The following is a 519,186-nucleotide window of genomic DNA, read 5'->3' on the forward strand; positions in this document are numbered from 1 at the left end:
GGTAGTTCATCAGGAAGTGGCCACACTGATGGAAAACTTCCCATCTGCACCATAAATGTGCCACTTGCACTGCCCATGCTGCCTCTGCCATCTCCTCCCTGCACCACTCGGTCACAGGCTCACTTCCACCTCAGTGAGGTGTGGGTGCCATGGGGGTACAACTGTCTCATGAGGGAGACTCCTCTGAAGCTCCAGGGTGACATCCTGCAGGGTGCAGGTGCCATCACAGCATGCTGGCAGCTCCAGGACAGGCTGTGAGAGGAGCCCCCCTTTGCCTAATTGCAGTGAGGACTGGGGGACAAGAGCAGGAACCAGGGCAGCAGCTGCAGCACTGGGAGGAAAGGAGAATAAGGGAAGAGAAACCTTGTGGCAGCAGCCATCATGCCAGGCCTGCAAAGGCAAAGAGAGGCGAGCACTAAGCCTGTGTGTTTATAGAGAGCTGGCCACCTGGCACAGCTCAGGGCAAGAGGATTATTGGATGCACACAGGCTCCTCACAGCTACTGGGTCATGTGTGCTTAAGCTCACCACGGAGAACAGAAGGGTTGGGCCCTGCCTGGAGCCAGGTGAGAAAGGAGTGATAAGAATCTCATCCATCACCTGCTTTGATTTCCTGGAGCCCTTCTGGACTGTGAGGGAGCACAACCCAGTGCTGGGGCAAAAATGTCAGGAGCTGATACCAGTTTGCTCTTACACCAGTGACCCCATCTGCCCGTATCAATTCCCTAGATTCCAGGACTCAGGCCCTGCTGCTGGATTCATCCCACTCAGCAGCCACTGCAGCTCTGCCCCACCAGCAGGGAAGGGGATCTGACAGTGCTCAGATTGACAGGGAAGAAGATGGCACATTAACTCCTCACATTGAAGCATTTGGTGTCACAGAGCAGAGCAGACTTGCCAGCCTATTTTAATTCCCAAGCGGATCAGAATTTAATCTGCTGCTACATCACTGCCTGCCAGGGCCTGTTCTGGCCAGGGAGCAGTGCAGGGGCAGGCTCTGCAGCTGCAGCTCTGCCTCCAGAGGCTCAGCAGCACAGCCCCCCATCTCCATCCTGCCCCAGCCTGCACGGCCACACTCATGGCCTCTTGGTACCCCCCAGGAGGTGGCAGGCATCTGGTGTCCAGAGAGCTGCTCTGAAGGGTCCACCAGGAAAGCCCCATGTCCCCCAAAACCAGCTGGATACGAAGTTATCCAGGTAAGACAGGAAGTTATGAATGCCATGGGGTGTGGTGGAGCCAGATGGGGAGGGAGGCTGGCAATCACCCACTCTCTGCCCCCCCAACAGCCCACCCCAGCAGCACTGCATCCCTGGCATGACCCCAGAGCACATTGTCACCAGCCAGTGGCCACAAAGGCCTCCCCAGCCACCTGCCTGCTCAGCATGGCTTGGGCCAGACACAGTGGGACTGAACAGCCCTCCTGCTCCCCTTTCAATCCAGGGGGGAATGGCAACAATGAAATCACAAATCAAGCCTGGGGAGGAAATGACCCCACTGCCAGGGCAAACCACATGCAGCTGTGTTGGGGGTGGTTCCTTCCTTCTTTCTTTCCCCAGAAGGGTGGGTCATCACAGCCCTCCCAACAGCAAAGCCAGGCTCTGCTTTTGGCTGATTCTCTCAAACCACAAAAGGGCCCCTCCCAGACTGGTAGAGGAGGGGAAAGCCACCCTCCAGCCCCAGCCCCTGACAGGCTTCCCCAGGAACATGCTTTCCTCCCAGGCTCTGGGGGATGGAGCTGGGCTGCTATCAGAGCAGACTGCTGGGGCAGTGGGTACAGCAGTGACACAGATGGTTTGTGCAGACACACACTGAGGCTCTGAGTGCTGTTCTGGCTGTTGTTGTTCACCAGCTGCTGTGCTGAGATGGGCAGTAACCCCAGCACAGCCTGGGAAAGGCAGAGGTGCTGTCCCAGCAGATCTGGTGCCATCCCTGGCAGCCCTGCTAGCCTGCACAGAGAGGGAGGCAGGGACCCCCAGAGTGGGTGCAGAGCTGGGGACAGCCCCCACAGGCTGGTGGCCAAGGACAGGAGCCTGGCCCAGAGCCTGGGGGTGAACAGGGCTGCTGTAGCCATGGCTCAGTGGCACTGACTCCCCAAAGCTGCCAGACAGCTGCTTGCCCTGCTGAGCTGCCATGGTGGGAGCTGTCCAGAGCTTCCAGAATCCTGCTCCATGCCCTGAACTCTGCCAGTCCCAGTGGATGCCCAGGCTGGAATGGCAGAGCTCAGTGGGGTGGCCTGTAAGGCAGGGATGTGCCCAGGAGCACAAACAGACCCACAAATGGACACAGGCATGGATGTGCACACGTGTGGGGGGACACAGACACAAACAAAGGCACAGGGGCTGTGCAGTGTCAAGGCAGGGGGTGACAGCTGCAGCTGTATCACAGGCCCATTGCCCTCTAGCCTTGGGTAGCAGCACCCAAAACTGGGTGCATGAGCACAGGGCAGGCTCAGGGCTCAGCAGGGACCCTGTGCTGCCCCTGGCCAGAAGATACCCACGAGGTGGGGTGGTGAAGCCAGCATGGCACACTGAGGCACCAGCCTGACTAGGAGGGCTGGCAGCACCCACAGAGTCACCTGTGCCTGGGGGCTGGAGCCTGAGGCTCTGACAGGGACAGCAGCCTGGGAGACCGGGGCAGTGAGTGCCTGTGCTGGGGCCAGAGCAGGAGCCACAGCCCCTTTTACTGCAGGGACAGCCCTGAGAGAGGGCTCCCAGCTCCAGCACAGGGGCCAGAGCAGAGCTGATGGTGCAGGTCCCTCACCACTGACCGTGCAGTGACCCTGCACCACTGCCAATGAACAGCGAGAGATGCCAAAACCAAGCACAGTCCATCTGCCTTAATTAGGTTTGTTTTGGATACTTATGTCAGATCTGATTCAGACCAGACCAAAATCTGGAAAATCATCTCTCATGGATGCAGCCCAGCTTCTGGTCAGGCTTCCTCTGCAGGCCATTGCTGGCACTCCAGGAGGTATTATTTCCAAGGCCTTGACTGTATCCGCTGCTCTGGAACTTGGTGGCACAATCCCTCCCTGCACAGGGCCTGAAAGGCAGGACCATGGCAGGCTGCTGTGCTGGCCCCCAGGTACCAGCAGCACTGTCTGGAACTGGTTTGAAGCACTGCTTCACAGCTCCTGGCTCACAGTGAGCACTGGCAGCTCCAGCTGGCAGGTTTTGGGCAGGGATGTCACCCAGCACAGCTGGCTGGGACCAAGCACTGTTCTGCACTGGCACCAGCCTGGCACCCAGCCCATGACCCCAGGACAGTAGCAGCAAGACTAACAGGAAAAAGCACTTAAAAACATTTAATTTAATAGATTTAAGAATTTACCTTAAAATTACAGAAAGGCAGATGAGGTTGGACACAAGTACAACTACACTGCGGACATCTCACTGACACTTGAGCAAGATATTTACGTCAAACAGCATGGTGAGGGCAGTACCAGTTTGCAAGCAGTGAGTACCAGAGTACTGTGAGTACCAGAACAAGTTGCAGTAAGCCTTCCTGCAGAGCTCCTGCCATGGCTGCCAGGTACAAGTCTGGCACCTGGAAGGCAGGGAGGAGGTGGTGAACACAGCCACGTGGCAGATGGAATGAATACAGATGCACCATCATGTGGGGCCTCCTGTGCACAGAGAAAGCAATTTTCATGGCCAGGGGGCTGTGCTGGTGTCACTGCCCCTCTGTGGGACTGGAGGGGAGCAGAGACCAGCCCTGGGCCACCAGAACTTCCACCCAGCCAGGTGACTTCCCTGTGAGGGGCAGAGGCAGCACATGACCCAGCTCTGCAGTCCTGACACTTTTGCCAGTAGGTAGGGTCAGAGACACAGACACCAAATTAAGGCCTATAATTTCCATACTGTTCTAAGTCCTCAGTTTCCTCTAATTGTACTCCCAGTTAACCTGTCCACAGAGTTCCCAGTCATTGTCCTACACAATACACCCTGTGACTATAATCACTCAAGCTTCACAATATCCAAATAGAGCTCAAGAACATTTCATGCTTTGGTACCGCATGGATTGTCTAGTATCAGTGGAGGTAGTTGGTAAGATAACTGTTTCATGATCATCCAAACCTTAACATACAATGCAAGTATCACAACAAAAAGCAAAAGGATTAGCATCAATAAAACAACACCAGGGTGAAGCACTCAGTTGAAAATTCTGGTAGCTGTAGGCATCCATCTGAAAATAATGTCCCACCATCCATGTCTCCATCACATGATGGATTTCTGCCATGCCATGATGGACAGCAATCAAAGCCTTTTATCCATTCTCCTGGGCTTGTTTCAGCAAGCCTCGGGTCCGTGTGTTGGAACAGAACCTTTACCAGTTCATACAAATGGGAGTAAAACTAAAAATCTTAATTTAAAAAATATAAAAAAATAAATAACTAAAAGCCTATCATTGCAATAAAGTTACAGGTACAAACATTGGAGTGACTACTTATATCTTCAGTAACATTATCCACAAATACAACATCACAAGAGGTTCTCTTGCATCTTGTCGTACACAATCTCACAAAGTGTACCACTGACTTTTTCAGATCCTGGCCAATAATTTGCTGTAGGGTATTTAGTATTACATCCAAAGCAGCCAAAGCTAACAAATTACTATTGTGAATGTTATTCCAAAATGCATCTTGCACAGAAGAATCCAAACTCAATCTAAAAACTTCTTAGAGTCCCCTGAGTCTAGGGTTATCCCTGATGCTCCCTGGTCACGCAAGCATACCACCCAAGAGACAAGAGGTTCCCCTGTTTTTTCCTAAACTGCTCAAATATTTAATTTACTTCATGCTGAGTATAATCCTCTATGAGTATCCCTCCTGATCATTAGCATCTAATTCTACAATTTGTCTCCATGCTGGTCTCACATCTACAAATTCATCTCGGGAACCAACCTCATCAGAATCCACAGCAGCCCAAATATCTCCATTCCATCCATCAGGATCCCACTGCACACCGGCCTCTGCAATCACTGCATGCATTTTCTTGTGCTTCACTTGCCCCCTCCTTTCCTTATACTGAGCTACTCTAACTGCAGCCTTCTCAGCAAGTCTGGTAAATCCATCTTATCACCAAGCAGCTTATTTTGGCATTTTAGCATTACAATTTGATTCTGCAACTCACATCTGTTGGTTCATGTTAGAGCATTTCAACAACTGTTCCTTTTGTTGGTGTTTTGTTTGTTTGATATACTGTTAACAAAATCCATCCTTGCCTTTCCAAATCCACAAGTTCTTTTCCTTTTTTAGTATGTGATTTTTGGATGCATTTCAATACATCCAGCAGTTCAACTTCTTTTAACTTACTTCCCCATTGCTCACATGGTCCTCCAACCTTAGCCCACTTGAGGACCAGTGAACTATATGGAAGTTCTTCCCATCTGGGAATTTCATACAGGACTGGTTACTTTAATTTAGATTTTAAAAGCAACAGTTTGTTCTGACCCTGATGACTATGCTGATTTTGTTTAGCTGGTGAGTAGGGTCAGAGACACAGACACCAACTTAGGGAACAGTGGTATTTACTACGATGGAAAACTGCAAAGAATCACAAAAGGAGAAGCTAAGCAAGGCACCTAACCATGAGCAAAGAGTTGCACAGGGACAAGCTGAGCAATGCTAATCATTGCTAGGAAAGAATGCCTACAGTGATTAAGGAAGATCCATCACACACCATCCAAGCCCAAGAGACACCAGCTCTGGGGGGAAGCTGTCACAGCCAAGGGCTGGAGAACCACGCCAGGAGCTGGGAGCTCCTGCAGTGCCTCCTCCTCTGCAGGCCACGAGGCTCCCCCACTTTGCTGTGACAGCAGCCCGGGTTTTACACTGCTAAACAAACCAGCTGACATCATTTCTAATTTCATTTTCCTGTCAGCTTCCTCCCAAAGCCTGGCCAGGGCTCAAGGAGGACCCAAGGGAGTTGTCTTTGATGCTGTATCCCCTAATTAGGCCAGATGTGGCCTTATGCTGTTTCTAGACACACGTTTTGCCAATAAGTACACCTAACAATACTTTGTTAATGAGTGGAAACATACAACATTTGGTTGGAATATTCATCCTAGGTCAGCTTTGACTCAGGACCTTTTGTTCAGACCTTAGTACTTCACTCTGGGACTCAGTCTCTGCAGGAGAGGGGATGGATGTACTTTCTGGATCATGATCTTGTCCCACAGTGGTGAAGAGGTCCATGAAGCACTGGTCCCCAGGCCCTCAGACCGCAGCAGCCCCAGAGCTGAGGTCCAGCCCAGGATGGTGCAGAGGTTTTTCTGCTGAGGCAGGGGCTGTTTCCGCATTTTTCCCTTCCACGCTGTTCCAAATCCCATAGGCGAAGTAAATAACGAAACCTGCAGGACAGTTTCCATAATGAAATGTGCAATGGTGGCTTGGCAGCACTAACAGACCCCCAGGAGAGACCCGTGGGCACTGCATTGCCCAGCACAGGATACCTACCCACAACCATGCAGATGGCAAACCGCGCCCAGGTGCCCTTATCCAGCTGGACCATCAGCAGGATGTTAATGAAGGTGCTGAGGATTGGCACAAGTGGCAGTAAAGGTACCTACAAGGGACAAGAAGTGCTGTGTCAGCTGTGCCTTGAGGGACCAGGCTGGGCTCGAGGATGCTACTGGCCAATGGCAGAATGCCGTCCCTGCCACAGCCCAGAGCACCCAGGCACTTCCACACTGAGGACTGCACCTCAGAGAGACACATTTCAGGGCTTTCCTGGTGACTGCCTCACAGCAATCCCTGGCAAAACCTGCAATGCCCAGATCCTGATGGAGTCCAGGGGGTGCAGACACCAAGATGCAGGGGGTTGCACTCACTTTGAAGTTTAATCGTGCATTGCTCTGCGGCTGCCTCCAAATGATGATGGTGACAATGAGCAGGGCCACGAGGAGCAGCACCAGAAGCACAACAGAGCCCACATTGGCATCCTTCAGCGCAGCCACATTGAGGGTCAGGACCACGCAGATGACTGTGATCAGTGCAGCTGCAAGATAAGGGGTAGTCAGGAGACTGTATGGCACATGGCCTCCCTGGGGCCCTGAGCCTCACCCACAGCTCTGCTGAGGCACCCACTCCTCATGGCCAGGTCCACCATGCACTGCCTCTAACACCCACCCCAAAGGAAAGGGGTTTGCTGGAGGCACCTCCCAGACCAGCAAGCTGCAGGGAGCCTGTGCTTGGCTGGGCTTGGACCCAGCTCTGACTCTCACCCAGACCTGGCTGAGCCACCCCACTCTGGCTGTACAATGGAGCCATTGACAGACGGATCAAACCCCGCTGGCTGAGCCCAAGCACTCTCAAGGGGCTGGGGACTGCCCTTGCTGGTGTCCAACGTGGGTCAGGCTCATCACAGGGATCTCCCATGACCACCTGCACATCCCTGGCTTAGCACCCATGTCCTCCACCAATGCCTGTGGACCCCAAACCACACCTGTACCCTGCACTTGGCACTCTGCTTAGGGCTCAGCACCTGCTGGCACTGCCAACAGCAACTGGCAACCCGGCCCCTCTCCTCTGCCTGGCATGCTCACCATCCCTTCCCAGCTCTACAGACAGGCCAAAACACCCCAGGCCCTGGCAGGAGGGGACACCAGCAGCCAGTTCCCACAGACTCACCAATGACTGCGACACAGACATAGACAATGCGCCCTGAGAGCACAGTGGGGGTGTCCCCAGGCGGGTTGAAGAGCGTCACCAGGGACAAGGTCTCTTTGTGCTGGGCACTGGCAGCAGTGATGGCTGGGTTCATGATCACTCTCTCCTCCTCCTTCCCATTCAGCTCCAGCATTTCCACGGCCTTCGGGGAGTTCGGCTGTCTGGGCTGGTACCTGAGCAGGTAAGACAAGCTTGCAGCAGAGCCCAAGCAACTTCCTAGCCCAAGGGAACAGTGGGCAGCACCTTCACATCCCTGCTGCTCCGGCAGTGGCCCCGCGACAGCCACTCCAAGGATATGCCCAGAGTCACACACAGGCTCTGGTCAGCAGCCTCCATCTTGGGGGCTTGACACTTCCCCAGGATGCATGCCCCTGGAAAACAGCTGTGGCTACAAGCCCCCAGGACGATGTGAGGAACATCCACCCTGGGCACCGCCAAACACGAGGAGTCACGCACCGGAGGATGAGCACGCACACCGCCACCAGGGAGTAGGCCAGCAGCGTGCCGATCGACATGAGGTCCACCAGGTCCTTCAGGTCAAGCAGGAGGGCAAACACCGCTGCAATGAGGACAGGCAGCATGAGCACAGCTCCAGACCACATGGAGTCAAGATTCCCATCTCTTCCCTCATCCTGGGGACCCGCAAACACCGCCACAAACCACCGCAGGGCTGGGTGTGAGGAGGTGGCCAGGAGCCTTACCTGCGAAGAACCCCGAGACAAAGGTGGCGATCAGAGGGGTCTTTCTGCCACTGTGGATCCGGGAGAGGAACTTGAAGAGCAGCCCGTCCTCTGCCATGGCATGGATCACTCGGGGCATGGGAAACATGGAGCCCAGCAAGCTGTTGTGGAGAGAGATTAGGCAAGCTGCCCACACCTACCACCCAGAAGGGGAAGGGACCAGCTCTGTGCCAGGAGCAGGACAGCAACTGGACAGAGCAAATCCCCAGCCCAGCCAGGTTAATGCTGTCGGTCCCTGGGCTGTGCCCCAAGCAGTGCCAGGAATAGAGCCAGTCCTACCTGGTGGAGAGGGCACAGAGCGAGCCAACAGCAACGGCGTAGCGGGCGGGCTCCCAGCCAACCGCCTTGAAAGCCTCAGGCAGAGGGCTGCTCTTGTTCAGGAGGAAGTAGGGCACCATGAGAGTCAGGGATGCAGAGACCCCGAAATAAGCCACAAAGCAGATGAGGAGGGACACAATGATGCCAATGGGAATGGAGCGCCGCGGGTTCCTGGCTTCTTCCCCTGTCCAGACACAAGAGGCCACATGTGCCCCACTGCACTGCACAGCATGGGGCAAGCACCCCCAGGGGATGAGCCAGAGTAGGGACTTTCCATGGCAGCACAGGACTGGGGAGCAGCAAGCAGGGGCTGTCGGAAAGGAGGGGTCCCTGGCCACACTGCTGCTGCACTGGCAGAAGGAATGGAGCTGCCTGGCAGCCTGGGCTTGCAGCCAGCCCTTGGCCATGCCAGCCCTCCCCCCCCACCATCAGCTCCCTCTCCCTACAGAGCCTGTTGAATGAAGAGCCTCCTTGAATGTGTGCTCAGCTTTGCAAAGGTGTGCTGCACCAGGCTCCCAGCAAGGGGCTCGGCAGCAGGAAAGGAGGAGACTGCTGGGCAGCCCCTGGAGGCAGGGTGGCACAGGCAAGGTCAGGCAGAACAGCCTGTACCAGCCACCCACTAAGTAGATTTCTGGGGTAATGAGAGGAAATTAAGAGAGCTGCCTGTGCTCCAGGAAGCAGCAGTTTTGCATGAACCCAGTCATTTGGAAAAAGGCTGCCTGAGGCTGGGAAATAACCAGGAGACACCAGCAATTCCCAGCACTGTGGCGGGCTCGGCTCAGCACTCAAAAGGCTCCCTGCTGCTCTGGGAGCTGGCTGTGCAGGCAGGGTGCAGCCCTGCTCCCACCATGTGGTGTAATGAGCCACTCTTCCTGGGGCAGGGCAGGCTCTGAGCCCTTTTGTCTGGCCAGCTGAAGACACAGACTCCACAGGGAAACCTCCCAGGAGCGGTGAGACCAGCTGTTTTCCCACACCATGTGGGAGCATCCTCCCCATCAGCTCCCAACCAGCTGCTGGCTGTGCAGGGGAAATGCCCACACCACCCTCACCCAGGGCAGTACCTGTGGTGGCAATGCAGTCAAAGCCCACGAAGGCATAGAAACAAGTGGCAGCGCCGGTCAGCATCCCTTCCAGCCCAAAGGGGAAAAACCCACCAGAGCCAAAAGCTTTTTTCCTGGAAGAAATGCAGGAGAGCAGATACCGTGAGGTGCAAGGACAGCAGGGCCTGTGCCTGCCCTATGCCAGATCCCAGTTGCTCTACTTACATGTCATCCGGCTTGTCTAGCAGTGACAAATTGACACGGCTCTCCTCTGAAAGCTGCCAGTTCTTGATGTCTCCCTTGATGAAGCCAGCAATGATGACAAAGCTCAGCACCAAGAGGTTCACAGCTGTGAAGATTTTGTTCACAAGGGCAGATTCGCTGACACCAAAAGACAGCAGTACTGTGGGGACAGAAGAGGTGAGTGAGGACCCATCAGGCTCCTGTGCCATCGCCCATGGTACCATGGAGCCACTCTCCCGCACACCCACCAGTAAGCAGCAAAATCAGGATCAAAGCAAAGAAGTCTGGATGCTCAGCCAGCACTCCTGGCACGTGCATTGGGATGTTGGTGGCGAAGAAGGTGGAGATGTGGTTGCCGATGATGTTGTCAAACGTTGCACTCCAGGCTCGAGCCACACTGGCCGTACCTGGTTGATGGCAAATCTGTGCATTAGTCTGAGCCCAGGGCAGACTGGCACCAGCCACCCACACCTGAGCACCCACCTCCCTGCTGATCCCACCCCACACCCTGCCCCCAGAAGCCCCCCATGGTGCCAGCACTGGAAGGAGCCCCACACAGGCTGCCTGGCCTCGTACCTATCACATAGGAGAGAATGAGGTTCCACCCGGCTATAAAAGCCCAGATCTCGCCGACAGTAACGTAGCTGTAGAGGTACGCAGAGCCGGCCTTGGGGACACGGGCCCCAAACTCTGCATAGCAGAGTCCAGCCAGTACCGATGAGAAAGCAGCCACCAGGAAGGAGAGGACGATGGAGGGACCAGCCATCTCCTTGGCCACCTCCCCGGCCAGCACATACACACCGGCTCCTAGTGTGCTGCCCACCCCCAGGGATATGAGGTCCAGCGTGGAGAGGCAGCGAGCAAAATGTGTGTCATCGGAGCTCAGGTCCACCATGCGCCGGCGGATCAGCTTCTTCCCAAAAACGGTCATTTTTTCCTTCAACATCTTGTCTTCTCCTCAGTGAAGCTCGGCTGGTGAAAAGCCCTGCAAGAAAAGGGAAATGTGAAGCTCAGTGTCCTTCAGGGAGCAGGACTGGCACTGCAAGGGGCAGAGTAGGCAGTGATGCCCACAGGAGCCTTGCCTACCCTCCTCCCAGCTCACTCATTGGCACCACGCCCCTGCCACACTGGTTGGCCAGAGACAGTGGTGGGGCACCCTCCAAGGCACTGTGGGGCTGCACACGCCCTGCCTGCACAGCCCTTGCCCACAACAGTGAGTCAGGGACGAACCAGTCAGTCCATGCTGGGAAATGCTCATTGCTCAAGCCCTGTGTGGTCTCAACCATAGAGCTCATAGGCGCATCCCAAAGCCTGCCCCCTGCTTCCCAGGCTTGGCAGTCTGGAGATCTTTCAGACCAAAGTTGACGGCTGGTACATTTCTCCAGCCTGGAATGTGGGCAGCAACGATGTGGAGACAATTCCTCCAGCACAGGATTTAGCAGGCTGGGATGGAGCCATTCCTTTGTTGCTTTTGGCATCTCCAACATATTCTCTACAGGGATGCATAAGCAGACAGATACACAGCATGGGTTCCTGGTGCAAGCCCCCTGCCTGCTAACAGTGCTTGGTAAGCAGTCTGCAAGCTCTACAGGCTGTAATCACCCCGAATGTGTGACATCCCCACTTCTCTTGCTAACAGCAACCACCTATCCCCAAAAAGCTCAGAAGATGAGCAACCTGTGAAGCAGGCATCCAGCACAGAGGAGCTGCAAGGAAAGTGGTTCCCAATGCCCATTGTCACAGCTGGCACCTCTGCCCGCACCGAACCATCAGCCACCAGTGCATTCTCCCTGCCGGTTTCTCCCTTCATCGGCAAAATGAGAACACTCCATCCACGTGCCCAGCACCGCATGCCACACTACTGTATCAGCCTAAGCACACAAGGATAACTGTGACCATTTCCATAGCGCATTATCAGGATCACAGCGGCAGCCGCCAGCTCGGCTGTTTCCCCATAACCAGCAAACCATCCTGCTTCTTCATAAACCTCCTCTCGAGCTGGCACGTGTCACATTCAGCCTTTACCCCAAGAGCAACAAGTCCCCCAGCACCAGCACCCTCCTCAAACACTACCTGGACAACTCTAGCTGCCTTCCCCAGCGCTGCTCAATCGTTCCAAGTACCTCCAGCAGCCGGGCTCGAGATCCTCATGGGTCAGGCGGCAGCAGGAGCCTCCCGCTGCATCCCGGTGCCTACCGCAGCTCGGTAGCGACTATCGCATCCCGCCGCGACTTAGCGTCGGTGTGGGGAGCTGTTAGCTCGGGACCACCGCCTCAGCCTCCGGGGGGGCATCTGCGTCCCCAGGAGCGCCAGTCAGGCTCTGTCCTGCCGCGGAACCCGGGTACGGCAGAACTGGAGCGCGGCAGGAGCGGAAGGAGCGGCCGCGCGTGGGCTGGCGGCAGCTGATGCAAGATCGGCACCGGTTGCGCCAAGCGGCTCCAGGTCGGGCGGCAGCGCCCGCCACGCTCACCTGCGGCGCCACACTCACCTTCAGCTCGGCTCGGCTCGGCTCGCCCCCCCTGCGATCCCCTTTAGGTGAACTCAGTTCCGTTTCGCGCCGCGCCCGAGAGCAGAGGGTGACGAGTTCCGCCAGTGATAGAGGGGTATAAAAGGGAGGGCGGGAAGAGATTTCACCCAAAGGCGGGAGGCAGGGCAGAGCCGAGCTTTCTTCCAGCCCCACCCGCCCCCCCGCTTCCCGCGCTCATTTTTGAAAATAGAAATTCCCATGACAAATGTCACGAGGGCGAGGCACGGCTCGGCCGGCGGGATTGCGGCTGCTGCGGGCAAGAGGCTAGGGCAAGGCACCTTGCTCCCTGGGGAAATGCCACGGAGGGAGCAGCTGAGGGTGCCCCGAGCCCAGCTGTGCCATGAGAACGGAGCCTGGCCCGGCCAGCTCGGAGCGAGGCGAGGCCAGCCCGCTGCGGGGGCTGCGAGCGGAGCTCCGCCCGCGCCTTGTGCGGGGCCTCTCCCCGTTCTGGGAGCAACAGGCACTAAGGGATGGGAAACGCCATTCCTGGGAGAACTGCTCGGCAGCCAGGAGCGAGGCACGGGCCAGCACCACGCTGTCCCGCACTCAGGCTGGGAGCCGCCCGTCAGCGGGCAGCGCCTGACGCAATCCAGGGCTGGCGTGTCGTGAGCGCCCGTTCAAAGCGGCAGCGCAGGGAGGTAACCCAGCCCCTCGCCAGCATCATCGACAATGCCCTTTTTTCCTCGCTAGCGAGGAAAAAAGCTTGTCAGTCTCTTGCAGAGCGGAGGGGAGCAGGGCAGGGCAGGCGGGAGCGCTAGGCAGTGCCTCCCCCGCATCCTCCGGGTGGGGGAAACGCCTGGAAACACCAGCTCATGCTTCTAACTGGAAGCGGGGGCAGAGTTGCGTCGCTTCTCAGAATCGAGGAACTGCAGCTCAGCACCCCTGACCCCATGACGAAGTAAGGTCATTACTCTGACACTTCCCACTCATTCCAGGACTGACAGCTGTAGGCAAGGACCCACCTGGGCAGCACCATCGCCGAGAATGGTCTCAGACAGGATAGGCAGCACCACGGGCACAGCAGGACTCCAAGCATGGTCACCCTGTCCCAGACAAGCAGGCACTGGGTACCCAGAACAGCAAGGAGGCAGATTACATTTTCCTATTTCCAGAAACCTTCTTGCAACATCAGGCATTGGGAGGCAGTTTCCAGATAGGAGCATCATCAGGACACCAGAACATGTCTCCAGTTCCCAAACCTCACGTGCAGCTCCACATGTCTTCCCAGTGTCCCATCCTCACCTCCCAGTCTTACTGCTCCCCATTCCCATCATCCAGGGCCCTGATCCAGCAGCACAGGCCAAGGGCTGGGAGCAGGCAGAGGCACGGACCAAGACAAGTGCATGTCTCAACAGGAGCAGCAGGAAGGCAAATAGTGGCAAAGCGCACATAGCCAGCATCAAAGGAGGGTAGGAGATGGCTCCAGCACATAAAGGGAGCCAGAAACCCTGCAGAAACAGAACAACATCAGTCCTTGGATGCCCCCACCACCTTCCACAAATGAAACATTAGAGTATTTCAGATTGGAAGGGACCCATAAGGACCATTGAGTCCAGCTTCACCCACGAGTTCTTCTCTGTTTACAAAGAGCAGGGCACTTTTTTGAGTCAACTCCCTTAACTTCTCGGTGCAGGTACTATCTTCACCATGCAAATAGATGGAACACACAGCATGTTAGGGCTCTCTGCTGCAGATTGTGCCAGCACTGGAGCTGCCCCAGCAACCAAGTGCCAAGCAGGGGTGGGAGACAGCCAACACAGCTTTCCTGTGCAGTCACCCCTGCACACAGACCAGGGCAGTGCCCCAGGAAGGGGTGTGGGCTACCTGTGAATGTGCATTCCAAGGCAGCCAGGAACACCAGCCAGAAATAACAGGAACAGGCCAGCCTTCCCAGCCCAACCTCAGGGCACTGCCAGCACCAGACTCCCCAGTGCCTCACCCAGACACAAGGCAGTGCAAGAAGGCGCCTGCATCAACTGAGCACAGAGAGAAGGCAGCAGAGCAGGGCCAGCATGCAGGAACAGTGAGGGACTGGACTGAGTCCCAAGTGCTGCTTCCCACCATGTGCCCCTAGTCACTGATAATAAAGCAGCAATAAATAGCCAAAGCCTGCAGAAGTCTCATGTGCCATCAGCCAGCATTGGCTTTTCCCACATCCAGTGTGAAGGTGGTCTAAGGAAGAAACCTGCCCATACAGCTGCCTACCACCACCATACATCCAAGCATCCCACCTGGAAGTATCAGTTTTGTTCAGAAATGCTTCCCCAGAGCCACACTGTACCTCCATCCACCAGCACCCAGCTCCTCCTTGTAACAGACCTCAAATCTCTGGCTAAGCAAAACCAGCCATAGCCAAGCACAGACCTGCCCTGTTCGCCCAGGGCACTGCCTCTACCCAAGCAGACAGCAAGCACCACTGCAAAAGACAGCTTTATTTTACATACAAGGAGTTAAAAAATTAATTAACTCAAGAGCTCTACATATATCACTGGCCCAGGGGCTCACACAGCTGGACAATGGCTGTTGTCTGTCCCCATGTCCCAGCTGTCAGTCTCTCTCCAGGTCACCACTGTCCAACACAGCTGCATCTTTCAGACAGATTCCTGGGAAGCAACATCAAAGCAGTAATACTTCTGGCACTCAGCACCTGACCCCTGGGAAAGGCCATGAGCTGTATCCCTCCCACCTCACAGCCCTCAAGGGATCACTGGAGCATCCCTGCAGCCTGCCCAGAAGCGAGTGAGGGAACAGTGAGGGAACATACCTGCTGCTCTGAGCTGAGCCTGCAAGGAGGAGATTGTCTGCTGATAGGCTTCACACTGGGCAGTCTTGTCAGCTGCAGACAGGAGGCAAGAAGGTGTGTGCTCAGCCCATCCTAAATACCTCACACCCAGACTCTCTAGGGCAGCACTGAGATCCTGCTCTACCCCCTAAACACGAATCCAGCCCCACTCCCACAGAGCTGCAGGCCCTGGGCTCCAGGTACAAGCACAGGGGATGTCACCTGGACTACAGGTGTCCTGCAGCCCTTAGAAGAGCCAACTCCACATACCAAGCTCGCCCTTCACTCGTTCCAGCTCTTTCTTCACACGCTCCAGTTCCTGGGACAGCTGATCACCTGCAGACTGGCAAGAGCAGGGTGTAAGTGTGATGCAGGGAGTTGCACCCACCCGACAACACAGCCACAGCACAGCCCATCCTCTGGAGGAGCACTGCAGCCCATCCAACACTCCAAGCTCAGCCCCCTGGGGGCCACTGCCAGGGCACATCCACCACGGGAGCAGTGCCTGGCAAAGGAGCTGCTGTAGGGAGCATCTGCCAGCACCCAGGGGAAACAAGAATGCCTTTGGCTGGCTGCAGCCACAGAGTGAAGAGCCCTAAAACTGCTGGAAAATGCACAAACTTATTTTGCAGGTAGGAGATTTCCTAACTTGGGAGATTCATCTTGCAAACTCTGCACACTCCATCCTGGGACCATGTCCTACATGTCAGGACATATAAAAGCGACAACACAAGCCACATGAAGTTTGCATGTTTCAAAAGGCCCTTAGAAAATCTAGCTGGACAGAAGCCTGCACAGAGAGCTGGTAAAGCCAGGCAAAAAATGCCCATGGACTTGTGTGAACCCCAGAGAAAGGCTGAAACAGCTCAAGTGCCAGCCAGAAATTGGCAGGTCCAGGTCTCATCATCTCCTACTTCTGGCATAGCTGGCCCAAGCCAGAGACTGAACAGTGCTCTATGGTGACAGGACGCAGCTGGCTCTTACCTGCTCAGCAGGGACTGCATCTTCACACCCTGAAGTCAGGCCAGGGGCCAGCTCACTGGACAAAGAGGACTCCACACATTCCCATGTCTGGTTATTTCTACCTGTGAAGAGAGGTGTCAGCATTAGAAACCTGCCATCCTCAGCCCCTCTTCAACCTGGCCACAGAGCTGCTCCAGATCAGGGAAAGACAGAACCTGTCCAAGAGAGCCAGAAGTCTCCCAGCACTTCCAGCCCAACAGCTACAGGCCAGCTACTGGCTTGGCCTGTATGGGTGCTGCTGCATGGCCTGGCTCCCAGCAGCTCTGGGCTGCTGCTGGGAGTCTGCTCTCACAGTGAGGGCAGGCAGCTGCCCGGGCAGGGTGGGACAGGGCTGTCGCAGCAGAGTGGGGAGAGCCTCCTGGCCTCCCTTCCCTCTGCAGGGCTCAGCACTGCGGGCTGCCCAGCTGCAGTTCCTGGGCAGGCAGCACCCCCTGCCTGCAGCACGGGCTGGAACACCCTCAGCCAGGGCCACACCTGGTCAGCCAGGGCCCAGCTGGGGAGCAGCACTGCCCAACAAACAGCTGCCCATGTTTCTCCACACTCCCCCCAACACAAGGCAAGAATCTACACCTCCATACTGCTCACCTGCTCCCAAGACAATGCTTGCTGCAACCAGCCTTTCTTTGCTCTCATCATTTTCCTTCAGCTCTCGGGTCCTATTGCACACCAGCTCCTCTGTAGTTGATTCTGAAGTGACATCCAGGAAAGGAAAATAAAGAGCATCAACCCCTGCTAAGAGACTGACCACGGCCACTCCCTCTCCTATCAATGAGCCTCAAGCACCAGATATGTTTGGATTCTTTGCTGGATGCCTCTCCAGCAAAAGTGGGAAAGGACTTCACCCAGCCTTGCTTGCTTTGCACTTTACCTCCCCTCCTCTGAGCCCAAGCACATGCAGTATCCCCCCAGTCCATTCCCCAGGATGAGCTTTGACCCTGCAGCGAGGACCTGGATGTTCTTCCCATGGCAGCAGTGCCCCTTCTCCCATGACTCTGCAGCCTCTGAGGCTTCTGCCAAGACTCACCTTTAATGAGGCAAAAACGCTTGGAGGAAATCAGTTTTTCCGGAGGCCGCAGTGAGGAACGGGAAGCCACAGTAGGAATTCCTGCAGAAAGCTTTGAGGAGGGCTGTTTACAACTCCCAACCTTGGCAGCAGCTGTAGTGAACAGTAAACACAGAGGCCGCTATTCCCAAGCAGCATCATTGCACCTTCTTCAGGCAGGCCGGGGCTCAGCCAGGTTGCCTGCCCTAGCAGCACAGGCACGTGTGACCCCACAACACCACAGGATGAAGGCTTCAAACTCAACAGGCTGCCAGCCCACACTGGCGGGAGGCCAGACAGTGTTAACACACCCCTCGGGGTACGAGACTATTTCCTAGGCTCCTACCTGTGCCGCTCCCATGGACTCCCCACTCCCCATGCCCTGTCCCCTTCTTGGGCTGCAGCCCAAGCCCTTCCCCTTCTCCCTTCTAGATGCAGCACCGTAACCTACGTGTTTCCCTGCTTCGCGCGAGGCAACCGGCAGGTGCAGAATTACTTTTCACCCCTCTGGCCCGGGGAACGAGTTTGGGAAGGCTGGAAGGCTGTGCCTGCTGCGAAGCCCCGCTGGCACGCTGAAGCCTGGACCTGGCAGGCGACGTCAGCTTCAGCGTGGTCCCTGGGGGAGAGAGGGGGTTCTGCAGGGCCGGGCGGGCGGTGCCGTGCCGGGGCTCCCCGCCGTGACCCCGCTTACCTGGGGGCCGCAGGAGCCGCGTTTCCCAGGCGCCGCGCCCTGTGCCGGCCGCGGGGAGCTGCAGCCCCAGCGAGGCCCGTGCGCGGGGGAGAGCGAGCCTGGCGCGGCTGCGGCCCGGGGAGCGGGCAGGGGTACCGGGGCCGCCGCCGGAGGGCTGCCCGGGCCGCGCCGCGCCCGCCGGGACACAGCGGGCGTGCGAGTGGGGCGGGCGCCGGGGCCGCCGCCGGCCGCGGGCTGCGGAAGACATCCGGGCTCTCCTGGGGCTGGGGCCGGGCCAGGGGCAGCAGCGGCCTCGCAATCGCCCGCGCTCGAGTCTGGGAGCCGCCCGTGGCTCGGTAAGGGCAGCGGCGTGGAGGTGGCGGGTCCGGGGGGCTTGGGCTGCAGCCCGCTCAGCTCCCCCGGGCCCGGGGAGGGCTCCGCGGCCGCCCCGAGGCGCAGGCGGGCGGCGATGGCGCGACACTCCTCCTCGAAGAAGCTGAGGTACAGCGGGGTGGCCGGCGAGCGCAGCGCCGGGACGTGCTGCAGCAGGTCAGGGCAGTCCGGCGAGCCGGGGCCGACCTGCGGCTCCGGCAGCCACATCGCGCCTCGGAACCGCCGGGGAGAACCGGGGAGCCCCGCCCGCCTCCGCGCTGTGCCGGCCCCGCCCGCCTCCGCGCTGTGCCGGCCGTTCTCCCGCCCCGCCCGTGTCCGTCTCCTCCCGGCCGTTCCCCCGCCCCGCCGCTGCCCGCTCTGTCCCGGCAGCTCTCCCGCCCCCTCGCCGGTGACCGCTCTCTCCCGGCGGTTCCCCCGTCCCGGTAGCCCCCAGGACCAGGCAGACAATTGGCTTCACAGTGGTTTAATGCGAACGGCACCGGGACGTTACACTGGACAGGGTGCAGACAGCTGGATGGATGGCAGCCCCGCGCAGGGCAGGGGAAGGAGCCGTCCCGAGCGCGACTAGCGGCAGCAGGAGGCGGAGACCGAGCCCCTCCGAGGCCACGGCCGTCTCCACCGGCACCGGGCTCCGCGCTGCCCCACGGCCCTTTCCGGACCGAGCCAGCTCCCGGAGCAGCTCCCTCGCGCTTTCAGCGACTTCTCCCCAAGAGCCACCTCTCACCCAGCAGTACCAGTTCCTCACCAGAAAACAGAGGGGACGTTGGGAAGGCCTCGGGGAACATGCCTGGCAGGAACAGGAGGGCATCCACTCTGGGCCTGTGCTCCAAGAAAGGCTCAACTGTGCCACAACAGTGACCAAGCACTTAAACCAGCCAGCCTTGACCTGAGGAGCCCCCGAGCTGAGGCCTAACCTCACTCATCACAGCTGTGGCAACTGGGGGAGCCTCCAAAGGACACTTGTGCTGCAGCAAGTCACAGCCTCATTGTTCCCTCAAGCTCTGAACACTTCCCTGACCACTCAAATGTTCTCAGTTCCACACAAGTGACTGCCTAGCTCACTGCAGAACAGGGGAGAACACACAAAGAGCCACTGCCACTTCTCCTGCTTTGTAAGCAATGTCTAACCTAGGACTAACTCCCATTTTCTGCTGTCCTTTTCTGGAGAGGTGGCCTCACTCCGGGCCCCACTGCTGGGCTCCTCCAGCGGCAGCCATCACAGCTGCATCCTACAACTGCTCCCACCAGCCTTCTCTTGCTCCTCCTCAGCCAGCCAGTCTGCTCCTCCCAACAGCTGGGGCCCAGGATAAGGTCACTAGGCTCAGCCGAGCAGGGTGCTGCAGGCAACACCAGCCCAGCAGCCTATGCTACAGCAGGCTGTGGTGTTTCTTAAACTCTGGGCCAATGCATCACAGCACGTGTGGCTACAGCCCAGACTATCCCATCTTCCATATGCCAAATGGCCCACAAAGAGCATCATGAGAGCACATGGGATGGAAACCCCTCGAGCTGCCAGCAGCACCTTAGAAAGGAGGGGACACAAATACACCAAATAGGTCTGTAATTCAGGAGGCTGATAGCGGGGTTTGAGTAGGTGTTGGGTCTCAGCACTTTCAGACAGTGAAGAATGGGGGTTTCATGCAGGGTGAATGGGGTGGATGACAGACTGACACACCCAGGCACCTACTCACTGGTTTGGATAAACCTTACTAAAACTCTAATACCTGATATAATCACTGACCAACATGACAACTGCTATTCTTCAAAGTCTCCTGCAGAGATGCTTGGGGCTGCACAGACAAGGGAGTGAAGGTCATCTCTTATCTTCCTGTACAGGGAGAGAGGCAGCTCCTACACCAGAACGCCATTAGCAAGTTCCTGCTCCACACCTACCCACATCTGCCCCTAGATGTGGGACAACACACTCACTTGCATAAATCTTCACATCTTTAGGCCACGACCACAGCCCAGTAGAACAAACTGCTGCCAGTTACAAAAGAGGAAAATACTGAACAAACTGGGAGGTTCAAGAGAGGAAAAGCTGGTTCAGAGAAGACAGATTTAGTGTAAAAATAAATGTCATTTTTGCAGGAGGGAGGGTGGAATGGAGGAAGACAGTGCCAGGTGCTCCTACTGGCGCACTTTCCCTGGGACGTAATTCCTATCAATAGTCTCCTCTTGCAGGAACATATGTAAGCAGCGCTCGTTCTGTGCCAGTGGGTGTCCAGCAATTCTGGAAGAAAATCAGATGTGGAGGTTAGCACAGCTGCCTCCAAGACCCCCCACACCTCTGATGTGTGCAGGAGGGAGTCAGGCAGCCAGCTCAGCACACCTGCACCGCGCTCAGCCCAAGGTCACGCATGGCTCTGCAACAGGACCAGTAAGAGGAGCTTGAGCACAGGCTGTTCCCTTCCAGGCCGTGCCCTGAACCAACAGTACCATGCTGGTGGGTCCCTGTAGCACAGCTGTTCTGCTAATACTCACTATGCTCTCAGGAGAGAGCACAAAGCACAGCCCCCACTCAGGGCAGGACTTGCTCCAGTTCCAGTTTCATTACGTGGCTGCAGGTGCCACCCTCCAGCACTGGCACCTGCCAGAAGCAGGTCAAGACTCAAGACTCTCTCACAGTCAGCCCACAGCCAGCAAGAGCTAAAAAGGCAGCACACAGCAAAGCCAGGACATGAAGCTTACTTGTTAATAAACTGTTCTAGGCCCTGTCTCCGCTCCTCGATGAAGGACTCCTCAAAGATGCCTTCATCTCCTCGGAAGGGAAGCTGTCGTTTCAAAGCTTTTCCAGGCAGCGGTGGCACTACAATCTGAAAGCACAGAATCACCCCATGAGCACAGCAGCCACCTGCCAGCAGACATCCTCTGCTGTTTGATGCTCATCTCCAGTGCCATCACATGGATAGAGCAGAAGGTGCCCACTGTCAGAGACTGGCTAGGTTTCATGTCTCAGAACATTTTGGGATGCTCGGCAAATGCCGGTGTGTACGTTTGGTGGGAGGGGCAGATCAGGGCTTGTGAAGGGCTCCACCCCCCAGCCCGGCAGAGCTGTTCATCAATCACACACTGTGGGTGGTGCTAACCCAGCCCCCGAGTGACCAGAAGCTCCACCTTGGGAGGCGGACACGAAAACCCTGGGGCTTAAAAGCTCCCATGAGGGACTTCCCTGGCCCTGTATTCTCCTTTCATCTCACCCATGCTGGAACCCTAGAAGTTGGTAGCTATGTGTGTTTTTCTGTACCTTTTCTGTCTTTCTCTCTCTTTTCCTTCTAATCATCTTCTCATGGAACTTTTCTGGGTAACATAGCAACTTAAGGTTTTAAAGGTTTCTAAGTTAAGCAGGATAACATTATGCGAAGTTAATAGTAATTTATTGCTAAGTAATGTTATAATAAATGTATCAATTCTTTTGCCAAAATTCCTTATTTTTGCCAGTAAACTTTTGTGCATTTGTAACCTCTTGAGAATATCTGGTTGGGATTTCTCCTTGCACCAAACTAAAGGAATCTCAGTTTAACCCCTAGATTTAAGTATCTGGGGTGCAACATCCACCATCACAGCCCCACTTCTGGGAATCTCAAGATTATTGCTGCAACTGTTCCCACATCCTGGAATAAGGAATGGGGAGGAATAGGGAGGACTGAGCCAGCCTCACCTTACTGTCTCGTTCCAGCTCATTCTTCAGCCACTCAAAGTCGCTGTATCGTCTCCTCACACACGACTCCTTCAATTTGAAGATGGGGAGGTTTGTCTGTAATGAAGCAAAGCAGCTTATTTGCAGGTTGCTCTGGAAGCCACACATATAACTGAAACCTGAAGCTGCAGTGAGAAAATCAAACCTCCTGAGGATGCATGATGGGAACACTCAACTTCCTTATTCAGGACAGCACAAACACCAAAATCCTTTGGATCCAAGCAAGCCAGTCTACTCAGTGCCAGGCATTCCCTCTCCCTTGAGTGACTATTTCTGGAACATGCCTCCTTCCCAGGGGCACACACTGGAACCAGTGCTGACAATATGATTGTCAGGAGAATGATCTTTTTTCCCGGCAAGTTTACTCCATTTTGAAGTGATCTACAAGAGAGTTTTGCAGCAGCCCGCAGAGCAAAAGAACATCTGACTGGACACTGGCTTCTCCATGGAAGGACTAAGTGAGGAAATCTTGCCCTAGCAACTGTTCAACCTTATCTACAGTCTTCTCCCAAAAGAGAGCACCCACCCTAACAGGCTTTTCATGCCCATTTGTCACTGGAGAACGGTGCAGCAATTCCTCACCTTTCTTCCCTGCCTCTGGAGTCCAACAAATGACAGCTGCATTAACTTTACCTTTACCCCATCAACACAGTCTGAATCTTTCCAGGAACTGAGGTAACAAAACCTTCTGATGGACAGCACTCAGATATTACTGCAACACAATTAACTCTGTTCTTATGAGTCTGTGAAATAAACCCAGCTGCTTCCAGAGCATCTCTGCTGGTGTCAGTGGGACTAAGAGGTTCCCATTGCCACCTGCAGGCTGATGGGAGCCAAGCACCAGAGCAGAAAAAAGCAAACACCAATTCTTCTGAAAGGCAGAGGAGACTGAGCAGTTAAATCACGCTATAAGCAAAAGTTAAACCAGAACCACAACACATGCTAAAGGGACCTTGTTTTAGGGGAAGCTCAGTTTTACTTTTCCCATCTATCAGCCGCAGAGCTATGAAGGGGTCCCCAGTTCAGCTCGTTTAAGGTCCAATGAAGAGAACCCCGCTCAGCCTGCTATGCACACTCCTAGGCCACGGGCTCTTGGTAAAGCAGCCAGCACGCAGTGTGAGCAGCCCCACGCTACTGCCACCCAGCTCTCCTCCCATGCCTGAGATAAGCAGCTACGTGCAGCCATGCCCTGCTCAGCAGCCACCCAGCGGGGCTCTGGAGCTGCTGAGGCAGCACCTCGCTGTCCGTGTACGCAGCAGCCCCCGCTGGATGCCGGACGAGCCCATCAGCTCTGACCTTGAGCCCCGCAGGCTCGCCCCAGCCCGGGGCTGCGCCTCCTCCGCCCCCCGCTCCTCCACAGCGGCACCGCTCCGGCCCTACTCGGCCGCCGCGTCCCGAGCGCTGCCGCCCCTCCCCGGGCCGCACACCCGCGCACCGGGCAGCCCAGCCCCGCAGGCCCGACCGGGGCCGCACCCGCATGCGGAGCTCGTAGCTGGTGTATCTGGCGCGGCCCATGCCCACGGTCTGCGGGTTGAAGATGTCGATCTCGAGGAAGTTGCTGGGCGGCCCGTACGCGTCCGTGAGGTCCTGCGGCTTCGCGTTCAGGCGCCGGGTGTCCGCCACCGCCGCCTCCGACATGGTGGTGGTGCCGCCGCCCCGCCCGGCCCGCCCCGCCCGCTACCGCAGCCCGCCCCGCCCGCGCATGGCCGCACGGAGCCCGCCCGCCGTCTACATAAACCCGCAGCTATCCAGGGTTCGGGGCCCATCAGCCGCCACCCCACCCGCACATCGCAGCACGTCGCCCGCAGAGCGCCTGCATAAAGCGGTAGTTATCCAGGGTTCGGGGCGGCTCAGCCACAGCCGTGACAGCACCGCCGTGCGGCCGACCCCTGTATAAACGCAGCGGGTATTCAGCCCGTGGGGCTAGCTCGGCCGGCCCCGGAACCTGCATGGCAGGCTTGCTCCCGGCGTTGCTCCGCGTCCCCTGAGCTGTCCCGGCCGGGCCCCCGCGGGACAGGGCAGAGCCCGAAGCTGAGGCAGCCCGCTGAGCGCCCGGCTGGAAACCGGGGCGCGGAGCCAAGAAATGTACACAGGGACTGCGCCATACAGCGTCTGGAGTATTGCCAGCCCCGGACGCTGTACAACGCGGGGAGCGCGAGGCCCTGGAACATGGTTGCCGCGACTCTGACGGGCAGATCGGGACGCAAGACCCATCACGCCTTACGCCAGGGAGTGTCCCGGAAATAGGCTCCCATCCGTGACGGGATGGCGGAGGCAGCATCACTCTCAGGCCGACCCGAGTGCCGCGGCGCACTCTGAAGCGGGCGGAGGAGCTGCGGCCGCCTCGGGGCTGCCGCCACCACGCCACTATCACCTTTCTGCCGTCGTGGGGGACTAGGCCCGCACTGGGCCTGGCAGGTTATGTAAGCGCAGCCCGCCGCGATGCCCGCTGGGAGCTGTAGTCACATCAACGCACCGCCTGCCACGCTCACCCGTAGTGGGACAAGCCCCGCCCTCCGCCGCAGGGGGCGCTGGGTATTGTAGTCCACCGTCCGTGCATGGCTGCCTGCTAACGCCCTGACAGGACTACCGCTCCCGGCGTGCCCCGCGCGCGCAGGCGCGGGGAGCAGCGCTGCTCCCTGGTAAACAGAGCGGCGCGGCGGCGGCAGCGGGCCCGGGGCGCACAAAGGGGTGACGGGCCCGGCACTCCCGGCGGGGCCGCGGCGTCGCCCATGGCGGAGCCGGCTGGGGCCGCGGCGTCGCCGGACATCGACCCCGACTTTGAGCCGCAGAGCCGCCCGCGCTCCTGCACCTGGCCGTTGCCGCGGCCCGAGGCGGAGACGGGCGGCGCGGCTGGCGCGGCGGAGGAGGGCGCGGGCGGCGCGGCGGCGGGGCCCGGCCGGGCCGAGGGGGCGCGGGCGGGCGGCGCGGCGGCGCGGAAGGGCGGCTCCCGGCGCAATGCCTGGGGCAGCCAGTCCTACGCCGAGCTCATCAGCCAGGCTATCGAGAGCGCCCCCGAGAAGCGGCTCACGCTGGCGCAGATCTACGAGTGGATGGTGCGCTCCGTCCCCTACTTCAAGGACAAGGGTGACAGCAACAGCTCCGCCGGCTGGAAGGTGCGTGACGGGGGGACCGGCCTCGTGTGCCGGGGCCGGGCCGGGCGCGGAGCGGCTGCGGAGGCGCCTCCCCGGTGCCCCGGCCCGCCCCGCTGCCCGCTCCGGGCTCACCTGTTGCTGCTGCTGGGCTGCACTCGGGGCGGCGGTGCCCACACTGCGGAGCCTGGGCTGAAAGCTCTGCTGAAAGCTCCGCTGAAAGCTCCGGGGTCTCAGACCCAGCCCAAGCTTCGGCTGTGCAGCCGGAGCAGCTGCTGGGGGTGGTTGTGGCATGGCCCGGCGAGACTGCCCCTTGCGCTTTTTGCGTTTGGAAACTTTTCCGGGAGAGAAGGGACACATTTAACAGGCTGTGTCCATGGTTCTGTGCAGGGTAAAGCCTCGGCTGAAGGGTTTTAAATCGCAAGGCCGCAGTTCTTTGTCACGTGATTGTTAAAGCTCAGTATAAATAACTGTGTCATAGCAGGCGTGCTTGGCTTTCAAGAAGGGCTCTTGAAAAAGCGTCCTGCTTCCAGGAACGTGATGGGGGCCTCTGCTGGAGTTTGGAAAAGGGAAAGCAATATTTTGCTCTAAAGGCTCAGCAGTGTCTTGTCTCATTCTGGAAATAGGTGTGTGCAGGGCTGTATTGAAAGAGCTCCAGACTCTTTCAGTTCTCTGCTTGTGGCGACCTTGTGCTCCCTTATCTTTAGTCTAAAGAGTTCCAGCAAAGAGAAAGGGAAATGTGAGAGCTGGCTTGCAAAATAGCCCCTCAGCCTTTCCTGTGGATCTGAGCGGATGCCATGGAGACTGGACTCTGTTGCTCTCTCACTGCAGACTGGAATTACACTCTTGTTTGCAGTATTTATTAGCAGTTCATCCGTGCTGCAGTTCTGCAGGAGGTTCAGCCAGCATGGTTTGGGGCTTTGGGCTTCCGTGACTCCAGCCACGTGTTCCTCTGCTTGTCTGACTGAGCAGTAGGTGAGGACAGATAGTTAATTTCCGACAGTAAATAAATAAATAAACGTCAGGTTCTGGTAGGTTGGCTTTGAGCTGGCTCAGCTCTCTGAAGTGGCACACCACGTGGTGGTGTGAGTGCAAACATTTGCTCGAGAGGGTAGAAACATGGTGAGAGGGATGCAGCTGTCACAGCTTGGGCCAGCACACGTCAATACAAAACTTTTCACCTTTCCGTTTATCAGTCATTGACAGTTGCTAGAGTGCACCTAGTTTAACTAATACGGATTGTTTTCTGTTACTCATATATGTAGGTTGGATTCTGCATACTGAGTTCTGATTTGGGACAGTGCTTGGGTTTTGGTGTTCTTACAGGAAGATAGTTCTTGTTTCCTCAAGCTAGGGCTGCTCTCCTGGTCCTGCTGCTCCTGCATGCAGTTGTGTTAATTTAACAGAACTGGTACATTTCCTTGTCAGGAATATGTCTGAGTATCTGTTGGGCAGTAGTGCCTGAGATTAAAGCTCATTGTGCTTTCTGAAATGCTCCCCAGGTACTGTGCTGAACTTGGAATATAGTGGGATGTACTGCTGGACTGGATGCACTTCTGGCTTAATCCACTATGGCTGTGCTTTTGTTATACCCATTCACGTGTAATGGGACCATCAGCCTTTGGTGTTACTCTGTGTTTTAATAATGTGTCACTTTTGGGGCATGTACAGATAGATTTCAGTTCCAAAAGTTCACTTTGAGAATTTGTGCATACATGAGTGAGATTCCTGGTCAGATGCTGTCGTAGCTTTTCTGTGATTGACTTTTTAGTGTGGTTTTTCAGCCTGGGAACAGACTAATTCTGGCTTTTTCTGGAGAAGAAAAAGAAACTTTTTGCCAAGAAAGATGAGGGCCGGGCAGAACAACAACTGTGGTGGGAATCAGCCTGTCTTATGATTAGGGCAGTTTAAAGCTCTTGATTTAACCAGCAAACAGAAAATCATGATAGAAATACAATACATTTTCTTTCCTGCTCACTCACAAAATCCTGTTGGCAGAGCTTGGCAGGATGTGTGACCATGGAACTTACTTTTAGTCTTTCTTTCTGTTAACTCACAGTTACATGGGTTTGCAAGAGGTTTGTTTGTTTTACTGACCTTAGTCTGTTTGCATTCAGATCCCTTAAGTGAGGGGAGGTCAGACATTTACAGTTTTACAGATGGGGAGTCAGTCCAGTCAGTTCAATTTGACTTTTGTGGACTTGGAGCAAAATTAATAGGTGTATATTTAAGACAAACTAGATAAACAAAAGATGTGTCTTCACTTGAGGAAAGGACCTGGTTTTTTTTTTTTTATTCTTGTTATTTTTAGAGCTGTGAAGCTCTGTTTCCATGTTTTGGGGGTTTTTAATCTGTAAAGTAAAAGAAAAACTTCTTGAGTTGTCTTAGTGATTTCTCAAATTTGAGGTGGATGATTTTGCATTAAGGAGATAAATGTGAAGCTGCTGTTAAAGGTAGCTGTAGCATTTTGATGCCTGGTAAGATGGTGGTACAGCTCTAAAGTTCTGGCATTTCTGTCTCATTTGGACAGAGCCAAACTGATAATACATTTTATTTTTATGTAGTGCAGTTTAACTGAGAATTTTGATTAAGTAATTAAAATCAAGATGTCTTTAAAAACTCTTAATCTACTTTAGTTAATATAAACCCCATAAACTCATTGTTGTTTCATAATTAATTTAGAGCTGTCCTGCTCCGCTATACAATTGGGGGAAGTGTTGCTGTTGCAGCCTGCCAGGGTGTGACCTCCATGAATTCCGGAAGAATCTGTGTTTTCGAGGAAGATGGAGTTGGCTGTTCTTGAAGTGCTTCAAGCACCTTGTAAAGGACACATTTGCTGTGTGTGCAGTCTGTCCTTTCCCTGCAGGAGTTCAGCTGAAGTTAAGAATTAACCAGCCTGCAAGGCAGAAGTGTCCTTGTAGGGGCTGTTTGGGGCTTCTTCATAATCCTTCCCTGGGTGCTCTGCAGGGTAGGCTGGGTATCTACGGGTAAGAGGATAATTCCTTTTGGTTTTGAGATTACTTGCAAGGGGAAGGTGTTGAGGGTTTGGGGTAAAGTGCAAAAACCCTGCAGAGAAGCAGTTTGTACTGGTTGTTACATCCATGAGTATGAGCAAATGTGGCACAGTGAGGAACAAGAAGGACTCATCTTTCTTAGTGAAACAAGCTGTGTATTCTCCCCAGGCTCTTGTCTTTTCCTTTGGAGGAACAGAATAAACTTTAAAGCCATCCTATTCACCCTCCAAAAGTATGTCACTGAAACAAAAATCAGATGTCTCCTATGTATCTATGTATGCAACATAAAGATCAAATTATTCTGCACTATTACACGAATTATGGGAAGCTGATGTCACACTTCTGCATCCTGGTATCCCTATTTATTTCAAATGTGTGCATGGATATACACAACATGTGTACCCTCATACACATATATGTATAGTGTGTATGTGTATATATAGGAGCTGTATTATGAATATCAAGGAGCTGTATTATGAATTAAAAATTACCAAGTGTTCTGTTTATCTAAAACAGATGTCTAGCTCGTAATCTTTGTTAAAGTGGGCAGCATTTCCTGAAAAGCCTTCCGTTCCAGCCTTGGGTTATGTACATATTGCGTGTAGTTGATATTAAATGTTGACCAGATGGATCAGGAGACCTGGCTGGGTCTCAGTCACAGTCAGTCACTTCACTGGCTTTCAGTGCTGGCTCTGACAGTCCCCAGCCTCTCCCAGAGCTGTGGCTGTCTGATCTCCTGGCAGAGCATGTGCAGAGCTCCCTCAGGTTGGAGCAACTGCTCATCCTGTGGCCCTCTGAAGCTCCTCCATGAAAGATAATAGGCCAGCAGACAAAAGGAAGCCTGTCCATCTTCTGGGCTATTTCTGCTGTGCTGCAGCTGGTAGATTCTGCCAGGCTATCTTTATGCCTTGCAAATAAATTCCAGTTCAGTAGATACAAAATCATGTGAACACTAGTTTTGGCAAAGTTGAAAAGTTCATTGTTTATTGGTGTGCTGACTATCAGTCAGACAACTTTTTTTGTTTTTTCTGAAGTCAGATCTGCAAATAAGCAATGATAAGTTCCTAAATTAGGCACATTTGCTGTTTCTTTATAGCTGCTGGTGTGTCCCTGTATCCTTTAAGCTTATTTCTTTTTGCTCAGATTTGTCAAAACCTTAGGTTCTTAACTTGAACCACTAAGGGGCCAAATCATTATCAGGAGAACCTTCTTTAATTTCACTAAGAAACCCTTTACCTGGACAGGAACATCGGGTGGCAGTGCTGGGCTTACTTTGACTTTTGGTAATGGTAATTGCAAGATAATAGGATTACAGAATGGGTTGGGTTGGAAGAGACCTTAAAGATCATCTCATTCTATGTCCCTGCTGTGGGCAGGGGTGCCTTCTAACAGACCAGGTTTGCTTCAAGCCACATCCAGCCTGGCCTTGGACACTTCCAGGGATGGGGCAGCCTGTGCCAGGGCCTCACCACCCTAACTGGGAAGAATTGCTTAATATCCAGTCTAAACCTGCTCTCAAGTTTGAAGCCATTCACCCTCGTCCTATCACTCTACACCCTTGTAAACAATTCCTCTCCTGATTCCTTGTAGCCTGCCTTTATTTACTGAAAGGCTGCAGTGGTTTGAGAAGACATTCAGAGTATTTCCCTGTGTTTCCTCACTGAGCCAAAACTGAATTGATGCCATAAACCAAAAGGATGCATAAAACTTCAGCTCAGCATCTTGGCTCTGACCAAAGTGTAATTCTGCCCAGCTTTCAGCTTGGTGCAGGTTTGTGCATAGGTGAGGCACAGTGTGGAGTCTGGGGGTGTCTGTGCTGCACAGAGCCACTGAGCTCAGTCTGTGAAGGAAGGCTGCTCTCTGTGACTGTGTTGAGAAAGCCTGTAGTGTTTATTCCTAAGTTCACGTGCCTGAAAGGATACAATTCCCATTAAATCTTCTGGCACTAAAAATGAAGATGTGTCCTAAACTGAATTGGAATAGTGATGCCATTGCTGTCATCACTGATACATCATTTAAGTCCACCTGCTCTTTAATGGTGCTGCTCTCTGATACTTTTGGTTTAATTTTGGTTTCTTGGAAATTGCTGCCTTGCAAAGGGGAGGGAGGGTCTGTTTGAATCTTGTGTAGCTGAGAGTGGGTAGAAACTGCTGGACTCTTGCCATTACCTCACGTGCTGTTAGTGATGTGCTTAGTCCTGGCTGCAGGGCGATGTTCCCTGTCCCAGCTGCTGACAGCCCAACTGGCTTTCTTAAAGCAGGGGGGAAATAAAAAACAAACCAAATGAGGCTTGTTCAGGTGCCATACTGAGGAGTCCATGCTGGAACCCTAGTGAACACAGGTGCATATTGTCCATCATCTTTCTCTTAACAGGGTATTTTACCTTTTAATCCCAGTAGTCCTTAAATGGTCTGGCGTAGGTGAGGTGGGAGGAGGGCAGCGGGGCATGGCAAGGTGTTGTGAGTGGGAGAAGGGCTGAGTGCTGGGTGTGGAAAATGAGGCTGGTGGCAGTGCACAGAAGTAGGACAGTAGGGCAGATGTGGGGTCACCAGGTGTCCTGTATTCCAGGTGGAAGAAAACTGATGAGTACTCAGCTGTGAAGAGGGCAAACCATCACAGTGTAGCAACATACACTTAACCCTGCTTAAAGTGACACTAATAGGCCCTTCTTTGTTGTAATGCACTGAAGAAGCATGAAACATAAGATTTTTTTTTAGTTTGAAGCCTTGTTGAGTGTGGTTGTTCCCCTCAAAAGTTGGGAAAAGCTCATTTTTTTGGTGAAAATTCATTTACTTCATACAATGCCCGTTAAATTACTTGAAGATTTTGCTGCTACTCTTCCATGCTCCTTGCCAATTTTTTTCTGGAAAGCTGCTATGCTGAATGATTATTCCTTGCAGCACAGCTCAGTTTTCCAGGCAGTTTTCAGAGAAGGCTGTTCCTGGGCTGCTGGTATTACTTGTTCCAACAAGTTTCTTCTGCTCTATCTAATCCTAAACAGCTTTTGTTGTGTATGCCTGCCTGTCTTGTAAATCACCTCAATCTTTGCTTTTTAGAGAGCTATGATCTTCTTCTTCTGGCCTCCCACTGAAAGATTACAGAAAGGAAAATGTTCTTCCTAAGATAGAGATCCCTGTCTGCTGAGCTTGGCGTCTGTGCTCGTGTGTGCCTTCTGGAAGGGGATTGCTGGGGAAGTGTTTCAACTCCCTGGCTCTGGAGCAGTTGTTTACTTGCTGGTGCAAATCTCTACAAGGAAGACTTTTTCCTGAAGCCTTTGGAGCCAAGTGGCTGAGACAGGCACTGACAAATACAGCAGGCAGAGTGTTCTCCCCTTGCAGCCTCCCAAGAATGCCATGGCAAATGATAATTCAGCACAATTATAGGCCTGGCACTGGAACGTGGCCCTGCACTGGGATGAGACCAAGTTCTTTGTATGCCTCCAAGGCAGTGAGAGTGTATTACAGGCAGCTGCAGTGATTGCATGCATTTTCTTTTTTTTTTTCCTTCTGTCACTCATCCTTTAGAGACTTTTGTTAAGAAATCTGATCCTCTGTGGTTTGTAGTTTAAACTACATGATGTTTCCTGGGAGAATGGCCAGGAAAGGAAGGAAGCCACTGTGTCTCCTGGAAGGGTAGCTGCTCTGTCTTGTCTTTCTGAGCATAGCTTGTGCTTGGCCCTGAGTGCTCTGCTAGCACAGGCTGTGCACCACTGCTGCATGGATGAGCTCTGCACAGGAGCTTCCTTCTGCTCCTGTAAACTTCAGTTTTATGGTAGGGAGCCTCAGCTGTACCTACAAAGCTGTACAGTCTCCTGGAAAGGTTGTGATCTTCTGTAGTCACTTCAGCTGAGCATTTTCCATGGTATCTGTGGCAGTTGCCCATGAGGCTGACTGGGCAGAACAGTGGCTTGGTTGTGCTACCAGCTCCTGTGGTAATTCCCTGATGTGAGACCAAAGCACTGTTTGGTGCTGGGCAGGATCCACAGCAGCACTGATGTTGCTGCAGGGGCAGGCCTGTTTTGATGGTGAGAAGTGTTGTTGTCCTTTAACTGTGGCCAGGAGATTTTATCAAAGAAGAAGATTTAATGTTCTGGTAACTAAGATTTAGGGGATAGTTTGCATAAGCTCCTAGCCACACTTCTGTGGCTAGTCCATATATCCTAGTTTGAAGACACAGTGGTTATGACCCAGGGAATGGTTCACCCTTCAGTGTACAAGTTTGTCTCTAGCCAAACTTGATTTTTTTGCATACTATCTGTCCTTAATTTCAGACTTGTTTTGTCTGAATGTGGTTTGCAGGAATCATCTTTGATCTATGATGGATTTAGACACACAGGCTGGCATTTTTGTTACGGCAATGCTTATCATGCAGCCACAAGTACCACTATAAGATACCTAAATAAATAACAATATCCTTCCCTTAGTAGGGGCTGAAAATGTTCCTATGGATTTGAAGGATTCCTGCCTGCACCTCTTCCTTCAGGTCATGCTTCTCTATGATCAAAGAGTTGCAGAGTCAAGACCTGGTGTGTTTTGCAGATGCTTAAACCAACTGGGAGCCTCCCACGCTGCTGAAGTTGAGCATCTAAAAAGTTAATGTCATCTGTATCTTACTGGTGTGGGTTGCTTAACATCAAGAAAGGAAATATGTCAGGGTTGCCCGGGTGACTGAACTCTGTCATTTCCTCTTCTGTCAGGTCTGACTTGCAGGTCTGGGATTATTTTAGCATAATTGATCTGTCCCTGGCTTTCTCAGTGAGATTGGAGGGTGCCCTCCATGTGTTGAGTGTATTGGATCACTAGCAGGTGCATTCAGGCTGGTGGGTGTGTGGGTTCAGGTGGAGTTTGGGACACTCTGGGCTCCAGCCTGCAGCCTTGCAGCCAAACTGGGTCCTGCAGGTGAGCTGGGGCTCTGCAGTGCTGAGCTGCCTCCCACAGTCTGCAGGAGAGCTGCAAAGTGATGACTTAGGCACTGCACTTTAGATAACAGTTAACCCTGTTGAAAGAAATGTTCTGGTTTTTTAACTCTGCCTCCAACTACACGTTCTGTTTCTTCAGTTTCGGTGCTTGACCCCCATGGTGAGGTAGTTCAAAAAACAGAGATAAAAGAGGCAGGAAAAGTAGTTTCCAAGGAAGAGTAAGGCTGCTTTTCAGTTTGATTTGCTTTCTGAACTGCTTATAACGTCACAGATGCTTGTGTTACAGAAGGATGAGAGTTTGAAGATGAGGAAGGAAGGAGTGGTACAGCAATTATCTGTTTCTACAGCTTTGCCATTATGTCAGTTCAGCAGTAACATGTAAAATCACTTTGGGACTGTTTTATAAAAGGTACCAGGCTTCATTGTGCTCATGTGAATCCTATTCTTATTCCAAGATGTCTCATTTCAAGCTGCTTTTCAGCCAAAAATTAGTTACACAAATTGTCTCTTATGATACTCAAGATGCCATCATGAGGTCCCAGGCTACTTTCAGGAGAATAAATGAAGAATTAGTGACAACTTAGTGGTTCTTATTGCTGCAGTAGTGTGCATTCAAAGTTATGCACATTTACCTGGGAAAAGGGATGGGATTCTTTGGAAATGAAAGCAGCAGCCTTGCAGGAGACAGTGCACAGTTTGATTTACTTGTTTCAACACTTGAAGGAAAGGAAAGCTTTGTTTAGAGGAGATGCCAGGCAGGACTATTGTACAGCTATTACTGTGAACAGCTCAAGTAATAAAACTGTGTAAGGGCATTGACTGACACATGTTCCATCAGGCTCTGGCTCTGCAGTCCAATTAAGAACATGTGTATTCTCCAATTAAGAACATGTGTATTCTTTGATACCAGTTGCAGCAAGCAGCCAGTCTTCTCCAAATCCTCAACAGCCAAAGGTTAAAATGAAAGCTAAGCCAGGATGATTCTCAAATCTCCTTCAATCTCCATGAAATCTCTCCACTTTGCCTGTATTGTTAATTTATCTGCGTCTCCTTTTTTCTAGGACAGTACTTTTGGTTAGGTGGCCAAAATTAGCATGGGGAGGACTTTTCCGAGAGGAAAAGGGTGGGGAGAGGGAAAGCAGCAGACAGGAAAGAACTGTGTTGAGAGTTGGTGGAAAAAGATGATAAAAGCACAGTTAATTTGTTCAGAATTAAAAAGAGTATGCATGAAAACTGAAGGTTGTTATATAACTTAGTATGAAAAAGATGTTGTGCTTGGACCCCTGTTGTTTTGCAATGCAGCACCTTTTAATCATTTGTAATTTGGCCATCCGAAGAAATTAAGTGCAGATATCAAATAAATTCATAGGCCTCAAGGGGAATTTATGGAGGATCTGTTCAAACAATGAGATCGTTGCTTCCTGATTCTAAAATTCTGGGGAGTTTATCAGCTGCAGGATGAAAATTGAGTTTGATGATGGTGTACAGACATGTTAGCTTGCAGTTTTCAGCAAAGCAAAAGGAGGGAGCTGGGAGAGGCAAGGAATGTGTGTCTTACCCAGAGAAAGATGGGAGAGGCTAAAACTGGCATGTTCTGTGTGGGAGTGCAGTATCCACTGAACATCTTACCCTGTCAGGAACATGCACCAAGGAAAGCACGCAGCCTCCTTGCATAGGGAGCCTGCCAGTCTCCAGGATTCTAGGACTCTTGTTCCTTGAAGTTTCTCTCCCATTTCTCCCAGTTTTGGGGTGTTGTTAATGGATGCACTGAATAGAAGTGTTTTGCCATCTCTCTTCACCCAGTCTGTTGGATACTGTTATGCTCTGCTTGACTCTGACTGAAAACTGGCCATATAAACATTAAAAAAATTAGCCAGGCTCATGCTGGGTAAAGGGATTGAAAAAAGGGTGGGAACAGCAATAGCTCAAATTCAGGTAGGCTCATGTTGAAATTGCAGGTTGTATTTTAGAACTTGTTTACTTGCTCTGTGACATGCCTAATTTTTTGCAGATTCTGTATGATCTTTAAAGTCTTTTGTGTTAGTATTTTGCTAGCTGAAAGCTGCTAGTTGTCATGGTAGCTTCACCCTTGATATTGCAGTGAAACATGGCACTGCTTGCTAGTGCTGCAAAGCATGTTCAGACAGAAATAGCAGGTTTTTATGGATAGCTTTTTGTTATAACTTTCTTCTCTGCATACTGTCTGAATGTGTTTAAGCTTGTGGGGTTTCTAGGTGGGAGGTGTGTCAACTGTCAGGTCCTCACATTTTGTGGGTTTTATTTCTCTTTTTTTCAGAACTCTATTCGACATAACTTGTCCCTGCACAGCAAGTTTATTAAAGTCCATAATGAAGCCACAGGGAAGAGCTCTTGGTGGATGCTCAATCCTGAGGGTGGCAAAAGTGGAAAAGCACCAAGGAGAAGGGCTGCCTCCATGGACAACAGCAGCAAACTTGCAAAAGTCAGAGGTAAAGCATCCAGGAAGAAGCCTCCTCTCCAGTCTGCTCCAGAATCCTCTGCTGACAGTCCTGGCTCTCAATTTCCTAAGTGGCCTGGGAGCCCGTCCTCGAGAAGCAACGAGGACTCTGATGTGTGGAACACCTTCCGGCCTCGAACCAGTTCCAATGCAAGCACCATCAGTGCCAGGCTTTCTCCTATCCTGACAGAGCAGGATGACCTCCATGATGAGGAGCTGCTTCCTTCTCTCGTGTACTCCAGTGCGTCCAGCAATGTTCCACCAACTGTGACCGAGGAGCTCGAGCTCATCGATGGCTTAAATTTGATGTCTCCCAGCTCATCTGTGCTGTCCAGCCAGCAATCTGCCTCCAGTGGTCAGATCCAGAGAGATTCCAGCTTTTCCTTGCAGAGCCCAAATGCAGCTGGTCAGACTTTTGGCAACTCCCTGTTTAACCCTGTTGATATTTCACTGCAAAGTTCTGTCAGCCATTTCTCTGCCCCTCAGACCTTGGAAGCTCTTCTGACACCCAGCTCTCCGCCTCCAAGGGATGTTATGATGACTCAGGTGGATCCAGTTCTCCCGCAGACTGGTAACAGGATGAGCAGCCGAACTCTTCTACTTCTGGGTGGACAAGCTGCCCAGAGTAAGATGAGCTCAGGCAATCCACGAGGAAAGCCTGCAGAGCAGCAGGCAGAACCAGTCGGTGCCAGTGTTTTGCCATCAACGCTTCCCATAGTGACATCTCCTCAAAACACTGCCAGCATCACCAGTTTGAAGGCTCCAGTTTCTGCAACAACTGCCCAGTCAGTCCAGCTGGGCAGTCCAGTGCTCCTTTCATCTGCCAGCCCTGCTCCCTTGGGATTGAACCAGGACAGGCTGCCCACTGACCTGGACATTGACATGTACATGGAGAACCTTGAATGTGATATGGATTACATAATCAACAGTGAACTCATGGATGGAGGACTGGACTTTAATTTTGAACCTATTCTGCCTACTCCCAGCTATCCCAGCACCTCACAGGCCTCCAACCATACCTGGGTACCAAGTTAACTTCAGGAGCACAAAAAGGTAGGTGTAGTTGTGTAAAATGCTACAAACAGCCCTGTCTAGGATGGTTCCTTTGCCCACCTCTGCAGCAGTTAAAGGAGCCTCTTTGAAAGCATAGTAAAAAGCTTTTGGAAGAGTCATGTTCCCTTTTAGGAGGAGAAAAAGCTGTTTAAAGGGGGGTGGATTTAGCTTACCAGGTAGTCAGCTCCTTTATGAAATAGAACAGCAAACTGAATGAAACTCCTATTGTCTCCTGTCACCCAAGATGACTCCATCACAGGACATCAGGCAGTGCCTACAGCTCTACAGTTGACATGAGAGCATGTGCTGATTCCATAAATAAAGACATCCACCAGTATGTACAGAGTGGTTGAACTGAGCCAAGCACACACTGTGTTTCTACCCAGGTTATTATTATCCCTGCAGAATTCTCTAGGATATGTAGTACAAAGCATGTTCATGTCATGGCTGTCTGCTTTGGTCTGTGTGTAGCAGGTCACAGTCACTCTTATCACATATTCTGCCCTGCCCTTACCTGGGGTAGTGTCTGGAAAGTCAGGTAAGTTGGCTCACCAGCATTAACTACTCAATTGCTTCCCATTATTAGAATAGGAAACAGGAGTCTGCAGTGTGCATGGAGGTGGAAGGAAGAAGGATGTGTTAGTGCTATCCCATGTACTGCAAAGCTGCCTCTTCAGCAGTTTGTCATATTTGCACAAATTGTGTCAGTTTGGCAAATAGCGTATATGACAACTTTAAAATATCTTATTTTTTGAGGCAGTGACACCCTGACTTGAAACACTTAAACCAGAGGCAATGGAAGAATTAGGGAACTGAAGCTGAAGTCCTGCTTCACACTTGGAACTCAGTTAGCTGATGGAAAGTAGACAGGCTGGAGCACAGGCTGGATATTTGTTGGCAAGTGGAAGCCTTGCCAAGAATATTTCCTTTTTAGGAGGCAGATATGGTATTTGTTAGTGTTGCAAATTCAACTGCTAATACTGTCCAGCTGAGCAGGCAGAAGTAAGGGCAAACTGCAGATACAGCTTCATTCTGGGAAGCCCTTGAGCTTCAAAATCCTGTGGACAGAAATGATCATCTTCTTGGCCTTAATACTCTTTCCTAGGCACCTGAGTAACTTGGAGGTGGTTTGGACCAGGTGACCTTTGTCAGTGCAGCCATTCTCTACAAGTGTCTTGAGTCTAGACAGAATAAAATGCTGTCCTTTGAGCTGGTGTTACTTAAACTGTGTGAACATATTGATGCATTACTATATATTGAGGTTTTAAACACAATTTAACTCCCCCTTATTCTAAGTCACATCCCACTGCTTATGATGTCGTTTCTTGGTAGTGTTCTTCTGTTTGTGCCTAACAGATCTCTTTATTGCAGGGAGAGGAGGATCGGTCAAGCTTTTCTGTTTTCTTGTGGGACTTTTTATAGTGATGTGTGTTAACTGTGCATTTGCTGAATTACTGAGTGTCTTAATTTAAAGATCTTATCTTCAGCTGAAATACTGAAACTCAGTTTCGATTTCAAATTTTGGTTTCGTAATTTGGTTGACAAACTATGGTATCCTTCTGTGTTAGGACAGTTTGCAAGTTAGTGACAGAGGGTGTGGCTTTTTGAGCAGTGTTTCCATTGGATATTGTCCTGAGCTTTTGTGTTGGTTTTGTTTTTTGTTAGGGTTTGCTTTTTTGTTTTTATGCCATGCTAGGGCAGGCCATTATATTTGTGGACTTTTCAGGGGTAAAATATTTTTCACAGAAGTGTTTTCAAAATATATGCAGGCTGTCCTGCACTCCTTGGCCAGGTAGATAAGACCTCTTTTTAAAGCATACCAGGTATAGATTATTTTTTAGGAGTGTAAAGCAGAGAAGCTGAGGAATTATTTACCAAAGGGTAGGGTCTAGTGCTGTTGAAAATGTGGATATAATCAAGTGCTTAAGAGGGAGAACAGGAGCTCTTAAAAGCATGGTTATGTTCTTGTTCCATTTTATATTCTATGTGAATTGCTTAATCAAAACAGAGGAGCTCCTGATGTTAAAACCCCTGGATTTTCTTTGTTCCACACATGATACTTTCTGGGAAATGTGCTGGGCATGAAGGAGTGAGATCTGGAGCAAGTTCTGAACCCCCATTGTGTTTGGGCAGAAAGCGTAGCTCCCACGTGCCTCAGTGCTCTGGTCACAGCACTGCTGCCCCAGGAGGAGAGGCCGCACCCTGCCAGTGTGCTTTGCTTCGAGCCTTTTATTCTGTCCTTAGATTATGTTTGGCTTTTGCAAAGCTTTTCTGTTTTGCCTGTATCCTGGAGTCCATGGAGTGGGATGAGGGAGAGCTTTTTCCCTGAAGGAGAGGAAGTATTGTGCAAAAGGCTGCCCAGAGAGGTGAATCAGGTTTCCAGCAAAGGGGGAGCAGGGCACGTGTGGAGAGAAATAGGAATGTTCCTGGGAAAAAAGGCAGAATGTTTTCTCAACGAGTTACAAAACCAAGTGAGCTGCAGACATCAGTGTCCGTGAGGAGGTCAAAACTCTGTCAGTTGCCCCTTAATGCAGTGAGTTCCTAGGATCCCTGTTTGGAAATCACTGTTCAGGGGAAGCTATGTATTGCTCTGGTGTGGCAGGCATTTTTCCTTTAATATCCTTTCTGTTACTGTGCTTTCCTCTGTGTTAAATTCACATTGGCAAAAGCTATTCTTAAGTGATCACTAACATAGAGTTGTTCTGAGTAGTTCCTGTGGGCCTAACTCGTGGCCTTCTGGGTCAGTTAGGGGTATAATGCTGAGCAAAAGCTGTTTATCAGTTAAATCACAGTGATCACATTCTGATTTGAGCTGCCAGAATGAAAGGGAACTGGGGAAATATTTCTCTTTGTAGACAAGAGGATATCTTTAGGAAAGAGTACTTAGTCTTATCTGCAGCACTTAGGAAGATAGGAGCTAGTTGGTGTTACCCTTGGTGCTCAAAGCTCCCATGATTCTATCCTCTTCTTGCAAGTTAAATGTCAAAGAGCTTGTCCACAGCTTCGCCAAGAATCTGTTTGAAGCCTGCCTGTGTTTTCTTTGCATGGACATTAGAGATCAAACATTGAAACTTGGTCTCTGCCCAGCACTGATGCAGCACCCACAAACTGAGCTATTAACCACAGAGGAAGACAGCATAGAAATAGAACTGCCTTTTTTGTGAAGTGCTATAGTATTTGTCTCACTGGTGAGTGTAGAATCCATTTAGTCTTGTGGTGGATATTATTTTTACTTATTCAGTTAGACTCCCTATGGCTTCAGAGTCTGGAGAACTCTTTATCCCTTGCCCAGTTTGGTCTGGATTCATGCTTTTTTTGCTCTATCGAATTCCCTTTGCTCCAAACATTGGATTTTTGTCTGACAGAACATAAATAAATAAAACCCTCATAAACTTTCAATTTCCCAAAGCAGCCCATTGCTCTGGCTTCTGTTTTAACTTACTGTCTTTTCTTGTTCGGGGCTGATTCCCTTTTGTAGTTTTGGGGGTTTTTTTCCTTTTCACAGGTTTATTTCATGCTCACTGTTACTGAATGCAGCTGCTGGGATGCCCTACATTTATCTCGCTGTTTTGCCTTTCAAAGTGGATCATATACCTACAGTGGTGGTTTTATGTCAGTGTCCTAAGTCAGCTTAGACTTATTCCAAGGCTTGTTTCAATGAGCTGTGACAGCTTTTTTGAGGTGAGGCAGAAGACCTGAGAAGAGATCTTCAGACTTTTGGGAGATTGAGATATCTAAAAATGTTTAATTATTTGGAAGGTAAAGACAGGATTTCTCTAAGTGGGTGAGCATAAACAGTTTGTGTGTGATCTTTAAAAGTCTCTTTTACAGTCTTTTCCTTACCAATTGATATTTGTGGTTGTTTAAGGTGAAGAGTAATTTTCCACTTTCCTGCAATGCCTCTAGTGTTAGCCAAGTCCTTCTTTAAACTTCCTTATCTTGCAGAGCTTTGTTGGTGCTGTCAGCTTACAGGAGGAATACTTACTGCTGACCTTTCTGTCTCAGTCCTACTCTGAAGCTTGGAGCTGAGCAATTGCATCCTCCACTTGACTCTCTGTTGATCAAGGTTTCTTGTGGTCTGTTTGTTCTGTAGGGGCAGATTGGTAGTTATTAACTCCTTATCTATGCATCCAGGATTCCCACTGGAGAGGAGCTCTAACCAGTCACTTTTATTTTTCTTCTTCCTAGTGTCCTTCAGGTTTTGAACATTGGGTTCTGACTTCACTTCCCACCCCAGCAGAGAAGAGAATGGAGCATGTTGGATTCAGTTTCCCTGCACACCATGCCTTGGGCAGAAAGGGCTGCCCATCTGGGAAGAAGGGGCAACCTGCATCTGGCTGCAACAGGAAGAGTTTAAAAATAATAATCCTGTTATGTGCCATGACTCTTCCTACAAACCTGACCCTGCCTTGGACCACCTGGAGAAACCCATGTCCAAAGAGGAGCCCTGGTAAAAACCTGGGCCAGAAGCCTCTGTGCCAGGCAATAGTGTTTTCCTGTGTGATGAGTTGGGTTTGCTGGAGGAATCTCTCACTGGCTGTCCTCTCTCTGCTACGGCAGAAAGTCTCCCAGTGCCTCGGACTGGTGGAGGGCTGGCTCTGCTCTCGCTTGGCTTGCCTCATGGGGCAAAGTAGTTGGACTTTCTGATTAAGCCACCAGATGTGCACTTGGTATCCCACAGAGGAATTGGTGGGAGCTTGTTGGTAGAAGCCCTGTGGGAGAAGGGTGTGCTGTTTCAGGGGTTGGTTTCAGTGTGCTCATCACTGGAGCATCCATCATCGTTCTGCAGGGAAGGGTGGTTCTCGTGGTGTAGAAGGCTTCCAGCTGTCCCCCTGGGTGGAACAGGAGGACACTGAGTTTTTCACTGTGCCAACTGAGCCCCATTGAATCAGAAGCATGTTTTGAGAAGTCCCTATGCTGTTCTCAGCACTTTCCTGATACACCAGGCTGCTGTAAAATAAGCACAGGTGCTAGTAGCTGCTTTCTGGGACATAAAAAACATTGTTTTGGGTTTGTTTTTGATCTGTCTTGCTACAGCAGCAAAATGGAAAGCCTGGGTGTGGCCTTAACAGAGCCCTGGTTGCTTTTCAGAAGGGCATTTTCTATAGATGAAATATTTTTTTACTAATCTGGGAACTTTCTACAATGAACATGAAGCCTATGTAATGTGTGTCCCTATTATGCATCTCTCTCTCTGAGAAGGCAACAGTGACAGACTCTTTTTCAGAGCTGTATTAGGAACAAACACATCTGATGTTTGATGATGTATATGATTGAGGGGAAGAAATTGGCAGGTCCCCGTGGTTTCAAACCACTGTGGGGAAGAGTTGTACATTATTGTAATCTATATGTAAAAGTAGGTGCAAATTACATAGAAGCTTTTCTAAACCTTTTTAAATATATATTATATATTTTAATTGAAAAACGAGATTATTGGATAAAAAGAAACAAAACACATTTGCTGCATCTGTCCCCTTCATACCAGATAACACTACAGTATGGGAGGGGGCAGGCCTAAGGCATTTTGGGCCAAGAAGCTGAAAATGTTGGAAAAGTGGGAAGGACACAGCAGTGTGACTGGGGAATGGCTGCTCTCCCCAGAAGAGGCAGAGGGAAGGTGCCTGGCAGGGCTTTCAGCCACAGCTGCTCAGGCTGGGCATTCCTGCCAAGCCAAGGGCACAATGGAGGGAATGCTAATCATTAACAGTGCTGTTCTCAGCTAATCCCCGAGTAGCTGCCTGCAGCTGATCCACAGGACACATTCCCTGGTCTGCTGAGGAGATGGTGTGGACTGGATTGTGCTAGATCTGCTGACACTCTGCATAGCCCTTACCGAGGGCATGGTCAATTGGATTTGGTAGCTCAGTTTGGTTTCTGAGGGGTTTTGTTTTCTTGCTGAAGCTTCTGCTACTGCTGGGGAACTTGAAGCCTGTAGGCTCACCCTCAGGGGTCCACCTGGGATCCTGCTCTGTATTCTTGCAGAATAGAAATTAGGGGTCAAAAGATAAGTTCAGAGCATTAGTGGCATGTTCCTATCACTGTTTTGGTGTTTGCAGTGGCAGGATCTGTGGGAGACATGATGCTTTCATGGTGTTCTGGTAGGCTTGATCTGGCAGAAAGATTCTCCAGTCCTTTTTGAAGGTGGCTTCAGTTCAGAAAGTTTGTATTATGCAGTGCAATGAGCCACAAGGTTTCACCAGCTTTTCTGCTCTGTTTTCATTTTCATTTGAGTGGAGATTGGAACAGGAGTGATTGCCTGGTTACCTCCAACAAGGAGTCTTCAAAAGTCTTATCTACAGCATGCTATGCCATCAAAGCCTTGAATAGTTTGATAACCTTTGTTTTGAAGGCTGTCTTCATGGCAGACCTCCCAGTGATGTTTCACATTTGCCCACAGTCTACATGTCTGGCCACACCTCGTTGTAACAAATAAACAAAAAGGCAGTTCCAAAGCTGGGATCCCAGAGTTTGTACACTTGAGGCATGGATGAACATTCTCACTGGAGTTAATTCATTACACAAGTGGATAGATGCCCTTTCACAAGACTTGATGGCACGTGCCACACGTGAGAATCAGCCACTCTGAGTTGCAGTGAACAGACTGGAGAGATTTATATTATTTGGCACAGAGTATGCTGCCTTGTTAGCTTGGGTCCTGAAGGGAACTTGATCCAATGATGTACAGAGCAGGTTGAATGGCTGCCCAGGATTCACAGCCATGTATCAAAGGACAAGACACCAGTAAGTGTGGTCATGTTAAGTGTGAATCTCTGGCTCATTTCCCATGAAAATGGAACTCAAAGCAATAGAAAAGACAGTATTAGTAACCAGTGCTTCAGACCACATGGGGAGCTGTTCCTGGCTGGGTTGGTCTGTGGGAAAGCGGTGCTGTCTTCAGGCTGTTACAGAGTGTCCCTTAACTGTGACAACACTGGGGGCTGGCCTGATCCCTGTCTGTAGAGAGCCTGGCCCTGGGCACTCAGGTACCACCCCAGGGAGATCTGGCAAAACCTCAGCTGGTTCATGTCCTTGAGCTGATCCTGCTGCAGGAGGTGTAACCCCAGGATCCATCATGGTTAGTGCTCTGGTGTGAATTCAGAGAAGACCCTGTCCTTTGAGTAAGGAATACAGCACATACCTATTTTTTTTCCCATATTCCCCTGGCCATACTTGTGAAGATAACACTGGAGATAGGGGCACCTTTGTCTGGAGTCCAGCTGTACCAGGGTCCTGGCAGTGACATTTCTGCCTTGTAGCAATCTGTACAGGTGGTTTGTGTCTCCTCAACACAGCAGGAGCTGTCAGTGGTTGAAGAAGCTTGAGAGTGCACCAGTGCTGAGAATGGTGTTCAGAAGACTCGTGGAGTGCTCAATAAACCATGAATGTAATGCTGCAGGCTCAAGCAAGCAATTTAACTTCTTTTTTGTATGTTTAGCAGGATAGCTTGTATTGTGGGCACAGAGGGCAGGGATGCAGAGAATTTAGGAGTTCTACAGACACTTCATTTTCATGAACCTTGAGCTGCTTTAGCCTGAGATACTTCCTCATAGGACACAGGAGAGATTGAAGTTCCTAAACTGCTGCTTGCAGAAAGGCTGTACCTGTCAGGGGGTTGCTCAATACTTGTCCAATTTTTTGTATTCTTGCCCAAAGCATTTGCTGCTTGCTGCTGCTGGAGCCCAGGTCATGTCTTGGTGGCTCTTCATGCTGCATTAGCACCACAGGCCCCATACTTTGGGTTGGTTTTTGCTGTAATGAAGGATTGGGGATTTTGAGAGCAGCTGTGAGTGAGGTGAGAAGGGGAGGGGCCAGTGACATGGAGAGTGGTGCTCCTGGGTAAGTGCCTGAGGAGAGTGGGCAGGGGACTCTTGGCACAAAGCATTACTTTATGCTGTGTTCCTTGTCCTCCCTGAGCTCAGGCAACAAGTTTCTCCATCTTCAGAGGGTCAAATGCCATCTTACACAGCATTGAAGCCACCATGCAGCTCAGGGCCACAAAGGATTCAGGTAACTAGGCCCATAGAGCTTAGTAGAAAGCAGACTTGTTGCTTTTATTTACACTTGGGTTTAGCAAATTGCTTGAACTTTCTTTATAATTTAAGCATATTTTACTTCCAAGCATGTACTTCCAGCTTCATGTGAGAGCTTGGAAAATTGGAAGCTTCTGGGAGCCCTTAATTTTCCTTGCTGGTGTGTCTTAAAACCATGTCATCCCTATCCTGTGCTGCTTTAAGAACAGCAGTCAGATCATCCTGATGAGAGGAATGAAGCATTCCAGAGCCTGGGTGTATTCATAAACAAGAGTCATAATAGAAGCAAGTAGCACTAATCAGCTTTTCCAAAAGAAATGCCTAGAAAGCTTTTATGTAGATAAGAATTTGTTAATTTTCTTACTTAGTTGCTTATTTAATAGCCATGTTCAAATGCTTCAGGGCTAGCCTTGCTCCAGGATTGAGTAACCTGTGTCTGGTGCCATGGGTAGGAGTGCCTTGGGAGTGGTGTCCTGGACTGCCACCAAAATGTAAAAGTTTGGATCCATTATTAAAAAAAAAAAACAAACCCAAAGCAAATCAATCAACTTTGGGACATGAGCATCAACAGGGAATAGCTTAGGGCTTGCCTCAGTTGCATGTCTAATGAAAAACATGTTCTAATTAATGTGGGGAAAAGCAAGCAAGAGGTGACTTCTGAAGCCTGAAAGATGTGTCTGTGTGAAGGCTTGGAGCATGAGCTAACCCATCACCACACTTACCTGACCTTCAGGAAAGGGATCCCCTCTCTTCACTGGCCTGTGTGTCTTTCCCTGCACCTGATGTGTCTGTAGCTGATGGAGAGCAGTATCTGATGGAACCAAAATCACTCCTAATGCTGTGGAGTACAGCAGGGAGAAGAGGCAGCAGAAGCTGAAGGTGTAAGAGCTGACAGTGTTGCATTTATGGTTCATTGGCTGAGGCAGTGTTATGGTGTGTGGTAGAAGGGGATGTTCTGGGACACAAAAACAGCCCTGGTTGCTTTTCAGAAGGGCAGTGGTGTGGGACTGATGGTGTGGGGTTCCCCAGGGTGTCCTGAGAGGTTTGGCTCAGTAGAAGATAGGTTACTTGTCCTGAAAGCAGCCACCTTCATACAGCACTGGGGTGGTTCTGTGAAATGGTGCTTCCAGCACAGTGGAGTCTTCACCTGGTGCAATCCCAGGAAAGGTTTCTGCATTGCTAGCACAGATGTCTGCTGCACACAGGGCACCACTATCTGACACAGTTTCCACCACGTCCCCTGTGCACTCTTCCACCCATTTCTCACAATATTTTTTTTAAATAAACCTCTGCTTTTGTTTGCTCTCTGTAGCAGTGTAACTTCTGAACCATTACAGGCTTTGTTACCATCTGTGCTAGCAAGACTGTAGAATGTGCTAGACTAGGGGGGAATGTTTGAAAAATAAAAACCTGTAATCCTCTGCTCTGTGTCTCATCCAGTTTGTTCTGTTCTCATGGCAAGGGCCAGCTATTTCTCCTTGCCCTTGTCTTCTTTGCTCTGCCATCCTCACCTGTTGGGGTCCCCCTCATTGGAATGCCCCTTAGCTGGCCAGAGGCAGAAGGGTTGCAGCGTGACACCCACAGAGTCTCTGCTGTGCCCTGCAGTGTGTGGAGCCCCTTGTTACAACTTGCTGGCAGTGCTTGGGGATCCATGGGGTGCCAAGCCCTAAAACTGACCCTGGGGAGTTGTAAATCCTGCAGGACTAGTCTAGAGTTGTTTCAGTCCCTTCATTTCTTGCCTTTCTAGACCTCAGTGCTAAAGGTGACTCTGTTTTGTATAACTGCATTCAAATGTCTTTGTGTGTCAGCAGCAGTGGTGGCAGGTAAGGAGATGAGAGAGAAATGAAGGAAGGAGTGTAGACTGTGGATTCCACTGGCCAGGTTAGACACACAGAGGGCAAGTTGGGGATGTTCTAACACTGCTGAGGGTAAAGGCTCATTTGTGAAATTGCACAATATGTGTACAGCCAGAAAACTTTAATTCAAAGCCTTGGATACCCACTATATTATTTTTGAATTCTATTCTTCACTACAGTTAATGTAAATAACTAAACTCTAAGGGGCTCTTAAGGGTCCTGCTTCAAGATTTAAGCCAGTTTACAAAAATGGGGAATTAGGAGGAGATCCTTAGGGAAACTCTCTGCCCCTCATCTGTTCCTTGGGTAATTAGGGCTTCTTGCAGGCACATAATGACAGGTGCTCTTGGAGGTACAAAATGCCCAAGATTTTGCAGCTGATTGGATCAAAGTGAATGTGTTCAAAACTTGCCTCACAACAGGGACCATGCATTTGCCCAGTAGCCATTAACACTTCTTTTACCTCCTTGAGCATTGGTCTGTGCCATTTAAGCATTGCCAGAGGAGAATAAAATGGGACCTGAATGCTTTGTCGCAGGGTTGCTTTTGATGGTGTGACACTGTTTTCAGTAGCCACCAAGAGTCCTGCTGTGTTCTGTGGTTTCAGTGCATTGTGTTTGCACCTTTCTTGCAGTCTTGGACGCCTCGTAGCTCTCCCAGCTTGTCCCCATAAGTATTTTGGCCTATGGGTCGTTGTCTGCAGAACAGCACTACATGAAACCAGTGCAAAAACAGCTTTTCTGCTCAGCTGGGTTTCTGGCCACGCTCCTGCTTTGCCTCCAGCCCCTGCTGGTTGATGAATACCTGTGTGCCACCAGCGATGGGCCCACGTGTGGAAGCACAGTGGGGAAGGCTCTGCCCTCTGCATGTGTCCTTTGTGGTGGTGTGTGAGGAAGGAGGGCTGGGGCACAGGGAGATGGTGGGTGCACACTGCCTTCTCCCGAGCTGTCCTCAGCTCATGTGCTGTTATTTCCCCTTCAGAGCTGTGCTTAGAGCAGCAGCCAGAGGCCTGACTCTGACTGGGTGGGTTGTAGGAGCTGTGGCAGTGCCATTGCTGCAGTGGGACTTGGTGCTGTCCATGGGCTAGGACACACCATTCCTCCCACCATGCAGCTTGGGAGTGGCTCAGCTGTTACAAAAGCAGTCCTGGCTGCACCTGCCAGCACTTCATTCTGCTACAGGCTTTGCAGGAAACTCAGTTACTGCTTTGGGCACGAGCCTGCAACCTCCCCTGGGTAATCCCCAGTACAGTCAGTGTCCCGCTCTCATGTGGAGGATCTCCTGGAAGGTTCCTGCAGAGGTGAGGCAGTCTGTACTCTGGCAGTTCTTGCAGCCACAGAGCAATAGGGAGGAATATCCTGGCCCAAGCACATGAAGGATGCAGGGGCCACCAGGACAGGGACCCAAGCACTGAAATTGCCAGACTTGTGGCATGCTGTGTGTGACTGCCTGCAGTCTCTCCTGGCCTTGCCAGCAGCTCTGCTTGTTTCTGGTCAGGCTTGAGAAAGCATGGAGCCTTTCATCTTACTGCTGTGGCTGGTATTTGTGAGCTGGAGTGTGTGGCAGCTCCAAGGCCAGCCCTTAGTGCAGGTGTAGAGATGAGGTAAAAGGGAGCCAGCCTCACATCACCTGGGACAGGCAGCCCCTCACCCCCAGCCAGAGCCATGCTGTCACTGCCTTGTCCCTTTCCTGGCCAGCTCGGGGTGGTGGTGGGAGGTGAGGGTGCTGCTGCTGGCAGCAGGCTGGGAGCCAGCCCAGGCTGCCCAGCCCTGCAGGTACTCTGCTGGCTTCCCCAGCAGTGAGCCCTGTGGGGAACTGGCTGCTATGGGTCATCCCAGCCCTGCAGGGGATGGAGCTGCTGTTGCAGGGACAGCATGGAGTCTGGCAAGCTGGCTGGCATTGGTTAACCACAATGCTACCCCTGGCAGCCAGCATTACACCCAGCTGCCTGGTCCCTGCCCAGCCCTCACTGGGGCTGAGTGATAGTACAGCAGGCAGTACCAGCACTGTCTAGCCAAGCCTGGTGGCAGCTGTCCCAGCACCAGTCATGCTTGCACTGGTGTCACTGTTCCAGCACCAGTACTGACTCAGCTGGTACTACCCAGCACCAGTTGTCCTGGCATTTTGCTGCCCAGGCACCAGCTTGGCCCAGTACAAGCTGGCCTGGCCCCAGTGGAGGGAAAGCATCAGCAGCATGGATCAGGAAAAAGTTGTTCCTGGCTCCTGGCCTTGCTCACTGAGCGTCTGCTTGGGAGTGTGAGCAAAATGCTGCTTCTTCAGCTGCAGAAGCAGCACCCCCACCTTGGCCATGTGTGACCAGGTACCAGCCAGCTCCTTCCTTTGGCACATTCCACTCCTTGCTGGAATGCCACAGCTCCTTGAAAAACTTTCCTCTTTTCCTCTCAAACACACAATGCTGCAGCAGTTGCTTATCTGAGCATGGCAAGAGGACAGAGCTGAGCTGAACAGGATAGGTGTAGGCTCAGTGACCAGCTGCTGGCCATGGACCAGAGCTGTCAGTGCATGACCCCAGCCTGGCTGAGAATGTTGGGTTTCCTGACACTTGGGCCATCTCAAGTGCTGTGCTCAGCCAGACATTGCTGTCCTGCCTTCACAGCAACCATGCAAGTCTGGATCCCCTTCCCAAAATCTAGCAGAAATAAAGCACACATCCATGTCAAACATAATATATTTATAGCAAAAATAGGCTTTTTCTGTAGCTTCCATACACAAGGTTTTCTCCCTGTATATTTACGCAGTAAACAGGTCGACTGAAGCAGCGTGCACTGGCTGACTCAACAGCTGCCCTTGCTTCAGGCTCCCACTTACAACGGGTGGCTTCATTCCCCTTTGTGGCCGCTCTCTGGAGCCTGCACTGGTGCCCTTGTACCTCTCCAGCCAGGGAGCAGCCCAGGGAGATGGGAGGAATGGTGGTGTAGCCCCCCAGGCAGAGAGCAAGGCTGGTGGACAGGCTGCCTCTGTTCAAATGGGGCAGTCCCAGGAGTGCCCCCCAACCCACATTCAAGGAGAAGCTTCCTGTAGCTCACCTGTGCTGACCACAGGCTCCTCCACCATGTTGCTAAGCAAGTGACTGGGCACAGGACCTCAACCTTCTCATGGTGGTAAGAAGATACAAATCACATTAACTCAAACACATTAACAAGCCTCCCTTGTTCCTTCTGCCTCTCTGCTGATGGGAAGCAAAGGAGGGGCTTAGGACTGCCAGAGTCCCCAGCAGAAACCTCCAGTGCCTGAACACTGTCAAAGACCTTCTCATCCCGCTGTCGGAGAAAGCAAAGCACGAGGATGCTCTGCCAGCAAGAGCTTCACAGTTTGGAGTTTGCTGGGTCATCTCTTGTCCATCCCAGAAGGGTTTGGCACATAGACCTAAAGGACGTAACACACAGGCAGCAAGTGCATCCCCTTGCTGTCCTGGGGAAGGGCCCTTGCTAGGAGCCAGCACTCTTGCTATCTAACCCTGCAACTCAGAACATTGCAACACACCCACATGCTGCCCGCACTGTTCCCAAGTGAGAGACACCACCCCAATGAGGACGGGTGCCCAAGCGTGGCTTTGCAAGCAAAGCAGCCACTGCAGCACAGGGAAGGAAGCCAGTTGTCCCCTCTGCCCTCCCTGTGCCACTGAGGCTCCCACAGCACCCAGGCAAGGAGCATCCCTCTAATCTGGCCCCAGTCCCCTCCCACTTCCCTCTCCCCCATGTTTTTGGCAGTCCTCCTTGGACATGTTCAAGTCTCCAGCATCTCAGCAGCACGGACTTGCCTCACAGTTTGGTAATTGCACGTAACAGGGCCACTCAGTGACCCCCACAAGGCGGGGGGGGAACCAACAAAAAGGAACAATAGAGTCAAGTGAACTAAATCAAGGAATCCCTCGCCGTCGGTCCCAGCGTGAGGGTCCCGCACGAGTCCAGGGACAGAGGAGGCTGCCGGGCCCTGCAGCAGCTCCAGCATTTAGGAGATCATGTACTGGGTGATGGCCTGCAACGCGTACAGCAGCTCTGCCTGCATCCGGGCTTCCAGGATCAGCAGGTTCACGTGGACCTGCAGGAACACGGAGAGGCTCAGGCAGCTGAAGTGTGCTGTGCTCAGCGGTGCAAGCAACTGCCCACCTGGGCAAGTGAGTCTTGTCATCAAAATGCCACCAATTTTTCCAGCTCAGGTAGCTCCCCTTCTCTCCTCCTCCCAGTCCTGTAGGCTGTAGCTGCTTCCCAGAGCTGCGTGCCAGGGAGTCCCCTGCATACTTGGCACCAGCATTCCAGGCTGGCAGCGGCACAGTCCCTGACACCCACAGCAGTTGCTCCTGTGAGTTACAGCTTGAAAGAGGGCTTGCCAGGAAGCACTCACCACTGGGGTAACGACCTTGGAGATGCCTGTGCTGCTGGTGCCCCTGGTCTCATCACAGTGGGCAGCCCCATGCCACACTAAGCCCAACTCCTTACAAACAGCCAGTTTCCATTCCCCCCACCTGCCTCAGACTGGTTTGGTGGCTCAAAAACCTCCCATACACCCCCAAAGCACCCCAGCTTGCAGCCCCTGCCCGCTCCCAGCCCCAAGCAGTCAGAGCCAGGGGCCAGCTATCCCACCTTTTCACTGTGCTTGAACTGCTTCCAGAACCTGTCAAACATTTCTGAGTTTGTCTTCTCTGGGTAGCAGGTTACAGTTTTAATGTAAACTTTGAGCATTCGCTCCAGGAGCTGATTCACTTCTGCATAGTCATAATCATCGTACCTGTGGGGAGCACAGGGGGAGTCATGGCCAGCACCTTGCCTGTGGCCTGCCTGGGGCATGGCACAGCCACAGGGCAGGGTGCACATGGCAACAGCCAGCAGGCACCAAAACCTGCCCCAAAGCCCCCTGCCCTGGCCAGAGCAGTTCAGGATCTGTTGCCTGCCTGTCTCAACATCCAGGCAGGGGATTCATCTCTGTCCCTTCTCCATGCTCATGTGGATGACAGACTGAGTGCCCTCCCCTCCCGCCTGAGTCAGCTCAGTTTTCTCCCCTGGACCATGAGGTTGGTTTCCCTACCTAATGCCAAACATGCAGTGGATGTAGTTCCAGATGCCCCGCTTGAAAACAGAGGGTTCACAGCCCTGCCGCTTGGCCATGGCACTGCTCTGCAGACCATCCACCATCCTAAACTTCTCATCCAGCAGATGCCCAATGTCAGAGTACAGCCGGTTGACCAGTGAGAAGCCATGGTCTTCCCAGGAGTAATCCTGTTGAGCACAGCAAGAGGATTTTGCAATTGCAAAAACTGGAGCATGTTCCCAGTAAGAAGGGCTGGAAACCTCGGGAAGCAGAAGAATTCAGTGAATATGCTCTGGAGGTAGCTCTGCCCAAACCACATCCCTTATCAAACAGCTTTTGAATTACTTTTACCCTTGCCTCCATGAGGGCCATGTGAAAAAAATCATCAACCCTTGGGGACAGAAGTCACCTCCCTCTTCCCAACCCTGGTGGGGCTGGGCTAGTCTGCAAGGGCAACTCTGCCACTATTTATGGGAGGGCAGGGGAAAGGAGGGGAGGGGCAGCCTAAGCTGTTGCCCACCCAGAGAGCAGGACTCTTACCTGGACTCTGAACACCTGCGTCTGATCCTCGTCACGCCGGGCAAAGTCTTGGTATCCGAAGTCAGGGTCCTGCATGTAGCATGCAAGGTTGGTGGCACCGGTGACTTCCCCATCAGTGTCTGCAAGAGGGGAGAGCCCTGCAGCTGGGTCAGAGCAATGCTCAGCTGCCCTGTTCCCAGCCACATCAACCAGCCCCTGTTCTGCCCCACATGCATCCCATGAGCCCCTCTGAACGACACATCATGGAAAATGTAAGGCATAGAGGGGCAACAGACACACAGGGGTGCCATATGAACTCCCACCCTACACACCCACCCTGCTCCCTGCCCCTCACCTTCCTCTCGGTCCTGCTGCAGCAGCCTCATCTCATCCCTGCCCTCAGTCTCCACATGGATCCGCTGCATGCGTTCCCGGAGGGAATCCAGCTCCATGCAGGAGTCCAGGGACTGCACAGACACAGGCCTGGGGGTGAGGGCAGCGCTCCCAGGGGCATCCCCCATCCCCTGCACAGCCACCCTGTCCCCCCACCCCTGCACAGCCACCCTCGGGGCTCACCCGCTTGCGGTTGATGCGCAGCAGCTCCTGGCCGTAGCTGTTGCTGGCAGTGGCCTCACAGAAGCACTGGTTCCCGAGTGACAGTGGCTTCAGTGAGCCTCGGCCCCCCAGCCCCTCGTCCTGCTCGCAGCCACAGCCGAAGACAAAGCTGGCAAGTGCGTGGCAGTGTGCCAGGAGGACGACGGCGTGCACCAGCTCTGCCAGTGACCAGCTCCACTCGCTGATCTTCAGCAGCTTCTGCAGAACATGGACACACCAGCAATGTGACACATAAGCAGGGTGCTGGCAGCCCCTGGGGACGCTGCTGTCCCCACTGCCATCCTGGTCCCTGGCTGAGAGCCCTTCCCAGTACCTCAATGTGCTCCTTGGTGATGAGCCACGGCCGGTGTGCCAGGATCTTGTTGATCTCGTTGAGGTTGCGGAGTTTGGGGGGGATGAATTCGAGGCCGCGCAGCCACTGAGGGTCCCCCCCTGCCCGCAGGAACTGCAGCACGTGCAGGTTCACCAGGTAGCGGCACTGGTGCCGGGCTGCTGCCTGCAAGAGCAGCACATCATCATCACTGCCCCAGCAGGACAGGCTCCCACACCCACCTCTCACTCAACCTCCAGGACATTGTGATTTTGGCCCCTGACGAGAGGCCCACAGCACAGGCTGTCTGCTGGAGGTTAAGGAGAGCCCCACCGGGCTGAGCAGAGCCCAGAGCCCCCGTCCCCTCTGGCAGGTCCCAGCAGGGCTCACCATGATGGCGATGTAGTGCCGGCAGTCAAAGGGCAGAGGGCCGTCCATGTGCATCAGGTAGTGCTGCATCTTGAGGAAGCTGTCCAGGTACTGGGGGTGGTATCCCATCTGCTGGGTCACCGCCTCCAGCCGCCCTCGGCTTGCCAGCACCTTCACAAAGAGGAACTGGGGGCACTCAGGGTCGCTGCTGGACATCTTCACTACCTGCAGGAAACACGCTCTGCTTAGCTCTTCCCAGAGCAGCCCCTGCTGCAGCAGCACACCCCAGCTAAGCCCAGGCTCTGCAAGAGGCAGAGATCCCTCTCCCAGCTTGGTGCTACCAGAGGGACACTCACAGCCATCAGGCAGAGCACTGCTCAGTGACACAGGTAGCAAGACACACAGGTTGGTCTGGGAGAAGGCTCTGCGTGGTGAACGGAAGCAAAGGGCAAACCAGGAATGATCCTTGTAGTGGTGCAAGGCCAGACCAGGAGAAACACAACACAAAATACATTCCAGAATGGAGCAGCCCATCTGCCAGCACGGAGCCCTCCTGCCCAGTACCAAGATGTGAGAGAGCTGTGGAAATGGCAGAGGGGCACCCAGCCTCCTGCCCTGGTAAGCCAAGAGGCAAACCATGTCCTGGTACCTTCCATGTGATCAGGAGCACACAGAAGAGCTCCCCACATGTTGCCCAAGCAGACAGCATGGGAGTGGGTCCTGCAGCACAGAGCACAGCTCTATGCCCACCAGAGAAAACACAGGTAGGCAGCTCGGCAAGACACAGACACCCCCAGCAACGCCCACACCAGCCTTGCACCAGGGTCCAGCACAGCTCTAACCCCTCCTGAGAGGGTGGTGGGAACAGGGGGCAGGGATGTTGGAAAGATGCCCAGGCAGCTGCCGTGCTCCAAGGACTGTGTTGCCACAATTCCCGGCCGACAGCATGGTCTGCACCTGCAGCCTGCCCACCCCAGGGTACAGGTACAGCAGGTGCTACCCTTGTCACACAGGAAGCCACAGCTCCTGCTCACATGTAGGAGCCCAGCAGCACCCCTGGATGCAAAGGATTCATCTCTTCTTCCAGCCTTGAACTGAAATCTCTCCTGGGAAATTCTGGCCCTGTCTTGTTCCTTCCACCTGTCTCTCCAGTGCAGTCACCCAAAGGCTGGCTGGTGACTGGAGCATGGGAACAATGGAGAAAACCAGGAGCACTTCTGCAAACCACCAAAACTACAGAGTGCATTGCAGAGCAGCCAGGGGTGAGGGGCAGACAGAGCAGGGGTGAGTTGTGTGGCAGCACAGAGCAGTTGCACCCACACTTCCAGGCAGTGCAGGAAGCAGCTCAGGCTATTTTCCACCATCCTGCACTTCTGGTGAAAACACCATCGCTCAAGTAACAAGAGGTTTACTTGACATTTAGAGTGTCCTCTTCACTTCCTCTGGTAAAAGGGGTCCACAAAACCCCAAAACTCATATTAAAATGAAAAGATGAAAAGCACCAGCTTCTCTGATCGACAGGAGAAGATGAAAGCCAGAAGTGACCTGCAAAAGCCCCCTACCAAGTCCCTCTGCCTGGGAAATGAGATGTTGTGAGGACACCCAAGGGGCTACAGCCCTGGTATTGTCCTGGAGGGCTGAGGTGGAGGAGCCAAGGGCCCTTCCACTCCCTCAGGGAAAGGTGGTCCCAGTAAGGAGCTGTGCAACCATGGCTCAGCCTTTGGTGCTGCCAGCTCTCCTCACTCCGCTTGTCCAGGTGATGGTGGAGCAAGCAACCAGGCAGATATGTCTTGGAAGGAGGTGATGAAGGAAGGGGAGGGGATGAAGGTGCAGAACAGCCACCTCCTCGGCTCTCAGCCCCTGGCCAGGCTAAACTGCCCACTCCCAAAGAGGCACCAGCTCAGCCCATGGTGTCTCCTACCGGCACCGCCTGCCACATTCCCGCAGTCCTGCCTCCCCAGCCTCTCGCTTGACCCCAGTGCCACCTTCCTCATCCTCCTCGGCCACAGCCCTCCTCCTCCTCCCGGAGTACATCCTGAGCTGTGGGAGCATCGCCTCCCTCCCCAGGGGAACCTTCGTGTGTCCGAGCCCCCCGAACTCTTAACAGGCACCTCAAATGCGTACCCACCGTACCCACCACCGACCTCGTCCCCTTCCCGCCCGGCGGACCCGGGGGAACGGTGCCCCGGCGCTCCCGGCCGGCAGCCGGGAGCACATAAAGAAGGCAGGGGATTGAAGGAGCTCGGACAGCGCCGGAATGTGCGGGAGAGGGGCCGGCGGACCCCGCCGCGCTCCCCGCCCGGCCGGAGCTCATCCCTTCGCCCGGCTCCGCCGGTACCGGTGGCTCCTCCGGTAACGTTCTCTGGAGACGGTGCTGCGGCAGCACCTCTCGCCCAGCCCTTGTGCCTGGGTATTCGAGAGGACGGGGGAAGTACGAGTGCCTGCGGCAGGGACCCCTCCGGCGGTGCCGGCGGCCGGTACCCGGGTCCGGTACCCGGGGCCCCATTGTGCGGGCAGCGGCGGCGGCAGCGCCCCCGGTGAGCGGCGCGGGCAGTGCAGGCGGAGAGAGAAAAACAAGTTTGATTGGCAGTGATGGAGCCACGGCGCCTCCCGCATCCCGCACAAAGGGGACGGGGACGCCACCGCTGCACCGGGACCGGCACCAGCACCGGCACCGGGAGTAGGACCAGGACCAAGACCGAGCCGCCGCTCGCGGCATCCCGAGAGCATAGCCTCGCCGGTCCCGCGCACCGCCAGCGGGCATGCCCCGGCCTGCTGGTGCCCTAGCCGTGCCGGCCCGGTGGCGGCGAGCAGGGCTAAGCCCGGTGCTCCTGTACGGGCTCCGGTGGTGGCGGCGGGGCGGGTCCTACCTGCCCCGGCAGCCGCTGGCATCGGCTTCCTCGGGGGTGCTCCACGCTCTGGGGACACACGATCATGGTGAGCCTGTGCCGTGCCGTGCCGAGTGCCGTGCCGAGCGCAGTCCCGGTGCCCGGTGCCCGGTGCCCGGTGCCCGTGCCGGTGCCTGTGCCGGTGCCCCCGCCCGGTGCGGCCGCCGGCAGCGCAGAGCCGGCACCGCGGCAGGCAGGGGGCGGGCCCGCCTGCGCCAATCGCCGCCGCCAGGGGCGGCCGCCGCCGCACCACGTGGGCAGGGCTGGAAAGTTACCGGGGCCGGGCGCGCAGGCCCCGCCCCCAGCGGGGTGGGCGGGGCGCGGGGTGGCCCCGCCGCTGGGGGGCGCTGCCGCCTCGCCTGGGCACAGCGGGACGGGCGGGGAACAAGGCCGGGACCCCATCCCGGGCCCGGCTGTGACAGAGCCGGGCTGTGACAGGGCCCGGCTGTCCTAGGGCTCGACTGTGCCAGGGCCTGGCTGTGCCAGGGCCCGGCTGTCGGAGGGCTCGGCTGTGTCAGAGTCTGGCTGTGCCAGTGTCCAGCTGTCCAAGGGCCTGGCTGTGCCAAGGTCTGGCTGCATCAAGGCCCAGCTGTCTGAGGGCCCAGCTGTGCCAGGGCCCAGCTGTGTCAGGGCCCGGCTGTGCCATGCTCCAGTTGTGCCAAGGTCTGGCTGTGCCATGGTCTGGCTATGCCAGGACCTGGGCCCAGCTGTGCCATGGTCCGGGTGTGCCAGGGTCTGGCTGTGCCAGGGTCCAGCTGTCTGAGGGTCCGTCTGTCCGAAGGCCTGGCTGTGCCAGGGTCCAGCTGTGCCAGGGTCCGGCTGTGCCAGGGCCCAGCTGAGGGTCCCACTCTTCTCCCAAGCAAGCAGTGATAGGATGGGAGGGTGTGCTCTTATGTGCCTCTGCCAGGGAAGGTTGAGGTTGGACATCAGGAGGAATTTCTTCCCAGAAAGGGCAATCAGACATTGGATTAGACTGCTCAGATAGGTGGGGGAGTCACTGCCCTTGGAGGTGTTTAAGGAAAGACTGGACATGGCACTCGGTGCTGTGGTCTGGTTGACATGGTGGTGTTTGGACAGAGGTTGGACTCAATGATCTCCAACGTCTTCTCCAACACAATTGAATCTGGGATTCTGTAAGAGCAGCTGCAGGGGGCTGCAGTCAGTGTTGGCCAGAAACATCTGCTCATCTGCAGCAGTGGCTGAGGGCTGCAGGTGGCCCCAGAAGTGGTTGAAGAGCCCAGAGCAGAGCCCATTGCCCAGTGAGGTCACAGCACATCACCCGAGTGCAGGGAGCCCTGTGAGACAGCCAGGAGGGGACCCACCCATGTGCTTGATGTCGATTGATGAACACACTGCCACTGTGAGCCTGGGACAGCAGGACTGGCCCCTGCCTCACTGTGTGTGAGAGGTCAGAGGTGCTCAGAGCTGGGGCTCCAGTGGTGCTTTCCCCAGACCCTGCAGGACGAGCCTGGGCAATCCCCTGGTGGGCAGAGCTTTAGTGCCACCAGAACTGGGGACACAGGGGAAGGAGCAGCGAGGCCTGGGGGAACTGCCAGGATGACACAGGGGCTGGCGGCTGAGCCAGCACAGGCAGGACCCAGGAACAACCACAAAACCACGGATTAAAGGCAAAGAGGAATTTTATTTTCATTACCTCACCCACTGCAGGACCCCCCCAAGCAGCACCCAGGCAGAGGCACATAAGCAGGGATGCAGGCACTGTGGATCTTGGTCTATCCTAGAGGATCATTGAACCTGCTGTTTTTGCCTGTTTATCAAGGATTTGTGCAGTTGTGGTTTACCACTGTGATTTGATCTTTCCCACAGCAGGCCAGGAATCTCAAGCATGTTAAATAAGGTGCCACTAAGTCTATCACAGGCCTGTGTTATCTAAACACACAAGTTCTACTTACTGAATACACAAAGCTAAACAACACGAGTATGGTATATGTGTTTTCCCTACATCAGCTGCAAGGCACTTGAGCATGTTTACAATCTTTCTTGCCTATCTTTCCTTATTTTTCCACACTTGGCCCCCCCGGGATTCCTCATCCTGTGTGTCCCCATCACTTGGCTAGTGGCCCCTGCCTGCTTAGCTGCAGCTGCCCACTCACCAGGACACGTCCCTGGGTGTGCTTGTGGGCACCTGGGAGCAGGGAGGGCACTTGGCAGGAAGCAAGACCGGGGGTCCAGGGCATTTGGCAGAGAAATGGCAGGAGCAGTAAGGTTTGGGCAGCAAAGCTCTGGAGAATGGGGCATGCAAGGGTGCAGGAGTGTGTCACAGCCTCCCATAGCTGTTCTGGTAGTGGCTGTGCTCACTGGAGGTGGCTGGGGGCCCAGGCATTGGAGGTGGTGCATGGTTGCTGCTGTCCCAGAGGGGCTCGTGGCTGTCCTTGGGTGGCAGCTCAGTCACATAGCAGATGTTCTCGCTGTAGTTGGGCTTGAAGCTCTCCACAACATCTTTGGGGACTCCAGTCCATTCCTCCAGGGAGCAGAGCAGGGTGAGAGGAGCCACCACCCAGCCCAGCCCCAACCCCAGCCCCCACAGCCAGGGTGAGCCCAGGGCAGGGCTGCCTGCACCACCTTACCTGGAAATTGCCGTTGTGGGTGATGAACAGCTCATCAAAATTCTTGCTGGGGTTGGGAATTCGGGGCATCAGGATGACCCATACCCTGTGCAGGAGAGGTGTGTTAGAGGGAAGAGCCCCAGTGCTGCTGCCCCCAGGCAGCTCCCCACACTCACCTCTCCATGCGCACCAGCAGGATGACAAGGACCAGCAGCAGCAGGCAGGAGGCAATGGGGACCAAGACCGTGCGGATCCCAAACCAGTACAGCTCCTCCACCGTGCCTGGAAAGAGTGGGGTGACACTGATCCCCAGACAACAAGCACACCACCATGGCAGTGGGGTGGGCCTGCAGGTGGCCCTGCGTGGGTGGCCACGGCATTGCTCATGGTAGGGCTCAGCTGGGAACAGAGCATGGAGAAGGGGCCTGTCCCCAAACGCTGCCATCCTGTCACCATAACTAGCGGGTCACCCTGTCCTGGCTCAGCCATGCCCTCCAGTGCTATAAATCCCCTGGCAAATTCAGCAGGTCCCACTGGTGGGGTGTGTTTTGCTTCCAGAAGTACAAAGGATGCTGCTGCCAGCACCCCTCATGCCCAGATGGGTTTTGTCCCTACAGCTGATGCCTCAGGCCATTCTCTACTTGCTTGGCCATCTCTCACCTGTGAGCCCTGCCATGCTCCAGTCCATCCTACCCCACTGCAGCCCTCAGAACATACCCTTGCTGGTGGAGTTGCTGCCCCAGATGGCAGGAACGCTCCACTCGCTCCAGAACTGGGTTCTGCCACAGAATTTGTTGATCTTGCTGCGCACGTAGAATGTGTAGGACTTCTCATAGTCCACGCTGGGTAAGGAGAACACATCTCCATTCACCGAGAGTTCCTGCAGAGACACGAGCCCTGAGCTGCTGGCTGGGACCACCTTGGAGGCTGGTGCTCAGCTCACGCCAGGCACAGCCACAAGGGTGCCGTGCCCAGGGCTCTCACCGTCCAGCTGGTGTCCTTGTTGCTCTTGTACTTGACAGCGTGCTCCAGGCACCTGTTTCTGGGGTAGGGGGAGGCCCAGGTCAGCTGCAGCTGGTTGTTGCTCATGTTGCGGATGGTCAGGTTGACAGGCGCCTCTGGTTTCACTGCGAGGGACAGGTGATGCCCAGTGAGGGCTGGCCCCATGGCCAGGGCCCTGCTCCCAGCTGGGAGCCCCCAGGGGAGCTCTGAGAACCCACAGGGGGGTCCCCCCACCACTCTGTACCCAGGTCCTGCAGCTCCATGTGCTTGCTGGGGATCTCCAGGGTCTTGCCTCCAACGCTGGCATTGATGAGAACATGGAAAGTCTGGAACTGGATGAGCTCGTTCTTCTTGAAGTAGCAGCCGACCCTGACACCCTGGTGCAGCAGGTAGTGCTTGCACTCCACCGCCTTGTCAGACGTGTTCTTGTACCTGTGCCACAGTGGGTTACCAGGACTCCCCAAGGCCTCACATGCTCCAGCCCTCTCCCCAGCACAACCCACCCTGCTTGCCCTGGAGACAGAGCCTGCCCCACCCTGGGCCTGGGGAGCAGGAGAGGCCTGATGGACCAGCAATGCTGGCAGCAGCCTCCCTGCACAGGGACCCACTGCTGGACACTCTGCTGTAGGACTGGCCATGGGGCAGGGGCACCTACCAGTAGAAGAGGGAGTAGTTGACTGTGGGCATCTCTTTGTTCCCCCACGTGCAGTTCATGTACTCCTCGTTGAAGAGGACACACTCCACTCCTGCAAGCAACAGACACTGCTGTTTATGGCACTGGTGGGTGGCTGTGCCAAGGCCCAGGGGTGCACTGCAGAGATATGGCACATGCCAGATCCCCAGGTATCCCTATGAGCCTCCCTCTGTATGAACCAAACAAGCTCATCAGCCAGCACTGCAGGGGCAGGAGAAAGCCAGAGTTGAGCTTTCCTGGGTCGTAATGTAACACAATGGAGCAAACAGGCTGCCCTGCTGGAGATGGAGGGCACCTTCCTGCCAGCCCAGGAGGTCCAGGGATATAGAGGGGTTTTTTCCACAGAAAGCTGTTGTTTTACTGACAGCCAGGCAAGGAGTGCATTTTTTCTCAGAAAACAGTGGCTGGGATGAGAGAGCCAGGTGGAAAGAAACGCCTCTGTGTCCTGTCCCCTTCCTGTGCACAGCACTATTGAGGGGACCAGGAAGGAAAGGGCAGCTGGTGCAGATCCACGGACCATCCTGGCCAGCATCCACACATAGCACAGACCAATAGGATCTGCCAGTAGAGTGATGGGGCAAGAGCACTCCCAGGGGGCTGGTGGGGTCAGAAATGCTCCAGCACTGCAGTGGGTACAAGGACACTCCAACAGGGCTCCCTGGTACAGCCTGACCCTCCTGGCAGCCCCACTGCCAGGGGCTGTACAGGTGCCACAGGTCCTGGGACACATCAGGGGTCGCAGGGTCCCTGGTGTGTGCCACAACAGCGCGCCAGCCCCCACAGCCCCACATCCTGTCCTCGCCCGCCATCACTGGGGAGCTCCAGTCCCCAGCCCCAACCACAAAAGGGGCCCGTGGCCTTCCCTTGTGCCCCCTTACCTGGCTGGCTGTCAGCAGCAGCCGGGTAGGGACCCGGCCCACAGAGGAGGAGGAGGAGGACAGGCACGAGGAAGGCGCCAGGAGCCGCCATGGGGGCTGCTGAGCGGGGACGTGTGCGAGCAGCCTCGGTCAGGGCTGCCAGCTTCCGCAGCACTCTGCTTCCTGCCCACGGCACCGCCTGCAGCCGGCACCCTGCGTGCCCCAAGGGCTGCCTTATGGGGCACTGCTCATCCCACTGCAGCCCCACAGCTCATCCCACTGCAGCCCCGCGGCTCATCCCACTGGGACATCACAGCTCATCCCAGTGGGATCCCACAGCTCAACCCACTGTGACCCCATAGCTCATCCCAGTGGGGTCCCATAGCTCAACCCACTGGCACTCCATGGCTCATCCCAGTGGGATCCCATGGCTCATCCCAGTGGAACGCCATGGCTCATCCTGTTAAAAATAGCTTAGAAACTGTTGTAAAATAGTTGATAGGTCATTAAGCATGTACTGTTAGTTTGGTTATTATATTGTAAAAGAGGTTAAAAGGGTATTTATGAGAAATCAGGTACTCAAGGTACCATAACACACCTCAGTACAGTGCACCACGGGCCAGCCTGGACAGAACTGTCATGGGCCAATCGAGCGCCTTAAACCTGCATGCAAATGAAGGATCCAAAAGAAACCAATCCAAAGGGACAAAAAACAGGATCAAAAGGGGCTTCTGACCCACTGAATCTGTGCTGCTCCATCTGGGACATCGGGGCCATCGCTGCTGAGCAGCCCCAGCGCCGGCGCTGCTCCATCCTCGATGGGAACGCTCCTGCTCGGCCCGGGGCCCCCTGCTTTAGGCCTTTCTTTTATTATAATAAATGCTGAAATCACTTTAGCACCGGGAGCCTGCTCTCGTTTTTAGCAGTCCCTAGGATACCACAGCTAACCCACTGGGACCCCACAGCACATTCCACTGGCTCGTCCCACCGGGACGGTGTCACCCTCCCTGATCAGTTCCCACGCCTCACACCTCTTGGACCCCCCCATTTCATCCTGCCGTGTTCCCGTGGCTCATGCTGTAGGGCTCACCGCCTCTGGGCGGCCCCAGGAGCATGGCTGCGAAGGGGATCCCAGCGCCCAGCCCGCCCGGATCTCTGGCAGCATCACTGGCAGCATCACGGGGAGGCACCGAGGCAGTCGGAGGGGGCGCCTGCAGGAGGGACTCACAGCGGGGCTTGGTGTGTGTGACAGTACGGCCGGTGTCCGCGGGGCTGCTGCTGGTGCGGTGATGGCCGCACGGGGCGTTGGTGCCCGGGGTCCGGGGCTGCCCCGGTACCGGGGGCGAGGGGGGTGTCACGTGATCCTCTCCGGACAAAGCACCGGCGCGGCGCCTCCGCCGGGGGGCGCGCGCGCGCCGCTCGGGCTGCCCCGTTTCTCTTCGACACTTTCCGACTTCGCTCGGAGCGGGTTCGGGCCATCCCGGCACTGCTCGGGACTCTCCTGCGGCGCTCAGGGCTTTTTGTCCACGCTCGTCCCCGCTTCGGGGACGCTCGGCTCTCTCCGTTCACTCTCGGATCTCTCCGGCTGAGCTCGGTGCTCTTCGTCTATCCTCGGTCCTGTCACAGTAGTACTCGGGTTTCTCCGTCAATTTTCGGCATTCTTCGGCAACACTCGTGTCTCTTCGGCGGCGCTCGGGACTCCCCGTGCTCCTTCGGCTCGGCTTCGGCGGCGCCCACCTGCCCCGGCGCAGCGCGCAGCGCGCAGGCGCGGGCGGCCCCGGCGGCCCTTGTTGTGGCCCGGCCGCCCCCGCCCGGCCGGCCCGCCATGGCGGCCTTCGGCGTCCTCAGCTACGAGCACCGCCCGCTCAAGCGCCCGCGTCTCGGCCCGCCTGACGTGTACCCGCAGGACCCCAAGCAGAAGGAGGTGCGGGGGCCAGCCGTGCTGGGGGGACCCGGGGTGCAGGACCGCTGTGGCGGGGCCGGAGCTGAGGCAGCGCCGGGTTAGCGGCGCGGGGCCGGGAGCTGGGCGAGGGGGCGCCGTCCCACCGGGACCCCGCGGGTGGGGGGCACCGGCCGGGCCGGGAGAGCCCCGGTCCCGTGTCCCGGCACTGCTCTGGGCGGTGCCTGGTAGCCGGGGCTGGGGGAGGTCGGGGAAGCAGCCGGGCCTCGCCTGGTTCAGCCCCCGCCGTGGGGACGGAGGCTGCGGCGGTGGGCGCGGAGGGGCCGGGCCGGGCCCTGCTGACCGTCCTTCCCCCGCAGGATGAGCTGACTGCGCTGAATGTCAAGCAAGGCTTCAATAACCAACCGGCGGTCTCTGGGGACGAGCACGGCAGTGCCAAAAATGTCAATTTCAACCCGGCGAAGGTGAGAGACGTCCCGACGGTCGAGGGCGGGTTTGGCAGGGCAGGCGGTTGGATCTTGCACAGTCCTGGGTCTCGTTCCTTCCGTGTGTCGAGAACTACGAGATCTTCCCCTTTTGTGTGGGTGTTTTTAAGACTTGACCCTCCGTTTCTGTAGAATCCAAGTTCTGCATTCATTTAGAACTGTGTCCCACCTCTGAGAGAGCGGGTTCTTGTCTAGTTCAGTACATCTTAGGGGCCGGTCTATGTCTACAGTATTCGTTAAGCCAGCATCTAGGCCTCCTTCAATTCTGTTATTAAAGCCCAAGACTATGATAGTCGGAGAGAGAAACTCCTTATTGGTTTGGTTACATGATTGCCATAGTAAAAGCAAAGTACAATTTCGTGGAACATCTGGAAGTTTAAAAATGGGAGTTATATAATAGGCTTCAACTCCATTTTCCAGTCTCTGAAATCAAGATGTTGACTTCCTGACAAAACAACTAGTAATGACCTGGGTTGGAAGGCAATCAATAAGCACAGGATATTTGTTTTTCTTGGCTGACTTCTGTCTGAGGAGCCTTATGTCTGGTTTGACAGGTATTTTTTTAAAGGGTTGTGTCCATCTCAACTTGAGTCCCTGCTTGATTATTGTGTGAGTTGTCTAGACACATTAATCTCTGCCAGTATAACAAAGGAGTTATTGGCAGTTACTTTGTGTTTCAGAAGTTGATACTGGTGATACTTCTGGTAGAAGTGATAAATTAGTGATAAATTTTAAGCACACTGATCAGGTCTTTGACCTCTGAAATGTAATGAATCCTTTTTTTTTTCCTCTCCTCCAGATCAGCTCCAATTTTAGCAGTATTATTGCAGAAAAGCTACGGTGCAACACCCTGCCTGACACAGGCAGACGAAAGCCCCAGGTCAATCAGAAGGATAACTTTTGGCTGGTGACAGCACGTTCTCAGAGTGCCATAAACAACTGGTTCACAGATCTGGCTGGAACTAAGCCCCTCACTCACCTTGCTAAGAAGGTATGTTACAGGAGAGGCAGCCTGGCAGGGCAGAGAGTTTAATCTGTGCTTGTTTCTCGAGGTTTTCTGAAGGTCTTTACTGTTTGCAGAAGTTCCTTATCTATACATCTTGTGGAGCTTTAAGCTTGCAGAGTGGATGTAGGATTTGTAGTGCCCTGACTGTAGTCATCCACACTTTGAGATGTGGTCTCTTGGCTGTTATTTTGAGGTGTGTTCAGCTTTGCCTTTTGGCTTGTAGGACATGACTGATTTATTTTAAGGTTCCGTTGTTTTTCAGAAGAGCTGCCACTGTTGCCTTTGGTCTGTTGTTTAGATTAGGACATTTCTGTTGTGGAGGGTTTCTTAAGTTCTCAAAAGTCATAGTGAGAATTACTGAAAATAATCACCTAAATGACTTCCCAGACTTCTGTTGCAGTGAGGTGTTTCTGCTTTTCAGCAGAGGGGAGTACATGTGGTCTTGGCCAGGCTACAGTATTTCTGTGCCCTGGAGTGTAGGGGTAGATATTCGCCTTAGAGCTGTGAATTCTGTAGAGTATGAAAGAAGGGTCTTACTCTGGCATTTTATCAAGCCTGATAGCAAGGGAGATAGCTCTCTCTCAGGGGAAGCCTACAAACAAGGTGCTTGTGAATGTGGTAATGCACTGTGGAAAAATCATAACTCCCAGTTGCAGAATGGAACTTTATTTTCCTGGGGGGAAAATAAAGTAATCAGATTTTCCCAGTATCTGACTCTTTATAAGCTTAGTCTTTCTTTGTGTTTTGACTGTCAGTTTCCTGAGGTCATGGTAAAAGCTTGAACCTTTCAAGGTTTTCCCCTGTTTTCCTGCTATAAGCTCCATCCATTTTCGTGAACTTAGATGTGGAAGAGTGACTGTCAGTAGCCAAGTAGTCTGACTTTGAGGCATCAGAGAGTAATTGGGAAGAATGTAGGAAACATAGCAGGTAAATAAACATCAGTAGTTCAGGATCTTGAAGATACCTGTCAAATGGACCTGTTTCTTGTGAATTTCTTTCATTCCTCTGTGAAAACACACATACTTTTGCTCTCCAGAGTATTGTGTGGAAATGGCCCCACAGCTGTACTTTTCCCTGATATATGTTATTGCTTCCTGATTTATAGTCCTGCAGCCTGATGATTTTACTGGTATCCTCCTATATTGTATCTTGAATTTTGAATCTTGGATTAATGAATTCTTTCCTGCTACGCACTCAGTTCCCAGTTTCTCACAGTTTTCTGTTGAGTACTTGTGATATTGTGAGACTTCTGTAACCACTCGATTTTGTATACAAAGTGAAGAGTCCTGTCTTCACTCTGCATGGGAGATACTCTGTTACTGACTCAGTCTGTATCTTCCGTAGCTCTTTATGTGCTCTCTGGAGGATAACCTCCAAGATGTTTGCAGGATTCAGGGCATGGATTTACAGGGACGTAATTATATGTTCTGTCTTCTTTCAGTTTGTTTTGTTTCTGTTTATACTGAAATGCAGCTCTGGTACTGTTGCTTTCTGACCACAAGTGAATTTTGGCAGCAGGTTTTTTTGAGGTAGAGGTACTGTGTTGCTCTGTTCCCTTTTTACCTTTTTCATACCTGTAGCAGGTATAGCTGCTTTAGCTGCTCAGTTCTTATTCCAAGTGATTGGTTCAGTTTTCCCTCTTCATTTCATTACAGGTGCCCATCTTTAGCAAGAAAGAAGAGGTCTTTGGTTATTTGGCCAAATACACTGTTCCAGTAATGAGAGCAGCATGGCTCATCAAAATGACCTGTGCCTATTATGCTGCCATCACAGAAACGAAGGTGAAAAAGCGTCATGTCATTGATCCCTTCATTGGTAAGCACTCTGTGTGCACCACTGGCTTTGTCCAGCGCAGCTGTTTCCTTCTAAGCCTGCTCTTGCTTAGTAAGAGGTTGCCTGGAAATCTAAATAAACTTGTTTCCTGCTGATAAGTCCTTGGATTCTGATGTAAGTAACTGTGAGTAACAGGGCCACCTGTGAAAGTACACTGAAAAAAAAGTCTTAGCAGCTATGGAAGCCTTACTTTTCTTTCTCCCTGTTAAGCTCCCTGAGCTCCTTTGCTGCCTTACCTGTTTTTTTCTTCCATACAATGATTGTAAAGTTGCAATTTAGTGATGACTGATTAGCTGCTTCCCAAGTGAGTATGTACGTTTCCCAGAGAATTTTGGTATGTTACTCCCTGTCTGTGTTCTCAATTCTATTAAACGTTACTGGATCCAACATCCTTTGCATCCTGGCCTGCTCCAGATTGCTGTGGTCTAAAAGAGTTCCCCTGACTGTGTTCCGGTTTTTTTTGGCTTTCTACCTCTGCACCATCCTGGTTCTTTCCTGCTCCTCTTTGCCACAGTGCTCACTGCTAACCTCTTTTCTCCAGAATGGACACAGATCATCACCAAGTACCTGTCAGAGCAGCTGCAGAAAATTGCAGAGTTCTACAGACAGCTCCCAGGGCAAGGCTGTGGTTCACCATCGGGACCAATGCCCCAAGAGGTGGAACAGGCTTTGAAGCAGTGGGACTACAATGAGAAACTGGCTATGTTCATGTTCCAGGTGAGGGGCTGGTGGGAGCTGCTGGGTCGGTGTGAGCAGAGGAGGGCAGGGGTAGTGGATGCCACATGATCTATTTCTGCAAGATGCTCTCTTACCTAGTGAATAGACCACTAGGACCAGATGCAGTTTTGAGCTCAGTAATAGGACAGGGATAGCACAGAACTGTGAAAACTTCCAGAGTTATTTCCACTGTTGGAGTATAAGCTGCTGCTGCTCTGCCTTACCTTAATGGAGGTTATTTCAACTTTCACCCATTTACTCTGCTTTTATCTGTGTGCAGGATGGCATGTTGGACCGGCACGAATTCCTGACGTGGGTCCTCGAGTGCTTTGAGAAGATACGGTCAGGAGAGGATGAATTTCTGAAAATGCTCCTTCCTTTGCTGCTGCGGGTGAGAAATACACTCTCAGCTTGCTTTAGGAGAGTGCTCACTTCTGCTTTGGCCATCCCATTCATATTGGATAAGGGGATAATGAGTTATTTTGCACCAAGAACACCAGGGATTGTCCCTGTGAGCATCCTTCTAGCTCATGCAAGGATGTCTTTTTAGTGCTGTTCTTTTCCAGTTTTTTTTCTCCTTTATCCTTTTTCCCTGCACTGGACTTGGTAATCCCTGCCCATGCCACAGCTGTGATAGTTCCACTGGTTGTGCACCAGTACGTGGAAACTGCTTTTTGCTTTCTTTCTCTTGCAATAGATTCTGGGCAAACCTTTGAATCTCTGGGAAGGCTGGATGTGGGTACATTTTTGCACATTAAGTCATTGCCTGAGAACATTTCAAGGCTTTTTCTGATGCTTAGTAGCCAGTGGGTGACCCGTGATGCTAAGGAGCTCTCTGTAAAAAGAAACTGCCTCTTCAAGGCAGTGTCACATAGTGTAGTACAGTGGGAAGGTCAGGGTTTTTTCTTGTATTCCCTGTGACAAGGATGTTTGCCCCTCCTTCCATGTTCCCTGCAGTACTCTGGAGAGTTTGTGCAGTCTGCGTACCTGTCCAGACGTCTGGCCTACTTCTGCACCCGCAGGCTTGCCATGCAGCTGGATGGTGCTGGTGGGCACCCACCACACATCCTGTCTGCCCAGACAGGGAATGCTCTTCCTTCAACTCCCACCCCTCAGCCAGCTGCAGGGAATCCTCCTCCCAGCCCTTTCAGCGACTTATTGCTGTGCCCCCAGCACCGACCAGTGGTGTATGGGCTCAGCTGCATCCTTCAGGTACGTTTCAGTGATGGTGATTCTGGGGTCAGCAGGGACAGTCTGGGTGCCATCACAGAAAAATCATTACAGTCTGAGTCAGCAGCTTTGTAAGTACAGAAATATCAAATCATGATTATCTCTGCTGATGTGTTACAGAGCTTTTGTCAGACAGTGCTGTAGCAGTGCCCTTGACTGACTTGCATAAGAAAAATGGTTTGGAATAGAGCCTTTTGCTCTACTCACAGGTGCCTCACATGGCTGGGAAAGCTTTACAGAAGAAGGGATGAGGAACAAAGAAAGGGTTATTTCCCATGTGTATATCAATAGTAGGTTTTCATCCAGGAGAGGAAATTATGCTAGAAATGAAAGTGCTTTGTAATTTTGTCAACTCTTAAAAACAAACATCTCCCTCATCAGAAAAAAAGTTCCTGCAGAACAACAAAAAAAAAACCAGCCACAACCAAACAGCACACACAAGAAACACAGCCCCTCCTACTTTATGGAAGAATATGGTGATTTAGGAGTGGTAGCAAGCTGTGAAAAGGAACTACTCTAAACTCATAATCTTTGTAGGTGGGATTGATTAAACGTTACATTGCAATAAAAGGGCAAAGTTGCCAAAGTCTTACTGATAGATGTTCAAAGAACTGGTGCTGTTGTGACACTGGGATTCAGTTCTTACTGTCCTTGTGTCAGAGGGAGGCAATTTCTGTTCAGTGTGTGCATTCATTCATGATTGTGTTTTTCTCCTTCAAGAGGAGAGGGACTAGGTGAGGTGGGTCCATGCAGGAGTGGAGATTGTTTCTTCCAGGGGAGAAAAGACTTGTTAAAGCAGAGAAGGTTCCAGAGAGTGCAGAATGGAGCAGGAGTTGGAGAGGAAGAGGGCACAAAGCTTGGGAATCTGCTGCTCAGAGAGGAACTTGAGAGGAAGGAGCCCTGGCAGGATCAAGAAGCAGCCAGCCAGCTCTCAGAGAAAAAGAGGAAAAGAAAATTTCTGTAGTACAGTTGGCTAGAAGTAAGGACTTTTCTGGAAGCAAGGGTTAGAGAGCAATGTAGGGTTATAAATAAACATTTTGCATTCTTATTAAGTCATGTTTGCTTTCTGGTCAAGACGTTTAGAGGGTTTGTTGGGGTTTTTTTCTATTTTCTATGTGATAAAACATGTCTCTAATATAAAAATGCTGTACTTGGGGAGTTGCTTTAATGAAAATAGATGAGCATATACACATCAAAGGTTTGTCTGATTTGGAGTTCAGACACAACCTGCTTAAAAAGTTGACGTTGGTAAATGATAGTCTGATCTTTAGTGTGTCTCAGTGGAAACAGGTGCATTTCTAAGAATTTCCATAATTCTAAGAATGTGCATAATTAACCTTTGCTGAAATGTTCTCAAGATAAGCAAATTCTTTGGTTTGAGGGTCTAAAACAGCTTTGTGAGCCAAAAAATGTAGGGGAGTTTCATAGGAATTGTTCAGTGAAGTTTTGTCTGTGTTTATGTGAATGTACAAGATCATAAAAGAATGAGAATGCATATACCATGGTATTGTTACTATAATAATCAGACTTGTGATTATCAAACAAAATGGTTTCATTAATTTAGGTCTATTACCTGATATTTCTTCTCAGACTTTACACTTGATGACAGTTGTAAGTCACTAATGTAAATGCTGCTTCTGGACCGTGAGGGTTGGATTGTGCATTGGGGGTGTGAGTTTCTATGATCCAAAGGGGTTTTCAGAGCTTAAAAAAAAAAAACAAAAAACAAACAAACAAACAAAAAACAAAAAAAACAAAAAACAAAAAACAAAAAAAAAAAACCAAACCAAAACAAAAAAAACAAACAACAAAACCAACCCACCCAGATAGTAAATATGCTGTGTAGAGGATGAGTGCCTTGGTAATAGGATAAAGTAGTGGTTAGCTCTGTAGAAACGTAACTTAATTGTTTTGACCTTAATTTGCTTAGTGATACTGACTTTTCTGTCTGTTGCAGAGTATAATTTTGTGTTGCCCGAGTGCCCTTGTGTGGCATTATTCCTTGACTGATAGCAGGATAAAGACTGGCTCTCCATTGGACCACCTGCCTATAGCCCCATCCAACTTGCCCATGCCAGGGGGGAATTCAGCCTTTACACAGCAGGTGAGCTTCAGAGAAGGGAGCTCTTGTGGTTTGGGATAACAGCTGTATCTTAGCTCTTTCAGAATTTTCTTTTCGTGTTGTGTGATAAGCAGATCTGGAGGTGCTGTCTCAATCCCTACGAATTAAGTGCTCTCATTCTGCTGTAAGCCAGCTAGTGATGTCCTTGGAAGACAGGCAAAATCTAACTTTAAGTAGAATTGCTGTCAGTCTCTTTGTTTTCTAATAATTTTGTTCACAGGACTTCTAAGGCATCCTTTTGTGTGTTTACACAAGTCCATTGTTTCTAGGTTCGGGCAAAGCTGCGTGAGATTGAGCAGCAGATAAAGGAGCGTGGCCAGGCTGTGGAGGTTCGCTGGTCATTTGACAAGTGCCAAGAAACCACAGCAGGTAACTTGCTGTAGGCTAAAGTTCTTTCCCCCTGATCCATGTGCTACTCTGACAAAACTCCTGTCTGGCTATTATTTTTCATTTTTTTCCTATTAAATACAAACTACTGTTTGTATTTACTGTCAGCAGTAAGACATGGCTCTTTTTATTTCCAGAGCAAAATCTTACAAGGGTCCATTTCTCCAGGTATAGGGGGAGTTTCTGTTAGTAGGAGCTGGAAATATTTACCAGGGAACTATACTCTTGTCTGTGTGCCATGCTCTGATGCTTCTCCCTAAAATCTGCTGTTTGCCACAGTGAGAGTCAGAATATTAAGCTGGGTGGACCCTGCCTGACTGGTACAGCTTTCCTTGGGTAGTGAGCCCAAGCAATGAGCTCAGAGAAACTTCTTATAGAATCATAGAATGGTCTGGGTTGGAAAGAACCTTAAAAATGAAGTGGTCTCAATTCTCCTGCCATGGGCAGGGATACCTTCCCCTAGATCTGGTTGCTCAGGACCAATGCAGCCTGGCCTTGAACACTTCCAGGACTGGAGCATCCACAACCTCTCTGGGCAACCTGTACCACACCCTCACAGGGAAGAATTTCTTCTAAACATCTAGTCTGAGTCTATCCTCTTTCAGTTTAAAACCATTCCCCTTTGTCCTGCCCTTGTAAAAAGTTTCTCTCAAGATTTCTTGTAAGTCTGCCTTAGTGTGATAGGTGACAGTTAGGTCACCCTAGAGCCTTTTCTTCAGGCTGAACAATCCCAACTCTTCCAGCCTTTCCTCCTAGGAGAGGTGTTCCATCCCTCTAATCAACTTGGTGGCCTCCTCTGGACTCGCTCCAACAGCTCCATGTCCTTCTTGTGCTGAGGAGCCCAGAGCTGGAGGCAGCACTGCAGGTGGGGTCTGACCAGAGTGGAGCAGAGGGGCAGAATCCTCTCCCTTGACCTGCTGGTCCTGCTGCTCTTTGGGCAGCCCAGGACACTCTTGGCTTTCTGGGCTGTGAGTGCACATGCCTGTCCAGCCTCTCATCCCACAGCATCGCCGAGTCCTTCTCTGCCGGGCTGCTCCCCATCTGTCCATCCCCCATCCTGGATCAATACTGGGGTTGCCCTGCCCCAGGTACAGCACCTTGTACTTGGCCTTGTTGAACCCCATGAGATTCCCATGGGCCACTGCTGGAGCTTGTCCAGGTCCCTGTGGATGTCATCCATCCTTCAGGACTGTGAACCAAACCACTCTGCTTGGTGTCATCCACACACTTGCTGTGGGTGCCCTTGATCTGTGTCTGTCACCACTCATCACTGATGTCCATTGGGACTCTGAGCCTTTGACTACTGCCATCTGGATGTGACTGTCCAACCAGTTGCTCATACACTGAACAGTCCAGCATGCCTGGTGCTGTGTAGACCCTCCCATTGTCAGAATAAAACAGTATTTTGGTGGCACCACCAGCCATGGAGCCATGTATTAATAGACTGGGCCCATCTGTTTCTTCCAATGTCATTGCCTGTGACTGGAAGGATAGAAGAGAAAATAATATCTGTTCCAGAATCCCTTTCTAATGGTCGGTCCCAAGGTCCTGAAGTCCCTTTTGATTATCTTTGGACTACACTTGTGACTTCATCTCCTTCTGTAGGGGAGACCAGTAAAGTCTGAGGGCTGGACCAGGCTAGGAAGTTTTGTGGTTTCATGTCCTTAGCCTGGGCACCAGGAATGTGTCAGGCTTCCCTTAGAGAAGGATCCATCTGGCATTTGGATAAAGGGTCCAAACCCTCTCTTCCACTTAGAAGAGAATCAGCTACAGCTACAGCCCATCTTTTCTTCATTGTGGAACTGGTCTTGATACAAGGTGTAGGCCTTTCTGATCTTAGCTGACCTTGTTGCTCTAGAGTCTTTTGTACCAGGTGCCAAATACACATTTGTCTTCTTTGTTTTCTTCTAGGTTTCACAATTGGCCGTGTCTTGCATACCTTAGAAGTTCTGGACAGTCACAGCTTTGAAAGATCTGACTTCAGCAACTCTTTGGATTCCTTGTATAACAGGATATTTGGGCTGGGTCCAACCAAAGACAGTCATGAGGTGCTCTGGGACTTGGCTGCTGGGCCCTGGTCTTGGATGTGGCTGTGTTCTTGTTTATAACCACACTGTTATTGTCCTGTGTCTGCAGAGAGATGACTAGATAGTGGCCTTTGGCCAAGAGACATGACCTCCATTGAAAAGGATTGCATGCAGCTCTGTTAGGGAGGTACTAAAATGAGAAGGGAGGGTCTGTGCTCTAGAAAGTCCAACAAATACATGTAAGCTTGAGAGAATTCACTGATGAAGGATGTCAGTCTGCATACCAGATTGGTGCTAAAGACTGGTTATGTCAGTACCAGCCTGGTCACATTTTGGGCTGGCTGCTGATTCCTGGGAGCTCACAGTTCAGGTTCCTTTTAGCCTGAGAGTTGCTGTATTTATGGTGTGTAGGACCATAGTGCATCCACTACTGCAGTGGTTCCTAGAAGAGGGCAGGGCTGGCTGTTCATATACTTTGTATGAGGGTGTTGAGAGGTTGTGTTTTACTCAGTGCTGTGATTAGAGAGATGATTTTCTGAAGCAGAATCAGTCTGGAGGTTTGTCAGGGGCTGTGGACCTCACATTGCAAAATGCAGTCAAAACAGGAGGGCTCTAGCTTGACATGTGTCCTTCCTGTTAGGAGGAGGGGAATGTAGCAGTGTTCAGTCCCTGTTCTATGGAGAGCAGACCCACTGTTATATCTGCTCCCCTCTTCTGCTTGGCTCAGGTTCTCACTGCAGTGCTTCTGTCCCCCCAGATCTCTCCAGATGATGACGCAGTGGTGGCCTTGCTGTGTGAGTGGGCTGTCAGCTACAAACGCTCGGGGCGCCACAGGGCCATGGTCGTGGCCAAACTCCTGGAGAAGCGTCAAGCAGAGATCGAGGCTGAGGTAGGTCGTTATTCCTGGAAGGCTGGGAGCAGTAAAGGAGAGCTGAAATTACCTAACTCCTGTTACACCGACAGGCAAAGGCTGATCAGCACAGTGCCTCTTGTCACTGGTGCTGCTAATTATGGCATTTGCTCCATCTGACCCAATGTAGGTCATAAGTGAACCTGTGGGATGGTGCATATCCCATTTCTTGGATGCATTTGAGGACAGCTGATTGCAGTGCAAAAACACTGACATACTTGGAGACTGTGCAGTAGCTTACAGAAACCTGTGTGGTGGCTTGCTTACAAGAGCAAGATAGAAAAATTCTCTTGAAGGCTTCTTTTTTGAGATATATGGATAGGAAGTTTCTCCTCTGTGTCAGCAATTGGTACTTTTTCTGTTTCTACAGAGATGTGGGGACTCTGAAGTCGTGGATGAGAAGGGCTCCATCTCCTCGGGCTCTCTGTCAGCAGCCAGTGCTCCTGTCTTTCAGGATGTCCTTATGCAGTTCCTTGACACTCAAGCTCCTATGCTAAGTATGTAATAAGAATTTATGGTCTCCCAGTTTCCCAGTTTGTAAGAGCTTTCCCTCTCCTACAAACTTTGAATTTGTGTGGAGTTCTCTCGTGTGTAAGTATGGGTTGTATCTAAATTTTCTATCTGGCTTCCTTACAATTCAGAGCTTATCTTGGTGAAGGAGGAAAAGCAACTTGCAGGGCCAGATGACGGAAAGATGGTACGGAGGCATTTCTTTTAACAGAGCATTGGCCAAGGATAAACGAGTTTAATCGGAATTACTTCAGGCTGAGAACTTAAGGGAGGTTTTTAACTGGTGACAAAGCTCTGGCTCTGATGGGAAGTGCTGCAAACAGGTTAAAGGGGATAGGATAACAGGTCTGAAATGATGAAGGCAGCTGTTTGTACACCCAGGAATAGCACTTAAGTCCAGTGGCTCTGGGCTGTGACACTGGAGAGCTTTTGACTTACTTAATTGCTAATTTTTGAAACTGGACTTTCTGCTTTTAGTCCCTGCTGTAAATCTCAGAATATCTGTCACTGTGTTGACATCTCAGGAAATGCTTTCCCTTGCCCTCGGTTAGGTGTCTGGTGTTGCTTATAGTGGTGCAGAACTACTCTGATAGCCCTGACTATCTGTGTTGTCCTTTCAGCTGATCCTGGGAAGGAAAACGAGAAGGTGGAGTTCTTTAATCTGGTGCTGCTGTTCTGTGAGCTGATCCGACATGATGTCTTCTCCCACAACATCTACATGTGCACGCTCATCTCCCGGGGTGATCTCGCCATGGATTCTCATGGGCCTCGCCCTCCCTCACCCTTTGATGACCCTGCTGAGGAACATGACAGGAAAGAGACAGAGGGAAGCAGTGGCATCAAGCTGGAGGTGAGAGCATGAGCACATGGCCCTCCTGTACATCTGTGTTGTGCTTGCCTGTTTTTACCAGCTTTGCAGCCTCCTTGCTGTTGCCTGCTGGAGAATGTACCACTGACTCCTGCTCTTCCTTCCCTCAACTTATTTCCTTAGCATTTCAATTTAAAATTATGTTCTAAGTGACTGGAAAGGACCTGCAGATTGCAGAAGGGTAGATAGGAGAATCTTGCATGGCTTGATACAGAGCAGCATATCATGAGGTGTATCAGGCTCCAGCTTGCCAGGCACCATGGGTGTGGTGGCATACTGCTGTCACTGTCCAGCATGAACATCAGTGTAGTCAACAAATATTCTCTCATTCCCTGATGCATCACTGAGATGTAAAACTGCTCTGTCTGTTCCCAGGACACAGGCCTTTCAGAGCCCATGGACATTGACCACAACCCCAGCATGCTCTTTGATGACATGGAAAAGACAGACTTTTCGGTACGTTCCAGCATTTCCTGTTACTCAGTAAGTAGGCTCGGCGTGTTGTAGTGAGCCCAGGAGCAGCACGTGCCCTTGCGTTTGTGTATCTGCTGGAAGTGGCTGGGTTCTAAGGCAGTTCACATTGCAAAAGGCCCATATCACCTATTTATGTAGCTTGGTGTTCATCAGGGCAGAGTGAGTCCCAGTTGTTCCTGGAACTTCTCATGCTCTGGCTACTGCCAACCTGGTGTTTGGGCAGGGTAGGAAATGGGCTGCTTGGAAGTGGATGGGAAATGAATGGCCATGATGGCCTCAGATTGGAAGTGACCAGTTGCAGAGGTTTTCTTGATCCTGGGAGAAGGCACTGCTCTGCTTTCATCCTACTGTGTGGCCTTCATTGCTACTTCAGGGTTACAGTTCTTCATATCTGTGGGCATGGTTCGTGGTAACAGAGCACTTTGAAGCACTTTAGCAGTAAAATTAACTCATGGTGCTTGAAAAATTCCTGAGTACCTACATCTATCTAGCCATCTCTGACCTTTCCAGGTACATGTCAGCTAAGTGTGATGTAAAGTTACGTGCTTTCCCAGGATCTCACTTCTGTGGAAGGGGCTGTAAGCCATTAATTTATTACTCCTATTGTGTTATTTCCTGTTGTGTTTAACCTAATATACAACATGGACCAGAAGCAAAAATAGAAACAGTCTCTTGGCACATTACTTTGGTTTTTGCCTTAAGACCTTGCTGGTTTTCCAACCCTTCCTTTTCCTACTCCTCTTTAGGCCTGAGCAGAAGTACATTCCTTCAGCAATCTTTACTGTTGCATGACCATGTTTCCTGAGCAGAAGTACATTCCTTCAGCAATCTTTACTGTTGCATGACCATGTTTCCTAACTACATTTTCTTTTTCTTATGTCTCCCCAGATGTTTTCTCCACCAATGCATTGTGAATCTAAAGCCAGCCCTTCCCCTGAAAAGCCAGATCCTGAAAAGGAAGGAAAGACTCTGCTGAAGGATAAGTCTGTGGAAGGAATGCTAGCATCCCTGTATGACCAGCCTCGGCACATCCAGTATGCAACACACTTCCCTATTCCTCAGGTACAGGACCTGCTCCTAACTGCTCCCCTGCTGTTGCCTTGTCATGAGGCTGCTGTCTCTCCCTGCTGTGGCTGGCTGAGGAGCAGTCCTGCTTTTCTGGATGGCTCCTTGCTTACTCCCAGAGAAGCTTCTGAGAAAGGTTTTCTTTTTCTTTCAGAGATGCAGATTTGAAACAAGATTAAAGCATTCAGCCTTGTAGTTGCTAATGCAGTTGTCTCTTTTGGTTCCCCAGGAGGAGTCATGCAGTCATGAGTGTAACCAAAGGCTGGTGGTTCTTTTTGGGGTTGGAAAACAACGGGACGATGCTCGGCATACCATCAAGAAAATAACCAAAGACATTCTAAAAGTCTTAAACAGAAAGAGCACTGCAGAGACAGGTCAGTAGAGCTGCAGATACTCCTTTTAGAAGTAAGAGCATCTTTCCAGTTGGCTGATTCCCTTGTCTGGAGTCTCACTGTGAAAGGATTTTACTCAATCTACAGTGTCTGGTAAGAGGTACTGGTGAATGAGTTTGGAATGGTGCTCTGTTTTCAAACATACATACTAACCAGCAAGTAAGACAATTGGTTTCCTGCCTGTAATATGTTTAATTAACTTGTCTTCAGAAAATAATTGAGTCATACAATGTTCAGAGTGAGACCCTGGCCAAAACTTTGGCTTTTCATATTTTATTTTATTTACTCTTGCATTCAGATCCTTGTACAAGAAGCAGAAAAGACTTTGCCAATGCATATTTGGCAAAGACTTCACTAAATGTATCATTCTGTTACACTTCAGGCATGTGCTAAATGTGTAGGATAGGAAATTTGGATAACTGGGTCAAAATCAACAGAAAGTGTGTGATGTCCAACAGCTGAGAACCTGGCTGCAATTTTTCTTTCTTAGTGTGATGCCTTAAAGGCAACTTCAAATGTAGTGAAAAGATGATGCTTTAAAATATGGAGTACTCTGACAAAGAAACTTTTGTGGCTGAGTATCTCCAGTCCAGAATGCCTGTTCTCATCAGAGAATAGGTATATTTCCAAATCAAGACAGAAGGATTCTCCAAGGAGTACTTCCATTTGGGATAAACTTGGTGTTTGCCCTACTGCCATTCTTAGGTTAGGGATTCCTTAACTGCTTTTTTTTTTTTTTTTTTATAGTCCTTAATCAACCTAAGGTCTAGGACTCAGGCCTTTTGCCTGTGCTTCATGACAGGGGCTGATCTTGCTGGGGAACTGTCAGAAGCTGATGGCTGATGTTTAATCTTCTGGTGAGGAAAGCAGCCTAATTCTGTTTTCTGCTGTTTTCAACTTTGGTAGGTGGGGAGGAAGGCCAGAAGAGGAAAAAGAGCAAGCCAGAAGCATTCCCAACAGCTGAAGATATCTTTGCAAAGTTCCAGCACCTTTCTCACTTTGATCAGCACCAAGTCACATCTCAGGTATGAAAATTTGAAGACTGCTGTCCTTCTTGGGCCCTGACTGAATTTCTTTGTATTGGTGAGAGCAGCTTCCTGGAAGGAGATGAGCCTGCTGAGGGACTTTGTGTTGTCTTGCACTTGCAGGTATCTCGTAATGTCTTGGAACAGATCACCAGCTTTGCTTTGGGAATGTCCTACCACCTGCCTCTGGTGCAGCATGTGCAGTTCATATTTGACTTGATGGAGTATTCACTCAATATCAGTGGTCTGATCGACTTTGCCATCCAGGTAAGGGCAGTGTGCTCAGGTGCTCCCTGGGGAGGGGTTTGTCCACCTGAGAGGCAGCAGATCTGTGCTGTGATAGTTGGCCTGCTCTGGTCATCACTGGGGACCCTCTGACCTGTGTCGTGGAGGTGTCAGATTATGTGATCATTGTGATGCTTCTGGGCTGCAGCTGTCAGGAAAAGGTTGTCTGTGGCAGATAGTCTTGCATGTTCTGTTCTGAGGATTATTCTTCCAAAGGCTTTAGGCTTGTTTCCAAAGGACTCGCATCTCTGTCCCTGGTTGCAGCAGGGCCTTGTTCTGAGTGAGAAGGGGATTGTCAGTCCCTGGCACCTTGCCTGCCTTGCTCTCCTGGAAAGATCCTTGGCACATGGCAGCTCAAGCTGCCTTCTGGATCCTGCTAAAATCCTGTTGCTGTTTCTGCAGCCTGTACCAGGTGTCTCTTGAAGCCTAGCTGATGGAATTGTGGCTGTTAGCCTGGAAAAGATCAGAGTGAAACTTAATGCAGAATAGAACTACCAAACAAGCTGCTTAAAACTGCCTGTGGCCATATTACAATTACCCTCTGATACCCAAGCCTTGCCTGAGACATTTTGCCAGCTGTTCTGGGGCGCATCCCTAAGCAGAATGTGCCTGGCAGTGCCTTTCCTGGCAGATCCTATAGGCTGTGGGTTTGGTGTGCCTCCTCCCTTTCTGACCATACCTTACCCCTGTGGCTGTTGAAGGGTTTTTCTGTCATTGGGTGCAGTTGCTGAATGAACTGAGCGTGGTGGAGGCAGAACTGCTGTTGAAATCCTCCGACCTTGTTGGCAGCTATACCACCAGCTTGTGCCTGTGCATCGTGGCTGTGCTGCGGCACTACCACTCCTGCCTTATCCTGAACCAGGACCAGATGGCTCAGGTCTTCGAAGGGTAAGGGCCTCTCCCCTCTCTGTGTAAGAAAATATATATGCTGGGGGTTCATAAGGGGCATGGACATCTGTGTCCTTCCTACAAGGCAACTGCTTGGTGCCTGGGGGTTCAGCTCACTGTGTTTTGTCTCTCTGCAGTCTGTGTGGGGTGGTGAAACATGGCATGAACCGCTCGGATGGCTCCTCAGCAGAGCGCTGTATCCTGGCCTATCTCTACGACCTGTATACCTCCTGCAGTCACCTCAAAAGTAAATTTGGGGAGCTCTTTAGGTGAGTCTGATGCAGCTGAGGTGCAGTGGGTGCTGCCCACTATAGCATCTTGACTTAAACTTTGCTTTTGATCTTGTTTGATGGGATTGCTCCTGAGAAATTCCTTTGTTTGGAAGGGAATGGAGAACAGAGCAAAGAGCATCATTCGGTCCCTATTTATGTCATGGAACAACTGTGCCTTGTGGTTTGGGGCAGGAAACTCTAAAAAGTGTATAGTGGATTTAGGCCCAAAGGTGGGTGAGTGGATAAATTACCAGAGGTTTCAGATGATTTATGAGGAACTGAGTCTCCTCCCTACAGAAGAGGAGTACTGATAGAAATTTTGTAAAGTTCTAGTTGATGTGGAAAATAAACTGAATGTTCAACATGTCTTAGAATGCAAGCACAGAAAGGAATGAATAGAAAATAACGAATTTATTGGTCTTTATTGATACACAATGATCCTGAGTTTCAACATGTTCTTTCCCAGAGAGGGTTTGCCTTTGTTCACCAGAATCCAGTGGCCCTGTATATTTTCGTGTTCCTAATTGCTTTTCTGTCCTGTTTAGTGACTTCTGCTCCAAGGTGAAGAACACAATCTATTGCAATGTTGAGCCATCTGACTCCAACATGCTATGGGAACCAGAGTTCATGATTGACACTATTGAAAATCCATCTGCACATAACTTTACATACACCAACCTGGGCAAGAGCCTCAATGAGAACCCAGCCAATCGCTACAGTTTTGTCTGTAATGCACTGATGCATGTGTGTGTGGGACACCACGATCCTGACAGGTGAGAGGCAGAGCTTTCATGGTTCTACTGAGAAAGTAAATTCTTTAGGTGAGGGTAAGGAAACCAGTGGCCATATCTTGGCTGTCTTGGGGTGTGAAGAAGGAGGAGCCAAGGCTGGGGTCCCTTAGAAAATCACTGACCTGATGGCATGCATGAGTAGCAAAGCTGACCCTCTGCTTTTTTCATTATTTATTTAACAGGGTGAACGACATTGCTATCCTGTGTGCTGAGCTAACTGGCTACTGCAAGTCTCTAAGTGCCGAGTGGCTGGGTGTGCTCAAAGCTTTGTGCTGCTCCTCCAATAATGGGACCTGTGGCTTCAATGATCTCCTCTGCAATGTTGATGCAAGTGCAAACATTCAAAAGGGGAAAAGGAATTGAAGCAGGAGTGGAGGGATCCCTTGGGAGAATCTAAAGTGAACAAGGGATGGAGGCTTTGTCTTCTGAGGGCAGGGAAAAGGCTTTGAATACCAGGGGCTGCTGTTGGTGTTTGTTGCAGCCTGGGCAGACTGTGGACATTGACCAGGGGTTATGGGCCCTTCTGCCACCCAACTCCTAGGAATTGCTGACAGAGGGAATGAGGTAGAGGCTGTTTGGATCACTAGCTGATCTCCTCTTTCAGGTCAGTGACTTATCTTTCCATGATTCCTTGGCCACCTTTGTTGCCATTCTCATTGCCCGGCAGTGCCTGCTGCTGGAGGACCTGATTCGCTGTGCTGCTATCCCCTCACTCCTCAATGCTGGTAAGTGCATCCCTGCACAACCCTGAGTGACTCTGTTCTGGCCCAAAGGCCTGTGCTTATTGCATACTTGGTGAGCTCTGTAGTTGTGAAACATGCCTCTAATACTTCTTTTATACTTAATAACTGAATATGGTGCTTTAGAGAAATTTGGGGCTTTTGATTTCTATCAAAAACTGGTTGTGCTAAGGTTTTTCACTGCCCTGCTCCCTCCAGTTTGTGTGCGAGCTGAAGTAAACATGGGGAGCTGTTATCAGCCTCACTGTGTGACCATTGTACTCGGCTCTGAACTCCAGCAGTGTGCCTCCCACTGATAATAATGTTCAGCTTAGCATTTTGGCTAGAGCAGCCCAGCTGGGCTTACAGCACCTGTGCCACTGCCTTACTCTGCTACCAGCCTTCCTATCTCTGCTCTGGGGATTGCAGCATCCAGACTCCTGACAGGGTGAAGTTGGAAACATGGAGCAAGCAGAAAGCAGTGCATGTCACTGGAGATAACAGTGAAGGATTTGCTTGCTTGCATGTTAATTGCTGCACATGCTCCATATTTGTAAATACAATAAGGCGGCTGCAGCTTCTCAGCTGTCTGCTTCAGGGAAGTGCACTGTGAATAGCTTTTGGATTGAGAGTCAGCTGTCCTGGTGCTTAAGAAATCTCAGTTGTCTCTTTTCTTTACATAGCCTGCAGTGAACAGGACTCAGAACCAGGAGCACGTCTGACCTGCCGGATTTTACTCCATCTGTTTAAGACTCCACAGCTGAACCCATGCCAGCAAGATGGCAGTAAGTGAATGAACTTAAAGCCTTTCTTTATTGTGGAAGTACTAAGGTTCTTGCACTCCAAGAAGAGAGATATGAGACCTTATGGTTAGAGATCATAACCTGCTTGCTTTGAATAAAGCAGGCAAAGCCTGATGCACTTTCTTCATAGGACAAAGAACAGTGTCCTTCCATTTATGTCACTCCCTGGTAGCCAGGCATTGGGGAGAAGGTTTTTGGAGGCAGGAAACCAGCCAGTAGAGGTGGCCTTGCTGTCACTAAGCCATTAGAGTAATGATCACTTCTTCTTTTGTGTCCTGAGCTTTGTATAGCCTCTTAACTTGGTGCCAGAAGCTGCTGTTTTACAGCCCTCCTTTTTTGTGTGATGATGGAAACATTCCAGGAAGCTCTGTTCTTGGCTTCTCACCAGTATCCTGATAGCTCAGATTTCTAAATCCAGCTAGTATTTTAGGTCTAGGGTACTGTTGGAGCTTGGAGTTCATGACATAGGCTCTGCACCCCATTTGGATTTCATGGTTCAGTTGTCACAATGTGATTGGCATTATGCTTCTTGAAACTTAATTAAATGGGCCCCATGTTGCAGTTAGGAAAGGAACTGGCCTTGGGATTCTCTGAGCTGGATTTTATGGTACTTGCTGGCACATAATTCAGGCAGCTCTGGAGCCCATGCCTTTCTGTCTGCTGAGTATTGCCTTTCCCCTTTGTCCTCTTTGCAGACAAACCCACTGTGGGAATCCGCTCTTCCTGTGACCGTCACTTGCTGGCAGCTTCCCAGAATCGTATTGTGGATGGAGCAGTCTTTGCAGTGCTGAAGGCTGTCTTTGTTCTGGGTGGGTACCTGTGTTAGCCTGAACCTATAACCATGTTTTTCAGGGGAGTGGGAGAAAGGCACTGTATTGTTCATGTTGGCTGTGCAGAAGGCCAGAGGAGATCTGTTCTGTTGAATATGTGGCGTGTCTGTAGCTGTAAACATGCTTTGAGTCTGTTAGCTGCAGAGAGGTCACTGATCACAGGGAGAGTTTACAGAATCTCAGGATGTTTTTTGAGTCAGGCTTTGTGGTTAGAGTTGTTGTCTGACACTTGTGCTTTCCTTTTAGGAGATGCAGAACTGAAAGGCTCTGGCTTTTCCCACCCGGGAGGTGTTGATGATCTTATGGATGATGAGCTGGGCACCAGGAAGGCTGGTGGTCGGGTAGTCACTGTAGAAACAGCCAGCTTGGATATTTATGCCAAGTATGTACTGAGGAGTATATGTCAACAGGTGAGTCTGTCCCATCTCTAGGTGTGTCCTTATCCCTTCTGCATACAGATAGATATATCTCACATGCCTTTCTTCAGGTTGGGTTTGGCACGTATTTCTTTGAAAGATCAGTGAAGAACCTGCAATGTTTCTGTCATGTGACAGTACTGAGGATTGCTCACTGTTAGCAAAACACAGAGAGAAGCAATGCTCAGGAATTAGGTGTTGCAGTGTGCAGGGACTGCATCCCCTTTGCTTTGGCAACAGCACAGGGCTCCTGTCCAAGGAGGGGAGTGCTGGAGTGGTAAGCTGAGATATGTGCTGAAGGCAAAGAAGATCAGCACGAGAAAGACAGACAGATGGTTTATTAAAATGATAAATGGTGTCTTTCAGGATGCAGCCTGAGTGTTGCTTGCAGCTAGGCTGTTAATGTATCCCTGGGCTTTGCATTGCCCTGTTTAGTTAATTAAAACAATGACAACAAAGGCCTTTTACTTAGCCTAATCTGACAGCACCAGTATTTCTATTCCTTTGTGAAAAATTGACACCTGAGGAGCTGAAACCTGGCTAATAATGTTGGAGAGTAGAGTGGCCACGCTGTATGAAAATGGATGTTGAAAGGTATCCTTAGCCTCAGTTATAAGTTTATTCTTTCAGTAGGAAAGATGTGGTGTTAAAATCTGAAACCTGTATTACTAATGTGTACACCCACCATTAGTGCTGTGTGTTGTCCTCATGCTATTGTTTATTAATTGGCTGACGGCATAGCAATGTTACCACCTTACCAAAAAGGAATTGGAACCACCTATTTTTAAATATAAATTCAACCTTCTTGTTGTCACTGAAACCTGACTGTAGCATTTACAGAAGTAGATACTCCCTTGCTGATCAAAGTCTATATAGGAAGGACTCAAAGCAAGTAGAGGTGGTTGTGCACAGGAGTAGCAGTGTCAGGTATCCCTGCTCATACCAGTTGTTGGCAGTGCTGGTTATGTGGAAGTGAACATTCCAGCAGACACCCATGAGTTACCACCAATTTGTGCCAGAGCTCCTGCAGGCTTCCTGCAGCTGTAAAGGGCAGGTAAAATGCTGTGTTTAATATTAGCTCCTCTTCTGTGAGCAGTGAACTTGCACTATCAATACCTTAAATTGTAGGTTGTGATTTCTCAGTCTCAGTTTCAGGTGTATATTTTATAATAGACTTCATTGTGAGAGGATTAGGAAAAGGAGCAGATTATAATTAATTTAAAGGTTTTTTTCATAGACTCCTAGAACTGTTTGGGTTGGAATGGACCTTAAAAATCATAAGCAGGGCCACCTTCACTATTCCAAGTTGCTCAGGGCCCTATCCAACTTATCCTAAACACTCTGAGGGATGGGGCATCCACAGGTTCTCTGGGCAACCTGTTCCAGTGCCCACCTCTCAAACCTGTCCAAGTCCCTCTGGATGTCATCCCTTCCCTCCAGCATGTCTTTCGTTCGTCTTTATACCAATAAAGTGGATTGGAAATGAAGTCTGAGTTCTTGTAAGAAGCTGAGCAAATGTTAAAAAGAGTCTTCCCAAGGAAATGTGTATTACCTAGGCAAGAAAAAGAAGATTATTATCAAGACATTGTGATGTAGCAACACTGGAGGGGGAAATGTAATAGGCAGTGGAGAGGTCACCACATCTCATGTGCAAACTTCATCTGGAATGAACATAATGATGTAGGCTGTGGTTTCACAAGGAGTTCAAACCAGAGTTTTGACCTTTTCAGCCTTTGTGCTTCAGTGCTTAGTTTGCTACCCACTGAAGGGTCTTTCCAGCTTTCTAGGCATAGCATCAGCACCTGTGCATAATGAACTGGATCCTCATCTCTTCTTTTGTTGTCACTTCTCAGTGGAACAATGCTCTGATCAGGCTTCCTCTGCAGATGCAGAAGTGCTTATATAGCAGTCCTCTGTTGATTTTAATTCAATGAATGTGCCTAATTTTAAGTAGGAAAAATTTCTGCACTAACAAATGCTGCAGGTTAACTGTAAATTGAGTGAAGTACCTACCTCATGTTTGGAAACTGCTGCCCTTATTATCATCATATATTTAGGGAGCATCAACTGAAATCAAGAGGCTGACAATAACAGTTTTCTGTCTACCTTCTCATAATATGTTATTTTTTAAGGGGCTTGCATCCAGTCAGTCATTTTTCTTTCCAGAGTCTGAGAAGTAAAGTAATTGGTTTTTACTAAGTTTGGCAGTGTGTTTTGCATTACTATTTGAGAATTAAGGTGTGTGCTTTTCCCCAAGACGTGTTCTGGTTTAGTGCTAGCTGCAACCCTGAGTAACCTAACTTAGGGCAGCTCCAGAGCTTTGTTGTGCTGGAAATAGACCAAACAATTTTAAGTGATCCCTTCTGATCTTCTGAGCCCAAGTGCCTGTGTCGAGGCAGCCTGGACATGGTAGTGACTGAGTACTGTTAAATCACACCAATATTTTCTCAAAAGAAAGAGCAACTACTGTATTTCATTACTGCTGACTTGTCAAAGTTTGTTTCCTCTGTTCTGATAACTGTGCTGTGCCTGACGCCTGCTGAATCAGGATAGTACAGTTCATGAAGAGAAATGATTATCAGGCATAACTGCATACTAATAAGGCTTTTATGATTTTGATGTGTTCCATGCATCTCTCTGAGACTGAAAGCAGGGGCGTTGGTTTGGAATCAGACATCAGTTTGACTGTGCTGACTCTGCCTTCGTCTTGCAGGAGTGGGTAGGAGAGCGATGTCTGAAGTCCCTCTGTGAAGACAGCAATGACTTGCAGGATCCTGTCCTGAGCAGCACCCAGGCCCAGAGGCTGATGCAGCTGATTTGTTACCCACACCGGCTCCTGGACAATGAGGAGGGAGAAAATCCTCAGCGGCAGAGGATTAAACGCATCTTACAGGTGCAGCTGCTGGCAGAATCTGAGTGTCCTACTAATTGCCTCATGTAATTGCAGCCCTCTGAGGAGTCTGACACTCATTATGGTGGGACCTTGAGGGTGTGGGTTGGTGTAGTCTGAACTGAGATAAGGCATTATGTGAAGTGTGTATTGTGTGTGTGTTACAGAATTTGGACCAGTGGACCATGAGGCAGTCCTCGCTGGAGCTGCAGCTCATGATTAAACAGACAGCAAGCAATGTGAGTTTCTGCTCAGAAGGGATCATACAGGGGAGGATGAAGTGGCTGCTTGTGAGTTAGTGGGGAGGTGGCCTGGTAGAAATGGGGGTAGGGAGAAAGTAAACGGTGAGGGAATCAGGCCTGTGAACACCAAGCACGAGAAGGAAGCAATGAGTCTGAGACCTCAGACTCAGGAGCAACAGCCATGGGGAAGTTGGCAAACTGACTTTGTACCGAGTTGAAATATGGAAGCTATAGGTGCTCTCAGAGAAGGACTTGCCTATCTTTTTCTTCCCTACTTCCAGGAGATGAACTCCTTGTTAGAAAACATAGCCAAGGCCACCATTGAGGTATTCCAGCAGTCAGCAGAGACCAGCTCTGCTAGCTGTACTGGAAATGGAGTCAACAATATCAGTAGCTCAACAAGTGCTACACCTGCCAGCAACAAATCCAAACCCATCCTCAGGTAGGTGTAGGGACAGCATGCAACTCTCTTGTAGACAAGCCTGAATGTTAAATTGCATTGCAAACAGCTTTCCTCTCCTGTTTTGTCACAGCTCCCTGGAGAGATCAGGAGTATGGCTGGTGGCCCCTCTGATTGCCAAGCTTCCAACATCAGTGCAGGGCCACGTGCTGAAAGCTGCTGGAGAAGAGCTGGAGAAAGGACAGCATTTAGGGTCATCATCCCGCAAAGAGCGGGACCGCCAGAAGCAGAAGAGGTGAGTCCAAGGGAAAGGCAGGCAGTGTTTGCCCTGCTGATCCCAGGCTGGCAGTACAGCTCCTTCTCTGTTCTCTCACAGTATGTCCCTCCTGAGCCAGCAGCCATTTCTGTCACTGGTGCTGACATGCTTGAAAGGTCAGGATGAGCAGCGGGAAGGCCTCCTCACCTCTCTGTACAGTCAGGTCCAGCAGGTAGGGGTCTTGTTTCTCCCCTTACTTTCCTCAGGAGCTTGCCCCTCCAGCAGACAGGCTCTGGAGCACAGCCTCAGGATGTTGCTTGTCTTACCCTGTTTGATATAGGGAGCTTGAGCTGACCATTTCTGAGTCACCAGACAGTGAATGGTACAAGCTGCTCTCTCTAAGCTTCAGCATACAGCTGGTGAGGTCTGTCCTCTCTTCTGTATTTCTTAGATTGTTACAAATTGGCGAGAAGATCAGTACCAAGATGACTGCAAAGCCAAGCAGCTGATGCATGAGGCCTTGAAACTGCGGCTGAATTTGGTGAGCAGTTGCAGAAAAAGAGCTTAACCATCTGGGGTGAAGAGTTGTCTGCCTTTTTTTTCCTTTGGAACAAGCACACACTGGAGGGTCTATATATGTCCTGAGGCAAGGAAGTAGGAGAGACACTTGTGCTGCTTCTAGGTCTTGGGCCCTGAGTAGGACAGGGTGCATGAATAAACTCCCTTGCTCTGTTTCATCAGGATGAAATCCAGACTTGGTCTCTTTTGTAGATGTGCCTTCCCCTTTGAATGCCTTTGCAGCCCACAGCACTACTACTTGCATCTGAGGTTTGGCTGCTGACAGCAGTCTCCCTCAGCTCTCAGTAGGAATTAAGCTCCTTTAAACCCTGGTTTAAGCTCCTTTCTCACTTCGAAATCTTAGTGTTTCTCGGTGTCCTTGTGACTGAACTCCCTTTCTCTGCCAGGTGGGAGGAATGTTTGACACAGTCCAACGCAGCACACAACAGACAACTGAATGGGCCGTGCTTCTCCTGGACATCATCAGCAGTGGCACTGTGGACATGCAGTCAAACAAGTAACTTGCAGTCTGACTTCTGGTCTATACATTTCCCAAGGAAGGCAGTTAGCATGGCCCTGTTTCTCATGTGAGCTGGCTGTTTATCTGTCAGAAGTGACTGCTGAAAGAGACTTCAGAGTAATAGCAGGCTACAACTTAGGTCCTGATAGCTGAGTGCACTCTGAGTGCACACTGAGTGCCATATTCAGACCAAACTTGGCTTTCCAATGCAGAGAGATGCGCAGGGGAGAACTGAGTCTGTTTTTCAGAGGTGCTGAATGGATACAGAGGAGTCCAGTCTTAATCTGTGATACTGCACCTAATTCAAGTGGGAGTAAAACTCAAGTGTGGTGTATAAGGAAAAGGAAGATTAGTGTGGGAGGTTATTCTGAAGACTGACACTTCAGAATGTGGGGGAAGTCTTGACAACTTAATAGTGTTTGGTGTTGCAATGATGGCAGAAGCTTTTTATCAGTTTTTCAGGTGACTGACCTTTCTGCTCTGACCTACAGTGAGCTCTTCACCACCGTGCTGGACATGCTGAGTGTTCTCATCAATGGCACCCTGGCTGCTGATATGTCCAGCATCTCTCAGGGCAGCATGGAGGAGAACAAGCGGGCATACATGAATCTTGTCAAGAAACTCAGGGTGAGGGACACCAGGCCCTGTATGGGGACCAGAGCGTGCTGTGTTGTGGTTGTTCAGCTATGCAGATTTACCTGTGTCTCATGAACAATGCCTGTCCTTTTCCTGCTGTTTAGATGAAGTAGTGAGGGTGGCCCCTATGACTCTGTAGGCCTGAAGGGTGCAATGGTGAGAAGTACTGCAGGGATGGAGGCCAAAGCTAGAAGAGGCATGGGTGGGCTTTGGATGGTTTTTCCTGAAAAATTCTTCAAGTCCTCTTTGTTCCACTTGTGCAGAAGGAGCTGGGGGACCGTCAGTCTGACAGCCTGGAGAAGGTGAGACAGCTACTGCCACTTCCCAAGCAGACCCGAGATGTCATCACCTGTGAACCTCAGGGATCCCTCATTGACACTAAGGGCAATAAAATAGCTGGCTTTGATTCCATCTTCAAGAAGGAGGTAAGTGAAGCATTTTTGTCTCTATCACAGCTCCTGAGTGCAGGTGTCACCTTGTCCTCTGATGCCTTAAGTCTGCACAGCTTGGGAGGCATCTGTATGCAGTGCCTCATTCCCTGACGAGCCTGAAGAGGCTGGCTGCACGCAGACAAGCTGGCACATAACCATGTCCAAAAAGGGCAAAGCTGGGCTGTTAATGCTTGGTGATAGCATGCTGCTGTGACCTGAGATGTTAACTAAATTTGGGGGTTGTATTTATGGTTATATGAAGTGTAAAGAGAAACACGTAATCCCTGTCACATAAGTTAATGGCAGAGCCAGTGTGCAGGAGGCTGGCAGAGATGGAATGAAGGAGACTAGACAGTTGTTGATGAACACTTTTAGAAATGACTGCTTTGCCACCTGGAGGAGCAGGGACCATTAGCAAGGGCTCAGACTGTTTACTGAGAGATCTGGATTAGAGCCTGAAGAAAGGACAATTACCTGTACCCTCATAGGAGCAACAACAGGGACTTGATGGTTCTTATCTCTTTTGCTTTAAAGGGTTTGCAAGTCTCTACAAAGCAGAAGATTTCTCCTTGGGATCTTTTTGAGGGTTTGAAGCACTCAGCCCCGCTCTCCTGGGGATGGTTTGGGACAGTCCGGGTGGATCGCAAGGTGTCCAGGTTTGAGGAGCAGCAGAGGCTTCTCCTGTATCACACACACCTGAAACCCAAACCCCGCAGTTACTACCTGGAGCCTTTGCCACTGCCCCCCGAAGAGGAAGAGCCTCCTACACCTGTGGCTTTAGAGCCAGAGAAGAAAACTGCAGAACCAGCCAAGGCTGATAAAACAAGCTCCAATCCTGCTGCCTCCACTGAGGAACGCAAGAAAAAACAGAGCAAAACCAAGAAACGCAACCAATCTGCCAGCAAAACTGAGGTAATGGAGTGTCCAGCAGCTCTGGGTGTCCCATGTCCACCACTCCTAGTCACAGAACACTCCCTAGGCTTCCTGAGGAGCTTGAGAGTGGTGATATGGTGAAGATGTGATGTGTTTCCTCTCAGCTGGGAGTACTGGAGCTTTTATCCTGCTCTCTCTAGCTTGGGGCAAGGCAAACACTTTCTTCATTCCTGATGGGAGGAGTCTGCCCAGCTCAGATAACATCCTTGGCTTCCTCCTGTGGACTTTTCAACCCTTTAATAGTCTTCCTCCATGCATGAATTCCCAGTGCACATTGATCTTTCTTACTGCTTTGTCTTTGCAGGACTTTGTGTTGGGCCCTAGCCGAGGGGTTGCATATGGAGTTGGCATGCCTACAGATCTCTTGCATCACCAGTCAGGAAGCACCATGTCAAGGCTGGCATATGGGCAGTCTCCAGTGGGTCTCTATGCCCAGAATCAGCCTCTTCCAGCAGGTAGGTGCACCAGAGAGTCAAAAATATTTCACCTCTTTGAGAACCTTTTCTGTGAGATGGTCCTGTGCAGGTCTCTGCACTTTCTCCTTTTGCCTGACATGTCTAGCTACAGTGATGAGCAGTCATTCTGGAGCTATGAGGTGCAGCAGTAGCTGTGACTGCTCTGCCTGTTTCTCTTCTCGTGCAGGTGGCCCTCGCCTGGATACATCCTACAGACCAGTACGCATGCCGCTGGGAAAACTGGTTCAGAGTCGCCCTCCCTACAGTGGTGTGCTGCCTCCAGGGATGGGCAGCATGATGGGCATTGACCCCTCCTACAAGCCAGCAGTGTACAGGCAGCAGCCTCCAGTGTCCCAAGGACAGATCCTGAGGCAGCAGCTGCAAGCAAAGTTGGTAAGTCAGAGCTGTGCTCTTGCTGTTGCTGACTCCACAGTACAGCATGGCTAGGCTGTTTGGTGCTGTCCTTTTTAGCCAGAACTGCCCAACTCTGTGTCTGCTCTGGAAATATGTTGTTTCTCATGTCTGTTCCTCTGGAACCACCTGCTTTGTGGGCCCATGTCACAAACAGTTGGAGGAGGTTGTCACGGGGTGGCCTCTGGGGAGTGAGAAGGGCATGTCCTGCCTGGGAGTGGCAGGTTTTTTAGTGGCCTGTTTGTCCCAGGTCAGGGTAAAACAAGTCATGGACATGTGCCTGCTGTGCAGCAATCTCGTAAGTTAAGCAGTGAAACCACTTGTCTGGTTTAGTGGGAGCTGCTGAGAAGAGAGCAGCAGTGTTCCTGCCCTTTGCAGATGTTGGAAAAAGCACTTCTCTCTTGCCTTCCAGCAGGGCCAGGGCATAATGGGCCAGCAGCCCGTGCGCCAAATGGCTCCAACCCCGTCTTATGGAGCACTGCAGCCCTCCCAGGTAAGTGACAGTGACTGCAGGTAGGGCCCCAGCACAGGGCAGCAGCTTTGTTGCAGCTGCTAAAGCCTGAAAGCTCTTGGCTCTTCTCCCTAATGAGCTTCCCTGTGACAGTATTTACAGGAGGCTGATGTTCTGTATTCCTTTTCACCTCATGACTAAAAAAGGCTTTTTTGTTTCATTTCAGGGTTACACTCCTTATGTCTCCCACATAGGCCTTCAGCAGCACCCCTCCCAGTCAGGCACGATGGTACCTCCTACCTATTCTGGTCAGCCCTATCAGAATTCCCACCCCAGCTCTAATCCTGCTCTAGTGGATCCTGTTAGACAGATGCAGCAGAGACCAAGTGGCTACGTGCACCAGCAGGCCCCTGGCTATGGACACACCTTGGGCAACACACAGAGGTACCTCCTGCTCTATGGGATGTTAATTATCTCTGTTTTGTTAAGTGTTTCCCTGCTCTGCTTGCACAACTCTAACAGCAAACTGTGAAAACCCTGTTCTCCGTGCCGTACTTTGCTTCCTCAGAGAAACATCTTTATCCAGCTTTCTGTCCAGGGAAGAAACAGAGAGATGGGATGAAATTTGGAAATGCTGATTGTAGGCAGGAGACTGTGTTATTAGCCAGAGAAAGATGGTATAGAAAAGTATGAGGAAAAATTACCTGGGAAAGTCATAGTTTTGGTTTTAAATCTAACCAGCAAATCACCATCAAAGGGCTAAATCTGAGATTTCCATTGTTCCTGAGCAGACATAAATGCAGCAGGAAAGCCATGCAGAACAGGGGATGATGACTGTTACTTAGGGCTTCTAGAAAAACAGGTTGTATTAAACCCTTGAGAGGCCCTTGTGTCCCTCACCTTTCTGCAGAGACAGCATGGATTGCAGGGGGCTGTTTGGGCTGTCTGTTGATGTCAGAAGGTGTGTTTGGATTAAAGAAAGTTGGCTGCCTGTGAATCCTTTACTCCGTGAGCTTGTCCTTTCCTCCTGCAGGTTTCCTCATCAGTCAATACAGCAGACCCCCATGATGAGTGGGATGAACCATTTGGGTCCACAGGGAGTCCCCTCAGGAATTCGACCCAGCCAGATCCTTCCTGACCAACAGCAGCAGCAGTACCTGAGGCAGCAGCAGCAACAACAGATGCTGAGGGTGAGTGATTGCTGACAGGAGGAAGGCTGCTGGAGCTGGAGGAGGTTTGCCCAGTGCTGCTTACCTCTGCCCTTCTGTGTCAGGAAGCATGTCACACTGTTGGAGGCTGGCTGTGGTAATTTGCTAGCATGTTTCCCTCCTTAGAGCTAGCCACTCCTGATGGAGATTCCTGCTGCACTGCCTTGTGCCAGCCACCCAGCATGAGCTAAAAGTCTGTTCAGTCCTCTGGCCTGTGTCCCACCTCTTCCTGCTCCAGCTGAGCCAGTAGATTGTGCAGAAAGTTAGCTGTTGTACAAGTGTGGCAGGAGCTAGAAAGGAAGTGAAAAGCTCCCTGTCCATGAAAGAGCAGGAAAGTTGTTCAAGATCATCTTTAGGGGCATATCTGCATTTCTCAAGATCAAAATAAGCATTCGTTAGTTTCCACTGGCAAAAAATCTGGCATGAATCAGTCCATATACTCCATTTCTTACAGCAGATGGTGAAAAACTGATCCAAAGCCAACTGTTAGACCCAGCTCTCTAGGTTCAAAGAAGATCACAAACCATGAGTCAACAGACATGAGTATTCCATGGATTTGCATTTTGATCTTAGGAACATTAAATTCTTACATGAAATAAAGATACATTTCTAGGAATTACAGAATTATAGAAATTATAGTCAGAGAAACAGATAGTTTATTTGGTGAATCCAATGCCTTATGACAAGGCCTAGCAGACCTGTGGAATATGGGGAGACTTTACATGGCACAGAGTGCTGAGTCTTTTTGTTCAGAGAGTGGCCTGAGTGAGACAGTGGTTCCTGCAGAGAGCTGCAGTCAGCAGTATCTGAGAATTGCTGCTTTGCACTGGACAAGAGAACTGCCTCTGGCATGGTCAGCAGCTTTTAGTCCTTTTGATAAGTAGCACCCCCTGACTATTCACTTTGAGTTTCTTTTAGCATTCTCCATCACTCATATTTAGAAGAACATGCCTCAGACAAATTGCTAACACTTCTCCTAGCTCAGTAACTTCATGTATTCCTTCAGCTTTTAGCTGACTTTGCTTGGATGCTTATAAAACCCACAAAGGTGGAGTGCCCAAGCTATCCCATGACTGTGACTCCTGCTTTGTTACCTGAGGTATGCCTGGTGCTGACTTTCATGATGCAGTGGCTTGTGGAAAGGATGGGTGGCCTTTTGATTTGTCTAATGTGGGTTGGTACAGAGCTGCTGCAAGAAGGTAGGACATGAAATTGGTATCTTGGCCCATTTAGTCAGTCATCTGCTTTCTTGTGTACCCAGATTGCAGCACCCATGTCAGGAACCTGTGACCAAGCTTGTATAAGTTGGAAGGCTGTTCTAGAAACTTCCTCCCTTTGAATTTGAATCTTTGATCCACTGAATTCTTGATCCACTGTGTTCATGACTGGTTCTTGTATGAATTACTATTGTCCACTGTGTCCTGTTTACTGGCTGTTCTTTCTCACTGTTATTTGCCCAGTATACATTCCTAGGGAGCACTTGCAGCTTCCAAAGGTCAGAGTTTTCTAACCTTCTTTCATAAGACACTGTTCCTTCTCCTGATTGTATTTTTGTTTGTTCTCTGGGTCTACTCAAGGTGTGAACCTTGTCCTTTTGAGCCAGTGACTGGAACTGTACCTACCATCACCACATCGGGTTTCTTATGATAACATTAGTATTTTTTTATTTCTGCTAGGATTTTTTTTTATCTAGAGAGTTAAAAACTGCTTTGACAGATGGGAGAATTGTCTGGAAATTAAGAGAAATGAAAAACCTTGAGATTTCTGGGTATGTTCTGACTCCAACACACTGAATATTCTTCTCAGCATAACTAATTCTGTAAACATTTGGTTTTGAGCACTGAATCCAGTTTTATCCACATCCTTTTATTGAAGTGTAACACCAGCTGTCATGAGTGGCAGGGAAGGACAGCAAGATAGATTGAAGAGTTGGGGGACATGACTGAGAAGGAAAGTCTGAAATATCTGGATGTGTTGCATTAGAGAGACAAAGACAACAGGAGAGATAAGTCTCCATATTTTTTTATCTTAAAAATAAAGGAAAAAAAAAACCCTTATCTCTTTTTATCTCTAGGCTGTAGGACCAGAAATGGCCTTAAAACACAACATGTGAAATTCAGAGTAGAGATTAGGGAAAACTCCAGTAGTAGGAGCTGACCTGGAGTGGATTGTGTAAGTAGATTATAGGAGCTCTGTTGCTACCTCTGAAAAGAATCTGAGAATGAGTCAGGCAAATACTCATTATTCATTATTGCTGATCTTAACCAGGAGGCAAAAGATGAAGCAGCCAGCCTTTTGAGTCCTGAGTTTTCTATTCTTGCACCTGGTTTGCTCCTAGTAATGACCAGTAGACTCGGAGTTCTCTTCCTGTCATCTGTGAATACCTCATCCTGCAGAAAACTTTGTTGCTGTCCCTATACTTCTTGCCATTTCTCAGCCTGGGGTGGAGTCCTGGTGAAATTTGAGTAATTTAGGGACCTGTAAGGAAAATGGTGCATGAGGTGTTTCACTCCATGGAACACATGGAACATTTCTTCTTAAGCCCTCAGTGTGCCCCGGTGCCATGTGCGTTGCCCTGATGGTCCCTTCTCTTTTGTCTTCACAGCAGCAGCAGCAACAGCAGCAGCAACAACAGCAGCAGCAGCAACAGCAGCAGCAGCAGCCCCAGGCACCGCAGCCCCAGCCCCAGCAGCAGCCCCAGGTGTCCACAGTGCCTCAGCCCCAGGCGCAGGGCCAGCCCCCGGGGCTGGGGATGCAGGCTCTGCCCCCCCAGCAGCCCATTGTGAGTGTTCCCTCAGGCACAGGGATGGGACAGTCCAGCACACATCCAGCAGTGCTCCTCCTGCATCCCCCCTTTCTCCCTCCCTGCGCTTGCCAGGGGCTGTGTGAATGCTGAGCCTGCCAGCCAGGTGCTCTGGCTATAACTGTATTTCTCTCTTCACAGTTCCAGCGCCAGGGCCTTCAGCAGACACAGCAGCAGCAGCAAACAGCTGCTCTGGTTCGACAGCTTCAGCAGCAGCTTTCCAGTAAGCCTGAGTGTTCTTGATCCTGTTGCTAGTCTCCTCCCTGCTGTTTTCTATTGCAGGTACTCTGGTTGTAGAGAAGCGAGGCTGAGCCAGGCTGTCTGTCTGAGGACATAAATTATGCTGGCAGGGAGGTGGCATCAGGACTTAGAGCTACCAGCCCAAGGGGGCACAGCAGCAGGGAGGGCAGTGCTTGCCAGGTTGTGAACAACCTTCCAGACCTTCCTCCTGCTGCCTGCAGAGGGACAAGGGAGCTGAGCCTTTGTAGGGATTACCACACAGCTTTCCTGAAGGGATCCAGTGTGCAGCTTTAAAATCATCTGGGGGTATTTTCTCTGCTGCAGGTGACCTCTGAGGGGCACAGGGAGGCTGTAATCCTGGAGCAGTCACTTGGTGGATGACCCAGAGACACTGTGGTCATGTTGTGAGCCAGACAAGACTTCTTGGAGGCAGGAGGAGTACTCTAGAAAGTGTAGCTGCACACTTGCTGTGTTTGTGGTGGTCACAGCAGGGTAATGGCATAGATGTTTTTCAGTCTGGCACTGTATTCCTGTAATCTGTATTGAATCACTGGTTGGAGGATCACAATATAGAATTCAGGTGCTATGCTGTTCCTTCTGAATTGCCTGCTGTCATTGTCTTCTGTCACCTTACTGGCTTTTCTGCTGTAAAAATGGCAGAAATGCTATGAAAATGCTCAGAAATGGACAGCACGGTTGATAGTTTTTTTGTTTTATTTTGCACTGAGAGTGAGACTGTGCCAGATCTGGTAATGTGTGGAGTGGGGGACTTGGAAACTGTGCTTATACTTGTTCCCTGATGGAAAATTCTTGGTCCTTGTGGCCAAAAACCTCCCCAAACCAGGTTTTAATGTGCTGAGCTTCCCACTAGCCTGATTCACAAATGATAAGTCTGTGCCAAAGGCTCTCAGCTGGGACATTCAAATATAGGAAGACCTTGTATAAGAATCTGAATACAGCAAAATAGCCATATTTTTGTAGCCTTTCTGTACAGCAAATGGAGCTGTTGTATCTGCAGTAGATGTGTGGGTCCCATGCAGCCTCCCATGGAACCATTCAGCTTCCATGCTGCCTCCTTGGGTTTGCATCACCTCCCCCTGGAAGCATCTGGAGTTCTCATTTGTAGTGTCAGGGATGGAGTGGAAAGCAGGAAGATAAACCAAGACCAGCCTGCACAGGAGGGGGACCAGGGTGTTCTGGACCCAGGGTAGGTTGCCTTAGGAGGCTCCAGGGTATCCCTGAAACGTCCAGAAGAGTTGAGAAGGCAGCAGGCCAGCCAGGTTACACTCATCTCCTTTTACTTTAGTGGCTTAGGGTCACACATGGTGATGTGGATGTTCAGGAGAAAGAACAACATAATTTTAGGTATTGGACAGTAGTCATATATACTGTAAATCACTAAACAGCAGTCCCAGCAGTTTGGAAGTTCTTGAGGTTCTTGAATGTAACTTTACCATGTTTCCTGCCTTTGTGCCTTCTGGAAGTCCTTTGGGCCTGTATGGAGATACTGATAGGGATATTTTCTTTGAAACCTTTGGTTTCTGGGAGTGCTTTAGGATGAGTGACACTAGCTAGCTCAGCAGCTTGTATGGCTGCAGAAATTGTCTAATTTTATAGAGCTGACTTTCTTTCAAAATCAGAAATAATTAATCCATAAACTCATCCTCCCAGCTACTTTCCACCTTTCAGGGCTTTGCTATGGTTTTCCAATTCCACCATGAGGGATGGAGAGATTTTTCCTGGAAACTTCAGGATCAGGACTAGAATATATCTCTCTCTTCCTGAAAGAATGTGGGATCCTGGCTGTGCTGCTGCTCAAAGGCTCAGGCAGATCTGCAGCACAGGGAATACCATAGTGGTTATATTTTATACTGGTTATATTTTCCTTCTCATAGCCTGTGACACTCCTCATACTGCCCTGGTGATGTGGGGAGGGGAATCTCTTTTCTGAACTAGACCTTGTGACTGTTTAACTCTGTCTTGACCTCAACAGATACACAGACACAGCAGAACAACAACCCATTTGGACGCTACTGACCTGTGGCACTTCAGCCTGATTCAGGAGGGAGACATCACTGTGGATGGATACAGCCTCTTCAGCCTGGCCCACTCTCTGGGGCAGCCCCCACCCTGTGTCCTTGTGTCCCCCAGTGCTGCTGCTGTCTGTCCCACAGGGAGATGCCAGGAGGAGCATTTTATTGTACAGAGAAAGTGTTTTTACTATCCAATTTCTACAAATGTTTATGGAGATCCCTTGTGGCTGATAGTCTCCCTTCCCACTTTGGTTTCAGTTTTTACTCAGTTTTTAGTATTTTTGTTAAAATAATGATTAAGACATTGTAAAATTTTGTACTTTATTTATACCAGATGAACTCCATACTGCAGACATTCTCAGATGAATACAGAGAGCTTACTTTGCAAACTGAGTGTGTATTCAGAGCCTGCCTTTCCTCCTCAGCACTCCTCCCAGTACAGCCCAGCAGCACCCTCCACACATGGTCTTCATCTCTTCCTCAATAGAACTAATGTCTGCATTTTTAGCTTTTGTGAAGGCTAAACAATTTCGTTTGGGAAGGAAAGCTCTTCCCAGTTTATTTCATAAGCTGGTGTTCACACACTTGAAAAGGTTTGTGCAAGCTTTGTAGGATTTTTATGTTGATTAAGGGCCTTACTGGTAGTCCTGTTGCATGTTCCTCCAGGACAGTGGGATAAAGCAAAGAGGGACTTCTATTGCAGGGTAATTCTGAGCTCTAACCAGCCCAGCTTCCCCCACCACAGCACTTACAGAGATGCTCAAGCTCCTTACCTCTGCAGTCTAGGAGGAGCTGCAGACTGAGTGCACTCACAGTGCTGCTTCTCACCACAGCAAGGTTTGGCTGATAAGCACCAAGGCTCCTTTGTTAGCTCCTTCCTGACTGCCAGGGTGCTTTCTCTGCATGGGAAATGTGCATTCTGAACTTGTGCCCTGCTTAGTGCAGCCTGCTGGCATGAGCTCTGATCTTGGTGCTTGCTACTCCTGCTGTCTGTTGAAGCTGGAAGCCTCGAGCACCTCTCTTCCTCAGCAGTTGGGCCTGTGTTCCCTGTGGTAGCTTTGCTAGAACAGCCTCGTCCTTCTGTCCCCCTGTGTGTGGGACAGGGTGAGGCCACAAGGACTCAGCAAGGAGCTGCACCTGATCTTCATCTGAGGGCAAATAGTTCTGGAGGGTGGGCCCCTGCATGAAGGCAAGCTCAGGGAACTGAGAGCTGTGCCCCTTGTCCTTGTTGATGGGCTGATGTCTGCTGTCCCAAGAACTTTCCTCCTTGTGAGCACCGGTGAAGCTGCTCTCTGGGACTTGCTTGTCACTACACCCTCTCTGCCCTGCTTGTCCCCAAACACCTGCACCTATGCCAGGTTCTTGCCACGTGGCTGCAGGACCATTGGACAGTGTTGCTGCCCAGGCCTGATGGAAGGGATTCGGTTGTTCATGAGGACAGGGGGTTGCTCCCTCTGTGCATCCCTGCTTGTCCCCTTCCACGCCATCACCCTGAGCCGGCTGTTGCGTTCCCTGTGGTCTTCCCCCTGCCCCCAGGCTGCCCTGGCCAGGACTCAGCTTGCCGGCAGCCCGTGCTGGGTGACCCCGAGCTGGAAGCTGTGTCAGGCCGCCCCTGCCCGGAGGGAGCCGTGGCTGCGGCAGGAGCGCTCTGTTCCCCTCATGCTGCCGGGACACGGAGGGGCCGCTGCCCGGGGCCACTGGGCACTGTCCCTGCCCACATCGTGCCCCTCTTCCTGGTGTGCACGGTCATGGCCGACACCCCCTCCTCTGCCGGCCCTGGGCGGCAGCTGAGCCTGCGCCAAGCGGCATCTTGGATGCTCCTTCTGCATCGCTGCCGCGCCGGAGGTGGGAGGGGGCGGCTCTGCAGCAGCCGGAGCGGGCCGGGAGCAGCGCGGCCGGGGGGCCCGACAGGGGTGCGGGGAGTGGCTGGCCTTGCACGGCAGCTGTGGTGACACGGGAGTGCAGCTGTGGTGACACGGCAGTGCTGCGGTGCCAGAGCGGGTGCTGAGCTGCTGTGAGCTGTGATGGGAGGATCCAACACCCCAGGAGCCACCCTGCCCTCCGGGGAGAAAGGGACGACTTGTCCCTTCCTGTGGCCAAGCGCCTGCTGCCACGGGACCCTTTATTGCACGGCCCTGCTGTTCCTCTGGCAAAAGGCTTCCCCCAGCTGTGCCAGCTGCTTGGCAGGCCAGGTCTGAGTGGGATGAGCAGCACTCCAGAGCTCTGCTGTGGTGACAGACGCCGGGCTGACACAGTGTCCAAGATCCCACACATCCCTCGGTGGCTGCCCAGAGGTTCCCAGCGGGTGCAGGAGGTTCCGGGGGGAAGTGGGGACCGGTGCAGGAGCTGGTCACAGCACACAGGGCTATGCCTGGCCTGGCTGCGTGCCTCGCAGCTGCTGTGCTGCACATTAGCACTGAGCCGCGGCCGTTTTAAGCAGGGCTGACAGCTTCCAGCCCTTCTGCTCCTTCTCCGAGTCGTGGCTAAACGCTGCTTGTGACAGAGCCAGAGGCAACCGGGGGCATTTTCATACACGCTGCCCATTGAGCAGCGCACACAGCTGCCCTGCTGCGGCCACCAGTGCAGGGAGGGGGCGGTGCGGGGTGAGCCCGTTTGATGCTGGGCTCCCTCAAGGCGATGCCACACGGGCTGTGCCCAGCAGCTGAGGAGAAACCCGAGATTGCAACAAATCTTGATGCATTGTGGGGGATGGATGGGCTGAGGAGGCTCTGCCCTACACACCCACCCCACCCAGCAGCCTGGCACGGAGGGTCCTCATGGACCATAGCCTGGGCAAAGGTGGCTTGTCAGGCACTGTCAGAACTGGTGTTGTGCAAGAAAATCGATCACTGCTCAGTCAAGCAACTGAGGCTGGGCGTGGAGCAGCTGTGCGAGTACCCAGCTCTCCTGCAGGCACCACTGCAGCTGTGCTCCATGATCCCATCCTGGACTGGTTTTGTTGGGGAGCAGGACACAGCGAGCTATGCCTGATACCCTGCCTGCTGCAGGGCAGCTCAGCATCGGTCCAAGGCCCCCCTCAAGATGCTGCTGAGAGCCAGTGAGCCCTGGTAAGCACAGGGCAGGGTTGTGCAGCCATCCCAGGCAGTGCTGGACCACGTTGCGGGCTCAACAGCATAGTGGGTGGCAGCTTGCAGCTCACCCTCTATGCATTATATATATATATATATATATATATATGTAAAATAGGGTGAGCTATATTGGTATGCCCTATATACATCCTGTGGGTAACAGGCCAGCAACAAAATCAGTCAAGCTGCTGACCACCCATAAGCAGTCCCTGGGAGAGGTAGCAGGGCAGGAGAAGCAGGGAAGCTCTGCCCTGCCCTGCAGCAGCAGCTGGAAGGCACTGGGGCGGGTGAAGCCCAACATGCACTGGGGTGCAGGGATCTCTCTGCCACTGCACATTCACAGATTCACTGCAGGTGCCAGAGGTGTGTGGGAGAGTTGAAATTAATTGCTGCCCTTCAGATTCTGCCATGCAAACATCTTAAACAGGAAACGGTGCCTGCTCTGTGGAGGCATCGCAGCTGATGCTACCTTGGCAATGGCAGAGGGAGGCAGCAATCAGATACATCCATCAAGACCCAAATCCATGCCCTGCTTCAAATGATTTCTGTAATCCCATCAGGCAAGACTGAAACATCGCTATGGGCAGCGGCGGGCTGTAGGAGAGGCGGCTCCTGCCAGGAGGCCATGAGTGGGAGGAGAAAATACCCCCATGCTGGGAGGGGGAATGACAGAGGTGCTGGGTCTCGCTGCGCGGTGCTGCTGGGAGCCTTTGGGTGGCTGCTGAGACTGAAGCCCGGTGCGTGGCAGGGCTGGGCCGGTCCCCAAGGCTGAGGCTGGGGTGGGGCACCCCACACTGAGCACCTGCTGAATGCTCCCCAGACCCGCTGGGCACTGCGGGGCAGTGCGAGAGGCGGGGACCGCTCCCCCGGCTGTGGGGAGATGTGCCGAGGCCGAAGGGGGCTCCAGCTGCCGTGGGGTGTGCCGGGGCAGCACGGCACGGGGGGAAAGGGACCCTTGCAGCGTGGCTGGGGCAGGCACGGGCTGCACTGGGGCAGGGTTCTGTATGCACAGGACCGTGCAGGGTGCCCGGGGCCGTGCCGGGATGCCCCCACAGATGGGGTCGTTCACTGGGGCGGTGCGGGGTGGCCCGGGGCTGTGCGGGTGTCCCGGCCGGGAAGGTGGGGGTGACCCCTCCGCCCACGGCCGATAGCAGGGCGGTGCCGGTGCCGTGAGCAGGGCAGGTCTGGGGGGCCTGGGGGGACACCGGGGTGCAGGTGCGGCTGCTGTCGGTACCCGGAGGGCGCGGTACCGGACTGCGCGGCGCTCGGCGGGCGCGGCATCCCCTCGGCGCGGGGACCGGGACGGTGCGGGTGCCGGGCCGCGCGGTGCCGGGCCCGGCCGGCGGGGCCGCGGGATGTCCGATCGGGGCGGTCGCGGTGCCGGTGCCGGTTTCGGGCGGCCGTGGCGGGCAGCGCGGCGGCAATGAAGGGGTGCAGCGGAGCAGCCCCTCCCCAGCCCGCCTCCGCCGTGCACGCGCCGCGCGCTCCCGGTGCGGGGTCGGGCCGGACTGAGCGGAGCGCGGGGCAGCCGCCGCCGCCACCGGCATGGCCCAGCCGCGCCGCCGCCCCCGACGGTGAGTGCGCCCGCCCCGCCCCGCCCCGCACGGACCGGCACGGCACGGCCCGCGGCCGCTCGCGATGGGGAGGGCGGCCGGACGGGACCGGACCGGCCCCGCGGCGCGGGCTGGGGGTGGCCGCCGCTCCGGCCGCGGGGCTCTCGGGGCGCGGGGTGGTCCCGGTTCGGGTCGCGGTCCCGGAGCCGGGCGTCGGAGCGGGGCGCGGCGGGGCAGGGGTTAACGGGTGGGGCCGAGCGCGGCGGCGGCGGCGGGTAACGGCGAGGGTTAACGGGGCCGGATGAGCGGCCGCGGCGAGCCGGCGGGTTGCCATGGCGACGTGCTGAAAGGGGGATTGTGCGCCCGCCTCAGCTGCGCGGCCCGCATCCCGGCCCCCGCCCCGCATCCGCCGGGCACCGCTCGGCCCGGCCCGGCACGCCCGGCACGGAGCGGGCAGCGCGGCTCGCCGGGCTGGAGCGCCTCGCTCCAGGGAATTGGGATCCTCCCCGGGGCTCTGGGGTGTCTGTGGTGCGGTGTGGGTACTGAGGGTGGGTTATTTGGGGTGCAAGGATGCTCCTGGTGCTGACAGGCATGAGGCTGCTGGTGTGAGCATCCCTGGGTCAAGGGCAGGCAGGAGATCCCCTTGGCTCAGTTTATTTGGCATAGCATTAGGAATGACATTAGCCATCGGGCTCCTGGAGTGAAAGGACATTCCCTGTTTCCCTCTTGGGCCAGGGATCTCATTGGAGGCAGGCTTGCTGTCAGACAGCTGGCCATACTCATCCCTGAGCGGGGCAGCAGGCCAGATGTCCACTCATCCATCCACCCATCCGTCCCTGAGCAGGGTGCTGGGTGCAGGGGCTGTGGCTGGAGTTGGCACTGCTCACCTGAGCTTGACTCCCTCGTGCTCAAAGCCATGGAGCAGGACAGGGTGGTGGGTGCTGGTCACTTCTGGGGTCTGTCTGCATGCAGTGCTGTCAGCAGCAAGGGAGAGAAATGGTGAGGGACCTGAGACCTTTGTCCAGCCAGTCAGTTTCTGGACCACACTCTCCCAAATGGTGACACCTCCTTATGCCTCTACCAGCAGCCTTTCCCAAGGCCACAGACCTCCCTTAGGGAGGTGGCTCTGACATGACATCCCTGAAAGGCTGGGATTTTCCTTCCATCTTTTGAGAGTGCCTCATCTGATGCTGCTGCTGGCTCAGCCCCAGGTGATGGCAGAGCCAGCTCCCCACAAGCCCCTGTGCTGGCCACGCTTTGTGTCAGCCTGGTGGGACCTTCCTTCCTCAGCAAACCAGGGGAACTGGGAGCATCTGCCAGCTGGGTAAGGAGTGGATGTGTCCTCAGAGAGGGAGCTGCTGGTTGACAAGGCAGGAGTCACTCTCAGCTCTGGGAAATGCCTGTGCCAGGCGTGCACCCCAGCACCCATGGCAGCCCCTGCTGCAGGGCTGGGCACCCAGAGGTCCCCACTGGAACCAGAGCTCTGCCTGCTCTGCAGGCTGCAGGTGGCCGCCACCAGAGCTGGTGTCTGCAAAATGGTTAAAGGCTGACATTTAGAGGTCACACTTTTAGCACTGTGCATGTGTTTGCTTCATTTGCATTTGCAGTTAGCCGGGCTCGAGGCTTTGCCACTCGCATGTGCAGTTGCCATGGTTACGTGTGCAGTCGGGATGTGGGGTTTGGTTGGACACCTGCAAACACGCAGCTCTCAACCTCCAGAGCACCAGCAGAAGCTGCCAAGGTGCAGGACAGCCCTTGGGCAGGGGTGTGAGGGCCCTGCACAGCTCTGTGCTGAGGGAATGGGAGCTGCAGAGCCCGTCTTGGCAGGGTCTGCTTGGTGCTGCCTTGCCCAGCCTCCAACTGCCCACACTCAACAGCAGTGAGCATCTAGGGCAGCCTTGTCAGAGAGGAGGATTGAGCCTGTGCCAAGGGGTTTGCCCTGCCCTTTTCATCTGGGGCTGTTTCTTTTCCAGAGCCCGTGTAGAGGCTTTTGTCCCAAAGGGCTGGAGGGAAGGTGCTCGAGAGCAGGGTGGTGAGGGCAGCCAGAACCTGGCAGTCATGAGTGGAGCTCCTGAGCAGCTGCCCAGGGACAGGGGCCTGCCAAAGCCTCAGGAGGCAGCGTGGGAATTGGCAGGGCACTGTGCTGAGGCTCCAGATGTGGTGGCTGTGTCTGTCCTGGCTCTCTGTGGGGGCTGCTCTGGGTGCTCACATCCAGCACAGACAGGGATTTGTTCCAGGTGTTCTTTTGATCAGGATCACGTCCGCGTGCAAAAGCAAGGAGATGGTGACTGCCAAAATCCTCTGGCAGGTCCACGTTGGCCTTTGTGTCAAGGAAAGAGGTGTTTTAGGACAGCTGATAAGAAAGGGACCTCGAGGTCATCAAGCCTCTAAGCTCCATCTAAACAATTCCCAAACAGCATCAGCTCAGCCAGCTCCTAAACCCCCCCAGCCACAGCGAGTCTGCTGCCTGCCAAGCAATTTGCTGCCATCTTCCTGTATCCTTCCTTCTAGAAGCTATTTCTTTGCAGCAGGCAGGGGAGAAAGGAAGCTCTCCTGTCTGTCCAGGAGCTATTGTGGCCTCAGACAGAGCAGTGTGGAGGTGTCCATGCTGCCCTGGGGGCAGCTGGAGGGATCCAGTAACAGTGGCAGGGTGGAAGGATGGTGGGCAGTGGCAGGGATGGGGACATGGAGCGTGTCTGTGCAACAAGTTGTGGAGCTGCAGAGGAGCCTGTGGGATCTCAGAGCACAGAGGGGCTGTGTATCTGCCATGCTGGGGCTGTGCCCCACGTGCAGAGGGATGGGGCAGGGTCCTTGGCTCTGTCCTTGGAACTCCCGGCTCCCTGTGGATCCCAGACAGGGATTGCTCTGCTGGTGGTCTGTGGTTATTGGCTGCCACTGACAGAGCTTTGAAAGGCAGCCAAGGGCGTTGTGGAGGGGAGGTGGTCACAGGCAGCACAGGGCACCTCAGCAGCAGGAGGCAGGTTGGATTCAGGTTGGATCCTGGTGCCAGGGCACTCGGGGAGAGCTGGGTCTGAGGACTGAGCTGAGCTGAGCTGAGCTGGATGGTGCTGGATGGGGGGCTGAATGCTCTGGTGGTCTCCTAGCGTGGTACTCCCCAGAGCTGGGGGCAGGGAGCAGGCTGTGACCAGCACTGTGTGCTGCTGGCCTCAGCAGGATTCTGCTGTGGGTGTGAGGGGAATGAATAAATGGTCCTGCAATTGCCAGAGCTGCCAGTTTGAACCCACATCATTCAGACCCTGGAGCGAGTCTGACTGAGAGGAAATGGGGATGAAGAGGGAGCAGTGCAAAGACATGGGTGCTTCTGGCTGCAGCTGCCGGGTCCTGTCTGGTTTGTGTAGCTCCTGGAAGTTTTCCCTGGCTGGGAGGTTATGTGCAGTTTGGAGGCTTGTCTGGGCTCAGTGGTCATTTGACATTGCAGTCCATGGTGAAACCTGTGCTCCTGCTAAGTCTTGAAGTTGTGTGTGGAACCTCTGCTTGTGCAGTGCATTCCTTTTGCCGTGTTGTCTGCTGGCAGCAGGGACAGCATGTGGCAGGGGCTGTCTGTGGGCAGGGTTTTGTGCTGGGGAATGCTGTTTGGGATGAGAGCACCTTGGCAAGGAGCTCAGAGGATTGTTGGTAAAGAAGCCTTGTTCCTGACGCTGCAAAGTGCAGAACAGAGGAGTAACATCTGTTATTTTCAAGCTGCACCTCAGTGCAAGCATATCCTGTAAGGTGCCTGGCAAGCAGAGTTGAAACTTTGCCTGGTGGCCAGATGCTCTGGCCGTGCCAGCAGAACAGGTGGCAAAGTTTGGGAAAGGTTGCAGAGAGAGCATGTTACAGGGCTTGCACAGGGCATGAGCCTTGTTTGGGTCTGGGCCTGGGCTGCTGAGGGCAAGGACGGCTGGGAAAAGCTTGGTGAGGAGGCTTCTGAGATGGGCTTGGGGCAGGCCCTGCTGGGAATGCCCTTCTGTGATGAGCAGGGGCTGCAGGGACTTGGCCTTGAGCATTGATGCTGCTCTAAAGGAGTGGGAGAAGACTCCCAAGTCTGTAACATGGCCAAAATATCTATGTGGCACTCCCTGTGGAGGTGTTCCTGTCTGTGTCCTGCTGCTGGCCTCCAGTGCTACAGGAGCTGTGAAGGTGAATGTGTGAGCCCAGCTGTCTTTGTGTCTTTTTTCTGCCCTCACATAACTCCAGGCACCGCTGAGCAACCTGAGGACTCGTGGGACAGTGATGGAGGGGAAGGGGACAGGGGTTGCTCTGTGTCTCTGTCTCTAGAGCTGCCCACGGGGAGCTCAGGAGAGATGTGTGGGTGTTGAGATCATTGTGGAGTCAAATGCCTGGAAGTTGCAGCAGAGTTGGTCAGAGGTCTGGTGGCCTCTCTGCAAAAAAAATGGCTAAATAAGGCAGGGTTCTTCAGGCTGGAAAAGAAACAACAGAAGATGGATAAGATGTGTCTACAGGAGGCCAGGAGAGAAGCGATAGAGGTTAACTGTGCATTGTTTATTTTCATACAAGTACAAGGTCACATCAAATTAAGCTCTCAGGAGGTGCCAAACAGGAGGAGAGGCATTGCCTCTTGCAGATGTGTTATCAAATCACAAAAGTCCTCAGGACAAGGTGTCATGAGCAGCAAAACCTTGCATTAGTTTCAGGAGAAATGGGATGATATCAAGAAGGACAAGAGGTTCCCTCAGAACTAATAAATACACTGAGATCCACCTATGGCCTGGGCAGCTGCTGAGCTGTGAATTGCTTGTGCTTCTGACTGCTTGCAAGTACACAAGGTGGACTTTTGGTCTGCAAGAGCAAGGTGAACTTTTGGTCTGCTCTGTTATTTTCATAACATTCTGCCCCCCAGAGAATGTGGAGCCAGGAGGGAGCACTGGGCTTTGGTGAAGAGGGATGGGTTTATCCCCACCCAGTTCTGTTGCTTGGCACAGGGTGGTAGATGCATGCCCAGTCCTGCTCCCTCACTGGGAGCATGGGATGCTTTCCCCACATGGTGAGGTGCATCTGCTGGGGGATACAGGAGCTGTGCTAAGCACCCAGCCTTGGCTTCACAGGACCCTTTGCTGGAGACCTCCAACAGGCTGTTGTCCACTGATCAGGTGCTAATCCAGCTGGTTTGAAAAGGAATGGCAATATCCCCTCCTGCCTGTTCCCTGACAGCTCTGGTTCCCTGGGCACAGGGACACGCTGGCAGCAGGGCTGGAGTCTCAGAGCTGTCCCAGTTCCCTGGTGCTTGCTGCACATGATAGGCACTGTGGGATCACCTGGGATCTGATCTTCATCTCCCCCTCCTCCAGTCCCCTGTCCCTGCCTGTTCTCATACACATCAGTGTCAGTCCTGGTTTTATCCTGGATGAGAAAAGACTCATGTCCTGCTGCCCATGAGGGTCCAGTTCAGCCTTGCCTTGGGGAATGTGGGATGCCAAAAGGCTGTTCCCCAGCTCCTGAGCGGTCCAGAGACATGCAAGGACACCAGGGAGATGGAGCCTTGGCTTGGGAGCAGTTGGCTTCTTGTGGGAGAAGTGGACTCAGAGAGGAGGGTGCAGGGATGAGCTGGGGTCCAGCAGTCCCCTGTGGGGTTTGGCTGGCAGGCAGCAGTATGAGGTCAAGTGAGGCTGTAGCTTATGAAGAGGATGCTGTTTCTCATCCTTATTAATTCCAGGAGCAGTGAGGGAAGTGTCCAGCCAGCAGCACAAAGGTGTCCTTGCAACCACAACCCAAAATTTCCCTTGGATAGCAGCTGTCCTGTGCCTCAAGAAAGAAACAATCTCTGTTCCTGTCCTGTCTTTTTGGTCTCTGTTGCCACTGGGGTCTCTGGATGAGAATCTGAGATTGCAGATTTGGGCAGGGAGCTGCTGTAAGAGAACCCAATTGGTTTCCTACTCTTTGTAACCAAAAACTCCTCCTGTGTCCACCGGGAGTGATGCTTCCAAGTGGGCACCTGCTGGGGCAGAGCTGTGCAAAGGGACTCTGAGGAGCAGCAGGGAGCATGAGAGCTCTCTTGGCACTTGGACTTGACTTTCCTTGGCATTGTTGGTCCTTGCAGCACGCCTGTCTGTCCTGCTTCATTCTGGTCTGCTCCCTCTGGAGAGACAGGGCATCCCCAGGCTGCCTGATTTGCTCCGGTCCAGCTTATTTCTTGACACGAGGTGGTATTTGCAGTAAAACACATTAAAGGATTTTTTGCCAGAGGTTTTAGGCTTTCTGCTTTTTTGTGCTCGAAGATAGAAAATATGGGAGGATAAATTTACAAGGGAAAATAGAAAATACATTTTGGATTAAATTTGAATGGGTTTCCTTTCTAGCTGCTGGCTTGCCTGACCTACAGTCAGTCTCTAGTGAGCCCTGGCTGCATGAGCAGGACTTTGTGGAGCTGCTGTGGCTGCAGGCTCCAGTCCAGGGTGCTTCCATGGTCTTCTGCTTAGTCACGCCAGCTTTGGGTTTGGTGTGGGAACATGAGCAGCTGAGGGCCTTGTTGAGGGCAGGCTCCCCTGCTTCAGGAGGGTAGAGGCTGCCGTGGGCTTGGGCTGCACCGTGGGCTGCCCCTACCCCGGGCTCTCTGAGTCCCTCCGAGGTGACAGACACATCTGTCCTGCACACAGCCCGTGCTGGTGGTGGTCCCTGGCTGTGACAGCTGTATGAACTCCTTAGGTGCTTACTGGAGCACGTACCAAATCTGTGCGTCTCCAGAATTCCTGGGAAAGCCTGTAGGGTTTCTGGGGAAACCAATAACTCCGGGATGGGCTTTTCTCTGGTTCAGCTGCAGCTGGGCGGGTTTGGGCGCTGTGTGTGCCAGCAGCGCACGGGGGCGGCCCTTGTGCCAGGGCTGCCCTCGGGGAGCCGGTGCTGCCGCCCGTGCCCGGCCCCGGAGCCCCAGCCGTGCCCGGCAGCGGGGTGGGGCGGGCGGCGAGGCAGATGTGGAGAGGGGAGGGGGCTTCTCCTGCGCCTGTGCCTTCCTCTGGGGCGTGCGGGTGTGAAATTCAATTTGTAGCCGAGTGGAGGCTGGTGGGGAGCGCAGGGCACGGTGTGTGCCGGGGCCGGGCGGTGTCGGGCCGGCGTGCACGGCGTGTCCTGCCTGCCAGCTCTTGCGGAGGCTGACGTCAGCCCGGAGCAGCGGTGGCTGCTGCAGGATGTGCCGCCTTCAGCTGTGTCATCTTGGCTCTGCCTGTGCGGGCCCGGCTCCGCAGGAGCTCTGCCAGGAGGTGCTGCCCCGGCATGGTGTCCCTGCCCTGAGATAATGTCCCCTGTGCTGCGATGGTGTCCCCTATGCTGGGACGGTGTCCCCTGCCCCGAGATGGTGTCCCCTGCCCCAGGATGCTGTCCCCTATGCTGGAATGGTGTTCCCTGCCCTGAGATGCTGTTCCCTGCCCTGAGATGCTGTCCCCTGCCCCAGGATGGTGTCCCCTGCCCCGGGATGCTGTCCCCTGCCTTGGGATGCTGTCCCCTGCCCTCTGGGGGTGTGCTGGGAGAGAAAGGGACCTGGTGGCCCCTGCCAGGGACAGCTTGCAGGGAGGTGCTGTGGATGGAGGAGTCCATGGTGCTTCCAGCAGCAATGGTGTTTTCCCGCCCCCACATCTGGATCTTTCTGATGTTTCCAGTGAAAGCTGCTCGCTGGTGGGAGCAGAGGGAACGTGCATTACAGCATTAGCAGATGCAGCTTGCACTGACCCGTGCTCTGTCCTGCTGTGCTTTGCTACCAGTGGCCACTGCTCCCCATCTCCTGCCCCAGGGCTGGGTATCCCACTCCCTGCTTCCCACAGAGCAGCCCTGTGTTGTAGATGAAGAGTCCAGTGCTGTGAGGAGGGGATCATTGTGGTCTCCCAGGCCAGCCACAGAGAGCTGGGATTAATTGTGCCCCCAGGCAAGCTGCAGTGTCGTGGAGCACTGGGTCACTGCTGGTGCCAGCAGGCTCAAAGGGACGTTTGCAATATGGTCAGAAAATCACCTCTGGCCTTTGGTCAGGGCCACTCACACTAACATAAAACTCAGCACCTGTAGAGTCCGGTGGGATGTGCTGGGGCACACAGTAGGGCGATGGGCTGGAGTTCAGCTGGGGCATCTCTGGCAGAGGACAGGACCTGCAGCTCTCCCAGCTGTGGGAAACTCGGCAGCAGGGGGGCACAGCCCTGCATCCCAGCCTCTGGGCTCCTGTGTCTGTGCAGGGCCTCTCTGCTGTCCACCTGGCAGTGGGGACTGTTGTAACAAGGTGGAGGTGGTGTGGACAATGAGCTCAGACATCTCCTGGGATGGCTTTCCTGGGCAATGAGCCTGCAGTGAGGAAACAGTGCTGGACTGCAATGCTTGGCCTTTCCTGCGCCCCGAGGGAGCACACGAGGCTCTGCTGCCTGCACTGTGACCTCCTGGGGGGCTCTGTTGGGATGGCCCACATCAGCCCTGGCGCAGGGACAGGCTCTCCCCATTGACTCATCTTGCTCCACAGCCTTGGTGTTTCATGGTACAAGACAAGGTGGTGGTGACACATCATGCACAAAGATTGTTTGGGTACACTGCCACATAACTTGCAATCCTATCTCTTCACAAGAAAACTTGCTATGTCATGTTTCAGCTTCTGTGCAAAAGTTAGTTCCTGCTTGTCTCCAGCTATTTCCTTCATCTTTGTTCTTTGTCCTGGGTTTTATTACCTTTATCCCAGATTACTTCCATGACCTGTTTCACAATTCTGCCCTGGAAAACCTTTCTGAGCTGATAAAAAGTGGATATTAGGCAGAAATGGTTGGTTGGGGCAGATGTTGGTAAAAGAAACAGTCCTTTACTGGCTCTGCTGCTGAAACCAGAGGCTCCAAAGCCACTGTGTGGATTTCAGCCCTTGATTAATGCATTTAGCTTCCTGCTTTCAGTCAAGAAAAATGAAACATTGACAACTTATTTTGGATGAAGCTGTTCCCATTCAGAACACTCTTGGATTTTGTTGCCCACCCTCCCTAATCACATTTGCAGGAAGTCCGTGTATTTTAAGCTGCAGTCGGTTCCTCTCTGCCCAGCCCACCTCCTTACATTTATAGAGCCTCCCCCAGCCCACACTGGTCCACGGAAAGCATTGGCTGTGCTCACACTCGCCCTGCCTGCAGCCGCTGATGATTCCTGAGCTTCCCTTGGGGCTGGTGTGAGATGTCTGGAGCTGTTCTAGCCCAGGTATGGGTAGGACATGGTGCAAGTTGCCTATGGCCCATTCCTTCCTGTCCTTTGTGTGGCTGGGTGCCCAGAAGGGAGCTGGAGAGGCTGGGTATGAGAGAGTTTTGGGCAAGGACATTGCCTCAGCAGCTTGATTTCATACTTGCCTCTTAGCTTCAGGCATTTCAGAAATGGGGGTGTCACTGAGCCCACCTCTTTGGGTCACCAAAGTCTCCTTTCTTTATTAGACTTCAAACCTGCTTTTGCTAACCTAAGAAATATGAATGTGTTTGGATTTGGACTTTCAGAAGCTTATTGATAAGAGCCTTGTGCTTATGTAATTGTTCCCTAACACAGTTCAGTCCTAATGATCCCTGTTAACTTTAAAAAAGGCCCCTGTTAGCCATGGTAGTTTCCAGGGCAATTATTTAGGAGAGGAAGCATCACTCTGGCAGATGTGAGGGGGATGGTGCTGAGCAGGTGGGATAATGTCAGTGTGTGGCTTCCTGAAGCTGGAGAAGGAAGTGAGGGGAATGCTGCTGCTGGAGCCAGCTCTCTCTTCGCTGGGTGAGATTTGCACTTGGGCTGTTAGCTGTGGAGTGTTGATCACAGATTTGAGGGAGATTATATTGCCTTGGAGTAGGTGCCTGATGCTTGTTTGTGATGTGTGGGAGAGCGAGCAAGTTGTCTTGGCATGAACTCTGTGCTGGTGCCAAGGGCTTGCTGAAAGCAGATTGTCTGTCAGCTCACTCCTGAGTACTCGTCTGGAAATTCCAGGGCTCTGTGGATGCACTTCTGCATTATCAGCCACCTGCCTGCACAAAGCCAGGGGTGGAGCAATCCTAATATTTATTTGTGAAGCACTGCTTGGAATGGGATGGGATGGGATGGGATGGGATGGGATGGGATGGGATGGGATGGGATGGGATAGAATAGAATAGAATAGAATAGAATAGAATAGAATAGAATAGAATAGAATAGAATAGAATAGAATAGAATAGAATAGAATAGAATAGAATAGAATAGAATAGAATAGAATAGAATAGAATAATTTCAGTTGGAAGGGACCTACAATGATCATCCAGCCAGCTGCCTGGCCCACTCAGGGCTGACCCAAAATTAAGGCATGAGGTTATGGGCGTTGTCCAAATGCCTCTTAAACACTGACATGCTTGAGGCACTGACCACCTCTCTAGGAAGCCCGTTCCAGCGTTTGACCACCCTCTGGCTGAACAAATGCTTCCTAGCGCCCAGTGCGAACCTTCCCCGGCACAGCTTTGAGCATTTCCCTCGTGTGCCCTCGCTGGGTACCAGGGGGGAGAGCTCAGCGCCTCCCTCTGCACCTCGGGAAGCTCTCGGCAGCCCCGAGGTGTCCCCTCCGCGGTCCCGGAGCGGCGGTCGCGCCGTGCCGGGTGTGCCGGGCCCGGGCGGTGCTGACGGGACAGCTCCCGCACCGCGGGCGGCTCCGGCCGCGCTCGGGGCTCCGGGAGCCGCCCCGGTCCCGCCGGCCCGGCCCTCCTCACCGGCACAGAGCGGTGCCACGTCCCGGTGCTGCCGGGCCCGGGGCTCCTCCGGGCTGAGCGGGCGCTTCCCTCGCCGCCCGGGCTGGGGAGCGAGTGCGGGTTCAGCTGTGCTTCTCCCTGAGCTCTGCCCCTGCAGGTGAGTGTTTGTACGTGTAAACTGCAAACAGCAAGGTGAGGGACAGAAAAACTGCCACTGTGCCTTCGTGCTGGGCTCAGGAAAGCCATAATGTGAGATAATCCAGATTATTTCTATGCAGAACGTGGCAATAAATAGCCTGCTTGCAGCAGCTATCCCTGAGCCACGTGGGAAGCCGCCAGTGCACCGAGAGGCTGCTGCCCGTGCCCTGTCCCTGTCCTGGCAGAGCCTTCTGCCCACACAGCAGCTGTGGGCTGTGCCATGTGGCCCTGTCTGCTCAGCTTTCCACCAGGCTCCTGGGAAGCAGTGAGTGGGAAGGTCATTCAAAATCTAGACTAACTCAAGGTGAGCATGTAGCCCACTCCAAAAAACTCCAGGCTTCCAAGCACAGTTGTCCTTGGGTCCTCTACAGTGGTCACCTTCTTCTTGCATCAGCAGTACTGGGTGCTGACCCCAACACTGTCCCTGCTGCAGTGCTCACAGGCTGTCCTTCAGCAGCACCACCAGTCACAGCTCAGTGACACTGAGAAACCTCCTGCATTTTTGGAGCTCTTGATGCTAAACAGGAGTTGGAAGTGATCCAGGTTATCTCACCTGCTGGGCAGCGTGTCTTCTGGAGCCAGGCATCGAGCAGTGTGCTGACATTCAACACCAGAAGTGTCTGGAAAGGCTGAGATGTGGGCAAGGGAAAGGTCTGCTTTGCCCCTGGTGTCCTCCCCAAGGCAGGCTTGGCTCCTTCATGAAGAACTTATTAAAGGCTCTGGAGCCAATGGTGACAGGCCATATTGCAGCAGGAAGCCTTTGGCACCACGGCAGAAGTGGCTCTTGAAATTGTCTGTTTCTAGGGATTTTGAGTAACATTCTTCTGTTATGAATGGAAGCTCTCGAGGATCTTGGCATGTGTCTGGGAGTTGTCAAAGAGCTTCTGTCCCACATATGTTCTCGCAGCATTGAGGAACTGAACTGACACTTCTCACGTGGTGCCTCATCCTCTCCCCAGGGCAAAGGATGTGCACTGGAGTGTCTCCTAGGCTGCTGACGTTCAGCTTAAAATATTGGTGCTGCTGTGGGTAGGAGCTAGGACAGGCATAGGGACAGATCTGGTGCAAATGAGGGTGAGGTTTGTAACTTTTCCTCCTGTCCCATTGGGGTGACTGGTGCCTCCATAGGGGGGCTGCAGATGTGCCTCAGGAGAGAGGGAGCTGGGCAGCACTGGACTCTGGGAGAGGCCCCTGCAGAGTGGAGAATGGGTGTTCTGGGCTCCGTGGTGCTGGGAAGCCTCCTGAGTGCTCTGCTCTGCAGCCTCAGTGCTGAAGGGTTGGTGGCCAGGGTGGCTGTGTATGCCCAGATGGTGACAAATGCTGAATGAATGAGGGCAGGGGCAGAGCTGCCAGCCAGGGCAATGAGAAATGTGGGAGACTGGGCTGGAGGGGCTGCTGGGGATCCTTGGTCCATCCATCTGCCCTTTGCAGATAGCCATGGAGTGCTTTAACTTTTCCTGGTGTACACTTAACTTTTCTTTCTCAATATGGATGTATCTCCTACCTAGCACAAAAGGGCAGAGTGTTCTGAACTTTTTTGCAGTGGCCTTTGCATGTTATAAAACTGTGCCCTGTGACTTTTCTTGTCTAGACTAATCCCAGTCTTCCAGATGTTTCTCCAAAGCTTTTTGATGATCTTGCTGGTCTCCCATGGCCTCTCTCGGTTAGTCCAAATCTTTTGGGGAATGAACTGGTTCTCTGGACAACAGTAAAATTACTTGGTGTGTCTTTATGAGCTGGAAGGGGAGTAATTACTTCATGTGTAAGCTGGCCTTTCACACATCCTGCTGTAGTTGCCTTTTTTTGTGGCAATGATATGCTGGCTCACGTTCAGTCTGTACTCACCTGTAGCCCTCGTGACCCTTGTGGCAGAACTGCTGCTGTCTCTTCTTTTGTGGCCTCTTTGTGCAGTTTTTTTGCCTCCCAATGCCTTACAGTCCTGCCCATCATCTCCCAGCCCTTTTCCCAGCCTGTCAGGAGCACATCAAGCTCCCATCCTGGCCTCTGAAGTGCTGGGGTGTCACATGCAGAATTTGAAACGTACTCTGTTCTGTCATTTAGGTCATTCATGGAAAAGCAGAGCAGCAGCAGCAGCAGGGCACACCTTTGTGAAACCCTACATGTCCCTTTCAGTGTAACTGTGAGCCATCTATCACTGCTCACCAGCTCTGTGATGGACCTGGGAAATGCCCCCACAGTGCTGTGGGACCAGGAAACGTCTGCCTGTGCCCTGGATGGGTAACCTGGGGGGGGACCTGCAGGTTTAAGGATGCTCTTGTTGCACAAGCACATCAGTCCAGTTGTGCTGCAGCTTCTCTGCTCCCCAGGGTTTCCTGTGGCTTTCTGCAGTGTTGTAGGCAGGGATGGGGCTGGGTGAGAGCTGGGGTTACTGCCCAGCAGAGGAGAGAAGATGCCAGGTGGGGAGTGGGTTTGGCAGGTGCTGCTGCCTGAGGGCTGAGCACCAGCCTGAGCTGCATGGAAGGTTTGGAGCTCAGCTGGAGAAGAGAAGGCAGAAGTTTCTCATGCTCTTGCTGGGTGCATGTTTGTTCTGGGGTGCACGGGCTGGCTCTCAGCAAAGTACAGCAGGGTCAGATGGTGAGCAGAGCTGCACAAGGCTGGAGGGTGCAGTGGGACATCCTGTCTGCTGGCTGTTGGAAGGAGATCATCCATCCGTGCCAGCTGGGTGCTTTGAGGTCTCCATCTGTCCTGGCTCTGAACCTCATGGGACACAGAGCCACAGCATGAGTGTGCTGAACTGGGGCTTGGTGCCCCAGGGCAGGAGGCTGGGCCCCGTGAAGGGTCCAACACGAGAGCAGGCTGGCTGCTGGCAGCTCCTCGGCCGCCTGCCAGGGGAGGTGTGGATCCGGCTTGTCTGGCTGGTGTGAGATGCCTGAATATGCATCTGCCAGAGAGGCTTCCAGAGGATCCCACCCGCCCAGGTTTCCATGGAGAGCGTCTCTTTGTTGAGGAGGAAGCGTCTGGCAGACAGTGTGGCCGTGGAAATACCTATAGAGCATTTGTTTTGCAAAGCACATGAATAACATGCCCACGAGCTAGCAGCCTCACTTCCTCTGCTCACCCACCAGCGGCCTGGCAGAGCGACCTGGGATGCCTGCAGTGTCTTTATGCTCCCAGTTTCTCACTGAGTGCCTGTGTGAGCATTCCCAGTTTGGCTGAGCCTGCCCAGCCCAGCCTGGTTTCATTTCTGGTTGGCAGGCTCAGCTCCTGGCAGGCAGCAGCCCATCTTCGCTGGGGGACACGTTTGGCTTCCCTGCTGGAGGCAGCAGTGAGAGCGCTGGAGGCGGCAAAACTGGGAAAGTTTTGCTCCCACCTCCCATGGGATGTGAAGGGAATTGCTTCCCTGAACGAAGTGTCCTTTCTCTGGTCTCTCAGTTCTTTTTCATGCTTTGAAAGACCAAGAAGCTCAAGAGCTGTTGAGGCAGTAGGCAGCAATGCAAGGCACATGCAACAACCCACAGTGGAAGGGATTAAGCCTGGGTTTTTATGGCAGTCTGTCAGCATTAAATTAAGGGTAAATTCCCATCCTAAATGTTATGTTAACATGAAGTTACATCAGAAAGCACAGAGCACAGAACAGCAATATGAGGGTATCAGATGTGTTACAGGGGTATTGTAATTATCCCAAATCAGGCATTTGAAACCCAGGGAATTTCAGATATAGGGTTTGCATCGTCTTTCAGGTTTGTAATTGAAAAAAGTACAAACATAGGAAGGCTTAGAAGCGTGTCACTGAGATTGTTTGGGTGCCTTTATTCTGTGCTGAGGGGACATGTGCAGATGGAGGCAAAGGGTCCTTAAGAATGATGGAACCAAATGTGGAATTACAAATGTTGACACACCGTGAGCTGTATTTGAGTGTTAAGGCTTCGTGGCTCTCCAGAGTAACATTAGGGCTGCTGGGCCTTGACTGTGCATCTCCATATCTGGACATATTTGGCTATCACTTTTGCAACTCATCTCTGTGCCTCATATTTGTATAGCTCATAATTGGAGACAGTTTTTAGTCCTGTAGAATCATTTTCTTTAAGTTAAGAATGTGTACTTAATTCTATCTTAGCTTAGTTTTTTTTTGTCTTCAGGTTTTCTTGTTTTTTCAGATCTGGATGAGGATTAAACAAAAACCCAGAGGAATATCATCATGGCATAATTCTGAGGAGCTGTAGCAAGAAGCAGTTTTTTGGCTGTGCTTTGTAAAGAGAGATTCCTCATTGTGTCAGGACAGGATGGTTACAGTGGGTGTGCGGAAGCTCCACGGATGCAAAGTGGGCTGTGAATTCAGCCCTGTGCCTGGTGTGCACAGCCCAGCTGGGCAGCTGTGTGGTGGCACTCCCTGGTGCCATGAAATTGCTTTCCTGGAGGAGTTGGTGCAGCAGCAGTGCCCATGGCAGCATGTGGCTGCAGCCATGAGGAAGCTCTGGAGCTGGGAAATCAGCTGGTGAACCACCCCTGGCAGGGCTGTGGTGCTCCTGCAGACAGAAAATGATGACAGATCAGTTGAAATGGCTCTGCAGGGAGCACTGGATGCACTATCATAAAGACTGGAAGCTGCCTGTAGCTTCCAGTCATACAAATGAGATATGACAGTCATTAATAATTAGCTTTATCCTAACCTGTGGTACCTGAAGGAACCTAAGCAGAAGATTTGCACTGGGCAGTTTGCCTTCCAGCAACGTCAGGCAGAGTGATGGGTCTGAAGCACCTCTGAGATGCTGCTTGGGAACACAGCTCTGGGGGTCCCAGGCCAGCCCTGCACCCCTGGGATGGGGCTGTCAGGCAAAGGTCAGCTCTCTGCTGAAGGAGGAGCATTGCGGCAGGGAGTGTGAGATGAGTGATGGTTTTCTTCCAGAGCTGCAGGCACAACAGGGCAGCCAAGGCACTGTGCTGCAGAGGCAGCTCCAGCAGGGGTGGGCAGAGCTGAGCCTGGGGTCTCTGGGTGCCTCAGCTGTTTTTCTGGCCCTTGACTCAGCTTTTATTTCTCAGGCTTTGGTGTCTGTTTGGGGGATAACACAGCAGTGTCGTGCTCCTGCTGGGGTGTTTCTGTCGCTGTCTGGTGGGGCAGGAGGAGGTGAAGGGGAGTGAGGTGCAGAGTTGTACTGCCCTCCTTATCTGGCATCACCTGCATTCGCTTGGCAGGCTCTGGAGAGGTGCCTGCATGCCCAGCCCTGCGAGGCCTTGCTGCTTGGGTGGGCTGAATGCAGTAACATGATTTTCTAAGATGAATGTTTCTATTTACTGTGTTACCCTGATTTCTGAGGCTGCCAAGTTCTTTGGGTGTATCAGGAGGGCAGGCACAGCATGGGCCCATTCCCTTAATGACCAGCAGTGAGTCACCTGCACATGTGCAGTACAGATTTGAGACACCTTCTGTGGGGGGTTTTGGTTGTGTTTTGTTTGGGTGGGGTTTTTTGTGGGTTTCTGTTTGTCTGTCTGGGAGATTTGGGGGTTTTTTGGGGTTTTTTTGGTTGATTTTTTTTTTTTTTGGTGGTAGGGTTTTTTTCCTGCGGATTTTCCTCATTGGATGAGGTGTTCTCTATTTGTGGAATCCCTGCCCAACTGAACCTCCACCAGAGCTGCAAACTCCCATCTGCATACAGCCCTTATTTTGTGCTCCAATAATTTCTAGGCAACTCTGCTCCCCTCTGAGCCTGGGAGAGATCTGCCGGGTGGGCATGTCAGGATGCCCTGGGGCAGAGCGGAGGTGCCTCACTCACCACCGCCGCCGTCTCTCCCAGCGTGAGCACATGTGGCTGAGACAGGACCTGGGAGCATCCCCCGAGCCACGGCCGCCTTTCCGCGGGGACCCGGCTGCAGATCCGCTCGCCCGGGAGCGGAGCCGGGGCTGCTGCTGCGGTGCGGGGAGCACCGGGCGGGCTCCCCGTGCCCGGCTCCGCCGGGAGCAGCGGGGCCGCGGGGGGAGCCCGGGCGGGGGGCACTTACATAAGCCCGAAATGCGCCAGGCGGTGCTGGAAGGTGAAGGGCAGAGCGCTGAGGATCCACAGAGCCTCCAGCGAGGGCTCCCTGGCACAGGAGCTCTGCTCGCTGACACATCCCGGGTCCCCATCTGCGGTGCCCTCCCTTCCCCGCGGGGGCTGCCACAGCTGCTCCTCCTGGTGCTGCCAGCCCGGGCGGGACGGGGGAGCGCAGCTCTGCCTCCCGGGCTTGCCGGGGCACGGAGCGGCTGGCAGCGAGGGCACATGCCCACAAGCGGCTGGCAGCGAGGGCAGATGATGCCCACAAGTGGGTAGGAAGGAGGACAGATGCCCACAAGCGCTCTGGCTGTTCCCCTCCTGCCCGCCCAGCACCCAGGTCTGCCTGGGCTCTCCCTGCTTTGCCCAGTGGAGGGGGAAGCTGATGGGGACTGTGCTGGTGGGCGAGATGGGTGCCTGGCTAGGATGTGTGGGTGCAGTTTGCCGGTGTATGCTGCCCTAACAGGGGAGCAGGGCTGTGCTGAAGGCCAGGCACGGAGCACAGGCAGCTCTGGCTCAGCCAGGAGAGGAGAGGTGCCAGGGGATTCTTGTGCAGGGGCTGTGCTTGGCACCAGTGGTGTCCAACGGGCTCCTTATGGGGGGGGACACAGCACAGTCTGCTTATCTTGGCACCCAAACTCTGGGCAGCCCCTGAGCACTGGGGACAGGCTCTGCAGGCATGGGCAGACTGTGTGTGTGTCTGCACACGCTCTGCTTGTTCTGCCCACTTTTGCCTGCTCCCAGAGCCACCTGCCCGGCTGCTGGCAGAGCCAATGAGCACCCATGGGTGGGAGGCTCAGCCAGAGATCCTGGCTCCTTCTGCACTGCACGTCTTCAACTCTTCCAGAGCAAGTCTGCTGTTAATTCCCTCCATCTCTCCACAGTATCAGCAGTCACCTCCGGGCTGGGCCGCTGGCAGGCAGGCAGCAGCAGGCAGCTGGGAGGCTGTGAGGAGCTGGTGCCACCTCTCCCTGCGTTCGTGCTCCTGACTCACCCAGCAGAAGGTGTGGCTGGGCACTCCTGTCTCTTCTGCTCCTTCTGTTCCTGGTGGGCAAATCGGAGGCTTGGTGTGATGGGGCTGCTCTGAGACCTCGCCCCAGGAGCTTCAGGCCTGGATGTTGGTGCTGTTTCTCCCGGACAATGTGGCTGATACTCTGGAGAAGCCCTCTCTTCCCCCCTGTTCTCCAAGTGCCTGAGCTGGTGGCCAGCTGGGACCTGCGTCTCACCCTCTGGGTGCTGAGCTTTGCCTCGATGGTTGTGCAGATGGAGGGCCAGGTCTACTCGCCCACCGTCAACACGCACTATGGGAAGTTACGAGGGGTGCGCGTGCCGCTGCCCAGTGAGATCCTGGGGCCCGTGGACCAGTACCTGGGGGTTCCTTATGCTGCTCCCCCCGTCGGGGAGAAGAGATTCATGCCCCCCGAGCCACCACCATCCTGGTCGGGCATCAGGAACGCTACCCACTTCTCACCAGTCTGCCCTCAGAACATCCACAACGCCGTTCCCGAGATCATGCTGCCCATCTGGTTTACCTCCAATTTGGATATCGTGGCCACGTACATCCAGGACCCCAACGAGGACTGTCTGTACCTCAACATCTACATCCCCACGGAGGATGGTGAGTCCCCACTGGGGTGACCGCAGGAGAGCGAGGGGGGGGTCACTCCACCCCTCCCCAGCAGTGGTTGGTCTCACCTGGGTGTTGTGTTTGAAGCATGTGGTTGTGGACCCCGCAGCATGCTGTCTGTTTGTGGAAAGCTTTCTCTGGCCACGCAGCTTGCCCTCTTGCCCTCAGCTGCCATCTCTGTCTCGCGTGCTCCTGCTCCTCCACGCCTCCCGGTCCCACCCCTCCACCTCCATGGCATCGTCACGGGTTCCTCCTCTCTTGTATTGCTAAATCTGAATCCGACTCTCTGACCGCAGATCCACAGAGTGACAAGCTGATTTGTGCTCCCCACAGGCGCCGAGTGCCAGGTTCTGTCTTGAGTTGGTTCGAGTTCGTCCTTCCTCCCTGCTTCCCACCCTCCCCAGGTCCATGCGCTAGTTGTGGGCGTGGGCTGCGGCTGGGAGGAACACTCTCTGCCTCTCCCTGGGAAGATGCTCCGGCAAGAAAGGGACCACAGAGCCCTTTTCTGGGCCCTGGTACGGATGGGAGGCTGGGGTGCGCCGGCAGACACATCGCTTGGCTGCTCCTCCGTGCGCGGTGGGACAGCGGCAGAGCGATGAGCCTGGCGGGCTGGGGACGCACGGGGCACGCTCCTGTTGGGGTGAGGCTGAGCGGCGCTGGGTGCCTCCTCGTCTAACCTTTTCCTTTGTAGGGGATCCCAGCTGAACTGTAAGTAGAGGGCAGAGGAGGCAGCGCCTGCCCGCCCCAGCCCGCCCCAGCCTCACCGCAACAGGAGCCCCCGGGGATTTTCAGCGGGCCAGAAGGGACCCGCAGCGGGTCTGCTGCACACAGCAGAGCAGCCTGGCGGGTCGGGGGCTTCTCCCAGGCTGCCTGGCTCCACTCCTCTGTCTCTGGGGCCCACGGAATGCATCATGCCTTCCTTCTCGCCCAGCACGGCTGGCCCAGAGTTTTCCTCCCATGGCGACGCTCCCTCCCCACCTCCCGCGGTCCCGGGGGCGGTGGGAGGGTAGCAGCGTGGTTGTGATTGCATGCCCACTCCCATCAGTGGAGCCTCCTGTTATTTTGTAGTCTTTTATTCATTTTACAGTAAAACGGATTTCCAAGGAATGCACCCGAAAGCCCAACAAGAAAATATGTAGGAAAGGAGGTATGTAGCAAGCCGACCGGCAGAGAGGCACAGAGAGGAAAGAGAGAGAGAGTGAGAGAGTGAGAGGGTGCCTGGCTGGCCCCCGGCCTGCAGCACTCCTCCAGCACCTCTCTGTGCTGCCACCCGGACTGTGGACCCTCCAAGCAGCCCCCCCTGCCACCCACCCCCTGCTTCCCGCTGGGAACAGCCCCACGGGTGCTCTGGCCAGCTGGGAGCACAGCTCTGGGGTCAGCTCATGAGGATGCTCATGGTGCTCCAGGCCTTTCAGAACAGCTTCTCCTGGGCTGAGCCTGCACTGCCACCTTCATCCCACTGGCACTGACAGCCTCCCCGTCCCTGGCCATGAGGGGTAGCCCCTGATGGCAGGCAGCACTGAAATACATCCCTTGGTTGGGTTACCCCATTGAGGGGTGTATGGGCCTGCTCAGGGAAGGACCTGTGTGATGGGGGACTGCAGTCCATCCCGGGCTGAGCTTTTCCCCCATTGCATCCCTGATCATTTTGCATCCAGAGCTCCTTGGTTAAAAGCATAAAGCCTCTCCTGGCTGTGTAAATGCTGCAGACTCTGCCCTGAGCCTTGTGCCTGCCAAGGCTGCTCCCCACTGCTCACACCCCCATGCCAGTGCCAGTCCTGCCAGTAAGGATTTAGTCTCCAGCCCATGGCACAGCAGCGTCCCTGAGCCCACAGCAGCCCCATGGGGAGCCGAGCACCTCCAGTTCAGACAAGTCTGCTTTGCCTTGCCTCCACTGGCCTTCCCCCATTGCCCCTAAATGATCCTGTATTCCCAACCAGTGACATGCACAAGGCAGTAGAGACGTACAAATGGCAGCTGGCTCAGCCCCGTGTCAGACACAATGCTTCACCCATCCCTCCACACAGCCCCGTGCAGACAGGGAGAGCTGACTGCTCTGTGCATCCCAAGATGAACGTGTGGACGGCCAGGCAGCCAAGCTCTCCTGAAAGGCTCAGTACAGGGCGCCTGCCCGGCACTGGCTGCTGTCCTGGGTGTCCTGCAGCAGCAGCAGCAGCATCCCTGCATCCCAGCCTCTTCTCCCTGCACCCCTGGGTTTGGCGGGGCCAGTGCAGCTGGGCTTGGAGGTTTGGGGAGCGCTTTCCTTCCAGCCGTTTCCCCCAGTTCTGTTGTTTGGTTTCTTTGCTTTGCTTTTCCTGTTGCTGTCCTGGCTATTCACACGCCATCTCTCTGAGTGCCAAGGCTGCCCCTGAAAGGGCTGGCGCATTAGGGAGTCTGTGCACGCTGCCTCCGGAGCCGGCTGTGCCAGTGATCACCAGCCACTTCAAAGCGCTTCCTCTCCCGGCCCTCCCACCGGCTGCCAGCGCTGGCAGCCCCCGCCGCCCCCAGCCCTGCAGCCAGGGGAGCAGCTCCAGGTTACTGCCAGACAAGGGGCTGATACAAGGTGTGACAGAACACCTTGGGTGTGCTCATCTCCTGGGTTTCCCTCCCCGCTGGCTCGGCTCACGGGCAGGGTTTCTCTGCAGCCCGTCTGCGGTTGTTGCCTCTGGTCACCTCCCAGGGAGCTGGGGGGGGACATTCCCTTTGCCCCCACTGGCCTCTGTTGACTCATGGACCAGCAGATGCCCAGTGCCAGCCATTTGGACACCCAGGTGGGGCGTGCCAAGAATTAAAGCACCCAGACACTGGCACTTCCCTCCAGCTCTGGCCAGGCTCTGGTAGCTGTTGGCTTGAATTAATTGAGTCACTTGTGATGAAACACAGAAGCTCCCACACTCCTCATTGTGTATCCTAGGTTAGTAATGCTTGGGGAGAGAGTAATGTACCTGCAGTGCTGATTTCCTCAGGTTGAACATTTGAACATTGAGTCATTCTGGAATAATCATTACTACTATTTCTAAGGCCACAGACGAGCAGTGATAAGCTCTCCTCTCACAGAACAGTATTTTGGTGGGTGAAAATGCCTCAGCTCCCACCTTCCTGGAGTTTTCATGACTTCTGCCACCCCTAAGCTCTGTGTATTTCAGAGCAGACAAAGGACTGAGAATTTATCAGTCATGCTTGTTTATCTCTGGGACAGAAAAACATCCCTGTTTCCCTGCCCAGTTGTCCACAGTCATTTCCTCTATGGAAATTTTCTAAATGCCAGTCTCCTCCATACACATTGGTCCCTTCTCTGGTAGCAGTACAGGGCAGCAGTGCTTTGAGAGCAGCTAGCCATGCATGGTGCCAGGGGAGCTGACAGCACTGAGGCTCATTTGAGGCTCAGATTTTGCTGCAAAAATAGTGCTGCCCACCCAAAGACCATGTACACAGACACAGACACACACCCTGAGAGCACAGTACCTATGTGCAAAATGCAGCTCTGCCCCATGCTTTGTGCTGCCAACACTTCCAGCCTTTTTTTGGCTGTGGTAGATGCCAAGATGATTTTTCCTTCCCTTCCTCACCAGCCTGGGCAATCCTTGCTGCAGGGCATGAGGAGGTGGATGTCATTTTTGGAGGGGAAAAATGTGGTTGCCCTGCACTTAGCAGCTCTTCCTGGTTCTCATTAGCAAATGCCCAAATCTCTCTGGCTGGGACTGCGAAGAGTCTGTGACATTGCAGAGACAAATGTGCAGGTCCAGCATCTTCCTCTGCTGTGTGAGGGTGGCTGGAGCTCCCAGCAGCTCTTGGGCTCAGGAAGTTCTTTGGCAGCTTCTCTGCTGCTCTCCAAGAAGCTGACTTGTCTAAGTACCAGCTGAGGCTTCCCTACAGCTGCACGAATTCTGCAGTGCTTCCTTGCTGGAAGCTTCTTCCCAGCCCCCTCGGAGCCTGCTGCTCTGCAGGGCTGGCTGTGGGCAGACCACCGCCCTGGGGCTCTGCTTGCACCGCGGGGAGCGATTTGCGAAGGTGAGGGTCGGTGTTTGTGCTGCGGGGGCAGCAGAGCGTGAGGAGATGCAGTGCTTTTACTGAGTCCACTCGGGATGGAGATAACTCCTCTGCATCATTCAGGGCAGGGAGGGGCAGGGCAGCTCCGAGGTGTGCTGCAGTCCTGGTGCAAGGGCTGATGACACAGGTGAGCTGTCCCTGCCTGTGGGGCTGTGCAGCAGCAGGTTCAACAGCTGCACCGTTCTTGGCCCTGTCCCTTGTCACTCCCAGAGAGGCAGCTGAGATGCTGTGGCTGGCAGCAGGTGTCCCCTTGGGTGCATGTAGCCATCAGAGGCTCTGCTCCCTGCAGCATCGTGGCTGCTTTGCAGGAGTGGGTGCCCCAGGGAGGTCCCACTGAGGAGAGGGTGCTGGAGCTGCCTGTGGGTGCCCTGAACAGACATTTGGAACTGGAAAGGTGTCATCTCAGGCTCCTGCTCTTCTCTTATCCATACCATGGTGAGAATGAAGGCTCTGAGAACTGAGGCTCCTTGCCCTGCTTTATCTCTGTTTGCACTGGTGTCAGTGCTGTTGGTATGGTTTACTTAAGATAGAATAAATCCAGCATGGATGCCCCTGTTTCAGGCAAAGTGATTTTTTTTTTTACTGAAGTTGAACTTAAATCTTCCTAGTGGCTCAGATAAGAGCGTCTGCATCCTTCCTATCGGCCTGAACAATGTCACTTTGCAGTCAGCTTAAAGTGAAGTGGCAGACAACAGACATTCACTTCCTGGGTTAGTGGAGGGTGTTTTTGATGGGTAAGGAGAATAAGAGCCATGAGCCCTTTCCAGCTGTGAATCCACAGGCTTAAACCCATCCTCATGAGAGTGGGCGCTGCAGGGCTCTGTGTGGTGGCATTTTGTAGAGCAGAGGAAGATCTCCTGGGCTGGGTGTCCCTGGACATGGCAGGAGCCAGTGGAAAGTGTTACTGGGTGAGGGAAGTGAAGCTGTGATTGCTCTCACGAGCTGAGGGGCATTGGTGGGTTGTGCTGGAGGTGAGCACTGCAGCAAGGGGCAAAAAGCCCACTTGGTCACAACAGTGGTGTTGGCCATAACCGCCCTGGCACCTTCCTGCTGATGGGTGAGGCTTGTGCTTTGCATCTGCCACACACACATGTGCCACTGCTGTTCCCCTTCCCCTGGCCTGCATCACTGCACTCCTGCTTTGCTGAGCTTCCAAGTGCTGCTTTCTGCCATCTCTTCCATGGTGCCTGAAGCTCAGGTTGCTGGAGGCTTGTCCCAGCCATCCCAAAGCTCTGTCTCCAGCTGGATCCCTCCCTGCTCAGCTAGGACAGCTGCTCAGGTCACAGAGATGTTGTCCACTGCCCTCTTTTACAGCCTGACAAGTCCTCATAGCTGATTCCTCCATTCTCATCTGCACTGACTTTTGTCCCCTGAAGGAGACCAGGCTGGAGGGCTGCAGCCTGGCCAGTCCCAGGGCTTTAACAGCACCAGGGCCTTTGGCAGTGAAAAATGATCTCCAGCTGCCTGTGGTCTGCTTCTCAACTCTGAAGCACAGTGTGGATCACATCACTGGCTGTTGTCTTCATTAGAGAAAAATCCCTATCCCTTAGAAGTACCAAGAGGTTGGTGCATAGCACTGGTTAGCAAACACTGCATGAGCACTTCGTCATTTAAGTGCTTTCTGGGCTTGCAGCTCTTCCTAATGAAGACACAGTAGGTCAAGCTTGCAGCTCCTGCAAAGAGGCTGAGTGGCTGCACATGCCCAGCCAAGTGTGTGGCTGGGGCTGGGCTGGGCAGGGTGTGGGAAGGAGGCAGCAGGAAGGGGGAGATGCTGGGACTGAGGTGCTGGGGCAAGAGATGACAGGGATGGGTGGAAAGAGGAGAAGGATGTGAGATGCTCAGAGGATGGCTGGGTGGTGAAGCAGGAGGTGAAGGGGTGGGGCTGGAGCATGGTGGGGAAAATCAGAACAGCAGATGAGACAGCTGATCCATCCCTGCCCTTGGCAGGAGCAGCTCTCCCTCACCTCTTTCTGGCAGTGTGTCCCACCTGGTCTTAAACACCTCCCCAGGCCGCCTCTTCCAGTGCTTCTCTGCCCTTTCTGCCAGAAAGGTTTCCTTCTCATCCTGCCTCCTGTAGCCCCAGGGCTGCCTGAGAGGGACTTGCTGTTCCACCTCACCACCTCACAGGAGTCTTTCATGTGTTGGGATGCTGCTGCAGCTCCCACCGTGCCTCTGCTCCCAGCATTCATGTGACCCAGCCTTCTGTGAACTTTTCATGCCTGCTGGATTTTTCGAGGTTTCTGGTTTCTGCTCCTCCAGACTTTCTCCTGCAGGTCATGGCTGCTAAAGGCAATCTACAGGCCTCTCACCCTGATGGAGCTGCCTCACAGCCATTTCAGATCTCTTCTCCCCCATCACAGATTCCTTGTAAATTCAAATCCTGTCCCGGTCCATGCTGCTGTCTCTGTTATGCACCTCCCGTGTCACCTGCAGAATGCCACTCCCAGACTGGCAGTGAGCACAGCTCCCCAGTTTTGTCTTTCTGACCAGTTTTGTGCATTTAGTCCTGTAGTTCCATGCAGCCACAGGCTTGTCCCTTGCTGGTGGGAGCTTTGCTGGGGGCTGTGAAAGCCCTTGCTGTGGCAATGGGAGCTGTTGGTGGTGGCAGCAGGACCCTGGGGTCAGCTGGGTGCCTGGCAGGGTGTCAGAGCCCCTTGTCTCAGGGGAAGGTCCCTGAGCAGTGCAGGCTCTCTGTGCATGAGTCCTGCCTGGGGGAAACCCTCCCCAGATGTCACCATCACCTGGGGAACTTTTTGTAGCAGGCATTAGGGAGCAGAGGACTTGCAGGCATTGGTCTGCATCTCTAAGAGGACGAGAACACCCAGCCTCTTCCTGAGATTCAGAGCTCCAGAGCACAGGGATGGCACCACTTGCCTTTGTGTCTACACTGGCATGCAGTTCTTTGCAGGAGTGCGGTTTTGGCACAGGTTTTTCAGCACCCCTGCTCCCTGCCAGCCCACAGGCCACCTCTCTGCAGTTTGGGGAGTGCCAGGCTCACTGCAAGCCATCCACAGCACCACTCCACATGGGGCTGCTGGGCTGGCCCTTGCCCCAGCACTGCAGGGTGGTGAAGGGACACAGAACACCTGTAAGGCATTCAGGATGTTACAGAAACTCATATGTTTAGCATTCTGCCTTGGTGCCTTTGAAATCCTCAGTGAAACATGGAACATGTCTTGTAAGGAGGGAGTTGGTGCAGGATGCAGCCAGGCAGCTCAGGGGAGCGGATGTCATGAGGGATCCCTGCGTGCCGTGGTGGTCTCAAGCAGTGGTACCAGTGGTTTGTGGCCAGGCACAACAAGGAGCCACACACCGTGTGGGGGTGATGGGCAGGAACCTGCCTGGTGGCCATGCAAGGCAGCCCTTGGTGTGAGCCCTGCAGAGGACAGTTGTGCCCAGGGGCAGCAGAGCTGGGAGCAGGGCTGGGTGCTAGCCTTGCCTGGAGCTGAGGGTGCATGACCAGGTGGGGGCCAGGCTGGGGTGCAGGAGGACTGACAAGTGCTTTGAGAGACTCATCCACCACCAGCGCTGATGCTGTCACAGCCCCACTCGCGTCTTCCCTCCACCCCAGCCCTCCCCAGGGAGGATCTGGGAAGGGGCCCGGGTGAAGCAGCATCCTGGCACACTCCTGGGGCAGCGCTGCCCATGCCCAACACTGCCCTGGCTCTGGGAGAGGTGCAGTGTGAGTAGCCAGCAGTGCTGTGGGGCACAGGCGTGGCCCCACTGTCTCTGCTATCATGCTATTTTTGAATTCTCTTTTTTTTTTTTTGTGTTCTTTTTTTTCTTTCTTTCTTTCTTTCTTTCTTTTTTTTTTTTTTTTTTTTTTGTTGTTGTTTTTATTTCCCTTTTGTTTTCCTTTTTGTTCTGTCTCCTCGTGTTTGGTCCCTAGGAGCCAGCGCTAAGAAACAGGGCGAGGACTTAGCGGATAATGACGGTGATGAAGACGAAGGTATTTCTGTGCTCGAGGCTGCCACTGCATGACACGCAAAGCAAAGCACAGCAGCTCCGTGTGCCGCCATCCGCTGCCACCCCCAGGGAGCCCTGTGTGTGTCTGTCTGCCGTGCCAGGCAGCGGCGCGGGTTGGGGGGCAGGCTGGCCGGCTGTGCAGGGCACCCAGCACCTTCCCCTCCTCCTGATGGGGGGAAAGCTCATGGGGTTCTTCCGCTTTAGGAGGAGTTTGCTCCTGCTCAGTTGGAGCGAGGGCAGGGAGGAAGCATGGCAGCTTGGGAGGAGAGAAGCCCTCGGGCACCTGGGCCCATTTCACCCTGAGCCCACAGGTCACATCCCACCTCCAGCCTCATCCCTCCAGAATCAGTGACATGCATCTGGGAGCCAGCAGCCTCCCCATCCACCCTTGCCTGGCCCTGCCGTGGCTGTGCCAGCAGCCTGAACACTTGGCACCCAAAGGGCATCTGGCCATGCACAGGAGACCCAGGGTCCACTTGGTTTCTGTCAACTTCTCTCCCTCCTCACCCCGTGGAAGTGAGGTTTTGCTTGCAAGCACCAGCCAAGACAGAGCAAGTGGCCTTTCAAGCAGATGTGATTCTAGACGTATGCCAGGACTAAGCAAGCTGCAGAATAGGCTATTTTTAGTAAAACAGGGTGGTTTGTCTGCAGGTTATGGAGTCAGCGTGTTTGGCTGCAGAGATGTGATGAGGAGGTAGGAGGAAGGGTTGGCCAGGCTACAGCCCTAAAGTGCTGAGGACAGTAAAGCCTCATGGTGTGCAGAAGGCCCAGAGCAGTTCGAACAAGGCCTGGCAGATGGCATTTAGGATCTGGAAAATAGATGAAAACCTTTTTCCTTGGCAGTACTAAACCCCTGTTGTTTACTCCAGCTAACCTGTGCCCCATGATCTCTTGTACCAGGGCGTAAACTGGCGTCCAGCCTAAGTGACTCCACTGTGCTCAATCCACACACACCAAAATGTGCTGCAGCAGTTCTGAGCTGTTTATTTCCTGGTACATCTCTGCACATTGCTGCCATTCTGCTGTGAGGAGGGCCCTTTGTATGTCAGGGAGTGGGTGCAGGATGGAGGAGAAGACACGGGCACAGGCACTGATGTTCCTGCCCCTCACATTTCAAGCAGGTGGTCCTGGAAAAAATTGTCCTGATGTAGCTGTGCCACACAAACAATATCTGCCCTGGAGGAGCTGCAAGCACTTTTTGCTCCCCTGGTCTGTGCATTTGTCTGGCTACATTCTGGCAATAGGAGAAGAGCCAGCACAGGTTTCAGGTTTGGCACAGCCTCATTCTCCTGGAGGGAAGAGATTTTCTGTATGGGAGGCCACCTTCAGCCATGCCACGGGCCACAGCTGGAGGTGACAATGGCCACAGGTACCCGTCAGCCTGGCCTGCAGCCCCTGCAATGGGCAGGCCACAGGGAGGAGTGGACATGTGCAGGGGCTAGGTGGGTGTGAGGGAGCAGGAGCAGCCCAGCTGGGCACTGGCGTTGGTGTGGCTGTGCCCCAAGGGCCCCAGTCCTGGTGGGACAGGGCTGTGCTGCACTGCTGAGGGAGGCAGGCAGGGAGCAGCAGCTGCCTGGGGCAGCTGAGGCCAAGCAGGCACTGCCAGCCCACCTGAGCACGGTGCTGGGTGTGAGTGAGCACAAGGCAGGACAAAGTCCATGGGTCTGGATGGCCAGCCCAGGACAGGGCTGGGCAGTGCAGGCATGTGGGACCTGGCCACGTCTCCAGGGCAGGTGCAACTGCCTCGTCCGTGTGACATGGGCAGGATGCTCCAGGATGTTATTCTCCTGTGGGTGGCCATGGCTCCCTCAGGGATCACCACCCAGTGGGGCAGGAGGGACAGGATGTCCCCTGGGCAGGAGAAGTCAAGAGAGGGAGCGTGGCTGCTCCCTGTCCCCCAGGCTCCCACCGTCCTTCCTCCCCGGCCCTCGGGGTCCCATTGCCCATCCTCACTCCATGCCTCATGCCCTGTCCTCGTGCTCACCTCCCTGACACACACACCCGCATCCACTGTCTGTCCCATCGCCATGTCTGTGTCTGGGCACTGGGCTGCCGTGGGACTACATCCAGACAGGCAGGTCCCTGCCTTCCCAGGGGGATGGGAAGGGGGAGTGGGAGAGTAAGACACTGGAGCACACATCAGTGGCCCCCCCCTTCTAGGTCCTGCACACCCCCATCCCTGCCCCCCTCCGCAATGCCAGCTTCCAGGACCCACGGAGTGCTTGGGTCCAGCCAAAGACAGGACATGGGGCTGCATCCTGGGGCTGGACTCTGCAGCTCCCACCCACAGCAGAGCTGATCTGGCTCCCACACCACGCCAGAGCCCAGCTCCGGGGGAGAGAGCAGGGTCCAGCCAGCGTCCCTCCCTCACCTGCTCAAACCCCTGAGGGGACAGCAGTGTGGGGACAGAGCAGCAGCAGCCACCCCTCGCAGAGGGGCTGGCAGGGTTGGTTCAGTGGTGTTTGGCTTTGGGGCTCCATGCTGTGGCCCCCAGGAGAGCTCTGGCTTTGGCTCCCAAGCCCCTCCGTGGTCCTGGCAGCTGGCATTGCCCTTGTCCTTGGTCTGCCTGTCGGGCAGGGTGCTGCGGCCGTGGCTGCGGGGCTGTGTGTGACCAGCTCTCCTTGCAGACATCCGGGACAGCGGGGCCAAGCCGGTGATGGTCTATATCCACGGGGGCTCCTACATGGAGGGCACGGGGAACATGATAGACGGCAGCATCCTGGCCAGCTACGGGAACGTGATTGTCATCACCCTCAACTACCGCGTTGGAGTGCTCGGTATGAGCGGGCTGAGGGACAGCCCCGGGGCCTGCCCGGGCTCGGGCGGGGGCGGGGGGCGGCGGGATGCGCTGCGGGCACTGCCCTGGCCCTGGCAGCCCAGCGGTGCCACGTGGCACAGCCCCCAGCACACGGGCACAGCCCGGCCTGGGCCCTGGCACCGGCCCCCCCGGCTCGTGTACACGAACTGGCTCAACTGAAAGCAAATATTGGTTTGTGGTTAAATGAATAATAAATGTGTTTACCCAGCATCTCCTCCTGAGAGGGCTCAGACGGGTGAGGTGCCAGCGGGTGCTGCATGGCTGTCCAGGGGACCTGGCAGCTCTCCCTCCCTGGGCACAGGCAGCCTCCAAGCCACTTGTGCTGCTGGGACCCCCTCAGCAACACACCACGGCGTGGCTGTCTGCACTGGGCACCACAGAAGGGGTCAGGTGCCATGCGGAGGAGGGTGGCAGTCCTGTGTCCAAAAGCACTGGTGACTTAGAGAGGCAAAATGAGGACATAGGGACAAAAGGCAGTGCAGTCCCCTGCCTGAAGCAGCAGAAACCCCCAGGGGCTGAGACACAGGAGCCTTGTGTGGAACACCACTGCTGCTTCCCTTGGCAGCGACAGAACAAGGGGTGTCGAGGTTCGGGGACAGCTCCTTTCCCAGCCAGGCTGCTGGCTCTCTCCTGGCCATCCAGCCTAGCCTGGTGCTCTCCTTGGGCTCCTGCCTGGTACCTGGGGCAGCACATTCCTCTCATGGCTTCCAGAGCCCATAGTTTCATGTGGAAGATGGTAGTTAACCTATTCAAAACCTTTTAATGTTAAAAGTCCTAAAATGGATAGGCGCAAAGATAAGACACATGAGCCACAATATGACATTAGACTTAAGTGGTGCCTTCATCATTTCCATTGAGGTGGTGCACCACACCCAGCCAGACCCCCTCCAAAGTGCCAGCACAGCCCGGGGGCCACTCCCTGTGTGCTGGGGTTACCTGCCTGGATTTTACCTCGGGCCCCTCAGGTTTTGGCTTCCTGCTTAAAGTCAAAGCAAACGAAAGAGTGATAACTTATCTTGGGTGTTTCCAGTGCTATTGAAAGCATTTCTCGCCTTATTCCCCACTGAGAGCCTTTGTGTTTTAAGCTGCAGTCGGTTCCTCTCTGCCCAGCCCACCTCCTGACGCTTAGAGCCTCCCCCAGACCACACTGGTCCATGGAAAGCATTGGCTGTGCTCACACTCACCCTGCCTGCAGCCACTGATGCTTTCTGAGCTTTTCTTGGGCCTTGTGTGACATGTCTTGAGCTGTTCTAGCTCGGGTGGTGGGATGGGTAGGACACAGCTTTGTGCTCTTTACACTGTCCCTGCTTGTTGGCCAGAGAGGCTTCCCGAGGTTTGCAGCTGCTCTCTCAGCCTTTCACCCCTCTGTGCTCTGCAGACGGTGGGGGAGCTCAGTGGTGTCCCTGCTCCACCTTAGAACTCACAAAACTCTCGTGGTGGGATAGGGTCCCACAGAACGCAGGGTCCGCTGCCCTGGGTATAGGGAAGGAGCGTGGGAAACCAGGACTTTCCCTGTTTCCTCATCCCTAACTGGGCTCCCCTTGGCCCTCAGGGTTCCTGAGCACGGGGGACCAGGCTGCCAAGGGCAATTACGGGCTGCTGGACCAGATCCAGGCGCTGCGCTGGGTCAGCGAGAACATCGCCTTCTTCGGGGGGGATCCCCTGCGCATCACCGTGTTCGGCTCGGGCATCGGCGCCTCCTGTGTCAGCCTGCTCACCCTGTCCCACCACTCCGAAGGTAGGTGCCAGCCTGCTCACCCTGTCCCACCACTCCGAAGGTAGGTGTCAGCCCTGTCTGAGGCTGCTGCAGCTGCAGAATCTGGTTTAAACCCAGAGAAGAGTAATAAACATAATCCTATTCATACTGGCCCCTATCACGGACCCTAAGCATCCTCCTAACTGCACTAAACTTTTGACTTGCCCAAATAACCCCCGACTCAGAAAAACTATCCCCATACGAATGCGGATTCGATCCCCTGGGATCTGCTCAACTCCCCTTCTCAATCCGCTTCTTCCTAGTAGCCACTCTCTTCCTCCTGTTCGACTTAGAAATCACCCTACTCCTCCTGCTACCATGAGCCACCCAACCACAATCTCCTACCACCACCCTAACCTGAACCTCCTCACTTATCTTCCTCCTTACCTTAGGACTGGTGTACAAATGAATTCAAGGTGGATTAGAATGAGCAGAATAACAAAAAGTTAGTCCAACTAAGACGGTTGATTTCAGCTCAACAAATTATAGCTCCCACCCTATAACTTTCTTTATGTCCTACCTCCACCTAAGCTTCTACTCAGCCTTCGCCCTGCTCATGCTAACCCATGGAGGGGAGCCCACCCGGGTGCTGCTGCCCAGCCCAGCAAAGTCAGGGCTGCTTTCTAACCACTCACTGGTGAGAGCCTGGACCAGGACTGGGAGGCAAAACTTTCTCATCAAGGGCAGAAGGAGGCCAGTGGCAGAGCACGTTTAGCCAGGGATGGAGTGGGTGCTCCCATGCACAAGGCTGCAGCCCAGGGCCAGCCCCTTGGCATGGGGAGAGGTGGGGACCCCACACCAGGACAGGGATGCTGGGTCATCCCCTGCAACGGGATCCTCAGAGAGCACAGCAGCCCTTGGTTTCTTCCAGGGCCAGGAAGGGTCCTGCCCTGGTGCTCAGGTGTTCCTAGTGCAGGTGTGGAGGGGGTGCAGGGCATCATGCAGGGCACTGGGAACAGGGATCTCAGTGCTAGCAAAGGTATTTATACTGGAATAGAGGGGAAGGAAAGGTATCTATACTGGAATAGAGGGGAAGGCAGAGCACCCCAGACATCCCTCCTGAGCCTGGGGAGGGCTGGAGGGCCCTGTGCTGGGAGACTGGCAGAACTGGAAGTGCTGCACCTAGCAAAACACAGGTGGAAGTAATATGATTAATATCTGTAAATATAGCAGAGTGTTTACTCTAAATAAAGAAGGGAATTATTTATGCTAAAAGACTGTGTTGGAATAAGAGCAAATCATGTAAACCACCTGCAAAGACATTTACATCAAGCACTGAGGGGGAGAAAAATTAACTGTGAGACTGGAGGTGTTTTTGATAAATTTCCTAAAGGAAATTCTAGGAGCAAAGCCTGAGCTGGATATGGCCCACAGGGGAGCAGCCTGCCAGGGACCTGCTCATGGGCTTTATATGAGGGTGCAGCCATCTTCCAGTGCTGTGTCCCCAGGTGTGGTGCTGAGGAGAAAAGGACACGTGTGAGCAGTGGACACGGGTGTGAGTCTGCCCTTCAGAGACACACAGCAAATTGCACTCGAAGCTGGAGTGCTGCTGCCCTGCTCAACAGCCTGGGAATCACACAGGAATGGAGACCTCCAGAACCTCAGCAGGGCTGATGGCTGATGATGGGGAGTCTTTTACAGGCTGAAAGCTCCTGCAGAAAGAAAAAGTGTTTTCTCTGCCCATATTGAGTGTGAAAGGCTGGAGAGGGAGCACTATGTGTAATGCATTCTCAATGCTTCTAAGGGTACTCCTTTCCATCACAGGAGTGCAGGAGTGTGTGCTTGGCTGCCCACGTGGCCCCAGCCTCTTGCAGGGGTCGAGGCTGGAGCAGCAAGGAGAGAGACTGAGGGCAGATTGGAGGGGCTGCTCCTTGTGACTTTCCAGCCATGAGAAATAGTCCTGCCAGTATGTGCATTTCTCAGGTGATGCTGCACTTAATGCCCTGCATGTGCATGGTGAATCCTGTGCTGCCCCTTGCAGCCCCAGTGCCCCTGGCGTGCCCCCTGCACCCAGAGGTGCTGGGTGCCCTCACTGCTGGGGCAGGGGAGCTGCTGCTGGCTGTCAATGCTGTGGGGCAGGAGGGGAGTGCTCAGTGCTGCAGCCAGTGTCTCATAAAGCCAAATGGCCGTAAAATGAGCTCAAAAAATTCCCTGTGCCAGAGCACCCACATCCCCAGGGATGGGTAGCTGGTTCTGGAGCACTGCGTGGGAGCAGTGCTAAGTTGCAGCCTGCAGAACAGGTGGGTTTGTTTTTACTGCATCAAAATAAAACTTCTAGTGATCACAAGCTATTAATGAAGCTGCTGATTTGTGCCTGCTCTGCCAGGTGCTGCAAGAGGCAGACACTGGAGGCTTGGTACAGCACGTGTTGGGTCTGGCTGCTGGGGAAATCCACAGCTCCCTGCCAGCTTCAGGCCTTGTAGGGTCACTCTGATTCCTCATCAGTGACCAAAGTGCTGTTTTTCTCCCCAGCCAGACATACCAGGGCAGGAGCAGTCTCTGCCAGGCAAACTTTAAGTGCATCCTTTGCCCCATCTCCTTCTCTGTGGGGGCTTCTGCCCTTTGCTGCCAGCCCTCCAGATCTCAGTTGGACAAGGCACCCAGCACCCTGCTTTGAGCAGGGCTTGGCCCAGACACCCCCAGAAGTGTTTCCACTCTCAGCTACTGGGCAAAGCAAAGAGGAAATGAGGCGCTGGCAGCAGCTCCAGCCACCCTCTGGCAGAGCCCTGGCCCCACCATTGACTCCACCATGCCGTGGCAGCCAATCCTGCAGGAGGCTGGGTGTGTGGGTGTGTTGGGACCCTCACCATGGAATGGAACAGGAAGGAAAGGCAGAACTTCACCTTCTTGCTGGGCCTCAGCAGGCTGCAGAGTGGAGTGCAGGGTGCTGGTGCCTCCCTGAGGTGCTTGTCAGGCTTCAGTCAGGCACTGGCATGGAGCAGGAGGATGTGATGGGTCAGGACTCTCCCAGAGTCCTGGGTCAGGCTGTGGCCATGCAGAGACATAGCAGAGGGGCTCCATCAGGGACATGCCCAGCTGACAGTGACATCAGCTGCCCTGGCAGTGGTAGGCAGGGCCAGAGCCCAGCCTGGTGGGCCTGTCTGGGAAGTGATGCTGCTGGCAGGGCGCAGTAGCTGCTGCTGGGACAGCATCTCCAGGGAGCCAGGAAACCCCATCCTGGCTCCTTGGCACGTGGATGATGGCGCAGAGCAAGCAAAGCCATGGCCAGTCTCCAGCCTGTAGGCTGGGTATGGCTTTCTAGGGCACCAGGAGGTGACAAACAGAGCTTGTGACTTGTCTTTGTCCCAGTGCATGGGACTGTACGTCAGGTACTTGGCAGAGCGAGGACTGTGCGTGCAGACAAGAGCTATGGACATGGTGGCGTGGAGCCAGGAGCCTCTGAACGCTTCTGTTGCAGGAAGGTGCTGCTCTGCTTCCCTGCAGAGTGGCACAGCCCTGGTTGCACAGGGGTTCTCTGCATTTCAGGGTGCCAGGGGCAGCCCCATGGGCACCACACTGCTGTGCCAGCACCGTTCAGGGGTCACCTGGAACAGTCCCTCATGGAAAGCAAGTGCTGGGGTCTGGCAGGGGTGCAGGCAGCATTTGGGGTGCAAAGAGGGCTGGTCAGAGAGCAGGGACCCCTGGGTGCACCCTGGACTGGCTGCCTTTCACGGCCCAGAGGCTCTGCTTCCTCACCACCCTTTGTATTCTGAGCACAAGCACCATTGACATGGGACTGGAGCGAAGCCACGCATTTCTCTGCCTGGGCCAGGGCCTTTGTGGCCTCGTTTTCCAGGGCGAAAGTCCACTCCCTCTGTGTTCCTGGTGGCAGAAAGGCCCTCTTTGTGCATCTGGCAGCGTGCTCCTGCAGGGCCGGATTGGCACTGAGCAGCCCCAGCTGGGCAGGAAGCAGCAGGGAGGGGGTGGAGGGGGACTCTGACAAAGCGGTGGGGTGGGACACGGCAGGGTTAAGTGTCCCCAAGCAGGCATTAACCCTCCCACTGCTGCCAGCCCACAGCTCCTCAGTGAAGCAGGTGCCAGCCTGGGCTGGAGGATGGTGCTGAGCCCAGGTAGCACATCCTTGGGGTGGCTGGGGTAGCACAGGCTGCTTGGCAAGGCCAGGCTGTGATGCAACCGTGGCCCCTCTTCTCCCCACACCAGGACAGGGATGCTGGGTCACCCCCTGCAATGGGATCCTCAGGGAGCACAGCAGCCCTTGGTTGCTTCCAGGAGCACCCACTTGCATTCCCAGCTGTCATCCCGCCATCCCCACGGCAGCCCTGAGCTGAGCCCCCTGTGTGAGCCCAGCTCAGCAGGCAGCACAGCTCAGGGACAAGGCTGGGTGTGGGCTGCGGTGCTGGCTCCTTGCAGGAGTACAAGAGCATCAATGCCTTCTCCATGCTGCATCCTGCAGTGCAGCACTGGGATGCAGGAACCCTGCTGAGAGCTCCCTCCACTCTGTGCCTGTGTTGCAGGTCTCTTCCAGAGAGCCATCATCCAGAGCGGCTCCGCGCTCTCCAGCTGGGCAGTGAACTACCAGCCTGTGAAGTACACCAGCATGCTGGCTGACAAGGTGGGCTGCAACGTGCTGGACACCGTGGACATGGTGGACTGCCTGAGGCAGAAGAGTGCCAAGGAGCTGGTAGAGCAGGACATCCAGCCAGCCCGCTACCACGTGGCCTTCGGGCCAGTCATTGATGGGGACGTGATCCCGGATGACCCAGAGATCCTGATGGAGCAGGGCGAGTTCCTCAATTATGATATCATGCTGGGGGTCAACCAGGGTGAAGGGCTGAAGTTTGTGGAGGGTGTGGTGGACCCCGAGGACGGCGTCTCAGGCAGTGACTTTGACTACTCAGTCTCCAACTTTGTCGACAACCTGTACGGCTACCCTGAGGGCAAGGACACCCTGAGGGAGACCATCAAGTTCATGTACACGGACTGGGCCGACCGGGACAACCCCGAGACGCGGCGCAAGACTCTGGTGGCCCTCTTCACTGACCACCAGTGGGTAGAGCCCTCGGTGGTGACAGCCGACCTGCACGCCCGCTACGGCTCCCCCACCTACTTCTACGCCTTCTACCACCACTGCCAGAGCCTGATGAAGCCTGCATGGTCCGATGCAGCCCACGGGGATGAGGTGCCTTACGTGTTTGGGATCCCCATGATTGGCCCCACAGACCTCTTTCCCTGCAACTTCTCCAAGAACGACGTCATGCTCAGCGCTGTGGTGATGACCTACTGGACCAACTTTGCCAAGACAGGGTGAGTGGGGATGGGTGCTGTGCCTTGGGGGTCTGCACTCACTGCAGCTGTACTCCCTGGGGCTGTGCTGTGGTGGGGGGGTTAATCATGCCCAGTGTGGGACACTGAGCTCCCTGTGCCCAGAGGTCCCTGTGTGCTGCACCTTCACTGGGGCCATGGCATCAACCACAAAGCAAGAAGCTTAGATCATGGCCAGCCCCTGGGACAGGACCCAGCCAAGCCGCAGGGGTGGGGAGGCTTGTTGGCCCTGGTTATCTTGGGTGAGACTTGGGTGCTGCCCAGTCATTCAAGACCTGTTGCCAGCTCACTCTGTGCCACCACTGGGCAAAGGTCTCCTCAGTTTCTGTCTCTGCATCCAGCTCTCCCTCTTTGTTTCTTTGGCTTTTCCCAGTGCTAGTTCTGTTCTGCCTGTGTTTCGCAGGGACCCCAACAAGCCTGTCCCCCAGGACACCAAGTTCATCCACACCAAGGCCAACCGGTTTGAGGAGGTGGCCTGGTCCAAGTACAACCCCCGTGACCAGCTGTACCTGCACATTGGGCTGAAGCCACGGGTACGCGACCACTACCGGGCCACCAAGGTGGCTTTCTGGAAGCACCTGGTTCCTCACCTGTACAACCTGCACGATATGTTCCACTACACCTCCACCACCACCAAAGTGCCACCACCTGACACCACACAGAACTCCCACATCACCCGCCGGCCCAACAGCAAGATCTGGACCACCAAGCGCCCTGCCATCTCGCCCGCCTACAACAGCGAGAACGGGAAGGAGAAGTGGAGCCCGGAGCAAGAGGCGGGCACGCTGCTCGAGAGCCCCCGCGACTACTCCACTGAACTGAGCGTCACCATCGCCGTGGGCGCCTCCCTCCTCTTCCTCAACGTGCTGGCCTTCGCCGCCCTCTACTACCGCAAGGACAAGCGCCGGCAGGACACGCACCGGCAGCCCAGCCCGCAGCGCGGCGCCTCCAACGACATCGCCCACGCGCCTGATGAGGAGATGCCCTCCTTGCAGGTGAGCCAGGGGCACCACGAGTGCGAAGCTGTGCCATCCCACGACACCCTGCGCCTGGCCGCTCTGCCCGACTACACCCTCACCTTGCGCCGCTCTCCGGACGACATCCCGCTTATGACCCCCAACACCATCACCATGATCCCCAACTCGCTGGTGGGGCTGCAGACCCTGCACCCCTACAACACCTTCACCGCCGGCTTCAACAGCACGGGGCTTCCGCACTCACACTCCACCACCAGGGTATAGCTGCCCGCCGCCGGCGCACACGCATGCACGCACGCACACACACGCAGCAGACACTGGCAGAGGGACCGGCGGGGCACGCGGAGCCCCCGACGGAGGGGCAGCGCCCACGGACGGTGCAGCTCCCAGCCCAGAGACCTGTGGGGGTCCCAGAGCGGCCCCGGCGCTTTCTTTTGTTCCTATCTAACTTTTGAGAAGTGCTTTGACTCTCCTGGCCTCAGGGCCCCGTGGGTTGCCCCAGGACGCCAGTGGGCTGCAGGAGGGACACGGTGTAGTCCTGCACAACCCACCCGTGCAGGTGGGCAGGGGTACCCCGCTGTCAGTGGCCACGGGGTTCCCGGTGCCGTGGCTGTGCCTCCCAGTGGGGCAATCACATCCCCAGTGCTGAGCCCACCGAGCACCCTGGGACTGACGAGGAGCGGGACCGGGCATCCCTCTCAGCCGGTGCCCAGACATCCCCAGGCATCTTGGCAGCCCTGGAAAAGGCTCCTTCACTGTGCTGAGAAGTGGCCCCAGGCCATGGTGCTATAGGCAGAGGGAATGGGCAGAGTCCAGGGACCTGGCCTTGTGCTGGATGCGGGCACTGGGGCTGGTGCTGGGGCTCAGGGACCCTGGGAGCGGGGCCCTGGGCTGGAGACTTGGCACCTCTGCCCCTCTTTGCGCTGCAGAGAATCTCTTTTGTGTCAGTCATTTCTCTTTGCAGAGACGTTTTTTAAGCAGATCTTTAGTTCTTTACACACTAACGGAGTCGCCGCGTTTTGTCCTTTGTAAAGATTTTAAAACCAAGTGTTCTTGATATAAAATAAAAAGCCAGTTAGAAGCCAGCGTGTGCGCACGGTGCCGGCCCCCCATGGCGCCCGCCTGCCGTGGGTGGGCACCAGGCAGGGCAGTGCCTCCTGCACTGTGGGGCTGCGCTCTTTTGTATTTTTTGATATTCTCCCTCCTCTGTCACCCGTGCCCACGTATCTCAGCCAAAAAGCCTATCCAACGGCCTGCCTGCGAGCACCCCCGCCCCGGTCCCTCACCGCCACCACTGGCCAGTGCCACCCACTGCCCCTGTGGGCATCACCTGCCCCGAGCACTGTCTGTTCACTCCCATGAACCCAGGACAGCCCCTCATGCTCCCCATCCTGCCCTGCTCCCCCAGGAGCATCCCACATCCCTTCACCACTGCCCCAGGGCTGTGCTGTGCCCTCCCTGCCCGTGCTTGTTGCCCGAAAGCAGAGCGGGGGGTTCGCAGCCTGCGGCAGGAGAGGGGTGACAGGAGCAGGGTGAGCTGCTCACCAGCATCTACTCTGCCTCCCAGGTTGCTTCCACTGGGGCCTCTACCCCATGGTGGGGTGACCCCAGCTCCAGCACCCAGGATGTGCAGCTGGAACAGATGCCTGGGTAGGGACTCTGGGGGTGATGCAGCCTATGTGGGGCTGAGAGCCAACCTGTGCTGGGGCTGGGGCATCTGCTCTGGCCACCGAGCCACACGTGGCTCTAGGCAAGTGGCTTTGGTGTGGTCGGGCATGGAGAAGGAGCTGCAGGGGATCCCACGTGGGGTACCCCAGTCTCAGCCCCCCAAGGTGAGCACTAGCACCTGGGGCCTGGGGGGGCAGGAGAAAGGGACAGGTCCTTGTGGGGACACCATATCTTGTCCCTGTGCAAGACGGTCCGGCTGGCAGACGCTGCCCGTGCTGGCGGCCGTGACGCACCGGTGCCGGCTGGCCCTGCTGCCCGGGGCCAGCGCATCGATGGCCCTGCTGGCCCTGCTGCCCGGGGCCAGCACAACAGCAACGGCCCCGCACCCTGCCCAGCCCCCGCCCCGCACAGGGCTGAGGGTGAGGATGCTCGTTGGAGAATGTATTTATACCCTGTCACCCGCGCAGAGTAACAAATTCCAAATAAAACAGAAGTGATATTTTTAATAGCGGTGTGTCTCGCCTCTTCTTGGAGCATGCAGGGCCCTGGGACTACCGGGCTGGGTGGGTGGGGTGCCCTGTGCTGGTCCTCATGTCCCTGGTACCCCCCTACAGAGGCAGCAGGAGGAGCCTGGGATCACCCCCCATGTCAGGGTGCTGGACTCCCACATGCAAGCTGGCACCATAGCATCCAGGACTGCCAACACCGTGTGCCACCATGTCCCCACGTCTCCCCAGCCCTGCTGCCCCCAGCACTGGGACCCCAAGTGGGAATGCATCTGTCTCACAGCCCCCTCCCCCCGAACTTCAAACCCCTTCCCCAGCCTTTCCCAGCTGAGCTCCCCTCCCCCTATTTGCCAAAGAGAAAAGCTGCTGGTTTCATTTCTTTTTAATGTAATTTCAACTGGAGTTGCCATGGAAACCAGGAACGGAGTGGGGGGGCTGAATTGCCTCCAGGCAGCATGCAGACACTGGAGCCAGGGCCGAGGCCCCGAGCCAGGGGAGCCGGGGCAGGCAGGGGCACAGGCTGTGAGGAAGCTGAGTGTGGGGCTCTGCCCTTCTCCCCACAGGAGACATTCACAGCTCCAGTGCCACGGGCACACGTCACCCTGTCCAGCACCGTGCTCCAGACCCTGTGCTGGAGCCCCTAAAAGCCCTGGTGCTGCCCATTGTGGCATCCCACAGGGTGCCCAGTGCCCTTTTGAAGGGGTGATGCCTTTCTGCCCCAGATTAGGGAACTGCCCTGCCCTTCTGTCCCCTCTCCTCATCCTTGCACATCCCCAGCTGCATGCTGCCACATGTGCCAGCATGGCCAACCCAGCTGGGACCCCGAGGCAAGCTGGTGACAGACAACCCAGTGCTATTATGCTACTGCCTTTGCAAAACTCCTGAGGCTGCCATCTGTCCAGGGTGTCCTTGACCATCAACAGTTTTCCTTTGGAGACCTGGCAAAGCTCAAGGGACACTGTATCCCAGAGGGTATGAACAGTTTACATCTGCGTGACAACTGTGGCACATCCTCTGCTTCAGGGGACATGTTTAGGGCTGTTGGCAAGGAGAACCATAAGGGAACTCAACTGCAAAGGTGTCCCTGGCATGGGAGGGAGTGAGTGACCTGTGGCTGGCCTCTGGCTGCTTGAGGATTCACAGCCAGCAGGAGGACAGGGATGCTGTTCTTCTGTCACGGTTTGACGCTGGCACAATGCCAGCACCCCCATGAAAATATATGCTCCTTGGTGTCTGCTGTGAGATGTGACCAAGAATAGAGCAAAGCAGGCTCCAGCTTAGGAATAAAGAAGAAAACACTTTATTAACCTACAACTATATATAAAGAGAAACACACAGAGAACTCGGAATGAAAACCTTCCAAAAAACATTCCTCCTCCCCCAACCAAATTTCCAATACATCCACCCCTCAGATCACCAACTCTCAGTCCATCACCACCCTTTAGATAATCAATTCTCAGTTCATCAAGGAGGGAGGAGTCCCTCTAGTACCATAGGCTTTCCCCTGTAAACACAGTTGAAACCTCAGTTGATCACAGCATCCCAAAAAACTCACTTCCTCTCAAACCAGGACATCTTCAGAGAAGCATCACTGGGATAGTGCCCTGGTGCAGCTCCCCACACCTCTGATGCACCCAGGACACAGGAGAGCAGACTCACAGGCAGGCAGAACAAGCTGTTAAGTCTTAGGCTGCAACCCCCTCTGCCCTGCGCAGCAGCAGCACAAAGGATTTCTGTGCTCACCCACTGCCAGTGACCTTCCTGGCAGTTGACTCAGAGCAGAGGGTTTTGTCTCTCTGAGAACAGCAGCCTGGATCCAGGGATGCCTGTCCTGCTGCCAGTCCAAGCCTGGAACCCAGCAGCCCCTGCACTGCAGTGGCCATCCAGTGACGAGGCTGAGCCATTGTCAGGGCCAGCCCCGCCTGGAGCAGAATGGCCGGGGAAAGGGGACTCTGGAAGCCTCCTCTGCAGTCCTCCTGACTGTGGAGATGTTTCAGTGATGGTTCAAGCTTGATTTCGTCCATCGTACCCATACAGACTGCTGGGCTGCAAGTTCTCTGACCCTAGGAGAATGCCAGCAGCTGCGTCACCCCAGTCCCACCATCCTCATGCTGACTCAGTCCTGCCCATCTCATCAGCTTATCTGCGTTAGACGTGCCCACGTCTTTGAACTCTTCCGCTGCAACTTCAGACACCAATTACCTTCACAATTAGCGTCATTAACAAGGAGCGCATTTCTGGCCCGCGTGGCCGCGGGCGGGGCAGTTTTCTGAGTACTGGGGGCAGCGCCGGCCGCTGTTCAGTACAGCCCGTCCTTCACCGACGGCTCCTGCAGTTTGACCTGGGGCCAGCAGCGAGGGGGCTGCCCGCCCAGCCCGGGACCTCTGCTCCTCCCAGCCAGCTCCCTGCAAGGACAGCGGGCGGGCACCGGGCTGGACAGCAACGCGCCGGGTTCCTCCTCCTCTTTCCGGCTGGTTTTTTTTCTCCATTTTTTCTGCATTTTAGACGGATTCCCACGCTGCGCCCGGCCGGTGCTGCCGCGGGCAGGTGCGGCCCCGCCGCCCCCGGCCCGGCCCCGCAGCGCCACCTGGTGCCACGGCCGGCGACACCCCCCGCACGGCCCGAGCCCCCGGCGACCCCTCAGCTGGCTCCCAGTAATCCCCAGTCACCCCTCAACTGGCTCCCAGCGCCTCCAGCCACTCCTATCCTGGCTCCCAGTAATCCCCAGTCACCCCTCAACTGGCTCCCAGCGCCTCCAGCCACTCCTATCCTGGCTCCCAGTAATCCCCAGTCACCCCTGTCCTGGCTCCCAGTAATCCCCATTCACCCTTCAACGGACTTCCAGTAATCCCCAGTCACCCCTCAACTGGCTCCCAGTGCTCCCCAGCCACCCCTCGACTGGGTCCCAGTAATCCCCAGTCACCCCTATCCTGGTTCCCAGTAATCCCCATTCACCCCTCGCCTGGCTCCCAGCGCCCCTCAGTCACCCCTCTCCTGGCTCCCAGCGCCCCTCAGTCACCCCCATCCTGGCTCCCAGTAATCCCCAGTCACCCCTGTCCTGGCTCCCAGGGACCCCTCTCCCCATGTCAGCCTCCCATTGTGCCTCGTCCCACTCAGCTCAGCCCAGCCCAGTGCTCAGCAGTCTGCCCTCCTCTTGATGGTCCCCAGTGACCCCTCCCAGCCCGATCTCTCCAGCCGGGCCCCAGTAGCCCCTTGCTCCCCCACTATGCCCTCCGCTGACCCCCAGAACCCGCCCGGGTTGCGGGACAGGGCGGGGCAGCCGCTATCGCTCCTCGCCGGCGCTGCTGACTCAGGTGTGGCGGTTTATCAGAGACTGAGATTGTGGCCCCGATGGCCCCAGCCAGCCCTGCACCACCGGCCACCGCCGGTATCTCACTGCCCGCCGACCCCCGCCCCGCTGCGGGGGCACCCCTAGCTGCCCCCAGCCGCTGCACAGTGCCACCCTGCTGTCCCCATGCGAGCACACCGCATTGTCACCCTCCTGCAAGGGATGGCGTGCAGGCTCCTGCAGCCCGGCCAGGGGCCCAGGACGAGCGGCAGGGTCGCCGTGTCCCACACGGGGTGCTGGGCGGCGGGACCTTGAAGCGGGCCAGCCGAGTTAATCGTTGACCGGCTGTTTGTCTTTTCCCAGCTGGACTTTTACACATTAAATCTGGGTATTGGTGGCTCCCCAGGGGCCAGCCGGCAGCCTGAAGCACCAGATCAAGGTGCTCCAAGAGCTCGGGGTACCCAGAGTCATCCTCCGGGTGGAGAGCAGGGCTCCGCCACGGTGCATATGCCTGGCTTGCAAGGAATGCAGCCGGGAGGATGCTCACAGCAGGGGAGTGGGGCCGCAGGGACCAGAAACGTCCCCGGGGACCATCCTGGGGGGCTGGCCCTGCCCCGGGATTGCAGTAGCCCGGGGGCTGGCCCCGGGGGATGCTCAGCCGCGGCGGTGGGTGCGGGTGGGTGTGAGCCTGGCTGGACACACCTGCGGTGTTTACTTGGCGAGTCGTGGAAGGAGCAAGGCTGTTTGGGAGGGGGCGGGTGACGTGCCTTCAGGGCCGTATAAAGTCCAGGGGGGTGGTGCGGTGTAGACTGATTGCTGCAATCCCGAAGAGCATTGATTGATTGTCCTGCTGTTGAGGTGAGAAGCTGGCGGGCACAGCACCGTTCCGGGGGTCGCCGCGTGTCCCCGAGCTGGGGAGCACCAGGGGGGGCCAGAGTGGGGGCCACAGGCAGGGCTCGACCTGGTAGGGGAGAGGAGAGCCGGCAATGCTGGCCCTCATGGCGGGAGTGGGGGCACAAGCGGCGTCCTTACAGCTTTGCTGGACGGTCTTTGGCCGCCGCCGCTTGCGCAGCTCCGGCTGCTCGCACCTTGGGCTAAGGGGAGGAGGTGGCATTTGGGATGGCATTGACTGCCCTGCCAGCCTGCAGGCACCCAGCTGGGAGGGTTTACTGGGTACGCTGCTCCCCACCTGAGGTTGGGGACAAAACCCAAGGGACACGGCACCATCCCTGCAGGGATGGGGCACAGTGTGACGGTGTGGCTGGGACACCAGCCTTGGGGGCACGGGGGCTGTGCGAGCACAGGGATTGTTGTCCCAGCTGCATGTCCGAGCAGTAGGACACCATCGGTGAGTCCCTCTCGGGGGAGGAGCGCAGCCCCAGCGCACAGCAGCGTCACTCGGCCGGCCTTTCTCCCACGTCTCCGACGGCACACGCGAGGCAGCTCCGGTGCCCTCACAGACGCTGCTGCTGGCACCAGAGCCTTGAGGGGATGGCAGGACTCACACCCAGGGCCACCCAGCCCCGCGGCAGCTCAGTGCAGACCCCTGCTCCCCTGTGCTGTCCATGCGGGATGGGCACGCAGCTGGGCTCGGCCATGCTTCCCGAGGAAGGGAGCTCCGGACACGCTGGGCGGCCTCTCCGGCACAGCGGTGTCTGCGGGGTGGGTCCCGCCGGGCAGAGCCACGAGCAGCCCGCGGGTGGCGGGGCCGGGGCCGTGTCCGTGGTCGGTGCGGGGCGTGGTGGGGAGGTGGGAGTGGGTGCAGGGCCGAGCAGCGGGAATGCAGCACACAGGCACTTTGTTTGGCCAGGGTGGGCGGAAGTCAGGGCGTTAGATCTGAATGCTAAAGTGTGTTGTTCATGGGCCGATAAAGGCCCCATTGTATGTAAATAGTTTATAAAGCAGCATATGACTTCCAGTGCAGGGCAGTGGCAGAGAGAGACGAGGGCAGGCGGAGCAGAGCTCTCCTGCGGGAGGCATGAGACCTTAGAGGGGCCACTGGGGGCAGCTTGCGAGGACCCTTCCTCACCGGCAGGTACGCGTCGCCAGGATCCTCCGCACTGGGGGGTGGCTGGTCCCGGCCCCCCAGACTCCTGCAGGGGTGGGAAGCAGCTCCCGGAGCTGCTCAGCGCCCGTGGGTGGCTCAGGTGGGGCAGGGGTCTGTTCCTGGGGTGGGGTCGCCCTGTGCTCCCCGGGCAAGGATGGCCCTGGGAGGGTGGCAGTGCAGGGCTGCACGGGGGGATCCCCCCGTCTCAGGGCTCCCTGGCCAGGCTCCTGCAGATAACGGGAGGACAAAGGGAGGCACTGGTGCAGTGGAGCCCGTGAAGCTCCTTGGGACCATTCCTAGCTAAAGAGCTCAGCACTGCGTACTGGGGGTCCCTGAGAAGGTGTGGGAGCTTCACCCCCATTCTCTGTGGCAGTTGTGGGTTAGGATCCCTGTGCCAGCGTGGGGTGGAAGGACTGGAGAATCTGGCACTGCTGGGGCAGCCTGTCTCCTGCCTGCTCTGGTCAAAATGCTGCCTGGAGCTGTGTCAGGAGCAGGAGCCATGCTGCCATCCTCCTGTCTGTCGATCCTGCTCTCCACCCACCAGGGCTGCCACCCAGTTGCTCCCAGGTCCCTCCTGGGGCTGCTGCCCCTGGAGCCCGGACCTGCTGGCTCTCAGCCAGGGGTCCTTCCTGCTGCTAACAGCATCCCTCACCGCTCTCTCCTGCAGACGTGAGAAACGATGAATTGGGCCGGGCTGTACACGGTGCTGAGCGGGGTGAACCGCCACTCCACCGCCATCGGGCGCATCTGGCTCTCCGTCATCTTCATCTTCCGGATAATGGTGTTAGTGGTGGCAGCCGAGAGCGTCTGGGGGGATGAGAAATCTGCCTTCACCTGCAACACCCAGCAGCCTGGCTGCAACAGCGTCTGCTATGACCACTTCTTCCCCATCTCCCACATCCGTCTGTGGGCCCTGCAGCTCATCCTCGTCACCACGCCAGCCCTTCTCGTGGCCATGCACGTGGCCTACCAGCAGCACCAGGAGAAGAAGCTGCTGGTGATGACAGGGCACGCGGATGCCAAGCACATGGAAGAGGTCAAGAAGCACAAGATGCGCATAGCGGGATCGCTGTGGTGGACCTATGTCTGCAGCGTGGTCTTCAGGCTGCTCTTCGAGGCCGTGTTCATGTACATCTTCTACATGCTCTACCCAGGCTACCAGATGATGCGGCTGGTAAAGTGCGAGGCTTACCCCTGCCCCAACACTGTCGACTGCTTCATCTCCCGGCCCACTGAGAAGACCATCTTCACTGTCTTCATGCTGGTCACCTCCAGTGTCTGCATCATCCTCAACATGGCAGAGCTGGTCTACCTGGTGGTGCGGGCCTGTGCCCGCCGAAGCCAGCACCACTCCAACCCCTCGTCGGCGAAGGGCTCCTTCTATGGGCACAAGCATTCCTCTGAGTACAAGCAGAACGAGATCAACCAGCTGCTGACAGAGCAGGACGGTTCCCTCAAGGACATGCTGCGCCGCAACTCTGGGCTGCAGGAGAAGGGTGACCGCTGCTCTGCCTGCTAGGGGCAGAGGCCACTGGCCCCACAGCCCCCCCATGGGCCTGTTACTGTCCCTGTCCCAAGGATAGCATCCCTCAGGCGTGAGGGATGGCCCTCCTAGATGGCCAGGAGGGCATCTTGGGCCATTAAATCTCCATTCTCAGGTGCTGCCTCCCTCCTTTCTGCTCTGGCTGTGTTATGCTGGGAGCTGGGGTGCCAGTGTGGGGTGTCCATCCCTGCACCCAAGCCCTGGTGGGTGCCACAAGGGGCTGTGGGGGCTGCAGTGCCAGGGCTGAGCTGGGGCTGTGGCTGTGTTGCCCTGGCAGCGGCCAGTGACCCCTGGGTGGCATTGATCAGTGTCCAAGGGCTTGCGCTCCCCCAGCACCAGCCCCTGCAGCCCCGAATATAATTAGAAAAGTGCCCAGACCAAAAATAGAGGGAAAAAGTTTCCCCAGTGGCTGTTTGATATGTCAGTCACAATGAAAGCCAATGGGGCACGCAGCTGCCTCATGCCCCAATAACCCCATGCCTGCCCTTGGGTGACTGGACAGACAGAGCAGGCAGACCTGTCCGCACCCCACAGAGGAGCTGGGGAGCAGCTGGGAAGGGGCCTCACAGCGTCCCCCATCACCCCCGTGACAGGAGGGACAGCGCGGGAGCACCGGGCTCTGCCCCACGCACCCTCTACGGTGAGAGGTCCCCACGCTGCCACCGCGGTTGTTTCCCATGGTGCTCCCAGCTCTCTGCTGGAGACCTTTGCTCCCCCTGCTCTCCTTGTGACAGGTTAGGGGGTTCCCTGGGACGAAGGATGGGGACACTCCAGGGACAGCCTTGGGTTGGGTCTGTGCACACCTGCTTGGCCAGGGAGTGGGGTGGTGTTTTGGTGGGTTGTGGGGTGGCTGTGTCTGGAGGGTGGCTGTCTTGCAGGGCACCACAGCACGTGCCATGGGGGACTGGAGCCTGTTGGGCCGGCTGCTGGAGAATGCCCAGGAGCACTCCACGGTGGTGGGGAAGGTCTGGCTCACCGTCCTCTTCGTCTTCCGCATCCTGGTGCTGGGGGCAGCCGCGGAGCGGGTCTGGGGTGACGAGCTGTCTGGCTTCTCCTGTGACACGCAGCAGCCCGGCTGCCAAAATGCCTGCTATGACAGCACCTTCCCCATCTCCCACCTCCGCTTCTGGGTCCTGCAGATCATCTTTGTCTCCACTCCCAGCCTTGTGTATCTGGGGCACATCCTGCACCTGGCGCATCTGGAGGAGAAGGCACAGCAGCAAACGGCAGCACGGGCCAGGCGGCAGCGCCCCAGGCAGCCCCAGCTCCCTGCAGGGAACACGAGGGCACGGGTGTGCATGCGGGGGGCCATCCTGAGGACCTACATCTGCAACATCGTCTTCAAGGCTCTGCTGGAAGTGGGCTTCATTGTGGGCCAGTATGCCTTGTATGGGTTCCAGCTGAAGCCCCTCTACACCTGCAGCCGCTGGCCCTGCCCCAACACGGTCAACTGCTACATCTCCCGGCCCACTGAGAAGACCATCTTCATCCTCTTCATGCTGGGGGTGGCCTGCGTGTCCCTGCTGCTCAACCTGGTGGAGATCTACCACCTGGGTCTCACCAAGTGCCGTCGGGGGCCAGGCCCCAAGTCCCGCATCCTGACCGCTCCTGGTGGGCCTGTAGGGCCTGGCAGCACCTATGTCACTCTGCCCAGGGGTGGCAGCCCCCCCCATGGCCTGGCACCGCTGAAGAAGGCAGGTGCATGGCTAGGGGTGGTTGGTGGGTCCCACAGGGACGTGCGAACAGCAGACCTGGCAGTGTAAATGTGGCCTGCTGGGATGGTCAGGGATGGGCAATGCGTGGGTGGTCACGGTGGTGATTGTGTCTCCAGTCTCTGCCAGGCCCAAGGCATGGAGAGCTGGGAACAGCCTTGGGGACACTGCTCAGCTGCTCCTGGCACTCCTGGGAGCAGCAGGGCTGAGAGTAGAGCTTGGGAAGGGGAGAAAATAAACACTTACTGCACCTCAGTTGACTCCTGCTCTGCTCACAGGCACTGTGGCATTGCTCTCCAGCTGCTCCATCCTACGGACACACTGCGTGGCCAGGGCAGGGCCACTGCTGGGTTGGGTGGGGCTGCAGCACTGTGGGCCCAGGGCAGGGCAGGGACAGGCAGGGCATGCCATGCTGGCAGTGGGCATTGGGGCAGAGGCCATCACCACACTGCAGAGCTGGCAGGACAGCAGGGCCCAGGCAAGGTTGGAAGTGCAGGGAGCACAGGCTGGCATGGACAGGAGCAAGGTGCACAGCAGCACAGGGACACTGGCCCTGTTCTCCTACAATGCTCACCCTGCCCAGGGGGAAAAACCAGGGGGCTGCCAAAGTTTTCCACATCTTTATTTGAAATGAATGGTTTCCAGAGACACAGGGTTAGTCCTACTGCCCTGGCATCACTACAACAAGACTGGTGAGCAGCTCACTCTCCACATGGACACAGAGAACAGATGGCCCCAGGCCAGGGCCCAGAACAATATATACAGGCTCAACAGGAGACCCATGTACAGCTCAAGAAAACCGACCAGAACACGAGAAGGGCAGGAGGCAGCACGGAATGGCACAGCTGGAGCCAGACTTGCCCTGGGCAGGGTAGTGGCAGCCTGTGGCTGTGGGAGGGAGAGGGAGGCCAGACAGGGCTCCCTGCTTCTGCCAGCAAATGCCTGGGCCCCTGGCTGGAGCAGAGGTTTCCACTGATGGCACCTTGCACAGGGGAGGGTCCTTACACCATGACAGGGAACAGTGGGGACAGAGGGGCAGCACTAGTACAGACCCATCTCCGTAAGTTTTCAGCAGACTCAGAAAACACTGACCAAAGAGAGGGAGGCATCCTGGCTGCACACAAGGGAGGTATCCCTGTGGCAAGGCCAGATCTCTGGCCATGAATTCCAGTCCAAGCTCCATCCACTCCCTGCAACCAACCCAAATCTCTCCCACCCCAGGACAAAAGTTCTCCCCCTTACCCAACAGCTCTCAGGCTGCCTGTGGCCCGTGCCCACTGACTTGAAAAGACAATCCTGCCCCAGCAGCAGAGCTGCTGTTCCTGCCTTGATACCTCCAGCCTTGTGAGGGAATGCTAAAGGAAGAGGGAAGTAAAAGCTTTGGGGGCCACTGGTCCAATGGGACAATGTGTTTTGTGCAATTCCTGCTGTGGGGCACGGGGAGAGAGGGGTAGTGGCAGGGCTGGGGGTAGGGGAGGGACAGGGCTGGGCAAGGGGAGCTGCACCAGGGACTCTGCCACTCCTGTGCCATGGGAACAGACCCTGGGGAAGATGGCTCACCCAGCAGCCAAAACTGGAGACAGAGCTGAGTGTGGGGGCCACGCATGTAGGGGATGCCTGTAACGAGCAGGATGGGAGGTCCAAGTCTGGTAATGATGCAGGGACAGCACTGCTGCAGCACCATCCCTTCCTATGCTGCATGGACCCTGCCCTGCAATGGGAAGCAGCAAGATGAGGTGTCCAGGGCTGGAGTGCAGCCAGTCCAGCAGCACCTCTGCCTTAGTCCACATCATCCTCCAGGCTGCTGAGGCGGCTGTGCTCCTCGTAGATCTCCCTGACGGCCAGGATGCGGTTCAGCATGCTCTCCAGCATGCTGCGGTCCATGGGGATCACCGAGTACCAGAGCGGGGACTCGGCGATGCACGAGCGCTCGGGCTGCAGGTAGAACACGTCGCTGCGGTTCCGCAGGCTCTCGGGACTGTGGAGAGACAGCAGGGTGAGACCTGGGCTGCCAGCTCCCTGCAGGGGCTCAGACAGCCTGGCCTGTGTTTAGCAAGGGGTGTTCACAGCTCTTCACAGCCTCTCATCATTCAGTGGGATAAGGACACAAACTCAGCCTACAGCTCCTTGTTCAAGGCCAAAACCCCCAACCACCCAAGCACTGGACTCTTACTGCACGTTCCTGCCAGTCTGGAGAAGGGCAGGAAGGGGAAGAGGCCAGAGAGAAGCATTCCCTCAAAGTTGGTCTAGTGAAGCAGCACAGAGCCTGGGCAAGAGTGCATGCTCTGTACAAATATCTGGAGAGCAGCAGTCACACCACAGGGCTCTATCAAAACTAAGAAGTGGCCCCAAAATGGCACATGCCTCTTCTCCAGAGAAAGCCTCACCATTTGGAGAGATAAAACTCATAAAACTTGACTGGGCATCGGAGGGGATTCATCCTGTTCTCCCGCTGCTCCAGCATCGGCACCTCCTCCTCACGCTTCCGTTTTCCAGAGCCGCCATCTGCAGAGGGGGAGAGAGCTGGATCATGGCTGGGTCCTGATGGGGGATGCAGGGGGAGGAACAGAGATGTTCCCCCAGACCCACCTCGGCTTTTCTTCTGCTTGGCAGGAGCGTAGTAGCGGATGCTCACCACCTTGGTCATGCCACGGGCTGTGGTGCACTTGCGGGACTGGCGCACCACGTTGGTGAAGGAGAGCTGCATGTGCTCCTCCGCTGTCTGCAGCCCGAAGAACTTGGTGTTGAAGAACATGAGGGTGTTGAGAAGCACAAAGGGTGAGTAAACACCCAGCTGTTTGCACTCCCAGAGGTGCTCCTCCTCGACACGGGAGAAAACTGTGTCTGCAACACAGAGGGAGAACCAGGTCACATCAGCAGTGGCTTTGTGGCAATCCCTTCACCCTGCCTCTGTAAGCTCACTGCAAAATAAGAGTGATGCTTCACAGCATCTCTTTTTCCACAAGGTTTTTTCTCCTGAGCCATGAGCAGAGCTAGAGCTCTGCCCAGCCACAAGCCTCCCCAGATCACAGCCAAACCACAGGTGAGAACCCAAATCAATCCTAACTGCTCATCACTACAGATGGCCAAAAAGTGAACTCCAGGTCAGTGCTCCACCACCCCCAGTGAGAGATTAGGGAAAAGCAGCAGGGAGGAGAGATCTGGCCAGCTCCTGCCTAGATACACAGGTCTGGAGTCAAATGGCTCTGCCTGGGATAGCCAATCTGCAGCGATGAGGCTGGATCTATGAAATAACTACTGACAAGACACAGCAGGGAAGGCAGCCCAGATCACAGCAACAAGAAAAGCCTCTGCAGAGCTCTAGGTTAGCCTGTTCACAAGGCAGCAGCACAGCAACCTTGGCCAAGGCCTAGCACCATGTGCAGGGCTCATCCATGTGCTGGGAACACAAGCACATGCACCAGTGTGCCTCCTGGCTTGGCATCCTCCTTGCCAAAGGCTGGAGACATCACTGTGAAGTGTTGTAAAGATTCAAATTGTCCCAGGATACAAAGCACACATGCTCTGCTCTCTGCTACCCTGACTGTGGGCAACAGAAGCAGCTGAAGCACAAACCACGCTGGCCCTGCAGTTGGTTTGGGTCAGTATGACCTCAACACACAGCAGGACTGTGCTGCCTATGCCAAGGTTGAAGCTGGGGGAGCACAATCAGGCTACAAGCACAAACTGGATATATGGGGACTGAAGGTACTCTGAAGACACGTACTATTTGGTAAGATTGTGGGTTGCCAGCCACTCAGGGATTTGTTCAGCTCCTGCACGAAGGTCAAGTAGTAAAGGTCTGTAAATATATTCACCATACGATTGTTCTCGAGCAGGTACTAGAAAGGACAGAACACACAGTCAAGAGAAACACAGCAGCACCTGGAATGCAAACCCTCCCCAGAGAGCCCAGGGCACATATGCAGAGCACCCCTCCCTGCACCACCAGAGCTGCTGGGCAGACACAGAGAGCTGCAAAGAAAACCCTGGGGCATGACAAAGCAGACTTAGTGCTGAAGAAGGGACTGAGTCTGGGGAAATCCCCCAGCCCTCCTCAGAGATGTGCAAGAAGGGTACAAGGCTGGGGACTAGATGCCACCCTACTCTGAGCTTGGGAACAAAGACTAAACCAGGTGGGATGCTGTCCTGGGCTGAGGCACTAAAGGAGAGTCTAGCCAGCCTCTCTGGGTCCCCAGAAGGCAGAATGAAGGGTACAAGCTCCCCTCACCAGATCCTCTCCCCAGACCAAGTCTGGCTGAGAAGGATGAGGGCAGCAGGCCCCCCTCACCTGCTGGATGCCAAGGCAGAGGTAATAGATGCTGTCTGGTTCATAGCGCTCCCCGTTGGGCCGCGTTATCTCCTTGACAAACTGCGCCAGGCCGTAGTTGAGCTCAGCTGCTGAGCAGGCTAAGATGTCTTCCTTGATCCTCATGGGCTTGGCTGCAGAGACAAGAACAGCAGCCTCAGACAACAGCCTACAAGGTCAGGAACACCTCAACATCCCAAGGTCCAGTTTCTGGGAGGTTTCTGCCACTGCACTGCACCAGACAAGGCACTTACGGCGGAAGCGTAGCTCCTCTCCCTTGCTGCTTTCTCCCCCTGCATACTTGGCTTGTACCCAGGACTTCCAGGCATTCACACCATACGAGTAGTTGAGCACTGTACAGCTGGGCTGGCTGCTCATCGAGTCCCGGGAACAGCCTTCAGAGAGCATCAGGCGCTTCTGCCCCTGCAGAGAGGTGTTTGTGAGACTGGGCACCCACCTGGGACAGGTGCAGGACTCCTGGCCACCCTCACACCTGCTGACTGTCAGCTCCCTGCAGGGTGCCATGGCAGCAGGCACCATTCTGCTGGCAGCCAAGCCAACAAAGCTCATTAGTTACAAGGGTCACAGGCAAGAAAGAGACCAGCTGTCACATGACTTGTAGCATTCAAAGCTCCTCCGAAGTGACAAGCAAGTATTTTCATTCAAGGAGTGGCCTGCAGGCCAACCATGCCCTGAAAGGAGAGGGCACAACCTCCCCAGCACACCAAAGACTCTGGTACACTTCACCTCCTACAGCCCAGGTGGCAGCTCCCACTCCAAACCCAAAGGGATTTAAGCAGGCAGTACCCACAGAGAACTTACCTTCCGCACAGCTCGAGGCAGATCTTGCTCTGTGGACACATCATCTGGTCCCACCAGCCCACAGTCAAAGAGGAAATCCACACTGGGGTTGATGTCCAGAGGGTCTGAAAGGAAACACAGGCAGAAGGGCTCAGCTGAGACTTCTCATCCTGCCCCTTGTGCTGGCCTGATTTTTACAGCAAAATTAAGAGGGAACACTTCACATCCCCTACCACTGCCTGGAATGAACTTTTAGCTACAGCCCAACAAAGAAAATAAGGCTCTGGCAGACAATGCTAAAATTTCTCATAACCAGAACCCCACATTTTTGTCTCTGACAGTTTTTTGTTTATTTTTTAAACCTGAGAAACATTCCTCATTCCCTGGCGCCAGGCAAGTACTGTGGACAGCCTGGCACAGGCAGCTCAATTGTTGTTTGCTGCTAGCATCCTGCCTCAGCATTGCTGTGCTCCTTCAAGTCCCTGCCTCTTCTTCTACCTTCTGTTAACAGACACTCAGCAATTCTGCCATTTCTCAAGAAGCCATGCCTTGTCCAGGTTTCTCATCTAGCTGGATCCTCTGGAATCATCACTCATAAACACAATAGTGCTGCTGCCCTGCTCTTTGTGCTGATCATATCAGCTTCTCGTGCCCCCCTCTCTGGGTCTTATGTTCACAACAGGTAAGTTTAGACTGGAAAAACAAACACTCCTTCAGAAGTGGTGGTCTCCACACCCCTGCTGCAAGTAGTCACTGCAGGGCCCTCACACCAGGTCAGTCAGAGGGCACAGGCAGGTGAGTGCACACAGCTGAGGGCAGTGGGAGCCCCCTCAGCAGCCCTGCACACCTGTGTCACCCAGCTCTTACTCTTAGGGAAGTCAGCCTCCAGGTCCTGGCCCGGCTCATCGAGGACATTTGCCATCTTGACAGCCATAGCCAACACATCATCCCGTGCTGGTCCAAACAGATCACAGTCCTCCAGGAGACCCTCTGCACTCTGGTTACTCACCAGGTCTGAAAGAAAAAAGTCCTTCAGAAACCAAACTTTCTTTAAAGTCTTTAGTCTGTTTTCCATTTGACAGCTGGAAAATGAAGTCAGAATCTGGGTGCTCAGAGCAGCCCCACGACACTTGAGCTGTCCAGCTTTCCCTGGACAGCAAAACATTGGACGGTTGTTGTCTCCCCAGCCACAACCCCCATCACTGCCATTTGTAGGAATGCAGCCCCCAAGTAAAAAAACCTGCAGACCAGGGCTGCATGCAGCTACTTTTTGTAGCATGGAAGCTGCTTTAGGGAAGAATCTGAACTGCCACCTGAATAAACTGAGAGAGCTGCACCTGTGCCACAAGACTGGCACCTCCAAAAGGGACAGTGGCAGACACTGATCCCTGCTACAGCTCTTCCCTTCTGGTACCTCCTCAGTAGAAGTTAAGGACTTGCTCTTCCCCGCTTCCTTTCCAAAGGCTTTGGGAGAGCCACAATCCCAGCAGGTGTTTTAGCTCCAAGAGCTGGTAAACCTCCCTTGATCCCAGCTGTTGGACCAGACCAAGCCATGGCATAACCTACCACACAGGTCTGAGGAGGCTTTGTCCAGTTCCTCAGCCTCTGCAATCATCTCAGCCATGGCCAGGATGTCAGCCTCTAGGGGATTGGAAGGGATCTTCACCTTCAGTTCCTCAATGGTCTCCACAATCTTCTCTGTGCTCTCCAGTGTGGTGGGCAGGAACATTGGCACAGGCACCTGTGGACAGCAGCACACCAGGCAGAAAAGTGACACTCAGTAGACTAACACAAAAGCAGAGGCAGGAGAAGAGCATGAACAGAGAAGCAGGGAGACTTGAGCAAGGCAGGATCACGAGAGCAGGAGAACACGGGCAGGTGAAGCGTGTTGCTTACCGGGACAGGCATGGAGAAAGGCACAGGTACTTTCTGGCAGTACATATGCATAGGCACAGGCACGAAGATTGGGACGGGGATTGGCAACACAACCAGCTGGGGCTTCCAGTCAGCCTCTGACAAGAGCAAAAATCCATCAGTGACCTTAATCCCAGAAGTTCCTCCACCCAGCTCTGCTGCATGCTGTCATGCCCCCAGCCATCCAGCACCATGGCCCTTCCAGCCACCAGCTCCTAGGGCTCAGGGGCAGAGCTGCAATAGCAGCAAGTCAAAGTCAGCAACAAGAGAGGCTTGCCTTAGCCAGAAGTATAAGTCCTGCTCTTACATGGCCCTGCTAAGAGGTCTAGTTGCCTTGCATATGCTGCAGACCACACACATGCCCAACAGGAACTAGAGTGAAACCTGTTTAGCAGACAGCTCTCAGACAAGCTAATGATCTCCAGAGGAACAGGAGCTGTCCCACAAGAGGTAGGATCATGCTACACAGCTCTCTACATTTCTCCTTTTGCTGGTGATGGAAATGGTGATGGAAAACCCTGTCATGTGTGCCCTGCATCTGCCCAGAGACTTCTCAGCACTGTGCCAGACATCCAGCCCGCTCTGTGCAGCATTTCAGGCTGGATTCACAGTTAGTCTGGAGCACTTGCCTTTCCAAAATGCCCCTGTAATCCTACAGTTAAGTCTTGCTTTCCTACCTGTCTGACATCCTTTGGACTTCATTTCAAACTTGCAGGAGACACCCCGGTTCTGCATCAGGGGTTTACACATGGCAGCTTTGTTTTTCCGAGGGGTGGCTGGAACCAGAGGTGGGGCGGGAGGCGGCACAGCTGGAGAGCTTTGGGCTGAGGAGGCCTTTGCTGACAGCTGGGGAAATGAAGAAAGGAGGAGGTTGGTGTCCATCTAAGGCAGCACAATCTCTTCCCTACTACAGGTGCAGATGGAATGACTCCCAAAGCACCTCCTGGAGTCTGGCAGTCCTTAACATGTGGACACTCCCATGGTCAGGCCGTGATGAAGGACAGCCAAGCTGTTCCTGGCAGGCAGCAAGCCTGTGTGCTGCCTCTGCTGTGCCAGGAATCCAGCAATGGTGGCCCCTGTCCCATGGGGTAGAGGGGAACAGTGGGACAGCAACTATACCCAGGCACAGGAAAGCACTGTGCAAAGAGGAGCCAGTGCCACAGTGTCAGGATATTCATCAGTGGATTCCTGGGGAACAGTTATTCTTCCCCCTTGCAGGAGATATGTTGATGCTGCCTTCCTAGGAGTTCTTTTCATCTCCCACTACCCAGACATCTCAAAATGCATTGTTTTGTAAGAATGAGACCTCCCTGAGCAATGGCAGAACTGTCCTCTCTTTGGGGACAGCCCCTTTGTCTTGCAAACTCCTACCACCAATGGGTCTTACCATGTTAGTTTCTGCCTTCTGTGTGGAAGGGACAGCTGGTTTCGGCTCTGAAGTCTGACCTGTAAGAGAAAGCAACAACTCTTAAGTTCAAGAGCTCCTGGGCCAACATGTCCCACTGCTGGGACTGGAGGTGCAAGCAGCCAGAGAGCAGGGACAGGCTCTCCAGAAACTGCTCCTGGCCACTCCAGGAACAGTTAATGTTTCCACAATCTCTAGCCCTAACACCTCAGAAGACACTACAACTCCAAAATCAAGTTATTCCCATGTGATTTTGTGTTCCCTTACAGTCCACCCCTTCCCCATCACAGCAGGTCAGGAGAAATCCCAGCCCCTTGTAGAGAGAGGAATCCAGGGCTCTAATCCCAGCTCTGCCTATTGGCTTGCTGTACCGAGCCATGGCCCCTCCCTGTGCCTCCATATCCCTGCAACAAATATCTTGGCAAAGTGCTTCGAGATCCCTAGGAAGAAGGTGACAGAGCTAGTAGCAGCATTGTGAGAAATCCCAGAAAGCAGAGAGACAGCTTTGCCCAGCCCTAGGGATGCAGTCCATTCCCCTAAGGAAAGAGAGGATCACCTGCAGGTGAGAGGCGCGTGTGGCAGACGCTGGTCTCAGGTGGTAACACCATCACCCTGCCCTGGATGAGAATCCAGCTCATGTGCTCTGCAGAAAATCTGCACCCACCTCAAAGGCAGATGAGCTAACAGAGCACCTTCATCCCAGTCTCCAGTGATCCCTGGTTACCCATGTGACTGGCAAAAAGAATTGCCTTCTACTGGTGGGCCATGCATGAAGGAGACCCCTGCAAGGACAGCAGCAGATCCCAGCACCCAAAGGCAGTGGCGGGTCCATTCACAACTCCTGTACACAGACAGGTCCTTCAGGAAAGACCCAGATTCCTAAAGGTCCAACACAGGGACATTCACACTGTGAAGACTTCCTCTGACCTGAGGAAATGAAGGATAATTCTTGTACAATTTGAGGCCCATCAGGGTCCACTTGCTGACCACCACAGGGGGCAACAGATTAATCCCAGCTGCAGGAAGCTCCCTAGTCTGCAGCTGAGCATTCAGCCATGGGATCTGCAGCAGTGTCAGGGGCCAAGAACTCACCCTGACAACCCAAAGTGGATGGGCAGCAGGTCCAGGTAGGAAACACCAATGGCCTGAATGAGGAAAGACAAGCTATGGTTTATGAGCAGAATTTCTGCTGCAGCAGAATCTAAAGCAAACATGATTGCCCCACTGGCCAATGATTTAGGACTAAAGAAAACCAGATTCTCTTGCCATGTGCTATGTGTCCAGGCTTCCAGGAAAGCTGCAGCTTGTTCTTTATTCTCATCCCAACACCAACAAGGAGCTGTTAAGGCACTGCCTGCCACAACTGTGACTTCTACCCTCTCCAGCTGGACAGCCCAGTGCAGAGCCAGCTCCTTTTGGAAGGCTTTGGGCACAGTTTTGAAGCAAAGCTCCTCAATCCCACACTACGTGAACTGTTCCCAGCAAGGGAATGTCTGCTTGTATGATCAGCTACAAGAACTCTCAGGATCACCAGACTGGTAGCAGCCACTGCATCACAGGAATTGATGGTTTTAGGCAATCACTGCCTGCAAGAGAGTAAGCAAGAATAAGCAGCTCTGCCCAAGATGAGCCTGAAATCCAGTTAGTCCCTTGCAAGCTGGCAACACAGCTGTCAGGTCCACAGGAGACCATGCAGAAGCTGGTCCTCCCAAAATCCCCTGCACAGCACAGCACAGCTGGAAAGCTCTCTGTGTAAGTGGGTCCTGGCTTCAGCATCCTTCCTTTGCAAACTCAGCAGTAAGCCACAGTCCTGGGGCAAGGATGTCCACAGCTGTCCCACATCTGGCAGGGGACTGGTGTGCCAGAGCATACTGAGGGCCTAGTGCAATCAGCAGCATCCACTAAGCACAGCAACTGCTGGGGCAGCCTGGAACTCGTGCTCAGCTGATGACAGGCTTTTCCTTGGCTCCCTTTAGTCCTTACAGGTTGCATGCAGATGCAGCTGTGACACAGTGAAGAGTGATGCCCCACATACCGAGCAGCAGAGTTCTGGGGGGCCTCCAGAGATGTGGTGGAGGAGGCTTGAGACTCTTGTGGTTGGTGGTGGTGGTGAAGGTACTTCTCAGTCTTGTGGTCCATGGCTCCAAGGAGACAAGGGCTGAACAGTGTGAAACATCTTCCCTCTGCAGGCAGGGCTTGCCCACTGTGCCTGTCCAAAAGCCGTGTTACAGATCTCTCAAAAGCAACATGCTTTGACAGCAGAGGACAAATGGAACAGCATGGCTAGGGCTGTGCAATCACTTGGTGAGCTACAGGAACCAGCATGTCACACACCTCTTCCTCTCTTGGGCAGCAGAGCACTGTAAATCAAGCAGAATTCCCATGGGCACTCCTGTGCCAGCAGAAACCAACAGTTCCTTCTCCAGGTCACTCTGGTGTGCTGCCACTTGAGCTGTCACCTCACACAGCCTGTTAAGGAGCATGGCTCTTGGAAGGCAGGTTGGGCTTCCCCTAGCTGGGGGAACCTGCTGCTTCTGGCAGAGCAGCTCTGCTTTGCTGCCTAAGCAGCAAAGACATCCAGAGCTTCCCCTGTCCTATGATCAGCACACTACAGTCAGGGGAGGAACCTCAAGAGTCTGGAGATGGAGGATGAGATCTCTCATGAGAAGCTCCTTGTCTTGGTTTCCCCTCCTTGGCACACCCTAGCCAGGGTTTTACACATCATGAAATCCCAGAGAGGCGTGCAAAGCCCTGAACCTGTGATGCAGGTATGTGTTGAAGCTTGATGCACTGAAGCAAGTCCCACTGTAAGCTGCAAGCAGTTTAACTATATCCCCAGGTCACCCAGGAGATCATGGCCTAAGAAAGACCAAGCAGAATGAGACTGCAGGTGTCCAAGGGCCAAGCGGTGTCTTCTCACTGTCACTAGGAGCACCTTCCATCCTGAGGGATCCCAAAGCACTTTGCAATCTTCCATAAGGAACTGGCTCGAGTTAATGATAGGAAATGGGGCAACAGGCAGTGAAAATCTCCTCTCCAGCTGGTACTCCATGGATGCAGAATGGGGTTATCTGGGACACAGGGTTGGCAACTCCCCAAAGCTGCAGTGATCTTTGGGTAAGTGGTAGGACTCCAGCCTAACATCGCAAGACACAGTGCCTCCAGCAGCTCAGTGCTCCCTCAAGACCGTTCTAGGTTCAGCTCTGGCTGAAGGAGAGCCCACCTACAGCATCACCAGCACCACTTCCTGCAGCACCCTTCTTTGTCCTTGAATGTTTCCCATCCAAGCACTGACCTGGCCCAATCCAGATTAGTTTATGAGATCTGAGAAGGTCACAGCTCGGAGGTGGTGTGAGGCTGCAGGTGGATTGTCATGCCAAACCACGCTGTCCCCTAACCCTGTAAATCGAGCTCTCCGCTGGCAACTTGAGGATGTTAAATCCCTGAGTATCCTCGCTAAGAGTGTGAGCTACAGGCAGCACGCTGGCACCGGCTCCTCCCGTCTGGGCCCTGTGTGTCATAGAACCATAGATGTTAGAGATGGAGAAGCCCATTAGGTCCCACTCCGTCCTTTCCCCCCCAGGGGCCAGTGCAGGATTGTTCCCTAGCGTCTCCTCCAGTCCCAGGCAGGCAGCTTCCACCCCCTGCTGTTGAGTCTTCCCTGTGTCTCTCAGACTGAGCTATGCAGGTTCCCTCCCTCCCTCCTACTCACTGTTCAGCAGGCTCTCGGGCCCCTTCTGCGTGTCCAGGTTGGGCTGGTTCTGTTGATTGTAAAATCGCAGCAGACACTGCTGGTTGCAGAAGTGTTTGATTTGCCCCCGCCAGTGGATGGTTTCCAGCAGCTTCCCCTGACGCTTGCAGGCATGGCACCGAGCTGCCTAAAGCCCGCATCAGCAGGAGAGAAACAACGAGTAACTAACCACACCCCCTCCGAGTGCAACACAACTCTCCAGTGAAAGGTGCACATCGCAAGGTGCAGTGAGCTTCCCCACAGCAGTGCCCTGCCAGTGCCAGCCAGGGACTCCAGCGGTGCGAACTTCTCCCAGCAGCACTGGCCGCGGATCCAGCACTGTGAGCTTCCTCAGGGCAGTGCTCTGTCTGGCAGGATCAGCTGGGGACTCCAGCTACGTGAGCTTCCCCGTAGCAGTGTCCCGTCATTGCCAGGCAGGACTCCAGCAGTGCCAGGTTCTCCGCAGCAGTGCCAGCCAGACTCCAGCAGTGCGAACTTCCTCAGTGCAATGCCCACTTATCTGGGTGCCGTGCCCACCACAGCACTTAGCACAAGCTGCCAGTGCCAATACTGACCTTGAAGTACCAGAGCAAGTATTTGCTTTTGCAGTCTTCACTACAGAAGTCCCAGGTGCTGCCCTCCAGCTGCTCGGTGACCGCCCGCTGGCAGGTCTGAGAACAGTAGGTGCAGGTGATGCAGCACAGGCCCAGGTTCTTGGTGAAATCCTGTTTGTAAAGAAGCACACACCCTGCGGAGAAACAATAGGAGTGAAACCTTCCCAGGATGAACTGGGGGCCTCCCTGACCCAAACATGACCAGAATCCAGGTCTGCGGAGACAACAGAGCACACGCAACACACTGTAGGGAACAATCCAGCACTGGCCCCTAGGGCTGGGATAAGATGGGACCTCACGGGGACTTGCCATCTCTCACCTCCATGCTTCTAGGAAGAGTCTGACTCCAACCTCCTGTGTGCAGGAACCCAGCAGGCAGGGCAAGGCCAGGTCAGGCCAGCCCAGACGCAAGAGCGTAGAAGTGCATGATGACAGGAGGAGCGGAGCTGCCACCTGCTGTCTCCCCAGCCCCCAGAGAGAGAAAAGCTGTGAGAAGGCCCTCCCCAAGGACACAATGAACGGTAAAGATCTTGCCCTAGGGCCTGGCTGGACAGCAAGCCATCCCCACAACAGTCCTCCCTTCACTGCATGGCAAGGCTCTTGCCCCAGGGCCTGGCTAAGACAATCTCCCCTCTGTTCCTCTCCATGCTCTCTTCTCCTACCCCAGCATGGGCTGGCATGGGGGCTCTGCCTCTCCCATGCCTTCCCCAAGTACCTTCGCTGCAGAAGTTCTTCTCCACTCCAGAGAAACGGATCTTCTCATGCAGCAGCTTCTCCTGCTTGCAGTGCTCGCACTGAGACACCACCCCACGCAGCCGCTTGAAGTCCTCGCAGCAGTCCTTGCAGCAGAACTGATACACCTTGTCCTGCCAAAGAGACCACAGCCAGGTCAGCCAGGCTGCCAGGAGGTTCCCACACTTCTCAGGGAAGCAAGAGAAAGACTACAGGGCTGAGTTAAGTCCTCAGCTCTCCTGGCACAGGATTTGGCAGGAGTGGTCTCCTCCTGCCCTTCTGACATCTTGCTGAGTATCAGGAGTGCAGCACTCAGCACAGTCTCCAGGCACATCTCTGCAGCTAAGGCATTCAGAGGACTGGCAGAGGAGGAGCTCTGCTTAGAGCAGGGAGAGGAAGTACCCCAGAGGTTTTCAGCAGTGTTGGCCTTCACCTCAACATTCCCCGGGTGAAATCCTCACCTGCCAGTCTAGGATCTCCGGCTTCCCGCTGAACAGATTGTGACAGTAATGGCAGTTGAGGTGGATCCCACCTTCGGGGCTGGTGCGCTGCAGGAGACAGAGACAGCTCATGGGGGGAGAGCAGCTGGAGGGCAGCAGGCACCTGCCTCACACTGCCACCTCCTCCATGGCCTGCAGCCTGCCTGGCCCCTCGGACCTGCTGCCACTGTGGGGACTGGCTCACTCCATCTCATCATGTCCCAAGCTCCTGGAGAGATGATTCCTGAGAGCAATTTCCCTTTGCTTCCAGTGTGCTGGGTCCAGCTCTTCTCAGGAAGGCAAGCTTGCAAGCTGCCACGCCACTGGATTTGAAAACTTAAATGATGAGGGCTCTGCTACCTCTTCTGAGGATTTCTCTAAAAGTCCTGGAAGCACAGGTGCCTGATTTCTATTTTCAAGATAATGCAACTTAAGAATTCAAGCAGCCTCTCATCCCATTTTCTGCTAGATTAATCTGCTAGATTAAACAGCATTTGGTGTCCTGTCCACAATGCATTTAGTATTTGGTGTCTTATCCACAAGGATATATTTATTAATAAAGTAATTCCTGGTTTTCTTTCTGATAACTTCAGATAAGACATTCTGCAAGTGCCTCAGTACAAGCGTTTTTCAAGCCCAAATTTAATTATTGGGTTTTTCTTCAGAATACTTCCAATTTTTCTTCAGCATTAAAAATGAAGTGGACATTGGAGAACATCCTTCCTAGATGTGCATCATTCTAGACAGCTCTTTTGCTCCCTGGCCCTCAAACATTAACTCTATGTTCACCTGCTTGTACTTACAATAAATTAATCCTTCCTTGTGTGGCTGTAAACTGAGATGCTCATACTGAATAGTTTATCTGGTGTAATTCCATGGCCTTTTCAAAATCCTTACTTTCCAGGATTTGTATCTCCACACTGCCTGAGTAAGGCTGATACAGGATCTTGCACTGAAACTGCATTTAAGCACGCATTAGGAGGAACCAGCCTTGTCAATCAATCCAATTGCTTTGCTTTCTGTGACTACCCTGAATGCAGCATGGGCTAACACTTCACCAGTTTTTGCTTCATCTGCTAAATTTCATCATGCTTACTTTGACTTTATTGCCAAATGATCAAGAAGATGTTGAAGTCCTTGGACTTAACACTGATCCCCAAGAAGCCACTTTGAAACATTCTCTTCAGTGTTTTTTCTTTGACAAGTATATTCTGAGATCTGCCAGCAACACATTTCCTAACCCAGGTGATGCATGGGTTCACTCATATGTTTACAATGCTGATTTTATATGGTAATAATTCAAGTTAGATGAATTAATGAAGTCCCAGTTGGGAAAAGTTGCAACCATTTCTAAAATGGGTAGAAAGGAGGACCCTGGAAACAACTGAACTGTGCAGTGCCTGTGAAGATCATGGAACAGATCCTTCTAGAAGCTGTGCTGAGGCACATGGAGCACAGGAGTGCCAACACAGCCAGACAGGGCACCAAGGGCAGTCCTGCCTGACCAACCTAGCTGTCTCCTCAATGGAGTAGAGGGAGAGGATTCTGCCCCTCTGCTCCACTCTGGTCAGACCCCACCTGCAGTGCTGCCTCCAGCTCTGGGCTCCCCAGCACAGGAAGGACATGGAGCTGTTGGGGCAAGCCCAGAGGAGGGCCATAAAAATGACCAGAGGGTTGGAACAGTTCTCCTGTCAAGAAAGGCTGAGAGTTGGGATTATTTAGCTTGGAGAAGGCTCTGGGGACACCTTATTGTGGCCTTTCAATACTTAAAAGGGGGCTTGTAAGCAAGATGGGGACACAGATTTTAGCAGGGCCTGCTGCAATAGGACAAGGGGTAATAGTTTTAACCTAAAAGAGAGCAGATTGAGATTAGCTTTATTTTTTTCACAACATGGGTGGTGAAACACTGGCACAGGTAGTGCCCTAACCCTAGAAATATTCAAGATCAGACTGGACAGGGCTCTGAGCAACCTGATTTAGTTGAAGATGTCCCTGCTCACTGCAGGGGAGGCTGGCCCAGATGACATCTAAAGGTCCCTTTCAACCCAAACTGTTCAATGATTCTAGTCTTATGAAATCTACAACGCTAAAAGCTCTATAGCTACACTACTCACACTGTTTGTGCCCTCAGTGAAGGATTACAATCAAGGATTTATAAAAAAACCCCCAAACAAACAGAAAGAAACAAAAAAAACCCACCAAAAACCCCAAACAACCAAATGTCTCCACCCCTCCCACCAAAAAAAAAAAAAAGCCCCAAACAAATAAAATCTCAAAATGAAATGCTGCAACTGCTGGTAACTAACTCTTACCTCTAGATTTTCTATGTTTTCTCAGTTGCCCAAGACATGTCCTGGCCTGAGTTTCTCAGGTCTTCCTGGCTGTTACTTTGTTCTTTGACAACTGTACAAAACTAATATTCTTGAAATTGCCTATGAATACCACAGACATCTCACATATGCTGAAAGTTAACATCAGAAGATTAAAAATCACCAGTCAAACCTTTGAGGATTATTAAACAAGAGGCATCCAAGCCTGCTAGTTGTAAATTTTTAGACAACACATCCTGGAAGACTTATGTTTCTCAGTGACACCTGGCTGAGAGGGCAGCTCTGCCCCTTTCCACCCAGCTATCAGGTGTGCACTTGTGCTTTGCTGGCTTACTTGTGCACTTGCTTGTGCTCTCTTAAGGCCTCTCTATCTCAAACCACTCGTGCAGCACAGCTCTGCACTGCCCTCCTGCTGGGCATAACCTGATAGACAGGAGTGAATTGCAGCCCACTTTATCCCAATGGAGGCTGGGGCAGATAGGGCCGAGACTGGGACTTGAGCAATCACACTCACTGCAACTCCTGTGCTCCAGAAGAGACTTTCTTAGGAGCCCTCTGTGAGGAGCTCAAGGAAGGTGGAGCCTCTGTTTAGTGTGAAAGGAGGCATGAGCTCCATGGCCCAGCCCAGCATGAAGGATATTTCAGTACCTGGAATTTGGTCCAGCAGCTGGGGCTGCAGAACTGGTAGACAACCCGGTCTGTCTTGTTGTAATAGCAGGGTTCAGATAAACTCTTTCTGCAGAAGCTGCAGGGTCTAGGGGGACCTGATGAAACAGATAGGAATTGGTGAGGGCAGCAGCACAGGATGTGGGACTGGATTCTGAGGAGGGCATGCAAGCTACTCACTCATCCTCAGTCTGACAAGCTATTGCCACAAAGCAAGGGACAAGAACAGCAGGAAACTAAGAGCATCAGATTCTGCTAGGACAGAAATATTAAACAGATGGGAGAGCAGAGGGGCTCACAGAAGTGACCCTGGCTCTGTAGGGATTTGGACAAAACAGGCTGCAATACTTGTCCCACTCCTGGACACCCCAGTACACCATGTAATGGGCAGGGCAATGCCAGCACAATCCAGCACTACACCTGCTCCCAGCATTCATTCTCAAGAACAGCAATGTACACTACTCTCTGTATTAAGATGTCCACATGCTGCAAGGGTTCCTCCCTCTGCACTTCCACTTGTCTCACTGGACCCTTCCCCCAGGCTTTTACCTTCTTTTCAGTCCCATCCATAAGCAATAAACAATACCAAGGAAGGAATTAAGTGGAGAGGTGATGATTCCCTCTACACAGGTGCACTTACCAACTAAGCCTGACTGCTTCACTTTGTGGGAGGTAGTGCAGCAAATGGAGCAGAACAGGCCCATCTTGCCACTGCGATCCACGTTGGGCAGCATGTCAAAGTTCTTGCACAGTGTCTTGCACCACATGCAGGGGTACACCCGCGTGTTCTTCTGCAAACACAGAGCAGAAGAGAGCTTCCAGGAGACCATCACAGCTGGCAAGGTCCAGCTACCACATCCCACCCCACTGCTGAATCCACTATAGGACTGCTCTCCTGTAGTGACCACCTGATGCCAGGGACAGGCTCACAGTCTGCAGATTCAGGTGGTGGTAGCAAAAAAAGCTGCCTTTGGCACTTCAATTTCTCATTTCAAGGGTAGCCTGGCAGGAATACAGAGTTTGGCCATCCCTTCCAAGACAGTAAGTGAAGACTGCTCAGGTGGCAGAGGAACATACCCAGCCCAGCTTTAGGGAGACATCCAGAAGCCAGTCCATGCTAACTGCATATACCAGTGTCACTCTACCACCAGTTCACTGACTTTCTGACCCATGCTTGGGTCCATGGTGGGCCCCATGCAGATAAAATCGATTCTGTTTGCCTGCTTCAGAGTTTCCCCACAGCAATATTTTAACTGCTTTGTCAGCAATCAAAGACCAATAGGATTCCAGACACCTGCTATTTAATAAAATGCCCTGTGCCACACCAAGCAAAGTTGCTGTGTGCCCATAGAGAACCTCCCACCCCATGCAGCTGCCCCCACTCACCTTCTTGTAACTATTGAGACATGCAGAGTTGCAAAAGCGTTTTTGCTGGCCTTCATGGAAGAGGTACTCCAGGGGCAAGCCCTTGTTGTAGATATAAAGTCCACAGTAGTCACAGCAGTTCGTTTTCAGCCCCTTGGTGGCCCGGAACTTGGTGAAGCAGGCGTCGCTGCAGATGCGGTGAACCACGTTGCCATTGCTGACCTCGTGCTGGATCTGCAGAGACATCACTGCTGTCACTCCCAAACCACCACAGGCTCCTTCCAGTGCAGCTCTACCAATGCAAGCACAGCCCTTGACATAACAGGCACTAAAACTCTGGGAAGTGCCATACTGGAAGCTGGTGTGGACTTGCAGTGGCCTCCCTTGGCAAAAGTCAGAGGAACAGGGAGAGCAGAGTGACAAGAAGCAGTGAGACTCAGGGAAAGGAGAAGCTTGAGAGTGAACCCAAGCCAGCTCAGGGGCTGAGGCCTCACACTACAGGAAAACCTGGCAAATGCCCTGGTCTCGACCAAGACTAAGTGCTGTGAGTCCTAAGCACATTCTCCAGGACATGGGAAGGACAAGGGATTTGTTTACCTCGCCAGGTTTGTGGCAAACACTGCAGCGGCTGGTGTCCGAGGCATCTGCAGACTGAGGTGCTGGTCTGTGCTGCTGGGCCTCGTAGAGGGAAAGGCAGACAGAGGTGCAGAACTCATGGAAAGAGCCACCTGAACCAATCTGAGCAACCACAGAGTCCTTGGTGTTCCAGATCTCCCTGGGGATCAGGAGGGGATGGGTTAGTGCAGGGACATGTGTGTCCTGCCACAAAGGGATAGGATGGCTCACTGCAATGTACAGGACTTTCTGGTGTCCCAAAAAGTTGGCAAGAACTGTCTCACAGCAGCTTCTGTCCTGGCCCAGGGGAGAGGTGTCTGAAGACAGAGCATGCAGGAGATTGTTTTGAGGGGAATATGGGGCACTAAGTCCGGGGACAGGCAGGGAAAGCAAGAATGTGAAGGGGTGTAGGGAGCATGGGATGGGCAGTGTGTGAAAGAATACATGGGGCAGCAGCTAGCAGTGGGCAGGAGTGATGTGGCTGAGCGAGGGCCAGAGGAAGGGGACTGGCAGGAGAGCTGTGGAGCAGTGGAGTGGGGTCACAAGCACGGGAGCACTGAGGAAAGGGGAATGAACACACACTTTTTGCAGAAGGTGCATATCTTCTTGCCAGGTGGTTTTTTTGAGAAGGTGGTGAGACAGGAGCTGGAGCAGAAGAGCTGAGGAAGGCCTTTTCTCTGGTAGGCAGTCTGGCCCTTCTGCAGCGGGGTCCGGCAGTTGGCACACGTCATCTTGGTGAAGGAGGAGCGGGCGGCTCGCTGCGCCATCTGAGCGCGCAGCGACATCCGCGTGGAGCGCCGCGTCCGGAAAGGGACGAAATCCTCGTCGTTGGGATCATCCACCATCGCATCAGAGTCTTCATCAGACACTGGAACTGCAGAGCAGCAGAGCAAGATCAGAAACCCCTCGTCAGGAAGTGAGAAACTGCTGTGAGACACAGGCTGGGATTTTCTGAGTCACCTTTCTAGAGTCCCTCTATGTACTTTGTTCCTGTCTGGGTGGAATGATAAAGGGATCCTTAAAAGAAATTTGGTTGTAACTGGAGATGAATCAAGAGGTGTTTAAACAAACCAGGCTCAAATACAATTCCTGTCTAGGAAGTCATGATATGCCAAGGTTGAGCAGAAGCCCAAAGTGTGAACATCTACTCTGTAAGAACTGTTAGACTGGAAAGGGAATGTGTTAATCACCAGATTCTAGTACAGGCAGGCAATAAAGGAGCAACACACAAATACTAGGGAATGGCAAGGTGACATTCAGTATCTCAAAGAACAGACACTTCACTTCAGGAAAATCTCCAAAATGCAACCTTCCTTCAGACAGCCTGCTCTCATAGAGAGAATGGAAGAAAGTTCCTGGGTGGGGAGATGGAAGATGAATTTCCTGGGAACACCCCCCAATCTCATCCTGTAACTTAGTGCTTGGTGCCCACATACCACTGTAAAAATACTACAACACTCCCTGTTTTGACTTAAGTGCCCTGAGAAAGCAAGGCAAATACCCCAGGATGAAGACTTGTGGACCTGTCCTGTGTAGAAGGGAAGTCTGAATGAAAGTTCCAGAGTTCCCACTGTACTCACACCATGAGCTACCTGCCCACAATGGATCTGAACCATTCTCTCTGGCTGAAAACAGGGATTGGCCAACCCCAGTTACTCACTGCTCTCTGAGGAGTTCACAGTCTCAGGCCTGACAGTTTCTGATCTTCTGGGTCGTTCACTTCTTTTCTGCTCCTAGAAGACATTCAGAAAATAGTTAGGCTAACTAGCAGCTAGGACAACCATGGATAAATATCCGAGATTATGGTGAAGTTCCAACTTCTGGGATTTGGTTTCCCAATACCTCGGCTGAAAATGGATAAAACTCCATGGATACCTGATCAGAGCTGGCAAGACAGAGGAGGGGGGGAGTAGGCTTACGAGGATGACATTTCAGCTGAGGACAACAGGGACACACTGAAGCCACATTACAGCATAGTGGCAGTGCACAGGGATCATTCTGTCACAGGAGTCATGCAAACTCCTTTCCAGAGGGCTGACACGACAGCCAGTGTCCCTCACAGAGTCTGACAACAGCCAGCCATGCTCTGTGCTCCTGTACCATACATACTTGACTGCATTCTCCTCACCTTCTCAGCTGGCAGCTCACTTCCCTTCCCAGACAGGCTTTCTCCTGGAACAGAAGCACAGAACAAGCTTGCATCTAACACCTTGCTTTTCTCAAAAAAAAAAAAAAAGAGCACAGGTGTTCTCCAAATGCAGCCACCCTTTGGGTCAGTCAGCACATGAAGCCCTAGCCTGTCCTGGCTACCAAGTACAGTTCTGGTGGTGGAGGGCTCCTAAACCCACCACCTGTAGTTGCAGATCCAAACACAGACTGGGAGGAGCCCTGTAAGGGGGAGACCTCCCTGCATGGGGGAGGCAGGCTGGGTGGGCAGTTACCTCCAACTGCTTCTGACCAAGACTGAGCATCTCCTGGGGATGGCCAGCCTGGGCAGAGGAACTTTGCCTATTGGAAACACCTGGTGCTGACCCTCAGTTCCAGCAAAGACTGCAGCAATGGAGAGAGAGTGAGCTCTCTGAGTGCACAGTCAAAGAGCACAAAGCCCCCTTGGTGACATTCAGTACAGTGCTACTTGCACACAGGGCCATCTTAGACCATCACTGTCTCATTTTTGGCTACTGTCTACAATTGTTAACAGTTATTGGAAGAGTTGAGATGTTTCAAATAAAAAAAGCTGTGGCTGATGTGCAGCCACAGCTTTACTGGGGAAGCTCCTTGCTTCCACAAGCACCAAAAATCAGTTAAAGCCATGAAAGCCAGAGCAGGAGCTTGTGCAGACCAGAACATTATTCCCTTTACACAAGAGGCTTTGCCCAAATCTAGACTATCAGAAGAGTTGGCTATTTCCATAGCAGGGTATGAGCTGGAATGTAGAGCAGACTCCAGCTTCAGCAATGTGTAGGTGATGACCTGAGAAAAAGGAAGCCAGATTTTGCTGAGCCAACAACTTACCTGCTGGTGGTAAGGCTTCCTGTGCTTTGAGTGCACTGTTTTCTTTGAGTGAGTTCTTCCCATTATCATCCCCTTCCTCTGCCCGGTTTTTCTCCACAGGCTCAGGGGGCAAAGCTGCAGTTCTGCTGTCTGGGCTCTGCTGCACCTCTGCCTCCCCTGCCAGCCCTTCCCTCTGCAAGGGTAAGCTTTTCCTTGGTGCCTTCAACTTCATCTTCTTTGTTTGTTTAAGACTGAGTTGGGGTGGGGGCACTGTGGGACTTGAGGACTGTGCTGTGATTTCTTCCTTGGCCGGGGCACTGCTGAGGTCCCTGGAGTCAGGGACAGGTTGTTGGGGTGATTCAGGGGCATTGTCACCAGACAGTGCAGGAATAGCAGCAGCACCATCTTCCTTTACATCCCCAGAACAATTTTTTGGTGCATCCTCCCCTTCTTTCCCTTTTTCTGGACCAACAGCTTCTCTAGACAGGGCAGAGGAGTCTGCTGGTCCACCCTCCACGTCCTGGGAAGGTTGTGCCTTACACAGCCCATCCAGACCCTCTGGTTTATCCACCAAGTCAGAGGTTTTACCCAAATCATCCCTGACACCAGGTTTCTCCAGCACATCCAAGACACCAGGTTTATCTAGAACACAGTCATTTGATTTATTTAGTTCAGACACGCTGTCTGCTTTCACTACAAGGTCCAAGTCCTCATCTGCAGTCATCCGCTTGGATTGATCCCAGCCAGGGGGCTGAAGAACTGAAACTTCCTGGGTAGAAGCTGTTTGGGAGCCCAGGAGATCTTCACCAAACTCCATGTCAGCAGGGAGGTCACCAATGAGCGGTTTGTCAGGCAAGGACAGGGGGTCCAGAGATCCTGAAAATTCACTGGAATCCATTTAGAAGATGGCAACTGGAAATGAGAGAGAGACTTGCAAGTTAATGAAAAGCAGTCTAACATAGAACATGAACTGTCCACTCTTCTGAACACTGCTGGAGTAAAACAAGGCCCAGGAATGCTGCCAGGCCATAAGCAGGACACCAGACACCAGCAGCTGAATCACCTTTACTTGTGAGAGTACAAAAGTCAGCAGCAGAATGCAGTAGCTTGGTATAACAGACCTTTGGGAACTCTACAGCACTCACACATCTCACCACAGAACAGCAAAGAAACTTGCTTATGCTAAATGACACACTGGGGTATCAGAGCATTAATTCAGGAGGCTCCACACCAATGTTCTGTGGAGATATCCCCAGCCCTGCCTTCTTCTCTATCCAAATAATCTGGTCTGTCCTTTCTCCTGATCTGTTCTTACGGAGCTAACACATTTTTAATTTTTAAAATACCTTTTTTTCTCTTAAACATATTGGTAGAAATAACTCCTTTCAAGCCCTGAAGTGTGAGTCTTAACAAGATACAGGATGACAACATGCATTAATCTTGTCAGAGGACAGATATAAACAATGTTACAGTATAACTACAGCTACTGCATAGCCCCAAAATTACATAGGCTAATATTCAGACATGGAACAACTGGAAAAGCTTAAGTTAGAACTAGGAAGAGTTCTGGAGGGTGGCAAGAAGAAAGCTCTGATAGTAAAGCTCTGATGTTAAAAGCAGTCATAAGAAGAACAAGTAGCAAGACAGCCACAAGCAGGCAATGCAGAGTCAGGAAAAAAGACCAGTGTGACTTTGCAGGGCACAAACAGCGACTTGAACAGGAAGGTGTGATGCAGACTGCCAACCTCAGAGGGAAAGTTAGAGCCCAGCTCCTCATGGTTGACATCACCGTAAGACAGAAAGGTCAAGACTTAGAGATGAGGCAAGTAATATGGTCTAAAACTGAATTATACCCCCACAAGTAGATAATGGTTGACAAACCTGATGAGGGAAAGGGAGAAGGAGCTGGAGTCTGCAAGTGGGAAGGCAGTGCAAGACATGAAATAACATCATGTCCCCAAACAGGCTCTAAGTAGACACTACAAAAAAGGCACTAGAATCAAATGATGTGGCAACAACCTAGCCCTTCCTATCAGAGTAATTCCAATTCTAAATTTAGCACTGTTTTAAGCCCTGAATGAGAAGACACTGTACTTCTGTTTATTTGGGCTTACAGTGAGCATAACTCATCTATATCAATGAAGGAGGAAGCCTGATTTAATTTCACTGATGATGGCTGTTTAACTCATTTTTCATATCCTTCTCTCTGAAAGGACAAGCAAATTTTCACTCACAAATTATTTGCTCAGAACTAAACAGAACATACTTGGACAGAGAAGGTACCCAGCTTCTAAAACTTAGATAAGCAGGAATTTAAAGAAATCATACCAAACAACTGGATTTCAAAGCCACCACCTCCTTATTTTATCTAAATACACAGTAATGTTTTCTGTTTCCTGGTGGCAGATAAAGCACTGTTCCCACAATCCCAATCAGAAACTAAAGCAAATGTAATCTTTAGAAATGCTCAGCAAGTTTCACCCCCAAAGATTTTGGTGCTTCTGTTCACTTTTAGTTACAAGATGAGACAAAACTTTTAGAATAAGTCAATTCCAGAGCAATGCAGGATCTAATACATGTTTTAGGCTGGCTGACAGAAATAAGAACAAAGTGAAATAGAAACAAAGACATCTGAAAGAAAGGTCCTAAAGATTTGAAGAAGATGAGAACCAAGATGATAAACAAGGTTTTTTTTCTGCTGTTCAGAATATGAGCAAGGTCTCCTGCTCAAAGATATCCCCCACCCAGTTTCACAGACAGACTGCAGACCCTACAGTAATCAGCAAAAAAACCTCAAGGCATCCAGATGAAGAAGGAAAATTTATTTATAGGTATACTTAACAGAGCTAACATACCCCTCAGAATGACCTCAGACACTTTGCACAAGTTTGCAATGAACCACTAAGGTCCTAAAGTAATTCCCACTTTCAGCTGGCCTAGTCTTTGCTTGGTAGAAATAGACCCTGGAAACATTTGGAGCATAAGAAATCCATTTGGGCATTCCCTCCCAGAGCATAATGCAAGCAACAATCTACAACTTGTCCTGTAACTCATGTTACAAGCGGACCAAAGGCATCTGGGTTAACAGTGGACACCTTAACACTGCTTTCAAACTTTGGGTGATACAATGCAAAACAAAATTCTGACTTAATGGCAACGTCCTTGACCAACAGAAAAGTCTGAAAGAGAAGAAGTATTCTGCAGATTAAGGCAACTCCAAACTATCAGGATGCGGCTGGAACAGACCTCTCTGCAGAGGCAAGGCTGCAGTAAGAGCACTGACTCACTCACATGCTCTGTTTGGAAGCACAGCCCCCTGTGCTCGAGGCCCTGTCCCCTCTCATCAGCTCTGTCTGAATCCTCCCAGCAGAACAGCTCACACACTCTGGAGAAGGAACCAGAATTTCTTGGGATGTGCAAAGCTAAGGACTGCTGCAGTCAGTCCAATGAAAGGGCCATGTGCTTGAATATCCTGTTCCTATTCACACCAAGAATGGATACCTGGGGAGAGACTGTAAGAAACACAACTAACAGGATGTTCCTCTTCAGCACATCCCCCAGCTAAGGACTCAGCTGCTGAAGAATCACACTTGGCTTGAGCTGCACTGACAATGGCCCTGTTAAGAGTCTGTACTGGGCAAATCCTCTGTGAATCTGCCTAATTCCACTTCGAACCAATTTATACTTTGGACCTCCTAAAATTCCAGTGGGTTGAAGTCCTGCAGTTTAACATTCAGTTTTTAGAAGTATTTTCCTTTTGTTTATTTTCAACCTGCTGCAGCAGAGCTCCAAGGTGATACAGGGCAGATGAATGCCAACTCTTGATATATTTAAAAGAATCTGGAAAAGCTGATGGAGAGTTGAGGCTGGACCTAAGGTGATGCTGACAAACAGTGTGAGTGGGAAAGCACAGAATGTCCCTGACAATGAATTCTTTATAGTGGCTTTCAGCTACCAGCTGATAAGAATGAGGAAGGAGGCTCTCAAAATAGGAAAGAATGTTATTTTCCAGTTCTGTGGGTTGCTCAGAAATCAAACTCAACCTGGAGAAATTAGAGCTGCTCTGCTGCAGCAAGGTAAGAAGCTCTACTTCTGTCTGCCCCAGGCAGACAGATTTGTCTGGGCCTTCTGTTGAGCTTCACAGTGAGTTAAGCTGCAAACAGAGCGTGCATTTTATCTCTAGTAAAGTCTTTTCTCACTTTCCACAACAGAAACAGAATAGCTTATTGTTTCTGGCAGGTGCTGAAATGATCCACCACAAGTCATCACCTCTCTTATTCCAGGACCAGCTAAGGCACAGCTCAGTCACTGGGGTTTGGTCACTGGTCTGCTTAAAATCTTCCTCTTTTCCAGCCACATAACTGGCAGCAAGGAGAGTACAGTGCAACAAACCAAGAGGAGGCAGTGTGCTGAAATCCTGCACTTAGCAGGATATATAACTGCTCCATCTGGGAACTCCTCACCTAGAGTAAGCACTCCCTGGAGTATTCAGTAAGAGATAGATGCTTGGGAAGTTGAAGGAGCAAAGTCTCTTGCACAACAGCCTGCAGCAGAATGCTTCTCAGGCAGCAAGAAAGCATTTCCAAAGGAGTGATGGGACAGCTGGGGGTCCTCCCCAGGTGTGCAGGACAGGCACAGAACACGACACTGATGGCCAAAGCCAGTACCTGTGACCACCAGAGCTGCCCAGCTCTTTCTGCCAAAGAAGGGCACGTGGGATCTTCTCTCAGGTCTGGAAGCTCAAAGTGCAACATCTCTGCCAGGACACTTAAGCACATCCAAGTGACTACCTGGGACTTTATCCAGCTTATTAAAGACATCAGTGGTGCTGTAACTCAGGTAACCATTAGCAGGGGAATATGTGGCCTACCTACAGAAATGAGGATCTACCATCAAACATTTAATTAAAAACAGACAGCAAAAAAAATGCTGTCGTTACTCCCTCCTGATGAAGAGAACATCTCAGAAGTCTTTACAGCCCACAAAAAAAATCCCACAGCCATGCAGTTACTGCTGTTTTCTAGCAAAGGAACAGGAACTGCTTGGGTATCTGTCTTGGACTTCTGTTCATGGATATGTATTCAGATTTTCAATACCTTTGAAGGCTGAAGGATTATCTTTTTCACTATTAGAGATAATCTGAAACATGAAAATAATTAACTAGTAACTACAAAAGACACTTAAATCAACATTTCAGCCACCTCCCATCTACAAGGTCTGTAAGACTTAAGCAGATCTCTGGAAGAAGCTTCTATTTTTTTGTGCCAAATTTTTGAACAAACACTAACACTCCACCTAGTATTTCTCAACAAAAATAGTGCCAATACTCAGTTCAATCAATAAAACATTAAGACAGTAATATCATGGCCTACCAGCATGGTTTCAGTCAACATATCTTCATCAACAATATTATACTTTGAGTGGTGAGTACAGCAGAAGCCAACTTCTCTGCTGTGACTTCTCTGAGTTTATCTGGACAGCTGATAGCATTCTAAATTCAAGCACTGCAAACCTTTATTACGTATTGGCTAACTCACTTCAACTCAAATTAATTTACAAAGAATCACCAGTAAATTAAGCATGCTACTGTGGACCATGTTGCAGTCCAGTCAAAATTGTCCAGAAAGGAGCAGAAAGGATTTTGTTACTTGTGTTTGTGGAGAGGCAGCTCTCTGGGCTGCAAAGTCAAAGAGCACAAAGCCCCCTTGGTGACATTCAGTACAGTGCTACTTGCACACAGTGCCATCTTAGACCATCACTGTCTCATTCTTGGCTACTGTCTACAACTGAACAACTGATAACAGTCATTGGAAGAGCTGAGATGTTTAAAAAAAAATCTGACACAGTAACACATAATCAGTCATAGTTTAGAAAACACCCTCTAGTACTAAACATATTTTGTTCCCTGAAAAGAAACAGGGAGATGTGACCCATCTCAAAAAAAATCCCAAAGTAAGAAGATCTACAGCAGACAACTCCTTGGAGATACAGACAGATGCACACAAGGACACAAAAAGCTGGAAATCAAAGCTGGACAAGCTCATAAACACATGATGAAACAACTGACTATGGGATCTGTAAACCCTCTGTGACTTGGAGGTTTTACATGCAGTGACTCACTCCAAGTCAGCCACAGCTCCTGCAGATGCCACTGGTCAAGTCCTTGTGCCTTGCAGGGAGGGTTGGGCAAACATTGTCCCACCTCCAAATGTATGATTGGTTCTCAATCAGTGCAAACTGCAGCAGCTTTCACCACATCCCCTCCAGGCCAGTTTCCACGTGTGACTGGGACTGTCCACACAACAGTAACTGGTACACAGGGGGAAAAGGGCCTTTCCAGAATTTCACCAGCAGCACTGAGACTCCAGCAATTGTTTTTTGATACTCCCAAAGCCAGGAAAGGAGATCACCACTAGATTTTCCTACAGCAGGAGCCCCAGCTCAGGGCTGCAGGCCTCAAATGTATCACAGACACCCTGAACCCAGAAACCCTAAATCCTCCAGCACTGAGCAGCTGGTGCTGCAACACACAGCCATGAGCCTCCTGTAAATTCCTCAAAGGCAGGAATGACCAAACTGGATTTTGAGTTTGCATTCCAGAAACTTCACCTCAGTTTCAAGAAAGTGCAAGAAGGACAAATTTCAGAAATCTCACAGAATTTCCTGGAATTAGGTTTACCATGAGAATCCTGCAACACTTCAAATATAACTGACAACATTCCTCAATCTCAGCATTATCTAATGCTAACCATAGCAGTAAATGCTAAGACAGGCAACAGGAGCATCCTCATCCATCCAGAATGCCATCCTGGCAGCAGTTTGAAATGCCTTGGATCCCCTCACATCTTGTAAGACCAGGATCTCCCAAAGCACTAAGTGTCAGGGCTTTGCAACAGAGAAAAGAGTAACAAATCTAAGCACACCCTTACCAGCAACGCTATCTGGAGAGCAATTCAGCTTCAAGAACCAACTCCACTCAGCCATCAAGTCCAAGAGAAAATTCTCCTGGTATTTGTACAGCCAAAATAGTGTTAAATGCAGGGAAAAGGGGTGAGTGGGTAAAAAAAGCTTTGGAAGTACTATCAGAAGCACAACAAAAAAGGCTTGCATGCTTGAGCAGTGTGTGTCCAAAATGCCTTAAAATCATATCAAGACAATGATTAAAAAAAATAGAAGACCTGGAAGTGGTAAAAACCAGATGGTCATCAGGTCTGTCTACCTGTTGCCCAAATGCTGCAGGAAGGCATCAGAGCACCTGACAAAGTGTTCTGGCACATCCCACAAGCAGCTGGAGAGGACAGCTGCAGGGACAGCAGGTGACTCTCCAGAGGAGTGCTGCAGCCTGAGACAGGCCACAGACTGTCTGGAGATCCTCAAAACCCAACTGGACAAAGCCCTGAACGACAAGGCCTCAAGTCAGCTTTGCTGTGAGCAGATCAGTTGGACCAGACACTTCTAGAGGTCCTTTACAATCCAAATCTATCTGTGGTTCTGTGAATAAACCTTACTGCACAGGGAAGAGAGAAAAAACAAAAGGGCAGAGTTTCTGAGAGGATATCTTTGAAGGCAAAACATGTAATTTTCCTTAGGAGGCCCTGCAGAGCCAAAGTACTGGAAACACAGTGAGAGCTGTCTCCTCTGCCTCACTGACAGTCCCAGATCCCTCTGCAAGGGGCCTGCCACCAAGGTGCTGGAAAGGGACCTCATTGCTGGGAGGCTTCACCTCACATGCAGCTCTGCAGAGTGGCCCTGGTAAGGCTGTGCAATTGATATTGAGCAGAGCAATAGCTCATCCCATCTGGAGACCAACTCCTCAGCCCTTGGGCTGCCCAGGGCTGGGCCAGCACAGCATGCTCACAGCAAGGGGAGAGGAGACAGCAGCAGAGCCCATGGCCAGCAGGGCTGGTGAGGATGGTCTCAGACATTGCCATTTCCTGATGTGTACCATCAGCAGAGGAAGAAGTTAATAAAACACTACTGAGACTAAAACACAAATCCAGTAAAATCCTTAGCACTGCCTTTGCTAAACTAACAAATGCATTGTCACAGCTGTAGCCTACTCCATGCTTCCACTGGGTGGCTTTGACCACAACCCTTCTGCAGCAAGGCTTCTGCCAGCACATCTGTGTCCATCACAGTTGTGCATCCCAGCATCACTGAGCACAAGACATCCACAGAGACATCATACAAGGCACTTTGCCCCCAAAGTGAGGCCATGGGCACAGCCTGGGCCCTTCCTCTGGCTGCCAGAGATGTGGGAGAATCTGGTGTTACTCACTGTCATCCTCCAAAGCAAGGGCACACAGGGAGAGGGATATGAGCAGGTGCAGAGAGAAAAAGAGGTTGTGCAAATATGCACTATGGAGCTGTGAGGCTCAGGTTAGTCATTACAGCTCTGTAGGCTGTGGATATTCCTTTCATAAGGTTGAGCTCACAATAACAACAGGGTTATGCTCTTATCACCAGCTTTGATCCCAGGCTAGGCAGGGTTAGGTAAGAAAATGCAGATTAAAAGTTTTCTTGGGGATTGCAGCTGCAATGAAAAGGAAAGAAGCTACAGCCTAGAACAAAAGCCATACCTGGAATCACAGCAGGAGCAGAGGAGAGCACAAATGAAGCAGCTCTCATGCTCATCAAAAGAGACTCCAGGAACCATCCCTCAGCACTCAGTTGAAAATCCTACCCCCCACCATCACCTGACACGTCCAGCGCTGCCTCTGCCCACACAGCATATCTGATGCCAGGGCCTTTTCCCATGCTGGGCACACAGCACAGCCAGCTCCCTGCCTCGCCAGGCCTGCCTCCACCTCTGCCAACCACACAGGAGGTGCGTGATGCTCCCCAGGGCACCTTGCTGGCCACAGCTACCCTGCCCACATGGGGAGGCTTCAGCAGCAGCCCAGGGCAGCTCCAGCCCCTGGGGCTGCAGCTTCCTCTCATGGGGCCAGATCCTCGAGAGCAGCACAGGGTGCCCAGGGACACCCACCCAGGGACACACACCCCCTCCAGGCCTTGAGGAGGCTCCAGACTCCCCCACACACAGGGGAAGGCTGTCAGAAAGGTTATCCAGTTCACAGAGCAGCAGCTGTGAACCCCACAGACTTTGCTCCTGCGTGTGGTGACAGCACCATAAAGGCTGAGCCCCTGGGGACGCAGGGAGAGCCGAGCACTAGGGCAGAGCTGTGGGGCAGAGGCTGCCAGGGCTGTTTGCTGTCACTGCTCAGCACAGCCCCTCAGCAAGGACAGGCCCCGCTGGGCTGATCGCTCAGGGCCTCCCGGGAGCCATGAACCCTGGGCCCAGCCTGTGCCGGGGCTGGGGGGCACAGCCAGCCCAGGCCCCGTGAGGGCTGCCCCCCACACCTCCCTGTGCCAGCCCACACCGGGGATGGGCACCAGGCTGGGGCTCCCCAGCCACCGCAGGGGTACCCAGAGACCACCTCCCACAACAGGGGCAGGGATCTCGCTGGGGTCTCCATGGAAGCAGGGTGGGAATGAGGGTCAGGCTGGTGGGTTCCCCGGCCACAGCGGGGGCACCCAGAGCCCAGACCCCTCCCCAGAAGGCATAAGAGTCGCACGATCCCCCCACTGCAGGGGGTACGGGGTGGGCTCTGCACCAGGTCGGGGATGGGGCTCACACGGGGCTCCTCATCCATTCCGGGGGACTCCAGAGACCACCCCCCTCCAGAGCCAGGGCCCACGGGGGTCTCCATGGAACCGAGGCGGGGATGGGGGCCAGGCAAGTGCGTTCCCCAGCCACACCGCGAGGGGTGCAGAGACCACCGCCTCCCCCGCACTGCAGAGCAATTCGCATTGGGTTTTCCATTGGTCTGGAGCTGCAAGGGGTGGGGGTCAGGCTGGGGCTCCCCATCCATCCCGATGGAGCCCACAGCCCAGATCCCCCACAAGGGGCGAGGGTCGCGCAGCGCCCCCCCCCCTCCGGGACCCGCCGCAGGGCGCCCCCAAGCGGCCACCACGGGGAGGGGGCGAGCGGCGCCGGCCACGCCTCCTCGAGGGGCGCCGGCCCCGCCCCCCCCGCAAGGCGCGCACCCCCTCCTCCCCGGGGGGCTCACCCACCCCCCACCCTGGTACCCGCGCCGCACGCCCCCGCCCCGCCCCCTCTTCGCGGGGCCCCAAGACTGGCGCGTGGCCCCATCCGCACCTCCCGGGACACCGCCGGGGCACGCCCGCGGCCGCCACCGCTCGTACCTGGCTCTCCCGGTGCTGCACCGCCCGCTCTACCCAGAACCCGGATTCGGGTCGCGGCCCCTTTAAATGGAGGCGCCGCTCGGAGCCCTCAACGCGCTGCCAGCCGACGGGGGGGCGGCGGCGGCGCCCTATTGGCTGTGCGGAGCGAGGGACGCGCTCTCATAGGCCGCGGTGGGGCCGGGGCTCGCGAGACTCCCTCATGAGCGGCTGCCGCGGGAACGCGGAGCGGAGCCCCGAGCGCGGGATCGGCGCGACAGCCCGGATCGCCACGGACGGCTGGAAAACCTGGGGCGGATCCGCCTGGCGGAGCGGGTCCCGGCAGGCAGGCAGCATGGAGCCGGGCACGGGCGACGGCCGCGGTCTGGCGGGGCACGGCGGGGTGCGGGGGGGGAGCACGATGGGAGGCGCGGGCCAGAACGGGGCGCCCCGGTTCCCGCCGGTGCCCACGTGGCCACCCGCAAAGCGCGGAGCGGATCACACGGAATGGGCTCGCCGCCCCGCTCCCCGCCCCCCCCTTAACCCTCTCGCTGCCGCCAATCCCGGCCCCAGCCCCGCTGTCGTCCCGGGGGGTCCAGTCTGGCTGCACCGCCACGGCCTCTACCTGCACGCGGGGGGACCCACCCGGCCGAGCCCCGGCGCCGCCACCGCCTTCCCGAAGCTGGAGCGTCTCCCCGGGGCGGTGAGTGACAGCGCGGCCAGGCGGGGCTTCTGCGGGGGCCCGGGACGCGGCACCGCCCCCGGGAGGGACCGCCTGGGCCGGCGCCCCCCATTCCCAGCACCGCCTCCCCCCGGGATCCCCCGCCCGTGCCCGGGCTGCGCTCCCGCACCACCGCGCAGAGCCCGGCGTGCCCTTCTCCAGCCATGACAGCGCCCGTCGGCACCCCCTTCCCGCCTCGCCGCCCGCGGCACCCCCTTCCCGCCTCCATCCGTGCTCCCCGCGCTGTCCCCCCACCCCTCCCGGGGGTCCCCTGCCGGTGGGACCCGGGCCCCCTCCAGCTCAGCGGAGCAGCATCCAGCTCTTGGCCGCCCCGCTCCACCGGGGGGTTCTCCCATCGCTCCCGCCCCCGGGAGCCTGCGGTTTCCCAGCCTGCGGGTACACGGGGGTGCCGGGGCTGAGCGTGGGCTGGGAGCCGAGGGTACAGCTGGGAGCGGGCGCTCCGCAAAGGCTGTGAGCCGTCCGAGGGTCCCGTGCCCGGGAGCGGGCTGGCCGCAGGCGCGCGGCACCTGCCCCGGTGAGGCGGCGGAGTTTATTGCAAGGTGGTGAAGTGAAACCCGCGGAGGCACGATACGACCGCGCTCCCAGAGCGCCCGGTGCGCTCCCCGGGGCAGGAGCCGCCTTCCTCCGCACAGCGGGGCAGCGACGGGAACGGGCTCCGGACAACGAGGGGGAGCCGGCGGCTGGAGGCGGCAAGGAGCGGGCATGGGAATGGGAATGGAGAACATCTAGAGGAGAGGGGATCGGCACAGGCCAGCTCCCCGGCGCTGCCCGGGCTCCGGTGCTCACTGGCCGGGCTGGAGAAGCCAAGCCCGGACCCGCCCCGGTGCCGTCGGGGGGCGCGGCGGGGCGGCACGCACTCGGCGCCGCCGCTGGCCCTTTAAAAGCGCGCGGCCCCCGCGCGCCCGCACCGCGCCTGCGCGCCGCGCGCGGGGCGGCTCGCGGCGCTCCCTTTGTCCCCCGCTCGCCTCTCACCCAAGCTTGGTGCCCGCCGCCGTGATTGGCAGCGCGCGCTGCCGCTCCGTTGACCAATGGGGTCCGCGCACGGCCAGTTGGTCCCGCCTCACTACCGCGGCTGCTGTGAGTGACGGCGGGCTTGGCCAGTTAGTGGCGCGGCGGCGGGTGCCAGGTGGCCAATAGGAGCTCAGGGAGAGGGGCGCTGTGGTAGGCTGCGCGAGTTCCGGCCGCGCGCTCTCCTCTCAGGGCCGCCGCGGTCCCCGTGCCCGTGTCCGTCCTGGTATTTGTGTCCGGGGCCGGTGCCTGTCCCGGTGTCCGTGTCCCTGTCCGGTGTTGCCACTAGGTGAGGTCGCGGGGCGGTAGGGTCGCGGCTCGGCCCCGCTCCGTCGTCGCCGGGGCCCGGCGCGGCCTGCGCGGCCCGCCCCGCCCCTGCACGCGGGGCCGGCGGGAGCCACTCGGGACCGAGCTCCGGGCCGCTTCCCGACTGTGCGCGTGTTGCTTTTAGGTGGGGAAGATGCAGGGCAACAAGGGCTTCAACATGGAGAAGCAGAACCACGCTCCGCGCAAGCAGCACCAGCAGCACCCACCGCCGTCCATCCCCGCGAACGGGCAACAGGCCAACAGCCAGAGTGAGTCCCGGGCCCGCCGCGGGGGCCCGCCCGGCCCCGCTCTGGGTAGGCGCTGAGCGACCGCTTCGGTGCAGCGGGAAACCTCGGGTTAGCTGCGGCCCTCGGGCGTGCAACAGGTCTCGGCAGGAACAAAAGGAGCCCGGTTTTCCAAGTTAAAACAATAAATCCTTAGGTTCCCAAGCAGGCTGCAGCATCTCCTGCTGTATCAGTTTTTTCTCCTTGTTGGAAACTGCGGGTTTAATTGCGCCTGGGTTGCGTTCGTGGGTTTTCTTTTGGTTTTGCTCAGTCCGCTCGTGGGTACGCGCGAGTCCTGTGGCATTTGTTCGTAAGTTTTTTGTGTTCGTGAGTTTCTTGCATTCCCAGAATCAGGGCAGGCAATATAGAGGTTCTGTCTTTGTCTCAAAATCCCAGGGAAAGATCTCTTACAGTTTGAAAGTCAGTGCGTTCTTGACAGTGTGTCTTTAAGCGTCGCGAATATAGGGAGCTCTGTGTTTCATTGTTTGATTCCTGTTTTTTCCCCGGGCATAACAGATGGCTTCTCAATACAGGTTTTCTTAGGAAGCTAGAAAGTTAAGAAGCTTGATTGCTAGAGCAATTACTAGATTATGCAGAAATCAGAATCGGTGAAGATTATGTTGTAGTGAGAACGTTGTTGCAGAGATCTGCAGACACCTCTTAAGACTGATTTTTTTTTTTATAATGAGGAACTAGGAGATGTCCAGCTTCACTTATTATTTAATGCCAGTTGACATTGCTGAAAGCCGTTCTGCTCCAGCGGGTTTCTGGGTTTTCCTGGTCAGTGTGGAGTGGCACTCCTCAGCGGGTGCTTGTGAGCTGGGACAGAACACGTTAATGGCTTCAGGGGCCTGAACTGATCTAACCTGATGGTTTAGAAGTGGCGAGACATCTCCGTTAGCATTTTTGGGGAGGAAAAGAGTGCTTTAATTTAATTAGATGTGGATTTTTAATTTTTTTAAAGTCTGGACACTTTGGCTGTTCAAAACAAAAATGCGTAGAAGTCACCTGTGCATTTTGTGTGATTCCTCAGAGTGGGGGTTTTTGTGTCAAATATACTGGGCTGGTAAAAATCCAGCATGTTTTTGTCAAGTGGTGGGGTTGAACAGGCTCTTTTTCAGTTCCCAGACTATAACAGACAAGAGTGGCAGAGCAGCCGGTTCCAGTCAGGTTGTAAACAATAACAGTACAGCTGTACTGGGGAATTCCCACAGGAATCAGCTTGGAGTGAGTGAGTGAGTCTCACTCCTTTGCATGGATCTCCTGAGGCAGAACAGTGGTACTCTGTGTACCCCTGAGTGTAACTCTGTCCAAGTACCTCGTGTTGTATCCACAGCCCTTGCAATTGATTCCCAAATACTCATGGAAATGCTGTGAACAAGGCAAAACGTTTTACTCCTGCACCTTTGCTCTGTGAAGTACATAACTTACTCTCACTGCTCTTCTCTGGGCACACTCTCAGTCTGGTTATTTAGTGTTGGCTATGGAGGTGTGCTTACTCCTATCAAAGGGTTGTCCTTGCATTGTCTTTTCATGGACAGTCTCTCTCATTTAGTGCCCTGCTTTGTAACTGGAATCAAGCCATTGATGTTCACAGTTTATTTCTTATGTGTGACCATGACTTGTGTCCTCTGCAAAGCAAAGGAGTTGCTTTCTGTGCCCTCTAGTCCTCTGTGGTTAAGTTCCATGTGTGTTTAAGAAAATGGGGCACAGAGTGATAAAGTGATGCTAAATCCATCCCTGTGTCTGGCACATAACAGAGCTTTCAGGATCATGCAGGACTCTTGCTGAATTAAGGGTTAAAGATTGTATTTGCCTGTGGGGATTTGAGAATGTTACTGTTTGTGTTTATTTCTGTTGGACAGCTCAGAAAATATTTTAACCTTGGACTTGATCTCAGAGGTCTTTTCCAACTTTAAAAATCCCTTCTAGGAGAACTTACTGAATAGGGATTTTTTTCTTGTAAGTAAGCTTGTAATTTTTCTGAGGGCTCACCTATATGGTAGGGTTTTTTTAAATTTTTGGGTTGGTGTTTTTCCCCACTATTTTAACTATTCCAGCCTTCTCTTCAGCTTGGAAACCCATCCTCTGGAACCCATCTCATAGAATGACAGCTATCTGAAATGTTATCTGTCTGAACAAAATTTCCGCTTATTTTCATATTTTTTCTAGATATCTGGAGTTGTTTTTTTGTGTTTTTGAGTAAAATTCTGTTTTCTGGCTAAACTGTGGCCTTTTCTCTAATTATTTGTGTTCTAATAGCAAAATCCTGTGTTGTGACTGCAGTTGTTCTTTTTTTTTTTTGGTGGGCCAGCCAGTTGCCTTGACCAGATCTCAAAAAGTTTGAGTGAAATATTTGATGCTATTTCAAGCTGTAGTGTATTGTTTTCTCCAATTCACTGGTGTTAATGAGCACTGAGGTTCAGTTTTCTTTAAGAAAAGCTATGGGGCCAGTCTGAAATAAAACATAAAACTCCCTTTTTGCTGGAGAGATGGCTGGAGAGGCTTAAGACCAAAATGAACGGGTGTGTTACCTGTATTATCCTGTGTCTCTGTGGTCACTGTGATGAAACCTAATAAAATTTATCCCCCCAACTGTAGAGCAGCTGTGTACCTTATTCCCCTCAGATGAAGGCCTGACTATTGACCTGAAGAATTTCCGGAAACCTGGTGAAAAGACCTTCACCCAAAGAAGCCGCCTGTTTGTGGGGAATCTGCCCCCAGATATTACAGAGGAAGAGATGAGAAAGTTGTTTGAGAAGTATGGCAAGGCAGGGGAAGTCTTCATACACAAGGACAAAGGCTTTGGTTTTATCAGGCTGGTGAGTGACCTGGCATTTTGGGGAGTTCTGTGGTGATGGCTCACGATGGAGCACTATTGCTAATTGAAAGTAGTAGATGTTCTGATGTCTTGCTGATTACACCTGCTGATGATTTTAGTAACCTGGAATATGGGATTAGATTCCAAGTGGTTGGTCTAGGGCTTGCTTTTAAGAGAGATGTGAGTTTAGGCAGCTTGTGGCAGCAGTTATGTGAGCACTGATAAATTTATTCTGAAATCAACTAGTAGAAAGCAGAAAAGAACTCCCATGAATGTGATGCTATTATAGACAAAGTGAACTTTTCTATTTCTGGAATATGGAATTCCTATGGGCATGGTTTGTCATGCAGCATTTCTGGCATGATTAATGCTCTTGGGCTAGGGGATCTCTAGATGATCACGATGAAGTGTGTCTGAAAGGGAAGTAGCTACCACCATAGAGTGGTTCTTAGATTTCTGTGGCTCATGCACCACCTTTGTGAAAGTCCTGAGGTGAGTGGGTGAGGTTCCCACAGCCATATCTGGGCCACTTTTATGTAGTGCAGGTGCTTGGTAGTTACTTAAATGAGTGGGAAAGTGGCATGAGAGGTGCAAAAGGGGTATAGAAGGTCTTTCATGGATTGTCATACTGTCAGCATTTCCTTATCAGACTTGCTTAACAGATGAATCTTAGTTGTTTCTTCAAAATGTATTAGTTTTTTTGAAAAAAAGGTGCTTTTTAGCCTTAATATAATTATGTGTCATAATGAAAATTTCATTGTTTGCTTACTTCACACCAGCTGTTGGACTAAGCTTAGGTATTTGTTATGTATTTCTCACTCTCCCCACCCCCAAACTCTGGCTGTTCAGTCATTCATGATAAGGAATAGCTGTGCTTTTTGGCACGAGATTAATTTATTTCTCTCAGAAGTACTTGTTACGGAGAAATAAGCTTGTGTTTAATCCCATGCCTTTCTGGGAGCTTTAATGCAGGCTGTTTTTATCTGCAGGAAACTCGCACCCTGGCAGAGATTGCCAAGGTGGAACTGGACAACATGCCTCTGCGTGGGAAGCAGCTCCGAGTGCGCTTTGCCTGCCACAGCGCCTCGCTGACAGTCAGGAACCTGCCTCAGTTTGTGTCCAATGAGCTCCTGGAGGAAGCCTTCTCAGTGTTTGGCCAGGTGGAAAGGGCTGTGGTTATTGTGGATGACAGAGGACGATCCTCTGGGAAAGGCATTGTGGAGTTCTCAGGGAAGCCTGCTGCTAGGAAAGCGCTGGATAGATGTAGTGATGGGTCTTTCCTGCTGACTACGTAAGTGTGCCTGGGGAGAGGTGCTGTGCATTGGCTGGTGAACCCTGGTTCTAGCACCACAGTGGGACAAATGAGGCATGAGGTGGTGGGGGATTGACCTGGGGAGAATTTTATTTAACTTTGTTCCAACAAGACAGAGTCTGTGCTGAAGCTCAGGTCTGAAAGCTTTCTTCTGGGAAGCTGCTAGTGGGGTAAGTACATAAAACTTCCCAATAAACTTTTTCTCCATAAAACAAACTTAGGGCAATTAAAGCAGCCTTTAAGAACAGGACCTGTTTCAGAGACCATCCATATAACTTGTTTGGAAACAAAGTGCAAGTGTTTTAATTGTACACTCTGGGTCACTAGAGGGGAGAGTCTTGGGGCGGGATTCCATGGGCTTGAATGCCACTGTGGGCATGGGATCTGTTGGAGAGGCTGTTCAGATAGGTTGGATTGTTTGGAGTTTTCACCATTATAAACTGCTTTCCCTGTGCTCAAAGGTAATAAGGTAGAAAATCATGTTCTCATAATTATATGAAGTTGTTCAAGCAAATGACTAATTCCAGTTGCATTCCACAAAGCAGCTTGTTGCTCTGTTAAGAGGGAGCCATTTCTGATGTCTTAGAAAAAAATTACTGTTTTGTATTAATCTCCTAGAATTTGTGACTAGAACACTTCCTGAAATTGAGCTGTATTGCCTATTTTTAAAGTAATTTTTAAAGTTTTGTGCTTTTCACCTGCTGTGGATCTGCAGTGGCACAGCTGTACACAAGCACATTCCATTTCAAAAAGCAGGTTTTGCTTATTTCTTTTTTAATACCTGTTTTTCTCCCTGATGCTTCTTGAGGATAACCAGCATAGTGAGTAGTGCTCTGTAGGAGGATTACTGTTAGGGAGCTTTTGCTGATTCAGAAGTCTATACCTGAAGGAACCATGAAAATAGATTTTTAAAAGTGATCATGCAATACTAATCACTATCAATGCATAGCTAAGGTTAACATTCAATCTCTTTATAGTTATCAGTACCTTAGGTTCTGGTATCTAAGAACATAAATAAGTCTGTTGTTCCTTTCTAGTTACGGTTTGGTTTTGATTAAACTTGTTCTGGTTTGTCCTAGTTCAAGACAGGAAAGCTAGATAAACTGTTTGAAATTTGTTCATGTTAGAAAATAAGATTATTAATAATGGAATATGTCACATCAAAGTGCAAAGCTGTATTATGGATCTTCAGCTGAGGAAATGGATTTTAGCCTTCCATATCCTGCCTTCCTGCTGGAGCCTGGGTACTCATTGCCACTTGGCACAACAGGATCATCTGTCTTCATTTCCCCAGCCCTGGCACATGGGATTGAGGAGCTCATGGGAAGCTGGGGTGCTGCTTTGTGCTGAGGATGAGCAGTGTCAGTGCTGTGGTGGAGAGCTGATTCAGAGACCAGGTCAATACTTTGTTCTGCTTGCAGAAGCCAGGGAGACAGAAGCACACATCTGCAGTGTCTGTTGTGAAGTGCACCAGTGGATTCCCTGGGGGGTGGAAATTCAGACAAGGGCCCAGTGGACCTTCCTAGAGCACTGTTGCCAAGCAACAGTAGCACATGGTGGCCTCACGAGCACAGGATGACTGGATGGTACAGCCTGCAGCCTCCAGTGAGGAGTGGTGTGATGACTCTTTGCTTTAGATAGCCATAAAAAGGCACAGATGGCCTTGTGCCACTCTAGAGACAAGACTTCATGCTGAGTAGATCCTACAGGAGTGTGTCAGGATTCCAGTTAAGCTGTAACTTACAAGTAACTACAAATATTATTCTTCCAGTACAATTTTGGTTTGGATTAAACAAGGATTTTGATTTACAGTTATACTCCTATTCTAGAAAAAAAGAGTTCAATGTGATTCCTGGAATCACTTTGATTCACTTTGGTTGAGATCCCCAGCTGCTCTGAGTTTCTTTGAGCAGTGCTAAAAGCAGTATAAGTTGTGCTTTCCACAACTGCAAGCTTGTTCTTGATTTTTTGTGAAAGCACCTCACTTTTTCTTTACAGATTCCCTCGCCCTGTCACTGTGGAGCCCATGGATCAGTATGATGATGAAGAGGGTCTACCAGAGAAACTAGTCATCAAAAACCAGCAATATCACAAGTATGTGCCTGGCATGCAGCAGGAGAGTGCCTGTGGGCTAGTGTCTCAGTCTTAGAAGGGTGGCTCATCAGGACCTCCTTTTTTTTCTATAAATGTGACCTGAGTTTAGAAGGAGAATTGCATTCACTCTTCTCTTGCCATGATTGGCTGAAAGAAAATAGTGATTTTTGAATCCACACTGCTGGATAAGACTGGCAGCCTTCACATATTTTCTATAAGTCCATTTCAGTTGTTGGAATAAAAAATTAGGTCAATTTGATATAGCACAGATGACATGAGATTCCCTGGGAAGTATTACAGAAAGCCTTTGTAGGAAACACTTGAATCCACAATAGAAATTTAGGGAATTATATGACCAGGTATAAGACCAGAGTCTTAGAAGGCTTCCCAGTATAGGTGGGAATCCTGTGATCTGAGCAGTCAGCATTGGCAAACCATGTGAGCTCATGAATTTTTCAAGTAAGGAAGATGAGAGCTTCAGGAGGTGGAATTAGGAATAGTCCTGTTCTACAGGTGCAGAGTGAAAATAACATGCGCACTTGGGCGCTGTTTGTTTCCGGAGTGCATCTCTCCATAAGATGTGCAGCAGGAGCAAAGGCTGTTGCTTTCAAAGGGATTTCTAAATCTCTTTATCCAGAATCTCTTATGAAGCAGTGTCATTGCTTGTAATGGAGGAGGACAGCTTCCATGCAGGAATAAGATGATGCCTGAGGAGCAAACAAACTGGTGTCTCAGGCACAGTTAACTGGGGTCTGCTATTGCATTTGACGCACAAATGGAATTTTCTTGGTTCCTCCTTGCTCTCCTGAAGCATTCACTAGCTCTTCATTGTTTGCTAGGGAGCGTGAGCAGCCTCCTCGGTTTGCACAGCCTGGCAGCTTTGAATATGAATATGCCATGCGTTGGAAGGCTTTGATAGAGATGGAGAAGCAGCAGCAGGAACAAGTAGATCGCAACATCAAGGAAGCTCGAGAGAAGCTGGAGATGGAAATGGAGGCAGCTCGCCATGAGCACCAAGTGATGCTCATGCGACAAGGTATCAGCCAGATAAATAAATCCAGGGTGGGAGCAGGGCCCTGCACTGTCCAGGAGTGGATGGCTCAATAGACTGGCTAGAGACCACTCAAGGGGAGCTGTGGTGGTTGCTTCTCTTGTAACCAAGCATGGTAGCAGCAAATAAATGGAATCGTAGCATTGTTTAGGTGGAAAAGATCAGCAAGTCCAACCATTAATGTGCTTTCAGGTACTTGTAGAGCAGCAGAGTCTCCTCGAGTCGTCTTTTCTCCAGGCTGAGCCTGTTACCCAGCTCCCTCAGCTGCTCCTCATCAGAATTGTGTTCCAGACCCTTCCCCAGCTCTGTTCCCTTCTCTGGACACGCTCCAGCCCCTCAGTGTCTTTCTTGATGTGAGGGGCCCAGAGCTGGACACAGGATTTGAGGAGTGGCCTCAGCAGTGCCCAGGCAGGGGACAATCACTGTCCTGGTCCTGCTGGCCCCACCATGGCTGGGACAGGCCAGGTGCCATTGGCCTCTTGCCCACCTGGGCACACCTGGCTCCTGTTGAGCTGCTGGTGAGCAGCATTCCCAGGGCCTTTCCCACCAGGCCCTTTCCAGCCCCTCTGCCCCAGCCTGGAGCTGCAGGGGGTTGCTGTGACCCAGGACAGGACCTGGCACTGAATCTTGTTTAACATGGGGAGATGCTACTGTATTGGTAAAGGCTTCTATGTTATAGGTCTAGTTCAGGAATTCGTAAGAGGTGGCATGGGAGATGAGTCTGATTGTGTTTTTTACTGTTGTCTTACGCAGATTTAATGAGGCGCCAGGAGGAGCTGAGGAGAATGGAGGAATTGCATAACCAAGAAGTACAAAAACGTAAACAGCTGGAACTCAGGTAAGGGGGCAGATTGTGAAATGCTGTGAATCCAGAGCAGAATAAAACACCACTGCACCTGATTGTTCATTGTGACAATTTAATTACTGCCTCAAGTGTGCCTGTTACTTTGGGCTTTTTTTGGTCATAGGGAAGAGTGTACACTTGGTTTAAGATGGAAGAGTTAGGAGTGTCTTCCATTGATTAGTGTGTGCTTCTTCACATTTCTGTGTCTCAGTTAAGCTCCTTTGTGAGGCAGATAGAAAAATCAGAATCTCTGCTGGGATTTAGCGGCTTCCGTGCTGCAGATTGGGAAATCCCATTCCAGCATCTCTGTTTTCATTTGAGGGTAACTTGGTCTCAGAGATTCCTCTCTCCATTGTAGCACTTCCTTGTCTTGGGGTTGTTTTGAGACGCTCCAGGAAGATTACCAGACTATTTGTAATAGAAGGGGTTTGAGAGCTGTCAGGCTTGATATTGCATGTAGTCTGCATGCATTTGGGAGCTGCTGTGTGCACAGGGTTGGAAAACACTTCTAAGATCATGAGTTCAGCTGTAAATCTAACAGTGCCAAGCCCACCACATCTACACATCCTTTAAATCCTTTTAGGGATGGTGACTCCACCACTTTCTGGGCAGCCTGTGCCAATGCTTTGTAACCGTTTTGGTGAAGAAATTTTCGCAGGTGTGACTTGAGGCCGTTTCCTCTTGTCCTGTCACTCGTTAACTGGGAGAAGAGACTGTCTCCACCCTCCTGTCAGGCAGTTGTAGAGGGTGGTCATGTCCCCCTTGAGCCTCCTTTTCTCCAGGCTGAGCCCCTCCAGCTCCTTCAGCCGCTCCTCATGAGACACACACACACAAGTGGGTTTTGTTTTTTTTCAAATGAGGTCCTCAAAACTGAAAATTTGAAGTGTAAAGTTTCCAATGAAGATCCTTGAGGCAGCACTGCAACCCAGTGATGCAGGTGGTTGGTGTTTGTTGTGCTGAGCATCTTGGACTTTGTTTGCAGGCAAGAGGAGGAGCGCAGGCGCCGTGAGGAGGAGATGAGAAGGCAGCAGGAGGAGATGATGAGACGCCAGCAGGAAGGCTTTAAAGGGAATTTTGCTGATGCGGTACGAGTGCTTCTACATTTCCATTATATCTCTACACTCACAGTAGATTTTTCCCTTCCACAGCACAGCTTTCTGTGAATTTTCAGCTTGGTTGGACGACTGTACATCAGTAGTGTAGTCTACCCTAAATTATTGTCTCCCTCCAATGTTAATACAGTTTAGCCTGGAAACTGTAAATCTCCCAGTTCTGTTCCACTGCTCTTCACATAGGGCCCTCTGTAGCTGTCTTACTGTTCAGAAAAATGTGTGCTGACTAACTCTGTTCTAACAGCAACAAACACACTGTCCTGAAGCACTGCAGCAGAAAGCTGTTATGATTATATGACTGGCGATATCCCTAGCTTGCAGTCTGTCTTAGTCATGATGAAATGATCCCAACTGAAGGCATTGCTGCAGGCATGGTATATGCTTGTACTTAAAATTCAGTTGGTCAAGTATTTTTTTTTGTAGTGTAACCTGGTGGTAACCTGCCTTTTAATAACAGTATCTCTAGTTCTATAGAGAAATGCCTTACAATCTGTTTCCAGTCCCAGGCACTTTCTGTTGTGGAGGCCACTGTAGGGCTGTTCAGGTGGTGTAATGGCATTGATGCAGCTGGGGCTGTGTTCAGTGCTTACTAGTGAAACTTAACCCCTAGGCAAAATAGGTAAATGTGTGTCAAACCAAAGGGCCAAGAGCCAAAAGCTGGAATGTTCTCTTTGTGCAGCAGATATCCTGATTCCTACAAATAATACTGCCTTCATATGATAAATAACGGCACTGAGACTGGAGATGAAGTGAAAGTTGTCTTCACTTAACACTGTTAAAAAAAGTAGTGCCTTCACTGAAGTGCTCCTGGTTTTGCAGTGAGAAAAACCTGCGATAGGTATTTCTGATGCTTGGTTAATAAAAGAGAAATTGAGCTCACTAAATGGTATTTTAATGCAAGTGACCCAGTACTGTGTCTTTATGTAAGCTTGCATTCCTTTCAACAGGAAAAGCTTCTTAGATGTGCTGAGGGAGTAGCAAAACTAATTCTATCTAATGTGTTACTACTGCTCAGCACATCTTTCCATCAAGATGTCTTTGTTAAAGTATGCATGTGCAGCTTTGCTGCTGGATATTTTATTATAATTTTGAAAAACAACCTTTTATAATGAGATATTTAAAATAAAACCTATTCATTCAGCAGCTATCACATGAAGGTTGCTCCTGCTGTTCTTTGACATTTACCCTGGGAATTACTTTTCTATACATTATTCAGTAGTAAATCCTCAGAACTCTTTGAATTTGTATAATTACATTTTTAAAAGCCTGATTATCAGTTGAAATGAGTGTCTGTCTTTCCAGAGGGAGCCACCAGACATGCGAATGGGACAGATGGGTATGGGAGGTAAGAGTATTCTTTGTTCCCGTGCATGTTCATTTCCTTACAAAATCTGCCCTTTTTTTTAGTGATCTCATTTTATTGGCTTCTTATTTAGAAACTCAGTCACAGTAATCTCCCAGGCTAGTAAGAGGAAGTATTCATGTGACAGGAAACACAACATGCTGTAAAGCAAGATCAACTGGTCTTGACCTGATAGTGCAAAGCTGGGACTCTGTCCCTGCATGGAGCAATGTTCTGTGGCTCTGGGGTGATGAGCAGACCCCAGTCACTGTGTGTGTGTGTGCCAGGACTATTCCTCAGTTTTCTTTTCCAGGTACCATTGGCATGAACAATAGAGGGGCTATGGGTGGTACCAATGTCCCAGCTCCTGCACCTCCTGCTGCTGGTCCTGGAGCTATGATCCCTGATGGAGCCATGGGAATGGTAATGTATCTCCATCTGCTTTTTGTGCAGACCTCTAAAATGCAGATTATGTTGTTTGCAGTATTAAGTACTACCTGCTGAAGTTGAAGCACCCAGACCTGTTGCTTCACTCCTCCTAAAATCTTTAGAAGTTAATCTTGCCTTGGTGCTAGCTGATAATTTGCAGGAGATTGAGCCAAGTCTAATAATGGCTTAATGTACTTCCAAGAGTGCTAGTGCTAAAATGCTTGTTAGAAAGCTCTTAGGAGTAATATATGGTTGTTTTTAAATGACCTAGTGGGAAGCACTTTGTGAAATAGAGAGTTTTTTGAGAGTAGATTCTTGTAGGCATAAAGCCAAGCTTTCAGGAGTGTTCTGTTCATCACCAGTTCCATAACCAGAAAAGGGTTATCTCCTGTTCTCATATGCCAGACTGAGTTCAGCTAATTTGCTTAGGAGGTCAAAAGCAAAGAATCAGTGGTGTTCATGCTTATTTGTTTGACTTTTTAAAATTTTTGTATTTGATTTAGTTTTAAACTTTACTGCAGGGTTTTGCAATAGACCCTGACTTTTGTGGCATTTGTCATCCCTCTCTGTCACACAGAGGATTGGCCCTCCCACAGTGTCAGCACTTCCAGTCACCAGCAGAAACAGCAGCAGTCATAGTAAAGTTTGTCCTGAAAGTTCATCTTCCTTCAGTGGTTTTTATGAACTGGTCCAATAAAGTTTTCCTGCAAACATTCCTACTCAGACTTCTTGCTCTGTCGTGACTGCTATGACACAGATTTTTTTTTTTCCATAAAGAGCAGTTTTATTTGTCTAAAAACCACCTAAGTGGTAGGGACAGCAAAGCAGCTGAGGTTAAGTGAATGTGCACTACACAGTGAAATTAAGGGGGAAGGTGAAGCCAGGAGTGGAAAGGGAAGGTGAGTTCACATGGCTCACCTGCTGCTCAGCAGGGCCCTGGTCTGTGAGGTGGTGCACTCAGTCTCAGTATTCCTGACTGCAGGTTGTGTGGGAAAAGCAGCTTTGTTCTTCAGTGGTCCAGTGGTGCAGGTTTGGGACTGTGGGGATGTTTTTGGTGGGGTGAATGTTTGCAGTGAGGTCGGCTGGAATTGTGGAATCCTGATAGAATTGCAATCAACTCAAACTGCTTTTAACTGCCCTTTGTCCTTCCTTGTTTTTCTTCCTGCATCTTCTGCACTTGTGCTCCTTCCCAGACCCCACCACCACCTCCAGACCGCTTTGGCCAGGGTGGAGCCATGGAAGGCCTTGGAGCCATGGGAGGGAACCCGCCCGCCTTCAACCGAGGAAATCCGGGCGGGGATTTCGGCCCCAACAAGCGCCGCAGATACTAACCAGGGTTCAGCTATCCCCTGTACACGCCCCAAAGGAGGAAATCTTGGCAGGCCACACACAGGGTTCAACCTGGGGGGGAGGGGGGACGTTTTAAAGGTAGTTAATTAGGGCCTGTTTTGGTAAAGCCACTCTAGGACAAGGGGAGTGCAGTCTGACTGGTAAAGGTTTTGGAAAATTTCATGTGATGCATTCCTAATTTCAAAGTGAAAAATTTATTCTGGGAGGCTGCCCTGGTTCAGTAACAGTAAAATCTTGCAAGGACCCTAATGCCTTGACCATTCCAGGTTTCCTATTTGCAGATGAAATCATGAGACTAAATTGGATAAAATTTCAGTATGTCTTGGCATTTTTTTAGTGTAGTGTACCTTGCTTAAGAGCACGGGGGGGGGTCTCTGGAGAACTAGGGCAGCATTTGGGTACTTTGCAGCTCCCATGATTTTGTAAATTTATATAGCTCCAAATGATCCGTCATGTAGTGAATTGGAGGAGGTTTTGTTTCTTTTTTTTTTTTCCCCTCCTAACTTGTTAGTTACTCTTTTTACCTGGACCATTTGTTTCTTTGAAGTAGTTGACAGTCGTGCAGCCTGAAGGGCTGGGAGGTTCTTGTTTGGATGGATTTTTTTGATAACGTGTTGTATCTCTTTATTTTTACTGGTAGTAAAAGTACAATCTATTGGATAAAGATACTGTATCTCATGCTGAAGATTTAACTGAAACAAATGTTTGTATAATCCTAACCTTGCCTGTCTTTTATGTAGAAGTACTACAAGATTTTTCATTTAGTGTAAACTGTTTGAACACAAACTGTAATTGTCCCACTAAAAAGTTTGAGTTTGTCTGAGGAATGTTACAGGAATGCATTATTAAAGTGGATTTTAAGCCTTTTTTATCTGGTGTCTTGTTTCTTCTTTTTTTAGTACTAATGTCTACATGTGGATTGAATTTCATGAAGCTTCAGGTTATGGTGTGAAAGTTGTTTTTGCATCACTCTGTAAAGAAGGTGTTCAACCCCTGAGGATTTTCTAGCAGTTTTCCTTCTCACAGAACAAGTTTTATTTGTGGGTTGGAATGTGACCTTCAGCTTCAGCGGGTCAGAATGCGGAAAGGGAGCTGCTGACATACCTGGGATGTGTCTGCTGTGGTTGCAGGGAGCTGGGATGCAAGACTTGTCCGTGTGTCCTGGAGCTCAATTCCTTTCTCAGGTGCAGAGTACAGAGTTGTCTGTCTGTGATCTGTGCTGCAGTTGCCTCTGGCTGGGACCTTCCAGAACTCCTGTGCTGGGATAGGAAGGAGAGGACTCACTGATGGCAACAGTAATGCTTTATCTGAGTGATACTTGAGGCAATCTGTAGGGACAGGAGCCTTCTGTGGCCTGTACTCTCACATTGGGTCTCTAGAGTTGAGACTGCAAAGGGGGAAGCTTAGAAATAAATTGAGGTGGGAAAGGGAGGAGGGAGAAAGTGTTAAAGCCTAGAAGCGTAAAAAAGTGCCTTGAACAATTGTGAAATCATGGGAAAGAAAAAAACATTTTGAGATGGCTAGTGTTGCCACAGCAAGAACCTTAAATTGGAGTTTGGTCCTGTGGGTACTCTTTAAGTACAGGGGAATATGAAATAATCACTCTGGAGCATTGATTAGTTTACCCCTGTCTTTGGATGGCTTTTAGTTAACCTGGAATGAGATGATAGGATGGATGGAAGAGAGGCTGCAGCTAATGCTCTTTGTTTCTTTTTCTTACTTTATTTTCCACATTTGAAAGCATCAGCAGCTGGTTTGCTGAGATGATATGATATCTAATGGTGGTTATCAGCTTGATTGTGAAGCATGAAGAGTTTGGTGATGTTTTTCATCTGGCTTATTTGCTAGAACAGCTCAGTGTTGCAAAATCTCAAGTGAGAATGCTAATTGGCTTTTCTGTTGCCCAGTGGAAGATGGATCTGTTCTGGTAGCTTGTCTGCAATGAGGCTGGCAGACATTCCCTATGCCATGGCTGTTGGGTAAGTACAGTGTTTCATTCTGAAGTGTGAAATATGAGGAGAAGAAACTATGAAGTTGCATCCAGGTACCTGTATTACCTCCTTCACCTGCCAGTTGCTCAGTTGCTGTGTGTTACTGAGCAGCCCAAGGAGGAATTGCTGTCCTAGTGGAACAGCAGAGCTCAGATGTTCAGCATCACTCTGCTGCTGAACAGTCCTGAGCAAGTATAAGGTAAGGATGGGTCTGGGTACTGCCTTTCCCTGGGAGAAAAGGGTGAAATCATAGGGGAGAAAGAATTTAGCACTGCTTAAAGCCCATCTAACAGGATTTCAAATATCTAAATTAAAGATCCAGTGGCAGCAATGAAAGAAAACTAAAATCTGGTATGGATCCCATAGGTAACTATTCTTAATTTGCTTTAAAGGAGGAGACTGAAAACCTGTGGCTGAGTGAGGAAATGGTAAAGCAAACCTTTACTAAGATTTTCAGAGGCATGTCAGGGACAGGCTGCCTGCAGTGCAGAAGCATTTACAGCTGGGCACAGGAGCAAGCAAGGCTGCCTCACTCCAGAGCAGTTCCTTGCCCTGCTGAAGCACTTTGGGTTTGGTGTTGGTGCTTGCACTGCCTGTTTCAGGTAAGGAGTGCATCTCCTGAGGCTAGGCTGTTCACAGCACTGCTGTGCTGAGGCTCAGCCACTGTGCAGGCTGGAATGCTTCCCTCTGCATGCCTTTCCAGAGGGCTGGCTATTATGTAATTGCAGACTGATGAAATATTTTTACTCTTCTGAGGATAAACCCTTGCCTTTTGCTGTCATATTTGATCAGCTGGTTTAAAGTGCAGTTCTCCAGTATCAGTTTGTATCACACCAAGGATTGATGAGCAATTTGGTTTTACCACTTTGCTCTTAACTTTAAACCCCCATCATTTGTGGACTTCAGAAGTTACAACTTGTGCTTTATGCAGTTAAGTAGTGAGTGCATTTGCAAGAATCAAAGATAAATGAAAAATCCAGCTGGTATGTGGATAATTCTGTCATACCAAAGCAGTAGACAAACATTTCATTTTTTTTTCCTGGCACGATGCCTCTCACTAGCAGCTCTAATTTATCACAGAAAGCTGCAAGTGATGGTATGTGCTGAACTACTTCTCCAGTGAGCTACCTTTGGGGGCTGGAAGAAGGAAGATGTGATTTTCCATGGCCTTGCTGAAAGGAGCCATCACTCTCTCTTCTCTTGGTCGTGACTTGGGTACCTAGTGCCAGATGTAAGTAAAAAGAGAGTAAGAAAGCAAGGAGCTCAGCCAGGCACAGCACTGGTTTTGGGGCACTTTCCCTCACTTCACTTTGGCCACTCTGCTCTAAATAAGCTCACAGTGACCTTGCTTTAAAGGCAACAGGACCCTCAAAAGGAGAAGTGCTAAAACCCCACACTCAGTGCCAGTTCAGGGTATTTCAGCCAGCAGATTTTGATTCAGGATGCCAGATAATGATATAAAATTGAGTTTTAGGAGTAGACTGAACTCTTCTTTTTGGGCTGGCTCCAACTGAGGACTAAAGGGCACTTTTTGATGAGGAATATTGCATGTGCCTTCAGAGTGAGCACCACAATGAACCGGCTCCTAAAGGAGTAACTCATCTCCAAGGAATTACCTCTGGAGCAAGACACTGGCTGAACTACAGGGAGAAAATCCTTATCAGCTGGGTAGCTGGATCCAGTTTGAGATTGTAATTCTCCAATGAGACTGAAGTGTTGCAGCATTAGTCTTGTAATAACCCAAGCTGCAGAAAAGCAGTGATCTTGAATGGAGAGGTTGCCCATACCCCCATTTCTGGTTGTTTTCTGGTCTTTTTCAAATCTGTTCTCTGAACTGTTGAGGACAAGCAGTGCAGACCCCTTGGACAGGTGGTACATAATCCCTTAGCAGTGCTATCTGACGAATGGCCAGGCAGAATTGCTGCAGAGTTGCTCAACACGTGTTCTTTTGAGAAATATTTTATTGCCCAAATAAATAAAACATTAATCCAGCCTGCTGCATACATAGCAGTAATATGTTTTTCAGGGATATCCCTTCACCTAACAAGCCTTTTGTATGGAGGAATTACTCTGTGCTTTAGAAATGCAGTGTCTTGCTGCTCCCCTGGCTCCACAGGGCATCCTGAGTGACTGAAGGGTCAGGGGTGAGCTGGGTTTGTTTCCCTGCAGGTATCCAGCATGTTCTCCCCAGGACCTTGCAGGGCTGTTTTACACTGACCCTGATTGTTCAAGGGCAAACACGTTCAGCTGGGTTTGAGAATAATTTATTCTCTTTTTTCTACTTCTTTTTTTTGATCTGTTGTATATGGAATTAAGCGTACATAAAGCAAACAGGCTCTATTTTTAATTGGGAGCTCAATTCCTGTCTCAGGTGCAGAGTTCAGAGTTGCCCCAGCCCCCGGGGGTACCTGCTGTTTATCTCTGTGATGTGTCAGCCACATCAGCCTGCCGGTGTTCCCTCTGAGGTGTGCAGGGTAACCTGAGCTCCACATTCCCACTGGCACGGGCTTGGTGACAGCTGCAGCCTCGCTGACAGCTCGTGGAAAGAACAGGGAGATCTGAAACACTATAGCTCTGCTCAGCCCCCAGGATGGCAAACTCCCCCATCACAGGCCTCTGCCCAGCTCCTGGGCCCCCAGTGATCTTTCTCACCTAAGCAGAGGCTCTGGATGCCAGCAGGATTTTTTTACCCACCTTTGGGCCTGTTGGGTCAGCTGTGACCTGGGGCAGTGCTTTGAAGCCACGCGGACCATGTGGGTGTGACAAGCTCCCCACTGCCCTCCTGTTTCCCTCCCAGCTTTTGGGTGGCTGTAGGTTTGTACACAGGTACAAAGAGGTGTGACAGTGATGCATGTCCTCCCCTGCAGCAGGGCTGGCTCCTTGCTCAGGAGCTGACAAGGAAAAGCCTGGTGTTGCTGCTGCCTGGGGCATCCCAAGGTGGGGGTGTTGGGGTCTCAGCTGCTCAGAGTGACCCCAAGAAAAGTTAGAAAGTCTCTTTTCCCAGCTTGAAGAAATAGTCAGGGCTCTTCATTTCTCGGCCTCAAGGTTGTTTATTGTATCTTATCTATAAAATTCTTTTTCCTGTCCAGCTGAGGTCCACTCAGCAGGACAGTTCCAGGCACTCTGCCTGCTCCCAGGGTGGTGTTATGTCTTTATACTAAAAACTACATGTACAATGTTTACAATTACTTTCCAATACCTATCACCTGTGTTAGACAGTGAGCTTCTACTCTAAATCAATCTAAAAGTGCCAACATCACAGCAGAAGTTGGAGGCCAAGAAAAAGACGAAGAAAGGCTGGACATGCCCAGTTCCCTCCATCTTGCCCCCCTGAATCCCCATTTTAAAAACCCCAAAATCTACTTTTTAACCTTGTGATAAATACACTATCATTCTACTTAATTTGTCATGGCTTTGAGATCTTCATCTAAGGTTGGTAACTTGCTCCACAGGTCATAATCAAACCCACAGGCATCTTGGGCTCCGTGCCAGGGTCTCTGAGCTCCCTGGCAGGGGTCTTGGCTGCTCAGGACAGCCAGAGGGATGTCCTGGGTCCTGACATGGGGGTGGCAGAACTGAGCTGCAGATAAAGCAGCAGGACAGTGTGAAATAATCTGGAGTCTTCTCCCTGATAAGCTCCAGAATCCTGGCAACAGTTCACCCTAACTCTGAACTCTGGAGATACCCTTGGAATGACAGAAAATTCTTCAGGCTTTGTAGAGGGATTAAGTAGGTTAAACAAACATTGTAGGACAGGGTTAGAATTGCATCAGCCATGGCAGCCCCTGTGTGCTCAGCTCCTGAGCAATCTCCCTGGGCATCTTCTGCCTGCAGGACTTGTTCTTTGCACTCTCTGAGAGTGCCAAGGACTTCTTTCAACCCCACTTGTGAACAGAAATGGTCCCCAGGTGCTGTGTGCTCCTGGAGGTCAGGGCAGCACCCAGGAAACAGCTGTCCCTGCAAACAGGAACAGCACAAAGAAAATATTTTAGACACTAAGAGGAACTAAGTAAAACCTTTGATCTCAGGAGGGTTTCCTGTTTGTAGAGGAAAACTCTTGGGTCCCAGAAGGGGAGCAGGGGGAATGCTCAGGTCTGAGCAAACCCCTTCTGCATACAGGGGACCCAAGTAGCATTTTGTGTTCTTCTGTGATTACAATGATCTTCCAGGGAGCAATTTTCATCCCCGATGTGATGACAAGGGAAGATAGTCAGGTCTGAGTCTGTCTGTGCATCCTTCCTTCTCCCTTTCCACACGTCTGCTGGGCAATGTGTGTTGTCCTAAGATAAGATGAAAACAGCAGGCAGGTTTTGCAGGAGGAACTCACTGAATGCTTGCATGATTAATGTGTTCCAGAGGTGGGGGAGCTGAGCCATTTGTGACTGACTGTGGTGCACATCGACCTGCAGAAGGGTATAGAATGCTGCTGGAGTCTGGGCCAACCATGCAAACTGCTCTCCCAAGGTCACAGGCAGTTTCTGGGTGGTGTTTGTCACCCCTGCCCCTCTTGGGGACACCTGCAGGGCATGTCCAGCCAGAATGCCAGGAACACACAGAATACTCGCTTTCGGAGGAGTAGTGAAAAACTGTAAGATCTGATCAAATACAGAGATAAAATTCTAAAGCAGCTCCAAAGTTGCCTTACAGCTTTGTAACTGGGAATTCTGCAAGGTCAAAGACTGTAAATGTGCATGTTTCTAGCCAAACCTGAATATTATAATCCTTTAGACAAATACTGTAACCGAATCTGAGGTTTGGTCTGAGCCACACTGAGATTTCTCTGAGAAGTTTAGAAAGTGAGTCTCAGTGAAGCTTGTGGCTCAGTGAGAGGGACCATTCCTGTATATACCATGTTTTGTGATGGATGGTAGAGTTACTGTTTGGATACTGCATTTAAAAATTGTATTAGGCATAATCACCCATGTAATCACTGTCTCCTGCTTCTCACTGGCCAAGAACCTTCCCTTGACCACTCTGTTACTCCTGGGCTGCACAAAACCAGCATCAGGAGATGTCTCGGCCGCATGCACAGCCTTGGTCTGCTGGTGCCTCTGTTTAGCAGGTGCTTGTGCCTTGTGGGGCTGGGGGAGATCAGCACCACTCACTTTTCCCCTGTGACTTTGGGAATTGTCTTCCCTTCACTCTCAGGGCTGAGCACTGGGGTGATGCCGTGCCTGGCAGGATGGAGGCACTGGGACAGGATCTGTGGCTGGCAGGATGGAGGCACTGGGACAGGATCTGTGCCTGGCAGGATGGAGAGGGGGACAGGATCTGTGCCTGGCAGGATGGAGGCACTGGGACAGGATCTGTGGCTGGCAGGATGGAGAGGGGGACAGGACGTGTGGCTGGCAGGATGGAGGCACTGGGACAGGATCTCTGCACACCCCGAGCCTGGGGCCACCCTGCAGTGCCCATTCCCTCTGCTGGGCTCAGGGCCAGCCCAGGAATGCCTGTGCAGATATCAGAGGCGCCAAGCCCCACCAGCTGCCCTGTCCATCTTTAGCCCTGTCTCCGGTTACCAGCCGCCTCCCACGGCCGCCTCCAAAGACAGGCACAGCCAGCCCCGGTGCCTGGGGAGGCACAGAGGGGTCCCGGGCAGGGCTGAGTTTCATGAGATTTCTGTGGAAGGACTGAAGGACGCTGAGCCATGGCACTGCTGTGCTACAACAAGGGCTGCGGGCAGAGGTTTGACCCCGAGCACAACGCCGAGGGTGAGTGAATTGGTGTGCCTGGCACCGGAGGGAATAATGGGAATTGTGTGCTGCATTCCCGGGGTGTGCCCAGCCCGGCACAGGCACCCAAATGGCAGCAGCTGCCCCTGGAGTTGCCCCTGGAGCTGCTGGCTGTCTCAGGTGGCTCATGGGCATGATTGCTTCTCCTGAAAGCTCCTGCCCGGTTTTCCCTCTTCAGATTCCTGCCTGTATCACCCAGGGGTCCCCATTTTCCACGATGCCCTGAAGGTGAGTGGGGCTGCAGCTGTGGGGAGTGACCTTGTCCCCAGCAGGATTGCCCACAGCTGACCAGCCTGTCGTGTCCTGCTGTCTAGGGCTGGTCCTGTTGCAAGAAACGCACAACAGACTTCTCTGAGTTCCTCTCCATAAAGGTGAGTGACCTGCCAGCCCAGGTGCACCCACTGTTCCTCCATCCTTTCCTTCTGGCCCCTGCCCAGTGCTGTCCCATCCCTGTCCTGTGTCAGGGCTGTCCCTTTTCCCCTGCCAGCCAGGGATTGGTATCTGCTTCCAAGGACCCTCCAAGCAAGGTCAGAGCCCATCTCTGCAGGACACTGAGCCACCTCATCATGGAAACTCACGGGGTTTGGGAACAGCCACCAGGCTGAGGAGGACACAGCAGTCATTGGGCTTGTCTCTGCTGCTCAGGGATGCACAAAGGGGTTTCACAGCAAGGAGAAGCCCCCTGAGCCCTCCAGCCAAGAGAAGAGCTCAGATGAACCAAAGGCCAAGCCAGTGAAGGAGCTCATTGTCCAAGGACCAAAATCAGCTGAGAAGATGCTGCGGGAAAGACCAAGGTGAGAAAGGCTCAGCCAAGTCCTGCCCTGTTGTGTCACTTCTGTGTGTGCCCTGCCCTGCTGCTCTCTCAGGAGAGGCAATGACACTTAAATCACAGAAAAACCCACTTGGCCTTTGCTGCTGCTGTTTCCCAGCTCTGATGAGCCAAGACAACTGCTGCCAATTAAAGTATCCAGGTCTCTGGAGCAGGCACTGGAGAAACTGAACGTGTCCTCTGAGGACAGGACACTCGAGAGCACTTGTACAGGTAAGGACAAGCTGATGGATGGCACTGGGGCTGCACATGGCAAATTCAGCACGGGGTTTTGCATGGCAGGCTCAGGGCAGTCAGTGAGTGCTGCATGTTCAGCTACCTGCAAAACTGCAAAACTGCATCTTGGGGGCACATTGGGATGGTCTGTGCTCAGCTGGGGAGCTGGCAGAGGGCTGGGTGAGGATGTGGGGGCAGGCACGGGCAGCGTGTGTCCTTGGTGAGGTTGTGTTGGTCTCACAGGTGAGGAGGCTGCCCAGGTGAGAGCTGGCACCGCGTGCAAGAACGCAGCCTGCAAGGCGGTGAGTACCTGCAGGGAGTACCTGGCAGGGACCCAGCTTTACCCTCCTGTGCCTTTACCCTCCTGTGCCTTTACCCTCCTGTGCCTTGCTCCAGGAGCATCACAGGCCCAGGTTCAGGGCAGGTATCAGGCAGGTGGAAGGTGGCAGTGGCCACCTGCTCCACATTCTCATCCCACCCTGGGAGCAGCCACCTCTGTCACCTCCCACCCCCTTTCCTGCAAGAGGCTTCCACATTGGTGGTACATTTGTGTTTCAGTGCTGCTGACTGCTTGCAGTGAAATACAGCACATATTCGGGGTGGGACACGTAGGCAAAATGCACGTGGCACAATTCCCACATGTGTTGAACTGATGCAGCTCAGCCCAATTTCCCTCTTGCCTGAGGCTGCCTTGTGGAGCACTGCCTGCCTCCAGGATGAGTGGGAGGGTGCAGCTGTGGCAGGGACAGGATGCTTGGAAAGCAGCAGTGAGGGAGTGGGGAGCAAAAGGCAGGGGGCAGATGGGAAAGGAGAGGAGAGGACAGCAATGACAAATCACCCCCTGCACCTCAGGGCGAGTTTCTGTGGTGTCTAAACCTGCCCACTGTGCTTGTGTTGCCAAGCCCTGGGCTGGGAGCAGGCTATGTCTGGGAGAAGGGTACAGAAGGGCTGCTGGCAGGGTGGCAGGGGTGACACTGTGGCCCTGGCAAGGTCAGGGTGGCTGCCCTGTGCCAGCAGGGAGCAGGGATGAGTGCTGGGCTGCTGGCTGGGCATGGTCCCAGAGGGAATCCTCACAGGTGCTGGGCCTGGCAAGAGGGTGATGTTGGGCATTGAGTGGACACCTGTGCCAGAGACACAGACAGAACTTTCCTCTGCTTCTTTCTCCACAGATCTACCAGGGCCCAGAGAGTAACACAGAGGTTTGCACGTTTCATCCTGGCGTTCCTGTCTTCCATGAAGGGTAAGAAATAACCTTTTCCCAGAGCAAACTGGCCCTGCCATGGCAAGGAGGTGGCCCCAGCAGCACGGGCACTGCAGTTGTGGGTGACACCCTGCAAGGGCACAGGTGGGCAGGGGCAGCTCCTGGTCATGAGCCCCTCTGCCTCCCCACCCTGCTGTGGTCCCTCTCCTGCTCCTGACCCCACTCAGGTCAACCTGCTCTCCTCAGGATGAAGTACTGGAGCTGCTGTGGAATCAAAACCACGGATTTCAGTGCCTTCATGGAGCAGCCAGGCTGCAGCCGTGGGTGTCACTGCTGGACAGAAAAGAAGGTAAGGGGCTCTCAGCAGAGGCAACTCATGTGAGCCACTGGCGTTATTGGCATTTGAGAGTGCTCCTTCCTTTGCTCTGCATTCACACAGGTTTCTGCATTTTATTGTCCTAATATTCATAATTGCTGGCAGATGACTGCACAGGGTTTGAATGCCTAATCTTCACCCATCTGCCCTTTAAGGTGCTGCTCTGCCTTCACAAGACGTGTCAGCTCTCACCCCCAATGGGCAGATGTGCAATAGAAAGCTGAACGAGGCAGGACCTGGCCCTGGACACAGCATAGCCAGCATTGCAGGCTGCCCCACAGAGACAGGTGGCTGAGCACAGGAAAAGTCCTACAAAAAAACCCCCAAAGGCTTTGACAGATGATTGCAGATAACTGGATTTGGCTTTAATGAAGCTTTTGCTCTGCAGCTGCTTCTCAGGAGGGATTTCATCCACATACCAACATGGTGGTGTGGCAGGCAATGGGGACCAGATCCCAATTCCCAATACTGTGTCTGTAAGCTTCCCCAGGAAAGTTCTTGACTGGAAACAAGCTTGAGCTGGGAAAGTTGCACCAAAGCAGCCCAGGATAACCCTGAAAGCTCTCTGGGTTCCTCTGAGTCAGCACTGCTCCCAGCAACTCTCTCTGAGCCCAATCTCCTCTTTGTCCTGGAGCAGAGAACGTATCCTGAATGTAAAGGAGGCTGCAGAGAAGGAACTGTGATGCTGTGATGCAGACGTTTGGTGCTAATTGTCACCTGAGGGCCAGGATTTGGGGCCAGGGCTCCTGCTGGAGCATTTCTGTGGCTGGCAGTGTGGAGGGCTGCAGGGGATGTGTCTCCTTGTGCTGCTCAGAAATGAGCTGGTGGGGACAGGCCTGTCAGTGCCCATGGTGCTGACACGGTGGACAAAGGTGAAACGTGGGGGTTTCATCTGGGGCTCACCTGACTGCCAAATGCAGCATGGTGGCAATGATCCATGCCCAGTAACAGCCCTCCAGGCTGAGTTTCCTGGCTGTGCACAGCACTTAGGGGCTTGGGCACAGCAGAGTGACTCTGGAACTAGAAGAGATGTCTCTGATCCTAGAGTGCCCTGAAGGAACCCCAAGCACAGCACAGATGTCCCACGTTACATGGGATGGACACCATGGCAGGGGCTGCCCACCTTTGCACGAACCATCTCCCCTCAAAAACCTGCCCCAAAGGCAGGGTTTGTTCTTGCTTAGCTGCTGCCAACCCCAGCTACCCGCACAAGGGAGATGTGCAAGGAGCATCCTGAGGCTCAGCCGTGCCCTCTGCTGGGGCGGTGCCTGAGCCGTGCCGTGACGGGCTCCTCTCCTCCTGGGCAGGACAAGAAGGCGGCGCTGTGCCGGCAGGACTGGCACCAGACCGGCAGCCAGGTGGTGGTGACAGTGTACGCCAAGAACCCCCTGCCTGCCCTCAGCAGCGTGAAGGCAAACCGCACCGTGGTGAGTGGGGTGGGCTCTGCACGCTCATGCCCCACCCGGGTTTGCAGGAGCCACCTGGGTGCCTGGTGCCCTTTGGTGTCCAGCCAGACACTTCTTTGGCCTGTTGGCACTGCCAACCTGCCATCCCTGTGCTGAGAGCCTCATGGCCCCACTGCTGCATCTGCCCAGCAGCTCTGCCCTCCAGCTTCAGTGGGTGGATTTGCTGGCTTTGGGTCCCTTGAGCTGTGAAAGAGGTGAAGCTGTCGCGCTCTGAAAGGGGTGAAATGTTGCCAGGTGCTGAGGGCATCACCAGACCATTGTACTGGAGCCAGGCTGTGGGATGCAGTATGGTGCTGAAAGGCAGCTGCGCTGTCTGGGGGAAGAGCTCTGGCAGTGCTGTGCTGCCCTCTCAGATAATTTTCTGTTGATCTTTCAGCTTGAGGCTCATGTCCTCTTTGAAGGGAATAAGATTTTCCAGGCAGAACTGGAGCTCTGGGGGGTAAGATCCTGTTTGCTTTGATTTCCCTGTTCCAGCAGTCTGCATGGGGCTGGGCTGCAGCTCTGGGAGGCAGTCTGAGCTTTTCATCCTGGGCTGGGTTGCCCAGATACAGGCATTTATGGCCATCTCTGCTGGGAAATGCCTTAGGGGGTGTGAGGAGGCTGAGGTGGCTGCACTGATCGACCCAGGGCTAAGGTCGGAGCTGGAGTCCCTACCAGCCCTATAGGTGTTCTGGGTTTGCTCCCAGGCTGTCCTAAACGTTCTTTGGCCCGGCAGGTCCCTGTCTGCCCCACAATCCTGCTGTGAGTTGCAGGTCTGAGCTACAAGACTGATTTTTCAGCTGCTCGCTGGCTGGGGAGAGCAGCAGTGGGGCTCAGGAATTTGCATGAGCATTTCTGGTCTGTATTTCTGGTGCTGGCTGTGCCTGCGGGCGGCAGAGGGCTGACAGGTGTGGGTACGGCTGTGGCTCAGCGCAGCTCCTGCTGGGGGGAGGCTGCGAGCGCAGCTGAGACAAGCCGAGCTCTGAACCAGCGTGGTGGTGCTGCTGAGACACAGCAGCGTGAAGCTCAGCTCAGCTGCAGCTCAGCTTCTCCTGGCGCCCGAGGAGATTTCTCCTCTGGCAGGGCTTTGCCATAAGGGGAAGGCTGAGCTGCCTGCCCTCCCCTGCCCGGCTCACTGCACTTTTCCCACTCTCTAGACCATTGATGTGGAGAAGAGCTTTGTGAGCATGGTCCCAGCCAAGGTGGAGATCACGCTCTGCAAAGCCAGCCCTGGCTCCTGGGCCAGGCTGGAGCTCCCCCAAAGCAAGCTGCAGTCCTGTGGTGAGCAAGAGAAGGAAGCTGCAAGCACAGAGGAGCCTGGGGCTGTGCAGGATGAGGACTCTGATGACAGCTTGAGCTGGTCCGAGGAGGAGGATGAAGAAGAGTTGGAGATGGGAACACCAGATATGATAACCCCGATTAACTGATGGTCGAGTGCTTCAGCCATTCCCTGGGTCCTGTGCCTCCATCCCTTGTCCCAAGTCCCTCTCCAGCTCTCCTGGACCCCTGAGCTGCTGGGCACCTTGGCACCAGCTCCAGAAGAGCAGACCCAGTCCTGAGCCATGTGCAGGCTGCAGTGTGGCCTCTCCCCGGGTCGGAAGGGACAATTAATAAACACCCAGAGCAAAGGTTGTCCTCTGAAATCCGTGACGGGCGCTTAAGAAACATCAGCGGGCCAAACCCTGCCTTGTGTCACTTCCTCTTCTGTGCCTGGCTGGGGCAGGACGACAGGAGGAGTCACTTTCGGTGTCCCTGGGGGTTGGGTGTTCAGAGCCCAGCACCCTCCCTGAGCCCGGCATTTCTGGGGGTGTACACAGCCTTCCCTGCCACTCCTGGGGGTGCTGAGCCCTGGGCTGAGCTGAGTTAAACTCTTGCCGTCTCCCCCGCCCGGGCGCCGCGGTTTGGTCGGGAGATGGTGACCGCGGACACGGGAGTGTCACCGCCGCCGGCAGCCAAAGCGGAGCCCTGGCGTTCGTGCGCAGCCCCTTGGAGGCGTGAAACCGCCCGGGGCAGCAGCGGGATGCCGAGGGCGCCCCGGGCCAGGCGGAGGCGGGGGATGTCCGCGGGAGCTGCGCGGGTAACGCGGCGCAGCGCCGGGAACGGGAACGGGGGCGGCGCACGCCATGGACCATTCACCCTTGTGAAAAACCCAGCAATCTTCTGCCACAGCGCCACTTAACTGGACAGTCTCGGGTAGAGAAAGCAAGCACTCACTTTTGCCATTCTTTCCTTTTGCTAGCATTATCTTTATTAGGGATATATATGGTCCTTATTAAGGATACATGTTACGTATTTGTGGCTGTGCACACAGGCACGCGTGCGTATTTCTGCTTATGGGTTTTGAAGCGAATCTACTGAGAAATCATCCAAAGCCAGACCAAATCCGAATATAATATAATATAATATAATATAATATAATATAATATAATATAATATAATATAATATAATATAATATAATATAATATAATATAATATAATATAATATAATATAATATAATATAATATAATATAATATAATATAACATCTCTTAAGATATATTCGGACAAGGCATAATTACAAAATAACGAATTTAGCGCCAGCAGGATCACAGGGGGGCGTATGGCGGGGCCGTATCGGAGCACTCCAACGGGGCTGCAGCCCCGGCCCGGGCCCGGGGGGATGCTCTGCTCCGTTCGGTTCCGCTCCGTTCCGTTCCGTTCCGCTCCGCTCCGCTCTCCGGGGCCGCTCCCGCCGCTCCCCGCGCTCCGCCCGCCCCGGCCGCGCGCGCCCCTGGCGGCTCCTCGGGGAGCGGCGGCGCGGAGGCGCGTGCGCGCGGCGGCGGGCGCGGGGCGCGGCCGGGTCGGGGTCCGCGGGGGAGCAGCGGGGCCGCGGGGCCGCGCCGGAGGTGAGCGCGGGGCGGCGGCGGCGGCACCGCCGGGCCGCGGGGGCGGGCGGAGAGGAGCGGCGGGGCCCGGAGAGCCCGCGGGAAGGGCGGGGGAGCGGCGGGCCCGGCGGGCGGCGGGGAGCGGCGGCCCCGGCGGGCCCCGCGCGTGGCCGCGTGTGTTCCCGCCCGGCCGTGCCGGAACATCCTCCCCGCTCCGCCGGCCGCGCTGACAGCGGGGCGCGGCCCGCGGCCTCCGCCCGCCCGGGCGCCGCCGGTCCCGTCCCGGGGGACGCTGTGGTCGCACCTGTCCCGCCGGGACGCGGCCGGCTCCGGGGCAGGGCAGGGCAGGTAGCCCGGCCGTACCGGGGGCTGCTCCGCCGCAGCCGCGTGGCGGGCCGGCTCCTGCGTGCCCCGAGGGCTTCGGGAAGGGATGCGCGCCCGGCTTCGCGCTGGGCGGTGCGTGCGGAGCTGAATGTGGCGGTCGGGGCCCGGGGGTGCTGGGGAAGGGCTTGGAACGAGCCGTTCTGTGCTCCGGGGGTGCGGGGAGCGGCCCCGGGCAGGGCAGGGCAGGTCGCGCTTTCCCCGGTCCCGCAGTGTGCCCGGGCTGGGCTGGGCTGGGCTGTTCCGTTCCAATGCCAGCGCGATGCTAATCCCGATCGGGAGCACCGCGACGAATTTAAGGCGACCTCTGCTCCCAGCGAGCGTCATAAAAAGTTGGCACAGGATGAGGCAGCCTTTGGGAAGGTCCCTTGCCTCACTGCTGAGAGTGAGGGATACTGAGGGTAGGAAGGTTGGATTTGTTCTGCAGAAGCTGGCAAAGTGCAGTCTCAGGTAGAACAGTGCAAGGTGGTGACCTAAAACACTCTGGGGGGTGTCAGGTATGGTCTCATTTAGCAGCTGCCAGGAGCTGCCCTTTATCAGCTCAGTGGTTCTCTTCTGCACGCTGGGAACTTTCAGTTTTATAGCAACCTGCACTGAGTTCCTGCTTAACCTCAAACCCCGAGAAGCAATGCTGCTTTTTATTTGTTCTGAACTTCTCTCTTTCTGTTTTTTTCCCCTGTGTTGTTTTTTGATTTTATTTGGTTTTGGTGTTTTGCTTTTTTTTTCAGGAAGCAGTGAGTAATCAGTATCTGTTTATTCTTTATAAACACTTGTGATTCCCACCATAATTACCCTGAGTTATAAAAAAGCTTTAAGTGCTTTAATTTAAGAGTTTTTATGTGTATCTTATGCTTGCTACCTGTGTCTTGGGCTGAGGTGCAGTACTTCTTGTGGCAGCATCATTTGCTCTTTGCCCCAAGCTCATTTTTTGATTTTTAAGAAGCTCACATTCTCTTCCGTGTAAGATGTAAAATACATCACTTGAAGGCATACTTTGGGGCCAGTTTACCACTGTTCACCAGCACAGCGTTTTTTCTACAAGGAATTCAAGATTATGAGATATACTTTAGATTAATATTTCCATTTAAAAAAAACTTTTAAATATTATTCATAGGAGGAACTTTACAGAGATCCTGGAAAAACAACAAAATGTGCGGTTTGCAATTAGTAGGAGGAAGCTGAACGTGTGGTTTGATTTGTTTATGTGATGAGGCTGTGATTCTTCTGGGGTCCAAAGTATTTGCACACAATCTGGTGCCACGTGAAGATTTGTACCTTTACAGGGAATGGTTTTTTACTTTATATGCCAGTATGTGCAAATCTGATCGACTGCTGAGAGGCTCCTTGACTCTGGTAACTTTTGCTCACATTTTAGAATTGCAATGCTTGATGCAAATGAGACTTGGCAATGGTTGCAGTATTGTAGTGCAAAGCCATGATAAAATACACACTGAGTGCATGCATTAACTCCTGTCTTAGTCATACCAAAACTCTTTGAAAAAATTGGTATTGATTGAGCAAGTGCATTTTTGTTTGTTTTTGTTTGGGGGTTGTGTTTGTTTGTTTGTTTTGGTTTCTGTGTTTTGGGTTTTTCTGGTTTTGTTTGATTTTGTTTCGGTTTTGTTTTTGGTTGGGTTTTGTTTGGTTTTATTATTTGTTTATTCTTGTTTGTGTTTTTATTTGTTATTAAATCTCCCTCCCCTTGCCCCCCCCTTCTCCCCAGTGAAATTTGGGGGTGGAAGAGGAGGACTTAGAGAAGTGCAATCCAATGAAAAGTGTGGAGGGGCTTTTTTTTCTCACAGAAAGAAGCTTAGATTTTCCTGGTGTAACATTGCCCTTCATGTACAACAGTGGCTTTGTTACAACTGAGACTGCCAGCAAATGCCAGGTGACAAAAGATTATAGGAAGACACACTAACAGTTTTTTATTTTTCCTTTTCCCTCAAATAGAAATCAAGAATGCTTAAACTGGATTTATCATTCATCCTGCAACGAGCCTGAAACGCCTCTCCACAGAGCTTTATGTCTGAGGTACTGTTTGTTTCTTTTAGCCAACAGTAGTGAGTAAAGCCTTGTCAGAATCTATGGGAGGTGGGAAGGACATGGTTATTAACTTTTTATGAGCTGACTGTGACCCCTCAGGACCTGTGCAAGTTGCTTGGATCACCTAGGAGTGAGTTAGTGAGTGTGGGCACAGTACCCTGCAGCCCTGGCTCCTGTTCTTACACCTTTGCTGTGCTCACCATCAAAGGGTCACTTGTGTTCAAATAAACTGTGAAGGATCCCTGCCTTGATTAATCCATGCCTCTGCACGTGGTTGCAGGAGGGAAATCCAAGTTTAACACTCTGCAGCTTTTGATTATGGCAGGATATGTGTCACATTCATACACTGGGGATCTGGATATCTGCTGGAGTCTTGGCTTTGAGTTCCTGTGGGCTGTGCAGCTGCACCTTGTCACAGTGTTATTGCATCAGCTGTGCATCTCTTCCATGAGCTAATGCCCTTTGGAAATATTAATGATCCATTCAGGATCTTGGATTTATGGAATTGAAGGTGTTTGATGTTTGGTCACTAATATAATTGATTTGCTATAAAATTTGGGGTATGAGTGCCTGTAGTAGGAGGCTTGTGTAGGTGAATTGCCCAAATACCTCATGCAGAACACTTCATTTTCACTGTAGTTTCCTAAGAAATATTGCTTATGTGTTTTTCATCCCTGAAAAAAAGATAATCTTTAAATCAATAAACCAATTTCAGCCTAATTTGACAGAGGTAGAGGTTTAAAAAATATTATCTGAAAGGTTTTGAGGAGTTTTTTTTATTTCCTAGAAACAACTTTTTGTGTCAAAAGGCATGAAGGGCTTTCTAGTATTGGCACTGAAGGAGCAGCCAGCAAGAATTGCACTCCTTGTGTGCTTGGGAGCTGAATTTATAGGCAAAGAGCTTGGAAGGGAGCAAACTCCCTCAGTTCTGTTGTTCACATGGAGCCTGGATGCTGGACTGCACAGTTCCTGCTGTGCTGCTGAAATCTGCCTTCCCTTGTGGGGTTTCACAGCCACCCAGACTGTTGCAGTTTTATTTTTCTTGCAGGTAAATGGTAGGACAGAAAGTGGTGTGAAAACTTTGAGAGGCACTGAGAAGTCCAAGTAGGTCATTCACTGCTGAAGGATACGAGGGATGAGGTCTCCTATTTAACTTTTTCTGCTCTTTCTTGGCACGCATTCTGAAAGCCTGGCACTTCTCCATCCCTTTGGCACTTGCCTAAAACAATGGCAAGTAAGCTGAGCTGTTGTGGGATAGTAACAGAGTCTTGATTAAATTGCTGAGAGCCCCTTTCTCTTCCCTGCTGGGGCTGGTGGGTAAGCTGCACATGTGAATTAACTCCTTTGCATGGGTGAGGATGGTGTGATATATTTAGAACTGCCCTGTCCACCCAGTTCTTTGTTGAAAGTTCCTGCCTGACTTCATGTTTCAGGCAGACAGAGTGAGTTGTCTCTGATCTAGTTTTTGTTACTGAAAGATGAGCAATTAAGTTGTTTCAATTTCTTAATTTCTGCCTGCCCCTGGTAAAGCAGGATCTGGTTCTCCAAAACAGCGAGGGCTTGATGAAAGTGATGGCTGAGCAGAATGACACAGCTCAGTACAGCAGATTTCAGCTGAATTAGAGTTTTCTGCTCAGTTTTGGCCAAAATGGGGCCCTATCTAAACCGTAAAGAGAAGGAAGGAAGAGCTGACAAACTCAGTGAGAGTGAGTTTATCAAAGAGCAATATCAGAGCTAAAATCCACCTCACAAAGAGCATCTGATGTTAGCAGAGCAAAGGCAGAGGCGTGTCCCGCTAAGAAGTTCTGCAAAAGGGGTTTTAGAAGTGTAGGAAGTATAAAAAGCATAAATCTAGAAAACTGCAAAAGGATCCGGGTTCCTGTTTTCTCTGTGTTTTCTGTCACTGTATTCTCCCTTCTCTCAGCAGACAGGGAACTTCCCTTCAGGAGTGTTCAGGGAAGATCTAGAAGTTGTTTCTCTACCACAAATCTTTATGCAACATGAAGTTGCTCTGTGTGTGTGTTCCAAGAAGTGAATTTCCCCAGCGAATGTTCGTCTGGAGAGCAAACTGTCCGTGTTAATGATACCAGAAAATGCTTAATTAGGTCAGAACAGGAGCAGCTCTTCAGGTGATGTCTTGACATGTTGGAATCTTGCACATTCCAGAGGAAGTGCCAGGTGTGCAGGCAGTGAAGTCAGACTTTGCAGCATCTTCTGAGAAGGGAACTAACCCAAACAGGGAATGCCAGTTTTCAAATTCAAAGTCATTGATGGACAAGATAGAAATAACTCTTATCTAAGTGTTTTTGCACAACACTTCTGCGTGGGGTGATTTGGTGTGGTTTTTTTTCTTTTTTTTTCCTTTTTTTTTCTTTTTTTTTTTTTCTGGTTGTTTTTTTTTAAAAAATTATTATTTAGTTTGAAAATTCTTCCAATTCTGCATTAACTGCTAGAACCTCAACTGTAATAAAAGTCCTTTCTCTGCAAGGACTAAGAAAGCCAGATTACCTCTCACTACTTTGGATTTTCTGTTCACTTGTTTCTTTAGCTGCACAACCTTTCAACTTGGCTTTGAAGCTTGTGCCCAGCTTTCTGTTTCTAAATAGTTTTTTGTTTTTGTTTTTTTTTTTGATGTATTGACGTGTTAATCTGTATTTTTCTTTCTTTCAGTTCTTGTTACTTGTCATATGTGGAGTTTTTCTCTCTAAAGTTTCCACAAAAAAAATTTTGAAGGTCACCAAAAAAATCCCAAACAAACCCTAAACCAATTTTCCTACTCTTGGTAATATTTGTTAGTAATTTTGTTTTAGGAATATGGGGTTTTTTTTCAATGTATATTTATATTTAGATAGCATGCAGTGCCAACTTCAAGGGTGCTTAAGAAATAGGAATTTTCCATGCAAATTTGAGCCCAGGCTTTTTTACTATCTTATGAGAGTTTTATTGTAGGCAAATTGTTTACTAAAAAAATAATTAGAGATTTCATACATTATAAGTTATTAAGTATATGGATTTAATAGAACAGACCTGATGGAGGGAATACTAGTTTGCTTGGTTGTGACTTAAATTAAAAACCTCTTTGTCTTCCATGTATCAATCTTTAACCAAACTACTCTTGCTCAAAACATAATTTTCTGCAGTCAAGAAGAAAATGCTTTACTTTTTGATTAATTAATCTAAATTTTGTGTTTCAATACAAGGAATGTGTATCCTGGTGTGTGTTTGTTTTTCTGTATTGCAAATGCCACACACGATTCCTTTCAGCTCAGGCAACCTCCTTTAAAGGGGCCCTTCAGAGAATCATACTTAAAAGCCTACAAGCTCTTTAGCTGTGTTTGTGTAGTTAATACTTTCTTTGCCCAATGCCTTGGCAGGTTTGCCCGGAGTAATTTCCCCTTGCAAATGTTGCTCTTCTAAAATCCGAGTTTTACTAAGGTAATTCAAGGTATTAGTGCCCTGAAAAGAGCATTCATGTTTCAGGCTTTTTTTTTGTTACTTTATTACCGATTTCCAAATGGAAATCTGTAATAGCCTTAAGTAAAACACCGACAAAGTAATCTTTGAGTAACACAGTTTCATTAGACATTTTGAATCAGATTGTGTTAGCTGCTGATGGTGGCTTTGGAGTTTATCCCTTTGGGAAGCTGTGCTGCCTGAGGGTCCTGCTGTGATGTCCCTCCAGCCATGTGCAGGCTGGGCTGCAGTTTGGGGATACCCTGTCACTCTGTGCAGAGATCTGGACACAAGTGCACAGAGATTTAAGAGATGTAAGTCCCTGTTTGGGTTTTCAAGAGAGATCTGTTTACAAGTGTTTGCAATTTGTTTATTTTAGAAACCAGGGGTTGGGCATATAAAAGTTTTTGTGTATCATCTGGTTTTTGTTGCTGGCTTAGCTCTGCCATCTCTGTGATGTCACTTGTTACTGACTGGTCAAAATGAATTGTCTGTTGCACAGATAGTTCATTTTGGGGAAAAAAACCTTTGCTCTGGAGGCAGTGGTGTAGGTCAGCACTCAGGTTTCTGGCACAGCATGTTCTGGTACTTCAGGGGTTTGCTGTAAGTGCAGGAATGGCCTTTAAAGCCTGCCCTGTGTCCAGCCAGGCTGTGGCAGCAGTAGCAGCACAAGGTGCTGGTTTCTTCCCACCACATGTGGTTTCCATAGTGTCTGTGTACATATATTGATGTTTCCTCAAGCACTGTGTGTTGTAGTGACCAGTCAATGTCACTCCAGTTTCAGCTTTGTGCAAAGCTTCAGGTAGCCTGTTTTCACTTAGCTCAGAACGATTGTGTGCTCCCAGTGAGAAGGTGGATGCAGGTAGAGACTTTGTCTAAAAGGACACAGCTGAGGCTTAAATGGGAATGAATTGTTGATTTGTTTGGATGGTCTTGAAGTTCTGCATTCCCTTTGCTACTCTGATGGTGCTGGAGCTGAGATCTTTCTGGAATATGCAATCAAAATAGTTTAGGTTGGAAGAAACCTTTGAAAGTCATCTGGGTCAACCACCCTGCAGTCGGCAGGGACATCTTCAATGAGATCAGCTTGCTCAGGGCCCCATCCAGCCTGGCCTTCAATGTTTCCAGGGATGGGGCAGCCACAGTTTCTCTGGGCAGCCTGTGCCAGTGTTTCACCACATTCTCTGTAAATAACTTCTATCTTATATCTAATCTAAATCAATCTTTTCCTAGTTTAAAGACATTGCCCCCTGTTCTATCATAACAGGCCCTGCTAAAAAGTTCTTCCCACTATTCTCTTCTGTTTGAAGCAGGGTATTTTCTGCTGGTTGCAAGTTGAGGATTCCTGATAGTACCTCAAAGGCATTTGGGTGAGAAGGCAGATGCAAGTTCCTTCTTGTTCAGGCTAGCAGTGGAAGCTCCAGCACACAAGAAATGTACAACAAATGACTGCTTGTAGTTAGTTCCTTGCTATTTTCAAACTTCTTGCTGTTCATGTGATTAAATTTTAAAATTTTAAAATTGTGTTTTAGACTGAATTAGTTTGATTGTCAAACCTACCTTGCACGTATTGGGAAAGGGATATGGAAAACCTCGAAGTGTCAAGTATCAACTGAGTAACAGTTCCCCAGGAAAGCTGTTTGACTGCTGATCTTTTAGGACATGTATTTTTCTCATGCTCATTTTTTAGAGGACACCAAATAACTCAAGCCTATTAAATCCTGCTTGTTCTGTCAGTGATTAGTGAGTGTAATCTGTTCTTGGCTTCTTTAGAAAAATTCTTTATGGATTCTAATCTGGGTTACTATGGCTAGTTAGATTTCAAAGAACAGCTTTTCTTGAGTGTGCTGCTTTCTGAACGTTTTATCTGGTGTGCTGTAAATAATATAGATTATTCAGGACTGATTGATCTGAGTGTAGTGAATTATTATTGTAAACAGTAGCAGTGCAGCCCAGAAATGAATATCTTGATTTTATTTATAACTTTTGGACCTTTCTTTGTGGTGAACTGTTTAGATAGCAGACTGTGTAGGCAAGTGTGAGTATGTGTGTGTACAGAGGTGGATGTGTGAACCTACAAACGACAGAGTATCTTATTACTGGGTCACAATCCCTTTCCACTTGCAGGTGCCTCTAAGGACTTGTCCTTTTGCCTGTGGGAAACACTCTGGCAGTAAGGCAAGACTGTGGGAATTTGGCTAATTTGTACTTACATGGTTGGAATGCAGCCAATTGTCACTTAGCTCTCCACTCATGGCATCTCCATTTCACTATTGTCTTTCTAGCCCCGAGCTCTTCAGAGTGGCTTGAGACACTGAATGTGATAAGAAATCCTCAGCTATATTAAAAACACTTGCTAAAGCTTATCTTTACAGCGCCCACCACTGAGTGTGCCTTGCCTAACTCCCCTCTTCTTGCTTTGAGCAGGACTTTGTTTCTGGGTGAAGAATGCAGACTATAAAGTGCGTGGTGGTCGGAGATGGCGCGGTGGGAAAAACTTGTCTCCTCATCAGCTACACCACCAACGCCTTCCCAGAAGAGTACATCCCCACTGTGTTTGACAACTACAGTGCCCAGATGACTGTGGATGGCCGGACAGTCAGCCTGAACCTCTGGGACACTGCGGGGCAGGAGGAGTACGACCGCCTGCGCACGCTCTCCTACCCCCAGACCAATGTCTTCATCATCTGCTTCTCCATCGGCAGCCCCTCCTCCTACGCCAACGTCAGGCACAAATGGCACCCTGAGGTTTCTCACCACTGTCCAAACGTCCCCATCCTTCTGGTGGGCACCAAGAGAGACTTGAGAAGTGACCTGGAAACGGTTAAAAAGTTGAAAGAGCAGAGCTTGGCTCCCACTACCCCGCAGCAGGGGACTTCACTGGCCAAACAAATTGGGGCAGTCAAATATTTGGAGTGCTCGGCGTTGAATCAGGAGGGTGTTCGGGAGGTGTTTGCTGAAGCTGTCCGTGCAGTTCTGTATCCTGTGACAAAGAAGAACACAAAAAAATGTGTCCTGTTGTAGTTGCCTTGTGTGATGGATGTTGGAAGTTGACTAGAATCTTGGAGGGCTTTTTAACGAGTTAAATTGAAGATTTGCATCTTGCACTAACAGCTCTAAGCAGAAATGGTTTATACAATAAATATTCTTGCAGTCTTACTGCTTCAGGGAAACTGAAACGGAACAGTTTTTTTTTTTTTTTCCCAACTGAGAGGTCAAATACCTACTCTATTTCTAAAGTTCCAGTCTCCAGCTTCTCCAGGGATCACTTGATTATTTTAGTGGAGGAAAATAAAAGAGGAGACCTCTTTGGAGCCACTTCTTTACTAGATAGCCATCAGTTACTAGATTTGCTGAAAAGCACAAATCCCGATAACTTTGCTTTAAGTGTAGCTGCTGCTTTTCCCATCCTTCATTTACTGATTGAATTTGTTTTACAAACAGAAGTCTGGCTGTCCAGTTGTTTTATCAATTTCAAGCTTGAAAACAATTTGTTTACTTGCAAAAATGCCTGAACTGAGATTCACCTTGTAGTGAACTGTGATTGATTGTATGAAGAGTTAGCATTAGGCATGGTTAATGCAATGAGCAAGACCAAGGGAATACCTGCAATGATTTATTAATAGAAGCAGGAGCTGATTTCTCCTTATGTAAGGAACTTAGAATAATGATGACTCACTCAAATGAGTGATTTTCATGGTTTTGAGGTGGAGAAGTGGAAGAATAGTTTAGATTGAAGTCTTCCATAATCTTCTAAACTGAGATTTTATTTCACTGTCCAAAGAGACTTTGCACCCTGAGAATAAAGTTTTAACAATTACCTTCTCAGGCTGACTGAGGTATTTGGGATGACACTTCTCAAAATGAGATTTTCAGTGTAATCCCTTTGATGAATCCCAGAGACTTGACAGCAGCCTGTTCGCTCTTGAGGAATTAATTGCTTCAATTCCTAACATTCTCGGGGCCACCATCTGAGATTTTTATGGCAAATTCCTTCGTTGTTTTTCTGTGAGAAGGCTGACAGAAAATTTGGAGGTTCTGTTTACAGGAACCCCTGCTTCTTCCTATTTTCAGTTCAGTCTGTAATGGTTAGCCAGTCACTGGATAGGAGGATTACCTGGGTGGTTATTTCCTCTCCTGGATGCTCAGTTCTTATGAACTCTTTTTAACTGAACTTCTATTTACATACTTTTTAACCTTCTTTAGCAGCTCTAGTAAGTGGCAGCTGGCTTTTATTTTCAGGATGTGCACTGTTCTTTATGTGTGGTTCCGGGACCAGCTGAGGAGTGAGCGCATGAGCCCTTCCTTAGACTCAACCTTCCAGCTCCGTGGTATGAAAGCAGCATGCTTCAAAGATACTTTGTGTGAAACCACTGGTGCTGGACTGGGCTTTGTTGTCTGAAGTTGACAGTGCTGTCTTTGTCTGGCTGCAGCCTCAATTGGTCATTCAGAACTTGCTTTTTTCTTGTGATTCCCACACATGCGAAACTGCACTGGTGTATACCCTGGTCAGGGAAAAAAAAAAAAGTGCCTCATTTTAGCAAGATAACAGAAAATACATCAACAAGGTTATTAGGGATCTTGTGTTAATTTGACCTTGCTTTATCTGATGCTGGCAAAAATACCAGGTGGATAGAAACGTTTGCATTTGTGCCCTAATTCCACTATTTGGATAGAAATGTTGGTATTTGGGCTCTAATTCCACTATTTGGATAGAAATGTTGGTATTTGTGCCCCAATTCCACTATTTGAAGAGGATGTGCCTTTCTTCAGCTGGTGTAACTGATGCTGATGCTAACTGCAGTTTTTTTAATCTGACACACGCTCATTTTAGTGCTGCTTTAGCCAATTGCAACCCACAGATTATAAATTGCAGTTAAGCCAAATACTGGTGTCTGTGGTCAGTGAACTGACACAGAGTTCCAAACTGAGCACAGGCAGTACCAAAACACCCTTTCTGCAGGATGTTTGCAGAAGCCTACACACTCTGCACATTTTTCTTCACCAAGTGCCATTGCCTGGAGTGTCTCTGTGTCCCTTGCACTTGCAGAGGAAGTGCTGTTCCAGATGTGGTTCCTGCCCTGAAGGCTGTGAGGGTGTAGAGAATTCACTGAGATAACCTCTACTCACCACCTTCTGCCTTTGCTTTAGCTGTAGGCCTGTAGTGTGGGCTGGGCTTGCAGGCAGCAATTAACTCTGTGCCTTGTAATTCAAGATTATTTTCTGTAGGTAAATTTCAGTAACTGAGTAAATAGACTTTATCATGTTTAAAATGTATTTATTTAAGCCAGTGCACGTGATTTGTTTTAATGCTGGTCAGACCTAAATCAACTGTCTAGTGACCCCGGTGCAAGCCCATAACCTTTGCTTTATTCAGAAATGTAGTTTTAAAAAGTCTGTGATATGTTTGAACTAGTCTTAAGAGGTGCCTGAAATTAAAAGTCTACCTTTTTTTTTGGCTACATAATATTTGCAGTTTTGTACTGAAGCTACTACTGTTTTTAAAAGTTTTTACTTTTTTACATACTGAAATCTTTTAATCCTGTGCCTTTTTGTGGTTATTCCTAACTGAATTACACACCTTTTGTGGAGAAGAAATCTTGTGAGCAAGTATTATTGCACAACCCCTCCATTTCTGTAGGCTCAAGCAGCCATCCTGGAGTGAACTGGAAGAGAGTGTAGCGAGATAAAATTCAACTACTTAATCAATTTATTTGATTTGGTTACACCGTTGATTACATTATACCAGAACACCTTATCCCCACTTAGATTACTTAGCAAATGGATTGCACAACAGTGCTGAGGAGAATAATATGATAGTGATAAAAATGAGCAGAGGGAACTTTGAACCATCAAAGACTTTTTACTCACTTTGGAGAACCTGGTTATTTAAATGCTTTGTATTTCTGTCACCCTCTGATGGCAGTAAAAGTCCTGACTAGTAGCTGGTTTCCTCCAGCCTCTGCTTTCCATGAGGGTGAGCTTCAGGACAAATCCAGAGAGATTTTCCTTTCAGTGGGCATTCTCCTTTCTTGATCCTCCTTCCTTTTATTCCCCCCCCAGAATCCTTGGTCCTTCTTTTGTAAGTAACCCAGTGCTTCAGTTTACAATCAGTTCTGTTTCTTCCATGCTTTATTTTTCTTCTGTGGGCAGTTGAAAAATACAGACTTCACATAATCTCGTGGCTGGATTTTGTCTTGTTTTGGGATGCCAGAAAACTCAGTGTGGGTTTTCTGAAGGGTTCAAGGTCCTTTGGTTTGTCACTGAATGGAGATGCAATGTGTATATCTTAATTCACAGAAGAGACTCACTGTGAAGACACAGATTTTAACCTTTGCTTCGTAAATTATTTCTGAACTACTTTGGTTTTATTTTTTAAATACAGCTGAAGCTGAGCAGTTCAGGAATTGTGTGTCCAAAGGATATCCATGAGCTGTGCTTAGATTTGGCAGTGTTTTCTTCAGTTTACAGCTGTAGCTATTTCGATGAAATTTAAAGTAGAAGAACCTCCCTGTGCTTTGTCTCCAGGTGCTAAACCTCACTCTGTAGAAACCTTGGTGCTGCTTGGGCTGACCCAAGAAGTGGATGGATCTCAGAGGGGTCCCAAACCCCAGAGTGGGCAGCAAGGACCACCCATCAGCAGTGGGAGCCCAAGACTCTGAAGTGTGGTACTGATACATACACTGGCAACTTGATTTTATGCTATAAAATAATTTGTATTACATCTAACAGTTTTAAAGGATTTTTTTTCCTCCTTTTTTATTTTATAAATTATGCATAATGACATTGTAATAAACCTTTCCTCACCTCTCTGGCTGTCGCATTAACTCGCCCTGCTGTTTGTACCGCCCCTGTGCTGAAGGCAGCTCTTTCCTGTGGAAAGCCAGGCCCGGTTCTTTGAGGCAATAAAAGGAATTTTTGGCAAGGCCGGAGCGTCTGCGCTTCCTTGTGCGCCGCGGGGCGGGGCCGCGCGGGGGCGCTGTGGGCGGGCGCCGCTCCCGGGGCCGCTCCCGCCGCCGTTTCCGCTCGCTCTCGGTGGCTCGGCAGCGATGTCGGACTCGGAGAGCGAGGAGGAGGCGGACGGCGGCCGCGCCGAGCCCTTCTCCTTGGCCGGCTTCCTCTTCGGCAACATCAATGAGGCGGGACAGCTGGAAGGGGACAGCGTCCTCGACAAGGTAGGGCCGTGTCGCTCCGGGAAGGCACCGCGGGCGGAGGGATGTGTGAACCGGGGTGCTTGGGGCGTCCTGTGGGCTGTCCCGGGGTGAAGCCGGGGTGACCCGGTTTGGGCCGGGATGTACCGGGATATCCCGGGCTCTGCTGGGGTGAACCGGGATGCATCGAGGTGCTCAGGGTGTTCTGTGGTCAGCCGGGGTGTCCCAGGATAACCCGGGATGCATCGAGGTGCTCAGGGTGTTCTGTGGTCAGCCAGGGTGTCCCAGGATAACCCGGGATGTATGGAGGGGCTCGGGGTGTTCTGTGGTCAGCCGGGGTGTCCCAGGATAACCCGGGATGTATGGAGGGGCTCGGGGTGTCCTGTGGTCAGCCGGGGTGTCCCAGGATAACCCGGGATGTATGGAGGGGCTCGGGGTGTCCTGTGGTCAGCCGGGGTGTCCCAGGATAACCCGGTGTATGGAGGGGCTCGGTGTGTTCTGTGGTCAGCGGGTGTCCCAGGATAACCTGTATGGAGGCTCGGGTGTCTGTGGTCAGCGGGGTGTCCAGATAACCGATGTATGGAGGGGTCGGTGTGTTCTGTGGTCAGGTGTCCCAGATAACCCGGATGTATGGAGGTGCTCAGGGTGTCCTGTGGTCAGCCGGGGTGTCCCAGGATAACCCGGGATGTATGGAGGGGCTCGGGGTGTCCTGTGGTCAGCCGGGGTGTCCCAGGATAACCCGGGGTGTCCCGGGATGCCCGGGGCGGGCTCTGGGGCAGGACCCAGCAGGCGCCCCAGGGGCTCGGCCCGGCCCGGCCCGGCGCTCGGAGCCTCCCAGCTCTGGTCTCCCCAGGAATCCAAGAAGCACCTGGCCGGGCTGGGCGTGCTGGGACTAGGCAACCTCATCACCGAGATCACCGCCAGCGAGGAGGAGAGCGCCGAGAACGAGGAAGCGCACCTGGACGAGGAAGGTTTGGCGCTGGGGTGGCTGCGCTTGGGGAGCAGAGGGGCTGCAGGGGCACAGCTCTTGCCGGAGAGAACAAAACGCACCCGGGTCTGCAGGGACTATCATGGTGGTCTCTGGCCAGAGGCCCTCTGTCAAAGGCCTTCCCTTCTCCACCCTGCCAAACAGAATCCCACGACAGCTCCTGATCAGTTCTGCACCTGTTCCCTTTAATTTTTTATAAGTACTTTTTCTTTTACTTGTCTTTCCTCCTTCATAAATAAGTTTTGTCTGTGTTTGTATTAAAGAAGCTTACTTAGCACACAGTATAATAATATCTTTTTCTGAACTTGTTGAACTGTTTTTACAAGTAAGTGATAAGTGCTCCTTGTGCTAAATTTGGTTGCTTACCAATCTTTTAGGGGAAATTCAGAGCCATGAGAGCTTTTGATTACAATGAGGGGAACAGTACTCTGGTGGGAGATGCTAATCAGATAGTTTTGTTTTTTTAAATAAAGGAAGCATACAAAGGATTCATAAGCACCTAGTGAAGTCTGATGTAACTAACATAAATTAGGATAAAGTTTTGTGTTTCTCCTAGGCTGGGTTAAGAGCACAGAGGATGCTGTTGATTACTCAGACATCACTGAAGTGGCAGAGGATGAGAGCCGGCGGTACAAGCAGGCGATGGGCAGCCTGCAGCCAGCTCGAAGGCCAGGTAAAGGGGCCCAGCACTGCAGCTCTGCCTGTAGGAGCTCTTCTGGGGCATCGTGCTTTCTTACTCCTTGCTTCAAGAGCCCAGTATCAGCTTTTGTGAAACTCTTCACTGGATATGAAGCCACTGCTTACTGTCTTCCTCTTTTAAGAAATCTCTTCCTCATTGAAGTCGCTTCAGTCTTAGTATCTCTCTCCTGTTTTATCTTGACTTTTTTTTTTAAGACTCTGCAGAAGGTACCTTGGCTCTTTTGTTGGTCCCAGGTATCTCTGTCTGTATTCTGGCCTAAAATATGCTTTCAAAACCAAGCAGCTTTTCCATTTCAGTAGCTGCTGGTGTAAATGCTACATCTTGGCATATTCTTTAAAGGTGTCTTACGCTTAACCTGTCTGGTGACTTTCTGTGGTGAGATATGAAGGTGATTTGGACTTTTTAACCAACATTTTCTTTATTTGTTCTACAAAGAGTGAATAAAAGGATGTGATAGCAGAATATATAAACACATAGGCAAACTGTGAGTAAAAGAAGGTCATAGCAGAATATATATACACATAGATTTTAAGTGCTTCAGTCATCTTTCTGTCAGTTTCTCTTTGTCCTTCCTTCTTGGTATTTTTTAAATTTACATCTTGCAAGTGAGTTTGTGCAGGAAGCTGAACTACTAAGAGTTTTTATCTAGTTACAAGATATGAATGGTGTCTATGCCATCAGGTTTGAGACAGAATAAATGGAAAGGGTGCCTGATTTTGTTTTATTATCTGCTTACCACGTGGTCTTGTCTCCTGCCTGGTTAGATGAAGATGAGGATGATTACGATGCTGACTGTGAAGACATTGATTCCAAGCTGATGCCGCCACCACCACCCCCTCCAGTACCTGGAAAAAAAGAAGATGAAAAGGATGCAGCTGCCACTGGTGAGTGAAGACTTTCTTCTTCTCTCTGGCAATGTGAGTGTCTGAGGAAAGTGAGAGCTTCTCTGTAGCAGTTCTGCGGCACCACGCGTCACCCAAACTCAGTCTGCAAACTGCATCTGAAGGTGAGTGTTCATGGTGTTACAGGGTTGCCTGAATCCCAGGGTGAAGTATTGTATTTCCAGTGACTGTTGAAATGCCTGTTTTGACAATGAAACTGTTTTTTTATCTCATCCTCTCAGTTGTGGCTGGGGAATTCACCTGGAACGCTTAGGATAAAATGAAAGGTTAAACCAGAATGGTACTTAGACCGCCTGCACAGGCTTAATTTTTGCATAACTTCATATAAACAGTAAATGTGGCACTATGGGGTTATGCTAGGGGAGAGGGAGGAGACCTGTTTGTTTATGAGGTGCTTGTTCTGTTGTAGTATCTGAAGATGGAGACGGTATCATTTTGCCCTCCATCATTGCTCCTTCCTCTGCTGCCTCTGACAAGGTGGATTTCAGCAGCAGCTCTGATTCTGAGTCAGAGATGGGACCTCAAGAAGCCAGGCAGGCAGAATCCAAGGAAGGCAAACTCACACTTCCTCTTGCAGGAATCATGCAGCGAGATGCTACCAAACAGTTGCCAAGTGTTACAGAGCTCTTCCCAGAATTTCGACCAGGCAAGGTATTGTAAGAGATACGTGGAGGAGATGTGTGTCATGTAAGCTCTCTAAATATGCATTGTACAGTGTTTAGGGGTATCTACTCAGTAATCACATAGATGTTCTTACTCACTCAATACTTTCTTTAGTTTCTGTGCGCTGCTGTTTCCAGATTGATTTTATCTAATAATTTTCCTGCCATTTGCAAGAATCTCTTAAAAAGCATCCTATAAATCAGGGTGTGAATGTTTTGCTGACCATAGCAAAGGCCTGTTGATTTGATAATTTTGCCAGATGATTAAAAACCAGTGCTAATCTGTCTGCTTCTTGGCTTTTCTGGTAAATACTTGCTCCTCCTTTTATCTGTCCTGAACTTGGTGTGCTTTTCCTGTAACAATTTGTGATCTGTATCTTTACTTAATTCTCTCCTGAAATTGCTCTGAGCATAAATCAGAGCAAGTTGGTTCAAAGAATGGTTGGGTTTTGCACAAATTCATTACAATTCTTTCCTAAATGCTTCCAAATAGAAAATGCAGTTTATGTATTTCAGTAATTATTTTGGAAGTTTTAAAGTTGTCAAGAAGAGAGGAAAAGGTAGGAGGAGAAGGACAGTGAAGATGGGCTTATAGTTGCCAAACAGATAGTTGTGAATAAGGATAACTTGGTTTTATGTGTACCTCAGAGAGTTTGTGTAAGGAGCTGAATAATTTGCATAATTGATGTCATGTTTTAATGACTTAGCTGAACACTGTCTATTGGTAATGTAGGTGAGGCTCTAGCACAGAAATTTCCCTTCTCAGTGTTTTCTAGGCTTTTACAAACTTGGTGTTTCCTGTATATCAGTCAGTGTGTTCATTCCTTTGATGCTCAGCATGTAATATCAGAGATTGGCTCAGTGTTGGGTGTGCCCAGTGGGTGCAGAAATCAGTGCAAGCAATTAATGCTGAGCACTTGCCATGATTAATTAATGAGCAATAGAGCTGGCAAAGCCTAAAGCCCTGTAGATTTTGCTATGAGGATGGGTTGCTGTGCATGTTAATGTAACATTGTATTTTTGGATGAAAACAGCATGTGCAGAAGCAGACTTTTGTGTTCATTTAACCTGTTAACAGTTTAACTATGTCTGAGACCTTTGCTCTTCATGACAGGTCATTGAAACTCATTGAAACTGGATAAAGGGTTTGTAAATAATCTGTAGGAGTTTTGGAAAGAAGGTTACATGGATAGGCAGAGGTGGACAGAGTGGTCATATAAACATTTCCTTTGGGGATCAGTGTAACAGATTAACAGAGAACATTAATAAGGGTGTATCTGCAAATCTTTGGTTCTAATTCCTGTTTCCTAAATATGTCAGTTAATTTAGAAATAATTTTTTACCTCTTTAAGAGAGTTCTTAAAAGAAAATAATAAATTTAAGTGTTTAAAAACAAGCAATCATACCCATAGAAGGAACAGGAGAGAAAATGTATCATGACCATGAGTGCAGGTTATGGAGGTGTACAGTATAGGGGAACTGCATTATAATGGAAGTAAAAATAAGTGTATTATTTCTGGGCCATATTATCTATCTGTTTGCTTAAGAAATCTCTATATAACTCTCTTTTAGCTTGTCTCTTTTGCTGATAATTTTATCAACTCTTCTTCAACCTCCATCTGTCTTTCTGAAGATTGTGGATTGTTCAGAATGAAAATCAATTGCTTCCAGGTGGTGTCTAACCACATGTCCAATATGTAAAGGCAGCCTTTCTTTCCTCTGATTTTCTCTGTGTCTGAAATTAAGAATATATCCTTTTGGAAAGGAGGGATCCATCAAACAGAAGGATCAGAAACTTTCTTTTTGAGTATAACCAAGAAGTCCTTGATTGCATTGGGAACTGGGGTTGTATCACAGGCCAAGCTTCTGAATTTCAGAGTGCTCGCTTGCATTAGAGTTCTTCAGGTGAGAGCAAGCATTCCACAGTGTCTGTTTTAATCTGATCCTCTGTTTTTTCCCGTTCCAGGTGCTGCGTTTCCTGCGTCTCTTTGGCCCTGGGAAGAATGTTCCGTCGGTCTGGCGAAGCGCCCGGAGGAAGCGCAAGAAGAAGCACCGGGAGTTGGCGCAGGAAGTGCAGATACAGGAGGGTGAAGTTGTGGTTGAGAGTGGAGTGGAAGGAAAATCTCCTTGGGAGTATGAGTTTGCTGCTCCTCCCCCTCCTGAGCAGTGCCTTTCAGATGATGAGGTGGGATATCTGAGACTTAGGGTCACCAGCTAGTGCTGGGGGTAGTAGTGGATTGGACAGTGACTTTTAGAGGAAGGAGCTTTTCCCTCAAAAGAAAAGTGGAGAACAGAGTTGGCTTGTATTCCAGCTGGGCAGCAGCTCTTCTCCTAATACTAGTCAGTGACTTCAGGTGATTTCTTCTTACTGAGAAGGCTGCATCCGTGGTGCAGGATCAATAGGAGAGCTTACCCTCTTTGTGTCATTGAAGAAATCTCTGTGTTCTTGGAAGTCTAATTGCAGAACATTCTTAAGGCAACTAGTAAGTATGGAAAAGAACTTCTTAGAAATGCTTTTCTTCTATCAGACTAAGCTGGGAAACTCGGGAGGAAGAGACCACTTACTGACACTTAGATAAACCACCAGTGTAACCATTCCCTCTTTGCTGTGCTTCAGATTACCATGATGGCACCTGTGGAGTCAAAGTTTTCCCAGTCAACTGGTGACACAGACAAGGTGACAGACACCAAGCCCAAGGTGGCCGAGTGGCGCTACGGCCCCGCCCAGCTCTGGTACGACATGCTGGGCATCCCCGAAGATGGCAGTGGCTTCGATTACGGCTTCAAGCTGAAGGAGAAGAATGAGGAGGAGGCTAAAGGGCACGCAGAGGAGGGGGTGAGAGGGGAGCCGTGGAGCAAAGTGTGGGGATGGATGTGGGGATTGCTGCACAATGAGAATCCGGCGATGGGCTGGTGCATTGTTGTGCGCTGTGCAAAATGAGACGTTGAATTTCCTGCTGTTGGTTTGGAATGACGTCTTTCAAGTCATGTCTTCCAACATGACTTCCACGTCTTCCAAGTTCTTATTACTCCCTTGCAGGATGCAGAATCGTCAAAGGAGAAGGATGATCTGCTAGCTGATGAGCACTTCCTCATGGTGACACAGCTCCAGTGGGAGGATGATGTCATCTGGAACGGGGAGGATGTCAAGCACAAAGGGACTAAGACACAGCGTGCGAGCTTGGCAGGCTGGCTGCCATCCAGCATGACCAGAAATGCCACTGCCTACAATGCCCAGCAAGGTGACTGGGGCTCTGACACCAGCTTTACTTGCTGTAGTGAGCTGACTCATTACATGCTTAACTGCAGCACTCAGTAAAATTGTACATATACAGTTGCATGTCTCAAATGTAGAACATAATTCCCCCTGTTAGGGAGTGCTTTTTTGAAAAATCACGGCTGCACTGAGAATTCTGAGACTCGGTTTCTTTCCAAAACCAGAGTAGGTCACTTCTGTTAAAAACCCCCTATCCCAGCTCTGTCTTTTTTCTTTCCACGTGGAATACCAGATGCTGGATCCATCTACATTAATATCAAGCAAAGCTGCCCTTAGGATTTCCTCTTTTTGTAGGCTAGTGGAATTTTGTTTACTTTTGTTTTTAATTGGAAGAATTATGTGAAAGTCTTCAGAAATTTTTGCTCAACTAAAAATTGTATTGTTTTTTCTAGTTAGGAAGTAACAATTCTTACAAGCCTCAGACTTCTTTTAGATATGGATGCATTTTAAATGGAAATTTTTCATGTAGAATGAATGTTTGTCTTCTGTTTGTCATATCTTATCCTGCTTCTACAAGGAAGGACTAATGGGGATGTCAGATCTTTATTGGGTACCAGTGTCAATTCTTTAGTGTTCAGCTGTGAGTACAAGACACTGAGGCGTTTAGTAGGCGAATTGGAAGTTCTTTGAAGAGGCTGCAGACTCCAGCAGTCAGCTCTGTCTGAACTGTGTTTTTTTAAGCTTTCCCAGTCCTAATGACACATGTCACTCTTTGGGGTATGAGCAGTAGGTCCATCAGGCTGAAAGTCACTCTTCATGCAACCCCCCAGTCCTGGTTTGAGGCACTGCAATGCCCCTGACCCTCCCACTCAAGCTGACCTTGCTTTTGGTTTCCTTTTCTCTAGGTTTGAACCGCAGTGGCTCTTTGCTCAACTCACCAATTCCTCTAGCACAGAAACCCAATGTTGCAGGAGTCCTGGGCATAGCAAAGTGCAAGGAAAAGGCCCCTGAACAGCAAGGTAATGGTCCATGAAAAGGTGCATGTGACACTCACTTCTGTGGCAGAAGGGCTACTTGTTTGCTCTAAAACTTTTGGAGGCTGTGTTTCAAAAGAGCAAATTCTCTGAGCATTGGTAAAGCTCAAACTTGGGGCTCTACTTCCTCTTTGCTTTCAAGATCAGTTTTCTTTTGCCTTTCAGAGGTCCTGCTTCAGAAAGCCTGAAAGATGGGGAAGGTAGAGGGAGTAAGATGTGGGGGTGAGATCTGAAATAGTTTTCTGCCAAGGCTGAAATAGTTTTCTGTGTATAAAATTCTCAAGGGTTCTACTTTATGATTGTTGCAGTTTCCCTGGATGAAGACAAGCCCTGGTACTCCATTTTCCCAATTGATAATGAAGAGTTGGTGTATGGCCGTTGGGAAGACAATATCATCTGGGATGATCAGGCAATGGAAACCTACTTGGATCCCCCTGTCTTAACACTTGATCCAAATGATGAAAACATAATTCTAGGTACGTTTATGGCATCCAGAAATTTGACTTCTGTGGGAAAAGACAAGGGGAAATGAAAGCAAGGGTTTATAATCACACTGTTGTGGAAATAAATGGACTGGGGCAATACTTGTGGCCTTCCTTTGTTCTGGCTTTTGAAGTTAATTTGCAAGCCAAAGGCCTAAGCAGAATGTGGCAATGTTAATAACCTTTATTGGTCTGGTGTACACATTCAGCTTCCAAGTTAAATGCACTGACAGGAAACAAAAATTAATGCCTTGAAAGTTAAATTCAATGTGAATCATCTGGCTCTTGGTGTGTTTTAGGAGTGACTGTCTTAATTTGACTTGCATGCATGTTGGTTTGAAGAGGAAAGGTAGGGATGTAAACTTGTGCTTTTAGAAATTCCTGATGAAAAGGAAGAGATGACTTTGAACTCTCCATCCAAGGAGAACAAGAAAGAATCTTCTCTAAAGAAGAGTCGGATCCTGTTGGGAAAAACAGGTGTCATCAAGGAAGAACCACAGCAGGTCAGCATAAGCTTTAGCATCATCTCCAGGGTTAGGAATGATGAGGAGGGAGTGAGATTTGTTGTTTTTTTGACATCTCTCTCTCTCTGTGTTAAAAATGGAATTAGAACATGTCTCAGCCAGAGGTGAAGGATCCCTGGAACCTCTCCAATGATGAGTTTTACTACCCCAAACAGCAGGGACTTCGAGGAACCTTTGGAGGCAACATCATCCAGGTAGTTACAATAGTCTTCACTGTGAGTGAGAGAGCTTTAGTGTCTTGGTAGGTGGTTTCTAGCTGAGGGTAGGACTGAAGATTTGTAGAAAAACAGAATTTAGATTACAGCAGGTCAGTTAAGTGTTCATGAAAGATATTTTTAATGCTCAATTAAAGTTAGGAGTTTGAACTAATTTGTATTGGTTGCCCCATCAAACTGAGGTTTAGCTGCTTGGTCTTGCTGCGTCCTACTCACCATGCTTTTGTTTGGTGTCTCATTATGTAGTATTCTTTGTAAACCAATAGTGGGAGGGGAGAAGGAGGTGCAGTCTGTACTTCTGCTACTATGTGTCTTAGCCTGAATATTTTAAAATTAATTTACTTACTGATGAATATGAATTACTGCTCACTAGCCCTAGGTGAGGAGATGATAGTTTTTTTCTTCTTTCTTTGTGGAATTCATTGACTTCTAAAACCTCATCTGACTCCAGCATCTTCTGTAATGGGAAAACTGTATGTAATTCCAAATTAATTTCTCCCCCACTGAATAATGGCTTTACATGTAATTCCTGACTAGTAAAAAGATCCCACCATTGGGTACCATTTGAAATAGTAAAATTGAAACCATCCCTGTATGCAAAGGAGAGATCGTTATATGGAAGTAAGCACTATTCTGTCAAAAGGCAACATTTATGATGACAAGTGAATTTCAATACACTTGTGTTTCTGATAGGAGACCTAAAAATATCCATGGGCTTTCTTATTTAAGGTTTAACAGGATAGGAGGATGGTTTTATTTTTGAGATGGCGATGTCCCTCTTAGCACAGCTTTTGTTCTGTACCAGCACTCCATCCCAGCAGTGGAGCTCCGCCAGCCGTTCTTCCCCACCCACATGGGTCCCATGAAGCTGCGACAGTTCCATCGGCCTCCCCTGAAGAAATATTCCTTTGGTGCCTTGTCCCAGCCCGGGCCCCACGCTGTGCAGCCTCTGCTGAAGCACATCAAGAAGAAAGCCAAGGTCCAGTTGCTCCTGTCTGCCCCTGTGTGTGGCTCCTGGGCAGTTGGGTGAGCTGTTCTGCTGACGCTGTCCCCTGTCCCCGGCGCAGATGCGGGAGCAGGAGCGCCAGGCCTCTGGCGGGGGGGAGATGTTCTTCATGCGCACACCCCAGGACCTCACTGGCAAGGATGGAGATCTCATCCTGGCTGAATACAGTGAGGAGAACGCCCCTCTGATGATGCAGGTTGGCATGGCAACAAAGATTAAAAATTACTACAAGAGGGTGAGTATCAGATTCTGCTTTTGGACAGCAATTTCCCTCTGCCTCTCACTGAGAGCTAACAGCACTTCCATTGCACCTTCCAGAAACCTGGCAAAGATCCAGGAGCTCCAGACTGTAAATATGGAGAGACTGTTTATTGTCACACTTCTCCTTTCCTGGGTTCTCTGCATCCAGGCCAGTTACTGCAGGTGAGAAACGAGGTTTTTACATTTAAAAGACTGATAAGTTGGATGTGGCGTAATAGGCAGTGTACCTTTTACTCTTTACTTTAAGCCCTGTTTATTCAATCACAAATAATGCTCAGCTTCCAAAAAACCCACCAACTTCCTTTTGAATTCCAGTTTTGAATCTTTGCTGTTTTGCTTAGTAATAGCATTAGAAATAGTGTTAGAGAGGACTGAGGGGAAAACCAAAGCTGCTAGAATGCGGGGGAGCTCAATAAATAGGTGTTGGAGGGGATAGAAAACATGGATTTCTCACAGTCCAGGATTTTATATGTACCTTCTGAGAATTGCACTTGTAGTTTTTGTATGCCACTTACTAGGCAGGTGTACAGACTTCTGCTTTTATGAGCCTCTCTCTGTTGTTAAAATATATACATTTGAGATGGGGAGAGGAATTAAGAATGTTACAAGGATTACCTGGCTAATAATCCATTAATGTAAATATAAATGGATTTCAGTTAATGCTAGCTGCCCTTGCTGCAGCAGTAATTCTTCCATTCTGTACCACAGGATAAAGGTAAGGTGAAGGTTCATATTAGAGATTTATCACAGAACTAACAATGCTAATTCTGTGTTGGGCTGGTTTCTGTGGTTATTGTGCTGTTTTGTAGATGTGTTCTTTCTGCCTTTTATTGAAAGTGCCTCCTTAAAGGACCTGAAGTACCTCTAAATGTCCAAAGAGCCCTTCAATCTCTGCATTTGTTCTAGTGTTTCTTAAGCTTTTGTTCTTCATCCTTGATTAGTCCCTGCAATCTGCATATACTGTGATATAAAAATGGCATACCATTGCAATGAACCTTGAGGTGTTGTTCTCTTTTTTAAGATCTGTTTTGTAGATTGTATCACAGTAGATTTGATCAAAACTTCAGAACTTTCATTTGTTTCTCTTAACAGGCATTTGAAAACAATCTTTTCCGGGCCCCCATCTATTTACATAAGATGCCTGAAACAGATTTCCTGATCATCCGGACACGACAAGGTTACTACATTCGAGAATTAGTGGATATTTTTGTAGTTGGGCAGGAGTGCCCACTCTATGAAGTACCTGGGCCCAACTCTAAGCGAGCTAACACACATATCAGAGACTTCCTGCAGGTATGTGATAGGAGATTATTTGGGGATCTTGGGGGGTCTTTGGGGCAAGTCCATGGCATAGGTTTGGGCCTCAGGACAGTCTTGATTTGAGGATCTCATTGTCCTGCTCTGACTCCTTTTATTCATTTGTTTGTTTCCTTGTGAGGTGAGAGCACTGTAAGAATTGGATGTTAACCAGACAGGCCATTTTGGTTTTCATTTAACCAAAAATTTATAGCCTGGCTCTTCTGTTTTAATGGCATCCTATCTTATAAGTAAATGATAAAGGCTTTTTATTACCAGAATAAAAGGTCACAAAATTATATGTAAGTGTACAAAACTGAACAAATTAGACTGAGTTTTGAAGTGGTTGTGCTGTGTAAAATATCACTTAGATGGATTTTACTAAGAGTCAGTTAAGGAAACTTATCATTGTGCTATCAAACAGCGCAGAAATAATTGCTTCATAGGTCTTGTTGTGGTTGAGCTTTAGGATGATCTATGAGCATTCAATAATTACCCCCAATTCAGATTTTGGAAAAATTTCTAGTAATTTACTGTCAATTAAATTCAAAATTATAACTCAAGATATTTGCAGAGCAGCTCATACCTGTCCTTGATGATTGTTCTTGCAGGTCCTTTCTAGGATTAGACTTTTTTACCTTAAATGCCTTTTTTGAGTTCTTTAGCACTTTGGTTATTCATGCTGTACTAAAGCATGACTGTTTCTAATGCGATAAAACAAATTTTCAAGACAAATATGTTTCCACATCTCATTCACAAAAACAGCTGAACCTGAAGCAGACACACAGCTTGGAAAACTTCACTGAATAAATTTATGAGAAACAATGGTTTTTAAGTAGCAAATCTGAAGCGGTCACCAGAAACATCGTGTGTACTGTTTGTACAAGTTGGTTTATTGTTTCTTTGGACAAATGGGTGTTGTTTTGTAGGTTTTTATCTACCGGCTCTTCTGGAAGAGCAGGGACCGCCCGCGGCGGATCCGCATGGAGGACATCAAGAAGGCCTTTCCCTCGCACTCCGAGAGCAGCATCCGCAAGCGCCTGAAGCTCTGCGCTGATTTCAAACGCACAGGTACTGCACAAACCAAACAGGGTTTTGTTTGCTGGTCAGCCATCCTGTGCTGCTCCTGGAGCTCCAAACACAGCACAAAGAGGGAACATCTCCTGATAAACCATCCTTGAAAGCTTGTAGAACTGAAGTGTAATCTGACCGGGGTTCTGTTTGTTCCAGTTTTTAACAATGTGCACTTTCTTTTGGCACAAGTGTGCTTGATGGTGAGAAGTGACTATATTTAGTAGTCACTAGACAAGTGACAGTAGACACTAGTTACAAGTTTAGACATTTTTAATAACCCTTGGGCAGTGATTTATTTGTTAAAGACACAACACAAACACATTCCCTTCCCTCTGTGGGTGGCTGTGTTGTGTTTTACAAGCAAATACATGCACATGAAAGCCGGGACTGTGATGGCATCCAGCACACGTGGGAAACTACTCAGTGTTTGACCTGCGCATTTTTCAGGGATGGACTCAAACTGGTGGGTTTTAAAGCCGGATTTCAGGTTGCCAACAGAGGAGGAGATCAGAGCCATGGTGTCCCCAGAGCAGTGCTGTGCCTATTACAGCATGATCGCAGCAGAGCAGCGGCTCAAGGTAAATCCTGCTAAATCCAAGGCAAATTCCTGGCACCCTGTGAGGGCTGAGCCTAGGTAACACTTCCTCTCTGAAGCTAATTCTGCTATAAAGTAGGCAAGTTAGGTCCCTAACTGTTGTGTCACTTGCTAAGTGTGCTGCTGCATGAAAGGGAGTTAAGTTTTAAAGAGAGAAGCACTGTATTCTTACCTCCTGTTATCTGAATATTGAATAATCTGTGCTCAAAAGTACCAAAGGGAAAGTACAAGAAAGAGCTTATGTTTATACCTGGAGCTCTACAGCAGAAAGTAACCAGCAGGTGGCTGTAAGAGACACTGAATATTTTTTTTTTGCAGTTGAGTGCTCTGTTAGATATGGAGTTTGTCAAAATACTGGGCAGCTTGACATCTCTGCTACTGTTAGTCACTGTGAATCTTGCAGACAACTCTCTGTGGAAATTTGCTCGTTCAGCATGGCAAGTCTCCACAGAGACACTTCTAGTTCTCTCTCCAGTAAGCTTTTTAAGACTTCAGCTTCTCATTTTTTCCTTAATATTTCTCTGCAGGATGCAGGTTATGGGGAGAAATCCTTCTTTGCTCCAGAAGAGGAGAATGAAGAAGATTTCCAAATGAAGATTGATGATGAGGTATCATCAGAGTGATGCATGAGTGTGTACACCAGTATATAAATTTGAATGGCAGGAGAAAAATGAGGTCCTTATATTTAAAGGACATATTTAAAGTCCAATTCAGTGTTTCCAATGTTCACACAGCTTTCCTGGGAACTTTTGCTGGCAGCTCATACCTGTCTTTGGTGATTGTTCTTGCGGGTCCTTTCAGGGCTAAGCTTTTTTTACCTCAAATGCCTTTTTGTGAGTTCCTTAGCACTTCAGTTATTCATTGAAGTGTTATCAGGGCAGCTGAAGGATCAAGAGGAAGAATTCACCCTCATTGTGTCAGTTGAAAAGTTCTCAGTATGACTGTTAGAATTGCAAAATAAAAGCTTGGACTGTAACAGGGTTATGATTGTTTATTTTCTCGCTGGCAGGTGCGCACAGCTCCCTGGAACACCACACGAGCCTTCATTGCTGCTATGAAGGGCAAGTGCCTCCTAGAAGTGACTGGTGTTGCAGATCCCACTGGTTGTGGGGAAGGGTTTTCTTATGTCAAGATTCCAAACAAACCAACCCAGCAGAAGGTATAGTTCCCAAGGAGCAATGGCTGGGAAGTCATGTGGGAGAAGTGGACTAAATAAGGGCCATAAGGAAGAGAAAATATCAGATGAGCCTAGGGAAGACTCCTGTGACATTAATGGGCTGAATCTTCCTCTGAACAGGACGATAAAGAGCCTCAGCCAGTGAAGAAGACAGTGACAGGCACAGATGCGGATCTGCGCCGGCTTTCCCTCAAAAATGCCAAACAGCTTCTGCGGAAATTTGGAGTGCCTGAGGAGGAGGTGAGTGTGAGCCCAGGGCAGGCTGCATGCTTCACTAAGGCTTTAGCAGCTGATGGTGGAAGGGATGTGTAAATTTCTGCTTTGACCTCATGTGGAGAGGATTGAGCAGCCAGGTGCCTCAGCTGTGTGTCTCTAGAGCCACTCCTTGTTTTCCTGTTTGCAGATAAAGAAGCTGTCCCGGTGGGAGGTGATTGACGTGGTCCGTACCATGTCCACAGAGCAGGCACGCTCAGGGGAAGGGCCCATGAGCAAATTTGCCCGTGGCTCGCGGTTCTCTGTGGCAGAGCATCAGGAGAGATACAAAGAAGAGTGTCAGCGCATCTTCGACTTACAAAATAAGTGCGTTCTTATCTGATGTTCACAGCCTTGGACCCCACCCTGTCCCCACCTCAAAAGTCCAGCTCTGTGCATGTCTGGGGCTCACTGATATGTGGTGGTGTAGGTGTTCATTCAACTTGTTTGGCTCGTGAAATACAGCACTGAGAAAGAGGCCTTTGGCTGTTAATATAGAAACCCTCAGGTTTAGTGTCCTGCTGTCACAGACCTTTTGGAAAGGTAGAATGTGTTGCAGAGTCACAACACGAGATGTTCTACAGTTCTACACATCAGTAGTTCACCACCTTCTTTCCCTTTCCCTTTCCCTTTCCCTTTCCCTTTCCCTTTCCCTTTCCCTTTCCCTTTCCTTTCCCTTTCCCTTTCCCTTTCCCTTTCCCTTTCCCTTTCCCTTTCCCTTTCCCTTTCCCTTTCCCTTTCCCTGTCCCTGTCCCTTTCCCTTTCCCTTTCCCTTTCCCTTTCCCTTTCCCTTTCCCTTTCCCTTTCCCTTTCCCTTTCCCTTTCCCTTTCCCTTCCTGTTTTGTTCTGTTATGAACAATTTGCCATCTCTGTCTTGGGTAGCAGGTAGCAATTCTATGTTCTTAGAACTGCCAGAATTCATGCATTATTCCTTGTTCTGGCCTGAGACTTGAGAGTGGTGAGGCAATAAGGTATTGTTAATGAAGAAGAGATCAACTATTTGGGAAAGATTGTCTTGAAACAGTTGTTCCTTTAGCAGGGGTTAAAAGAAGGGCTGGGAAGGGAATATATTATGCCTGATGTAGTAGTGATTTGTATCATTAATTCTCAAATCTTTGCCTCATTTTTACCTTTTTATTTCTGGGAAGGTAACAGACTGATTTTTTTTCATTTGGGAGGGCAACATTCACTGACTTTCAGGATGCCTCCTATTTCAGGGTTCTGGAATCCACTGAGATCTTGTCAACAGATACAGATAGCAGTTCAGCTGAAGACAGTGACTTTGAAGAGATGGGAAAGAATATTGAGAATATGTTACAGAACAAGAAAACTAGTTCTCAGCTCTCTCGGGAAAGAGAAGAGCAGGAACGGAAGGAATTGCAAAGGATGCTCCTGGGAGAAGACAATGACAAAGACAGGGGCAAAAAGGACAGGAGAGACAAAAAGGGGCTGTGTAAGTAACTGCAACCACCAGAATTATGCCTGGGAGGGCATGCAGGACTTTATGTCCTGCTGCAAAGTGTGCTGATCTGGCCACTCAAGAGTGTGGATTCCTTACAGGGAGAATGTATAAACATGCTTATCTGGGGCTTTTCCCTCTCTGGGGGTTCTTCCTTCTCTTGAGCACTTAGTGGCTGAAAGTGCATGTGAAGTGTATTCATTGCCTCATATCTTTTGTTTATTTTATAACAAACTATAAACTTATTCTGGTATTTCTTTAGATAGTCACTGCTGCTTCCTGCTGAAGTTTCTTTTTTTTATTTTTATTTTGAGTGGGGAGCTGTTTTTTTCAGTATTTTTCTCAAGATGTCTTCACACATAGTTCCTGCAACCATCTTACGGTTGTGTAGTTGGATCTTCTGTGTACACACAGCTCTGTGTGTGAAGCAGACACAGTCTGCAGGCTGATAGCAGTGTCTGTTACACTGTGTGCTGTGGCAGCATGTTTGGAGGTAAATTGGGCAGCTGCCAGATTTGTATCTCCTAGAGATGTGCTTGTTTTAAGTGCATTCCAACAGAGAACTTGACATGTCCCTGACTGGCTGGTAAAACATTTGGCCTGTGAATGAACTTCATGAAGGTGCCCATGACCACTGTTACTTTTTGAATGTGTGTGAGCAAAGCTGAGCTCTGCATCTGAGTCAATGTTATTGTTGCCATCTATTCTCAAATTTGGAATAAATCAGTAATAAATAGTTACTGGAATAATTTATAAGGCAAACGTGGAAGATTTTTGATTATTATTACCTCATGGAAAGATATCCAGTGTTACTTCATACAAAACCTCTCAACCTGAATTATGAATGGTGCTGGAAAGATTCTGTGCTCACTTGACACACTGGTTGGAACACCCCTTGGAAAACTGGATAATTCTTGACCCTCAGTTTCTGCCAAATAACCATACCTATGATAAAAAGCACTGTAACTAATCCATCTGCAGGGCCAGATGCAATTGCATTGCAGGTTGCACCCGTGGCTCCTTGTTGACTGTAGCTGTTCTTTCTGGCTTTGTAATCTATGTGGATAATTAGGTTATCTTTGTTTCAGCTGGATTTCATGTCATGCTAAGAGAACATGAACAAGTAAGGGAAAGACTTCTATTAGGTTTTCCTGAGTGAGTGTCTTGGAAGTTTTTAAGCCAAAACTATCTGCTGTATTTAAACAATGGTATTTCTACAGTATGGAAAAAAACCTAGAAGCAAATAAAGCATTTTCTTGTGACAACAGCTTCAGCAGCCTCAGCAAACTCTCACAAGGACGATGACACTGCCTCTGTGACCAGCCTGAATTCCTCTGCCACGGGCCGGCGCCTGAAGATCTACCGCACGTTCAGGGACGAGGACGGCAAGGAGTACGTGAGGTGTGAGACGGTGCGGAAACCCGCGGTCATCGACGCCTACTGCCGCATACGGACCACCAAGGACGAGGAGTTCATGTAAGGCCTTCCTGCTCTCCTTCTCCTGTCTCTTAACTTTGCCTGCAGGCTTATTTCATTCCACTGACAGCATGAAGAAATGTAGAATTGAGTGTAGAAGCCCGGCGCAGTAATTGTGGAGAGAAAGAGATCTAATGGCTGTCCGTTTGGAGGGTCTCACAAACTTTGTGCAGTGAGTGAGCTGGCAGAAGAGTACCTGGTAAATAATGAACTAGGCTGGAAAATTTCTGTTTTTTTTTTCCCCCCACCCAGACGGAAGTTTGCTCTGTTTGATGAGCAGCACCGTGAGGAGATGAGGAAGGAGCGGCAGCAGGATCCAGGAACAGCTACGGAGGCTAAAGCGGAACCAAGAGAAAGAGAAACTCAAGGGCCCTCCAGAAAAGAAGCCCAAGAAAATGAAAGAGCGTCCAGACTTGAAAGTAAGCATTCCATACAGGTTCTGGCTACTGGAGAAATTTTCTGTTCTAGTGATGTACTAAAGATCTCACTGAGGGATTTTAATGATGCTTTGCATCAAAACTAGCAACCCATATGTGAATTCTGATCCATCACCTTCTATTTTTGCAGCTAAAGTGTGGAGCATGTGGTGCAATAGGGCACATGAGGACTAATAAGTTCTGCCCTCTTTACTACCAAACAAATGCCCCACCTTCTAATCCTGTTGCAATGACAGAGGAGCAGGAGGAAGAGCTGGAAAAAACAGTCATTCACAATGACAATGAAGAACTCATCAAAGTTGAAGGAACAAAAATTGTTCTGGGAAAACAACTGATTGAGAGGTAAGGGAAAAAGCAGAGATACTGGTGGGGATAATAATAAACAATGTAGAGTTTAATGCAGAATACTCATATGTATATTAGTCACAGGAATAAAGTGACAGGGCTTTACATAAACTGTTATTACAGAATTTCAATTAAGCATTTGGTATTATGGCAGATGGAACCAAAGCCAGTACTGGGGAATAAATTGTCTTGATTCACGTGAGGGCTGGAGGAAGTATTGTGCTTTTTTGTTTGTGCCTAGTGCTGATGAGGTCCGCAGGAAATCCCTGGTCCTGAAGTTCCCTAAGCAGCAGCTTCCTCCGAAGAAGAAGCGTCGCGTAGGGACAACGGTGCACTGTGATTATCTCAACGTGAGTGAAGAGTTACTGAGCTGATTGCAGCACCTCCATTTCTGTTTGCACCAGCTGGCCAGGCCCTTAACTGCTCCTGTGCAACCTCCTCGTGCCTGCCCAGAAAATTAACAAGCTAAATTGTCTAGGATTTCTGTGAGTAAATGTATTGCAGCTTGGAACTGCCTTAATTTTTCTGCCTCTCATATTTTCAGCGTCCCCATAAATCCATCCACCGGCGGAGAACAGATCCCATGGTGACACTCTCGTCCATCTTGGAGGGCATCATCAATGACATCAGGGATCTTCCCAATGTAAGTTTGAGCTATGACATCCAAATCCTGCATCTCAAGCAATATGGTCGAAGTAGGGTATGTGTTGTAGATACCAGAATTTGGATAGTTTTGTATGGATACATGTTCAAAGCTCAAATGTGATTTTTTAAAATATTTTCTTTCAACAAAACCACCAAAGGATGAATGAAATGTAGCAGTGTATAATGCTTTTGTATATGTGGCAGTGGAGAAGATCTGTCCTTCACTCTTTTCTGACCAGACTTTGCCAGAAACTTGCAAAATCAAAAGATTAAATGGAAGATTTGAGTTGAAATGAGAATTTAAAAGTTCAGTTTCTTGACTTTTGTGCTGCAATTGAAAATGCCACAAATTCTCAGTGAGATTTTCCTTCTTATAGTGGTATTAGAAAATACTGCGTGGAAGAAAGTGTTTGTCATCATGGGGTTGAGCTTATTCTGTTTCCCCCAGTGCAGTTAAGGAACTGTTTGTGTAAAGGTTTTATACATTAGTGCCTGTTTAACTGTGGAAGTTAAACTGAGATTAACTGTGCTATTACTGTGCTAATAACCATTTGTTTCTTTTCCTCCTCAGACATACCCCTTCCACACTCCTGTAAATCCAAAAGTTGTCAAAGATTATTACAAGATCATTACCCGGCCCATGGATTTACAGACCCTGCGTGAAAATGTCCGTAAGAGGCAGTACCCATCCCGGGAGGAGTTCAGGGAGCACCTGGAGCTCATTGTGAAGAACAGTGCCACATACAATGGTAAAAACACAGGGAAATCCTGCTTCTGCTAATACACTGTGCATGGGTGAGCTGTGGAACATTTAGAGTCAACAAAAGCAACATAAAAGCAGAGTAAATTCACTTCCAGATGGCAATAGTGAATGTATATTTTTCCAGATATACCTGAAAGATTATATTAATTTTAATAAGCTAATTAATAAAATATAATAAGAAATAAGTGAATTCCAGCAAGTAGGAACAACTAAATGATGACTGTGATGTGGTAATTGAAGTTCAGTTATGGGTCTGTGTCTTGGGGTGACTTAGTGACTGAAGACTTCTGCGTGTTTCAAGTCCTGCCTACCTCCTTCATAGCTAAGTAAAATATTGTTTTCAGTAGATTACATTATTATGCTCTATTGAATCAATCTTCTAATACAAATAAGAATAGTTCACACCCATTGAAGCTGGTGCCTTGGAGCATGCAGCTTTGAGTAGAGTTTGCTGTCATGATTTTACATATTTTATTCTCAGTTGCAATAAACTTTTTCCCCATTTGGGAAGGTCAGGAAACTAGTTTAAAAAAATGAAAGAAAACTACTTTAAAAAAAAAGCATAGATTCTGTGGTAGAGCATGTATCTGCTGGGGAAAAGTGCTGATTCATTGGCTTTATTCTGACTACTGATAGAAATGTCTTTGTCCAAAATATACTAATTTGACAGAAAAACCTCCCAGCTGCACTGAGTCTGTCTAGGCTGTGCACCATTGAGGGTGACATTACTGAGTTTGTGTCTTTGCTGCTTCCTTTATTATTTTGACAGTTAAATCCCTGATTTCTCCTAATAAGTAAGATCCTTTTTTTTCATAGTTCTGTTGCTTGTTTCCATGTCTGAGGAATCCTGAAATTATCTAAAGCTGTGGGGTTTTGAATATTCCTTAAATGTCCATCTTGCCTTCCTTAGTAGTTCTTCTTCACTGACTGGACTTAATGAAGGAAACAGAAATTTCATGATTTATACTGTGAATATTTGGCAGAGGTGTAGGGCTTGGAGGCCAGTCTGCCACAGGCACAGCTGCCTTCCAAAGGGTTTCCAAACCTTACTAGAATGTATGCCAGAAATGTTATTTACTACTAATAACATTTTCTCATATAAAATGCATGCTGAACTTGAATAACTGTGTGTAGTGAAAATATACTTGAGTATATTCTCCTAACTGTGCCAGAAATATTATCAGTGATGCCTTAGGAGTAAAGATAAATCATATTGTGACGTGGCCTTTTTAATCAAGCTGCACTTGCTGTGTGTGTTTGCAGGGCCAAAGCACTCACTGACACAGATATCCCAGTCCATGCTTGACCTGTGTGATGAAAAGCTAAAAGAGGCAAGTTCTTGAATGTGTTGTGGTCAGAATGGAGGGGGAGGGATGATCAGGGGTGCTTGAAGTCTTTGAGACTAGAGTATGTGCATAGGCAAAACACAGGGGTTTAGGGAGAGTAGTGGAAAATCAAAGGAGTTCTTCCTCCTACCCCAGAAGGTACTTGAATTTTTACCATTTTAATCAGTTCTCATCAGGGCCTTTCTGAAAAAAAAAAACAAACCAAACAGATGCTTATTTCTTATTCTAGTTACTTTATCTTCTCTAAAGGGTTATATCTTGACTATTGCCTCCTGTTAGTTTCAAGTGTTTTCATAAAAAGGTGCATGGGAGTCTCTGTGGGACAGAGTATTGTGATAATTAAGTTTTTAGTTTAGGGTCAGCCACTGAATTTCCCTACTTCTTTTGCAGAAGGAAGATAAACTGGCTCGATTAGAAAAAGCAATTAATCCTCTCCTGGATGATGATGATCAAGTGGCCTTTTCCTTCATTTTGGATAACATTGTGACTCAAAAGATGATGGCAGTTCCAGATGTATGTATCTTGAGTGACTGAGTGTGATGTGTAAAACGTGCTGATCTTGTTGTGGAGAAAACAGTGCTGTTAAATAGAACAGTCTTCTGTAAAATTATCAATTTGTATTATATGTTCCTACTGTCAGATAGATATCAACAGGCCTAGTTAAAAGTCCAACTGTTAGATCTTTTCTCTGTGTCCCTCCTGAACCTAAATGATTGGATTCAAGAAGTCTTGTTATAAACACCTTAAATACATTTGGAGCGTTAATAAATTCTGCAGACTTGTTTTATGACATTTGTAGCTCAAACTGTAGAAAATTCTACACAGAGGCTTTCTAAACCTGTTTTCTTTTTTTTTTTTTTTGCAGTCTTGGCCATTTCACCATCCAGTTAACAAGAAGTTTGTTCCTGACTATTACAAGGTGATTGCTAATCCGATGGATCTGGAGACCATCCGCAAGGTGAGCAGCTTGGGCTGAGCAGTCTCTTGAGAGGTGTTTGGACTTGATCACTCACTGGGTGACAATTCTCTTCCAGAATATCTCCAAACACAAATACCAGAACAGGGAGACTTTCCTGGATGATGTTAACCTCATCCTTGCCAACAGCATTAAGTACAATGGTAGGTGTTGGAAATGAGGCTTCAGCTGCCTTTTGTACTTAAATGAATTCATCTGGGCACCTGTACTGCCAAAGTGTGTTGAAGCTTGAGGCTGTGATTCATAAACTTGATGATTGTTTTCCTTTCTTGAGAAAATAAATGCTTAAACAGTGCTGTTTTTCCTGTCACATGACACTTTATTACCATCTGGTGCAGAATGTGGCATTTGGGGAGGATGTTGTGCTTGCTCAGTACATGTCTCTGATCCAATGTTTTGCTTCTGGGAATTTCCTTGAGACTGACAGGGTACAACCTTCCTGTGTCCTAAATCATACTTTTAATGCTGGAACAAACTGGTTGTGCTATTTTAGCTGAATGTGAGCTCTGCTTACTCAGAAGGAGTTAGGATTTAGGGGTCTGTGTAACCAAAACCTGTCCTGCTGTCTTGGCAGCTGGAATTGAAAAAACTTCAGAATGTATAAAGAGATTTGTTTCTTCCTACAGGGTCAGACAGCCAGTACACAAAAACAGCCCAGGAGATTGTAAACATCTGTTACCAGACTTTAGCTGAGGTATGTGGACAACTTTAGTGGAATATTTACAGTTTGAATTTTCTGTTCTGCAACCTTAGTAAGCTTTTTTGTTCTTAGTATGATGAGCACCTGACTCAACTCGAGAGAGACATCTCTACTGCCAAGGAAGCAGCACTGGAGGAGGCAGATCTGGAGAGTCTTGATCCTATGACCCCTGGTCCCTACACTCCACAGGCAAGTGACCAAGCCAGGCTTTCACTTTCTTTTAGTTTCCATCTCCTGAGTGTTTGATCCCAATTTTCCTCTTTGTTTCGTGTTCTCCATCTGTCTGCAGTTTGTCTTTTAGTATAGTATCTTGTTGGATGGTGTGCTAACACTTGCTTTTTAAGAATAAATATAAGAAGGAGTTCTGATACTTTAGAAAGTGAGGTACCTAAGATAAAGAGAAACATTTCCCAAGCAAGTTGTAAAACTGGTCTACAGATGAGCTGTAGGTCTACAAATGTACAGTCAGGTACAGCTGAGTGTGGGTTGGAAGGTCAAGGACTGTGCAAGTGTAACATTTGAAACCCTCAAAAGTCAAGCAGTGGACAGGTAAGGAGAACATGAGGACAAAAGATGGATGTAGAATGCTGAGAGAAATCCTGGGAGCTGTTTGGTGGTGGCATTGTTGGAAAGGCTCATTGCTGTGGGTGAAGGAACTCCCTAATAAGGTCAGCAAAGTCCCAATGTACCCTCATTACTGGGATTCTTTACATCTCTTGTTCCAGTTGTAGTGGAAAATAATGTTTTTTAACCTTTATCATTATTTTATAGCAGACAATTGTGTGTCTCAGGTATTTTCTACGTGTTACAGAGCAAGTTCATGCTGGGCTTCTTTTCAGTGTTTAGTTTGGCAAAGATTTATAAGCTACTTAGACTTTTTAAAAAAAAATTCTTATTTTGGGTTGTTTGATGTTTTAAAAAACATCAGTTAAAAACTTCCACCAGGAATGACAAGTTAATTCATGAAAACTAAAATTAACTTTGCAATTTGCCTAGAAAAGCAGGGGATGTCATCCTAGTGTCTGAGATGTGCCTTTTGTTTATTTGAAAAAGTTCATAGGCCTTGGAAAAGATCTCTGTGTTGATAATTGAATGATAAAATGCAAATGTTGGGGTATAAGAAGACAAAGCAAAACTTTCTTTGCAGTTGTTCAGCCCAGTTGTAGGCCAATAATTTTTCAGTTCTGTGCAAGTCTGATGTAATTATGTCTGGAAAGTTGCATTTAATTTCAGCAAAGTCAGAGCAGAAAAGGAAGGCCTGAAGTTCAGGAACAATTTAAGATCTTATAAAGATTATTTTTAAGTGAAAAATGAGTTTAAAAATTCTTTAGGCAAGAAGTATACAAAGACTGTATGGCTGAGCCAGGATAGGAGGACACAAATGGGTTTGAGGCAATATTTAACACCCTCCCATCCATCTCTCCCCACAAAAATACCCAAAAGGTAGCATTTTAGGAAGGTAGAAAGCATTTGCTAGAAATCATGACCAAATTCAACTGGCTGGGAATGCTGAAACTGAGTATCAATGGAAAAAGACCTTCCTGCCAGTAGGAAGTGTTGGGCTGCAGGAGAGTCTTTGGAGATGAGTTATTGAAACTATTTGTTGACACATTTCAAGAATTAAATGGCATCAGTGGTGATCCTAATGCATCAGAGAGTGAGGGACAAAAATGCCATTTTCTTATCTGATGGTTTGCTTCCCAAGAGCAATGTTACTTGGTCTGATTTTATTCCAAGCTGGTGATCAAAAGAGAGGGAAGGAGGCCTGAGCAGGGAATGTCCTTGCTAAGAGGAAAGAGCTCTCTGAGCTTCTGCCTTGAACTTGTCACCTGCAGGCCACCCTTTCCTTCTGCTTTTTGGCATAAGTCCCACTTCCCACACTCCCAAACTTGCCACAGATGGCAGGTCTGGGGGAATTGCTTGGCTTTAGTTCCCTTTTTAAATGCAGTTATGACAGCCAACATTTATCTCCCCACATGAGTCTTCAGAGGTTGGCCTCCAGGATATAAAAAGCAAATACAGTTGAGAGCTGTCTGTGCTTTACATGTCTGTTTAAATTCTTAGGAAGTCTGTTTTGCCTAATTTAAGAATTATTTCTATTGTTCTTAAGACTTTCATGAGTATTGTCATGGCCTATGAAGTGTGTATTGTAAGGGAACTTTATTAAAATCCTAATATGTAGTTCCTCATTAACTCTTCAGAGCTCAATCTGCATGCAAACTGCAGGTTGGCATTTGGAACACTTTATCCAAATCCCCTTTTGCTTGCCTGTGTCAGCTTTAGGAGTTGAGACAATGACTTACATGGGATTGATTGGAAGCTGAAGCTTTGCTGTTTCATAGGTGCTAGACTTTTCCCAATTCTCATTGGAACATTTGGGGCTGCAACAGCATTCCCATTATAAGGAAGTAAATGAAAAGGATCATGCTGAGTCAGACCAAAGGTTGATGTAATCAAGTCTCCTGTCTCTGGCAGGGAACAGAAGTAGGTGGATGCAAACATGCAGTGATAATTTTTACAGCAAACCCTCTCTGCTTCTGGGAATTGGTTGTTCAGGCACCTTAAACTTGTGTTGGACGTGGACCATTGTATTTATGAGCTGCAGAGAGGTCTATTCTCTATAAATTTACTGAATCCTTTAGGAGCCCATTTGTGATTTTGGCCTTTGCAGAACAGCACTGTATAGAAGTGCTGACTTCTATTTTAAAATCTGTTATTTGGCAAACTTCAAAGCTGAGGTTTTGAGCCATTGCATTTACCCTATTTGTTCTTTAAGAATAATTAGCTCATTTTGACTAAACAGTGTGTAATAATGTGTACACCATGCCAAAAATATGCATTTAGTCCTGAAATCCCAGTCTTGCCTCTCAAGATAATGTTCCAGTCTCAGTTCAGTGCCTGAGAATGTTCTGTCTCCTGTTTCCACCTATACTTTAGCCACCAGATTTGTATGATACCAGCACTTCCCTCAGTGTGTCCCATGGTGCTTCATTCTATCAAGATGAAAGCAATTTGTCTGCTATGGACACTCCCATCACTACCTCAGGGAAGCGAGGAACTCAGGTCAGAATCCTCAATTTTCTCATCTGGTTGGGGAGTTGTCTTGTATGAGCAAATTACTAAAAGGAGGCAATGACTTTGTAGGAAATAGGTGACAAATATCAGGTTTTCCAAGCAGAGAAGGGAATCTCTTCCAAAAGTTATGATATTTTCTTCATTTTGACTGCTCTGAGGCAAATTTAAAAAAAATAAAATTAAAGAGCACTGGAAATTGAGACACTGCAAAACAAAGAATAGAGAATCAAAAGCTGCAAAAAAATCTGCCTAAGGCCAGGTATTTGTTTGCTTCACTGCTTCTGGAAGTAGAAACCTGGTGACTCATGCTACAGAGGGTTAATATGCAATCCCTTGTTAATTCTGAATAAGGAAATGGTGAAGGATATTCTACAGATTCACAAGATCATAATTAGATTATTATGGTTGCATCCAGTGACAATTAGGAGCTTGGAAAATATGGTTGCCACTGTAGATACCTTATAGTTTTAAAAGGAAAAGCAGACAGGTTAAAGAGATTCAATAATTAGAAATGAATTTGTTACAGTAACCACAGAATATTTTTCCTTAGTCTTTATTCTGTATTAAACAAAACAATAAATGTTGAAGGAGAGGGAATAGCAGAATGATATGCAGTAATAGGACCATGAAAGTAAATTACCAGGAGGATGAAGAAGGTGAGGAGCCATAAGACTGAAGGTGGTACCAGAAAGATTGGTGAGAGCTATTCTGAACAATGCAGGCAAACAGAGATTGGTTATGAATAGTTCTGTGTAGTATTGTAGCCATCTGTAGCTTTGTGAATGCCTTCTAGATTTGGAAGTCTTTAAACTTCCTGTGGAAATAGAAATAGTCTTTGGGACAGAATCTTGCATGTCCTCTTTTTCTTGGACTCATGGGGACTGTGGGAAGAACAAGAAGGGAAGGACAGAAAAAGATTTGGGGGAAATGCTGTATGCTTTTAAAATATATTATGAAAATAAGCATTTTTTTTACAACCTAGTGCTATTTTCCAGAAATAACTAGTAGAACAAGGAATTCTGGTCTGTGAGGCTGGAGATTCCCAATTCAAGGATGAGCACACCAGGTCGAAGTGTGTAGAGACTGTGCTCTCTGATCTTGCAATAAAGAGAAGAAGGATCCTTGCTCTGAGAGTGATCCACAAATATTTTCCTTTCTGTCTTTCCCTTCCTGTACTCCCACACCCATCTCTGTGGCTCAGGTGTCCCTCACAACCCCGGGTGATGTCCTCGGTGTCACTGCTGCTCTGGGTGATGTCCAGCAGTGCCCTCCTCGGTGTCACTGCTGCTCTGGGTGATTTCCAGCAGTGCCCTCCTCGGTGTCACTGCTGCTCTGGGTGATGTCCAGCAGTGCCCTCCTCAGTGTCACTGCTGCTCTGGGTGATGTCCAGCAGTGCCCTCCTCGGTGTCACTGCTGCTCTGGGTGATGTCCAGCAGTGCCCTCCTCAGTGTCACTGCTCTTTGTGTTCCCATCCAGATGCGCCAGGGGAGAGGTCGGCTGGGCGAGGAAGATTCTGATGTGGATATTGAAGGATTTGATGAGGATGATGATGGCAAGCCTAAGACTCCAGCCCCAGTGAGTATATTTAAAGAAATCCCAGCCACAGCGTAGGTGCTGACTCTCAGGACTGTCTGTTAAGACAGGCTCTGAAATGCAGTTTGGAAAAGTTAGCTCTGTGAAATGAGGGAATGCTTCAGAGTGGACAGAGTGGGAAATCCCTGATAGAAATGGCAGCTTGTTGCTGGATCTTCAGCATCCCTGTTTGTGTGACCCAGGAGGTTGAAGATGCAGATGGTGACCTTGCTGATGAAGAAGAAGGATCAGCCCAGCAGCCCCAGGCCAGTGTCCTCTATGAAGACTTGCTTATGTCTGATGGAGAGGATGATGATGATGGGAGTGATGAAGAAGGAGATAATCCTTTCTCATGTAAGTGTCCTTTTCTGATTGTTGATGAACCCAACTGATCTCATGCTTCCATCACAAAAACATGCAGTAGAAAGCAGAGACCAAAGGGACAAGATGAGGAAACTGGGTGAATACAAATGGGACTGAAACCAAAATAGGAATGGGAATGCTGTAAATACAGACACACATGAAAGCAGGGTTAAAACAAGATCTTGTTGATTGTATTTCATAAAGTGAAACTGCAAATGGTTCTGAAAACTCTGTGAATATGATTTGGTATGCAGAGCCAGGAATGGGTAGTCTAGTATAAGTACATTTATTTTGATATGAAATAGGGTTATGAATGTTAAATGTAAAATGTTAATGTTAAAACAATGTTATCACAAACAGGAAGAGGTGTACAGAGGTGATTCAGACTGTTTCTGTGTTTTAATACAAACTTATACAGAAAAGGATATAGTGTTTAGTTTATAGTATATAGTATGTAGCATACAGTATTTACCAATGACTTCTGAAAATTATTAGGAGGGAAGAAGGGGGAACTTTCCAGAGTAGACAAGACATAAGGCCTTTTTGAGTAATGGTGGTAATGAGATTGCTTTAGAAAACATCAGAATTGGGCACACAGTGGGTGGTGTCACCTCCCAGATACCTTTTCTGCTGCCTTGTGGAGACAGGACTTTGTAAACATTCCTTACAACCAACACTGCAGCCTTGAGCCACAGACAGTGGGTATGTAGGTGACAGAACAAACCTGGCAGTTCCTGACCAAACTTTGGTTCATTACACAGCTATCCAGCTGAGTGAGAGTGGCAGCGACTCAGATGTGGAGCCCAATGCAGTGAGACCCAAACAACCTCATGTTCTTCAAGAGAACACAAGGATGGGCATGGACAATGAAGAAAGCATGATGTCCTATGAAGGAGACGGTGGGGAGACATCTCATGTTATGGAGGACAGCAATATCAGGTAATTAGACATGGTTAAATCCCTTCTCTTAAAGATTTTTGAAATGTTCATCATAAAAACCTGAAGAATATCTCGTATTTTTCATAAAGTTATCTTGTGACTGTTCTTACTGTTGCAACCATAATTACAATTTATTCTTACTGACAGAAATTTGGGGTTGCTGTTAGATTTTCACTAATAAAAATATGAGTTAAATTAGAAAAAAAAATCACCTATTTTTTTATTTTAGGTTAGATGATTTCTTGCACATATGTAGTGGGTTTTGATGGCAGGACAAATAAAGGTTTTTATAAGCTATCTCAAACTACAAGATGCCTTTGAAGTTAAAAAATGATTTAGCAGATAATTTTTTTTCCCCTCTAAGAACAAGGATGTCCTGACTTGAAATTCTGCTGCTTAGTTGAAGTCCAGAAGTGTAGGAATATACATATTCTGTATTTTGGAAGGTGTTCAATTATTAGAAAATTAAAAGTACAACAATATCAGCTTTATTTTTTGTATTTGAGAGAACAGCAACCTACTCTCCCTTCTCTGGACATTCTGTAGAGTATAAGTATTTGATTCTCTGTTCTTCTTCTACTTGTGGAATTCAGTTTCTTGGTGCCATTATTGATATTTGCCTAATAAATCACAGGCATCAGAGCTGATAGGTAGCTGGGCTGGCAGGCAATGGTCATTCCAGCCCAGGACCTTGACAGGAGTCAGCAGGAAGTTCTAGAGAAGATGGGAATGGGCTGAAAACACTCCTGCACTTTCTGTCTGCACTGAAGGTGACAGAAGCTGTTGGAGCAATCAGTTTTTCCTCCCTGGAGTGTATCAGAGTGGAGTGAAGATACTGGAATTGGTTCACTGGAGAACTGTTTTTTCTTTAGTTTCTGTTTTAAAAAGCTGGCCCGTGACAGAATTGAAATGCACAGTGGTTCCCCAGTGTTCACAGGACTTCAAGCCAACTCTCACAGCAGTTAAAGACAGAATTGCTGGTATCAGCAGCTCATTTGAAATTATTTTCTTCTTGCTTCTAGTTATGGCAGCTATGAAGAACCAGACCCAAAGTCCAACACAAGAGACACGAGTTTCAGCAGCATTGGAGGCTATGAGATCTCAGAAGAGGAGGAGGAGGAAGAGCAGCAGCGCTCTGGGCCAAGCGTGTTAAGTCAGGTCCATCTGTCTGAGGATGAGGAGGACAGTGAGGACTTTCACTCCATTGCAGGAGACAGTGACCTGGACTCAGATGAATGAACTCCCTTCCCTGAGATGATGGTCATTCTGAGCCACTCTTGGCTCCTGAATTTCTCTTGTCCCAGTTTCAGTGTAGTGTGGGCTGTGTCGATAAGATTTTTTTTTTTTTTATTTTTAGATAAGATATTTTAATTGATTATAAAACATGTTATATGAATGAGTAAATGGTGAAAAATGAGCTTTAGACAAGCGTGTCTTGCTGAAGCCTTGGCTTGTTGTAGCCTGTACTGGTTCCAGAATTCAGATACAGGTTTGTGTGGTTTGTTCTTCAGTCTTCATTGATGTAAAGTAATTCCTCAGAAATACTGGCCTGTTGGATATGTGCATGTCTGTCAGGAAAAAATGCTTGCTCTGAATGAAATACTTGCTGTTGATGAACAACTGTAAGGCAATTTTCATTTCATAAAGGGGAGCTTTTTCTCTGGGACCACAAACACAGTGTCTGATGTCTGACCCCTGAGTGATTTGGGAACTGCCTAAAGACTACCAATACTTCAAAAACAGCTGCCCGACTTTTCTATAAGTTGCAACTACTTCCAGAAACCAGACTTTGGTAATGTGAGCCTTCAGGAAGGCTCACTGTTCACTGGAGACTGCTAATTGTCAGTGCCCCAGGGAAGCTGTTGCAGATCCCGGGGTTCGGTACGGAGTCCTGGCTGAGAGCACTCATGGAAATACAGCAGGAGTGGGGATACAGCCGCCTTTGCTGCTGTTTCTCTGTACGGGTACACGCTGAGCTCCGCTGTCCCGGTTGCTGAGCTCTGCTGTCCCTGTGACTGAGCTGCGCTGTCTCGGTGAGGTGTGGTGTTCCGGTGACTGAGCTCTGATGCCCCAGTGAGCTCCGCTGTCCCGGTGACTGAGCTCCGCTGTTTGAGCTCCGCTGTCCCGTGACTGAGCTCCTCAGTCCCGCTATTTGAGCTCCTCAGTCCCGCTGTCCGGGCTCCGCTGTCCCGGTGAGCGCCGCTTCCGCGGAGCCACGTGCGGAGGTACCGGGAGGTGGCGGCGCATGCGCAGTCCCGCCGCCTTTGGCGCAGCGCTGCGCGCGGAAGGATAACTTTACTGCGATAACGTGCCCATTCCAGCAGGTCCTTCCGCCCGCCGTGTGGCAGCGCCGCCCGGCGCCGCCCGGACTCTTTTCCGCGGAGATAGTTCCGGCCGCGGCCATTCGGTACCGCCGCCGCCGCCATTTCGGGAGCGCCGCCTCAGCGCGCCGCGACCGCGGGCAGCTCGGTCCGGTCCGGCCCGAGCGCACCTTCTGCCGTCGCCGCCACAGCCTCCCCGGCCCCCGTCCCGATGGCGACCTCCGTGGGGAACGTGGCGGACAGCACAGGTACCGTGCGCTGCGGCGCTCCCGGGGACGGGCTGGCCGGGGACAGCGGGGGCCGGGCCGTGCCCTCGCCCCCGGGGCCGCTCCCCGCTCGCAGGGCCCGCGCCCGGCGGAAGTTTCCAGACGCGGCAGGGCAGGGGTGCCCCCGCCGCCTTTGTGGGGCTCCGTGCGCCCCGGGCCCGAGCGCGGTGCTGGGCGCGCTCCGGTGGGCGCTGCCCGTGGGCAGCCCCGGGCCGCTGCCGGGGAGGTGTGAGTGCGGCGGGCTCGCTGCTATATTTATCAGACTATCAGGTGACTGCGTTAGAGGGCGAAGTAGGCTGAAAGCCTGACCCAAAATGTGTGTTGGTTTGCCCAGAATCGCTCGCTGCACTTAGGCAGGAGTTTTTTTTCAGCAGCCTGGTCGAATGGAAGGTGCCCCTGCCCATGGCAGTGGAATTGGAACGAGGTTATCTTTAAGGTCCCTTCCAGCCCAAACCCGTTGTGTGATTCTGTGGCATAGCTGGACACTAAAGCGCTTTTCTGAACAGTAAGATAGCGTGTTGTATCACGGAAAGATCTTGCCCTAAATTTAGGAACTTGAGGAATGGAGGGGAAATCTGACTTTCTCTGTAGAGCAAGAGAAAGAAGTGTTGTGCTTACCGAAAGGATGAAAGGACAGCACAGCTTTATCCCCCAGATTTTGGGGATTTCTATAACCAGAGGGGCAGGAAGAGCTGAAGTGATGCTTGGGGAAAGCAGAAGGAAAAGGAGAATTTTTTGAGAAAAACACGGGATAGAAGTGTGGAGATAGGGATCTAAAGAGAAACGGTAGTGATACAGAAAGGTGCTGCAGCGCGGTGTTTGGTACTTTCTCAGCTAGAACTGTGTGTGTGGTCAGCGAGGCTGCAGCATCCTCTTGTAGCCTGGATCCCTGCGGGTAGAAAGAGCCACGTGCACGCTGGGAGGGAGTCCTGTGCTATCCAGCACCTCCCAGCTGGAGGTAACCACTGCTTCTGCCTAGAACTAGATGGTGCCTGAACGCAAGGTTGAGCATGAGTGTATTGCAAGTGCTTAGGATGGTATTTGTCGGGGGAAAATGGCCTTGGGCGCCTTTCTGATGGTTCTGTGCAGCTTTTTGTTTCGCTTGTATTGTCTGGAAGCCTCAGGGAAGGTCATTGTCACAGCACTGTACTAGACTTTTCCAAGGTCATAGTCGAAGCATGCAGCACAAATTAGCCGAGGTACAGAAATTAATTTATGCAAGACACGAAAAGGGATTTTCCTGGCTGTGACTCCTCGCTGCAGTTATTTTCTTTACAAATTGATTCAGTGAGCATCCATTCATGGGCTGTCTTACGGATATTTTGCACTGCATAACTTCCAGCCAACTTTGTATTAAAAAGTTTCACTCATTCTGGGCTTCCTGATGTGGCTGTCCACTTCCTGCTTTTCAGTGAACTTTTTCAGAGTCGTTTATAAAATAAATGCTTAGAGGTAAATGACTAGCAATTTTACACTGTTTGCCTTATCTCTGGAGACAAAGGGTGGGTTGTTTTGTAAACAGAGACACTTGATAAATGAAAGAAAGTGTTAGTGTTTCTTCTTTTATTGCTTTTGTTAGTAGTTCTTATTCCCAACTGTTAAATCTGCACTGCCTGCTCTCTTGGCCTGGAAGCTACAACTTCAGTTTGACTTCTTGCTTTAAGTATAGGCAAAATGTAGCCTTGAAATAGTGACTGAAAGCTTCTTTCCCTGCAGGCATAAGCTTTGAAGTGTAAACTTCTGGGTTGTTATGGTTTGGGTGTTTTTTGCTTTTTTTCCACTTTGAAATTTACTGAAACAATTGAAATGTATTTGAAGAGGAAATTGAGTACATGAGACTGCTCTTCTCTCTCTGGTTTCTCTGTGCCATCAGCGGAAGTTGAAAATGCCTTCGCTGCCAGAAGGGCAGAACCTGTTAACAGCACAGGGCCGAGTGAGGAGCAGTCTGCTGGTGCTCCAGTATTACTGTCAGCACCATTTACTAGTGGTGTGGTTTTCAGCCACAGTTCAACGTTCTCATGTTGAATAAAGGTTGTACCTTTTTATCTTTGCCATTCGGTTTAACCAGATCGTGAAGTCCGCTTTGCCCTTAGTCAGGGTTTGAAAACCAGGAATCTAATCTGGATAAGGATACTTGGTTACTGATTTGTCAATTATCTGAAAAAGAGAGTGGCAGTGGTAGTTCCAATTTACTGTGAAACAGTTTATAGCACCGACAGACAGTACACTGTCTGGAAAAACTACTGTACTTATACAGGACTTGCAGTCTTATACTAAAACCTACTGGCGCTAAACCCCCAAATTTGGAAGTAATTTAAATAAATTGCATCAATCCCAATTTAAAATAAACACTGGGTAGTAAATCTCTACCTAACTTCTTTATGATATTTTGGCTGTCTTTAAAGTTCTCACAAAACCATGAAATTTTGTAGTACCTCACTACAAAAATGTAGGCTCAGCTACTGAGGTGCTTTCTTGTATTAGGAAAGGTTTATCTGTTTCACCTAGATTCCAAATTTTAAAACTGTACGATGAGGTGGGAAATGTATAATGAATGGAATGGAGGGGCTGCAGAGTACAGGAGGAAAAATGAGAGATACTTGCAGTAATCAAACATTTTAATAGTAAGAGTTGTTGGTATAAAGGCAGAATTTGAAGGCCAGCACTTCTTTGTATGATGAATGGTTGTGGGTTTTTCCGAGTTGCACTTGCTTATTTGTAAGGAATTTTACTTCTCTCACTTCTGGCTGTTTTGCCTAAAACAGGTGGTGTTTCATTTAAATATTTCATTCTCCACACTTGGGTATTAAATACTAAAACTGTTTTGTCACTCCTGTTCCAGCTAAGCCTCCAGGAGCAGTAACTCCTTTCCTGTACCCTGTCTGTTTAATGGTTCCTCCTGTAGGCCAGTTGCATAATCATTGAAGTGTGTGTTTGTCTTTCATCAGATATTGTTGTTCCAAGACCATTTTTCTGCTGTGAAAGGATTTTGACTCAGAGGAAATATAGGAGTATGCAGGATTCAATGAATGTTACCCATTGTGCTTTTTTTGCCTTTTTTTAAAGAGTTTTCACTACTTGCACAGCAAAACTTTCTTTTGTTCAAGTTCTTTATTAAAGTCTTTGTCTCCTGTCCTTCATTTCCCTATTAATTTGTTAGAACTTTTTTTTGCATAGCAAAGCATAGGATTTTCAGTCGTGGGGAGGAGTGAGGAGAGTCATTGTTCTGTTAGCAGCACTTCCAGTGTTAGGAACCAAAATATCATATAATGACAGGAGTCTCTTTCAGAATAATGGCAAATGATTGACTTGCAAATATTCACAGTCGTTACAGTCTGCATTTTTGTTATTATTAGCTGATGGGGTCAAGGACTGGTACAGATAAGATCTTAGCATCCCAACTGTCACCTGCTGTAGTGTTTCATATCATTTCAAACATTTTTATCCATTAGTTGTGTACTTTATTTTTCATTGTTTTGTTTTGTTTTTGTTTTGTTCCCATCATCTAACTTTTTGTTTTCCCCCTTTAAATGTTTTGGTGATTCTCCAGAACCAACGAAACGTATGCTTTCCTTCCAAGGGTTAGCGGAGTTGGCTCATCGTGAGTATCAGGCAGGAGACTTTGAAGCAGCAGAGAGGCACTGCATGCAGCTCTGGAGGCAGGAGCCTGATAACACTGGTGTGCTTTTGTTACTGTCATCCATTCACTTCCAGTGTCGCCGACTGGACAGGTAAGCTTCTTCTTCCCTCTGGAATTTTGCTTGGACTCATCAGCTTTACAACAGACAGGAGGCCTTGCCATTATTGGTGTGTTATTTTTATATTGAACATTTTAATTAACATTGGAACATTAGCCACATTGGTGTGTACTGGCAGGATTTAAATGTGTGATGTTCATTCCACCTACAGTTTAAGGGTTTGTGGTTTGGGGTTTTTTCTTTAAGTTGTAAGACTGTTTCCTGCACAACAACATATTTAGTTAAAGGAGTTCTGTGATCTGAAAGTTGTTTCTTTGTTCTTTCTGCTTGCCTGTTCCTGATCTTGCTCTCTGTGCCTCTAGCATTTTGAATGTCACTTGTTCTAGCTGTAAATTCATGTTTGGTGAAGGAAGTAAGAACTTTTGACTTAGATTTGTTTTATATAGTCTTCTTATTGAAGTCATAGTAGTTCAGATATGGGAAAGTAGAATGAGTGGGGATACAACAGAATTTTACATGTAAGTCATGTCCTGTTGCTTGAAAAGAATATCTAGTGGAACATTGCTTAACACATACAGATGTTGGAAGAGAGATTCCTGTAGTTTTTTTCCAGGTGTATTGAGCTCAGGTTTGGTGAGGCAACTTGAACCCTTCTGACTGTAAATGAGAGCTGTCTTTGTTCAGTACAGCCTAAAATGAGAACCAGGACAGTCAGAGTTTAAAGTGGAAGGATAAAGATACAGGACAGCTCTGTAAGTCCAGATTTACTGGCTGTGTGTTTGGCTCACCTAAGCATGAATGTTCACTAGAGTAACTAGATAAATAGACAAACACTGAATGTCAAGGGTGAGTTTGTTTGGGTGGTTTTGGTTTGTTTTTGGGTCATGGTTTCTTGTTTGCTAACTGGTCTGCTTTCTCCAGGTCTGCTCACTTCAGCACTTTGGCAATCAAACAGAACCCACTGTTGGCCGAAGCCTATTCAAATCTAGGCAATGTGTACAAGGAGCGTGGACAGCTGCAGGAAGCAATTGAGCATTACAGACATGCACTGCGCCTCAAACCAGATTTCATTGATGGATATATTAATTTGGCTGCTGCACTCGTAGCTGCAGGTGATATGGAAGGAGCAGTACAGGCATATGTGTCTGCCCTTCAGTACAATCCTGTAAGTAATGCTAATTTTATAAAAGTCCATTCTTTATTACTGCCCTAGGATACAAAAGTAGCAGCTTTCAAAGCATGAACAATAGATGACCCTTCCAACTTGTATACCATAAACTTAATTAAACAGTTAATACTATTTTTAAGGATCCTTGAGAGGCTTTTGTCACAAAAAGTTCAGTATTGCAGTATGGGCTACTGGTTGGTTGCTTTTCTCTATATGTAACATACTTAACTTTTTAAATAAAAGATAAGGTTTGGTTTTTCTTTTCTGAAGGCAGAAACTTCAGTGAATGGCCCCATATTTAGCTTTATGTGCTTTAAGGTAGTACTGCAGTGAGAGAATTGATGCTTAGACTTGAATGTGAGATCTTGGAGAATCACCAGGTATTGCTTTATCACAAAGTCAGAAATTTGATGGTGATGAGCATTGCCTTGGTAAGATTTCTGCTGTAGACTGAGTTAGATTGCCATTGTGGGCTGGTTTACAGGAGCATCATTTAGGTTTTATAGGCTGAAACTGACTGTGTATAGGTGACTCCTATAAGATTGATTGATCTGTTGTATGGATTTTTGGTTGTAACTGTTTCAAATTGACATTTTTAGTAAACAGACTGCTGTCCTCCTGTTTATTTTGCATCATGCTCATTAAGTTTGTATAGTATTGCTCAGCGTGATAAAGATATTTGCTTGCTCTTTGGTCAAACATTTTGATAAAAGGTACTTCAAGTGCACCATTTGTCCCATGTCCATAAATCCTTTTTCTGTAGGAAAAGCAAACCCAGTCCAACAAGACACTTATTGAACCTTATTTCTCTGTGTTCTTAAACCAGTGTGAACTTGTCTAACTTAATATGCTAAGTGGTGTGACTAGTGGATGCACTGGTTAGAATAATGTGAGATGGTGGGTATTTTTGCAGGAGTTGAGTTTTGTTTAGGTTAGTAAATCCTTTCATTAGTGTTGGCAAAATGTCTACATTCTCTCTGGTCTTTACTGCTGGGTAATGCTGTTGCAGATTGTGCTTTCATTTCAAACAAATGAAACAACAAGAACATGGGGTAAAGCTGTTGGAAAAGGATGGATTAGTGGGCAAAACAGGGAGGAAGACTTCTTTAGGGATACAGGCATCAAAATCACTTTATGTATCAATTTAAAAGCCATAATGGCAATGGTGTATCTTAAGAGTACAGGTTTGGCATTGTGGTTAAAAAAAAAGGGGCTTGAAAAAAAAAAAAGGACTTAAGCTGGTGGGGGGGGAGCATTTATTTTCAGTTTCTTATTTCTGTATAATAGGAATTGTATTAAATACTACTTCTTTTTAATTCTTTACAGTACTAAATTTGCTCAGATTATCTGTTGTTTGTAATCTTAGTCAAGAAAAATAATTTCCATTTGTGATGTATTTATTAAGAATCTAAATTAAGCTTTAGAGGACTGGGTTGTTCCTTGCAAATTGTCTGTGAAGACCCCTAGGGAGTCTGGAGTCCTGAAGCTGATGGTGTGATTTTGATTTTTCAGGACTTGTACTGTGTTCGTAGTGACCTGGGGAACCTGCTCAAAGCCCTGGGTCGCTTGGAAGAAGCCAAGGTAGGTGTTGGGTAGAATACATGTAAACATCAGTGTTTTGAAAACTTGAACTTTGCACCAAGTCTTCAAATCTGCGTTGATCAACAGACAGTCCAAGAAACTTCTGAAAACTGAAGGCACTGAAACACCCCAGAGTAGTTGCAGGGCAAGATATGGCATGTCCATGTTTAAAAAGTTGGTTTAAGTCAAGAAATGAAAAGTTACCAAGCCTTGCTGCTGAACTAGACTATCTGATACCATTCCGAAGTATTGGGCAGGGGCTCCATCATGCTTTCATCTGGAAATAAGTAACAATCCTTCAGATCTGAGGCTTGCCTGCTGGTGCCAAGCAGAGAGCCTGTGGTTAGCTCGAGATCCCTGTACGATGCAGGTGCTATTGAAAAGGCTGCTCTTCTAAAGTCCTTTGTGGCTTGTAAGTGGAGAAGAAACTTTCCAAATGTTACCTTGTAATATTGGCTTTTAAAGATTTTTATTCTTTTAACTTTTCCCTTCCCTTGATAGTGGAAGAAAGGCTAGTAAATAATAGCTGCAGTATGCGACACACACCACCTCCCCACCCCCATCCCCCAATATCTTTTCTTCATGTCTTCCCTCTCCCCTCCCCCAAAATAAAGAAATCGGAAGGACAAAGCTGGTTTGTTTGGTAAATGAACTGATCAAAAGAAAACTTGCTGTAGTGGAAAGGTGGCTTCTAGCAGTTGTGCGTTTCCTAAACCGACAATTCGAACACCAAGATGAGTTTCAAATTCTTGGCACGTTAAAATTCGGATTGCAGAAAGAAATTGTCTTGTTACAAGCCACCTTACGCGTCCGCGCTGCAGGGGTGAGGAGTGTGGAGGCACCAGAGCCACTCTGGGCTCCACGGCTGTCGCTCCAAGCCCCACGCGCATGCTCAGAAGTGGAGTGTATGAACAGCGTAGCTGTCTGTTTGGCTGCAGCACCAGCTGGGGAGGGTGGGCATCTTTTTGGGGTAACGGGGACTGCAGGATCAAAATTCAATATTGCTTTGTTTCTCATGAACAACTTGGATGCGTGTACCACCCTAGAGCAGCCTGATTGATTTGGTCGGATCCAGGTTGAAAACATTGTGTAGCAGCATTCAGAATTGAACGGTCTTTGAGACACTTGGTTCTCAGCCCACCAAGCGGACAGCTAACATGAATTGCACTTCACTGCAGCTTTAGTGTGACTGGTATAGGCCAAGACACTGCGCCTGCCTTAGGTTGCTGACTTCTTTGTTTCAGAGCTCTGGAGACACCTAGTTTGAAAGTGTTATTCCGTTTTGTGAGAACTTAATAAACGAGGAAAAACATCTATCTCGAGTAAATTGCAATGTGTTTCTTTGGTTATCAGTCCATTTGAAAGATCAAGCCAGCAGATTCCTTACAGTTTGAACTAAAATTTAATTTCTTTGTAGATGTTTCAGAGCCTTTCTTCCAAAAAAAAAAAGTCCCTGCTGTATGCAATTGCCCGATTAACCCTCTCCCTTCTGCATGTCTCCCTTGTTACAGACAGATTATCCTCATTCCCATGTGTTAAGACATATCCAAAAAAATGCAATTGCTTTGTTGAACTCTTACTAATGATCTTGTTTTATTTTCTCTCTTGTTTTTGGTTTTTCACCACTGATATTGTATTTAGAAGGTTTCAGGTGGGTGAAACCTCCTATTCCATGCGTAAGGTGCCTCGCTGAAGGGAGCTCGAGGCCTGGATCTAGGGCAGACACACACCTCCTCCTCCTCTTCCAGCAAGGAACGCACCGAAAAGTCACATGATGAGAAATATGGTAACGGGTTTGTAACTGCCACAGCAAAACCATTTGCCTCCATGCCTGAATCTTCTGTCTTGTGGCTTCAGAAACAGCTTAAAATATTTAATTACAAGCAAGTAATGTAAGAATATTTTATACTATTAGCCACAAATTCTTTCAAAGAAATAAAGTAAAAGTAAATTAAAATATTTTTTTAAGAAATAATTGGAGATAGTTAATAGTAAAAGCTTCTAACTCTTCCGGTTGTTCATTTTTTTCCTTTTTTCTTCTTTGTTTGGATTGCAGCGTTCTGCTCTTCTGATGATGCGCTGTGATCCTGCAGTAGCGCAAAGGCTGCGCAGCGGTAACGCGCATTGCGTGCGATTCAAGCCCCCGTGAACGGTTGACTCGATGATTAATCTCTGATCGGGCGACTGCCCGAGCTCCAGGCTGCAGCCTTTTGAACAAAAATTGGCTTGTAACACATTTCCAGAGTCCAAATATCAAATTTAACATGCGAGTTTTGTGTGGGCCTGTCTGGTAGATTAATGATTCTGGTTGGCTGTTCACTGCACCTTGGGGCAATCACTAGAGCCAAGCAGTTCGCAGCGATAGCGTGGCGCCGTGCTGGGTAGGATGCGCAGCGATTTCTTGCGCTTGCATTACAGGGACCTAAACCTTCATGCAATCCTGTCATTTGAGGTTTTGAAGCTGCAGGAGAGGTTGAATTGTATTTGAAGAAACTGGGGAACAAGATGTGGATGGGGTGTGTCATCTCATTTGACAAGCACACTTTAAACTTTTTCAGTAGCTTTTTTTCTCGCTTTTTAGTTTTTTTTTTTAAGTAATTTCTATCAGATTTAGAATATTTGAAAATTTTGTTTCAGAGTAAAGTTGTTTTTACATGGTAGTTTTTTTGTTTTTACACACTTAAAGGCAGCAGATGTTCTGGTGAACTACTTGAATAGTTTCTAAGATTATTTTTGTGTCAGTCTGGTGTCTGAAGGAATGTTAATCTGTTACCAGCATAACTGAAAAATGGTGGGCTTGCACCTGGGTTTTGGTTTGCGCTGGCGCAGGATCAACAACAGTTTGCAGCGCATTAGTTTTGGCGCAAGCTAGCCTATACTGCAGGGTCACTTTTGGCTGGTTAGAGAAGGCATACTAACAATTATTTTTTCTCATTTTTTTCTTTTTACAAATATTCCCCTTCCCTTGTATCTCTCTTCTTTAACTATTCCAAGGCGTGTTACTTAAAAGCAATTGAGACTCAACCAAACTTTGCAGTGGCTTGGAGTAATCTTGGCTGTGTTTTCAATGCCCAAGGAGAAATTTGGCTTGCAATTCATCACTTTGAAAAGGTAACTACCTAAGGGAGTCAGCTTCACTGCTAGATTTAAATGTACACACAGTTGTGTGCTTGGAGGTGATAAATATTTTGGTAGTGGAGAACTTTATATGATCCTGTTAGTTAGCAGCTCATGTTAATTGTTTTTTTAAATTTGCTGATGTTTCAAACTACCTATATGGTATGAGAGAGACACTTAGAACTCCCCTAGGACTTCACACACGTCATATGTGAGAAAATTAATGAAATTGTTCTTCAGCCCTTTCCTGGACTAAATTTTTTAAAAATCTGATTTGATGATAATGTTTTGCATGTTTTGTGTGTGAGAGAAAGAATCAACTTGGTGCTTAAATCATTTTGCATTATGATTTTTGTTCAGGTATTACTGTCCTTTGAGTAATTGAGAAGAACAGTTTTAAATGACACATTAATTCCTCTTCTCCAGGGTTATTTTTCACCACTGTTCAGATTTCTCTAGATTAGTGTCATTGAGTAGTTGTCTGAGACCTTCCAATTAGTGTCTAATTGGCATCGTAATTAATTTTGTCCTCATCTCTGAAGTTTCTAGAGTGCCCTAAAGCTGAATTTAAGATGTGGCAACAGTTTCTTCCTGAAATTCATGGCTTTAGATGTCTAGCAGAAAAATGTCTAGCTGCTCAAGATTTTTTCTTTTGGATCTGTGTCTAGTTCATGATAGATGAAGTATTTTAATTTGGAATTAATAGTTCCCATAAGACTGTGAGAGTGAGGCTTGTCAAATACTCATATGTAGCTTTATGCTGCAGCTTCTGTAACTTCATTAGTTTTAAGTGATTTTTTGCATTCTATTAGTTTTGAAGGGAGCAAAGATGTTTTAGTTAAATGGCTACTCAATTTTCCCTGCACATGTGATGTATTTTCTGTTTCCTTGTTCTTGTGAACAACCTGTTTTCCTGCACTGGTAAAGCTTTAAAATTCTGTCTTACTTTGCGGTAGGTAAAGGATACAGATAAGGTTTTTTATGGTTTCTTCTCTAAAAAAAAGCTAAAGACAATGTAGCATCAGTAGACAGGAGTGTTAAGTATGATCAGCCTAATGTGAAATAAATGCTTAACACTTTATTCTGCAGTAGATGCAACTCAGTAGGTAAGCAAACAAATAAATTTGAATGTAGTACATGCTGTCACTTCTACAGATAAATAACTTTACTCTGTGATTGGTTTGTATGTTTTCCTTCCTTACTGGATTATTGATAAAGTCTTAAAAACTTACAGATTATGTTTATAAAATTTTTAAAAAGCATCAAACAACTCCGTTTCATAGAAAATACGTTTGTGTTTAATGCTCAAAACTTTTACTTCAAAAATATTTTCAGGCTGTAACACTTGACCCAAATTTTTTGGATGCTTATATCAATCTGGGAAATGTTCTGAAGGAGGCAAGGATATTTGACAGGTAAGCAGATCAATACTGTTGCTCTCTGTGGCTTGTCAGATATATCAGTGTACAGATTGTGTTCCTTCTGTAAAGTGTCTATGGGCAGGGGTAGCAGACTTCAACTCTAAGCTTAGCAAGCAAATGGCTTTGAAGTGCACACAGACCAGGCTACTGGTCTATTTAAATTAAAATAAAAAATTCAGTGATACGTATTCTTTCATATTGGTTTCTTGTACTTAATGCATTGTCAAAACCAAGAGTTTCTGATGAAAATAAGTTGGAAATTAAGGCTGGGAAGGGTGAAAATAAGATACACAAGAAAGATGTGAATGCTAGATTTCTCTGTTTTCATTAAGTGATTCAGAACATAATTTGTAAGTGTGTCTCTTCTAAAATTTCTGTGTGAGACACACTGGAATGCTGGAATTCAGCTAAACATCTTATTGAATATTCTGTAGTTCTGACATGTCTGCCTGATGTTATTGCCTTGGGTTGCAGTAGTGTTGGTGTGTTGTTGAACTAACCTGTTCTGAGACCTCTAATCTGATACATGAATCTTCTGTTTCTGGGAGAAGATCCAGGCTGTGTTGTTTATATGCAGTGTAGCATATTGCATCTGTTAATTGGTTTTTAATTTTTGATAGCTGTGGTTTGTGGCCCCAGATTTAATAAAAGCTTGCAGGGAACAGGTTAATTATCTGCATTGCACACAGTCTAAATGACTCAGTGATGTCTAATATAACCATGAATTAGTGGACCAAACAGGGGCTTGTTTTTCCATAATTTCAGATTTTGCATCGCCTTTTAAAGATTTACATATATGTTTTTCCTATAAATTTGATTTAAATACATCAGCCATTTATATAGTGCTATAGGAGCATATAGTTAAAGATTTCACTTTTGAACCAAGTGATGATTTAAGTCTGAGTAACTAATGGTAGTTTAGTGGCGAGAATAAAGATGTCATGTGATACTGTTTATCTTGTTAAAATTGAATAATAAACTACCAAAAAATGGAGTAAGGAAAAAAAGGGATTTTCCCTAGTAATGACAAGTGTTAAAAAAAAGTACCTGAAAGCTTTCCTTGTTTTCTAGAAGACTTAATGTTATTCACTATACACTGTACCAAGGTAAATAATTCCTGCTCTCTGGATGATTGTTTACCTTTTTTATTTGATTATTGTTTACCTCTTTTTTCCTTTATTTTGTTCCAGAGCTGTGGCAGCTTACCTGCGAGCCTTGAGTCTGAGCCCGAATCACGCAGTTGTGCACGGCAACCTTGCCTGTGTGTACTATGAGCAGGGCTTGATAGACCTGGCCATAGACACCTACAGGAGGGCCATTGAGCTCCAGCCCCACTTCCCTGACGCCTACTGCAACTTGGCCAATGCCTTGAAGGAGAAAGGCAGTGTAAGGAGCGCTTCTTTCTTCTTAAAATTACAGTGAATGCTTTTTTAATAGATACCACCTGTCACCAGATTGTTAAGTTGCTGAGCAAGTTGTTAACCTCACTTGAAGAATAATTGAGGAAATCTCCATCTTGAACCTTTTAAAAGTGATTGTATAATGACTTTTCATAAACAGTGCTTTTACAATAAATGTAATGTTATAAATGATAATATATAACATTAAATAAATATAATTAATGACAACAAATATTAACAATGCCTCTTTTTTTGAAGGTGGTAGAAGCAGAAGAATGCTACAACACAGCCCTTCGACTTTGTCCCACTCATGCAGATTCACTCAACAATCTGGCAAACATCAAGCGGGAGCAGGGCAATATTGAGGAAGCTGTGCGTCTTTATCGGAAGGCTCTTGAGGTACAATTGGGTGTGAGGGGGAAAGGTGGGTGGTTCTGCTTGGGAATGTGTAATAGGACAGAGGTTTCCCCCCGCCCCCGCAAAAAAAAGTAAGAAAATGGAATAATAAATGCATAACTGTTTTTGCTGTGATGTTTGAGACAGAGTCAACTTCTTTTTCTTCCAGGTGTTTCCAGAGTTTGCTGCAGCGCATTCAAACTTAGCAAGCGTTCTGCAACAGCAGGGAAAGTTACAGGAAGCTCTGATGCATTACAAAGAGGCTATTAGGTAAATGGATACTCCCTGTAAGAGTCCCAGGCTTTCCTAATGGGAAAGTGCCTGGATTTGTATAGAAGGTTACTTAGTCATATGTTGTAATTTCCATAGTTGCGCTTCAAATTGAAAAGTCTGGATATGAGCATGTTTTCTTGTTGGAGGAGGAGCTTTTCTTGTTCATGACATATTATGTTTATTTTTCAGAATCAGCCCCACATTTGCAGATGCTTATTCTAATATGGGAAACACTTTGAAGGAGATGCAGGATGTTCAAGGAGCTCTGCAGTGCTACACCCGTGCCATTCAGATAAACCCAGCTTTTGCTGATGCCCACAGCAACCTGGCCTCGATTCACAAGGTAGCACATGGGAATGATTCACTCTTAGAAGAGTGTGGTGGGGCACTGTGAGTAGTTACCCTGAGGATATTTTTACCTGCTGACTCATTTCTGTATCTTCACAGGATTCAGGGAATATACCAGAAGCCATTGCCTCTTACCGTACTGCTCTGAAACTGAAACCTGATTTCCCAGATGCCTATTGCAACTTGGCCCACTGTTTGCAGGTGAGGAAGATGAGGCTTTGATTTTGATTCTTAGGATTCCTCTGCAGGAGATTACTAATTTAAATGTAAAGACTTCAGTCTTAAATCAGAAGATAAGATTATACAGTTGTTAACAGTAATTACAGAAGTTCTCACTTCCAGTTTTGGAAGAAACATTAATCTCAGCCTCTGAAATAACTGATACAGGCTGGGGGAAACTGTTGTCGTAATCTTTGTTTTTCCTTCTTTATAGATTGTCTGTGACTGGACAGACTATGATGAAAGAATGAAGAAGCTGGTCAGCATTGTAGCTGATCAGCTGGAGAAAAACAGGCTGCCTTCTGTACACCCACATCATAGCATGCTGTATCCCCTTTCTCACAGTTTTAGGAAGGCAATTGCTGAGAGACATGGAAATCTCTGTTTGGACAAGGTAGGAAGTTCTATACAGGCCAGTTGTTGATTGAAGTCCTTTGAGGCTTTGCTTGTTCCTACTCAAAATCTAATACTCAGATTTGTCAGTATTAGCCTTTGTAAGCTTTCTGAGTCACTGACATGTGAAGAGGTGGGATGTAATGTTCATAGCTGTTAGTGCTTGTGAGTTTTGAGACAGACTACTTGTGCAGGTTGCCATTTATAATTGAAAATGTGCTGTCAGCTGGTGGGAGGGTCCAGTTAACTAATGGAAGATAACACTTTGTCAAAGTGACTTGTCTGAGTAGCCTGATAATCCTGTCAGAGATAGTGATTGCATGCTGATGCCTGGGCAAGATGGAGAGCAAAGAACAGAAAAATGTTGTGGTGCCTTACAGCAATGCTGTTCTGGTCACCAGTGACTTGTGGTTTGAGAACTTCCTGAGGATCATGGTGTGGTATCAGGATATTTAATAATTGGGGTGGAATACTGAAACTTAAAAAAGCAGAAATGTGCTAGTGGTGTCTGTATTTGTGTGAGAGCAGAGACATCACATCTTGTGACACAGTGTGTGGGCACAGCACTTGGCTCCAGTGGAATACGTAGAGCACAGGTTTGGAACAGCAGATGTCCATGACTGCTTGCTTGAATGTGGGATAAGGTTAATTCTGCAAACTCCTGGGGGGGTTTTGTCCCGTTGTTTAGATTTTAGTTCCTGAGTTTTTAAACACTTGTGCATTTTCTTGGCAGATTAATGTTCTTCACAAGCCACCATATGAGCATCCCAAGGATTTGAAGGCCAGTGAAGGTCGACTTCGTATTGGCTACGTGAGCTCTGATTTTGGAAACCATCCAACCTCACACCTAATGCAGTCAATTCCAGGCATGCATAACCCAGACAAATTTGAGGTAAAAATAAATATGGCATGCTTAAAGCTTTAAATATGCTTATGAGTGGTATAAGTGGCACTTTTTTTTTTGCCTTGGTGCAAGCAATTAAACGAGGAAAGAGCAAATTTTTGCTTCTTGGGTTTGTTTTTTAATGGGTTGAAGAGTTCTTCAGCCCAAGTCATCCTCCTTTACCAGTATGAATTGCTGTTTTCAGATGCACGTGTGGTTTCCTACTTGAGAGAACCAGTCACTCTTAAAAAGCTTTCCTGAGGCTTGGCTTGTCTATTCAACCTGATTCATAGTTATGATTCTCACTAATTACAAAGTCAGAGGTGACTTGAAGGCATTCTTAGAGATCTACTTCTTATGCAGATGTGTCTGTTAAGGCTACTTTGCCTTGCACTGATGAGAACATTGGATATATGTATGTGCAGGATGCAGTGCCATTCTCTGGCACAGAACTACGCCTGGTTCAAATATGTCAAAAAATGGCCCAGTGCCTCTTAGCTTCTTTCTCAACTGGTGAATGCCACTTAAATAACTATAATTTGTGTGAAACTGGATGTAATTTAAAATTGTAATATAGCACAGTTATTTTATGGACAAGTTGTCATAGACACTCAATTTTTGCTGCCTCTTATTTTAGGTATTCTGTTATGCCCTGAGTCCTGATGATGGGACAAACTTCCGTGTGAAAGTGATGGCTGAAGCAAATCATTTCATTGACTTATCTCAGGTGAGCTTGTTTTATGCATTGACCTTCTAGCAAACCTCAATTTTTTTAAGTAAAGAAGGAGATGAATCTGTGGTTTGAGATTCTTAGTTGCAATTATTTCTTGAATTAGGCTGATGTTAGTCTCAAGAATTTAAAATTTGTAGTTGTATTGGCATTATGCCCTACTTCAGATGTGGTGGTGATCTTGTGACCTCTGATTATTAAAAAATAACATCAATATTTAATAACTCTCACATTAAATCTCAAGATAAGTCATATTTAAATGTCATGGAAAAGTCAAGATGTCACAACTACACATACATTTAAGCTTGCCTTAGATTCCATGTGAAAACTGACCAGGATTTCAGTGTACACAGAAGTCAAGGCAAAGCCCTGTAGCGTAGTTAAGTGGCTTATTCTTGATCTTCATTTTGATCTTCTGTACTGCCTTAGTTTGTGAAGTGCCACTTGACCTATGTGAGCTTTATAATTACTAATTAGCCTTAGAGGAGTGGGTTTGGGGAAGGGTGTTCTGGTTTCTATAACCTCAGTTTCTAGCCTTAGCTTTTGTTTTACTGCTACTCAGCTCTGCAGCATTGAGGATTTACGCTTCTGTAAAACCAGGATTAACAAGATTTAAGTCTCACTTAAATTAAATTATGCAGTTGGCATCTATCCAGTGTTACACTGATGGCTAACCACATTTATTGCTGGGAGACTGAAAACAAAAAATTATGTATTTATTTATTTATTTGTTCTTAGATACCATGTAATGGAAAAGCAGCAGACCGCATCCATCAGGACGGGATTCACATTCTCATTAACATGAATGGCTACACCAAAGGAGCCCGAAATGAATTGTTTGCCCTGAGACCAGCACCTATTCAGGTAACTAAGTTACAGGGCTCTTAGTAAGCCAGAATCAATGTCAGGAGTTTTTTGGGGAGATTTTTTTTGACTAAGGATTTTCTAAAATGCCTATGGAAAGAGAATGAGAGGAACCTTAATCAGTGTCATTCTAGACTACAGGAGTTGTCTCAGGTGAGAGAAGAAGTAATCACTCATGGTTGGCTTCATGCTGCACATGGTGGGGAAAACTTGCTTGAGAGATCAATTTTAGAGCATATTTGAGCTGTTCACTGTCTTGGTATGGAAAGTTTAGAATTAGGGGTTGATCTTCAGTTGGTAAAGCAGAAAAAGGAGCTTAAACCTGTATGTAGCAAATGTAAGTTAAAATTTATTTTTAACTGCCTTTATTTTTGCAATGCACATGGAAATGAAGCTTTGCTTTCTTGTTTTTTAGGCAATGTGGCTAGGGTATCCTGGAACCAGTGGGGCATTGTTCATGGATTATATCATCACAGATAAAGAAACTTCACCAGTTGAGGTGGCTGAGCAGTATTCAGAGAAATTAGCTTACATGCCAAACACTTTCTTTATTGGAGACCATGCCAACATGTTCCCCCATCTGAAGGTATGTTGGAAGATAGGGCAAGAAAAGTAGGTATTTTCCATAGGTGTCTATGAAATGGCACTTGGTATAATATTAGTAAGGGATCTTGTAACTTCTTGAAATTTTTTCTTTTGACAGAAAAAAGCAGTCATTGATTTCAAGTCCAATGGTCATATTTATGATAACAGGATTGTTTTGAATGGCATTGACTTGAAGGCATTCCTGGACAGCCTTCCTGATGTCAAGATCGTTAAGGTGAGAGCTGCTCTTGTCTGTGTACAATCCTGGGGACTGCAGGTAGAACTGCCTCTGATCCCTGTGTGATTTATCTCAGATGAAGTGTCCTGACAGCTGTGACAACGCCGATGGCAATGCCGCCCTCAGCATGCCAGTGATCCCTATGAACACCATTGCAGAGGCTGTGATTGAGATGATAAACCGTGGGCAAATTCAGATTACTATCAATGGCTTCAACATCAGTAATGGATTAGCAACGACTCAGGTGAGGCATTTCAGGACACTGTTCTCCTGGTGTTTATGTTATATATATACTATATAACGTAACAATGAAGAAAAACCTCCAAGCAAATATGTTTTCTGTCATGTTGATTCCTTTAGTTGTCATACTGAAGGAAGCTCAGTATAAGCCACAGATGTACTGGAAGATGATCTTCCCCTCCAAAGATAGAGGAATTGTATCTAGAGGTATCTAAAGTCCAAAGAAATTCTTTCTTGTTGCATAAAGAAGATATTTGCTTGTTCTGAATTTAATGCAAGATTTCCTTATTGCCTGCAGCCTACCAAGATTTGTGACCTGTTACTCAGTGTCAGTTATGTTTTCTGTTAGAAAAAAAAATTGCTGAGTAATAGAATAGAGGCAAAGTTATTCCACTGTACTTCAACAACATTTATTCATCTCCTTACATCTTTCAGAATTTTACACTATATTAGCACCTCTCAGTGCTAAACAGTTCATGGGATTTTAGTGACACTTACTGGTGTTGTTTAACTTTTCTTCCACTGCAGAACAGTTTTTTCCTTTTAGAAATGCCATATTCTGGTGTTAGCATAACTTGTTGTCTTGTGAATTTTATTGAGTTTACAGTCCCACAGGAACCTCTTTTACATCATTTTGATACCTTTTATTACCACTGCTCTGTTCATAATCTCATAGCTTGGGGTTTTTTTGAGTTCTTTTCTTCACAGCCTGGACTTTTCTTTGAGTTGGTAATAGTTTGTCTTAGTTTGGTCAGTAAGGCTGTTAGCAATTTTTCTGAACTTGTCATCTGAGAATCGTAGAGAATTCTTGTCTTAACACTCCACCACTGAGATGAAAGACTCTCACCTCTGTCCGTGCACTTCTAAACCAGGATTTCTGTCTTTCAGTGACATTAATACAGCACTTCTTTGTGCTGAGATCAGCTACTTCTGGCCATAGGTCAGCAAGAACTGAGCACTGTATTTTTTGAGGTCTCAGTGACCAGAATAAGTAGCATATTTACCGATTTCTGTTGAGCTGTTGTGCATCTTCTAACAGTGACAGTGAGTCATTGTCATTCACATCAAGTGTGTCATCAGTGGCTGGCTGCAATGCCACTGTCTAAATTTTTAATGCATATGTATGTAAAAATACACATATATAAGGAAAAAGGCTCTAAGGAGCTGTGTTACCCTATTTGTTTATCTGGTTTTGATCCCATCATGGCATGTCATTTAAAAAAATTTTAAAATCCTGCTTCCATTTTACTAATCCTCAAGACTCTTGCATGGTAACTTGATTATTCCAGCTTCATCCTCTGCTCCTTTTTATTAGCATATTCCTGTTCTTTGTGAAAGCTTTTTAAAAGTTTGTCATTAACTCGTCTTATTTTCAGCATTTTCATTATTTTCCTTGTCAACTGGTTCCTTACAGTCTTATCAGTTTCATATGAGTCTGCTTCTATTGATTATCTATTCTGTGCTTACTGTGTTCCATCTTAAAAGCAAAACACACACAAAAAACCCACCCAAAAATAAACCACAAAAATCTAAACAAACCAAACCCCAGCTTTTCTTTCTAAATATCTTTTTATTCTGTCTTTCAGTTTTAATTTCAGTTTTGGTCTCAATGAAATTGTGACCTTAAGGAGGATAGGATTCCATGTGTAATACCTCTTTATATGATTCTTCTTTCCAATTATTCCAGTTACTTGGAATTTCGGGGAGATATAGGAAGGGCATGAAAATGCCCAGTGTTTTTTGCCTTGGTGGTTGCAACATTGTGGCATCCACAAGCGTGTACACATACCAGTTAAATTCTTGCTGTGGGTAAGTAGACAATTTTGTTTTGTATCATAAAACCAAAGATATGCTTACAGTAATTTGTTATGCTAACAAATCTGTCTCAGGACAATTCCACAGGGCATAGTTTTGTTTCCTTTCAGAGTTTCAATAGCTTTTTTTTTTCTTGTAGATAAACAACAAGGCAGCAACTGGTGAAGAAGTTCCACGGACTATAATTGTTACTACCCGTTCTCAGTACGGCCTACCAGAGGATGCTGTTGTGTACTGTAACTTCAATCAGCTCTATAAGATTGATCCTTCCACCTTGCAGATGTGGGCTAATGTGAGTATCTGTATCCAGTAGGAAATCTAAGGTCAGACTTCTGGCAAAGCTGTTCAAGTTAGCAGAAACTTCATGCTAGTTAACTTCTCTGTGGAAAACATTGACCTTGAGCCATTTGAATCCTTACAGTGCTCATGTTGCAGGGCTTAGTGTTAGTAGCATATAGAGGGTTTTAGGTGTTTTTCCAGTTATATCTGTGTATCTAGCCAGTGCAAATTTATGTTTCGAACAGCTTAAGTATGCTGGTTCTCCACTGTGAAATCATTTTGGATTTCCTTAGTTTCTGCAATTGAGTTATAACTGGCCTTGGCAGTTGGTACATTGATAAATCTGAGTGGATAGCATTTGTATCAGGTTCCAGCTTACAGTGTATTGCTGAGTGCTATTTGAGGGTAATTTTTCTTTATATTCCATAGTACAGGCCTATAAATAAATGAGATCATAAAGTTCAGTACTTACTCTCTTATGGAACTGCTCTGTACACTGTTGCTCAGAGTTGCTGTCTCTTTCAGTGAGATCTGAAATGCAATCCCAGTGATCTCATTCATAATGACGATCTCTTTACTTTCTGCTCTATATCTCAAAGAATGATGACATCGTCCACTTCGTTTTAGTATGTGGCAGTTTCTTGCTCAGAAAAGTAAATGTTCCTCCCTGAACTTCCTGTATTTTCTTCTTATTTCTGTTACAGATCCTAAAAAGAGTTCCCAACAGTGTGCTGTGGCTGCTGCGTTTCCCAGCTGTAGGAGAGCCCAATATCCAGCAGTACGCACAAAACTTGGGTCTTGCCCAAAACCGAATCATCTTTTCACCTGTTGCCCCCAAAGAAGAGCATGTGAGGAGAGGGCAGTTGGCTGATGTTTGTCTGGACACTCCCCTTTGCAATGGGCACACAACTGGCATGGATGTGCTCTGGGCTGGGACTCCAATGGTCACTATGCCAGGTAATGCAGCAGGGAACCTACATTGAATACATGGCTTTGAATATTAGTAATTTTTTAGTAACAACAAACACATCAAACTGTGCCTTTTGTAGAGTCAGAAGGAAAGTAACTCCTAGCTCCTGTGTGATAAGTTACTTGATAAACTAATTTCTGGTTGTTTTTGTTGGTTTTGATTTGCCTTTTATTTTCTTTTCTTCAGGCGAGACTCTTGCCTCACGAGTTGCTGCCTCACAGCTCACTTGCCTGGGTTGTCTTGAGCTCATTGCAAAAAGCAGACAGGAGTATGAGGATATTGCTGTGAAACTGGGAACTGACCTGGAATAGTAAGCAAACTTGGACTCTGCAATGTGGGAACATCAAGAATGCAGAGTATTTGGGCACAGTGCTGAGACATCAGTAGTTTTAATCCTGCACATATTTTATATGTAAAATAGCTGGGCAATCCTCTTCTGGAGGTGTCTTGTGTTGCAGTCGAGTCAGCTTCTGCTTTTATGGTAACTTAACAGCCCTCCCAATTGAGTAACATTCGGAAGAACATTGAGTAATTCGGAAGAAACTGCTTATATGCAAAAGTGCAATACAGTTCACATTTTGTTCTTTTTAAATAGAAGGTTAAGCAGTTTGTCACTTTAAATTAAAATCACGCTGTAAAGTGTTACTGCACTACAGATAATGCAGCAAGTTAATGTTGCAGCTCTTCTGATTTGAAGTAGTCGTGCTGGTCTGTATCAGAAATGAGAGGAGATAGAACAGGAATTTGTTGGAGGTGGGGGAGCAGGTGTTTTTGAAACAGTTGTACAGGCAGTTCTGGGTTAGCTGAAAACAGCAGGTTTCAGAGATAAACAGTATGATGTGTTGTCTGGAATGTCTCATGACTGCTTTAACTCTCTTTGTAGCCTGAAAAAAATCCGTGGCAAAGTCTGGAAGCAGAGAATATCCAGCCCTTTGTTCAACACGAAGCAGTACACGATGGACCTGGAGCGGCTGTACCTGCAGATGTGGGATCACTACGCTGCAGGCAACAAACCCGACCATATGATCAAAGCCGTGGAGGCCAGCGAGTCTGCATGAACAGAGACACCCTGGGCCTGCCCTCCAGAACTCTCCAGGAACTGAGCCTCTCCAACACTTGTGCAGAGATGATCAGCTAAAAACTGTGCATTTCTACTTAATCTGCCTGGTACTCTGTGGCTGAAGTAATACATGATGGTGATTAAAGCACAGCCAGACTTACTTCTTGCATGATAGGGAAAGACTCAATAGAGCCTGGGATCCTTTTATTCCATGAGGAATTTGAATGGGATTGAGCCGTGTACATGTGAGCCTGTGTGTATGAGTGACAAAGTGGTTGCTGGGGGAAGTTTGAACTGCCCAACCAGTTTATGATATCATGGATTGATTTAATCTTCCTATAAACCTCTCTCCTTTTATGTGGATTGGGAATTGGAGCGTTTTAACATTTGATTTTGGGTACTCCTGTTGGTATATATGTGGTTCTCCCATGACAAGATTTCCAGCTAGCGAGTTGCTCCCTGTGTTAATTTCTAAACTGCGTGGACTGAAAGGGCGTATGTGCTGGTGTAGTCTTTTTTTATAGGTTTTATAAACCACTTGAGCCTATATCAGCCTTTTAATGTTTGACCTCTGTTTTGGAGCTCTCTCTGTAACGTGTTGGTTAATATAAGGACTTCTGTTTTTTTGTTTTGTTTTGTTTTTTAAGCTTCTCCAATAATTCAGCTAATTGGCTTCATGATGGCAGCTCCTATTCTGTTAAAAAACCAAATTTGATTTGAAATTAATCCTTCCCACAGGTGTTTGAGGTGAACACAAACTGGTGCCAAATACAGATCTTTCAGGAATGATTGTTAATTATGTATAGGGGTGCAGTCCTAGGTACTGTAGCAAAGACTTTAAAAAAAAAAATAAAGCTTTGGTTTGCCAGTTTGATTTGACCGGTGTGTCACGTTTTGTGGTGCTGTCAGAAAGAAAACCTTGCTGGCCTTTACAGTTTGTGTAACGTTTTGAGCAGCGGTTTGGGCAGCAATGGGTATTTTGGCTAGGAGTAAGCGGAATTTCCGCGCTGCCGGTGCCGCGGGGTGGCCGGGTTGCTGGCGGCGCCCGTGTGCGCATGCGCGGTGCCCCGGAAAGGCGCGGGCCGTTCGAGCGCCATGGCGGGAGCGCCAGCGGGGCCCGGCCCCAAGCCCGAGCCGGCCCCGGGGCCCCGGCACCGAGAATGGCGGGACCGCGAGGGCAGCGGGGCCGGGGCACGGCGGGCAGCGAGCGGGGCAGCGGCCGAGGGCGGCAGGAGCCCCGAGAGAGGCGCCGCGGGCAGCCAGGGCTGGCGGAGCGGCAGGTGAGGGGGACCGGGGCAAACAGCGCCTCAGCCCGTGTGTCCTGACGTACTTTTATTAACTTATTAACATAGAATTCTTAAATATATAGCTGCTTAATTTATATATTTATACATACACATATATACATATCTATGTACATATGATTTGCAGAAACAAACTACAACTTTTGCGAAAGTTGTAAAGTTGGTATGTTTATTACAGTGCTGGACGCATGTGGGAATCGTTCTTTTAAAATGACGTGTGCTTCTGGGAACTTCAGATCTTTTTTTATCTCTGTCTTAAATACACATGCATGCAATTTTACAATAGGTTAATACATATTTATTTTACTGGTTTTGCGTGATACTTGCTACTAATTTTTCTTTATCTTAGAAAGAACTCTTGGATCAGGTTGCTCTGTTCTATCTGCTCTTCTTTTCATATCTCTTGTCTTTTGGCTGAAGCAGTTTTCCTAAGCACAGGCCCTTCGCGAGAATAGGCAGGCAGTCAGACTAAACAACTAGCTACAGACTTAACTTAAAGATGTACATTTCACTTAAATCAAAATGGATTTCTGCTTTGGAAAATTTCTTCTCTGCTTCACATACATATACATATATGTACATGTACGTGCATACATATGCATATAATATGTGTGTTTATATATAAATACAACGTACTAAGTTGCATGTAGTACCTGTTATATATATTGATTTATAATTCTAGATAACCCCCTCATTTGTTTTATGGTTATTGGTGGGTCTTAGTGTGTTTCAGAATTGCCATCTTTAAGGTTTAAGTGATGTCCATCTTAAAAAAAGCTGTCTTCCTGGTTTTTTAAGCAGCTGCATCACGTATTTTTGAAATTATTAATGTTTGGTTCATGTTCTCCTAAAATGAAATAAATAACTTGGTAAGGATGTTGTGGGCTGCCTCTACATTTGCATGGGCATAGCAGTCCAGGTGGTAATGCCTCCATTCTGCCTCTTGAAATAGCTGTGTGACAGCTGCTGCATTTTGCTAAATATTCATGGCAGCTCTATTAAAGTGCACTTTATGCAAAAGCAGCTTCTTACTCATCACTGCCTGGGTTGGGGTTTCAGGCTTACTATAACACACTGCTCTGACAGCTCATACACCACATATAAGACCAGAAATGAGCTTTCTATAAAGAGTTAAAGTATTTCAGCCTCTTTGGGACTTTCAGTGTTTTTCCCAATGTATATTTGGTTCTGTGTTAATGGGTGTTTCACACCAGTGGAGATGCAGATCCTGCTGTGACCTAAAGTTCTGCATTTCATTTTTTCAGCAGTGCCCTGTACTTGTCTTCCAGCAGTGATGACGAATTTGAAATGTGTAAGTAATGACACCTTAGTTTGTGTTATGAAGGAGTATGAAAAGGACACATTTCTGTCTAGTAACATGTAAAAATGCTTCACTGTAATTTTCTTTCATTGCTGTGCTGCACAGTAATTCTCTCCTTGCAGTGCAGTCTTGGTGTCAGCGCCACAGGGAGTGTTCTTGAATTGCCTCAAGTTTCACTCTTTTTGCCTTGCATTATATTTTTCTTATTGGCTCAGTTTTGTCTTTCCCTGTCACTCACTTGCTTCCTTTTTAGTCTCCAGAGACTAGAAAGCTGCTGTCACCTTTGAGGAATTGAGGGTTGGAATTATATGTAAATATAATTATGTTTGTTTTTTAAAAATACTGTAGACCAAATTTTTACTAGTTGCAAACTTTTAAGAATGCATAACGAGAGACACAGAACCTTGTTCTTAATTAATCTTTTTTTGTTTCAGTTTTAGCTAGATTGAAAACTCCCAAATCTGTTTCTAAAAAGGCAGATACAAGGTGGGTGCTGTCATTAGTGAATTTTCTGTGTTCACATTTTAGTGTTCTGTATTTTATTTACATTTTACATATTTAATCAGAAGAGAGGAAAACAATTTAAATTTGTATTATTTCATAGGCCAGTCTAGGAGAGAGTGCAGACAGACCTGTGACAGCTTCAGTCATGTTCAGGGCAAATGTAAAGGGGGATATTTGGAGGTGCACATGTTCTTGCCATTCCTGTTCATGGATGCACATTTGCTGTGAGCAGCTGATAATGTTATATTGGGTGGCGTTTTTTGGATTGCTGTTTTAGTAAGGCACACCTACTGCTCTATTTTTCTGCTTACTCCTACCTTTATTCCACACAATTCGCCTTTTTTTTTCTTTACAGTTTGAAAGACTTCATTGATGACTCGGATGATTTCTTCTTGGACTTGAAGGTGAAAAAGAGTACAACCAAGAGTGGTAAGAAGTCACCTATAATAAAAAAAAATGATAAGATGCTTTACTGTTCTTTCTGCTTTCTTGCCTTTCAAGGGATTTCTTTTGTGTTAAAACAAAGGCAGGTCTCCTAAATGCAGCCCCCAAAACTTCAAACTCTTCCTTTTGAATTGCAGCACGGAAAGATCTTCAGACCCCGAAAAAGCTGATGACTCCTGGAAAGAGAAACACTTGCTGCCAAGAATTGCAGTATCCAGACACTTCAAGTGACACTGAAGATTCTGTCTTTGTAGACAGTCCGTGGCATAACCACCAAAAAGAGGGAGTGAAAGACTTGAGGGAGAGTCAGAAGTGCATAAACCTTTCACCTCCACAAAATCAGAACGAGTCAGTTTTCAAAGGCAGTCCAGATTTGCTTGTTAGAAGGAAAGAAAGAAGCTGTGAAAATACAGAAAATAAATTGCCAACTGTGGCCCTAGGACGTGGTGCAGGGGTGGAATCAGATAGCTCAGATGAGAGTTTTGGATCTTTAATGGAACGGATCAAGAAGCGAAGTCTGCCCCGCAGACCAGTCTTAAGCACAAGTAAATCTGTATTTCAGCCAAGCACGGCAGGTGAGCAGTCCTGAGCCAACTTGCAGTGGGAATTGCCTGGTTCTTTCCATTTGTGGGGCATCAACCTCTGAGGTGCAGAGGTTCAAAGTCCTTGAAAAAGATTTTGGTGCAATCAAAAATTACTCCTCTGAGCATTCAGAAAAGTCATCTTGTGCTATCAAGATGTACGTTTTTCACTATTGCTTGGTTTTATCATTGTAGGCATTTTTAGTTTTTAAAATTATTCTGAAAGCAAAGCTAGTGGATCCTTCTGGTGGTTTCTATTGATTCTGTGCTTTCTTTTTTTTTTAATGTGTGCTGTGTAATCCTATGACTTTTACTGTTGAACTAGAAAACATCAAGCCACCCTGCAAAGATGCACAGCCTGTGAAAGGGGAGGGAGTCAAGACACCAAAGGCAAAATCCATTTCACTTCAAGGAACACCTTCCATGGTAACAACTCCTGCAAGAATTCCTGGGAGTGGATCAGTCAGTTGCTCACAGTCAGCAAAGACAGAGAAAAGGTGAGTGTTTCTCCATTGTTCCTGTGTTCTAGGACAATTACAGATAGACAAAGAGATGCTAAGCATTTTGCATAGGATAGTGTGATTCCTCTGCTACCTAGAAACTTCTACTAATTCAGCATTTGTTAATGGTTGAATAGCTGGAAAACAGAGTTTTCGGTCTCCAGTGAGACAGGGAGAATATAAACTGATCTCTGCCTAGGGGAATTGATGACAAATAAATCTGACAAATGCCAAATCTTTTTAAATGTTATCTCTCTTGCTACTCTTTGTCTTGTACAGCATGTGGTGGCTCTACATATTGTATATATCCAGCTGCTTACCTCTGAAAAGATGCCAAAACTGATTCTATTAGTAATTCATACCTTTTAAACAAGAGTGTGTTGATTTTTTTATCTGTACCCTTATAACTTTGAGAATTCATGTTTCTTTTTCTATATGTAGATACAGCTTAGACTTTTCAAAAGAGTGCATTTTTAATTTCTAATAGCTGCCCTTATTATGCCTCCTGAAACAGCCATGTGCTGTTTCCTTTAATCATTTTATAGTGGTGTATTCAATACCAAACCTTGGAATGGTATCTTTAAAGGTGAGACTTTAAAAGGTCACAGTGCTGCAGCGTTGGAGTTAGTAATCCTGGTGGAATATCTGCTTCTCCTGAAATAATTCCTGGACTATCTTTGTCTGTTTCTGAAAACAAACCTTTATTGTGCTGATCATTTTAGAGCTGTTCATATATTGATTAAAATTTGTGTAGTTGTGTCACTACATTTGGCTTGCTGTGTCACAAAGTCTGAGTCTCTTTTCCTACTTAGGAGTCCTCATAATCTAATTTTGTGAATTGATGAAGTAACTGCAGGACTGTTGCAACAACTCTGCCCCTTCATGCCCTCTGAGGGGTAAGAGGACAGCCATGGCCTCATGAGGGCAAGCTGGTGGAAAGAGTCAGGAGAGGTTGATGCCACTTGAAGCATCCCTGAGATCTCTATTGGCTTTCAAGTGGCCATTATTTTTCCCTGTGTTTTTCCATATGTGTGTACTTCAGCAAACTGCTTAATGGCTTTTGTTGCAGGCTCAGGATATGTTCAGTGCCTGGTTGTTTTTTGCAAGATCTTTCAAATCCAGCCTCCCACTATGTGAAGTATTTCAAGAAAAATAAAGAGGATCTGGCCCAGAAGCTCTACAGGCTGTTTAATAGTACTATCTTTGAGCAGAAGGTTGGTTTCAAAACAAGAACTACCATTCTAAAGTGCTGGTTACTATGTTGCTCCTCACCTTTTGGTGTGATTGCTCTTTATCCTCTTCAGATTGTAGAAATTAAGCTTTATAGCAGTGGGTTATGTTTGAATTAGTCCAGGCAATTTCTTCCGAAGGGGTTTGTCACCACTGTGATGCAGCAGTTATCAGCTTGGCTTTGCTTTCCCAGCTGTAATGGAAATGCTGCACATAATCTGTGTTCCTCCCTATTGGATGTTCATGTCTGCCTTTCTGGAGCAGATTAAAAAGGTGATCCTTCAAATAACAGTTTAGGGTGAGCATAAAGCTACAAGTTGTGTTTCAAATTTAAGGTTCAGTTTCAGAGAACTGCTGTCTTGATCTGGGATCATCATCTGGGATATTGGGGACCCTCCTCTGATGAGAAATATCCTTGAAAGAAGGGCACTGCCCTCAGTAATTCCAATGGGATTTCCCCCAGGAAGGAAAGTGTTTTTTATGCAGATGAGAAAATAGTGTTGAGCTGACAGGCTGAGGTCATGGTTTCACATAAAATAGCTGAACAGAGTCACTATTCCTGAAGCAGAATATCTTACTGCCTAGTGCTTCAGCCCTGTACCTGGAGGTACTTGGAGGTAGAATAGAAGAACTAAGGACTCCTGTCTCATCCTGCACTGTGAAACTCCCATTGTTGGTTACAGAAAAACTGATGGTGGGAATAAGAGGCCATGGAGGAGAGTTGGCATCTTAAGTGTTAAGGGCACCAACAGAGACACCCTGGACTGGCTTTGCACTAAATACAAGGGTAAGCCAGAGGGTCAGAAGGTAAGAGAAGAGGTAGGAGAGGGCAGACTACATGCACTGTTTTGTTTTTCAGTTACCAGAGGACATGGAAATAATCTGGAATAAGAAAATGAGGAAAACAGCAGGGTATTGTGTAACGGGGCAGAGGGGAGGCCCTGAAGGGAAGCGTTACGCTCGCATTGAACTCTCTGAGAAAGTCTGTGACTCTGCAGGTAGGTCAAAGAAAGGGTCTGTTGATGATTCTTTGAGGAAGCAAGTTTTAGAGATAAAAACAAAAATCTGATTAAGAGATCTGGAATTGGAGCCTGCTTTGAAATTTTATATTATCTTGTACAAATTAATAAATACATGTATGAATTTATCTACATTCCATAGCCCTTCTGAGAGGCTGGGCAAATATACAAAATGTGAGAACAGAGATGTAGTCACACTAACTGCAGTATTGTTTATATTTCTTAATGATTTGAAGACCTACAGGCTAGGTGTTAGACTCTAATTCTGTGTTATAATGGCAGTCTAAAATCTGACTTCTTCCATCACAGCAAGACACCTTGTTGGTAGTATTTAAAGCTGGAATAAAGACAGATCAGTGCCAAATTAAGTTCTGTTATGTGATACTGTGATTGTTATTTCTCCCTCATCCCCTCCCAGTATAGGAAAATGAATCATAAAATGGTTTGGATTGAAAGGGATCTTAAAAACCATCCTGTACCAACTCCCTGCCGTGGGCAGGGACACCTTCCACTAGAACTAGGTTTCTTCAAGCCCTGCCCAACCTGGCCTTAAACACTTGCAGGAGTGGTGCAGCTTTACCAACCAAACAAAAAACCCCAAAGAGATGAGGTGTGTGGAGGAGTAACTAGGATGCAGAATAGGGGCTGATCAAAAACTGGAAATGCACCAAGTAAAACCTTGTTTTGGAGCATTTTATCTTATCAAGACATCGGTAATTTTAACCTTCAAAATAATACTTGCATCTTGATACAGAGTGGGTGTCAGAGGCCTGAAGCAGTGACCAAAGGTGAGCTTGTTCTTCTCCACACCTGTCTGATGTTGTTTTTGTTTGCTTTCCCCGAGATCGCCTCCGGGACACGCTGATCCACGAGGTTTGCCACGCAGCCACCTGGCTCATCAGCGGTGTGCGGGACGGGCACGGGCGCTTCTGGAGGTTCTATGCCAACAAAGCAGCTGTAATTCATCCAGAGCTGCCAGTGGTGACACGGTGCCACAGCTATGAGATCAATTACAAATTCACCTATGAGTGTGGTCGCTGCAAAGCTACGTGAGTAATGTTTTCATCTTGCATGTGACTGCGGATTAACTTTCTAACTTGGCACTCTCCTGTGTCTAGAAATCAGGGCTCTCTGAAATAGTGAAGCAGTTTGGATATTCTGGTGTTTTCCAGAGCCCACAGAACCTCAGTATGTGACTCCACATTTGTTTCCAGATAGTTTCAGTTCTAGTTCAGAGGTCAGGACAGGCAGAAACATCATCTGAGGTCCAGTGGTAATGAGGGAAGGTCTTCGGGAAGCAGTAAGAGATACATACCTAAGCTTTGAAGGAACAAATGCCCATAAAAACTGGGCACAGAATATTTGACAGTGATTAGATACTAGATAAAACTACCAGAGGAAGCTTCTAGCTTAAAGTCTTGATGACTTTAAATTATATCTGTAGCCTCACAGATGTGAGCAGCACTGTGATGGGAAGGATTGACACTGGGACACAACCTGTAATAATGACACCATTTATGACTTTTTTTTACCTCAGATTGTATGTGTGACTCCCAGAAGTACTGGAAGGAAACACTTCACATACCCCAAAGTGTTTATTAGGACTATGCAATGCAGTAGTTGCTTAGATGCAACACAGCATTGAGATTTTTTTAAATGATGTCTTTGAGGAGAAACTCCAAGAGGCAGTTGATACATGGGTTGTGGAGGTAGTTGGAGATGTTGTAGCACTTCATACCCACAGTCTGAGAGTGGAAGAGACAGAGGAAGGAACCAAGCTGAAAAAGCAGTGGAAAAATTACAAGGGTAGAGAAGTGTAGCACAGATTTGATTGCACCACTGTGTAATGCACTGTTTCCTGTTCTAAAATGCTGCCTTAGACATGTGACCTGAGCAGCAGAGTAAGGGGCCCTTCCCCACAGTCCTGTGGAATGCAAGTGCTGGTTCTTGCCTTTCAGGATCGGGCGGCACTCGCGGTCCCTGGACACGGCGCGGTTCGTCTGCGCCTTCTGCGGGGGGCAGCTGGCCCTGAGGCAGCCCCCGGGCAGGGGGGGCACCCCTGCCAGGACACAGCTCACACCCTTTGCCAAGTATGTCAAGGAAAACTATGCCCTTGCTAAGAGAGGGCAGCATGGGCTGAGTCATGCAGAGGTCATGAAGAAACTCAGTGCTGATTTTGCTGTGAAAACCAAGCTGGAAGATTCCTTCTGATATCTCAGTATACCTCCTTTCTTGGTGCTTAAATTTTGTATAGAGAGTAGTGAAAGTTCTGAGCAGCACTTACACATAGCATGTCTTCAGTGACTCCAGTAAGGGATTTACTGTTTCATCTGGGCAGCTGATATGCTGTAGACTATGTGTGTGTGCTGAAGAACTGCTCCACATGCATCTGGCTGGGATTGCCAGAGGTAAGAAAGTCCAGGCCCACCAGCCTAAGTCCTCTGACTCTGAATGACTCCAGGGCAGGAAAAGGGGCATACTTGAGTTGGGCTTCAACATGGGTTCAGATATTCTCCCATGTAGACTTTCCTGAGAGGATCCTTGGCTGTTTTTGTTAAAATTAAGTGGTAGATAGGTGGTGCCTTAAATCCATTAACAGAATATGTGAATTTCTCCAAAGCCCTTTAACCTTCAGTAAGTAGTGTACCTCTATCATTGAGATATCATAGAAACTAAAATCGATGCAGGTCAGGTTGGGGAAAGCAGATTCAAACTTTCCCCAAGGATGAGGTCTTGTGATGGCTTAAGTCTTTCATATAAAATGCAGCAATGTGTGTTAGAGTGTTTGTGTCTTCTGTAAGCAAATTGCTCAGGGGCTTAATAACTTTGATAATCAATAAATGCCAGTTTGATACAAGCTCTTGCAATAAACCAGGCTACTTTGTTTCAATTTAATCATGGCTGTGTAGGAATACAGAACCTGGGTACCAGCCCAGCTCTCCTGGCTGTGGATCAGCACAGTCATTAACATCCTTTGGTCACTGGGATTACAATCCAAGGATCCCCATTCCAGGAGGCCCAGGGCTGCTGGCTCATCTCCCAGGAACCCTCAAGAAGCTTGGGGGCACTGAGGCACCACCCTCCCTTCTCCTACAGTGATGAAGGTAAGGAGCATTGGAACTAGAAACCAACAGCAAAAACAACAGCACAAAACCACTGACTGTTCAAAAACTGATTCATTACTATTCACAGCACTTCTAAGAAAAAGAAAACAGTAGTGAGCAATATACTTCAAGGAAGTTCTACTCTTAGGGGATTTGCCAGTAAAAATGTAGAAAGATTGAAAAGTCAAGTCTGACAAAGCAGTGGGGTTATGGGACTTCCACACCTGACAGCACTTTACAGCTGCTAATCAATACTGGCTGTCATGGCAGGGAGTGCCTCTGCCTCAGCTCTGTCACTGCAATTGTCCCATCCTTTGCCCACATGAGACAGACTGACATGACAGAACACAGGTGAGGATGTACATGATGGGGGATACTATAAAATGCAACAGCAAGAACATTTAAAGGCATTCATTCAACAACAGCTATTTCATTCCAGTCTCAGGAATTTTCTGCATTTAAGTTCAGCATGGAACAATGTCAGACTAATATATCCATGAGTTCTCTGCCCAGCACCTCAACCTTCTTCCCTCTGGAAAGGAACCACAGTCCCCTCACTGGGCCAGCAGAAACTTCATTTTCTAGAGAAGCTCAGTGCTGGGCACACACTAGCATTACATGGAGTAAGAGAATACAGACTGACCAAAAAATACAGGCACTGGCATTGGTAGCATTCATTTCATTTTTACTCCCAACAGCTCTAGCTTTGGAATTGTTTATTTGGTTTGACATATGCTGAACACAGATCCTGTGTCAAAGATCTTCCAGGTCTGTTCCCAAGCTTCCCTCCCACCTGTTACCTGCCTGGGTGAATGACCAGTGATCCAGAACATTATTAGAGATAAGATCATGGTCAACTGAAGCTACTAAGAGAAGGCAGAAGTTGGCACTATCATGTATGACAGCAGGGACACTTTTCCCCTCTAACCCTCCTGTTCCAGGCTCCTGGAATACATAAAAAGCAGTAGGACTTCTGTCAAAACATAGAGGGAGAAACAACAGGTTCCCTAGGTGTGTGCTCTCCAGAACAGGAGCATTCAGGTGCTGCCCAGCCCCACCACTGAGCCAGAAGTGCAGCAGCTGCAGACACAGCACTGCTTTGCACCAGGCTGGGGCAGGTAAAGTCCTGATCCTGGAGCTGTGCTCTTTGCTGCAAGAGAAGAGGCACAGCCAGTACCTCCACTGAGGCAATGCAGGGCCACCCTTCAGCCTGGAGTAGTTCTTGAAGATTTTTTCACGTCACTTTCCTGAAGGGTCTGCCATTTCCTCCTCACTCCAAAGCAGCAAGTTCCTCCAGCAGCTGCTCCTTCTCCTGCTGCAGCTCCTGCATGCGCTGTTTGTTCTGCTCCAGTCTGTCCTCGAGCCACTGCAGCAGGGGCCCACTGATGGCAGACATTTGGCTGCAGAGGTTCTTTGTGAACACTGCAAAGAGCAACAACACATCGTGCCAGGACAGCACACACAAGACTCAGTGTGCTGCAACACCCCCAAAGCCAACAGAGAGCCAAGGAAACCCTCCAGCATCCTGGCCATGGCAACCACACATCTGCACAGGAAGGTCAGAACCAGCAGCTTCTAACAGGGAAACACCATTTCAGTGTGACCCAGGCAGGCATGACAGCTCTACAATGAAAATCTGCACACAGCTAATCACTGATGCTAATTAATTTCTAAATTTAGTATGCCTCATTTCCTAAACGTGTGATAATGGACAATGGGGTGATAAACTTGGAACAGAAGTGAGATTAGGACTGACCCCCATCACAGTGGTAAAAGGAAAGATGTCACACCCACAGGGCAGGCAGACACTGCTTTGACACTCAACAAATCCCAAATCCCCTTTCCTGTTCCAACAGAAAAAACAAACCAAGCCCCAACACCCCCAACAATCGCAAGGTCTTCTGTAATTTTAACTGATTGTACAAAGCCTGCAGGATACAACATTAATGATTCACCCAGGATTAGGGTGGTTTTACAGCCTTTGAAGTTTTTATTTTAAGTTCCTAGTTATAATTCCATTCCTGTGTAACAAGATTCAACCATTCTGGGAGGGATCAAAATGGATCTCTGGGAGCAGAACCCTGGATTGTCACATGCAAGAAAGGAATCCTTACCTGACCCATTATGGATCTTGGTTACAGAGTCGAGATGGGTGAGGCTAAGGGAAGGAAAAGAAAACAAGTTAGAGACAAGACAGCAGGGAATTGTGTATTAAACACAGGCTGTAAAACAGCTGCCCATGAATCACTAACCAGACCACAGGTACAACTAAACCTCTTCACCTGCTGAAGCCCTGCACATTCACAAGGATAACAACCCCTGATCACAAAACCCCAAAATTCTGCTGCTAACCCCAGACTCAGTTCTACAGACTTCAGTAAGTTCTACAGAGGCACAGGAGCTGCTAATCCTTAATTTTCTACAGCTTTGCTAAGGCTTTGGTCAGTCTTTGCTAAGTCTTAAGTACAGCAACAGTAGAACATGTCAGCAAAGACAGCCTTGGAGAGGGGCAGAGCCCCAGGGCTGTTACCTGTGAATTCTCCTGTAGGCATCCTGCTCTTCTTGGCAAAGGATTTTGGGCAGCTCCACAGCTGACTCCAGACACACCTTCCCAATGGTTTCATGGGGGACAACATGAATGGGAATTTCAATCCTGTCATATCTAGAAAGGTTTGAGATATAATTAAAAGCAGCAAACAGAAAACTGACTTCTACAACCTTGCAACAGTCTGTTCTAGGCCTTGCAGGGCTGCACATCCACTTTTGGGAACACATGCCTGAGCTGACAGGCAAAGGGAAGCATTTTATATCCATATACTTGTCTTGAATTTTAATTGTAAGGTGCAAACCTGAGGCCTGTGGCCCAGGGTGAGCTGCTGCATCCTAAAATTCCAAATGGCACAGGATTTCTCCCACACCCAACGTGCCACTGTCACAGCTGAGACAGACACAATACAGAGTATTACCTTACAATTCCAAAAAGCTTCAACCCATCCAGAGTAACATCACACCTCTTCACAAGGCTTCAAGCATTGGCTCTTACTTGTTCTTTAGCCCAACCCTTTACACCCCTCATGTTGATGCAGTGCCCCTGTGTGCCCTCTGTTCCCTTTGGTGGTTGCTCAGCACACCTGGGCACTCCATGGCTCATTGCTGTCAGTGCTGCTCACCTGCTGCTCACAGCTGTGCCCACTGGGGATGAGGCTGGGCCAGCCCATCCCAGTGACCCCAAACTGTGCCTACAGCCCCATCCAGTGACCCCAAACTGTGCCCACAGCCCCATCCCAGTGACCCCAAACTGTGCCCACAGCCCCATCCCAGTGACCCCAAACTGTGCCTACAGCCCCATCCCAGTGACCCCAAACTGTGCCCCTACATGCCACCACCTCCAACTCGGGCTGCCCTGGCAGTGCCCAGTGCCTCCTGCAAGCTGCCATCAGGAGCCTGGGGTGCCGAGTTTTGTTTCCCATGGAAAAGGGCCAGTGTTTGTGTCCAGGGGCCTGTGGCCCTGGGCTCGACCTCTAGAGGTGGAAGCAAAAAGATGGTGCTGCTACACACCAAATTGCAGCACAAATCCCCATCCTGACCTCAAATCTTACAAGAATTAATTATCTAGGCTAAAAGAATCACTGTTAATCTTTAGATTCTCTTCCAGCAGCCTGCAGGAGCAGAAGTCGGCAGACCCTGTGCAGGCATCTCCGTACATTTGCTCCTCACAACAGGCTAAGAAGCCACTTATTAGAGACAAGCCAGAGAAAGGAGAGACAAGACAAAATACAATCAGATATAATACTCTTCTGTACTCACTCTGAGCTCTTCTGGGCCTGGACAGACTGGAAACAGGTATAGAGAATTCTACCTGTCTAAGAGAGACAGCAGAAAGTCAGATTCCAAAGGCAAAAAAACATCTAAAAGGCAAAGACACATTCCTTTAGGAAGCTTTCAATAGAATTCCAGAGGTTTTGCTGTGATGTGCTTGCTGGAGGTGCTTAAGGCATACCTTGATAAACCCTTCAGTGATAAAAACCTCTTAAGCAGCAGCTGCCTGGACAGCCTAGACCACCTGACTGTCAGCTTATCTCACACGACAGCCACACCTCCTGGAGAGGCTGAAACAGGGGCAGAGCTCTGTGTGCTGGGCTGGACACCTGAGGGAAGAGCCCTGGCCCATTTCAGGCACACTCTGCAGCTGCTGCTGCAGCCCCTTGGGCAGCTCAGAGCAATCATCACTTGTTCTCCTGCCCTTGATCACAATCCAAACCACTCCCACTGTGCTTTCCATGTGCTCCCAGCACAGCTCTGCCCTTCTTGCAGGCTGCATCCAAGGACTTCAGCTCTGCCCTGATGTTTCTCATGAGCCCTGGAGGGTTTGTTGCCATTTTTAAGCTGCCTACCTTGGTGTTCTTGTCCTCAATGAAGCAGGAAAAGATGAGTCCTACAAACCCTTGGTCCATCATCTGATACATGGCCTGTGTGCGGACATCTGCAGGGACAGAAATGAGAGTGAGAGCTGCCCTGCTCCCCTGCAGGACTGGGAAATGATCTGCCACCTTTTGAAGGGTGATGTGCAATTTGGTAACAAATGTCACAAACTTTATGTTTACATCCTCACTCTGGGTGACTTGAGTTTAAGTATAGAACTTGATCCAATTTAAAATGTAAATAGAAAATCTTAAAAATAGAAGATGAGCTCACAAAACCAAGAAATTATCGCACAGCCAGCTGGTGCCACAGGTCCCCATGAAGTCCAACACATATAAGGTACTCAGGTACTTCTTTTATGAGAGTTTTTAGCTGTGCATTAACACTCACAGATATCAGAACTCATCATGGCAAGCCCAGGATCCCCACAGCTTTTTTTGCTATTCCCCACACCCAAGGTGTGGTTTTCCCATCTGCAAGAACAGCAGCACCAGCAGTACTGATCTGTGACTCCTGGGCCACCTCTGAGTCCTTGGAGAGCACACACAGCAATGGGGCTACACTGGAGGGGCCCCTGCAGCCCACCCACACAATCAGGGAAGGTTTCAGACTCAGAGCTGCTGCAGTGTGCAGCTCTGGGGCTCAGTGACAGCCCCAGGGGCAGCAGGTGGAGTCTCCCCCAGGGCCCAGGGCTGCTCTTACCCACGTGTGAGGGCCACACGGTGATGTGGGGGTGGGAGTGGTACCAGCCCACCACCCTCATGGGCCGTCCTGTCATCTCTGCCAGCCTGTGTGGGGGTCAAGGAGCCAACCAGAACCAATAGACAAAGGGAAGGGCTGTATGCACAGGGGAAAACAGCATTCCAGATCTGTCACAGACATATTTTATGAAAAATCCTTTTGCTAGGATCTTTTCTCCTGAGAAGCTGAGAGACCTCAGGAACAGAATGTAAACAATGATTATCTGCTGCTGTGGAATGCAACAGGTGCATCTGTGATTGGTCTCATGTGGTTGTTTTTAATTAATGGCCAATCACAGTCAGCTGGCTCAGACTCTCTGGTCACTCACAAGATTTTATTATCATTCCTTTCTATTCTTTGCTAGCCTTCTGATGAAATCCTTTCTTCTATTCTTTTAATATAGTTTCAGTATACAATTTTCTTTTAATATAATATATATCATAAAATAATAAATCAGCCTTCTGAACCATGGAGTCAGATCCTCATCTCTTCCCTCATCCTGGGACCCCTGTGAACACCAGCACACAGATCCCTTTGGAGGAGTGATAAGAAACAGTGCAGGGAGCTGATGGCAGCCTCTTCCCCAGCACCATCAGGAGTTACTGCTGCAGAAGCAAATTAAATTTTGTTTGCATGTGGCAACAAACATTTCAGCAGCTGTCCAAAGCAGCATCCTTGAGTGTGTGCAGAGAAGAGGCTCCAGTGCAGCACCTGGAGCCTGGCTGACCTTTCCTCTTGCACTCAGCCTCCCTGCTGAACTGCCACCCCCTCCACAAACACACTGCAGTTTTACCTGTGACCAACTACAAAGCAATGATAAGAAATTTATAACACAATTCCACTGCAAGCACTGGAACCAACAAAGACTCCAGGGAAAGGCAACAGCCAGCACAGCCCTCCCAGCTGAGCAGCTGCAGCAGGGAGCAGCTGACAGCTTCAAACCCTCTGCAGGCCTAAAACACAGCCCATGAGAAGAGCTCTGAGGTAAAGAGAGCCAGCTGCTGTCTCTGCTGAAGGATATCTCTGCTTCAGTGGAAGCAGCTGAGAGCTGCTCTGGTGAGATCTCCACACGGTCTTTCCTCTTGTCAGAGCGCCGCAGGATGATCACAGAGTGGATGTGGACGATTCGGTTGGTGTCCACCTAAGGACACAGAGGGGAAATCAGAGATTCCTCTGCCAGAGAAACAGCAACCCGCGGGGCACGGCCGCTCTGAGCATCGCGGGGCACGGGCGCACATCGCAGAACGCGGGGGTACGGGCACGGGAAGCCTTCCTGAGCTTCAACTCTCCCAGGAGCTGACCTAGGCGCTGGCGGCTGCCAGGGCCGCAGACGAGCGGGGTGCCGGGGTGGCTCTGTGCGCGATGCCGGCCTCACAGCCCGCGACCCGCATCCCACGGCCCCGCGCAGGCCACAACCCGCACAGGCAGCGCCGCCACCCGCCCCTCCCCGGGGCCGCCCCCCCGCGGGCGGTACCTCTCCGATGCAGAGCCCCATGACCTCCTCCTTCTCGGTGCTCAGCGCGTGGTTGAGGCACACCAGGAACGCGTCCGCCTCCAGGTGCACCGCCTGCACCGCCATCTTGCCTCCCCCGGCCCGCCTGCCCTCGCCCCGCCCCCTCGGCCGATGCACCAATAGCAGCGGCGCTCGTGAGCCCTCCCAGCCAATCGGCGCAGCCTCCCGCGAGGCGAGCGGTGCGGCGCGGCGGAAGGGCCGTGCCGCCCACGGGAGCGGCAGCGCCGGGGTTCCGCCCGGGTTCCGCCCGGCGGCCGATGCCCGGGGCGGAGCGGCGGGGGATGGCAGGGCCGGGCCTGGACGGGACGGCCCGGCCCAATCCGGCTTAACCCCACTCGGCTCGGCCCCGGGCCCGGCCTCCGGGGCCTGCGGGCAGGCGCGGGGAGGCGGCGGGTCCGGGGGGGGGGGACGGCTTAGCGCGGCGCACGCGGCGCGGCGGTCACGGCGCGGGTGCAGGTAGGTCATGGCGGGCCCGGCCGGCCCCCGCCCGCCGCCGCCTCACGCCCGGGGCCGCCCGCCCGCCCGGCCCCGCGGCCCCGGCCCGGGGGAACGCGGTGGCTGTGGCGATGTGCTGCGCCCTCCTCTTTCCCGGCCGCCCCGCCATGGCCGGTCCGGTCCCACGCCCGCGCCACACCCCCCTCCCCTCCGGCCCTCCCTGCCCGGCTTGGCCGCTCTGCCCCCGCTCCCGCTCCTCGGCCCGGCTCTTGCGTCCCTTCCCTCGCCCCTCTGCGTGGCTCCCCCTGCATTATGTCCATCTTTTTGTCTTCCTGTTTTTTTAGATCCCACCAAAGCTCGGCCTGCCCTCCCCACGCTGCTGGACAGCCCGGCTGGTCGGTGAGCATCTGCTACCCCTCAGTAGGTCGGGCAGAGCGGAGCGTGGAGTCAGAGGGGCTTGCTCCAGGCAGAGTAGAGTCCAAACCCCCAAGAAGAAGCTTTAGAGTGTCTCCACATGCCCTTAAGTCACCAGATCCCCGAGTTGTTGCCAGAGCCGGGCTGGGTTTTTCAGGAAGGCTCAGCACCCTCATAGCCCTGAGGTGTGCAGGCAGCTCTCATGCCCCAGCAGAAGGCCAGGCTGGCCAGCTTGCTTTGGAGCTGTAACTGTGTCAGCACAGCACTGCTGAGCCTCAGCAGTGCTTCTCCTTGGTGCCTAAATGGCAGCTGAACTCCCTGTTGCTTTTTAGATCAAAAGGTGATAAAGGGTGCAATTTATTCAGCACACTGACCTCCAGCTCTGGGGTGGTCCAAGCAGCATCTGGAGCAATTTCTGTCACTGTTTCCATAAAATATTTTAATGTACCCACCTTAAAACCAAATAAATTGTCGTCACTACAAGCTGCATTCCTCCTCCTGGCCATTTTGACATTTATCCATCTATTATGGCTCAGAAATCCATCCAGGTCCCAGAACAGCATTAAACTTCTAAGGTTGATGCTAAGATGGACAGAACATCTGCCAGTATTATTCCTGTCTGTGGGGATTGGGATTGGAACCTCCCCAAAACAGCACTTTGAGCAGCTCAGCCTTCTACAGCTGTGTTGATGGGAATGTTAAAGTCTCAAAGGATGATGCTGCAGTCCTGCAAATTTAAGCTGTTGGGGTTTTTCTTGCTTGTGATGGGTTTTTTTATGGGTTATGAACCAAGCAGTGTAAGAACTCTGGTTAAAAACTTGTTTAAAACATAAGTAAGCTCTCTTCTCCTTCCACCCATGTCTTCCTTCAGGCTTTGTTTTTGCTTTCTAATCAAACCTGCAGCAGTGAGACACTGTGTATCTTTTCAGGTGCACTGTCTGGGCGTGTGCTTGTGGAATCTCCAGTTTCTTTGGTGTGTTTGGGTGCTGCAGACACCTGTCCCACCCCAATCCCATTCCTGTCCCACCCCAATCCCATTCCTGTCCCACCCCAGACCCAACTGACGGTTTTGCCTGACCTCAGGGTTTTCCATGTGGCACTACCTGGGCACCTCCACAGGCCAGACTGAGCCTTTCAGCTTTGCAGCTCTGGGGGAGCTTTGGGCAAAGGGTGACAGCACACACGAACCTCTGCCCATTCTGCACTGTGTCCTCTGCATGAGACCTTGTTCTGTTGTCCTGGCTCTGTCATTGCTGCCATCTCCACTGCCCGTGGACACAAAGGTGCATGCTGTGCTTTGGTCCTGCTCCCTGTGCTTCAGCCAGGCTGAACCAGGGCAGTGTTTGGGTAGGAGACCTTCCAGGAGAGCTTACCTACAGCAGGAAACACAGTTCACTTACTGAGATGTAATTTTCTATTACTGGAACCAGTCTTGAGCCTTCTGGTTCTGGGGATGATGACCTGTAAAAATTCCAGCTTTGAATGGAATGAAAGCAAGTTCTTGGGCATTTCTGATCATGATGGAACTTTTTGCAGTTTACTGCAGAGTATCCTGGCCGAATTCCACCTGGGGTGATTATGTTCAGCTGACTGAAAATGATCAGTGGCAATTGCTGCATTTCACTGTTGGGCAGAGTTCCACACAGGGGTTTAAATTTATAATGTGGCTTAGGGTAATGCAGAAAGGAAAAGAGTTACAGAAATGTCCTTTTAACCCTAATTCCTGAAGGCCTTGTGAGGCTTGTCAGACTGCAGTCACATTCCTCTAAATGCCAGTGATCCAGCTGGTGGGGCATTCCTTGGAATGCCTGTCCCTCATCACAGGATGGCAGCCAGAACAGTGGTGCTTTGTGTGGGGCACATACACATCCCCACACATCAAGCAAGGCAACAAACAGAATGGGTGAAAAAAAGAAGTAATAAAAGAACACTCAAAGTTTTCTTTGTGATGGTGCTGTTCAGGCTGACCCGTGGTTGGTGTTTTGTTCTCAAAAAGGCTGAGTGCTCCTTTGGCTCAAAAAGATAGAGAAACACTGATGTAACATATGGAAGGCATCATGGAAGAGTATTTTCTGTTATATACGCAGCCCAATGTATAACAAGTTTTTTTTTCTCTCCCTGACCTTCCCTTCTTTATTTTGTACCCAGATTTTCTTGCTCCTGTTTGAAATATGCCTTATAACCTTACAAATTTTCAGAAGACCACTGTGTTTCACTGGGATAAAGAATATTGCTTCTGCTTCATAGCAGGAGGATGTTGTATGTGTTACAGCTTAACTTTGTTCTACTTTACACCTAGATAAAGGATGAAGACTGTCTGTACCATTTTGATTACCTCTTCTAGGGTTCAAAGAGAATCATTTCCCCTGACCTCCATTTGCTAATGGCTCAGCTTGATCTAACTGGCACACAGATAAACGTGCTGTTAAACAAAAGTTACAGTAGCAGGAAGCACCTCAGTGCCCCAAGCTCCTCTGCCCGTGTTGGTGGCTCTCTGTGACCAGCCAAAAGCCGAGTGACGCAGTCCTGAGTGCTGCTCCCGAGGAGTTTGGGTGTGAATGGACAGTGCTGCCACCCTGAGAGATGAGACAAAGGACCCTGCACCCCGACAGCTCAGCGAGCTCCAAAGATGAGAGTCCTGCACACCGAGCTCTGTGCTCTGTCTCCAGAGTGATCTCCGTTCCTGTTGAGCTCACCTCACTGCTGCTCACCAGTTTTGCTTTTGGGATTTAGACACCTCTTTTTCCCCCCCCGATTCACACAAAGACTGTTAATAGGACTGTTAGTGGAATGAGCAAAGCCAATACTCGCAGGGTTTAACTTTGTACCAATAGCACCTTTTGCCCCAGAATGCCTTACCAATGCCACCCGGCCCGCGTGTCCCAGTGTACGACTTGGCCTGACGTTTCCGCTGGCTTAGGCACCACCTCAGCCTCCCGAGCTGACTTTTAGGGACATTTCCGCACGTAGCATCTCATCCAAGGAGTCAGACACCACCTGGCTGCCGGCTCCGGGAGCTCTCTCCGTGAATGTGCCCGGAGCTAAGGAGGCCACGCGTGCAGCCCGCGGGCCGATGCCGTCCAGCTGAGCTGCGGGAGCGCCCGAGGGATGGCACAGGGAGGGGAGGCAGGCGCTCCTCCCGTGCGGCTCTGGGTGCGCCGCGTGGGGGTTTACTGCGATGAGCACCGCAAAACCTGGCTCGTGGCTGCGGAAGAGGCAAGTGTGTGCTTTGAGCTTCCCCCTGGTTGTAGCGTTGCTGTTTCAGGTGCCTCTGCCAGTAACTGCCTGCTCTGTTTGTTACTTTCCCCCAGGAGGAAGGTATGCTGAGGGCTCGGATCCAAAGAGTTCAGGTTCCCCTGGGTGAGGCGCTGCGACCCAGCCAGCTCCCCCCATCCCGGCTGCCTCACATGTGGCAGCTGTCCCAGGGTGAGCAGTACAGGGATAGTAACTCTCGCGTTTGGGAGATAGAGCACCATCTCATGGTAAGGATGGTGGCAACAATAGAACATAGTCATTCCTGTTTGTGAAGTCATTTGAGATCCTTGAGGGACGGCAAAGGACTGTTACTTTGTTGAAGTCCATTAGGTCAACCGCAGTAACTGTAGACGTATTGAACTTTTCCTTGTCACTTACAGCTTGATGGTGTTGAAGAACTGCTGCTTAAACTCGTGCCTGGGGATTAATCTGGTATGTGCAGACATTACCCCTGCTTTGTACTGTGCACTGTTTACTCCCAGTCTTTCTTTAATATGAATTTTTGTCTTTCAGGAGCAGTGGCTCTAGGAAGATGCCATTGTCTGTTTTGTACAATAAAAGGTTCTCTCTCCACTGAAATGCAGCCACCTTTGAGGTGGAAGCAGTTAAACAACACACAGCAGCATCACACAAGGGTTTAGGACAGGCAGTGGAGTATTGTGACCTAGTGAAACATCAGGGGGAGTTCTAGGTAGGCAGAATGTAATTGCCCCAAATGGAATTCGGCCAGGATGCTGCAAACAATGCCCTAGTGACACTGGAAATTGCTGTGGGCTGGTCACTTGTCAGAATCTGGAAAGGCAGCAGCTCCCAGCTCTGAGCAGAGGCTCAGAAGGTTCAGTCTCATCACCACTTACAGTGACACTGGTGCTTTCCTTAGAGGTCTCCCATTCAACTGCTGGTACCACCAGCTCTTGCTTGGCTTTTGATCTTACATTGACACAGTTACAGGTGTCACAGCTGCAGAAAAATCAACTTGAGTGTCTGAAATCCTTTTCTAATGGATTTGAACAAGATGGAGCTGTTCTCCAATGTGGTTGAGGAGTTTTTTTGGACAGAGGGAGAGGATTTCCAAGAGACTTCCTCCTGAAACAAAATGAAAAGAGCCCTTCTTGTTGGCTTTATGGCATATACACAACTGAGTTGTTTGGTTGATTGTTTTTTTAAATGCCTTCTCCAGCTGTGGTTCCATGACTTGCCACCAAATCCTTGATTGTGTAAAGCTCACAGAGGTGGATTTCACATAAATACATGTCTCAGTATAAGGTCTAGAGATAGAAAACTCTTAAAATTTAGTCAGCCATGTTAATTTGAATATTTTCTGAAATCTTTGTACATCCAAGTGGAAAAGGACACATTTTAACTAGAGAAAAGAAGAAGGCTTTTAAACTTAGTGACATGAAACTTCCTCTGTTCATTGTCTCCATCATCATCTTTTAGCCAGACAGAGTTCCTGTGTATGTTAGCAGGCACCTGGAAGCAGCTGTAGATGTTTTCTAAATGATGATAGTGGGGGAAATTGGGAGCTCCTGAAAGATGTGGCTGTAGGGCATTGTCTTTCCCCCACCTCCTGAAAAGACCCCTGATCTACAGTAACATTTTCTATCATTTTAGTTCCTGAACATGTCCCGGAAGGATCCCTGCCAGAAACAAGCCTGTGAAATACAGAAATGCTTGCAAGGTACCAAGTGTCATTTTGTCTTTGGTGTCTTGATTTTTGGTGGAACTTAATTCTTTTAAATTAACCTTGTCCTTTCACCTTGAGAAGGAACAAAGCACATTAGCATCGCCTGGTTGTGAAATGAACAAAATTATAATGTCTGATGTTAATAGAATTGCTTTTTGCTTAATTGTAAATAATGAGACCTCATTAGTATAAAGCAGATCATTAGTAACAGTAATGTGTTTGTAGAGTTCTCCATGCTGGCAGTGAGATCCCAGGTGTATTTTTGGGACTCAGCTGTGGGCAGGAAGAGCTAGACATTATAATAAGCTCTCTTACAGTGTAGTTAGTGAGGGAGTGGGTGGATGGTATGAGAAGACTGCAGAGCTGCTCTAGGGGTGTTCAAGAACAGGGGTGTTTCAAGAATTCTGTCAGGAATGGGATAGCTGATCTGCCCTCAAGGTGTGAGATGGTCTTCATGTCCCCAGCAATTGTCTAGAAACTACCTTTAATGTCCTTATGGTTTGGAGCATTTCCCCACAAAGGACTGCCTTCTCTCCCTGTACTACTGCACTTAAAGCTGAGGGTTGACCCTGTTTTGGTCCCATCTGTGGCAATGTTCTTTTTATAACATTTGTGGAAGTTATTCCAAGTGTTTTGCCTGGGTAGGTTTGTGTACAGTGTTTATCTGAATGGTTAAGTGTTGGCAGAGAAGCTCTTTGCTGCATGTACAGTCACTGTCACTGCTGCTGTTCATGTTTTGTGCTATGGAGCTGTCTGATGGGCACAGATGAAGCAGCTGAGTTGACAGAGAACAAAGCAATTTTCCCCTGTAAAAATTAAAGTACAGAGCCTTAACTGAGGAATGCACAGTCACTGTACCCAGTGTGTGAGATGGAGGGTGGGAGCTGGACCTTTGGGAGATGCTGACTTCTCAAAAGTCATTGTTCCAAAGATCTTGCTGCTCCTCTGTGAGACTGAATGCCTGCTGTAAATCTCTTTTGTGTTTTCCTATCTGTGTGTGACTTCCAGCAATGCATCCTTGACAGATGATGGTGTGTCTGTACATAGCTACAGTTTTAGAAGCAAAGCTGCAAAGGCAGAGGGACAGTTAGGAGAGCCTTGGAGCACTCATCAGCTGCAGGTTATGGCAGAGAAAGATCAGCTCTCCTTTCCAAAGGCCTGCCATGCCTCCTGGGCTGCCAGCTTGCAGAAATCACCACAACCTTTTTCTCAGGGATGATCTCTGTGTTTGTATTACAGCTCACTCACCAACCCAGTCAGGGAATTCATAGCCCAGTGATCACAGCAGCATGGTTTGCTCATTAACCAGGTGTTCACTGCTGCTTTCTGGGCTCTCCACAGGTGCTGTGTGTCTCACATTATGCTGTTGTTGCTTCTTTTAATCTTTTAAAAGTCAGAGTGCAGCTGTGTAGTGGTTGCAGAGCTCGTCCAGGGCAGAGCAGGTGGCTGTGCATGCCCTGTGTTTCTGGGCAGACAGGCAGGTGGTGCTTAACTCAAACCAGACTGAGTCTTCTCCTGCAGGACTCCTCTCTGAGTCACAGGGAGCCACAGCCTTAGATAGCTGTGAGCAAGAAAGTGATGGAATGCTTGTAAGCAGCTGAAGAGCTGGGCAGGGTGTGCTCCCTCAGAGAACAAAGCCTGTTCCTCTCTGCAGATCTGGTGTCTCCTTTTTTTCCAGTGAACAACTACGTAGAGTCCAAGTGTGAAGCTGCGCTCCAGGAGATGCGGAAATGCTGCGCTCGGTTCACCAAGGGCAGGTCCATCTGTTGTTCAGGGTTTGAGAGAGAAGAAGAGGAGAGAGAAAAGGCTAAGCTTGACTTCAAAAGGAATTTCCCCACCACCTCAGTAACAAAAAGCATGGACTCACTTGAAGAGCTCGTGTGTGTTTTTTCAAGCCTTCTTTAGACTTTCAGAAAAGCCAGATTGCTCCTGGAACACACCGTTCAGCACACCAAAAAGCATTACACAGTACCAACATATGGCCTGGTTAACAAACTTTATTTTCTGTACGAAAACATAATCTATGTTGCCTCTGCATCACACCTGTGAAATGTCAACTTGATGTTTTTAGGATGCTTACCTTACTCTAATCCATCCTTGCTCTAAAAATGGAGAATTGGAACAGAGTTATTCTGGCTTCTGGAGCGAGAGGTACAGGAAATGAGCTCAGGAGAGTGAGTTTAAACATGAAACAAACCCATCTTGATACAACAAAGGTATTGCTGCCACCATGCAGTAGTTCCAGACATTTGCCTGTCCAGTGGTTCAAGCTCAAGAATGGGCATCAGGTCGGATGATTGTTCCTAAGTCTTGTATAGATCATGAGTGACTGCAAGTCACTTTGCCTAAGTGCCTCACTTTTCCACTGGACAGAGTTGTTTATTTTATATTTGAATTGCCTACACGCTGCTATTTGCATGATAAAGATAAAGATGTTACAGGAATATAATTTCAGGGATTGCTACAGGGATAGGCTATTTTTTTAAAAAAGCAATATTCATTTGAAAGATTTGACTGTTGATACAAAATTTATAAATTTATGTCTAATTGAACACCTTTAAGCAATATGCTTTGAATCCAAGTCTAGTTAAAACTGCTGATACCCAAAGGCCTGTCACAGAGCCCTGGGCTAGATCCAAGAACTGACTTAGGTGCTGCTTACTGAACAAGCAGTTGTAGGCAGTTATTTTCCACACAACATTCCAGACTCACTCCCAAGCCGGCTGTGTCTGGACCCCAGGAGAGATGGCTTTCCAGAAGCTCTCGGCCATGCAGCAGAATTTCCTGTGACCTGTAGGAAGAGCTCATAGACAGGTTCCTGCACCACCCTTCAGAGCTGCCTGTCTTGCTGTCCCCTGTAGCAGGAGTCCAGGCACCCAAATATCAGGCTCCCAACCCACTAGCCCTAACTCTGTATTAGATCTAGCCGTAAAGGACTTTTGTGCTGTGATCAAGTACAACTTACTTATGAAATAGAGCTTCTATAAACCACTGAGGTCTAGGCACAATAGTTGTGTGTACTGAAGCCTAGAAGAGCAAACCATCTGTATTCACTGCTCTGAAATACCATGGTACAAAATAAACGACTGGAACAAATTGTGGTCTCTGCTTGTTTGTTGAGCTGCAAGCCGGGCGCCTTGGCTGCCATTCACAGCCCAGAGCCATGTGAGATCATGTTTCAATAGAAGCTGCTTGATATTTTTGTAACTGGGGCTGAAGATCAGAATAATTTAGAGCTTGTCTTCCCCTCCCACTGCTGTCCCCCTCAAGAAAAAACCTTTAAGACAAAACAGGGGGTTTAGTGTCCCTGAAAAGTAGGGAAAAGTGATGACAGTGTTGTGAACCACCTTAAACACTGACAAGTAGTTAATTTTTCTCTTTTGCCCTATCTGAGCAGGAACAGTGGAAAGTCAATAACAGATAAATAGGTAAAATATATATATTTAGATATATTTAGAAAAATCTAGATAAATTGATAAAATATATATATTTAGGCTTCTGTTGCACCTATGAAAAAGAAATAGCCTTGTCTCTATGCCCATTTGAAGGTAGGTGGAACAAATTTGCTCAGCAGAGGCAACCCAGGCTGGCTGCAGACCCACCTCCTGCCCTAGCAGCATCCCATACTCTTGGGAATATGTGTGATTGGTGCCAGGATGATCATGGAGAAGGATTTATTAAGGTAGCCCAGGTTACCTGCATGGATGAGGGGTGGCTGGTACCCCCATAAACTCATTTATGCTGGGAAAGACCTTTGAGTCCAACATTCCCCCAGCACTGCCAAGTTGAGCACTAAGCCATGTCCCCAAGTGCTACCTGCCACACTCCTGCTGCTGCTCTGGCTGTGGGTGCTCTCAGTCACAGTGAGACAGGAACGTGCTGGTTCCCAGGAAGCCAACAGACCTCACACAGAGAAGCATTTAGAGCAAAACTGTTTAATAAAATATCACTTCAACAAGCATTTACATACAATATATAAAACCACTTTAAAAGCCTAATGTGTTTGAAATCTTCTCAGAGTGTAACAGATGTCAGAAGTTGTTGAAACAACACTAAAAGGAGCAGGAGTGGGGAAGGGAAGGGACACCTCATCTTGGCACCTGCAGCAATGAAAATGCATCCCCACAGAGACTGATCCAGCATCAAAGCTTCCAGTGTTGCCCCACAGCATCAAACAGTGGCAGCCACGAGCCCAACACCAGCACAGCAGAAAGATTTCCCACATCCTGATGTGCTTGTCCATTCTCTGCCTACATTCACATCAAACTCAGCATCAATCTGTTAATTGTTTCCCCTTTCAGCAGCATTTTAGCTCCCTCTCTGGGCCATTTCTCTCAGTAGCAAACTGGGACTTGAGCAGAACTCGCCCCACCTAGGGCTGAGCAGAAGTAGTGACTTACTGAGCCAGAAAAACATCCCTAAGGTCTGTTAATGATTTGCTTTGAGCTCTGTCATTGGAGACAGCTTTGTGGAAATCAGTGCATCTCAGAAGTTGTGTTCTGCAGCCCACCTAGCCAAAGAGCAGCAATGCTGTTGTCCTACAGGAGCAAGAGATACCTTGCAAGACCAATGTATCTATTTATGCATGTTCACATCTGCAGATCCTACAGAAAAACAAACCAAACCCCAAAAAACCCCACCACTGTCTGTAACTCCACTGCTAAACACCAATTTATTGAAGACCTATTTGCTGCATCCTGCAGCCCAGGATGGCCTTTAGGAAGGCCATTGTTAAAGGATGTGAGCCCAGCTACTCCTTCATTCTCCTTGGCCATGTATGGCAGGACAGGAGCAAAGACAGCAACTTGACCACTACAGTGTACCCTAAGCAGGGATGCACTTCCTGTCTACAATCCCGTCCCACATGGTTACACCTCAAGGAGCATCACCAATGCCAAAGTTACCAGAGAAGGCTGTGGCAGACATGGAAAGCCCAGTCAGAGGCCCAGAGTGATTTACAGTAAGTGGCACAGCTGAAATGCCCCCATCTGACACAGCCAGGCTGGGCCTGCTGGAAGCAGGCGAGAGCCTCAAAGGCTGAGCAGTCAGGTGGTTCTGCAGAACAAAACTTGGTGACTTTCAGAACACATGATGAGGAAAGGGCCTGGAGAGTCAGCCACAGTGCTCAGTTTCCATCAGCAGTGCCAGTGCTGCAATTCCAGTAGGGGGAAGGATACCAGCAGAGACAAAGCCAAATGGCCATCTATGTGCAGTGAAACAGCAGGGGGAGGGCAGGAAAATCCATATTCCCCTGTCCTGGACACAGCTCAGGCAGCTTTGACACTCCTGCATCCACCCCAGGATTGTCAACCACATTTTGGATTGCACAGATCACCTCTGCAGCGGGAAGCAGAGGTGTTCCAGGTACCAGGGCAGGAATACTAAAAGCTAAATTGTAGTGAAGAGCTGACACATATAGAGTGGTGAAGAGTTTGCCACATATACTGGCAGACAAAGGTACACATAACAGTCCTGAGCACCTGCAAGAAGCACATTTAAGAGGTTTCTCTGCCACTACATTTTTATGAAGTTGAAACTCATCAGAAAATTTGAGTCTGGGCATATTTGGTGGGAATTCATGATACACTGGGAGTTGTGAGCTTCCAGACCAACCCCAGCACACTAACAGCCCAGACAGAAGAAAAAGGTGGAAATCAGAAGCAGTGTTGTAAGAAATAAGGGCTGGAACCTGTGCAGATGGGACTGAGTCTGTTGGCAACATCCTTTGACTTCTAAGTGAGAGATAACAGCAGTAGAGGAGGGGAGGGGAGGCTGGGCACAAGAGGAGAGTGCAGCTTCTAGGATGCCATTCCAAACATGAATCCTCCAGCAAACCCTCCAGTCAGGATAGCATTCTTCTTCAGAAATATGACCACCTAAGCAGGGGTGAGAAGAGACAACAGTGTTCAACAACATCAGGCCACCCACTGACCCTCCTGCTAAGAAAAAATCCCTCAGGGTGTTTGTTCTTGAGGCAAGTGATGCTCACAGAGATGCCACTGCTCAGATTTGGGAAAACTTCCTACCTAATGACCTCCCCTCCCCATCTGCACCAGCACACAGCCAGATCTTCAGCCTGCTCAGCCACAAGCAGCCAGCTCCTCCAGGAGAATGCTGTGGGAAATGATGTTTTCCTAAACTCCAGGCAGGCAACATCCACAACTTTTGCTATCCCTCCTATTTTGCTGTCATGCAAGAATTCCCTCCTTGTATTTGCACAACTGAACATCTCTAACAGCTCAAGAGGCAATCCTGTTTTTGCTGTCCCTCCAGCACATGCCCTGGGAGAGCTGTCTCACCTCATCCACTCTGCTTTTCACTTCTGGAGGCATTTTATCACCACTGGTGTGAAATTTCAGCTGCTGCTTGGCTTTGTTCATGTCCCGTTGTATTAGGTTCCAGTCCACCTTGATGTATCCCGTGTGGTTTGCAATCTAGAGTTTTGAGGATTAGAAAAAAGTTCCCAAAGTCCTGCATGACCACAGCTAAAGAGACCCCTTGCTCACCCACCTTCCCTGAGCACAGCCACCTCCCACTCACTGGGGGGCACACTGGCTTAAAAATTGGACAGAACACCACCCCAGGAGCTGTGTCAAGTGTTCTGCAACATTTGTCTCCCACAGTAATCCCCCAACTGCTGGGCACACTCTGCAGCCTAGCCTGCTTCAGCCCCTCTTCCTCAATGTAAAGCTGGTATCACCTCCCCCTCACGACTGCCACGGATATTGTTGGGACTTCCTGCAGTTCTCCTGCTGCTGTGGGTGGACACAGCTATTAATAGCCCATTCCTCTCAAACTATTTTATCTGCTCAGGGTGATTCAGCTGTGGAACTCCCTCTGCCCAGAGCAAGCTTTTGACTTTGAGCAGAACAAGCAGAACCAGGAGAGTGAAGGAGAATGAGTCACACACGACCTGAGGAGCAAACAGGTGAGAGCTGAACAAGGCCTGAGAGCTGCTCTATCTCCTCCAGGATGCACCAGATGCATGAACACATCTGAGCAGCTTCCCTCAATGCCAGGGCTCTTGGAAACCAGCACAAGTGGTAGAGGACAGAGAGAGATCTCCTTTCTCTCCTCTTCCCCAGTGCTTTACAGCGAGCCCCATGTGTGCTGGCTGGACTCCTTGGGAAGCCAGGTTGGCAGGAAGCATATCACAGATATGGGTAAATCCCTCTTGACATGCAGGGCTGTTCCTCCAGGGACACTGTGTCCACAGCCAGACAGCTGAAGCTGCCTCGTGCTCCGCTCAGGCTCTCCCGTGCCTTCGGCCTGGCCTTTGGCAGCAGATCCCCAGTGGATGTGCACTGGCAATCCTGCACTGGTTTATGCACACTGACCCTGCTTTGCTGTTGCATCCATGTGCCCTGGAGAACACACACCTCTGACATTCACAGCCACACAAAGCCCCTGGCAGAGGGGGGACTGACCCCACATGCCCCAACAGGCAGTGGTTCCTAGAGACACCTTTGTCCCCAGCAGACAGCTCTCAGAAAGCCTGGGCTGCTGTTCATACACACCTGAAGAAGGAAAAAGCCTCCTCCTACTGCTGTTGCTGCCAGCTTTCCAACTTTCTGGAAGAGGAATCCAGTACACCTACAAATCAAGCAGCATTCAGTCAGGAGAATGAAACACCACACACACTGCTCATTATGCTTCCCACAGGCAAGGCTGCCTTTGGCAGCAGTTACCCAGGACTGGAGACAGCCTGACAAACTGCAGAAGAAACCCATGTGCAACCAGAGAGAAGGATTTGCACACAGATAAAATTGATGCTTTATAGCTTTTCACTTTGTGCTGTCACATTCCAGCCTTTTTCCGTTTGGTTCTTATCTCTTCAACCTCATCCTTCTCCCAAAAGAGTAACCAGAAACCTGTGATTTCACCAAAATCAACAAGTGATTTTACATTTTGATGTTGTTTTTTTTTAAACTGGTATCATCTCTGAGAGGAAATTAGGGAGCACATGTGCTGCTCCATGACAGAGCATGGGGAGCAAATCACAAGCCTCTTTCTTACTTAATTGTAAAGTGAGCAGCAAACAACTACTTACTTTACCTTTTCATTTCTCAGGAGAGAAAAATGATGGAAAAAGCACACGGCAGTGATCTAAGGCTGGTCTCCAAAATGGGTACCTGCTTTCAGCATGAAAAACATTCCTGCAGCCAGCACCACCCCAATGCTCAGTTATGCAGCCATGGGCTGGTGTGCTGTGCCACCCAAACCACACTTCCCTTGGAACATGGTTTCCTTATGAGCACTGCAAACAACACAGCAGCCTGCCCTGGCCCATTTCTGAATACACTTAGTGAGGATACAAGAGAGAGGTGGCCAGGTCCCACCTCTGTGAGAAGACAAAGCTCTGTCACACACTGTTAAATAATTACCCTGTTGCCAGGTGAAGATGAGGGTAATGGTAAGAGATAAAGCAGTGATTACACAAAATTTTCAACTCAAACGATGCTGTAGGAATGAAGTTACAAATAGAGCCATGCTCAGTCCCAGCTACAAGTGACAGGAAACCCTGAGAACTGTGAGCCCAGGAGGTTTTTAATGCATATGCCTGAAGCACATCCACCTCCAGTGGAGAAGGCATCCTTGTTTCAAGGGGTTCATATCTGCCTGTCCTAATTCAACAGCACCACTTTTTACCAGAAGTTAAAAATAATTACTGATTGGTGCAATTTTCTTCCCTTCGAGACAAACTCAATTCTTTAAGTTACAGACAGCATTTAAAACGTCCCAGAGCTCAGCAGACCATGCCAGGGGACAGCAGGCTGAGCACCCGCCTCCTCTGAATGCCTGCCACACGATCACCCAGCACCTGTCCCTGTGACCCCAGGGACGCAGCCAGCGCAGCAAGGGCAGCCCCGGCCCCTCTTACCATCCCGTGACCCCTCCGATCACCAGCTGCGTGGCCACATTGTACTTCTCAGCGCTCGACCCCGAGCTGGGGGCGAACATCTTGCGCCACCATGGCCGGTTCTTGGTGTACTCCGCCAGGTCCAGCACGTTGAATGTGTCGTCCTTCGCACCTGCAGGCACCTGGAGAGGCTCAGTGCTGGGACCTCGGTACCACAGCCCCCTGCCGCCGCCCGGTGCCTGCCCAGGGTCACAGCAGCCCTGCCCAGGGGCACAGCTCACGGGGACTGGCACTCCCCAGGCCTCCGGGAACCCCCATGTCCCTCAGCCCCCTCCCAGGGCCTCCGGGACCCCGTGCCCGGCACCGCTCACTCCCTCGGGGCCGCCCCTCGCAGAGCGGCCGGGGCTGGGAGCCCGTGCCCGGAGCCGCCCCTCAGGCCCCCAAGCGGGGCCAGGCCCCGGCAGCCGCCGCCGCGCGGTGCAAAGGGAGCGACACCGCGCCCTGCAGCGGGGAGGCCGAGCTGGGGGAGCCGGGGACCCGCTGCAGGGGGAGAGGGGTGGGAGGACCCGCGCCCCGAGCCATCCCCGGCCAGCCCAGCCCGGCCCGGCCCGGCCCGGCCCACCTCCGCCCGGCACCGCCATGACGCCGCTGCGCTCCGCGCAGGCGCGGGCACGGCGCGCGTCACCGGGAGCGCGCGACAGCGGGGCCGGGGGAGAGGGACCGGGAGTGAGGGACCGGGACAGGGGCGGGCACGGGGAGAGGCCAGTCGGGAGAGAGGGGCGGGAATGAAGAAAGAGGGGCCCGGGGGGAAGGGACGCAAGAGGAGGAACGGGAGCGCGCGTGGGGGCAGCGCGGCCGTGGCCGTGCACGGGGGCGCGCCCGAGCCTCGGCGGTGTCCTCGGCGGTGCCCTCGGCTGTGTCCCGGGGTGTCCGGTGATGCCCTCGGCGGTGCCCTCGGTGCTCCCCGCTGCAGGTGCCCGGTGCTGCAGCAGCATCGCGGCCCCGGAGCGGCCCCGGTGTCCCCGGGATCGTTGGCGCTCCCGCCCGAGCGGCTCGGCTGTGCGGTAGCAGCGCTGCTCCAGCGGCAGCCAGGGCGGGACAGAGGGGTTCCTAAAGCCCACGGTGGTTGCTCCCTCTGAGATGGGAGCTCTTGCTTGGCTGGGGGCTGTCACAGCGCGTTTTGCCATCCGCTGGAAGGACCCCAGGCTCTCCGGCGCTCTGGGCACTGAGCACCGGGCACACGAGCTCAGGTGTGCTGGGAGCAGCACGGGGCTCCTGCTGCAGCGCAGTCAGCCAGCACACCCAGGCCTGCTGTGCCTCTGGCCCAGAGCTAATTTGGGCAGCTTGGACATGCTGCCTGGTAGTTTTACCATTTTTAAGCATTTTTAACATGTTAGTGTTTCCCCTGAAATAATGACACCTCTGATTTCTGAGCCATCACTCACTTGAACTCCTGTAGAACAAATGCCACCTGCTTCCCAGCTGGAGAAGCTGCTGCCCAGGGTGTAGCAAAGATGGAAATACCAAGACACAGCAAAAAACAAACAAACAAACAAAAAAGAAATCAATGGAGAGATTGTGACAGAGGAGACTTGACCCTCATTTGAGGTTAATGGAAAGCAGTGCGTGAGTGGGAGCAGGAGCGCAGGCGGCGTGGGACGGGTAGGGGAACAAACAAACAAACACTCTTCTAGAAACGAAACGCTTCTAGGAACTAACAGCAGCACTCATCTGCCCTGGTGAGGACATCCTGCTAGTAAACATCCCAGCACCTCGTTGCCCCTTGCACGTAGGTCGGAGGATTTGGGAACTGCTTTTGGGAACTGCAGGAATGTCCCACGTGTTTCCAGGAACGTCCCACGTGTTTCCTGCACTGCCCTGATGAGGGGGAACTGGCTGGAGCAGCGTGTGCATTCTGACCAGTGACACGACAGCACTTCCCTGGGAACAGGAGGAAAAGATGTGGCTGGGGAAGGGATGGCTGGAGGCAAGTTGGCCTCTAGAAATCCAATCTGAACACCAGTGTCAGGTGGCGCTGGGGTCTCCTGCATGTCTGATACATGACAGGCTTCCATCCCTGTCCAGCACATGTCCCTGGTTTTGTCTCCCCTGCCCTGAGCAAAGGGATGCCCTCATGCCCTGGGGCCAGGCAAGTCTCCTTTGGTACCTCCAGCTGTGGGCTCTGCTGCAGATGTTCCCATCTGATGGCCTGGGCATCTGCAGCATGGCCTCATCTTTCCTAGCACATGTGCACCTTCATCTGGTGCAGGTGCTCATCTTCCTCCAGCAGGATGTCAAGGTGGAGGTGCTTCAGGGCTGGGGGCTCCTGTGTGGTGGGGTCAGGCACAGCCTGGTGTGGGTGCAAGGACAGAACCCAACACCTCAGCAGCCCACAGACACTGCAGCTCCCTGCCAGGTGCCTTCCTGCTGTTCAGCTTTGGAGGCACAGGCATGAAACACCACTGCCCATCTCAAAGGCTTTCTCTCCCTCCTGGCACCACCACAACCTTCCAGCCTCCTTGGCCAGGCTGAACCCATCAGCCCACGGGAGCTTCCAGAGAGCGTTTCTGCTGCCCGACTCATTCTGAGACAACTCTGATGTGAGGAGCAAGAGAGAAAGCAGAAATGCTCCACTGACCCACTTACTGCAGGGAAGCCCAGCAGAGGAAAGCAGGCTTAGTTTTGGGACCTCCTCCATGGCAGTATTTCCACTCTGATGCTAGGGTAGGTCCACCAGGGATGGGTTTTCTGGATGCTCAGGGGTGTTGATGGCATCAGCCCTGCTGCACTGCTGTTCCCTGGGGGTCCCTGTGCCTGCGAGGTTCCCCATCAGAACTGCACTGGGCTGCAGCCCCTCTTTGCTCCATCTCTGCTGGGTGCAGTAATTTGCAAGTGCTGATATGAGGGGCCCTGCTTGGTCCTCCAGACAGGTCTGTGCCACGTGGCACAGCCATTTTCCTGGTGCCAGGAAGGGTGAGTGCCCTGTGCGTGGCTGCTGCTTCTGAACTGCTCAGTGTTCCTGAGAAGCTGTCACGAATCACTTGTTCTCTCTCACACACACACAAAGTTCCAGAAGAGTTTAGACACGGTTCAAATAATTCTGACTAATTTTTATCTGCTCCAGTTCTGAGAACTTTTATTTTGTTGTTCTGAGAACTGCACATTTCAGGGAAACAAACAGCCCTTTCTGCGTGCGTGTGGGTCCTTGGCTCTGGCAAAATATGTTCTCTGGCAGTCTCCATGGCAGGAGATTCCATCACCTGGAATTGTGGCTTTCCCATCACCTTTGCACAGGAGGGCAGTGCCCTTGGGGATGGGCAGGTGGGCTCCAGGCAGGACTGGGATGCCAATGCCTCTCTGCAGCTTTCTCAAAGGCACAGCTGCTGCCTGGCCCAGCCATGGGTGATGCTGACAGTTTGCAGAGGCTCCCACATGGGTGTGCAGAGCCCTTGGAAGCTGCACAGCTGTTAATGGCACCCACTGGCTGGCACCATGCTTGCTCTTGCTGGGGCATGTGGTGTTCAGCTTGGTGTGCTGGGCCAAAGAGGAGCTGGGTTCCCTCTGCATGTCCAGCTGTCCTTGGCCTGATTTGCTCCACACTGGCTCTCGTGTGTCTGTACAAAGCTGCTGCTGTGTGCAGCTAGGGCCAGCATCTGGGCCCCCTCCCCAGGTTACTTCCAATTGTCACACCTGGATTCCCTTTCCCACAGCCTTGAGTTTCTTGATAATATTTTCTTTCTGGCCTCTTGGGTTAGACCTTGTCTCTCAGGTTTACTCTTATGTCTCTGGGCCAGGAACCTGGAGCTGCCTCCCAGTAGCTGAAAATGGTTAATTCAGCACTTGTCAGTGTCACAACCCTTAATTTCTGACTGTGTCCAGGCTCCTGCCACTACAGCCCTCAGGGATGCTTTTCCTGACTGTCCTCTGTGACCTCTAGATGTTGTCATCCCACGGTGCCCAGAGCATCCCTGCCATGGTTAGAGTCAAGAAGTTTCTGTGTTGCCCCATGCAGAACTCTGGCACCCAGAGTTGCAGCACCCCTCCTGGCAGCCTATCCCAACGCTATCCCACATGCCCATCCCATCCTGCCACCCCTCAGCTGCCCTCTTTATGTCATGTTGTCTGCCTGGCAATGTTTTCCCCATCTGCTTGTTTCTGGAAGCCTTTCCAGATGAATCTCGCAGCACCAGGAGATTCCCAGATGGGATGACTGAAATAAAGTCACATCCATAGCAGGGGGCACTGGTGCCTGAGGCACAGCCCAGATCTCCCATACCTCTCTTCCCTGCAGTATAGATCACTCTTCTGCTTCACTGCAGTAGGGCAGGATGCAGAGCACTCTGGGGCATCCCCAAACGTGACACACCACTTGCTTTGCCCTAAAATACTGGCTGGAAAAAATGAGGTGAGTTGTTGCTCACAAAGAAAAGGAGCCCCAGGTTAGTCATGGAGCCAGCTGTGCATGCACAAACTGGGGAAAATGTTTCTTACTCACTCTTTGTCTCACCAGGAGCAAGGTGGGTCGTGTGGGGGAATCAGTTTCTGCCCTGTGCTGAGGATTCATGTCAGAGACCCCCAAAAGCCCATCCCTCTGTGTCCCTCTGTTTCCCAGTCACCAGGACCTGTCAGATGGATGCTTCTGCACACACTGGGACTGTCACCAAAGGGGTCACTGCCCCCGTTGCACTCCTGCTGCCCTGTGACATGATTTATGGGACATTTCCCCACCTCACTCATCCAGGGGACGCTGGGACCATGCAGGGTGTTCCTCCTCATCTTCCTGCCTCCCTGAGCCAAGGGACAACCACGTGGCAGTGTGTGTGTGCCTGAGCACGTGTGTGTGTGTGTGTGTGTGCACTGATGAGGGGAGGGGGATTTCATGGGCTTTTAAAAACAGAGATTGAAAGTTTGTGAATAAAATGAAAGATATTTGTAAAAACATTTCAGTGCATCTACTCTGAGCTCTACTGCAGGACCCTGGGAGAAGAGGAGCTGCTGGTGGGAAGGGAACTCTAGGGATCATCCCAACCCACTCCCTCCCATGTGGCTTGAGGCAAGGTTGTGTGGCCAAATCATCACTGTTGGGCATCCCAGAGACAGGGATAAGTCACGTGTGTACATCTGCAACCCTGGCAACCCACTCTCCTTCTCTTAGAGGTGACACAGAAGGTGAGACCAGGCAAAGACCACACCTAAATTCTGCTGCCTCTGCAACCCTCCCTTTCCTCATCTTGCTCCCAGCCAGGAGCCAGGACACGGAGCCAGCGGAACTTACCGCTGTGCTTGCCCTCCCTTTCCTTTTGTTTTTTCCTCTCCTCCTGCCACTGCCAGAGGAAGAGCAGGAGAGTCCACCAGTCACACACTGCTCTCTGCACAAACCTGCTCAAGCCATTCCTCTTCTGACATCTTTGAGAAACTCTTCAGTGCTCCGAGTGAGTCTGTGGGTGCTGCCTTTAATCATCATCTCCGGTGGATTACAACAGCTGGATGAGGAGATAAAGGCTTTTCTCTCCTCTTTCTCATTCCTTCCTTTTCACTTTTCCTCCTGAAGTCAGAGCAGTTCCCAGCCAGGAGGCATGGTGCTGGTGGGAGCCCTGTGCAGCCTCCTGCTCCTCTGCCTGGTTGAGGAGGGCATCAGCAAAGTGAGAAGATACTACATAGCTGCAGTGGAAACCAGCTGGGACTACACACACAGCGACCTGCTGTCCGTGCTGCAAGCGCCTGCAGGGTAAACTCTTCCTTTTGCAACCCTAGAGCCCTGCCCTGGGTGTTCTCCCACCCTGGCATGTGGCACTGTGAGCTTGGCTCCAGGCAGGCAGGTGCATGGGGGTAACGTGGCAAGGTGCACGGAGCTGCTGGTACAGCTGGGAAGGGGTGGTGTGCTGGGGAGTCACAAAGTGCAACCCCTGATGAGGGACAGGTGGAATTGAGAGAGAAAGATGCAAACCTGCTCTGCATCACTGTTCTGCACTGTTTTATCTTACTGCCATTTGCCTGGGACCCTTTAAAGTCTGTGCTGAGAGGCATGAGCTGATTTTCCAGCCTATGCTTGCTTTTCTGCTCTGCATCCTGGCAGCTGTGGGGAAATGTGAGGGGAGATGGGCACCTGTGACTCCTGGGCACTGCAGAGGAAGGTTGGCTGTGCTCCCCTGACATAACTCTGAGCAGCAAAGGCTTTCCACTGTGTCTGCCCTTGGTAAAACCCAGCTTTAGTTATCTATATCTTCGTGTACGTTACATTGCTGGGGCTAACATTTTTCCTTAAGGAAATGAAAATTATTTGTAGCATTTGGGCAAAGAATGGTATTCATGAACAGTGGTAAGGAGGAGGAAGGCATGGTGGTTTTGCCTGTGTACTTTGAAGTAGGAAGGAAAAATGGGAGTTGCACTGCTCAGGCATCAGGATGGTGCTGTCTGAAGGCACAGCTGTCTTGGACATGCATGGTTGTGAATGTTCTGAGGTTGGCATGGAGAATGGAGCTAGATCCTACACCCCCTGGGATCAAGGTGTGCCCATTCCCTCTGCCCTGGTTCCATATCCCCTTCCCCAGACTCTGCTGAGGCAGTATCAGCCCATGACCCCATCTCAGACCCACAGTGGCCTGAGCAGTGAGGAGCTGTGGTCAGGCACTGGAAGCCAGGCTCTAGGGATGACCCAGGTCAGTCTGACTAGCTGCTGTAATCACTGTATCCCAGTTATGTTGTTTTTTCCCCTTTTGATTCCTTCAGTAGGAAAAGTGCATCCAGCACCCTCCATTTTACTGATCCCCCCTGCCCTGCTTTCACTGGTGTTGCCCTCAGATCCATGAGGCTGTGATAGTGGTGATGACTTCGCTCACACTTAATTTAGCCCTGTGGCTTTCCATTTCAGCACTGGCTTTATGATGCACTCAGACACTATTCCTGACCCTGGAGTGACTCAGGGACCTGACCCTGCCTGGGGATGAGTGGGGCATTGGCAGGCACTGTGAGGTCACTTGTCCTTCTCTAAATTGGGGGAAAATAACATTGGCTGTCCCAGAGGGACTTGCTGGTGTGCTCCAGCCTGGAGAGGCAGAGAGCTCCTGGGCAGTGCTGGGAAGCTGATGGGAACCAGGGCTTGCTCCTCATGGCTGTTCCCAGCTGCAGGGTGGTGCCTTTTCCCTGGCCCTGCAACCTCAGCCCAGTTCCCTGCTGCAGAGGAGGGCATGGGAAAATGGCCAGGCTGGATGTCAGGGGCTTGCAGGAGTGAGCCAGGGAAGCATGGCAGGCAGAGCTGCCCCTGGAGCTGGGCTGTCCCTGAGCTGTGTCTGTGCTTCCTTCTGCTCCACACCTCAGTGTGCCAGCATCTCATGGCAGCTCCAAAGGAGAATCTCCAGCCAGGACCTCCAAACCCCCTGTATGTCTCCAGGGCTTTCTCTGGCATGTCCGTAGGAAGCTCTGTCAAATTAATGGGCTACAACACACCAGGCCAGAGCTGCTCACACCTTCCCCATGATTTCAGTTTCTCTTCCTCCCAAGCACAACCACACCACAGGGTCAGAGCCAGGACCAGCACATCCTGCAGTGGCTCCAGGGATCTCAGCTCAGACATGGGGCTGGTGGACACGTAGCAGCAGCTCATGTCTGAGTGTTTTGGCAGTGCAGGATGTCTCCCAGCTCCAAGAGATGAACAGATAGTGTGGCTAACAATGCTGATCCAAGGTGCCAGAAACTTATCGGCCTGCCTCAGCTCCAGCTGCCCCTGGGGAAGGAAGTTCATGGGGACCCCAGTTACAGAGGACTGGCCAGAAGAACTCTGATCAGACATCCCTGGGCTGAACCCCGCCTGCTTGTCTCCTGTGGGCTCTGCTCTGCCAGGACTGGGACCCAGCACTGAGCCCTGCTGTCACTAAGAGCCCTCCCAGCCATGCCCCTGCATGCCAGCAAAATCCCCCTGGCTCCAGAGGCTTTCTGCCTTGTTTACTGCAGAATTAGCAGGACCAGACTCATCATATCTCAGAGCTGCATTCTCAAATTTGAGCTTTCTGTGAGCTAGAGATTAAGGCACAGCTTCCTGAGAGTGGACAGCTGAGCGTCAGCAACTCTGCAGCTCAGCTACCTCCCAGTGTGGGGACACAGGGGAGAGAGCAAAGCTGGGGCAGGACCCCCCTGCCAGCAAGCCAGGAATGATAATGGGCATGGGCAAAGTCACAGAATGCAGTGGCACTGCTCCTTGGGGCTGTGCCTGATTCCTGGGGCTTCCTGCCAGCCTGGGTGGGGGGTTACAGGAGCTGGGTATCTGTGGGGTTATAAGAGCTGGGTACCTGTGGGGTTAAGGAAGCTGGGCACCTGTGGGGTTATAGGAGCTGGGCACTTGTGGGGTTTTCGTGGGCTCCCATCCTGCTCTGCCCCTGAGGAGAGGGGACCCTGCTCTCCCCACAGTACCCTCCAGCTGCAGGTGGCTTCCAGCCAGTGTGGTGGGGGTGAGTGTGCATTGCCTTCCCTAAATTTGAGTCACTCTGTCTCCTTCCTCTTCCGCTTGAGGAAGAGTTGCAAAGGGAAATGCTGCTCAGAGTTGCAAAGGGAAATGCTGCTCCAATGAAGGCTTAGTCAGAGCAGGACAGCAAACCTTCCCTGCTTCTTAAGTGGGACGAAAACACCACCTGGCTTTTGCTCCACATAAAACAAGGCTGGAAAGGTCTGTCTGGTTACTGGAAATGGTCTTAGTCCTGGGGCTGATGTCAGCCTCTGAAATCCTTGAAGAAATTCATGCCTTTGTTATCCTGATAAACAGGCTGGATTCCTTCTGGAAAATGAATTTGTTAAGCTTCTTACAGATAGAAAGTGGCCAGCAGAGATAAGTGGGGTGTGAAATACATTCAAGGCTCTTTTATCTTCCTGCTGTGAAGTGTAAATCCCATTTTGGGCAGAAAAGGAACAAATGTGGGGACATTGCTCAGACACAAAGCAAACTGCCACCACCTGCCAGCAGCCAGTCTCTTTCCTGGGGGAGAGCTGGGGAGGATGTGAGTTACAGTGATGTGATCTGATTGCCACACCTGAAGGTGCTGGGGTTGGGCTGGCTGCAGGGCAGAGGTCACCGTGGCACTGCCAGTGCTCTGTCTCTGCTGCCAAGGAATCATGAAGCTGGACAAGGCAGGAGGCAGGAGAGGGGCAGCAATGCCTGCTGCTGTGCCCTGCCCCAGCTGCATCTGGGTCTGCCCTTGTGTCTTCTTCCATCATGACTAACACCACAACACTAATCACTGCCCAGCTGAGCAAAACATTCCCAATCACACCTGGGAGCTGTCAGGAAATCCAAAGGACACAGCAGGGTGAGCAATCCCTGGGGCTCCAGCAAGTGAGCTGGTGGGTAGGGAAGGGAAGGAGGAGGATGGATGTTGGATGTTGCCCATGCATGGATGGGTCTGTGCAATCAGCCTTGGCTTTCCTTCCTCCTGCAGCATTTTGGGGCATGCAGGCCCACGTCCTCCCCCAGCTGGTGTCCCTCCCCAGTACAGGAAAGCTGTTTTTGTGGAGTACCCTGATGGCTCCTTCACACAGCCCAAGCTGAAGCCAGCGTGGATGGGTAAGAAGCACCTGCAGTGTGGGGAGCTCCAGGAATCCTTGACAGCCACCAAACTCATCCTGGGCTGGGTGCTGGCTGCTCTTCAGCCAGGAGCAGGAGAGCAGCTGGATGGATCTGGGTATGGCAGAGCTCCTGGGGGTGCAGGGGCCTTGCTGCAGCGGATGCAGCTGATGCTGCCCTGCTGCATGAGGGCTTGTGGAAAGCCAGGACCCTCTGGGGCTTCTGGCAGGGTGTGAGCTGCCTGATTCCAGCTGCCTGACCTTATTGTCTTATCCCTTCAGGCCTCCTGGGCCCCACCATCCGAGCAGAAGTCCATGACACAGTGGTCATCACCTTTAAGAACCTGGCCTCCCGCCCCTACAGCCTCCATGCTGTTGGGGTGTCCTACTGGAAGGCATCAGAAGGTGAGCTGGCAACACCAGGGGCTGCAAGTCCTTGTGTGGCACCTGCCTGCCAGGTGTGCATCCCTCCCTCAGCCTGCCATTCATGTCCCTCTGCACGGACAGATGGTCACAGAGATGGCCAAGCTTGGGGAGCAACATGACCCTGCCCAGCCCAGAAATGAGCTGAGCAAACAGTGCAGAGCAAGCCTGCATCAGGTTTAGAGGCAATACACAGATTAAATTGAAGGCTGGATGCTTAGGGCAAGGAAAACTGTGCTGTCCAGCTCAGGGCAGGTGCACAGCCCAACATGTGAGTCTGGCACAGCCCTGCTACTGCCCTGAGACCTGTCACAGCCCGTGGGACTCACTGCCCTGGCATGGAGAGGGGCTGTGCTCTGGCTGGGAGGAAGGTGTGCTGAACCTTCAGTGACATCTGGCCATTTCTTTGGTTTTAGGAGCAGGGTATGAGGATGAGACCAGCCAGCCAGAGAAGGAGGGGGACAGGGTGGATCCAGGGAAGACACACACCTATGTCTGGGAAATCCAGGAAAACCAGGGCCCGACAGATGACGACTCAGCGTGCCTGACCCACTCCTACTCCTCCAACACCAACAGCGTGAAGGACATCAACTCTGGCTTGATTGGAGCCCTGCTCGTGTGCCGACCTGGTAAGGGCAGCACAGGCTGGGAACAGCCCACATGCAACCATTAATAAAAGCAGAATAATCACAGATGCCTTCCTGAGGGTGAGCAGGGCAGTGGAGTCAGTGAGCTGTGCTCAATGAAAGTGCTCCCGGGGTTCAGAATTGAAATCCTGACAGCACAAGGTGCAAGAAGATGTGACTGGAGTAAGATTTGTCATCTCTGGCTGAGACATATCCTGGAGGTGGCTGTCCAGACCTGGAAATGACTGGGCACTGTCTGCAGGCTCCAGTGACTCACCAGGAGCAGCTTCTCCACTGAGCAAAGGTCTAAGGGGAGGCACCACAAATTGACCTTTTGGTGCCTTCTGGGGGCAGCTGCCTCTCAACCATGGACTTTTGGGGACTGCAAGCCTGGAAGCAGGGCTCTTGCAATTTGAGACATGACAAAAGCAAACCACAGCCTGGCCTTGGTTTACCAGTTCTTGAAGAGCACAGAGGGAATTCCCTGGGTGGTGCTTGCTGACCTTTAAAGAAATCCATCTCATTGCATCTTGCAGGGACCCTGGCCAGCGATGGGAATGAGGGCCTGCAGAAAGAGTTTGTGCTGCTCTTCGCAGTGTTTGATGAAGGTAATTGCTGACTGAGTGGTGTCAGACCCTGCATTCAGCAGGGTCTGGGGCATTTGCTTTGCCATGTGTGTTCAATTAATGTGAGCTCAGCTTCTCAGCACCCACACCCCCTCCCAAGGGTTTAAGCCTGTGCAGTCCCCCCAGCCAGTGTGCTGCTGGTGCAGTACTGCTCCTCCTTCTCTTCCCCAGGTGCAGGGAGCTTGCAGCCCCCCCAGCTCTGCCATGCCATGCCCTGGCTCTGCTCCCATCACACAGGTTAAGAGGGGAGTCATTCCCTGTCACATGTAATGGTCATCCCCACACCCATGCAGAGCCATGGCCAGGTGTGCTGTGCATTCCCACAGGCACCACACATCTGACCTCCCTGAGAAGGTTTATTTTGCTTTGAAATGCTCTCAAGTGAAAGCTGACTGCACCCTCCTCTCTCCACAGGGAAAAGCTGGTACTCTGAGCAGGGTTCTGTCCCAGCAGCTGCTCGGCCCCAGGCTCACAACAGGACAGAGCTGCACACCATCAATGGCTACATCAATGGCTCACTGCCTGGTGAGTCCTGCTGGGACAGGGACATGGCTGGGGGCATGGGAGCTGCTAGGAGCAGGGCTGGAGCCAGCTCTGTAAACCTGAGGTAGCTTGGGAAAGGGTGTAAGAAAAGAGATCAAGAGGAGTTCCCAGGTGATGGATCTGTTAGGCTGTGTTCACCTCAGAGGGGGTCTTCTCTTGCAGCTCCTTGATCTGCCTTTCCCATTACAGCAGGGCAGGAGCTGCTTGCAGCTGTCTGTGTTGCCAAGTGCAGCTGACTTCCTTGGAGCTCTCCAGGAATAATGCTGGAAGCAGAGTTTTCTCTTTTGTAGCCTTGTGGACAAGGCTGGAGATGGCATTTAGCTCTTATTAAATCACCTTCATAGGATTTTGGGAATAGAACTATGGAATCATTTTGGCTGGAAAAGACCCTTAAGATCATCAAGTCCAACTGTAAACTTAACACTGCCAAATCTACCACTGAACCATGCCCCAGAGTGTCCCACATACAAGTCCTGGGCAGCCTGTTCCAGTGTTTGACAACTCTTTCAGTGAAGAAATTTTTTCCCAGTATCTGACATCAACTTCCCTGGTGCAGCTAGAGTGATAAGGTCTTCTCTCAGACTCCTCTTCTTCAGAAGAGCAAAAGAAAAGGCTGGGTTTGATCTCAGTGGACACAAAAGTTGCTGTTTTCTGGTGTTCTCTGGGAATAGATCCAGAGCTGCCTGAGAGTGAGGCAAACTGGGAAACACTGTCAGGAGAGTCATTCTCACCAGCAGCTTTGGTGAACCACATCCTAAAACCTCCCACTGGGGCCTGGCCATTCTCCAGCAAAAAAAAAAAAAGGCAAAAGTCCTCTAAATTCCCTGTCCTGATGGGTTCATAGAGCTCAAGAGCTGAGGAAGCCTCATGGTCAAACACCATCTCTGCATAGTGGGTTTTCCCTGGAGAAGTTATCCACCTCCCCTCAGCATCCCCCTCCCTGGATGCAGGACCTGGCACCTCAGAGGTGTCTGATGGAGAGCTGGAAATGGAGAGCTGAGGGCCTCAGGATGGAACCTCCACCCAGTTTCCTCCAGGCCCTTGGGATCTGTTCCAGTCATCTCTGCATTCTGCCAAAAGTGAGAGCTTGACGCTGTGTTTGACTTTGTTTGGCTTGAGCGTCCATGAACTCATTATTCACTTCCCTGCTAGATTACAGAGCCCTTCAGCACACGTCAGTTTCTCCCCATCAAAGCATTTTTACAACACAGTCAAGTTCTTTCCCATTTCCTAAGCACACTGAGCTCTTTGAGTGTCTCTGAGGAAGGAATTTTCTCCAGCACTCAGATAATCCTGGTGACCCCTCTCTGCCCTTTGTGGTATTTCAGCTACTGCTGAGGATGTGCTGGAGCCCTGCTCCAAATGCAATGTTTTAGTATCAGGCTTGCCAGCACTGTGATCAGACAAATGACTCTCCTGTCCAGGGCCCAATTTCCCTATTTACAGAGTCAAGGAGCAATCTCTCTCTTTTGCCACTGCATCCCACTGTGAGCTCCTACCAGCAACCCTCCCAAAGTCCCCCAGACTCTAAATCTAGTCTTATCTCAGGGGGATGATGTGACAAGTGCCTCTGTTTTGCTCAGTCCACATTCATGTGTGATTTCTCCAGCCTGAAGCCAGCACAGGAGCAGGGTACTCTACTCTACTCTACTCTACTCTACTCTACTCTACTCTACTCTATCCCATGTCAGACTCTGAGACTATGGCACCAAGAATGGGGACAAGGGCTGGGCACAGTGCTGACTCCTGGCTGCTTTCCTTGTCCCCTGGCAGGTCTCACACTGTGCCTCAAGAAGCAGGTCCACTGGCATGTGATCGGGTTGGGCTCTGGGCCAGAAGTCCACTCCATCTTCTTTGAAGGCCACACGTTCCTGGTGAGAAGCCATCGTCTCAGCAGCCTAGAGATCTCCCCTGCCACCTATCTCACAGCCCAGACCATGCCAGGAACAGCTGGCTGGTTTCGGATGTTCTGCCAGATACTGTCCCATCAGCAAGGTAACCTTATTTTCCAAGAGCTGGGGGGAAGAGCAGGTCAGGGGATGGCCTGGGCTCAGGGTTCTGTGCAGTGCTGCAGCTCCAGGGCCCCTCTGCTCCCTAGTGTTACATCCACCTGCAGCCTGGCCATACCAGGTGGCATGGGTTGATCCAGGTTGGCCCATTTGATGGGAAAAATAGTGGAGAAATTTCCAGGCAGGGCTTGGGTGGGTGCCTGCCTGTATTGGCACATCAGTGTGACCCTTTCTCCTGGCCTGTCTGACCCCAGTTGGCATGGAGGCCTTTGTGAAGGTGGAGGAGTGTCCTGAGGAACGCCTGCTGAAGATGGGGAAGCAGTTAAACGAGCCAGAGTACCTGGATTACCCTGAGGAAGATGAGCAAACTTATCATGTGATCCAAGCACGCTCTTTTGCCAAAGACAGGCCCATGACCTGGACTTACTACATTGCAGCTGAGGAGATGGACTGGGACTATGCCCCTGTGAAGCCAGCGTCTCTGGACAGGTGAGAGTGGGCATGTGTGCTCATGAGGCTGCCCCTCAGGGCAGCCCTGCCAGCTCTTCCCCTTTTCCCCAGAAATTGCTTTTCATTCTGCCCAACCTGGACAGTTTTGTTCTTTATTAACACTAACAGTATGGATGCAGGACAAGAATGGTTTTGGAGAGGCCATGGGAAAGCAGCTTTGCTCCATTTTACCAAATGCCCTGCAGAGACATTTGTTTCCAGGGCATTTGTCTCTGTCACCTCTGGAATCAGTCTCTTCTGAGCAGACAACAACTCCTGGTGACCTTCTCAGCCATCTGCCAGGTCCTTGGGTGATGGAAGGTCCTGCTCTGTTTCTGACATGTGGCCATTTGCTCTCTCTCTGCCTTTGCCTGCAGAAACGTGGCGAGCCTGTACCTGGAGCCTGGCCCACAGAGGGTGGGCTCAAAGTATAAGAAGGTGGTGTTTGTGGAGTATGAGGATGCAGCCTTCAGGAAGCGCAAGGTGTCCAACCAGCAGGACAAGGGAATTCTGGGGCCTGTCATCAAGGGGGAGGTGGGAGATCAGTTTAAGGTAAGAGAAATGCAGCTTTCCACTGTAAGGGGAAATTTAGGAGCTTGATGCTGTTCCTACTAATAGCTCTTGGCTTGTGGCAGATGACTGACTTTAGTCACTCAGGTGCTCTCTCATGTTTGGCAATGCTCAAAGTTCACTGGAAAGGCAGATGGTACTGGCAGCTTAAGGTAAATACTCTCAGTAAGATGCACAGGATATGGCCCAGTCCCTCTGATTTGACTTTGTTGAAAGTGTCTTAGGACCTGTGTGAGTTCATGCATGACACATGACATCCAGCACCTTCCTCTGAGGCAGGAGTGTCCTCTCATCCTCTGCTCTTCTCCATCTGTTTGCTGCTACCTCACAGCACTAGGGGACTGTCACTTTTGTCTCCCAAAGTGCCTCTCCTGACCACTTGACTTGTTGCAGCTGGGAGGAATGGGATGGTTTCCAGCAGCTTCACATTTCTGCTCCCTCCCTGGGGTTCCCTGTGCAGTTGTGGGCATGTGACAGAGCTGTTTAGAGAAATAAAGGAAGGGCTTCATGCAGTGAAGTGGGGAGCACTTTAAAGCTCTCCATTGCTGTGCATACTTAATGTCCTGGTTCTCTGGGGCCTGGATTGATGGCCCTCTTCTAACTCATGTATAAAGTAAGACTAAGGACAGCAACTTTCTCTTTAATCCATCTGATATTTTCATGCCCTCCTTACAACACACACCTCCCACAACAATGGACAGTATAGGCTCATCACAGAAAAATGTGGCTTCTTGTATTTTTTGTGATGACATATGGGGTCCCTCCTGTTGATGACTGGTAGGTTGCTAACCCCTGGGCAGTGCTGTCCAGTGTTTCCCTCTCTGCAAGGACACTGAGAGCAGCTTCAAGGGCTTACGGTGATCAGAAAACACCAAAATGCCAGCAAACAGTGATCAAAAACCATTCCTGCTGCCTGTCCTCATTTCAGATCGTGTTCAGGAATCTAGCCAGCCGACCCTACAACATCTACCCTCACGGCCTCACCAGTGTCAGGCCCTACTATGCCATGAGACACTCACAAGGTAAGGCAGGCCATGGGAGCTTGGGATATCACCTGGCCACTGCCATTTTTCTGGGCCAGGAGAGCTTCCTGAAGCTTGTGGTAATGCTGGTTGTCCATTCATCCAAGAACCTGAGCTCTGCAATCCCAGGGATTATGATGATTCCAAGTTCATATTCCCATTGGTGCCATGTAACCCTGTCTTTAAGGAGGGCTTCAGTGATGACTGGGAGAAGAGGCATTTCCAAGCCAGGGAGCTGGGACCATGTTAATTGGTCCATCCTGGGGGCCTCCACTTTCTGACAAGGCAGGAACCATCCTGGTGATCCTGCCTGTGTTTGCAGTTCATTTACAGCCCTCATTCCCTGGGCTCCCTCCGACCTGCATTTGTGGGGGGGTTCACTGTGATTTAGACTCTCCCTCTTGCAGCTTTCTGGTTTTTGCTCTGGGGTTATTTTTTTCCTCCAGGTTTCATTCCCAGAACTGCTTTCACCCCTTGTTATTGTGCTCCCAGGATCATGACTTGTGCAGGGCCATCCCACATCCCACCAGGATCCTGGGATAGGCATGGGTGGTTCCCTCTGCACCTCGTGTGGTCAGGAAACTTTTATGAGCTCTTTTAAAAAGTGGGATCACCTCTTGCAGGAGCAGCCCAGACGTAACTGGTCTGCTCTTGGGTTGTGTGTTGCCAGAGAAAGATGTGAAGGATATTGCCATTGCCCCTGGGAAGTCATTCACCTACAGCTGGAGTCTCACCACTGAGGATGGCCCAACGGAGGCAGATCCTCGCTGCCTCACCCGTTTCTACTACAGCTCCATCAACCCTGTCAGGGACACTGCCTCAGGCCTGATTGGGCCCCTCCTCATCTGCTCCAAGAAGTCCATGGATCAGAGGGGGAACCAGGTGGGTCTTTCCTTTGTTGCCTGAACTTCAGGGCTGAAAGGCTGGAATAACTGTGGTGGGTGAAATATTTAAGTAAACCCAAATTTGTCTGTCCTGTTTCCTTCAACCCTACCAGCAGTCCTAATGACTCTGCCTTCCCCATCCTCCCTTGCATGCTCTCTTTTACCCAGATCTGCACCCTAACTCCTGTGAAATAGCAATAAACTTCTCCATACACCCAGACTGAGACCTGACAGCTACACTGGGCACCAGGGGTGCTCTGATCAGACCAGGAATTATTTCTTCTCTCTCTTTTCCAGATAATGTCAGACAACATGAAGTTGGTGCTGTTTTCAGTCTTTGATGAGAACCACAGCTGGTACCTGGAAGAGAATATCAAGAGGTTCTGCTCTGATGCAGCCCATGTGGATACCCAGGACCCCCAGTTTTATGCCTCCAATGTGATGCACAGTGAGTACTCAGCCAGGGGGTCCCTGCAAAGCCCCCACAGACACAGGCTCATCCCTGCCCCAGGGAGTGAGCAGGGGATGCACAGCAGCTCAGCAGCCATGGAGGGAATTTGGTCTTGAAATGTTTCACCCCTGTCCTCTTCCAGCTATTAATGGCTTTGTATTTGACAACCTGCAAACAAAACTCTGCCTGAACGATGTTGTGTACTGGTATGTCCTGAGTGTTGGGGCCCAAACAGATTTCCTCTCCATCTTCTTCTCTGGAAACACCTTCAAGCGCAACATGGTCTTTGAGGACGTGCTCACTCTTTTCCCATTTTCTGGAGAAACAGTCATCATGAGCTTGGAAAAGCCAGGTTAGTGACATGGGCTATTCTGCCAACCATGGGCTTGGCATCCCAGCAGAGATCAGTGAACACTTCCAGCCAGTTCTCTGCTTGGTGCCCAATTCCTTTTGACAGCTTTGAGAGCAAAGGGATCCACAGCCTGCTAGAACAGCAAATGAGAGGCAGTGATTAAATCTTTCAAAGCTTAAATAAAAGAAATTAAATTACAGTATTTTACTTAATCAGTAGGGTATGTTAAGGTCACACATGCTGCCAAACCAGTAGCTGGCTGCAGTAACATGAGCCTGGTGAACATTTGCAATCTTGGCTCCAAGCTTGGAGGTCAAGGGGAGTGGCAGTGCTGTCCCTGCTGTGGGTTCAGCTGCTGGTTATGCCATTTATCTCCACACTTCTGCAAGGACAGAAACCACAGCCACAGAGAAGTCAGAGAAAAGATTTGCTTCAGAGTTCAGTTATATTTCCCCCCACTCAGCACTTTCCCCTTAGAGCTGTCAAACCATTTCCTCCTCGCAGAGAAGACACAGGATTTACCATGAGGTTGCAACACTGATATGAAGGTCATGAGCACGGCATCCTGAGCCAAGCTGTCAGGGTTTGTAGACAGCCCAGGAAGCTTTCTACAGCCCAGCCAAGCCTCACATCCGTTTGAGCTCAGATTCCTCTGCTTCCTCAGAAGCAGAGCAGCAGCTCAGCCGGCAGCAGGTGGCAGCTCTCTCCAGCAGCAGAGCCCAGAAATCACACATCTCACCCTCCCTGCTGGGAGCGAACACACTGGCTGGGGATGTGAGAGAGAGGCAGCCTTTCATTTCTTTCTCCTTCACCAGGAGAGCTGTGCTGGCTGTCTTTGGGAGAGAGGAGTGTTTGACAGCCCCAGGATGTCTTTGGGGGTGGGTTATGGTGACTGCTGCTGCTGGGGGCTCTGTGGGTTCTCAGTGCAGCAGCTGCTCTCACCAAGCCGTGCTTGGGCCCTCACAGGTATGTGTGGCTCACTAAGCTCTCCCAGCCCTGCTGATGGTGCTTGTAAGGCTCTGATGTTGCCAGCAACACCGTGGGTCTGGCTGTAAGACACTCTAGGGACTATGAAAGCATGGAATCACTACCATGAGCCAGAGGCTGCCTGAAAATACAGGTTGCACTAGCAAGGGAGCAGCATGGGAATGGCATCTCTTCCAATTTCCCACTGAAGTGGGCTGATGGTGTCCTTTTGGCCTCTCTTGAGACAGGTGTGTGGACGCTGGGGTGCCTAAATCCTGATTTCAGGGACCGAGGGATGCATGCCAAGTTCACGGTCTCGCAGTGTCAGTATGAGCAGTACACTGATGGGGAAGATTATGTGTATCCTGATGAGGAGGAGGTGGCCTTTGAATTCCAGCCCAGGGGCTTCTCTAAAAGAAAGAAGTCATGTGTGAATGAGCATCTGAACAACATCACCTCTTCCAGAAATGAGATAGAGAAGACAAGATTGTGCCTGACAGAACATGGGGCCCTCCTGAACAATGACAAGATTTCTGATGCCTCTTCCAATGGCACATCAACATTGTTAGAAACAATGTCAAATCCACATGATATTTCCATGTCTCCTCTGCCAGAGACGAGCTATGACCCAGTGTCCTATGAGTCCTTCCTGGAAGATGAAGAATTGTCAAAAATCACCAGGCAGGATGAAGGGTTTGGGGCAGTCCCACCTGGAGAAGATGTGGTGAGTGTCAGTGGAAGGGTCCATGGTACTGTGAGCTCAGAAGAAGATCAGCAATGGCTGCACCAAGCCACAGCAGCTCCAGGGGATGGTCTGGCAAGAATGAAAGTGCCAAAAATCCCAGAGCTGCAGGAGCCAGTAAAAGAATTGACAGTCCAGTCTGGTGGTAGGATAGAGAACCTGGAAGCAGAGCCTCAAAAGATAGCTACTCATGCAACAAGCTTGTGGGACTCCATTGCTTATGCTGCTGGCAAAGCCCCTCCTCAGGAGAACAAGATCTCAATTCACCAGAATGATCTGGAGCACAACCTGGCACTTCAAGATGTGTCTTCACAGGGAAAAGAGGACAAGCTGCTAAAAAGGGCTGATAAAATATCCTTTAACCTGTATGACTCAGAGGAGACAATCAGTACAGGCCAGGCTCTAAGTATTGATCACAACTCTTCCTCCACATTGAACAATCCTTCTACAGATGAGACAGAAGATAACAGGACTTCTCATGCTGTGGTTCACAGTCACGCCATAGAAAGCAATTATTCATCAAATGACCTAGATGCTAGGCTGGAAAAAAGGCCTCACAAAGTGGTTTCACAAGGCTTTTACGAAACTTTTGGAGAGCAAAATGTTTCTTTGTCAGACAAACCTGTACCAGGAGAAACCTTCACAGACGACAGCAACTCCTTGTCTGCAAAAAGGGGCACAGAAAAGACCAGTGGACTTGCCAAAGGCCTTCCAGACACCACCTTTGCAGACACCAATGACCTTGAGCCACCCAGCTATGTAATGACAGAAGAGAGGGATGAAGTAGTTTTGAAAGAAATGTTTCAGGATGCTAAGGAATTAGCGGAGCTGGACAGTATTGCCTTTTCTGAATCGAATGTTGTGACCAATGACACCAAGCCATTCCCAAATGGCTTCTTAAAGAGCTCTGAGCAGTTCCTGAGACACAGAGTTACAGCCAGAAGCCCTGACTGGAGACCTAAACAAGCCAGGTCACTGGAGAGCAGAGGTTTGGATCTTCGCAACACCAGCAGCAGAGAGCCCCTCTCTGATGGGGCAGAGCAGGGGGCCAGCCAGCCCCCTGAGACAGCAGTGAATGAGGAAATCCCAAAGGCATGTGGACCTCATTCCCCATTTTGCGTCACTCGCTTCAAGAAGAGGTCCTTGGTACCAAGTGACACATTGCCTGAGGTGATGGCAGCCCCACAGAGCCTGGAAGAAAGATCCAAGGTGGTTGAGAGGAGGCTGCCCCCAGGCAGGGATGCTGTCCAGGCTGATGGGATGTATCCTGAGGGCAGGCTGAGCACAGCCAGGGGCGTGCAGGGCAGCAGGGACGGGGCTCAGCGCAGCGGACGCTCCCTGCCCTCACGGGGAGCACTGGGCACAGGACCAGCAGGGACAGAGAGCAGCTCAGAAAGGCAGGGCACTGCTGAGGCTGCAGACCTGGCCTCAAACTGGGACCCAGGCTCCCCAGGGGCTGTGGTGAACATGGGGGACTTGCGCAGCCCAGCTGTGGCCGAGCTGCAGCCAGGCAGAGCTGTGGTGTGGGGGGCTCCTGGGAGAGAGCAAGCTCAGGGGAGAAGCCACATGGAGGAGGAGACAAACTCTGTGGAGCAGCTGGGTCAGTCCAGTCCTGAGCCTCAGCAGCTCAAGGCCAATGCCACAGAGGACCATGCGCCTGGGAGAATGTCTGGGCAAAGCACAGAAGGAATGTCTCTGAAATCAGCCACCAGAGAGAACTGTTCACTGTCTCCAAGTAGTCCCCTTCACAACAACAGCACCAGAAAGCCAGCAGAGTATGTTCAAGACATTCCTCATGGATGTCAGGTGCTTGGCAGAGATGTCCTCAGAGAAATAGGGAACAGAGAGGGCCAGGGCCTAGGAGAGCCCAGGGAGGATGGGGAAAGCAACAGCACAGCTGGGGAGAGGAGCCACATCCCAGGACACAGGGAGGAACCAGCCCTGAACAATGGGACACATTCCAGCCCCTCAAAGACTGCCAAGACAGACTATGATGAGTACAGTGACACAGAGCAGACCATGGAGGACTTTGACATGTATGGGGAAGAGGAGCATGACCCACGCTCCTTCCAGGGGGAGATGCGGCAGTACTTCATTGCAGCAGTGGAGGTGATGTGGGAGTACGGGGACCAGAGACCCCAGCACTTCCTAAAAGCCACGTAAGTGTGATGTTCCTGCATGCATTCCTCCTGCGCTGCATGGCATGGCATGATGTGTCACAGACATCTTTCATGGAAAATCCTTTCCTTAAGATTTTTTATCCTAAGAAGCTGAGAGGCGTCAAAAACAAAATGTAAACAATAATTATCTGCTGCTGTGGAATGCAACAAGTAGATCTGTGAATAATCTCAGAGTTGTTTCTAATTAATGGCCAATCACAGTCAGCTGGCTTGGACTCTCTGTCCGAGAAAAAGCTTTTGTTATCATCCCTTTTCTATTCTTAGCTAACCTTCTGATGAAATCCTTTCTTCTATTCTTTTAGTATAGTTTTAATATAATATATATCATAAATGAATAAATCAAGCCTTCTGAAACATGGAGTCAGATCCTAGTCTCCTCCCTCTTCCTCAGATCCCTGTGAACACTGTCACAATGACGCATGAGATGGTATGTCCTGGCAGGCAGGATCACAGCTCTGTACCAGTACAACCCAGCCGAGCAGCCCAGGGGAAGGGTGATCCCAGCATCTCCCTCTCCCCAGGGGGGTTTAAACCTCCAGAAACTTTGACCTTCCTTGCAAGTGGGTCAGGGATTCTCTGGCTCTGTATCCCCCTGACCTGTAACCACCCTGCCGTGGCTGTCCTCGCTGTGGGACAGTGTCACCTGACTCGGCTGACTGTCACCCCTGCAGGGACCCCTGGAGGAGCAGGGGGAAGCACTCCTGGCAGTACCGCAAGGTGGTTTTCCGAGAGTACCTGGATGAGTCCTTCACGCAGCCGGTGCAGCGGAGAGAGCTGGATGAGCACCTGGGCATCCTCGGGCCCTACATCAGGGCAGAAGTTCAGGATGTCATCATGGTGAGTAGAAAGTTCCCATTTCCTATAAAACCATAAATCCCCCTGTTGTTGTTGTTGGAGTTCAGCCAGAGGGAGTGCTGCTCTGCAGTGCTCATGGGTTAACCTTCAGGGCTTGGGGACAGGAGCTGCCCTGTTGGCATGTGAATGGCACCAGACTGGGATTCAGAGGGACCTCAGTGGCTGGAGGAGTGTGCCAGCAGGAACCTCACAGTGTTCAGAAGCAAAGCCCTGGAGCTGAGCCAGACCCAACCCCTGCAATAGCATGGCCTGATCAGCTCCAGGGCTCCATGGGGAGCCTTTTGGGTGAAGGGACTGCAAAAAGGGTAGTGAGCTAAGGAGGGCTCAGTGCAGCTCTTTTAGGTGCTCTGAATGAGGGCAGGCTTTGGCTTCTCACACTACAAAAGGTCTCTCAACACCTGCCTGAGAAGGTGAAAGGCTCAGGACTTGTGTCCCTGGAGAAGTTGCCCAGTTTTCTTGGAAATCTTCACCAGGATGGATGCAGCACCTTTGGGCTCCAGAGGCAGGACTGTAGCTGACCTTGCTTCCATTGAGCAGGCACAAGGCCTCATCCTGCTGACATGAACCCAGGATGTGCTTTCCACCAGAGATTGCACTGCACAGCTACAGCTTGTGGTTCAGCAGGGGCTGGCCACTGCATGGAGACCAGCTGGAGGCCTAGGAGCAAGGAACATCCCTCCCACCAGCTGGCTGGACCCACCACCAGGGTCCAGAGCATTGTCAGCATTGCTCCCTCACACTGCTCTGCCTTCCCTCTGGTGCAGGTGACGTTCAAGAACCTGGCCTCACGGCCCTTCTCCTTCCACTCCACACTGACAGCCTATGAGGGCACAGCACAGCAGGGTGCGGTGGTGCAGCCTGGTGGCCAGCAGAAATACACCTGGAAAGTCCTGCCCCAGATGGCACCAACCACGCAGGAGTTCGACTGCAAGGCATGGGCTTACTTCTCCAACGTGGACCTGGTAGGTGGGAGTCTCCATGGGGCATCCCAGGAAGGGGAGGAAGGCAGCATGCCTAGGTCCTCCTGGGAGGTCAAGGAATTTCCTCTGGGGCTGTGCTGAAAGCAGCTTGGGGCTGTGTAGTTTCTCAGGTGTCAATGATGAATACATGCTGGTGCTCTTCTCTTCCTCTTCTCTTCCTCTTCTCTTTCTCTTCTCTTCCTCTTCTCTTCCTCTTCCTCTTCCTCTCCCTCTCCCTCTTCCTCTTCCTCATTTGGTTTTCACCCCCTTCCCCAATTATTCCAGTTTATGATACTTACAAGAAAGCAGCATTCTGCAGTTCCTTACCCCTATGCCAAATCTTCCTGAATTTGGCCCCAGGGCCCAACGCAGTAGAGACTGTTGGACAGTTGGACAGACAGACACCACATCTCTTGAAAGCACATGCAAACACTTGCTGCTCAGCCTTTCTTAGCTCAGTGAACCCAACAAATGAATCCCTCCCTGCACGTGCTCCAGAGAGGGAGCCAGGCCAGGGATGCAGATGGGTTCAGAGCTTTCCTCTCTGCTGTCTCTTGCTGGTGTCAGTGCCTCCCCCTGCTCGGAGGCAGCCCCTCATTTCCTGGCTCCCTGGCAGGAGAAGGATCTGCACTCAGGCCTCATCGGGCCGCTGATCATCTGCAACCATGGAGTGCTGAGCTACGTTTCCAGGAGGCAGCTGGCTGTGCAGGAGTTCTCCCTGCTCTTCACCATCTTTGACGAGACCAAAAGCTGGTACTTCCCAGAGAATGTGGCCAGAAACTGCCGCCCTCCCTGCCGGCTCCAGCAGGACAGCCCTGACTTCAGGAGAAACCATTCCTTCCACGGTGAGGCTCCCTGCCCTTTCCATCCCACAGCCCATGTCAGGATGGGAATACCCCAGAGCCTTGAGCCCCTCCTGACTGCTGCCTTTCCCAGCCATCAATGGCTATGTGAGTGACACCCTGCCTGGGCTGGTGATGGCCCAGCAGCAACGGGTCCGATGGCACCTCCTGAACATGGGCAGCACTGAGGACATCCACTCTGTTCACTTCCACGGGCAGCTGTTCAACGTCAGGACCAGCCAGGAGTATCGCATGGGAGTCTACAACCTTTACCCTGGTGAGAGGCAGCACTGTGCACCCCTCTGCCAGGGCTTGTGCCCTCAGGAAGTTTCTGTGGGGGAATACCAAGGAGGGGGAGTGCATCTGGACTGTTCTGTCCCTGTGCTTGCACAGCACTTGGCACAGTGGCATCCCATTACAGGCAGTAACTCCGCTCTGCTCTGCTCTTGTTCCTGGCCAGGTGTCTTTGGGACAGTGGAGATGTGGCCCTCACATGCTGGCATCTGGAGGGTGGAGTGCAAAGTGGGAGAGCACCAAGAAGCTGGAATGAGTGCCCTCTTCCTCGTGTATGACCTGAGTGAGTGATTTTCTTGCGCCCTGACCCATGTGGGCACACACACAGCCACAACCAGTGTGTATTTGAGCTTCCTCCCCCACATCTCTCAGCATTTCTTTTGGGGTGACCCAGGTGGGACCTTCTGTGTTTTCACTCTGAAAAGAAGTCACTATTCAGCCCTTGCCAGCCTGCACAGCCCAGCAGAGAGCGGAGTCAGGGACACAGCTGGGGTGAAGGCTGGGAGGCCAGCTTCACTGGCCTGCAAATATTTACTCCAAGAGCTCTCATTCTCCAAATCCAAGAGTCTCTGGACCTTCCATAAAATGCACTTACCAAGGAAGTGCATGCATGGGCTGCTCCCTGCCCATGCTGCCAGTAAGATACAAGACCCAGCTTCCTAGCCATATATCAGGAGGCAAACTGAGGCACAGAGCAATGACAGGAGGCAGTGAGTGATGCTGCCTGACTGCAGGTTGGTCTGATAGAAATAGCTCCAAGAGCAACTCAAAATCCACAGTAAACCTCTAATTCCACCCCAGAACAACATGTTTCTAACTCACCATAAGTAAGGACTGGGGAAGTGGTGTGGGAGAGTAGTATTTTATCGCACTGTGACAGTCTCTCTCCTGTTTATAAAAGAATATTAAATGTCAGCCAGAAAACGTTGCCATAAGTTAAAAATCCGCTTAAGATTTCAAATTTGCATTTTCCCCAGGAGCATTTGACATGCAGCGGAGATGCCAAGGTGTGACAAGTCACTAATAATAATGGTTATTATAAGAGACAAACATCCCTGTGTTCAGAGACCAGAAGAGACATAGAGAGAGACAGGGGTGTCAGGTAGACTTTCCTTTAGCAATGTGATATTTGTTTTCCAAAGATGCTGCCTAGCAACAAAAAGGCCCAGGAGCAAGATGTGGGTATAAGGAAGAGACACTTGTCAGCACTGCTGGGACATTAGGACATGGGAATGAGAGGTCATGGACTCAGGGAAAGGACTTTGGCAAAATGCTGCTGTGTCTGATGCTGGAAACTCTCTGCTCTTGACATGGGGGGTGTGAGCAAGAACTTCCAGCTGTCCTAAAATCCAGAGATGGATGTGGAAGCCTCTGAAACCTATCCCTTGGTGTGAGAGAAACAAGCCTGGGAGCTCCTGGAGGCTTGCAAACCTCCCTGAGCCTGAAGGCTGCTACCCAGCCCAGACTTTTGCTGTCTAACCAACTGTGCCTGGTTTCTGTTCCCTGCAGACTGCCAGAATGCCCTGGGTATGGCCTCAGGTGGCATTGCAGACTCTCAGATCACAGCCTCAGGGCAGTACGGTGAGTAGCTGGAGGGCAGGGGGGCTCAGGGCAGCTTCAGCCAGCAGAACTCACATGTTTGCCTGCCCAAGTTCTGCTGCACTGAGTCCCTGGTAGTGGAGTCCTTCCCCCATCTGTGCCCAAGCCAGCATCCCAGTCAGGACCTGGAGCCTTCCCACACCTGGTGGTGCTCTGCCACCCTGCGTGTGGCTACTAAACCCCAGGGTGATCCTCAGGCCCAGTGCTGTGGATGCACCTCTCACCACCTCGAGCAGCAGCAAGGGCCAGCAGCACCCTTGTGTCTGTGCTCTCTCCTTGCAGGGCAGTGGGCTCCTTACCTGGCCAGGCTGCACAACGCTGGCTCCATCAACGCTTGGAGCACCGACCGCAGCAATGCCTGGATCCAGGTAAAGGGGCCTCGTGTCTGAGGCACCACTGGGGGCATTGCAAGGCCATGCTCATGGATGGGCAGTGCCTCCCAGCTATAAACAGTTATTCCTGCTGTTTCCTCTTCCCTCTGAGAGGGGAGCACTAAGATCCTAATGGCAGCTGCTCTGCTCAGGTTGCTGCTGGCCTGACCCTCATATCCACCCTCAGTGCAGCAGAGGAATCACTTAATGGTCCAGCTCAGCACTGGATTGTGCAAAAATCCCCCAAAACCCAAGGCAGAACAGCTCACCTCTCCAAACAGCTCTCCCCTGCTCACTCCCAGCTGTTGGCTGACTTGTGCCCTTATAAACAACTGTTTTAATTACTTTCATAACCAGTGCTCAGTTATGGCAAGAGGAAGCAAGTTTTTGGGTTTTTGGGGCATTGCCTGAACATGGCTTGGGTTTTCCATCAGAAGTGAATCCCTGACTTTCATTCTCAGGTGGATCTTTTGCATCCCACCATTATTCATGGCATAAAAACCCAAGGGGCCCGACAAAAGTTCTCCAGCTTCTACATCTCCCAGTTTGTTGTGTTCTACAGCCTCGATGGGCGAAGGTGGAAGACATACAAGGGGAATGCCACGAGCTCACAGATGGTAAGGTCAACGGTCTTGAGCAGAGGGCTCCCCCCAAATGGGGTGTCCTGGGGTGAGGAGGGCTGGGGAGCTCTGTCCACAAGGCAGAAACCTCCTGAGCCCCTGAGATTAGGGCAGGAACAGAGACCATTCAGTGCCAGGTGACTGAATCACAGATCTGCAAGGGACTTGCTGTCTCATCTGTCTGATTTTAAATTGTCTGAGCTACCTCTTTCCACCATCCCAGGTGGCTGTGAGATCCACCTCTCAATGCTATGTTGTGTTTTACTTAGAGCTAGGCATAAGATTCTACCTGAGTATCTTTTTTGACCTCAAAGGCAAATTTGCCTTTCTAAAAATATTGTGTAGATGCAGATGATTTGGAGAATCTACAGTCACTAGAAAAAACAGACAACCTAAACACGCATAAGCTGATCAATCCACTGGGAGAAGAGTAGCCAGAAAAGCCTCCATTGTGTGCACCATCTGTGGCTACAACTTTTCCCAGGTTCAAATGTTTGAGGACTGACTTTTTTTTCCTTATTTTTCTCACCCTTGTTTGGTGAAAACTATAAAACCACAGTAATTTGCACAGATCCACAGTTTCTTCTTCTCTTTCTCTTTCTCAGTGGCCCACTCACACTTCGTTGGCCTGAGCATCACCTCAAATCACTTCCCTGAGTTGTCATTTTTTGTGTGCCAGACATGAACGTTCTTCTCCCCTGTAATCCTTGTCCTGCCTATCTCTCTTTCCATTCATGCAACAATCCTTTTCCTCCCTTTCCCTGCAGCTGTTCTTTGGGAACGTGGATGCATCTGGAGTGAAAGAGAACCGGTTCAAGCCCCCAGTGGTAGCTCGGTACATCCGCATCCACCCCACCCACTACAACCTGCGGGCCACGCTGCGCATGGAGCTCCTGGGCTGCGACCTCAACAGTGCGTGCCCCCCTCACATCCCAGCCACCAGGACTGCCCTCTGCTCTGCTCTGCTCTGCTCTGCTCTGCTCTGCTCTGCTGCGATGCTGAGCCCCAGCTCTGTGTGTGCCAGGACCCCCAGGCAGTTATGGAGGAAGAATGAGGGAGCTGGAGATGGCACTGAGGTGTTGAGGGAACAAAGCTGGAAAGTCTCATTGTGGTCTTAGAGATAAAAATACCAAAGGGAGAGCCTGGGGCCAGCTCTCATCAGCTTTTTTACTGAAGCACAGGAAACTTCCAGAGGCAGCTAAGCTGATAGATGGGGAGCTGCTGCCTCGGTTTGGGGGAGCAGGAAGCAAGCAGAGACAGATGCTGTTGGTTTTTAGTCTGGTTTTGCCAGTTGAAGGTGAGATGGCTCTGATCAACAGTGCAGCCTGGGGAAATGGTGCCCTGGGATTGTGTCTTTGGCTTTGCACACCTGCTCTGCAGCAGCTAAAAGCAGCAGTGGCTGTGCTGTCAGCCTATGCCCCAAACCTGCCAGCTGGCTCTGCAGCAGCTACGCACAAGCACACCTGGTCACACACATTCAGGGTGTCTCCTTCCCAGGTATTCTTGTCCTCTCTCTGGAGACAGGTTCTCCTTATGTTTCCTTACACCAGAAATTCTTCACATTCCTCTTAGATAAAATCTCCAGGGAGAAAAGAAGGTGGGAGCAGTTAGGTCAGAGCCATGCTGCACACAGGGGCCCCAAGCAGTGCAGGGACCATGGTACTGCAGAACTTGTAACCAGGGCAAAGGCACGCAGGGCAGCTGGAGCAGTGAGCAGGCAGAAGGCATCTCCGTGGTGGGTCTGTTCTAGCCCCTGACAAGCATTGCCTCTCTCTTCCAGGCTGCTCCATGCCCTTAGGAATGGAGAACAGAGGGATCCCTGATGAGCACATCACTGCATCCTCCCACAGCGCCAACATCTTCTCCAGATGGACACCGGCCCTGGCCCGCCTGAACCTCCAGGGCAGGACCAACGCCTGGAGGCCACAGGTACCCTGTGTGAGGAGACAGCAGGCAGCTGGGAGCCCAGCAGGGTCCCCTAGTCACTCCCCTTAGTGTGGGAAGTGTGTGCAGCCACATGCACCATGCAAGCTGCACACTCACTGCCACACTGATTTAGCACCCAGCAGCTCTGAGCAGATGCCTGGTAGGGCAGGTGAAGCAGAGGGGGAAGTGCAAGGCCAGCCTGGCTTCAGCTGCAATGAGTGTGTCTTTCTCATTGCTGCTGGAGGGTTGAAGGCAGTCTGTCCTTCCCCAGAGCAACAGCCCCAGAGAGTGGCTGCAGGTGGACTTCGAAGTGACCAAGAAGGTGACTGCAATCATAACCCAAGGTGCCAAAGCTCTCTTCACCCAGATGTTTGTGAAGGAGTTTGCTGTCTCCATCAGCCAGGACGGCATGCACTGGAGCCCAGTCCTGCAAAATGGCAAGGAGAAGGTAGGCAGGGCTGCTCTGTGGCCAGAGCCCATGGCCACCCCCAGGGCAGCAAGCACAGCCCTCGGCAGCAAGCATGCTCACAGCATTTCTCTCCAAGAGCAGTGAGCCAGGCTGTGCTTCTTCCTTCTTTAAAGCATGCCCAGGGCTGTTTGTGTGGGTTGATCCCGTCCTCACTACGCCAGCCAAGTGCATCCCTGGTTTCTCTCTCCTCTCCAGATTTTCAAGGCAAACCAAGACCATCAGAGCACAGTGAGGAATAGCCTGGAGCCCCCTCTCTTTGCCCGCTATGTGAGGCTACACCCCCGCCAGTGGCACAACCACATTGCCCTGCGAGTAGAGTTCCTTGGCTGCGACACTCAGCAGGAGTACTGATGGCTGCAGGGCCAGGAAGGGGCACTGCCAGCCCAAGGGCACACATCCCACCAGGCACTGAGCCCTCCCCAGGGCTGGAGCCATCCCTCCAGGGGCCTGGCTGCCCCTGCTGCTGGGGAAGGGCTGCAGAAGTGGCTGGGTCATTATCTGCCTTTTCCTGTGTCTGCCAGATGCCATATACTCAGATGTAATGATGAAGAATTAAACAGTAATTTTCCAGTATCCCTCTGCATTTTTTCCTCTGCTTTAGCCCTGGACTCCCCAGGGACCCATTCAACATTACCAGCAGCTACAAATTAATTAGCCCCAGAGCTCTCAGCCTTGTTTTGCACAAATTCTTGCTGTCCTGAGCACAGTCCTGGAGGAGGAAGCGCAAAGATAAGGATGGGGGGGTGGAGGCCCTGCTCCAGGCCCCAGTGTCCATTTCACAATCACTGGGGATGGGAGGCTGGAGGGAGGCAGCTCTTGCTCAGCCTGACTCAGCACTGGGCTTTGGCCCTGCACTTCCCTTTGTCTCCTTTCCACAGTGCTGCTGCTGCTGCGGCTGGGTGCCATCACCCCCCTTTCTGTTGCTGCCTTGAGCAAGCTCTCCTTGCTCTCCACAGGAGTTCTGTGGATGCCTGTGGCTCCCAGGGACCCTGGTGGATGTGCTGCCACCTTGACATGACCCCCAGCAAGGTGTGCCATGGGCCAGAGCCATATTCCTGTCACCTGTGGCTTTCCCCCTCCCTGGCACCCGCCCCACACAGTGGCAGATGTTTCCCTTCCCAGGAATAACGATGAGCAGGGTGACACTGGTGAGGACCTTCCAGAACAACAGCCACCTCACAAGGGTGGGGAGCACCTGGAGGGCTGTGGGGAAGGCATGGGGTCATCCTTGTTGGGCAGCACTTCTCCTCCAGCAGCTTGCCAGAGCCTGTGCCATCCCACCCCCAGGGCAGTGACTCCTCCATCTGTGATGGGGGAGCTGGGTGGCCCCACAAAACCTCTGGCAGCTGGTGTGCAGGGAAAGCAGGGTTGTGAGGGGCTTTGGAGAATGGCAGGAGTCAGCTGGTGTGGCAGGGAAAGCAGGGTTGTGAGGGGCTTTGGAGAATGGCAGGAGTCAGCCGGGTGCTGTCACAGTGGCACAGGCAGGATGGCTGCAGCAGCCCAGCAACATCCAGCGATTGCCTTGTGAACTTGCAGGGTGCCCCATCAGAGCTGGGCAGTGTCTGCTCTCACCTGTATGAGATGTGGCCTGCAGCAGGTCAGAGAACAGCTCTGCCACAGCACAGGGGACAGCTGTGGTGGGGACACCAGGGCTGTGCCATGAGTGGGGTGGTTGTGTGAGGAATGGCTGCTCTGAGGCACCCAGCTCCTGCCTCCATCAGCTGTTCTGGCCTGTGTGGTGCTCAGAGATCTCCCCTCCATGGCCTGTGTCTGGAGGAAGCAGGGACATGTACTGCAGACCACTCCAGTGGTGTGACCTGTCCAGGAACCCACAGGGGAACCACCCCGAGGGGCGATCAGAAACTGGTGTTTCAAATAACAGCTTGAAAAAGCCTCAGGCACATTCCACACTGCTACACAGGGAGCCTTTGCTGTGGCCCTGGCAGTGATTACATTACAGCCCAAGCAGGAGATGCAATCACCCTTTGGCTCAATTGCATTCTGACAATAACCAGGCACAGAGGTGAGGAGAGGCTGCCTGGCAAGCACTGGCCTGGAGAGAGGGATAGGAGCCATGAGCTTCTCAAAGGGAATACCCCTGCCTGAGGCAGAATAGCCCTCAGCATGGGAGGACAAAACCTGCCAGCTCAGGCCCTTCTCAAGGCATCCTTCCTCAGCTCCAAGGCAACTCCATCTCTCCTATGGGTCCAAATACCCTTCAGGGTCTCTGCCAGTGGAAGCTCAGCTTCATCTTCCCTCCAGAAAGAGGCTGCCATGTTCTGGCACATTTGTCTGGTGATACAGGGTTAGCTCAGAGCAAAAGCTCTGTGCACCAGAGCCCACTCTGGATTATTTTCAAATAGGAAGCACAGCTGAAATCTCTGCAGGCGTCCCAGCAGCTTTCACCCACCAGCCCCGAGCAGCTCCAGGATTTTCTCCAGCCAGCAGGGAAGGGACTGTGCTGAGAAAGAGCAGTAGTGGGCAGGCAGACAGATGTGTCTGAGCCTGCCAAGTTCTGGCATCCATTACTGGAAGCATGTCTTGACATTTATCTCGTGAGGAACGGAGACCAGACGCTGTTTCCTCCCAGCACGACGCAGATCTGAAATGCATCACATCCTCCCCCAGCCACAGACGTTTCTGTGCAGGGGAAGGGCTTGACCAGCATGAAGCCCTCTCTGCCTTTCAGCCAGGAGATGTCCTGCCTAGTCACAACCCTGCAAAGGTTGTGTCATAGACCCCTGCTGCAGCATGGGCTGCCTGGCCGGATCCTCCTGCACCCCAGGGATCTTTTGTCTTTCATGGCTCAGCTGCCAGGCTTGCCTGGGCTGGGTGATCTGGTGCTCACACAGCTTTCTGGTGTCTCCAGAAAGGCAAAACACATCCTGGCTGTCTCTTTCTATTACAGCCCAAGCAGAGATTAATTGGCAAGCCAAAGTGTGTGTGGTTTCAGTGCTGAGCTGCAGCCATAAGCCATGGACCAGAGTGGTTTCTGAATCTCCCCTCCCTCATGCTGGCTGGAGAGCTCTTGGTGTGCTCCCCCACCAGATCAGATGTGGGGAGTGTTTGCAGCTATTGCAGCTGTGCAGGTGGGCACCATTCTCTGAAGAATTTGCCAGCACACAACAGAAACAGGCAGTACCAGGCTGAAGAGAGCACCTGAGCAGGGACCATGGCCAATGGAGAGCAAAGCAGATTTAATCATAGCTTAAATCCAAGCTCAGTCATGGAGCTTCAACCAAGCTGCTCACCACCTCCTCCACCCCAGTTTTCCCATATGCAACCAAGAGGGAATGAACACACTTAGACATCGTTTTTCTGTCTGTCAGGTGCCTCTTGCCACATTTCTCCCTCCTACTACACATTCCATGATTAACTTCAAGGCTTGTCTCTGCTCCCTGTATCTCTTGCCTCCTACTCCACATTTCTACCAGCGTGTTTCCAGCCCATGAGGGCAAGAGAAGCCCTGCACCAAGGGCTCCTGCCTCCAGCACATCTCAAAGCCATGCCCCACAACCCCAGTGTGTGTCCACCTCCCCCTCCTCCTTGCTGGCTGTTTCAGCTGCCGGGTAAGGATCGTACAAAGTGCTCTGCAGAGCCTTCTTGGTCAGCTGGGCAGGGATGGGAAGATGAGGCTCCCAGCAGCATTCTCCAGCCTGGTGGGCACATCTGCTGGGGCTGAAGGCAGCCAGGCACCCTTTGACTTTTCTAGTCCATTGTTTTCTCACCCTAATCAGGCTGTCCAGTGAACCCTGCAGACAAAGTCTGGGCCACATGGTCCACCAGGTGCAGCTGCAAAACATGGCCCACTTAGGTGTCTTTCTTCTGCTCCTGGTATTGGCCTCCTACTAACATTGCAACCCTGTTATGTGCTTGGTACACAGAACTTGCTTAGCATCAGGAGCTAAATTTGATGAAGTCTTACACCACCAGTTGTGAATTTCCACCCAGATAGGCTGAACTTTTACCAAGTTAAGTAAGAGGGGGCCCCAGAGCTGGTTTGAGCTGGAAGATAAGGAAGCAGGGAAGGCTGCTACCATCACGAGGTCAGCTGACACAGCAGTCTTAGAGATAAGAGCAGGAACAGCCCACCCAGAGACAGCGAGGGGACCCAATAAAGAACAAGAATGCCCCAGATCCTAATATTACTAGTGGTCAGAGCTGTCATGTGAGGGCTGGGGAACATAGATTGTAGGGATATAGTTGCCCAAAGATTTCTTTGATTGGGCTTCCTCTTTGGAGGTACCCAGCTCAAGTTGCTCTACACGTCAGATAAATAAACAACCCATTTACTCAGTGGATTGGCAACTTGTCTTCTTCAAGCAGGCCCAAGCCCTGTTAATGGTGGCATAAATCCTGGCAGGTGGGGTAATTCCTTCAACAAAGTCCAGGGCCCCAGATGGGCAGGGTGAGGCTGAGGATAGGGCAAGAAGGGCAGCTATATCTGGACAATGCACGACTCCAGGCAGGTGATCTCACAAAAGTGCACAACAGGAATGGGACAGGGACTGTTGGGAAGAGCACTCGCAGTCCAGGCTGTACTTTGGGACTCTGCTCCTGGTAGGGCTAGAGCAGTTTGCTGGAGCCAGTCACATCAGTGCCTGCAGCTCCCACACCTCCTTTTCCCAGCATCTCACAGCATTCTGGGCTTTCTTATAGCCCAGTCAGGAACAGTTTTGTTCCCACAAGGCAGGAGAAACTTGCTGTCAGAATGAGATGGATTTTCCTTCTTTCTTCCCCCGCATCCTGTCCTGTCCCCTCCCTGCTACACCCCTCCTCCCCTTTTTCCTGTTTCCTTTCTCTAGGAGTTTGCACCCTTCTTTTCTTTGTATTTCTTATGGTAACTTTAGGCCAACTCAGCCTGGAGAACTCATCTAGCAGCAGTGTAGGAGTCTGGTACAAGGCAACCTCTAAACCTCCAGGATCCCAGGGATGGTGTGAAAAACCCTTTCAGTGTTTTCTTAAAGAATAATACAGCAGAATTTACCTTCCATCCCCAAATAAAGCTCAGACTTCACTTGGACCTTCTCATCAGTAAGACCTACAGTAAGGGCAGAAATGGTTTGACAGAAGCCCTTTGCATCATGGATGGCTCACAAATACAGAGGTTTGCCATCCCGCACATGCAAGTTAAAGGAAGTAGAAGACTCAGGACAGCTCAAGAAGAGGGCTGTCCTTGCTAGAGTGCAGAGAAAGGTACCCTGGAAGTACCCTGGAGCTCTGCACACCGGCAGAGCCCAGGAATGACCACTGGTTTGTAAGAGCCAGCCATGCACCAGTGCCACTTTGGAGAGGCGCTCCCCATGTCCTTGCTGGGTCCCTGCCCCGAGTGTCCAAATGAGGGCAATGAAGATGGTGAAGGACCTTGAGAGGAAGCCTTGTGAGGAACAGTTGAGGTCACTTGGTCTGTACAGCCTGGAGAAGAGACTGAGCACAGACTCACTGCATTACAGCTTGCTGATGAGGAGGGGCAGACCCTGATCCCTCTCTGTGCTGACCCGTCACAGGCCCCGAGGGAATGGCTGAAGCTGTGTAAGGGGAGGATCAGTTGTGTATTAGGGACAGGTTCTTGCCCCAGAGGGTGCTGGGGCACTGCAACAGCTCCCAGGGCAGCGCTCACAGCAGCTCTGACAGAGCTCACGGAGCCTTTGGACAATGAATGCTCTGGGGCACAGGCTGCGACTGTAGGGTGTCTTTTGCAAGGCCTGGAGCTGGCCTCGATGACCCTCGCGGGTCCGTTTGGGGTCGCTTGGGTGCACTCTGTGACCGGAATGCTTGGGCACGACCAGGGGCGAGGAGCTGGCCCAGCCCTGAGGCGATGGGGACGCTCCCATAGGGAAAAGCCCCCGCGCTCAGCGAGGCGAGGCCGAGCGGCGGCGGGGGCGCCCAGCGCCACCCTCCCAGCGGCGGCTGCTCAGCGCCGGCGGCTCTGCCCCTGCTGCTGGGCCCCGCTGCCGCCGGGCGGCCCCGCCGAGCCCCCGGCCCGTCCCCGGCCCGCCCCCGCCGCCTGGCTCCGCCCGGCCGCCGCCAGCCCCCGCCGCACTCCGGCGGAGCGTGGGGAGCCCGCGGCGCCGCCGCAGCCGGGCCGGGCCGCTCAGCGCTGCCGGGGCCAGCGGGGCCGGCCGCAGCTGCCGCCGGGATGACCCTCAAGTCGGGGCGCAGCGCCGGCGGCGGCAGCATGAGGACGGCGCTCTCCGACCTCTACCTGGAGCACCTCCTGCAGAACCGGCCCAAGCCCGAGGTGAGCGGCCCGGTGCGCCCCCAGACCCCGCGGCTCCGCCTGCGCCCCGCTCCCGGCCCCATCCCTGGCAGGGAGCCCCGGCAGGGAGCCCGGCGTGCCCCGCTCCCCTGCGGGCCCTTAGCCCAGCGCTCTGCGCCCGGCTCGGGCCCGGCACGGATCCCCGGGGGTGCCGCTCCATGCCGTCCCCCCCCCAACGGAGGGAAGCAGGGTCCCGCAGGCAGGGACCCCGCACTGCCCGTCCAGCCGCGGGCCCTGCGCTGGTCCCCAGCAGCCCGGGGGCAGCGATGCTCGCTGGGGACGCGGGTGCCTCCGGGGAATGGTCAGCCAGCATTGCCGGCAGGGCAGAAGAGCTGGGTGCAGGGGAGCCAGGCTCCAGCATCCTGCCGCGGAAGAGATTGTGCTTGTTTTGCTGCAAAGTTGTAGCTGGTCTGAACTGGAACTGCCTGTCACATGAGCTGATTCAGCTGCTGAGCAACCTCCAGGTCCACGGCATGGGCTGCAGGAGGGTGGGGGTCTCGTCCCCAGGGAAGGAGGATGCACGCAGCCCTTCTCAGCCTGGCTGGGACAGGGAGTGAGCCCATGGCCGCATGCACCGCACCTCCAACAGGAGGAGGGCAGGCTGCACCAGCCCTCTCGGCTCTGCTGGGTGGGCTCCTTCCTCACTGAGTGTTCTTTGGGGTAGCTTGGGTGCAACCAGGAGAGGGTCAGCAGTTGCCAGTGTTAAACAGCTGGTGCTTTTCTCCCAGCTTTGAAAAGGCATCCTTGGTGATGCCATGGCATAATGTGCCTGGGCTGAGGTTTCCTTGCAGCTGTGGGGAGCCTTTGAGAGAGAGCAGGGAGGAAATTTCACTGAAGTGCTGTCCTTGGCCCATCGTGTTGGACATTTAAACATGCAAAAGAGGCCTGTCAGATCTGTCTCACACCAGTGGCTCATCTGCTTCTCGTGGTTTAAGCCTGACAAGGTGCTTTGAGAAAAACAGTAGGAAAAAAATAATTAAAGCAAAGTGTCTGGACCAGGCAGCTGCTGAGAGGAGCTCTCCCATCCCTCTGGCTGCCAGATCCAGGCAGAGGGCCGGCCTGGCTGCAGACAGAGCAAGGATAAATTGCCAATAGCAGCAGAGCATGGAAAGTGTAGGAGCTGCCCTGCAGCTTCCTGGTGTTGTGGTGTATTTATTTCAGTAGGGATAAAGGGAGGGATGGTGAACGGAGATCTGCATGAGGCCTTTTAAAAGGAGCTCTGTAATGCTGGCTTCCAGCAGTGTCCTGAGCTTGCCAGTCACAGATACCTGTCTCTCTGTCGTGGGCATGCAGAGATGGTGCTGGCCCAGGGTGGCCCCTCCACGGGACACCAGGACATCGCCCAGCAGCAATGTCCCTTCTTGGGAAGGGTGCTGGTTCTGCCTGGCTGCTCCTGGTCTGGAGTCAAATAGCCTGACTGGGAGGTTTCTCTTCTGCATTTTCTCTGGCAGAGCCATGTGCTGGGAAGTGCTGGGCTGTGTTCCTCACGTGGTGGCAGGGCATGCAAATCATGGCAAGTGGAAGCCATGTCATTGCTAGAAAACAGCCCCAGGCCTCTCCTCTTCAGCCTCACCACATGCCTGCATATCTTTGCCATATCTCCTAACTGACAAGTACAGATTTACCAAAAAGGTGTGGGCTTTCTTTCCAGCTTTGCACCTGGTTGGCAGGATGACCTTGGGCTTGTCCCTTTATCATCTGTGACTCAGTTCCCCAGCTGTAAAATGGGCAGTGAATGTGACCTTTGGGAGTTTGGTGGAGAAAAGGAGGGTGCTTCTGGGGAGAGCTGATCTTGACGGTGCAGAGGGAGCACTGCACTTGCCTCTGGGCAGCAGTTCTCAGCATCCAGCTGGCAGCAGCTCCAAGGCAGACTGAGGCTACAGGGAGCAAATCCGGAATTAACCACAGGTAAAACTCGGTTGAAAGCCGAGCTAAAACTTCTGGCTTTGACTAAAGTGGGGAGGGCTGGTTCTAACTTTTTAATCCCAAATGTATTTTGCTGTGTTGTTGTGTGTCACAGCTACAGAGAAAAAGCTGTTTTGCAGGGCTCGTTCTGGAAGCTGGGATGGAGTGGCAGGGCAGCTCCTCCTTCTGTCAGTGTTGTGGTTTCACTGGCTGTCCCTTGGAGGTTACCAGCTTCACAAACACATCTGGAAGGCTGCATCAGCCTTTTCTGGTGGGAAGGTGGTGCCTCAGCAAAACTGACTGTGCTCCCTTGAAAATCTGGCCCATCTCCATTGCAGCACTCTGATCTGGAGTCAGTGTGAGGGCACACAGAGCTGGCAGCACCTTCTGGCTGCCACGACCATTTTGTATCCTTCCTATTTCTCTTTTCCCCTTCCCACAGAGACCTGTTGGTGTTGCCGGGTCTTTTCCTGATGTCAGCAATGTAATCCTTTTCAGTTTAAATGTTTGTTGGTTTGATTCTTGTTTTCAAACTTTAATCATATTGCTAGAAGGGGTTTTAGGTGAGATTGTTCCTGTGGCTGTGCAGGCAGACTTGAGAAGTCAGTAGCCCCTGGCAGAATGAATAACTTCTAAATGCCTTTGCGGCTGTAGCTCCCCAGCCTGCTGAAGCAGCCTTAAAGCAGCTTCCAACATCAGCTTTTTGCTGCTTTGCATTTTTTTACACATTGCTGTGTTTTTTAAGCTGTACAAGACTGAGATGGACAGATCCTGGATGGGGAGGGAGGCAAGGCTGGAAGCACTGGAGGGTGGCAGGAGATATTGCTGGGTCAGGACATCTCTGCACCAAGCAGTGCCCCAGCCTCCCTGCATGCACCCATGGTGATTATAATGTGAGGGGCCATGATTCATGGAGGGAGCTGGGATTTTGTTCCTCACAGTGTGAGAACAGTGTGTCTTCCTGCCAGCCAAGAGGGCAATCCCAGAGAAACCTGGCTTCAGGATTGCTTCTTGCATCCAAGCTGCTGTACTTTGGGGGCCTGTTTGGCAAAACCAGCAGTACTTTCCTCCGCACACTCACCAGGCAGCCCTGTTTTTCCAAGGCTACCTGATACTGAAGTCTCCTGGTTGGAGCAGCAAGGAGAGCCCAGGAACCAAATCTCTGAACGTGCCCTTTGCTCTGTAGTGCTGCTTTCCTCAAGTGCTGCTTCAGCCTCCTGCAAACAAGCTGCCCAGTTAATGTTTGATTTGCCCAGCCTGGTGGAGCCAGCACAGCAGCAGCCCTGGCAGACAGTGCTGACCCCACTTGGGGACAGGATGCCAAGTCCCGGGATCCTCACCACATTCCCTGTTTGTAAACACTGCCCAAGGAACTGATACATTCCCTCTGCACTGGGATATGGGGCAGAAATCTTGAGGAAAATGCAGAGAGGGAGTTGTGGGGCAATTCTGACCCACAGAGCTGGTGGCTCTTGTGTGCATTGCCAGTGCAGGATTTGTGCAGGAGGATTTGTACCCCTGTCAGCCAGCTGCAAGGCACACAGGGCTGCTGGGTACTGGGCTGTCCAGCTGCCCTGTTGCACAGCTCAGCCCCCCAACCTCCTTGCCCCACGTCTGCCCCAGCATGGGCCCTGGCAGTGACACAGCTGGCAGTGGCTGGTGGCCACGAGCTGGCTCTCAGCAGCACTCACAGATGTTTCCTGTGGAGCAGTGCACAAGGAGCAGAGTCTGGCCAGTCACCAGCGTGACTTGAAAGGCTCTTGAGGTCACAGACTACACTGGGCCAAGCCAGCCATGAGCGTGGCAGCTGCCAGGAGAGTGCAAGGCAATCCAGCCAGCCAGCTCGTGTGTGTGGGGCATGAGAGCCACACAAATCTCCTGTTTCTGGGCGCCAGCATCAGGGCTGAGTCTGCCACCCTGAGGGTCCTGGCTGTCCTCATGAACCAGCCATCTTCCCATCCCCACCCACTGGCTGCCCAGTGCCATCAGCAAAAAAGCCACACCATCCCAGCATGGCTCTGGTTGTAGGGGACCCTTGTGCATTCAGAGTTGCCATCAAGTGACTGGTGGCCATCCCCAGGCACAGCAGCCAGTCTCTGGTGACAGACCTTGTTCTCCAGGAGTCACCAGGGTGACACTGGTGCTGTGTCAGCATCGAGGGCTGGGTGTTTTCTCCAGCTCTCAGCAAAAAGCAAAGGTCGAGGCCAGGAGGCTCAGCTGATGGGGATGGTGAGGATGGGAACTCCCAGTCCCTGGAGCAGACTGTGCTGTCCTGGGTCACTGGGCTCTGCTGAGCCTAGAGGTTTGAAGCCAGGAGCTGCATGGTCTAACCCTTTCCCAAGGCATGACCAAGATAAGTAGGATCTGTGCTGACTCCAAACACCTCGTGGGCACTTTGGCCTCAGGTTGGGCTGGAGAAGGTCCTTGTCCTCCTACTCCTCCTTGCACCTGCTGGTTTGGCAGAGGGGGACAGCTGACAGAGGGCTGTGGGACAGCTCTAGGCACACACAGTGCTGGATCTGTTCCTGTGCTGTGCACATGGTGTGGTAGCATCATGCCCTGTTGGGCTGGCAAGCCAGGCTGGGGGGGATGGATACAAGTTGTTCTTCCTTCCACCCTGCATGTCTGTGGCCTGGCTGCTGTTCTGGGCTGGGGTTCAGCCTTCTTCTCCATGTTTAAGCCATTGGCAGCTGGAGCCCACGTGGTTCCCTTTTGAGGAGGAGGTTGGTTGGCACTTCTGGAAGCAGTTGGCTTAAAAATAAATCACTGCATGATGGGCACACAGCTCCCTGAGCCCTTCTCTCCCTGGCCTAGCCCCACAGTGCCCTTTCTGGGGGCTGTGACAGTGACTGTGCCTGCTCTGTTCCTCTCTGGCAGCACCTTTCCTGCTATCCTTGTTAGTCCTGACTCTGCTGCCCCTTTCTTTGGCTCCTTCCCTGCTTTCTGCCACTGCTCAGAGCTGCATCAGCCAGCAGCATTCCAGCACATCCCTACCAAAGCTCACATTATTGTGGTTTGGTGCCGTGGCTGCAGCCCAGGAGCAGGTGCTCTTCACTGGCCTGACCAGATCTGCCTCCTCACCTGGCAGTGTGAGGCTGCAGCTTCTCCTCTGCTCCAGGCCAGGGGTCAGGGTGGGTGAGACTGAGCTGGGGCAGGGGGGTCAGCCTGATATTTCCCAGCTCCTGGCATGGAGCTTCTGACCCTGGTGCTCAGTTGACAAGTCAGGCTGTGGTGGGGAGAGGTGTTGGCTCTGCCTGTCTGGATACTGCCACATCTCTGATGCAGGACTGAAGCTGATGAGGACTTTGCTGGGTGTCCCTGCAGCTTTGCTGGCTGTGGCTCTCAGTTCAGGCACTGCTGGGAGGGAGGGTGCAGGCTGCAAACTGGGCAGCAAAGCCAAGAGTCTGGTGTGGAGTGGGACAGTCAGGAGGGTTTGTTTTGCATCATGGGCTGGTGTGGGAATTTGTGCCAACAGGGCAGGCAGAGGCTGCAGATCAAAGCTGGTCTGGGTTTTGCTGGGCTAGCACTGATCTGGGAGAGGCTTGAGGAAAGTCCACTGCACTTGGGGACAAACAGGCACATTTGTGAGCTGTGTGGAGACATTGCCCAGTGTGTCTGAGGGAATTAACAGGGCTGTGTCAGGCTTTCTTGGGCTGTGAGGGAGAAGCTCACCAGGCAGGATGGATTTGGAGGTCTTTGTATGGGACCCCAAGCACTCTCTGTCAGCCCTGGTACCAGCACATGCTGGAAACCAAGAGCAGGGGTTTCCTCAGGACTGAAACCCTGGCTTTTCAGTGCAAACCAGCATGGAAGGACCTGGAGCTGGGAAGGGGAATGGGATGTTTCTGGCTGGCTTGGGAGCACTGCCTTCAGTGCCTGGATGTTGGCATTGCACCGTGTCAATTACCCACTGATGTAGGTCAGGAAAGGTTGAACTTGCAAACTAAGCCAGAGCAAAGCCTGGCTCCAGTTCTCAGAGATGAGTCCCAAACTGTTCTGTTCACTTGGTGAAGAAATCCTGGGCTTTATGCTCTGCAGCAAGCTACCTGTGAGCCAAGTGCTGCTGTGACACACAAGGAGTGTTTGTGACTCTTTGCTTCAGAAGATCAGCTGTGAACTCTTTTGGCTTCTTCTACCTGTAGCTTTTCCAAATTTTTCTTACCTCCTGTGTTTCCCACCTGCAAAACTGCAGATTAAACCCACATCCACATCTCCAAGGCTCAAGTTCTTCTGCTCCTTTTCTTTTCTTGCCCTTAGCGTCTTCTTCTCCCTTGTGCTCCACCTGCACCGCAGGCACCTTAACTCCAAACTAACTCAGGTTTGAGTAGCTGAGCCCCAGAGCAGGGACCCAGCATTCCCAGGTGGAGCCCCTAAACCGTGGTCTCTGTTTTGCCCCGACAGGCCATGACTCAGTCCCCAAACGCCCTGACTGAGGACATTTACACCAACGGCTCAGCGACCCTGGGCAGCCCCTCGCACGGCAGCGGCCGCGAGGTGCGCAAGATCCGCCTCGTGCAGTTCGAGAAGGTCACCGAGGAGCCCATGGTGAGAGCTGGCAAGGCCCCAAAGCTGCATGGCACCCGGGGGTGGAGGGGCAGCTTGAGCTGAGCCAGCAGGCTGGCCTTGAGGGAAGCAGGTCACTGGAGATCTCGGCCATGGGAAGAAGGTGTTGGACTCTGCCTTCTGCCCAGGGAGCCGAAGCCAGCCCCACAAAGGGTGGTGATGCTTGTGCCAAGAGGAGCTGCAGCAGCCTGAGTTGGCCTAACAGGGTCTTCCCCCCCAGCCACTGCACAGCCCACTGTGGACATGGGCCTGGAGAGGACTTTGTGAGGGCAGGAGAGCTCTCCCCTGCAGCGAGCAGTCATGGATTTTCCTGTCTTCCAGGGAATCACGCTGAAGCAAAATGACAAGCAGAGCTGCATGGTGGCCAGGATCTTCCATGGGGGCATGATTCACAGACAAGGTAATGAGGCCTTTGGAGAAGTGGTGCATGGGGTGCACGTCTGCAGGTGGTTTCTTCCCATGCAGCAGTCATGCAGGTCCTCAGCACTGCTGGCATTCCCTGTGACATGGACATCTGTGCCTGTTCCTCCCCTAGGGATGTGTCAGGAGCTTGGGACTCACTGGTCTCTCTGCATGGTTGTCACATTAAAACACTGGACGCTTTAGGGATAAATAAAGGGTTGGGGGAAGGGCTCTCCCAAAAAGGAACTGGAGATCATCTGTCTCTGTCTCGTGATGGGGTCACTGTAAGAAGAGATAGATCATACCCCAGGGACCATGGGGGAAGCTCTTCCCATTCCTAAAGTGCACAGGTGGGACAGGCATCCTGTAGATTGGCTCTGCAGACCAAAAGAAGGTGCCAAAAGAAATAAATAGGTGCTATTTTCTGGTTTTGGGTCTTGCCAAGGAGGCGTGGATACGAGATGTTCTCTGCTTAGAAGAGGCTGCTTTTCCAGCCTTGGATCCAAGTGGGAAGTCTGTGCTTACCACTGCCAAAATAAGACAGGAGCCATTCCAATAACATTACTGGAGCCTGATTTTTAGTAGTATATCTGTAATCTGCCTGGGTGTATAAACTGAAAACACACAGAGTCAGGAATGCTTGTGTTAAGGGTCCTGTAAGGAGGTTGTGACTGGCTTCAGGTGAGGTACTTGGGGTTGTGTTTGAAATGCTGATGCAGGTGCTTTGACCAGTCCAGAGCACTTTGCACACAGTGGAAAGCAGCCTGATGATCTAGGACTGGCTAGGTGTGTGTGTTGGGTGGAGGGGGAAGAATTCATTCCCCTTGTGCTGTCCTGCCATGTGCTGAGATGGCGTGTGTGCTTCCAGAAGCACTGCCAGGCAAACACTGCACTGTCCTGGCCCTGGAGGCTGATGGAGCTGTGTGAATTGGGTTTGGTGAGCAGCTCTTGTCCCTTTTGTGCATTTTCATGTTTCTCACATTGCTGGCAGGCTCCCTTCACGTGGGTGATGAAATCATAGAAATCAATGGGCAGAGTGCGAGCAACCACTCAGTTGACCAGCTGCAGAAGATGCTGGTAGGTATCTGTGTGTGTCAGGGCTGTTCCCTGGGAAGGAGGAAGGACCTCTTTGCCCTGCATGCTGTGAGCATTCACCCCCTCCTACACACCAGAGCCTGCACACAGCTGCCTGCATACAGCAGTGTGGTGTGGCAGAAACCATCCTGCATGCAGCCCCCTGTGCTTGCTGCTTGTTTCTGGCCTTCTAGGGCAGCAGTGAAGGCTGTTGAGTGGGTCCCTGACATGTGCTGATCCTGTGTGGGGCTTGGAAACCACCTCTGTTTGCCAAGGCTGCTGTGCAGCTCCAGCCCAGGGCGGGCTGCCCTTGCAGACCTGAGCCACACATGCATGTCATGTTGGTGCCATTTGCCTGCTGCTGAGGTCATGCTGGTCCTGTCAGGCCCTTGCCAGAGACAGCTTTGGACAGGGCCTCAGAGCTGCCTTGGGTTCATACATTGCTGATCCTGATCTCTGCCCAGCATATGACACCTTGTTGGAGGGAGGTGGTGCTGCTGAGAACCTCCACCAGCAGCCTAAAGCAGGAGGCTTGGCCTTGCCAAAGTGCCACAGGGTGTCCTTGCTCCAGACAGCAGGACCAAGGAGGAGCTTGTCTTTGGTTTTGCCTCTTGAGAAGAGTGGTTGGCCCAGAAGGCCCCTCAAAGCCTCCAATGTGGTTGTCCCACAGGACCATGTGGGGGTTGTGATGTGTATGAGGCAACCCTGCACTGGCCTGTGGCAGGCAAGGGAGTGCTGTGCTCTAATGTCACCAGGAGGGCCAGAGCAAGGGGCCAACATGGAGGGGACGTGGAAGAGTCAGCCTCTCCTCCCAGGCTCCTCTGGAGCAGCCAGAGAGGAGATGATGCAGGTCTCCATGTTCATTCTGGTGGTGCTTAGCAGCGCCCACACCCAGACCCTTGGGGGGTGCTGGTGTCCCCTATGGGAATGGGATGAGTATGGCAAAGCCAAGCACCGCTATTTCTGAGCAGGCTGTGGTGTCCCTCAGCACCCACAGCACGGTGGGGTGCCCAGGAGCCCTGCCTTTGCAGGTCCTGGCACTCAGCACCTCTGCACGGCTTGCTGCTGTTGAGCTGCCTGCAGACACCACCTCCTCCAACTCTTCTTTCTCCCCTTTGTTCACTAGAAAGAAACCAAGGGGATGGTGTCATTAAAAGTCATTCCCAACCAGCAAAGCCGCCTCCCTGCTCTCCAGGTAAGTGCAGCCTCTGGACCCACGGGCAGTGCTGGGACAGGGCTGTGGGGCAGGGTGGGACCAGAGCACATCATGCAGGACATGCTGGGAAGAGAGCTGTGCTCAGCCAGAGATGTCAGGGGGTGCTTGCCTTGTCTGAGCTGCTGGAGGGACCTGTCCCATGCTTACATCCCTGCAAACAGCCACATGCTGGGCCTGTGTGGGTGTATTCACCCAAAGTGTGTGTAGGAACACTGGGCTGGCGTGGCTGAGCCACCAGTGGTGCTTGGGGATGGGAAAGCAGTGGCAGGTGCACAGCAGGGAGCACGTGAGGGTCTCCTCCAGAGCCATGGCTGTGTGTGACAGGGCAGCCCCTGGCTCTGTGGTCCCTGCTGTCACCAAGGCCGGATGCAGCAGCCCCAGTGAGGGTGACGTTGGTCAGGATGGCGCTGTGCACAGCGTGGGAGGAAGGAAGCAGTGGGGGGAGGAAGGCAGTTCCTTGCACCTGCTGTCACTGCCAGGGTGGGGGGCCATGCTGTGTCACCAGGGGATGACACCTGTGTGGCTTTGCCTCTGAAGTCCTGCTGGGGCTGAAATAGAGCAGTGGGGAGGGCTGTGTTCTCTGCCAAGGCTTCAGGGCATTGTAGCTGGGGTGCTGTCTTGTCCTTGTGCAGGAGCCAGCCCCAGTGCAGCCCCTTATCATGGACAGGCAGGGGAGGGAGAGGAGTTCAGAGGCAGAGGGTGGGGGCTGGATGGTGCTGGGATGGGCTGAGGGAGCACACATCATTCTTTACCCAGGGAAGCTGAAGTTCTGAATGTGGTGGCAGGTGTTGGTGGCTCTGTTTCTTCCTCAGTTTATGCTGTCCCCAGTCCTACTGAACCAGCTTTGCATGTGTGTTTATTAAACACTGGCCCTGTCTGTCCTTCCCTGCTGTCAGTCTGCCCTCCGTGTCCTGACCCAGCCAGCTCCAGTTGGCCAACTCTGTGCCAGGGGAAAATCTACCCCAGAGGAAAAGAATGCAGTTGCTGGTTCACCTGAGGCTGGGAAAGACACAGGGACAAACTCCTTCCCAGCAACAGTTGTACTGCTCCTGCTGTGCCCAGGGCAGTGGTGCTGTCTGCTCCCCAGAGCCACAGCTGCTTGTGTCTGGGCTTGTTGCAGTACCGCCACCAAGAGTGGACTCTTTGGATCCCCATGATCTCCTTTATCTCAGTGCCTGGCAGGCAGCATGGTGGAGGTCCTGGCATCATGATTTTCCCCTGCCTGGGCTCACAAGGTTGAGTGTCTCTTGGAGCAGGTCTGCTTGGGAGTGTCTTAATGAGAGGAAGCACAGAGCATTCAAGGCTCTTGAGGACCCCTCCAGCATATTCCCTGCAGCCCTTTGACTTTAAAAGACCAAGACTTCTCATGCTGGAGCCTGCTCAGCAGCTGTCTGGCCCCAGAGAGGGGCTGGCAGCAGGCAGGCAAAGAGCCCTGTGCAGCTGTGGGTGATGTGTGGGGCTGTCTGATGCCAGCTCCTAACTGGTGTAGGGGGGGTCTTTCCCAAATGTCCTGGCTTGGGACACCAGTGCTGCAGAGCAGAGAGCTCTGGGCAGGTGCCTGGGCAGTGCTTGCTGTGTATCCTCGTGTTTGTGCTTCCTGGTGCCAGAGAGTGCTCTCAAAGCAAGCAGCAGTCATCCTGAAAGGAGATTCCACTCTTACTGTTTTTCCTAATTTCATTTTCTTGTGACCCCCCTCATGTCACAGCTTGATCCATATGGTGTTTTCTGGCAGTGAAAGGGAGCCATGTTTGTGTCCTGATGGCTCTGTGCCTGCAGCAGCACAGCTGAGGGAAATGGTTTTAATGTGGAACAAGGTCAGCATGGTCTACCCTGCTGGGGGAGGATGAGTTTCCAGGCCTTGCCTATCACATCTGAGGACAGGACAGGCATCACTCCATGTGAAACTCTTTTCCCCCTTGCTACATGCTGGGTTTCTGGGGTAACTAACTTGCTAGGGTCATACTCAGCATTCCCTAAACTCTGCTTTTCACTCCTAATGCTCTACACTCTGCCTGGCTTTGCCTACACTTTATGCCTGCCAGGGTCCTGCTGGGAGTGGGTGCTGTAGACTCCCTCCCAAGGAGCTGAGCAAGCAGAAGGGACAGGGAAAACAAAATTTCTCACACCTTCTTGGTTCCCAGGGCTTCCCCAGCCTCAGCAGGGTACACAGGGGCCTGGGAAGCAATAGCAGCAGCTCATTGCCAGTTGCAGCTGTGATGAGTTTTGGAAGATGCAGAAGGACCCAGGACACAGCAAGGCAGGGATGGATACAGCACTGCAGCCTTGGCTCCCCAGAGGCCTTGTGCCATGCAGGGATTGCCCAGTTGTGGGGAAAGGCAGCACAGAGCAGCTGAGATTGAGCCATGGCCTTCCCTGTTACAACATCACCTCTGTGCTCACCCCGCTGCAGAACCCAGCTGTGCACCGTGTCAGTGAGACTCCTCTGTGGCTGGCCCAGCTCAGCTGCACTGTGCAGCACGCAGGGCACTGCAGGGAGCTCCATGGCAGGGTTTGAACACCACCTGGGGGGGTGCCTAGAGGCTGCAGTCCTGCCGTCAGCTCCCAGTAAGGCCAAGATGCCCTCATCCACTCACCACCACATCTCACTACAATTCCATGCCCAGGACTTTCCCCCTAAGCTTTGTGCATCTCCTTTCTCCCCACACAGCCTCGTGGGGCCTGGACAGGAGCAGAGGCTTTGTGCCTGGAGCCATCTCTGCAGTCACTGCCTGGGAGTGCAGTGTGGGGGCCAAGCTCAGCCACCCTGCATGGCCAGGCTGACTCTGGTCTCCTCTCTCTTTTGCAGATGTTCATGAGGGCACAGTTTGACTACGACCCCAAGAAAGACAACCTGATCCCCTGCAAGGAAGCAGGGCTGAAGTTTCAGATTGGAGATGTGATTCAGATCATAAACAAGGACGACAGCAACTGGTGGCAGGGCCGGGTGGAGGGCTCCTGCACTGAGTCAGCAGGACTCATCCCTTCTCCAGAGCTGCAGGAGTGGTAGGTCCCTGCATTTGCCCAGAAGGGCTGGATGTGGGAGTGGAGGTGGGAGCAGTGACCTTGTGCTGTCAGGAGTTTGTGTTGGGTAACACCAGTGTCACTGCTGGGACAAGGAGGAAAATGTCCCCTTCATGTGCTGCAGGGTGAGCCTGTGCCTGTCCCAGCAGCCAGCCTGTTTCTCTTGCATGTCTGAGGGACAGTCCTGCTGCTGTCCCAGGGTTTGGGGTGACAGCTGGGCCATGGGGGTGTCCTGCTCTCTTGGCAGGCGTGTGGCGAGCGTCACCCAGCCCAGCCAGAGCGAATCCCCGAGCTGCAGCCCCTTCGGGAAGAAGAAGAAGTGCAAAGATAAATACCTGGCCAAGCACAGCTCAAGTAAGTGTGAGCAGGGCAGTGGGCAGGGCTGGCTCTGTCCTCCATAGGAGTCAACCAAACAGCCCAGCTGTGGCAGCGGTGGAGTCTCAGGATACCCCACAGCTGTCAGCTTTTGTTGAGTCTCTTCTGCAGCCTTCATGTTCCCCATGTGGCCACAGCTATGTCCCCATGTAGAGCACGAGGCCAGGGCTGGCTCAGCACTGAGCTCCTGTGCTCTCCCCTGGTGACAATCCCTTGCACTCCTGTGAGCTCAGGCTCCCCAGCCTCAAACCCCCAGGGCTGAACCCCCCAGGGGAGGCAGTGCCAGTGCTGCTCCTCAGCAGTCAGGAGCAGCCTGAACTGCTCCCACAGCTGCCAAGGACTGTCCCTGGTGGGGCAGGGAGCAGCACCCCATGCTAAACTGAGCCAAGAGCTGGCAAAGGTGGGTGCCCAGGGACTGCTGGCTCCTGGCCCAGCCTGCAGCTCTAACCAGCAACAAACAAGGCTGTAAATCACCCAGATATATAAAGCTCCCCCAGTAACGAGCTCCCTGCAGCATCTTGCTGCCTCCCCCCCAGCTCCCAGGTCCTCCTGTCCTGAGCAGAGTTACTGAGCAAAAGTAATGGCTTCCCTGGCTTCTTTGCCACTCTGCCCCTCACATGCTGCTTCTTTTTCCCAAGCAGCCAAGGTTGGATGAGCTCCCAGCCCAGTCCTGACCACTGCTGTCCATTTGCCCTGGCTTTGCTCTGACACACAAACATGGGTCATGCTGGTGTGGCCAAGCCAGTTCTGACCCCTCCATATCTCCTTTCTCCTCCACCCCAGTTTTTGACCAGCTGGATGTTGTTTCCTACGAGGAGGTGGTGAGGCTGCCTGCCTTCAAGAGGAAGACTCTGGTGCTCATTGGTAGGTCCTGTCCCAGGCATCTTCTGCAGCACAGGGGCTGTGTGTGGGAACCAGGGGGAACCAGGACTGCTCAGGGGCTGGGACAGCATGGTCTTCAAGACCTAGTAAGGTCTGGGGAGCATTTCTTCAGCCTGCAGCAGTTATCCCATCCATAGGCTGACCCCCTCCACGCAGCATGCATGGTCTGGCATCTGCTGCAATGCTGGGGAAGAGTTAATTCAGGCATTTGCAAGTCCTGAGTATCTTCATGGAAAATCTCTATTAAAAGCAGCTCTGCAGTTGCATCAAAGCAAGCACTCCCACTCTGTGGGGACTGAGCACTTGGTGGTGGATTCCATGGGCATGGGCCAGTCCAGCCAGGCTGGTTGCTCTGCAGGCAGCAGTCCTGTCTCCAGCTGGGGCTGGAGATGAGCATCCCCAGGGCACAAAGAGCCTCTGCCAGGGCTGGAAGACACCACAGACCAGCCCAGAAAGCACATCTTGGGCAGGGCCCAGGCCAAGATCTGCACTTTTTGTTAGAGCTGTGGAGGGGTCCCAGCATCTCTCACCAGGCTGCTCTGAGCCCAGCTCCAGTGTCCATCTCTCTCTCTCTGTCTCCAGGGGCCAGTGGTGTGGGCCGTAGCCACATCAAGAATGCTCTGCTCAGCAACAACCCAGACAAGTTCATGTACCCACCCCCATGTAAGTACCAGCACAGGGTGCATTTCCTGTCACCTCTTTGACCCAGGACCTTCTGACAGCAGGTGGGAGGTGGGGAGATGTTCCTCCAGCACCACCAAGCCCCTGCAGTCAGGTCTTCACGTGCAAGGCCTCCCTGCCTGCATCCCACATGGAGCCACCTTTACCCACAGAGGCTGCAGGGCTGCTGCCCCCACACACAGACACCTCACTCATCCAGTGCCTGTCCCCAGCTGGCTGAGGTCCCTACTGGACTAAAACAGGAACCAGTTAGTAGGGGATTAGTACAGCCTAGTCTTGATTCCTGCTCCTTTCTGTTCCCCCCTCCTTCTGGGGGCCAGCACTCACCCCCTCTCTCCCTCCCCAGACACCACACGCCCCCAGAAGAAGAATGAGGTAGATGGGAAGGACTATTACTTTGTCTCCACCGAGGAGATGACCCGGGACATCTCAGCCAATGAGTTCTTGGAGTTTGGAAGCTACCAGGGAAACATGTTTGGCACCAAGTTTGAAACAGTCCACAAGATCCACCAGCAGGACAAAGTCGCTATTTTGGACATCGAGCCCCAGGTAGGGAGCAGGGGAAGGGGTGGGTGGACAGGGGCTGCCACAGATTGCATTGCCTGGGTGCTGGCTGTGACTGTCCCTGCCTTCTCTTCCCAAAGGAAAAGGCCAGCCAGCCCTGGGGTGGCATTTCCATTCCCAAGGCATGGGTACAGTGAGGATGTTCCCTGTCCCAGCACACACCTGGCTGTGACACCAAGGCCACGGCTGCTGTGGGAGTGGGGTGCACAGACCATTTTCCAGGAGTCCACCCAGTGAGCTCATGTCCCCAGAGAGGGGATATGTCTCCTTTAGCCCCCAGTGCACCAGAGTCCCAGCCTGAGGAGAGCCACACCCTGGTGACTGCACCCCTCTCTCCACAGACCCTCAAGATCGTGCGCACGGCCGAGCTCTCCCCGTTCATAGTGTTCATTGCCCCGACAGACAGGGCAGAGGAGGTGAGTGCCACCCTGTCCCCCCCTGTCCATTTCTGCCTTCTTGGGCCATGGCAGCACCTGCTGCAGCAACCCAGGGCTCCCCATCAGCGGATTCCTGTCTGCTTGGCTGAAGCCAGCCCAGACGTGAGCTGCCCATTCCTGCAGCTGTAGACTCATCCCAGAGCACGATCCCAGCGCAGTGGGGCAGGAGCTACCCTGCCATCAGCTATGCAAATAGACACACAAACAAGAGCTCCTTTCATTCTTTGCCTCATTAGGATGCTGATCCCTTTAACGTGAGGATGGAAGCAGCACTGATAGCACAGTTAACTCATTCAGTGCCAAGCCTCAGGCTGGCAGCCACAGGCTATCACTTCCCAAGAAGCCCCGTGGATGCAGGGATGCTGCTTACCCTGCCCTACACCCCAGCCTAGCAGGGAGATGGGAAGAGAGGCCAACAAGAAAACCCAGAGCTGTGCTCTCCTGGATTCAATGGCCACAAAGCCACCTCTTCCAGCCTATTGTGTTTGTAAAGCTCAGGCTACAGACAGTATATTTATGCAACCTTCAGAGCAAGTGTTGTGCAGGTATTTAGAGGAACATTAACTGCCTGGTGCAGCAGGCTGGGGAGGGGAAAAGGGGACCGATCTCAGAACAGAAGGGGCCACTCTGTCACCCATCCAGAGAGGAATCACATCCTGCTGCAGTGGGCAGGGCCAGCCCTGCTGCCAGGCAGTAAATATAACCCTGCAGCTCGCTCACTGAGGAGAGGGATGCGGCAGAGTTAATGTGACCCCGCAGAGCTCACATGAGCAAAGGCTGCTGCTTGCCCTCCCTCCCCTCTCCACCCCCCACAGCTGCTGGCTCCATCCACAATATAGGAAAAATTAATTTTGTAAGAATAGATGAATATTTTCAGTAACTCTTTCAAGATGAAGGTAGCTAAGCAGTATCTTGTTTTTGCCTCTAGGGTAATAATTACATTTAAAGTTTGTCAGTGTTGAACTGAACACCTTAGAGACAGAAGCTTGCTGTGCCCTGAGGGAGGGTGTGGTATTACAAATATTACTGTGCCATCTGCAATGTTTTTAGTGCTGACCGCTAAAGGTATCAGTATTGTGATATAAACCCAGGTGGTCTAACAAAAAAGAAGGGAAGGACATAAAGACTGGTCTGATTTGGGTCTATTATTATATTTTTATGTCTATTTCATCTATTAATTATAGATTAATTATATAATAGATATGATAATTAATATAATCTAATAATACTCATTTAGGTCTATTTAAAACTGCACAGAGCAGAGCTCAGTGAGCACTGCACCCCAAGCTGTCCCTCCTCCCCAGGCACAGAAGCTGCCTGTCTTTCATGCTCCATTAGGGAAATACATGGAAATGGTCTGGACCTCAGTGCCAGGGGCAGAGCTGCCCAGGGATGCACCCCTGGGCTGTCCCTACAAGCTGGGCAGGAGGGAAGAAGCAGCTTTGCTTTTCCTATTGAAGTGTAGCACTAAAACCCCAGCCAAAAGCAGTGGAGAAGCTGGCAAAGCTCTGCCAGCTGGTGCTGTTGTGGTCAAAAGCCAGTGGAAGGGAGCATCCTGCAGGGATCCCACCTCCAAGCCAGCCTGGAGCTGGTGACAATGCCCACCAGAGCAGTGAGCAGCCTGCTGCTTGTCACCCTTCTCCCTGGGAGCTGCCACAGAGCATTTCAGAGGTAAATAGAGAGCCAGCAGGCCTGACCTCACTCTAGCAGCTAACCTGATGCTCCCAGCACCACACTAAGTCCAGCAAAAGCCCCAGACACAAGCCCAGAGATCACACAACAGCTCCTGGCCCATCAGATGAGCTCTAAGGATTTCCTGTGCTGGTACTTGCCAAGCACTGGAGCTGTTTTGGGAGGTGTTGGGAGGGTGTTTGCTGGTCGGGCGTGCAGTGAAGTTCCCGTGCTGAGCACTGTGCTGTCCCTTGCAGTCGGAGGCTCTGCAGCAGCTCCGCAAGGAGTCGGAGAGCATCCGCAGCCGCTACGCGCACTACTTCGACCTGTCCCTGGTCAACAACGGCGTGGAAGAGAGCCTGCAGCTGCTGCAGGAGGCCTTTGAGCAAGCCTGCAGCTCCCCACAGTGGGTGCCTGTCTCCTGGGTCTACTGACGGGCCACCAGCCACTTCCATCAACCATCCTGCAGCCACTGGGAAACACCTCCTCAGCTTCCCCTGCCCCACAGCCCAGCACAGCCCCCCTCCTGCTGCTCCACGGACATGCTCTCGGTTCACACTCTCACAGGGTGCCCACAGCTCCTCTCCTGGGGGAACAAACACAGGGCAGAGGCTGCCTGGGGGTGAGCCACCTCTTGTGGCCCTGCAGGGCAGGGCAGTGGCTACAGCAGAGCCCAGGTTAGCTCAGAGCACAGCTCCCTGCCCTCCCCGGGCAAGGGAAAGCACAGTCCTGCTGTAGGACCCAGCTGACCCTCCCTGCAGCAGTCCCAAGAGATGTGGCAGAACAGACAGATGTCTCCTGACATGGCAGGACTGCACACAACTCAAAACCCTTCCTGGAGTCCATGAGGCTTCGAGGAAGTCTAAGTCTTAGGAGGCTTCTCCCAGACCACACCAGAGCTCCTCCACCCAAGGGGTTCCTCTCACAAATGGGGAAGATGATGAATGTGGCATGGAGCACCCCCAGGCAGGTCTCACCCCATCTTCCCAGGGTGGAGTTTTCTCATTCACCCTGTGCAGCCATAGGTGTAAAAACTCACTGTATTGGAATTCTCACCATGCAGCTTGGATTGTTACTGCCTGGCCAGAGAAACTGGGCAGCAGCTGAGCCAGTCCCACAGACCAAACCCCAGAGGGACTCTTCAATGGGTAAATTACATCCAGCCACAACTATCTGTTGCATGCAGTAGAAAAGTGTCTACAAAGATCATCCAGGCAAGTTTTCCAGTCTAGGGTGTCTCTCACTGTATGCAAACACAAAAGCCATGCTCACCCCGGGGTTTGTACTGACTCACAAGCCCCACACCACCATGTCTGGGAAGTATCACCACATCCACGTAGGTGAAAAATCTCATTTGTGTGTTCAGTCAGCTACAGGGGCAAGGGGAAGGTGGTTAAAAAGTCTTGTGCAATTTTTTTTTTTAAGGATGCCAAAAATAAAAATCTATGTGCAATAGGGACCTTTGTTCTGATCCACTGCAGGGAAACAATGAGCAGCAATAAATGTGTGCTGAAACATTGCCATGGCTGGTGTTTTACCTCTCAGGCTGGGCACTGACAAAGCAATGACAAAGGCTCATCAACATGACCATTTCTCTGCCCCAGCAGCTTCTTCAGGAGAGGAGCAGACGCTGGGTACATGGTAAAATCTGCCCCATTAATGCCACTGACCTTTTGGGAGGAGACAAAGGAGCAAGAAAATCACCTGTTCAAAACTGGAAGTTTTATTTATTTTTTTGTAAAAAAAGAGTAAATAAAAATGGACCTTTTTTTTTTTCGTGCTCAGGTTTTAACACCCACCAGCTGCTGTCCCCTCTGCCTGCATCTCCAGCACTGGAGGGGAGGATAGACCATTAAGACTAAAGCAGTGCACGAGGTTAAACCAACAGTTGACAGAATCTCTGCAGGGATGAAACTCAGAACAAAACAGCCTGAGGTTTTTCCTCATTAAAAGGAACTCAATTCTGGCTCAGCACTACCCCTGTGACAGAGTAGAGACCTTCTGCCCCCAGCAAGTAATTCCAGATAGGTCAGCAACAGATTTATCTGAAACCGTTCAAGCCCACCCCCAGTGCCCCTTGGCAGACCTGCCTCTGACCAAGCTTTTCCTCAGGAGGACTCCAGTCCCAGCAGCATGAAGAACAAGCTGGTCACCTCCTGGTCACCTTCTGCCCTCCAGCCACATCCCCACCTCCAGCCTTCACAGCACACTGGGCATCAGAACCAGGCAAGGCAACCAACAGCTTTGCAGTCCAACAAAGGGTAGAGAAGAGCAAAGAGCCAGCAAAAGGGACACACTGCTGGGCTTGGCAATCAGCACACCATGAACAAGCACAGCCTCGTGCTATAAGCAAAAAGGAGGAATTAAGTTCTCTAATCCTTTCATGATAAAGGTCAAAAAAGGAGTGAAAAACAATCTGAGTGGACTATTTGTTCTCATTTAACTGAAGGTGAAGCCAAGCATGTGGCCAGGTTAAAACAAAACACAGTCCTTCAGAAATAACTGATCTGACTGTCCCCATGGAAACCCATGCACATGGGCTGTGACAAAGCCACTCCTCCAGGAAGCAACACATTCTTTAACTGTCAGGTAACAGCCTCAGCCTTGGGAGAAAAGGAAGAAAGAGGCAGTACATGAGGGGGGAGAAAGATTACTCCACCCTCACTAAGGTGAAAACAGAGACCAAGGAAGATCCAGAAGCTACAGTTTCCCTGAAGATACCACTTCTGTTGGCATCATGGTGCTCAGCTTTAGAGATCAATCCAGTGCAGGGACAATGAGGCACCCTGCTCCTCTGGCAACCCTTAAAACAGGATGAAGAGGGGCACCTGAGCAGGGCAAACACCCCCTCACTCATATAAACAGCAGAAAAGAACTTGAACTTGCTGGCTCCTCTGCCACACAGCCAGTTCTCCTCTTCTCAAGGCCTAAAACTCCTCCTCCTTACACTGATGAGGTTGCCTGCTTTGGACACACCCAGCTGCTTAGTCCGAGCTCTCTTCTACCTCCTTGTGTTTCTTCTTCTTCTTCTTCTTGCTGCTGCTCTCACTAGTCTGTGGAGAGGTTGGAAAGGTCAGGAAGCCGTCAAAAAGGAATCCCCTACTGCTCATTTCAGGAAGAACAAAGAGCAAAGCAGTGCAGGCTCCACACAGCACACCCCAGCACCATGCTCCCACGGGGACCCACCACAGGGCACCAGAGCACAGAGGTGGCCTGGCAGGAACCCACCAACTGTCCTGGGCCCCCTGCCCTATCTCCAACCACCAGTTCAGTTTAAAATGCACCTCTAAGCCATCCTCCTCTGCTGTGGAAAGCCTGGCACTCTGTGGACACACTGCAGGCTGCTGATGCACTAATCCTGGAGGTGATCAGGGACACACAGCAATCTCTACCATGCTGGGACCATGGCAGTACCCCATTACTTACCCTCTCAATTTGTTCTCCTCCACTCTCAGCTGCCTCTTGGGCCTTCTTCTCTTTCTTCCTCTTTTTCTTTTCCTTTTTGCTCAGCTCCTCTGGTGGTGGGGTGGCAGGGGATGGAGGGGTCACAGCTTCCTCGTTTTCACTCTCTGAGTCTCTCTTTCTCTGTTGGGGGAACACATTGTCAGACACACCAACACCTTCCAACAGAGCTCAGGTGAGGAGAAAACGGACTGCCTGATTCAATACAACTTCATTTAACAACAGGGTGACTTGCAGACTCTGCAGCATACACACTGTCTAGGATTTGCTTCTGCCAGAACTGCCCCCTGTATTTTTCAGTGTTTCCTGTATCCCAGATATTAGTTTAAAACACTGCTGCACCTTTCCAAGGGCATGCAAAAGCCCCGAGTTAGGGAATTTTAGGTGCAACTCTTGCATGGACATTTCTGCAGCTCTCTGTAGTCTCCAAAAAAGGTTCTCTGGCACAACAAATCTCTGTTGTGGCTCCATACAATATATTTTCTTGTGCTGTGTTGAAGAATATGCCCAGGGCTGTAGCTTAGGGTCTGAGCTGCAACTCATGCCCTGGGTGGTGGGAAATTGCTGGAGCCCTAGGCAAGGAACTGTGAATGGGCACTGACCTTGTGCCTTACAAAGGGCATGGAAAACCATGGACTAAAAATCATCATCGGACCAAAATGCAGGTGCAAATTATGTGCAGATAATGGGAATAACAGGCTCATAAAGTAAGAGCCAGAGAGCACTGGCAATACTCACTTTTGCAGCCCTGTCCACCTCTGAAACAGCCTGGTGATCAGCAGCTGCTTCTTTCCTGGAAGTATCCCTGAAAGAAAAGATCCCAATGTTGCCCAGGACAGTCACTGCCTCGTGCTGCTCTGGACTGTACAAATCCCTGCCCCCTCACAAGGGCTCTGTAACCACCCCAGAGCTGGGGGGAAGCTGGTGTAGGGGAGACCTGCAGCCTGCACCAGGGCCAGCTGGGCTGGGCAACAGCACGGCCTCCCCCCTTTAATTTAGCAGACTGACTCCCTCTAAAACCACAGCAGGCTAGAAAGGGATAACGGTCTGCTCAGGGCCTTTCCTTCCAACACTGCCCAAGAGCAACACACTCCAAGAAATGCAACTGCATCCCCACAGGCCAAGCCTAACATGATCCACGCACAAATAGCAGCATCCAGCCCAGCCCTTGGTCCCCTCTGAACAACCCTGTGGGAGCCACACACCCAATACCCACCTGTAATCCACATATTCCATCTTCCAGGACTCTGGTGTGCTCTCGTTGGGCTTTCCATGCTTGTCCAGCAGACCCTTCTGGATCATCATCTTCTTCTGACTGGCCTGAAAGCAAAGGGCAACAAGTCCAACTGCAGCTCCAGGTAGGGAAAATCCTCCCTCAAGCTAAGAGGAGGGAATCCAGCTACAAGCCAACAACTACAGCATTATCTATTTACCACTATTCCAAGGACCTTAAAACAAATGAGACAAAACATCCCTTGCACAGAAGCCTAAATCTCAGACAAGAGGCACCTTTATCAGTAAATAATGGCTAATTTGATGGGGGAGTCACAGCAACAGTAACACAACTGCCCATCATGGAGTCTGGATCTTTGACTGGGTTTTTCCAGCTTAATGACCTGCAGCGTTTGAGCTGGACCACTTGTCTGTGAGGTTTTGCAAAGGGCTCCAAAATGCTTGAACTGTCCTGTATTACCCCACCTTTGCCATGAGACAGATGTGTTAGCAGCCCCAAAGCTTTCACATGAACCACAGGAATGGGATGAGCAACTTGACACAGAGCTCTGAGTCCAACCTGCATCAGGCCAGCCTGGCTGCAGTTGAGCTACTACCACATGCCTGAGGTGGGAGAGGAACCCAAGCCTGGGTGTTCCCCCTGCTCCTCTCCTTCAGGCACAGTTCAGTGGCTCACAGACAGTGTGCATTTAAGCAGTGTTGCACCAGAAGGAAAAGAAGCCCCTGCCCAGCCCCTCCAGAGCCATCAGCAAGGGGTGATGGATGAAGGTCATCTTTGCACAGGGTGCTAATGCCATCCACTTCACATCATTTGGCTCTTCCCCAGAGGAGGGCTGGTGCTGTGCAGATCTGAGAAGCCCATGCCTGAACATCAGCACTGGGCTGCCACAGCCCTGGCACTGGGAACTGCCACCATCACAGCTCCAGGAGACCACAGCAGGATTACAGCGAGGCCCTGCAGAAGACACAGGCACAGCTGTGCCCAAGGGTCCCAGAGCCCCCCATCCCAATGGCACCAAGTGCCCTGGCACTGGCCCCAGGTCCACACTCACCTTGGGGCCCAGCCCCCATTTCCGGGGGTAGGTGTCTCTCTCCATGATCACTCTCTTGATCTTTGCCACCACGCCGTGGTCACACGTAGAAATGACTGCTGTGGTCATCAGGGCAATGGCTGCAGAAGCAGGCATGGAGGTCAGTAACTCCTGAACAGCAGAACTGTGACAGCCTGTCTTGCCTCTGGTAGCACAAAGATGACCAACACTCCCCACCAGTGTCACCCCAAGGACTCATTGGCTGTCACACAGCTTCTCTGAAGACCCTGGTTACAACTGGGCACCTTTTCAAGTCAAGCTGGCACTGCTGGAGTCCCTTTGCACTGATCTGCCAGGAGGTGTGATGTGCCTGGTGGCAGCATGTGATCAGACACCATCCCTCGTCCCAGTGAGGCTGGAGCCCCCCAGGAGGGGCTCCAACCCTGCCAGCAGTGCTGCCCTCCTGCAGGCAGCCAGCCACACAGCACAGCAGCCCCCAGCAGGACACTGGGGACTGCAGGATGTCTGGAGGCTGCACAGCACCCAGAGCCTAGAACAGGAGCTGGGTGCTGCAGGAGGGCAGCTCCACTGCACTCAGAGAATGGATAAACTGTGTCATCACCTCACACACAGCACATGTGAGCATCACACAGCTGCTGAACCCCTCACACCTGGCCCAGGACTGATGCAGCCACTGCTTCTTAACATCCTGCCCAAAACCAGCTGCCTTGGGCCCACATTCCATATCTGGAAGCACTAATTAAACCTTCTGCACACAGGAACGAATTTGTAGTGCCTTTACTGTCACACAGTCTGTTATTTCTGCAAGGAGAAGGAGGCATTCCATACCTAGGCAGATGGCTTCTCCTTTTGTGGTGATGACAACAATCTCCTGATTAAGCTCAATCCCATCCTCATACCTCAGAACACCAGGCAGCATGATCTTGGCTCCATAGCAAATGGCATTAACCTGAAAATGTAGGGAATGGGAGGGCTTAGAAGTTATTATGAGAATTAAAGTATGAAGTGTCTCTAATTTTTAGATTCCTACTGACATTACCATCCCAGCAATATCATCCCCAAGTAACTAGGGATTTTGTCCACTACATAAAACTTGGGAGCTTTGGAAGGAGAAAGCAAAGCACCTATCACAGCAAACAATGGGTGAGGCAGATCTCTCATAACCATCAGCATCCTCCTCAAGTGAGGAGCGCAGATCCTGGATTTAATTAATGGCTCCTGCCTCTTAGTGCTGCTCTGGCAGCAGCCACATGAGGATCTACACAAGTCACCAGCAGGACAGCACCAGACACCACATGGCTGCTGATCCCCTGTGTGTTCTACCAGCTGCACAAGTCAGGGGGACACTTTGCAGTGTCTGTCTGTCCCCTGGCACTGCCTCAGGAACTCACTGCACTGTCTTTCATGACGAGCCTCTTGTGTGAAGTCAGCAGTTTCTCCAGGGGCAGGATGACCCTTCTCAGGTAGCTGTCATCCTTGTTGTTGTCGTACTGCCACTGGGCATCCAGCACGTCGTGCATGGTCACCATGTTGTCCTGCAAAGGCAAAACCTTCTAAACTCTCCCACCAGCCACCACTGAAACATGTACAAGAGAACAGCTGAAATCCAACGGCAAATAGGGAGTGAAACCAGACACCCACCACAAGCATGAAAACACAACTTAAAAGAGGAGAGAATACTTTCCAGCAGCAGCTTGAGATCAGCCTAGCTTGAGCTGCCGGACTTGGACCTTCCTAATCTCAGACAGCACTTGGATCTATGGTCTAAGGTCTGCCCACATGAAACTGTTAAATATGACCTAACTCAAATTCCTGGGGCTCCTAGACAAAGGTTAGTGAGCAGAAGTCTAAATTAACCAGCTCTTTAATCTGTGACATGGAGTAAATTCTGAGTAAACTGTGAGCACACAACACCTGGAATTCATAAATGACCCAGTGATTACAGCTGTGCTAAGAGCACAGATGAGTGGGGAAGCACTTGCACTCCTATACTGCTGCTTTGCAAAAAAATAAATTCGTTCTGGAGTTTGGACCAGCAGCAGGATCTGTCTATGACCGGAGTGAAAAGACTGCACGATGTCCAAGATCTCACAAGGCTGCACCTCCCAGGCTCATTCCAATGAACCACATTCCTTGAACTGTTCACACTCCTGAACTCATGGGACACCGGGGTCTGTAGGCTGAGAAGCACAGGTGACATAAAACAAACCTTCAGCCACCACAGTGCACTTCCCAGTCACTCACTGTCCCAAAGTTTAATTACCAGAACAGGAGCAACATCCTGAACTGAACTCAACACTTTGGCTACACACCATCCACAGCAAGAGCTCTCACTGTTTGGGGGGCTATTCACAAACCTCCTCCTAACACTGTAGAGCTCCCAGAGTCCCCAGGAGCAGCTGCACTTGTGACAATGTCAAACGGGCTGGCTACATTTGAGGTGCCACTGTACCGTCTCTCCCAGGATGCCCGAGCGGACTCTGCGCAGCTCCTGCATCTGGCCCCCCACGCCCAGCAGCAGCCCCAGGTGCACACAGAGGGTTCTGATGTACGTGCCTGCTTCACAGCTCACCCAGAAGATACCTAAAAGCAGGGCAGGATAGAGATATTTAGATGTCATAGTGCGTTATCTTTATTTGGCATATTCACTGTTTAATTTGTGGTTTTGCAATCCCTCTGTGCTGTCTTCCCCCTGTCTTTAGAGTGGCACAAGCCCCCCATTTTGTATCTTCTGTTTTTAAAATTAGACTTGCTCCCTCATTGTTATTCAGTTCAGTTAAGGGTCAGTTTTTCTGTTTGTTACCTGGCCACTCCCTGCCAAGTTTCAACCCCCCCATCCCACTTGTCAACTCCTCCTATCCCTACTCTTTTCCCTAGAACCCTCCTTACTCCTCCTTCCATTAAATGTCAATCCCTCCCCAAACCTGCCCTTCCCTTTAGAAACTTCCCCCTCGGTTTTTTATCCTTCGAAACCCCATTGGTTTACTTAAGCTGTTCTCCTCCCCTGACATCCTCCATTGGTTTACACATTGTATTCCCTGCCTTGTGTTCCTGTCTGCCCTCAGTTCAGGGTTTTGCCATGGAATAAAGTTACCCCAGTTCCACCCCAGGGCCCGTGCTGCTGCCTTTTTGTTCCTCCACAGGTGGCTGGGATTCTGCAGAGCTGAGAAGGGGGGCTCTGTTGCATCCCTGTTATCCCCTAGCCGGGACTTAGTGCACCCCGACGTTTAAGCAGAAAATAAACCACATCCTTCCAGAGAATCTGTATGGCCAACCCTTCCCAGAGCCATCAGCATGGGGTGATAGATGAAGGTCATCTTTGCCCTGAGAGCTAATGCCATCTAATTGACATCATTTGGCTCTTCTGTGAAGGGTGCAGCAGTACAAAAAGAGATGGGATTTGCTTCCCAGCTCACCAAAGCAATGCATGAAGCAGTTACTGCTGGACAATGGGAGGATTTAGGTCATAAGACATTTGCAAAAAGCAGCTCATTTCACAGAAAATTTTATCAGTTGTCTGTTTTATAGGAAGAAGGCAGGAAAGTCCTGTTTTACCTAATCTTCTCTCAGGATCATACTCCACCAGCTTGCTCTCGTAGATGGTTCTGACTCTTAGCTGTCGTTTGACAGCAGCAATGAGGGGGGGCCGCTGGAACAGGGCACCTGTCAGGGTTTCTATGGCCTGAAGGAGGAAGGAGAATCAAGAGTTAATACTTGTGCCCTAATGCAAGAGTATCTTGGAGTCTGCAACTGTGTCCACTGCCAAGAGCAAGAAACCACAAGGTTTATCCTGATTTGGTGATGCCATGTTTAATACAGCAAATCCAAGCCAGTGATGTGGTCGAGATGCCAGTGAACACAGCCAGGACTTTTCCACTAGACGGCAGCATGTGATCAGACACCATCCCTCGTCCCAGTGAGGCTGGAGCCCCCCAGGAGGGGCTCCAACCCTGCCAGCAGTGCTGCCCTCCTGCAGGCAGCCAGCCACACAGCACAGCAGCCCCCAGCAGGACACTGGGACACTGCAGGATGTCTGGAGGCTGCACAGCAACCAGAGCCTAGAACAGGAGCTGGGTGCTGCAGGAGGGCAGCTCCACTGCACTCAGAGAATGGATAAACTGTGTCATCACCTCACACACAGCACACCTGAGCTCCACTCCTGGCCTCTCATCTCCCACCAGTGCCCAGCACTCTGCATGGCTAAGAGCACGTGAGACTTACCCTGGCCAGCTGAGCCTCACTCTCAATGGCATTGTGCAGCCGAACAATTCCCACATACTCTTTGCCTGAAAGAATGACAAGAGCAGTCAGGAACGGCCACTGGCATTTGATGTTGACCTCAAGGTCCACCCTGCTTAACAGCCACACGTCCCCAGAACCCTGAAATCCTACCACCTCTTCTAGGAAATGGGCACGGTTTATGACAGAGTTGGTTTTTCTTCCAGGGAAATAAATCTAAGCTGCATTTCTTTCTTTTCTGGACTAGTAGAGGCTGAAGCCATAAGTTCAACTGGTACATCAAACCATGTCAGAGGTGTTTTCACTGACTTGTAACAGCCCAAGCACCAGAGAAGCAATGAAAAAACCACCTGACTCGGATGTGTCCTCAGTGGCTTGGAATAACCCTTAATGTCAAGGCACTAAAACTTAGATTGGCCTTTTGAAGTTTGAGAAATCTCCATTCTGTCTCCAAAAACACTTCACACATCCCCAGACACTGCATATGGCCCTGAGCATTGAACAAACCTGCACTCTGCTGAGATTTGACCAGCCGTGTGGCCCTCTCGATGCACACGATGAGGCACCCTGTCACCTTGGGGTCCAGGGTGCCACTGTGCCCCGTCTTCTCCACTCGCAGGATGCGCCGGATCCACGCCACCACCTCGTGAGAGGATGGGTTGGAGGGTTTGTCCAGGTTAATAAAGCCAGACCTGGGGTGCAAAATGGCAGAGAATTGGAGCTAAGCATCAGGGCAGACATGGCAACAGTGCAGGAACTTTGAAATACTGTCCTGGCTGCAAAGAAATGCATTTTTATACAGCCAGATAAGCAATGAGCTCTCAGTAAGCTCACATTGACCTGTTCCATGCACAACAGCTGATATAATCCATGGGCAAGGAATTCTCCCTTGCACTTATCAAAAAACCCCAAATTCCATGAACTCCAAGCAGTTTCAAAGCCCAGTAGGCCAAAGGACTTTTCTGATGACCCCAGAGAATTCCTTAGGTGGTTTGCACGTTCATCTACAGACCTGCTACAACTCCGGAATGAAGAAAACTTTACAGAGGGAGATCAGTGGGTGTCCTGTTTAAATGTTTACTGATTCTGGCAAGGCACTGAGTGAAGAAGAAAGGTACAAGAGGAATCCAGACCAAAAACATTCTGAAGGTATCAACTGTGCAAGAAAAACAAACCATTCTGGCCACTCACCTAACATAGTCAGAAATTTCTCTCTTCAGGGGATTAGCACCGGAAGGAAGAGGTGTGTAGTGTGCTGTCCTCACATTTAACTTGTCGAAGTTCTACAAAATCCAAGCAGAAGTTACAAGTCTTTTTAAGCTCCCTTGATTTCAGTGCTGCTGTGCTGCAGCACATCTCCCCACACACACCAGGTCTGATTTGTACATTTAAGTGATAAAGCCACTTCCACAATGAAAATGACCCAACAATGAAACCACGATATTATTTTACAAAAATCGAAAAAAATAGAAATCCTGGACTGAAGGAGATGGGAAAGCAGCACAATATATGCATTGACAATCCAGGATAAACCGAACACTCCCCAGAAACTCAGCAGAAGCAACATGGAAACCTACATGCGCCACAGGCCATGATCAGACCCAAATGAAAAACTCAAGAAATATGGCGGGATCTTTCCAAGGCACGGAAAACCCACTAAACTTAAACGATACTGCTGGAGAGACATTGTAACACGATTTCTGGCGGCAGAGCACCCACGTGTTCCGCTCCCCGCAGCGGGGTTCCACCTCCAGGGGCACAGGACAAAAGCAGCGGGAACTCGGACGGGCCACGAGGTCGAGCAAACCCGCCCTACCTTCAGCAGCAAGGGCCACTGCGACGTGTCCAGCTGGGCCACGCGGGACTCGGGCTTGATCAGAAAGTCCTCGGTGTGCTGGATGTCCTGGGGGTGAAGTTAAGCGAGATCAGAGCGGGGGAAGCCGGCGGGCCGCGCTCCCGCCGCCCTCTCCACGTGGCCCGGGAGGCTCCGCTGGCTCCACGCGGGGCGGCCGCGCTTCCGCCGGGATGAGCGGGGAGAGCCCGGCCCGGCCCTCCCCACGGTACCCGGGACGCGTCCCCACGGATGGGGCTGGGGGAGCCCCCCGGCACCCCGAGCACGGCCCGATCACCCCCCCATTCCTCCCCGCGCTCACCGCTACATCATCATCGGCGAGCGCCCGCTTCTCCTTCTTCCGCCGCTTTTTCACGCTGGAACCTGCGGGAGCGACACGCCGGGAGTGAGCGGCGGCAGGGCCGGGAGAGCAAAGGGGCAGAGGGGCAAAGGCCCGGGGGGGCACAGCCGCCCGCAGAGCCCTCCCCGAGCGGCGCCGTGCCGGCCCCGAGCCCTTCCCGCGCCGCTCCCCGCCCGGGCTCCCCGCGCCCCCGCCGGTCCCCACCGCTGCGCACCGTCCCCGTCCGCCATGGCCGCGCCGCGTGCTGGCCCCGCCGCTCGGATCGCACCGCACCGACCGCCCCGTCCCGTCGGGCCCCGCGCTCCGCGTCACCCGCACCGCCCGCTCGCGCCGCGCCGCGCCCCTTCCGCCGCATTCCGCCCGCCCCCGGCGCCGTCCAACCCCGGTATTACCGCGGAGTTACTGCTCCGGTAACAGTTTCGTCTGCTGGGATTCAAAAAGGACGCGGATATAAGGAGTTATTTCGCCGCGTGAGTTTTTAGTTTTGCTTCTCGGCCTGGCGCATCCACAGCTAACTTAGATTCGGACCCGGACTGGATGCTATTTTATGGCTTTCTCAACTACCATTTTATCTTGTCAAAAGAGGGTTGTGGTAATTGAGGCTTCTTAAAATTAGCAGCGTCTCTGTTTGCGTTTCAAAGGGGAAAACGGCAAGTTCTTCGTTATTTAAGTGTGGAAGGTGAAAAACACTTGAAAAACAAACACTGGGAAAGCGTTTGGAAAAACTGCTGTCTCTAGACCCAAATATTAAAATTAGATGTAATACCACTGTTTAACACAATTACCTCCAAGCTCTGGCTTCCCTCCCAGGTGTACAAACGGGATTGCCTTCTTTCCAAAAGCCTCAGCCTCTGCAGGGTCTCTGGAAGTGCTGGCTGAGAGCGTTTGTTTCACTCACCAGTAGCTGGGTACCCTGGAACTGCTCTTTATCCACCCAACACACACATCCCCGGGGCATCTCCAACCTCCAGCATAAACCCTGCCCTGCCTAAGGCTGTATGTCAGCACTGATGGAATTTAACAAAGCCTGTACCCAACATCTGAGTGCACCAAAGACAGCAGGGTCTTTTCCCCTCTAAAGACCAGCTGCCTGCACCTGAAGGTCCCAAGAAGCAGAAAGCAAGAGACATAAGTGCCCAAGAGCAGATGGATAACAGTTCAAAAGAATTAAACAAATAGCCCACATTCCAGTAACTCCTGTAACTTCACCACCTCCACCATTAATTCCTTTCCCAAATTCCCTCAGATGAAGTGGACTTGCCACCGTGCAGGCTCAGTTCTCTGGGTTAACAGCTGCCACAGAGACTGGAGTCAAGCCACCATCACGCCAGGAACCACTTGCAGGTCAGTGACCAACTCCTTCCATCCACCACAAAACTCACGGCCTTGTGCTGGCTGCAGTGTCAGTTGTTTTCAGGAGGGGGAAAAAATGAAAACCTTATTTTTATATGGAGGTTTTTTTGTTTGATTTTTTTAGAAAAAGCAACTTTAACAACATTTGATTCATAGATACCCAAATCCTCCAACACATGCAAATTCCAGCCAGTCTTTTAATGAGCAGCTTCCTTCTGCCCTGAAATGGCCTTTCTGCTTTAGGGTTACACTTTTTCCAAGCACGACAACTTTCAGTACATACAGTGAGCAGTTTACTATGACACAAGGCAAACGTGCAGATGATCGCATTCTCTCACCAACCATTACTTCAACTCGTATTAAAAATAAATAACGGTATAGAGTCTGTGCTGGCACCGGCTGAAGCGACCAGTCCGACCTGTCCCCGCGGGCGGCGGCGCTCAGAGCCCCTGTCCGGCAGGGCTCAGCATCTCCTGCAGCACCAGGTGCAGCAGATGGTTCTGCTCGGCGCTCAGCAGCGGCCACAGCTCGGCCTGCAGCGCCTTCAGCGCCTCCGCGTCCTTCTCCTGGCACGCCAGCACTGCCGACTGCAGCAGCAGGAACAGCTCGGCCGGCAGGTAGCTGGCGGCCGGCGGCAGCCCCCCGCCCGTCCCGGAGCCGCTCCCGGTGCCCGCTCCGCCGTCGGGCGCCTCCCAGCAGTACTGCTCCAGCGTGCGGGCGTGCTCGGGCAGCAGCTTGGCGGGCGGCGGCTGCAGCAGGAGCAGCAGCAGCACCCGCGACACCTCGCAGCGCGCCAGCACGTCCAGGAAGGCGCCGCCGGGCGCGGCCCCGGCCCCCGGCCGCACCGCCCAGCCCGGCCCCGGCCAACGCCTGCGCCCGCGTCAGCGCGGCCAGCGCCCCGGCGTAGTCGCGGGCCAGCAGCAGGCAGGAGGCGCGCTCGGCCAGGCAGCGCAGGGCCTGCAGCGGCAGCCGCGCCGCCGTCAGCAGCTCCGCCGCCCGCTGCAGGGGCGCGGCGGCGCGGGCGGGCTGTCCCGTGTCGCGGAGCGCCGCCGCCAGCTCCAGGCACGGCCCGGCCGCCAGCGCGGGCTGCCCTCGCTCTAGGTGCAGGCGGGCGGCGAAGGCCCCGCAGCTCTGCGCCGCCGCCACGTGCTCGCCGAAGCCGCCGCGCAAGCCCAGGCGCTGCCGCAGGTCCCGCTCCTGGCGCAGGAAGAGCCGCGCGGCCTCGGCCAGCGCGGCCGCCTCGGCGGGGCCGTGGAACAAGCTCTGGGCGCAGCGCGCCACGGCCAGCTGGCACCAGGCGGCGTAGGGCAGGCTCTCCTGGGCGCGCAGCTCCCGCGCCAGCGCCGCGAACTGCTCCGCCGCCTCCGCCACGTTCGGTTTCCGCAGGAATCGCCGCCGCAGCTTGGCCGACACCAGCCGGTACCGCGACAGGAAATCGCCGTCGCCGCCGAGCCCCGGCCCGGAGCCGCCCGCCCCGCCGGGGCCGGAGCCGCCGCCCGCCGACAGCATCGCGGGCCCAGCGCGGAACTGACGCGCCGCACCGGACCCCGCTCCGCCACGCGCCGCCGGCCAATCAGCGCCCGCCCCGCCCTGCGCTGCTACCCAATCAGCGCCCGCGCCGGCGTCTCGTGACAGGGGGCGTGTCGAGGGCGTGGCTACTGCAGACAGCGCGTCCCAGCTGACACCGCCCACGATGGGCGGCTATGAGGCACAGGCCCCGCCTACGGGGCGTCGCCAAGCGCGGTGAGCAGGCCCCCCGGCATGCAGCGGGCGCGAACCGTGTGGCGCCCCCTTGCGGAGTGGGGGACCCGCGACCTTGCTCCAGCCCCACCGGGATGGGATGGGATGGGATGGGATGGGATGGGATGGGATGGGACGGGATGGGACGGGATGGGATGGGATGGGATGGGGAGCGGGACCGGGAGCGGGTAAGGAGAGGGGCAGGCTCTGCAGCTCTTGGGGGAAGCCGCAGCAGCCAGGTTCACAGAAGAACAATTCACCCAAATGGTAGCAAGTGAGTGGGTGAGCCCCTTGGCCAAAGGATGTGTGGCGGCAGGAATTTTAGGTGACTTCAAAGGGTGACTGGTAAACACTTGGACAAGAGAACTCCTGGGGTCCCTAAACAAATGAGCCACGCCTGACTCGGAAAATCTCCAGCTGAAAATATTTCGTGATGGAGTGATTAAGCGAGCATAGGACCTGGTGTCCTTGCCTGCTCCTCGCCGTTCCCCAAGCAGGCCGGGGCTGGCTGGGAGAGGCTGTTCTCGCACTCCTGTCCATGTAAACCTCATGTGCCCAACTGCACCCACCGTGTGAGCTGAGTTGACACGGCAGCCACTCCGCCGTCCTGAGTATCCCATCGGACAGGCTCGGCAGCAGGTGGCTCTCAGTCTTCCCTCTGTCCCAGGCCAGCTCAGCATGGCTGTGAAAAATGTGTATTTTATGACTGGCTTTTCACAAATATTAAAATGCATATTATGTGTGTTATGTTAGAAAGTTGTGCTGTATTAATTTTCTTAAGTAATGTGTTAACTATAGTTTTAGGTTATAAAAAATGTTAAAATAGAAACTATGCTATGTAAGATACTTTTTTCAAAGAAAGGAATGAGGTACTCGCACCGAGATAGCAGCCACAGGACACCTAAATCTTTCAGAGAAAAAGAATTTATTGCTCTCTTACCAGAAGAAACGAACTTCTTCCCGTCTCGGTCAGCCCTGAAGACGTCAGGATTAGGATTAAGAGGAAGAAATTGACACTGACCAGACAGAATCCTGTGTTTGAATGGAATTAATGCATCATGTATGAGGTGTATGAATATGCAACAGGCTATTGCTTTTAAGGGTTAATCCTCTGTTAACGTGGGTCCTTTTTCGGGCTTATTTTACCCAGAAAGAGGTACCCGGACTGTCCGTAACTCTTTTGTTTTTATTATCTTGTATTGTCCTAATCCCCATTGTTCAAATTTTTATTACTCTAATTATACTACTATTTTTATAACCATTTTTTTCCTATTAAACTTCTACAAGTCTAAAAACGATTGGCGTTTTTCACAATGGCCACGCAGCTGCTGTGACACTTGGCTGCCCGCGTCCGACCAGCCCAGGGCTGAGAGCTCAGCCCTCCCTCCCAGCGCCGGGGCTGCGCGGGCGGGGAGCGCAGGGCCGGGCCCGGGGCTCTCACCGCGCCCCTTCCGCCGGTGCCGCTGCCCGGAGCGGGTCCCTGTGGGTGCCCGGAGCGGGGCCGGCTCCCCAGCAGCCTCTCGGCCCCGCCATGGCTCTGTGCTGCGTTCTGAGGCCGCCGCGCTGCCGCCTCCGCCCGCCGCCGCTCGCCCTGCGCTGTCACCGCAGCCCGGTGACAACCACAGCGACACCGTGGGCACGGAAGGAAAAGGCCAGGGTGAGCTGCAGCCCGCCAGAGCCTTCCTGGGAGGAGAGGTACGGCTTTTCCAAAATATCCAAGCGTTCTTTCAAAGTAGCGAGCACCTACCGCTGTGAACGTGGTGGGTTGAGGGGTAGAAGAGCCAGGGCTCGGCTCGTTTGCCTGGAGTCTGGCCTGGGCAGGGGATAGTGGAGAAGACAAATGAAAAGTTCTGAGAGGAAAGGAGCAGATAAGTTGCCATGTTGGCAAGCAAAAAGTGATAGTCCGTTTGATTTGCCGTCCTGGACCTCTGAGTAGTTGGCACTGGGGTGCTTTGGAAGCAGCTGCAAAAATTGTAGGTAAGCAATAGCTGCAACTTATCCAGCTGCAAAGTGGTGATCTCCATGGGCTCAGAGAACCAGTTATGATTCTCTGAATCATCAGCCTCACGTCTATTTTGGGGGTGTTTTTAGGGTAGATGTGTGTGTGGTTTGTTGTTTTTTTTAATCAGTTTTTATGTGTTTTGTTCTCACTTGTTCTACTTTGGATATGAGTAGTGGCAAATTCTGAGGTTTATCTCTAAACTACTTCTGTGTGGGTGGCTGGGTCAGTGAGAATGGGCAGCTTGAAATTCCCTCCTGCTACACACAAGCTGTGCATTCCACTGTGGTTCCCTGCGAGTCTGGGTGTTCACAGCTGGGTGCAGAGCTCACACCAGTCCTGCCCATGCAGTAGCTGACAGGGATGTTATGCCACAGGAATGAGGACTCAAGTATCTCTGGGCATTGCCTTGTGCTTTCCAGGTTAGCAAATGCAGTGACACCACTGTGGAGACTTCCCTACCAAGAGCAGCTGCAGGTAAGATGTGTTTACACAGACTTTTCTCTGTTGTGTTGCCCCAGCTCTCTCTCCTATCCCCTTGAGCGCTATTCCTTAGCATCTTAATGCTGCAGACTGTTCAGACTCCATTTACTGCTGCTTTAATCCTGCTGTTGTGAAGGATAGAACTGGGAGGTTCCTGGTAGTGCAGAGGATGGGCATTTGCACAGTGATCCTCTCCTCTGTGGGACTGCTGTGCTTCACTGGGCTTCAGGTCGGACAAAGTGCTCCAGGCCAGCATTTGGGGATCATAGACACAGGGTTTTTCTTTCTTCCTGTTTCTCCAAGCAGCTGTGGTTATGAAAAGAGCAGAGTTCCTCTGGGGCTATATTTTCACTTGCAGTTTTTCCTCCTGCTGGACTCCTCAGAAGTGGGTGATGAAGAGCTGCCCACCATCGTGTGGTCCTGTGAGAGTGTTTCTGCCTTAGAACTCCTCTGCAGGTGAAGTATGAAAGCCAGAGGAAGATTTTGCAGACGCTGGCATCTCGTCTTGAGGAGCTGGGCATAGATGCACAGAAACCTGGTGGGCTCTGCTGTCCTCTGCAGCCTGTAGTCCCTTCGGTGAGTGTCCCATGGGAATGCTCTGAGCCATGAACAATCTCTCACTCAATAGCTCAAGAGTCTCATGAGGGGCATAATTTGCTTGCAGAGAGTGTGTCTGAGTCAGTCCTTGCTAACTTGTGCTTTGCAGCTTGTGACTGCTTGAGAGTGAAATAAGCCCAGTGCTTAGGAACCCTTTTTTTGTGCCTAAGGCCTCCCTGTTAAACCTGTCACCACTGTCACAAAGAGCCACTTCTTGTCCCCAAAGGGCAGTACTGGGGTTCTGGTGTACAAGCTCTGTTTCTGTGTTTTGCCCATTCACACACATCTTCACGTGTTGGCAACAGAATAACCAGGCTAGGGCTTGGCTTTCCTCCATTGCTTTTTCTTTTAATCCAAGGCTTTGCTTTTCCTTCTTTTCTCCCTCAGCCCATCATTAATGGCTACCGAAACAAATCGACTTTCTCTGTGAACCGAGGACCAGATGGGAACCCCAAAACTGTGGGGTTGTATGTAGGAACTGGCAGAGGTGAGTGCAGGACAAGAAACTCAGAGAAAACTGCTGGAAGGGCTGTGGAAATGGGGAAAGGACTCTCCACAGTTTATCGTGTCAGATGCTACAGTGGTTTACGTGCCCTGAACCAGAGCAATTAAATTCCTGTCCATCTCTCTACAGAAAGGAATATTGTCTGTGTGAAAGCCAACCATATGGAGAACATACCCTCCAAACATAAACAAGTAGCCCAGGTAAATAAATAAGTCATGTCTGTCCCTTTGCTGTGGAATAGAGAGACTGCAATAGCTCTTACTTGGGAGAACACTGTCATTTTAATGATGCTCTGTTTTCAAGTCCATTTTCATGGTCTGAAAATTTTCATGCCTGATTCTAGTTGGTGGATAAATACATTGATAAAAACTCACATTTCAATATTGCAGCCCATAAAGCATCCCAAGCAATGAAGTTAATCAAGTGACAATGAATTCCTGCCAGTCTATTAAAATACATAAGAACTGCAAATTGAAATTATTAAAATGTGTTGTCTTTCAAGAGCCTGGAAGGAGCGTTCAGCTAGTGTATTGAAATCAAACAGAAAAAGCAGACCACAGTGGTGGAAGGGCTGCCTGTCTGGAGGGCTAAAAGCAGGGCACTTGTCTTCATGGTACTAAAGGTGCCATTTCCCCTCCCCTCAGTGCTATGAGGAGTTCATCTGTCAATCCCCCCTGGATTCCTGCATCCTCTTCCACGAAGGTGGGCACTGGCGAGAGCTCGTGGTTCGTACCACCCGCTGTGGCCACACCATGGCCATCATCACCTTCCACCCGCAGCAGCTGGGCCAGGTGAGCACCTTGGGGACAGGGCAGGAGGCACATCTGGCTGAGCTGAGCCTGCTGGCTGTGTTGCTGGGGAGAGGGGTCTAATCAGGGTACCCAAAGAGGCAGCTTTTCCTTTCTCACTCTTGACAGGAGGCGCTGGCTACTCAGAAAGCGTTGCTGAAGGAGTTCTTCACAAGTGGGCCTGGAGCAGTCTGTGCCTTGACTTCACTTTATTTCCAAGAGAGGTAAATGCCTTGACAGGGGGAATGAGAGGAAGCAAAGCCACCTCCTTCTTCTACCCTTTCCAGCCAAATTCAAATTCCGCCAGTTCAGGGAGTGCTGGAAGAGAATGACAGATGTTTGCATCCCTCTTGAAGATGTGGCTTTAAGATGGCCCAATCTTTTATTTTTCCAGACTTACTTGATCACACTATGGCTCTACCTCATGGGAATTATGAGTCTGGGAAACTTAAAGAAAAAACTTCCAGTGAGTATCCCAAAACAGTAAATCACATTAGCAGCAAAACTGGGGAATAGACCTCAGGAATGCTGCCTTCTGCTAAGTAATTTTGATCCTTTTAATGAAATTTAGACTGTGCAAGTGACAGATCCCTTACAAAGAATCAAAATGATTTAATCTTGTTGAAAGGCTCACATGAAATATAAGTTGATGAAGGGAAGAACCATCCTCTGCTGCCCATAGGAATGGAAACCAGCTCCTCTCTGCTGCCTTCTCACAGCTGTTTTTTGTGTGCTCTGGCAGCACCATGACACGCTGCTCCCACGAGCAGTCCCCCTACCAGCTCCTCCACGGAGCACCGCACATCTTCGAGGAGCTGCTCGGCCTCAGGTTCCGCATCTCTCCAGACGCCTTCTTCCAGGTCAACACGGCTGGGGCAGAAGTTCTGTACCAGGCAGTCGGGGAGCTCTGCCAGGCTGCTGGGGACACTGTCCTCCTTGACATCTGCTGTGGAACAGGTGGGGTCCTGGGCACCCAGAGCTTTGCATTCCAGAGCTGATCCTCACCTGTTTCTTCAGCATGAATGTGTGGAGTATTTTTGTTTCCTCTGTTTCCAGGCACAATTGGTCTCTCTCTGGCTCACCAAGTGTCCAAGGTTATTGGTGTCGAGGTGGTGGAGAAGGCAATAGAGGATGCTGAGTGGAATGCAGCATTCAATGGTGAGTTCAAACTCACTGTGGCAAAAGGTTTCATACTAAATGCTGAAAAATCAGAGTAGAAGTGAGCAGAGGGACCCTAACCAGTTACCTTCACACAGCAAAGGGTGTGTGAATATCATGTTATACCCAACTCTTGGTAAGACTCAGTTCATGTGGTTGCTTTTTTGTTTCACAGGGATCTCAAACTGTGAGTTTCACAGTGGAAAGGCAGAGGCTGTGTTACCACAGCTCCTGGCATCGTGGGAGGATGCCCGACCGCTTGTTGCTGTGGTGAACCCTTCTCGGGCTGGCCTACGTGAGAGAAAATGCTATTTATTTTCATCTTGTAAACAGAGAGCTTTGAACAAGTTCTGTGAGACCTGTTATACTGGCTCCAAACCCTTCCCTTGTTTAGTCTCTTGTTTCTTGTTACTGACAGCAGCTAAATTCCCTAAGTCTGCTGTATTCAGTGCCTTCGTGCTTTCTCTTTAGCTCTAATCCTTTTTCCATCTTTCACAGGCTCACACAATTATTTTAGAGAGAAGGGACCTCTGGAGGTTTGTGGTGTAATCTCCCAACTATAGCAAGGCCACCTTCAGAGTTGTGTGAGGTTGCATAAGGATATAAAGCCTAGCTGAGGTTTGAAGGGTGTATCCCCTCTCCTGAAAATGTTTTCCCTAGTATATTTAATCAGGATTTTCCCTTGCTGCCATACATCTATTGCTTCTCATGCCCCTTGAGAAGATTCTCTGTTATCTGTAATCCCCCATGAGGTTCCTGAAGATAGTAAATGGATCCTTGCTTACCTTCTTTTCCCCAGGCTGAATAACCCAGCCCTCAATCTGTGTCAGTGGTCTCCCCTGGAGTGTGTACTGGGAAGTCACACACTGGTCCTGGTGACCAGATGCACTCTCACAAGTGTGTGTGGAAGTTTTATATACCTTTGCTTAATTAACATTTTTTCTCTCCTGGCAAGCTGGCTAAGCTGTCAGCAGTGTGGGTCACACCCGTGGCCTCCTGAGACACTTCATCTGAGACAGAACATAGCAAAATATGCATCTGTATTTTTGACAGTTCTGTGGTGCTGTGCAGTCATTCCTGCTGCAGAGCTCAGGGGGGTGGAGGGAAAGCAGGCTGTTTGTTTTTGCAGACTACAGGGTCGTTCGAGCCATCCGGAACTGCAGGGCCATCCGCAGGCTGCTCTACATCTCCTGCAAGCCAGAGGGGGAAGCCATGAGGAACTTCCTCGAGTGAGCACTCTCCTCCTTTCTCTTGATCTCAGTGACAGACCCTGTTAAGTTCAGACAAGGCATCAGTGAGGAATAGAAAATGGCACATTGTGCATCCCTCTGAAAAAAAAGCACATCTGGGTGTGAGATGCAGAGTCCATGGGGTTCACTGCAGGAAGGGTGGCCCTTTGTCAAGAAAGTGAAGCCAAGGGGATTTGTCACCTGCTTAGGGGTTAATCATGTAGCTTTATCTGGTCAGCCTTTAGCTGGAGCACACCCAGGTGATAAATCTGTCTGTAGGCAGCCATAAGGGCAGTGCAAAAGTGAAAATTGAGTGTCTGTCAGCTGGGATGGCTTGTGAGAAAAGGAGCTTTGAACTTGCCACTGACTGTTCAGCTTGTCCCTGAGGTTTTCAGAGCTGGTTGGGGATTCAGTGTTGATGGTTCCACACCTCAGCCAGTGTCAGCTGCAGATTCTGAGGAACGTTAGTCAAACACATGATACCTCCTTTGTGGGTGCCCCTTGGATTGTGATACCAGTGGTGGGAAGGCTTCTGCTACTGGTCTAAAGGATGCTCTTTGCTTTCCACAGGCTGTGCTGCCCACCTGACCCACGGAAGAAGCTGGCAGGGGAGCCATTTGCCCCTGTGCTGGCTATTCCTTTTGACATGTTTCCTCACACTGTTCATTGTGAGCTGGTGCTGCTGTTCACCCGCTGACAAGGAGGCAGGAATGAGCTCTGAGAGCTTGGGAAGCAACCTCCTCCTGTCCTGAAGAGCCAATGTAGTTAGGATTTTAACTTATTTTCTGTGAAGTTGTATAAAAATAAATAATTTTGGTTTTTCTCTTACTTTGGGTTGCCTAGCACCATTGTTCTGTAAAGAACTACTTGGACTCCTGGGGTGAAAAGGTTCTCTGTAGCATTTCATCACCCTTCCTTCCCCTGCAAACCTTGGGCTGCTGGTTAAAGCGTCCGGAAAAGACTCCCTGTGTTGAGGAATCTGTAGCTCGGTGTTCGAGCTGCAAGTTGTGCCCTGGGTAGGAGCCCCAGGCAAGGAGTTGTGAATGGGCGCTGACCTTGTGCCTAACAAAGGACACGGGACTTCCAGCCCTGCCTTCTCACCCACAGACTCTGCACAAACCAATGAACAATGAGAAGACACCAGACTCCAATTTTCCACTGGTCAGAGCTGTTGTGGGAGATTTAGGCTGGAAGAGTATGAAAGCCCAGGGATTCCTTTGTTGGGGTCCCTGCCCGGAGGAGGCACCAGCCAATGAGATTTTTCTATAAAACTAAATAAAGAGAACAGATTTCAGTGTCTCTCTTTTCACATCTGCTTCCCCCTTCTCCACTAATGATTCCTGATGCCTAAATATGAAGTGCCCTGAGAAAATGTCAGCTGCAATATTTTTCCTCTTCAGGATGTTATTCTATATATAGCTAATTAAAATTTTTCTTCTGTTTTGTATGTGTCCTGTCCTGCTTACAGTGTTGTTTTATTTCTCCAGCTCTGCCAGAGATGGAGGTGCTGTAATGGGGAGGGCAGTCTGAGTGAGCCGAGTTCCCTTATGTTGTGGGAGTCCCAGAATGTTTGGAATCAAGGCTGATAAACTCCCAAGGAAACTGGGAGAGTTGCCTGTATTTTTCAGACTTTTAATTCCAGACCTCAGCTTTGAATAATAACAGCAACCAGTTCTCAAGCCATGGGGGTCAAAATACACGTGTTTAGGATTTAAGAATTACTACACCATAAAGGGAGTAATGACAGGCATGGGAAGTGTCACTCTTGCACTATCCCATGAGTGTAGGTTTTTACACACTGTTGCAGCCTCTTGCTTTCATTTTATACCAAAGGATGCAATATTCCAGCAGTTCTGTTTCATGTAATTATATGACATTTTTTGTATAATTTGTATTTTTTATATATATATATTCGTATAATTTCATATAATAATCTCACAGTTTCTCACTGTGAGATCTGAATAGATTTCTACAAGGTTTTGGTCAAAAGGAAATTTGTTGCATTAATTGCAGGCGAGACAATTACTTTAAATCAAAAAGTACCAGAGGATCATAAAACTTTTCCACTAGCCTCTGGATAGCTGAACATATTGGATAGGTTTTATCAGGGTGACATAAGTGGCCTCATCTTCCCTTTTGAGCATCAGGTTCCAGGAGAGCCACGGGGACAAAACATTCCTTTTTCTTTCCTGGTGCAAATAAATGAAGCTATATGTTGTTTGCTATGTGTGAGCATCTCAATATCTGAAACTGAAAGTTCTCTCTGTACAAGAGACCCCAGCCCACTCCTCCACAGCGCGTTACTCCTGTGCCCTCTGCTAACATGTCCTCGTTTTGCCACTAAGGAATGACTGTGCTCTGCCTTTGGCTGCCATCCCACATCCCTAGAACTGGCTCCGTTTTGGCTTTCTGTGGGCGATTTGTGGAGCACACAAGGAAACAAGAGGATGAGTTCCTCTTGCGCTCCAGTGCTGGAGCTGCCTGGCTCTGGCTGCAGGGCTTTAGGACCCAGGGGTTGCCGAGTGGAGGAGGCTGAATCCCCTCCCGCTGTCATCCTCCTGCCTCTGCAGCTTTATTCCTACAGCCTTCAATGGTGACGGACTCCCTCCCACCCGGGCTGCCAGCCAGAGCCACAAGGCCTCGCTAGGAGCGGATCCCTGCGGCTCTATGGCATCTCCCAGGACCATCACCATTGTCGCCCTCTCGGTGGCCCTGGGGCTCTTCTTCGTCTTTATGGGGACGATCAAGCTGACCCCCCGGCTCAGCAGGGATGCCTACAATGAGATGGTAAGTCGGGCAGCACGCAGGGAGGTGCTCTAGGGCTCTCCCGCCTTGCAGCAGGAGCAGGGGGGACGCAGGGGGTGACTGCCCTGGAACCCCGAGCGAGGGCCAGGAGGGGGAAGAAGCCGATCTGACTCATTGCTTGATCGACATGGAGAGAAGCCAATAAAACGCAGTGCCCAGGATATCCTGGCAGCCCTCGCCTGGCTCCGGCTGAGCCGATGCACGGAGAAACCTCCGGTGGATAAGGATGGGGAGGGGAGGCAAGGATGGGGTGGCACAGCACACACAGCCTGCAGGAGATGGGAACACAAGGGGCTGTAAAAACAAGGCCTGCAGGAGTGCCAGACGTGCAGCAGGGACAGCTGATCCCCGAGGGGAAACCTATCCACTGGATGGGGGTGGGAAAAGCAGATGCCTGCTCTGGGAGATGTTCATCCTCAAAATTCCATGCTTTAAAGCAAGGATAATGACACTGGCTGTCCCTACCTCATCAGACTTGTGCAGGGATTAATTAATGATTGTGAAATGCGTTGAGATTCTTAGCTGGCAGAGGAAGGTATTATTAATAGTCTTCTTATTATTCTCTTTGGCCTGGGAAATGAGCCTCTCCCCCTCTTGCCTCAGAGGAAAGGGGTGAGGAGAGGACGGAGAAGTCACTGTGTGCATTTCCCACCTGGTGAACTGGTTTATGCTCCTCTCTGCTCAGGGCCAGCCCTGCTGCAGAGCTCTGAGAGCTGCAGGCAGGTGAGGCACTGGCTGCCACATTTTGCTTCCTCATCTGTGTTTATTTATTCTCCTGCTCCCCCCCACCTCCTTCCCCAGTTATTTATTGTGGTGGTTGAAAAGATTACTATAATTTTTGTGCCCTTAAAAAAATAGTGCTGGAAGTTTCCAGCACATTCTGTTCTCTCCCTTTGCTCCACCTGCCCAGCTGCTTTTCCTTAGCTCTCAAATAATGTCTGAATTGCAGTGCCTAGTCTGCAGCCCAGCACAGGGATCTCACAGAGGAAAATCCCCAAGAAGTAACTCATGGGCAAGAGACACATGAGGTAAAACCCCTAGAAAACAAAGCTCTTAAGCTTCTGCTACAGAAAAAAAAAAGCACAGAGAATTTAGGAGCATTGCAAAAGGCTTGCTCTTGAAAATATTTCACTTCTGTGTCCCCTTCTGCTTTATCAAGAGTCAGGCCTACAGGTAGGAATGATCTCTGGTTTTATAAAGCAGACATTACACAGCACCATTATTCTTCATAGTCCATATTCATGTTACATATTCATGGCTCATTAGGCTCTCCTGCCTTTGCTGGGCTGCATCCTGTGGTGGTCTGTCAGGTCATGCAGACAGGAAAAACCTGACCTAATCCATAAGGATGGCTTTTTGCCCCAGCAAACAGAGAACCTCTGTTATCTACCTAAACTACCAAACTTGTAGTTTTTAATTTGGCAGAAAACACATTAGCTTGCCTACTGAAATACCTAAAATACCAGAGTACTCTAGGACATGCTTATAGTACATTTCTTAAAAATGTATTTTTCACAACTGTTTAAAAATACTCTGCTCTGAGGTTTTAGTCACTGATGGTTTAAAATACATCCTTACAATGCAAACACTTGGAGGAAATGTGTCACGAGGTGTTCAGTTATTTTGTAGCAAAAATGACAATGCTGGATATTTTTTAACAACCTGTGAAGCATCAGTTCCTCTCAGAAGGAAGCAACAAAATCGATGGAGACGTGGGAAAGTTCTGTATGTCTGTAATGTAGGTTTCCAAAATTGTATGGAAGTAAATACACAGTCTGATCAGTGCCTGTGAGTGCTAAACAATCCTATAACTGAGATTTGGCTTCCATTTCCCTCATGCTGATTAGAAAACAGAGAACACAATGGCAAGAATGTCTTCAAATATAAGTGGAAATAATTTCAGTGTCTCACACTGAATATAGGAGCCTTATTAAAATATATATATATATAAATAAAGGAAATACTTGATTGCAAAACAAAAACAGAAAAAAAAAAACCAAACAAATGAAACAGTGAGGCCACCAGCACCTAATGTTCAAATGCAAGAACCTGGACATGTGTAAGGACAAAGGTTGTTTTTTTCCCCAAAACAATAAGGCAGCTGTGTAAGCAGGCTGAGACTTGCAGCTTACACTGCTTCTAAATCCAGCATAAACCAGGGAACAAAAATGTCAAATGTCAGCTTGCTTTCACCTGAGGAAAGAAAGGATCATAAAGGTATGTAAGCATAGGATAGGACTGGTGAATCTCAGCTTTGATGTTTAGTCCCACCCTAAGCCTGCACTGCCCATAACTACTGTAAGTTGCTTTGGAGTAGAAAGAGACTTGTATTTACTTGCTATGCTTTGGCTTTGCAGGGATTTGGTGTATTAGTCAATTTTAACACACAAGGTACTCTTAGAAAGAGGTTTGTTTTAATAACAGGGCTCTGCACTACTAATTCCAGCAATCAGAACCTCAGATTTTGGGGTAAGGTACACCTGGCCTGGTTGTAGTTCCAAAGATGGATGAGAAGTTGTAGAACTGTTTTCCAGTGAGGAGACAGCTTAGAAAGAGCTTAGAAGAGCTCAGAAAGGGGAAATTGCAGATTGATGGTTTAATGTACCCCCAAACAGAAGCTTTACAGATTGGGGTATTGTGCCAGAGTGCTCTGTGATAACTGAAATAATTTTTAGGTCGTGTTGCACATCAATCTGTTTCAATGGAAGTCACCTTTGCCTTCACTTTCTCACATGATGTCCTTGGCTGCTTGGTTCCAGAAACGAGCATACAAAAGCTACGTGCGGGCCCTGCCCATGCTCAAGAAGATGGGAGTGAGCTCCATCCTCCTCCGCAAGAGCATCGGTGCCCTGGAAGTGGCATGCGGCATTGTCATGACACTGGTGCCTGGTCGCCCCAAGGACGTGGCCAACTTCCTGCTCCTCCTCCTGGTGCTGGCCGTGCTCTTCTTCCACCAGCTCGTGGGGGACCCCCTGAAGCGTTATGCCCACGCCCTGGTGTTTGGGATCCTGCTCACCTGCCGCCTGCTGATTGCGCGGCAGCCCGAGGAGCTGCCGCCGGAGAAGAGGATGCTGTCGGTGAACGGGGATGAGCAGCCACTCATCCATGAAGCAGCTCCCGAGAAAGGCAAAGTGAAGGTATCCTAGTTGAGTGCATGTGAGGAAACACGGACCCTCGAGGCAGCTCTCTCCAAAATCACCCACAAAATTTGGTTTTTATTTACCTACTTGCATTTATTTTTTTTTTGGTCTGTCTAAATAAAGTTGCGCTTGGGGTCTGAGAGATACAAGGTATGTCTACACTGTAGTCTTGCTTTTGCTGCTGCCCTGTAATGTAGAAAAACACAAGCTAGCTTCCACATTGACAGCTTGGAGGCAGTCAGCAACCCAGCTGGAGCAGTGCTGGCCTCAGCAGGAGCTGCAAAACCAGCCTGAGACCCTTCATCTGGGCAGGCACTCAGGCCACCCTGGCACTGCTGCAGTGGGGAGATGGTCCTGAGCAGCAGCCCTGAGCCCCACAGCAGCAGAGCTGGCCTGGGTGCTGCTGCTGCCTGGAACAGAGGCTGGGGAGGCCATGAGCAGTGTCCCTTTGCTGCCCCCCCCACACATCTGCATTTCCCTTTCCATGGTCAAGGGGTAAAAGGGACCCTGTTACCAAAAAAGTGCTGTTTGCTGTGTTGGAGAGAGGGGTTCCTTGGGCTTTGCTGCCTCTGTGCCCAGTCCTTTCTATGGAATGCTTATCCAGAGAAAACATGGGATGCTCTGTTTACATCTTCTTTGATTTCCATGCAGAGGCTCCAAAACTGGGACAATGGCCTGATAACAGTAGGTTTTTTTGCCTGCTTCACAAGAGGCAGTGGCATCTCTTTATCCTTCTTGGCAGAGAAGATGGGATGGGGAGGAGAACTGCCCAAAGGACTCCAAAGTATCTCTCTGATGTTGGCAAGTAGCATTGTGCTCCCCAGTTCCCTGCAAGTTCCTTTTTTCCTCCCCCCCAGCTACTGTGACTTTATAGAATTGCTGTTTATTTCTGATAGATGAGGGTCTGAACAATTGCAGTACCTCACTGCTATCCCACATACAGCCTGAGTGAGCTGGGATAAGTCCCGTTATCAGAGCCTGAATCCCTGTGTTGTATCTGAAATCTTAGAGTGTCATAAGGAGCATGTGTTACCTCTGAAATTTGTCTGGTTTTCTTAATGTTTGTCTGTTCTCAGTTTTTCCTTTTTTTTTTTTTTTTTTTTTTTTAAATTAGTCACAAAAATAAACTTTTTGAAATTTGGAGAAAAATGTCTTTACAGAAACAAATTTCTTATTTGAGAGACGTGTCTGAAAACATTTCCCTCTGGTCAAAAACTCCACCTAAAACAGGCAGAATCATGTCAGGCAATTTGAGAGACAAGGTGATGCAGAGTGGAAGTCAGATAAACTCTACCACAGATATTTAAAAGAGACATTTGGGTATTTTACTGAAACAGTCTCAAATAAAGTTCTGCTACAGTTCAATGCAGCAGTGAGAAAAGGTAACTCCAGTAAACTGTCAGAATTGTATCTCTATAAAAATTGACTGACAGATGTTCATACAGTTTTCTCCTGAATTTTGCTGCTACAACAGATGCAGCCCTATATGTGTGGGTATATATATATATATATATGGCTGCATCTGTTGTAGCAGCAAAATATACATATATATGCTGAAAAAGCCTCCTCCCAGAGCTTCAGATGGACTAAATCTCTCTTATCAGATGTGCACCCTGAGCATAGGAAGCAGCAGGCCATCTCTGATAGACAATCTCATCTTCACAGACTATCTCAAGGTCATCCAAAACATATACACAGAATTCCCTTTACTTCCCAAAAGACGCTTTGACTACCATGCCCTGACTGGAGTTATTAATTGTGTTTTAATTCAAAACCAAATGAAAATACCACCAACTCCAAGCCGCACCATGCTGTGCATTCCCAGGAAACATGACTGAACTGCTGCAGCCCTTTCCCCTGGGCATCCAGCCCAGGAAACCTTTGGGAACAATTGCTGTGTTTATCTTTTGTAACATTCCTCACTGAACCTTGTAGAGATGATAATAATAAAGCATCCCATGGAGCAAAGCCTATCTCTGCAAAAGCTTCAGACTGTTCAGTGACTACTAAAAAACCCTTTTTTCACATTTGCATGGATATGAACAACTGACCCGCAGCAGTGGCTGCATGTTCTTTGTTACAGACCGAGACAACTCATCTTGGAGCCCAGTAACACGAATTCTGTATTTATCTTAGCGGGCTGACCTCTGTCATTGCCCCCCAGCATTAAACATCTATTTTTGGACGCTTCCAGCCATCTGTGCACTCTGGAAGTGACAAGAACAGATCCACTCCTTCTCTAAGACCTCGATGCTAATTTACTCTTCCTTTTTTTTTCTTTAATTCTTTATTTCTATTTCATTCCGCTCGGCCTCAGGGTTACTGCGACGCTTTTTTTGTGCCTTTTTTCCCCGCCTCTCTATTTTAAAACGCAGCCTTAGGCTGCCGTTCCCAGCCTGAGGGGCGCGGACACACCTCAGGGGAGGGACTCATCCCCTCACGGCGAGTTCCCGCCGCCACGCACTGCGCATGCGCAGAGGTTCCCGCCGCAGGAAGGGCGGAAGGGCCGCCATCATTCCCGCCCACCGCGCTGTGGCGGATCTGCGCGTGCGCAACTGGGCGGATGGGTGGGACCACGCCGCGCAGGCGATAAGTGCGCATGTGCGGGCGGTGGCGGCGGGGTTTGAATACAGGGACGGTTGGAGACGGCGGGAGGCAGCTGTGGGAAGGGTGACCAGGGCGGCACGAGGGTCAACTGCCCTGGAACGGTCAGTGCTGCCCCGAGAGAGGGACGGTTAGTGGGATGGTGAGGGCCCAGGTCGGCGGGAAGGTCAGTGGCCGTGCTGGCGGGGGCCGGTGGCCAGAGCGGCGGGAGGGTCAGTGGTGAGTGGCCGGGTAATGGTCAGTGGCCGTGAGAGGGGCACTCAGTGGCCGTGGCGGCGGGAGGGTCAGTCGTGAGTGGCCGGGTAATGGTCAGTGGCCGTGAGAGGGGCAGTCAGTAGCCGTGGCGGTGGGGGTCGGTGCCCAGGGCAGCGGGAGGGTCAATGGTCAGTGGCCGGGGAATGGTCAGTGGCCGTGAGAGCAGCACTCAGTAGCCAGGGCAGCGGGAGGGTCAGCGGCTGTGTGAGGTGGTGGTCAGTGACTTCCCCGCCGCCGCTCTGAGCGCCCCGGGGCCGCCGGGCCGGGCAGGCCTCGCCACCTCCGTGCCCTCAGGATGCTCCGGGCGGCCCTGGGGGAGTCTCGGGGGGGCTGCTGAGGAGGAGGAGGGTGAGGGGTGCTGCTGCCACACTCCTCGTGTCGGCAACGAGGGGCTCGCTGTCAGCCAGAACTGCCCTTCCAGCCGTTCTCTCCTTCACCAAACCTTTCTGGTAGAGTTCCTGCAGGACAAAAGAGAACAAAATACATGTAGAGAAAGTGGTGAGGGAGCTGAGAGAAGGCTGGTGCTGTACTCCAGTGTGGTCACCGAGCTTTGCTGTACAGGAAAGTACAGCAAACACGTACAAACACGCCTATAGGGAAACAATGATGATTGTAACCTTGTGAGGAAGTGGGAGGTGGAGAGGGAGTATGAAGCGAAGGTCATTGTGTTTATTTTGTCAGGAAAGATAGGTCCCAGCAATCCAGGGACAGGGGTGCACACACTACCAAGTTCAGGAAATTGTAGCAAAATTTCCTATTTTGTGGGTAAAAGGTTGATCTCTCTAGCATACTGAGGAGAAAATGCCACTTTTTGTGGGTGTATTTCACCCACAGCTGTGCAGTTTGGCAGTGTTGGTAGCTCTTGTGCCTCATTTGTAAGTTTACCAAAATTTCTTAGTTTTTCCAATGCAAGCTGGTTAGTAGGAAGGCTGCAGTAGAATCTAATTTTTGTGAAATAGGAAGAAAAGTGTTGTTATGATCCTCTAACACCTGTACATCACCTTGCAGAGAATCATGACTTGTTGACTGGGTTGTATTGGCACATGCAATAGAAATAAGGAAAATAATAATGTACAAAATTAACTTAGAAGAAAACTTGTTTGTGTTATGTTAACTTTCTGGTTATGTTGATTTTTTTTAATCAAAAAGCTATATAAGATTGTATCGGATAACGTTTAACTTGAAAGGAGCTTGTGTTAATTTTTACTTGGGTATTTTTTCCTTTTTAATGTAAGATGAGAGTTTTGATACACTGTTGTCTTTGCATCTTTGAAGATCTTGTCTGATCTTTTGGGGAGCAGTCAGCTCTAAACTATTTCTTCTGAATTTACTCTCATGTTATGCAGGATGCCTCTAAAATCTGCTTATCAGGAAAATAAATGTTTCTTTTCCTTGCAGGGAACCAGCTCTCTGACATTCCTCAGCTGATCTCTTTTCTTACCTAAGGAAGGATTGGCTCTCACAGGACAAATAAGTAAAATTCTCCAGTCTCAGCTGGGAGTCTGAAAAGATGCAACGGAGGAGGAGTTCCAAGACCCCAAAGCAGCCTCTGCACGTTCACCATAAAAGCCAAACTGATCTCTCTGCCTGGCGAAAAGGAGGGAAAATTGACTCTGAAAAAAGTTTGCAGAATAATCAATCTGCTAATGATCAGAAATATGAGAGCCAGGAAGGGTCTCTAGAGCTAGCTTTGAGCTACTTTGAGAAAGGTGAGGGAATTTTTTGGGTGGCTGTCTAGGATTGAGATGATGATAGCTACATTCTTAATTAAAAAATTTCTATCTGTTTTCCCTCTTTAATGCCTGAGCTATGTATTATTTCTTTAATGTCTTAGAAGTTTTGTGTTACTACTATGTAAAAAAAAAAAAGGAATAGCATAGAATGGTTTGGATTGAAGGACCAAACTCCCCTGCCATGGGCAGGGACACCCTTCAGTAGATCAAGTTGCTCAGGGCCCCATCCAGCCTGGCCTTGAGCACTTTCAGGGATGGGGCAGCCACAGCTTCTCTGGGCAACCTCAGCCAGGGCCTCACCACCCTCACAGTAAACAATTTTATCCAAATATCCCATCTAAACCTTCTTCAGTTTGAAGTCATTCCCTTTGTCCTGTCACTACATGCTCTTGTAAGAAATCTCTCTACATATTTCTTATTATAATATTATTAATTTTAGAATAATTTTACTTCTCTTTTCCCTCTTTAACCCCTGAGCTATGTAATGTTTCTTTAATGTCTTAAAAGTTTTTCTGCTTTGTTACTATGTCAAGAAAAAGGAGTATGTGCAGGAACGGTTCAGAGAAGCTTTAAGTTAATTTCTGTTCAGAAGTTGTTTCATCCTGTGCTTGTCCTGTTTGTTTTTCCTAGTGCAAGACTCTGTTGCACTGAAAAAGAAGAGTGTTGTGCAGAGACACTTGGATGTTGTGGAAAGCACTGCCCTGAAACAAGGATTACCTCCTGAAGGGTTTGAGATACTGCTGAAAGTGGCGCTCAGTGGCAGATTTGGTACAGCATTTCTATACTGCTGGTGTATCTTCTGTGAATGTGCCTTTCCCCTCTAATCAAACCTGCTGAGAGAATGTGTTTATGGTGCTGTAGCATAAAATTAATTTTTCTGGCATGATTTGGTGTAGTTTTCCATTTTCTTTTGTTAAGCTGAATTGAATTATTTGTTATCATTTTGAGATAAAGGTAAGTCCTTACTAAATTCATACACACCATTACTATTGAGCAAGGAAGCTCTAAGTAATTTAGTCCAGAGGGAATTTTCACTTAAGCTGCAAAAGAATAATGAAGAACCTGGTACATGAGCACCATCTTACTTGAAATTGTTTTTTTTTCCAGCTGATACAGTGAATACTCGTTTATTGAAGAGCCTGATTCCCACCTCAGTGATACCAGAAAATTCTGTGGTTACAGCTGTGTCTTGGCTCTGTGTTGGCAAATGCTCAGGCAACATCCAGGTAACTTAGTAATTGTTTACAGTAGTTATTGCTTCTGCACAGGAACCATAAGAACAGGTTATTTTGAGGAATCAAAAATCCTGAGGTTTTATTGTACAAAGTCTTACCCAAGATACTGTCATTTACCAAGACTGGCAGAGATGCCCAACAGCAGTGATGGGGTCAGTTGTTTACCTGGTGAATCCCTTGGCAGACTTTCTTCATCTGAATACCCCTGAACTGTTTGTAGCTCTCTGGTTATCCTTGACAATGGTGTGTATCCTTACTGATCATGTCTCTGGAGCTGGATTCTGATTCCCCTGCCTTGCTTTTGCCCATCACTTAATGTAATGTGGTTTTTTTTTCCTGTCTGCAGGTGCTTTTTTTGAAGTGGCTGATCACAATGTTTGACTTCATTGATCACAAGGAACAGCTTAATGCCCTCTATGGTTTCTTCTTCTTCTTCCTGCAAGATGAGAAAATGGTAAGGAGAGCTGAAGAACATATGGAACTGATAAAATAAACCTAAATGTTCATTAGTAGTATATATATTAATGCTAGAATTAGTCTGGAGTAGGTGTTGATTAGAGACCATTTTCTGATGGCTGGATTTCTTTTTTAATTTTCTCTTTGCATTATAAGATTGCTGGATGATTTAGATCCATAAACAGGCCAGCACTCTAAGATTGCTGGGGTCTGTCTGTTTAACATGTTTCCAAGAATTGCTACGCTTTATCACAAGAGTGTGACCGTTTATTCTGTATAAATTCCCAAGTGTAACAGTGGTCTCTGGGATTGTCAGACATCTGCAGGTAAAGTCTCCTGCTCCTGGGCAGAAACTGACTTGTATACCTTGGGCAAAAAGGAAAAAAAAGAAAAAAAAATTAGAGCAGTGTTTATTTAAGGCGAGAAGCTAATTGCTGTTCTACTTAATTAATTTGAAATATAGCTTAAAAGAGAACAAGCATTCAGGCAATTTCTGCCATATGGCAACTGTAAAATCCAGGAATTTTGAAGTGTTTGGATTCAGTGCATAATAACATAATCTTGGCAGTCCTGTTAGGTAGTAAATTGTTAATATTTGTTCACTTTAGGATATTTTATGATTAAAACAAGTTCCCAAATTTCTGAGTTATATTTCTTGTAATGTTTTTAATGGTTTTAGATTAACTTCATTTATAATCTTTCCATAAAACTGGATTTAAGTTCTTAATGTCTGAAATAGATTTTTCAGACATGATGGGTCAGTTGGAAAGTGCATCAGAGTTGGTTTGAAACTAATTTAAGACTCTTTACAGCCTCAACTACAGTTAAAAGCTCTAAAAAAGTATATTGGCTCAAAAGTGCCTTTCCTTTTGAAAATGTAATTGCACTTCCACTGCTGACTCTTGTAATTTCTAGACCATGTTCCAAAAGAAATGATCCAAGTTAATTAAACAGCTTGGTTACAGTCAGGATTGTTCACAGTGCAGATGAAGTTTTAAATGAAATTGCTGTGTGGGGCTGTCTCTTGTGCTGGTTTTTGTGTGTCCTGGCTGTGTGTCTGCAGCAGCAGGAGAGCTCATGGCTGCCCTTTTTGCAGTGCCCCTACGTCTGCCACGTGCTCTACCTGCTGACCAGGAGGGAAAATGGTGAGTCTCATCTGTGTGAGCTGAAATACCATTTTATTTCTGATTCTGTTTGCTGGTGCTGCCTTTTCTTCCAATGCAGCTGATACAATGATTAGCCAATATTGTGCTTCTAATGCAAGGAAGAATGAGTGGTAGTTCAGGCAAAAATTTTTGTAGCACTTGCTGATTTACCCTAGAAATAAGAATTATTAGTTCTTCCTGCTTTGTCATGATTTTATAATAAAAATGTTACTTATATAACTTTTGCTTAGATGTCTAATACGGTATTTTTAAAATCCTTTATATTCTTAATTGTATTTCCAGTCAAGCCTTTTCGGATTAGGATCCTGCTTGACCTCCAAGCAAAAATGGTGAGTTTATTTCAGAACTTGTAGAGTTTGGGCTGTGGTTAATAATGCACTTTGTAAGACTAATGTCCTTACACAGTGGAGAGGAATGACTGGACTTGGAACTGTAGGTTTTAGTCTTTGTGGCATCAAAGTTTCTCTTTTTGTGCATCCTTAATTTTCATGTGTGTTTTGTGAGCACATGCAGTGATATATGCAGAGTTCAATGTGACCATGTATGGTAAAATCTCTGAAGCAAGGGGCAGCTTCATTTATCTATTACAGTCTTTAATTTTCTATTAATCTTCCTTTTTCAAGTGGTACCAAAATGTCTGAAAAATGTAAGATTGTAGAGGACTCGCTCCTTTTTTTAAAAGAAAAAAACCCATAGCTATAATAACATGGTTTTTAGACAACAGAAGACTATTTTTTATCACTTTGTTATTAAATTCCTTTCTCTCAGTTATGACTACAGAAAGGTCTCCAGTCCTCTTGCTATTGTTATTTAATTGACCCAGTTTCTGTTGTTTCTGTCAGTTTCAGTTGTTTATCTAAGGTTACTTTATCGTGTGTAGCTCTGGGAATTTAACTTTTACTGATCACTGGGGTTTTTTACTTCTAAAATACAACATTCAGTTTCTATATTATAAACATACCTCATGTATTCTCCTTCTTGTTCTGTTATTTGACAGGGAATGCAGTCTCATCTGCAAGCTCTGCTATCACTTTACAAAGTTTTCTGCCCAGATCAGGTGACCATAACCCTTCCTGGGAAAATGAAGGTAAGGAATTAGATTTAGTCAATTCAAAATCAGGATTTACTACAGTGTTTGTATGGAGCTTTCTATTTAAGCTATAGCAGATTTACTGGTGAAGATTAATTCCATTTTCTCTTTTCACTGAGTAAAATCAGGTTTAGATGAGGATTCTTTGCCTTGTGTTTTGTTTCCTCTTCATCATAATGAGATCATTTGGTAAGGAATGACATCTACCTTTATTTTATGAGGATTACTTTAATCCTTCTTTTGGTGTTCCTGCTGGGTTTCATTATTATTATTTCACACAATATTATCTTCTGAAGGAAACAAACTGTCTAATTTTTCAAGGTATTGTTCTGATTGCTGCCATTCTCAAGTACAAATGACAGTGGAAGTCAGTAAGTAGCTCTGCACTTGGAAAGTCTGTGTCATAGGAGAGAGAAAAAAGCAGGTAAAAAATGTAGGAAACTGATTTGTCAGAGCTGCAAGGAACAGCAAAAAATTACTCCCCTTTTAGAGAGGCCTGTGTGTGTGCTCAACCCTTTGACCAAGTAGAAACATGTAGCAGAACCAGATATAGAAGAGAAAACAGCATCTGGGGGAGACCTAAATTGTGCAACAAAATTTTATTTCAGTGGGATAGGCATAAAAGTTTGAGATTTTTGTTGGATTTTTAGAGCAGACATTTAATTTATATGCAGGCAAATTGAGTTTCAATAAAATTTATTTCAATCTGCTTGTGTATTTATATTGTTCTCTAAATTTTTACTTTGCATCGTGCTGCACAGTCATCTGTTGGAGAATTTACATTTTTTAGCATGCACATTTGCATTTTTTAGAAGTGCAGTAAATTACTAGCAACTAGAGCCCAAATATTTCTTCAACTGTCTTTATGAACAGTGTTGTATAATAAAAGCTTGATTAACTAGGTCCAAGCCAATCTAAATACTTTTGTGATGGTTTGGCACTTGATTAGAATTTAAAGACTGATTGGCATTGAAATGTCAAAAAAAATTCTGCAGAAAAGGTGTTAGCTTTTCCAATTTTCTGTAGTAATATCTACATTAATTTGAGTATTTATATACTCATGGCATTGTTCTGTTATGTGGATGTCACTGATGCTGAATTCAGGAAATTTTTCTATGAACTGAGCATACTTTGGTCATGTTTAATTTTAAGGTATACTTGAGATTTAATCTATGAGTTGATGATTGGTTTGAATTAAGATTATAAATTAGAAGTATTGGAGATCACTTCTTAAAAGGGGGACATTGTTTCCAAAGGGAATAAAAGCTCAGCTGTTGAATTGTAGACCAAATGTGATGAAACTGAGGAATGATGAGAGTTCTGTGCTGTGAAAATCTGTCAAGTAGAGTTGAGTATCTCTACGTGGTGATGTTTATCAGAATAGAAAGTGATTTTTCTATTGCTTTGTGTTAGCTTAACTTCTTGCATGGATGTCTGATTTCTGTTTCCAGACTTACTTCAAGAACTCAGAGGGCCCATGGAAAGCAGCAATCACCGCAGTAAGGCAGAGAAACCAAGGAATCTCTCCCCTGGCCCAAGCAGTGTTTTTAGGCACCTCTCGACCTCAGTCACGAAAAAGGGTATGTTATGGGCCTGAGGCACACACTAGAAGGTGCCAAGTAGTGCTTTTCATTATGAATATTGGCAAATAATGGGAGTCTGCCTTTATTTTAGCACTGGAAAGTGGGGAGTAACTATAGAGAAATGCAACAATCAATTATAATGAAAACCTGGGTACCTTTTTTGTAAAACTGGGTCTTTCTGGGAAATCTGCTCATGAGTGCAGCCAATTGCATTGGAAACTCAGTAATTTGTGTTCCCTTTCTGCAGAAATGGAATGCCCAGTTGGTTATACCTGCAAGCAGTGCAAATCGTTTAGAAGCGGGCAGAGAAAAGAACCGGCTTTATTTGTGCGGTACAAATGAGTCTTTTCCAGTGGAGCAGCTGCAGACCTTCCCTCAGCTCCTACAGAATATCCACCGTCTAGAGGTGAGTTTCAGGAAGGTCTTGGTGAATGTTTTGGGATATTAAAGGATGGCCTTCTATGCCTTATTTATATGTGAGTAATGTGTGGGCTACCTAATTCTAAGAGAGCATCTAGTCCTAACTGAGGAGGGGGGATGAGTCCTGTGAATGGTCTGTGTCCTGTGAATGAGTCTGTGAATGGTCAAAAAGATTGGACATGAGGTTCTCTGGCAGTTTATTGATGTAAATACTGAATAATTCTTTATTTTCTTTTTTTCTTGCAGTTTCCTGCCCAGATGGGTTCAGTACTGACAAACCCCTTATTGCTTCACTACATGAATTTTGTGAAAGATGAATCTATTTACCTGAGGCTCCACTATTGGATGGGCCAGAGGCTCCAGGAAGGTAAGAACTTCAGTATTATCTTGTGAGGTAGGGAGCTAAGGGATGTCTGAGGCTTTTCACTTTTCAGTAATGGTTCGTTGCTATTCAGATTTACAGTGATAACCATAGAGTGTTAAAACAGCTACTGGAGGAGAGCTGAATTTGGTTTCTCATTGTGCTTGTTCTTGCTGTGCTCATATTCAAGTACAGTATTCTCTCCTGTTCAGAATGCACCTGGTGTGTGGTTGATAACCCATGTGAAGAAGAATTCAAGAGCTTCCTGGAAAATGTCTACAAGGCAGAATGTTTCTTGCAGGTAAGTGTGTTTTGTGGAAGCCAAGGGTTTCACAAAGTCTTCCCTTAAAGAGCTTCTGGCACTTACCTGTTTCCTGTAGTATTTCTGAGACAGTGACTCAAGTGATAAAAATACCTTTACCTATGGCAAGTCAGTATTCTGGAAATGGCCTTGTTTTCTGCAGGAAAAATAATCTAAGAATGATAATTTGAATGTCCTGGCAAGTATGGCAGGAGGGAGCTGTGAGCCTCTTGCTTTCTCTGCAGCGATGTGAGCATGGCAAGCTGCAGTCAGATGACTTTTTGAATGCTTCTCCTCTTCTTTTCAGGAGGGATTTTCTGCCTGTGAAGAGTTCCTGTATAAGACCCTTCCTCTCTGGGATGGCGTCTCTTGCCGCTCAGAAGTCCTCAAGCTTGTGAGTTGGATCCCCCTCAGCAGTTTCTCTGGTATGTGCCTCAGATCCTTTGGGTGAGCTTGGACAGCGGGGATATCTCAGGGCATTGAATTTGTGCACTGATATCAACTCATTTTTTTTCAGACATTAAGCCATATCTCTTTGATCCCCTGGCACAGCTCTTTTTCACATCATCTATTTACTTTAAGGTAATTTAAATGAACACAATGGCTGTTTACTTCTAGTTGATACTGCTATCTGTACTTGTGTTAGGTGTAGCTGAGGGACTCTCTAGGAAACATCTTTTTGAGAAGTCTCTGCCCAAACAGGATAAAACATATACTTACAGTTTAACTTCTTTAGGAAATGGTGCTTTAAGATAGCTTCCTTTTTTGGCTGGAATTAAGCTGGGGCACTGGAGATAAAAAGAACTGATAGCACACAACACAATAGTTCATTTGTTTGATTGCAGTTTTAACTACTTGTTTAAACAGTTTTATTGTAGTTTTTTCAGTACTTGAAGTTCACATTCTCCAGGAAAAACTATATACAACACATACATTCAGTTCTAGGGGCCATGCAACTATGTCACTGCTCCTGAGAAACTCTTGGTACCTTTCCTTGGATATGCCATTTCTCAAGGCATTCTTTATTTGGAATGACTCACTTGCATAAATTGTCATCAACCTGATTTCTTTTTGCCTATTGCAGTGCAGTGTTCTTGAGTGCCTGAAGGAGCTGTTGCAGAACTGGTTAAATTGTAATGCGATTCAAATGGATTTGGAGATTTCTTCTGCGTAAGTTTGTCTTTAAAGAATGTGAGCCATGTTCTGTGCATTGCTCACTGATGTATTTAGATCTATATTCTAGCCCTAACACCCAGCCTAAAGACCAACCAGAAGGTTAATAATGCAGTTATGATTCTGCTCTATTTTAAGCTGCCTTGTCAGGTCTTTCTTTAGAAGTATTTCTGCTGACACTGGAAATTGAAGTGTCCAGAATTCAAAACCTCATAACACTGACAGCTGAGTGTTCATAATGGTGCTGATAACAATGTCTTACTGCCTGTATTGAAGAACAAGTGTCTGTTGTTGAGTATTTGATGGGGCAAAAGCATAAATGTCAATTTTGTTTTACCATTTTCCATGTTGCTGTTTGCAAAGAGGTTTCTGTAATTCTGTGCTGTGTCTTTGCTGCAGGAACACCACCCTGTGTGGACTAGTGGACGCGGTGGCTGAGCTGGTTCACTTTGTGGGACGGATCTCTACTGTTGCACTGCGTTTGGAAAACAATTCCACCCTCTTGCTCTACTTCATTCTGGATTTCTATGACACTGTGTGTATCCCAGTCATTTTGTCTTTTTTTTCAAGTACTCCTAAGGCTGTTTGCATTTTTAAGCTAGAGCGTAAAAACATCTTCCTCATTCTAGTTTACAGAACTTTGTGATTCAGTGCCAGAATATTCTACATACTTGGTAGATCTGCAGGTGAAAGCTGCTGTTGTTGCATCCACAGGCAGAAGTAAATATGCTGCTAGAAAGTGGTTGCTGTTAATTCAGAGATGAACTGAGGAAAGAGAAGTAACAGTAGGCCATAACCTGCTTTTTTAATGCTGACTTAAAGAAAAGAACAGTGATCAGTTCAATTTGAAACAACATATCTTGGGTTTTTTTTCATTAAATGTTTCCTTAAAAATGAGGGGTTTTTTCTAGTTTGTGTTGTAAGCAAACTGAACAGCATCAAATAGTCTTAGGTATTCTCCAGCCTCCTCATGTCCTCTCTGTAGTTGTGCTTATTGTGAACTCCAGCCATGCTGTAACAACAGCCACAGCTCCTACAATTCAGTTTGGGAATAGCTGAAAAAAACAATGACAGTTCTGGGATCTATCTGTAACTGAATTTGTCCACTAAAAATGCACAAAACTAATGGGTAACAACACTTGTGTAAGACACCCTGGCCTTCCCTTCTGGATGGGTCTGGCTGGAATTCAGTGTCATGCTCTCTGTTGCTCTTACACCCTTGGCAGTTTGTAATAATCATTACTTTGGCAGTAATAATCAGCCTGGATGTGTTTCATTCCTGCAGGTGTGTGACATGTACCTGAAGTACAACCTGCCTTTGCTGATAATGCCTCCTGCTGGGGTTTTCTACCCAGCACTGCTCAGCATGGATTCTGTCAACCTGAATCAGCTCTGCTACATTATGTACAGGTACTACAACAGGGGTGGGCTGCAGGGACTCCTTGTCTTCTTTCATTCTTTTGGTAATGAAATGACTTTTTTGTAGAAACCTGGGTTCTACTTCTCACTGTGCAAGGTAAAGGTAAAAATTCCACTTGTGTCCAGCTTTCATGATAAAGGATTTACAGCTGTAGTTCCTTTTTTTTTTTCAGTCTGTTATCCAAGATAGCAAGACTCTCACCTCTTTCCTGGTATTATTTCCATATCTTTGATATGTGAAGGAAGAAGTTCCCCTATTGTTTTGAGGGAACTAAAGTCAGCCAGCTGGGATTAATGGTAGTAACTATACAATTTCTCACTCCTCTTCTTTGGCTACTACACTTGAGGTTTCCTTACAAATTCTGCCATGTGCTGAGTAGGAGGCACTTCTGCCACCTTCAAACTCCAGGAATTTGGGACTGCCTCGTGCTGCTGGCAAGGCCAAAGACAGCATTGTTGGTTGCTCTGCAGGATCCACCACCAAGGCTGCACTTCTTGGCCTTGTTAGTTCCAGTGGCTGCATCTGAGGAGAAGAGTGGCCAATAGCTGACAGCTGGTGCAGGGCTCTCCATGTGGCTTTTTCTCTAAGGAATCTGCAGGGTAATTAACATGACAGGAAGGTCTCTAGGAAATAAGAAGAGCTAGTGCTTATTATATAGAACAACTGTCAAGTTGCATTACTTCCAGTGGCTTCTGTTTCTTTGCTTAGTGAATGAAAGTCTCCCTTCTTAAAAACACACTGCATTTCTCTGCTGATTTAAAGGCTGGATCTCCATTCTTGTGTGTTGCATTTATGAAGGTGACTGTCCCAGGCAAACTGGTCATGTGTGAATCATTTAAGAGACTAATATTATTAGATCTGTCCCTACTCTGCCAAGTGATAAAGTCCCTTTGAATCCTTTTTCATGTCTCTCTCTTTCACCAATGAAGTTTGATGGTCTTTCTCATGGTGGAAATAAGTTTTCTTGATACATTCCTCCAGCTTTTTTTCAACACAGGCATGTAGTAAAAATTTATAGACCCCTAACTTTCTCTTTATTTTGGCTTTTTTTTTAGGTATCGAACCAACTTAGTGGCTGCAAAAGAAAATGAACAGAGTAAAAAGGTATTGTGGACACATCTATTATGTGCTAGAACAGACTTTAGCAAGGATCTGGGTTGAGTGGAGGGGAGGTGTACTAATGGCCATCTTTTAAGGACTGGAGGGAGCACACAGCTGCTTTGAGGATGTTATTTATTTATTTTTTTCCCCTCAGAAAATCCTGCAGTTCAAGTTCAGTAACCAGACATACCAAGAGTACAACCAGTACCTAACAGCTATGGTGGGCTGTCTGTGGACATCCACTGCATTCCAGAAGGATATTCATCCTCAAGGTCTTCGTATGGATGATGAACTGCTGAGTAAAACTGCAGTGAAGGAAATAAAAAACAGCTTTAACATTGTCTATCATCCAGCCATGATGGGCTACTCTGTTCAATTCTTGCAGGAGGTAATGGTATAGGCCAAGATCTGGATCTTTCATGGCACCACATGTTCTGTCTTGACTGTTTCTGTTGAGAAGGGTCTCTGTGTCCTGGCTGAGTGGTAGAGGCAACTGAGCTTTCAAAAGCTGCTGTGGCATTCTGTGTTTGTTAGGTTATTGGCACAATTTGAAGAGCCTTTCTTTGTGTGGTATGAGAGCAGTTGAATGTATGATTCTAGCAGTTTGGCATGTGAATTTGTACTCATGATAGTTTCGAGATAGACCTAAAATAGCTAATTAATGAAATAAATAACACTTCAGTAAAAGCTTACCAAAGGTGCATTCTGCCCCACAGAATAGGCAGTGTGATCTAAATATTTAAACTCTAGAAAGTCAAGAAATACATGGTTAAATTATATACAGCTGTTCATACTAGAATTTGTTAGCAGCGCTTTCTGGCTCTTGTGGTAGCTTTTTTGGCTTACTAAAACAGAAATACAAGCAGCTGCTTCAAGTACAGAGGTGAGATGACATGGAGCTGTCTTGCATTGTCTGGTGAGTTCTGCCAAGAGTTCCCTTGAACTGTGGGTGCCCTCATGTGTTCAGTGCAGCTGCTGAAGAGTGGAGAGAGCAGTTTGCCAGAGCTGTTATTGTCCCAAGATGTGTGTGCTGCTCCAAGAAGCCAGGTTTTGTAGGCTGTACAAAAGCTGCACAAAGATGCCAATTTGTTGTGAGAAACTCTGGCAGGCTCGAGGCAAGTGTAGGTGTGACTCCTGGAATGCAGCAAGGGGGGCCTGAGAAGTTGAAGCAAAGAATTCTGGTTAGGAATAGTTATTTGCCTTTGTTATGTGCTCAGTGTCCTAAATCAAGCTAGTTTGTGTCTTGCTGCTGATTAAACTCAGCTTTTGTCCTTGCTCAAGGAAGCTATTTTAGTTTTGTTAGACCAAGGAAAGAGATTGTATTTATCTCATATCTTTTGTCCATGTAATTTTTGTTCTGAGGCTTCCTAGAATCATGGAATATCCTGCAGTGGAAGGGACCCACAAAAATCATAAAATCCAACTCCTACCTCTGCAGAGGACAGCCTAAGAATCCCACCCTGTGCCTGGGAGTGTTTTCCAGACACTTCTTGCATTCTGTCTGGCTTTGTGTTGTCACTGCTTCCCTGGGGAGCCTGTTCCAGTGCCCAATCACCCTCAGGGGGAAGAACATTTTCCTGATATCCAACCTAAACTTTCCCTGACACAGGTTCCTAATTCTTCTTTGTAAGTTTTGCACATTAAAAAAAGAAAAACAAAAAAAAACCCTAACTACAAACCAACAGCCATAACACAAAATCAAAAAATGCCCAACCTCAAAATCCCTTAAAAAACCCCCAAAACCTTCTGGTGGGGAATTCTTGCAGTCTCTTCCTACTGTAGAACTAGAAGAAATTTTGCTTAACAGCTATGACAAATATGTTTTGAGGCAGGAGGAAATAAGGGACAAGTTTTTCTCAGCAGTGCTGAGCACCAGAGGGCACTGCTCTGCAGCACTGGGGGAACAAACACTGATTTCAGTGTCACTTCTCTTGCTCTTGCTCATTGTTGTGAATTTCTGATTTTAAAAAGGGAGACTTTTACACTGTAGAGAGACAATGGTAAAGATACCTGTGAATATTCCCTGTTGCTATCCTGTAATGCTGCAGCACAAGACAAGAGGGTCCAGATGTTTCTTTGCTACTTTTGCACGGGGTATGATGCTGGAAGCCCCCTCTGAAGCAAGATTAAAAATCTCTCAATTTCTTTGCATTCCTGCACGTCCCAATTTAGGAGAGGAATTAGCAGAGACCTCTCAACCCTGGACATACTTTTTATCTGACTTGATATTTTTTTATTCCCTTTCCTTAAGATTTGTCCTGATGATACCACCTTCAACTTCAAATTAATAAAGGTAAGATTTCTTGTTTTAGTAAATAAAGCAGGCAATTTTAAGCAGTTGTGTTGAAGAGGATGAGCTTATAATATTCACCAAACTCACCAATGCTCTAGAAAAATTTTGGAAGGGGAAAAATTCCAGCTGTAGGCTGTGATTCAGTCTCTTAACAGGGCCAAACAAGAAGACATCAACACCTGAGAAGTTATATATCTGTGGCTAGTGATTTGAGATTTTATGTATTTCCTTCATGAGTCAGTGCCGTGTCAGGACAGAGCTGTTTATTGCTCTCTGCAGGCTCCAGAAAAAGTTACATTCTTGATGCACCTAAAGTTCACTGAGAATACAAATTCTGCTTCATATTATATTTCTGAGACAGATGTGTAGCTTTGTTACAGCTTTGAACAGGAATCCTCCACTGAGCAAATACAGTGGCAGTTGGTTTCCTTTCCTATGCCACAGTGCACTTCAAACCTGATGTGGAGGAATCACCACTAGTGATGGGAGAAGGCTTTAGTAGCCATGTTCATTTTTAGTTCCTGACATATTCCCTGTTGATCCAATAGACTTTTCTTTTTCTAGAAGTGGGATTTATAAAAACTTACAGTATTAAAGATCATGATTCAGTCTAAGAATGTGTAATTGTGGGCATTTAGGACCAGCAGGTGACCCTGTACCTGTGGGTATTTACAGATGTCACTCAACATGTGGATGTTATCCCACAGGAACGCAGAGTTTGCAGACCTTTCCAAATTGGCTTAAGAAAGGTAAAGCTTTGTTCTGCACATCTGACTCTTCTTTCTGGTTTACAGGGGAAGAAGTGGGACTGGTATCTGGAATATCTCTACAACCAGGGTTTGAAGGGGCTGAAGGTCTTCATTGAGAGCAGCATCAGTCGGGTTTCCCAGGCCGCTCGCAGCAAATCTGGGAATGTGGAAGCGTGACCTGGGGCTCACTGCACTTCTTCTGTCATCTGGAGCAGACTTGCAGACTCTAAAGGACTCTGTCATTAGTTCTTCCTTTCTTAGAGGAGAGAAACAGAGCATTGATTCTTACCTGCACTTTTGTACTGACATCTCTCTTATGAAAGTGAAGATACAGATGTTGAGGCTGGCTTGGTTCACTAACACTGAACCCCCTCTTGTCCCTGCTAAACTTCTCTGGTCTGAAGCTATGTGACATCCACCTTTTTTACCCTGGTGTGTCTCTGTTGAAGTATTTGTTTTGATTGAGAAACAAACTTTTTCCATCTCAAAACTGCAGTGAGCAGTGGTGCTTCATTTATAAGTAATGTTGACCCCTGACCTGCTTTGCCTTCCTCAGCAGCAGGTAATGAGAAACAACTTCATCAGCCTTTCAGGGATGCTGTGTATGTCTTGGGTTGGAGCAATGTGAGCTTCTCAATCCCCTGTTGTACTCTGTATGACTTTAAACAGACTGACCAAACTGACCTTCCTGAAATTAATTTTCATTTTGAGGCTTAAGGAACAGTTTTTATGCTAACTCTGGTTCTAATGATGTTCTAGTACAGCTGGAAAGTACACTGAACTGGAGTTCAGTTCAGTTGGTGTGAGCACTTACATAGTGTTGCCACCAGCTCACCATTTTCTGTATTGATAAGTGCAAATGTAACTTTCCCTTTTTGTGATTTTACCTTGGTAGGTGTTGTATATTATTTGAGTACATATGTTTAATATATATTCCATAAAATATTTCTGTTGTGTCATTTTGAAAAAACTCTTCTACAAAATGTATCTTCTCCTGTCATTTCATTTTCAGTCTGAGTAGAAGCTGAACTGAGGTTTCCAAAATCTGAATGAACTTTAATTTTCTGCTGTAAAACAAGGTTGTAACCACTTGAGAGTTGGGTTAGATTATAGTTGAATTTTGCATTGTGAATTTGTGCTTTGATTCAATAAAGGAATCAGTCTTGAGAGTTACTCTGGAACCACTCAAGATGTTTGCTTTCTTCATCCCTTCAAAATCAGACTGGTTGAGTACCAGAGTTCTCAGCTCAAGTACATCTGGTTAATGTCTAAAGTATTGCCCTTCTCTTTCATCTGTCTTATCCCAAGTAGTGTAAGTGCTGCTTGCTAATTTTTGTCAAGAGAAACAGATCTTCAAAACCCTGATGATATTTTTTCAACAGGAGAAACTCCACCTATTGAAACATATCCACTTGGAGGAATTTTTAAGATGTGGCCCCAACATGTAACTAGTATTATTTTTCTGTGAAGATACCTTCAAAAAGGTGTTGGAAATGTTATTTCCACTTATGCTGGAAAGGCTGTGTACATCTCAAAGAAGCAATAGCTAGGAAGACAAGGCTTCCTGTTGGCTGGGTGCTGTTTGGAGTTTGTGGAAGGTGCATTCCTGTCAGCTGCCAGAGCCTTCATTTCACTTCTGAAAGATGCCAGGGTTCTTAAGAGTGTGTGTGTGATGTGTGTAAATGTATTTAAAGGGGCTTATAGCAGAATCCTCGAGGATATCCTGACTGTTTTACAGTTACTGGTCCCTGAGATCAGTTTTCTCTTGGGGTTGGTGTTTGGTTGAGGAAACACAGAATCATGTTATGGAAAACTTGCAGCATCACAGGTCTTTGTTATACCCTGGTTGTGAAAGTATTTAAGCAAACTGTGCACAGTTTTGACATTCAAGTACGTGGGCTGGGCACTTAGAAGTGCAGAACTACAGCAACAGGACAGATCATTTTAATGTCAGGGTTTTTTTTTAATGGGTTTGTTTGTTTCTTTGTTTTGTTGGATGGATGAGATGCCATCCAACATGCAGCAAAAATCCATCCCATGCAGCAAAAATGTGCCTGGTATTATTGGGCACCAGAGATGACTTTTAGCCTCTTTATGCTGTGATAACTCTTGTCTTTTTTGACATTTGGACTTTTTTCCCCCTCTTTTTTCCCTTCTATCTGAGTAGCATTGCACTTGAGTGTAAGAATGGCCCTTTTATGGAGAAATGTGCTACTGTACCTTTTTTATTTTCTTATCTTTTTCCCCCTGCTTGCTCTTTGCATTTGAATCATCACAGCAAATTTTGCAGACCATTTTCTGTTAAAAGCATGTGCTCAAAAACTTGGCTGACCACAGCTGCTCTGAGGACTAAAATGGACACATTTCAAGACCCATCCATTTCCTGGTAAGTGACAAATGAGTGATTTACCTCTCATGCCTGTTTCTGCCCATTGTAAGGTAGGTGGACACTATGAAATTGTAGCAGAAACAATTGTGCTGAGGTGTTGTTATCACAAGGCTTCTGCAGGCTTTTGATTTAGGGGTTTTGTAATATCATAAACAGGCCATGGCAGTGGCCATTTCAGTTTGACTGCATTCTGTAGCATTGCTAGTAGCTTTTTATCTGATTTCAAAAAGTGAGGCCTCTCCCTTTGGAAAAATCTCTGAGAGGGTATTAAATAGGATTTCAAAGTAGTGGGCCAGAGCCCTGTCTGGGGTAAGCAGCCACAGCTCCACTAATTTCTAATGGATCTGTGTTGAGTTGCACCAGCTGAACATCTGGTCACACAACCAAAGCCATTAACCCCTCCCTGTCAGACACAGGAAGCATTATGCATCTCAAAATCCAAATGCCTTGGGCTAGAGTTAATCTGAATTGTTCTTCTGAAGCCATATTTGCTTTGTATTCCTGTTCATCATTTTTATTTTGTGGTAGGAGACTCGTTTGTGCACCTTTATGCATCAGAGTCTACTGCCCTTTCAGAGAGAGCTTGCTCTGAAAGAGTTAATAATTTCAACCTGTTTTCAGCTGGAATGAAGAAACTGGTTCCTCTGTATCCCTGCTTTCTATTCTTTTGTTGGCCTACTTCCCTCTGCTTGCATTTTGCATTCCTAATGCCATGAATAAATCAGGACCCAAGGATTTAGAAGGTGGTACAGCTGTAACCACTCAGAAAATGGAATCTGTGAGGCTTGTACTGCAGCTCTAACAACTGCCAACATGGGTGCCCCTGAACTCTTCTAATAACATTTAACTGCCACCAAAATTAAATTCACTTTGCCTTTTTTGATGCAATCTTTGAGATTTTTGTGGCTCTGCCCAGTGTCTCCTCCCTTGGTTACCTTTGTCTTTTAGGCAAACCTCAGCTGTGAGGCCTCTGGGGCAGGGTAACCTCCTCCTGGCTGCTGTGACAAAATGGCTTATCACAAATCTGTGCACAGTGGAGACAGGAGCAAGGGAAACTGTGGGATCTGACCTGGCAAAGGGTTCATTTTCTCTGTAGAATCACAGCACAGAGAAACTCCAGCCTGGCTGTTGTCCTAGATCTTCTGATAACTTGTCATTAATAATACACACTGGGCTGATTTGTAGCTCCATGGCTCCTGAGAGAGTGTGTGAGGGAGCTCTTTATGTGCTCTTTAGTCAGAGGATGCATCTAGCTGGATGAAAAACAACAGAGATTGGTAAAAAGCTTGCTCTGGATGATGAATATCTTGAAAGAACAAAGTCTTCAAGTACTTTCTTCCAGGAAAGATGATTTATGTTGTACCAATGGGTTTCCCTCATTACAGTTCTGCTTTTTAAAATGGAAGCAACATTTATGTTCTGAAGAAGCTGGATACCACCAAACCTTGCTTTTAACCAAGGTTGCCTTTTATGTCCTTAGCATTTGGTGATGTGGGTTTGGGCACAGGATTCCTGAGAGAACTGTATGTAGCTGTTAGACCTGTCCAAGTAATTATAGTTGGCAAGGGAGGTGTTGAAGCACACAGATAACATCCTGCAAGGTGTGTGTGTACCTTGTGAGGATGCCTCTCTGCCTCTCAGCTTCCTGTCTCGTAGGAGTAAAAAGTCTGCATAACAGAGGGTAAGTTTTTTTAATAAAGGCTTTAATCTCCAGGCTCACTCTTGCACAAATGTAGAAACCAAAACAGTTGATCTTAAAAAAAAAAAAAAAGCTGCAGGTACCTACACAGGCTCTAAATACCATTTTAACCTTGACAGTGTTGAGAAATCTGTAGGCTGAGGCGTGATCCCATTCTGCAGCTGAATGAGTGAACATGCATCAGGCAGGCTGTGGTACCTGCCAGAAACGTGACACAGGATGGGCTGTTCCAGCACAGCCTCACTCAGGGGATATTTAAGTCACTGTAATGTGGCTGAGCTCCTGAGCTTCAGGCACTGGGTTTAGGCTGCAAATTGCAACAGATACTTTGAAAAATTTTACTCTCTGCTCAAATCCTTTGGGCTCTTCCTTTCAAGAATGCAGGGGTGAGCTTCTGCTGTGAACATGTATTTGATGTGCAGCTGTATCCCTGTGCAGCCTGACTTGCTCTGCTCCAGTGTCACAGCGCTGCCAGTGTGATCTCTGCAGGAAGAGGCTGCTCTCTGCAGGTTTCCTGCCAGCCCTCTCTCCAGTCTCTGGGCCTGTACCATCCCCATCATGGTTTGTTGTGCACGGATCACTAAGCAGTTTCCTTTCTCTCAGGGCACCTCTGTTCTGTGTCCAAGTGAATTTTCAGCAGCTCCTGTGTGATTGCTTTCCTGCTCCTTTGAGTGCACGGCCCAGTGAAGCAGGAGGGGGATGGAAAGCACGTTGTAAACGTGTTGACAGCTTTTGAAGAACAAAACAGCCCCTGAAATCTGCCTTGTCTTACCCTCCTCTCCTGCATGCTTTTGATTTTTCTACCATTTTCTCCTTTCTCTTTTCTTTCTCCATCTCTCCTCCAAATTCTTTTACACTCTTTTGATACCCTCTCCTCTTTCTTTTGGCACTTGCTGCTCTGAAAAGATTTCCTTCCTCCTTCATAGTCTCTATTTCTCATTTGGGGGGATTGTTTCAAGGCCTGTGTGGGAACAAATGAAAAGGGGGATTAATTCTGTTTCTGAGTGCATGGCTTGCATCAGTTCTCTGCCCATTCTTCTCTCTCACCCCAGGTACCATGTGTTTAGAAAGTACCCTGCTGTTTTTCTAAATGCTTTCAGCAGGGTAGAATCTGCTCGGGGAAGGTTTTTGTGCTTATTGATGCTAACAAAAGAGGTACAGTTATTTATTTTAGATCAGTTATTTAAACAAAACAAGAAAAAAAGCCCCCCAGGATGGTACAATATCCAGTCAACTAAATTATTTTCTTAGGGCCCTAATTCTAGTTTTGTTCCTCCTTGTTGAAGGGAGGCTCTTTGTGCTCTGCTCCCAACCTGCTGGCCTGTCTAATGTACTGGAATTGATGGGCAGGTCTGTCCCTTTGTACAAGACCTGTTCCTCTGGCTTCCCCTCCCAGGTAGGAACAGCACAACCACTGAGATCAATGATCCTGCATCAAAACAGAGCTACAGCTGTTTGGCTGTGGGCAGCTGCGAGAGAACACAGTGCTGTCTGATGCTTTAATTAGGAGGAGACTCAGGTGAGGGAGCCCTGTGTCTCAGGAAAACAGGGATTTGTAGGCTCTTGGGGAGAAATTGGATTTTTTCAAGCCATAAGGGACCTTGTCCTGGCTCACAAGCCTCTCACAAAACTCTTCTTCAGCAGATGGATCCACAAGGACTGTGGGTGTATGGCTCTAGGGAAAGTGCTCTTCTTGGTGTCTGCCTGTATTCTCCTTTTAACAAGGATAACTAACTCTACATTCTGTTCCTGACCAAAACACTTTAATTGGGGTAAATTGATAAATTTGAGCTTTACTTGAAAGGGAAAGAATGTACCAAAGTTTCCAAAGGATGGTAACAATACTTTCTCTTCTGTAACAGAGAGATGAACTTTCTCTTTCAGGAGATGTGATGTTTCAAAGGAGCACATTTTGGGAGCCAATTCCCTGTGACAAGGACTATTTTAGAAGATAAAGTTAATTGGTGGGAACTTATGGGAAGAAAAATGTAAAAGTAATAGCCTTTAATTATACTGAACCCTGAAGTTTTATGTTGAAATTATGAATGCCAGAATTTTAGGTAATGTTTTTGTTTGGTTGGTAATACAAGAATAATTATTGTTATGGAAATTCTAGCTTACAAGTGATTAATAGTAATGGCTTTGCATATTGAGAATGTAATACAAAATTTAGGCTGAAAGCAAACACAGCCCTTTTTTCTAGCTTTTAAAACTTTCAAACTAAAAATTCTGTGCGTGTGTCTCTCTATATGTCAATTTTATGTTCAAGCCTTATAAAACCTGTCCCAATTTTTACCTATTGTATGATTGTACACTGTATTCAGCACTGTGCATATTGAGATATCCCTGTTGGGACGGTGGGCATTGTTAGTTTTCCCAACAAGGTACATATTTACTGTTTCATAAAACAGAAAATGTCTGAAATGTTTCATTAGGGGAATACATAAAATAAGTACCACTGTATCTTCTGGAAGCTCAGCTCTTGGAGCTCCTTGGGAGATTTTTTTGGCTTAAGTTCTCTTCAGAACTCAAAGTACACCAAATTTAGCCTCTCATCTCAGAAGCCTTCCCATACACTTAAAAAAGTTGTAGTGCTTATGTGAAAACTGTGATTATGACACATCCGAGCTGGTCTCCCTTGTTCCCCTTGAGTTCTGAATTCCTCCTCTCCTTGCCCTAATTTTATCCTTAAAACAGAAAGTATTGGAGGACTTGGGAAGCTGTTCCCAGCCCTGGAAGCAACTCTCCCAGCAGAGATTCTGGTTTACCTCATAATTTAAACTAAACTGACACAAGAGATTATTTTTTTCCTCTACTGCATTTAAACAATCAATAATTGAGGATGCTTGTACAGAAAAGCACCTTGTTTTTGTGGTTCATGCTGTCTGTTCATATCTCTGTGCTGATGTCTGTCTTGTGTGCATGTGTAAATTGGCTTGATATGTTTATCCATGTTGTCATGTCCCTTACAGCTGCTGCTGGTGACAGACACACGCTGCCATCGGATTTGGCCCCGTCTCTCTGGAGAATGGTGTCTTTGGAGCTGCCTGGACAGCCCTTCCAGACACTGCTGTTATTTCCCCCCTCTCTCTCCTTATTTAACCCAAGATTTCTTATTTGTGTGTGCACAAAAATAGCCCAGCAGAGTCTCTGCTCATTTTTGTCTTCTGATCCATATCTGGGGTTTTTTTTGGTCTAAATACAGCTTTCCAGGAGGGATTTTATTGCATCAGTACAGCTGTTGTGGAAGCAGGAGCTATTGAAGAAGCTTTTAAGAGCAGAAGGTGTGGAGTGAATAAGTATTCTTGGGTTGGTACTCCAAGTATTCAGTGTTGCTCCTTTTGGAACCAATGATAAGGAGGTTGCTATTTAAAAATCTCCTTTCAGTGTGGTTACAGGAGTTCTCTGTGCCTCACTGTGCTCTGCTCCTGACTCCTGGTGCACCCATCTGGGATGAAGGGAGAACTTCAGCCACCCACCCGCTGCAGGTTCTAGCTGCTACCATCCCAAGGAGCTCACTGGTTTCTTGAGGACTTTCTCCAACATATTTTACACAAAATCAACTATATTTTGAGTTTTAAACCTTTTCTATGTTTAATTTGGTGACCTAGGAAAGCGTTTGATTCATTCACATCCCCACGGCATGGGATTAAAGGTTTTGCTCTGTAAGGTGCCCAAACTTGTTGAAAGGTGCTCGTGGGCTCCCCACCCAGCTGGGCACAGCCCTGGGGTGGGCTGGGCACTGCCCCTCTCTGCAGCACCATCATCCTTAACCCCACAGGCAGCCCTGTGATGCTGCAGGGACTTTGCCAGTTGTTATTTCCCTTGCTGGCTCGACCAGGAGTGATTTTTCAGGAATGTAGTGGAGTTGTGAAGCTGTTACAGTGTTGATTCTGAGTGAACCTGCATTTTGGAATACACCTGAGATGGGGAATAAATGTATAGAAATGTTTATAAACAGCACTGATATTTTTGGATAACGTAACTGCGTGAGCAGCAAAATAACATCTTTAGTCTGTCAGCTCTGGGGAAAAATGGGCTAAGATTCATTAAAGACTTCTGACAAGGACCAGAGAGATTGTATTTTCTGACTTTTAATTTTCCCATGGAGAGGCTGAGACAATCTAGTGCTTAAAACAGAGAGCTGGGATTACATTTGAATCCTCTTTCTCACCAAGTAATTTAATTCTGTTTCTTTTTGTGTTACATGAAAATAACATCACTTGGTGGCTCGAGCAGTTTGAAATCCTTGGGTGGAATGATCTGAAGAACTGTAAACTGTTATCTCTGGACCAAAATCCCAACTCTGTGTCTGTTTGTGTCCTCATCCAAGCTAGCAGCTCAAATCCTCCTGTTTCTTGTGAGCTGAGACAAGATACCCTGACATTTAAAAGGAGAATTGCCTCATTCCTTTACTTATTTTTCTTTTCCAAGAAGAACAGGAAGCACATCTGAAATTAAGTGATAATCCTATTTTTGCTCCTTAACTTTAAAACGTGCTATTCTTAAATTATAAAAATCGAGTGTCAGATACCCAAATTGTGCTTAAGGAAGGAGGCGAATGGGTCTGGCATTTTCCAGCACACGCGTGGCCATATCTAACCTAAAATGAGAGCCGAGAGGCGGTGGGAGATGCCGGCGAGCAGAGCGGAGCGCGGCTGAGCCCAGCAGCCCGTGGCAGGTCCCCAGAGGTCAGATCTCAGTGTGTTCGTACCTCTCCCCTCCTCCCTTTTCTCTCCCCCTTTCCATGTGTATTTTGTCTCCTCCTCCTCCCGTGCGTGCCCATCTTTGCATCCCCGCTGTTCCCCTCCCCTGCCCGGCATCCTCGCTCTCGGGCCGGGCTCTCCGCAGGGCCGGGCGCTCGGGGGGCTCGTCCTTGCTCCCTGCCCAGCCGAGGGGATCTCTGTGGAGCTGGGCGAGCCGCTGCTGCTGCTGCCGGGGATGTGATGGCATAGCAACACAGCAGCCGGGGCGGTGGAGGAGGAGGAGGAGGAGGAGGAAGGCAGCGGTGCCGAGGCTCAGCATGCAGCCCTGCCCCAGGGGCTCCGCTGCTGATTCACAGGCAGCCCCGCTGCCCGCTGCCCCCGCCGCTCGGACCCGCCGCGCTCGCAAGGTAGGCCACGGCAAAAATGCTTGTGTTCCTGCCTGGGCTGGGAAAAGGGAGAATTCGGATGGATGGTTTAAACTGGGCAATGCGCTCTTTGGGGGTGTGCGTGTCCCTTGGCGGCAGCGCTGCCCGTGCGGGCGAGGAAACTTGCGGAGAAGAAGAGAAGGGTGTCGGGGTGGGAGCAGGAGAGGTGGCCAAGACCATTTCCAGGAGGGAGAGGCCAGGGAGCAGCTGGGGATGCGGATTCCCGAGGCGAGCAGCAGTCCCCGGCAGCCCGGTGTGCCCGGCTGCGATGCTTTGCTCATGGAAGGTTTATTTACCCGGGCAGGGTGTGTGGTGGCTTTCTAGCATCTTCCTGGCAGGATCAGGGCACCCAAATATTCCTCACAAGGACCAGCCCACAGTCCCAGCTCTGCCCTTTCCATTCAGCACCTTACACGGTCCAGCCTCGCTCCTTTATGTGTCCGCCCTCCCCTCCCCCAGCTTCTCCCCAGCTCCTTTCACTCATCCTTCCTCCTCCTCCTCCCTCTCAAGGGCTGGTATTGCCGCCACTGACCTTCCCCTGGATGCAGGCAGCCCTGGCCGGCTGCAGGATTGCCTGCAGGAAGCACAGGACCTTTCCTGCTCCCCAGGGCTCAGCGCTCTGCCTCCCTCTTCCAGCCAGACAGGACAGCCTGGGCTGTGCTTTCTCAAGATTTGGTGCCACAGATTATTCCAGGTGCCCAGTCCAGCCTGGTTCATTCAGCCTTCCCTCCAGCACAGCATCACAGCTGTGGAGGTGCACTGCTGGGAGTGCCAGCATTGTATTTGTGGGGTTTCAATGCTGAGATTGCCCATGTGCGGTGACAGGGGTGTGGAGCAATTATTCCCATGCCCTTAAATGTCATGCTTTCTCTGGGAGAAACCAATGTTTGTTTGTATTTCGAGTTTTAGTGCTGAAAAAAAAAAAGTCTAGTCAGTTTTTGGTCAGTTTGTTTTCCTTGTGCCCTATTCCAAGGTCCCTCACACCTCTCCTGCTGCTGCTCACCTCTCTTGTCTTGGACCTGTGAGAGTTCTTGTTTGGTTATTCTCATGAATGGCCTTTCCTGCCTCAGCACAGTGCCCTTGTTGAGGAAGCTGTGTGAGGTCCCAGCCACCAGGTTCAGCTGTGCTGGGGGGGTTTGCATTCTCCTGGCACTCACGTGTGGCTCTGGTGCCATCTCACACCCTCCCTGTGCTGAAAGCTTTCCCTGCTGCTGTGGGAGCTGTCCAGGCAGGATTCTGGAGACAGCAAGGATGTGGTGGCACTCTGGAAAGGAACTGGACCACAGTCTCACTTTGTAGCAGTGTCCAGGAATTTGGGTGCCTGGAGTGCTGGGAGGGGAAGTGTTGGGGTGTTGCTGTGATGTGTTGCTGTGTTCAGGTCCTCTCTGTCAGCTGAAGGAGCTGAGATGGGATGAGGATCATGTCTCTGGATTAATGCCTGAGACAGATCAGTGCTGCTCTCTAAACCTGGCCAGGGCTCTAACTGTGAATGGGGCTGCTCAGGTTGGAGTGGCTCTTCACAAAACCAAGCAAAGTGACACAGGGAAGGGATTAAATGAATGGGTTCAAACAAAAGTCCTGAGTTCTGGAGACATATGGTGAATTTCTGAATATAGTCATGTTTTGAGAAATACATTCAAGGCTTCCACTTTAGCCTGGGTGTCTGTGATAAAAGCGTAACAGAGGAATTATAAGTCTCATGAAATGACATACTGACCAGAAAGAACTCAGTCTTCAAAAAACTCTCATTTTCATAGGTGTATGAAGATGAAACCAGTCTTTTCAAAATTGAGCCAAAATTGCTCCTTCCCATTTGCCTTTGCATAAGAATAAAGTCACTCTGCCACATCTCAAGTAGGGAAAGGAAATGTGACTCCATGGGGCACACAGCCTGGTCATAAAATTCATGTCCTCAGAAGGCCAGAGAGCCTTGTGCTTTGGCAGGGAGTTTATTATAAAGACAACCTTGGGGGCAAGGCAGAGTATTCAGTTTAGAGAAGCAGGTGCCAGCTTTACAGTGAGAATGAGAAGCCAAGTGCCAAGGCAGCCAGGAGTCAGCAGCATAGCCTTGGCCATCAGAGCTGGGTGTGGGTGTGCTCTTCCCACTGTTGTTGATCAGTTACTCAGCGTGGCAAATGGGTGATGTGCTTTTCACAATGCAGCAAAACTTGTTTGCTGCTTCCAGCAGCAGGGGAGGGAGGGTTCAGGTGCTTAGAGGAGAAAGGCAAAGGCAAGGCTTGAGTTTTTCACTGGCTTAAATTGGCAATTTCAGGGCTACAGGAACCACGTTTCTGAAGGAATGTTCAGTTTTTATGCTCGTTGCAACCTTCTTTCAGTCATTAAGCAAGTGGTTTCCCCCCTGTTCTGCTGTCCCTTTTGGGAGGTTGCTGCTTGCTCTTCTCCTGCTCCTTCTGTCTGTCAGGTCTAGCAGGCAGCAGCTTCTCTGTGTCCAGCACAGCAGGGCTGTGGGCTCACAGCTGGCTCCTCTGCCTGCTCGAGTCATTATTTCAGTACTTTAAGCTGCTAAGAGAGGGGAAGAGTTCCTAGGAAAAGTGAGCTTTAGAGGCAGCAACTTAAAACCCAGCGGGGAGTCTGAAATGACATGCGAAAGAAATGTAGGTTTTTCAATCTTCCTTTAAAAAAATTCCCTCTGTTATTTTTGAGTCTAGAGAAGGGTAGTCAGTTTTGCATGACCATGTTGTGGGCATACACCCACACTCACCTGGGGAGGCGGGGACATCATCATCACCGCAGTTTCCTAGTGCAAAGCCAACTGGTGAAGTTTTTCAGTTTGGGGTTGTGTGAGTGTTTATATTCTGTTGCTTAGGAAAATGGAGAGTGAGTGAGCTGCTTCCTTATTAAGATGTGTGGCACCTGTTTATCCATTGAATTAAAATAACATTTTGGTTATGAGCTCCAAGTCCAAGTGGCCATTTAAGAAAGGAGCTCATTAGATGTGAGAGTCCCCACTTGACCCACCCTCAGTGAATAACACATCTTGTGCTGCTTGCTCGCTGCCAGACAAACCAAGGTTTTATGTTACTTCTCATGGACAGGTGCTTAATTGAATCACCCTTCATTTTAATTAGTAAAGGGGACCTGGTGCTTTGGTGGAAGTGCAGTGTGAAGCCCAGCTTTGGCCTCTGGGATTTTTAGCCCTCAGATGATGGGGTTGGAAATGCTCCCACGTGTGGAAGATTGCTGACAGTCCCCTTCCAGGGTACATGGGAGCACATAACCAGGAGAATGTTGGGATGATTTTTGTGCGAGTGTGTTTGGGTATCTATTCTGGGTTTGTAAAGAGATGGAGATGAAGGGCCTGTGCTCTGAGAGGGAACTGTGTTGTTTTCATGTTGATCCCACTGGGACAAAGGTTGCTTTTCTCTCACCAAACCTTGACCAGTGGGGTCTTGGGAAGTAGGTCATCTGGCCTGCAATCTCAGGCTTAAATTATTTACTTACAAGTGCAGAAAATAATTTTTTGCTGAAACAGGATGTGTTGTTAAGCTGTCGAGGGAGTCCTGCTGTCTGTCAGCCTGGGAATGCTGCCTTTGTTAGCATCTGCATGGGAGCTGAACTCTGAAATATCCACAAGCCTCCCACCTTTCCCCTGAAAGGACACTGAACATGCTGAGCTAAAACGTTATTACTTCTCTGTACAGTGAGTTAAGCAACAACAAAGTCATTAACATTTCCAGCAGCAGGGAACATGTTTGTATTTCCACTCTCCTCATGGGATAAAGGCTGAGCTGAGCTGCCTTGCCTCAAGATGCTCCCATATTTTTTTCCTTATAGGCCAAGATCTGGAGTGGAAAGTTTCAGGGAAGAATGTTTAGGAGGAAATTAGGAATTCAAAGCATAAGCAGTGTGATTGAGAGACCTCTTGACCTATATCCTGTGTTTGCTGCTGTTATATGTGATAGCTGGAAATTCAACATCTGACATGACACTCCACTGCCTGGGACAGATTTCTAATCCTGGGGTTTGGCTTTAGCCATGGAGGGTCAGCTGCAGTGTGAATTCCCTCAGTGTTTGGGAGAGTTTGGATATGGGTTTCTATCAGGAGGATTTTAAGCAAATGCAGCAAAATTGGAGAATTCTGTGCACCATGGGCACTGGTGGCAAGCTGTCACCTTCCTTTTGGCTGGGCTGGAGAAGAGGTGCTGAGGAGCTGGGGCAGCCTCTCCAGCCGGCCAGGGATGCTGCTGCAGCAGGTCTGGAAAGCAGAGAGAGCACAGAGATCCCTGGGGGGTGCAGTGAGCTGTGTGACAGAGCTGGAGCAGGACTGGTTGAGCAAAGGCTGTTCCAGCTGCCTTTGTCAGATTGCCTGGAAAGAAGGGAGTGGGACAGGCTCTCCAGTGCTGAATTTGTAACAGGTACAGCTCATGTAGGAAGATTTAAAAAGGCAATTATTTTGGATTTAATACCTTTAATGCCCAAGGATTCATCTGTTGAAAAGTAACATGCAGATTTTCGGCTTTCTCATTTTTCAACTAGAGGATCATCAAGGTCTCATCTTGGTAGTGGTTTGGGTACTGGAGTGTTTGGAAGCTCTAACACAGCACTGTGGAACATGTACTGCTTCATTTCTTAGGGTGTTCTGAGAGCAGAGGCAGGTGTTGGGTGCTTTTCATGGGGGAGGATGCAAACAGCACCAGGTAAGGAGGTTGTACCTGATGCCTCTGATCTGACACCTTTGTGCCTGGAGTAGGACCTCCAGACAGGTGATTCACACCAGTGGAAGGGGTTTCCCTCCCTGCTATCTCCAGTGTGAGTGCAGTGCCCCAGTCCCTGCTCCAGGGTGACTCTGCAGCTGCTTCTTGCAGTGTCCACCTGTAGGAATTCTCACCTGAGCCTTGATGTTTGTTCTGCTTGCTCAGGAATGTGCCCAGGGGAGCAAGCTCACTTTGTACCTGTTTGAACAGCCTGACCACGTTGTTCCCTGAGTCCTCCAAAGGAGAATCTCTGAACTCCTTTTCAATTAGAGGTTGGAGTAGGCTGTGGGAATGAGAGGTTTTGTTGTCTGCACTTCAGTCTGGTTTGTATGATGTTGAACCTTGGCTGACATGTGCTGGGGCTCCAGCACCAACCTAAAGCAGAGTTCAGAAGGTGGATGGTGGTGTGAGAGAGGCAAAGTGGATCACAGGTTTGGCTCTTGACAGGAGTAGGCATCAGGCAGTAGGAATTTAGCCAGGAAGCATCCACAAAATCTGCTCCACATGCTGCAGTGCCCAGCCCCAGAGCTGTACAGAAGCACTGAAGTGGGAGTGCCAGAACTGGAGCTGTTTTGTGTGCCTCAGCAGAGAAGCAGAGCAGATCCAAGAGCATTTCTACTTGCTTGGTTCCAGTAATAGCAGGGAATTTGGCAGGGGGTCCCATGGAGCTGCTGGCTTGCCTGCAGACGTGCCTCTCAGTCTGCTTGTCTCTCTCTTCCCTGAATGTGCTCCTTTGTGCTGGCTGCTGTGCAGCTCACTCAGTCCCACAGTATCTGGGTTCTCTACCTCTGGGCTTTGTCCTTGCTGTTGCAGAGTGCCAAAGGGCAGCTGAGGCACTGCCCTCCGCCCTGCTCCAGTGCTCCTGGCAGCGAGGTGATGCACAGGACACGGCTGGGCAGTGCCCTTTGCTTGGCACTCAGCCTGTCCTGTGGCTGCTGCCTTGGACAGGCTTTAGCTCCCCGTGCCATCTGTGTCCTGATGGGCTTTGCCATCCCTGGAGGGGTTCAAGGAGCCAGCCCTCAGGAGTGCAGCAGTGCCAGTCCTTATTTCCATGATGCTGGCAGGGAGCATGGACACCCTGCATGTGGCAGGGTTACCCACCCCTGTCTCAGAGTGCACCCCGTGCATCACAGCTGTCACTCAGCAAAATGCAGTCAGAGCAGAGCTCCTGACCTGCCCAGCACTGCTCCTGTTCTCTGTGCTGGTGGCAGGAACTGCCAGGGGCCAGGCTAAGAGCAGAGAGCCCAGGTGTGTGTGTGCTGTTGGAGGGCTGGCTGAACTCCCCTGGCCAGCACACACTGCTGCAGTTTCCCTGCACTGTGGCACAGAAAAACCCAGGCCTCAGGATGGCAACTACAGTGAGATATCACAGAACCTCTCTGCAAAAGCCATGGATTTCCCTGTCCTGGGGAAGAGCTCAGTGGCATTCCTCTGTCAGGGGCTGTGAGGAAAAATAGCTTTCCACACCCTGAGAATTGTATCTCAGCTAGATTGAGTGTCATTTAGAGGAACAGAGCCCAAATGGCACAAGCACTGGGGGAAAAGGAGGTGGTGTTGCCTTCTGTCAGAATTCTTCTGTACCCTTGGGGTTGGGTGTGGTGAATTTGCACCAAGAGGTTGCAGGGCTTTGAAGACCCTGGAATTTATAATTATTAATGTGGGTCTCATAATCCCCTCATAATCCCCTGCCTGCATGGGCAAAGGAGCAGGGATGCACAGCCTGCAGTGTTCATTGGTGCTAATGGGCAGGAGAGGGAGAGGACGAGACCTTGGACTGTCAGCCTGCTGGAGAGCTCAGCACAGGCTGTTCTGCTGGAAAGGGAGAGCATTATAGCTGTAAAAATCACTAAGAGATTAAAAAAAATTCACAGGATAATCTCTTAATGTGTGTAATTGAGGGCAGAGAAGGCTCAGGCAGGGGAGTGAGGGCTGTGGAAGTGCCAGGGCCGGGCAGCGTGCACAGGGCCGGGGGGTTTGTCCTCAGCTGTGCAGTGTGGCTGCTGTCAGTGCAGGATGTGCTGCCTGATCCTGCCCCTGCCCTGCCAGGGCCAGCAGGAGGGGTCCCCCAGCTGTCCAGCTGAGCTGGGTGTGAAGGAGCCAGCAGCCTTCTCCCCTCAGCATCACTCATTGCCCTGGCAGCAGCCTCATCTCCAGGCAGCCATGAGCTCTGTCTGCTGGAGCAGGTGATTTTTACCTTGTAAAAGTAGGAAAGCAGTCACCAAGTCTTCTCTGAGCTTTATTTCTCACGGCTTTCCATAAAGCTGAGATGGTGCTGGCAATGAAATGAATCCCTATTTTAGCTCATTTAGAGTCCAAACAACAAAACCCAGCAGCATTGTGACCAGAGGTCTCATTTCTGATCTATAGAATAGTCCAGGGGCCACTGCTAACTGGCTTTGCAGGTCATGCAGTTCAAAAATGGGGATAATGAAGGGAATTTTATAGCTCATAATGAGCAAAACTCATAAAAAGCTAGCTCACAGTATGAGATACATGAAGCTGGGGCTCTAGGCAGTTTGCCTTCTGAATATAAAAGGAAAAAATATGTTTGAAAATGTTGTCTGTTATGGGGAAATGGCTGTTCTGTCTAAACATAAGTTGTTCTGGATTAAAAACCATACTGCACTACCTGCTAGGAAGAAAGTGAATGTTATCTCAACCAAAACTAGAACAATGGCCATGCTAGTGAGATCCTCTCTCCCTTTCTCTAACCATGGGCATCTTGTACAGCTCAAGAAACCCAACCCTTTCTAAAAGTGCAGTGTAGTCTGTGGGACTCACTAACAGCAAATTGTGTAACCAGGTGGAAGAAAAGAGTTGGATGCTTAGATGAAACTAGAAAATCTAGAAACTAGATTGTAACACCAGTAGAAGTACCTTAAATTAAAAATACTTCCTTTAATCTCCAGCTGCCCTGGAGGCAGCGCTGCAGGCAGCTGGGAAGGGGCTCAGCTCTGTGAGGGGGTGCAAGCTGACCCAGGGACTCTGCTGCTGCTTTTCAGGTGCTCCATGCCCATGACCATCAGCTCTGATGCAGCCCCTGGTGATGCAGGAATGGCTCCATGTCCTCCCTCCGTGTCCTGAGTGGCCCCTCCCGGCCCAGGCGCAGCACAGCAGCCCTGCCCGCCCGCTCTCTCAGGTAAGAGCTGCCCTGGGAGCCCTTCTCTGGCAGACTGGGGAGAGGCTGCAGCTTTCTGGGGGGCAAACCAGCCCCTCTGCTCCTGGGGAAGGGAAGGCTGAAGCTCCAGCCCCCATCACTTCAGGAGAGTGTGTGCTCTGCTCCGGCACTCCTGCTGCAGTGTTCCCCAAAGCAGGGGAAGAGAGAAGACCTGCAGAGCTGGACTCTGAGCCTCTTCCACAATAAAGAATGAGAGCTTACTGTAAACACCTCTTATGTATTTGGTTGGGCTTTTTTTTTTTTCCTAGAAACTTGGAAGAATGTCAGCTTTTGGTGAAAATGTAGGTTTTCTACTCTTCCTGGTTGCAGAGAAGAGATTGGAAATAAGCCCCTGGTGGGTGCTGTAAGGCAGAGGAGGAATCTGACCTCTTACTAATCTAATTATCTTGAGGGACAGATCTTGGTGTCCCTCCTCCTCCCCCCAGGGTCTCAGAGCCCCAGGCCAGGCTCCTCACCAGAGGGGCAGGAAGGTCTCTGGGGACCCTGGGTAAATGGCAGAGCAGATGGAAGGGCAGAAAGGTGTGCTGGCAGCTGTCGGCAAAGCTGCCTGTGCTCTGCACTGAGCTGTCATGAGGTGCTTTAGCACCTCTGGTGTGGGGAGAGGCTGCCTGGGCTCTGCCAGGCTGTGGATGCCTCTTTGTCTGGAGCTCTTGGTCCCAGGGTGCCTCTCATGGGACTGGACACTGCCAAAGGTTCCCTTGGGCACTGGCAGTGTTCTCTGTGACGGTAGTCACAAGGGTGTTTGGGTGAAGGAAGAGACAAGATCTTTGACTCCATTACAGAAGGCTTGATTTATGATGTTATGATATATAATATACTATACTATACTAAAAAGAAAAAGAAAGGAGAGTTTCTAGAAGCTGCTAAGCTAAGCTAAGAAAAGTAAAGAATGATAACACACAAGCTGGCTTTGACAGATTCTCAGAGCTAGCTCTGCTGTGACTGGTCACTGAACTAAAACATCTACGCTAGAACTAATCACAGATCTACTTGTTGCATTCCACAGCAGTAGGCAATCTATTGTTTACATCTTGTTGCTGAACTCTCAGCTTCAGCAGGAAAAATTCTGAGAGAGGATTTTTCATAAAAGAAATGTCTGTGACAGTTCTCCCCAGGACAAACGAGGTCCCAGCTCTGCCTTTTCCTTTTTTGTTGTGTTTCAAGCATGAGAAGCAAGGTCTGAGCCTGAGGTTTCTCCCTGCTTGGCCGACCATCACCTGGACCTGTTTGCCTCAGGGAGCTGGGATGTGCAGGAGGAATGCAGAGCTGTCTCTGGAGAGGCTCCAGCATGCAAGGATGAGGCAGGGGCAGGCTCTTGGTGGCTGAGGCAGGGATGCTTGGCCCCATGGTGGCTGCTACAGTGCTGCTGTGGGCCAGTGGTGGTTGATAAACAGCCTGGCAAATGAAGGGAGGAGGGAGAGGGATAGAACAGGATGAGCAGGGAAAAGCCTTCCTGACCTGCTGAGCAGCCCAAGCCTCTGTGAGGGGATCAGAGCCCTGTGGGATTTGCTGGGAGAGAGGAGGGGAGTGGGAGCAGGAGCAGTGTTAATGACAGCTCCCCACTGGAAGGGGCTGCTGTTGGTGCCTAGGAAACAGCTTCCCTCTCCTGTCCTTGCTGGTGCTGAGAGCTCTGGGCAGGCTGCAGACAGCCCATCCTCACCTGGGGCCTCACTGAGCCCCCTCCTCCAGTCTGGGAGCTGCCCTCCCATCTGTTGGACCTGAGGGGTGCTGGGGAGAGGAGCTGGCTGTGCTGGTCCCAGAGGGAGGGGCAGCACCCATCAGGGAAATGCGGGACAGATACTGGGAGCTTTTCTTTCCCTCCCTGTAGGTGGAAGAGAGCACGATAAAAATTCTGGGCGTCAGGACTGTGGGGGACACAAGAAGCCAGCCCAGAGCTTTTTGGCAAAAAGAAACTATTTGCACTTGGTCCAGGCTGGCATGAACATCTGCTGGTACCCAACGCTGTGCTGGGGCATGCGGGGACAACAAGGGCAGCTTTGACTTTTTTGGGATTAGATCTCAAGAACCTATTCACCTTCTGGGTCACTGAGGCTTGATGGGATGATTTGCTGGATAAATCCCTTCCCTGGCAGACACGCCTGTGTGCTCTGTGTGTGCTTCAGCACCGGAGCCAAGGTCTCTGCTGGGCATCCCCTTTGCCCTGCCCTTGCAGGGATGGCTCTTCCAGTGACCCTGCATTGTAAATCAAAGGTGACTCCGGCAAAGCAGAGAGAGAATGATGCATCTGACTCCATCATCAGAGGGCTAATTAATTACTTTATTGTACTATACTATGTACATTGTATCTAAACTGAATCTGCCATGCACTCACTCTTGCTCACAACTGCCCAGAACTGCACTCATCTCTGATTCTCTCCTGACTGTCCTGTGATAGTCCTGACACACACACACTTCTTGGCCCTGACAGGCCAAGGGAACAAAACATCCTCACTTTGGGTAAACAATCTCCATATTGCATTCTACTTTAGCACAACACAGGCACAGCAAGCGAGATAAGAATTGTGTTTGCCTTCTTCTCTGCTTATCTCACAGGCTCTCTCTGTTCCGAGAGCATGTGAATACCACAGCCCTGCACACACCTGCTGTGCCGTGGGGCTGGCCCCAGCGGGCGCATCCCTGCCCTCCCTGTGCTCGGAGGGCAGCCGCGGGGTTAGGGCAGGTTGGAGGCTGCTGGAATGCCGCTGCACAAAGCTGGGATTGAGGCTGGCAGTGATGGCTGCCGCCCCCTGCGCATTCCTGGGGGGTCAGTGCCCGGCCGTGCCGGGCTCCCGGCCGTGCCGTGCCCGCTCGTGCCCCGGGGCGCTGCCGGGAGCGATGCCCGCTCCTCCGGCGGAGCTCCGGGCGGAGCTGGGGCTGAGAGCAGCGAGGGGCACCTGCCACAGCCCGCGTGAGTCCCAAAATTAACCTGGTGGAGGGGGGCGGTGAGGGGCCGGGCTGCTGGGGCTCTGGGGAAGGGATGCTGCGGGGATGCTCAGAGGGAAAGTGCAGGAGCAACGCGGGTAGCACGGTCGGGACGGACAGAGACAGAGATCTCTGCAGCCAGGTCTGGAACTTGTGGGTTATTGCAAAGGGCCTGGGTGCAGGGCCCTGCTGGGAGCTGCCAGGCACAGCTCAGAGCAGGCTGAGAGAAGAGGGGGAGAGAGGATGAGAGGGTGAGAGAGTAAAAGGGTAAGAGAGCAAAAGTGTAAGAGAGTAAAAGGGGTAAGCGAGTAAGAGGGGCAAGTGAGCAAAGTTCCCATTACAACACAATAAATCATCTTCTGTGTTCAATATTCTAATTCTCACTAACCAATCTAGTACAATATACAAATTCTGTAGCATTTCCATACAGCCTATAAGAATCACTACATTACCATACTGTGTTACATTTTAAACCCTAAAAACTCCTCTTTGGGCCCCTTCTGCCAAGCTGGCAGGGTCTGCTCTGACCCTTGTGCCTGTCTGCAAGCAGAGGGTGTTGTTCCATCAAAAGGGGATTACCTTCAGCTGGCCACACCATTGTTTTCCAGTTATTCAGCAACTGAGGTATCTCAAAGTTTGCTTTCATTTCAATCTCGCTTAGAGTTTCTATATTCTCAAAATCTTTTGCCAGACAGTCATATTTATAAGGCTTTCCTGTTTCATCTTCCCCAACAGGAAAGCATTTATTTCTCCCCCTGCTCACTTGCAGGGGGTTTGTCCGAGGGCAGCAGGTGTTCAGCACCTGCTCTCTGCTGGGTCACTGCTACGTGATTATCTACAAGGCCTGGGAGCTGCAGGCCTGATGGGCTTTTAACTTATGGAATAAGGCTGGGAGGGCTGGGTTGTCTGCAGAGCTGTGCTGCAGGTGCACCCAGGTAGAGCTGATCCTTCCTTTGGAATCCCCTGGGGTAGAGGGGAGGGCTGGAGAGTTCCCTGGCACTGACCTGCTTCAGTGCCATGAGCACCTGCACATGCAGAGTATTGGTTTTTCTATGTGCAAGCAGCAGTTTTAGCTTCAGTGGATCGTTATCCATGGCCCCAAGAATCCTGTGAACTCTGTGGGTGATGGTTTTCTCTGTTTTCTTGGTGTTTCTGGAGTGGCAGGATGGGGAGGCAGAGAACAGCCTGTTGGATGTTTTTAGATGAATCAAACTTAGCACCAGTCTTGGCGATCATTTGATTTTTCTCTGAGAACTGGTGTGGAGGGGGTATTTTTAGCTGTGCAGCCAAATTCCTTGTCTGGTTGTTTTCTCCTGCCTGTTGTTACCCTCAGCTTGGCTGAATTTCTTCTCCAGGCACCTCCACGAGCCCTTGGACAGCACAAGTGACAAGTATGTACACATTCCCCTTGCAAGAGCTGCTGCTTTTCCCCCAAGGCAGCTGCCCTTATCTGGCCTGTTGTATGCTGTTTAGAAAGTACTAACACATTTAATTATGGTTGATTAAGCACCTGGGGATAATTATCTCCAGCGAGCTCTAATATCAAAGCAGCACTCGATCGAAATGCTGCCATTTCTCCAACACAGCTCATTGATGTCTCACTTATGGGAAAGTGTCCCTGTGTTTTGCTTAACAAACTGTGTTTTTTGGAGAGAAAATCCCCTCTCAATCACTGAGTCCTGTGTCAGGGGCTTTTGATGCTGTGTGTTGCTGTCACCAGCACGTGTGGCAGAGTGTGTTGTGAGCAGGGGCATGATACAATGCTAAGGGCTCAGGAGAGGATTCCAACAAGGATTTGTTGTCCAGGGATCAGAACCCAGTTTTCCCAGCTGGATGTGCCTCCCTTGCCTGGCTGGGTTAGGATTTGCTGTCTTTTCTCCATGGCCTTTTGCAGCACCCTTCCCACGGCTGCTCATTCTGGAGAGCTGCGGAGGAGAAGCAGCATCTGTGGAGGAGAAGTGGCTTCTCAGATTTGCCATGCAGGCAGGGAATATCCTGGAGCCTCTGTAGAGGAGCAGGTGGCAAGTGCCAGCATTGGGGATGGCATAAAGGATGTTGGCAGATCCCCTTGGTCCCTAGGAACAGCAGGATCAGCCTCCTCTCGAAGCACAGCAGCTCTGTGTAACATGGGAAAAATCATCATTAGCCCTGCAGGCACTGTGACACATAAGGACCAGCTCTGGCTTAACAGCTCTCAGCAAGATAAGCTCATTGCTGGATAGCTGAGGAGAGCAGGAGATGTGCAGTAAACCCTCCCTTCAACCTTTGCTCTGAGTGCTGCTGGAGCTGGCGCTGCATCCTTCTTGCAGGGACAGCCAGGAGTTTCCTGGGAGCTGCTAAGAGACCACCCAAGGAACAGGGCAGCCCCCTTGAGAGTCAAAAATTCAGTCAGGGTTAGGGCAGAGTGGGGTGGGTGTCTCCAGGCACCCAGGCAGCGGTCTCTGGATGCAGTGTGGTTCTGTTTCTGCCCAGGTTGAAGCCTCACAGGATGGTGCAGGACCCTCGTGTGTAATCCCCCGGGCTCCCAGCAGTGCTGCCGGGCCCCAGGCCCCTCTGGAGATGAATCTTTGCTGGAACGAGATCAAAAAAAAATCCCACAGCCTTCGGTAAGAGTCCTGCCTGGAGCAAGCCCCAGGCTGGCCTGGCCTTCCAGCCTTGCCTGCTGCTTCTGGCTGTCAGGAGGTTTTTGAACTTTTTTGCTTGATGAGCCACATGAATTCACAGTGACCTTGGCTCAGCTCCCCCTCTGGTCCACAGGCTTTTGAATCTCCTTTTGCTGGAAAGCATCTCCTCCATTTCTACCCATCCCAAGCTCTCCTCCCTCCCCTCCTTCCCTCCTGCTTGCTTTCTGCTGCTCTCTCTATCCTCTGCCACCTCTGCAGCGGTCTCTTTTTGCCCCATGGCTTTGCCTGCACCTCCTCTGTGCCCATCCCTTCACTGGGAGCCCTCTCCCCTGCATGAGGGGAGCATGCCTGCCAGACTGCCGGAGTTTGCAGCTCCAGCATGACAGAGAGCTTAACTGGGGCGTGTTAATTGTCTCCTGCCTTAATCCAAGGCTCCTGGAAGCTGCCCAGACATGTAAATGCCATTCCAAGCCCCCCTTGCTAGCCAGAGCAGTTCTGACCCACGGGCAAACACAGAATGGCTGTCCTCTGCTCTGGGCTCCAGGGTGAGGAATGGCTCCAGGGTGAGGAATGGCTCCAGGTCCTTGTCCCCAGTGCCTCCTGCCTCACCCCACCTGGCAGTGTAGGCTCTCTGTGGGCTGGGGGTCAGCACAGCCCATGCTAAGGTTGCTGCCAGTCCCTGGGGAGGTCCTGGGGGTCAGCACCCAGCCATGGTGCTCTGCTTCCCCTTCTCAGGGAACCTGCTCCTCTCCTGTCTCTGTCTGTCTGTCTGTTGTCTCACTGTCCTTGCTCCCCTGCCAGGGCTCGGCTGGAGGCCTTCTCTGACCACAGTGGGAAGCTGCAGGTGCCTCTGCAGGAGATCATAGACTGGCTGGGGCAGAAGGATGAGGAGCTGTCGGCGCAGCTGCCCCTGCGGGGCGATGTTCTCCTGGTGCAGCAGGAGAAGGAGACACACGCGGTGCGTTCCTGCTCCTCCCCTGCTCCTGCCCTGAGGGCTGTGCACAGCCCTGGCTCCTGTCACTGCCGTGCCACAGCCAGCCCCGAGGCACTCCATCTCTGCTCTGAGAAAAGGCAGAGCCCAGCTGGTTTTAGACAGCAAACCCACATTACAGCCTCGAGTCACCTGCAGCTGGTGATGGACCCTGTCCTCTGTAGTGGCTTCCTGTGTCCTACCTCTCACTGGCCTCTGCTTTTGGGATCCTGGAGCCTGAGAAGGCTGGTCTAGGGGCAGTCCTGTGGCTGCAGGAACATGTTATCATCATGCCTGAAACTGGGGTACACCCAGGCACATCAGAGTTTTCTGAAGTACACAGCATTTTCTTCTCACTGCCAGTGGCTGTTGGGCTTTAGTTGTTTCTACCTTGGAAACAAAATGAAGGTGTTTACTGCTGCTATCCCTCATCCTTGCTGGGTGCACAAACAGCCCATCCAGCGGACAGCACTGGTGTGGGAGCAGCAGTGGAGGGGAGGAGAGGACATGCTAGACCAGTGTGCCTCTGAACTCCTCCCTGGCAGATGTGCTGCTTTGGGGCATCCTGCTGTTCCTCTCCTTGCTCCTGCAGCAGCTGGACCTGTTGCTGAGCAGCTGCTGTAAGGATTGTTAGTGTGGCCATGCTCTCGCTGCACGAGTGCAGAGCATCTCCAAGAGTGCCCCTGAAAGCACCATAAATAAAACAGCTCCTCTTGTGCAGCCCTGGCTCAACACACCGTTCTGGGCTTGCTCTTCTGCCTCCCCACTCCAGCAAAGCTGCAGGTCAGGAGCTGCCTTCTGCCAGGTGGTCATTCCTTCCCTGAACTGCAAAAATATTTCTCTGAACACTGACTTCTCCCTGTGCCTCCAGGGAGGTTTGGGCCTTGGGGTGAATAAATCACTGCAGCATTTGGCAAGGGGGCAGCCAGGGCACAGCTTTCTGGCTCAGCCTGCTGTCTCATCTCTGTGCTCTGCTCTCCAGGCTTTCATGGAAGAAGTGAAGTCTCGGGGGCCATACATTTACTCTGTCCTGGAGTCAGCACAGGCTTTCCTTTCCCAGCACCCGTTTGAGGAATTAGAAGAACCAACTTTGGAAAGCAAAGGTCTGTGGAGCTACCCCCTTTTTGTTCTCTGGTTTCACAGCTCCTCCTGGGCTGGCCCAGAGAGGGTGGAGTGGATGGAGGTGGCTGTGGTGGCACAGAGCAGCACACGAGTGCTCTGCCCCACACCATGGTGCCCAGGCTGTGCCCAGTCCTTTGCCCAGGGGTCAGACTGGCACAGAGCAGCACACCAGTGCTCTGCCCCACACCATGGTGTGAGACCAGGCTGTGCCCAGTCCTTTGCCCAAGGGTCAGACTGGCACAGAGCAGTATCCCAGGAAAAGGCAGAGGCTCCTGGTGCAGTCCATGATGGGAGCACCTCATGAGGCAGCACCAGATGTGCTCTGGGGCAGCTTTTTAAAAGGCAGCACAGCCTGTGAGGATAAAAAGGAGGAGCTGGTGCAGAGATGGATACTATTATTACTTGTTTTCCTTCCCTTTGTCCAGTTTTCCCTAGGTATTTTTATCTCTAATTTCCCTACCCTCCCTCTGCCCCTTGCCCCTCTCTCCCCTGGGTTGGGCTCTCATTTTTGCTCCCTGCTGTCCCTCCCAGATGTGTCTCCCCGGCACCGCATCCAGAACATCAGCCGCTTTGTGTGGAAGCAGGCCAACGTGGCCAGCGAGCTCTGGGAGAAGCTCACAGCCCGGTGCGTGGACCAGCACCGCCACATCGAGCGTACCCTGGAGCAGCTGCTGGAGATCAAAGGGGCCATGGAGGAGCTCAGCACCACCCTGGACCAGGCTGAGAGCGTGCGGGAGACCTGGGAGCCCATCGGGGACCTCTTCATCGACTCCTTGCCCGAGCACATCCAGTCCACCAAGGTACTTCTGGCTCTGAGCAGCCTCCAGCCTTGGCAGGGCTGCTCCCATGGACTGCTCAGTCCAAGGCAGCCTCATTACCTGGCATCTCAGGGCCAAGGGCTCCTTCCCACAGCCCCGTGCTTTGTGAGGAGGGGTTTTGGCCAGCGGTGTCCTGAGCAACTGGCCATGCTGAGCACCCTGTCATGGCACAGACCTTACACAGGTACAGTGGCTCAGCATAGTTGAGTCATTGTCCCCTTTTCATTTATCAGGAGTAATCTGCAGCCCCCCATTGAATTTATCAGGAGTAATCTGCAGCCCCCCATTGAATTTATCAGGAGTAATCTGCAGCCCCCCATTGAATTTATCAGGAGTAATCTGCAGCCCCCCATTGAATTTATCAGCAGTAATCTGTAGCCCCCCCATTTCATTTATCAGGAGTAATCTGCAGCCCCCATTGGATTTATCAGGAGTAACCTGCAGCCTAGTTAGCTTGGTTGGGTATTTTTTCCCCTGCTAAGGTACCCTGTGGAGGGTTGGTCAGCAGTGGCTTGGCAGTCACTAGCCCACCCTAGCTTGTAGCAAAGGAATCAGATCCAAGTCCTGGCTGCTCACCTGCTTCTTTTCCTTCTCACCCTGCTCTGTGCCTGTGTCCCCATTCCCCCTGGACTCCAGCTGTTCAAAGAGGAGCTGTCCCCCATGAAGGATGGGGTGAAAGTGGTCAATGACCTTGCCCACCAGCTGGCCATCTCAGATGTGCACCTGTGCATGGAGAATTCCCGCACCCTGGAGCAGATCAACACCCGCTGGAAACAGCTGCAGGTGGGAGGGAGTCAGGAGCAAGCACTGCAAATAAACCATGGGCAGGAGGGTGCTGGGAAGGGCTGTCACTGCTGGCCTTCAAGGAGGATACAGTGAGGTTTGGCACAGCAGGATGTTATAGCTGGTGTTACTGGGAGAGAAGAGCATCAGTTCAGGGTGAGGAAAGAGTCTGGTGAATCTGCAGAGGTCTTGGTCAGGAGAAGGCAGTGTGAGGAGCAAAGGGAGAATCGGGATGTGTTGGTGGAGAGGGTCAGTACCAGCTGTGACTGCTTTGATGTCTGTGAGAGTATGGATGCAGGTGAGCTGGAGATGTGGCTGTGCTGCCCCAGCAGCGGGAGGTGTAGAGGGTTTAACAGGCTGGAGGAGGGCACAAACACCAAGATAAGAGAGGAAGGAAGGGCATCTGTGTGCTGGGGCATGTCTGAGTCCATCCACAAGCCTTCCTGAAGGGGTCTTCAATCCAAAATGCTGTTGGACTGGCAGTGAATTATTTTTCAATTCTCCAGGCCTCCATAAACGAACGCCTGAAGCAGCTCCAAGATGCCCACCGGGACTTCGGACCAGGCTCCCAGCACTTCCTCTCCTGTACGTGAGTGGGCCCTGGCTTCTGCCACAAGGCTGCCTCTGCAGAGCAGCCTGGGCTGTGGCACAGCAAAACAGGGTGCAGAGTCCTCTTGCTGAGCCCAGAGCCATGCACGAGGCTGGAAAAGTGCCCAGGCTGGTGCCCAGTGCATGGGAGCTGAAGCAGGAGGCATCTCCTGCTGGCATTGAGCTGTCTCACCTTGTGGGACCAAAGCTGGAGACATCTCCAAAGCTGGCATTGGTCTCACCTTGTGGGACCAAAGCTGGAGGCATCTCCAAAGCTGGCATTGGTCTCACCTTGTGGGACCAAAGCAGGGGGCATCTCCAAAGCTGGCACTGTGCTGTCTCACCTTGTGGGACCGAGGGTGGGACTGAGTGTGGTTTCCCTTCAGAGCACAGAGCTGTGACACTCACAGCAGCTCCCAGGGGACACTGGGACTGTGTCAGCCTCAGAGCAAGACAACAGATGGCAGGAAAAGGCAGTCCCTCATATCCCCTGTTAGTTATTTGGAGACTAAAAATGTACCTTTTCAGGAGGTTTTCACTCATGTGGCGAGGCAGAGGGATGCTGGTTTTACAGATCAGAGCTGTTGGCTGTCAGCTCTCAGGCCTGCCAAGGCTGGGCAGCAGGTTGTGCTCCAGAGCCTGGGGTCTGTCCTTGGGAATGCTGAGCCCTGCAGGGTCTCTGGATGTCAGTGGGATTCACTGGCCTGTGCTTCTCTGCAGACTGCACACTCCTACCTGAAAGGAAGAATGACTTTTCCAGCTGCTGGAATTGATACACTACCTGTGAAAAAGGAAAATAACTGAGTGTCATGCCATGGCTTCCATCCTCTGTATAACATAGGGTGGCTGGCAGCTGGTAGGGGATGAATCCTCATCTTCCCAAGACACTGCAGCTGGCACACAGAGCAGGAACAACAGGAACAGCAGATGCTTTGGGTGTCTCAGCCTGGTCATAACAAGCAGTGCTGTGTCTGTGTGCCCAAATCCCATCTGCTATGAGCCCTGCCCACTGGTCACCGCAAGGTTTCTTTGGGCATCATCAAAAACATCAGGAAATGTCTCTTGCTGAGTTCTGAGCTCAGCCACATACAAAGCCCCTGGCTTGAGAGGCAAGATGTCTCTAACAAGACCAGCAGTTGGGCCTTTTCTATAGGCAGCATCCCCTGGCCTGCACCAACACCTCCAGCTGGTGATTTGGGAGGATGCAGCCTTTTCAGAGGCACCCACCTGCTGGCACAGTCCTGCTGTGCCAGGGCTGGCATCAGAAGCAGCAGCAGCTGAGAGGAGCATTTGGTGTTCTGACATTTGGTGTTTCTCTCCTTGCAGCCTCTGTCCAGGTCCCCTGGGAGCGAGCCATTTCCCCCAACAAAGTGCCATACTACATCAAGTGAGTGTTCCCAGACACAGCCCGAGGTCTCCTCTGGCCTGGAGGGATCAGGAACTGGGCAATTAGGAGAGGGGGGCAGACTGGAGTGAGAACTCCAGTCAAGCAGGGCTTCCTCAGCCTGGCAGATCCAGGCTTTCCCTGCCTGCTGGGATGCCCAAGATGAGGGGAAACCCCAACTGGAAGGAGAGGGGACTGGCAGCAAGTGGGGTTACCCTGCTGTGGGCATCCTTCCTGCTGCTGTGCTGGGGAGTGTGCTCAGGGGGATGCAGCAGTGTCTGCAGACACTCAAACACTTGCTCCCAGCGCTGGCCAGGTCCTTTCTTAAATCTCTCACTGCAGCTTTTTGTTACCACATTGACTCTTGGTCTCCATCTATTTTGGTTCCAGCCACCAGGCCCAGACGACGTGCTGGGACCACCCAAAGATGACAGAGTTGTACCAGACCCTGGGTAAGGAGGCTGGCACAGAACCCTTTGTGCAGTATTTGCCTTTTGGCAGTGTGGGGTGCATGTGGGATCTCCCCAGGCCACCTGCTCCCCTCTGTGCCACAGGGTCCCCCAAAGCACTGGGGTGTGACCCCTGCCAGGCTCTGCTCCTCACTGTCCTGCATGTGCTCTGCTGGGGTCTGAGAGCTGCAACTGCTGCTCCCTGCCCTGGAGATGAGGATGTTGTGGTTTTATTCTTGTTTTCCCGTGTCTCTGCAGCGGATTTGAACAACATCAAGTTCTCGGCGTACCGCACGGCCATGAAGCTGCGGCGGGTGCAGAAAGCCCTGAGATGTGAGTGTGGGAAGGGCTCCCCTCCTGCTGCCTCTCCCTCGGTGAAGGCTTAAACTGACACAAGCTTTTATCAGCACATCAAAGGCAGGAGGCACCAGGGGATGGGTAGCTGAGGGGAGAAACCAGGGAGATGAGCCTGGGAAGCTGAGCAAATGCACCGGTCTGTGTCAGCGCCTTTTGTACAGCTTGGGGTGGAGATGACCCAAGGGCAGGTGTTGTCCAAAGGGATGTGAGAACAAAGTGGTCTAGCTCAGGGTTACAAAGCTGTGGGATCAGGCAGGAGCTCACCCAGCAGCTCCAAAGAGCATGGAGGAGGTGTGGATGTAACTGAGAGATGAAGCCAGGCTCACTGGCGGGGACAGAGAGGGATGCACGGCTGAAAGAGGAGGAAGGGAGAAAATAAACCTGACTTCTGCACTCTTGGTGAGTGCTGGAGGATTCATAGCCAGGTGAATATGATACAACAGGAGTTCAAACATCTCTCCAAGAGGTATATGCTCCCTGGAAACTGCTGAGGAGTTTCTGGTGGAACTGGCTAGCAGGCAGGTGGGAATCTGATAGATGCAGCATCCTTGGCTGCTCAGAGCTTTTGACAAAGCCTCTCACCTAAGGCTCTATCAAAATTAAGCAGCAGCAGTCTGGGGGAAATCCTCCTTCTGAATTAATTGTTCATGAAGGGGAGCAGCAGTGGGGCCCAGGCAAAGCTGTGCTCCTTGACATCCTGTGAAAGGGCTGGAAGGAGGCAATGAGTCAGGGGAAGAGAAGTTTGGATTCTCAAGGGAGTCAAACCCTGGCTGTGGAGTATTTTCATAACACTGTGGTGATCAGGCTGTCCTGTACCCAGGGACATTCAGGAATGATGTAATGCAAGTGGAAGAAAGCTTTTGCCACCCTGTTAAGGTGTCCATGCAGCAGCAGGCAAGGTGTGGAGAGGAAACAAGGATGAAGAGCAAAGGAGAGCTCTCCTGTGTGCTGCTTGTGCATCTTTGGTTGTGCATCTCTTGCATCTCACATGCTGCACTGTCGCCTTCTTTCCATTCCAGAAGTGACATGAATAAGTGCTCTTTATTCAAGATATACTTGAGAAAAGGGCAAGGAGATTGCCAAGGCAGCTTTCCCATCACGAGAAGTTTGGTGGAGTGGCTGTGTAGGAAAGAGGCAGTGAGGGATAGATCAGAGCCATATGCAGTCGTGGGCAGTGTGGACACGAGGGTGGGCAGGAGTGATACTCCCTGGCGTGGAAACTGGGGCTTCCCAGTGTGAGTGTAGCAGCTTTGACAGGAGAAGGGAGGATTTTTCCACAGAGTAAAGTTACAGTGTGGAAAAGGCACACAGTCCTCTGGGTACTGTGAATATAAAAAGGTCTCAAAGATGGAAAGACTTTCAGGAAAGAAGTATTGCTGGTTGCTAACACAGTAGCACGTACAACCTGCGGCCATAGAAATCTGAAAGCAGGGCAGCCAGGGCAGCTCACACTGTCCTAGCCCTGTTTTGGGTTTGTGTCTTAATTCCCTCACCCTGTCAGAGCTGGAGGCAGGACTGATCCATCTCTGGGCAGTTGCTTGTAGGGTCTGTGTGGGTCTGTGCCCCCACACCAGCCCCACAAGGACCTGGCACATGCAGAGAGGCCAGCACTGGGCTCTGCACAGAGCCTTCCTTGGGGGGCATTTTCATGGCCACGGCTGGACACAGAAATGAGGAAGGGGGGTCACAGAGAATGGTGGCTCAAGGTGGAGATGTGGTATTTTGGGAGAAGTTTACAGGCCGGAGAGAAATTCTAGGAGCTCACCATCCTTTCCTGAGCACTAACACTGCCCCAGGTTAGGGCAGGACTGCCTCTCTCTCCTCTTGCTTCTCACCTCTCTCATTTCCTCTCTTTCCCTCTGATCCCTCTGCTTTCTGTGCAGTGGACATGGTCACCTTGGGCACGGCTTTGGAAATCTTCAACGAGCACGACCTGCAGCCCAGCGAGCGGGCGATGGACGTGGTGGAGGTGATCCACTGCCTGACCGCGCTCGACGAGCGCCTGGAGGAGGAGCGCGGCATCCTGGTCAACGTGCCCCTCTGCGTGGACATGAGCCTCAACTGGCTGCTCAACGTCTTTGACAGGTACCTCTTCCTCCCCCGGAGCTGCCAGGCCTGGGAGGAAACCCCTGTGTGGCATTTACATTCTCTGAAAAATCAAGATTTTGCTCAAGATTTTTCTCCTGGGAAGCTGAGAAGCCTCAGAGAAAAAGGGAAACAGTTCTTATCTCATTTGCTTCTCCTGTGTTTTGCTCCTTTGGAATGTATTCTGAGAGTAGGTCCCTCCTATCCCCCGAGCTGTGGGGCTGCCAGGCCTGGGAGGAAACCCCCGTGTGGCATTTGCGTTCTCTGAAAAATCCCTTTGCTCAGGATTTTTCTCCTGGGAGCTGAGAAGCCTCAGAGAAAAAGGGAAACAATTCTTATCTCATTTGCTTCTCCTGTGTTGTGCTCCTTTGGAATGTGTTTGGAGATTTTTTTACCCACAGGTGATTGTTTCATTGGTTTCTGGTGTGAATTATTTTCACTCATTGGCCAATCAGGGCCAAGCTGGGACTCTGGAAAGAGTCACGAGTTTTCATTATCTTTTTAGCATTCTGTAAGTATCCTTTCTGTGTTCTTTAGTACAGTATAGTATTCTTTAATAGAATATAGTATCAAAAAATAATAAATTAGCCTTCTGAGAGCATGGAGTCAGATGCATCATTCCTGCCTGCAAATACAATACCCCTGTGCTGCTCTTCCAGCTGGCAGTGCTGCACAAAGCTTCTGGCTGCAGAACAGTGAGGGAGGCTGCCTGGTGTGTGCTTGCCTTGATGACCCCCCCGACAAAAAAACCCCACTCTGGTGCATTTGTAGACTCGTGCAATCTCTTGTCCTGCAGTGGCCGCAGCGGGAAGATGAGGGCTCTCTCCTTCAAGACGGGCATCGCGTGTCTGTGCGGGACAGAGGTCAAGGAGAAGTTCCAGTGTGAGTCCCTTGTCTGCCTCCCCTAGACGCTGCTGTGGATTCACCTCAGGAAGACAGGAGTGGTTTTGTTTCCTGGCTCAGACCTTCCTTGCCCAGGAAGAGCAAAGAAACAGCTTTCCTGCAGTGACTAAGCTGCTTGCATCATCACCTCTCCCTCCCTCCCCTAGGCCTACCCACTGAAATTAGGAGGTGTTGTTGTGCACTGCCTGGTGCTGCAGTGATCTCGCTTGCATGGCACTGTGAGGAGCAGAGCAGAGAAGGCACACAGGAAAGTTATCCAGTGCTTTCCAGAAGGAAAATACCAGGGGGTGCATGGCTGCGGGGAAGTAGGTTTCAGGCAAATTGCTTTCCTCACTGCATTTTAACCATGGAATATTGTGGAGGGGAATCTTGTGTAGCATAGGGAGCACCAAGGGGCTAAATGAAGGGATTAGGCTGATTCATAGAGGACTGGCTGTCTGGGGCTGTTTAATAGATGATGTATGTAACCCCCGTCTGAAGAAGGACACTGATAAAAGTTATTTAATCATAGCTCAGGTTTTTCCTTGTATTTGAGCTCTGTGCTGAGGGTGGGCAGTGGGGTCCCTGGTGTGCCCCACACCCTGCTCCCTGTGCTGGGGGAGGTCAGTGGGGTCCCTGGTGTGCCCCACACCCTGCTCCCCGTGCCTGCTGGGCTCTCAGCTGTGTCTGTGTCCCCCCAGATCTCTTCAGCCAGGTGGCCAACGCCGGGGGCCTGTGTGACCAGCGGCACCTCGGGGTCCTGCTCCACGAGGCCATCCAGGTCCCTCGCCAGCTGGGGGAGGTGGCAGCGTTTGGGGGCAGCAATGTGGAGCCCAGCATCCGCAGCTGCTTCCGCTTTGTGAGTGTGGGGTGATGGCCCTGGCCCCATCTGTGCTGGGGACAGGCTCCCGAGGCAGCAGGGGACCTGCACCCCATGGCAGCCAGGCCCCAGCTCTGAGCAGCCCCTTCCTCTGCCTCCCCAGAGCAATGGGAAGTCTGCCATTGAGGTGTCCCAGTTCCTGGAGTGGGCCAACCTGGAGCCCCAGTCCATGGTGTGGCTGGCAGTGCTGCACCGGGTGACCATGGCCGAGCAGGTGAAGCACCAGACCAAGTGCTCTGTGTGCCGCCAGTGCCCCATCAAGGGCTTCAGGTAAGGGCTGTGACACGGGACCCTGGCCCCAGGGACAGAGCTGAGCTGCTCTGGGCTCCTGGGGCAGCTGAGCTCTGCAGCCAGCCGTGTTCCTGGCGGGGCAGAGCAGGTGCCAGCTAAGGGGAAGGAGCAGAGTGCATTCCTGGGGACTTCAGCCATCAGCACTGTGGGTTCACTGGGGTGTTAGAGTGACACAGGCCACCTCTGTCCCCTCCCACTGACCTCTTCTTGGGCTTTAAACCTGTGTTTTGATGACTCCCAGTGCTTCCCTATGGACTCTTGACCCCTGCAGGTATCGGAGCCTGAAGCAGTTCAATGTGGATATCTGCCAGACCTGCTTCCTCACGGGGCGAGCCAGCAAGGGCAACAAGCTGCACTACCCCATCATGGAGTACTACACCCCAGTAAGGAGCTGGGCTGGGCTGGGAGGGCCCAGGCGCAGAGCAGGGCCTATGATGGCAGCAGCCTTGTGATGTTTAGGCTGGTGCAGCCCCACAAGTGGATCCCTTGTGTAGTTTTGTACCCTCTGCATGCTGGAGGCTGCCTGTGTCCGTGCTGTTCTGGGGCTCATGGTGAGCAGGATGCATGGCCCCAGTGCCCAGCTTGGCCTGTGCCAGGCCCCATGAGAGGCTCACAGAGCTGCTGTGTGCCCTCCTTGCTTCCTCAGTTTTACCTGCCTCTTCCCCCATGGAACTCATGCCCAGCCTGAGGGGATATCTTACTGTTGGTGCTGAGCTTTCTATTAAACAGGCACTGTGTCACATTTGTGTCTCTGCAGACCACATCCAGTGAGAACATGAGGGACTTTGCCACGACACTGAAGAACAAGTTTAGGTCCAAGCAGTACTTCAGCAAGCACCCCCAGAGGGGTTACCTGCCCGTGCAGTCTGTGCTCGAGGCTGACTGCTCTGAGACGTGAGTTGCTGCGCCCTGGCTCATGTCTTTGGGCCCAGAATGAGACATGGCTTCTGTGGATGGAGGGAGCATCTCAGCTCACACAGGGCTCCTGGGGGAGGGCTGGAGGAGCACTTGCTCTGGGGGTGATCTGCCACCTTGTTCTTGAAGGAACAGAGATTTCAGTCTCTGTGTCCAGCCCGTCCCTGACTCCTCTCAGCCAGGAGGGCTCAGTCTGTGCCAAGCCTGCTGACCAGTGTGCATCTCTTGCAGCCCAGCCTCCTCCCCGATGTTACCCCACGCTGACACTCACTCCAGGATCGAGCACTTTGCCAGCAGGTACCCCCAGGGCTCTGCTGTCCTGCTGGGGCACAGGGCCTGGCCCTGATGGGTGTGGGGGGGCTTTGGGGCACACAGATGGGGCACAGACCCCTCCACCTGCCCCAGCATCCTGCACAGCCAGGCAAACCCGCCTGGGATGTGGCTGGGGCAGCAAAGACCATGCCTTTGACAGCAGAATGCAGCAGCCTCCGTGTGCTGTCCTGCTCTGCCCAGGGTGAGCTGCTGGATGGGTTCTCAGCAGCACATCCCTCAGTTGTTCTGCTCTGTGTCCTCACCAGAGCTGTTTGCCAGCTTCCCACTGCTGCTGCCCTCTGGTTTGTGGTGCCTCTGCCCTCGCTGTGGGGACCCAGGGGGTTCAGGGAGCCTGTACTTGTAGCTCAGCTCCTAGGCTGGAGCTGGAATTCTTAGATCCCTTTCCTTTGCTTGTGAGAGAGGAGGCTGAGCCAACTGCACGGCAGCAGCTCTTTATTCTAGAGACTTACACCCAGAGCACCAGTGTATTTTGGTTTTTAAAAAGGCAAAGCTCTCCAGAGCCTGTGCAGAAGGACAGATTGATGCAGGCCAGGTGGGAGACCCTGTAGAGAGGGGTCTTACAGAGCCTGCAAGCAGCTGAGCAGACATTTAGGGTGTCTCTGACAATATCTCAACCTTTTTCTCTTCCCTCCAGGCTTGCAGAGATGGAAAGCCAGAACTGTTCCTTCTTCAGTGATAGCCTGTCCCCTGATGACAGCCTGTGAGTTCTCCTTTCCCTTCTCCTCACCTCCTGATGGGTCAGGGCTCCTGTGCCTCTATCCATGCCTAGCCAGGGTGCAGAAATGTTTTCCTTCCCAGTCCCATTGAGCGAGAGGCTCTTGGGCACCCCTGTTACTATGATCTTTTCTGAAAAATCTCTTTGCTAGGATTTCTTCTCCTTGGAAGAGGAGAAGCCTCATTATTTTTAATGTTTTGTTGCTTTGGAATGTGGTTTGGAGATTGTTTATCTAAACATGTGAATTGTTTTTAATTAATGACTAATCACGGTCTAGCTGTGTCGGACCCTGAGGAGTCAGTCATGAGCTTTCATTATCGTTCTTGCTAAGCCTTCTGATGTATTCTTTTCTCTATTTCTTTAGTATAGTTTTAGTATAGCATTAATATAGTATAATATAATATGATATAATATAATATGATATAATATAATATAATATAATATAATATAATATAATATACTATACTATACTATAATATAATATAATATAATATAATATAATATAATATAATATAATATAATATAATATAATATAATATAATATAATATAATATAATATAATATAATATAATATAATATAATATAATATAATATAATATAATATAATATAATATAATATAGTATAATATAATATCAGCCTTCTGAGAACATGGAGTCAAATTCTCATCTCTCACCTCGTCCTGCAGACCCTCACAAACACCACAATCCCCCAACAACAAACATCAGGGATGCTGAGCCCCTTCTGAGCTCTAGGCCTGGAGCAGCCAGGAGCTGCCCTGTGAAACTGCCTCCCTCCATGCTGTCCTTCCCCAAGGGCACACAAATCCCCTGGTTTTCCTAATGAGGCGTTTCTCCTCCTGCTGGAACAGGGATGAGGACCAGTACCTGCTGCGCCACTCCAGCCCCATCACGGACAGAGAGCCTGGGGGCAGCCAGCAGGGCCCAGCAGGCCTCAACATGGATGACAAGGGAGAGCTGGAGAGAGTCCTGGCCCACCTGGAGGATGAGAACAGGTACAGACATGGGCAGCTCTGACAGTGGGGGTTATGGCCTGAGAGGGGCAAAGGGGCTGGGGAAGCCTTGCAGAGCTCAGAGTGGAGGCAGGGGATGCTGCTGGGGCTGGAGCAGGGGATTGCAGGTGCTGAGAGGGCAGGTTTGGAGGGGGGCTAAGCTGAGCACTAAAACTCAGTGAGGTTGTGCTCTCTCTGTTCCCCAAAATATTCCTTCCTACATCCACAGAACCTGTTCCCTCCTGAACCCCAAATGAGTTAAAGTGAGCCCAGGGCACTCTGCCTTTCTTGTCCCTGAGTCCCTCATGAACAGTGGTACTGCTGCTCTGGACCAGGGTGAGGCTCTAGGCAGGGCACACCAGCTCAGGAGGGGGTGATGCTTTCCCTGCCCTTGTTTTCAGCCTCCTGGGAAGTGTTTGCACATCTGTGAACCCCCTGTGTGGGGCAGAACCACACACAGGGCACTCTGCAGTGCAGCATCCTGGCCCTTAAGCATCACAAACAGCAAAGCTTTGTCTGATGTGCAGCTCCTGGGGGTTTGCAGGCAGGATTGAGGGGATGCTGACCTGGGCTGTCCTGCAGGATCCTCCAGGGAGAGCTGAGACGTTTGAAGTGGCAGCATGATGAGGCAGTGGAGTCCCCAACCTTGGCCTCAGGCTCTCCCGAGTCAGTGCAAGACCCACGGAACGAGGAGCTGCTGGCCGAGGCGCGGATCCTCCGGCAGCACAAGAGCCGCCTGGAGACACGGATGCAGATCCTGGAGGACCACAACAAGCAGCTGGAGTCCCAGCTGCACAGGCTGAGGGAGCTGCTGCTGCAGGTGTGCTCAGGGCAGGGATGGGGTGGGCTTTGCCACAGCAGAGCTGGGACAGTGGCACAAAGGGGATGGGCAGAGAAGGGAAGCCAAGGACAGAGGGTCATGACATCTTTCTGACAACATCTCTTCTCATTCCAGCCTCCAGCAGAGTCAGAAGGCAATGGTTCAGCAGCCTCCTCCTTGGCTTCATCTCCACATCAGTCAGAAGGCAGCCAGGCAAAGGAGAAAGAGCACAACACCCCTGACACTGAAACTGCAGGTGAGCTGTGGGCTTGGGCTGAGCTCCTGGCCCTGCTCCCTTGCTCCTGCACCCTGCCATCCTGCAGAGATGCTGGCAGCCAGGTGTGTGTCCAGAGAGCCTTTCCCTACCCCTCTGCCCTCCTTGCCGCTGCAGATGAGGTGGAAGCCAAAACCCAGGAGGTCAGCATGTGCCTGGAAGACATCATGGAGAAGCTGCGGAGCGCCTTCCCCAGCTCCCGAGGTACTTGAGTGAAATCCTCCTCTCTCACTTCTCCCTGCTCCCTCAGGCGAGGCTTTCCCACAGAGCCCTGCCCCAGCCCCAGCTTCCCTGCGACAGCTGATGACCTGCAGTGCTTCAGCCAAGAGCTTTGCTGCTGCAGTGCTGCTGGGATGGGTGTGTGGCCTGGGAATGGAGGAGGAGGAGGAGGAGAAGGAGGAGGAGGAGGAGGAGGAGGAGAAGGAGGAGGAGGAGGAGGAGGCTTCACACCTGCAAGGAGAGGCCATGAGAGCTGCCAAGAGCACAGACCAAACAGATCCCTGTGATGAGCTGCAGGGCAGCCTCCTGCCCTGCTCAGGACCTGCACCCCACCGTGAGGATGGACAGACTGCCAGCACCACCTGCAGTGACAGCTTTGAGCCCCCTCCTGCCTTCATCCCTGTCAGACCCCTCTGCAGGAGAGGCCGAGGCCCCAGCAGCCTGGTGAGATGGAAGCAGTGGTGCAGGCTCTCCTGGCTGCTCCTGGATGGCTCTTCCCAGCAGGGATGTGTGTGTGGATGGCACTCCACTCACTCAGTGGGTTTGGTGTTGGTCATTCTGCTCCTTCCCTCTGTGCTCCAGTGCTTGGTGCCAGCACTAACATGAGGTGGTGGTCTGCCCATGCAGACTCTTGTCCACTTTCTGCCACTCCTGAGCAGGATCCTCCTGGCTCTGCAGCAGCTCCCATCTAACCAGCTGGCTCTGGGTCTTGTTCTCCTGACCTGTCTATTTCTCTTTCAGGTATGACCTCCCTTATCTAACACCTCCTGTGAGCCAGAGGCTTTTCCTAACCAGCTACCTGGCTGCTTTCCTCCCCTCTCTCCCTGCCATGCTCCCTGTGCTGCAGCAGACCTCACACAGACTCCCTCCGAGCTGGTGGTGCAGGATGCTTGCCAGCTCCAGAAGATCTCAGGGGAACATAGGCCGTGCAGGAGTGGGACTGTGGGCTCCCCAGGAGGCTGGTTGGGTCACTGGCCACAGTGTCCAAGCCTGGGGGGGATGGTTCAGAAGGAAGAACTGAAGCCACGAAAACTGCCAGTCTCCCCTGGCACCCTCGGGGGATGCAGAGCTCAGCATCCCACTCTTCATCCCTGCCCAGGAGCCTCCAGGTCTGTGGGCACCAAAACACTCCTGGAGCCACACAATTCTTAAAATAACTCTTTATAACAGTGACCAGCTGCCAGCCTTATGGTTTGAACTCTGCCACCCAAGGCTCTGCAGCCAGGCAGGCACACACCACCAGGAGAGAGTCTGTGAGGTTTCTGGAGTAGGGATTGAGTCCATGTTAGAGCTTCAGCCCAGCTAGTAGCCTTATATTGAGAGGGTCTTTATAACAGAGCCTTATTGTTTAATTTGCATATATTTCTATATATTATATATATATACTGTACTTAAATACTCTCATGGACTCACTCTATTAAACTCTAATACCTTAAGTGTAGCTGCCCTTCACTTTCAGACCAGCCCAACTCCTGCTGCCAGGGGAACCAGCACCTTTCCCTGTTGCTGGGGTTGCCTTGCAGGGCTGCAGTGAGGGAGCTCAGTGAGGGCTGCACCCACAGCAGGTGCTTCACCCTGCCTGGTGTCCTGGGCATGTGTGCCTTTGCCATGGCAGAGTCCTGCACAGACCCAGCTCCCTGCCTGGGAGCTCCTGCAGGGAGGGTTCCTCCAGCCACACTGCAGCCCTGGGGCCACCTTGGTGGGATGCAAGTGTGGGTGGGCAGCAGGACAGGCAGGGCAGCTCGGGGCTGGTGGCTCCTGGTGCCCAGGGCTCCCTCGGGCTGGCTGATTTGTGCTCTGTTATGTCGAGAAAGAGGCAGAGGCAGGTGCTGCAGGGTAACCCAGAGCAGGGGCTGACGTGGCCCTGGTGCTCTGGAGCCACAGGATGTAGAGAGGTGAGAGGTTTGAGCCCTCGGGGCAGGGCAGGGCTGCACACTGGGGTGGAACATCCCATTTAACAGGGCTTGCAAGGACAGCCAGGCTGCACACGGGGGTGTGGGGGTGAAACATCCCATTTAACAGGGCTTGCAAGGACAGGCAGGGCTGGTGTTGCTGGCTGGGATAGGACATGGTGCTGAACTGTTCCAGGAGGTTGTGAGCAGGGCTGTAGGCTTGCCTCTGGGCTGCTGGCAGAGGTGAGGAGCAGTGCCCACCCCAGTGTGAGCCTTACAGGCAGGGCTGTGCAGCCTGGAGTGCTCCAGTGTCACTGGCAGCAGCGTGGGTGGCTGTCCTTGCTGTCCCCCGTGCCGGCCAGCTGAGTGGCAGGAGGGCAGTGTGGTGGCATCAGGTGGCTTTGGGCATGCTGTGTCAGGCTGTGGGTGACAGGGACCCTGGGCCAGCCTGTGAGACCCCGCTGGACCCCTCTGTTATCCCAGGGGCAGGATGGCAGCAGTGTGGGGAGCAGCAGAGTGAGGCTTGGCCTGAGGGTGTGCTCAGGAGTATCCAGCCTTGGGGGGCACTGGAAGAAGAAAAAGGGCAGGATGAGCACAGAGCTGCTGGCCCCAGTGGCAGGTGTGGGGAGCAGAGGTGGCCAGGCTGGTGCTTGGGCTGTTTGGGAGCCAGGATGTGTCAGGGAGGGGAGCAGGCTGGCTAATGCTCTGGTAACCATGTACCGTGGTGCTGCTGTCCTCACTGCTTTGTCATCTCTGCTTTGGAAAGAGAATAAATTTGTATTTATACTGATGCCTGGATCAGTGCTCTGGCCTCTTCTCTCCATGTGTCTGGGCTGAGCCAGCCCCGTGGCTGTGCCGTGCTGGCACTGCTCCTGCAGGGCTGCTGGCACACAGCCTGCACTGTCCCCTGGCTGTCCCCACCGCCTGAGGCACAGCAGGAGCTGGGAGCAGAGCCCCAGGGTCCCCAGGCACAGGCCTGTCCCCAGCCACCACCTTGATCCTCTTCCAACAAGGTCTGTGCAGGCCATGTGGCTGCTGAGGGCTGGAACAGGGGCTGTGTGGGGATGGGGACAGTCCCTCATTCCCCCAGGAACTTTGGCTGAGGAAACCCTTCAGCCTCAGGCACGATGCTGGGTGGGCAAGGCAGTTCTCTCCCTCCTTTCTCCCTGGAGCTCCATCAAGTTTTCAGTGCCCAGAGGAGTCTGGGTGCCCCACGTGCTGCCCATGTTTGCTGGGCCTTTGTGGCACAGTGAGGGATTCAGAGAAGTTCAGGGTGAGGCCAGGGGCTCTTGGGCTCTCTGCCCTGCCCAGACTTGGCTGATGGTGAAGCCTGCCCAGGACAGACAATTTTTGGGCTCTCACCCTGCCTGGCAGGGCTGGCAGTGCTGGGAAAGGCCTGACACGGTGCCACTGCAGGGAAATCTGGGGACACTGACACAGGAGAGATTTGGCAGCTTAAGGGGGGTGAAATGCAGCCCCTTGACACCACAAGCTGCCCCATGCCTGTGCCACGGGCTCGGGGCAAGGCAGAGCTGTGGGCTGTGCTCAGGGAAGCTGCTCACGCTCAGGAACAAATCCAGCCCAGGGTGCCAGGGAAGAGCTTTTATTTCTCAGCCAGCAGAGCTCGGTGGCACCAGCTGCAAGGGCTGGAGCCGGTGAGTCGGGCAGGGCCGTGCAGGGTGAGGACAGCATTGTCCCCGTGTCCCTGCGGGGCCAGTCCCAGCCCCGGGGCTCCCCTCCGGGCACAGGAGCCCTGCTGCCCGTGCTGTGCCTCTTTGTCAGCGGCCTGGCAGCTGTCCCCAAGCAGGGCAACTGACCCTGCTCAGGGCTGGGCACTGCCCTGCTCTTTGCTGCACTGCTCCCAGGCTGCAGCACCCCCTTCTCCAGCTGCTAAGGGGCATTTCTGCCCCTTAGGAGGTATTTCTGCCCCTCCACCCAGCTCCTCACCTTCCCCAGGGGTGAAGCTCTTTGGGGGGATGTTGCCTTCCCCAGCATTTTCTTGTCCACTGCCTGCTCCCTGCAGCTCCCTGCGGCTCCCCTCTTCCAGAGCCTCCCCAGATGGTTTATCCTCCAGCCCTGGGGGCCCCTCAGCTGGTCCCAGCCCCTCGCTGGGAGGCTCCAGATGTGGGGCTGTCTTTGGCTGAGCCTGGGCCTCACTGCCTGTGCCAGCTCCCTCTGCTCTGCTGGCTGCTTGCTCCAGCCCCTGCAGCAGCCCTGCTGCCTTTGTCTCCCCTGTTGTCCCACATTGTCCTGCTTCAGGCTGTTCCAGTTTTGCTGGTAGACACTCTTTGTCCTTCTCCTTCCCTTTCACTACTGCCTCTTCCTCCCTCTCTCTTCCTTCATTTTCTTCTTCCTTCTCTACTTCTTCACCCTCTTTTAATTTCTCATCTTCTTTCTGTTCTCTCCTCTCCATCTTCTCTTCCCCCTCCACTTTGTCTTCTTTTTCTTCCTTCTCCTCCTCCAATTTTCCATCTTCTTCCTCTGCCCTCCTCTCTACCTTTATCTCTTTGCTCTCCTCTTTTTCTTCCTCTTTCTTCTCCTCTTCCCCCTCCTCTTCTTCCTCTTCCCTCTCCTCCTCTTTCTCATCCTCTTCCTCTGTTCCCTGGCTCTCTGGCTTTGCCCCACAGGTGCCCAGGTTTTCTTCTTTCCCCACTGCTGCCTGATCCCTCCCTTCCACCTCTTCTCCCACAGGCTCTCCCCGGGTTTCTTCTCCTCCTGGTGCTGCCCCTTCACCGCCAGCCCTGGGGCTCCCTGGTTCAGCCTGGGCAGCCCTGGGGGTCCCTGGTTCAGCCTGGGCAGCCCTGGGCTGTCCTGTGACCCCAGTCCCAGCACCCTGCTCCCCCTGCCCATGGCTCTCCCGGCCCCCAGCCTCCCCCTGAGGTGCTCCATCACCCACCTCCCTGCTCTCCCGCCCCTCACGGCCCTTCAGGCCCTGGCCTGACTGGAACAGGCCCTGGTAGCGTTTCCGATCCTCCACGTGCTTCTTCCTCATCCTCTCCCCCAGCTGCTTCAGCTCCTTCTTCACGGCGGCCGCCATGGAGGGGTCGAGGTGAGCCACGCGCTGGAAGTCCTCCCGAGCCTCCCTCTCGTTCCAGACAGCAGCGTGGGCCTTTGCCCTCTTGAAATAGGCCTTGGCATTGTCTGCCAGGAGAGAACAGCCCTCAGTGGGCATCCTGCAGCTCAGGGCCACCAGCCACAGGAGCTGGAGAGCCTGGGGAGCAGGGGACATCAAGCACATGTGGGGTATGGGGTGGACACACCTGTAGGAAGGGCAGGGAGACTGGGCTATGCATAGGGAGTGCAGGGATCATCATGGGAAGGGGGAGGATGTGGAGGATGGGGGCAGACTGGGACGCAGGGATCCAGGTGACACAGGCACTATCACAGGACACGGGATGAGCATCGTCACGGCTGGGGGACTCAGAGCATGGAGTCCCTGGGAGCCGCGGGCACAGCAGGGGTGGGATGCAGGGCACAGGTACCATTGTGCTTCTGCAGGAGCTCCGTGGTGTGCTCCAGCACCTCATAGTACTCGCCGAGCTCCAGCTGGCACTGGCAGTAGTTGAGCACCAGCGGCGTGACCAGGCTCTCCAGCTTCAGCCAGCCATCCTCCCACGGCTTCTCCTGCCCCACGAGCAACGCAGGGCAACTCAGGGCTGTGTCCATCCCCTCCCAGCACCCAGGGCAGCTCAGGGCTGTGTCCATCCCCCACCCAGGGCATCCCTCCCAGCACCCAGGGCAGCTCAGGGCTGTGTCCATCTCCTCCCAGCACCCAGGGCAGCTCAGGGCTGTGTCCATCTCCTCCCAGCACCCAGGGCACCTCAGGGCCGTGTCCATCCCCTCCCAGCACCCAGGGCAGCTCAGGGCTGTGTCCATCCCGTCCCAGCACCCAGGGCACACTCTGAGGAGTGACCCAGGTGGGGATGGGAGGTGCTGGTGCTGCTCACCTTGGCCTGCAGGTTCCTGAGGCAGATGACAGCCTCCTGGTACTTGGCGGCCGCCTGCGCGAACTCCCTGCGCAGGACCAGCCGGTTGCCCTCGCTGTGCAGCACGGGCACTGCTGCCAGCTTCTCCTCCTTGCTCATGGCCCACGTGTCACGTTTGTATGCTGAGGGGTCCTCCACCTGCCCAGGCAGCAGGAGCTGAGTGCCTGTCCCAGCTGTTCCCGCTCTGGCAGCCATCCCCGCCATCCCCTTACCCGGAACAGCTCCATGATGAAGATGAGAGGCTGAGGCGTCCGCTGCAGCTCGTCCAGGTCCTCGTAGCCCGTGCTGTGGTAGTCAAACATGTTGCCCATGCCACAGCGGTGCTTCTGGCCCTCCAGAGGGTCCCGACCCTCTGCAATCCTCCTCATGCCCCTGGAGACCAGGGCATACATGCCTGTGTGCTGCAAGGAGGGGAGCACCCTGCTCAGCCCCCGATGCTGAGGCCAAGTGACACGCTGTGTTGGCACCAGAGATGGACACAGCATCTCTGGGATGCGTGGGTCTGTGTCCTGGCTCTGCAGGAAGGAGGGAAGTGGGCATCTCTGGGCCCCTCACTCACAATGGCGTCGCACCAGAACTCTGCCACCTCCCCGATCCTCATGGAGCTCAGCAGTGTCTCCCAGATCTCCAGCTTGAACATCTTGCCCACGATGATCTCCATGGGCATGCCAGCCTCCCGGCTGTCGTCGATCACCGTCCGCTCAAAGTCGTCCTTCAGCGTCTGGAAGTGGAACGTGAACTGGCCCAGAGAGAGCCCTGTGGTGAGACCCCCTGGCAGCCACCCTGGCCTCAGCTGTGGGGCCCAGCCTGCTCCCAGCACTGTGCTGGTCTGACTGGCAGCTCTCCCTCCACAGCAGGACATTGTGCTTCCTGCCCACTTGAGACAGCAAGCAGATGGTCAAATGTCTTAACATCCATCCATGCTGTAGCTCACTGCTCCCTTTGGATCCCCCTTTATAGCCCTGTGCAGAGAGAGCTCTCACAGTGTGCTCCAGGACTTGGTGGAACCCACAGTGATCAGAGGCTGGGGAGTCTCCCAGGAACAACCCATTGGCACATCTCACTGCTGCTTGGCACATGGCAGGAAAGGCAGATTTCAGCAACCCACCTGGGCTGCTGGACTCTAAGGGTGCCAGGGGGAGGAGGTGTCCCAGGCCCAGTGCAAGGTGAGGCCATGGGCACTGCCAGCTCTCACTGTGAGAAATTTGGCTGGGAAAATTTCCAAATTTTGAATTTTGAAAATTCAAACCAGCCCAAACCAGCCCCTCCTGCACCTCTGTTGTGAGGGCTCTCACTCTTCCTAGACCTGGAGCTGAGCCTGGGAACCATAATGAGCAGGGATGTCAGACCCACTCCCTCTCCCAGGGCTCTGCAGGAACAACCCAGACCACTTGCCTTGCTCCCATCCTGCAGCTTCGGCAGCTCCCCTTGGCCTCCGTGCAGAATCTTCTTTTTGACCCCTTCCACATTCAGCAGGTAGGTTTCTTCCATGGCTGCTCACAGATCACACTCACCCCTGCACACTCTGGCCCTTCTAGAGCTCCACGTCTTCCTTAGTTGTCTCTTTCTTGATTATCTGGACATACACACCATCCTCCAGGGCTCCTGCTGACCTTTTCCTTTCTGTGCTGGGGGCAGAGCCTTCTTCCCCTGCTCGTGGGTTGTGAGAGGGGTGTCCCCTCCTAGCACACACTTGCTGAAGCCCCTGGTGTCCTCTGTTGCTTTCTGTAACCGCCCTTCTAATCCTCTTCCCACCCTGCCAGGTTAATCTGGGATTTGCCTGCATAGTCTGTGAGGAATTACAGGAACTCCCTGATCAGAAGGGCCTCATTCCCCCCACCAAGTGCCAGCACTTTTGACCCAGCTCCACGAAGAGCACTTTGGGGAAGGTACCCAGGCACAGCTCCCTGACAAGGACTGTGTGGTTTGGAGACCACAAAGGAACAGATCAGGGTTGAAAAGGAAACTTTATTGAGTTTGGTTTGCAGATATAAGTACTCCTCAAACACAAGAACAAACTCTTACCAGGCCACAGCCCATCAAACCAAGACTCAGTAAGATGCAGAAACCAGCACTGTGCTGTCCTGGGGAGGCCAGTGCTGACTATTGACAGTAAATCTGTGTTTTGGCTGCCCTCACAGGCATAGTCCAATTCTTTAACTCCACCAGCCAAAGCCAGCACAGTGGATGTGACATCAGCTCTGGACATGGACCCTGTACCACTGCCCAGCAGCACAACTGGCAGCAGAAGTGTGTGACTAAAGCAAGGACTTCAGTGTGGCAGGTGACCACCACTTCCAGCTCTGCTCACAGAGCCAGGCCCACTGCTCACTTCTCCATGAGGGACTCCAGCTGCTCCTGCAGGGATGCCATCTGGGAAGAGAGAGTGAGACACTACAGTAAGGCACATCTGGGGCCCCAGGCAGCCCCAGCTCTTCTTTTTGTTTCATCTTCAGCAATGACTTCCTGCCTGACAGCAGGAACAGGTGAGTCAAGGGAAAAAGAGGAACTTGGAAGATGCAGTTGTAATGGAAGAGGCTAAAAATGGCAGATCACTGCCACTCCAACCAGTCTGACCTTGTACCTACAGATCCCCAGGATGAAACATCCCAGACTTTTTTCTAATGACTTCTCCTCTCCTAGGAGGAGAAGATTCTTGCACATCTTCTACCCACACCAGTGGCTGCTCTCCCTGTGTGCTGCCTGGAGCTGTGCTTGAGCTCCTGTGGGACAGGACTGGCAATGTCCACAGGGATCTGAGAGTGAGAACCTCCTGCGTTGGTACCAGGCTGGAACAGAGCTGCCCAGGCAGGAAATCTGCCACAAGCCTACAGCCACTGCCTTCCTCGTACAGGGGTGCTAACAGGTTTGTGTGCTGTGTTTCACCCCAGGCAGCAATCCTGAGAGCTCTGGACTGCTGACTAGGCATGGTTTGGCTGCTCCAGTGGGAAAGCTGCAGTCACCCCTACTCCTTGTATCTCCTTTTGCCTTGGGAAGCTCCTTGCAACTACAGATGAGGTACAGCCTCACCTGAGGTACAGATATAACCCCACCTGACCTGTAACCTGGAGTTCACAGCAGCTGCTGTGCTGGAAGGCTCAGGGAACTCTGTCAGGCCAAGCCTAGAGCAGTGCTGTGCCCCAGTACCTCCCACTCCACTGCGGGAGTTTCCTCACCTGCTGCTTCTCTCTCTCTTCTTGCTGCTTGAACTCATCCAGCACGGCCTGGAGACGGGTCTGCAGACACAAACATGGACACCAGAGCTAGCAGTGTGCTCTCGGCAGAATGGGTCTGCTGCCACACGTCACATGGTGCAGTGACAACCACCCCCTTGTCTCCTCCAGTTTCACAGATTGCTTTGCCCCCACAGGGAAATGCTGGAGTGTGTACAGCCACACCACAGCTATTTTTAACCCAGCAGGCAAAGGCTCCTGGCTTCTCCAAATCAGCCTGCTGGATCTAATGGCCAGCCAGTGTTAAGCAGGTTTGAAGAGACCTCAGGAGAGCTCTCACCTTGAGGGCAAGGTTCTCCACTTTCATGATGAGATCTTCCTGGCGCTTCCTCCTGTCTTGAGTTTCCTGGAGTTTACTTTTCAGGTTGTCAATCTGTTTCTGGATGCCCATGGCTGGAAGGGAGGGTGAGCTCAGACCCAGACCAGCAGCAGAGCTGGGAAGCACAGCCTGTCTGGCACCCCAACAATTCTGCCATGCTCTGCTGGCCACTCACCAATCTGGTTGGACCCCTCATTCTCCTGCTGCTGCCCATCAGACTCATTCAGCTTGTCCTGCAGCTGTCTCTCCAAGTCTTCCTCAGTGTCCATGATGTTCAGGTCTTCATCATCGTGATGATCCCTCTCATCTTCATCCTCGCTGCTGCTGCTGATATCATTAAATATCTCCCGCAGCTCATCATGTTCTAGTTGGGGGCAAAAGAGTTAAAACACAGCTGATGAGCTGCCAGTGCCCTGTGCCTGCCAGGGACCACACCTGGAAATAAAACAGCCTTCCCCACTGCACCTGAGGAGCCATGGCCTTGCTTATGCCCCGACATCCCTGGGGAGGAGATGTCCAGGCTGGTGAGTGAACCATGGTTGTCCACTTCTTTTGTTTCATCTTCAGCAATGACTTCCCAGCCTGACAGCAGGAACAGGCGAGTCAAGGGAAAAAGAGGAACTTGGAAGATGCAGTTGTGATGGAAGAGGCTAAAAATGGCAGATCACTGCCACTCCAACCAGTCTGGCCTTGTACCTATGGATCCCCAGGATGAAACATCCCAGACCTCTTTTCTAATGACTTCTCCTATACTATTTCAGCTCCTTCTCACTACAACAGCACAGTCCACAAGAAAGGTTACCCTGAGGAAACAATAAACTTTGAACAAGGCAAAGATGAAGCTCCAAAACTCCTGTGCCTCTTGTGTGTTGATGTCCCAGCGTCCCACACCCATGCAAAGCTCAACTTGCTCTTTCCAGAACCCCCAGGTCACACACATGTCCTTGTCCTACTCCTGAGCTTTTTCCCCACTGCAAGGATACGGACACTGACAGCCTCAGCATCGGTGCTCAGGAGACGTTTCACCTCTTTTTCCACATCAGGAGACTCAATATACTGGGCCAGAGAGGGGAAAGAGAACAGAGACACTGTTAAATGCCTTGTGCATGCTGCTGCTGCTGGCCAACTACAAGGCTCCACCTCTGGATAGAGCACTGTTTCAAGGCTTTCTTATCTCTCTGCTCAGAGTTTGCTCATATTTAACTGTGAAGTAATTTATGCACTCCCCAAAAACAATCCATCTTTTTTGTACCTTGGTAGGTTGAGTGCTCTCACTTTTCTGTTTATACTATGTATTTCATAAGACTTTTTGTGTCTGTGCAGAAAGTCCTTGAGGTGTTGACGGTCAACTCAACTGAACTCAAGTGAACTCAAATCCTTCCCATCCCACTCAAAAGAAAGCTTCATTTTTCATTTTTAAGTTAGTCAGGAATTTTACTGCAGTGATATCAAATCTCTCCTGTGGGCTACAAGAATGTCTCAAGTAATTTGCTTCCCAAATGTCATGGAAAATCACACTCAACCCTGTTCTCAGAAACTGCAAAGGAGAGAAGAACAAGTCTTCCCAGCCTCAGGGTGCTGCATCTCCCCAACACCTTGCCTGGCTTGTGCATATGCACAGAGACAGTCTCTGAGCTCCATCTGTTGTCACTCCCCCAGCTGAAGTGACAGTGGTACTATTTGGGGAAGGGAATGGGCCATGCAGAAAGAGAAGATTTAAGCTGGGAAAGCAGGAATGAGTGAAGCCTCATTTCCATGTGAGTCTTTCTTCCTGTCTTCTCTATGAGCAGGAAGAGATGTGGTTTGGCAAGGCAGCCACAGGAATGAGGTCCAGCAGTACTCTGCACAGAGGATTTTTCCCTCAGGAGCATCTTGGAAAATACAGAGGAAGCACCCAAAGAAGCGTTTAAATCTACTATCCTACCTTCATCTCACCCTCATCTCAGGAAAGGAAAAGTGAACAAATGTTAGAAAACACATGACTTCTGGACCAACCACAGCTACAGCTCTAATGTCTCTGCCCTCCCAGCCCTTGGGTATTTCATCTGCATCTGGGTGAGAAGCAACTCACCTTCTTCTTAGCTGTCTTCCGGAACCGCCGCTTCCGTACATTTTTCAGGGGAAGAGTGACTGTGACAGAGGGAACGGATTTCATGTGTCAGGCAGATGGCCCAGTGAGAGAAGCACGTGTCAGAAGGGAGAGGATCCCTTCTGCAACAGAGAGAGCCGTGGAAAGGAGCAGCAGCACTGCCAGTACCTGGCACTGTGAGTACCCAGCTCAGATGTGGGGTACTGGGGTGGAGGGGCTTGGCACAGCCTCTACTCACTGCCATGGTTCCATATGAATTTCTTCTCTCTGTCCTTGTCCTTCTTCTTGTTCGCCTTGGGGTCAGTGGTCACTGTTTGCTCTTCCAAAGGCGGGTACAGATCACCATCCACAGTGCAAACAAGCATCTGGAATCCCCACATGAGCACAAGGACATGAAGGAACAGTGACTGGCCACTGGATGTTGTCAGCCAAGGGGATTCAGGGGCACAGGGTGTGGGAAACACAGCTGCATCCCCAGCTCAGCTGGACACAGCAGCAGTTAAGCTGTCACAAGGACAATCACATTTCACACCTCAGGAATGAGGTTTCTAAACACCAAGTGAAATGGGGAATTTTAAACTGCTAATGCTGTGAGATATAGGAATTGGGCATGTTATAATGGGTGTCCAGTTGCCAAAGTGTACAGGGGCTTTCCTGGAGGGGGAGCAATGACTTAAGCTGTTGGTGCAGGCAAGAAGGACAGCTCATACCTGGCAAATATCTGCTGTCTTGTAGAAGGTTTTCTTGTCAATGGTTTTTAAGCTCTCGATGATGCAGGGCAGATCCACCAGCTTGGCTGCCAGTGGCACCCGGTCCACACGCACAATCCCATGGCGCCCGTCCGCTGGGGAGAACCAGGGGCAGGTCAGTGCTGTGCCCCAACAGCCACCCCGGGAAACACTGCCCTGGGCAGCAGGAACTTCACAGGACAGCACGTGCAGGTGGCACAGCTTCAGCTGTGGGCAGGCAGAGGTGCCCAGAGCAGATGCTCACCATGCCCTGGTGCTGCTCACTCACCATGCAGCTCAATGGTGAGCCTGTCCTTCAGGTTGACATTCCCAGACTGGACTGCTCGCCGCACAGTCGAGGCATATTCCTGAGAAGGGAATTCTTCAGGAGCTGGTGTGCTTCCTCCAAGAGTTACTGAATGCTTCTGCCCAACCTACCCGGCTTTAAACACCTGCCATCCATATGCTGGACAGCAACTGCAAGACCCTCCTCCCAACACCATGCTAACGTGGCTCTGCTATTCCCAGTGCTCTCCATACCCCAGGCTGTGACACTGGTGTGAAGTCCCCGACAGAGACACCTGCCAGAGCTCCACAGCACTGTGGGCACTTAGAGCTCCCCTCACCAAGCCCTTGTGGTCCCAGCAGGACACAGTCTCACAGAATAACTAGGGTTGGAAGAAGAGATTATCCAGTCCAACCCTCTGCCAAGGCAGGGTCACCCGAAGCAGGCGATACACGGACACATCCGGGTGGGTTTGGGATGTCTCCAGAGAGGGAGATCCCACAGCCTCCCTGCCCAGCTGTTTCAGTGCCCTGCCACTCTCAATTGAAAGTTCTTCCTCATGGTGAGGTGGAACTTGTGCTTTAGTTTATCATCCTGTCGCTAGGCACCAGAAAAAGAGTCTCAGCTTCACACACATAACAAACAGCAACAAGGGCATGTATTGCCACTGCACCTGAAGAGCCAAACCCTTACAGAAAGGTGCTCCCAAACCCTCTCGATTGTCTCTGAGCCTCCCGCTCCGAGCGGCAGGAGCTCCTCTCTAGGGAAGGCCGTGGACAACCCGTTCAAAAGGTGGGAAGGGGCTCCCCAGGTCCCAAAGCACCCAGCCTGCTTCCACACCCCAGAGCCGCAGCTTCCCCACCGCCTCGTTAACCTCGGGCAGCCGGTGCCGGCCGGCCAGCCGGTGCCGGGCCCGGTGTGGCCGTGAGGGGCCGGACGGACCGAGCGCTTACCGGGGGCAGCCGCAGCACGAACTGGCTCTCGAGCTCGTGCGGAGCATCGTCCTTGCCCTTGCTCATCCCGCCTCAAACACAAACACGCGGTCACAGCGGCCAGGGAAGGCTCCCGCACGGAGCCCCCAGCCCAGGCCGGCTCCCCGCGCCGCCCCAGCCCCGCTCCCGGCCCGCTCCGGTCCCGCCCCGCGGAAGCCGAGCCCGGCGCACCGCCCCTTCCGCTCCCTCCCCGCTCCGGCCCCGCTCCGGTGCCGCTGGCCATGGGGGCCGGGTTCGGCGCGGGGCTGGGGCTGGCCCTGGCCTCCAGCGCCTTCATCGGCGGCAGCTTCGTCCTGAAGAAGAAGGGGCTGCTCCGGCTGTGCGGCCGCGCCCGGGCAGGTACGGCCGTCCCGGGGCGCCGCCCCCGCTGGGTCCCCCGAGGGTCTGACGAGAGTTTGGTTTGGCTTCATGTGAGGTTTCTCGTTTGTTTCCTCCGCACTCAGGGCAAGGAGGGCACGCGTACCTGCGAGAGTGGCTTTGGTGGGCAGGGCTGCTGTGCAGTAAGTACCGCGCTCAGACTGTGTTACCACACTTAGCACGGGATCACGGAATGGTTTGGGTTGGTGGAGACCTTAAAGATCAGCGCGTTCCAACCCCTCCCGTAGGAACACCCGCTATCCCAGGCTGCTCCAAGCCCCAGTGTCCAACCTGGCCTTGAACACTCCCCGGGATGGGGCAGCCACAGCTTCTCTCGGCACCCTGTGCCAGGGCTTCACCACGTTCACAGGGAACAATTCCTGGTATCTTATCTAAACCTACTCTCCTTCAGTTTCAACCCATTCCCCCTTATCCTGTCACTACATGCCCTTGTAAAAAGTCTCTTTCTTGTAGGCTCCCTTTGCACACTGGAGGGCCACAATTAGGTCACTCCAGAGCCTTCCCTTTTTAAGAGTGTGGCTGTGGTTGTTTCCAGTCACTTTCATGTTTTGTTACTACCATTTTAGTCTGATTGCTTGAGTTTTATCCAAGTTTCTGATTATGATGTTGATCTCACTGTAATTAAACTATTCTAAAGTCTCGTGCATTACCAAGTTTCTGTGCTAAGCAGGAGTTGAGGAGCTGGTTTTGCTGGGTTGGGTTAAGTGCTTCTGAAGTGGCCTGCCCTGAGGATGTAGTGGTAATTGCACATCCAGCACTGTGTGCAGCAATATCAGCAGCTTTATTTTACATGTTTCTATGTTAAGAACCAACTGTAACTGATTTACCCTTTAGAAAGCTGTAAAAACTGTTCTAGGAAAAGGACAGACACCTTTTGGTTTTGTGGAAATTATGGAGATGCTTTCCTGTGGCTGCTGCTCACTGTAGAGGCACATGTGACTAAGGATCACTGTGCATAACACTGAGCCTTCTCTTCCCAAGAGAAGGTGCTGGTGCTATTCTCCCTGCTTGCTCAACATACCTCAGAGAAACAGCATGCTCAGGAGGAAGCTGAGCTTTTCTGACTACACTCACACTTGTATTATGGTGAATTGCTCCCACTTTGATGCTCACAGGAGTTTCTCTTGTAGTGGGAGTTGGAGAAGCTGCAAATTTTGCCGCCTATGCCTTTGCCCCCGCAACACTGGTAACTCCACTGGGTGCTCTGAGTGTCCTCGTTAGGTAAGCAGCCTCAGAAACAGCCTCACTTCACCTACCAGCCCTTGGTGATGAAAGCAGTTGCTCTGCTCTCCTCTCCCAGGTATCCATTTCTTGTCCTAATTGGTTTTGGATTTTCTTTTTTTTTCAGTGCAGTTCTGTCTTCCATCTTCCTGAATGAGCAGCTGAATGTTCACGGGAAGATTGGCTGCATCCTGAGTATCCTGGGTTCCACTGTGATGGTGATCCATGCTCCACAGGAAGAAGAGGTTTCCAGCCTGGAGTCAATGGCAGAGAAGCTACAAGATCCAGGTACTAAAATAAAAGGATTTCTGTTGACTTCAGGCTGATGACAGTAGAAGGTGGGATACAACTTGGAGAGATTGGAAAAGACTGAACTAAATGGTAATTGAGCTGTTTCTTGTTCTGCACACCCCACTGGAATCATTACTAGTTACCAAGTGGGCTGGTTTTGTTATTGTCTGTGATGTATAGATGCAGAAAGTGAGGAGCAGAGAAATGAGGTGCAGCTGTCAGCAGAAGGGATTGGCCTGTGGCAGTGCCAGGAACTGCAGAGGGAATTCCTGTTCATAAAGGTGGTAGTGGTGTGGCTGAGAGAAGAGAGAGGAGGTAATTCAGGCAGAAGAACTCAAGGCAAAAGAATTCAAGGAGTTGTGCCCAAGATCAGGTAGTCCTGGTATTTATGTTAGAGGATGAATCAAGTCACAAGGAGATGATGTAGGCAATAGCACAAATGGCAGAATAAGCCAAAAGAGATGGAGGAAGGCAGCATAAGGAGAGGAGCAAAGCAGAGTAACAGGCAGCTGTTGCTGCTCATTAGGGGGAGTACTGGCAGGGCATTCCTGTGATGTGGCACTTTCCTTTTTATCCCACCAGTCTGCAGAGTTCAGCTACGGCTTCCCAAGCCTTCTGTCACCTTCCTGGGCCTCCTGCTGGACTGGTCAAAAGCCTCCCCAGCTCTGTTAGTGCTGTGGAGCCTGGCTGTGCCCCTGCCACTCCCAGCAGACTGTATCCCCAACAGCCTGACTTGTGATCACACTGTAATGAACTGTTGTTGTCTCTGCAGTTTTGCTCAGGCTTTCCAACCCTGCTCCCTTCAGATGGAGGCCAGAAAGGCTGATGGGGCAGTTACCTGCTTGTCCTCCATCTCTCCTTGCTGTTCAGTCATATCTGTCTCTGGTGCTGCTGTGTTCTGATGGGAGTTCTTGAATTCTTCTTTCTCCAAGGATTCATTGTATTTGCTGTGTGTGTTCTGGTGAGTTCCCTTCTGCTCATCTTTGTGGCTGGACCCCGTTATGGACAGAGCAACGTCCTGGTTTATGTTTTGGTCTGCTCTGCCATCGGCTCGCTGTCTGTATCCTGTGTCAAAGGCCTGGGGATTGCCCTGAAGGAATTGTTCTCTGGGAAGCCAGTCCTGAAGGAACCCCTGGGCTGGGTGCTCCTGGTGTGCCTGGTGATCTGCATCAGCATCCAGATCAACTATCTGAACAAAGCCCTGGACATTTTCAACACCTCTGTGGTCACACCCATTTACTACGTGCTGTTCACCACAGCAGTCATGACGTGCTCTGCCATCCTCTTCAAGGAGTGGCAGCACCTGGTGCTGGACAACATCATCGGCTCCATCAGCGGCTTCCTCACCATCGTGTCGGGCATCTTCCTCCTGCACGCCTTCAGGGACATGCCCTTCACCCCCAGCCTCCTGCCCCTCTTCCTGCAGCCAGCCAGGGCAGACCCACACCCGCCCTGGAGCACTGCAGACAGACATCAGTCCTGTCAGCACCAGCCCCTGCTGCCCTCGGAGGACAAGGGCTCTCAGAGTGCAGAGGAGGAGGAGGAGAAGTGAAAGCAGGTGAGGAAGCATCTGAACTGCTGTTTTCCTGCTCCCACTGCCAAGGCTGAACGTGCTGCTGCAGGAGCAGGAGCTGTGAGTTACCCTCTGCCTGCCCCAGGCACCACCAGGCTGACAGGGCCAGCACCTTCCACCTTCCTGTGGTACAGACAGGAGCCCTGGGAACTGCCCATTCCTGGCATCCTGCGCTTCTTCACTCTTCTTTTATGTGAAGAATTGATCTGCCCTCGTCAGGACTCAGAGCTTGGCTGTGCAGAGAGGCCTGCAGCACTAACACAGTGCTAACCCTGACTCCGTGGCAGGTCACACATCTGGGGAGGCTCACACTGTTTTTTAAACCAGAATTAACAGTTACAGAATGATCTAACATGGTGCTAAGGTTGAATGGGGAGAAGATGGATGTCTGGCTTTAAAGGTGACATTCAGAGAGTATTAATACAAACATTCCTCTGTCAAGTACTTGGTTTTGCTCACTCTGCTAGAATTTATTTACAGATTCACATCCAAAAACAGAATACAGCCCAAACTGGGAAACTTCAGTGGTGCTACCACATGCTGCTGTGGCTCTTACAGAGGGACCAGCCTCTTCATGCAACATCTGCTGTGCAGGTTGATGAAGTTCTGTGTTCTATTAAAAACTGATCTGTTCAGTTTCCAAGTGCTGAGTGATACATTTATACCAAGAGCTGGGTGAGCACTGGAAGGCATGGAGGATCACAGGGGTAGGAAGAACTCTGTGAGTGCTCCAGAGAAACTCAAGTTAGGACAGGAGAGGGAATCACCTACTCTGGGAACCTTGTCCCTAGCTACTGAGGTAAGTTTCTGACAGATAACTTGACAGCTGTGTCCTCACTGACATGGGTTTACATCTGCATAGCTGCTGAACACATCCTGAGTTTGTTCCCAGGAAGGCTGCTGGCTACAAGCCACCCACATTGGGAGCTCACACGCTCTGTCCAGCAGCCCCTGCAGTGGGTTGTGTGCAGAACTGCTTTACCAGGCTCCTGTGTAGAGCTCCAGACCACTGTCAGGGTCACTCCAGGCTTCCCAGAGCCCTGCAGCATATGAGCATTGCTGAAATGCTGCTGCCTTCCCAGAGAGCTGATCAGCAGTTGGTTGTTTTTCCAGTTTGAAGCTCCTCTTTGTGTCCTGGGGGCAGAGGTCCAGAAAACACACCCACAGGACTCCTGCCAGTGACCTCCAGAGGTGAAGGTGCACGAGGTTATAAAGCAGCTGGTTAGTTATTCCCTGCATTTAGTCTCTCTAAAGAAACTACTCTCCAGGACAGCAGGAGCTGTTAACCTTTTGGGGAAGAAGAGAAAAGGCCACAGCCTCTCCCAGAAACAAATCTGATTCATGAGACCAAATTAATTGAGCAACAAATCAGAATTCAGAAAAGGCCTTCTAGCCAGAAGACAGTTATGTCTCCTTCCTACTAATTTTGCCATAAATAGGGTAACTGGGAAGGAGGGGGAGTGACAAGAAGGCCAGATTTTCCATTCTTAGTAGTGATCTATCTGAAAAAAGGAGAATCTCATATTAAAAATTGACCCAGTTAATATTTATTACATGTACCCAGGGAAAGCAGTTAATGGAGCAAGTCAGCATCGACAGAGTTGTGCTGCAGTGTGAAAATTGGTCACTTGGCCATATGAATGATTCACCTATGGAAGCCTGGAAGTATTTTCCAGCAGTGGCACTGCCTGGGATGATCACTGTTCCCAACACGCTCTTGCTCAGGGTGCCTGTCCCAGCCATGGAGCCCGGGCTGGGTGAGGATGTGCCCAGGAGGGCTGCGCTGTGCAGCACTGTTTAAGGCGGGCTGGCCTCACCCAGAGCCGAGCTTCCCATCAGCGCTGGGAGCATCCGTGAAACGAGCATCAGCACCCTCTGCTCAGCCGAGGGGCACATTCCAAACGCTCCCGGGTCCTGGCACAGAGGTGGCCGCTGGCCCGCAGGGCGGGAAGCAGCACATCACCCCGACGTACAGCGTCCGTGTGTCTGTTGTGGGCTCTCATCTGCCTGCGACTTCCCCGAGACTGGCATTTAATCAAATCCTACCCCCCGAGCTGAGCCTGGCTCCCTGGGGCAGCGGAGTGACCAGGAGTGGGCATGGGCGAGGGCCTGGCCTGGCGGGGGCTGGGTCCGGCTCAGTCGGACAGGCTCTCCGAGAAGGCCGACTTGGACTTCTGCGTCTGCTCCAGCCGGTTCAGGATGAACTGGCTCGTGTCGATGAAGCGCTCCACGCAGTTCACGAAGCACGTCTCAGCCCGGCTGTCCAGCTTGGGGCCCGGCTTGTCCATGCACTTCTCCTGCACACAGTGGGGTCCCGTTGGCACCGCAGCCCCCCCGGGGCCGTGCCTCCGGCCATCTCCCGCCTCCTCGGAACCCCGATCCCCTCAGCCCAGCTCGGGCGCACCCCACCGCTCCCCACGCGTGGCCCTGCCCGCCCCGCCGCTCGCGGAGAGCCGCCCGCTCTCGCTCTGGGCTCACCGGAGCTGGGGCTGCTCCCACGGCGGCTCCATTTTGTCCCCATCAGCCTCCTCCCCCCGGGGACAAAGGTCTGCGCGGCCTCCCAGCCCGCCTCGCCCCACCATCGCCAGCGGGTCACCGGAGCCGCCGGCCCTGCCCGCCGCCCGTACCCAGCAGAGCTCGGTCATCTGGTGCACCAGCTGCTGGAAGCGCTGCTTCTGCGTCTCCACCTCGATGAAGCGCTGGAGCTGGGGGTCGGCCCCGCCCAGCCCGCCGGCGGACGGCGGGTCCATGGCGCTCCCGGTGTGCCCCCGCTCCCTCCCGGTGCCGCCGCGCCGCGACCTTCACGTGCCGCCGGTGCCGCGCCCGCCCCTTCCGCCCGCGCCGCGCCTGCGCGCCCGCCCGCCGCGCGCCCCCTGCCGGCGGGGCGGAGCGGCCGCAACGGGGAGGCCTTGGAACCGTTTTATTGTCCGGGAACGGAACGGACCGCAGCGTCCCGGGGCGTGATGGGGCTCCGGGGCTGCGATGGAGATCCGGGGATGGGATGGAGCTCTGAGCATGTGATGGAGTTCCGGGGATGCGATGGAGCTCTGAGCACGTGATGGAGTTCCGGGGATGCGATGGAGCTCCGGGGATGGGATGGAGCTCTGAGCACGTGATGGAGTTCCGGGGATGCGATGGAGCTCCGGGGATTTGATGGAGCTCTAAGCATGCAATGGAGCTCCAGGGATGTGATGGAGCTCCGGGGATGTGATGGAGTTCTGAGCATATGATGGAGCTCTGGGGATGCAATGGAGCTCTGGGGATGTGATGGAGCTCCGGGGATGTGATGGAGCTCCAGGGATGCGATGCAGCTCCAAGGCGCTGATGGAGTTCTGGGGATGTGATGGAGTTCTGGGGTGGTGATGGAGCTCTGAGCACGTGATGGAGCTCCAGGGATGTGATGGAGCTCCAGGGATGTGATGGAGCTCCAAGGTGCTGATGGAGTTCTGGGGATGTGATGGAGTTCTGGGGTGGTGATGGAGCTCTGAGCACGTGATGGAGCTCCAGGGATGTGATGAAGCTCTGAGCATGTGATGGAGCTCCAAGGTGCTGATGGAGTTCTGGGGATGTGATGGAGTTCTGGGGTGGTGATGGAGCTCTGAGCACGTGATGGAGCTCCAGGGATGTGATGAAGCTCTGAGCATGTGATGGAGCCCAAGGTGCTGATGGAGTTCTGGGGATGTGGTGGAGTTCTGGGGTGGTGATAGAGCTGAGCATATGATGGTGCTCCAGGGTGGTGATGGAGCTCCAGGGGTGTGATGGAGCTCTAGGGTGGTGATGGAGCTCTGAGCACGTGATGGAGCCGCGGGCGCAGCCGTGGGGCTCCCGTCCAGGCTCCTGCACACCCGTGTCCGTGAGGACTGTGCCAGCCAGTGTGCGGGTGTGCCCTGTGGGGCAGTGGCAGCACTGGGCAGGGTCAGAGGCAGTGCCCGTGGTCAGCACTCCTCATCAGCCATGTCCAGGATGCTGCTCAGCAGCACGGTGAAGGTGGGGCGCTCCTCAGGCTTCTGTGGGGCAAGAGGGGAACCTGGCTGGAGCCTGTGTCTGCCCCAGCCATGCTCTGGGGATGCTGTCACCCTGCCAGGGTGGCTGGAGGTGTCACCAGGGGTGGAAGGCACTCACCTCGTGCCAGCAGCTGTACATGATGGCATAGACCCGCTCCGAGGCCGCCTGCGGCCGGTACAGGCGCAGGCCTTGGATGACGTGCTCGGTTGTCTCGCTGTTGTTAAACCTCTCGTAAGGCATCTTTCCCAGGGAGTAAACTTCCCACATCAGGACGCCTGTTGGGGGGAACAGCACGGAGAGGTCATGGCATTGGAGCATCTGGTGCTTGCACCTGGTTTGCAGAGGAGTTCCCAACCTCCAAATCAGCAATGCTGTGCCCTTACCAAAGGACCAGACATCAGACTTGCTGCTGAACTTGCTGTACAGCAGCACTTCAGGAGGAGACCACCGCACTGGAAACTTGGACCCCATGGAGCTCGTGTACTCATCATCCAGCACGTACCTGCAGCAGGAAAATGGATCAGGGTGCCTCACCTGGATTTCACATTTCCCTCCTCCACACAACTGAGCAAGCTCAAAAGGAATGGGCTGCTCAGAATGACCAGAGGCTGCAGCTCTGCATGGGTTTCAGCAGTAAGTGCGTGTTAGCCAGGATTGCAGAAGAGATTTGCTGACAAGGAAGCACAGCAAAAAGGGGATGTGGAGAGAAAGCTGCAGCCAGGAGATTTGGGGATGGGAAAGAAGATACAGGGAGAGGGGGGGAAAGGGCCAGGGAAAGTAAGAAAGGGATGGTGGAAAGTGGAGAGGCAGAAGGTTGAGCCAAGCAGATTAAATGGGAAGACAATGGTAAACCAGAGCTGGAGGGTGGTGGGGACAAAGACCAAAGTGTAGAATTGATGGAAGGAGGAGATGGGTACTGAGACAGGAAAGTGACAGACACATCTACCAGACCTGGAAAGACCAAAATCTGACACTTTCACAATTCCTTGGTCATTCACCAGACAGTTTCGAGCAGCCTGTGAATAGAAAGGTGGAGGCAGTTACTTCTGCTCTTGTCTCTCCCATCCCCGTGTAGCAAGTGAACTTCATCTCATCCGCACCCACCAAATACTTCACCTCACTTTGTCCTGCAAGTTCACCTGGACTGGGGCAAGGTAAAAAGCCCTCAGCAGAGAGCAACTGAGGCCTCCAGGCATCCTATTTATCTATGTAGGGGTGACTTCCCCAGCGGGATTTTGCCTGAACAAAGCAGCCAGAGCCTTACCAGGTCTCTGTGCAGGAACTGCTTGGATTCCAGGTACTCCATAGCTTCACAGACATCCTTGCACATCTCCAGCAGCTGGGCAGGCTGGAAGCGCTGCCGTGTTTCCCTCAGGAAGTTCAGGAGGCAGCCATTGGCCATGTACTCAGTGATGATGAAGATGGGACGCTGCTTAGTGCAGACCCCATAGAGCTGCACCAGCTTCTCGTGAGACAGGTTCCTGTGTTGGGGACAAAGGCAATTCTGAGCATCTAGAAAGCCAGGGAGCAAAGGAAATGAATAAAGAGAGTTTGGGAAGGGAAGGTGCTTCTGGCCCAGCTGACAGTCAAAAACCTCACCGAGGAATCAGCACAAAATCAGTGGGATCTTGGATGCATTTTGCAGAGTATGGGACTGCCCAAGACTGTCCCTCCACACCACCCAGGAGTGCAGCCATTCTGGCAAGGGGCATCCAGCACTGCCCTGCATGGTTCTCATCACTTACATCATGACTTTGGCTTCGTCAATGAACTCGTCCTCTGACATGGAGCCCTCCCTGATCATCTTGATGGCAACGTTGTACTGGCCTCTCCATTTCCCGTACTTCACCACGCCAAACTGCCCTGTCCCCAGTTCCTTCAGGAAGGTCAGATCCTTGGGGTCAATCTCCCATGAACCTAGGACAAGAGTGTGAGTGTAATGTGGGTACAGGTGACTTCCCTGCACAGTGCTCCCAGTCATCCGATCTAGCAAGCCCAACAAAAGCTCACAAACATTTGCTGCCTGAAAAATCATCCACAAAATCCACAACATCTGAGACCTGTAACTCCAGGGGATGGGAGCAAGGCAGCTCGTGGAGTCTTTTGGTCAATACTGTCACTAGAGAGCAGTTGGGAAGTGGTTCCTGGGAAGGCTATGAGCCGTGGGACAGCCAGGATCCCAGCCTGGGAAGGCTGCTGCAGCAGAAACAAACCCTTTAACCAGAGAACTGTGAGGCAGCCCAGGCTGTGGCTTACCATAGCCAAGGCCAGCTGTGGAAGGAGCACTTTTCTTGTGCTGAGACACGGGGTACTTCAGTCTGGATATGAGCCCTGAAACACAGAGATTGCCACTCTAGGCTTACCTGCCACATTCCAGCAGGGAACACAACTCCTGCCTTTGCCACAGGAAGGTGGGGATGCCGTGGTGCCAGAGCAAACACTGCTGGCTTCACTGTGTTTCCAGAACACTGACCTGCAGAGTTGTGCTGGTGGTAGGTGATGAGCTCTGGGATGCTGTTGAAGAGGTGTTTTTCTGCCAGGTAATACTGATTCTGGGGCGTGCAGCAGACGACATAGTGGCGGATCATGCCTTGGGGGTCTCTGGAGAGGGAGAACATGAGGTCAGTGCCATGGGGAGGAGAGGCAGAGGGTGAGGGGTGCCTGGAGGGGCCCTCTGAGGGAGGAACAAGCTGTTCTTAGAGGCACTTACGCAGAGGACTTGGCATAGACGGAGACAGTGTATTTCCCTGTCTTGCTGGTGGAATCTCGGACAATGAAGCCCCCTTCCTTACCCTGAAACAGAAAGGGGAAAGGGCACTGGGTGTTTGTGGGGACTGTGTGTGACTGTAACGGGCAAAACTTGAAGTGAGTGAAGATCACAGCATGGCTGGAAAGGATGCAGTGAGTCAGAGGAATCCTACTTCCAGTCCCTGCATGGGAGGCAACCTCCTGAAGTGGCTGCCTGGAGGAGCTCACACTTGGATAGGGAAGGTTCCTGGGGCTGTTGGGGCAACACTCCTCTCCCAGAAAAGCCAGGGTTGGTCCCATGCTGGACACAATGTGAGAACAGCCCATGGAGGGCTGGTGTAGAACAGACCCAGCCTCAGGAGGCAGCACTTACCTCCTGTTTCAGCAGTTGCTCTGCTTGGCTCCGAGTGATATTCTTTGAGTACCACCTGGAACAGGGACACAGCCATCAGGGAGATCTCCACAGCCACCTCTGTCCCCCGCCCAGGCTGACCCTGGCCAAGCCAGGACAGGCAGTGCAGAGAGCAGGGCAGGGATAGCTCCAGGGGCTGGAGGCTGTGGAGGATGTGGAAGAGGGAGATAGACCCAGCCAGGCTGGGCTCATGGGCTGTGGAAGGGAACAACCAAATGGAAAATGTCTCCAACCAAGTGCAACTCTCCAGGTGCCTGTGCCCTCTCTTACTCAAAGATCTCCAGGGAATTTCTGGTTTCAGTGACGTAGTTGCTGGGGATGTATCCTTCCCTCCTGCAGGAGAAAAGGGCTGGTCACACTCTGATGGAGGAGGCCAAGGGGAAAGGATATTCCTGTCTTGGGAGGCTGAGTAGAAAATGGCTCAAAAACTTTGGTGCAAACCCATCTGGGAAGGGATAACACCACAGCTGGTTTGAGCCTCCTCCCCCTCCTCCCCAGGGCAGCCACAGGTGGGCAGGCAGCCTGTCCTCACCCATGGGCTGCCCAAGGGGTGCGTTTGCCCACCAGTGCCTGAGCACCAGGGCAGGGCAGCGCTGCAGAGCCACGGCCAGGGGCAGTGGGAGCTCTCACCCGTTCTTGTCAAGGGCTTTCCACCAGGGCAGGTGGCTCTCCTCCAGGATGAAGTACTCCTTGCCCTTGTGCAGCTGCAGGTCCTGGGCGTTCATTGGCTCGTAGTTGTAGAGGGCCACCACCTTCTTCATCTCCCCTGCTGTGCTGGGGGCTGGCTCGGGAGGCAGAGGCTTCATCACCATCTTCCCACAGGGAGAGGGAGAGCGTGGGACATGGTCAGGCTGGCACACACACCACGTGAGACCCTTCCCAGGCCTGAGAGGGCAGTGGTCTCAGGCAAGGTCAGTGCAGTGTTTGTCTCAGCTCCCATGTGTATCTCTACCAGAACACCCTGGACTTTTTATCAAAATATTTTTCCCCATCTCCACAGAAAGGTGTTTTCTCTTTACCTTTTGGCTTAATCTGTGACTCCTCCAGCCTACATCAGGGATTTAATCTCTCTGGGAAACCTCAGGGTTGAATTATCTGACTTCCCTATAGGCCTTTGGGCTCCATCCCCTGCTTCAAGCTCCTTCTCCCTTAGGTACCATCTTGACCTCCCTCCCCAGAGCAGAGTCCTGGCCTGTACATCTCTGAGCAGTCATTGAACATGTTTGCTTTTTCCAGGTAGATCTTTTCTCCAACACTTTGGAGCAAACCCTGACACTGGCCTTTACCTGGTCCTCCTCAGGAGTTGGGGGAAGGGGCTTCTTTGTCTTGCGATGCGACCGCCCGACTTTTAAACCTTCAGAGCAGAGGAGGGGCCAAGGTGAGAAAAGATCCCTGGCTCTGTGTGCAGTGCTGCCCAGGGCAGAGGGAGGGTGCCTGGTGTCTTACTGCCATTCCTGCTCTCCAGAATCTGGCAGCCCATGGCGTTCTTGGCTGTCTGGGAGCAGCACAGGTACTGGCCGTCGATCCAGAAGCAGGGGTGGTACTTCTGGACCAGGTCGCTGTTGTACCGAATCACTGTGGCAGAGGAGGGAAGATGTGTGTGAGCCAGGGCTGTGTCCCCAGCCTGCTGCAAGAGCTCTCTGCTCCCTCAGTGCAAGTGGTCAGCTGCATTAAATCATTTCCTCTCAGCTGTGCTGCTGTCCCCTGAGCTCTGATGTTCAGGTTTTCCCCAGCTTACCACTCTTGTTTCAGTGCTGAGGCTATGCAATCCCTGTGCCACAGGGAAGGGCCAGGCTTGGCTCTCAGATCTGATTTAAGCTTTTGAGCAGCTCTGCAAAGGGGCATGAGCATGCTTGGAGCCAGTTACAGAAGGACCTGGCCCTCCTGCCAGCCAAAATATCCAATAACCCAAGGCTGCTCTGGCCCATGGATCACAGCTCTTTTGAGCCCTTTTTTTCCCAGAAGTGGGGTGGGAGGCCAGTGCTGTGCCTGGCTTTTCCATGGGAAGAGGAGGGCATTGCCACGACCCTATGCCTGCTCAGAGACTTCCCTGGCAGGGAGAATATTCCCTTGCCAGGCAGGCTGACCAGCTTCCTCACACTCCTTCCCAAGTTAGAGGGACAACTGGACGTGCCTAAACACTGCCAACAGCCTGGGGCTGGCCCAGCAGCTGCACAGGCTGCAGAGAGCCCGTTCTCTGGTGGAGTAAGAGGACATCCTGTCAGCAAAAAGGCAGCATTTTCTCTCCTTTCCCTGTGGATTCTACACTGGCTTGAGCTGCCAGAGCAACCCTCCTCCCTCAGCAGGGAAGTGGAGAGAGGACTGTTTGCTCTGCTGGGGCTCTTGTGAGATAACTGACTTCCCCGTTATCAGCCTGCCCCTCTTCCGCCTCGCTCGAGCCAACTTCCCCATGTCAACTCAAGCAGCTAATCCCACCCTGCCAGCACAAAGCCACAGAAACATACACACACACATGTGCCAGGAGGCACACACAGGCAGCTCCAGCAGATTTTGGGTGGTTGGAGCCCCTTGGCACACTGCAACACACTCCCAGCTCTGAGCATTAGCACTGAGCAAGGCTCGGGGTGGTTTGGGGAAGATACTCCCTGGCTCCCAGGAGACTTGTGGTCCATTTTTCCTAAAGCACTGGGCACCCAACCCTCACATGCCAAGGCAGCACAGCTGTATGGCCACATCTGCTATTTCCTCTTGCCCTCAACGATTTCTGAGCCTGCTTGAGCCGCTTTGGAGCAGGTTTGTGAGATGGCAAGGAGCCTCAGCCATGGTGCTGCAGAGGGTGACAGCATCCACCTGCCCCGGGCAGGAGCAGCTTGCTCTTCCTCAGACACGGGACAGGTACCCATGAGCCAGCCAGCCCTGGGAGGCTGCACTGTGGGTCAGGCACAGGCACAGCTGTGCCCGTGCTGGTTCCCAAGGGAGCTGCAGAGCCCCCGCACTCACCGCTCTTCAGCTGATGGATCCAGCGCTTGCGCAGCTCCTCCGTCGGGGAGAAGATGTAGAGGGGCCCCTCGTCATAGACCACCTGCAGGAACATTCACCTCAGCACCGCGGGCAGGGCTCTCAGGAGGCACGGGCGGAGCCGAGCCTTGTGGCCACCCCGAGCCAGCCCCGCCGGTGTCTGCTGGCCCTGCACGGTGCTCGCGGGACCGTGACAAAGAGGTTAAAAATAAGCCCCCTCCCCCGAGACTTTCCACTTCCTTCTCTGACTTTCGGTGTGCCTGGGTGCCAGCAGCTGGGCTGGGGGCTGTGTGCAGCCAGCATCCCTCCAGCATCAGCCAGGGGACTGAAAGGGGCAGGACAGAGATCAGAAGCAGGTTTCCATCTTAAACAGAGCTGGCTCGGGGCTTAAAGAGGCTCACCTGGCTGTCCCAGCAGTGTGGACAGCAGCAGAGTGTTTCCAAGCAGCTGAGTGACACCTGGCACCGGGGCAGTGATGCCATGTTTGACCCCAGGCCCCTGTGGGGTCCTCCCCTCAGGACCTACCACCAGGCAGAGTGGACCAGCAAAGAGGGTGCAGTGAAAACTCACCTGGAAGGGGTAGGGGAACCGTTCGATGATTGAGATCTGCTCCATGTTGTTGTAATCCTCCCCTTTCCTCTGGAAAAGAGAGGCAGAGATGCATGCTGGCATCCTGTTGCTCAGCTGCTGGCATCTCCTATGAAGCAGGCCCACAGCTTTTGGCATCGCCCTGCTCTGCATCAAGCTGGACCCCTGGTATGGTGTGGACAGAGCCCCCCACGCCAAGCAGGGCTGTCCCCCACTGCCACCACCCCAGGGACCCTCCTCACCGGGACCTGTCGCTCAGGGGGAGGGTTGTTTTCAGGTGCCACTGTCTCCACACAGGTGATCTTCTCAATGTCCACAGAGCCCTTCTTACTGCCCCGGCGCTGCAACAGACAGTCTTGGTTCAAATGGCCACCAAGTGGAGACCTGCAGAGACTCAAACCAGCCCCTCTCCCTGTCCAACCACCCCCCTGGGCTATGTGCTGGCAAGGGACAGCTGTGACCCCTGGACAATGGCCCAGCCCCTGTGGCTGCAGACTCACCCCCCGCTCAAAGTCATACTCGTAGTAGGACAGCTTGCTCTCTGTCAGCAGGAACAGGCGCTTCTTGAAGTTGAGGGGAGATGTTTTCTTCTTCTGCTGCGAGCGCTTCAAGAAGATGCTCTCCAGGATGACACTGGCCATGTCAACCCCTGGTGTCCCCCGTGCTGTGCTCACCGGCTGGCTGTGGGCAAGACAATGCTGACACGGTGTTTGCTCAGCCCAAAACCTGCTGGACCTCACTCAGTGCACTCTGCCCCTCGCCCCAAGGGCAGACAGGGGGTGCTGGGACCCCCACAGCGGGGGGAAGCAGCCACAGAGGGGTGAGGGCAGATCAGTGTGGGTTGTTTGTGATATGACCTTTCCCACACCAGCCTGCAGGGCAAACCACCACCCGGATGGCTCCTTCTCCTGCTGAAGAGGCCCCCAGGATATGCAAGATGGAGAGAGAGCTGGAGACAGAGAGAAACGGGGGAAGCTTGGAGCCCCGGGGAGGAGCGCGGGGCAGCTGTGACACCCCGCAGGAGCTCCTCCCCTCGGGCTCTGTGCATGTGAGCCTGTGTGGGCTGTTTCCTCCTGCCCCACCGCAGCCTCTCCGTGCTGGGGACGTGCTGACTTGGCAGCGTGCAAGGGTTGGTCACGGGAGACCAGTCCCTAAAAAGCTGTGGGTAGGGCCTGGCCCTGAAAAGCCACAGTGCTGCCAAGAGCACGGAGCAGCCCCAAAGAAATCCTTCCCCTGTGTGTCCATGGAGCCTGCAGGAGTGCAGGGACGGAGCTCGACTCCCCTTCCTCCCCTCTGAGCAGCACTTGTCAGTGGCCAGGCTGGAAGGGCTGCCTCCAGCCAGCAGGCAGAGGGGTTAAATCCTCGCCAAGCCATCAGCAAAGCTCCCCTGAGCCTCTCTGGGAAGGGCAGTGCGGGAAAGGGCTCATGAGAGCCCTGCATCCCGCTGCTGCCCAGCCTTTAGGGACTGGAAATGGCCCTGGCCCATCTCTTGGAGCAGCCCGTGCATCTCACCCCATCCCTCCATGCTGTGCCCAGGAACTGTGACCCCCAGAGCCACGTGGCTGGAGCTGTGGGCTGTGAGCAGCACCTGACTGCAGTCTGGGAGCTGATGAGTGAGCTGTGTGCAGCCCCTGCTGAGCTGTGAGCCCCTGGAGCCCAGCTCCTGTCTCCTGCCTGACCACCTAGAATCCCTGCTTCCCCTTCACCCTCACCTTGTTCCCCTTTTTCCTCCTATAAGCACAACTTGGAAAGTAACCTGGGAGAAGCTGTTTTTCTCCCCTGCTCCCCACACACTACCTCCTCAGGGGGAGGCTCAGAGCTGGACCAGAGACAGGGGTTCAGCCCCCCCATTCCCCAGCTGAGTACTCCATTCATTCTCCACACACAGGAGATGGGCATTGGCTCACTCACAACACGGTCAGGTGGGGAACAAAGATGCCAGGACCCAGTCCCACACACTGTGCCTGTCTCCAGGGCAAGCCCCAGCTTGGGGACAAGGAGCAGAGGTGTCCTCCCATCTGCTGGCAATGCCCAGACCCTCCCAGCACAGCCCCTGCTGCTGCAGTACTGAGCCTGCCCCACAGTCCCCAGAGAGGCTGGGGACAAGCAGGATTCCCTCTCCCAAGCTTCCCTCTTCCCTCCTTGTGGCTCTAATGGCTCAGACCTTTCCAGCTTGTTTGGGTGGTCAAAAAAAGCCCAACTTAAAAAATTAGTCATCAGAGTCTTATGGAAAAAACAGCAGTGTGCTGACTGAGGCCCCAGGAGGAGGGATTTGGGGTCCCTGCAGGTGGCTGGTGTGGCCTCCCTGACCCCCACACTGCTGGCAGGGTGGTGGATGAGCAGAGTGACCCCAGAACCACCCTGTAGCCCTGCGCCACATTTTCCCTCCTTATCAAGTGTGGCTGCTGATCCTGTGTCCCAAGAGCAGGAGGGCTCCCACTGCCCTCCCTGCCACAGACACAGGGCTGAGCAGAGGGGCCCTGGGCTCCATCCCAATTGCAGTGCCAGCTCCCTGCAGCTTTACCTGGAGTCACAGCAGCGGGGTCATGGCCAGCAGTGCCAGGCAGGTGGGACAAGTCCTCACTGCGTCCTCTGGATGGAACTGCCAGAGGGGAAAGGACGACGAGTGTCTCAGAGGGCTGTGTGCCCCATCATGGCACAGCGTCCCTGTCCCCAGCAGTGCCACCAGACCCGCTGTGTCCCTGTGGGCGCCCCGCAGGGCTCAGCCCCACAGCCAGCACTGCTGTGCTGTGACAGCAGCGACGAGTGGGTGTGTGGGAGCATGTCCTGTGTCCCCCCTCCAGCCAGTGTGACTTCCTGCCATGCTCACACCTCTGCCCAGCGTGCTCTGAGACCAGCACCAGCCTGGCACACGCTGCTGGCCTCATGCCACTGCACAGTGTCCCACCATGGTCCCGGGGCCACCTCTCCTGCACAGGCAAGCTCTGGTGTGGGGCTGGCAGGGACCTGCCATGCCTGGCACAAGAGGGAAGGGTGACAGAGTGACAAACTTCACACCCTCATCTTTCAGGTTCAGCGCTGAGGGTGTCAAAAACCATGGGAGGGAGGGACAGAGGGGGAAACCTGCATGGGAGAGACTCGTGAGCAAACTCAGAGCTGCATGCCAGCAGTGCCCACTGCGGAAAGCACAGGGGAGGAATAGCCAAAGACACTGGCAGAACCCCAGCCCTGCTCTTGGCCACCCTTGGCAGCCTCGCACCGCTGTGATTCCTTGCTCCAGCCCAGCCTGCAGCCCCTGGAACCCCTTCCACCTCCCTGCACCCCACAGCCCCACAGCCCCGGCCCGGTGACAGGGTCAGACGCCACCTGCTTGGAGCTGCTCATCCTGTGGGACCAGGCAGAGCCCTGCCCTCGCTGCTAGGCTCACCCGCCCCGTGTGCCCTGCGCCCAGCACGGCTCCCCTGCCCTCACGGAGCCCAGCAGAGGTGTGAGGCCCTCAGCACAGCCGCATGGAGCCTCCCGCCACCCCGGCTGTCCCTCCGACACATCAGCAGGGCCCATCGGTGCCCAGGAGCGCCGAGGCAGCGCTGCCCGCCCATGGCTCCCGGCCCCTCACTCACCGCCCGTCCCGCCGCCGCTCCGGCCCGCCGGGCCCGCCGCGCCCACCCGGCCGCTCGGGGTGCCTGTGGCGGCAGGGACCCGCAGAGACGGCAGGGTGCGCAGGGAGGAAGGACGGGGCCGGCCAACCCCACCCTTTCGGTTCCCCTTTTTTCGTTTCGTGACTCAAAGGCCGCGTTTGTGTTTCCTCCTGCAGACAGCAGGGCCATTGCCGTGGGGGCGCCAGGCCGGGAGCCTGCCCCGGGCTCTGGGCAGTGCCGGGTGTTGGATGAGTTGGCTGACCAGCCCTATGTTGCCTCAAAATGGGTTCTTTCACCCGATGGGGCTGATCCCCACACAGAACAGAGGTATTTTTATTTAGAGTTCTGTGTGGAAAGAGGTTTTGGTGGTAAATTCACAAAGCCAGCAGAGTGACTATCAAAAGTTTTTACTGTTTATACGTTTTAGCAAATGAAAACATTAATCTTCATTGGCTACAGATTACATAATTCATTAGTATTCTATCTTATAGTGTTAAATTCCTTCAATTTCTTTTTAATTAGGCTACATGTTCAGTTTTCCTCTTTGTTTGGGTCAGTGGGTTTCTTGGGTTGGTGGTCTGTGAGTTGGTGCTGTGATCTGGAATCTCTTTTATCCACTCAGAGCTGTTCAGCACAGTTGTTGAGTTAGCTTTGCTAGTTACATCCTTGTCTTGAGAGTTCTGCCAATCATTCTTGTGCTCCTAAATTCTGCATTCTCTGTAATGGTAAATCCTTCCCAAGCCTTGTTAACTTCCACCCAGGTTTGACATCACTGAAACATGTCAACCTTAACAAGGAACTCTGTTGACACACAGTTTGTGTTTCAAACATTTGGATGTCACCTGCATCCCGCAGACCCCACAGTTCCCACCCTCACACCCCTCGTCGCACACCCACCTTCCCGCCCATGGCTGCTCTCCTCCCACCGCCAGGGGGCGCCGTGCCCTGCGCGCCCCTGCACGCTCCTCTCTATGGTTCCCAGCTCACATTCACTTCCGCTTCCGGTCATTGCCTCCTTTCCCGGCCGCCGCCGCCAAAATGGTGAGTGCTGGGGCTGGGCTGGGCTCCATCCGCCGTCATCCGCCCCGCGGCTGCGCCGGGCCGGGCTCCCTCCCCTGCCATGGGTGCGTGCTGGGCGGTCAGACCGGCGCGGGGGCTTCCCCATCCCCGGATGGCAGCGCAGGGCCCGAGGAAAGGGGAAGGGCGGTAGCGGGGCCTTCGGAGCGGGATGTGGCGTATGCGCAGCGGCCGTGACCGGCTTCTCTCCCTCTCCTCCAGGTGAACGTGCCGAAAACCCGCCGGACCTACTGCAAGAAATGCGGGAAGCACCAGCCGCACAAGGTCACGCAGTACAAGAAGGGGAAGGACTCGCTCTACGCGCAGGGTGAGCCCGGGCTCGCTCCGGGCCGCGACCCAGGGGAGCTGCGTGCGATCCGGGTGTGGTGTGCCCTGCACGGGTGGTGTACATTAGGAACATTTGTATCGCTGGGGAGGACATCTTGGCCTAAAGGATGTGCTGTACAATAAAGGGAACTATAAAAATATGAGACAGGGAGAAAGATTAAGGACGTGTTAGCGCAAAGCAGTTTCGGATGGTTGTCCTATAGAAATGTTTAACTAATTTGGGAATGTGCTCTGGGTGAACCTGGCTGGCTGTGAAAGCACAACTGGAGCCAGGCTGGCCAGCCGAGGGAGAGCCCTGCTGTGAGTTTAAAATATGCTGAGGTGAAAGAAAGTGAATCCAATGGTAGCTCTGCCCGTACGGATGTGGATTAATTATGCTAATATCACCTGAACAGGACTGTATAAATATTTTCGGCCCTTTGTGTGCTGGCTTTGAGGATTTACCATGCAGCACTTTTCTCTGCTCAGAACTCTGAATAAATCAAGTGCCTTGACCTTGTGTGTCTGGTGGGTGCACAGCTGAGGGGAAGGTTCCACTTTTGGGGACAGCACAAGAGCCGTGGCACTGGTTCTACTGAGCTGTGCTGGGATTTAGGCAGTGCCAGTTGTGCCTGGAGCATCTCCTCGGTGGTTGCCTGACCAGAGCTGTTTTTCCGGCAGGAAAAAGGCGCTATGATCGGAAGCAGAGCGGATACGGGGGCCAGACCAAGCCCATCTTCCGTAAAAAGGTGAGTGAGTTTGCTCCTCAGGAACAGGAGCTTCCCTGGCAATCCATGCCCAGCTGAGGGAGTGTTCCTCAGTGCTCTGCTCTGGCTGTGCTAGGGCAGTACTGTGCTGGCAGTGCAGATGTCCCCTCCTCATCACAGAATGCCTTGGGTTGGAAGGGACCATCGTGTTCCAGCCCCCTGCCATGGCAGGGCCACCTCCCACTGTCCCAGGCTGCTCCAAGGCCCATCCAGCCGGGCCTTGGACACTGCCAGGGATCCAGGGGCAGCCACAGCTGCTCTGGGAAACCTGTGCAAGGGCCACCCCACCCTCGCAGGGAGGAATTTCTTCCTACTCTCTAATCAAAATCTCTGTCAGTGTGAAGCCATTTCCCACTGCCCTGTCGCTCTGTGCTCTTGTAAAATCCTTCTCCGTCTCCCTTGCAAGCTCCCATCAAGAACACTGCTCATGTGCTTGCTGTCCTGTCTCATGAAGATGCTTCTCATTTGCAGGGTGACTTGGGCTGTGTTTGCAGAGCACCTTCTCAGCTTTGATGCTGCAAGGGAGTAGGGTCTTTCTGGAAAGGATATTTGCAGTGAAAGGAACGTTGCTTCACTGCTTGTCCAAGGGGAAGGGCTTGGCAAAGGGAAAGGAGCTGTCTGCTTGCTTGGTGTATTTACAGCAGGGAAGCAAACCCCAGTGGGTGGGTTTGTTACTTTGTGTGAATTATTTAGTTATGCTCACAGAGCTGCTTGGCTCGTTGCTGGGAAGCCCTGGTGTCCTGCTGGAGGTGTACAGGAAGCCTTCCAGCAAGAAGGAAAAACGAGGCAGCGGGTTTTCAAGTTGACTTTGTGCCAGGAAGTGGGGAGACCTCACAGAAAATGCTTCTGCAAGCAGGGTACACCAAGCAGCTGCATTGCTGGCACTCTCTACCTGCACACTGCAATTCTCATTTCTGTTTTTTCCCAGTCAGCATTGTATGGATGCTTGGCTGAGGTTTTTAGCTGGTGGTTACAGCCCTGTCCAGCTGCTACAGCAGCCTCCAGCTTTGGATTCTTCCCTCTGCAGTTTTTCAGGTTTCATCCTGCTTCTGAGTAGCTACAGGTCTGCACTGAGCCTGTTGTGTCACTGCTCCTCCAGAGAAAATTTGCCAGTGGTGCTTCCAGGTGTTTCTTTTGCCCGATTTTCTTCTCGATTTCTCCTGAGCTCTGCTGGTCTGTGCTTCCACACTAAGAGTGTGAGTTTCTTGCTCTGTTCAGTAGAACAGATTTCTCCAGCATGGCTGATCCCTGCAGGAACCAGCCCTGCCCCACTGAATCCTTTTGCCAGTGCTCTTTGTGTGAAGATACCAATCCACTTCACTCCTGTACTGATCCTTAAAGTGCCACCTTCTTTTCAGTGGAGGGAGCCTAACTGTGTTTGTAGTCTCTCTATGCTTTGGGAACAAACTGAATGTTCAGGAGTGCAGGGAACAAGCTCTCCCTGAGAGTTTGTCTGCTTGGGGATGTGTGGTTCATTGAAACACCCTGCTCCTTCTCCCAGGCCAAGACCACCAAGAAGATTGTGCTGAGGCTGGAGTGTGTGGAACCCAACTGCAGGTCCAAGAGGATGCTGGCAATTAAGAGGTGCAAGCACTTTGAGCTGGGAGGAGACAAGAAGAGAAAGGTGAGTTTGTATTCTGTGAGTGGCTGAGAAAGGGGGGCAATACTCAGTGGTGAATAAACTCACTCTTGTCTCTTGCTTCTTACAGGGCCAGGTGATCCAGTTCTGAGCATCGTCCTGCTCATCGTTATGGACCGTATTAAAGTAATTAGATTGATCCCTTGCTTTTTTAATGTGTTTTCTCTTGGGGTGGGAGCTGTGAGTACATCAGCTCAGCAGGGAGGTTGTTGCTTGCAGAACCATTTAACAGACCAGTTTTTAACCTGGCTTTTGAAAAATCCCTGCCAGTAGCTGGGATCTCTTTACTATGTTTCCAAGAGGTGTTCTGTAATGGGTGCCAGTGACTTCTGTGCATGAACATGGTGCAGGCTCGTTTATGAACTCCCCTGAACAGCCCCTGCACTTGGCTGTAGGCCCCTTTTTACAAACAGCTGTACTGGCCTGAGGAGCAAAGGCCTTGGAGCAGCCAGTGGGCTTGATACCTGCACCATTAGGCAGGTCCCTAATTAGGTAATGAGGCAGGTGCCATTAGCTGTGGCAGCTCAGAGAGGTGAGGGACAGCTCCGTGCCTGTGGTTGACCCCGGCACATGGTGTAACAGGCCTCAGCTGCCTTCCCCTGTGCCAACTGCTGCTGGCTCCTCTTAGCATTTTGCTTGAGGGAAGAAGGCCAAGCACAGCAGTGAAGTTTCAAATGGGCAACAAGCAGAGTATGGTAGATTGTGGGGACAGCCTCCAGGACAGCTTAGTTCCCCTTAGAGAGGAACATTTCTGTGAGTAGAAAGTCTGCTCTTAGCAGGTGCTGGGAATGCAATGCAGAGTTCACCCTTACGGGCAGCTTCTCGTAGTGAAAATGGAGCTGGAGGATGGGGAGATGCCTCTTCACATCTTCATCATGATTGAGAGCACTCAGTTATTGAACTGTAAGGGAATCTGTGTTTTTGCTTATTAAATAGTGGCTGATGTGATGGCATTTTCAGATTTGTGTAGGCAGTGGTGGCTTTGGCCTGGGGGGTGGACTGTACAGCTGTATTACATCAGTTTCATTGAGTGCTGTTTCTAGTGATAAATTTCACAAAAACTTACATGACTGGAACAAACTGGCCTGTTTTTTAAACCATTATTTAATTTCAGATATCATGCTGTACTTTTGTACACTGCAAGTAAGAAAAAGCATAGCTTTTAAAGGGATTTTAATCAAAGTGCTTAATCACAGAAGAACAAATCAAGAAATTCTGATTGTATTGTAATCAGAAGATAATATATTTGCACAAGATGGTTGCTTAAGTGATTATCCGTCTCCTGCAACCTAAAGGCTGCTACCAGCAGTGGGAAGCAAGCACTCAGGGATTTCTGGGAGGCAGGATTCATGGAGAAAGGGGACTGCAGTGGCCATATGAAGGGTGGGGAGGGAGTTGTCATCTAAAGGGAAGTGACAGCCACTGGTGAGAGATTCCTGGAGTGAGGGGAAGCCCTCACTTGAGTCCTAAGGCCTGATAGCAGCTGTCAAGAAAGTTGCTAAGAAGTACAACGGTTCATGTCAGTCCCTGAGTTGTCAGAAGATGGAAGTGCATGTCCATGCTCTGAGTCAAGTGTTTGGTTTCCTTAGTGGGGGTGGGAGCAGCTTTTCTTGGACTGTGTGTCCAGGTCTGGAAAAGAGAGCAAGGTGGCCAAGGTGTGTTTCCCTATTGTCCCTAAAATGCTCCAGGCCAGCTGTAAGGTGCTGCCTGTGCATCCCTCGCCTTTCCTTGCTCGGTAGTGGCAGTGGGTGTGAACAGGAGCTGCCGCCCTGCTGGAGCCCTTCCAGCCCCTTGGAGGAGGAGCTGGGTGAGATGCCAGGGAAAGGGGCCCTGCTCTGCTGTTCACCCTTTCTCTGTCACCTCTTGATGATGGAGTGATGGCAATTTGTCACATTCAGCTGAAGGTTCAGATAATGAATGCCTGAGAAGAAAGGCACCTGCTTGGAAGAAGGAGATGAATTTCCTGCCTCAAGTTCAGACAGAGCCTGAGGCTTAGGAAAAGATTGTCTTTGTTCTGCCTATAGGGGCAGGACTTTGAGCAGCACAGTGCCTGTGGGGTTCACCTCCACGCTCAGGGAGGAGATCCAGCTGTACACACCACAGTCCCTGCTGGCTGGCAGCACCTGTCGGATGGAGCAGGCTGGGTTGCAGGCCAGCCCATTGCCAAGGAAGGTGAGGGAGAAGGTGAATTTCTGGGGCCCTCCAATCTCCTGCTGGTTCAGCACTGCCACAGCATAAGCTCGGTCAGACAGGGGCCGCTCCCACAGCTGAAAGTTCTTGTCCTGCCAAGGAGAAAACAAACCCAGGGCTGTGGGAGGCTGAAGTGGTGATCTTCGTGCCTGTCTGTTCCAGCAGGCTTCAGGAACAAACGGGCTCCTTTCCCAAACCCTGAGCACCTCTTCATCCCTCCCTGCCCCACTCTGAACCCCCCCTCTCCTGCTGTACCTTGGAAAGCTGGTATCCCTGCTTGCCCAGGGGGTCCTGGTTGATGGCAATCACCTCTTTGTTCTGGAGCAGCCACTTGGCCTCGGGGCTGATGTGCCGCAGGTCGTTGGACATGAACAGGGGAGCAGCCATTATAGCCCACATGGCCATCTGAGTCACCGACTGGTCCCAGCTCAGCCCAAAGTTTCCAATCACCAGCTATGACAAGCAAACAAAAAGTGCCTGGTAACACTAACTGCGGGGGCCAATCTGGGCCACCAGTACCAGGAAATCACAGGGTGGGACCTCTCTTTGGAGCCTGGCTAGATAGGCTGAGGGCCAGGAGCAGGACCGGCCGGTTGGAAAAAGCAATGACTGCGTGGCAGTTTAGGATGAGTCCCTGGTGGAAGTGAAGAGAACTCTAAGTGGTTAGGCAGTGTTTGAGAATGCTTTTGGATTCAGATTCTTGCAGTGCTTGCACCCAGGGGTTTTCACTCTGGTGGGACATCAGCACTTTGGACACTGTCCCCCAAAGCCACATCTGTGTCCTGAGCTGGTACTGCTTGTGGAGGCTGTGTGACACAAAGATGGAGCTTACTGTCCATAGCTGCAGTTCTCTTTCCACCCTGGACCTTCTCACCAAGATCCTGATCCTAGGGTCCCATCAGAGCCCCTCCCCTCAATGTTTCTCTCCCTTCCCATTCTTAGCCCACAGCTGAGGGAAGGTTTTTTTGCTGATGCTTCAGGTGGGGTGGGTGTTGCTGTACTTGCCATGTCAGGATCATTCCAGCCCCCTGGCCCAGCTATCTTCACAATGGTGTCCTGGTGAAGTGCTGTCCAGTCTAAGATACTCTTGATGCTGCTCCAGGAGTCATAGACATCATAGAAGTTCCTCCAGTGATTGCAGTACTGTTTGATCTCTGTGTAATTGGGCTGCCAGAACAATGAGTGTGATTAGACAAAGCACCTGGCTGTACAACAGGAGTGTCAACAAAGCTAGACTGCACCAAAGGTAGCTTGGGGGAGAACCAGGGTAACACCTTCCTTCCATCACCAGCTATCTGAATGATGTAGTGTGTGCTGATTCCCTTGAATGCTTTGTGCCCAGTACCTCCACTCTGACACGTTCCAGACAACCCTATTGCTCCTCCTGGGAGAACAGTTGTGACCACCAGCTCTGTTACAAAATTCCTTCCCAATTTTACTGAAGGTGTGACAAGGCCAGTGGTGTTAAACTGTAATATCCCAGTAATTATTGCTATTTCTCAGGTTTACACCCTTTCCTGAGTAATGCATTTAATTCCAGCTGTGGGTGGAGGGCAGCGTGTCAATCACAGACCCTGGCTGGCAGAAATTTGTCACTGAACAGGGTAGGGGATGTCACAGAGCCTCTCTCATGGTCCCCAGAGCTGTCTGTAAGGCTGAGCCTGCAGCACTCTGTGTCCAGGAGGAATTACCCTGAGCTATCTGCTAGGCTGTGTGTCTGCACTGCCAATGGTTTGCTGCTTGGCTCCTTGGAGAGAGGAAGCAGATGGATGCTGTGGTTTTTTTGGCTCGCTCCATCTGGGCTGTGCCTTCATGCTGCATAATCCTACTGAATCTACTTCAGCAGAGCAATGGTTTAGGAATGCTTCAGCACTCTGGAAGAAAAGGTTTTTTTTCTCCATTTTACAGCCTTGTTCTCTGTCAGAACAGAGAGCAGCACGTTTCTCAGGATGCTGTTTTGCAATGTTAAATGTTTTTCTCTTCTTCCCACTTGAGCCCCAGGATAAACCTTGGGAGGCACTCCTTACCTGCTGCACAGGCCTCAGGTAGAAAGGCCACTCACAGGAGTACACAATGCTCCTTCCAGTCCTGTTCAGGGCCACAGACATGCGCCTGTATCCTAGAGGAAGAGCACAGACAGAGCTTACACAACCTCCCTGGTCACACAGCAGAACTAAGCCGATGTCACAGGTTCAGGTTTCAGTTCAACTCTTGCAAAATTAAGATTGAACACATTTTTGTGGTTGAGACACCACAGGGGGAACAGGGGAATTTAAAGTCTGCAGCTGGTCACCTGCCTCCCAGGGACAGGGGCTTTGCTTGGGCAGGCTGTTGCTCCAAGACTGCTGATCCCTTTGTACATACAGCCAGGGGAAGAGGTTAAAAGCTTTCCTGTAAGGCATTTTTCCTCTAGATACCCAGGAAACACAAGTCAGTATCTATCAGGCAGTGCAGCTTTGCTGGGTGATGTAGGAGTAGGTTCTCATGAGGCCCTTGCGCCATATGGACTGGGCAGGAATGCAAAAGCTCGAGTTTTTCCTGTCCTTGTCCCCAAACAGCCCTGTTCAGTCACTTCCAATTGGCAGAGAGGGAATGAAAAGTCTGCTCTTTCCTCTGGAACTGCTTCAGTACAACTGGATTGTATCTGGGTTGCACATATGATCCAGCAGGAGCTCTCAGCTCAGCTGTCACTCAGGGTGCTGAGCTGTGCTCCTGTCTCTGGCAGTTGGCATATGCCCCACCATCTGGCTCTGATGGCATTGTCACTTGGGCAGGTTGTCCCTGCCAGGCAGAGACAGGACTTTGTGCAGGACTCCTGCTGCCAAACGTGGTGGTGCAGACTGTGCCAGCAGCCAGAGAGCCCACTCAAGAGAAAAAAGCTTTCTAAGTTAAAGCATTCTTCCCATAAATCTACTCCTGTGGCACTGGGATTTGCCTGTGCTTCAAAAGAGGCTGTAGCCAAGTCCCCTCAGCACAGGGAGCTGCAGAGCTTTCAGCTGCTGGCTCACCAGCCTTTGTGCAAATCTCTTCTGAAGTGGTATTTACACTGGTGTGCTTTAAGAGAAAAACCCCAGTAGGATTTCTATGCCATAATTCCCTTCGTTTTTATGTGTTAAAAGCCCTCCTAACTGCTCCTTTTCTGGCTGACACAAACTGTTGTAGCTTCAGGCTGATTCACATTGACAAGGCCCCACCAAAGGGATTGAGGGTTAAGTGTGTGAAATGTTCTGGGCTCTGCAGTACAGGCCCTGCAGAAGTGCAAAGCCTGTGCTGAGTTAAGAGCTGAGGGAGCACAGGCACCCCCAAAGGCCACAGCTGATGTGTCTGTGCTCAGCCTGATCCAGGCTCTGGGCTCCCAGCTCCTTTTCTGAGCTGTGCTGGAAGGACAGCTCCAGGAGACTGAGCAGGTAAAAACTTAACACAGCAACACTCAACACCTTGGCCTTGAGAACAGAGCCTCAGATTTGCTTTTGTAAGCAAGCCCCTTAAATGAGTATGCTGAGGGAAAAGCGAGTCCCTGGAGCCTGATGCTGGGCCTAGAATTGCTGCTGCCTGCAGAATATTCCCACCCATGGGAATAGCTGCCTTGAGCCCGTGCCTACCTTCTGCCAGCAGCTCCAGTGACTCAGAGTTGCAGCCATCAAACTTGAGCAGGTCCACACCCCAGGAAGCAAATGTCTGGGCATCCAGGTCATAGTGGTTGTAGCTGCCAGGGAAGCCAGCACACGTCTTGCTCCCAACATCGCTGTAGATTCCCAGCTTCAGACCCTTGGAGTGGACCTGCAGACAGAAACGGACCCTGGCTTGGGGCAGCCTCAAGGCAGGAGGAAGAGGATTTGGGGCAGCAAGGGAAGCAAAACCCCACAGTGGCAGGCAGGGCCTTATCTCAGCAGTGATACCGCCATACCCACCCAGCCGTGCTGCCCTCCCCTGCTCCCCGGCTGGGTCACACCGTGCCGCGGTGGCACTCACGTAGTCGGCCAGCTTGCGGATTCCCCCGGGGAAGCGCTTGGGGTCCGCCTGCAGCCTGCCCTGCTTGTCCCGCGTCGGAGCCATCCAGCAGTCGTCGATGCAGATGAACTCGTAGCCCGCGTCCCTCCAGCCCTCGGCAACCATCCTGTCAGCCATCTCCACGAACAGCTGCTCGCTGGCCACGGCACCACCGGCAAAGAAAGCGGAGAACGTCTGCTGTGTACCCCCGGCACAGCCGCGGGGCTGGGCGGCCAGGGGCACCCGGGGGAGCGCGGGGAAGGCACAGCGCGGGCCGGGGCACCGGGCCGGCTCTCCGCTACCCGGGATGGCACAGCGGCTGCCGGGGCACCGAGCCGGCTGTCCGTGACTGCGCTGCCCCGGGCTCCCCGTGCCCCGCGGCGGTACCTGACGCAGCGGCGCGGCTCGGCGGCGCAGTCGGTGGCGCAGAGGAAGCGCTCCCAGTGCAGCCAGCCCATGGGCGGTGTCCGCGCCAGGCCATTGTCCAGTGCCAGCGCCGCCGCCACCGCGGCCGCCGCCGCCGCGACCCAGCGCAGCATCCACCGTGCGGCCGCCATCGCCCCGGCGCGCCGCGGGACTGCCGCTGATTGACAGCCCGCATGCCCAATCCTCGGGGAGTCGGTGGGCGGGGCTTACCGTGGAGCCAATCGCCGCACGGCGCCGCCCGCCCCTCCGCCAATCCTGAGTGGCGAGGCGCGCACCGGCCCGCCCCCTGGCGCGGGTCAGGTGTGGCGGTGTCACGTGAGCGATGTGAGGGGCCCATGGCGGCGCGGTCGGGCCGTGCCGGAGCTGCCGGAGCTGCCGGGGGAGCCGCGCCCGGGCGGCACCGGCCGTGTGAAGCGGGCCCAGCTGGCCGAGAGACCGCTGGCACCCGACCAGTACCGCAACAGAGTGGCCAGCAGGGCCAGAGCAGTGTTTGTCCCCCTGTGCTGGGCACTGCTGAGGCCACACCCGTGCCCAGCTCTGGCCCCTCAGCTCGGGAAGGACACGGAGCTGCTGAAGGAATAAAGCTGGGGAAGGGTCTGGAGCACAAATCCCGTGAGGAGAGGCTGAGGGAGGTGTGGGGGCTCAGCCTGGAGAAGAGCAGGCTCAGGGGTGTCCCAGTGGCTCTCCACGACTCCCGGCAGGAGGGGGAGCCGGGTGGGTCAGGCTGTGCTCCCGGGGAACAGGGACGGGATCACAGGGACGGGATCTCAGGCTGGGCCAGGGGGAGGTTCAGGGTGCACATCAGGAGTCATTTCTTCAAGAAAGGGTGATTAGGCATAGGAATGGGCTGCCCAGCAAAGTGGAGTCAATGTCTCTGGAGGTGTTCAAGGACTGGACACGACAATCAGTGCCATGCTCTGGTTTGCATAGGTTAGACTCAGTCTCAGAGATCTTCTCCACCCTCAATGATTCTGTGTGCTCAGCAGTGTGGGGGCTGCCTGAGGGCCTGTGGGCTGCTGTGAGTGCAGGGTGTGGGTCTCTGTGTGTTCTGTCAGCACAGGGTCCTGGGGAAGAGAGGTTGCACCCCATGGGCTCAGGACTTGGTTTTGGCCCTGGGCTTTCAGGTCTGCTTCAAAAACTCTGTGAGAAGCTCCTGAATGAGCCCTCCTCCCAAGCACCTCTCCCTGTGCTCTTTGATCAGATTCAGCCCAATCCAGAGTGTGGATTATTGCCAGGCTGTCTGCTGCCTCTCTGCCTGTGTGTGTGGACTCCGTGGTGTTGGATCCAGCCTGTCTCTGCTTGCGATGCTTGGGCCCATCCACATCTTTGCACTCAAAGATTTTGGTCTCTCTCCAACAAGTTCAGCCACAAGAATAAGTCATGGTCACTGGGCATCACCCCATTTGCACCAGTTACATGTGACTGAGTTGAGATGAGAACCTCTGGAAAGGGGCAGTGCTGGTGTCAGCAGGACCTGGAGAGCTGTAAAGGGCACCTGTGTGCCAGCCAGCATCTCTGACCTGAGCCCTGGATTTAACCCCTGTTTTTGCAGCAGTAACACAGCCATGAGCAGCCTTGGTAGCATGTGTGGCCTGTCAAGGAGACTGGAGGCTCCTGCTGCCAAGGCAGCCGTGGGAAATGGGATGTGAGGAGCCAGTTGTCCCCTGTGCCTGCCCCCAGGGCTGGACCAGCCCTGGAGCCCCCTGGAGCTCTGTGGGCCCCACCAGGGCAGGAGGAGGGGCAGGATGGGAGCACAGCAGGGCTGTGGCCATCGCAGGGCTCAGGGTGCCACCGAGGCAGCTCGCTAGGTGTCCTCCCATCCCTGCTCTGCCACAGCCAGGGAACAAAAGCTGCTCAGAGCCCGGGGGCTGATAATCACTCCTTGTTTCAGTGCTGGGGTCCTCCCCCTGTCCCTCGGGGAGCTGAAGCGCAGAGATCTCTCAAAGTGGGGCAAAACAAGACACTCTGGAGGCTGGAAAACCTCATGGCTTTGTTTTCTCTTGTGCTAAATGATTCTCCAGAGCTGGGCAGTTATCCCCTATTGCCCGAGCACTGGGTGCTGCAGGGCTGATCCCTGCTGGTCTCTGTGCTCCAGCACTCCCTCACTGCTGCTTCCCAGGTATCCTGCCTGTCCCCAGGAGTACCTGGCACCCCCACACCCCTTGGGATGGGGAGCTCTGGGATGCTGTGTGGGCTGCATGGTGTCCCAGAGTGGGGCAGGCTGGTCCCCAAGCCATGCTGTGGGGTGGCAGTGTGGGGTTTGGCAGGGCCGTGGTGCAGCCTCTCAGAGCAGCTGGAGGTGACAGGCTGTGGTGTGATGCCACAGCTTGGGTGGCACGGGATGCACTGGTGGTTCAGGGGATGCTCTGTTGGGGGGACAGCTCTTGCAGGGCTGTGCTGAGGGCTGGGGTGCTGGCACAGCCACACTGCCCAGCACCCTGCACCTGGACCTTCCCTGTGCCAGCAGGCTCCTGTCCCCATGGAGGTCCTGTTAGGGCCCTGTGCCCGTGGCATGGCCGATTCCAGCAGGGCACAGTGCCAGTCCAGCTCCTGGTGCTTTCCTCTTGTGTCCATTTTCCCCCTTGTGTCCATTTCCCCCCTTGTAAAGGGGCAGCCCTGGCCTGCTCAGGGCTGCCTGGGTGACTTTTGGAGCTTGCTATTTTCTTTAAAAGAATTCTGTGCTCAGGCCATGTTCAAAGGCTGCTCAGAGCCCCAGAAGAGCTGTCAGCTGTTCCTGTGGCATTGCCCTGGCCTTGGGGCTGGGATCAATGTGGGACAGGCTGTCATGCAGGCACTGCTTTGTGTGCACAGGATGCTTTGCTGAACCTCTGGCACTTGGAGTTGCCCCACAGGAGCTCCAGGCTGTGGAAGGGGGCAGAGGCCCTGGTGAGGGAGAGGGGGAAGAAGGGAAGGTTTGACACCCTGATGCTGCCAGGGACAGCAGCAGAGCTCAGTGCCAGCAGGCTCAGGCTGTCTGTGGTTGTGGGGCAGGGGCCAGGCTGACATGTCACTGCAGTGCCCAGCCAAAGGCTCATTTCCTTGGCCCCACACGGCCCCCAAGGAGCCCTTGGGGCTGGCAAGGGACCGTGCTGTCCCCAACCTGTATGTGCTCCTGGCCCTGCTGCAGGCAGGAGCTGGGAAGCTGCCAATGCTGCTGATGCTCATTTTGCTGTCTGGGAGTTCCATTAACCTGGTGTTAACTTCATTAACTTCCTTTTAAACCAGCAATTAACTTGGCCATGGCTGTTGGTCCTGTGCCCACAGCTGCTGTCTGGTGGCTGGGATGCACCCACCAATGCACAGCCTTGAACAGGAAATAAAAAACTGATTCTGTCCAAAGACTGCGGGCTTTGCTGAGGGGCTGAGCCACCTGGGCTGGTCCCTGGCCATGCTGTGAGAGGACATGGAGCTCAGAACCCCCCTCCCAAGATGTGAGGGACCCACTGGAGCTTTGTGCTGGAGGGCAGTGGCAGCCCTGCAGCTGTGAGGGTGTCCCAGTGACTCCCAGTTCAAACTGGGCTGCTGGGATTACCAAAGGCAGGGCCTGAGTGCTGCTCCCAACTATGAAACTGCCCCCAGGAACACTGAACCACAAATACCTGCAGAGCCATGGGGTGGTGCTACCCTTATGCCTTTCCAAGTGTGATGCCAGAAATGAGCTCCCCACCTTGCTTGAGCAGTGCCTGGGACCTGGGGGCTTGTCTTGGGAGGGATGCGTTGGGTTTTTACATTTTCTTTTTTTTTTGCTAATGTGCTGGCTCCTGGAGCTGAATGGCTCAGGGCTGACTACAGTGTTTGTCTGAGTGCCCAGATGTGATGTCCTGACTCCAGAGCAGGGAGTGAAGGAATTGGGGACACAGTACTGGTGTGAAATACCTCACAGCTCTCCCCTTGGCTGTGTCCTCTCAGTTTGGGGTGGGGACAGCAGCAAGACCCCGGGGAAGCTTCGTTTGTCCCACCTAAAGAACAACCCCAGCCCCAAAGCAGCGTGGTGCAGCTTGCTTTCTCTCCTCCCTGCCCCAGAAGGGCGATGGGGCTGCGAGGTACCAACAGAGCTGCTCTGTGAGACTTGGCCGGGAGCACAGAGGGAGATTGATGTTTGCTCGGGCTCTCAGCCCTCAGCTGCGGGCTCTGCCCACCCCTGCACCAGCTGGGGACAAAAGCCCCGGCCCCGGGTGGCACTGCAGGGCTGGCGTAAGCCCCCCAGGACAGCTGGCAGCTCTGTAAGCTTGGCTCCTGCCCAGCGAGCCGAGTGAAGGGGCTGAGGGGCCATGCAGGGAGGTTTGCCCTGGGGATGCTGCACATGCTCGGGTGTCTGAGCCCCACCACAGAGCTGGGACCCCCCCCCAGCTCCGCCTCATCTTGGGTCCTGTCCCCTGGCCAAGCCTGGGTGGGTGAAAAGGGCTGGGGTGACTGTGGGGAGCACCCCACAGAGCTGGGTGGGGACAGAAAGTGATGAGGTTTGGGGCTGAGGGCTTGCAGGGAGCTCCTGCCCAGCCCTCCTGGCATCTCCCACATGGGAGTTAAATGTGACAGTGATCAGCTGTGTCAGAAAAATCACCCGTGGAGAGGTAATGATATCTGTATGGGTATAATGGTGGGTCAGGGCTCCTGTCCCCACAGGGCATTGTGCCCTTGTCCCCTCCCCACACTGTGAGTGGGAGCTGGCTGCAGTGTTCTTGGCAGAGACAAATCCGCAGCACACAGCGCCGAAAATCCCAGAAAGCTTTATTTGCGTAGGAAGATCGATGCTGTTTAAAAACCCACCCCTGCAGGAGGCTGGCATGGCCACCCAGTGCCTGTGGGTGCTGCTCAGACACTGGTACCTCCCTGATTGGCACTGCCTCAGTGCAGTGCAGTGCAGTGCAGGGGGAGCCCAGGGTGCCTCCAAATGGGGCCTCCCCCAAAGCAAGTCTGGCCTGGACACATGGTGGGAACCCATGGGGAACCCCACGGCAGGGGAGGCATGCACAGGGCTGGCAATGGGATGGAGCTGGCTCAGCCTGTCCTTGTGGGTCCCTCAGTCCCCTCATGGGGTGGCCTGGGGCCAGTTCTCTGCTTGCCCCATCTGTGGAATGGGTGCATATGCCTGAGCACTCTGTGGGGCTCAGAGGGTGATGCTGCCGGTCAGTCCTGCGAGGAAGAGGGGGATGAGTGGTGCCTGAGGAGCCAGGCCAGGGATCACAGCAGGGGTTTCTGTCTGGGTCTGATTTCAGAAGGCAGCGCTGGCCTCCTGCCCATGTCCCCCTGCCCTGCAGGGTCCATTCTGCCATGGCAGGTGGGTCATTGGAGCACTCACTGTGCCATGGGGACACCACAGCCCTCCAGGAAAGGAGTGAATCCTATTTCCATCCTGCCCAGCCTGGAAGGCTCTGGGCCCTCTCTTGCACCCATGGCCATTGGGCCTGCTGGGCTGCAACCTCCTGAGGGCAGAGGGAAAGGAGAGCATCACCACACTCCTCTCTGGAGGACTTAAGCATCACCTGCTGCTTTTATTTCCTGCAAAGCATGGAGGGTATCCAGGTCTGGAGGGCTGGAAGCCTTGCTGAGCTTGTCCTGTTGGGGTTCCAGTTGCTCTCCTCTCCAGTGGAAGAGTATTAGGGATGAGCCTGCCCGGGGGATGCTGCACTCAGATGCTGGGTTGAGGAATGGAGCAATTTTCACCTCCATCTCTCTTCTGGCACCCTGGTGCTGTGGGAATGGAGCAGTCTGGGTATGCCACTACTCACTCTGTTCCTCCAAAAGGATTGGCCAAGCTTTCCCCACTGCTTTCATCCCAAAAGATCTCCCTTGGAAGATGGGCTGTGGGCCCTACCCTGCTGGTAATGCAGTGCCATCTCCCCAGTGCCAAGTGACTCCCATCTGCAACTGCAGTGGCCATCTGGGCCCCTTCAGCAGGACTGAGCTTGCCTGCTGCCTGCTCAGGGCTGGCATTTCCTTGGAGCAAACAGAGCCTCCTGCCCACTGGCCCTGCCACAATCCAGCCCTGGGCACCACGGGCAGTTCTGAGCTCTGCAGGGAGGGCAGCATCCCTAGCCCGCTGCTTTGCTGAGTGTTGGAGCTGGCTGGGGCTGCAGGGGCCCTGTGCATTGCTGGGCAGGGACTATGGGGCCACAGCCAGCATCCTGTACAGTCCAGATGCAGGCAGGGGTGCTGCCTGCTCCTTCCTGCAGCCAAGCTCCAGGCCAGAGGAGAGAATTGCAGCCTAATCCCTGCTCCACAGCTCAGTGATGCAGGCTGGAGAAGCAGCAGCCTAACATGGTAGGTGTGGAGAAGGGGAGGGTATTTTTCTGGAAGGTGATGTTTTCTGGCCACTGGCTGTGCCAAAGTACCCGGGGCTCTCCTGTGCCCCTGGCTACCCAGAGCTTCCCCCAGCAGCACAGCATTCCTGGGGTGGAGTTGTTTCCCTGTGCCCTGACAGCACAGCATCCTGGGGTACCTGGGGTGACACCATGCAGGAAGCAGGAGGGGTTCCTCTCTCCAGCTGACCATGAGGACCTGTGATTGTTGATCCCCCCACTTTATACCACAAAATCCAGTGGGACACGGGGGCTGCCACACGTCCAGGCTCTGAGGCCCAGCCCAGCTGTGCCACCGCTCCGGGACAGAGGGAAATGTAGTTCTGGCTGAGCCTGTGGCACCTGAGCACACTGTAGGGGTGACACCAAGAGGCAGTCAGTCCTACTTTTCCAGCCTCAGGGCACCATGTGGATGTCCTCTGAGCGCAGCACTTTGTAAACCACCCAGTAGAAGATATTGAAGAGCAGGAAGGTGAAGGGGAAGACGGCTCTGGAGACGGTGTCGATGCGCTTGGCGCGGTCGAGGTAGCGCCTGCGGAGGCTGTCCCCCTCCCGCAGCACGGCGGGGGCTCCCGGGGGGCTGCACATGCCAGGGCCCTCCCCAGCCCCCTCCTTGGGCTGCAGGCAGGGGCCCAGCCCGTAGCCTCGCAGGTAGAAGCGGCTCTCACGGCTCAGCTCTTCCTCCTGCCGAAGGAAAGGCGGTCAGGCAGGGCACGGCGGTGCTGGTGCTGCGGGGCGAGGCTGCACGTCCTGCACACCCCTGGTGCTGGGTGCTGGGTGCTGGGTGCCCGTGCCAGGCTGGGAGCTCTGTCAGCCCCAGCCATGCAGGCAGGAGCAGGGGCTGGCAGCGCTGGCAGTGCACAGGGTAGGGGTGAGCACCGAGCCCCTGCCTTCTCATCCAGCACGTGTTTCAGGGTGCATCCAAAGGCAGCCCGACCCTGGCAGCCCAACACATCCCTCAGCTTCCTCCCAGCTCCAGCCTGACTCTGGCAGCCAGAGGGATGGGAGGTGAACTGGTGGAAGGAGGCACAGAGGGGTGCAGGGTGCATTTGGTGCAGGGAGCTGAGGTGTGCAGGCACTGCTGTGAGTGTGCTGTGTTTGCTGTGGGGTGGAAGTGTGGCTGTGATGGTGAATAGGAGGGGACAGGCAGCTTGCTGGGGCAGAGCAGGGATGCAGGAACCTGGCTACCACCAGGGCACCCCAGTCCCTCCAAGAACCCAGGCCCTTATTTTCCCCCATGGCTGCTTGGCAGAGATTGCCTGGGGCAGCAGAGGAGGGAGGCTGAGAGAGCTGGACTCCTTGCTGGTCTCTCTGCCCTTGCTGGCAGAGGGCTGCAGAGCGGGCAACGTGCCCATGAAGTTGCATGTTCATGATCAAGGCTGCAGAACTGCCGAGAGAGTCTCTGGCCGCAGCCCACTGCCATTGTTCGGGGCACCGATTGGGTGCCTCAGGGGCTGGCCAGCAGTGCCTGCCCTCCTCCCCATCGACAGCTGTGCACAGGGAGCCACTTGCCTTGTTTTAGCCTCGGAGAGGGTTATGTGTGCAGAGATGTGATGAGGGATGGGCATGTGCAAGCACAGGCTGCACATCTGGCTTTTTGCTGAGCCCCTGGACTCATTTGGTCTCTGTGGCTCAGCTCAGCTCCCCTCTGCCTTTGCTGGTGCTGTATCTGACTGTGGTGGGTTCTTTCTTCCAAGGCTTGCTGCCTCACTTTGTGTCTGGGTGCTGTTTGGGACCCCAAACACCATCTCTGGCCAGCACTGCCCTCCAGGACACAAGGGCTGCCTGCTGAGATCAGCCCCTGCAGGCACTCGGCTGGCACGGGGGCTCTCATGCAGAGAGTTTGTACCCTGGCATCTTTATTTAACTCAGCAATCCACAGGCTAAGCAAGATTTGACAGTGGGAAGAGCAGCAGTGGCTCAGATTGCCGAGGTTAGTTTTCATTTGCAGGACAGTTTTATTTCCCTGCCTCAGGCTGAGTGCCTGCAGCCTCTCTGGGTGAGGGCACCTGGGTGCTCCGTGTGCTCTGGGGACCAGCAGCTCCCCCAGCCCAGGGTTCCTGAGCCTGGATTTGGGTGGTCTGTGGGAGGGGTTTGCCCTCAAGCTGTGAAACCCAGGCTTTGCTTTCTCAGGCACAGGAGCTGTGTGTAGCAGGGCTCTGCTGCCATCTCTGACTGAGCAGCACCCTGGGGTGCTCCTGGCTGCATCCAGTGCTGTGCCAGCAGCACCCCAGGGTGCTCTGCAGCCTCACTTTGGTCTGTTCTAAGCCAGCACACAGTCCTTGAGTCCAGAGCCTCCCCCTGCCTGCCCTGGCTGGGTGGGTGTTGCTCTCCAGGAGTCATCTTTGAAAGGCAGGGTGCAAAGATGCCTCTCCTGGCATCCAGGGGCTGATGATGGTGCAGAGGAGGTGAGGGTGACCAGGCCTGATCTCCTCCCTGGAGCTGTGATTGATTCCCTGCATCTCCCCAACATCCTGGGAGCTTGCCCTGCCCTATGCTTCTCCCTATGCCTCAAAGTGCTCGTGTGCCCTGAGCAGCTGCCTGTGCAGGAGTGACTGCAGGCAGCTGTCCTCTCTCAGTTTGGGGTGGGGACAGCAGCAAGACCCTGGGGAAGCTTCGTTTGTCCCACCTAAAGAATAACCCCAGCCCCAAACCAGTGTGGGTGCAGCTTGCTTTCTCTCCTCTCTGTCTCAGAAGGCCCTCGGTGGGCGGTAGGGCTGTGAGGAGCCAACAGAGCTGGGCATGCCTCGAACCTGCCTGCAGGGAGGCAGGGCCCTCACCCTGCCAGGGGTGTGGGCATGGCTGGGGAGCTGGGCAGCAGCCCAGCAGCAGCCAGGGCTGCTCAGTCAGCCTCAGCATCACTCACCCTCAGCAAAGGGGACTGTGCTGGTGCTGCTGTACAAAAGGGGAACCCAAGGCAGGGAGTGGGGGTGTCCACAGCGAAATCTGCTCCATTCCCATCCATCTCTCAACACTTTTGAGCCCAGGGAATGTGACCCACGTTGCCAAGCTTGTGTCAGCTGACCCCAGGAAAGCCACAGCCATGTGGTATTGGCTTTGCCTGTTCCCAGTGTGGTGCCAGAAGGGGTCACAGGAGCCCTGTAAGCACAGCTGTGAGCACTGGGGACCCACACGCTCCCCAGCCCTGAGTGACTGGGAGAGGCTGCCCAAACCCTCACCCATCAGCCACATCCTTTGGGCACATATGCTGTGCAAATCACTATCCTGCTTCTTCCACAGGCCCTTGCTGCCCCCAGGGCTGCTCCTGGGGGCTCCTTGTGGGGAGGGGAGGGTGAGGCTGGCTGGGGAAGCACGGGGGCTGCCGCAGGGTCGTGCTTTACCCGGGAGCTGCAGAGCGTCGCGTAGGTGTGCTCGCTGCTGTGCCGGCTGCTCGGCTGCCGCAGGGACTCCAGGCTGGCCGTGCCGCTGCTCAGGCCCTTGTGGCATCCAGCAGTGCGCACCAAACAGAAACAGGACAGCGGGTGACCCGGGGCAGCGGCTCTGGGTGCCAGGGTGGGGGTGGTGGGGGGACATGGGGGCTCTGTGTGTTGGGGGGAAAGAGCCCCCCAGTGTGCCCTGGCTCTGGGATCTGTCTTCAGCACGTGCTGAAGGGATTTGGTTGCATGGGATACTGTGTGTGTTTGTGTGTGTGTATACTCGTGTCTTCCATGGAGATCTGGTGCCTCATAGGCTGTTTAAAATGAGAGTGGGGCAGCCACATGCCTACCCCAAGCTTCTTGCAGGCCTGATGCTTGTGTTGGTGGGCTGACAGAGGGGAGGATTATTTCCATGAGTGAGGGATCCTGCCTCTCCAGATCCTGCTGTGCTCTCATCTGCAGCCCACACCTGTCCCTGGGTGCCACCAGATCCCTCCCTAACACAGCAGTGAGTCCCTGTCACTGCCAAAGAGCCCAGGTTTGGGAATGCACATAAGGGGAAAGGCTGGTTTCCCCCATCCTCACTGTTTATTTTCCTGCATTTTTAGAGGAAGCAGAGCCTGAGGCTGTCCCAGCAGGAGAAGGACAGCACCCTAAGCAGGGTCTGAAGCACCCATGGGTGCTGAGCACTGTGCTGCAGTGCCCGTGGGTCCCCAGGGTGCCAGAGGAGCCATCTGCGGCTATGGAACACAGCCCTGCCCTGGGGGCTGCTGAGAAACTGTCCCTGCAGCCCTGGGGTGTCCCCTCAGGGGCTGAGGACGAGCAGATGTCACAAGAGGGGGGGACTCACCATCCTCTGCCGTCGCTGGCGGCGGCGCAGGCGCATGAACTCCTTGTGCTGGCGGGACACGAAGTTGACGGCCGCGTACTCCAGCAAGGCAGCGAAGACGAAGAGCAGGCACACAGCCATCCAGATGTCAATGGCCTTCACATAGGACACCTGCCGGGGTGCCAGGGGGCTCAGGGACCCACTGATCCCCACCTTGCTTGTTCCCCCCGCTGCCAGGAAGCTGGGAGCCCTCTCAGCCTGGGCACACGGGCCAGAGCAGCCAGCGTTTCCCCTCAGCGCATGTGGTGCCTCAGCTGATGAGGCTCCAAAGCCAAGGCATTGCCAGGGAAAGGCTGCCCCTGGCCCTGGGGTGGTGCCCAGCAGGCAGCAGCACTGACCTTGGGCAGGGAGGCGCGGGAGCCGGCGCTCTGCGTGGTCATGGTGAGCACCGTGGTGATGCCCAAGCCCACCCGGGCTGGTGCCGCATCCATGTTGATCCAGAAGGAGACCCAGGAAAGGATGACGATGAGTAGGCTGGGGATGTACATCTGGATCAGGTAGTAACCCATCTGCCTCTCCAGGTGGAACTTCACCTCGATGCAGGTGAACTTGCCTGCAGGGAAATAGGGCCCCAGTGGGCAAGAGGGACCCCTGGGCCATGGGAGGGGGTGGCAGTAGGTCCCTGGGTGCTCACCTGTGTTGTAGTACTTGGTGCAATAGCCCAGGTCCTTCTCCTCCCTGAGGATGAACTGTGGGAGTGTCAAGCCCTCTGCCACCTGCACGGCCTCCTGCTCCTCCAGCCACTCGAAGATGAGGTCGTTCATAGTGTAGCCAACTGGAGAGGATGTAGGGAGCCATGGGATGGGGACATGGACCCTGTTCAGCCCCACCCTGAACAACTGCTTTTTCCTGCTCATGTCCCTCAGAAAAGGTGAGCTGCTAGCTTTTGAGATGGCATGGAATGGAAGGGCATGGGATGGGAAGAGGGAAATGAAGCACAGCTTGAACCCCCCGAGGTACTCACAACTCTCCAGCTGCATGGTGCATGTCTGGATGTCCATGGGGAAGTTCTTGAGGTCCATAGGGCAGGAGAGGATCAGTGTCAGCCTGAGGAGGCAGAGGAAAGGAGGGAGTTGTTGGAGCTGGGGCAGTCAGAAGGGAAAAGTTGCCACGTGAAAGGCAAGAGGAAAGCTTTTCCTCCCCATGCAGACACTGCACCAGAGGGGAAGGTTCTACCTAATGCTGTAGAGCACGTTGCCATTCTTGAAGATGCGCAGGAGCTTGTTGTCGGTGGTGACCTCATGGAAATTGGCCCCTTTCTCATTGGCAAAGAACAAGTCTGGCTTCCAGATGGAGTCGAGCATGGAGGGGTCGAGGTCGAGGGAGTCGTCGGGGTACTCGCGGTAAGCCAGGCGGGGGTCGTTCCACTGCTGCCGCAGGAACACGTTCACCCGGTAGTCCTGGCACAGGGGGCACCAGTCAGTGAGAGCAGCCCCTGGTGCCCCGGGAGGAGGAGGAGGAGGAGGAAGGGATGGAGGAGGAGGTGGAAGGGGCTGCTTCCATTGAGGCTCAGCCCTGCTGTTGCTGCGTGCCTGCCACTAATAGAGCAGGGAGCAGGGGCAGCTCAGGAGCCTTCCCATGCTGTTGGCAGCCAGGGGAAATTAAAAAACCAAGGCCACAGCAGCTGGGAGAAGGAGGAGGAGGTGGAAGACCAGTAACTGCTGCCTGCAGCATTCTGCACATGGCTCTGTGGGCCTGTTGATAGTATTAAGGCTTTTGCAGAAGCACAAATAGGAAATATTTTTGCCCTGGGACTTCCTCTGAGGTGTTCCTCATGCACCCAAGGACATTCAGGACGGCAGGGCGTTACATCCATCTGCCCCACTGTGAGCCTTTGGGGGGCTCTTTCTTTCAGCTCAGGCACAGGGAATGTGACCCACATAGCCAAGCTTGTGTTAGCTGACCCCAGGAAAGCCACAGCCATGTGCTATGGCTTTGCATGTCCCTAGTGTGGTGCCAGAAGGGGTCACAGGAGCCCTGTAAGCACAGCCATGGGCACGGGGATGCACACCCTCCCCAGCACAGCCACTGCCAGCCCTGAGACCCTGGGAGAGGCTGCCCAAACCCTCACCATGGTGGTCTCTGTAACGGAGCCAAAGCTGTTGATGAAGATGTTGCACGTCACGTTGACAGGCGGACCTGGAAAACAGCGTGAGCCTCCTCTTGCTGCTGGCTGCTGAGACACGTGTGGCCACACACGCGGGGACACCGCTCTGGCTGCGTGCCTGAAGGCACAGAGGCATCCCCTCTGCTGGGGCCACCCCCGGGGACACCGCTCCTGAAGGCACACAGGCGTCCCCTCTGCTGGGGCCACCCCCGGGGACACCGCTCCTGAAGGCACACAGGCGTCCCCTCCTGTGGGGCCACCCCCGGGGCTGGGGGTGACCCGAGCACGCCCGTGCTGCCAGCAAAGCGAGCACACAGGGCTGGCAGGACAGCCGGGACTCTGGGCAGGGTGTTGGGACAGGGATGTGAGGCAGGCTCCTGCCCCAAAGCCTCTGGGTTTGGGCAGCCATAAGTTGCCAGGATCTGCCAGGTTTGGAGCCCTCACTTCCTCCCTCTTACCTTTGAAGTTGGGTCGAATGCGGGCGTCGTACCCTGAGGTTCGTCCCATGAGCTTGTCCAGGAAATCAGAGGGTGACATGGGCTGGGGTGAGCTTCGGGAGCCAGCTTTAATCTCCTCCCGCCCTGAGACCAGCCTGTGGGGCAGGGGAGGCAGGTCAGCTGCTGCCAGGGGTCTGCAGGCACATTTTGGCATCCCCTGGGGACACTCAGCTGCCAGGGCTGGGGGCTGTGCCTGTGCTGCATCCACTCCAGTGCCTGCTCAGCGTGGTGGGGGATCCCTTCCTTCTGCTGGGACCCTGGTGGCTTTTCCCCTCACCTGCAGCAGCCTGAGTGTCACATGCCCACATTTTGCCTGTCCCTGCTCCACCACGTCCCTTGGCATGGGGCTGGGGCCAGCACCTCCTGGCTCCAGGGCTGTGGTGGGGACAGGGCACAGCCAGTGCTGCAGGGGAAAGCAGGGAAGCTCCTTCTCAGGTTCCACCTACAGCTCAGCTTGAGTTGCTGAGCAAACAATCACCCAGTGCCTGTCATGGGGGGCTGGGGGACACAACGGCCCTGCCTGAGTGAGGGGCGTCCAGCTGGGTTCTGACAGCCTGCCAGGGGCCAGGGAGATGTGGCAGGAGAGGAGCAGCACAGCCCACCTCCACACCAGCCATGGGGATGAGCTCTCCCACACAGCGCTCTGAATGACGATGGAGATTTATTTAAACTGACTCTGGAGGGGATATTTTTGTGAATGCATCTTAGCCTGCCAGCTTCTCTCCTCCCGTCAGTCTATAATGATAATTTCAAGGAACAATGCGAGAGATGTTCACTCACCACATTGCCAGGCATGTGGCTGTGATGGAGAGGAATTATTAGCCAGACATCTCTGGACACAAAAGGAGCTTTGAGCATGCTGCTGGTGCTGCTGCATGATGCCTTATAACTCCACCAGGTCTGTGCCCAGGTGGATCTCACTCCTGCTTGGAGCTACAACCCCATCATTACAAGAAGAGGATGATGCTGGGAACCCTGTGATCCTTCTTCCTACCTCCTTTCAAGGGGTGAGATTCATCCTAGAGGGGTTTATGTGCGCCTTACCAGCTAGAAATGGCCACAGCCAAAATGTTCCAGTGGGGCAGGTTTTCCTTTAATTGGAGAGGGGCAGCAGAGAGTACCTGAGATTCATCCTGATCAAGAGCAAAAGGCTGGGAGAAATTCCCCGCCAGGATCTGCACGAGCAAGGTGTGGTGCCTTTAGGAGGAGGGCTGCCAGAGGCCAGGCTAACAAGGAGTGAAGTGAGGCTTCTGCCGGGCACACGGCTGTGAGCCGTGTCCTCCTCACAGGAGAGGACAGTGAGGGCTCTCCCCTGCAGCACGTGGGAGGGAGGCTCCCGGGCTCCCTTGGCAGGTAGCTCCTTGAGGAGGCTCAGATAACAGAGCCACAGCAGATCTGCAGCCCCGGGGATGCTCAGAGCAGCGTGGGGGATGCCAAAACGCCCAGAGTGCAGCCACCTCCCACGGCAGCCCTGCCAGGGGAACGCAGCCCTGGGGCACAGCCCCTGCCTTGAGCCCTGCCTGCCCTGGGGGCTCTGCCCCGACCCGGGCTGGGCACCGCAGGGCCCTGGAGCTCACTCAGCCCCTCTGTGGAGCCCGTGGATGGCAGGGCTGAAAACGCTGATGTCTGCCTAAAAACGCTGCCCTGAGACAAGCAGTTTCTGCACGTGAAGCAATTCTGGTTTAGCCCTCCCTGCCATAAATGTTGCAAATCCCCCCGTGCCCCTCCAGCCGCACTGGCCGAGTGCTCGGAGGGGGACTGGGATCAGGCTCAGCCCAGGAGTCCTGCAGCCCCCAACCCCTCCCTTCCTGACCCGCTCCCCTGCATCCCACCTCGTCCCAGATAACACTCAAGGTGGACAGAGATGGGAAAAGGGACCTGGGGGCTTTAGATTTTCCACCTAAGTGGGCCAAGAGTTGTTCCTGCACCCAGGGGACCTGGGGCACCCACCCACTGTCCCGAGTGAGCCAGGGTCTGGGTCAGGGTCTGTCCTGAGCTCTCCTTTCCCCAAACACCACGAGCCAGGAGAGGATCTGGGCATCTCAGGGGCTTTGCAGCAGCAGGGAAGGAGCTGCCTGGGCTGTCACGGGGCTCAGCTCGCCCCTTCTCCCGTGGTGGCCCGGGGAACCCTCGGGGCCGGCTGGGGACAGGCGGGGTCTGGCTGGGTGCGGTGGGGACTGGAGGGGGAAGGCTGCTGGGTCCCCGCGGGGCTGGGTCAGGGTCCTGCGGGATGGGGAGCGAGGCCAGGTTTGCGGGAGGTCCAGACAGGAGCTCGGAGCGTTCTGTCCGGGGCATCAGGCCGCGGAGACAGGTCCGGATCGGGGGTCGGGATAAGGGTCTGGGACTGGTTCGGGTGTGCAAGGGATGCCCAGGTCCCGCAGGAGAGCTCTGTCTCCGAGAGGGGGTGATGCCCGTGCGCCGGAGGGGAATCGCGGCTCCCGGGGGATGGACGGGGTCCGGGTGCCGGGGTCCCGCAGCCCCGCGCAGCACCGAGCACCCGCGCCGTGCGCTCACCTGAGCGGGCCGCGCCGGGGCAGGAGGCAGCCGAGGAGGAGGAGGAGGAGGAAGGCGAGGGCACCGGCCCGGAGCGCGCCCATCCCGCCGCAGCCCGCAGCCCCGCCGCCCCGGGCGCACGGGCATGACCCGGCCGGCGGCGGCGGCGTCCCCGCTCCCGCTCCCGCCGCACCGGGGCCGCACCGGGGCCGCTGCCGCCGTCCCCCGCCCGCTCCCGCTCCTCATAGTCCGGGCGCCCGCCGCGGGGTGGGCGCCGGCCGGCTGCGGGCCCCCGGGAGCCGGGCGGAGCTTCGCCCGCCGCGGCGGGGAGGAGGCGGGAGCGGCGGTGGGGGGCTCCGTCCCGGTGCCCGCCTCCTCCCCGTCCCCTCGGGGCCCTCTGCCCCCGGCCCGGGGCCCGCGTCCCCCGGAGGGGCTCCCGGCGCGGGGAGGGAGCGGCCCCGGCGGGGTCTGGAGGGTCTCGGGGCACCGGGGTCGGGGCTGGAGGGGGCTGAGGGATGGGGCAGCGCTGATGGATGTGCGAGGGACGCTCGGAGGGAGAGAACCGTACGGGATCAGAGGACGTGCAAAGCTGAGGGATGTGCAGGGGCTCAGGGATGTGCGGGGAATGAGGGATGTGCGGGAATGAGGGATGTGCGGGGCTGAGGGTTGTGCGGGGCTGAGGGATGTGCGGGGCTCAGGGATGTCCCAGAGGAACTGCCCGTCGGATGGGGGAGAGCGCCTGGGGAAAGCCGGGCTCCTAAACCCTCGTGCCTGGCCTTGGGGCCGCAGCTCAGGTCCCTCCTGCTGGGAGCCTTTCCCAGGGCTCAGCGGACGGACAGCACTGTCCGGGTGAGCTCCTCGGAGAGCACACGACCCACAGCCATGTCTGCGTGATGCGGGAGCTGCAGCGGCTGCCGGGGAGAGGGAAACCGAGGCAGAGGGAGGGGAGCTGCCTGCTAACCACAGCCCGGGCTGGGACTCGGTGCTCGGCTGCCTCTGCCCTGTCCCCTGAGGCCACCCGGCCAAGCCGCAGCGTCGCCTCTGCTCCAAGGCAATCTGTGATTAACTTGCAGGGAAGTAAATAGTATTTAAAAAAGATAAAAGCGCAGAATAAATGATTGCTGGCAGATGTGTCAGTCAGGTTCTGTTCACTCTGCTGTGGCTGGCTCATCTCATTTATTTGTATTAATTGCAGTCTGGTAATGGCTGGGAGCTGCTGTACAAAGCCATTGCTGCAGGGGCCCACGGAGGAGAAGCTCAGCGGGGAAGGAGAGCACGGTGCCCCCTGTGCCTGCTCTCCCCAGGGCAAGTGAGGGGCTGCACAGGACCAGGAGAGCTCCCAAGGCTTTGCTGAGGGCTGGCAGTGTGGCTGAGGGCTCTGTGAAGCCAGCCCGGGGCGCTGGCCCAGCACAGGGCACAGGGGGCTGGTGGCCAGCAGGCCCTTGGCCCGAGGGGGTGTGCAGGGTCCCCATCCCCTCTGATCAGCTCTCCCAGCAGCAGGAGCTGGGAGAAGTCTCCTCTGATTACCGTTGCCGTTAATGTTTGCGGTGCCACGGTGCCGGGAGGGGCAGGGACAGCAGGGAGCCCCAGGGAGCAGCGCGAACACACACGGTGTGACAGCTCCTCTCCTGACACTGTCCGGCTAAACTGACCTGACACTGTCAGAGGAGGGCAGCCAATGCACCCTCTCTGCTCTCCGGGGAAACTGAGGCACAGGCGCGGTGTCCCCGCAGCAGCTGAGGATGGCCAGAGCGGCTGTGGGGCCAGCGTGCCAGGTGGCCACGGGCATGGGAGCTCAAGGCAAGCAGCTCCAAGGCATGGGTGCACATGCTGTGGTCAGCAGGGCGCTGGGGCCGGCCTAACGAGGCTCTGGGAGAGGCTGGTGAGCCAAGGTGGCTCCCTGGAGGGCAGCACCTGGAGGATGCTGCAGCCACAGCCCTGCCGCCCTCCTCGCAGCTCTGCAGGCAGCCAGCACGGCGAGGAGTGCTGAAAGCAGCGCTGAAAACAAGCTCTGAGCAAATGAAGGCGGCGAGCATCCCATCAGGAGGGCGCAGGCAGTGCTGATTCGCTGCTGCCTGGGCCGGGGGATGGAGCAGGAGCTGCACGAACAGAGAGTGCCCAGGGGATCCCAGGATGGTGCCTCATCCTGAGCAGAGGATTTTTGGGAGTGACAAGGATAGGCTTATCCCCCATGTCCCTGGAATCAAAGCATGAGGTGGTTTTTGTGTAAACAGTCAAGACTGCAGCCAGCAGGCAGCTGTCAGCGTTGGGCTCCAGGCATCCACCAGCAGGCTGCCCTGGGGCTGCTCTCCCCAGAGGCAGCAGGGCTGGCGGGGGCAGGGGGCAAAGACCACGCTCTGATCCAGTGGCTGCCAGGCTGGTGCAGCCCCCAGGGGCATCCCCTGTCCCTGTCACCGTGCAGGCTCTGCTGACAGGAGAAATGCAGCCAGCAGAGACTGGGTTTGCTCAGATGGCCAGAAAAGTGGGGGATCTTTTTTTCCTTTCCCTCCAATGTCTCTGAGTTCACCTGCTCCTTTGAGGCCAGACACTTCCCTGCCTCAAATCTGCAGCCTGGGGAAGGGCTGTGCCAATCCACACTGTCCCAGCCCCTCTCTGCTGCTCTGCCCTGCATTGCCACATCCATAGGTTGAATCCTGTCTGATAAATGAAACCCTGAGGTGTATTTGTAGACATCAACATTACAAGGTGGGAGTGAGTCGTTCAACCCCTTGAAAACAGGTTTGGGCTTTTTTACAGAATAAAAAAGGTTCATGTGCTTAAGCTCAGTTTCAGGATAAAGATCAGCTCTGAGCTATTTGTGTTGAGGGGTGAGGGAGAGGAAGGACAGCAGGAAAAGGAGGGCACTTTGCTCTTCATGCAGGACCACAAAGTCATCCTGCTGCTTCCCACTCATCCTTGGCCCCTCCTTTGGGGTGAGCACAGATTTGCCTTTGCCCTGGAGCCAGGAAGACCTGAAGCATCAGGAGGGACAGAAGCTCCAGGTGGGCACAGGTTCATGGTGGGCTTTGAACAGCCTGCTCCAGCAGCCCTCCAGCAGGCTCGGAGGGACAGCTGCTCTGGGGAGGGCTCGGGAGCAGCTCAGAGGCAGCTCCTGGTCTGGGGGCATTGCTTGCTCTGCATCCCTCAGCCCAGCCCCGGGGAAGGGCTGGACAGGGTACCAGCCCTGCAGTTCATCAGGCACAGCCTGATGCTCTGGGAGGCCGTGCTTGCTGTGATTAGAACGCACCACATCACAGGCACCTCCATCCTGTCTCCTCATTCTCTCCTGACTTCCTCCCCTCTCCCAAGGCTCCCAGCCAGCCCAGCCAGCTCTGGACATCCTCCTGTCACTTTTTTCCCAGGACTGGGGTTTTCCTTTGCAGAAAGCAAGGTGTGAAACAGAGCTGCTGTGTGCAGAGGGCTCTGCCAGCGTGCCAGGGCTGCTGTGCATCCTCTGGACCAGCTGCTTAAATGCTTAATGAGCCCTGGGGAGCAAAACAGTCCTTGTGAAAGATTCAGGCTCTCTGTTGCCTTTGGTTTAAGGCCATGTCAGCTCTCCTTTCCCTTTTTTAACCCTCTGACAAGTGAAATTAAGGGAGAGCAGGCACAGTCTCATCACTGTTTCTAAGGAAAGCAGCAAAACAAACAGGAAACCCCCACATCCCCTCCACCCTGGGGGGACACGGAGGCACACTCCCCCAAAGCAAACATTTGGAGGCATTTAATGGGGTGTGAGATCGATGCTGGAGAAAGCACACCCTGGTGGGTGGCTGTGCAGTGCTGCCAGCCTGCAGCTCTCCACAGCTGCCTGGTGTGAGCCCAGTGTGGGCACTGTGCTGTCACGTACTGTCACTGCTCTTCCAGTGTCCTGTGCTCCCTGCCTTTCCCTGGAGAAGCTGTCTTATAGGCTGTGGGTGCTTTCTTTTCCCAGCAGGAGCAAAAATCATCTCATTGCAATAAACAGTGAAGGGATGAGCAGCTGCAGTGGTGTTTTGGTGGAGGGACGGGGCCCCACGGGCACCAGAGCCCAACCATGCCCCTGTTCCTTGGGAGGACAAGCAGGCTCTGGGCTCAGGTGTAGCCACCAGAGGGACAGGGCAGGACGTGGGATTCCTAGGAGGGATGGGCTTGAAAATTGGTCAAAGGAGCTTAAGTTCATGGCCAGGTTCAGGGGGTAGTGCTTGGAGCGATGGGTGGTTTGCTAGAGGGGGGATTTGCTGATACAAATGACAGGAGTTTGAGTTGGATAATGAAAGAGAAAGTGAGACATGAAGTGAGCATGATAAAAAATCAGGGGCTAGGGTTTAGTTGAGGCATACCATTAAGGAGGGGGGAAACCCTCTTTCTTTAGCTGAAAAGGCTAATGCTGGTTCGTAGCTTCTTAATGATTAGGATGATATTAGAGAGGATCAGCTTTCGAAGCTGGAGAGGGGGGTGGATTCTACTATTTCTACTATTTCTACTATTTCTACTATTTCTGCTATTTATTTCTACTATTTCTACTATTTCTACTATTTCTACTGTCTTCTCTGTGGCCTGGAAGGTCACAGGCTGTGGGGATGTTTGGGGCTGCTGCTAAAGGAAGGTGGCACCTTCCATGGTGTAGGAGGAGGGCACAGGGGGCCCTGGGGACCCCAGTGGGGGCTCAGTGTTGGTGTGGCAGTGCCAGCAGGAGCCAGCGCCTCACCAGGCAGGGCAGGGTGACCCAGAGAGGATTGCAAGGTGAACTGGGACACTGGTCCCAACTCCAGCAAATGTTGCTCTATGATTTTGTGGCACTTTTCCAGGCTAAAAATACCCCAGCTGCTGGTGCTGGGGTGGGCTGTGCGTGCAGGCTGGGCAGGGATGCTCTGTGCTGGGGGACTGGCCAAGGGCAGCTGCACCATCCAGCTGGGCTGGCCCTGCCAGCAGCCCCAGGGCTGCCCCTCCTGCTCTGTGAGCAGCCAGGCACAGAGGTCACCTCTCCTCTCGCTCCAAGTGACCTGGCACCTCTCTCCAGGGCTGTGCCAGATGCAGCTGCTCATCCATCAGTGCCCAAAATGCTCTGTGGGGACAGAGCATCCTCAGTGAGCGCTCTGAGCTGTGTTTCAGGCCAGCACTGGGTTCTCTGCTGATCCCAGAGGGTCACTTGGGCTCATCTGGGGGCTCCTCAGGGATGGGATGCTGTAACTGGGCTCATTTTCCCAACGAGGTGCAGTGAGGTGAGGCCTGAGGACTCAGCCCATCACTGTGCTTGTGAGGCTGCTGCATGGGCTGAGGAAATGTGCCCCAGACCCTCCATACAGCTGTGGGGGGACATCAGTGGGCTGAGAGGGCCCTTCCCTGTCCCTGTGTGTCCGAGCTGCTGGGTTTGGGACCCCAGAGTGGGAGCTGGAGGGGATGGGGCTGAGGAGCCTCTCTGAGGCTTGGATGCAACCCCAGCATGGCAGGGTCCAGCTGGGCCAGCCCCATCCCACCCAGTGCCCTCCTGGCCATGGGGAGCAGCTCAGTCCTGCTGGATCCAGCTCAGTCCTGCTGGGTCAGCCCCATCCCACCCAGTGCCCTCCTGGCCATGGGGAACAGCCCACTCCTGCCCCTCTCTGCCCTTCCAAGCAGATCCCTCAGAGCATCCTGGAGCCCCTGAGCCCCTTCCCTGCAGGCTGGAGGCCTTTCAGCTGTTCTGAAAGCCATCAAAGAAAGGAGAGGCCAGTGCTTGTTCTTCAAATCCATCCCCTCATCAGCAGCTGCTTATCCTCTTCTAACATATCTATTTTATTTTGTGGCAGGTTCTCAAGGAATTATTTTGTGTACATCCCAGCCATCACATCCAACCAAGTGAGTGCCACCCTGGCCTGAAGACATGGAGTGGATGGTGCAGACTTTCCTTTGCCTGTCCATGGGCTGCAGACCTCGTTGCCTCTGGCTGTCTTGGTTTGGAAAGCCAGGAGTCTGCTGAGGAAGGCAGGAGCCTCCCCTGAAATGGAGAATGTAAACCCTCCCCACCCCTCCGAATTGCTATAAATTTTAAATTAAGGGGCTCTCAGACAAAAAATATGGGAGCAGGAAATAACAGTTCTTTAATAGGGAAGAAAATAAAAGGATAAAATAAACAATGCAGCAAACTAAACCAACACTGCCAGAGTCAGAACCCAGCCTGACACCCTGTGGGTCAGGGTGCTGGCAGCAGTGCCATTGGAATTGTGGCTCAGCCCTCCTGCAGTGCCAGGGGTGGTTCTGCTGGAGCAGGGATCCTGGAGAAAGGTGCAGTCTCTGCCTCTGGAGATCCAGGGGAAGAGGCAGCTGCTGTTCCTCTGGGGAATCCAGTGGAGAAGCCGTGCTGGTGTTCCAGGATCTCCAGATTATATCCAGGCAGGAATGCTTGGCTCCTCCCTCTGGGCTCACATCTCCCAATGGGATGCTGTAGTTCTTATCAGCCATGCAGTGACATTCAATGGCTGTTATCAGCAGGTGTCCCCTCCTGAGGGAGGAGTGATTGTGGTCACTCAAAGAGAGAGATAAGGCAAACTGCCCACTTGACAAGAGACAACTGCCATACAGATGGTAATAGAAAACATCCTGCCTTGCGATCTGGAACTCTGGCCCTGGTGCTGCTGTGGCCTGGAGGGTCACAGGCTGTGGGGATGTTTGGGGCTGCTGCTAAAGGAAGGTGGCACCTTCCATGGTGTAGGAGGAGGGCACAGGGGGCCCTGGGGACCCCAGTGGGGGCTCAGTGTTGGTGTGGCAGTGCCAGCAGGAGCCAGCGCCTCACCAGGCAGGGCAGGGTGACCCAGAGAGGATTGCAAGGTGAACTCAGACATTGGTCCCAACCCCAGCTGCTTTGGGGGGATCCTGGGGGTTGTGTTTGCAGGCAGAGCAGGAGAGGAGGGAGCTGCAGGCAGAGGGAAGGCTGGAGCAATGGCACTGCCTGATCCTGTGACCTTGGCAAGGCAGCAGGATGAACAGGGAGATTTAATTTAGATAAGTGTCAAGCAAGACTCTTTGGGACAGCAGCAAAGCCTGGCACAGATCCCAAACCCCTCAGAGGACACCTCCCTTCCCCAGGGTGCTGGCCTGACCCTGCTCTAGCTGCCTCCAGCATTTCCAGTGTCTCTGGAGAAAATCCACTGGGCTTTGACACTGCAGGACCCTCATCCCTGTCCTGTGCCTTCCCCTCAGCCACGGCAGCTCTGCCCTGCCCGAGCAGGGGAAGGAGGAGCTGCTGTGACTGTCCAGTGCCTCAGCAGGGCTGGCCTGAGGGCTGGCACTGGGGCACTGGGGACAGGCCCAGCGGGGTCCCTCTGTCCCCTCCCCATTGGGGTGCCCAGCTCTGAGCATCCTTGGCCAGGGTTGCCATGGTGATGCACATCTCTCCCTGCAGCAGCAGCACTGGGCTTTGATGAGCTCTGCTCACTGTGCTGCCTTCCACAGCTCCCCTGCCCTCAGCCCCAGCACTCTCCAAGCAGGAGAGCAGCAGGAGATCACCAGGAGCAGACCTTGGGCTTGTGCTGTGTGCCATGCCCTGCAGGCTGCCTGCCCCTCCTCACTGCATGGGACTGGTTTGGGTTTTGCCTTCAACCAGAGACCCCCAGGAGGGACAAGTTTGGAAAATGGAACATTACACATCAGGTGGCAAGTGCAGGGGAGAAAGAATAAGAGAGAATAAGGAAGAATAAGGAAGAATATGAAAAAATAAGAAAGAATAAGAAAGAATAAGGAAGAATAAAGAAGAATAAGAAAGAATAAGAAATAATAAGAAAGAATAAGAAAGAATAAGGAAGAATAAGGAAGAATAAAGAAGAATAAGAAAGAATAAGAAAGAATAAGGAAGAATAAAGAAGAATAAGAAAGAATAAGAAAGAATAAGAAAGAATAAGAAAGAATAAGAAAGAATAAGAAAGAATAAGGAAGAATAAGAAAGAATAAGGAAGAATAAAGAAGAATAAGAAAGAATAAGGAAGAATAAAGAAGAATAAGAAAGCATAAGAAAGAATAAGAAAGAATAACCAGGCCCTGTGCCCTGTGCCCCCTGTCCTGTGCCCCTGCCACTCCCCTCCATGCCCAGCTTGGCCTCTGTGGTGGAGATGGAGGATTTATTCTGATTAAAATGCTCCCACTCCTGACAGATCAAACAGCAGCAGGTCAGGCAGCTGCTTCCAGGGGCAATACTGACTGTGGGAGTCAGTGTGCAGAGCTGCCACGGTGGCACCTGCATCCCTCAGAGCTGGGTGATGTCACTGTGCCAGGGAAGCCCTGGCTGGGAGGGGACAGCATGCTGGGTGCCACTCGGGTGGCTGCAGAGGATGGTGCCGTGAGGAGCCTCCTGCCACCCCAGGTTCATCCCCACCCTGTCCTCTGCCTCCCTCTGCCATGGGCTCTGTGCTGTCTGTCCTGGGGTCCCTGCTGCAAGTGGCACCTTGGCAAAGGCCCCCCTGTGTCCCCATGTCACCTCCTGGCCATGCCCAGGTGATTCCTGCTGGCACAGGAGGGCTGCACAGGAATCACCTCAGGAATGGCCTGGAGCCACCAACGAGCCCCTCCAGAGGCTGTGTGGTGTCCAGGGGTTGTTCCCAGCTCAGGGGGCACAGGAGGGTTTGTGGCTGTGTCCCAGCCCACTCTCTGAGAGCTGCCTGTGTCTGCAGCCCTGGGCACAGGCAGTGGTGCCAGCTGGGGAATGTCTGCACCTCCCACAGGCACCTCCTGGCCCTACCCTTGGCTGAGCTCTCCAGGTTGGTCTCTGGCTCAGGCCCAGGGAGCTGTGACAGCAATGCCACCCTGGGGGCTGTCACTGCTGTCCAGCCCAGCCATCCCCTCCCAGGGCCCCCTTGCTCATCTGTAGGAGCATCGGGGGGTGGGACGGTCAGGATGGACAGAGACAGAGATCTCTGAGGCCAGGTCATGGAGCCTGGGGTTTATTGCATTTATTGCAAAGGGCCTGGGTGCAGGGCCCTGCTGGGAGCTGCCAGGCACAGCTCAGAGCAGGCTGAGAGAAGAGAGGGGGAGAGAGGATGAGAGGGTAAGAGAGTAAGGGAGTAAAAAAAGTAAGAGCGCGAGGTTCCCATTCCAATACCATAAATCTTCTTCTGTGTTGAATATTCTGATTCTCACTAACCAATCTAGTACAATATACAATCCTACAGCATTTCCATACAGCCTATAAGAATCACTACATTACCATACTGTGTTACATTTTAAACCCTACTAACTCCTCTTTAGGCCCCTTCTGCCAAGCTGTAGGGTCTGCTCTGACCCTTGGACCTGTCTGCAGGCAGAGGGTGTTGTTCCATCAAAAGGGGATCACCTTCAGCTGGCCATGCCATTGTTTTCCAGTTGTTCAGTAACTGAGGTATCTCAAAGCTTGCTTTCATTTCAATCTCACTTACAGTTTCCATATTCTCAAAACCTTTTGCCAGGCAATCATATTTATAAGGCTTTCCTGTTTTGTCTCCCCCAACACCCATCCCTCAGGAGAGCCCTGCTGCAGCTGGCACCTGCTGGGCACCCTGCCAGCCCCAGGACAGGGCTCAGAGTGGCTGGGCCAGACCTGTCCCTGGTCCCTGAGAGGGGCTGGGCACATGAGAAACACCTTCCTGGGCTCTGGGGAAAGGCAGGGGCAGGCTCTCTGTGTGCAGGAATCCAAGACTGAACCCTGCAGGCACAGCCCCACTGCTCAGGGCTGTTCTGACTGACCCAACACTCCCTCAGCATCACTGGGCCTCCTGGGGGCCCTTGTGGGACAAGTCAACACCTCCTTGGCTGTTTGAGTGTCGGGATCTCTAGCTGGTCACAGTGACCCCAAGAAGAGTTAGAAAGTCTCTTTTCCCAGCCCGAGTGCTTGAAGAAGGAGTCAGAGCTCTTCATTTCTCGGTCTCAAGGTTGTTTATTGTTTCTTATCTGTGAAATTCTTTCTCCTGCCCTGCTGAGGTCCATCCAGCAGGACAGTTCCAGGCACTCTGCCTGCCCCCAGGGTGGTGTTATGTCTTTATACTAAAAACTACATGTACAATGTTTACAATAACTTCCCAATAGCCATCACCTGTGTTAGACAGTGAGCTGCTACTCTAAACCAATCTGAAAGTGCCAGCATTACAGCAGAAGATGGAGGCCAAGAAGAAGAAGGAGAAAGGCTGGACACACCCAGATTCCTCCATCTTTCCTCCTGAACCCCCATACCAAAACCCCAAAATCTACTTTTCCACTCTGTGATAATTTCACTATTATTCTACCTAAACTGTTGTGGCTTGCTGGTCTTCATCTAAGGTTGGTAATTTGCTCCACGGGTCACAATCAAACCCACAGGTGTTCTGGGCTCCGTGCCAGGGCTTCTGAGCCCCCTGGCAGGGGTCCTGGCCATCCTGGGCAGCCAGAGGGATGTTCTGGGCCCTGACATTTGGGAGCACATGAATTCACTGGAGCCTTTTCAAATGGGCAGCAAGAAAAAAATGGGGACACCCCAGAGCTGAGGCTGGTGCTGGCATTGCTGCACCCCCCCTGTGCATCTTCACAGGGACAGAGCAATCCTGGGCTGTGTTTGCTGTTCTCATCCCCCACCCCCTCCAAGGAGTCAGGATGACATTTGTCTTTCCCTTCCAGGATTTTCTGAAAAGTAAATGAGAACAGTTCAAGAATATGACCCCACGAATGGCAGAGTGAGAGAGTAATGAACAGCCTGGAAAAGATCAGAGTGAGGCATCTGTTTACCCTCCAGTAGGGAGAAAATCAAGGAGAAAGGCAGTGGATGTGAAAGGCAAATCTGCTGGAAAAGGAGCCAGGGGAAAAGAAATCACCTTCTCCACCAACCTGTAATTAATCTGAGGGACTCACTGCACCGAGAGGCTTTGTGGGAGCTTCTTTTGAAATTAGAAACCAGACTAAGAGAGTTGTTTGTAGCACTGTATTATCCCCAGTTTCTGCAGTAAGTAACAGGGCTCTTTGGTGGATAAAAGGAGCAGTGAGCAGCCAGGAAGGCTTCCAGTGCCTGGGCCATGGCTGAGGGCGCTGCACCTGCCACTGCTGGCACCTCCTGGGTGTACCCTGGGCTCTGCTGCCAGCAGCTGATCCCCCAGGCACAAACACAGCCTCAACACCTGCACTCACCTGTCACAGACATCTTCTATGAAAAAGCCTTTCCTTAGGATTTTTCCTCCTGAGAAGCTGAGAGGCCTCAGGAACAAAATGTAAACAATGGTTATCTGCTGCTGTGGAATGCAACAGGTGCATCTGTGATTGGTCTCATAGAGTTGTTTCTAATTAATGGCCAATCACAGTCAGCTGGCTTGGACAGAGAGTCTGAGCCACAAACCTTTGTTATCATTCTTTCTTTTTCTATTCTTAGCCAGCCTTCTGATGAAATCCTTTCTTCTATTCTTTTAGTATAGTTTTAATATAATATATATAGTAAAATAATAAATCAGCCTTCTGAAACATGGAGTCAGATCCTCGTCTCTCCCTTCATCCTGGGCCCCCTGCTCACTGGATGGGAGTGCGAACACGGTCACACTCACCTGGGTGACACAGCCTGGGAGAGGTGTGGGGACAGCAGGGAGGCTCCTGCAGGTGTCACCTCTGCAGGGGCAGGCACCCTGCCCTGGTCCCTGCTGCCCCAGCAGCGAGCCAGGCACGGTGCACAGGCTGGACAAGCTCTCCCAAACCTAAAAACCGGGTAGGTTTGAAAAGTCAGGCTCCTGCAGAGGGCAACATCAGCCAGAGACACCAAAACAGAAGGGCAGACATCTGCTCATCTTCTCTGGAGGGTGACTGTATAGGAGATGAGCCCATCTTGGTGCCATCCCTGCTGGCCAGCACCTCCTGGTGCCCCTGTGCTCCCAGGAGAGCCTGGACAGGCAGGGGGTGAGGGCTGGCGCCAGCTGGGAGGGCTCTGACCCCGGGTTATCCAGCAGGGCTTTGGTGCATTGCCTGCAACCCTGCCTGCTGGGGAGGCTCTGAGAGCCCCAGAGCATCCCTGGGGGGCTCAGGGTGCAGAGTCCCGCCCTTCCCTTCCCTTCCCTTCCCTTCCTTCCCTTCCCTTCCCTTCCCTTCCCTTCCCTTCCCTTCCCTTCCCTTCCCTTCCCTTCCCTTCCCTTCCCTTCCCTTCCCTTCCCTTCCCTTCCCTTCCCTTCCTCTGTCATCCTGCAGCACTGACCTGTCTGTCTGTCCTTCAGCACTCCTCCCCTGTCCTCTGACAGCCTCTAGCAGCTCCTTCCTTTTCTAATGTAATTTTTATTAGCACATTTTGCAGCGAGCCGGGAACACGGGCAGGACAGTGAGGACAGCCAGGGCGGGCAGAGGGAGTGGGGCTGGCTCCGGGGGAGCCCTCGGCATCCTGGGAGGGATGGACAGATGGACAGACAGACAGACACCGCTGCAGCCAGCACAGCCTGCCCACGGGCACTGTCACCTCCTGGCTAGGTCGGGGACACCTTGCTATAATGATCTCCTTGAGCCAGGTCCTATAAGCTTGTCACAGACATCTTTTATGAAAAAATCTTTTCTTTAGGATTTTTCCTCCTGAGAAGCTGAGAGGCCTCAGGAACAAAATGTAAACAATGGTTATCTGCTGCTGTGGAATGCAACAGGTGGAGCTGTGATTGGTCTCATGTGGTTGTTTCTAATTAATGGCCAATCACAGTCAGCTGGCTCAGACTCTCTGTTCCGGACACAAGCCTTTGTTATCATTCTTTCTTTTTCTATTCTTAGCCAGCCTTCTGATGAAATCCTTTCTTCTATTCTTTTAGTATAGTTTTAATATAATATATATCATAAAATAATAAATCAAGCCTTCTGAAACATGGAGTCAGATCCTCGTCTCTTCCCTCATCCTAAGACCCCTGTGAACACGCTCACATAAACTCTTGGAGATCTCTATGTGAAAAGTGCATATTAAACAGCTCTACAGAGATGTTTACTAATTGTGTTTTGTTGTATTGATTAGTAGTGCTGTATTCACATTTTAATAGTATGGTAAATGTAGTTTTGTAGTTAAAAGGCAACTTTTGTAGTTGAAATAGGAACTATGTATGTGGGATTTTTTTTTTAAGAAAGGAATGAGGTACTCACATGGAGATAGCAGGCACAGGACACCTGAATCTTTCAGAGACAGAGAATTTATTGCTCCATTATCAGAAGAAATGAACTTCTTCCTGCCTTGCTCAGCCCTGAAGGTGCTGTCAGGATTCAGAGGAAGAAGCTGACACTGCCCAGACAGAATCCTGTGTTTGAATGGAATTTATGCATCATGTATGAGGTGTATGAATATGCAACAGGCTGTTGCTTTTAAGGGTTAACCCTCTGTTAATGTGGGTCCTTTTTCAGGCTTATTTTGCCCAGAAAGAGGTACCCAGACTGTCTGTAACTCTTTGTTTGTATTGTCTCGTATTGTCCTAATCCAAATTGTCCAAAATTTTTATTACTCTAATTATATTGCTATTTTTATAACCATTTTATTACTATTAAACTTTTAAAATTTTAAAAAACTGTGATTGGCGTTTTTCACATATCTCACACTTGAGATAGCCACCTCAGATGGCATAAAATCAGCAGGATGGCTTCTGTGGCAGTGTTGGAAACAGGGAAGTTTTAATAAAAAGGCGAAATAACAAAGCTCTTTACAGAGAAAAACTGAGCTAGGCCAGAGAGGTTCTTGTTCCTGGTAAAACACCTCACAAAAGTGATTACTTCCTTTGTTCTCTTCTTTTTTCTAGTGAATTGCTTACGGGATTTTTTGGCTTCTGTCCAATTGGCTATCCTTAAGTTTGAGATGAAGTCCCCAAGGTCCTATAAAGTGTATTTTTACCTAACTGAAGAGAGAAACTTCTGGGCTTTTTTCCTTTGCAAGGAGACAAAAGATAATTTTGTCACTCTGTCAACAAGGGGCACATCCCTACAGCACCTGGGGAATCAGGAGGGTTTGCAGGGCAGGAAAATCCCCTTGCTTGGGGGTCCACCCCACTGGTGGGCTGTCACAGACATCTTTTATGAAAAATCCTTTCGTTAGGATTTTTTCTCCTGAGAAGCTGAGAGGCCTCAGGAACGAGAATGTAAACAATGATTATCTGCTGCTGTGGAATGCAACAGGTGCATCTGTGATTGGTCTCATGTGGTTGTTTCTAATTAATGGCCAATCACAGTCAGCTGGCTCGGACTCTCTGGTCAGTCACAAGATTTTGTTATCTTTCCTTTTTCCTTTCCTTTCCTTTCCTTTCCTTTCCTTTCCTTTCCTTTCCTTTCCTTTCCTTTCCTTTCCTTTCCTTTCCTTTCCTTTCCTTTCCTTTCCTTTCCTTTCCTTTCCTTTCCCACCTTCTGATGAAATGCTTTCTTCTATTCTTTAGCATAGTTTTCATATACCATTTTCTTTTAATATAATATATATCATAAAATAATAAATCATCCCTCTGAACCATGGAGTCAAGATTCTCATCTCTTTCCTCATCCTGGGTCCCCTGTGAACAGCACCACAGTGGACAAGGCGGGGCAGGGAGGTGAGAGAAGAGCAGAGCTGAAATCAGCAGCAGATGACAAGAAATTCATCCTGACCAGGGAAGAGAGTGGCTAAAAATAGCAGCAAGGCTCTCAGCTGTGGCAGGATGGGCTGGGGTTTCTCCTGCTGACAGATGTATAATGGATAAGGGCACTGCACGTGCTGCTGCTGCTGCCTCCTGGGGGTACCCAGGGCTGTGCCTGCATTTTGGGGAGCACACTGCAGGGGCCGCCTGGGTTTTGCAGGGTCAGCACACCCTGATTTTGGCCACTGTGCATCTGTGAAAGCCCAGCCCCATGCCCAGGGGAGTGCAGAAAATGAGGAGTGCAGCCCCTGTGGGGCTGTAAGCAAAGGAATCAATTAGCAGGGAATACAAATGCTCCCTGGAACTGCAGGAAGCTCCCTTCTCCCAGCTGGCCTCACCCCAGGGAGGGCTGCCTGCCTGCCCAGCGTGTGCTGGGAGGGGTGGGACAGGCAGGAGGCTGTCCTGTGCCACCAGACTGATGGGACAGTGACAGTGGCAGTGACAGTGGCAGTGACAATCATCACAGTGACAATCACCACAGTGACAGCCTCTGGTGATGGTGGCTGCACACAGACAGAGACAGGAGGATGCTCTGCTCCCCTGCCCCACATGCTCCTGCTTGCTTTTCCATGCCACTGCTTTGCCCTAAAGCAGTGGGTGGATGAACCAGCGGTGCCTGTGTGGCTGTCCCTTTGCCACTGATGTCCCCTGCTTGTCCCCCCAGCCCCAGGGCCCAGGGGAAGCCTGAGTCTGAGCTGCAGCTGTCAGGAGAAAAACCCACAAAAATTCCAGGGAGTCCTTTCCACGTGGGGAGCGTATTTAGGGATGTGTGTGTGCCCATCCAAACCCTTCACTTTGGTGCAGCCTTTGCAGCATCTCAGCGCAGATTGGGGTGGCTGGGGAAGGAAAACCCCCTCCAAGCCCTGCCCTGCCAGCCCCACACACCTCACAAGGGGCAGTGTGGCAGTGCCAGGCTCTGTTAGTGAGGGCTCCTGCCTAAGCCCTTCATTTCCCGGGGGTTTGGATGCAATTGCTCACTGCCCAAGGGTCAGAACAAATTGCAAGGTGATCCATATTGATTTATAAGCATGTTTATTTTTACCAGCCTGGCGTGTTCCCCACCTGAGAAGCAGCAGTGATTTCTCTGGCAGGGATGAGCCAACAGGAGAGCTTTGATGTGGGCTGGCAGGCTCCCTGCAGCTCCCCTGGGGCTCATCCAGGAGGGGCTGAGCTGCAGGATTGCTCTGGGCATGCAGAAGTGCAGGGTTGGGTTTGCAGCAGAGGCTCTCCCAAACTCTCCAGCTGAAGTGCAAAGCGTGAAAAACGCCAATCACTTGTTTAGTTTTTTTTTAATTTTAAAAGTTTAATAGTAATAAAATGGTTATAAAAATAGTAATATAATTAGAGTGATAATAATTTGGACAAATTGAATTAGGACAATATGAGACAATACAAAGAGTTACAGACATCTGGGTAGCTCTTTCTGGGCAGCATGAGCCCGAAAAAGGACCCACGTTAACAGAGGGTTAACCCTTAAAAACAATAACCTGTTGCATATTCATACACCTCATACATGATGCATAAATTCCATTCAAACACAGGATTCTGTCTGGTCAGTGTCAGCTTCTTCTTCTGAATCCTAAAAGCGCCTTCAAGGCAGGAAGAAGTTCATTTCTTCTGATAATGAGCAATAAATTATTTTTCTCTGAAAGATTCAGGTGTCCTGTGGCTGCTATCTCTCTGCGAGTCCTTTCTTTAAAAAAAATCCTACATAGCATAGTTTCTATTTTAACATTTTTTATAACCTAAAACTATATTTAGCACACTACTCAAGACAATTAATACAGCATAACTTTCTAACACAACACATATAATATTCATTTGAATATTTGTGAAAAGCCAGTCATAAAATAGGCATTTTTCACAAAAGGGAGAGGGATGCAGAAAGGGTTTTCCATCATCCCCGTGGCTCAGGTCCCCCCAGGCTCTGCCCCCCAGTGCAGGCAGGGGCAGTGCCTGGGGTGGGCTCTGGGTGCCCAGGCAGCTGCCTGGGGCAGGGCACCCTCCATGCTGCCACAGGAAAGGCAGCTCCAAACATTTCCTTGTGCATTTTCTTCTCCCTCAAGCCTTAGAAATCCAAGAGGAGGATTTTCCCCTTTTCCCTGTCCTGCAGCCCTGCTCTGGAGCATCCATGGAGCACTGCCAGGAGGTGGGGGCTGATCCCCACTGCCACTCATGACAGGGCCATGGGGTTTCCATCAC

At 51.3% G+C, this 519,186-nt stretch overlaps 37 protein-coding genes and 5 non-coding genes across 74 annotated transcripts; 21 read left to right on the plus strand and 21 right to left on the minus strand.

Moving 5' to 3' along the window:
- Positions 1–3,293: 3,293 nt before the first annotated feature.
- Positions 3,294–12,621, minus strand: SLC7A3 (solute carrier family 7 member 3). Of its 4 annotated transcripts, XM_030967836.1 has the most exons (13): positions 12,498–12,616; positions 12,083–12,301; positions 10,586–10,994; positions 10,258–10,416; positions 9,992–10,169; positions 9,788–9,900; positions 8,688–8,910; positions 8,370–8,509; positions 8,125–8,227; positions 7,630–7,841; positions 6,831–6,997; positions 6,457–6,565; positions 6,217–6,350 (listed from the first exon to the last, which is right to left on the minus strand). In XM_030967836.1, the coding sequence occupies exons 3-13, from the start codon at positions 10,953–10,955 to the stop codon at positions 6,217–6,219; spliced, it is 1,908 nt and encodes a 635-aa protein (XP_030823696.1). In that variant the 5' UTR covers positions 10,956–10,994; positions 12,083–12,301; positions 12,498–12,616. The 4 variants fall into 4 exon arrangements, with proteins under 4 accessions (XP_030823698.1, XP_030823696.1, XP_030823695.1 ...); XM_030967838.1 differs by lacking the exon at positions 12,498–12,616 and having other exon boundaries at positions 3,294–6,350; positions 12,083–12,491; XM_030967835.1 differs by lacking the exon at positions 12,083–12,301 and having other exon boundaries at positions 12,498–12,621.
- A 2,328-nt stretch (positions 12,622–14,949) lies between these two features.
- LOC115914991 lies at positions 14,950–18,653 on the minus strand. The gene is made up of 9 exons (XM_030967901.1): positions 18,371–18,653; positions 18,075–18,308; positions 17,835–17,999; positions 17,366–17,497; positions 16,927–17,028; positions 16,303–16,403; positions 15,589–15,661; positions 15,301–15,372; positions 14,950–15,139 (listed from the first exon to the last, which is right to left on the minus strand). Exons 1-9 carry the CDS (start codon positions 18,651–18,653, stop codon positions 15,084–15,086), a joined length of 1,218 nt encoding a protein of 405 aa, XP_030823761.1. The 3' UTR covers positions 14,950–15,083.
- A 240-nt stretch (positions 18,654–18,893) lies between these two features.
- On the minus strand, positions 18,894–23,848 carry SNX12 (sorting nexin 12). The gene is made up of 4 exons (XM_030967745.1): positions 23,620–23,848; positions 22,108–22,203; positions 21,138–21,262; positions 18,894–20,679 (listed from the first exon to the last, which is right to left on the minus strand). The coding sequence occupies exons 1-4, from the start codon at positions 23,782–23,784 to the stop codon at positions 20,577–20,579; spliced, it is 489 nt and encodes a 162-aa protein (XP_030823605.1). The 5' UTR covers positions 23,785–23,848; the 3' UTR covers positions 18,894–20,576.
- A 931-nt stretch (positions 23,849–24,779) lies between these two features.
- FOXO4 (forkhead box O4) lies at positions 24,780–46,250 on the plus strand. Its single transcript, XM_030967689.1, has 3 exons — positions 24,780–25,262; positions 35,467–36,699; positions 40,888–46,250. Exons 1-2 carry the CDS (start codon positions 24,879–24,881, stop codon positions 36,679–36,681), a joined length of 1,599 nt encoding a protein of 532 aa, XP_030823549.1. The 5' UTR covers positions 24,780–24,878; the 3' UTR covers positions 36,682–36,699; positions 40,888–46,250.
- Positions 46,251–50,362: 4,112 nt separating this feature from the next.
- Positions 50,363–56,537, minus strand: LOC115914922 (sestrin-3-like). Of its 2 annotated transcripts, none has more exons than XM_030967788.1 (9): positions 56,318–56,537; positions 53,469–53,672; positions 53,082–53,264; positions 52,730–52,966; positions 52,509–52,620; positions 52,175–52,293; positions 51,632–51,822; positions 51,190–51,334; positions 50,363–50,647 (listed from the first exon to the last, which is right to left on the minus strand). In XM_030967788.1, exons 1-9 carry the CDS (start codon positions 56,381–56,383, stop codon positions 50,558–50,560), a joined length of 1,347 nt encoding a protein of 448 aa, XP_030823648.1. In that variant the 5' UTR covers positions 56,384–56,537; the 3' UTR covers positions 50,363–50,557. The 2 variants fall into 2 exon arrangements, with proteins under 2 accessions (XP_030823648.1, XP_030823647.1); XM_030967787.1 differs by having other exon boundaries at positions 52,175–52,311.
- A 1,439-nt stretch (positions 56,538–57,976) lies between these two features.
- Positions 57,977–62,796, minus strand: IL2RG (interleukin 2 receptor subunit gamma). Of its 4 annotated transcripts, XM_030967790.1 has the most exons (10): positions 62,684–62,796; positions 62,054–62,118; positions 61,477–61,668; positions 60,560–60,650; positions 60,149–60,336; positions 59,887–60,029; positions 59,620–59,782; positions 59,079–59,184; positions 58,924–59,008; positions 57,977–58,817 (listed from the first exon to the last, which is right to left on the minus strand). In XM_030967790.1, the coding sequence occupies exons 3-10, from the start codon at positions 61,565–61,567 to the stop codon at positions 58,614–58,616; spliced, it is 1,071 nt and encodes a 356-aa protein (XP_030823650.1). In that variant the 5' UTR covers positions 61,568–61,668; positions 62,054–62,118; positions 62,684–62,796; the 3' UTR covers positions 57,977–58,613. The 4 variants fall into 4 exon arrangements, with proteins under 4 accessions (XP_030823650.1, XP_030823651.1, XP_030823653.1 ...); XM_030967791.1 differs by lacking the exon at positions 61,477–61,668; XM_030967793.1 differs by lacking the exon at positions 62,684–62,796 and having other exon boundaries at positions 61,477–61,684; positions 62,054–62,084.
- Positions 62,797–63,229: 433 nt separating this feature from the next.
- MED12 (mediator complex subunit 12) lies at positions 63,230–98,266 on the plus strand. Of its 2 annotated transcripts, none has more exons than XM_030967547.1 (44): positions 63,230–63,379; positions 63,715–63,819; positions 64,640–64,831; positions 66,502–66,661; positions 67,221–67,396; positions 67,677–67,787; positions 68,354–68,608; positions 70,584–70,730; positions 71,018–71,117; positions 73,047–73,183; positions 73,920–74,051; positions 74,443–74,569; positions 75,203–75,432; positions 75,826–75,906; positions 76,813–76,986; positions 77,219–77,363; positions 78,288–78,406; positions 78,530–78,673; positions 79,416–79,579; positions 79,717–79,848; positions 80,397–80,624; positions 80,825–80,969; positions 81,247–81,367; positions 82,045–82,146; positions 82,860–82,973; positions 83,241–83,404; positions 86,124–86,303; positions 86,468–86,539; positions 86,824–86,984; positions 87,076–87,237; positions 87,319–87,430; positions 87,650–87,739; positions 88,164–88,273; positions 88,768–88,903; positions 89,176–89,337; positions 89,878–90,255; positions 90,581–90,731; positions 90,919–91,124; positions 91,555–91,635; positions 91,820–92,037; positions 92,627–92,783; positions 95,407–95,583; positions 95,746–95,827; positions 97,838–98,266. In XM_030967547.1, exons 1-44 carry the CDS (start codon positions 63,281–63,283, stop codon positions 97,879–97,881), a joined length of 6,483 nt encoding a protein of 2,160 aa, XP_030823407.1. In that variant the 5' UTR covers positions 63,230–63,280; the 3' UTR covers positions 97,882–98,266. The 2 variants fall into 2 exon arrangements, with proteins under 2 accessions (XP_030823407.1, XP_030823408.1); XM_030967548.1 differs by having other exon boundaries at positions 95,410–95,583.
- Positions 98,267–101,685: 3,419 nt separating this feature from the next.
- On the plus strand, positions 101,686–140,908 carry NLGN3 (neuroligin 3). Of its 5 annotated transcripts, none has more exons than XM_030967632.1 (8): positions 101,686–101,703; positions 120,235–120,968; positions 122,065–122,124; positions 128,917–128,976; positions 131,621–131,770; positions 133,364–133,549; positions 138,043–138,832; positions 139,254–140,908. In XM_030967632.1, the coding sequence occupies exons 2-8, from the start codon at positions 120,491–120,493 to the stop codon at positions 140,089–140,091; spliced, it is 2,562 nt and encodes an 853-aa protein (XP_030823492.1). In that variant the 5' UTR covers positions 101,686–101,703; positions 120,235–120,490; the 3' UTR covers positions 140,092–140,908. The 5 variants fall into 5 exon arrangements, with proteins under 5 accessions (XP_030823492.1, XP_030823491.1, XP_030823494.1 ...); XM_030967631.1 differs by lacking the exon at positions 101,686–101,703 and adding an exon at positions 102,455–102,540; XM_030967633.1 differs by lacking the exon at positions 101,686–101,703 and adding an exon at positions 102,482–102,540 and having other exon boundaries at positions 120,241–120,968.
- A 6,302-nt stretch (positions 140,909–147,210) lies between these two features.
- Positions 147,211–148,994, plus strand: GJB1 (gap junction protein beta 1). 2 transcript variants are annotated; one of them, XM_030967564.1, is made up of 2 exons: positions 147,211–147,325; positions 148,005–148,994. In XM_030967564.1, exon 2 carries the CDS (start codon positions 148,017–148,019, stop codon positions 148,854–148,856), a length of 840 nt encoding a protein of 279 aa, XP_030823424.1. In that variant the 5' UTR covers positions 147,211–147,325; positions 148,005–148,016; the 3' UTR covers positions 148,857–148,994. The 2 variants fall into 2 exon arrangements, with proteins under 2 accessions (XP_030823424.1, XP_030823425.1); XM_030967565.1 differs by having other exon boundaries at positions 147,227–147,325; positions 147,882–148,987.
- A 645-nt stretch (positions 148,995–149,639) lies between these two features.
- LOC115914842 (gap junction alpha-3 protein-like) lies at positions 149,640–150,643 on the plus strand. Its single transcript, XM_030967636.1, is given in 2 exon segments — positions 149,640–149,691; positions 149,694–150,643. Coding segments are annotated over 2 exon segments (1,002 nt in total).
- Positions 150,644–151,234: 591 nt separating this feature from the next.
- On the minus strand, positions 151,235–183,484 carry ZMYM3 (zinc finger MYM-type containing 3). 4 transcript variants are annotated; one of them, XM_030967332.1, is made up of 25 exons: positions 182,753–183,484; positions 172,568–173,458; positions 171,681–171,724; positions 171,213–171,285; positions 170,135–170,426; positions 169,535–169,712; positions 168,959–169,171; positions 168,213–168,363; positions 167,555–167,670; positions 164,559–164,645; positions 164,081–164,231; positions 163,327–163,499; positions 162,734–162,899; positions 159,004–159,062; positions 158,294–158,462; positions 157,599–157,714; positions 157,269–157,443; positions 156,570–156,716; positions 155,724–155,827; positions 155,156–155,324; positions 154,884–155,035; positions 154,320–154,434; positions 153,182–153,436; positions 152,980–153,097; positions 151,235–152,570 (listed from the first exon to the last, which is right to left on the minus strand). In XM_030967332.1, the coding sequence occupies exons 2-25, from the start codon at positions 173,442–173,444 to the stop codon at positions 152,372–152,374; spliced, it is 4,299 nt and encodes a 1,432-aa protein (XP_030823192.1). In that variant the 5' UTR covers positions 173,445–173,458; positions 182,753–183,484; the 3' UTR covers positions 151,235–152,371. The 4 variants fall into 4 exon arrangements, with proteins under 4 accessions (XP_030823192.1, XP_030823194.1, XP_030823193.1 ...); XM_030967334.1 differs by having other exon boundaries at positions 183,374–183,477; XM_030967333.1 differs by having other exon boundaries at positions 183,354–183,437.
- Positions 183,139–198,294, plus strand: NONO (non-POU domain containing octamer binding). 7 transcript variants are annotated; one of them, XM_030967337.1, is made up of 11 exons: positions 183,139–183,431; positions 184,930–185,098; positions 187,670–187,890; positions 188,879–189,180; positions 191,200–191,295; positions 192,135–192,331; positions 193,100–193,184; positions 194,173–194,275; positions 195,605–195,647; positions 195,958–196,067; positions 197,267–198,294. In XM_030967337.1, exons 1-11 carry the CDS (start codon positions 183,150–183,152, stop codon positions 197,402–197,404), a joined length of 1,746 nt encoding a protein of 581 aa, XP_030823197.1. In that variant the 5' UTR covers positions 183,139–183,149; the 3' UTR covers positions 197,405–198,294. The 7 variants fall into 7 exon arrangements, with proteins under 7 accessions (XP_030823197.1, XP_030823198.1, XP_030823199.1 ...); XM_030967338.1 differs by having other exon boundaries at positions 183,142–183,431; positions 187,697–187,890; positions 197,267–197,542; XM_030967339.1 differs by having other exon boundaries at positions 183,142–183,431; positions 184,930–185,053; positions 197,267–197,542.
- A 6,689-nt stretch (positions 198,295–204,983) lies between these two features.
- ITGB1BP2 (integrin subunit beta 1 binding protein 2) lies at positions 204,984–210,800 on the plus strand. Its single transcript, XM_030967668.1, has 11 exons — positions 204,984–205,125; positions 205,325–205,374; positions 205,461–205,517; positions 205,792–205,940; positions 206,076–206,188; positions 206,435–206,493; positions 207,361–207,431; positions 207,639–207,741; positions 209,076–209,195; positions 209,611–209,673; positions 210,371–210,800. Exons 1-11 carry the CDS (start codon positions 205,062–205,064, stop codon positions 210,638–210,640), a joined length of 1,119 nt encoding a protein of 372 aa, XP_030823528.1. The 5' UTR covers positions 204,984–205,061; the 3' UTR covers positions 210,641–210,800.
- Positions 210,801–212,046: 1,246 nt separating this feature from the next.
- Positions 212,047–222,566, plus strand: LOC115914915 (rho-related GTP-binding protein RhoG-like). Its single transcript, XM_030967770.1, has 3 exons — positions 212,047–212,099; positions 214,410–214,490; positions 220,383–222,566. The coding sequence occupies exon 3, from the start codon at positions 220,404–220,406 to the stop codon at positions 220,977–220,979; it is 576 nt and encodes a 191-aa protein (XP_030823630.1). The 5' UTR covers positions 212,047–212,099; positions 214,410–214,490; positions 220,383–220,403; the 3' UTR covers positions 220,980–222,566.
- A 2,417-nt stretch (positions 222,567–224,983) lies between these two features.
- On the plus strand, positions 224,984–255,253 carry TAF1 (TATA-box binding protein associated factor 1). Its single transcript, XM_030967694.1, is given in 41 exon segments — positions 224,984–225,130; positions 225,960–226,077; positions 226,651–226,767; positions 227,559–227,678; positions 228,274–228,347; positions 230,325–230,543; positions 230,976–231,194; positions 231,399–231,600; positions 232,481–232,594; positions 232,918–233,085; positions 233,467–233,594; positions 233,702–233,809; positions 234,636–234,809; positions 234,898–235,071; positions 235,155–235,259; positions 236,190–236,390; positions 237,323–237,464; positions 237,915–238,045; positions 238,590–238,670; positions 239,072–239,221; positions 239,360–239,479; positions 239,643–239,818; positions 240,709–240,944; positions 242,219–242,426; positions 242,679–242,736; positions 242,738–242,845; positions 242,994–243,205; positions 243,450–243,558; positions 243,753–243,851; positions 244,425–244,602; positions 245,880–245,947; positions 246,353–246,475; positions 246,828–246,920; positions 246,997–247,081; positions 247,565–247,632; positions 247,711–247,827; positions 250,576–250,701; positions 252,190–252,288; positions 252,489–252,639; positions 253,410–253,587; positions 254,610–255,253. Coding segments are annotated over 41 exon segments (5,700 nt in total). The 5' UTR covers positions 224,984–225,004; the 3' UTR covers positions 254,827–255,253.
- Positions 255,254–255,949: 696 nt separating this feature from the next.
- Positions 255,950–278,724, plus strand: OGT (O-linked N-acetylglucosamine (GlcNAc) transferase). Of its 4 annotated transcripts, none has more exons than XM_030967695.1 (22): positions 255,950–256,156; positions 259,725–259,905; positions 260,794–261,037; positions 262,553–262,621; positions 265,616–265,732; positions 267,074–267,153; positions 268,350–268,545; positions 268,818–268,958; positions 269,125–269,225; positions 269,418–269,571; positions 269,676–269,777; positions 270,010–270,189; positions 270,922–271,080; positions 271,709–271,798; positions 272,540–272,665; positions 273,081–273,251; positions 273,369–273,485; positions 273,565–273,732; positions 275,683–275,835; positions 276,527–276,779; positions 276,979–277,102; positions 277,676–278,724. In XM_030967695.1, the coding sequence occupies exons 1-22, from the start codon at positions 256,120–256,122 to the stop codon at positions 277,848–277,850; spliced, it is 3,138 nt and encodes a 1,045-aa protein (XP_030823555.1). In that variant the 5' UTR covers positions 255,950–256,119; the 3' UTR covers positions 277,851–278,724. The 4 variants fall into 4 exon arrangements, with proteins under 4 accessions (XP_030823555.1, XP_030823556.1, XP_030823558.1 ...); XM_030967696.1 differs by having other exon boundaries at positions 259,755–259,905; positions 277,676–278,165; XM_030967698.1 differs by lacking the exons at positions 255,950–256,156; positions 259,725–259,905 and adding an exon at positions 264,263–264,407 and having other exon boundaries at positions 260,967–261,037; positions 277,676–278,165.
- An 80-nt stretch (positions 278,725–278,804) lies between these two features.
- On the plus strand, positions 278,805–287,919 carry GCNA (germ cell nuclear acidic peptidase). Of its 2 annotated transcripts, none has more exons than XM_030967699.1 (10): positions 278,805–279,132; positions 280,422–280,468; positions 280,912–280,963; positions 281,337–281,410; positions 281,563–282,000; positions 282,332–282,503; positions 283,576–283,720; positions 284,596–284,734; positions 285,600–285,804; positions 286,714–287,919. In XM_030967699.1, the coding sequence occupies exons 1-10, from the start codon at positions 278,948–278,950 to the stop codon at positions 286,964–286,966; spliced, it is 1,710 nt and encodes a 569-aa protein (XP_030823559.1). In that variant the 5' UTR covers positions 278,805–278,947; the 3' UTR covers positions 286,967–287,919. The 2 variants fall into 2 exon arrangements, with proteins under 2 accessions (XP_030823559.1, XP_030823560.1); XM_030967700.1 differs by having other exon boundaries at positions 280,425–280,468.
- Positions 287,917–294,627, minus strand: BRCC3 (BRCA1/BRCA2-containing complex subunit 3). The gene is made up of 8 exons (XM_030967701.1): positions 294,497–294,627; positions 294,044–294,163; positions 292,984–293,071; positions 292,254–292,342; positions 291,667–291,722; positions 290,390–290,521; positions 289,974–290,017; positions 287,917–289,281 (listed from the first exon to the last, which is right to left on the minus strand). The coding sequence occupies exons 1-8, from the start codon at positions 294,599–294,601 to the stop codon at positions 289,130–289,132; spliced, it is 786 nt and encodes a 261-aa protein (XP_030823561.1). The 5' UTR covers positions 294,602–294,627; the 3' UTR covers positions 287,917–289,129.
- Positions 294,628–294,955: 328 nt separating this feature from the next.
- On the plus strand, positions 294,956–302,079 carry MTCP1 (mature T cell proliferation 1). 2 transcript variants are annotated; one of them, XM_030967931.1, is made up of 7 exons: positions 294,956–294,991; positions 295,315–295,390; positions 297,684–298,600; positions 298,696–298,866; positions 299,020–299,071; positions 300,254–300,320; positions 302,005–302,079. In XM_030967931.1, exons 3-5 carry the CDS (start codon positions 298,493–298,495, stop codon positions 299,065–299,067), a joined length of 327 nt encoding a protein of 108 aa, XP_030823791.1. In that variant the 5' UTR covers positions 294,956–294,991; positions 295,315–295,390; positions 297,684–298,492; the 3' UTR covers positions 299,068–299,071; positions 300,254–300,320; positions 302,005–302,079. The 2 variants fall into 2 exon arrangements, with proteins under 2 accessions (XP_030823791.1, XP_030823790.1); XM_030967930.1 differs by having other exon boundaries at positions 294,962–294,991; positions 295,315–295,369.
- CMC4 (C-X9-C motif containing 4) lies at positions 295,271–303,422 on the plus strand. The gene is given in 4 exon segments (XM_030967932.1): positions 295,271–295,369; positions 300,254–300,320; positions 302,005–302,135; positions 302,137–303,422. Coding segments are annotated over 4 exon segments (324 nt in total). The 5' UTR covers positions 295,271–295,282; the 3' UTR covers positions 302,176–303,422.
- An 821-nt stretch (positions 303,423–304,243) lies between these two features.
- FUNDC2 (FUN14 domain containing 2) lies at positions 304,244–309,906 on the minus strand. The gene is made up of 5 exons (XM_030967865.1): positions 309,809–309,906; positions 309,208–309,358; positions 307,844–307,919; positions 306,626–306,760; positions 304,244–306,202 (listed from the first exon to the last, which is right to left on the minus strand). Exons 1-5 carry the CDS (start codon positions 309,825–309,827, stop codon positions 306,125–306,127), a joined length of 459 nt encoding a protein of 152 aa, XP_030823725.1. The 5' UTR covers positions 309,828–309,906; the 3' UTR covers positions 304,244–306,124.
- A 4,637-nt stretch (positions 309,907–314,543) lies between these two features.
- On the plus strand, positions 314,544–339,066 carry F8 (coagulation factor VIII). The gene is made up of 27 exons (XM_030967596.1): positions 314,544–314,618; positions 314,738–314,914; positions 318,612–318,736; positions 319,018–319,140; positions 319,575–319,787; positions 320,321–320,392; positions 320,825–320,935; positions 322,727–322,948; positions 323,217–323,451; positions 323,829–324,003; positions 324,950–325,043; positions 325,714–325,925; positions 326,225–326,375; positions 326,521–326,730; positions 327,945–330,597; positions 331,290–331,455; positions 332,238–332,435; positions 333,049–333,277; positions 333,369–333,551; positions 333,735–333,851; positions 335,078–335,149; positions 335,450–335,535; positions 336,000–336,155; positions 336,926–337,070; positions 337,939–338,087; positions 338,356–338,532; positions 338,749–339,066. Exons 2-27 carry the CDS (start codon positions 314,763–314,765, stop codon positions 338,902–338,904), a joined length of 6,582 nt encoding a protein of 2,193 aa, XP_030823456.1. The 5' UTR covers positions 314,544–314,618; positions 314,738–314,762; the 3' UTR covers positions 338,905–339,066.
- Positions 339,067–344,568: 5,502 nt separating this feature from the next.
- On the plus strand, positions 344,569–363,122 carry MPP1 (membrane palmitoylated protein 1). Its single transcript, XM_030967465.1, has 12 exons — positions 344,569–344,794; positions 351,119–351,262; positions 351,602–351,680; positions 352,674–352,759; positions 353,883–353,951; positions 356,779–356,975; positions 357,241–357,347; positions 358,152–358,232; positions 358,833–358,913; positions 359,278–359,480; positions 359,837–359,911; positions 361,861–363,122. Exons 1-12 carry the CDS (start codon positions 344,693–344,695, stop codon positions 362,035–362,037), a joined length of 1,401 nt encoding a protein of 466 aa, XP_030823325.1. The 5' UTR covers positions 344,569–344,692; the 3' UTR covers positions 362,038–363,122.
- A 166-nt stretch (positions 363,123–363,288) lies between these two features.
- DKC1 (dyskerin pseudouridine synthase 1) lies at positions 363,289–374,085 on the minus strand. Its single transcript, XM_030967464.1, has 15 exons — positions 373,996–374,085; positions 373,743–373,804; positions 373,406–373,492; positions 372,781–372,872; positions 372,097–372,281; positions 371,572–371,636; positions 370,906–371,032; positions 369,803–369,933; positions 368,742–368,885; positions 368,179–368,299; positions 367,351–367,469; positions 366,282–366,385; positions 365,804–365,870; positions 365,030–365,188; positions 363,289–364,656 (listed from the first exon to the last, which is right to left on the minus strand). The coding sequence occupies exons 1-15, from the start codon at positions 374,009–374,011 to the stop codon at positions 364,588–364,590; spliced, it is 1,548 nt and encodes a 515-aa protein (XP_030823324.1). The 5' UTR covers positions 374,012–374,085; the 3' UTR covers positions 363,289–364,587.
- LOC115915044 lies at positions 367,039–367,114 on the minus strand. Its single transcript, XR_004061468.1, has one exon. It is a non-coding gene; the product is annotated as a small nucleolar RNA SNORD83 (small nucleolar RNA).
- Positions 367,713–367,956, minus strand: LOC115915045. Its single transcript, XR_004061469.1, has one exon. It is a non-coding gene; the product is annotated as a small nucleolar RNA SNORD17 (small nucleolar RNA).
- LOC115915051 lies at positions 369,522–369,656 on the minus strand. The gene has a single exon (XR_004061475.1). It is a non-coding gene; the product is annotated as a small nucleolar RNA SNORA36 family (small nucleolar RNA).
- On the minus strand, positions 370,635–370,710 carry LOC115915048. Its single transcript, XR_004061472.1, has one exon. It is a non-coding gene; the product is annotated as a small nucleolar RNA SNORD83 (small nucleolar RNA).
- Positions 371,241–371,485, minus strand: LOC115915046. Its single transcript, XR_004061470.1, has one exon. It is a non-coding gene; the product is annotated as a small nucleolar RNA SNORD17 (small nucleolar RNA).
- A 1,235-nt stretch (positions 374,086–375,320) lies between the features above and the next one.
- On the minus strand, positions 375,321–376,663 carry LOC115915020 (factor VIII intron 22 protein-like). The gene is given in 2 exon segments (XM_030967947.1): positions 375,321–375,998; positions 376,000–376,663. Coding segments are annotated over 2 exon segments (1,068 nt in total). The 5' UTR covers positions 376,644–376,663; the 3' UTR covers positions 375,321–375,574.
- Positions 376,664–378,306: 1,643 nt separating this feature from the next.
- On the plus strand, positions 378,307–385,007 carry TRMT2B (tRNA methyltransferase 2 homolog B). Of its 4 annotated transcripts, XR_004061463.1 has the most exons (13): positions 378,307–378,569; positions 379,296–379,350; positions 379,813–379,932; positions 380,341–380,440; positions 380,588–380,658; positions 381,103–381,249; positions 381,376–381,470; positions 381,989–382,203; positions 382,303–382,404; positions 382,580–382,699; positions 383,204–383,301; positions 383,534–383,633; positions 384,204–384,241. XR_004061463.1 is itself a non-coding variant. In XM_030967944.1 (12 exons), the coding sequence occupies exons 1-12, from the start codon at positions 378,406–378,408 to the stop codon at positions 384,328–384,330; spliced, it is 1,416 nt and encodes a 471-aa protein (XP_030823804.1). In that variant the 5' UTR covers positions 378,307–378,405; the 3' UTR covers positions 384,331–385,007. The 4 variants fall into 4 exon arrangements, 2 of the variants coding, with proteins under 2 accessions (XP_030823804.1, XP_030823806.1); XR_004061462.1 differs by having other exon boundaries at positions 382,580–383,301; XM_030967944.1 differs by lacking the exon at positions 383,204–383,301 and having other exon boundaries at positions 384,204–385,007.
- A 1,093-nt stretch (positions 385,008–386,100) lies between these two features.
- On the plus strand, positions 386,101–389,727 carry TMEM35A (transmembrane protein 35A). The gene is made up of 2 exons (XM_030967531.1): positions 386,101–386,420; positions 389,198–389,727. Exons 1-2 carry the CDS (start codon positions 386,301–386,303, stop codon positions 389,582–389,584), a joined length of 507 nt encoding a protein of 168 aa, XP_030823391.1. The 5' UTR covers positions 386,101–386,300; the 3' UTR covers positions 389,585–389,727.
- Positions 389,728–392,198: 2,471 nt separating this feature from the next.
- CENPI (centromere protein I) lies at positions 392,199–408,712 on the plus strand. Of its 2 annotated transcripts, XM_030967827.1 has the most exons (21): positions 392,199–392,286; positions 393,836–394,146; positions 394,801–394,938; positions 395,278–395,396; positions 395,752–395,859; positions 396,958–397,006; positions 397,310–397,356; positions 398,025–398,114; positions 399,569–399,697; positions 399,948–400,106; positions 400,367–400,487; positions 400,694–400,782; positions 401,090–401,207; positions 401,300–401,364; positions 401,867–401,952; positions 402,355–402,490; positions 403,241–403,365; positions 404,431–404,479; positions 404,631–404,864; positions 406,728–406,769; positions 407,564–407,695. In XM_030967827.1, the coding sequence occupies exons 2-21, from the start codon at positions 393,948–393,950 to the stop codon at positions 407,693–407,695; spliced, it is 2,235 nt and encodes a 744-aa protein (XP_030823687.1). In that variant the 5' UTR covers positions 392,199–392,286; positions 393,836–393,947. The 2 variants fall into 2 exon arrangements, with proteins under 2 accessions (XP_030823687.1, XP_030823688.1); XM_030967828.1 differs by lacking the exon at positions 392,199–392,286 and having other exon boundaries at positions 393,948–394,146; positions 407,564–408,712.
- Positions 408,713–416,395: 7,683 nt separating this feature from the next.
- Positions 416,396–447,697, plus strand: DRP2 (dystrophin related protein 2). Its single transcript, XM_030967873.1, has 24 exons — positions 416,396–416,719; positions 424,455–424,591; positions 430,025–430,158; positions 430,978–431,134; positions 432,129–432,249; positions 432,800–433,068; positions 433,723–433,869; positions 434,376–434,454; positions 435,784–435,844; positions 436,232–436,293; positions 436,549–436,623; positions 438,531–438,732; positions 439,529–439,614; positions 440,316–440,473; positions 440,598–440,764; positions 441,057–441,168; positions 441,543–441,679; positions 441,932–441,997; positions 442,668–442,733; positions 443,618–443,761; positions 444,341–444,578; positions 444,714–444,834; positions 444,970–445,056; positions 445,813–447,697. Exons 2-24 carry the CDS (start codon positions 424,484–424,486, stop codon positions 445,830–445,832), a joined length of 2,817 nt encoding a protein of 938 aa, XP_030823733.1. The 5' UTR covers positions 416,396–416,719; positions 424,455–424,483; the 3' UTR covers positions 445,833–447,697.
- LOC115914992 (aryl-hydrocarbon-interacting protein-like 1) lies at positions 447,504–452,440 on the minus strand. Its single transcript, XM_030967902.1, has 7 exons — positions 452,345–452,440; positions 451,509–451,688; positions 451,162–451,350; positions 450,911–451,087; positions 450,446–450,587; positions 449,883–450,104; positions 447,504–447,529 (listed from the first exon to the last, which is right to left on the minus strand). The coding sequence occupies exons 1-7, from the start codon at positions 452,438–452,440 to the stop codon at positions 447,504–447,506; spliced, it is 1,032 nt and encodes a 343-aa protein (XP_030823762.1).
- A 463-nt stretch (positions 452,441–452,903) lies between these two features.
- On the minus strand, positions 452,904–458,740 carry TAF7L (TATA-box binding protein associated factor 7 like). The gene is made up of 11 exons (XM_030967535.1): positions 458,558–458,740; positions 457,608–457,686; positions 457,301–457,434; positions 456,829–456,955; positions 456,573–456,631; positions 455,485–455,557; positions 454,967–455,083; positions 454,677–454,865; positions 454,463–454,575; positions 454,126–454,185; positions 452,904–453,322 (listed from the first exon to the last, which is right to left on the minus strand). The coding sequence occupies exons 1-11, from the start codon at positions 458,621–458,623 to the stop codon at positions 453,278–453,280; spliced, it is 1,062 nt and encodes a 353-aa protein (XP_030823395.1). The 5' UTR covers positions 458,624–458,740; the 3' UTR covers positions 452,904–453,277.
- Positions 458,741–458,783: 43 nt separating this feature from the next.
- On the plus strand, positions 458,784–462,520 carry LOC115914811 (magnesium transporter NIPA2-like). Its single transcript, XM_030967585.1, has 5 exons — positions 458,784–458,935; positions 459,040–459,096; positions 460,105–460,195; positions 460,323–460,483; positions 461,419–462,520. The coding sequence occupies exons 1-5, from the start codon at positions 458,818–458,820 to the stop codon at positions 462,036–462,038; spliced, it is 1,047 nt and encodes a 348-aa protein (XP_030823445.1). The 5' UTR covers positions 458,784–458,817; the 3' UTR covers positions 462,039–462,520.
- Positions 462,505–464,887, minus strand: TIMM8A (translocase of inner mitochondrial membrane 8A). The gene is made up of 2 exons (XM_030967586.1): positions 464,687–464,887; positions 462,505–464,356 (listed from the first exon to the last, which is right to left on the minus strand). The coding sequence occupies exons 1-2, from the start codon at positions 464,807–464,809 to the stop codon at positions 464,195–464,197; spliced, it is 285 nt and encodes a 94-aa protein (XP_030823446.1). The 5' UTR covers positions 464,810–464,887; the 3' UTR covers positions 462,505–464,194.
- An 859-nt stretch (positions 464,888–465,746) lies between these two features.
- On the minus strand, positions 465,747–476,413 carry BTK (Bruton tyrosine kinase). Of its 2 annotated transcripts, XM_030967584.1 has the most exons (20): positions 476,373–476,413; positions 475,316–475,393; positions 473,292–473,472; positions 473,034–473,132; positions 472,774–472,842; positions 472,186–472,267; positions 470,671–470,799; positions 470,511–470,578; positions 469,855–470,036; positions 469,495–469,557; positions 469,186–469,240; positions 468,775–468,857; positions 468,538–468,665; positions 468,321–468,395; positions 467,810–467,981; positions 467,329–467,545; positions 467,016–467,080; positions 466,448–466,566; positions 466,182–466,339; positions 465,747–466,066 (listed from the first exon to the last, which is right to left on the minus strand). In XM_030967584.1, exons 3-20 carry the CDS (start codon positions 473,430–473,432, stop codon positions 465,995–465,997), a joined length of 1,977 nt encoding a protein of 658 aa, XP_030823444.1. In that variant the 5' UTR covers positions 473,433–473,472; positions 475,316–475,393; positions 476,373–476,413; the 3' UTR covers positions 465,747–465,994. The 2 variants fall into 2 exon arrangements, with proteins under 2 accessions (XP_030823444.1, XP_030823442.1); XM_030967582.1 differs by lacking the exons at positions 475,316–475,393; positions 476,373–476,413 and having other exon boundaries at positions 473,292–473,746.
- Positions 476,414–477,334: 921 nt separating this feature from the next.
- Positions 477,335–480,318, plus strand: RPL36A (ribosomal protein L36a). The gene is made up of 5 exons (XM_030967443.1): positions 477,335–477,431; positions 477,669–477,774; positions 478,455–478,522; positions 480,042–480,164; positions 480,250–480,318. The coding sequence occupies exons 1-5, from the start codon at positions 477,429–477,431 to the stop codon at positions 480,268–480,270; spliced, it is 321 nt and encodes a 106-aa protein (XP_030823303.1). The 5' UTR covers positions 477,335–477,428; the 3' UTR covers positions 480,271–480,318.
- Positions 480,319–481,268: 950 nt separating this feature from the next.
- GLA (galactosidase alpha) lies at positions 481,269–486,928 on the minus strand. Its single transcript, XM_030967429.1, has 7 exons — positions 486,747–486,928; positions 486,342–486,516; positions 485,972–486,149; positions 484,397–484,488; positions 483,375–483,536; positions 482,625–482,822; positions 481,269–482,461 (listed from the first exon to the last, which is right to left on the minus strand). Exons 1-7 carry the CDS (start codon positions 486,914–486,916, stop codon positions 482,198–482,200), a joined length of 1,239 nt encoding a protein of 412 aa, XP_030823289.1. The 5' UTR covers positions 486,917–486,928; the 3' UTR covers positions 481,269–482,197.
- A 6,484-nt stretch (positions 486,929–493,412) lies between these two features.
- On the minus strand, positions 493,413–502,551 carry LOC115914723 (glycine receptor subunit alpha-4-like). Its single transcript, XM_030967427.1, has 9 exons — positions 502,469–502,551; positions 499,916–500,049; positions 499,422–499,489; positions 498,527–498,750; positions 498,315–498,397; positions 497,985–498,125; positions 497,689–497,903; positions 497,312–497,461; positions 493,413–493,768 (listed from the first exon to the last, which is right to left on the minus strand). The coding sequence occupies exons 1-9, from the start codon at positions 502,549–502,551 to the stop codon at positions 493,481–493,483; spliced, it is 1,386 nt and encodes a 461-aa protein (XP_030823287.1). The 3' UTR covers positions 493,413–493,480.
- Between the last annotated feature and the right edge of the window lie 16,635 nt (positions 502,552–519,186).

Source organism: Camarhynchus parvulus, chromosome 4A (assembly GCF_901933205.1).
Source record: "Camarhynchus parvulus chromosome 4A, STF_HiC, whole genome shotgun sequence".
NCBI classification, from domain to species: domain Eukaryota; kingdom Metazoa; phylum Chordata; class Aves; order Passeriformes; family Thraupidae; genus Camarhynchus; species Camarhynchus parvulus.

Bases quoted from the DNA above. Each gene is read 5' to 3' on its own strand.
- SLC7A3 (XM_030967838.1), bottom strand. From the start codon at position 10,955: ATGTTGAAGGAAAAAATGACCGTTTTTGGGAAGAAGCTGATCCGCCGG. The intron at 9,901-9,991 runs GTAAGTAGAGCA...CATTTCTTCCAG, and splicing joins CTAGACAAGCCGGATGACAT to GAAAAAAGCTTTTGGCTCTG. The intron at 8,510-8,687 runs GTAGGACTGGCT...TCTCCACAACAG, and splicing joins CTCTGTGCCCTCTCCACCAG to CTTGCTGGGCTCCATGTTTC.
- LOC115914991 (XM_030967901.1), bottom strand. From the start codon at position 18,653: ATGTGGCTGCCGGAGCCGCAGGTCGGCCCCGGCTCGCCGGACTGCCCT. The intron at 18,309-18,370 runs GCGAGGCCGCTG...TGTCTTCCGCAG, and splicing joins AGACTCGAGCGCGGGCGATT to CCCGCGGCCGGCGGCGGCCC. The intron at 17,498-17,834 runs GTAGGTTACGGT...TGTTCACTACAG, and splicing joins CGCGCGAAGCAGGGAAACAC to CTGCTGCCAAGGTTGGGAGT.
- SNX12 (XM_030967745.1), bottom strand. From the start codon at position 23,784: ATGTCGGAGGCGGCGGTGGCGGACACCCGGCGCCTGAACGCGAAGCCG. The intron at 22,204-23,619 runs GTGCGGCCCCGG...GCTTCATTACAG, and splicing joins GCTACGAGCTCCGCATGCGG to ACAAACCTCCCCATCTTCAA. The intron at 20,680-21,137 runs GTAAGCTTCATG...ATTTTCTTCCAG, and splicing joins CTAGAACAGTTTATTAACAA to AATTGCTGGACACCCACTGG.
- FOXO4 (XM_030967689.1), top strand. From the start codon at position 24,879: ATGGCGGAGCCGGCTGGGGCCGCGGCGTCGCCGGACATCGACCCCGAC. The intron at 25,263-35,466 runs GTGCGTGACGGG...TCTTTTTTTCAG, and splicing joins ACAGCTCCGCCGGCTGGAAG to AACTCTATTCGACATAACTT.
- LOC115914922 (XM_030967787.1), bottom strand. From the start codon at position 56,383: ATGATCGTGTGTCCCCAGAGCGTGGAGCACCCCCGAGGAAGCCGATGC. The intron at 53,673-56,317 runs GTAGGACCCGCC...TGTTTCCTGCAG, and splicing joins GCCAGCGGCTGCCGGGGCAG to GTAGTGAAGATGTCCAGCAG. The intron at 52,967-53,081 runs GTACTGGGAAGG...CATGTTCTGCAG, and splicing joins TCACCAAGGAGCACATTGAG to AAGCTGCTGAAGATCAGCGA.
- IL2RG (XM_030967790.1), bottom strand. From the start codon at position 61,567: ATGGCGGCTCCTGGCGCCTTCCTCGTGCCTGTCCTCCTCCTCCTCCTC. The intron at 59,783-59,886 runs GTGAGAGCCCTG...GTGTCTCTGCAG, and splicing joins ACAAGGACACCAGCTGGACG to GAACTCTCGGTGAATGGAGA. The intron at 58,818-58,923 runs GTAAGGTGGTGC...TGCTCCCTGGAG, and splicing joins CCCACAACGGCAATTTCCAG to GAATGGACTGGAGTCCCCAA.
- MED12 (XM_030967547.1), top strand. From the start codon at position 63,281: ATGGCGGCCTTCGGCGTCCTCAGCTACGAGCACCGCCCGCTCAAGCGC. The intron at 78,407-78,529 runs GTATGAAAATTT...TTGCACTTGCAG, and splicing joins AGCACCAAGTCACATCTCAG to GTATCTCGTAATGTCTTGGA. The intron at 91,125-91,554 runs GTAAGTCAGAGC...CTTGCCTTCCAG, and splicing joins AGCAGCTGCAAGCAAAGTTG to CAGGGCCAGGGCATAATGGG.
- NLGN3 (XM_030967632.1), top strand. From the start codon at position 120,491: ATGTGGCTGATACTCTGGAGAAGCCCTCTCTTCCCCCCTGTTCTCCAA. The intron at 120,969-122,064 runs GTGAGTCCCCAC...TTCATTTTACAG, and splicing joins CTACATCCCCACGGAGGATG to TAAAACGGATTTCCAAGGAA. The intron at 122,125-128,916 runs GTATGTAGCAAG...TTTGGTCCCTAG, and splicing joins GAAAATATGTAGGAAAGGAG to GAGCCAGCGCTAAGAAACAG.
- GJB1 (XM_030967564.1), top strand. From the start codon at position 148,017: ATGAATTGGGCCGGGCTGTACACGGTGCTGAGCGGGGTGAACCGCCAC.
- ZMYM3 (XM_030967332.1), bottom strand. From the start codon at position 173,444: ATGGATTCCAGTGAATTTTCAGGATCTCTGGACCCCCTGTCCTTGCCT. The intron at 171,286-171,680 runs GTGAGGAGAATG...AATGTCTTCTAG, and splicing joins GTGAGCTGCCAGCTGAGAAG to GAGCAGAAAAGAAGTGAACG. The intron at 153,098-153,181 runs GTGGGTCTGGGG...CCCCCTCTGCAG, and splicing joins CAAGCAGAAGAAAAGCCGAG to ATGGCGGCTCTGGAAAACGG.
- NONO (XM_030967337.1), top strand. From the start codon at position 183,150: ATGGGAGGCGCGGGCCAGAACGGGGCGCCCCGGTTCCCGCCGGTGCCC. The intron at 192,332-193,099 runs GTATCAGCCAGA...TGTCTTACGCAG, and splicing joins AGTGATGCTCATGCGACAAG to ATTTAATGAGGCGCCAGGAG. The intron at 196,068-197,266 runs GTAATGTATCTC...GCTCCTTCCCAG, and splicing joins CTGATGGAGCCATGGGAATG to ACCCCACCACCACCTCCAGA.
- ITGB1BP2 (XM_030967668.1), top strand. From the start codon at position 205,062: ATGGCACTGCTGTGCTACAACAAGGGCTGCGGGCAGAGGTTTGACCCC. The intron at 205,126-205,324 runs GTGAGTGAATTG...TTCCCTCTTCAG, and splicing joins CCCCGAGCACAACGCCGAGG to ATTCCTGCCTGTATCACCCA. The intron at 206,494-207,360 runs GTGAGTACCTGC...CTTTCTCCACAG, and splicing joins AGAACGCAGCCTGCAAGGCG to ATCTACCAGGGCCCAGAGAG.
- LOC115914915 (XM_030967770.1), top strand. From the start codon at position 220,404: ATGCAGACTATAAAGTGCGTGGTGGTCGGAGATGGCGCGGTGGGAAAA.
- OGT (XM_030967695.1), top strand. From the start codon at position 256,120: ATGGCGACCTCCGTGGGGAACGTGGCGGACAGCACAG. The intron at 268,546-268,817 runs GTAAGGAGCGCT...CTTTTTTTGAAG, and splicing joins CCTTGAAGGAGAAAGGCAGT to GTGGTAGAAGCAGAAGAATG. The intron at 276,780-276,978 runs GTAATGCAGCAG...TCTTTTCTTCAG, and splicing joins TCCAATGGTCACTATGCCAG to GCGAGACTCTTGCCTCACGA.
- GCNA (XM_030967699.1), top strand. From the start codon at position 278,948: ATGGCGGGAGCGCCAGCGGGGCCCGGCCCCAAGCCCGAGCCGGCCCCG. The intron at 280,964-281,336 runs GTGGGTGCTGTC...TTTTCTTTACAG, and splicing joins TCTAAAAAGGCAGATACAAG to TTTGAAAGACTTCATTGATG. The intron at 285,805-286,713 runs GTGAGTAATGTT...CTTGCCTTTCAG, and splicing joins TGTGGTCGCTGCAAAGCTAC to GATCGGGCGGCACTCGCGGT.
- BRCC3 (XM_030967701.1), bottom strand. From the start codon at position 294,601: ATGGCGGTGCAGGCGGTGCACCTGGAGGCGGACGCGTTCCTGGTGTGC. The intron at 293,072-294,043 runs ATATCCTTCAGC...TGACCCCCACAC, and splicing joins CTGCTTCCACTGAAGCAGAG to AGGCTGGCAGAGATGACAGG. The intron at 291,723-292,253 runs GTAGGCAGCTTA...TGTCTCTCTTAG, and splicing joins TTGAGGACAAGAACACCAAG to ACAGGTAGAATTCTCTATAC.
- MTCP1 (XM_030967931.1), top strand. From the start codon at position 298,493: ATGGCACAGGGAGGGGAGGCAGGCGCTCCTCCCGTGCGGCTCTGGGTG. The intron at 298,601-298,695 runs GCAAGTGTGTGC...ACTTTCCCCCAG, and splicing joins GGCTCGTGGCTGCGGAAGAG to GAGGAAGGTATGCTGAGGGC. The intron at 298,867-299,019 runs GTAAGGATGGTG...TGTCACTTACAG, and splicing joins AGATAGAGCACCATCTCATG to CTTGATGGTGTTGAAGAACT.
- FUNDC2 (XM_030967865.1), bottom strand. The intron at 307,920-309,207 runs GTAAGAGGGGCC...CTTGATTTGTAG, and splicing joins ATCGGAGGGGTCACGGGATG to GTGTACTGGATTCCTCTTCC. The intron at 306,203-306,625 runs GTGAGACAGCTC...ACCCCTGCTTAG, and splicing joins TGAAAAGCAGAGTGGATGAG to GTGGTCATATTTCTGAAGAA.
- F8 (XM_030967596.1), top strand. From the start codon at position 314,763: ATGGTGCTGGTGGGAGCCCTGTGCAGCCTCCTGCTCCTCTGCCTGGTT. The intron at 323,452-323,828 runs GTGAGAGTGGGC...CTTTGCCTGCAG, and splicing joins AAGCCAGCGTCTCTGGACAG to AAACGTGGCGAGCCTGTACC. The intron at 337,071-337,938 runs GTGCGTGCCCCC...TCTCTCTTCCAG, and splicing joins CCTGGGCTGCGACCTCAACA to GCTGCTCCATGCCCTTAGGA.
- MPP1 (XM_030967465.1), top strand. From the start codon at position 344,693: ATGACCCTCAAGTCGGGGCGCAGCGCCGGCGGCGGCAGCATGAGGACG. The intron at 352,760-353,882 runs GTAGGTATCTGT...TTTGTTCACTAG, and splicing joins ACCAGCTGCAGAAGATGCTG to AAAGAAACCAAGGGGATGGT. The intron at 358,233-358,832 runs GTAGGTCCTGTC...CTCTGTCTCCAG, and splicing joins GAAGACTCTGGTGCTCATTG to GGGCCAGTGGTGTGGGCCGT.
- DKC1 (XM_030967464.1), bottom strand. The intron at 372,873-373,405 runs GTAGGGCGGGTT...TGGATTTTGTAG, and splicing joins AGTGGCCCTTGCTGCTGAAG to AACTTCGACAAGTTAAATGT. The intron at 366,386-367,350 runs GTGAGTGTGGAC...CTTTGCTTTCAG, and splicing joins AATGGGGGCTGGGCCCCAAG to GCCAGTCAGAAGAAGATGAT.
- TRMT2B (XM_030967944.1), top strand. From the start codon at position 378,406: ATGGCTCTGTGCTGCGTTCTGAGGCCGCCGCGCTGCCGCCTCCGCCCG. The intron at 380,659-381,102 runs GTAAATAAATAA...CCCTCCCCTCAG, and splicing joins AACATAAACAAGTAGCCCAG to TGCTATGAGGAGTTCATCTG. The intron at 382,405-382,579 runs GTGAGTTCAAAC...TTTGTTTCACAG, and splicing joins GTGGAATGCAGCATTCAATG to GGATCTCAAACTGTGAGTTT.
- TMEM35A (XM_030967531.1), top strand. From the start codon at position 386,301: ATGGCATCTCCCAGGACCATCACCATTGTCGCCCTCTCGGTGGCCCTG. The intron at 386,421-389,197 runs GTAAGTCGGGCA...GCTTGGTTCCAG, and splicing joins GGGATGCCTACAATGAGATG to AAACGAGCATACAAAAGCTA.
- CENPI (XM_030967827.1), top strand. From the start codon at position 393,948: ATGCAACGGAGGAGGAGTTCCAAGACCCCAAAGCAGCCTCTGCACGTT. The intron at 395,397-395,751 runs GTAACTTAGTAA...TCCTGTCTGCAG, and splicing joins AATGCTCAGGCAACATCCAG to GTGCTTTTTTTGAAGTGGCT. The intron at 403,366-404,430 runs GTACTACAACAG...CTTTTTTTTTAG, and splicing joins CTCTGCTACATTATGTACAG to GTATCGAACCAACTTAGTGG.
- DRP2 (XM_030967873.1), top strand. From the start codon at position 424,484: ATGCAGCCCCTGGTGATGCAGGAATGGCTCCATGTCCTCCCTCCGTGT. The intron at 441,680-441,931 runs GTGAGTTGCTGC...CATCTCTTGCAG, and splicing joins GAGGCTGACTGCTCTGAGAC to CCCAGCCTCCTCCCCGATGT. The intron at 441,998-442,667 runs GTACCCCCAGGG...TCTTCCCTCCAG, and splicing joins ATCGAGCACTTTGCCAGCAG to GCTTGCAGAGATGGAAAGCC.
- LOC115914992 (XM_030967902.1), bottom strand. From the start codon at position 452,440: ATGGAAGAAACCTACCTGCTGAATGTGGAAGGGGTCAAAAAGAAGATT. The intron at 451,689-452,344 runs GCAAGTGGTCTG...TCTCTGGGCCAG, and splicing joins AGCTGCAGGATGGGAGCAAG to TTCACGTTCCACTTCCAGAC. The intron at 451,351-451,508 runs GTGAGTGAGGGG...CCCTCCTTGCAG, and splicing joins AGTTCTGGTGCGACGCCATT to CACACAGGCATGTATGCCCT.
- TAF7L (XM_030967535.1), bottom strand. From the start codon at position 458,623: ATGAGCAAGGGCAAGGACGATGCTCCGCACGAGCTCGAGAGCCAGTTC. The intron at 456,956-457,300 runs GTATGAGCTGTC...TGGGGATTCCAG, and splicing joins AGACAGCAGATATTTGCCAG to ATGCTTGTTTGCACTGTGGA. The intron at 454,576-454,676 runs GTGAGTGGCCAG...CCTCCCTTCCAG, and splicing joins TGAGGGGTCCAACCAGATTG to CCATGGGCATCCAGAAACAG.
- LOC115914811 (XM_030967585.1), top strand. From the start codon at position 458,818: ATGGGGGCCGGGTTCGGCGCGGGGCTGGGGCTGGCCCTGGCCTCCAGC. The intron at 458,936-459,039 runs GTACGGCCGTCC...CTCCGCACTCAG, and splicing joins GTGCGGCCGCGCCCGGGCAG to GGCAAGGAGGGCACGCGTAC. The intron at 460,196-460,322 runs GTAAGCAGCCTC...TTTTTTTTTCAG, and splicing joins GCTCTGAGTGTCCTCGTTAG to TGCAGTTCTGTCTTCCATCT.
- TIMM8A (XM_030967586.1), bottom strand. From the start codon at position 464,809: ATGGACCCGCCGTCCGCCGGCGGGCTGGGCGGGGCCGACCCCCAGCTC. The intron at 464,357-464,686 runs GTACGGGCGGCG...CACTGTGTGCAG, and splicing joins AGATGACCGAGCTCTGCTGG to GAGAAGTGCATGGACAAGCC.
- BTK (XM_030967584.1), bottom strand. From the start codon at position 473,432: ATGGCCAGTGTCATCCTGGAGAGCATCTTCTTGAAGCGCTCGCAGCAG. The intron at 472,843-473,033 runs GTGAGGAGGGTC...TCTCTTTTCCAG, and splicing joins CCCCTGAGCGACAGGTCCCG to AGGAAAGGGGAGGATTACAA. The intron at 467,546-467,809 runs GTAAGTGATGAG...TCCCCAACACAG, and splicing joins GACGAAGCCAAAGTCATGAT to GAACCTGTCTCACGAGAAGC.
- RPL36A (XM_030967443.1), top strand. The intron at 477,775-478,454 runs GTGAGCCCGGGC...TTTTTCCGGCAG, and splicing joins GGACTCGCTCTACGCGCAGG to GAAAAAGGCGCTATGATCGG. The intron at 480,165-480,249 runs GTGAGTTTGTAT...TGCTTCTTACAG, and splicing joins GAGGAGACAAGAAGAGAAAG to GGCCAGGTGATCCAGTTCTG.
- GLA (XM_030967429.1), bottom strand. From the start codon at position 486,916: ATGGCGGCCGCACGGTGGATGCTGCGCTGGGTCGCGGCGGCGGCGGCC. The intron at 483,537-484,396 runs GTAAGGAGTGCC...TTGTTCTGGCAG, and splicing joins ACCTGAGGCCTGTGCAGCAG to CCCAATTACACAGAGATCAA. The intron at 482,462-482,624 runs GTACAGCAGGAG...TCTCCTTGGCAG, and splicing joins AGGGATACCAGCTTTCCAAG to GACAAGAACTTTCAGCTGTG.
- LOC115914723 (XM_030967427.1), bottom strand. From the start codon at position 502,551: ATGGGCGCGCTCCGGGCCGGTGCCCTCGCCTTCCTCCTCCTCCTCCTC. The intron at 498,398-498,526 runs GTAGAACCTTCC...CTGCCTCCTCAG, and splicing joins AACGTGCTCTACAGCATTAG to GCTGACACTGATCCTCTCCT. The intron at 498,126-498,314 runs GTGAGTACCTCG...CATCCTCTCCAG, and splicing joins CACCATGCAGCTGGAGAGTT to TTGGCTACACTATGAACGAC.